Genomic DNA, 576716 nt, shown 5'->3' with positions numbered 1-576716 from the left:
GCTGGAGTCAGGGGAGGGACACCTTGTTCTGCAGCCTCCACCCCAATCCCTGATTCTCCCTTTCCTCTTCTCCTCATGTTGATGCATGAGATCCCCTGCTCTTTAGAAAACCCTCGAAAGGACAAAGTAAATGTTTCAGGCAAAAAGGAATGTTGGAAAAATATTTTAATTGTACAAAATAAAAGTCCATTCTCTAATCTGGAGAATGCACATCTATGCTGCATAACTGGTGTGGAATTTCAGAAATTGTGTTGCAGAATCTTTTAAAACTTTTGCCACAGAATCTAACCTTGAGCCGCCTAAGGAAAGGAGGGGGAGGTTTAGTGGCTCCTCACTGCGATATTTATTTATTTACCAACACTTGATATTCTACTTCGGCAGAAAGTGCTGGGATGGGGACACCCAGTGATGATTTTCTACCGGGTCAGCAACCTGGAACCTTTCGGAAGTTGTTTGTTTTTTTCCATTGGGGAAAAATGGAAGGTGAAGGCTGCTGTTGGACCTGACTTGGCACTTTGGTTTAAGAAATTGACCACTTGTTAACACCTTAATACTAGTTTTCATTACAACAAGACTCCATCCAGATCCACTTCTGCTGTGCTGGCCTCCCAGGTCCAACTCTCTGACATGGTGCTCTGCTTTCCGCTCTCTTTATGTCCTTTTGGTTCTCTCCTTATTTTTCCTTTTCTTACTTTGGCAGCTTTCTTTCCTCAACTTTTGCTTGCTCTCACCTCCTGTGCTCTTTTCCTTTCAAGGGTTATCTTGTTTACCTTGCCTATTTTTGCTGGGGGAAGAAAGTCTTTATGCCTCCCCTTTGCGTAATTAAATGCCAGTCCCAGTAGTACTGGAAACAGTGAGTAAGGCCCTCAGAACCCTTCTTGGGTGGCCATAAACATCCCACCTGTAAAGATCTTTATTCTCTCAGGTATGTCACCCTGCCTGCACCAGTCACGATTTAAAGTTTTTGTGAGGACAATACATTTTGTGTAGATAGGTAGCACTTTGGAGAAGGACAGGGATTAGGTTCCCTGTCCAATGTACTTCCTCAACTCCATAAACCGCTCTTGAATTTCTTGAGTCATTGTTGACCGGATCATTGGCAGTCTCAAACATCCTTACCTTGTTTCTGGCAAGTGTCTGATTAGTCAGGGAATAATGAAATGAGTGCAGAAAATGTAATCGGAAGCCATAGAAGTCTTTGGCAGAAGAAAGTTTTGGAACCACTGAAATGGTATCCAGACGGTGAACTGGGTTTGAGCAGGTACTAGGAAATGGCGCTGCTGCTTGTATTTATTAGTGTTCTCCTCTTCCTACTGTCCTTTTGGCTCTTAACATCCTGTTTTCCCATTGATAAGCAGGCTGAATTAGCCATGCTGTCTGGGACTTCCTCCGGACGGCTTGGGGTAGAGCTTTTCTCAAGTTACACAGAATTTTGCTGTCGGCTGCATGGTGGTTCCCGCACAATTGCCTGGTCTCCTCAGTTCTGTTTTTTCCCATGCAGCTCACAGATGCGCAGTTCGATTTATCTCTCTCTTCTCATAACTTTCTCTTCATTGCAGTGAACCCCAAACAGCAGTTTTCAGTTAAGAACATAAGAACATAAGTTCTTCAATGGCTCTGAAGACCTCAGGGTTCAAGAACTACCAGTGTGGCAAAATTGTCTGTCAACGACTGACTTAATTATTGCTTCCTGTGCCTGGGGCCTGACCACAGGCAAGTGTCCTGCCGTGATTGTGGCAGAATGTCGCCAAGAGCCCAAAGACAATGGACTGAGAAGATAGCCAGACCGAGGGAAAAGGAAGGAGCCTTGTCAAGCTCCTATGGCCCAACCCTGGAGCATTATAGAAACAGAGAAATGACGGCAGAAGAAGACCAAACGGCCCATCCAGTCTGCCCAGCAAGCTATGCACTTTTTTTTTTTCCTTTTACTTGTTACGCTTGGCTCTTAGTACCTTTTAGTTTTATTTCCCTTCCACCCCACCATTAAAGTAGAGAGCAGTGTTGGAACTGCATCTAATTGAATATGTAGCTTAGTTAGGGGTAGTAACCGCCTCAATAAGCAAGCTACACCCATGCTTTTGTTTACTCGACTATGTAATTTAGTCCTTGTTGGTTGTTGTCTATATATATATAGATACTCTTTTCTACAATGCCCCTGCCGTTGAAGCAGAGAGCTATGCTGGCTATGCGTTGAAGGTGAAGTAACAGACTTTCTCCCCTGCCGTTGAAGCAGAGAGCTATGCTGGCTATGCGTTGAAGGTGAAGTAACAGACTTTCTCCCCTGCCGTTGAAGCAGAGAGCTATGCTGGCTATGCGTTGAAAGTGAAGTATCAGACTTTCTCCCCTGCCATTAAAGCAGAGAGCTATGCTGGATATGCATTGAAAGTGAAGTAACAGACTTTCTCCCCTGCCATTGAAGCAGAGAGCTATGCTAGATATGCATTGAAAGTAAAGTATCAGGCTTATTTGCTTTGGGAGTAGTAACCGCCGTAACAAGCAAGCTACACCCCGCTTTTTTGTGAATGCAAATCCTTCTTTTTTTTTTTTCCACATTTCCTCTTACCGTTGAAGCTTAGAGCAATGTTGGAGTCGCATTAACCGTGTGTATGTATATTGAATAAGGGTATTATCTCCAGGTAGTAGCCTTCATTCCCGCGAGCCACCCCCTCTTCATTCATGTCCTCTAGACTTGATGGATACACAGTGTTTATCCCACGCCCCTTTGAAGTCCTTCACAGTTCTGGTCTTCACCACTTCCTTCGGAAGGTCATTCCAGGCATCCACCACCCTCTCCGTGAAGAAATACTTCCTGACATTGGTTCTAAGTCTTCCTCCCTGGAGCTTCAGCTCGTGACCCCTGATTCTGCTGATTTTTTTTTTGACGGAAAAGGTTTGTCGTTGTCTTTGGATCATTAAAACCTTTCAAGTATCTGAAAGTTTGAATCATATCACCCCTGCTCCTCCTTTCTTCCAGGGTGTACATATTTAGATTCTTCAATATCTCCTCATAAGTCATTCGATGAAGAACCCTCCACCTTTCTGGTTGCCCTTCTCTGTACCGCTTCCATCTTGTCTCTGTCTCTTTGTTGATACGGTCTCCAGAACTGAACACAATACTCCAGGTGAGGCCTCACCAAGGATCTGTACAAGGGGATAATCACTTCCCTTTTCTTACTCGATATTCTCCTCTCTGTGCAGCCCAGCATTCTTCTGGCTTTTGCTATCGCCTTGTCACATTGTTTCTCCGACTTCAGATCATTAGACACTATCACCCCAAGGTCTCTCTCCTGCTCCGTGCACATCAGCCTTCCCCCCCCCCCCTCCATCGAACACAGTTCATTCGGATTTCCACTCCCCATATGCATAACTTTGCACTTCTTGGCATTGAATCTCAGCTGCCATATCTTCGACCACTCTTCCAGTTTCCTTAAATCCCGTCTCATTCTCTCCACTCCTTCCGGCGTGTCCACTCTGTTGCAGATCTTAGTGTCGTCCACAAATAGACAAACCTTACCTTCTATCCCGTCCGCAATGTCGCTCACAAAGATATTGAACAGGACCGGTCCCAACACCGATCCTTGCGGTACACCGCTTAAAACCGCGCTCTCTTCAGAGAGAGTTCCATTTACCATCACACATTGTCTTCTGTCCATCAACCAGTTTACAATCCAGGCATTGTTTCACTCATTCCTCCCCGGCTCCCAAAACTCAATGGCCTACTCAGCCTTAGTGAGTGTCATTGGTGGGGCCGATTACCGCTACGGACTAAGGCAGGCAGAACCAGGTGGGAAAAACTCTGAGAGCTCGAGACTGCAAAAGCCATCTCAAAACCCCATAAGAGGCTGAAAGTGTCATCAAAACCGCCGACCTAAGAGCGTCAGGAGTCAAGAAGCACCGTGTCCTACAACGCATGACACCACCCGACTAAAGGAGGTGGTGCAACTGATGCATATGACAGAGTCGATGCACCAACCCTCGACACAAGAGTTGAGAGAGAAACCATCTATGACGCATAAGACAAAGTCGACGCATATGACAGGAAACGTTGAAGCATAAAGGGAAAGGAAGTAATAAGGGAGCCATTCCGGGGCAGTGGCATCAGGATCCACAAGTCGTGTTCACGCCAGAGCATCTGTTGGCTTCTGGTACGTCTGATGTAGCGAACACGACATCTTCCCCAATGCATCATGCTTCTCCTAGGACAAGCAAGATGATATTCTTCGCTTGTTTCTAGAAATTTTGACACAAGTTTTCCGTTCCTGGCTCCATCTGATGATATCACCCACAAGTGAAGACTAACATCCTGCTGTCCTAGGAGAACACATGTTACAGGTAAGCAACTGCGTTTTCTAATCATTCTTCTTCATCCAGGAAGGGCCATGCAGGCATCTTGGATGTTTCCAAGCAAACAGGAAACTGCCCCAGTTTCAAGAGTCTATATCTAAGAGGCATAAGTCCGTCTGCAAAGATCAGGGTCCATCTGAACACCGCAGGGGTCCTGGGTCCTCAGTTCTCCTTGCGGCATTAAGTCCATCTAGGATTGTAACTAAAAGACCTCCATCTCATATTCATGGAGCAGGAGATGAGATGACTCCACAAAAGAAGAAGATCTTCTTCCCTTGACAAACCCGACAGGACTGGCTTCGCAGGCCATGTCTCAAATCTCTGATGTCCTTTGGACCTTTTTCGTTTCTCTGGAAATGAGTCATTAATCTCAACCTCCAACAAATCACTCAGAGGGGGCCTTATCCCTGCCTTCAGTTCCATTTTTACCAGACCAGGAATGAGACATGTCAGGGTGTTGACTGGTATCCAGATCTGGCAACTTCCCCGGAACCAGACCGAGAACCCCAAAACTCGCCCCCACCTTCGCCGGATACATCGACAGGGATTCCATCTGATCCTCTGGATGAGCCACTAGAGTCATGTTTGCCTCCAGAAGACCTATCTTATTTCAGATTTGTGGAAGAGGTAGGCTCTGTTTTAAAAATTGAAATGAGAAAGGTACCAGATTTGAGATCTGAAGTAATGAGCATATTAAAAATCTTTGATTTCTCATCGGAGCTAACTGCACTCCCATCTCATGCAGTTTTGGATGTGGTTATGGATAAGATGTGGGAGTCCCTTTATTCAGGTCCTCCCACGTTGAAGAAAACTGACTTGAAGTTTCACATGCGGAAATCTACACATTACTGCAAGTCCAACTCTCTCACGCATTGGTAGTGGTCGAGTCGGCCATGAAAAAGGCCAAAATGTTGTCCTGTATTCCAACGCACCTCCAGATGTAAAGATAACAAGTACCTGGATGACTTCTGTAAAAAGGTTTTTCTGATGGCAATGCTCAGTGTTAAGATACAGCAACACCTGTTTTACATCACTCAGAATTTGAATGAGTACTTGCAAACCATCAAGCTGCACACCAGTACAGCAGCGGATGGACAAATGCAGAGCCAAGCATCAGAAGATATGAAAGAGGGACTGCGTCGTCATCTTTGCATGATATACGAAGCATTCAGAACATTTGCTCAGACATTGGCATCCTCAATAGCAGCCCGCAGAATAGCCTGGCTCTGAGCGAGCACTATACGCGAAGATGTCCATGAGAAGCTGGCTGTCCTGTCATGCAAAGGGGATAATTTATTTGGGGTCAAGCTACATAAGACAGTCTCTCAATTGAAGGAACAGAACTTGGCCGTTTCTTCACTCCTCCCTGTACTGGACCTTCGGGCTCTGAACAAATTCATGCGCAGAGTAAAAAACATTCTTCCATTTCTACAACCCAATGATTGGATGTGGTGTTTGGGTCTCAAAAATGCTTATTTTCATATTCCGATGCACTGTTCCTCACCTGTGTTTTCAGGTGAATTCCCAGCCCTACCAGTACAAGGTCCTACCTTTTGGACTATCATCAGCCCCCGGAGTGTTCACAAAATGCCTAGCCATAGTTGTGGCCCACCTAAGGAGAAAGGGGAAGGCTTTTTTTATTGACTTCTCATTTCATCGAAGCCCAGGATTCTTCACTCACATCCACTCCAGACGATAAACTGCTTAGAAAATCTAGGTTTCTTAATAAACTATGAGAAGTCCAGCCTTCAGCCATCTCAGGTACTTAAGTTCATAGGAGAAACATCTCAGGTACTTAAGTTCATAGGAGCAACATCTCAGGTACTTAAGTTCATAGGAGCAACAATAAACACGATTGTCTGTAAACTTTCCTGCCATCCAAGAGTGTCAAAACATTTCACAAATTAACTCTCTACTTATGAACCCAATTGCACCTCTGACGGCAATGCTCTGACGGCAATACGTCAAATACTTACAATTTTAGTCACATGGCTGCAGCCATTTATGTTGTTCCACACACTCGCTTTTACATGCGGTAACTGCAGTGGGGACTCAAGGCCCAATGGCCACAATACACCCAACTACTGTTGGTGCAAGTAACTATGACTCAGTCATTGATTCTAGAAGAAGGAGCACCATTTCGCAACCCCACACATAAATTAATCCTAACCATAGATGCATCCTTGAGGGGATGGAGAGCTCATCTGCTACACCTAAAGACACAATGCCTTTGGTCACCACAGGAAAGGACTCTCCAAATCAATTTATTGGAATTAAGGGTGATAAGGCATGCAATTTACACCTGTTCTCTCCAACTCCAAGAGAAGAGGGTGATGATTCATACGGCCAATTAAGTGGCCATGTTTTATATAAACAAGGAAGGTGGATCTGTTCCAGGATACTATGCAAAGAAGCAGTACAGATTCTAGAATGGGCAGAGAATCATGCCATTCAATTACAAGCGACTTACCTTCCTGGGGTGATAAACATGGAAATGGACAGACTCATTCAGATTTTCCATCCCCACAAATGGGCTTTGCATCAAAGGATGGCGAACAGCCTCTCTTCAAGAGATGGGGTGTGCTGTGCCTAGACCCCTTCGCCACAGAGAGCAACACAAAACTACCAAGATTTTGCTGTCTGTACCTGAACCAAGGCAGAGCCTCTCAGGATGCATTCCTGATCACTTGGATAAGAGATCTTTTGCGCATACCCGCCGATACCGCTAATGGGTCGGGCAATTCAAAAGTGCATTGTGGAGGAAGCAATCTCATTTTCATTGCCCTAACTTGGCCCAGGCAACCATGGTATGCCTATCTAGTACAACTTTCGATCCAACCACCAATCTCGCTGGGGAACACTGCAGATCTGCTGTCTCAGGAGGGAAGCACACTCCTACACCCCATGTATTTGTCTCTTCATTTCACAGCTTGGAGATTCTAAGGGAGGTGTTAAGTCGCCTTTCTTTATCATCGGAAATTCAGGACATGCTAATATCCACCAGGAAGCCATCTATGAGAGAGAATTATTCCTTTAAATGGCTTAGATACCTTTACTGGTGTCGATCAACAGACACAGACCCATTCTATTGTTTCTTGGAACAGCTGTTGTAGTATCTGCAGTTATTATTTGCCCTTGGATTAGCGGTGTCATCCATCAGGGTGCACCTTAGCGTGTTAGTGGCATATCATCACTCCAAGGATGGACTGTCAATGTCGACCCATCCTCTGGTGTCACGTTTCATGAAGGGAGTTTTAAGGCTCCGTTCACCGATCTCAAAGCTGCCTATTCCTTGGTATAACAACTTGATATTGGAAATGCTCATGCTTCTACTCTTCAAACCCTTGGAGATCATCTCCATGAAATTTATGACATGGAAAGTCTTGTTCCTGGTATAGGTAACTTCAGCAAGATAAGTCGGTGAACTTCAGGCATTGGTTTATTATCCCCCATACTTAGAATTCTATCACGACAAGGTCATTTTATGATTCCCATCCATCTTTCTTACCAAAGGTTGTCTCACCTTTTCACCTGAATCAAATGATTAACTTGCCTACTTTTTTCCTAAAACCTAATGGCAATGACAGGGAAAGATTATTACACACTCTGGACTACTCGAGAGAATTGGCATATCACAAGAAGTTAGCTAATGTCATTAATCGAGAATCTCAGCTTTTTGTGTCCTTCAACCTGAATGCGCTGGAGTTACTGGTTACGAAGAGGATACTAACTGGTTAATTCAGTGTATTCACTTTTTGTTATTCGACTCAACCTTCGAGACTTACAGACAAAATTAAGACACATCATCTTTGAGCTGCAGCAGCTTCTATAGCACGTCTTTGTAATGTTCCAGTGTTGGATGTTTGTAAGGCAGCTACTTGCTCATCTCTCCATACCTTCATATCTCATTACTGCTTAGACAAACAGGTGGCTTCAGACGTCAGTGGGAACAGCAGTATTACGGTATGCTGCTAGAACTTAGAACTACCTACTGAAATGGCAAGTGATGCACACATAACTTCCGTACAACTTGCATCAAAAGACTGCATCATTTCCTCTAGGTGCTCTGACAGTGTGTGCGCAATCAACCCTAAGCTGGGGACTCCCAGGCTGCATGGTTTAATTCAGCCTGCTTTTTGATGGCGGAAAAAAGCAAATTTGCTTACTGTAATTAGTGTTTTCTGTAGATAGCAGGATGAATCTGCCTGTTTTTCTGTTCGCTGCATTTCACTACTACCTTATGAATGAGGAGACCAAGCAATCGAGCAGGAACCACTGCGCAGCCACACAGAGTAAAGCACTGTGTATCTTGAGAGAAGCTTTGCCCCGAGCGGCCTGGAGGACGTCCCAGACAGCATGGCTAATTCATCTGGCTATCTATGGAAAGCACTGTTTACACTAAGCAAACTTGCTTTTTTTTGTGTGTTTGGGTTTTTATCTCTCCTTTCAAGTAGTGTTCTCTATTCCTGGACTCCTTTTTAGTTTAATTCAGCTAAGCTTGGCTCTTGATTTGCTCAGTCAGTGATTGATTTGCTCAGTCAGTGATTGATTTGCTCAGTCAGTGATTGATTTGCTCAGTCAGTGATAGATGTATACAGAATAACTGAAAAAAATATTTTGAAACAAAATCAAAATTTTTAGATACTGGTGCCAAACATTTTTCCTCTAGTAACCTTTTTGGGTTTTTTTATCCTTTATTTTTTAAAATCTGTTTTATATTTCCTTGCTTTCTGTATTTTTCAGGTTTGTTTTGTCTCTTAGAATTTTTTTTCTTCCCTTTTCTACTCCTACTGTCCTTTTTTGACCCCCTTCCCTCTCATCTTCAACCTCTCCTCTTCCGGATGGTCAGGGGTCAGCCCAGGTTGTAGTGGCTTTTTTTCTGACCCAGATCTCCCTGGTTTGCAACAGATACAAATTTCTAGGCAGCCTAGAGCCTGGGATTTTTTTCATCCCCTGAATGTCATTCATGTGTGCAAGTATTAGAAAAGTCTCCAGGAAATCTGCAGGAGAAAAGATGCAGCTGTATGTTGAAGGGGGAGGATTTTCTAGGAAGAGTAAAAGTGATTGTGTGTTCAGTTGAAGATGAGGGAATATCCCTAAATTACCTACCTGCCTGCAAGAGCCCAGAGCAGAAAGGTAGAGGAAAGGGGCATGAGATGGTTCTTGCATGTCTGAATATTACAGGGTTTTGTACATTTAGCTTGGACTTGCTTAGATCATGCTTTATTTAGCCCATTAAAACTAGAAGACTGGGAGGAAATGGGTGAGGTGGAACAACAGTGGTCCAAATTAAAAAGAGCTATTACAAAGAAAACAAATCTATACGTTTGAAAAGTAAGAGGAAAAAATAAACCGATTTGGTTCACAAAGAGGGTGCCTGAAAAAAAATAAAGGCAAAAAGAACAGCATTCAGGAAGTATAAAGAGCCCAAAAAGAGGAACACAGGGATAAATACCTGGTGAAGCAAAAGGTCAAGTGGAAGAAAGAATTATCAAAGAGGTAAAGCGAGATTACAAAACATTTTTCAGATATATCCGAGAAAGAAGGGAGGAAGTGGTATAGTGAAAATGAAAGATGTATGGAGAGAGACAAAAAAAATGGCAGAAATATTAAATATTTCAGTTCGATGTTCACTAAAGACGACCCTGGAGGAGGTCTGTTGCTGGTTGAGAAGACCATAGATGGGAGTTGGATAGACAAAATTCCGTTTGGGAAGAGTTAGGAAAACTGAAAGAGCTCAGAGATGTGGTGGTGGGTCCACTGAAAGACCTGTTCAATAGATTCCTGGAAACAGGAGTGGTTCCACGGGATTGGAGAACAGCGGTGGTGGTCCTGCTTCACAGGAGTGGTAGCAGAGAGAGGCTGGAAACTACAACCAGTTAGTGGTACCTTGGTGGTGGGAAGATTAATGGAGACTTCTGAATCGGGAGGTAATCTTCCTTTTAAAAAAACAAAACAAAAACTTACCTGGGCTCAGTGCTTACTGGCTGAATAGAGAGACTGTCTCTAGCTGCAGGGGTGGGAGAGAGGACTTTGACTGTCACCGCCTTGCTCAGCGTCCTACACCTGCTGCCTTTCAGCTGCTTAAGCAGCAAAGTTCACGCCGGGACCCGATTACTGGACCAAAGAACTCCTCTGAGGCATCTCGGAAATCGCCTCAGGAATTCTCAACCTGGGGAAGGACCTTTGGGTATCACTGCTAGAGAGCGGGGCTCAATTTCCTTCAATTTAGAATGTACTTTTTAGAAGGAGAAATTCTTCAACAATCCCTATAGGGAGAAGTACGCCCACTATCTATTGGAAACAGAGACTACTGGAGAGCTGAGGTCCCTGCAGGGGTTTATGTACTGTGACGTCAGCTTTACAACCTGATTCAGTCTCCATCTGCTGTCAGGGGAGCATAACCCATTGCTCCTGAGTCCATTTGTCTACTCTAAGGGAAATAAATTATCAGGTAAGTCATTTCTCCATTCTTGTCCTCTCATGATTTTATAGACCTCTATCATATCCCCCCCTCAGCAGTCTTTTCTCCAAACTGAACAACTCTAACCTCTTCAGACTTTCTTCATATGGGAACTGTTCCATCCCCTTTATCACATTGGTTGCTCTTCTCTGTATGTTCTCCAGTGCAGCTATATCTTTTATGAATTGTACACAGTACTCTAGGTGCGGTCTCACTATGGGGAAAAACATTTATTTATTTATTTATTTGTTTGTTTGTGTTTTTATATACCGAAATTCGGTTGGGGTACCATCATCTCGGTTTACAACATATACAGTTTACAACATATACAATATACAACATGTACAGTTTACAGAGCATTTTGCTTACTTTAAGTGGTTATAGTTTACAATGAGTATCATATACTATATCATTTTCCATCTTATTCACCGTTCCTTTCCTAGTAATTCCTTGCATTGTTTTTTTCGACTGCGCCTAATATGGAACCTAACATTGTGTAACCACAACGTGGGTTACCTTTCCCTATGTGCAGTACTTTGCACTTGTCCACATTTAAATTTCAACTGCCATTTGGATGCCCAGTCTTCCAGTCTTGCAAGGTGGACCTGCAATTTATCACACTTACCTTGTGATTTAACAACACTAAATAATTTTGTGTCCTCTGCAAGTTTGATCACTACGTTCGTCATTCCCCTTTCCAGATCATTTATAAATGTATTAAAAAGCTCCGGTCCAGGTACAGATCCCCGAGGCACTCCACTGTTTACCTTTGTCCACTGAGAAAACTGACCATTTAATCCTAGTCTGTTTTAGATCTTTTAGCCAGTTTGCAATTCACAAAAGGACATTGCAGCTTATCCCTTGACTTTTTAATTTTCTTAGGAGTTTCTCATGAGGGACTTTGTCAAACGCCTTCTGCAAATCCAAATACACCACAGCTACTGGTTCACCTTTATCCACATGTTTATTAGTCCCTTCAAAAAATTGTAGCAGATTTGTGAGGCCAGATCTGTATGTTCTGTGATTTTGTTCTTTAGAATAGTTTCCATGATTTTTACTGGGACTGAAGTCAGGCTCACTGGTCTGTAATTTTCCAGATCACCCTTGGGGCCCTTTTTTAAAAAATTGGGATTACATTGGCCACCTTTCAGTCTTTAGGTACAGTGAACAATTTTAATGGTATGTTGCAAATAACTAGTGATAGATCTGAAATTTCATTTTTGACTTTTCAGAACCCTGGGGTATATACCATCTGGTCTGGGTGATTTGCTGCTTTTCATTTTGCCAGTCTGGTCCACTTACATCTTCCAGGTTCACCATGATTTAATTCAGTTCATCTAAATCACCCTTGAAAATCATTTCCAGAATGGTTATCTCCCCAACATCCTTATTAGTAAACACCGAAGTAAAGAATTTGTTTAGTGTTTCCGCAAAGGCCTTTATCTTCCCTAAGTGTCCCTTTAAGCCCTCAATCATCTAACACTCCAACTGACTGCCTCATAGGCTTCCTGCTACAGATATAATAAAAACTTTTAAAAATATATGAGTTTTTGCCTCTGGCCAGCTTCTTTTCAAATTCTCTCTTAGCTTGTCTTATCAGTGTTTTACATTTAACTTGCCAGTGCTTATGCTTCACTTACCATTAGATCAGATCTGACAGTCTCCAGGCAAGACAGTGGTGAAGCCCTCCCTGCTGTTAGTGTGCACTGGGAGATGTAGAACCAAGGTGTCCCCAAGCTGCCCCTCCCTGCAAGGTGCCAGGAACATCTGTAGCATAGTTGGCTGCTCTTGGGTGACATATTTGCACATAATTAACAACATTTTTCTAGCATGTAGCCAGATGGACTCAGGACCAGTGGGTTATGTGCTCTGGTAGCAGATGGGAGACGGAATCAGATTTTAAAGCTGACGTCACTCTAGATATATCCCTGCGGTAACCCCAGCCCTTCAGTATCTCTCCGTCTCCTAGCAGATGCGGATACTATCCCACACACTAGATTAGTGTTAACAAATACAGCAAAGAAGAAAGAAAAAGAAAATTTACATTAAAAGAAGATCAAGCCCCGCTCTCCTGCAGTGAAACCTAAGGGTCCCTCCCCCAGTTGAGAATTCCTGAGGTGACTTCCGAGATCCTTCAGAGGTGTGCCTTGGTCCGGTAGCCAGTTCCTGGCGTAGATTTAGCCCCCAGAGTAGCTGAAAGGCAACGGGCGCAAAACCGAGTGAGTCGGTGAAGGTAAAGCCCTCCCCCAAACCCCCCCCCCCCCCCCCCAGCAACTGGAGACCGTCCTGGCACTTGATCGGTAAGCGCCGAGACCAGGGAAGCAGAAAACATTAAATCAGGTCTCTGAGGCTCAGATTGCTGTACCGATGAATTACTTCCCAGCGAGGTAAAAGGGAGAATTGATCGGGTTGAGCAGCACTGGTTGGGCTAGGCCCAATCTGGTGCAGGGGTCCACATGGAGACGTGCAGGGGCGTCGGCACCATCTTCCCTTCTCGACTGGCGGGGCAGGCCGGGCAGCCGATGCATCTAACTTGTGCGCGTCGAATACAGACGTGCGCACAGCGGCGCGCATAACCGCACGCACAACTAGGCCACATACACACCCGAGCGCACCCCGCACGCACAACTACACGCACAGCCGCGTTTACACTACACACGCGCATTGAAGGTAGAGGCAATGGCACCGGCACCCAAGAAGGCCAGAAGGCACTCGCTTTGCACAGTCTGAACTGGAGTCCTGCTTGTGCCAGCATTGCGAGGAAGCCCAGGGGGGGGAACCAAAGCCTGGCCCCTCACTGTCTGGGGATGGGTCTGGAACTACTACAAGACTATTGTTCCCAGAATCTATGCATCTGAGATTGCTTCTCCACAAGGGAGCACCTCAGGGGTTCCTACGCCAACTCCCACTGGGATTAACATGGACCCAAGGACCTACTCCTGGTTAGAATTTTTGCAAGGGCTGCAAGCCTTCGATCAGGCGCAATCAACCCCTGCTGGAAGCACAACATCCTCCTGGCTCTGCTCGGATGCCTCAAGACATGCCTCGCCTAACCAAAAATTTCCCTGACAGGGACCCAGACACTTCAGATGATGATGATGGCGACTCCCTGGAAGAAGGAGAAATTCCTCCAGGCCTGAAATCATACCAAACCATGCTTCGCTTCTTCCACAAGGATGAATTACCAGCCCTTGTTTCCCAGACTCTGAAGACTCTGGGTATTCCAGGCATGGACCCGATGGCGGAACCAAAGAAGAACCCCATCCTGGTGTCCCTTCGTAAAGCCTCATGCTACTTCCTAATGATGGAAGCCATCCAGGAACTGATTGACCTGGAGTGGGATGCCCCAGAGGCCAGCTTCAAAGGGGATTGGGCCTTGGAAGCTGTATACCCCCTAGAACCAGCGACCAAGGAACGCCTGCGTTTCCCAAAAGTAGACGCCATGGTCTGTACCGTCTCAAAGCGAACAATGATTCCTGTTGAGGGAGGGGCTGCATTGAAGGATACTCAGGATAGACAATTGGAATCCATCCTTAAGCAGGCCTTCAACGCAACAGCAATGACACTGCAGGTTGCTTCCTGCTGTGCACTGGTGGCACGTTCCTGCTTGCTCTTCTCGAGAGATGCAAATAACTCCAGAACGTATACTGGTGAGACGATGGAACCTGCAGCAGCCTTCCTGATGGATGCAAGCTCAGACCTGGTGCGTACCTCAGCCAGAGGCATAGCCTCAGTAGTGGCAGCCAGAAGACAACTATGGCTATGGAATTGGTCTGCTGATGCAACATCTAAAGCGAATCTCACAAGAATGTCCTTCAAAGGATCTCTCTTTTTTGGAAGCGAATTGGAGAAGTTAGCCAGCAAATGGGACGAATCCCCAGTGCCTCGGCTACCAGAAGATAGGAATAAAAGATCTCAGCGTCCCTCACCCAGAAGAACTAAGGGCAGAGGCTTGCAATGCTTTAGACCCTACCGGACTCGCAGTTCCAGGCACCTCGTCCCTCCAGAAGGTCCCAGCCCTTTCGGAACTGATAGACCAAGAGAGAAGCAGGCCCGGGGGCAGGCTCCAGCCGTGCTCGACAATGAGAATGAACTGACCGATCCACAGGAAGAGGAAATGGGTCGAAGCCCTCTTCTACCAAAGCTAGGTCGAGATCACGTCAGACAAATGGGTACTAAACATCATTCGAGAAGGCTACTCTCTGAAGTTCTGCAGCATCCCTCGAGACTTCTTTCAACTCTGGAAGCTTAAGCTTCTATAAGAAGAAGAATTATTTTTAGCTCTCCTTTCCAAATAATGCTGAAGGTGGCTTACAGTATTTTTAGTATTCAGGTACCAGAAGCACCTTCCTCAAAAGAGCTTACAGTCCAAGGTGCCGATGCAAAATCGGGTGCTGAGCTCAGCATGCCACTAAACATGCGGTTTAATGTGTTTTGGGCGCACTAGACATAGACCCAATACAATATCGGGATTAGCACATCCAAAACGTGCGTCCATACTGGCGCATAGCTAATAGTGCTCATCACATGCAAATGCCTTGTTGATGAGGCTATTAGCTAGTACCCCAATCTAAAAAAAAAAAAATGTGCGCCAGATACACCCACTTTAACGCTCAAAAATTAATGCCAGCCCAGAGCTGGTGTTAAGTTTTGAGGCACCCCAAGCCATGCTCAGAAGAGCAAAAAATACAGGGATTTTTTTTTTGTGGTTCCTCCTTAATATTGTTGTGATACTAAGCAGGAGGAACTACAGAAAGCTGCAATAAAAAAAAAACTCGACAGCGGTCAGGTTAGGAAAAGGGAAGCTCAATTTACAAGCATCTATTTTCCTAACCCGTGGCTGTACACAGTTTAGGGAAACGGATGGTCAGAAAATGGAGCTTTTGTTTTCCTTACCTGCACACAGTCACTTCTTCTGGGCGCTCGATGGCATGGACATGCTAGGGACATGCACGTTATCCATTGTGCGTCTTTTAGCACACCATCTCATTAGAATAGTAGATCGAGCGCCCAAGAAAGGGGATGTGTGCTTGTTCAAAAAAATGTGCTTCCAGGTTGAACGCAGGTTTTTTGTACGCATGATATTGCATCGGCCTCCAGGTTAGCACCCGAGGCAGCAGAATATAAAGTGAGCTGCCTAAGGTTAAGGCAGAAAGTATGTACAAATGCCTTTCTGTGATGCAGGGAGAGGCAGCTCAAGGGAGAGCTCTTGGAATGCTGCAGAGTCTGCACTATTGTGAGACCTAAATATTTGTACCTCAGAGGAGAGAAAGTGGAGATGTGATGCATTGGCAATTTAAGACAAAAAACCAGCGACTGCATTCTGTAGTTGTGGGATAAGCCCAGAGGATCTGCAATTGTGGGGAACTGAAGGCTAGGCTAGAGATCACATGGAGTCTGGGTGGGACACGATGCAGCCCTGTTCCATGTTTTTAAAGCTGTCTTTAAAAAAAAAAGAACATCCCAATAGTTTTCCTTTCTTCTTTTCAGGTTTTGGACTCCCAGTCACGACATGTTGAAATTAGGAAAGCCTGCATAAATTATCTCCAGGAGCACCGGGATCGATATGAAGCGGTAAAGCCTTTAGTATCTCTCTCTGGTATGATTGCACAAGCTGGTCCTGCAAGGTGGGCACTGCTCACACTGCTTGCTGTGCTGGCTGAACAGGTTCGGCAGTGGTTCTCCTGCCTGCTCTGTCAACAGTTACTTAATGTCGGTTGCTATTTAGAGCAACTTTCTGGTGAAAACCTAATTAGAGTGGAATGCCTCTGTCAACAGGTGAGTTCAGCAGGCAGTAGGAAACCCTGCTCTCGTTGTGCCAGCTCCGGAGAGGAGTTTCATGAGCCTTATGTGCAGCATCGGAGTATTAAACAGTGGTATTTTTCAAAACTCTGTTCTTTGCATCCTCCATTTGTTTTCCTCTTAGACATGGCATGCCTGGATGTGACCCACAGCATCTTACTGGCTGGTGGGCAGAGAGTTGGAGGGAAGTCTCCTTTGAGACCTACAACGCTCCCCGCAGCTCTGCTCCTTAGCCTGGCAGGGGTTGCCGCAGTAGTGGCAGTAGACCATCCTCCCACCCTTCTTTTTGGGTTGAAAAGTAATGTTGGGTTTTAACTAGTGACTTTGGAAAATGATTAGCAAATTGTATGGCAGGCTCATGTATGCAGCATTCGGATTTAATTTCTATAAAGTGGGCTTTTACAATACAATTTTTTTTCTCCTAGGACAAGTAGGATGGTAGCCCTCACACATAGGTGACATCATCAGATGGAGCCCGGCACGGAAAACTTATGTCAAAGTTTCTAGAAACTTTGGGTTGGGCAGGGCCCCCACCACGGATGCCTGTGAGCGATCTCAGTGATGACGACACCCCTTAGGACCCATGGGGGGATGATTCCTCCGAGTTTTCATCCAATGATTATGGGGACCTCCCCTCGGACCCATCTCCTCCGGAGGAGTGACATCTGTCCCTGCTTGAGGACTTCTAGAAACTTTGAGTGGCACACTGAGTATGCCACTATCCATGCATCCAAGCGGGGTCCCTCTTCAGTGTCTTCTTTTCCACGAAGCTATCATCTTGCGGTTGTGGAGCTCGTGCTCTTTTTTTTTTTTTTTTTTTTCTATGGAAAACTTTCTACGGTCATTTTTTTTCGACTCTCCTAGGTCGGGTCCCTCTCGATTCCTCCCGGCCTTAGCTAGCTGGGTAAGTCTTTTTGTACTGTGCAGTCAATTCCTGTTAGCGGAGCCCTCAAGACCGCTCGTTGGCCTTTTTTGCGTCCATGGCGTTGTCAGGTTTTTGCCGGTGCCCCCCAATGCCCTTGGACTATGTCCATTACAAACCTGCACAAGGTGTATGTCTTTTGCTTGGGGGCATTTCTGCGATAAGATTACCCCCAAGGGCCAGCACACTCGCCTGGATAAAATGGAGAAGCTCTTCAGGTCAAAGAAGTCTGAGCCCTTGACGTCAGTGTTGGGGCATTTGACAATGAAGGGCCGCAGAGAACTGATGGACTTCCATTGGGTAAATCCATGCTGATTGTGTTCCATTAATTCAAGTCTTTCTGTATGCCCTGTGATTTTGATCTTTGGAATAGTTTCCACTGTTTTTCCCGGCACTGAAGTCAGCCTCACTGGTCTATAGTTTCCTGGATCACCCCTGGAGCCCTTTTTAAATATTGGGGTTACATTGGCCACTCTCCCGTCTTCAGGTACAATGGATGATTTTAATGATAGGTTACAAATTTTAACTAATAGATCTGAAATTTCATTTTTTAGTTCCTTCAGAACCCTGGGGTGTATACCATCCAGTCCAGGTGATTTGCTACTCTTTAGCTTGACAATCTGGCCTACTACATCTTCCAGGTTCACAGTGATTTGGTTCAGTTCATCTGAATCATCACCCTTAAACCATCTCTGGAATCGGTATCTCTCTAACAACCTCATTCATTTATTCTTTCTGCAATGGCCTTATCTTTCCCAAGAGCCCCTTTAACTTCTCAATCATCTAATGGTCCAACCGACTCCCTCACAGGTTTCTTGCTTGGATATGTTTTTATTATGAGTTTTTGCCTCTACGGCCAACTTCATTTCAAATTCTCTCTTAGCCTGCCTTATCAATGTTTACACTTGAGAATGCTTATGCTTTTCCTATTTTCTTCAGATGGATCCTCCTTCCAATTTTTGAAGGGCTTTTTTTTTTTTTTTTGCTAAAATAGCCTCTTTCACCTCACCTTTTAACCTTGTCAGTAATTGTTTTGCCTTCCTCCCACCTTTCTTAATGCATGGAATACATCTGGACTGTGCGTCTAAGATTGTATTTTAAACAATGTCCATGCCTGTTGTACACTTTTAACCTTTGCAGCTGCACCTTTCAGTTTTTTCTATTTTCCTCATTTTATCAAAGTTTCCCTTTTGAAAATCTAGTTTTAGAGCTGTAGATTTACATATTGACCCCCTTCCAGTCATTAGTTCAAATTTGATCATGTTATGATCAGTATTTCCAAGTGGCCCCACCACCGTTACCTCTCTCACCAAATCTTGTGTTAAGAATTAAATCTAAAATAGCTCCCTCTTTCGTTGGTTCCTGAACCAATTGCTCCATGAAGCAGTCGTTTATTCCATCCAGGAATTTTATGTCTAGCATGTCCTGATGTTACATTTACCCAATCAATATTGGAGTAATTGAAATCTCCCATTGGTTAGCTTCCCTGGTCTCTCTTAGCATTTCATCATCTGTCTGATGATTTTGGCCAGGTGGACGATAGTATACTCCTATCACTATACTCTTACCCAACACACATGGGATTTCTACCCATATAGATTCTACTGAGCATTTAGTCTCTTGTATAATCTTTATTCTGTTGGACTCTATACCCTCCCGGCCATAAAGTGCCACACTGCCACCAAGTTGATGCTCCCTATCATTGCAGTATAATTTGTACCCTAATATAGCACTGTCCCATTGGTTATCCTCCTTTCACCAGGTCTCTGAGGTGCCAATTATGTCTATCTCATCATTCACTGCAATACATTCTAACTCTCCCATCTTGCTTCTTAAACTTCTGGCATTGGCATGCAGACATTTCAAAGTGCTTTTTTTGTTTGTATTAACAACCTTCTTTTCAGTTGATATGGATAATCTGGGATTCCTTAGCACAGGTGATTCTTTATTTATAGGCACATGGGCTACCTTTTGCTTTTATTGGAATCTCTCTGCTGGGATGCCCTAACTCTCCTGTTTTATTAGTATCCTTGAAAGATACACTTCTCCGAACCATGCACTGCTGAGTGACTGTCTGCTTTCCCCCTTGTTCTAGTTTAAAAACTGCTCTATCTCCTTTTTCAAAGCTAGTGCCGCATGTTGCGCCTGTTGGGACGCATGGCCGCGACAGTCCATGTTACTCCCTTTTGCTCGCTTGCATATGCGCAGAGCTCAATGGGCCCTGCGGTCCCTGTAGTGGCAAGCTACCCAGGATCTCCATGTCCGCATTCGCATTACTCCACCTCTTGGGGACTCCTTGTCTTGTTGGCAGAACCTGTCCAATTTGGAGCAGCGGGTACCTATTCAACCTCCCCCTGCCTGGATTGTATTCACCATGGATGCATCCAACCTGGGGTGGGGGGTTCCCATCTAGAGGGACTCTGCACCCTGGGACATGTGGTCCGCTCAGGAAGCGCAATGTCAGATCAACCTCCTGGAGCTCTGTGTGATTCGGGTCGCACTCTGGGCATTCTGCGATCGCCTTCTCAACAAAGTGATCCTGATCCAGAACAACAATCAGGTGGCGATGTGGTACATCAAAAAGCAGGGGGATACGAGATCATTCCCCCTGTGCCAGGAAGCGGTTCAGATCTGGGCTTGAGCTCTATCCCAAGATATGGTCCTTTGAGCCACAGAGCTAGCCAGAACGGAGAATGTGTTAGCGGACAGGCTGAATCTGGCCTTTCGACCCTAAGAGAGGTCCCTGAAACAGGAGGTGGCGACCCAAATTTTCTGCCTGTGGGGGACCCCGGACGTGGATCTGTTCGCCTCCCCCTGTAACAGGAAGGTAGGTCAGTTCTGCTCCCTGTACGAGGGGGGGTGGGGGGATGGAAAACCAGCCTTGAACGTCTTTGCCCCTCATTGGGGCAAGGGCCTCCTGTACACATAACCTCCACTTCCTCTGGTGATGAAGACTGTCTTGAAGCTTCGACAGGACAGGGGGACCTTTCCCTCCAGGATCCAATCAGTCTGGGAACATCCCCAGATCTCTTTAAACAGGATCGGGGCAGGCTATGCCATCCCAACCATCGGGCCTTGTCCCTGATGGCCTGGATATTGAGTGGTTGATTTCTGCAGCTCCTTGACCTCTCGGAGGATGTGTCTCGAGTCCTGGTGGCTTCCAGGAAGCCTCCCACTTGGAAGTCTTATGGCCTGAAGCGGAAGAGGTATTCCGTGTGGTGTGGGCACCACAGCCTGGATCTGTTCTCCTGTCCACACCAAAGCTATCTCCTGCACCTTTCGGATGTTGGCTTAAAGGCCAGCTCTTTTAGGGTGCATCTGAGTGCTATTGGTGCCTACCAGCAGGGTATGGATGGGTCACCCATCTCTGTGCAACACATAGTGGGACGCTTTATGTGGGGTCTGCTTCTGTTGAAGCCTCCCCTGCGGCCTCCCGCTGTATCCTGGGATCTCAATGTGGTGCTTGCTCAGTTCATGAAAGCACCTTTTGAGCCACTGTGTGACCTCAAGTATCTGCTCTGGAAGGTCATATTTTTGGTCGCAGTCACGTCAGCGCGCAGGGTCAGTGAGCTTCAGGCCTTAATGTTGTATCCACCCTACACGAAGTTCTTTCATGATAGGGTGGTTCTGCGTATGCACCTTAAGTTTCTGCTTAAGCTGGTGATGGATTTCCATCTTAACCAGTCAATCGTCCTGCCCACCTTTTTTCCCAAGCCTCATTCACACCAGGGTGAATGGGCTCTGCACAGTCTGGATTGCAAGAGAGCCTTGGCCTTCTACCTGGAGCGGACAGCAGGCCTCAGGCAGTCCACGCAACTTTTCATCTCTGGATTGCATCTCCTTCTGCTATGCTCAGGTGGGACTGCACCTTGGGAGCCCTGTCAACTTCGGTGGCCCACTTGAGAGCAGTGCCTGTGGACGAGATCGGCAAGGCTACGACATGGATTTCTCTCCATACTTTCGCTGCTCACTACTGTCTGGACAGGGATGGCCGATGCGATAGCAGCTTTGGCCAGTTCTGTTCTCCGGAATCTCTTTCAGCAGTAAAACTCAACTCTTCCTACCTACGGCCCTTTGTTCGGGTTCAGGCGGTCTCCCTCTGTTACCAACAGCACCAGTGTTGTTGTGCCTGTTTGATGAGTGGGCCTGAACAAAAAACAATATGAAGGCAATCCCCAGAATCCTCTGCTTTTCTTTAGCCTGCCTGGGCTGAATGAACTTTAAGTGACTTTCTGAGCATGACTTGCAGAATTTCCCTGGATATCTATAAAGGCAGGCAAGCTGGCACCAGAAAGGTGAGGCCTATTCATTGGGTCACAAAGAAGAAACCAACGGCGGCAGCTTCAGGCACTATTCTCAGGAGTTTTTATCAACACAGCAACAGATGTGTTAATTATCTTGACCAGTAAGATTTTAACAGAACAAAGGACTATCTGGAGAGTGAGGGCAAATGGGCCACGCTTGGGAAAACTAATCAGGGCAGTTCAGAGATAGTCACATCATGCTGTTGACATGACAACCTATGTAAATGATTCTTTGGGCAGTCACGCAAGTCTAGAAGCTTCCACAATATGGTATGTTATCTATAAAAGAAGGATCACTTCCTGTATACGATGAGATGCTGGTGGACAGGTTGTCAGAGGCATGGCATCAGCATTTCCCGAGAATACTTATATTGTTCAATAAAAAATGATGTTTTTCACTGAAAATTTAAGTGTTCTTGTCTCCCTGGACATAAGCGTCATAAAAAATGGCATGGCGCTTAACATGTTGGAACTTGGTTAGGTGACTGTTGGTTTGATTTATTACTAGGGAGCAGCCTGTAGCTAAGGATTCGCCCATGTGTGAGGACTACCATCCTGCTTGTCCTAGGAGAAAGCAGAGTTGCTTACCTGTAACAGATATTCTCCTAGGACAGCAGGATGTTAGTGCTCATGAAACCCGCCCTCCACCCCGTGGAGTTGGGTTTCTCCTGTGTTTATTTTATTTTTCGTAATTCTGTGTTACGAGACTGAATAGGGACCCCGTGTGGATAGTGGCATGCTGGGCATGCTCAATGTGCCAGTTAAAGTTTCTAGAAACTTTGTCACAAGTTTTTCATGCTGGGCTCGATCAGATGTCACCCGTGTGTGAGGACTAACATCCTGCTGTCCTAGGAGAACACCTGTTACAGGTAAGCAACTCTGCTATATTTATGTACCACCCTTCTTCAAATGGTTCACAGCATAATAATCAAAATACGATAAGATGGTGGAAGCCTTCTTTCCAGCCCATTGAAATGTTGAAATTCACATGTTGGGTTCTTATAGTGAAATAGAAAATGCTTCTGCATTGCCCCAAACTTCCTCTGACATGAGTTTTTGAGAATCAGGGTCCATTTTGTCAAATACTTATGTGCACCCTTTTCCTCAAACTTGTGCCTCAATACATCTGTGAGTCTATAAGTTGCCACCAGCCTGTCTGTCATTTTTGCTGCTTTAGACTAAAATGGATATCTCTCTGGACGTCTTGAGCCCTGGTTCTAAGCGATGAAGGCAAAGATGTCTTAAGCTATTCAAGTGCCTCTTTGTATTATCACCAAGTTTCTCATTATTGGGATGACAACTGTAATGACCTTTTAACTTTTGTCATTTTTTTCAGTTTATTGAGGGATCCTTTGAAGACTATTTAAAACGACTGGAAAATCCACAGGTATGTACTGAACCAGTTAAACTGGATTTCCTAGCTTGTAGCCAGATGAACTCAGGACCATTGGGTTATATGCTTCCCTACTAGCAGATGGTAGCTCCATCTTTGAGCAGTTCAAGATTCCTCCGAGCCTGCCAGAATAGGTCACCTTGCCTCAAATAACTTCAGAATGGTCAAGCATGGACCTCCTAATTGGCTGGCACACAAGCATTAATGAAAGAGAATACATAGAAAACCAGTCCTGCCACTATTTCAATTCTGCACCTAGAAATGGAAGTGTTTTTGAAAACCTTTTTGTATCAAATCACATTTTGAATAATATATACTTGAACAAAATTTCTCAAATAATTGCAATGGAAGGATTGCATCAAGTAGCCTTTCCCAGTTCATTGTAGGCTTATATTCACAATCGCAAAACTATTACTTTTTTAAAATATGAATTCATAAAAAGTGCTATGTCTGTAACCAGAGTAGTTTATTAACATTACAACAAAAGTTCATCCAGCTCATAACTGCATTTTGAAAAGTGTTACAGTCCATACATTTCTTTTAACTATTCATAAAAAACAGGCTTCAAAAGAGCTTCCCATTTGGAGCATGTTTTGAAAATCTGCATCTGGGCATTCAAACTCTTCTGCAGACAGAAAATTCGGTTCATTTATGGGTAAAAGCTTTTAGTGCCTGTGCATGATTTCTTACCACAAACTGCATCTCAAAGCTCAGAGCAGGTACCCATTGACTTCTTCGTTCTTCATTCTGAACCAATTCTGTTCAGTTATTTAATTTAAAAAAACCCCCAAAAAAACCTGTTCATCATCAGGTAAGACTAGTTTCCCTTCTATTTAAGAGTCATACAGTTAAATGAAGCCAATTGCCTATATAGTCATGAAAATATCCCATAAAAGGATGATGATATTTTTTTAGTAATACTGGAAAATTTGACCTTTACTTACATTTTTAAAATGTTACCAGAAAACCCAGGATTAGCTGCCATAATGTAAGCATACTGTTGAACAAAGGGAAAGACTTTTTTGACCCCTCAGGAAGCCTGCTGAAATGCTGTCCTATTCCATTGTAATTAGGGTTGTAATTAGAATGTTTAATCTGCTGTTCAAAAGGAGTTTCAAATGCAAGTTGATATTTCTTTTGAAAAATTGAGAGAAGACTGTCTAAGATAAGTGGAGATGTTTACTTGTGGTAATTGAGATTGTTATACTAAAAAAAAGGAGTTTGGATAAGATCCTGGAAGAGAAGTCCATAAACTGCTATTAATCAAGTTGATTAGGGAATAATCAGTGCTATTACTGGCATTCATAGTATATGGGATCTATTTAATGTTTGGATATTTGCCAGAGATTGTAACCTGGATTGGCCACTGTTGAAAACAGGAAACTGGGCTTGATGGACCCTCGGTCTGGCCCAGTAGTATGACAACTTCTTATGTTCTTAAAATTCTGCAAATTTTTCAAGAACTGGTAAATGAAAGTTTATATTCTACATTCTGATACTGCTTGCAGCCCATTGCGTGGTAAGAGGCAGCAGATTACAACACAAGCACATGACTCTGATTTCTATTGATTTAATTGAAATAGGAACTTTTAAAGGTATATTGTGTTGCATCTTTGGTTATTCTGTTGTGGTTTACCAAAAAACCCATGCCATTTCACCCAGATTCAGTCCATATGCTGCAGCAAAGTGGAGATGAAATATCCAGCACCCTTCATCACAAAGGCGCTTTCTCTCCCTATCGCCTCCCCTTAAATCTGAAGGACTCTGCTCAGTTGCGAATCATTTCAGATTTGAAAACCTCTGGGAATGCTGCCAGCGGCGTTTTTCATTGTCTTCATCTTTACAACTCTCTACTATTTTGCTGGCCTGATTTGTAACTCCCAAGTGGTTTTACCTGCATAGATCAATAAGCGAGGGCAAGAAACAACATATATCACAAACTTTGGCCTCGTTTCATCATTTTGCTATGAATGTAGCAGAAATAGTGCCCGGGATTAAAAAAAAAAAGGGGGGGCGTGGTTAGGTTAATTTTCCTGGTACCACATTGCATAGGTATTTTACCGCTGTGCATGTTAAATGTATCGCATGCTGCGTTACTCATCGGGCAGGCTTTTATCGCATTTGGTGGATTGGGCTGCTGGGGAGGGGGAGAGAGAGAGAGAGAGACTCTGTAGAGGCTCACATAGTAGTTAACTGTTTTATACTACTGTAAGAGGGGCCACTAGTAACAAGTGTGAGATTTGGGGGATGGGGTAGGTTTTGGGGGGCAGTTTTACAAGCACAGTCAGATGTACAAACAGCACAGTTACCATTAGCGAAGATTTAGAGAGCGCATCGTACAAATCTACTCTTCTTTCACCTTTCATCACTCCAAATCGCATTAAATCTTCACTGATAGTAACTGTGCTTTCTGGGGGATGGGGTAGATTTTGGGGGGGCAGTTTTACACGTGTAGTCAGAGGTACAAACAGTCACTGACGGACATAGTTGCTGCTACTTGTGCCTGGGGCCGGACCATGACCAGGCATCCTGCCGTGACTGTGGCAGGATATCTCCATGGGCCCAGCAACAATGGGCCGCCAAGATAACCAGGCTCTGGGAGATGGAGAGAGCCTCGTTGGGCTTGTATGCCCCTGCTCACCGCTCCACAGAGTCTTCTCTGGGCACGGAGTCTAGGAAACTGGAGGAGCAGAGGCGAGCATAGTCATTGGAGCCATCCTCCAAGAAGGCCCAGGGAGAGAAACCCCCCAGGAGTCGGGAGATAAGGGCACGGGTGACAAACCTTGACAAGGCCATAGTGCCTGAAGTGCTGCGGCACAGGAAGAGGAGTATGGCCCTGCGCCGAGTGCTTCGACCCATTCATCGTTAAAGCAGGGTTAGCAGAGTGACAGGCACACAGACGATGCACGGCGTGGACTTGCGCATTGCTTCCGATGCAGCGTGTTGATCGCATCATGAAAAGCAACTGAAGCAGGCATTGACCTAAGCAACATCATCGCAGTCTGCATTGAAGAATGCATCAGTGGAAAAGCCCACACTGAGATGCAAGGTGAAAGACAAATCCTGCCATATGCAGTTGACGCACTTGATGCAAAAGCACAAAGTGTTGCAAGCCTCGGGCATTGGGGGCTCCCAGGACCCAACTAGGTGGGACCCCCAAATAGTCTTCACCCCAAGTGAGTTTGAGGACTCAGGGGGGCTTCTGAAATAGATGTTCTACACATCTCTGGGTGTTCCCCTTCCTCCTTGGACAGGGTCAGTGTCCACACAGGACTTCAGCCATCTCGAGACAGAAGAGAAGTTTAACAATGCCCCAGGAGCTGTTAGTAAAACGTCCCAAATCCCACAAGGGTATATGAAGCACCTGGATTCTTTCATCTTCAGGCCAGCAGTTCCTACCTCTAGGTCTAAGAGGACCGAAAGTCGGGAGATAGTCCAGGGTGTCTCACCACCTGCACAGAACAACACCTGGGAGACAGGTCAACATCTGGAGCCACCCTCTAGCCCATCAGAAGAGGCCTCTGCCCATTCCATTCCTTCTTCCCCTCCCTGTGAGGTATTGGGAGATGATGACCCTGAAGAACTGAGTCCAGTGCGCTCCAGACTGGACCATGAACCGGCATACTCCTCTCCGTCCTCTCCAGGTTTGTCTACAGGAATACCCCCAGAGGACCCACCTGAACCATCTTCACTTCCCAAGAACCTTTTTTATTCTAGATTTATTGAAAAGATGGGAACCTTCTTGAAAATTGAGACCAAAAAATTGCCAGATCCTAGATCAGTGGTTCCTAAAAATTTTGGATGTCCCTTCGGAGCTGACTGAACTCCCTTCGCACTCTGCCCTAGATGCAGTTATGGACAAGGCATGGGACTTGCATTTTTCTGCGCACTCCATTTCTAGAAAATTGGACCTGAAGTTTAGAATGAGGAGGTCCCTGCATTATGGACCATTCCAATTACCCCATGTGTCCGTGGTAGTGAAATCTGCCATGAAATGGGCCAAAAGGACCAGGCTCTACCCCAACATGCCCCCAGGTAAAGATGCCTGGTACCTCGATTTTGGTAAGAAGGTTTTTCAGGGTGCGATGCTTAATGCAAAAATTCAACCGCATCAGTTTTATATTATGCAGTACCTTTATGAATGCCTTAAGAGAATGAAATCAGAAGGGGACCAGGCTGCTGGTGATCAGCCGCAAAATCAGGTACCGGTAATAGCGGACATGGAAGGAGTACTTATGTCACTTGCTCTGCACTGTGAGACATCGGCTTGTACACTGGCGGCATCTATTGCGGCCTAGAGAATAGCCTGGTTAAGGGCAAGTGCAAATCGTGATGATGTGCACGAGAAGCTACTGGATCTCCTGTTCGGGACAAGCTTCGAGAAACCGTTTCTCAACTCAAGGAACAAAGTGCTGCAGTTTCCTCACTCCTGTTATCCATGGAGCAGGTGTCTGCCGATGTTTCTATCCATTACCACAAAAACATCATATATCTATGGAAACTTCAATTCATTCTCATTCATGAATCAAGACCTCATATTACAAGAGTGTTTTTTTGTTGTGTACTCTCACTCTTAAATGTGTGGTTATTTTACGTGAATACCACTACATAATAGTCACAGTAAGTAACTGTGTTTTCTTTTATAATCATTGGTCTCTATTTCACAGATTTTTTTACAAAAACCTTTTTTGAAATTTTTTAAGAATAATAATTTTTTTTTTTTAGCAAGCAAAATAACACTTATCGTCTCATGTTCTTTTCTGAGTGATTGAAAATATCCTGCCCGACATGGCTCGTGTTTCGATGGATACTTCGTCCGGGGCATTAGCTGTATATTTTGATTTTCTACAATAAAAAGAAGTTAACATGCTGACTAGTTAATGAAACTCTTATCTCTTATAACAGCATACATACACTCCAAAGTTTTTTCTGTCGCCCGTTTAAATCATGCTTCAGCATTTCCAAATGCGATCCTCCATTTTGTTTTCCCCGGGCTTTTTAAACCTACTGCTGAATACCAGTTCCAGCCAATCGCAGATCACACCAGGTCAATTAATTCAACCAATGGTCAACTTTAAAATTGTGATGTCAGATTAATGTCATCCAATCTACAGACTCGTTCATACCTGTCGGACTTTGGGAAGACAGTCTGAATATCCATCTTTGCTCACAATAATTTAATTGCGAGTGAAAATCACCTCCATGATCAGAACACATTATTTGATCTAATACAGTCCATTTTAAATGCTGAAATGTGTGTGAATTTTGAATGCAGTGTTTTACCATCGGGGCTTTCATGTTGGCTGTGTTAATCAGACTTCCGTGTTCTCTTAGGCTTATCTTAATTTGTCTGCTGGTAAGTCCTATGTAAATGGAAGGACAGGGACATTGTATTAAGTCAGGGGTGGGCAGTTCCCGTCCTCGAGGGCCACAAACTAGTCTGGTTTTCAGGATATCCCTAATGAATATGCATGAGAGAGATTTGCATGCACTCTGCCTCAGTTGTATGCAAATCTATGTCATGCATATTCATTAGGATATCCTAAAACCTTGACAGGTTTGTGGCCCTCGAAGACTGGAATTGCCCACCCCTGTATTAAGTAAACGACGTTAGTCGATTCACAATTAGGTATTCTTCTTTTTGTATATTGTTCCCCTGTACTTGGATGTTGCCAAAAATTTCCAGTGATCACTCCATCCTCTTCCAAATCTGGGAGTCCCTGGCATTACCCACAGAGTGTGGCGCCAGGCACCAAGCCTCCTCGGGCCCCCTGTGGAGACTCTGTGATGTCGTCTCCTCCTCCTCCTCAATCCACATTCTCATCGCTAGACTTTCAGGAGGAGTTGGACCGCAGGGTGCAACAGGCAGTGCTCCGAGCTCTCCGGAGCATTTAACTGCACCCGGTGCTGCCCCCCTTACCGACGCTGGAGCCAGCACCTGCGTTGCTCGCACCCCTCTTGGAGCGTCTCGACATCCGGTTGGGCATTCTGCTGACGCAACCTGTGCCCAGGGCTCCTTTAGTTCCCCACCTGCCACCAAGGATCCCCTCCTGAGCGATACAGATTATTAGTTCCTCCGAGGAGGAAGATATGCAACTGCATTCGAGGCTCTCAAAGGCGCCTGCACTCCCCGAGCCCGTTCCCGGGAGTCCCAGGACTGTTGGTTCCCTCGGTGCCTTTGGCAGCATCGATGCCCTTGATGCCTTCAGCACCAAGGGCATCGATGCTGCTACCAAGGGGAATGGGCGCTGGCCTCCCTCACCACCTCCTGGGAATGTCAGTGAGGAGGATGCACCATACGATCCCTGGGGGAACGACTCATTGGAGTCCTCTTCTATGGGCTCTGGCGACTTGCCATCTGAACCCTCTCCGCCGGATGAGAAGCGTCTCTCTCCTCCAGAAGACCTCTCCTTCGCTGGCTTTGTCAGGGCTATGGCAGAAGCCATTTCTTTTCAGCTCCTCACAGAAGAGATCGCCTGCCACAAAATGCTGGAGGTTCGCTGGTTTGTGGATGTTCCAAAGGGAAGTAGTAGCCATCCTGATCCATTAAATTCTCTTGGAACTTCTTTACAGGATCTGGGATCACCCGGGGTCTTTCCCCCTGGTCATCCGGAAGACAGATGACCTTTATCTGGTTCAGCAAGCCCTTGGCTTCCAAAAATGGCAGCTACCCCACCAATCTGTGGAACTTGCCCTTAAAAAAAGCCAAGAGATCTCAAACTCATTCCTCCACCCCTCCAGGCCGGGAACACAGGGCCCTAGATGCTCTTGGAAAGAGGGTTTTTCAAGGAGCAATGCTTATTGCCCATATCGCCTTCTAGCAGTTGTACATGTTTCGGTACAACAGGAACTTGTGGAAACAAGTTTAGGAGCTGGCGGAGCACCTGTCTCAACAGCAGCAAGATGCGCTGGAAGCAGTGGTACAGAAGGGCCTGGAAGCTGGGAAGCATGAGGTGAGGGCAACCTATGACGACTCCGAGACGGCAGCCAGAATATCAGCTGCGGGCATTAGTGCCCAACGCATGGCCTGGCTTCGGGCCTCCGACGTTTGGCCAGAGTTTCAAGAAAGATTGGTGAACCTGCCCTGTACCGGAGAAAATCTCTTCGGGGAGAAAGTCAGAAACTTGGACGCTCAGTTCAAGGGCCACCACGAAACCTTGCAGCAGCTCTCGGCCAGTGCCTCAAACCCACAGTCTTCCGAGCAGAGGGATCCGCGTCAAGAACCTCACAAGTCCTTTTACCACCAGATGAGATACTATCCTCTGGCTTCACGTACCAGGGCATCACGTGCCTCAACCAGGGGCCGGCCTCGCCAATAGCGTGCCCCCAGGCCCTAATCCATGCTGCAGCCTAGCCCAGTTGCAGGCTTTTGACTGGCGGCGAGAGAACGGATGCCAGCTTCCGGTGGCAATGGATCCTTGCCCACTGGTCAGAGGCCGGCTGTGTCTGTTCACAGACCGCTGGGCTCCCATTACCACCAATCGCTGGGTTCTGGCCATCGTGCAACACGGTTACTCCCTAAATTTCAAAATAGTCCCGGAGGATTCTCCACCACTCTCACCGTGGGGCCCCTCGGGACCTCAGGCAGTCCTCGAGTCGGAACTCTCGGCCTTGTTAAAAGCTGGAGCTGTTGAACCTGTGCCCCGCTCCCTGCAGGGTCGGGGAGTTTACTAGAGGTATTTTCTGATACCAAAGAAACAAGCGGCTTCCTGCCTATTCTCGACCTTGGAGCCTTCAACAGGTCTGGTTCCCGATCCTGCGCGACCTGTCGGTCCGGCAGCCCATACGTCTGGGCCCCTGCCCCGACCTGATTACGCAGGATCAGAGCAGATCGTGCCATCCATCTATTCGAGGTGCAAGGTCTTCCGAGGATCTAGCTAGCTGCCTAAAGTTATCTGCTTACAGTTTTACAAAAATTAATATGCCATTACTGATTTTTACGAACATTTTCTACCACTCATCACACAGAACTTTTGTTTTGGTCATGCGGAGTTTGTGACTAGTCTAGTTTCCTTCTCACCCCTTGTTTGTTTATCTCTCCAGCTGCCAGCCCAGGAGGAGACGCTGAGCATCATTTCATATTTCTGTGCACTAAAATAAATCCTGGTAGTTATTCAGACAAATGAGGCGGTGTGCTGCATATTAATTTTTTCTCCCGCTTCTGTTGTGGTAGAAACCGATAAAGTCCTGGGAAAGAGCCTTGACTATTGGGCTGAATAATTCAGGTCAAGTCTTGGGGGTCATGGCTTCAGCCCAGCACCATCACTTGACCACCTGTGTGACTCTTTCCCTCTGCTGCCTGAGTCTGGTTTTCCCGGTTAGCAAATTACATTTAAGAACATAAGAACATAAGAAAATGCCATACTGGGTCAGACCAAGGGTCCATCAAGCCCAGCATCCTGTTTCCAACAGTGGCCAATCCAGGCCATAAGAACCTGGCAAGTACCCAAAAACTAAGTCTATTCCATGTAACCATTGCTAATGGTAGTGGCTATTCTCTAAGTGAACTTAATAGCAGGTAATGGACTTCTCCTCCAAGAACTTATCCAATCCTTTTTTAACACACAGCTATACTAACTGCACGAACCACATTCTCTGGCAACAAATTTTTGTAACATCCATTGTTAGCGGAGCTGGTAAATCTTCAGTAATTCAGTGCAGCGCTCCCATGGTCTTTTGCTTAGAAGGGACATTTTTACATTAGGGAAACACAAAGTTGATCCTATGATTTCAAAAGGATGTTTTGATCTATTAATCCATTACCTGCTTTTTCTCCTCTTTACAGGAATGGGTTGGCCAGGTGGAAATAAGCGCTCTCTCCCTCATGTACAAGTAAGAGAAAAGTTTTTTTTAATTGTATGGAAATTTGGCTGCTATTTTATGGAACATTGCAATCTGCTCGATGTTTTCAGCATTGTTGAGCTGAAAACCGGTGAAACCGTATTTCTGTCCTTGGATGTGGAATGGACATTTTCTCTACTGTTAGGAGGCAAGCCATTTAAAATAGTAATTATTATTCTGTGCTTCCCTCCCCCCACTCCCCGGGCGCCTGGTCTTCCTGAATGCCCTTGTCAAGGGGACTCGTGCATCACGAGGGCCTAGCTGGAGGTTAGAGGGTCGCCCTGTGCTCACCACCTGCACCTACATACAACCCCAAAACTTTGAAGACAAATCACTTTTACTTTGAAAGTTCATTTTTTCCTCCCTAGGGGGTCGACGTACTGTTCCAACATTGGAGTAGAGTATGGCACAGTACAGAATAGTGGTGAATGCCAGCTTTTTGTGCAGAAAAAGGGCACTAAAAGGTGGAAGGATAACGCACAATTCTGTGTAAAACAGTTGTCATGCCAGAAGGAGCTAAAATATGTAGAATTCAAGAAGCTCCTGGAAATGGTATTTTCACGTGCCTTAGGGAAACAAAATGAGGGCCGGATTTACAAAGGACTTTCTCCCATTCTGTGTCTATGGGGGGGGGGGGGGTGTGGGGGAAAGCTTAGTGAATCAGTCCCGATATGTGAGGTTTTGGTTCTGAGACTCCTGCCAACACCTGGGGCACTTGACTGATCCACAACAGCAAAGTAATTACTTTCTCAGCATTCATGGAGGGATAACTCCTGCTAAGGGTTCTCCCTGAAACATCTGCTGTGCCAGCATGATTGACTTGATCTTTTATTCTTCTGAATTAGAGGAAATGAAAACCAATTGGGTAGAAATAATTGTGCATGGTGGACCAGAAAGCATTTTTGGCAAAGATGTTATGCAGTATAAGTGTGTTGCATTATCATTGCTGAAAGGTGTCTCTAAAGAGGCACTTAATTGCTGTGTATCTCTTTAAAAAAAAAAAAATGGTGTGGTTTGGAGTTCCCCCAATAATAACTTCACAATTCAGGTAAAAGTGAATTTGTAAGAAAGCTAATATGTGGCAGTCAAAAATGCACCAAGGCTCGAATGATTTTGGCGAGCTCTGGAGGGAAAGAGTAAGCTGCAGTGTGACTGATCAGTGGGTTCCCAAACACTTGGCAGCTTTTTTACAGTTCAGTTTTTAACTTAAATTGTAAGTTTATGCTGGGCAGCAAAGGCTGTCGAACTGCAATAATTCTGAAATGGGGTGCATCCTGTTGAATTTCTGGATTGGGCAGGTTATTCTATATGCTGCAGGCCACCTTTTGCATTGCCTTTTTAGAAGTTTGTCTCCCTTTTATTATATGTATTTTGTACTCTGTGAGATGCAAAGTTATGGCTTCCACATCATATTAACATTCAAACTTCTTTCTAAATTATGTTGGGGCCCTATTCTACTTTTAGTCTCTATTTCCAGTTGTTTTTTGTAAGAAGACTTTAGCAGCCTCTAGTACCATGGGGTTACTACCAAAGTTGACCTGGAGGAGCTTGCCATTTGTAGAGCTATGGTGACAGCATTTTCAGTATGTAAAACCTGTGCCCGAAACAGGAGTCCATGGGAAATGAGCTGGCCAACATGCACTTGAGTGGGAGACCTGGTAGAGCCTGTCTGGTGCTGCTGAGCATCCAGAGTGAAGAGTAGAGAGGAATTAACCAATTACCCTGTGTAGGCTTTGGCATGGGGAGATAAAATTTGTGCCCAGGATAACATGGAGTGTCCATAGCTAGAGAGGATTAGAACTTGCATGCCAGTAGTTCGGTGCTGGTTTGCTGCCTTTGCCCTGGTTCTCTTCTGTCCGGTACACCCACATTTCTAAACTCCGGGTGTCTCTTCTGTCCTGACAGGGACAGCAGAACCTCAGTGCTGATTCTTTTGGCTGGGTTTTGTTTCTGCAAGCTGTTTTTAAATGCTCTGTATTGTTAAAGGCTTGAAGTTTTTGTAATTATCCTGTGACTATAAATTTTATATTCTTTTTTATTTCTTCCTTTCTCCCCTTAGGAGAGATTTTGTAATTTATAATGAACCTAATACATCTCCTTCGTATGTGACAGAAAATGATTTTCCTGATAAGGTAAGAAGAAAGTTGGTGTAATACATTAACAGAAGAGCGATCCAGGTTTGGAAAAGGACCTCCTTTGCTTCTCTTCCCTTCTCCCTGTGGGGATCCCTTCTGTTGCCCAGGGATGGCTTTTCTCTGAACAGTCCTCCTCATCTCAAATGCCTGGAGAGGGGATCCTAATGATGGGAGCCCTCTGTCATTTTGGGATTAGGTGGTTTGAATGTCGCTCAGAAGGGAAACTGAGTCCTTAGTGAGGAGCTGTTTTCTGTAAACTCCTCAGTGTGATTGCCGGGGCTTTTTTTTTTTTTTTTTTTATAGCTGGAGGTCAAAAACTTCATCAAACCTAGGAAAGTTTATAGGGTTCTCCCTGGGAAAACCAGAGTGCAGACCAGCCTGGAAGAGGAAGGAAAAGGGCTTTCACATGAGAGAATTTTCATAAGAAAGGAAAAGCAGTTACTGTTTCTTTGGTTTTGGGTTTAGCCCAGCAGTTTCCTTTTTCTCTTTGGATTCCATAGCACTATGGGCTTCCATTCACGAGTACCCAGGGTATTGCCTCCCTTCCTAGTCAGTTAGCCCAGTTATTGCAATGACCACCTTCAGCTGAGGGGAGGCCATGCAGTGGGACTCCTTCCCTAGTCCTGCAGTCATGGGCTGTAAGTTTGGTCATTAAGTGTTGGCCTTGTGCAATGGCTAGGACTTTCTCCCCTCCCAGTGGCTATGACTTCTGCCTCCATAGTAGCCACAGCCAGGCCAGGAAGGAGAGGCCTGGCCCAGCTCTCGCAATGGCAATGCACAGCACTGTCATTGGAGTCCCTGGGCTGGCTGAGAAACCTGCTGTCCTGCATGGGGTGATGGAAGCTTGAGCCGAATGGTATTTCCCACAAAACAGCAACTGCCAAGTTTAAAAAAAAAAAAAAAAAAGCTGAAAGTTTAAAGCACATTTGATTTAGCAAAGATGCTGTCGGGACAATATTTACTATAAATCTCCAATTTATTTCTTAGAGTATAATATTTTCACAGTTTCATAATCAGAGCAAGAATCCCTTCAGTTATCAAGATTAAAGTAATTTGTGGAGGGTGTTTATCAATTAAACATCATTGATTACTTTTACATATGTAGCAGCAGTTACTTCAGTGATTCAAGAAAGTTTTTTCTGTTTCATGCTGATTAAATTGGATCTTAACTAAAAGAAACCTTGCATAGATTTGATAATTCACAATTACAGGCTGGCTAACAAGAGGAACTTCATGATAATTTCTTACACTTTACAGTCTGTTTCTCACCACGCGGAGAGATCAGGCGTTGAAAGCCATGCAGTTTCTCTCTCCTGGACAGGAGTACAGGAGTCTTGCGGCTCAGTGCAGGAATCGTAGGCCAGCATCTATTTGTCTTCAGATACAGGAAAGATCAGGCAGGGATGCAGCAGCCTCTGTGTAGGAATTTTCAGGGGTGGCCATGCTGGTCCTTAGGGCATAGGCAGTTGGTAATGGCAGGCTTCTTGGCTAGCTCCTTTGTCTAGCTATTTTATAGTAACTAGGAAGCCTTAGGTGAGGGGAAGGCTCGCTCTTTAATAAAAGTGAAGAGTTTAGTTTGGCATTGCCTTTGGCAGCAATCCAGGCAGTGACTGCTTTCTTTGTTTCTGGCTGAACATAAGAACATGCCATACTGGGTCAGACCAAGGGTCCATCAAGCCCAGCATCCTGTTTCCAACCGTGGCCAATCCAGGCCATAAGAACCTGGCAAGTACCCAAAAATCTAAGTCTGTTCCATGTTACTGTTGCTAGTACTAGCAGTGGCCAAAGGTAGACTGGTTTCATATTTTTGAAAGTCTTTTAAGTATCAACTGTTGATTGATTTTATAAATGGTTTTATTTATTTTTGTTTTATTAGTTTTAGCTCACTTAATTTGTTTTATTTTACCATGATTTATTAATTTTGTCCAAGGGCAAGCAGGATGGTAGTCCTCACACATGGATGACATCAGATGGAGCTCCAATGTGGAAAACATATGTCAACGTTTTTAGAATTTTGACTAGATACATTGAGAATGCCCAGCATGCCCTAAGCCACGCATCCTTGCGGGGTCCTTTTCCAGTCTCTCTTTTTCCGCGGAGCTGTAATCCTCGCCATGTGAGCTCACTTTTGGCTGTTTTTGACCATGTGGAAAACATTCCTCTTTATAGTGCATTTTGAGGGGTTTTTTCTCGTCGTTTTGACGCCAGGTCCCTCTTGGTGCCTCCCTGTAGTTTTCTTAGGGTTTTCGGCGTGGGGGTTTGCGGCAGTGGGGCCTCGGTGCCTGCTGGCCATCGTCGCCCACCGCCATAGATTTCAGTTTGTGCCCCTTTTGTTTCGTCCCGACATGGCCACGTCCGGTTTTCGGCGATGCCCCCAGTGTTAGAGAACCATGTCCACCACTGATCCGCACGAGGTATATGTCCTCTGCCTGGGAGCATCACATGACGTTCGGGTTTACTGCTTATACGTGCAAATGACCCTGAAGGGATGTCTGCTTTGACTCAACAAGATGGAACAGCTCTTTGGGTCAAAGAAGTTCGAGGCATTGGCGTCATCGACACCAATGGACCTGGGAGCCGCACTGATGGAAACCGCACCATCGACATTGGCAGGACTGTCCGGTTCTGTTGGAGCCGTCGGCGGATAGGGGCACTGGAGACCGACCACTGCTGAGCTCCTCGAGACCGAGGATGTTGGGTTCCTTGACATCGACCTTGGTACCGGGGAAAGACTGAGCTGCCCGATTTGCTAAGCATCAGCTGCCCCACCAGTTGGTGGTGGTCGAATTCGCCCTCAAGAGGGCCAAGCTCTCTCGGATTCATTTCTCGGTGCACACGAGGAAGGACCTCAGAGCGATGGACGCTCTGGGGAGGAGGGTGTTTCAAGATGCCATGATCATTGCCCGTATTGCTGCCTTCCAACTTTATATGAGGCAGTACTCGCAGGGCATCTGGAAGCAGGTGCAGGAGGTGCCAAACAGCTGTCTCAATAGCAGCAAGACATCCTCATGTTGCTGGTGCATAAGGTTCTCATAGAATCCAAAACTTCATTTAATCTTTATTAAAGTCACAATATCTTTTATTACAACAGTAATAATCCAGTTCACATAGTATCAAAAACTATTCTATCAGTATCCCTGTATATATATACCCCTTATAATAAAACCCCACTCATACACACTACAGCTCTCTAATCATTCACCCTCACACACCTCTCCTAAACAACCATTCTTATAAAATCATGTCAAATGACCCACAACCAGAAAAAGTGCACTTAGCTTGGGAAAACTAGATGTTAATAAGATGAAATGTTCAAAGTTATAGGACTTCTGTATGCATATTCTCTGATTCCCTTAATCTGAAGACTCTCTTGAAGCTTCGCGAGGACAAGGGGACTATGATCCTCATAGCCCCTTATTGGCTGAGACAGGTCTGATTTCTACTTCTATGGGAGTTGTCTATCCGGAGGCTGATCAGTCTGGGGACTTCCCCAGATTTTATCATGCAAGATCGAGGCAGGTTGCAGCATCCCAACCTCCACGCCCTGTTGCTCACAGCCTCTCTGTTGAGAGATTAATTCTGTAACTGCTCGATAACTCAGAGGATATGTCTCTGGATCTGGTGGCTTCCACTGAAAAGTCCTATGGATTGAAGTGGAGAAGGTTTTCCATGTGGTGTGAGCAGAAGGCCCTAGATCCTTTCTCTTGCCCCACAAAGAAATTGCTTGATTATCTTCTATGCTTAACAGAAGCTGGCTTAAAAACCAAGTCCATTATAGTTCATCTCAGTGCAATTGGCACATACCACCAAGGTGTAGATTTTTCACCCAACTCTGTACAGCCTATACTTGTATGATTTGTGTGGGGCGTGCTTCAATCCTCCCCTAAGGCTTCCTGCTGTCTCTTGGGACCTCAACGTGGTATTAGCTCAGCTGATGAAAGCTCACTTTGAGCCACTGCACACCTGTGACCTGAAATACCTGACTTGCAAGGTCATATTTTTGGCAGTGGTCACCTCAGCATGCAGAGTCAGTGAGCTCCAGGCCTTAGTGACTTATCCACCTTAGACTAAGTTCTATCATGACAGGGTGGTCTTGCGTACGCACCCTAAATTTCTGCATAAGATGGTGACTGACTTCCATCTCAACCAGTCCATTGTGCTGCCAACATTCTTTCCCAGGCCCCATTCGCACCAAAGCGAAAGAGCACTGCACAGTTTGGATTGCAAGCAAGCCTTCGCCTTCTATCTGGAGCAGACGGACGCCAACTTTTTATTTCTTTTGACAGGAATAGGTTGGGCGTTACCATTGCCAAACAGACACTTTTCAGTTGGCTAGCAGATTGCATCTCCGTCTGTTATTCCCAGGTGGGACTGCATCTTGGGGGTCATATCAAGGCTCATTCTTTCAGAACAATGGCAGCATTGGTGGCCCACTTGTGAGCAGTTGCTGCGGAGAAGATGTGGATGGCTGCAACATGGAGTTCTCTCCACACATTCACTTTGCACTATTGCCTGGATAGGGGTGGCTGATGCAACAATAGATTCGGCCAGTCTGTCCTTTGGAATCTGTTTGAGGTATACAACCCAACTCCCCATCTAGGACCCATTGTTTGGATTCTCTCTCCTCTGTTACCTAACACGTTGGCACCTGGTAGGTGTCTGTTGGTCCCCTTTTATGTTGCAGGGCAACCTGTAGTTAGGGATTCACCCATGTGTGAGGATTACCATCCTGCTTGTCCTCAGAGAAAGCAGAGTTGCTTGACTGTGACAGGTGTTCTCCAAGGACAGCAGGATGCTAGTCCTGACGAACCCTGCCAGTCACCCCGTGGAATTTGGTTTCTCCTATTTTTTTGTTCTAATTATAATTCTGTGTTACAAGATTGGAAAGGGACCCCACTGAACGCATGCTGGACATGCTCAGTGTGCCTAGTCTGAGTTCTAGAAACTTTGCCATAAGTTTTCTGCGTCGGATCTCCATCTGATGATGTCGCCCATGTGTGAGGACTAACATCCTGCTGTCCTCTGACAACACCTGTTATAGGGTAAGCAACTCTGCTTTATTTTGTTTTGTTATATACTTAATCTAACTATCACCAGATAAGTTAGATTTTATTTATTTTTGTATTTAATTTCAATATGGTTATATATATATATATATATATATATATATATATATACATCGCTTTGATTAGTTTGTATGAAACTTTAATAAAAATACAAATAATAATAATCTGGTGGCACTGCTAAAATAAGTTTTATAACTGGGGTAGCTTTTGCAATGTCTGTATTTCTTAGTCTTAAAGGATAGAGCAGAATATCCAGAATGCTACCACAGGGGCAAAGGCTGGTCGGCACCAACCGGCCCAGGCTAGGAGGCGCCTTCACCACCAATGACTTTCTTTTTTTTTTTTTTTTTTTAAGGTAGGCAGGGGTCTGGGATGGAGGCACCAATCCACCAGCGTAATTTAGGGTGGGGGAGGCCCTATCTAGATTTGTATTTAATGAAAATGGGGAATGGGCTGGGGGGCAGCTTTTGGAGGTAGTGGTGGGAAGAGACGACTGAGGGGGGGTTATGATAGACGTCTTTAAAATTATGAGAGTCTAGAATGGGTAAATGTGAATCCGTTATTTACTCTTTCGGATAACAGAAGGACTAGGGGGCACTCCATGAAATTAGCACGTAACACATTTTAAAACTATTTGGAGAAAATTATTTTTCATTCAACATAAGAACATGCCATACTGGGTCAGACCAAGGGTCCATGAAGCCCAGCATCCTGTTTCCAACAGTGGCCAATCCAGGCCATAAGAACCTGGCAAGTACCCAAAAACTAAGTCTATTCCATGTTACTGTTTCTAGTAATAGCAGTGACTATTTTCTAAGTCAACTTAATTTTCAATAAGACAAACTTGTATTTCAATAAGACAAACCGACCAATAAGAACACAACACCAGGCCAAACTGCAGATACCCTCTCCTAAACTTACCAAACATGTATCTACAAAGGAACGCTCACTCATCATAGCAGGAACCACAATATGGAACAGTATGCCCACTGACCTGCGCCAGGAACCTTGCCATAGAAAATTTAAACAAAACCTAAAAACATGGCTGTTCAAAAAAGCATACACATGACTGACGGGGCCCTTCTCCGGCCGCATACAGCACTGTTAACCTCCTCCCTGACTCCCCCGTTTCTTCTTATTCGGCACTTGTTCCCTGGAAAAATATCTCTACTGTACATATCCTATACGTACGTATATCAAATTTGGTTCCGCTATCAAACTTCTCTGTAATCCTTGTTACATGTACGTCAATGATATTTAATTAAAAAAAAAATGGTTCTAGTTTCTAATTGACTGTAAAGCCTGTTGCATGTATTGCGCCATTTAATATTTTATTGTAAAGCCTGTTGCTACATTACTGTTTACTGTAAACCGAGGTGATGTCTGAACGTGCCGCGGTATATAAAAATCTCTAAATAAATAAATAATAGTGGGTAATGGACTTCTCCTCCAGGAACTTATCCAATCCTTTTTTAAACCCAGCTATACTAACTGCACTAACCACATCCTCTGGCAACAAATTCCAGAGTTTGATTGTGCGTTGAGTGAAAAAGAACCTTCTCCGATTAGTTTTAAATGTGCCACATGCTAACTTCATGGAGTGCCCCCTAGTCTTTCTATTATCTGAAAGAGTAAATAACCGATTCACATTTACCCGTTCTAGACCTCTCATTATTTTAAACACCTCTATCATATCCCCCCTCAGCCGTCTCTTCTCCAAGCTGAAAAGTCCTAACCTCTTTAGTCTTTCCTCATAGGGGAGCTGTTCCATTCCCTTTATCATTTTGGTCACCCTTCTGTATACCTTCTCCATCGCAACTGTCTTTTTTGAGATGCGGCGATCAGAATTGTACACACTATTCGAGGTGCGGTCTCACCATGGAGCGATACAGAGGCATTATGACATTTTCCGTTTTATTCACCATTCCCTTTCTGATAATTCCCAACATTCTGTTTGCTTTTTTGACTGCTGCAGCACACTGAACCGACGATTTCAATGTGTTATCCACTATGATGCCTAGATCTCTTTCTTGGATTGTAGCACCTAATATGGAACCTAACATTGTGTAATTATAGCACGGGTTATTTTTCCCTATATGCATCACCTTGCACTTATCCATATTAAATTTCATCTGCCACTTCGATGCCCAATTTTCCAGTCTCACAAGGTCTTCCTGCAATTTATCACAATCTGCTTGTGATTTAACTACTCTGAACAATTTTGTATCATCTGCAAATTTGATTACCTCACTCGTCGTATTTCTTTCCAGATCATTTATAAATATATTGAAAAGTAAGGGTCCCAATACAGATCCCTGACGCACTCCACTGCCCACTCCCTTCCACTGAGAAAATTGTTCATTTAATCCTACTCTCTGTTTTCTGTCTTTTAGCCAGTTTGCAATCCACGAAAGGACATTGCCACCTATCCCATGACTTTTTACTTTTCCTAGAAGCCTCTCATGAGGAACTTTGTCCAACGCCTTCTGAAAATCCAAGTACACTACATCTACTGGTTCACCTTTATCCACATGTTTATTAACTCCTTCAAAAAAGGGAAGCAGATTTGTGAGGCAAGACTTGCCCTGGGTAAAGCCATGCTGACTTTGTTCCATTAAACCATGTCTTTCTATATGTTCTGTGATTTTGATGTTTAGAACACTTTCCACTATTTCTCCTGGCACTGAAGTCAGGCTAACCGGTCTATAGTTTCTCGGATTGCCCCTGGAGCCCTTTTTATAATTTAATCTTTATTGAAATTTCCAATCACTCTTACATGATTAATAGTTTTCCTTCATAATCAAAGTAAATAAATGTGCAATACATAAACATCAACATATAATTTCACAAAAAAAAAATTATGAATCCATTGCACTATTTAACAAATAATGGGAGCCTTATTTGCAATAAACAAAAAGGAAAATATAACTATGGAGATAAGAGGACACATTACTATTTATTTAACCCACTGTAGTTGCTGATACTTGATTCGTTTTTTCAATGTGTTATCCACTATGATGCCTAGATCTCTTTCTTGGGTTGTAGCACCTAATATGGAACCCAACATTGTGTAATTATAGCATGGGTTATTTTTCCCTATATGCATCACCTTGCACTTATCCACATTAAATTTCATCTGCCATTTGGATGCCCAATTTTCCAGTCTCACAAGGTCTTCCTGCAATTTATCACAATCTGCTTGTGATTTAACTACTCTGAACAATTTTGTGTCATCTGCAAATTTGATTATCTCACTCGTCGTATTTCTTTCCAGATCATTTATAAATATATTGAACAGTAAGGGTCCCAATACAGATCCCTGAGGCACTCCACTGTCCACTCCCTTCCACTGAGAAAATTGCCCATTTAATCCTACTCTCTGTTTCCTGTCTTTTAGCCAGTTTGCAATCCATGAAAGGACATCGCCACCTATCCCATGACTTTTTACTTTTCCTAGAAGCCTCTCATGAGGAACTTTGTCAAACGCCTTCTGAAAATCCAAGTATACTATATCTACCGGTTCACCTTTATCCACGTGTTTATTAACTCCTTCAAAAAAGTGAAGCAGATTGTGAGGCAAGACTTGCCCTGGATAAAGCCATGCTGACTTTGTTCCATTAAACCATGTCTTTCTATATGTTCTGTGATTTTGATGTTTAGAACACTTTCCACTATTTCTCCTGGCACTGAAGTCAGGCTAACCGGTCTATAGTTTCTCGGATCGCCCCTGGAGCCCTTTTTAAATATTGGGGTTACATTTGCTATCCTCCAGTCTCCAGGTACGATGGATGATTTTACCCATGAAAACCTTCTCCATTACGGGTACCTCCCCAACATCCTCTTCAGTAAACACCGAAGCAAAGAAATCATTTAATCTTTCCGCGATGGCCTTATCTTCTCTAAGTGCCCCTTTAACCCCTCGATCATCTAACGGTCCAACTGACTCCCTCACAGGCTTTCTGCTTCGGATATATTTTAAAAAGTTTTTACTGTGAGTTTTTGCCTCTACAGCCAACTTCTTTTCAAATTCTCTCTTAGCCTGTCTTATCAATGTCTTACATTTAACTTGCCAATGTTTATGCTTTATCCTATTTTCTTCTGTTGGATCCTTCTTCCAATTTTTGAATGAAGATCTTTTGGCTAAAATAGCTTCTTTCACCTCCCCTTTTAACCATGCCGGTAATCGTTTTGCCTTCTTTCCACCTTTCTTAATGTGTGGAATACATCTGGACTGTGCTTCTAGAATGGTATTTTTTAACAATGACCATGCCTCTTGGACAGTCTAACTTCAGTTAGTCAGCCAGAGTGACTCACTGCTCTTTTGATTAACAAATGTTGTTCCCTATTCAAACCCAATCACACTACCTCAACACCTTTCCAAGGTGAGTAACTGAGCTGAACCTTTCAACCTTTTTACTTAGGTATACACTGCTCCTAGCTTATTTCTAGCTTCTGGCTACATTTTTTTTTTGGGGGGGGGGGGGGGGGTAAAAAGAGGCGCTAGGGACACTAGCGCGTCCCTAGCGCCTCTTTTTTGACAGGAGCGGCGGCTGTCAGCGGGTTTGACAGCTGACGCTCAATTTTGCCGGCGTTGGTTCTTCTGTTCTCAAACCCGCTGACAGCTACGGGTTTGGAAACCGGACGCTGGCAAAACAGAGCGTCCAGTTTTCAACTCGCGGGCTGATTTTTAAATTTTTTTATTTTTAATTATTTTTAACTTTTGGGACCTCCGACTTAATATCCCCATGATATTAAGTCAGAGGGTGTACAGAAAAGCAGTTTTTACTGCTTTTCTGTGCACTTTCCTGGTACCAGCAGTAATTAACGCCTACCTTTGGGTAGGTGCTAATTTCTGAAAGTAAAATGTGAGGCTTGGCCTCACATTTTACTTACTGAATCGCTCAGGAATAACTAATAGGGCCATGAACATGCATTTGCATGTTGCAGGCGCTATTAGTTTCGGGGGGTGGGTGGGGGTTTGAACACTCGTTTTCGACCCGCTATTACCCCTTACTGAATAAGGGGTAAAGCTAGCGCGTCGAAAACGCGCGTCCAAACGGCCTGTGTGGTAGGTAGAAAACATTTTTCCTTCCCTTATTTTTCATGGCATCCGGTTTTCGCTGGTGCCCGCAGACCATGTCTATCATGGATCCGCATGAGGTTTGCACCCTCTGCCTGGGGGCCTTGCACGACATCCGAGGGTATCACCTATGTGCCCAGATGACCCCCAAGGGCCGTCGTGCGTATGCCTGGACAAAATGGAGAAACTTTTCGGTTCCAAAATGTCCGCTGCATCCACATCCCGTGTCTGAGTCCTTGACACCTGGGGGTTGAGGGGAACCATTTGATATGCTTCCTCTCGCTATCCTCAGACTGCATCTTCAAAGGATTGAGGGAACGGCGATTGGTCTTCCATGATCTTGCCGGTTTCCAGGACATCGGGATCCTCCGCTTTCTCGGTGCCGGAGCCAAGCACTGTGGTAGGCCGAGCACTGTGGCAAGCATCGACACCGGTCACAATCGGTACACGGTTCTGGTGCGATACCGGTGGCTGCCGTACCGCCACCAAAGTGACCCCGTGGCTTGGAGGCCCTGTCCTCCAATATACTTGAGTCCCAGGCGTTCCCCCACCCCCCCTAATATCTGTGCCGGGCACCGTGCCTTCTTGGAGAACCGAAGAAGCACCGGTGACGCCTCATCCCCCTCCCTCAGTCCTAGCTTCATCAGACTTTCATGTGGAGTTGGACCGTGGGTGCAGAATGTGGTGCTCTGAGCTCTGCAGAGCATTGAGCCGCCCCCACCACCAGCCCCCATACTGGAGCTGGAGCCTGCGCTGGCTATCTTGGTACCCCTGCTTGAGCATCTGGAGGTCCTCCGCAGTGCCCTCCGAACGCAACCAGTGCCCGAGGGACCTTCAATTCCTTAGCAGCCACTGATGCCCTCCTCGGGAGCGATCCTATTATTGGATCCTCCAAGGAGGAAAACTCGACCAGTGCCGCATTTCCGAGGCCTCAGTTCCCCAAGCCTTTGCCCAGGCTCTCTGGCCTCCCGCAGCCCCCGGTCCCTCCATTACTGGGGGAACTGTCGATTCCCTTGGTGCATTTGAAACCTTTGGAGCACAGGGCTAGGGTTCTCCACTGGCCTCGCCTGCGCCAGCCTCACAATGGCTTTAGTGAGGAGGGAAGGCCCTTATGACCTCTGGGAGGATGATTCTTCAGAGTCTTTTGTCCAAATTCTCGGACGACCCCCTTTCCAAGCCTTCCTTTCTGGAGAAAAGGCATCGGTTCCCCCCCCCCCCCGCCTGAGGACTTCTCCTTTGCGGGGTTCGTCAGGGCCATGGCCGAAGCTATTCCCTTCCAACTTCTCACGGAGGAGGATGCACGACATAAAATATTTGAAGTATTCCAGTTTGTTGATGCTCCTAAGGAAATCGTGCTTGTTCCCATCCACGACATCTTTAAGGATCTTCTCCTACAGATGTGGGAACACCCGATTTCCATATCTCCAGTCGGTAGGAAGGCAAATGCCACCTATTTGGTACAGCAGGCCTTGGGATTTGAGAGGCAGCACCTCCCTCCCTCAGTAGGTCGTGGAATCTGCTCTCAATAAGGCCAAGTGCTGCTGTACCTATACCTCTGTCCCTCTGGGGCGAGAACATAGGGAGCTCGATGCTTTGGGCAGAGCGGTCTTTCAGGGCACTATGCTCATTAGCCGTATTGCTGCCTACCAGGACCCAGTACAACCGGAACCTGTGGAAGTGGGTCCAGGACCTCGTAGAGAGCTTGCCACAACAGCAACAGGAGTCGCTCTCTGCCATTGTCCTGCAGGGTCTAGAGCAGAGCTCCCAAACTGTGGATCGGGACCCCAAATGGGGTCACGAAACCTCCAGCCGGGGGCACAAAAGCCTCAAAGGGCAGCCATCACCAGCAGCAGAAGTAGTGGAAATCAGCAGGGGATCTTTGAGCTAGCATGCATTCTCAGGTCCTGCGATGGTCCCACCCTTGCTTGAGTTTTCAATTTAACAGGAAGCCATGTGTTGAGGAGGGACTAGGGCCACTGCCGGGCCTGTGAGCTTTTACTGGCTCACAGATCCTGTACTGACTTTCATTACTAATGCTGCTGCCAGTTACAGATCAACATCAGGCATTTGGGTCAGCCATTGGGGAAGAGTGGGTAGAGTATGCACAGGTCTATGCAGGTTATCACTTCCTCTCTATCCTCTCCCATCACTGTACTTACCTAAGAGAAAATTTTGCCCCTGTCATCCGGCTGCCCTCTCTTCCCACTTGTTGTCATCCACTTATCGCCTGAGGCCCAAAGGAAAATGTTGCTGTTGATGCTAGTCAAGGGGATGTTTGAATGGGGGCTGTTTTGAAGGGAGGGATCAGATACAGGAAGGGTTTGAGGGTTGGATCAGTGGGAGAGGGATTGGTTGTGGAAGGTGAGAGAGGGGATGCAAGAGAGGAGCTAGGGGTGAGAGTATCAACTGGGGGGGGGGCATATGTGAGAAAAAAAAGAGAGGAAGGGGATGACAGCTGATCAATTGGGGTTACAAAAATGGCTTGGAGGTGAGAGGTTCAGTGGGGAGGATGTAAAAAGCTGGAGTGGGTGAGCGAGAGGCTAGGCTGGGAAGGGGAGAGGAACTGGGAGATGTAAGAGGGGATAAGCTGGAGGGGCAGAGGTTGAGAGGCCCTCTGGAGGGGGATGGAGATTGAGAGAGGGGATCAGTTAAGAGTGCAGGAATGATGAGTGGAGGGATTATTGGAGGTGAACTACACCCCTGCTAATTCGGTTTGGTTGCCCTCTGGGGTCATGTAAATTTTCATGTGCTAAAATGGGGTCACATTGGCTAAACGTTTGGGAAGCCCTGGTCTAGAGACTGACAAACACGAGATGAGATCCACCTATGATGTGTTTGAGACAGTGGCCCAAGTAGCTGCCAAGGGCATCAGTGCCCGTAGAACAGCCTGGCTCCAAGCTTCTGACCTCCATTCAGAGGTGCAGGAAAAGCTGGCTGACCTCCCATGCACAGGTGACAACCTTTTTGGAACAAGGTTTTGAGATACAGTAGCTCAGTTGAAGGGCCACCACAAAACCCTCGGATGCTCCTTTCTCTGCCAGGAAATCTTCCAGGCCAAGCTCCTGGAAATACTTTTACAGGTAGAGGAAATAGTCCCCCGCTTCTCAGGCTCACACGCTGCGCACTAGCTCCAGGGTCTGATCCCATCAACAGCAAGCACCTAGGCCTCAGCCAGCGCCACAGCAAACCCCAGCTACGGGCTTTTGACTGGTGGTGAGGGAACAAGAGTCAGCCAAACGTACCTCCCGGTACCGGATCCCCCAGTAGGAGGCAGGCTTATCGGCTTTGCCCACCACTTGAGGGCCATCACTTCGGACCAATGGGTCCTTACCACAGTTCGTCAGGGGTACTGACTCAATTGCAGACGGCTTCCAGAGACCTCTTCCCCATGTCCATCGTGGGGTTTGTCTGCCCAGCAGGTTCGGACCGAACTCTCCACCCTTCTCACAGCAGGAGCGGTAGAGCCTGTTCCTTTTCCTCAGCAAGGCCAAGGGATCTATTCAAGGTATTTCCTCATACCAAAGAGAAACGGAGGCTTGTGCCCCATTTTCGACCTCAGGGCGTTGAACAATTTTCTCTTAAGAGAAAAGTTCAAGATAGTTTCTCTGGGCACTCTGATTCCCCTCCTCAAAAGAAGAGACTGGCTCTACTCCCTCGATCTCAAGGAAGCTTACGTTCATATAGCTATCTTCTCTGGCCACAGAAAATACCTCCGCTTCGTGGTGGGGAAGGCTCACTACCAGTACAAGGTACTGCCCTTTGGTTTGGCCTCAGTCCCTCGTGTTTTCTCTAAATGCCTAGCAGTGGAGGCTGCATACCTCAGGCGCTGTGCAGTGTCTTCTCATACCTAGATGACTGGTTGATCAAGAGCAACTCCCGCACAGGGGTGTTGAACACTTTAGCCCTGACCGTACAGACACTGCAATCCTTGGAGTTCATCAACTACCCAAAGACTCACCTCTCCCTGTCTCCCCAACTCGACTTAGGAGCCAGGCTGGACACAGTGCAGGCGAAAGCCTTTCTGCCCCGCGAACGGGCTTTTGCACTCGCCTCGTTGGCAACTATTGTGTGCAGTAGCCGGCATGTGAGTGCCCACCTTCTGCACTGTTTGGGCCACATGACAGCTTCAGTCTGTTACCCCTCTCGCCCGCTTGTGCATGTGAAGGGCACAATGAACCTTGCATTCACAGTGGCAACAGGTCTCCCAGGACCTCAAGACCTATCTCTCCATCAGGGAACCTCTGAGGGCATTTCTGACATGGTGGGAAAATCTCTCCAATTTGGAGTGGGGAATTACCTTCCAGGCTGCCCCGCCTCAAGTGGTCCTTACCACAGACACCTCTCCTCAGGGCAGGGGAGCCCATGTGGATGGCCTCCACACTCAGGGTCTCTGGACTGCTCACAAAGCCCGCTGTCAGATAAACCTTTTAGAGCTTCGGGTGATCTGTTATGCCCTCTGGGCGTTGCAGTTGTCACACAAGGAAGTCCTGATTCGGACAGACCACCAAATTGCGATGTGTATATCAACAAACAGGAAGGCACGGGATCATTCCTCCTTTGTCACGAGGCAGTGAAGTTGTGGTCCTGGGCCCTGTCACACATGATGTCACTTTGAACGACGTACCTGCCCGGGACTCTGAACATACTGGCAGACCGGCTGAGCCGTTCCTTTCAGCCACATGAGTGGTCCCTAAATCTGGAGGTAGCAGCCAGAATTTTTCATCGGTGGGGAACCCCAGATGTGGACCTCTTTGCCTCCCTGTACAATTACAAGGTGAGCAGTTTCTGCCCCCTGTTGCTTTGGGGGGGGGGGGGGCAGTCATTTGGCCTTCGATGACTTCTCCCTTCACTGGGGGAGGGGGTCTTCTGTACACGTACCCTCTTCTCCCTACTGAAGACCCTACTGAAGCTTCAACAGGACAGAGGGGCCATGATCCTCGTGGCACTTCATTGGCCCCCGGGTGATCTGGTTCCCTCTCTTTCGGTATCTCTCAATCAGGGATCTCATTTGGCTGGGGTCCACACCTGATCTGATAACTCAGAACCAGGGCACCCTGTGCCATTTGAACCTCCGGGCATTGACCCTAATGGTGTGGATGTTGAGTGCCTAGTTCTTCAGTCCCTGCACCTCTCAGACAGTGTCTCCCAGGTGCTGGTGGCTTCTAGAAAGCCTTCCACCAGGAAGTCTAGTAGTTTGAAATGGAGAAGATTCTCCACCTGGGGTGCAGGGCATGACTCGGATCCATTCACATGCCCCCTTCCCAAGCTGTTGGACTACTTGTGGCACCTTTCTGAGTCTGGGCTTCAAACCAGCTCAGTCAGGGTTCATCTTAGCGCTGTTAGTGCGTATCATTGAGGTGTCGCTGGCACACCCATATCAGTGCAGCCTTTAGTAGGTCACTTTATGAGGGGTCTGCTTCAATTGAAGCCCCCTCTTCTGCCTCCTGTTGCGTCCTTGGACCTCAACATTGTTCTAGCGTGGCTCATACGTCCTCCCTTCGAGCCATTTCATTCCTGCGACCCGAAGTTCCTCACCTGGAAAGTTATATTCCTAGTGGCGATTACTTCGGCTTGTAGAGTCAGCGAGCTTCAGGCCTTGGTTACATATTCACCATACACGAGGTTTTTCCATGATCGTATGCTCTTGCATATACACCCCAAGTTCCTGCCAAAGGTCGTGATTGATTTCCATATCAATCAGTCCATTGTTTTACCCACCTTTTTTCCCAGGCCTCATTTCCATCGAGAGGAACGGGCTCATCATACTTTGGATTGCAAGAGGGTTTTGGCTTTCTATTTAGAACATACAGTCGGTCACAGGCAGTCCACTCAGCTTTTTGTATCCTTTGATACCAATAGATTGGGAGTGATGATGGGTAAACAGACTCTATCCAACTGGCTGGCGGATTGTATCACCTTCTGCTATGCACAAGCGGACCTTCAGCTAGCAGGCCGAATCATAGCTCACTCTGTGCGTGCTATGGCGATGTTGGTGGTTCATCTGCAAGAGTTTCCTGTCGCCGAAATTTACCATTTGCGGCCCACTACTGCTTGGACAAAGATGATAGACAGGACAGTGCCTTTGGCCAGTCCATCCTAATCAGTCTCTTCCAGACGTAAACCCAACTTTTCCGGCCTAGAGCTCCTGGTCGAAACCAGGCCATCCTCTGCAGTACTGCAGTTGTTGTTGTGCCCATTGGCAATTTGTTTCGGTACCTGTTGGCCGCACCTGGCTGACGAGGACAGCCTGGAGCTTGGTATTCACCCATATATGAGGACTACCATCCTGCTTGTCCTAGGAGAATGCGCAGTTGCTTACCTGTAACAGGTGTTCTCCTAGGACAGCAGGATGTTAGTCCTCAGGAGTCCTGCCCACCACCCCGCGGAGTTGGGCTCTCCTTCCGTTTTGTTTTATTTTTTTGCTCATATTTTTTCTCTGTTACGAGACTGAAGGGGGATCTCGTGTGGACACGTGGATAGTGGCATGCTGGGCTCCATCGGATGATGTCTCCCATGTGTGAGGACTAGGAGAACACCTGTTACAGGTAAACAACTGCACTTTCCCTCCTCCTGTGATAAAAAAGAAAATCACAGCTTAGTAAATGCAGACCTATGTTTGGTTCAGAGAGAACAGGCTCCTTTAACACATGATCTAAGAATTATGACTTGAATTGTGCCTACAGTGTTATGTAAAAATCATGGCAGAGGGAATAGTTTTTTTTAGGTACAATTACTAATAAAATTACAGTTACTAATAAAACAGGGGCTCAAAATATTTTTTTTCTTTTTCATTCAGCCAGCATTGAAAAGAATTCCTTGACTTTTTTCCAAGCCAGCCTTTGACAAATATAGATTAAAAACAAAGTAGCATTAAGCATCTTTTCCAAGGATCCAGCCATTCGTCACCAGCACATTTCCCTTTTCCAAACCCATACCGCGCTCCTGTGCTGCCACAAGTCTTCGTCCCATGGTGTAGAGCACGCTACCTTCCTTCTGCACCCCCTAGTATGCCCCCCCCAGTTCCTTTGTGTTTTGGGAAATAGCAACATCCTGCTCTAAGATGTAGTAATATCGGGATATTTTTTTCTGGAATAAAAGGTTGATTTCCATCCAGTTTTCCACGGTAGTCTCTCTCAAATTTTGTTGAATCCTGCCAAGTTAATCCTGGAAGCTGCCATGAGGTGTAGAACTGGACCTATCTGTCTCGTCGTCTGGACCAGGGCTAGGCATGTGGTAATTCCCGGAGTACCACAGCATGACTTGGGTAAGTTTTTTTTTCTACATCCAGGAAATGACTGGATGATAAAGCTATTTCACCAGAAGTTACATCATCATGGCCCATTGGGGGGGGGGGGGGGGTTTGGCACGCCCCTGCCTGTTCCTTCTTTTTAAGGTAAAGGGTTGGGCATGATTTATTTATTTTATTTAACATTTTTCTATACCGAACTTCATGACAAGCTTCATATCAGGCCAGTTTACATCAAACTTAGGGGTTAACTTAACAGAACCATAAACAAGAAGGCCGAGGCGCAGATACAAATAACATGGAGAATAAACTTGGGGGCTAGAGTAGCCAAGAAACAAAGGACAGAAAGAACTGGAGAATGAACATGAATGAATATACAATGGCTGTCTTTTACTTGCAGGCATACGCTCTATTAGAAATTTCCATTAGTTCTTACCTCATTTATAATCATTCATCTCTTTCTAAAGAGAATCCTTCTGAGATCGAGTAGATCCTTCTTTTGTTGTTTGCCCCTTATCTTTTCTCTTACAGTAACAGTGGACAGTGCTTTTTCTAGACATATCTCTAGTACCTTTGAATAATTTAACGATACATGCAGCTCCTGTAGACTAAATTTATCACAATTTTTCAAGATTTGTACGTCATTGATATTGTCATGTTTGTCACTGAGTTAAGTAGGGAAGTTCTCTCCAGTACCAAATCGAATATCGTGGTCAATTTTGGGCTTAGTAATACATTTTATAAAATGGAAGAAGAAAGCCAGACTTTCCTAACTTAAGAATTTTAACGACATCGCTAACCTTCTTCACTATAAATAGTGCTTCAAGGTTTTTTTTTTCTGTGCTTACTAGATAGTTGGTCCAAAAAAAAAGCTTTTATTTCCCCCTCCTAATACTGAGCAAAGGATTCACCTCTCTCTCTCTCTCTCTCTCTATGGTATAGTAGCTCTTTCTCCTGGTCATCGGTTGTTTTATTTGTAAAAGTTGTGTTTTCAGGTATCCTCAACTTATAGCAGCAGTCTGCCTTCTTGCATTTTACCTCAGACCCTTTCCAACTTTATATTACTAACAATCCTATGTAACTTCCTCCTTTTGGTGAATGAGTCCTTGTTGAAGATTTTGAATGTATATCTTTTATGTAAGCATATCCAAGGCTATCATTTTCCCCAGTAACTTTCCTCTCCTTAGCCTCCCTGCTCTGCTTCTGTGTGGCCGCCAAGGAGTTAACCTCTCCCCCATTGTTCCAGCATCCCAGGTCTCATCTATCAGTACACGTTTCATTAGAGAGAGAGTGTTGCTCAGTTATGGCTCCTGTCACATCCATAGCATTATGTTTGAGGAGACTCTTGAAGAGGTCTCGTTTTCTGTGAACCAGGAAAGAAAAAGGACTTGGCAGGGTAGGCAGACAAACCAATCTATCATCCCTGTGTTAGGAGCTTTCCTAGCAAATGATACCCTGGGGGTTGGAGAAAGTCCCGTCTGGCCTATTGCATGGGTTAGAATAAAACTGGGAATCTTGTACTAGCATAGAGGTACTTTCATGTGTGGATTTTTGTAAGAAAATGAAGGCTTTTTTGTTTGAACAGGCCTTTCAATCTTGCATTGTTTAATGTTCTTGCTTTCTGATTGACTGCTGACGTGTGTGTCTATAATATATATAAAATTTTTACTTTGTTTATTGTGTTACTGTCTTTCTACTTATTTGTACCAGTTTATATATACTTATGTTGTAATCTGCTGAGAACATGCTATTCGGATTGGCAGATTATAAATAAATAAACCTGTTTCCTCTAAGTGCCTCTTAAAAAGTTCAGCGTGTCTCCTCGTTCTTCTTTTCTTTGTGAGGGTTGATAACGCTACTGAATTCTCCTATCTGTGTGTCTCCTGCCAGAAACGACACGTGTGGTGAAGGAATATTCATTAAAGTAAGCAGGCAGAATACTGAGCCTGCAATAATTTAGGTCGGAAGACCTTACTGTTAATAGTACTTAGGGAGCCTCTTGGGTCTTTTTAAATTTTTATGGCTGACAAGAGACCAAAATGTGCATATTTGTTTCTTTCATCTACAGTCTATGAGTTTCCGGTTTTCTTTCTCAGCAATAGAAGTTTTGAGACTAAAAACCTTTATTGTATAAAATATACCGAGATGATGTGAGCTGGAAGTTGTAAAGGTACCTGAATGTCCCATTTTCCTAGAGGAACTTCAGGCTTGATAGCTTAAACCACTGTAGCTTCCTTGGTGAACCGCATTGAACATGAGCGATTATGGAGATGACCTCTTGTTCCATGAGGGCACGCCTTCGCTAAGAATTGGGGGAGAAAAAGGTTGACTGAACTAATTGGTTTTAAGGGATGCCAAGCATGGCATGAGTTAGTGAGAAGCTGTGACTCAAGTGTACATGTTTCTTTTTTTTTTTTTTTATCTTAACATTTTGAAGGACTAAAATATGTAGCATCTACGGTTTTTCTTCCAGTAACTCTGAGAAAGTATTTGGTAAAGTTATAAATTCTACAGATGTTTCTAGAATTGCAGTTACCAGAAGCATTAGCAGCTCCGTCCATAGTCTTGTGCAGGTTGCAGTCCTGATTGTGCAAAATCCTTCATATTGTTGTTGGGTTGGATAGATTCAGGACTTGCATGGTGCCTGGAGATTTCTGCCTGTAGCAGGTTTTGATAACTTGGACATCGCCTCTTCTCTGTTTTGTTTTTTCTTTTGGCAGGTATTGCTGTGTTTTTCAAATGGAAACCACTATGACATTGTCTACCCCATGGCATATGAAGAGAATGCCGCTACTTGCCAGTGTGAGTACCAGCTGCTTGAAAGCTACCATTGTGGTGTATCATGTATGTGGAGAGCAATTTTCAGAACGATCCAGCCAGCTACCTGAGAAGTTAGCCAGCTAGATCAAAGGGTTTGCAAATTGCTCTACTCAAAGCGACTGAAATTATCCTAATTTCGCTCAGAAGAAATTTCACTAAGCGGCTGTATTTAGTCACTCAAAAAGTGGTCATGTTTTTCTGGTTGGGAATTGACTTCTCAGTACCTTTTTGGGTTTCAATGGAATAATTTCAAGCTTGGGATATTAACTTAAAGGTTGATATTAGGCAGCTGTAGTACAGTTCAAGATTACCAGGAAATTCTCTTTTGACAAACGGGCCGAATTGGCCATGACACATTTGCAGCGTCATCCTATGATGCTGGACAGACCCCTTGTCTTTTAGCTTATAGAGCTTTGGCTCTACAGAGCATGCGCAGGAGTTGCCTTGTAAGGCCCCTGGTCGTCTTTTTTTTTTTTTTTACCAAGCTCCTGAATGGAGGTGTATTCTTCCTCTCTTCTAAGCTTTTGATAGTCTAATATTTTTTTTTATTACAAATTCACTTTGTTGCCTCGCTGCTTCGGCAGCCCTTTAAACAGCACTTTTTAATGCTACCAAAAACAAAATAAAAACATTTCAAGACTGACGACATGTCTGACTCTAAAAAGACCACACCCAGCATGTGTGGCCAAAAATGTCCATTACTGATGACGGTGACATTTGTTATCAATGACTGGCCAGATCACAATGCAGCTAATTGTTACAAATGCAGCCCGAGGTCTCAGAGGACCAGGGCCTCCATGGAAAATGGAGGGACTGTGCAGGTCGGTGAAAAGCTGGAGTCTGTCTTTGCTCGGAGTGGAGCCTCCTCGAGCTCCCTCCATGCTAAGTTGAGCAGGCTCTTTTTCAGCAAAGCTCCATTTCTTGTGATGCTGCTCTTGGAATCCATTGTTCTTCGGAGTCAGGCAAAACACAGAAGCACAGGGAACTGTAAGCCCTCCACATGGCCCGCGGGGCTCGTCAGCGCATAAGAAAAAGAAGTGCCATGGGTCGGAGCCAGTGGTGCAACTGGAACCACTGAAGCTAAGGTTGCACTTGGTCCCATCGACGCACCCAGCACAGATGGCGCATCGAGCTTTGACACCATAAGTCATCTGTGCTATTGATGCGTCTGTCACAGTCGATGCGCCGGCCCTCCATGCACAAATTCTTGGTGCCAATGACACAGTCAGTGCAGCAGGCCTCAATTCAACCGACACAGAGATATCCGGGTAAGTGGTGAGTATTTAAAACTGGGAAAGTTTTACACTACACAGGATGCTTCCAGCGTTATTACCTAGTTTATGCTAGAAGTAGCCGGGATCGTTGAGAAGAGTGATCCTGGCATACAGAAGAGAAAGCCACTGTGGGAAGTAATGGGTGGGTGGGAAGGTGAATGGGGGGGGGGGGTGGCAGTTAAAGTATTTTTAATGGGGAGGGAGGAGGCCTGAGCCAGTGGCGATTGTCAGATGAAAGTGTTAAACTTTCCTATTTTTAAAGGTTTGGGCCAGTTTGTGGGGACAGCTGAGGGGGGGGGGGGGGGAACATACATCCCCGAATTCTGAAAGAACTGAAATTACTAATTACTAGCAAAAAATGTGTAATCTATCATTAAAACTGTCTGTTGTACCTGAAAATTGGAGGGTGGCCAATTTGACGCCGATCTTTAAAAAGGGCTCCAGTGGTGATCTGAGAAAGTATAGACCGGTGGGCCTGACTTCAGTGCCAGAAAAAAATCATAGAAACCATTCTAAAGAATAAAATCATACAACATATAGAAAGGCATGATTTAATGGGACACTACAAGCATGGATTTTAACAAATTCTTGCCTCAACAATCTGCTACATTTTTTGAAGGGTTAATAAAAGTGCATAATAGCAAACTAGTGGACTTTGAAGTGCTGAAAAAAGTGTGAAAAGTGGAATATAAATCTAAATAAATAAAAAAAATACATTATATTTTATTTATTTATTTGGATTTTCAAAAGATGTTTGACGAAGTTCCACATGAGACTCCTTAGAAAAATAAAAAGTTATGAGATAGGAGGCAATGTCCTGTCATGGATTGCAAACTTACTTACTTACTTACTTATTTATTTATTTATTTATTTAAGTTTTTTCTATACCGGCATTCGTGAGAGTATCACATCATACCGGTTTACAATAAACAGGGGGAGTGATAAAAGTTACAGTGAACGAAATAAATAACATGTGCTGAACGAAAACAGTTACAATAAAATAGGGAAAAGTACAACTGGGAGCAGAGAAAAGTGATAGTAAATTTAACAGAATGTATTAACCGAAATTTGACGGGGTACATTTACAGAGTTTATGGTATTTACTAGGACATGTCCATTTGGTATTTTGTAGTTTTTGCGTAAGGGTGGAGACTGGAAGTTGGTTAGAGGTAGTTAAGATTTATTCCGAGTCTGGGAAGGCTTTTTTAAATAACCACGTTTTGAGTCTTTTCCTGAAAGTTGGGAGGCAAGGTTCCTGCCGCAGCTCCGGTGGGATGGAGTTCCAAAGAGGAGGTCCTGCTGTGGAGAATGCCCTGTCTCTGAGGGTTATATGATGGGAGGTTTTGGAGTGAGGTACCTTTAGAAATTCCTTATAGTACTCTCTTATGGGTCTGGAGGATGTATGTTTTTTGAAAGGGATTTGTAGGTTGAGGGGGCGTATTGTTGGATAGCTTTGTATATTATGGTGATGGATTTATATAAGATTCTATAATGAATCGGCAGCCAGTGTAGGTCTTTGAGGATTGGGGAAATGTGATCTCTTCTCCGTGTATTTGTCAATATTTTGGCTGCCCTGTTTTGAACCATCTGAAGGGGTTTAGTATGCGATGATGGGAGACCTAACAATAAAGAGTTGCAATAGTCTAACTTAGAGAAGATTATTGCTTGTAAGATTGTTCTGTAGTCGTGATTGTGGAACAGTGGTTTTATTCTTTTTAGGACATGCAGTTTATGAAAGCAGTCCTTGGTGGTTTGGTTTATAAAAGCTTTTAGATTTAGCCGATTATCAATGATCGCTCCTAGGTCTCTCACTTGGGCTGTTTGTAAGTTTGCTGAAGGATTTGTAGTGATGTTGCCGTTCTCCGTGGATATGAGAAGGAGTTCCGTTCTTGAAGAATTTAGGATTAAATTCAGATTGGAGAGTTAAAAGATTGGAGAGTTAAAACTTGTTAAAAGATAGAAAACTGAGAATAGGACTAAATGGTCAGTTTTCTCAGTGGAGTATCTCAGGGATCTGTACTGGGACTGGCACTTTTTAATGTATTTATAAATGATCTGGAAAAGGGAATGACGAGTGAGGTGATCCAGATTTGCAGATGACCAAAATTATTCCAAGTAGTGAAATCACAAGCAGATTGTGAGAAATTGCAGGAAGATCTTGCAAGACTGGGAGATTGGGAATTCAAATGGCATGAACTTTAATGTGGACAAGTGCAAAGACATATAGGGAAAAGTAACCCACACTGTAATTGCATGATGTTAGGTTCCATATTAGGAGTTACAATCTAGGAAAAGAATCTGAATGTCATTGTGGACAATACTTTGAAATCTTTAGCTCAGTGTTTGATGGCAGTCAAAAAAGCAAACAACGTTAGGAATTATTAGGAAAGGATTGCAGAATAAAATGTAACATAAGAACATGCCATACTGGGTCAGACCAAGGGTCCATCAAGCCCAGCATCCTGTTTCCAACAGTGGCCAATCCAGGCAAGTACCGCATCTAAAGGACTGTGCACTTCTGATCGCCACATCTCAAAAAAGATATAGCTGAACTGGAAAAGGTACAGAGAAGGGTAATGATAAAGAGGATGCAACGGCTCCCTTATCAGGAAAGTCTAAAAATAATTCAGGCTATTCAGCTTGGAGAAAAGATGCCTGGGGGGAGGGATATGATAGAGGTATATAAAATCATGAATGGAATAGAATGGGTGAATGTGAATTGGTTATTTACTCTTTCAAATAATACAAAAACTAGGAGACATTCTATGAAGTTAGTAAGTAGCTCATTTAAAACAAATCAGAGAAATTCTTTTTCACTCAACACACACTTAAGCTCTGGAATTCATTGCCAGAGGATATGATAAAGGCAGCTAGCATAGTTGGGTTTAAAAAAGATTTGGACAAGTTTTTGGAGGAGAAGTACATAAACTGTTATTAACCAGATAGACTTGGGAAAAGCTACTAAACGTTCCTGGGCGTTAGCATGGGATATGTATACTGTTTGGCATCCTGCTAGGTACTTGTGACCTAGATTGGCCAGTGTTGGAAACAGGATACTGGCCTTGATGAACCCTTGGTCTGACCCAGTATGGCAGTTCTTATGTATGTTTGTTTATTTAAAAATTCTTGTATACCGCCTATACAATTGTAGTGGATCTAAGCGATTTATTGATTGAGTAGTTTTCTGTCCTCTTTGGGACTTTACTTGTGTAGCTGTCTTCCCTGTCTCTGTTTGTTTTTCTGGATAATTCAGCCTTTCCTTTTCATTCCACCAGATCAGTCGAGGTGCATGACTATTGCTCACCTACCCACAGATGGAGAGAAAGAACTAGATTATTGAGCCCCCCTCCCCCATATAGGATCCATGCAGCCAGCAGCACCCCGTATTCTCTTGTTGCTAGCAGATGGTAGCCCTGCAAGCCTGTGCAGGGTGAAGACATAGTGGGGGACATTACTTCTGGAAGGTTAGTCTGAGGAGTCTTCCCTTCAGTGGAGTTAGGGCCAAGCTGCGGGTCAGCAGCCCTGGCTGACATTGGCCCTTTGGCTTGGGGGAAATGACATCTTAAGGAGTCTTGTTCCCCCTCTCCCCTACTCTGCGCCTTGCTTCCTTTTTCCCCAATTGAAATAGAGAAGTGTTTAAAAAGGGAGCTGGGAATTTTTTTCAGGTTGAGCTCTGTTTGTTTGGTAGCCAGTTATTTATTTAAAAATAAAAAGATAGAGGGACAGTGATCTCTATAAGTGCGGCATAGTAGATCTCTCATTCTTCTGCCTTTAGAGGTCAATGTAGGGGTGGGGGAAGATGGAGCCACGGTCCTCTGGTCGCTGTTGGCAGAACTGTGAGCTCTTGAAGTTGCAGGTGATCCCAGGGCATGGAGGCCCCAGCAGTACATGGGAAGCGTTGCACAGTCTGTGGGGTTTGTGGGATCAAATTTGTGCTGCATGTATGGAAGTTGGCCTGATCTCAGGGGAAGCCCCCCCTTATTGAAGGAAGGCCCGGGTGTGTGTGTGTGGGGGGGGGGGGTCTCTTTTGTATCAGATCGTATCCGTCACTAGATCCTTCCAGCTGAGAGGGAGGGGAGTTGTGGACCTGGCCCTAGCAGAACCACAGCCATCTTGGCAGTGCTCTGCCACATGGCGGCCCAAGTGTCTGGGCCACCCGACTTTTCTCCAGTGCCTTTGGATGGTTGCCTGCTGCAGGAGGGAGAATCAGAGCAGGCTGAGACAGGGGCTCTTTCTTGCAGCGCTCCTTTTCTCCTTTCTCCCTTCTTTGTCCTTTCTGTTTAAAGCAGAGTTCTCCCTCACTTTTCACAGCCTCTCATGCAGTACTCCTCCTCTCTTCATACCTTCACAAGGGTCAGTGCCGCCATCCAGGCAAAGAGGCCTAGATGAGAGTTGAGCTTGGCTCTGGATAAGAGGTTGGTAATTTTGGCATCAGATTCCTTACAGCTAGGATCAGGGGCCCAGGGAGACCGGGACAGTGATCCCTGCGGAGGGAGAGAGTGCCATGGGGGGGGGGGGGGGGGGGGGGATGATGATCCCTTAGTTGCTGTGCAGCCTGGCAAAGTCTAATTCTATTCTTTAGTAAATAAATACTGCACCTACAGTTTAGTTTCTGTGTCTTCTCCTTGCTCTCTCTCTTTTTGTGCCTTTGTCTGGTGCTGGCAGGACTGACAGAATGCAGTCCGGGTGTGTGATCAGTGTGGGCCATTGAGTTTGGGGACTCGCCTGAGTTCTACCCGGGCAGGAATTCAATGCCATTTCAGTGATCAGCATTGATAGAGGCTCAGACGGTGAAGGGCTTGAGAACTGCACTGTTCCTGGTGGGGAGAGCTCATCTTCCCATATTCCATTGGACTAGTCTCCTCTAGCAGGAAACCTGGATGATGTAGCCTCCCCTTCTGCTTGCCAGGGATGGCAGTGCAGTCTCCTTGTACGAGAGAGTGAGCAGGAGCCTGGGCAGAAAAGCTAGGGCATTCATGGTGTATCTTAGTGCAGTGGTTCTCAACAGGTGTGTCAGGACACACTGGGGTGCCGTGAGCTCCTGGGAGGTGTGTCGCAGGGCCACCTGTCTCCTTATCAACCTGGGTGGGAGTTGGTTGACTTCTCTTACATTGGGCCTGATGGGAGGTTACTCTCACTTGCTTCTCTTCTTTCTGGGCCAGTGGTAAGCTGTTCCTCTTTCACCCAGATCAGAGTGAGGCATTGCCAATTCCTGCGTTCTGGGCCCCAGTGGGACTTACACTTTCTCCCAGGACAAGCAGGATGGTAGTCCTCACATATGGGTGACGTCATCAGGCGGAGCCCTATTTGTGGAAGATTTTTTACTTCCACTATGCCGTTTCTCTTTTAAATAAATTGTTGTTTCCACTTTAAACCAATGTCAATCATTGCGGTTTTAAATACATTGCCCGATCAATGATATTAAAGTCCAAGTTGCTTTCTCTATAACACCCAGCTGGGCTGTTGGCAAATTGTGAAATACTTTTTGGATTTCTTGAGTACTTCAAAAAGTTACTGTAGGGACAATTCAGAACTTAAATTGTAAAGCACAAAAGCTTTGTATGAGCTGAAAAGACACCAGAGACGCCAGATGATTTTATCTATCGCTGAGCTTTGTGTGCGCTGAAGACGCCAGAAATGCCGACGTACATTTCGCAGATATGCTGCTTCAGGGCACTGTCGCATCTAAACAGATCATCTGTAAAAACAAAAGACATAACTTTTAATGTCATAACTAGTAAAATTCTTTAATGTCGAAACATTTTTTCTTACTTATTAGTTCTGTCCCAATCAAGTTGAAGTCTCCGGGCTTCAAATAATGGCGGCTACGTGCATTTTCACAAATTGTTTTATTATAGGTTACTCCTTTTGGTTGATTCTCTAGGCCTTGTTCTGTATTCAGGAGGATCTAGACCTGCTTTGTCAGTGTTTACTGATCCGAAATCCTGATTCTAATATTTCTGTGAAGCAAAGTATGCTTCTTTCTGGACTTTGCATCACTCCCCTACCTTAGGTGCCTCTGCTACACTTCGAGGTTTTGTGTCTCTGTTCTATAGGTTTCTTTTTGTAGAACCCAACTTTTTTTCCGCCTGGCCTCATTTTTGGGTCAGCTGCCTCAAAGGCAAAACATCTAGGCCTCTTTGCCTGGGCGGAGGTCACTTTGCATCACTCCCCTATCTTAGGCACCTTTGCTACACTTCAAGGTTTTGTGTCTTTGTTCTATAGGTTTCTTTTTGTAGAACACTGTGGTTTTCCTTGCTGTGTCCTACTTGAGCAGCCTATAGCTTAGGAATCACCCATGTGTGAGCACTGCCATCCTGCTTGTCCTTGGAGAAAGCAGAGTTGTAACAGGTGTTCTCCAAGGACAGCAGAATGTTAATTCTCATGAAACCTGCCCGCCTCCCCTGGGAGTTAATTCTCCTTTTATTAGCTATATTATGGACTCAGTGACTCTGCCTAGGGGGCATGATGTTAACTACAGATGCACATGCTCAATAGAGCATGTTTGAAAGCTCTAGAATCTTTGAGATCAAAGTTCCAGACTGGACTCCATTCAATGATTTCACTTGTGTGAGCACAGACATCCTGCTGTCCTTGGAGAACATCTGATACTGATAAGTAACTCCACTTTACTCAGGTTCTAGTGGCTTTGGACATAGCTGAGGAGCAGATGAAAGACAGCAAGAACGCAGGTGATCCTATCCTGAAAGGTCTGCAAAAACCTGTGAAATCCTTTCCTGTTCATTGGGCAGGATCTTAGCAGAGTGTGATGCTCCTGAGGCTGGTTTCAAAGGGCAGTGGAGAAATTGTACTTATCTGCCAAGAAAAAAAGAAAAGCTTGGAGGATGGCACAATGCTGAAAGACATACAGAACAGGAGGATTTAGGCTTTGATCAAGCAGTCCTTTGAGGTTTCAGCCCTGGCACTGCAGGTGGCAGTTTGCAGTGGCTACACGTTCAGGGCCTATTTGCACTGGGTATAGCAGATTCCAGTTGGGAAGCTGGAACAGGTTGGCATAGATGACAGAGTGCACATTTGGAAGCAAGGATTGACTTTGTGGTGGATGGCCTATATGCTTACCTATGGACTTAAGCGAGGATTATGGCTACAATAGTTTTGGTCAGGAGGTTCTAAGGCATGCCTAAGCAAAAATCCATTTTGGGAAAAACTCCTTTCTGAGGAGGACCTATAGAAGCAGTTGAAAGATCTGGGAGAGACTAAACTCCAGAGGTTGCCAGAGGTCAAGAGAGGCCTTACGAGTGGGAACAAATAAGCCTAAATTTAGGGAAACAAGGCATTATTGACTGGGAAAGGATCATCCTCTCAGCACGTTTCTTCAACAAATCCTTCCACTTTTGCCGTAGCAAAAAAAGGAACCTGGGACAGAGGCACAGGAAGCACCAAGGGTTCCAGGAGTCCACAATGAGGATTGGACAGTCTTCTCGCCTGTGGTATGAATAAGAGGATGACTGCCTGATGTTCTCAGAGAGTGGACCCGAATCACCTCAAATCAGTGGGTCTTGAGTCTCACAAGAAAATTAGGCATTAGTTTTCTCATCACACAGCAAATGCCTTAATGATCTTCCCCTGTCATTTGTCAACAAATAGATCGGTGATGAGATCCACTCTGGTCTGTCTCCTTCTACTGGCGGCAGCAGTAGTCATTCTGGTATTCTGTTTTGTAGTCCTCAAGAAATAAGATACCGTTTGTCTCAATTTGGTCATGAAATAGATCAACAGGGCTCTTCATGTACCCCATTTCCTCATGGAAACCTTCGGTCAGTCATAGTAGTAGTAAGGTAATAGGAGTTATGGAGATTTAGCTTCCCATACCCATCGGACTAACCTGTAAAGTTTTTCAGGTTTGCGGTGGGGCAGGGGGGGTTCTTCCACTTTCAAGTAATGCAGTTTGGATTAGCCATAGCCTTAATGGACCTTCTCCAAGGTTATCGTTGTAGAGGTTGCAGTGCTTCGCAAGTAGGGTATTCTGGTTCACCCTTATTGTCGACTGGCTGATTCATGCTAAGTTGGCAGAAGAGAGCAGGACATCCACAGCCCAGGTAGTTCAACTCCTCCAGAATCTCGGTTAGGCGATAAATTTTGCCAGAAGCAAAATGGTATTGACTGACTCAATCCTTTGAATACCTCTTCCATATGCAGAAGGGATAGGTCTTTATGACATTGGAAAGGGTTATCAAGCTCCATACATATGCTAATGAGGCAGACTTCCAGGGTCTGGGATTATCTGCAACTCCTGAAGTCCATAATTACAACATTGAATTTGGTCCATCGACTCGAGTGCACATGCATTCACTGTAGTGGTCTCTTCTCTGGCGACAGAGAATGCAGTTGCAGAATTACAAAATGAGGCTGCTGCTCCAGGTCAAAACCAGAAAAAGCTTAGCCTGCTGGTTAACTGAATGAAACCTGTGAAAAGAGAGGGTTTGGAATCATCCTCTTGGTAACCATAATGTAGAACACCAGTCTGAGTGAATGCATTGTGCACGGTCAGGGTCTGATGGTTCAGGGCCTCTGGAATGTCCTGGAGGCAAAGTGGTTGATCAGCTGTTTGGTGACAAGGGCCATAAGGAAAATCTATGGGAGTTCTTGCTGATGATCTTCAGGAGAGCATTACAAGTATTCTCACACAGTGCTACAGCGGTGGCCTATGTCAAACATCAGGGAGGCACAGAAGCTTTTATATAATCTTAAAATTGGGTCTCTTGCTCAGGTGAGCAGAGAGATATCTACAGGCTCTTTCCTCAGCCCACGTTGCAGGAGTGGAAAATATACAGGTGGATTATCTCAGTCTGCATACTCTAGATCCAGAGGCATGGGAGCAAGTGAGTGCTCTGCCTTTATTTATTTATTTATTTATTTATTTAGGCATTTTTATATACCGAAGTTCGTATGGACGTCACATCGGTTTACATAAAACAATAGGGAAGAAGAGGAAGGGAAATCGGAAGAAAAAGTTACATTCTAACAAATATCTGATTAAATAAGAGGCTAAGAGATGAGAAAAGGAGAGAGAAGAGCGGATAGGTAAAGGGGGAGATTTTAGAGGAGAAGGTAGCTAATAGTGGACAGATGGGATGATCCACTGATGGATCTCATAGCTACCCTGAAGAATGCAAAGGTCACATGCTTCTTCAGTTAAAGGAGGGAGCTGGGGTCCTCAGGGTTGGATGTCCTGTCTGTCATGGCCTCGCCATGGACTTCTACATAGAAATATAGAAATGATGGCCGAAATGTCCTCCCTTTTCACTTGTCTGAAAGTGAGTTTACTTTTACAGAAGATTGAAATCTATCGGAATTAGTAGTCTTGGTGGTGCCAAAATGGCTCAGAAAACCTTGGCATGCAGATCTGATGAGGCTCGGGATCAAAGCATTGCTGAAATTGCTCTAGAGTAAAGGTCTTCTACTCCAGATTCTGTTGGAAGCTCCATCTCCATTGTGTGTTATAGCCTGAATATTGAGAGAATGACGTTGGGAAAGGAGGGGTATCCAGAGAAGGTTATAACTGCCTTGTTGCAGGCATGGAAGAAATTCATCTCCTTGGCCTATGACAGAGCCTGGAAGGTTTTTGAGACATGCATGGAAAGAAGTTTTTTTCTTCTTTTAAGGCACCATTCTCATGGTTTTCTTGCATACTGTATTACAAAAGGGTCTGGTGCTGAATTCCATGAATGTTTAAGGGCAACATTTGCCTGCTATAGAATTCTGGTCACTGGCATCTTATCTGGACGTTTTGTGCTTCTTAAAAAGAGTGAAACATCTCCATCTGATGGTAAGGACAACCATCCTGCCCTGGGACTTCATTTTCATTCTACAGGCCTCGTGTGTGTGCTGTTAGAAACCTATTAGAAGGGCTTAAGATAGCGTTTCTAACAGCAATCTATTCTGCAAGGCAGTAATCTGAATTGCAGGACCTTTCGTGCGGGTAACTGTTTCTGAGCATTTCAGCCTTGGGAGTGTCTCTTTGTACACTACCGTCCTTTTTGCCAAAGATGGTATTGCCATTTCACTTGAGTCAGGAGATATCGCTACCAGCCCTCAGGAAGGAAAATGAGATGGGGAAAACTCAAAGGAACTTTTAGACATGCTTAGGAGTCTTTTGCGACATCTAAAGGTTACAAATGCATTTGGAATGTTTTTTCATTAGTTTATTCTTTTCCATGGTCAGATGAAATGCAAGGCTGCATCAAAGTTGACAATAGCTCAAGGAGGCAATAGGATCAACCTCTATTTCAAAATGGGATTTGAGTTCCCAAAGAGTTTAGGGCTCATTCAACCAGGGCTCAAGCGGCTTCTTGGGTGGAGCATCACATGGTTCTGCCAGAGGAAATTTGCAAGGTGGCAACTTTGTGTTCCTTGCACTCTTTGCAAGACATTGCCAGGAGCCTGTACTCATCTGGATACATCACATATGTTTGGATTAGTCTGGTGGGCTAATCAGGAAGGGAAAATTTGGTCTGTCTTGCAAGTTTTCTTTCCTTGCGTCCACCAGATCACTCCAGGAATCCACCTGGTTATCCTTCATCCTTATCAGAAAAGTCAGCCAAGTATTCACTTGTTAGAGGTTAATGTTTAATGTTCTGGGTGGTTATGCTTTGCAGTTGGTGTCAATAAGTGACATGCTCAGTATCCGTCAGTGACCATGCAGGTCACAGAGATAGGAAAGTGGTTTTACTGCTTTTTTTTTATTTTTTACAGAAATAATGAGAGCAGCTGGCTGCATGGGACCCTTTATAGGGGAGTTTAGGATTCTAGTTGTTCTGTTTCCATTGCTGATAGATGAGTAAAACCCATGTGTCTGGATTGGTCTGGTAGAACTCAAGGAAAGAAAATTAGCAGTTAAGATAAAATTTTTCCATCCTCATTCCCCTGTTTTTCTGTTTTCTAAATGCTTATTTATTTGTTCTTATTTCTGTTCTTTCCTTAGAGAGAGAACCATATTGGTCTCTTTCTCTCCCTTTGCTGTCTTGCCTTACACAGAGAATGGTTGCTTTTTGAACTCCTTTATTGTCCATAATTCCTCTGTTCTATTCTGACCCTTGATTTTTGACAGGGCTTTCTCTATAAGTCACTAATCATTTTGAAGTCAATCCTTTGAATCCAGAATCCTTTTGTTGATATGGTTTGGTTCACTTCAAAGCCTAATATTGATCCCTTGACCCAAAATTGTTGTAGCACATGAGCTCTTTGGACTTCTGAGACCTTTTCTTCAGAGGACATTGGGTGTCTCAAAAGCTCATGTACTCCTATGGAGATGTTACACAGATATTTCCTGGAAAATTTGAAAGTTTCTGAAAAATTGCTTCTCCCAGTCTCAAAGGTGTATTATCTACCAGCTTCTTACAAAAATTCACAAAAGAAGGAAGAGTCTCCAACTTCTCTTGAATAGTTCTTATTTGTCTTCATTTTTAGAACATCCTTCAGTGGAAGGAATGGAGTCTTCTACCTTTATCGTGACTTTTCCTATTGAATCTGGTCGTGATTTTATTATGAAATTGTATTTTTGTAATAGAGCTGTTCCCTTTCTGGGATTTATCTAGGATGCAGGAGCTGTTCTCTGTTACTTCTTTTGCTTTGTTCTTTCCATTTGCCATCCAAATGCAAAGACAGAGTACAGGTCTTTTCTCCCAATGTCTCCCTGTGGCCTGGATAGCAGCTTTTACCATCTCTCTGGCTTGGCAGAGCACTCAGGGGCTGCAAACTCCATTGCGAAGGCAAGTGAAGGAGCATCCACCTCGCCAGGAGAAGTCACATGCAGCACCCCGGATCCTTGACTACTGCCAGTGCAGAGACTCACTTTCCCTTCGCTGACTGTGGAGAAGGGAGGGGCGTGTGGAGGCTTGGCGTTGGAATTGCCACTGTCTGCGTTACTGACTGAGGATGCGGGGAGAGCCAGCTTTTCGGTCTGCTTGGCTTCTTCATCCCCAGCTGAGATTCAGGATGAGTCGGTGGACTCCTCTGCTTTGAAGCTACCTAGCACTCCATGATTTGAGCCCTCTTGGCTTTTCTCCAAATCTCTTCCTTTTCCAGCTAAACCAGCGGTGGTCACTCTAGACACAATCTGGGACTTGATGAAAGGTTTTGGTCGCTCCATGAAAGATTGCAATTCTAAGAAAGATCTTCTTTCTAATAAAGTGGATGCTATGGGGAATAATTATGACATACAAAATCAATCAATAGTCAAAAAGTTGCCCAAGCAAGGAAATACCCAAATCAAACTATTATTGGTATATAAATACTAAATAAATAAACCAAATGGGAACTTATGGATAAATATTAAATTATAGCCTAAATGAAAGTGTCAGCAAGCCTGTCGTTGTTTTCAACCGAAATCAACCGGTCTTCTCTATCATTCACCTTCACACTTTAATGCACTATATTTTTTAGAATGTTTTCAAAATTTTTCAAAATCATTATTGTCTTAAAATTTGAATGTAAACCACAGTCCAGAGGTTATATTCCAAAAATGAACTTCAAGAATCATTATATAGCGCCCAACACGGCCGGTGTTTTGCAGCAGCAGTGCTTCTTCAGGGGCATTTAAACAGTTCTTAAATAACTTCTTTATCAAGTTGGAATATGTGCCATTTTTGTCTGGACTTGGCGTCTCACCCTGGTTGATTAAGGATTGAAATAATCTCTCTCGTAGACTTGAGAATCTGAAGGATTACACACAATATTTACATCTGTCTCTTGAACTTCCCCAAGTTGGTGGATGAGAATTCCTACCAGACCCTGAAGAAGTATTTCCTGGATACCCTCCACTTTGATCCTGAAAAGCTTCCTTCTAACAATAAGACATATTTTATTTCTTCACCTATTAAAAGGAACCTCAGCAGTCTGTCTGAATGTTTACCTAATGTTTTTGAAAATTTGACTGATTTCCTGGAAGATTCTGATGCTGAGATTGAGCGTTCCACACTGATTATTTCCAAACAAGATGTGAGCGAGATTATGAAAATATACTTCAAGAATATTTCTTCTTTATTTTATGGACAAACAATTCGTATTTTTCCTGGATTTTGCCCGTTCTACACAAGAGAGACTAAAAACATTTCTTGCTCTTGGGTCTCAGGCTATTTCTTTAGGGTATTCTTTTGCTCTCAGATATCCTTGTAAATGTGTTATCAGATATCGCAGTGATTGTTTTGTTTTCTTTCTGCCTGAACAACTTAATTCCTTCATCAATTCCAGAAGTATTCCATCTCCCTCTTTAGGGAATAATTAGGTCTGAAAGTTGATCCATCTTAAATTTATTTCTGCTGAAGTCATGTTAAGTCAGTTCCTTCAATTTTATTTTCCCTTGTTTCTCCTATTTTCCCTCCCCTCTTATTTCTTTAGTTGATGACTGATTTACAATAATTATTTCAAGTATATTTGGGGGGGGGGGTTTTTCTAGCATTTATTTCTTTTGTGGATTGTTTATCCTTTTATCTTTTACTGTAAGAATGGTGTATTCCTTCTTATATTTTTTAAATTAATAAATATAAAGTTTAAAAAAAAAAGTATCTATGTTTCCTGATGTAGGTAAGGTAACGTAGGTTAAAAGGAAGAGATTTCTAATGTTGAGATGTGGTGTCACTGCTTTAGGGGCTTTATTCTCGCTATATTTTCCTTCCAAATATATGGTCAAATTTAAGGAGGTAAAATGTGTATTTTCTTAGCATGTAGACAGATGGACTCAGGACCAGTGGATGGTTATGCACCTGTGCCAGCAAATAGAGACGGAGCAAACTGACGTCACAGCATATATATACTCCTGCAGCGACATCAGCCTGCCAGTATTCTCTGTCTTCAGGAGATGGTGGACATGTATCTCCCTACTGGGGATTGCTTCAATTTGAGAAAGGAGAATTAAGAAAATACATTTTGCCTTGTTCTTGTGCGGTGATACCAAACAGTCCCTCCCCTAGTTGAGAATTCCTGAGGTGATTTCTCTGGTCATTCAGATGAGTGCCTTGGTCCAGTAGCTGGTTTTCAGTCTGCGTGGACTTAGCTGCTTAAGCAGCTGAAAGGCAGCGGGTGCAGGAAGCCGAGCGCAGTGGTGACAGCACATGCCCTCTTCCCCCCCCCTCCCCCCTCGCAGCCGGAGACTGTCTTTGTACTCAGCCAGATAAGGCTGAGTTCCAATATACAGAGACTTAAAGGAGGCCTTTGTTGCGTAGGGCTTCCTCCTTTCCCTGCTAGGTGTGCTGTTCTGACATTCATCCTGCATGGGAGGTCGAGGGACTTGGGCAACCTGGCAGGTTGAGCTGCCTCCTTAGATTAGGCCCTGCTCCAAGGCTTTTTCATTGCGTACCGCGTAGTAGGCCACAAAGGCGTTTCGCATGATTTCACAGACTGCCCTCTGTAGGATTGTCTATTCGGTGTGTGCGACTGTGTGTCCAGGTTGTGTGCCCAGGTTTTGCATGCACAGTTGAGCCTTATAGTTACACGGCGCCATAGAGGCTGCACGCTTATCTGTATGCACAAGTTGTATTGTGCGTTTAAGTTTTTAGGGCACTTATCTTAGGGACGCATAGTTAGGCGCCTAGGTGTGGGTCGCCTTAGTGTTGGACATCTAATTTTTGGGCACCTAAGTTGGAAGTATATATAAAAAAAAAAAAAAATTAAAATAGCTAGATGCATGCCTCCGGCTGCTGCTCGGCGCACTGTCTGCCATTATAGTGCCTATACCTAAGAAGCCTAAGTGCCTTCCTCTTTGCACTGCCTGTTATATTAGGGCATCTCAGCCAGGAGTGCCCACTAACTTGTGCCAGTGCTGTTTGCAGGCTCAGGGAAAGGTATCTTCCTTTGATTTCACTAATCCTCATTCCTCCCAGCCAGATGTAGGTCTGGGTAAAGACAACTCAGGTGAGGCGCCTGACTTAGACCTTCCCTAACTGGTTTCTTAGCAGCGGATGGTAGCTCTGTGAATACGCCTCAGGTGCCTCCTGGTTTGGATACTTCTTGGGTAGAATCTTTCCAGGGGTTGCAGTCTTTCTTCAGGCGCAGTCTTCAACCCTGTCCAATGCTCCCAAAGCAGAGGCACCGGTAGGACCTTGCCTGAATGTTCTGTTAAGTGCCAGAGTACTCATAGAGTGGCAGCGGGACTTCCAGATAGAAATACAGATGGGAGCAAGTTGGAGGACCTGGCCAGTAAGTGGGGTGAATCTCTGGTTCCTCGTTTGCCAGAGGATAAGAGGTAAACGCAGCGCTCTTTTAACATGAGAGATCGTGCTTGAAGATCCAGGCGTTTTTGACCCTATAAAGGAGCGACCTTTCAAAGGATTCAACCTTTTGGCAAGTCTCAGTGCTTTCATCCCATATAAGATGGAAGGGGCGTGGGTTCAGGTGGTGGCACTGTTGTGTCCGTCTGTTCCCAACGCCCTCTCTCCGCCCTCCTTACCTCTTTGGCGACTCCCTCTTCGACCGCGGGAAGATTGGCTGCCGCGGCGTCCTTCTGCCGAAGTCCTCTGGCATCCCCGGACCAGCTAGACGCTGCAACGCGCCATGTTTTCTGGAGGCCTAGGGGTGCGCGTGCAACGCGGCCCCGACGTAAGTACCGGCGATGGCACGAACCTCAGGGACGTGCCCCTGAAATGACGTCACCTGCGACAGATATATAAGGTCTTAGAATTTGCTAACACAGCGAGTTAGCAAGGAATGGAATGGAACGGACTCGCTTCGGATTCCAAGCTACTCTGCCTCCCTGGACTTACCAGGGGTACTCGCTCCTCGGGGGCCTCGCTCTCTCCTTTGTTTTTCAGGTGACAGTCTGGAACTGGTACTCACTCCTCGAGGGCCCTTGTTCCCAGACTTGCTCTGTATTCTCTTCTGCCTGGAAGTCATCACTACCAACTACATCAGTGAGTTACCATCGCTCTCTCAGAGCTTTCCCTGGAACCAGATACTCGCTTCTCGAGGGCCTATTCATTCCAGCTCCTGGGCTTCTATGAGACCATTGTGTGATTGTTCTATCAAGGTTCCTTACCTGAACTCTGCATACCTTGCCTACTCACTATATTCAGTTTCTCAGCAGCTCAGCCATCCAGGGATCGCTGTTCCAGTACCTGAGGGACTACGGCCCTGCCGGGCACTCCAGCTCATTACTGCCACCTCTGAATGTTCCTTATATGGTTTAGTAAAATATCTAGTGTGTGTCTGTCTCCAAACTCTGATCCTGACCAGTGGTTCCTCTCGGGATCTTCCCCCGGGGGTGTGGTCATCTGACACCAGCCCAAGGATCCACCCACAAATATCCCTATCCATTTGCTAACTCCCTAACAGATTGCTAACTCCTAACAGGCACCTCCCTTCCCTCCCAATGAAGGTTCGCCGACCCACCTTCAGGAACACGAGATAGGATGCCTGCCTCTCTCTTTATCAGAGTTGGGTTGAGATCACATTGGATCAGTGGGTCCTGGAGGTGATCCGAGAAAAATATGTGCTGGAATTTTACAGTATTCCTTGGGATGTGTTCATGGTGCCTCCTTGCCACTCCCCACAGCAGAAGAAGGCAGTTGAATCTACACTGTCAAAACTTCTCAGTCTGAGGGCTGTGGTACCGGTGCCTACGTCTTAAGAAAGTATGAGGTGATATTCCAATTATTTTGTTGTGCGCAAGAAGGAAGGCTCCTTTCGTCCCATCCTGGATCTCAGGGGAGTCAACAGTCATTTGCGGGTGACTCATTTTCGCAAGGAAACCTTGTGCTCAGTAATAAATGGCCATGCAGTCGGGGGAATTTCTGACCTCTGGAACTGTCTGAGGCCTACCTTCGTATTCCCATTCTATTGGAGCACCAGCGTTTTCTATGTTTCGCAGTATTGGGATTCCATTATCCGTTTCGGGTGCAGCCTTTTGGTCTAGTCTTCTGCTCCCAGAACGTTTTCCAAGGTTATGGTGGTGGTAGCAGCAGAGTTGAGAACAGATGGAATTCTAGTACACCCGTATTTGGACGACTGGCTGATTCGGGCCAAGTCTCTGGAAGAGAGCTACCTGGAGACCCGCAAGGCGATCTCCTTGCTGCAGGAGCTCGGTTGGGTGGTGGACCTGGCTAAGAGCAGTCTTCAGCCATCTTAGTCGTTGGAGTATCTGGGTGTTTGGTTTGACACAAGGCAGGCCAAAACTTTCCTGCCAGAAATTCGGATTCAGAAGTTGATGTCGCAGATGCGTTTTTTGGTGACAGTGTGGTCCGATCTACAGGTACTTGGTTTGATGGCGGCAACCCTGGAAGTGGTGCCGTGGGTGAGAGCACATATGTGTCCTCTTCAGCACTCCCTATTGTCTCATTGGAACCCACAGTCTCAGGACTATTCGGTTCGACTTCACTTGCCAATGGAAATCTGCTGTCACCTCCAGGGTTGATTGCAGGAGGATCATCTGAGAAAGGGGAGTTTCCCTGACTTCACCGGACTGGTTGATACAACGGATGTGAGTCTCCAGGGTTGGGAAGCTCACTGTTGGGAGCTAACGGCGCAAGGAGTCCCTCTGGAACGTCAATCACCTGGAAGCCTAGGCGGTCCAGGTGGCATGCTTGCAGGTCTGCAACGGACTGCAGGGTCAAGCGGTCCGAGTACTGTCGGACAACACAACGACCATGGCTTACATCAGTTGCCAGGGAGGAACCAAAAAGCCAGCAAGTATTGCAGGAAATAGACCAACTTATGGAATGAGCAGAAGGGCATCTCCAGGTGATCTCGGCCTCTCACAATGTAAGAGCAGACTTTCTTAGCAGGGAGAGTCTGGACCCAGGAGAATGGGTATTGTTGGACGATATAGTTCAGCTAATAGTGGATCACTGGGGATTTTCTGTTCCTTGACCTGCTGGCGACTTCTCGCAATGCAAAGGTTCCTCGATTCTTCAGCTGCAGGAGAAATCCAAGGTCCCTGGATATCTATGCTCTTGTGCATGTCTGGCCAGAAGACAGGCTGTAGTATGCATTTTCCCCGTGTCCCATGTTGGGCAGAATAGTTCGCAGGATCGAAGGCCATAGGGAGATGTTGCTCTTGGTGGCACTGGATTGGCCCAGAAGACCATGGAATGCAGATCTGCAAAGTCTCCTGGTAGAGACACCCCTTTGTCTTCTGCTGCACAAGAAGCAGGGGCCTGTCTTTCACGAAGATCAGACTCTTTTTTGTCTTGCAGTTTGGCCCTTGAGAGGGCTCGCTTGTTGAAGTGGGAATATTTTTCTACAGTGATTGTCACCTTCCTACGAGTCAAAAGTTCTCTACTTCCTTAGTATATGTGTGGATTTGGCAAGTATTTGAGGCTTTGTGTGCGGATCTGGCTGTTCTTCCTCATTCAGTTAAGATCCCGCTCATTTTGGAATTTTTGGAGGATGGATTAAAAGGGTTGGCCCTTAATTCCCTGAAGTTCCAGGTTGTAGCTCTTGCCTGTTTCAGGGGCCAGGTGAATGGCGAATCCTTATCGTCTCCTCCTGATGTGGCCTGTTTTTGGTTTATTTATTTTTTTATTTTTTGAAGGGAGTGAAACTTCTTCTTTGGCCTGCTTTGTGGTTACTGGTTCCATTGTGGAGACTTAACCTGGTGGTGTATTTCTTGGCGAGCCCTACATTTCAGTCACTGCTTAGCCTTTCCTTGCAGTTATTGACCTTGAAAGCAATGTTCCTTCTTGCCTAAACTGGTCTTGGATTTTCACTTAAATCAGTCCATTTACTTGCTGTACTTGGATAAGGACTGAGATGCAGAAGAGAGTCTCCTCTTGGATGTCAAGAGTCATGTCATGCGGTATCTGGAGGGTTTTTAAACCTTCTCGAAAGATGGATCGCCTGTTTGCCTTTCATGGTGGAAGAAAGCAGGGGAACCAGCTTCATAGGCTACAATAACTCGCTGGATTAAGGAGGTAGTCACAGCTGCGTATATGGATGCTGAAAAGTCGTTGCCACTAGGGTTCAAGTGGTGTCATGGGTGGAGGTTAGATTGTTGTGTCTCGTCAACATTTGCCGAGCTGCGACGTGGTCCTCCTTACACACTTTTTTCCAGGTTTTATCGTCTGGATGTGCAGGTCCGGGAGGACGTAGCCTTTGCACGTGCAGTGTTGATTAGATAGCAGGTGGCTTCTCACCCTATTCGGGAGTAGCTTGGGTACATCCTACTGGTCCTGAGTCCATCTGTTTACACACTAGGAAAGGATACATTAAAATTACTACTTATCTGATAATTTTGTTTTCCTTAGTGTAGAGAGATGAACTCAGTTTCCCGCCCTTAACTGCTGAATGATTAATAGTTAATAGTCCTCCTGTGGGACTACGTGTTCCAGGGGATTACTGGTAAGTGTTCATCCAGTCCCTAGATTGGGGTACATACATTCATTGCCTGAGTTCAGTGTTTCTTGTTGGTTGAGTACAGTAATGGTTGACAGTTTTTAATCAAGTTTTCTGCTAGTCTAGCCACAGTTTCTTTTGAAGAGAATATTGGCAGGCTGGGGTCACTGCAGGTGTACATATGCTGTGACATCAGTTTGTTCCGTCTCCACCTGCTGGCAGAGGTGCATAACCCACTTGTCCTGATTCCATCTGTCTACACTAAGGAAAACAAAATTATCAGGTAAGTAGTAATTTCTCCATTTTTTGAACCTTCACAATTGACAGCATTTCTTAATGATAAGCACCCTCCAGACTGCTTCCTCTACCGCAAACCTGGAAGTCAGTGCCTCTCAGAAGATCTTGTCCTGTTTGAAACAAGTGTCCCCCCTCTCTCTTCAGCTATTTCTTTTTTGTTTCTCCTTATTTTCTATTTGGAATTATTATTATTTTTTTTTGTGGTCTGACTGAGCATAAGAGTAACTTTTGTTTAGCTAGTAAATATGTTGCCTTTTGTTTTCTTTTTTATCTCCGTATGCTATTTCCGTACAAGTTTATTGCTTGGATGAACATTTATAATCTTATAAATAAATAAAAAAATATGCTCATGTACTAGAGCATATCATGGTCCAGAGGAAAGGGTAAGATGAGGGAGATATGATAGAGACATTTAAATACTTGAAAGGTTTTCATGCACATGAGGTGGGTCTCTTTCAAAGGAAAGGAGGCTCTAGAAAGAAGGGTCATGGGATGAGGATGAAAGTGAATAGATTCAGGAGTTATGTAAGGAAATGTTTCTTTACAGAGAGGGTGGTGGATGCATGGAACAGCCTCCCTATAGAGGTGATGGAGAGAAGGACAGTATCTGAAGAAAGCATGGGAAATAAGCACAGTGAATCTCTGAATCTCCGATTTGGGGTGGGTAGGAGGGGTAGGGATTGTAGAATTGAGTAGTTTCTATGGATGGGTAGACTAGATAGATTATATGGTCTTTTTCTGCCATCATGTTTCTCATAGAAGGTATCAAAACCTAGAGATTCTAGATTTCTCCAGAACCAGTAAAGTAGTTGAATTATTGAATAATATGAAAATATCTCCATTTTAAATCTTAGGAGAGTGTAATGTACTGCTAATTATAACTTCTCAGGAGAAGTTGCTGTGTTTGCTTCTTCTCTGATATGTACTGTTCGTTTGGGTTCTGGATAGTGTGGTGTCTTAGAGTCCAGCAGCAGAGGCATCAACTCTTGTTAGGGGAGATACCACCTTTTCATCTCTTTGGCTCCTGGTCTCCAAGTACTGTAAAGTTGAAGCATGTATATTAATCACCCAGAATAGCAAATTAAGACTTAGTTTTATTATCCAGTCCAGTTAATGTGTTGGGGAGGATTTGACTTGTAGCATGACTCATTTCGGTGTACAGTTATCATAGTAAAATAGTCTGGCGTTCAGAACCAGAGTTTAAAGGTCAAGAAACATTCCAGGCTGCCGAACGCCCACAGGCTGTGGTATAAATAGTGCCAAGTAGAAAGTTAGAATACAAAGTGGAGCAGCACATCAAAATTCCAGGACAAGTGTGATGCCAACATTGCTGTCCCTTAGCTGGACTGACAAATTGGTTTTAAACATCCTTAGCTCATTTGGTGTGCCCTATGATACATCCCTGCAGCTCAAGCCTTGGGTTTCCTGCTTCCCTGGCTCCAGATGTGCACTATATTAAGAAAGGACCTGAAATGCAGTAGAGGTCCATCAAAGAACTGGCTGTGCACAAATGGTTTACTTCTTAATGGCTTGGAAAAAACAGAACAACCCGGGATTTCAGCCAGTATGCTTTATTTGTGGATTTAAAGTACTGCATTTTTCGCTCCATAAGACGCACCTAGGATTCAGAGGGGGAAAATTAAAAAAAATAAAATAAAATAAAATGTTGTGCTAAACCGGCTCTGTCCGCATAACATTTTTTTTTCTCCCCATTTTGTTTTTGGGTCTGGGGAGGGCCATTTCGGTCCACTCCCCAGATCAGAAAACTTTTATCTTTCTCTTTCTGTGGGAAACATCCCCCCCCCCCCATCCCAACCCTTTAAATTAATTAACAACCCCCCACCCCAAGACCTGCCAAATTAATTTACTACAACCCCCCCACCCTCCTGACCCCCCCCCCCCCCAAGACCTGCCAAAAGTCCCTGGGGGTCCAGGAGCGGTCCGGGAGCGATCTCCTGGCTGTCAGTAATCAAAATGGTGCCGACGGCCCTTTGCCCTTACTATGTCACAGGGGCTACCGCTGCCATTGGTTGGCCCCAGTGACATAGTAAGGGCAAAGGGCCGTCGGCGCCATTTTGATTACTGGCAGCCGTCGACCCAAGTCCAGGGGATTGGTCCTGGATCCCCGCTGGACCACCAGGGACTTTTGGCAGGTCTTGGGGGGGTCAGGAGGGTAGGGGGTTGTAGTAAATTAATTTGGCAGGACTTGGGGGGGGGGGGGGGGTGTCAGGAGGGTAGGTGGGGTTTGTTAGATTTTTAGTTGTTTTTTGTTTTGTTTTTTATATTCGCTCCATAAGACACAGAGACATTTTCCCCCCACTTTTGGGGGAAAAAAAAGTACGTCTTATGGAGCGAAAAATACGGTAGTTATTTAGTGAAGTTAGAAATTTAGGAGTGTTATTAGATTCAAAGCTTTCACTTAAATCACAAGTTTCTAAGGTGGCCAAGGATCACTTTTTACAAACTGCAAATGCTTAAACTTTTGTGGGCATTCTTGCAACTAGCAGATTTTAGTAATGTAGTTAATACACTTGTTCTAAGTCATTCAGATTATTGCAATTCATTATATCCAGGGATGGAGCAAAGAATCTACTACATGTATTGCAATTAGTACAGAATGCTGCCGTTCACGTAATGTTTGGTTTGCAATGGGGCACTAGAATATATACCCTTTTATGAAGCACTTGCATTGGCTTCCCATTGCTTTGTGGGTTAATTTTAAGCTCTTGACTTTGGTCCATAAAGCCATATATTTTGAGAAACTTTTGTTTAGGGGAAAAGGTAAACTGATATGTTCCTACGTGTGCTCTTCGGTCTGCAACCCAAGGGCTATGAATGACTCTTTCCATAGGTACTTATTACCTACAAGAGGCAAGGAAAAGAGTTTTTTGTATTGCAGCTTTTGACCAGTGGAATTCTTTGCTGCTAGATCTAAATACGTGTAAATAAATAAATAAATAGCTAGATCTTTGTGATGAGTGGTATCATTTGTGCTTTCAGAAGCAATTAAAAGCTATCCTCTTTACTCAGGGGTTCTCTGACCAGTCAGCAGGTAATTGAAGGTGTATATTTTAATTTGATAATTATATACTGTACTAATTTTAAATGTATGTTTTGATACTCTTATTTTTTTGTGTTAAATTTTGGGTATGTTGTGTGTGATCCACACTGAACACTATGGATATTGCAGAGTATAAGATTTAATAAATAATAAAATAGCTTTTTATTTTTTATGTTTCCTTGAACCGCTTCCTTTGATCTGTGGAGACAAAGAGACCCTAAAAATGGCATTTCAGTGAGCATCCACAGACATTGGATGCCATGTGTGCATTTGGTGGCCGCTAAGGGGTCCTGTGAAGTTGTGTAATTTGTGATACTGAAGATCAAGTGGCCCTCTTTGCAGGAGTAGCCTGGTAATGTCGGGCTCCTAGTCAAGTTCCTTTTGGATTGAGACATAGGCAAGGGTAAGTTTTGCCAAGTGACTTGTGGCATCCTGGCTTCTTTATCTATTCTTGCCAGGTCAGTGATGCTGTTGGACCTTACCTAGTGTGAAAACTGCTGAAGCTGCTTCATCTTCTATAAGATTAGATTGCATGAAACGCTGGGAGCCACTTGCAAATTTTTTAGTATGAATTTGAGCTCAGATTGTGTACAGTTAAGGGGCTAAGAAAAATCTCTGTTCTATTTTCTGATTTATGTAGCTATTCTTAAATTGTATTGGCCTATAGGAAAAAGTGCAGAACTATGTTTTGTGATCATAAGCTTGACTATTCTTTTTTTCAGCTATTCTTTATGAGATGCTGTATGAAAAAGTATTTCGTGTCGATGTTGGAAAACTCCTGTCTGAACAAAACACCAGTCATGTGGTGGCGGAAGACAATGATGGGAGTCTTGGTCTCAGTGATGAGTCAGATTCAGACACTGAAGTTGACGGGTGCAGGTAAGGCACATGGTAGCTTTCCTTCAGAGCACTTCTAGAGGTAAAGTTTTCATTGTTGCATGTCTTCCTTTGATAACGAATGAAGTGACTGCTCAGTAGACTGTATCAGATGAGTTTCAGCACTTGGACATAATTTTGTATGTTTATCATGTGATGAGTATATGGGGGCATGAGGAGAAGTTGGGTTTGAGTGCCTCTCATGGTGATCCCTTTCTGGGTATTCACAGAGACAGGTCTGTAATTGCAATTAAATGTGTTCTAAGGTGTCTTGCTAGGACATAGAATTTGTGCTGAAAATAACATAGGCTTGGGGGTTTTTTTAACCCTAAAGTAGTTCTTGGTGCAGGACTCTGGTAAACCTGAGTGAGAAATTCAGTAGAGTTAGGGCATGGTGAAGGGTTGGGTTTTCTGTAGGGTTTGGCATTCTTAAAAGATCTTAGCTGTTTAGAACGTAAGAGACTTTTTTTTCACGCTGCCCACAAAGTTCCTGGACCTTGCACCAGTTTTCATGTACTTTAACTTTGAAAATTGCCTAAGGAAATAGAACTTGCAGAGACTTGCTGGTACTTTTTCCCACTAAAACATCGCATGTGCTTTTGGGAATACAGACGTAAGCGTATTTTAATCCCCACACTCTCGGAACGCGTCTGCCAAATATGGGCTAATTATGCACCGAGCTCACTGCGCATGCTTTAAGCTGCGCACAAAGGGGACAATTTTCAAACAATTCCTTCTATCAGCAGAAATGGCTCTTGGAAATTGCCCTCCCTTTGAACTGCAAAGAGAAGGCTTTACTCATATATACTCCCCCCACCCCCTGTTTTCTGCGATTCCGCAGCTGCTGCTGAGGAATATGCTTCTTGTCACAGGATAGCGGGCAGCTGCCTTCCTCCCTGGTGTTTGTTGCTGCTGATGCCACTCCCTCGAGTCTCTTCATTGCTGAATTTCCAAATTCTCTCTCTCTCTCATCTCCATTGGTCTGGCTAATCAGTTCTATTCTTGTAGACACTCTTGATTCTTCTCTTTGGCTCTCCTTTCATGCATAAAATAATTTCTGTGACATCAGAAGTAAAGCTCTCACATTTTGCGAATGCCATATTAAGAAAGAAACTTGTACACGTTTGGGAACTGCATGCTAGTCTCGTAGCAGAAATTAAGCGTGTTTCATGGGTAGACTTTCATGAAAAGCCCTTCATGTTTCAGGTGCCTGATAGACCCAGCCTGGGATATAATTTTTCCCATCAAGAACCCAAAGAAGGTAGTCTCCTATAGACACGATCCCTACTGCCAGTATCACCCTGGTTCCTTCCCAGCTTCACTCACCGACTGCAGGGCATTTCAGCCTTAGAGAAGGATGGGGTCAGAGCCCACTCCTTGGGGCCAGGCTCAGCGCAACCATACCCGGACTATTTCTCTGCATCTCCCGCTCTGTGGGCCCTGGCTCAGCACAACCTATTGGACTCTCTCTCTCTCAGCGCTTCCCGTTCCTCTGGGCCAGGCTCAACGCCACTCTGCTTGTGAGTTCCAACCACAGTGCCTGTTGTTCCTGGGAGTCCCCATGGTACTTCTCCTTGAGGACTTTGCTACAGTGCCTTCTCTCTCCGGGAGTTGGCTCAGCACAGTACACCTTCAAATTAGGCCTCTGTGCGCTCTGCTCCTCAGGCGGCCCACGCTGCTACTACAGAAGATCTTGTCACTGGCTTGCCGTGTCCCAGGCAGTACCCCTGCGCTCCTACTCTCCAGGCACCGACTACAGCGAGTTCCCCACTCTCACTCCCATCCAACGTACAACAGTTCGTGTCTTTGCATCTGCACCTCTTCTCCTTGAGGCCACTCCCAGGTGTTCCTGCACTACTCTCTTCAGAGCTGCAGTGGCCTTGCACTCCCAGAGACTCTTTTTCTCCTCCTCCCTCTGAGAGTGCTCCTGTCTCGAACTGTGCCTAAACCTCTCTGCCACTCTCTGCACTCACTCGCCAATGCTCTCCTGGACGTGGAGCAAGAATAAAAGCACTGCCACACGCTCTCTGATATCATTTATTTGCATGACGTCATGGTTCAAAGCTTACAGTTCTATACATATATACAAAGTCACATACCTGTCCATGGATATTCAGGTTTCCTCACCCCTCATACATCAGCCTGTCTGTGCGAGAAGTCTGGTCAATTAATTAGGCGAAGAAGGGGAATCTGCAGCACTTCGTACGTCTACGAAGGCGCTCCAAAAGACTCCTGTCTCGCCGTTCCACCCCTCTGCTTTTTATACACGTCAGGAAAGTTGCTGATCACTATGGTTTCCCCTGTGTCGTTGCCAACAGTTTCCAACAGTTGATAACAGTTGCAATCCCTGTGTTGTCGCCAACAGTTGCTATCCCTGTGTTGCCAACAGTTGCTACCACAAAGCCTGACTTATCTCTCCCTTGGGCATAGGCTGGTTGATCAGGCCAGCGTGTCCCCGGCATGAGCAGCCAAAGTCTTTGTTGCACAATCAGTTATTGGCAGCAACATTTTCCTTACACAGCCACACAGGGGCGCTCCTAAGGCCTGCTGGCCCCGGCACCCAAGGGCTCAACCTGCAGGGAACGAGGGTCGGCTTGTCTCTGTTCCTGGCCAGTCTCGTCTCCCAACAGTGGAGACCTGTGGGATCCAACCCTTCAGGTAACAACAACCCCGATTGGGCCAAGGGTCCACAATTCCTAACACATGCAAACGAGAGCGAGCGAAGACTCCACTCATTAGACTAAGCGGGCCCTAGCCTACTATAAAAAGCACTCTCATTCTGCCAACAGAGCCTCTCAGCTCTTTCTCTCCTTCAACCCGAATGCGCCAGGACTTCCTGTATTAGAGAACATTATCCTCCTGGATATCAAGCTGCATTCAGTTCTGCTACCAGAAGCGTTCAGAGACCCTATCCGCTACACCCAAGGCGCATCAAGTATGTGCAATTGCTGCTTCCATTGCTCTCATCCACGATGTGCCTCTCCTGGACATTTGTAAGGCAGCCACATGGTCATCACAGCACACATTCACATCCCACTACTGTTTGGATAAACAGACTGTGGATGATGCAAATATGGGACGGACTATTCTAAAAAAGGGCACCTCTGCAGCACAGCAAACCGCTCATAAGAACTGTCCGCCTATATTCTACTGTATTGAGCGCTTTACCCCTCACTATGTCATGGACACATTATTTAAGAAATGCACTCAGTACTTTAGCTGTGGACTTCCAGACAGCATGGCTAATTCATGCTGCTTATATACGGGAAAAGAGCAAGTTTGCTTACCGTAAACTGTGTTTTACGTAGATAGCAGATGAATTAGCCATGTTGACCCGCCTGTCTCCCCGGACAGTTCCAGCATTGCATCTTGTCTTGCTTTGACACGGACTGAGGAGACTCAGGGAAATGCAAGAAGATACAAGAAGGACCACCTCACTAAAAGACTTTAGTGATCTTTGAGAGCTCCGCCACCTAGTGGCACGGAAGATGTACCCAGGCAGCATGGCTAATTCATCTGCTATCTACAGAAAACACCATTTAAGTAAGCAAACTTGCTCTTCCTGTGTAAAAGAAAAACCAGCATTAAGCATGTCAGGCTTTAGCCACCTCCCAGCATTGGGGAGTAATAGCCAATCCTTCGATTTAAATGGGATTGTCATTGATTCACATGTTAGTAATGCTGATTTTGCACACCTTTTTCCATGCTAAAAACCTAATTAAAGCATGAGTGAAGTTTACCACACAAAATATGTGTTAAGCTTAGCGTACCTTATTGCATCATAAATAGGTCTTTTTCCATTTCTGTGTATGTGTGCATCTCCCTCTTCCAGGCATATCTTCTCATCTGTGTCTTATATGGCCCGCTACCCAAACCCTATCATATTCCACCCTCTTCACCATGGGTTCTATGACATTTGGCCCTCCTTTTCTTTCCCATTTCCAGCCTGAATAAGAAGAATCTTACATGTATTGTAGCACAATCCCCCCCTTTCGCCCTCCTTACTGCTAGCCAGTGTAATAAGGTGCACTGTGCTCTGCACACGTTAGCATGTGTTGTGTGCATAACTTTATTCTCAATTTAGCATGGAGTTTTGTGCACAAAAATATGCTCGTGATTGAAAATCCAATATTTATGAAGGTATTAGCTATTATTCCCCAATGTAGAGAAGGTACATTAAAACCGTGAAGCCTTAATTCAGATTTTTTTTTTTTTTTTTTTTTTAACACTGCAAATTTAACTCCTGGTCTGAGGTGGAATAAAGTTAGCTTGCGTTTCAGGGACTAGTGTTAGTCTATGCTGCTGTGCCAGTATGGTTCTAACCTGAGTTCCTGGTTTTGGGGGACCTGGACCTAGGGCCCCCGGTTCCAGGCTGCACCACCACACCTGGAACACCAGGTCCAGAACCATACTGACACGGCACTGTATGCCAGGGATGTCCAATTCCGATCCTCGAGAGCCACAGACAGACCTGGTTTTCAGGATATCCACAATGAATATGCATGAGAGAGATGTGCATGCATTGTCTCCATTGTATACAAATCTATCTCATGCACATTCCTGGTGGATATCCTGAAAACCAGGCCTGTTTGAGGCTCTTGAGGACTGGAGTTGGCCATTCCTGCCATAGACTAACATTAGCACCAGAAATGTGAGCTAACTTTACACCACGTCTAGAAAAAAGGGTTAAGCATTGGGGTACCTGAGTCCACAATCCCAAGCCAGAGATGCAAAATTATTGTATATGCAACTTTCTTATTATTATGTAAACTATTTGGGAAGTCACTTATAGTAGGACAATTTTCACAGTTGCGCAATACTTGTACGTACAGCTGTCTGTTGGTATCACCTCATGCTTCTCCTATTTTGTATAAAACACGGGTGGCTAACTCCGGGCCTCAAAAGCCACAAACAGGTCTGGTTTTCAGAATATCCACTATGAATATGCATGAAATATTTGTACCCAATGGAGGCAGTGCATGCAAATCCATCTCATGCATATTCATTGTGGATATCTGGAAAACCAGCCCTGTTTAGGGCTCTTGAGGATTGGAGTTGGCCTTCCTTGGCATATTGGTCTTTGGCCAAGATCAAAGTATATGAACTGAGGATGTTCCTTTAGTCTTTTGACTACTGATGAGCACCTGTACAATATGGGAGATTAATGCTCAGCTGCCTGCTCCAATCCTGGTTTTGCCTCATTGCATGAATGGATTTGTAGATCTGATTTTTCCATTGCATCAATTACCTATAAAAATCTGAACTACACATCCACGCATACATTGGACCAAAATCCGGCCTGGATCACCCTGTTTTGTTGATCTCAGCAGAGGGTGGCAAAAGTTAACTTGGCTCACTGGGTCACACGATGTGTCAACAACCATTGCCAAAGTAGAAGGATTAAATGTCCTGTTTGAAAAAAAAAAATTGTAGTTAAGTCATTAAAGCTCGTACGGAGTTGGTGTCTCTCACATTAACTTTAGAAGCTGCATCTCAGTCTGCGAGAGCAGGAGAGGAGGGGCTGGTTGCCATGGTAACTGGGTAGGCCCTGGTTGCAGTAGGTGCAGCTTATGAGGGCTGTTGAGGTTACCCTGCCTCAGCCTAGGTGGGAAGGAGCAATGGAGAGGAGTAACCTCACCTCTCTTTGCTGCAGTTGGGATTTCTTTCATATATTTATTGAAAAACAGTTGGGATTTCTTGATTCTATTTTTGTCTGTTGTGTGGTCATTTCAGACCTTGTTAGTGTGGAATTAAGGATTTGGTGTGTCAGGTTTGGGTTAGAGAAAGGGCATGAGTTCAGTTTTGGCACCTGTACTAGTTTTCATGCTTATGAGAAAAAAAAAAGTGTTTATTTTTTTCTCCCCCCTCTGATTTTCTCCCATGTTTTTTAGTTGTAATAAACATGCTAAATTCTCAGGAAAAAAAAAAAAACAAACAAAAACAAAGGTCCCTGAGGATAGAGAACATCTGAAAGTCTCAGAAGAACTTCTCTGAGTAGTTGTGTAGATTTATTTCCACTTTACTTTGCAATCTCATTTCTCTTAACAGGAGTAAGACTGCAGTTCCTGCTGATATGAATGGATTTAAATCTCATTCTGGCAATAAGGTAGGTTTGAAATAAAACTTGTGTGTTTTGGGGTTATATTTAACATGCAGCTAAATATTTTGAATACTTTTGTTTTTCTGTCTCAATAGTTTTACAGTTCCTTTACTGATAAGATTTGTAGGATATTTGTTGATGCATTTAATAGAATGTAATGTGTTCTGGTTTACCTTTATTTATTTTATTTTTTTTAAATTTAGAATAAAGTATTCATAGTGTAGGACATTTTAACCTGTAACTGTATGTTTACTTCTGTTCTATTTCTCAGTTGTTCTGCTCTCAAAGAAGGTTAAGCTCCATCCTACCAAAGTGAATTTTTAAACTGTGCCTCCAGTTTTGGTATCTTGCTTCATTTATAGCTGTTCAGTCATTGGGAGGCTTCGGAGTAATGGACTGTGTGCATTTTTCTGTTTCTGCAGCAGCGTAAAACTGAGGGCAGCCCGGCCGCTCTCTCTTGGCTGCCACGAAAGGTCCTGCAGTCGCTTAACTCTTCAGTGTACCGCAATGTGGACTATGAGGTTTGGCTGAAGTCACAGCGAGGTGAGTCAAACTAATGCCCCCCCTATCCTCAAACTCTCTTCTATTCTAAGAAGCTGCTGTGGCAGGAAGGAACAGACATTGCTTCATTGGACTCAAATTATTTTAACTAAGAAGGAAACTAGATTGTAGATGTTATGCTGTGAGTCACTCTGAATATTATAAAACACTAATTTACATGATGATGATGAAATATCTTGTGGCTGATTACTGTTCCTCCAATTCTGTTCCCAGATCAGCAGAAACGTGACTTTTCCATTGCCGCTGGGATGCAGTATTCAGTGGGAGACAAATGCAAAGTAAGTAATGTTGCATTCTGGGTGAATCGAGCTTCAGTAAGCATGGAGTTTGAAAGTACAAATTCCACAGCCTGAAAATTAAAGGTGCATTTAAATGCTTAAATTAGTTTGAAGTCATCGAGGGCTGCAACCCAGCTAGGGTTTCAGTATTTACACAATGAATATGTATGATCTATTTGCATGCCCTGCTTCCATTCTATGCAAATAGGTCTTGTGTATATTCATTGTAGAAATCCTGAAAGCATTACCGGGTTGCAGCCTTCACTTAATCCTCTGATGCAGTCCCCTTAATTGGTAGCATGGGATATGGGATTATGCTGGCCTAACCCAAATGCTTTTTGTATATCTGGAACTAACATAATTTTCTTTAACTGCATAACTACAACATGGAATGTCTTTTCATTGAAACAGAGCTAGAACTTGCTAAGGAGGCACTAGTGCATCCATTTTAGTGGCAAGGTGTAGCCTGGCGAAGGTGAAGCAGAATTTGGTCTAAAAGCATTAACAATTCAGGGTGTGACTTCCTGCTGCCACAGATGGTTGTGTGCTGAGAATGTGATGTTAGCAGAAACAGCACACAATGTGACGTGTGATCCGATTCCCTAGGTAACATTGTGTTGGCAGACACAAAAGTAATTGGTACAGATTTTTCTTGGGCCATAAGTTTGACATTGTTAAATACTCATCAAATCTTCCTTGTCGGCACAGGCCTCAAGGGTATTGTGCCATTTTAGGCGAGAGCCTGTTGAGGAATACAAAATGATGTTTGAACTTGAGTTATAAATAATGTAAATTCACCCTGACACCAATAGACAATATTATGCTTTCACAAAAGTTATCTGACCGTACACATTTACATTATTTATCGATTTGGCTTTTCATTAGTGTGTTTCCCAGATTGCAGAAGGTAGTCTGGGGGAGGGGGAGTCAGACATCAAAGTAGCGAATCTTGTGAATTTTGATTGTATTCCATATAACCTGTCTTTGTCCCTTCAGGTGCGCCTAGAGCATACTGGGAGGTTTTACAATGCGCACATTCAAGAAGTTAATTCTGAGAATGGACCAGTTGTTGTATTCATAGAAGAACTTGGAAAGAAGTTAGTTAACTTAGTTCATCTAAAATGTATGTGTCATATTATTGTAATGTGTATCTGGAAAAGTTTTATTCCAGTCTGCAGTGATAGCATTTTAGTGTGAGAAATCTGTGACTATTCTAGGAAGAGTTAATGAGAAGTGAAAAGCCTATAAAATAGGTTTAACAGGCCTGTAGCATATCATAACCACTGCCTAATCGTTTTGATCAAATGTATTTTTGTTATCCTCTTATTTGTATTACAAAAATAAAATCCAGACAACAAACATATATAAAGTCATAAAAAGAATAGAAACAAGTCAAAAACTAATGTACTTGTGCTTTTTGAAACAGTGTGCAAGCCATCACTGACAGGCCGATACAGTACAGTGTGCTCCGGCGGAGCGCACTGTTAACCCACGTTTGGACGCGCATTTTTGTCGTGCTAGCTTTACCCCTTATTCAGTAAGGGGTAATAGCGCATCGAAAACGTGCGTCCAACCCCCCCCCGAAACTAATAGCGCCCGCAACATGCAAATGCATGTTGTTGGCCCTATTAGTTATTCCCACGTGATTCAGTAAGTAAAATGTGCAGCCAAGCCGCACATTTTACTTTCAGAAATTAGCGCCTACCCAAAGGTAGGCGTTAATTTCTGCCGGCACCGGCATCATTGTGATATTAAGTCGGAGGTCCCAAAAGTTAAAAATAATTAAAAATTAAAAAAAAGTTTTAAATCGGCTCATGGGTTGAAAACCGGATGCTCAATTTTGCCGGCGTCTGGTTTCCAAACCTGTGGCTATCAGCAGGTTTGAGAACAGACGCCGGCAAAATTGAGCTTCGGCTGTCAAACTCGCTGACAGCTGCCGCTCCTGTCAAAAAAGAGGTGCTAGAGACGCGCTAGTGTCCCTAGTGCTTCTTTTTACCACGGACCCTAATTTGAATTTTTTTTTTTTTTTTACTGAATCACGCGCACAGGAGAGTGGCCTGTGTGCGCGCCAGGAGAGCGGGCACTCACCCGCAACTTTTACTGTATCGGCCTGAGAAAGCAAATTTGCACCAAACAAGTATAAATACTTTCAGAGTTTCCCATGTAGCTAAAATAGCTCTAGCTGGAAAAAAAATTAGGTTAACTTGTATTTATGGGTTAAAATAACCAAATTCCACTAAAATGTCTTAATTTTGGAACATTCTTTCCAGTTGCCTAAGGTCACTTTCAATGCTAATGCTAGTAATAAAATGAGTAATTATTTTTGGATCTTGTTAGTCATCTTAAGCAATTTCCCTTTCGCATACCTGAAAGTACAATGCACATCTGTGATAGTTTCAGTTCTATCCACAGCTCTCTTCCAACATCTGAGGAACTAAGCATTCCTATATCCTGTGAGGAAATACTGCAGAATGACAGATGGAGCATTTGTTATCCACTCGATCTTTAAGGTTTACAGTCTTGAAAGGTGTCAGACAAGCACAGTGAGCTGGAAAGAACAAAGTTTGGGTTATGGAGGCAGAAAGTGAGAACCTAATCTATCCCAGGACCCTTCCCAGATTTTGGATCCACTCCCATATTTGTTCTGATCCTTTCAGAAAAAATGTTCAGCCTGGCCTATAAGCTTATAAATGCTGAAAAATATTCGCTGCCCGTAACCCACTTTGCAGATCACCCTCCAGTCTGGGCTATCCTTTAAGCTAGATGTTTCCCCACTACTCTTCCTCAGACAATCCTTTAATGGTAACCACTTATCTTCCTTAATTACAGTTTTATCTCTGGCTCTGAACGCTGCAAACAGCAATATCTTATCCCACTCTAATATCTTATCCAGATGCCATATGCTGTGTCTCTTCCACAAGAGCCTATTAATGGACAAGTTATTTTTAAGACATTAGTAACAAGAAGGAGAAAGTGTGGAGCAATTAAAGTAGTCATTACTAGACATAGTACGGCAAACAATTAATCTTTATTGTAATGGTGAGACTCCATAACTTCTTAGCATAAAACAAGGTCCATTAAAACAGAGTAATGTCCCCCAACATGGCAACCATGTTTCACCCAGAGGGCTGGATTGGGAGGGACCACGGAGTATGTTTCAAATACACTAAAACAAATAAAATGAACAGATGGTAAGAACTAGTCAGAGAAGAAATATAGCATGGCTAAATGTAACATCACAAACTATCACAAAAATATATATAAATAAACCACTTTACATTGTCTCTACTTAGTACACTACATCTACCTTTATAATGAAAGAGACTTAACCCTATTTATTGCCCCTGACTGCTATCAGGAAAAGAAATGTACAGTATCTTAAAACATAATCATGGTCTCTATCTAGTGACAGCATCAAATATTTCATTTAAAAACTTAAGATATGCTCATTAGTTAATGCTCCTGACTACCATAAGGGAAAGAAAAATAAAAAAATCGCAAAGCATATTCATTATCTCTATCTAGTAACATCATCAAGTATTACATTTAAAAACTTAAAATCTGCTCATAATCCGTACCTGAGTTACAGCATGTGGCTTCTTATTGAGTGAAGGAGTTCACTCAAAGAGATTGCATTTCAAAGCATTTAAAAACCACTGAAAAAATGGCACAAAAAAATTGGACCAATCATAAGAAGCTATGGATGAAACTAACAGCCAGTCTGAAGAAGATTGGGATTGGCAGGGGCAGTGCTTTGGTTAAAGCCTGGTCTGACCTGATAGAGAACTAGAATGCTTAGTTTTAAAGAAAACTAGTGGCTGTTGTGGACCAGTCTGACCTTTGAAATGCAATCTCTTTGAGTGAACTCCTTCAGTCAATAAGAAGCCACACGCTGTAACTCAGGTTCGGATTATGAGCAGATTTTAAGTCTTTAAATGTAATTCTTGATGCTGTGGTACGTTTGCTCCTTTTCTGTCTTTCCTCTCCCACCTGAACCCTGCACACATCTAGCATGGTCTGTTCATGGAGTTCAGTCCCATAATAAGATTGTACCTACCTTTTGTTTTGCTGCCTCTTGTTGTGCCTGATCACTAGCAGTCTCCTGGGAAGACAAAGACCAGAAGCTGACATTAATGAAACAAACGAACAGCAGCTGCACTCTTCACTTCTGGAGTTGTGTCTACTCTGTTTCAACTGGGGCAAAACCCTCAGCTAAATTCTGACACTTCCAGTGAAAGATTAATATTAGAGACAACTTTCCACCATCTTTCTATCGTACTAAATTGTTACCTACACAGAGATCCTGTTTGGTAACAAAAGTCAGAGAATTCAAAATGACTCATGAGGTCATAAATTGTTTAAGAAAAAGGGTTTTATTTTTTTAAATTGTTACTTAGCCTCCAGTGTATGCGGTCTATTACAATGCAGTTTGATTATTAATATTCTGTTAAACACAATCAAGGAAATATTCCATTAATTCAAGGATGTTTCTCTATGTCCTAATACCAATGGACATTAAAAAAAAAAGGCTCTAAATTCCTATTAAAAAAAAAAAGCTACAATGCATTCAGAAAGTATTCAGACCTTCACTTTTTCCGTATTTTCTAATTTTACTGCCTTATTCTAAAATGGATAATATGTATTTTTTCTATTCCTCCTCTACACACAATACCTCATAATAACAATGTGAAATCAAGTTTGTAGAAATTTGTGCAAATGAATTAAAAAAAAATCACAACAAATATCGCATCTACATAAATATCCAGACCCTTTATTCAGTACACTGTTCAGGTACCTTTAGCAGAGATTACAGCCTCAAGTCTTCATGGATATGATGCTACAATCTTGGCACACCTGGATTTAGGGATTTTCTCCCATTCTTCTCTGCAGATCCTCTCAAGCTCTGTCAGGCTGGGTGGGGAGTGTCGATGCACAACTATTTTCAGGTCTTGCAGCCCCCTCTAGGTTTAGGGACTGGTAGCATGTTTCTGGCATCTCAGCTGCATGACATGTTTGTTTGAGAGGGAAGGAGGAGCAAGGAAATAGATAAAATCATTACATTGTTAGGGTTTTAGCAGAGTGGAGATTAAACTTATTAGCTTTTCCAGCCTGATGACTTCCCCACTAAGCAAAGGATAGCCAAGCTGGTTGAGATGGTAAAAGACGGCATCTATTTGGGCATGCAAAGATTTCCTGAATTGTGTACAGGCTTTGCTCAATAAAAGAAAACCAAAGGTAGTAGGTTTCCTTGTCTGTATGGTGAGAGAGACAGATGGAATGACAGATTGTTATAGATATTAGCAGGCATACACCCAGGCTAGGGAGTACTTGAGTGGGAAAGCAGGCATCAAGGGCAAGAAGAAGGGGTATCAAACTCTTGCATCATTGTGTAGTGTGCAAGCTCTGTAAACACGCACTGGCCTGGAGGTTGCGTGGATCCTTCCGTGGGATGCTTTTATTGGAACATGGTAAGATCCGATTTGATGACAGCTAGTAAGGACAATGAAAGAATGAATACAACTTCAGAAACTGGATGGCAGTAATTATCAAAACTGTCACGTAAACACGGGCCTGCAGAATCTGAGCACAGTGCTTTTCAATCAGGGATGGTTTTTGATTCTGGAATTTGGGATTTTACAGCTCCATGCTTTAATTCACAGTTGGAACTCTGATCCAGATTGCCCCAGATGAATCTGGTTTGAGGATGTGCTACGGTTCTGATTGTATTTATTTAAAAGTTTTTATATGCTGCCTTCCCCATCTATAAAACCACTGAAGGCAATGTAGAGCAAAATTATTAATCAATAAATATAATAAAACATAACCACATGATACAAACACAAACATTAAAAAAAAATCTTAATCATTTCACCTTCCTCCAAATAAACCCCCATGCCTTTCAACTTCTATTATACTACTGCTAGTAATAATTTCCCTCATTCGTCTTCTGTATAACATCAGCTTCCTCCAAAAGAACCCATCAGCTCTTCTAATCAATCAACCCACATCCCACCAGTAACTCATTCAACTTTCCTCATTCCCCCCCCAGGATTCGTACCCAGACCAATCCATTGTTCTCTACACCAGTGATTCCCAAGCCTGTCCTGGAGTACCCCCCAGCCAGTTGGGTTTTCAGTATATCCACAGTGAATATGCATGAGATAAACTTGCATGCACTGCCTCCACAGCATACAGATTTTATCTCATGCATATTCATTATGGATATCCTGAAAACGTGACTGGCTAGGGGTCCCCCAGGACAAGTCTGGGAACCTCCTGCTCTATATTCAATCCCTCATGCCATTTCCAGCCACCCTGAATCTAACTACCATTATTGCCCCATCAATCCTAGCTACTGCACACAATATTCCAAAGAAAAGAAACCATCCTTAATCAACCAAGGGTCTACCACTGAGTTGAGAGAATAGCGTGGTTTTAACATTTTTTATGATGGGTACATAATTCAACTCCCATATAATATCTAAAGGCAGTGAATTTCATAAAGATGGGGGAATACTTACTTATTTATTTAAAAAGTTTTTATATACCGTGACATGATCAGGGTCTGACCGTCTAGGCGGTTTACAATAAAACATACATAATTAAAAACAACACAATTCATTCATTCTGGTTCAACGCAGTATAAAGTTCACAATTTTCTTCAAGCTTTGGTATTTACATTCAGTTAACAGATCTTATTTATTTATTTATTTATTTATTTATTGTTTTTGTTATACCGAGTTTCATGACATGCATCACATCAACCCGGTTTACAATTAACAGAGTGTGTAAAGCATAACGTAACGTAAACAACGTTCTCAATAAACGTAAACAATGTTCTCAATAAGAACCTTGAACTTTAGATATAGTGGATCAGATAGAGGATGTGAGAAAGTTACAATAAAATAGGGAAATTAACTTGGAGCTGGAAGAGGGGAGAGATAGAACCGAGCAATATTTACATTTCAGCCTATTAATGTAATAGAGTAGCAGAGTGAGTAAATAAAATATGTGAGTAACTGAGGCAGTACATCACTATGAAACGGTACTTAAATAATCAAATGTATAAATACATTTCAGCCTATTAATGTAATAGAGTAGCAGAGTGAGTAAATAAAATATGTGAGATAAGATATGTGATATCTTATCAAATATCATTTATTGTATTGAGCAATGTTGTCTGTTAACTGAGATTGAAAGCTGCAGTAAACATATTTTTTCAGATATTTTTTAAAATTCTTTTGTATTAGTCTGATTTCTTCTGGAATAGAGTTCCAGAGACGAGGACCTGCGACTCAGAAAGCCCGATCATGTCATATCCAATCTTGCAGTTTTTATCGATGGAATTTCCAGAATGCATTTATCCATTGAGCGTAATTGTCTGGTTGGTTTATATATCCTGAGTAAAGAGCAGAGCCATTCAGAATTAGTGTTATATAGTAAGTTGTGTATTATTGTGAGGATTTTGTAAGAGATGCGGTAAGATATAGGTAGCCAGTGAAGATGTTGTAAAGTGGGTGATATTATCTCTGCGGGATAAATTGTACAAAATACGAGCTGTGGAATTTTGAATAAGTTGTAGTGGTCGGATAGCATTAGGTAAACCTAAATATAAAGCGTTGCAGTAATCTAAACTTGTTAGGATTAATGCTTGAACTACTGATCTCAAGTCTGGGAAAGTAGTTTTAGGGGTTTTTTTAGCATATGAAGCTGTGATGCCCTTGGAGCGGTCTAAGACAGGAGAAGGTCAAAGAACTGGAGTCTGTTCTGCTTTTCAACAGTTTAATTACAAAAAGTTCAGGAAGACAGAATCAAAATGGCTGCTTACCTCACAGCACAGCTTCCTTCTTCTCCCTGGGCCTATCTAACTCTCTCAGAGCCTCACCTTTGTATCCCTTACCCCATGGAAATGCCCCCATCTGAGGATATCTTTCCTGTCTATCTTAAGGTGGACCGGGCCAGGTAGCTGGAACCGGTCCATTAAAGCAATCTGAGGCTCTCTGTGATATACTCTATCACATTCCTCCCCCTCAGCTCAATCTTCCTTAGTTGAGCGCCTGCCTGTACAAGGGAGACTTCTCTAGAAAGGAAGTCTGCATTTATATTCGCCTTCCCTGCTCTGTATCGGACTTTAAAGTCAAATGGTTGGAGTGCCAGAAACCACCTCATTACTCGTCCATTGGACTCTTTATTCCGAGCGACCCAGACAAGGGGTTGCTGATCTGTTACCAGCGTGAACTGGCGGCCCAGTAGGTAGTAACAAAATGCCTCCAAGGCCCATTTGACAGCTAAGGCCTCTTTCTCTATTGTTGAGTAGCGTCTCTCTCGGGGTAGTAGCTTCCTGCTAATAAAGGCTTCTGGGTGTTCTTCGTCTCCTTTCTCTTGTGTGAGGACGGCTCCTAGCCCCAACGCAGTATAAAGTTCTCTCTGATGCGTCTGTCTGTACTATAAAGGGCTTGGTAAAGTCCGGACTTAATAGAACAGGTTCCGAGCATATGTCTTTCTTTAAACCCTGGAAGGCTTCCTCCAGCTCTGCAGACCATCTAACCTTCTCTGGGGCTGCTTTTTGTAATAAGCATGTGAGGAGCTCCGCTTTTTCTGAAAAGTTTGATATGAACAGTCGATAGTAACCGATGAGGCCTAAAAAGGCTCTCACCTTACTCTTTGTCTGCGGGACTGGGACTCGGGTAATTGCTTCTATTTTCTGTGTCTGTGGGTGGACTTTCCCTCTCCCAAGGGAGTATCCCAGATATTGTACTTCTTGACACACCCCCCCCCCCAGATTTACATTTCTTGGGATTGGCTGTCAATCCAGCCTTTTGTAGACTTGTAAGTATGGCCTGTAATTGCCATAGGTGTGTCTCCCAGTCTCCACTGTAAATGACTATGTCATCAAGTTAGGCCGCTGCATAACCCTGATGTGGCCATAGTAAGAGGGCTACCAAGCATTGGAAGGTAACTGGAGCTCCATGAAGTCCGAACGGCAGGACCGTAAACTGAAAATGTCCCTTCGGTGTTGAAAAAGCCATCTTCTCCTTCGTAGTTGGCGCCAGGGAAACTTGCCAGTACCCCTTTGTCAAATCAAGCATGGAGATAAACTGGGCAGTTCCCAAGCATTCAGTAAGTTCATCCACGTGGGACATCAGATATGTGTCCAGCTTTGAAGCCTCATTGACCTTCCGGAAGTCAATACAGAACCGGATACTACCATCCGGTTTAGGTACCATTACAATAGGCAAGAACCAGTCACTATTGGATTCCTCTATTACTCCAAGTCGAAGCATTTCTTTCACCTCAGCTTCTACCACCTGCCTCCTGGCTTCAGGAATCCAGTAGGGCCGTTGTTTAACTATTACTCCTGGGGTTGTAATATTGTGGCAAGCTAAGTGAGTTCTCCCGGGCATAGTCGAGAAGACATCTTTATTCCGAGTCATTAGTTTATCCAGGTCCACTTTCTGCGTTGTGGAAAGTTGGTCCCCATATGGGATCATCTGGGGCTCGGAAGTTTGTGAAATGTCTGGACCAAAGTCATCTTCTTGGACCAGACTGCAAGTCGGAGCAACCCATTTTTTTTAGTAGATTCATGTGGAAGATCTGGGCCTTCTTCCATCTGTCAGGTTGGTCCACTTTATAATTCACTGGGCCCATCTTCTCCAGCACCTCAGACGGACCTTGCCAACGGGAGAGCAATTTATTTTCCGACGTTGGTAGTAGCACTAGTACGCAGTCTCCCAGCTGGAAGACCAGAGGAACAGCGGACTGGTTATATTGCTGGGCTTGGGTAGCCTGGGCCTTTCCAGGCGTAGTTGGGCAGCCTCTCCTGCCCTTCCCAGTCGGTCGTGCATCTGAATTACACAGTCTGCCAAATTCTGTCCAGAATTGGGTTCCTCCTCCCAGGTCTCTCATACTACATCCAGGATTATCTGTGGTCTTCTACCATACAATAATTTGAACAGGGAAAACCCGGTCGAACTTTGAGGGACCTCTCGCATGGCGAACAATATATATGGCAAGAGTAAGTCCCAATTCTTGCCATCTTCTGCGATGAACTTCCTCAATATCTGTTTGTTTGGGCTCGTGGAGCATTTTAACAAAACTCTCAGTTTGTGGATGGTAAACTGATGTCTGCAGGGTTTTTACCTGCAATAATGTGCAAACTTGTTTCATTACTTTAGAGACAAACTGGGTCCCTTGGATGGTTAATATCTCTTTGGGTAACCCCACCCGGGAAATCACCTCCACCAAGGCCGTGGCTATTGTTTGAGTCTTCATATCTCGTAGAGGAATAACTTCTGGATACCTGGTTGTATAATCAAGAATGACCAGGATATATTTGTTTCCGCAGCTAGACCTCTCTAAGGGGCCTACCAAGTCCATAGCGACCCTCTCAAAAGGTGTCTCTATAATTGGCATAGGCACTAGGGGAGCTACGTGTGTTGCTGCCGGTCTGGTCAGCTGATAGGTAGGGCAGGACTGACAATAGTCCTGAATGTGTCGATACAAATCAGGCCAATAGAACTGGGCTAAAATCTTTTCTTGTGTTTTCTCTTCCCCTAGGTGGCCCCCCAAAAGGGGGTGAGCTGAAAACTTGCTGACGATACTGCTGGGGAACCAAAAGCTGCTCAACCATTTCGCCCTCCAGATTCCCTTTTGCTACTTTGTATACTAGATTTTTCTTGAGTACAAAAAAGTGTGGGGGGGGGGGGTGGCTTTTGACCCTCCACCCCAGAGACTAATTCCCCCATCTATTATCTGTGTATTGTCATTTCAATAGTTGTATGTAAACCAAAGTGCTTAGTGATTTTGTCTCTAGAACCTCGGTATATAAAAAAAGTTAAATAAATAAATAAATAATATTGTCCTGGCCCCCTTTTAGTGTCCCATCTTCTTGTTGGACCCGCCTAAAATTCCCAGGGTTTCCCTCACCTATCCAGTCTGAGGAAACTTCTGTGGGTTGGGGAGCCCCCCTCTAACTCCACGACTGCCTCTAAACCTTGGGAATAATTATACTTTTCTATCCTACATTGTCTACGAGGCTTGGGTATCTTAGGATTATTAATATACAAGTCCAGGTCTTCTAACGGAAAGACCTCCAGAAATGAGGTCTCTTCCTCGCTGAAGTTATCTGGGCCCCTCATGAGCCGGGCCTAAAGAGTCCCAAAGCCTGGATAATCTCGTCCCATTATCACTGGATATGGTATCCAGAGGAGCACTCCCATTTCTACTGTCGCTTGTCCCACTGGAGTCTTCAATAGAACCTGACTGGTCAGGTACTGTCTCTGGTCTCCATGTATACAAGCGAGGGTCGCTGTCTGTCTGTTCATAATCAATCTGTGTTCTTTTGACCAGTTCCCTCTGAATGAGAGTTTTTACACTTCCAGAGTCTAGTAAGGCTTGGGTCGAATCGCTATCTAGCTCCACTGGAACCACTAAAGTTGTAAACCCCGAGCGGGGAATGTCCACAAACGAGCAGGAGTAAGGGGCCACCAAATTGACGTCCATAAATTCATCCTCCACTTGATAGCAGTCCCAAGCAAATTGCCCCCTCTCTCCACAATTGAAGCAGGTCCCTTTGGGCTTCACTATTTCTAGATGTTTACTCGTTCCGCCCTCAGGTCCCTCTAATGCGTTATCAGGGTCTCGTGAGGTAGGGAGACTCTTCACTTCTCGGCCGATATAGCGGCTTAGGGTTCCCCCCCTCTATTCTCGTCTTCCTTTCTCTAAGCCCTTTATTCGGTAATTCTTCTCTGCTGGAGTAAGCCCACGGCCTGTGTCTGCAGCATCCAAATAACGCTCTACTAGGGAAACCACATCCTTCAGGGTCCCTGCTGTCTGTCGCCGCACCCATTCACGCACTCGGGAGGGGAGGACGTCCACAAACTGTTCTGCCACGACAGTCTCTGCAACTTCAACTCCCCTTTTATTATCTGGTTCTAGCCACCGCCAGCACCGGTCCTTTAATTTCTGAGCCAGAACCCGGGGTCTCTCTCCTAGTGTAAAGGTTAAGCCCCGGAAACTTTTCCGATAAGATTCCTTACAGTCCCAGTCTATGGAGTATGGCAGCCTTGCCCTCCTGATAGTCTTGGGCTTGCTGATTGTCAAGGGCCTGGTATGCGGCCTGGGCCTTACTGGTTAACTGTGGGGCCACTCTCATGGCCCACCGGGACCTAGGCCAGGCCATGGCCTCCGCCACCCTTTCAAAGGTGACCAGGAATGCTTCCGGGTCATCTTGGGGCCCCATCTTTGTCAGCCGAATTTCCAGTGTTGGTGGGGTTGGACTCTGTTCCGTTCCGGTGTGTACCTCATCGGTCCCTGGCGCTGGTGTCCTTTGTAGTAATTGGCCATTAAGCTGTGCTTGGACTTCCAGGTGTTGCTGCAATTGTTGCAGTAGCTGCTGATGCTGTGCATACTGGGTCTGAGCGGCTGCCCGGAGCTGCTGTTCTCCCTCCACCAGGGCTTGCAGTAGCTGCTCCATTTCTCAGGGAGGTTCCTGCAGAGGCTATTCTGAGCTCCTGCCCCTTCAAGACTGGAAACCTTTCCCCTTCTTCCAAACAAAAGAAAAGCCTGCTTCACCAGCTCTAACTCACTTCTTCTGTTCCCTTCCTCCGATAGAGCTTCTCTCCTTAGCCGGTACCAACAAACAACAAAAGAATCCTGTGTGGCTACCGTTGCAGCCAGGCCCCCCCCCCAAACAAAAAAAAAATTTTCTGCTAGTGTGGGTCCCTGTCGGTGACGCTTAGAACAGGTAATCCCGCTTCTGCCACCATATGTGATGCCCTTGGAGAGGTCTAAGACAGAAGGTCGGAGAACAGACCAGGCTGGAGTCTGTTCTGCTTTTCAACCGTTTAATTACAAAATGTTCAGCAAGACAGAATCAAAATGGCTGCTTACCTCAGCAGACTGACAATGCAAGAACAGTTTTTCCAAACGAGCACAGTACTCCATTACAGCTTCCTTCTTCTCCCTAGGGCCTCTCCAACTCTCTCAGGGCCTCACCTTTGTATCCCTTACCTCATGGAAATGCCCCCACCCAAGGATCCCTTTCCTGTCTTAAGGTGGACCGGGCCAGATTGCTGGAGCCGGTCCGTTAAGGCAGTCTGAGGCTCTCTGTCATATACTCTATCACAGAAGCTTAAAGGATTTATTTACTAGTGTTGATATGTTATTTTCAAAGATAATTTGGAGTCAATGAAAATACCTACGTTTTTTTGGTGGGATTTTATAGCTATTGCATGATCATCGAATATGAAGTTCTTCGGAGGTTGAAATATTGAGTCTGGAACAGATGACAGGAAAATTAATTCTGTTTTTGAGGTGTTTAATTTTAATCCGTGTGACATCCAGATTTTTATTGAGGTTAAGTATAGATGTAGTAATGAAAAAGTTTGCTTCCATGAGTTAGTGTAGGGAACTATGAATTGGATGTCATCTATATAGATTTTAAATGATAGATTTAGACCAGATAGAAGGTGGCATAGTAGGAGGTAAATGTTGAAAAGAAGTGCTGAGAGCGAAGATCCTTGAGGTACTCCAGATTTGGTGGTGTACCGGTCAGATTTAAAGTTTCCAATAGTGATTCTTTGAGGTCGTTCTGATATAAATTATTTAAACCATTTATTAATGATGCATTGACTATGTTAGAAATGGATTGAGCAATATGGACTTTTATGTTTTTCAGTAAGTAACCAGGACAGGGGTTGAAAGGACTATTGGATGGTTTTGATTTGGTTAGAATAAGTCCTAACTTGAAAGCAGATTTATTTATTTGTTTGTTTATTTAAAGTTTTTCTAGACCGACATTTGTTGGGAACATCACATCTGTTTACAAATAACATGAAATACAGAGTATAGGCTTTACAAAGAACTGAGTGGAACATATCAACAACATGAGGCAGGTTGACTAAATAACGGGTTGAACTGTGTAAATAAGTCAGTAATAAAGGTATAGTTATCACATAATATATAGGTGAAGATAATATATTTACATGGTAGTAAAGCGAGGGAAAATAACTGCTCAAAGATATATTGAGGTTAAGGAGGAGTTGAAATATGCCTTGCGGGAAAGGCGGGGGCGGTGTAGGGGAGGGTAGAGAAGCAGCAGAGTTATTGCTGGGCGAGCGTGAGAGTGGATCAGGGGAATGCCTGTAGGTATATATTTACCTCATTTCAATGAAAGATGACATGACAAGTAGAGGGTATCGTGTTCAGACCTCAGCTGATATCTAGGCAAGTACTAAGACTCCTTGTCTTTAACCAGGGATATTTCCTCTCAAAGTTGATAATAGAAGGACTAGGGGGCACTCCATGAAGTTAGCAAGTAGCACATTTAAGACTAATTGGAGAAAATTCTTTTTCACTCAACGCACAATAAAGCTCTGGAATTTGTTGCCAGAGAAGGTAGCTAGTGCAGTTAGTGTAGCTGGGTTCAAAAAAGGTTTGGATAAGTTCTTGGAGGAGAAGTCCATTAACGGCTATTAATCAATTTTACTTGGGGAATAGCCACTGCTATTAATTGCATCAGTAGCATGGGTTCTTCTTAGTGTTTGGGTAATTGCCAGGTTCTTGTGGCCTGGTTTTTGGCCTCTGTTGGAAACAGGATGCTGGGCTTGATGGACCCTTGGTCTGTCCCAGCATCCTGTTCTTAATTTCTTATGTTAGCAGCAAGATCTTAAACACAGATTACTTGCAGCAAGCCAGCATAGAGACTGCAGGACAGGAGTAATAGAGTCCCATTGAGCAGAGTCTGATGCCACTTTGTTTGGGCTGTTTTGAAAACCATGCATGTTAGTTGTGCTGGAGGACTGTGTGTTAACATCTTTTCTAGGCTATGTTGGCAGCAGTTGCTATTACAGATCTCCTCCCAAGAGACATAGAAAACACAGCATTTTGATTTGCAGGCAGGTTTGATATTGCATGCGTTTTGTGTGCTCTGTTCATTTCTTCTAGGCAGGTTGTCTCACTGAAGAACCTCAAACCACTCGTGCAGGGCACCAACATGGAAGGCTGGAACACTGTGTCAGGGAAGAAGGTGAAGAAGTCTCTTCCAGCAAGTGGCCAAAATCTTCAGCCAGGTAAGGCCAACTGTCCACCATTTCCAGGCCTGCATTCTGCACCTGGTGTGGGCTCCATGGGTGTGGAGTGAATGTCTAACTAAATATTTTGCCTTATGCTTGACAGAAGCAGACCACCGAGGGCAAAAGAATCCAACCAAGCCGGGAAAGTCACAGTCCGTGCTCCCTCCTCGACTCCAACATGCTGTAGGAAGTCAGCAGCAGCACCACTTCTCAACTCAGTCCTCTGGACCAGCATCCCAGCACACCCCGCTTGAGCACAAAACCCAGAGCCGGACTCCTCCGCAGGTGACTGCCAGGTAATATCTATGTAGTCCATGGCTAGCATCCTTGAATAACGTTATGGTGCATTGTGAGCAATAAGAGAACCTGGTTAATTTTTATAGTTTAGGATGCCTATTTTTTTTTTTTAATTGTCTTGCCTCTTTATGAAGATGGAATAACAGGGACATTGTGTGAAAAGCAGAGCTGGTGCTGGTAATTAATATTTCCTGAACATACCCAGATCAGTCTAGAAAAGTGGGTTGTGTATCCCTACCAGCAGGTGGAGTCAGAACAATTAGAACTTTGGGTACTGCTACATAATGAGAGTGCCACCTGCAGTCCTTCAGTATTTCTCTGACTCCAGCAGGTGGTAGGGTGCATCTCCTGCAGTCTTAGTTTTTTTCAGGGTAGTTAGGAAATTTATTTTATTTTTCCTTCTTGTTTACTTCCTGAGGTGTTAGGCACCTTCGTGGGCCATCCCTCAGTGGAAGCCGGGCGTCCAGGGGGTTAGACACCCCTGACTGTGTTTCGCCCGCTCTGTCCCGGGGTGTACAGGCCGGGGGCTCCTGGTCTTCCTACCCCCGAAGCTGCTCCCTCGACCCCTGTTAGTGCAGGCTTCAGTAGTTTAGTTGTTTAAAGTTAGTTTAAAAAAAAAAGTCTCTTCAGTCTGAGGTAAGGAGTCTGTGCAGCAGGCTGTGGGGACAGCTTTGAGCCGTCGCAGTTTGTTTCCTTCCTCTCCCGGGGCTCCGGGTTGATAGTGAAGGTAGGCAATGTGTGTCCCGGGTCCAGGCCGCATTTTCAGCACCTGGGTGGCTGAACAGCACGGTTCCTCGCGGAGGCCTTGCTTTTTTTTTTCTCCGCGCTGCTGGCGGCGTTCGCATGGCTGCAGGTCTCGGGCCTATTTTTTTTCTTCCCTCAGCTGCTCTGACCGCGTAGCTACGCGGCCTGGCATGGCGCCGTGAAAATCGGCAGTCTGCTGCTCCTGTGGGGCGCGCGGGCAGAATTTGAACTCTGCGTCGTTGTGCCTAGACTGCTCCGGTTTGGAAGGCCCGTCGGTGGTGGCCCCTCCCCCCCGTGGGGGAGGGGGGTGACTCGCGACACTCTGAGCAAGAAGAGGATTCCCCCCCCTCCCGCTTTGGTCCACATGGCAGTAGATCCGATGTTGGGGACTGGGGAATAGGCCCCGCAGGACCCCCCAGATGGGGAGGTAGACATGGGAGATTTTTCCCCAGAGTTTATCTTGTTGATGCATCAGGCCTTTTTGGCACGGAGACAACTTCTTAAAGAGACCCGGGCGTGCTGGGGATCCCACTGAGCCCCCTCTGAAGCAGGGACGTCCTGCAGCCACCCAGCAGCGCCCAGTGGTCCGCTCTCGTCCTGGGGAGGATGGTCGCGGGGATCCCCATGACCCAGGTTTTGGGGCAGGGGCGGTGCCGGTTCAGAGTCTGGGGGTCGGATCTGTGCAGCTACCGGGTGCGGATCCAGACCAGAATCCTGATCTGGTGGACACGGATACGGATTATCCTGATGGGGATGACCTCCCTCCGGTGGAGGGTGATGATACTACTGTTATCCGCCTGTTTAAGCGAGATGAGCTTCGTCCGCTTATTCCCCAGGTACTGGATGTCCTCGGTCTTAAGGTTACTCAAGAGGATTCCGATAATGAAGGGGTTAATCCGGTTCTAGATGGTATTCGGGGACCGTCAACAGCTTTTCCACTGCCTAAGAAAGTCCGAAAGCTGGTGACCCGCGAGTGGGATACTCCGGATGCGGGCTTAAAGGTGGGTAAGGCATGGGAAAGCTCTACCCGCTGTCGTCAGAGGTGCTGGACCTGCTGAAGATTCCAAAAGTGGACACTGCTGTCTCGGTGGTCACAAAGAAGACCACGATACCCGTGGCGAGATCTGCCGCCTTAAAGAACATGCAGGACCGAAAGCTGGAGATTCTGTTGAAGCGAGCTTTTGAAGTGGCTGCTTTGAGCCTTCGAGCTGCCGCTAGTCTTATGCAAAGAGCGTGCCTGTGCTGGGTCCAAGAGGCGAGTACTAATGCGGCGGACGCTGACAGTGGAACATTGCAGCTGGCCCGTTTGGAAGCCAGACTTGCGTATGGAGCAGATGTACTATACGACCTCGTTCGGACTTTGGCTCGGTCCATGGTGTCCGTGGTGGCAGCTCGTCTCCTTCTCTGGTTACGGAATTGGGCAGCGGACCTCTCCTCAAAATCCCACCCTTGTAACCTTCCCTTCAAGGGCAAGCTTCTCTTTGGGGAGGAGTTGGATCAGTTGGTTAAGCTCCTCGGGGAGTCCAAGGGCCATAGGTTGCCAGAGGATAGAAGGGCGACCAAGAAAGTTTTTCCCCCTCGGGCTCGTTTTCGGGACTCTCGCCGTTTTCGATCTGGCAGATATTCTGCTCCGGCGGGTCCTAAATCGACACCGGATTGCCAACAGTCCTTTCGCGGTGGCCGCCGCTCTGGGAGGGACTCTGGACACCTTGGGTTTGGGTAGCAGTAAACCCGCTCAATGAAGTCACGAGCACCCATTCCGTCGTAGAAGCTGTCGGAGGCAGATTATCCGGCTTTTACGTGGAATGGGCAAGAATAACCTCGGATCGCTGGGTCTTAGAGGTGATATGGGACGGTTACGCCCTGGAGTTTGTACGTCCAGTCCGGGAAGTGTTCGTGAAGTCCCGTGTGCTCTCTCATGCCAAACGCGAGGCGGTACAGGATACCCTGCAGTGGCTGCTCGACCTCAGAGCCATTGTCCCGGTGCCGGAAGCGCAGCAGGGATGGGGAATGTTGTTTATAAAGAGGCACAGGAACAGTTAGAAACTTGAGACTTTTATTTAAAGAATTCTACTGGACGGTGCTCAATTTACTTCTTGGTCCAAAAAAAGGAGGGCACTTTTCGTCCCATCCTCAATCTGCAGAAACTCAACCGTTGTCTCAGGGTCCTCGTTTTCGTATGGAAACCTTACGGACTGTGATGGCGATTCGAAAGGAAGAGTTTCTAGCGTCCCTGGATCTCACGGAGGTGTATCTTCATATTCCGATCCGGATCAATCATCAGCGGTTCCTGCGCTTCAAGGTCTTGGGTCAGCACTTCTAGTTTCGAGCCCTTCCGTTTGGCCTCGCCACAGCTCCTCAGACTTTCACCAAGGTTATGGTGGTGGTAGCGGCTTTCCTTTGCAAGGAGGGTATTCTGGTCCATCCTTACCTGGACGACTGGTTGATTCGCACTAAGTCTCGGGAGGATTGCGTACGGTCCGTCCACACGGTGATGGTCACCTTACAGTCACTCGGGTGGGTCATCAATGTGCAGAAAAGTCATTTGGAACCCACCCAGAAGCTGATTTACCTGGGGGCGCGATTTGATACATTACAAGGCAAGGTGTTTCTGGCGGAGGATCGTCTGCGGAAGTTGCAAGAACAGATTCACGCTCTCCTGTGGAGCGAGCAGCCCACATTGTGGCATCATCTGCAAGTCCTGGGCTCCATGGCTTCCACCTTGGATTTGGTGCCCTGGGCGTTCGCTCACTTGCAACAGTTACAACGTGCACTCTTGTCGCACTGGAGTCTGGTGTTGGAACAGTTCCATCTCTCAATGCCGCTACTTCCCGAGTCCAGACTCAGTCTGTCGTGGTGACTGTTGCGCGACAATCTGGAACGGGGAGTGGACTTGGATCCTCCGGATTGGATTTTAATGTCCACCGATGCCAGTCTGTCCGGCTCGGGAGCAGTGTGTGCAGACAGAACCGACAAAGGGCTCTGGTCTCCGGAGGGGTCCTGGTCCATCAATCAGCTCGAGACAAGAGCCATACGGCTGGCCTTACAGGCGCTTCTCCCCTGGATACGGAACAGCATGGTTCGCGTGTTCGCAGACAATGCGACGATGGTAGCTTACATCAACCGCCAAGGGGGCACAAGAAGTCCCGCAGTTGCGCTCAAGGCGCACTTCCTGTTCGCCTGGGCGGAGCACCATCTCCAGGGAATTGCAGCTTCTCACATCTCGGTAGTGGATAATGTGCAGGCCGATTTTTCTCAGCAGATAACAGCTCGATCCTGGGAATAGGAACTGTCTTGCAACCCGTGGAACCTCATTTGCGCCCGGTGGGGTGTGCCGCAGTTGGATCTGATGGCAACCAGGGCGAACGCGAAGATAGACAGATTTCTCAGCCGTCGGCGAGAGCAGGGCTCGGTGGGTCTCGACATGCTGGTGTGTTCCTGGCCCACTGGAATTCTTCTGTATGCCCTTCCTCCGTGGCCCCTCATCGGTCAACTTCTTCGTCGTATCGAACTTCATCCCGGCAGGGTGGTTCTGGTGGCGCCGGAGTGGCCGCGTCGCCCGTGGTTTGCGGATCTGATTCACCTGGCCCTAGAGGGTCCGTTGCAACTTGCTCATCTACCACATCTTCTCCGTCAGGGGCCCAATTTTTCGGATCAGGAGGATCACTTCTCTCTCGCGGCCTGGCTTTTGAGAGGTGACGTTTACGCTTGAAGGGTTATTCCGAGCAGGTTATTTCCATGCTCCTACAAGCTCGCCGTCCAGCCACATCTATGGCTTATGTTCGCATTTGGAAAATGTTTGAGGCATGGTGTCTCCAATGCTCCTGCAATCCGTTGACAGTGGATGTCATCCGAGTGCTTGAATTTTTGCAGCAAGGACTCGCTAGGGGATTAGCGTTTTAATTCCCTTCGGGTTCAGGTGGCAGCATTGGGTGCCTTGCGGGGTCAGTTGAATGGTGTGTCTAGCTGTCCATCCGGATATTGCTCGCTTTCTCAAAGTGAGCAATATCCGGCCTTTATGTCCCAATTGCAACATAAAGGCCCAATTGAATCTAGTTCTCTGGGCGCTGGTCGAAGCCCCCTTTGAGCCTTTGCACAGGGCTTCGTTGAAGGATCTGACTTTAAAAACAGTGTTTTTGGTGGCTATTTGCTCGGCCCGCCGGATTTCGGAATTGCAGGCATTGTCGTGCCGCGATCCCTTTCTTCGGATTTATGATGATAGAATTTCCCTGCGCACAGTTCCCTCATTCTTTGCCAAAGTGGTTTCGGCCTTCCATGTCAATCAGGCGGTGGATCTTCCCGGTTTTTCGCACTGGGCTCAGGATTCCTCTCAGGGTAGGGACTTTCATCTATTGGATGTCCGGCGTATTTTGCTGCGCTACCTGGAGGTTACTAATTTCTGACGTTCGGATCACTTGTTTCTCCTGTTTGGAGGGGCTCAAACAGGGTGACAAGGCGAATAAGGCGACCATCTCTCGTTGGATTAAGGAAGCCATTGGCTCCGCCTACATTTCCCGAGGGCGTCAAGTGCCGTTGGGTCTCAGAGCACACTCAACCAGGGCACAAGCGACCTCTTGGGCGGAGTGTCAACGCCTGTCGCCTCAGGAGATTTGTAGGGCGGCAGTGTGGTCTTCTTTACACTCTTTCACTAAACATTATCTCTTGGACATTAAAGCTGATGATGAATCGTCCTTTGGTGAGAGTGTACTGTGTGCGGGTCTTTTGGGTTCCCGCCCAGTGTAGGGTGACTTGGGTACATCCCACTTTTCTGGACTGATCTGGGTATGTTCAGGAAATGAAAATTGGTTCTTACCTGCTAATTTTCGTTCCTGTAATACCACAAATCAGTCCAGAGACCCACCCCTTTCTTCAGATACTGAAAGACTGCATTGCCTTACGATTTGCTGTTTTTTTTAATTACGGAGCTCTGTGTTGACAGAGTTACTTGATGGAGCAGTTTCTGAGTCTGTTTGTTGAGGCCACAGGTTGTTGCTTTTTTTTTTTGTTTGGGTTTCAACCTCGGCCGCTAGTTAGTTCTGTTAGTGTGGGCTTGGGTACAGGTCAGTACTGAGGACTGCAGGTGGCACTCTCGTTATGTAGCAGTGCCCAAAGTTCTAATTGTTCTCTGACTCCACCTGCTGGTAGGGATACACAATCCACTTTTCTGGACTGATCTGTGGTATTATAGGAATGAAAATTAGCAGGTAAGAACCAATTTTCATATAATTTTTAATGCAGGGCAGGACCCTAAATACTTTTATCCAATGAAGCTGAGAAGTATGTTGGTGGGGTTTAATACAGATTCACAAAGCTAAATTAGGCTCCCTGTGCCCCTCTGTATCTAACATACTGGGTGAAGCACTCTATTTTCTCCATCTTATGGCTGTATCTGGCGACTTAAAAAGCACAACTTAACTAAGTTAGATGGCAGTTAGAGCTTGCCAACTCACCACAGAAATTAGTTATCCTCATTTAATAATTTCTGCTCTTCTCTGTCTGGTTTTAGTTTTATTTGCTCTGCCAGTAGAAACCTCATGGAACATATTATTTATTTATTTATTTACTATTTTTCTATACCGGCTTTCATGACAGGTATCACATCAAACGGTTTACATTTAACAGGGTGTGCAATATACAGAGAACTCGAGCAACTATAACAAGTGCGTGGTTAACGGAATTGCAGTTACAATAAAACAGGGAAGTACACAACTGGGAGCGGAGGAAGAAGAAGAAAAGAGAGATTAACTGACAGCAAATTATTTACAGAGATGCAAAATTAATTCCAATGTAGTGGAATTGATATCGTGAATGAGATTGATGACATAGTGTTAGTGTTGGTGAATGGTTTCTATTAGATAATTTTTCTATTATAAAAATTATCTATTTTTTTTCTATTAGATAATAGTGTTGGTGAATGGTTTCATTAGATAATTTTTCTGAACTTTGCCTGCTGCTCCACGTGCCCTCACTCTCCTGCCCATCTGATCAAGTGCCTTGTATGTGTGTGTTGCCTCAGCCTTAATGTGCTGCTCAGAATTCCAGAGTACTAGCCTTAAACCAGTGGTTCTCAGCTCAGTCAGGTTTTCAGGATATCTGGAATTAATATGAATATGCATGCACTTGCTCCACATTATGCATATTCATTGTGGATCTTCTGAAAACGTGATGGGCTGGGAGAGTACTTGAAGACCGGGTTGAGAACCACAAGTCAGATTCTCACCTCTTACAAAGAAAGAACTGGAATGTATGGCCAATATGTCCTCCACCTCTGGCCAGCGGTAGTCACGGTCTGTGTGCCTAAACCCTTTCCAGAGCCATATGCCTAGCTTTCAGAGATGGGGAGGTTTAGCAAGGGCAGAAGTTAGCTTTTCACAGATGCCTTTCGTTTCTGTAATACACACAATGAAATCCCAAACAAATGTGTTCTGTTTTTATTTGTGAAGGTATAACTTTGAGATAAAATGCTGAAAGACTGAAAAACAAGTAAGTACTTCAGTTAGTGACACGAAACCAAGGGAAGATATTCATAGCAAGAGGGGGAACCAAAAAAGACAAAAGCTGACAGTCATGCCCACTGCGGAGTTTGAGCTGAATGTGAGGGTGAGGAGCAGGCGCTGAACTGTGGGAGCTCTTGAAATGATGCCCAGAATGCAGCAAGTGCTATTTCCCTGGGTAGTGAAACATCTTCCTGTACTGGGTCAGTGACAAGGACTGCTCAGTACAGGCAGCAGAGGAAGCTTTCCCTGCAACCACAATTTAAAAAAAATTCCTTTGAAGAATGTATGCCTGGGAAACTTGTGGCTGCTTTATGGTATGTGAGGTATGGCGGTACCATGTCACTGTGTAAGAGTTTAACACTTTCACTTGAAGTTTGGCAGAAGCTGGAGGCTCCTCTCCTCCCCCCCCCAGGCCAGCTTCTGGAGGGGGACAGTCTCAGCGGCTACTCAGCTGTGACACTCTCTGGCCAGGCTTTGAGGTGCACATGTACTGAACTGTGATCCCTGGTCAAAGGACTTTTGCTATAAGGGGTGATTTTTAAACAGTCTGCCTAGGTGCAGAGTACAAACCTGGTACCTAATTTTCAGAGGTACTTCACATTATAAAAATGTCCAGCTTAGTTACCTGGATTTTCCATTGAGTATAAAATAGAAGGATTTATTTTTTTTTTCCCGAATAGGCTTGTATTCCGACCTGCTTACGAGCCGGCAGTTAATACTGTGCTCCCTTAACTTGTCGAATGTTTATATCCAGGGGTTTTATCTCTGCTCCTGTGTGGATGAGCAGATGTGCCTTTCCTGAGCCTGTTCCAGCCCTGGGCATCCAAACTGCAAAAGCCCTCCTGCTGGGGAAGTATATTTAGGTATCGGGCAGAGGGGTGGCACCTCTCTGGGATTTACACTCCATCTTTATGTCTGGTGTGAGGGGAGCACCTGCACGCGTCACTCAGCCCTTCCCGCTGTGGTGCTTTCACTTGGGGGGGGGGCACCTCATATTCCACTGCCTTTAGATCTCCTATTCTTGAGAATATTTGCCTTGTTTCTTGCTTGCTGTTATGATATTACTGTTCATTTTTCAGGATCTGGGTAAATAACATTGTTGCTCTTTAGGGATTTAGCACACACACAAAAGGTTGAAATGTCTTGTATAATTGCTAATAATACAAAAGATTCCACTCTCTTGCTTATCTGAGAAAAAATACTGTACTCTTATCATATGACCATCATAAATTGATGCAGGGCATTGCATTCACTTTCGTGTGACTTATGTCCAGCTAAAATGTCTTGAATTTGAATCATAGGTCATAAAGTCCCGAAGTTCATAGAAACTTCTTAAATAGCTTTTTTGGAACCCTTAAAAATCATTCATACAGACACATTAAATCTTGAAAAGTGACACACACCTGTGGGGGATCCCACAATATTGAATGGGAAATAGAAGGGATCTGCGATGATGTAATGCACAGTGGCTGGAAATGACCTGTTAACCTCCCTTCAAGACAACTCCTGTAACATCTCATTAAACTGATTTTTTTTTTCATTCTGAACACCGTAAATGCATTCACTAGGGATTTAACAATGTAAGCATTTTTGCCCAGCAACACAAGTAACTAGTCCCAGGCTATAGGATTAGATGCACTGGCTATCTAACACTTTTATAGAAACATAGAAATGATGGCAGAAGACGACCAAACAGCCCATCCAGTCTGCCCAGCAAGCTTTCACACTTTTTTTTTTTTCTCTCATACTTATGTTACTCTTGGCCCCCATCAGCAACCTCCTGGTTCCAGTTTCCCTCCACCCCTCCACTATATGCAAGTTTGATGCCACCTGAAGCTGATGCCCACCGCTGAACCACAAACAGCGGCGAACTGCTGGATCGCAAGTTCAAATTGCCCTAGGCCACGGACTCTGTGCAATCCATTGTTTCCCTGTCCCTAAATTTAACTAACTGAAACAAGGTTAACTTTTTTTTCCTTGTTCCCTTTCTAGTCGCAAGTTTTCACACAGTTCTTGCACCAATGACAATTCACAAACGTTCCCCCCCCCAAAAAACAAACAAACAAACCTTTAACCTATAAAACTAGTGCCACATGCAGTGAACAAATTCCCATATCAGAACCCACCAACTTTACCAGCTAAAAAGAGGGTTCCATGTGCTAAACATCTTGCTTAGCTGAAAAACTCACAACTTATTCATTCCCTTCACAGAATAGCAGCTAGAACAGGAAGAATGGAATTGTCTTTCAACTACAGATACCATTTTGTTACTCCTGTGCTAAGAGCCAAAGAACAGTTTTGAAAAGTGTCTAGGCTTTACAGCAAATTGAGCAAAATCCCCCCAGCACTGGTTACTTCTGTGCCAATGACTTAGCACAGCTAGACTGCGTCAACCCAAGATGATCCAGGGCAAAATTTGAGAACTCAAGTTAGCTTTCTCAGTAAAATGACTGAATTATAAGGTTGAGACACCTTACCTATGTAGCAGTTATGCATATTTTAGCATTAAATCTTATTTGTCAGACCCTAGACCATTTCACTAGATCTATTTCACTAGATCCTTCCTCATATTTTCCACAATATGGCAAAAAGACAAACCCTTCCCAACAATCTTCTGCAATGGCTCAGGAAAATATTGAAAAGAACCAATCAAAGGACAGCTTCCTGAGGCACACCGCTAATAAATGCCCCCTACCCACCCACCCCTTTCTCAGAGAAAACGCCATTTACCACTTACTTTTGTGGCCTCCCTCAACAGTTTCTAGTCCAGTTGCTCACTCTAGGGCCTATGCTAAGGGTGCTCAATTTATATATACCACCAATGTGAAACTGAAATACAAGTACACTATATGTAGCACTCTCCCCTGATTCAACTCCCTGGTCACCCAATCAAAGAAATTGATTAGGTTTGTCTGACAAGATCTACCTCTGGTAAAACCATACTGCCATGAATGGATTGCAGTCCAATGGAGGCAGCATGGTTTTAGCAGAGTTGGATCCAGAGTTAGTTAGTTTTGTACCCTCCATTGCCTTAGGTACAAACTTTTAAATTATAAGCCCTCTGGGGACAGGGAAATGTCTACAGTGCCTGAACTTAATCTGTTTTGAAGTGCCAAAGACGGAATATAAAAAAATAAAATAAAATAGAGTCCCCTTGGTTTGGGCCTGAAAGTGACTAAATGGGTTAGAAACTGGTTGATTGGAAAGCAACAAAGGATAGTGAAAAATGGAGTTCACTCAGAGGAGAGAGATGTTGCTAGCAGTGTGCCTCAGGCATCGGTCCTTGGACTGGTTCTTTCGTCGATTTTGTGAGCAATATTGTGGAAGGATTGTCAGAGAATGTTTGTCTTCATGCTGATGATACCAAAATCTTCAACAGGATAGGCAGTCAGGAATGTGTGGAAAATAGGAGGAGGGATCTTGTGAAGCTTGAGGAATGACCTTGGGCATTTCCAAACTGCCTAAGAATTTGGAAAGAGGGCTACTTAAAGGGACTGCGGACAATGGCGTCATAAATTGACAGAAAAGTTGCAACAGTTTCAGCTGATGATGCAAGAATATCTACTGGTGGTAGGGAATGGGAGGCATTGAACTCTATCCCAAAAGAATTTCTTGCTGGGACAAGTGATTTATAAAAGGTGCAAAGTGTCCCATGTGACTTGTGCTGAGTAGTGTGCATACCAAAATCCTTTATTTGAACTGCTTAGGAAGTAGATAACACTGTAAAGTGCTCTTGATCATAATATGCAAGAATATTATTGGTCAGGAAGAGTGCATTTCTCTCTAGTCTCCCACTAGTGATCAGTGTCTTACTGCAGGAATGAGTCTGTGGTGTTGCCACAATTCATGCTCATATCTCTGAGTCTTATTTTTACATATTCAGTTACCGCACCATGAGAACAGGCTACGGACATTTCCCAATGTAGTGGTTTGGCAATAGTCATCAACCATTGAGAGGTTTCATTGTCTGACATTAGATTTAGAAAAAACATAGCCTGAGTACTGTGTTCGGTTTTCTCAGTGCAGGTAAGATTTGAAGCTGTGCCTTGAGTAAATCTGTGCCAGCAACTGCAGAGCAGGAACCCACAGGTCTTGTGTTTGCAGAAAAATATTTTATCACCAGAGGGACTCTTGATTTCATGTCTCACTTCTGCAGCAAGTATATGTATTTGATTAACCTGTTATTACTGAAGTAAGAAGGGAGGAGGTGGTATAGTAAAACTGCCAGTATACGTCTGAAACTGTGCTGTGAATGAGGTCTACTTTCTTAGCTATCAAAATTTGCTCTTCTGTACAGAAGATCAGATCGTGAAAGGAGCGAGGATTCAGAAGATACTAGCCGAGAAGGTGGCTACTTTGGGCTGTCTCCAGAGGAGCGCAGAGAGAAACAGGCCATTGAAGAGTCCCGTTCGCTTTATGAGATGCAGCACATGGACGAAGAGGCCTTCCCTGCCCTCTCTGTATGTATGGCTTGGAAAGAAAAAGTGTGGTGGGGGAGCACTTTGGGGTTGGTGTCGGTTCTCCAGTGGTGTTTTTCCTTGTGTCCTGTCATATAGTACACTGAGAAACCTTGCAAACCTTGTCATTCATGGCCTGAGGAATTTTTCTCTACCATCCTGGTTTAACTCCAGTCTATTTATCCTAAATTAAAATTTGATTACAATTTTCTCTTGCCTTTCCTTAGATTTTTTTTCCCTTCCCCTGCCCCATACTCCCCAAAAGATCTCCTCGTGCAGGGGTGGCTAATTCTGGTCCTCAAGAACCACAAACAGGCCAGGTTTCACAATATCCATAATGAATATGTATGAAATAGATTTGCATGCGCTGACTCCATTGTATGCAAATCTATCTCATGCATATTCATCATAGGTATCCTGAAAACCTGTCCTGTTTGTGGCTGTCGAGGACTAGAGTTGGCCACCCCTGTCCTAGTATGTTGCCAAACTTTGGCTGACTTTTCTCATTCTGTGGCTTAAGGGGATCTTTTTCTGTCCCCTCTGCTACATTCCCTGGAATCACAGGCATGGTCTTCTTTATTATACTTAATTGATGGATTCTTAAAATCAAAAACAACTTCTCATTCCTGTTTGTACCCCGGATCAGTCCAGACAAGTGGGTTTATGCATCCCTACCAGCAAATGGAGTCCGAGAACAAACTTTGAGGCATTGCTACATAAATGAGAGTGCCAGCTGCAGTCCCTCATATTTCTCTGTCTCCAGCAGGTGGTAGAGGTGCAAACCTGCAGTCTGGAGTTTAAGAAAAAAAAAAAAAAAAGAATAGATTGGAAAGAGGATTATCCCAGGACAAGCAGGATGCTAGTCCTCACATATGGGTGACATCAGTAATGGGAGGCCCTATGTACGGAAACTTCTTTAAAAGTTTCTATGAAACTTTTGACTGGCCACCAGAGTGCCTACTGAGCATGCCTAGCATGCTATGATATTCCCTGCCACAGGGGTCTCCTTCAGTCTTCTTTTTCCGTGAAGCAGTTAGCCTCGCGGTCTCTAGGAGTCCTGTGGAATTCTCCACAACTTTAACTTTGAAAAAAGTTTAGAAAACTTCAGCCGCAAAGGGTCTCCCCTTAGTAAACACCGTCGCAGTAAGTTTTTGGATTTTCGCGGTTCCATTCCGCTTTTTGACAATTTTTGTCCCTGGTCATTGGCCGTCGACGGCTGTCCGGCCCCAAAATGGCTTCAGGCTTCAAAAAGTGCCCCAAATGCAACAGGAACATGTCCATTACGGACCCTCACCAGGACTGTGTCCTCTGTCTTGGTGAAACCCATGATGTTAAAACTTGTCCCTTGTGTGCCACGATGACATCAAAGGGCCGACGTCTCCGACTAGAAAAAATGGAGCAATTGTTTAAAATACAGCTTCTATCAGCTCCATCCACCTCAACACAATCGTCTCCGGCTGGGTTGATTCGGAAAGTCGTGTTCAAAAAACGTCTACCAGGTGAGTCGGGAGATGCTCCCTTTTCCTCCCCCTCACCATCGTCCAGGGCATCGACATTGGGCAGTGAAAAAGCCCGCGAAAAGGAAAAGCATCGCCATCGGCACCGTAGGCCGCATACGGCATCTGCGACCTCGATACCCGGCGAGCCATTGACAGAGGGCGGTACAACCTACTAAGAAACCTCGGCTCCAGGATCAGGCTTCAGAGCCATCGACAGGGCGATCCCCGCCGATTCCGGCGCAGGGAACTGTGCCTCCTCAGGGCCCTGAGGAGGTACCGGCATCGCCATTACCCGCCTCCCCCATGGGTGCTCTGTTTTCACCATCCATGCGGGCGGAACTTGATGTGTATATACGTCAAGCGGTCAGAGATGCATTCATTGAGGCGATGCCACGACCTCAGCCTTCTACGCCAGCGATGCCCTCGACACCGATTCTGATGACATCACCCGTTCCAGCACCGGTGCCCTCGATGCCGATTCCGGCAGTACCATCGCCACAACCATCGATGCCATCGATGCCGATGCCGCCGGTTCCTGCGTATGGACCACCGATGCCGTCGATTCCCATTCGGCCACCGGCACCGATACCACCATCGATGCCAGGTCAAGAATCCTCCATTTTTCAACCATTAATGGATAAATTGGATTCACTAATTCAAGTTTTTTCTACTTCACCTCAGGATTTCGATTCAGATACACTTCCAGAACCAGTGCCTGGTCCATCAGGGGTTATCCCGCCTATGAGACCACATACTCCAATGTCTGAGGTTCCCTTTAAACCTCTTAGACCATCAGGACATCCACTGGATACTGGTACGGATTCAGGGAATGATATATCATCTGAAGAAGATATCCTATCTGAACCTTCACCACCAGAAGACAGAAGGAAATCACCACCAGAAGATCTTTCCTTCTCTAACTTCATAAAGGAGATGTCTGACACTATTCCATTCTCTCTCCTCTCGGAAATAGACACTAAGCAGAAGACCTTGGAGGTCCTTCAGTTCGTGGATCCTCCTAAAGAGATACTAGCTATTCCAGTGCACGAAGTCCTGCAAGAGCTAATGTACCGGATGTGGGAGCACCCTGGCTCTGTGGCAGCAGTTAATAAACGAGCTGATGCCACATATCTCGTCCAACCCATTCCAAGGTTTCAAAAATCTCAGTTGCCACACCAATCTGTAGTGGTTGAATCAGCCCAGAAAAAGGCTAAGAGACTGAAACAACATGCTTCCACACCTCCAGGTAAAGACAGTCGTTTCCTAGACAGTTTAGGAAGAAAGATCTTCCAAGGAGCAATGCTGGTCTCACGGATAAACTCATATCAATTATTCATGAAACAGTATCAGCGTGACCTGTGGAAACAGGTTCAAGCTCTTTCCCAACAACTACCAGACCAGTTTCAAGAGGGTTTCCTCCGTCTCGTGATTAAGGGCCTAGAAGCAGGCAAGCACGAGGTGAGAGCCACTTACGATTCTTTCGAAACGGCCTCCCGTTTATCAGCCTCGGAGATGGGCCTGGTTAAAATCCTCTGAACTTAGGCCAGAAGTACAGGAAAGGTTAGCAGACCTACCTTGTCTAGGTGAAAACCTTTTTGGAGACAAGGTCAAAGAGGCAGTGTCAACCATAAAAGACCACACGGAAACCCTAAAACAATTGTCTCAACTTCCTCAAGAGACGCACCAACCTTCTAGGAGGCCTCCTAGAAGAGAAGTGAGGAAACCATATTATCGCCCTCGACGATATTACCCTCCTGCTACCAGAGCCAGACAGCCATGCCCTACACAGCGTTCTCAAGTTCGACAGAGGCCCTCTAGGCCCCAGCAGCCTGCGCCTACTGCATCCACATCAGGCTTTTGAAAACCAGCCAGAGAGCAGAAACCATTCTCGAAATCCTCTTCCACACTTACCAGTCGGAGGTCGAATAGCTTACTACCATCAAACTTGGACCTCCATCACAACAGACCAATGGGTACTCTCAATTACAGCTCAAGGGTACCGCTTGGATTTCCTCACTGTACCAAACGAAAATCCTCCTCTTTCATCTTGGACAGTGTCTCATCACTCCACAATCCTGAAAGCAGAATTATCCACCCTTCTGAAAGCCAGGGCCATAGAACCAGTTCCCAGGCCTCAGTGGGGCAGAGGATTCTACTCCCGATATTTCCTCATTCCAAAGAAAACCGGGGCCTACGTCCTATCCTGGACCTCAGAAATCTCAACAAATTTCTAAAGAAAGAGAAATTCAGGATGGTATTGTTAGGCACCATGAAAAATGGGAATGTGAGCTTACGCTCACATTCCCATTTTTCCTCCTCATCGACAGTACCTGCAATTTCTGATGGAAGGTCAACACTTCCAATACCGAGTACTTCCATTCGGCCTAGCCTCAGCACCTCGAGTGTTCACAAAGTGTCTTGCAGTAGCGGTGGCACATCTTCACAAACAAAGAGTGCATATATTTCCTTACTTAGACGACTGGCTCATCAGGAGTCAAACACAAAGCGGAGCTCTCACTTCTCTCCAGCTCACAATAAAGTTGCTTCACTCCTTGGGATTTCTCATCAATTACGAGAAATCCCATCTCACACCATCTCACCAGTTGCAGTTCATAGGTGCAGATCTCAACACCATCACAGCAAAAGCTTTTCTTCCAAGAGACCGTGCTCAAATGCTCGTTCTCCTAGCGCACTCTATTCGCTATCAGTCTCGAGTTACAGCTCATCAGTGCCTCACCCTACTCGGACACATGGCCTCAACAGTTCATGTCACTCCCATGGCCAGACTGACCATGCGACTAATGCAATGGACACTCAAAGATCAGTGGATTCAAGCCATTCAACCATTGTCCACTCCCATTCAGATAACACAAGATCTGAGATCTTCCCTTCTCTGGTGGACATCAACGATCAACTTGCTCAAAGGCCTACCTTTCCAGCAACCAGTTCCACAAGTGACTTTAACTACAGATGCGTCCACCTTGGGTTGGGGAGCACACATTGGTCATCTAAAGACACAGGGCACGTGGACAAAACAAGAAGCCTCCTTTCAAATAAACTTCCTGGAGCTTCGAGCTATACGCTATGCACTACATGCGTTCAAGGACTGCCTTTCACACAAGACTGTTCTGATCCAAACGGACAACACAGTAGCCATGTGGTACATCAACAAGCAAGGGGGAACAGGTTCCTACCTCCTTTGTCAAGAAGCAGCTCAAATTTGGGACTGGGCCCTAGCACACTCAATTCTTCTACGGGCCACCTACCTAGCAGGCATCCACAACACAGTAGCGGATCGCCTCAGCCGTCACTTCCAACCACACAAGTGGTCTCTAGACCCAATGCTAGCAACCAAGATATTTCAACGCTGGGGTCAACCAACAATAGATCTCTTTGCATCCCATCTGAACTACAAAGTGAACAATTACTGCTCTCTCCTCTGGCAGCAGAACAGCCTGCCAAAGGATGCCTTTGCTCGCCATTGGAATTCAGGCCTGTTATATGCGTATCCACCGATACCGCTCATAACCAAAACTCTAGTGAAGCTTCAACAGGACAAGGGGACCATGATACTCATAGCCCCATACTGGCCTTGACAAGTATGGTTCCCCACACTTCTAGATCTCTCAGTCAGGGATCCAATTCGCCTGGGAGTAGCTCCCAATCTCATAACTCAGGAACAGGGTCAGTTGCGCCATCCCAACCTTCAATCCCTGTCCCTGACAGCATGGATGTTGAAAGCTTGATCTTATAACCACTCAACCTTCCAACCACTATATCTCAAGTGCTGATAGCATCACGTAAACCTTCCACTAGAAAGAATTATTCCTACAAATGGAAACTGTTTACTTTGTGGTGCACTCAGAAAGCAGTAGATCCTTTCACTTGCCCCACTACCTCGCTACTGGATTACCTATACCATCTTTCAGACTCTGGTCTTAAGACTTCATCTGTAAGAGTACACTTGAGTGCAATCTCAGCTTATCATAGCAAGCTGGGAGACACACCTATCTCTACACAGCCTCTCGTCAGTGAATTCATGAGAGGCCTAACTCACATTAAACCTCCAGTTCATTCCCCAAGCATACAATGGGACCTGAACGTAGTCTTAACCAGGCTTATGCATTCTCTTTTTGAACCCATAGATACCTGTGACCTTAAATTTCTTACTTGGAAAACGTTTTTCCTTATAGCCATTACATCAGCTAGAAGGGTCAGCGAACTACAAGCTCTAGTCACATACGAACCTTTTACAAAGTTCCTACATGACAGGGTAGTCCTCCGTACTCATCCTAAATTCCTTCCAAAAGTAGTCACGGAATTCCACCTCAATCAATCTATAGTTTTACCAACATTCTTTCCAAGGCCTCACTCTCACCAGGGAGAAAGAGCCTTACATACCTTAGACTGTAAGCGTGCACTATCTTTCTACTTAAACCGCACTACAGTCCATAGGAAATCCAGTCAACTATTTGTATCCTATGATCCAAACAAACCAGGAAAACCAGTGGGTAAACATACTTTGTCAAATTGGCTAGCAGATTGCATACAATTTTGTTATGAGAAAGCAGGCCTTACTCTTCAAGGGCGAGTAAAAGCACATTCAGTCAGAGCAATGTCAACCTCAGTAGCACACCTTCGCTCGGTACCTATTCTGGACATTTGTAAAGCAGCAGCATGGAGTTCTCTTCACACCTTTGCAGCTCACTACTGTTTAGACAAAGAAGGAAGACAAGATTCAGCCTATGGACAATCCGTCTTAAAGAACTTGTTTCCAGTGTAATCCCAACTCCTTCCACATCCAACCTGCTGTGATCTTTGGCTGATTCATTTCAACAACAATACTTCACTGTTGTTTCACTACAAAATGACTCAGCCTCTAGCTTGCTAATCACCCATATGTGAGGACTAGCATCCTGCTTGTCCTGGGATAAAGCAAAATTGCTTACCTTGTAATAGGTGTTATCCCAGGACAGCAGGATGTAGTCCTCACGAAACCCACCCGCCACCCCCCGCGGAGTTGGGTCCGATACGTTTTATTATTTTATTTTTGGCTATCGCTAATTGCTACAAAACAAGACTGAAGGGAGACCCCTGTGGCAGGGAATATCATAGCATGCTGGGCATGCTCAGTAGGCACTCTGGTGCCAGTCAAAAGTTTCGTAGAAACTTTTAAAGAAGTTTCCGTACATAGGGCTCCATTACTGATGTCACCCATATGTGAGGACTACATCCTGCTGTCCTGGGATAACGACCTATTACAAGGTAAGCAATTTGCTTTCAGCTCCCCAAGGTGTTAGGTTCCTTAGAGGGCCCATTCCTCGAGTGGAGGAGGGCGAGCGAGGGATTGGTGACTCAACCCTTCTTGTTGGGGTGGGGGCGGGGGTTGATAGCAAGGAGTTGTGGCCCTTCACTCCCTCTGTGTTCCTGGCACCCTCACCGCTCGGCCTCCAGAAGCAGGTAAGTAATTTTTGTTCCTTTTCTGTGGTGCCTTTTCTGGCTGGGTCCTGTTTCTTTATTTAAAAAAACAAAAAGCACAGCAGTAGCGGCTGAGAAACAGGGCGGAGACAACAGGTAAGTCATTGTTTTCCTGCTGGGAGGCAGGCCGAATTGCATTTGGTTGGTCAAGGTCTGGGTGTTTGATATTCATCGCACTGACAGCGTCGGGGAGTGCTTGTGTCGGCAGGAGCTATTGTTAGGCCCGACCAAGTGTAAAGGCTTGACCATGCCGACTCCCGCACAGCGTGGGCAAAGTTTGTTGCAGCTGCGGTTTAAAGCGGGCTTGGCTTGTGGGCTTGATTCTACCTCATTTTGCAGAGGATGTGCTTCAGGAGCGGGAACTCCAGGGACCCCCGAGGGGGGTGTGTGTTTCAAGAGCACGAAGGCAGCTGGGCCGACTCTAGAGATCCGGGGGAGGGAGCTGTTCAGAGGAGCCGGTGGCCATTTTGTCACCAGTACTGGGAATCAGGTTGCTATTTCAGAGCCTCAGGACTCCCCTCCCACACTGTTTCCCGGTGAATAGGACCCTGCTGGTGGCAGGGAAAGGGGGAGAGGCTCAGGGAGTCGCTGGTAAGGACTCTTGCTGCTCAGATCCGGAGGCATTTTTCACAGATTTTGTTCTTCTCCAAAAGGCTTATTTAGCCAGAAAGGAGTTAGGGTTCAAGAGACCCTTTCGCAGGAAGTCCCGGGCGGCCAAGAAGGCTAGAGATAGGAGGCCTGTGGAGACAGGAGGGATCCTGTGCTCGTTGGGGCTCGGATGGGCTGCGGAGGAAGACGTTTGTTGGAGGGGACGGATGATCCTGACCAGATGCAGGGTGGTCCAATGGATCCAGGCAAAGACCCTGTTGGTGCCTTGGGGGGTCCGATGCAGGATCCAGACCAGGATCCAGTGGATGCATTGGGGGATCCAGTGCAGGATGCGGTGCTAATTGCGGAAGGTGATGATCCGCTGGTGTTCAGTCTGTTCTGGAGGGAGGAACTGGATCTGCTGATTCCCCAGGTGCTGGAGGTGCTGGGGATTAAAGCCACCTAGGAGGACTTAGATAATGAGGTAGTGAATCTGGTCCTGGAGGAATTACGGGGACCCCATAAGGGCTTTCCGTTGCCAAAGAAGGTGGTGGATTGGGAGTGGGATTCTCCTGAGGTGAGCCTGAAGGTATCGAGAGCTATGGCAAACTATATCCCTTGCCGGAGCAGACCTTGGAGTTGCAGAGAATGCCCAAGATGGATGCAGCTGTGTCTGCGGTTACCTAAAGATGACTATCCCGGTAGTTGGGGGCCAGGAGCTTAAAGAATGTCCAGGATCAGAATCTGGAGATTCTACTCAAGAGGTTGTTTGATGTTTCAGCTTTGAGTCTTTGCTTGGCGGTGTGCGGACGTTTAATGCAGAGAACCTGCTTATGCTGGGTGCAGAAGGCACATGACAAGCGGTCAGGGACAGCAGTTGAGTCAGCGCAGGTGGCCTGCTTGGAAGCGGAAGTGGCCTATATGGCTGATGCTCTTTATGACATGATCCAGACTTCCACCAGGAGTATGGTCTCTGCAGTAGCAGTGCAGAGGCTCCTATGGCTGCAAAATTGGTCAACGGACGTGTGGTCTAAAGCCCAGCTGTTGAATCTCCTCTTTAAGGGAAAGCTACTCTTTGGGGAGGACCTGGAGCAGCTCATGAAGCAGTTGGGAGATTCGAAGAGTAATAAGTTACCTGAGAGCCCTTTCCGCCACGAGCTCATTTTCGGGAGGCATGGTGGTTTCGTGCAGACAGGACACCTGGTCCAGCATTGCAGAAGCATAGTTCTGGAAGACAGCAGCCTTTTGGAGTCTGCGCAGTCCCCCAAGGGTCGGTGGTTTTCAAGGGGACTGTGGAAACAGGATTGGGCAAAGAAGGCGTATTGGTCTGCTCCTTTCTGGAGGCTATTGGAGGGAGGCTGTCTCTTTACAAGGACCAGAATAACTTTGGACCGGTGTCTCCTGGCGGTGGTCAGAGATGGCTATGCCTTAAAATGTTCTCATCCGCTCAGGGACGCCTTTGTGGTCTCCAACTGCATCTCCCAGTGCAAGCAAGAGGCGGTGTGGGATACTCATGCCCCTCTCAAGAGAGGGGGCAGGGCCAGTATTCCGTATACTTCGTGTGTCAAAAAAGGAGGGGACCTTTGAGCCCATTCTCAATCTGCAGAAGGGCAATGATGCCCTCCGGGTCCTACAGTTTTGGATGGAGACCTTGCGCACAGTGACAGCGGAAGTGCAGAAAGGGGAGTTTCTAGCGTCATTGGACTTGACGGAAGCCTATCTTCATATCCCCTTTCGGGCCGAACACTGAAGGTTCATGGTTCTGGAGAACATTTCCAATTTCAAGCTCTTCCCTTTGGATTGGCGACATCTCCGCTCATGTTCACAAAGGTGATGGTGGTAGTGGCAGCAGCACTCAGGAAGGAAGGTATCCTGATGGCTGATATGGGCGAAGTCGGAGGTGGAGTGTGGTTGCTCAGTCCAGTGGGTACTGCAGCTTCTGGAGTCATTGGGCTGGGTGACGAACCTAGCAAAGTCTCATTTGAAGCCGGCCCAGTCATTGGAATATCTGGGGGGCGCACTTCGATACCCGGTTAGAGAAGGAGAGAACTGTCGAGTTGCAAAGTCACATCCTTTGGCTGCTGCGCCTGTCCGTGCCCAGGGTCTGGGATTACTTGCAAGTCCTGGGTTCCATGGCGTCTATGCTGGAATTAGTTCCACAGGCCTTTGCTCACATGCGTCCTCGGCAGGGAGCTCTGTTATCCTGTTGGAATCTGCTTTCGGAAGAATTTCAGCTTCCTTTACAGTTGCCAGAGGATGCCAGGTCCAGTCTCTCATGATGGCTGTCTTGGCACAATCTGGAGAAAGGTTTGGATCTGGAAATGCCCGATTGGGTGCTGGTGACCATGGATGCCAGCCTCTTTGGCTGGTGGGCAATTTATCAAGGCAAAATAGCTCAGGGTCAGTGGTCGCCATCGGAAACAACCTGGTCTATCAGTCTCCTGGAAACCAGGGCAGTACACACAGCCTTACTGGTGTTTCTTCCACTCGTTCGAGACAAGTCGGTGCAAATGTTCTTAGACAATGCGACGACAGTGGTGTACATCAATCGTTAGGGCAGTACGAAGAGTCATCTAATGGTGCTGGAGGTGTAAGAAATGTTCGTGTGGACGGAGAAACATCTGGTGAGAATAGCTGCTTCCCATGTTGCCGGGGTGGACAATGTGCAGGCGAACTTCCTCAACAGATGTCTGGCCCTGGGGGAGTGGGAGTTGTCAGCGGAAGCCTTCGACTTGCTGCAGGCAAGGTGGGGCAGACCAGCGGTGGACCTCATGATGACTCTGGGGAAATTTAAAAACTGATTCGTTTTTCAGTCGCTGAAGAGAGCTCAGATCGGAGGGCATCGATGCTGTAGTTCAACTGTGGCTGACATCAGTTGCTGTATGTGTTCATAAGAACATAAGAAATTGCCATACTGGGTCAGACCCAAGGGTCCATCAAGCCCAGCATCCTGTTTCCAACAGTGGCCAAGCCAGGCTACAAGAACCTGGCAAGTACCCAAAAACTGTCTATCCCACGCTACTGATGCCAGTAATAGCAGTGGCTTTTTTCTAAGTCAACTTGATTAACAGCAGGTAATGGACTTCTCCTCCAAGGACTTATCTAAACCTTTTTTAAAACCAGCTACACTAACTGCATTAACCACATCCCTTGGCAACAAATTCTAGAGTTTAATTGTGCGTTGAGTGAAAAATAATTTTATCCGATTAGTTTTAAATGTGCTACATGCCAACTTCATTGAGTGCCCCCTAGTCCTTCTGTTAGCTGAAAGAATAAATAACCGAGTCACATTTACCCGTTCTATACCTTTCATGATTTTAAAGACCTCTATCATATACCCCCTCAGCTGCCTCTTCTACAAGCTGGGCCCAAAAAACAACAAGGTAGGCGATCTAGAAAAGCCGTGGGCAAGCGTAAGAAAGTAGATGCCTGAAGAATGTCCTTTTCAATGTCTTTATTGGATGGAGACGTTTAATAATAATAATAATAATAATATGGGCGTTTTTATTGTTATTAAACGTCTCCATCCAATAAAGACATTGAAAAGGACATTCTTCTTCTCCAAGCGGAACAGCCCTAACCTCTTTAGGCTTTCCTCATAGGGGAGCAGTTCCATCCCCTTATCACTTTGGTAGCCCTTCTCTGTACCTTCTCCATCGCAATTATATCTTTCTTGAGTTGAGGCGACCAGAATTGTACACAGTACTCAAGGTGGTCTCACCATAGAGCAATACAGAGGCATTATGACATTTTCTGTTTTATTCACCATTCCCTTCCTAATAATTCCTAACATTCTGTTTGCTTTTTTGACTGCCACAGCCTCTCATAGGTCGGGTGCTGTGGTGCATTGAGCTTCGCCTGGGCAGGGTGATTCTTTTGGCACCCAGTGGCCGCGCTGGCCATGGTTTGCAGACCACCTGCATCTAGTGGTGAATGGTCCCTTTCACTTTACCTGTCTGTCAGGATTGCTGCAACAGAGGCCTGGATTTTCAGACCAGGAGGATCGCTTCTGTCCAGTGGATTGGCTTTTGAGAGGGGACGACTCCATTTTGAAAGGTTATTCGGAGCCTGTGATTGTGACTTTGCTTCAGGCAAGGAGGCCTTCCACGTCAGTGGGTTATGTCCAAGTGTGGAGGGTGTTCAAATCATGGTGTTTTCAAAACAGAGTGCAACCTTTGAAGGTGGACATTTCGCAGATCCTGCCCTTTTTGCAGAGTGGTTTGGCTAAGGGTTTGGCCTATAATTCCCTTTGAGACCAGGTAGCAGCCTTGGTTTCCCTTCGAGGTAGGATTCAGGGAAGACTTGTCATTTCTCATCCAGATGTAGTTTGTTTTCTGAAGGGGTGAAACATCTGCATCCTCCAGTGCGAAGGATTTGTTCAGCCTGGAACATTAATTTAGTGCTTAGAGGCTGTGTGGTCCCCCCCCCCCTCCCCCCTTTGAACCGATGTGGAGGGCATCGTAAAGGATTTAACCCTGAAGGCTGCTTTCCTGTTGGCTATCTGTTCGGCTAGGTGAATATCTGAGCTGCAAGTGTTGTCATGTAGGGAACCTTTCCTGCATTTTTCGGATGATGAGGTTTCTTTATATATGGTTCCTTCTTTTTTTGCCTAAGTGGTATCCTCTTTTCATCTTAAGCAGGTTGTCAAGCTACTGGCCTTTCTGAATTTGGCAGTTGATGCTTTAATGGCAAGGGAATTTCCCTTATTGGTTATGCGTCTTAAGATGATGAATACCTTTTGGAGATCTGATCATCTGTTTGTCCTGTTTAGTGGAGCAAAGAAGGGAAATAAGACTTCCAAGGGCACTATTGCACGATGGTTGAAGGAGACGATAGCTTTGGCTTACAATTATAAGGGCCAGTCAGTGCCAGAGGGGTTGAGAGCGCATTCCCCTAGGGCACAGGCAACCTCTTGGGCAGAGTGTCAGTTGCTTTCTCCGCAGAAGATTTGTCGAGCGGCAACGTGGTCTTCTCTTCACACTTTTACCAGACCATTACCACTTGGATGTGCAGGTGCCAGAAGAGGTGACTTTTGAGGAAAGTGTGTTGCTTGTGGATCTTTCGAGTTCCCGTCCAGAATAGAGGGGCTTTGGTGCGTCCCGCTTGTCTGGACTGATCCGGGATACAAACAGGAAAGGAAAATTGGTTCTTACCTGCTAATTTTTGTTCCTGAAGTACCACAGATCAGTCAAGAGACCTGTCCCCATCTTTTGAAAGACTCCCTCGCTTCTGGATGTTGCTGGACTGGTATGTGATATACTCAGATTAATGAGGTGTACATATTTTAGTATGTGTTTTGTGTTAAGTCAAGGGAGCCTAGGTCCAAGGGGCTCCAAATTTGTCTCTGTTTGCCCTATCGTTTATTGGGGGCTTGTTAACACAGAATTCTTGGCTTGGGTACAGATCAATACTGAGGGACTGTAGGTGACATTCTGTTATGTAGCAGTGCCTCACAGTTTTGTTCTCTGCCTCCATCTGCTGGTAGGGATGCATTAAACCTACGTCTGGAAAGATCCATGGTACTTCAGGAACAAAAATTAACAGGTTAGAACCAATTTTCCTTTCTTTCTATTAATGCTTTAATGTTTAAAATTGTAATGCTTTTTGCATTTGGATTTTGGAGGTCCAAGTAGCTTGCTGCCAGCTGGGACCTTAGGCAGGTCACTAAGGGAGAGACTTGAATTCATGCCCAAGACTACTTCTGTTTTATAGTCCTTTGCTCTAACCACTAGACCCCACTGACTCTGTTTAGATGAGGTTTGGCTTACATACTTCATCACCTAGAAGTATTTGGAATTAGATTTATACTCCAATTTTTGCCTTGGTAAGCTTTCACAGTTTCTATGGTGGAATCTTTCACAGTGCGTTCATTGCAGGAAGTAGAATTTTCCCGTCGATAGCAGGGCTGAATTAGCCATGCTGTCATGGGATCTGTCAATCAGGCCCGGGAGGCGGAGCTTGTCAAAGCAGAGAACAGAGCTTTGCTCTCTGCGGCTGCGCGTGTGTTCCCGCGCAGGAAAGTAACGGAATCTCCTCAGTCTGTTTTTTCCGCGAGCGGGATCGCACGCGGAGCTGTTCTTCTCCTCAACGTTAAAGTAATACACATGTCGAAATCGGGGTTTAAACCCTATCATTGCGGCAAAGTAATGTCGGTCACGGATGGCCATGACCGATGTTACCGATGCCTAGGACCAGATCACAATCAGGAAGATTGTGAATTTTGTTCCAGGATGTCACGTAGAGCACTAAAACAAAGGGCCTACAGGCTTCAGGAACTTTTTGCCTCAACGGAACCATCAGAGGCTCATTCATCGCCTGGCCCACCGACTTCATCGGCTCCTTCAAAAAAGAGAAAACCTTCGTCGGATCCTCAATCCTCCACTCTTGGAGGTAAGGAGAGCTCAAAACGACAAAGGCCAATGGATTCTAGAAAATCCACAGAGCCAGAAGCACCGCAACAGGACATATTGGCGCCAGAAACCTCTGCGTCTGCGCACAAATTATCGGCGCACAAATCTTCGGTGCCTAGAGAGGGATAGGCGCACAATTCTTGTATGCGCACGGTGCCGATGACACTTCCGCGTACAACGCCGAAGAACCCGGCACGCACAGCATAGAAGAATGCTGTGCGCAGAGCAAATGCGTGCACGGTGCCGCCGACATCACCTACGCGCTCAACTCCATTGGGATCTATGCGCGCGGCGCCGAAGACATCGGCGCCGATAACCCTTGCGCACACAGAAACAGAAGGATCCGTGCGCAAGTCTCCATCCACGCGTAAATCTCCATCCGCGTGTATTTCTAAATCTGCACATAAGAGACATAATCACTCATCTCAGATACTACAGAATGAGTTGAAACGATGACGTTACCCTTCACAAAGCTCTTCTTCAGCTTCTTCACCAATAACTTCACCTCGTTCAGGTATCTCCTTTTCTTTGAGCGCTGATACCAAAGAAATTACAATAAAACGTAGGAAACAATCACCTTCCTTCGTTGAAGTCATACAGATTCGTCGTCTCACTATTATCATAAGCACTCACGACACTCTCATCATAAAAAATTAGCAAAGAGGAGTGCTACATGGGAAATAAGCCCTTCAGCTTCTAAATCATCTCATATACCGCCTTCCAATACCTTCTCACATAGAGAAGTAATACAGGTTGTTTCCTCTAACACTTTTACAGATTCAGAAGATTCGAGGAACATAACAGGCAATAAAATACGAAACGACAAAAAGGTATCTGATACTTCACCTCAAAATACTCCAATGCACCCTAAACCAGGTGTCTCAAGAGAACCAGATGGTCGTACAACAATGCCCCCTTATACAAAAGAGGCATATTATCAATTGTCTCAATCTTTAGCAGGTTTTTATGAAACTCTTCAGTCATCGTTCAAAATGACTAATATTGCTGATGACAGTTCTCCGGAACACAAGGCACAGCTTACTAGAGAACCGTCGGTGGAGCCGCCGACATCTCCCATAACAAATCGACCAGCCTCGCCAACTCATACTCAGGATACATCTTTTGATTCTCCTTCAATGCAAACATCCCCATCATCTACGGGATTCCCATCGGATCCGCAAGAACAACCTCAGGAACCGTACTCCCCTCCGGAAGACCTCACATACCCAAAATTCCTAGAAAAATTGGGTACAATACTGCATCTAGAGGTCCAAAAAGAAGCAGACCCTAGAGCAGAAAACCTTGGTCTCCTAAAGATTTTTGATACTCCAGGGGAACCAACATCTCTTCCACCACAAGAACTCCTGCATTCAGTCTTACAGAAGTCCTGGGATGCGCCTTATGCAATTGCAGCTGTTTCCAGGAAAACAGACATAAAATTTCGTATGAGGAAAACATCACCATACACTCTACCTCAATTACCTCATACCTTGATAGTGGTGGAATCCGCGCTGCAAAGATTTAAGAAAACAAAATCTCATTCCTCATTCCCACCAGGAAAAGACAACAAATATTTAGATGAGTTTGGCAGAAAAATATATCATAACTCAATGTTGACTGCCCGAATTATGCACCATCAATTCTATATGGTACAATACCTATATGAGTGCATGCAAGCTATGAAGGGTATGCTTTCCTCGACGGCGGATCAGATACCTCCGCCTCTTCATGACATGGAAGAGTGTTCTCGACACCTTTTGAGGTCAGTCTACGAAGCACATGAAACATCATCCAGGGCATCAGCAACAGCCATTGCAGCCCGCAGACTAGCATGGTTACGTTCAAGTTCAGTACGTGAAGATTTGCACGAGAAACTAACAAACCTCTCATGTCCAAGAGATAACCTGTTCGGAGAAAGATTCCAGGACACAGTAGGTAAACTGAAGGAAGAAGCTCTAGCAGTACAATCATTAACATCACATCCTAATTATTCGACCACACGTCGTTATATTGGATCTACTCATAGGCAATCAATATGCCAGGAGACCCTATAGATCTTATCAGTCTTTTCGACACAGACATACCCTTCCTACCAGCATCCTGCTCCACAACAGAATACCTCAAACCAACGTAGAGGCAAACCACGTAACCAGAGACAACAAGCACAACAGCCGACTTCTGCAGCAAAAGCGACTTCATCTTTTTAGTTACTCAGCTACCACCACAACATCAAGCTCCACCAGGCAGAATTCGTTCTTGCCTGGAAGCCTGGGAAAGAATAACATCCGATCCTAATCGGAGAAAGTTCTTTTTTACTCAACGCACAATTAAACTCTGGAATTTGTTGCCAGAGAATGTGGTTCGTGCAGTTAGTATAGCTGTGTTTAAAAAAGGATTGGATAAGTTCTTGGAGGAGAAGTCCATTACCTGCTATTAAGTTCACTTAGAGAATAGCCACTGCCATTAGCAATGGTTACATGGAATAGACTTAGTTTTTGGGTACTTGCCAGGTTCTTATGGCCTGGATTGGCCACTGTTGGAAACAGGATGCTGGGCTTGATGGACCCTTGGTCTGACCCACTATGGCATTTTCTTATGTTCTTATGTTCTTATCAATGGGTTTTGGAGATAGTACGTCATGGTTACCAACTCCAATTTACCACAAAACCTTTATTGCCTCATCCTTCCACACTCAAAATTCACAACCCCCAATCACAACTGGGGGAGGAAATTGCTTTGCTTCGCAAACAACAAGCAATTCGACAAATTCACCCAGGCTCCAAATCAGCAGCATTTTATTCCCCATACTTCCTCATACCCAAGAAGTCGGGGGGCCTTCGCCCCATACTGGATCTAAGGGAATTGAACACATTTCTCACCAAGGAGAAATTCAAAGTGGTATCGTTGAAGGTCATTCCTTCCTCTCATTCAAACCAACGATTGGATGTGTTCCATCGACCTGAAGGATGCTTACATACACATTCCAATCCATCCATCCTCGTGGCGTTACCTATGCTTTCACTACAGGCATCAACACTACCAGTACAAAGTCCTTCCCTTTGGCCTTTCGGCTGCACCCAGGGTATTCACCAAATGCATGATAGTGGTGGTGGCTCATCTCAGACAACAAGGTATAACCATCTTTCCATATCTGGACGATTGGCTCATAATCGGCCCAACTCCCAACATCTTAATAGATCACCTCCATCGGGTGATACGCTGCGTACAGGAACTAGGATTAGTGATCAATTTTCAGAAATCACACCTACAACCAACACAGCAGTTACAGTTCATAGGAGCATGCCTGGACACTACTTGCAACAGGGCATACCTACCAGGCGACAGAATATCGCATTTCTGTCACCTTCTACACACATTGAACCATACTCCGAGTCCGTCAGCGAGACAGGTGTTGGTAGTCCTGGGCCACATGGCGGCGGCAATTTTCATGGTTCCCAACACCAGGCTACATATGAGACGCCTGCAATGGGGTCTAAAACGTCAATGGAAACAACATGCACAACCATTGACACAGAAGATTTCACTGACCGCCGAAATGAAAAAGGACATAGCATGGTGGCTCCTAGACTCCACCCTGTCCAAAGGAGCATTGTTCAATTCCCCTCCTAACAACGCAGTCTTAACCACAGATGCGCCTTGCAAGGGCTGGGATGCACACCTCGAGATTTACAAAACACAAGGGTTATGGACAATCTCGGAACAGAACCTGCAAATAAATTTATTGGAACTCAGAGCAATTCGCAATGCATTACGAGTGTTCCAAGACCACCTGAAAGGACGCAGGGTCATGATCTACACGGACAATCAAGTGGCGATATTTTACATCAACAAACAAGCAGGTGCGCGCGCCGGGAGAGCGGACGAACGCCCGCTCTCCCGGCGCGCGCACCGGCCCTTCGCCGGTGCGGGCGATTTCAGTATTTAAATGAGGCGATGCGGTGCAAACGAGGGAAAGGAGGCGCTAGGGACACTAGCGCGTCCCTAGCGCCTCCTTTTGGCCTGGAGTGGCGGCTGTCAGCGGGTTTGACAGCCGACGCTCAATTTTGCCGGCGTCGGTTCTCGAGCCCGCTGACAGCCACGGGCTCGGAAACCGGACGCCGGCAAAATTGAGCGTCCGGTTTTCGGCCCGACAGCCTCGGGCCGAATTCAAATTTTTTTTTTTTTACTTTTTTTTACTTTTGGGGACCTCCGACTTAATATCGCTATGATATTAAGTCGGAGGGTGCACAGAAAAGCAGTTTTTACTGCTTTTCTGTGCACTTTCCTGGCGCCGGAAGAAATTAGCGCCGACCTTTGGGTCGGCGCTAATTTCTTAGAGTAAAATGTGCGGCTTGGCTGCACATTTTACTTACTGGATCCCGCGCGCATACCTAATAGGGCCATCAACATGCATTTGCATGTTGAGGGCGCTATTAGGTGCCGTGGGTGGGCCGCGTGTTTTCCTCCCCTTACTGAATAAGGGGTAAGGGAAAACACGCGTACAGAGCAGGCTGACAGTGCGCTCCGACGGAGCACACTTTACTGTATCGACCTGAAGGAGGGTCCAGTTCATGGTCCCTTTGCAAGGAGACCCTGATAATTTTCGAACACGCTCACCGAAATTCCATACATCTCCAAGCAACTTACCTACCAGGAATTGCAAACACAAGAGCGGACAGACTAAGCCACATCTTTCATCCTCACGAATGGGCACTCAATACAGAAATAGTCCAGGACATATTCATGCAGTGGGGGACACCTTTGATAGATCTCTTTGCAACAGAGATCAATGCTCAAGTTCCCAAATTTGCTCGATAAGACCAAGCCAATTCAGGATCGCTCAAGATGCCTTCCTCATTCCGTGGACGACAGGCCTCCTGTATGTCTTTCCTCCCATACCACTCATAACAAGAACAATTCAGAAGTGCATAGTGGACAAAGCTCAACTAATACTCATAGCCCCGGCCTGGCCAAGGCAACCATGGTAGAGTTTCCTTCTCCGGCTATCCATCATGGATCCAATTCGATTACCGAATCAACAAGACCTTCTCTGCCAAGATCAAAGGACGCTTCTACACCCACTACACTCATCTCTTCACTTGACAGCGTGGAGATTGAGAGGCTCCTTCTGACAGAACAAGGAGTTTCCACTTCAGCACAATTCATTTTGTTAGAATCTAGGAAACTCTCAACCAGAAAAAATTATAGCTATAAATGGAAACGTTACTCTGCCTGGTGCACTTCCAAAAGTGTACCACCATTGGACTGCTCACCGCAGTTGCTCCTTGATTATCTTCATGCACTATATGTAGCTGGTCTAGCAACATTATCCATCAGAGTTCACCTCAGCGCCATAGGCGCCTATCATAGACCAATCAACAATATTCCTATATCCAATCACCCATTACTGTCTCGTTTCATCAAAGGATTAACTCACATTCGTCCTCCGGTATCTAAACCTCCAGTTCCATGGAACCTCAACATAGTTCTGGAACAGCTCTTGCTTTCACCATTTGAACCCATGGACTTGGCACACACAAAATACCTCACATGGAAAGTGGTATTCCTGGTTGCAATAACATCAGCACGAAGAGTTAGTGAGTTACAGGCCTTGGTTCATTACCCTCCATATTTGCAATTTCATCACCAGAAGGTAGTTCTCCGAACTCACCCATCCTTCCTACCAAAAGTGGTTACTCAATTCCATCTTAATCAGACCATGGAATTACCCACCTTTTTCCCTACACCTCATGCAAATGATAGGGAAAAACTACTGCACACACTAGATTGTAAAAGAGCTTTAGCACACTACAAAGAAAAGACAAACTCGGACTCCCGTGTTTCTCAACTCTTTGTCTCCTTTGACCCGAAGGCACCTGGATTACCAGTGGCTAAACGCATCATCTCCAGCTGGATAGTACAGGCATCAAATTCTGCTATGATAAACAGAATTTACAATTACATTCTACTCCTAAAGCTCACCAAGTCAGAGCAGTAGCAACCTCCTTGGCACACCTTAAGAATGTACAACCCATAGACATTTGCAAGGCAGCTACATGGTCATCGCTTCATACCTTCACATCTCACTACTGCCTTGATCAACAAGCAGCCACTGATGCGAAGATAGGGCAAGCAATACTGCAATCTCTATCCTCTTGTCCACGGTGACTGCCACACTGTCAAAGATCACGTACAAACATATATATCATAAACAACGTGATCAGGAGCTTGGGACTCCCATGACAGCATGGCTAATTCAGCCCTGCTATCGACGAGAAAAAGCAAGTTTGCTTACCGAAAACGATGTTTCCGTAGATAGCAGGATGAATTAGCCATGCTGACCCACCCTCCTCCCTGGCAGTCACCAAGTCTTCGACACTAAGGCTTAATCACAGACTGAGGAGATTCCGTTACTTTCCTGCGCGGGAACACACGCGCAGCCGCAGAGAGCAAAGCTCTGTTCTCTGCTTTGACAAGCTCCGCCTCCCGGGCCTGATTGACAGATCCCAGGACAGCATGGCTAATTCATCCTGCTATCTACGGAAACATTGTTTACGATAAGCAAACTTGCTTTTATAAACTTAACAATTTAAACTGTTATTTCTGAACTTATGTGCTTTCACTGGTTCTAGAATGTTTGTGTGTTTCACTGAGCATCCAGCTCTAATCACAAGCATCCATGTATAATTCACTTTCTGTAGTCTGGTGAAGATGCCAGCTTGGCTGGACATTCTTATAGACTCATTCTTGCCTTGAGGATGGTGTTTATGCTGCTACAACACAAAATGTCCTTTCTCCATAGCAATCAGAAGGTTGTTGAACTTCTATGAACTTCTGATTTTTCTTACAACCTATCTTTATTTTAATTTTAATTTTTTTTTTAAGTCCCATGCCTCCTGCAGTCAGAGCAATGAACAGGCCCTTTCAGGGTAAAACCTCATGGGTCTGTAACTTAAAGTCCCGTAGAGTATCTTTATCTGGCTGGGACAGTAAGTTGCAAAGAAATAACATAGGAAATCCACGAAAAGGGATGAATAGGTACCCTCAGATCGTTCCATTTGGGACTTCCTTTTCAAGCAGGACCCACCACAAATGAAGTGTGATCTTTCCTGGTCATTTCAGCTCCCCTGCCTCAACTGGCTAAGCTGCAATGTCTCCCTCTCTATTGATGTACAGTGCTAAAATATAGGAATCTCTCCCCATCGTAATTAGACCCATTATGAACAGCATAACTTTGACAGCCCTGAGGTAATTTTGTGCAGTTAGATCAGGTGAAACCTTATTTCCTAATGTGTAGCCAAATAAACTCAGGACCAATGGGTTATATGCTGCCATGCTAACAGATGGAGACGGAGTCAGGTTTCAAAGCTGATGTCACCTTAGATATACCCCTGCAGTGACCTCAGCCATTCGGAATCTCTCCGTCTCCTAGCAGATGTGGATGTGCTTTCCCTACACCCGCATTGGTGGTCTAGTGTGTTTGCAGTACTCCTATTGAAGAGGAAAATTTATCGCTTTAGTTCCACTCTCCTGCTGCGATACCTAAAGGTCCCTCCCCAAGTCAAGAATTCCTGAGGTGGTCTGGTAGCCGGCTCCCAGTGTGGACTTTACTGCTGAAGCAGCTGAAAGACATCGGGTGCAGAAAGCCGAGCGTGACGGTGACAGCTAAAGCATTCTCCCCCCGCAGCCAGAGACTGTCTCTGTACTCAGCCGATAAGCGCTGAGCCCAAGTAAGTAAAGAAGGACTCCAATTCAGAGATGTGGAAGGGCTTAGGTAAGTCTTTCCTCCGGTCTCCTTGCTCGACATGCCATGCCGACGTTCCCAAGCTGGTTTAGCAGGCCCCCCAATGGGTTATGCCCTACTTCAGGCTTGGTGGGCACTCCACGTGGCAGGTTGCAGCGGCGCCATCTTGAGTGTGGTTTTGTGCAGCTCCATTTTCCCCCATAGACTGTCGGTACACGTGGTGCAGGTCGGCCCTGCTTTGTGTTTAGCACGCTCATACCTGTGTGAACACCCGCACGCATAAGTGCCCGCATACGTTCGTGCATAAGGGTGCTTATACTTATGCACATCGGGGTGGATTGTGCGTGCTCAAGTCCAAGTACTGGCCGGCTGAACATACAACTTTCAATTGACTATGGCTCTGGCAGCAAAGAAGCACAAGCGATATAATCTTTGTGCTGCCTCCCATATTAGGGCTACACATTCTGACCTGGAATCCTTCCTGTGTCGGTTCTGTGAGGAGGCCCAGGGAGGGTTGGATTCCCAGAACTTCTCCAAGCCCAGTCTCTCCCATTTCAAAGATGGGTCAGCCACAACATTATCCGACAGCGCCCCGGATCTGAGTAATCCTGGGCCTGCGTCCGCCTTGGGAGAGGGCAGCTCAGCAGCACCTACCCCAGTTCCTCCTGGGCTAGGTATGGACCCGGCGGCCTTTTCTTATGTAAAATTCTTTCAAGGCCTTCATTCAGGCGCAGTCAGCTACTGCCCCTGCCCAGACCAAACCCCAGTTGAGAAGGCCTCACCCTCCCAGCCCTATCGGCATGCCACTCCTCACAAAGGGTATCCCTGACAAGGGGCTCAGACACCAAGAACGACGAAGGGATGCAGACTCATTGGAGGATGGGGAAATCCCTCCAGGCTTGGTTTTTCCATAGAGATGAATTGCCGGTTCTGGTCTCCCAGACTCTGAAGACTCGGAGTTCCTGGCACGGACCCGATGACAGAACCAAAGAAGAATCCCGTCCTGGTGTCTCTATGGAAAGCCTCTTGCTATTTCCCAATGCTAAAAGCCATCCAGGAGTTGATCGACCTGGAATGGGGCGCCCTGGAAGCCAATTTTAAAGGAGGTCTGGCATTGGTGGCACTGTACCCTCTGGATCCAACGGCCAGAGAATGCCTCCGTTTCCCAAAAGTGGACGCCCTGGTCTTCACCATTTCGAAGCGAACAACTATCCCAGTGGAGGAAGGAGCAGCCTTAAAGGATGCACACGAAAGGCGGTTGGAGTCCATCCTTAAACAAGCCTTTGACACGACAGCAAGGATGCTACAGATTTCTTCTCTCTCTCTCTCTCTCTCTCTCTGTCTCTCTCTCGCTTGCTTAAGGATGGATGAGAGAGAGAGGCAGATATCTCAGGAGCACATTCCAGAGAGGCAAGGGAGCCTGCTGTGGCCTTTCTAGCTGATGCAAGCTCAGTTCGTACCTCAGCCAGTGGAGTGGCCTCTGTGGTTGCCAGAAGACAACCATGGCTGCGAAATTGCTCAGTGGACATGACCTCTAAGGCAAACCTCACAATTACCTTATCTATTTTCAAACCAAAGCCTCATCTCAATGACCGAGACAAACTCCTTCATTCATTGGACTGCAAAAGAGCTTTGGCTTATTACAAACAAAGAACTCATTCTCCATCTAGACCATCTCAGTTGTTCCTCTCTTTCAACCCGAACAACCCAGGTCAACCTGTTTCCAAACTTTTGCGAACTGGTTATCCTATTGTATTGAATTTTGTTACAACAAACGTTTGACTAACCTTAAAAACAAACCAAAAGCGCACCAAATACGTGCTACAGCAACCTCAATTGCTCATCTTAAACGAGTTCCATTCATTGACATTTGCAAAGCAGCAACTTGGTCATCTCTTCATACTTTCACATCACACTACTGTATTGACAAACAGGGTGCTGCTGCTGCTGCACTTGGAACTGCAGTCTTGTCAACCTCTACTACTCCGTAGGACTGTCTACGTTTCTCAAGGGTTGTGATCTGAAAACTTTTATCTACAACGTATATAATCACAACCCGGGAGCTTGGGACTCCCAGACAGCATGGCTAATTCAGCCTGCTATCAACGGGAAAAAGCAAGTTTGTTTACCGTAATCGGTGTTTCCGTAGATAGCAGGATGAATTAGCCATGCGATCTCTTCTACTCTACATTTTTTGCCATATACCTCGCTTGGTTACAAGAGACTGAGGAGAGAAACGGATTCGCGCGGGAAGACGACCGCACAGGCACTCAGAGTTCAAAACTCTGATGCTATCTGAGGGAAGCTCCGCCTACTCCTGGTCGCGTCGATGCTCCCAGACAGCATGGCTAATTCATCCTGCTATCTACGGAAACACCGTTTACGGTAAGCAGACTTGCTTTTCTCATATTGCTGCAGGACTTTGGGCTTTAACTGAGCAACTTAAGGGCATTGGCTTTCTTCTTGCTGAGTCACTGTATGTTTGCTTTGCGCTTAGAATCATTGTCTTGCTGAAAGCTGAATTTTCTCTCTGGTCCCAGGTTTTTCTCTAGGATCTAACTATACTTTGCCCCAGCCATCTTTCAAATGTGTTAAAATCTCCCTGTGCCAGCTGCTGCAAATCATCCTCTCTAGTTAGTGTCAATCTGCCACTACCATGCTTTACTGTAGGCATGATGTTAGTATCTGATGTGCTGTGTGTGTATTACTCTGACACCAAGTTCTTTACAAGAATATGTTTGAGAGGATTTTAAATGTATTAATTGCACCTTGTTTGTGTGTTTGTATTGCTGATTGCTGGTGCTTTGCTTTCTTTTTTTGTGTTGTATACCATATGTATCACTTAGCGTTGAAACCAAAAAGCTTCACTTTAGTCTCATCAGACCACAAAACCTTCTCCCACAGGCATGCAGTGTTCCTTAAATATTTTTTTTGCAAAAACTATACAGCAGGAAATATGGCTTTTCTTCAGCAGGGACATCTTTCTTGCCATACAGGCCATGTTTGTGGAGTAATCCTGAGATTTTTGTACAGTCGGTGTTTTCCCCCAGTCTCAGCCAGAGATGTCTATAGTTTTTGAGTGATTTTTTTTTTGCATTGATCTCCTTAGCCCACGACAGCTGACTTTTGGAGGGACAGCTGATCGTAGCAGGGTCTTGGTAGTGCCACCTGTTTCCGGTTTACAGCTGACAGTGCCCCAGAACATATTCAAACACATTGAAATTTTCTTACAGTCATCCCCCAATCTGTATCTTTGAATAACGTTATCCCAGTGTTCTTTTGGCAGCTTCTTGTTCAGCATGTTTTGACCTTTGTATCAAATTCACGTCATACAACAAACACGAGTCTTCATCTAGGAGTATTCAAATCACTTCAAGTACTGTCTTTGGACATAGGTGGGCTCTATTTAACTTATGGGCCTAAAGGCAATTTTTTCAACCAGGGCTAATTTGGGTTTGTTATGAAAAGGGTGTGAAGACTTATTCAATAAAAACTTTCTTTTTTATTCTTAATTACTTTTGCAATATTTCTACAGTTCTTTTATGATGAAATTGTAGATACCTTGTGTAGACAGCAGAATGTGAAAATCATGCAAGGGTTTGAACTTTTGCAGTGCATTTTATTTCAGTGGTTTTCTTTTAACTAGCCTTTCCCTGCTCATTGAACAGATCTCACTTTTTGTCCTTGCTATTTAAGTCCATAAGAACTTGTTTTCTGTATAGTGGGAAAGGGCAGCCAAATTGGAAAAAATTTGAAAAGCATATTGGTGGCTACAATTTTCAGTTGGATCTTCTAAAATGACTTCAGCCTTCTTTTGCTGGCTCTCTGAGGTTTGTCAGACTGTGCCTTTTTAAGTTTTGGCTCAAGCTGAAAATGTGGCAGAGCAGCTTCAGTGCATATAAATCTCATTTTTTTCGGTTTAAAATAGAAATATCGGAAGCCATGATTGGGATTGAGGCTTTAGTTGCTGAAGAGCTTGCAATCAGAAAATGAAGTAAAACTTTTAGAATGCTTAAGTGGTGCTGGTTTTCTGTTTCTTCAGAGTCAGACTGTCTGTCAGGCAGCCACACAGACCAATGAGTCCAACCAGAGAAAGCCAGTGGAGAAGAAGAGCACTCGACAGAGAGCAAACATAGAGGAACGGAAGAATAAAGGTATGATGCATTGCCCGACTGAGTCTGAAAAGAGCAATGGTCATTGGTGTTTTAACACTAGCTTTAATTGTGTACAATGTCATTTTAGTCTTGTCCAATTATTTTCTTTCGAATTTTCTTTGCTTCACCTTTGTCAAAAATCTGAAGTCATGAATCTTCTGTTTCCTGCTGTGCCATTTCAATCCATTATTCACATTAAGTCCACTTTCTCCTCTCTATCCTTATTGCCATTGTTCACCTGTGCCAAGTTATTCCTCGCTAGTGCTTTAATCTCCTGCATCGTAGACAGAAAAATCCTTTTCTGCTAGCTAAGTGATGATTAATACCTTGTGTTAAAACTGGAAAATTGTTATAAATGATCCACTGTGTTTAGCTTTATTCCTCAGAACTAGAAGCCAGTTATTGGAGACAGGAAGTAATCCCATACATTTTCCTGAAACAAATCTATCTGTCTTGTATATGTTTTGACTATATTCTAAGTTCTGTGGAGTGAGGATTCTTGTGTGTGCCTGTACCGCACCACATAGAGCTAGTTATGCCATTGAAGAGATCAGTAGCAGGAGGTTCACATAATTTGCTGCCCCTCGTGGATAACACCTGCTTTTTATGAAGCTCTCTCTTCCCTACAGTGTTATACGTAGGTTCGAAGATCACTCATATTTTGCCCAGTTCTGAATACCTATGCTGAGGGTTCCTGTGTATGCCCTTGCAACCCTTAATGACCAGCTTATAAGAACTGATCAGGCATTCATCTACCCTCCCTCCCATTTTTTTCTGTTATTTTTATTTATTTTTTTTATTTGTTTGTTTTTATATACTGAAATTCAAACGTGGGTATCACATCGGTTTACATGAGAACTTGAGTGATAATGTGACTCACTGCTGGTAACAATATTATCTTTACATTGTAACATGGTAACATTGTGAAACTTACATTTAATTGAAAAGTTTAACAGTTATAACATTTTAACAAAACATTGACTGACAAACGCTATTTAGTTTCTTGGCATTATCGTTGTAATAGCTGACGTTTTATACCTATATAAATAGCAATAATACTCAGAGAGGGTAATTATAGGTTAAAAGTGTTTATATTTTCTCTTAGCTGTAATAAGATAATTATTCTAGCAATAATAAAGTAGATTACGATAAAACATAATATAAAATACAAATGGAAATAGAGAGCAGAATAGAATAGAGAGCTAAGCTGATCTATGTACAATCAGTGGCAAATTACTTTCTCACAGGACAAGCAGGATGTTAGTCCTCACAATTGGGTGACATCATCAGGATGGAGCCTAATCACGGAACACTTGTCAAAGTTTCTAGAACTTTGACTGGCACCACTGAGCATGCCCAGCATGGCACCAACCCTGCATCCAGCAGGGGTCTCCCTTCAGTCTCTTTTTTCCGCGCAGCTTTTTGCCATGCGGACTTAGCTCTCTCACAAGTTCCTGACAGGAATTTTTTCCTCAAGAATTTCTTTGCATATTACAAAAGTTTATACTCCCTTGGGGTCTCCCTTCTCCACCGTCGATAGTCACGTCCGTACGGTAAGTTTTTACCTGTTTTTTGGTCTGTTCCCGTCGGGGACCGGTATAAGCCTCACAGGCACTGACTGCGACCGGCCTAAATTTTCGACGGCAGCGATGGCGACGGGTTTTCATCGGTGCCCTGATTTTCCTAGGACAATGTCTATCACAGACCTTCACCAGGTCTGTGTACTTTGTCTGGGCCCGACACATGATGTGGACTCGTGTACCAACTGCGCCCAAATGACCCGAAGGGCCGCCGGGCTCGGCTGGAAAAAATGGCTTTGTTGTTCCACACAAAGCAGTCTCCACTGTCCCAAGCTTCCACGTCTTCGGTTCCGTCACCGACGAAGTCACGCCATCGGTCGGATACCGATAACTCTCGGTCGACGACGAAGTCTACTATTTCACTGTCCTCTGGGCCAGACACAGGTAAGGTTGAGCACCAAGAGAAGCATAGGCATCGCAAGTCCATTCCATCGACGCCAGATGCACCGGTGCCTTCAACTTCCAAAGTCTTTCGAGCCACCGAAGAAGAAGAAGCCCCGTGCTGAGGAGCCTCGAACCTCCTCTGACCTGGGTGCACCGAGGCGTTCCCTGCCTTCCGTGGGCTCGGCAGCCAAGACTCCACTGGGACCAGTGGACCCTCCGGCGATGCCCTCCATTCCTCCTACTCCGGACCTGGTGTTAGCCGCACCAGCGTTCCGTGAGGAATTGCACCGGATGGTGCAAGAGGCGGTGGTACAGGCCATCCAGGGCCTTCCGAAGCCATCAACGCTGATACCGGTTCCAGTGCCGGCTCCAGAACCGATGCCACCGATGCTTATTCCACTCCTCGACAGGCTGGACGTCCTCATTGGTGCTCTGCCAGTGGCACCGGGGAAAGCACCGAAACTCCTCGGTCCCTCGACGCCCATTCATCTCTCCTTGGATGAGGAGGGTTCATTGAGGCCAGAACAGATTCCAGGGCCTTCTGGATTGTTTCCACCGAGGCATCCACCGAAGTCACCGATGCCGTCGGTGCCCCTTCACCGATGCTGGCCCCAAGACCATCGATGCCACAACCGAAGCCGTCGATGCAGGCACAGATACCCTGGGTGCCCAGACCTCCTCAGGCCGGAGAAGGTCCCTTTCTACTGTCTGACCCACCATTGGGGGCTGGGGATCAGCCTTACCAACCATGGTCCGATGACTCATCTGATTCCCAGGACACCGGAGATATCCCATCTGAACCTTCGCCACCTGAAGAGAGACGGAAGTCTCCACCGGAGGACCTCTCCTTCATTAATTTCATCAAGGACATGTCTGAGACTATACCTTTTGCCCTGCAAACTGAAGAAGACTCCTGACACACAATGCTAGAGGTCCTTCAGTTTGTCAGCGCACCAAAAGAAATAATGTCCATCCCGGTTCATGATGTTCTGCTTGATCTTCTGCAGCGCAACTGGGAGCATCCTGGTGTGGTCCCTTCTGTCAACCGCAAGACTGATGCCACCTATTTAGTCCAGGCGGCGCCTGGTTTCCAAAAACCACAATTGGCTCATTCAGTGGTGGTAGAGTTTGCCCAGAAAAAGGCCAAGAGACCAAGGCCTCATTCTTCGGCCCTTCCTGGGAAGGAGCAAAAATTCCTCGATGGTTTTGGGCGAAGAGTTTTCCATGGCTCAGTGTTTATTTCTCGTATTGCGGCATATCAACTTTATATGGCCCAATACAACAGGAATTTATTCAAGCAATTACAGGAATTTTCTGAGTCTCTCCCGGATCAGTTCCAAGACCAACTGAACTCCCATCGTAAAAAAGGGCTTCAGTGCAGGTAAGCATGAAGTCAGGTCAGCTTACGACATATTTGATACTGCTTCCAGGCTATCAGCAGCCGGACTAAGCGCAAGGAGGTGGGCCTGACTAAAATCCTCAGATTTGCGCCCAGAAGTACAAGACCACTTAGCGGACCTCCCCTGTACAGGGGACAAATCTGTTTGGAGAAAAAATCCAAGAAACTGTCGCACAACTCAAAGATCATAATGAGACGCTGCGGCAGCTTTCCGCTGTACATGCTGACTTCTCTACCTCTTCTAAACTGCCATTCAGCAGAGAGGTGAAAAGAACTGCTTACAAAGCATGAAGATACTACCCTCCACCAGCTCAGTCTCGTCCATCTAGATCCTATCTAAAGTCTTCACCTCGACAACCCAGGCCTCAGAAAGCACAGCCACCTGCGCAACCTGGTCCTGCTTCTGGGTTTTGACTCCCCCCTAGAAAGCAATTGTCATCTTCCCCCTCTGCCATCCCTGCCAGTCGGCGGCCAGCTCTGCCACTTTACCCCCATGTGGCTCAAGGTCACCATGGACCAGAGGGTCCAGTCGGTCGTAGCTCAAGGTTACCATCTAAACGTCCTCTCCATACCGTCGGACTCTCCACCTCTGCCAGGGTGGACTTCCTCCGACCACTCTCAACTCCTGCAGTGGAAGATAGCTTCCCTCCTGCGAGCCAACGCCATAGAGCCAGTTCCTCCTTTGCAAAGGGGACAGGGCTTCTACTCCTGATACTTCTTAATACCAAAAATGACAGGAGGCATTGGCCCCCTATTAGACCTTTGTGCCCTAAACAAACATCTTCAAAGGGAGAAGTTTAGGATGGTACCCTTAGGCTCTTTACTCCCTCTTCTTCAACAGGGGGATTGGCTTTGCTCTCTAGATCTAAAAGACGCGTACATGCAGATAGCAATTATCCTGTCTCACAGAAAGTACCTCCGGTTCCTCGTCGGAAACCAGCACTTCCAGTACCGAGTACTTCCGTTCAGCCTGGCATCGGCCCCTCGTGTCTTCTCGAAATGCCTGGCAGCAGTAGCCGCATACTTAAGAAGCCTTGGCACTCACTTTATCCTTATCTAGACGACTGGTTACCTAGTGCTCAGTCGCTGGAGGCGGTTCTTCACTCCCTCCATCTCACCGTGCGGCTCCTACTGTCCTTGGGATTTCTAATCAATTATCAGAAGTCCAATCTGATTCCGTCTCAATCCCTCTCCTTCATCGGAGTGGATCTCGACACTATCCAAGCGAAAGCTTTCCTTCCCAGGGACCAAGCTCATACGCTGGCAGTGCTTGCACGCACTATACATTCTCGGCAAACCACGACTGCGCGTCATGTCCTCGTATTGTTGGGACATATGGCGTCCTCGGTCCATGTTACCCCAATGGCTCGACTTGCCATGCAAGTAACGCAGTGGATGTTAAAATCCCAGTGGACCCAGGCACACCATTCCATGTCCAACATTGTCCATGTCACCAGGCAGCTTCATCTCTCACTGGCTTGGTGGATTCAAGAGTCCCACCTGCTCAGAGGGCTACCGTTTCAGGCTCCAGAACCTCAGATAATTCTAACAACTGATGCTTCCACTCTCAGTAGGGGAGCGTATTTAACCACCTGCAAACTCAGGGAACCTGGTCTGCAGCAGAAGCGCAACTTAAGATAAACTTTCTGGAGCTCAGGGCGATCAGATATGCCCTTCTAGCCTTCTAGGATTGCTTAGCCAACAAGTCAATTCTAATCCAAACAGACAATCAAGTTGTGATGTGGTACATCAACAAGCAGGGGTGGGACCAGTTCCCACCTCCTGTTTCAGGAAGTAGTGCAAATTTGGGTCTTAGCTCTCTCTCATTCCCTGCTACTGAGAGCAACCTACCTGGTGGCCGTGGACACTGTTCTAGCGGACAAATTCAGTCGTACTTTTCATCCCCACAAGTGATCCCTGAACCCCACGGTGGCGGATCAGATATTTCAGAAGTGGGGGTATCCAAGCATCGACCTCTTTGCATCGGTTCACAATCGCAAGGTGGAGAACTTCTGCTCCCTACATCGCAGTCAAAAAAAAACTCCATCGAGGGACGCCTTCACCCACTCCTGGGCAACAGGTCTCCTGTATGCTTGCCCACCACTTCCTCTCATCAGCAAGACTCTCGTGAAGCTACGCCGGGACAAGGGCCTCATGATTCTCATAGCTCCCTACTGACCTCGTCAGGTATGGTTTCCCATCCTTCGCGTCCTCTCTATCATCCATAAATTCGCCTTGGCAAGGATCCGTCTCTGATATCTCAGAAGAAAGGACAGCTGCGCCATCCCAATCTCCAGGCCTTGTTGCTGACAGCTTGGATGTTGAAAGGCTAATTTTGCGGCCTCTCAATCTCTCGGACTCTGTATCCCAGGTCCTGATAGCTTCACAAAAGCCTTCTACTAGAAAATCTTATCATTCTAAATGGAAAAGGTTTTCATTATGGTGTACTTCAAAGGAGTTAGATCCCTTTACCTGCCCCACAACGAAGTTTATAGACTACCTCTGGCACCTCTCGGAGTCGGGTCTACAAGCTTCCTCCATTAGAGTACATGTCAGTGTGGTGGCCGCTTTCCATAAGGGTACAGGGGATGTCTCTATTTCGACACAACCCTAGTAGTGCACTTTATGAAGGGCTTGCTGCACCTTAAGCCCCCTCTCCATCCCCCGGCCCCTGCTTGGGACCTTAATGTAGTATTGGCGCGACTCATAAAACCTCCATTTGAGCCTCTGCATTCCTGCGAGCTACGACATCTCACTTGGAAGGTACTCTTCCTTCTTGCTTTAACGTCCACTCGCAGGAACAGTGAGCTACAGGCGCTGGGTACATCCAGTCGAGCGTGCGCTGGCCTTTTATTTGGAACACACTGCAGGCCATAGGAAGTCCACCCAGCTATTTGTCTCCTTTGATAAAATTAACTGGGAATCCCGGTGGGAAAGCAGACCCTGTCCTCCTGGCTGGCGGACTGTATTTCCTTCTGCTACCAACAAGCAGGCCTTCCGCTACAGGGACGTGTTAAAGTGCACTCTATTAGAGCAATGGCAACGTCGGTAGCACACCTTCGCTCTGTACCTCTTGCTGACATCTGCAGAGCTGCTATGTGGAGTTCTCTCCATACCTTTGCAGCCCATTATTGCCTGGACAAAGCTGGCACACAAGATTCTATCTTTGGCCATTCTGTTCCGTGCAATTTATTCTCAGCTTAATACCCAACTTCCTTCCAACACCCAGCTGGGAATTTCAGGCTGCCCGTTCTCCAAACTCACCCCTGTTGTTGTGCCAGTTGCACGTATTTGGGTGTTTTTGGTACATTCCTCGAGCATCCTCAACTCGCTATTCACCCATATGTGAGGACTACCATCCTGCTTGTCCTGTGAGAAAGCAGAGTTGCTTACTTGTAACAGGTGTTCTCACAGGACAGCAGAATGTTATTCCTCATGAAACCCACCCGCCACCCCGTGGAGTTGGGTACGCTTGCGATTTGTTGTTTTATTTTTCGCAAATACTTTTTGCTATACACGAGACTGGATGCAGGGTTGGTGCCATGCTGGGCATGCTCAGTGGTGCCAATCAAAGTTCTAGAAACTTTGACAAAAGTGTTCCGTGATTGGGCTCCATCCTGATGATGTCACCCATATGTGAGGACTAACATCCTTCTGTCCTGTGAGAACACCTGTTACAGGTAAGCAACTCTGCTTTCCTGAGAAAATCAGCTCTAGGAGGTGATCACTGCAGACAGGATTCTTAGTCGTGTGAAGTAACTGCACAGGAAAAGGAATTGGGGGAGAACAGCGCTGAGAAGTGCTTCACGCAACCAGCTGTGTCTTCAATTTTCGATGGCCAGTCTACACTTAATTTTCTGTCGTTTGTCTCAAACTTTTATACAGGCTGGGCATGTCAGTCTGGTCCTAGCATTCTGACCTTCTCATATTGCTGTTCATTACAGTTCTTCATGCTATTGGCTGGCCTGGTATTCCCCTCTTATTGGTTTATTTATTTATTTATTTAAAAACTTTTATATACCGGTATTAGTATGCATACATCATACCGGTTTACAATGTAACTTTAAAGGTAGAAATTACAATGAACAGGGAGGGCGAACAAGGAGGAGTATACAAAGAGCAGGAGGTGGAGGAATTAAAGCAATAAATAAAAACTGCAACGGACTATTTACAGGAATATACAAGGCGTAGGCAAGATACTTGCAGAAGTCGGTGTACTTAATCAGGGTAGGCTTGTCGGAAGAGCCATGTTTTAAGTTTTTTTCTGAACTTGGCGTAACATGGCTCTAGCCTGAGTGGTAGGGAGGGCGTTCCATTGTTTAGGGCCTGCAATGGATAGTGCACGGTCCCTAGTAGAGGAGAGGTGGGCTTTTTTCAAAGGGGGAATGGAGAGGGTGCCTTTGTTGACAGTGCGAGTGGATCGTTCAGTGCGTATAGGACGAAAGGGTTCATCCAACCAGTTGGAATTGTGCGAGTGGATGGACTTGTGCACTGGTTATGACACGCAATGACATGCTTCCTTTTCCGGTATTCTCTGGCATCAGCATTGCCATCTTTAATCCCTCCGGTACAATTGTTCACAGTTTACTCTTTTTCCCAATTATGTATATACAATCATAGAAGTATGAAAACATTTTCACTTTCCTGCCCCCTTTGTTTACAGTATTAGAAAATATTTTAAAAAGCAATGCGGTTCAGAATGTTTCAAAGCAGCAGAAAATCAGCTCTAATTACTGTAAACAAAGAAAAGCTCACAGTAGCTTCAAAGACAGATATTGCCTTGCATTAAGCATTTTAAAGGCAGCCTGGTATTTGTTTACATAGCCAAGCAGTTACAGAGCTTCTCAAAGCAGGAAGATCTCACGCTTTTTCAGACTTTGCATTAACCTTTTTGCTCCTCTGTTTGTGATCGAGCCCCGACCCTGTATCAAGCATTAAACTTTTGCAGTATATCTGTTTCTTTATGAACTCTGTGCACTACACACCTACACAATGGTGGAGCTTAATCATGGCTACCTGGCTTGAATGAATCAGTGAGCCAAGCCCAAACACTTCAGTGGGCTGTAGATTTAAGTGCTTGACCCCCATCTAATACCATTTGTATAGGTTCTACTGTTTACAGATCTGTCAAATTCTGAGGCCGCTACTGTGGTAGTTCATATCTCAGTGTTATACCACTTTTAAACATCTTGTTCGCCCTGGGGCATTCCACTCATTGCCTTGTGAGTTTTATAGCTAGTGGGAGCAACTTAATGGTCCGACATCAAACTCTCCAAGTTAACAAAGCTGAAAATTTATAGCAAGATATTTAAAGTTAACTGAAAAAAAGATGTACTTTTCTGATCTGATCAATTGTTACTTCCATTACAATGTTCCCCTCTGTTAAAATGTAATTACATTAATTGTTGAATTGCCTCCGTTACAATGTAATAATAATAAGATACTTTAGTCTTACTATTCTCCACGTTAACATGTAAACTGATGTGATATACCCCAATGAATGTTGGTATATAAAAGCAAATAAATAAAATAAATTCAGTTATCAGTGTTGTGTTGAATTGGTGGAATTCTCTTCTATAGTAGCATCATTGGTGTGTGTATGTGTGTTTTGTAGATCTGAGCTCAAAGCTGGTCCAGTCAGATCAAAGCACTGAATCAAGTACTGAGGTAAGTTCCCTGCTCCCTCCCCACTGCTGTGATATTTAACCAAGAGCCTGAGAAATTACAGGGGGAGGGGTGCGTGCTAGACAGCTGTTTACCACCTCCATTCTGACCAAGAAGAAGGGAACTGAGTTCAACTTGAGAAGGGGCGAGACCGATAATGGAAGAGGAACCAGGGGATGGTGGGGAGGCAGGACAATGCAAAGAAAGTAAAAGGAGAAATTAGATGGGAGAAAAGATATGGGGGTGTACAAAACATGCACATTCTCAATTATGGTGTGTGTGTGTGAGGGAGACGCTGGTTTTGGAAGAGGGAGGGAATGAAAGCCTTTCACTATCTATATTTGTTAGTCAGGTTTTCTGCTATTTGTTGTATGCCTTTCAGTGAGTAAGATAATTAGAGCATTTGAAATACATTTTAGGAGCCATTCAAGGAAAATATCTCTTGGGACATTCAGTTTTACAGCAGCAGCTGCTGTACTTTTTGGATTCACAATTTAAAAGCTGTAATAAAATCCTGGAATCCACCAGCAAATACATTTTTAAAAAAATGTTTCCTAGCATGTAGCCAGATGGACTCAGAACCAATGGGTTATATGCTCCCCTGCTAGTAGATGGAAACAGTCAGGTTTCAAAGCTGATGTCACCTTAGCTACACCCCTTAGATACACCTTAAGATACACACACTTCCAGTATCTCTCCGTCTCCTAGCAGATGTTGATGTGCTTTTCCTGTCAGGATCGCCATACTCTTTAGAAAAATACATTTTTGCCTTTAAATTGGAGAAAGATTGAGCCCTGCTTCCTGCAGTGATACCTAAAGGCCCCTCTCCCAGTTAAGAATTCCTGAGGCGGTTTCCGAGATCCCTCAGAGGTGTGCCTTAGTCTGGTAGCCGGTTCCTGACGTGGACTTTGCTGCTGAAGCAGCTGAAAGGTAGCAGGTGCAGGAAGCCAAGTGTGGTGATGACCTCCAAAGCCCTGTCCCCCTGCAGCCGGAGACCATCTCTGTACTCAGTTGGTAAGCGCCGAGCCCAGGTAAGTTTCTTTTATATTAAAAAGAAAAAAAGTTTCTTATTCAGAGTCATTGGAAGGGGTTTCAGTAAGACTCTGTCTGGTCTCCTTGCTCGGCATGCGGTACTGTTGTCATTCCCAATCTGTTGCTGTAAAGGGAAGTGGGCATCAGAGAGGTTGAGCGGCCCCCCAGTGGGCTAGGCCCTGCTTCAGTCTTAGCATAGCGTGTGGTAGGCTGTGTCGGACGCCATTTTGCACGTGGTTTTGTGCGCTTTGCATTGCCCTCCATGGTGCGGCGCTGTGCACGCACTTGTGCTTGTACGTACACACACAACTTCGCGTGCAGTCATATGCGCACAACTTTGCACACTGTCTACATGTACCACCACTAAAGCACAGAATTCCCGAGTGCATGGGCTGTGCGTGTGCTTTGCTGCGGCCTGATTAGGTGCCTGAAATCAGCGCGCACAAGTGTCTTCAAGCGCGAGCCAGCTGAATTCGTAACTGCTGTCTCTAATGGCTCCAACAGCAAAGAAACATAAGTGCCATTCTTTCTGCGCTGCTTGACATATTAGGGCTACTCAGTCTGACCTGGATTCTTACCTACGTCAGCACTGTGAGGAGGCCCAGGGAGAGCTGAACTCCCCAGACTTTACCAAGCACGGTTCTTATCATTCTGAGGATGTCAGCCACAACCTTAACCAGAAGCACCCCAGATCTGAATAATCCTGGGGCTGGGTCTTCCATAGGAGAAGGAAATTCAGCAGCACCTACTCCAGTTTTTCCTGGACTAGGTATGGACCCGGTGGTCTTATCTTGGGTGGAATTTTTTCAAGGTCTTCAAGCCTTCGTACAGGCGCAGTTTGCTTCACTTGCCTCTGTACAGCCAGTGAGGCCTCCCTCTCCCAGCCCTATTGGCAGACCTGGAGACATGCCTCACCAAGAGTGTTCTAGGCAGGGACTCTGACAACAGGGACGAAGAAGGGGATCCAGCTTCCTTGGAAGAAGGAGAAATCCCCTCAGGTTTAGAGCCATTTCTCACAGGACAAGCAGGATGGTAGTCCTCACAAATGGGTGACATCATCAGGATGGAGCCCAATCATGGAAAACTTCTGTCAAAGTTTCCAGAACTTTGACTGGCCCCTACTGGGCATGCCCAGCATGGCACTAACCCTTCAGCCAGCAGGGGTCCCCCTTCAGTTTTCTTTTTTACGCGCAGCAGTAGCCTCGCGATAAAGGAGCTCTGAAGAGATTCCTGACAGGAATTTTCCTCACGGAATTACTAAAAGTTAAATTGCCCCACAGGGGTCCCTCCTCTAACTTTTCTCAGTCCGCGGTACTCCGGAAAGTTTTTACCCATTTCCCGTTGATTACCTCCGAGTTTGGCCCTCGTGGCCTACTGGCAGTCGACCGTACCACGGCTCGATTTTTTGCCATGGCGTCGGGGTTTCGTCAGTGCCCGGACTGTACCCGCACCATGTCTATCACAGACCCCCATAAAGTCTGTGTAATGTGTCTAGGACGCGAGCACGATGTCTTCACCTGCACCAAATGTGCCCTAATGACACTGAAGGGTCGCAAGGCCAGAATGGAGAAGATGAAACTTCTCTTCCGTGCTCAAACCCCGACTCTGTCCATTGTATCGACATCATCAGAACCGGCACCGTCAACTTCGCACCAGCATCGATGACTTCTCGGCCATCGACACCCTCTACTCCCCCTCAGGATCGAGGGGATCGCAGGGAGAAACATCGCCATCAACACTGTAAGACTCGGACCATCGAGGGAGCGAAATCATCGACCTCGCCATCGTCTGAGCCGCAGTCGAAGAAACCCCGTCCAGGAAAGGCAGCGACCATTCCTGCGACCGGGTCACCGAGGCAACCCTCACCCGATCGGGGATTGGGAGCCGTGACTCTGCCTTTAACGGTGGTCCCTCCGGCTATGCCTCTGCCTCCTTCTTCTGTTCCGGAGCCGGGGCTGCTTGCTCCAGGACAAGGCGATGCAACGTCTTCAGGTTCCTCCGACACCGGCACCCCCTGTGGAACCGATCATCGACCCGATTCCGGCAGCGCTGGCACCACTGCTATCCAGGATGGAAGTGCTTATGGCCGCTTTTCCACCGATGGATCCTGGGTCTCTGATGGCTCTGATGCCCTCCCCACTAACAGCATCATTGGGAGGAGAAACACCGTTCCGCATCCCTCCATCGGGAGTTCTGCCTCAGCCATCGATGCCAATACGTCCCTCGCCTTCGACCCATCCATTGGTGCCGATACGTCCGTCGGCGCCACAGAGTCATCCATTGATGCCCTCGATACCTGCACCTGTGCCTTCGATGCCATCATCGGTGCCTCTGATAATTCCTTCGGAGGCTAGACCGGGACCTTCAGGTATCTAACCACCCTGTCCCCCTCTAGTTCCTAGAGGGACGGGTGCTGATCCTTATGATACCTAGGCTGATGATACCTCAACAGACACCGATGATTTACCTTCACCACCTTCACCCACTGAGAGTAGGAAGCGTTCTCCTCCAGAGGACCTCTCCTTTATAAATATTGTGAAGGAAGTGTCTGAATTGGTTCCCTTCCAATTACAGACAGAACAGGATGATAGGCATCAGATGATGGAGTTGCTCCAATTCCTGGATGCCCCCAAGGTAATCACCTCTATTCCCATCCATCAGGTCCTTCTCAATCTCCTCAACAAGAACTGGGAGCGTCCTGGATCAATTGCTCCAGTACACAGGAAAGCTGACACTACCTATTTGGTGCAGTCAGCCCCAGGTTTTCAAAAATCACAGCTTGATCACCACTCTGTCGTGGTAGAGTCTGCACAAAAGAGGGCGAAGAGGTCAAAGCCTCACTCTTCTGTTCCTCCTGGAAAGGAACAGATGTTCCTAGATAACATTGGTCGCCGAGTATTCCAAGGGGCCATGCTCATCTCCCGAATTGCCGCCTATCAGCTTTATATGACCCAATATAACAGGGTCATTTTTAAGCAGATACAGGACTTCTCTGACTCCCTGCCTCGACAATCTCAAGAACAATTACAAACCCTAGTAAACAAGGGTTTTGAGGCAGGCAAGCATGAGATTAGAACATCTTATGACATTTTTGACACTTCTACCAGAGTGTCTGCAGCTGCTATTTCGGCGAGACGGTGGGCCTGGCTCAAGTCTTCTGACCTTCGCCCAGAAGTACAAGACCGGTTATCCGACCTGCCTTGTGTCGGAGATAATCTGTTTGGCGAACAGATTCAACGGACGGTGGCAGAATTAAAGGACCATCATGAGACCCTAAGACAGCTCTCTTTGATGCCTTCTGACTTCTCCTCAAAACAGCCCTTCAGAAAGGATTCTAAGAAGTCATTCTTCCGCCCAAAGAAGTCTTACCCGCCACCAACCAGATCCCGTACCACGAGACCTTATCAAAAACCGCAGTCTCGTCAAGCCCGTAAACAAAAACCACAAGCAGCTCCTCAACGAAGACCTGCTTCAGGTTTTTGACTTCCACCTAGAGAGCAGCAGCCAGATTCCTCTGTCGCACATACCACTTCCACAACATGTTTCATTCAATCACATCCGACCAATGGGTATTGGCAATCATAGGTCAGATGGTAACCCTGAGCATTCTCGCCCAGCCACAGGACTCTCCACCTCTACAGAACATGGAGAACATCCGAACACTCCATTCTTCTGAATCACGAGGTTTCCCTCCTCCAGTCAAGAGCAATAGAACCCGTTCCATACTCTCAGCAAGGCCTAGGGTTCTATTCACGGTACTTCCTAATCCCCAAAAAATCGGGAGGCGTCCTTCCTATTCTGGACCTACGGGCCCTCAACAAGTACCTCCAGCGAGAAAAATTTAAGATGGTCATCTTGGGATCGCTTCTACCTCTTCTACAAGGAGGAGACTGGCTCTACTCTCTGGACCTCCAGGACGCATACACCCATATTGCGATAAGTCCAGCTCATCGCAAGTACCTGAGGTTCCTAGTAGGCCCCGAGCACTATCAATACCGAGTGCTTCCATTCGGCCTAGCGTCTGCACCACGAGTCTTTACAAAATGTCTCGTAATCGTCGCAGCCTTCCTCAGGACACAAGGTATTCACGTCTACCCCTATCTAGACGATTGGTTAATCAGGGCCCCCACTCAGCAAGCTGCTCTGTTGTCCCTCAATCTAACCTTACAAGCTCTAATTTCGTTAGGATTTCTCGTCAGTTACGACAAATCCTACTTAGTCCCATCTCAAATCTTGTCGTTCATTGGGGCAGATTTGGACACCTTACAGACAAAGGCTTTCCTGCCTCGACAACGAGCACTGACTCTTGTATCTCTTGCTTACCAGCTGCAGTCTCAGCACTCTGCAACTGCACGCCAATTTCTCGTTCTCCTGGGACACATGGCATCCTCAGTCCATGGCCCGCTTGGCCATGAGACTCATGCACTGGACTATGAGGTATCAATGGACTCAAGCTATTCAGCCTCTGTCGGCCATTGTCCACATCACCGACTCACTCCGTCTGTCTCTCGCCTGGTGGAAAAATCAGACCAATCTCCTCCAGGGATTGCCCTTCCAGGTTCCAAATCCTCAAATCATTCTCACCACCAACGCTTCTAACATCGGGTGGGGAGCCCACATAGCCGATTTGCAGACACAAGGCTCTTGGTCTCCAGAGGAAGCCAAACACCAAATAAATTTCCTGGAACTTCAAGCAATCAGATATGCTCTCAGGGCTTTTCAGGATCGCCTATCAAATCAGGTCATCCTGATTCAGACTGACAACCAGGTGGCCATGTGGTACATCAACAAGCAGGGAGGTAAGGGCTCCTTTCTTCTGTGTCAGGAAGCTGCACAGATTTGGGCGGAAGCTCTCTCCCATTCGATGTACCTCAGGGCCACCTACTTACCGGGAGTGGACGATGTGCTCGCAGACAAGCTGAGTTACATCTTTCAACTGCACGAGTGGTCTCTTAACCCCTCAGTGGCAAACTCCATCTTCCAACAATGGGGATATCCTCGGATAGACCTTTTTGCATCTCCTCAAAACCGCAAAGTAGAGAACTTCTGCTTGGAGAAGAGACGGCTGAGGGGGGATATGATAGAGGTGTTTAAAATCATGAGAGGTCTATAACGAGTAGATGTGAATCGGTTATTTACCCTTTCGGATAATAGAAAGACTAGGGGGCACTCCATGAAGTTAGCATGTGGCACATTTAAAACTAATCGGAGAAAGTTCTTTTTCACTCAACGCACAATTAAACTCTGGAATTTGTTGCCAGAAGATATGGTTAGTGCAGTTAGTATAGCTGTGTTTAAAAAAGGATTGGATAAGTTCTTGGAGAAGTCCATTACCTGATATTAATTGTTAACTTAGATAATAACCACCGCTATTACTAGCAACAGTAACATGGAATAGACTTAGTTTTTGGGTACTTGCCAGGTTCTTATGGCCTGGATTGGCCACTGTTGGAAACAGGATGCTGGACTTGATGGACCCTTGGTCTGACCCAATATGGCATGTTCTTATGTTCTCATTCGCAACAAACACTCTCAGACCAGAGACGCATTCTCCCTCTCGTGGGCAACCGGTCTGCTCTATGCATTCCCTCCACTTCCTCTTCTCTCAAAGACTCTCGTGAAGTTACGTCAGGACAAGGGAACCATGATCCTGATAGCACCTCACTGGCCACGCCAAGTGTGGTTTCCAATACTTCAGGATCTCTCCATCCGCAGGCACATTCCCTTGGGAAAGGACCCGCTTCTGATCACTCAGAACGACGGGAGCCTACGCCATTAGGTCCACCAGCGGCCAGCGGCGGCTTGGCACCCCCTAATGCTCGGCACCTAGTGCTTCCACCGGCCCTGCCTACGGGTAATTCATTTCTGCATGGAAACTCTGCGCTCCATGATAATGGCTATACAACCAGGAGAGTACGTATCCACCCTGGACCTCTCCGATGCCTACCTTCATATTCCAATCCGGCAAGAACGTAGTTTCCTATGCTTTGCGGTATTGGGCCGCCATTATCAGTACTGGGCGCAGCCCTTCAGCCTGGCCACCACCCCCAGAACATTTTCCAACATGGTGGTCGTAGTGCGGCACTGAGGAAAGAGGGAATCCTAGTGCACCCATACTTGGACGACTGGTTGATCCGGACGAAGTCATGGGAAGAGAGTATCCAGGTGACCTGCAGGGTGACGTCCCTACTTCAGGAGCTTGGTTGGGTCGTAAATATGGGCACAAGCAGCCTCAAGCCCTCCCAATCCTTGGAATATCTGGGAATCTAGTTTGACATCCAAGTTTGACACCAAGCAGGGCAAGGTCTTCCCCCCACCTTCTCGGATAAGGAAGTTGATATCACAAGTGCATCGGTTGACAAACACGATACGCCCCAAGGTATGGAGCTATCTTCAGGTCCTCTGTTTGATGGTGTCAACCTTACTGTGAGGGAGGGCACATATGTGGCCACTTCAACGCTCCCTGCTGTCACGTTGGAGCTGCTGTCTCAAGACTATTTGATTCGCCTCCACCTACTGATGGAAGTATGTTCTCGGCTCTAGTGGTGACTTCAGGAAGCTCACCTGGGAAGGGTGTAAACCTGTCCCTACTGAATTGGCTAGTCCTCACAACAGACGCAATCCTCCGGGGTTGGGGAGCTCACTGTCAGGAACTGATTGCCAGGGATGTTGGACCAAGGAAGAAGTGCTCTGGAGCATAAACCGTCTGGAAGCCTGGGCGGTCAGATTGTCCTGTCTACAATTCGGCCACCTACTCCAGGGTCAGGTGGTCTGCGTGATGTCAGACAACGCAACAGCAGTTGCGTTGTCTGACAGTAGCCTACATCAACCATCAGGCAGGAACCAAGAGCCAGCAAGTGTCTCTGGAGATAGATCTCCTTATGGAATGGGCAGATTTGAATCTACAGATGATCTTGGCCTCCCATATCGCAGGAAAAGACAATGTCAGAGCAGACTTTCTAAGCAGGGAGAGTCTGGATCCAGGAGAATGGATGTTGTCGGCCAGAGCCTTTTCAGCTGCTGGTAGATCGTTGGGGCCTCCCATCCATCGACCTCTGGCTGCATCTCACAATGCGAAGGTTTCCCGATTCTTCAGTCGCAGAAGAGATCAGCGGTCCCTGGGGATCAATGCCCTTGTTCATACCTGGCCAGAAGAGAACTTACTATACGCCTTCTCTCTTTGGCCCCTGCTGGGCAGGGTCATTCGCAGAATCTAGCACCACAGGGTATTAGTCATTCTAGTGGCTCTGGATTGGCTCTGGTTCCCATGGTATGCAGACATGTGGAGACTTCTGGTGGAGACTCCCTCTTGTCTCCCACCACACAGCAAGGTCAGGTCCTTCATGAGGATCCAACTCGATTTTGTCTTATGGTTTGGCCCTTGAGAGGGCTCGCCTCATGAAGCATGGATATTCGGTGACAGTAATTACCACCTTGCTCTGCGCGCGGAAGTTGTCAACATCCTTAGAGAATGTGCGGGTCTGGAGAGTATTTGAGGCCTGGTGCAAGGAACGCAGTGTTGCCCCTCGGATGGCCAAAATCCCTCTGGTTCAGGAATTTTTACAGGACAGCTTGAATAAAGGGTTGTTCCTTAACTCCTTGAAAGTTCAGGTAGCGGCGCTCTCCTGTTTCAGGGGCAAGGTGAACAGAATCCGCCTGTCAGCACATCCAGACATGGCCCGTTTTCTAAAAGGGATAAAGCACCTCCGGCCACTCCTATGGTGGCCAATTCCCTTGTGGAATCTTAATCTAGTATTGGAGTTTTTGGCAGGGCCCTCTTTTTGGCAGCTAAGTAGTCTGACATTACACCTGTTAACCCCTGAAAACGGTGTTCCTGGTGGTGATATGCTTGGCTCGTCGCATCTCTGAACTACAGGCATTGTCGTGTCTGGCTCCATTCCACCAGATGACCTCAGGAGCGATACAACTTCGTACTGTTCCATCCTTCTTGCTTAAGGTAGTCTCTGAGTTTCATGTGAATCAGTCCATTTCATTGCTGTCCCTAGATAGGCACAAGGACATGGAAGATTACCATCTCCTCCACCATTTAAACATCAGTAGGTTTTTGGTGTGGTAATTGGAACTTTCAGAACTAGTGCGCAAGACGGATCACTTGTGTGTTCTTCACGGTGGAAGGAGACAGGGTGAACCAGCTTCGCGGGCTACTTTAGTTCACTGGATTAAGAAGGTGGTCACAGGAGCTTATGTAGAGGCAGGAAAGCCATTAGCCTTTCAGGTTAAAGCTCATTTCACTAGGGCTCAGGCGGTATCCTGGGTGGAAGCTAAGCTGCCATCTCTGTTCGATATCTGCCGAGCAGCAACGTGGTCCTCCTTAAACACCTTCTCCTGGTTCTGTTGCTGGACGTTCGGGCCCGAGAGGATGCAACCTTTGCAAGGGCAATGCTAACCAGACCACGGGCAGCCTCCTGCCCCGATCGGAAGTAGCTTTTGTACATCCCATTGGTCCTGAGTCCTTGTGGCTACACGCTAGGAAATGGAGAAATTACTTACCTGATAATTTCATTTTCCTTAGTGTAGACAGCTGGACTTTGTATCACTTATTTCTGAGTATATGATCACCATTAAAATCTTGCTCAATTGAAACTCTCTCAATGAACCCAAAAAAAACCCTGAACTAATCTGGCTAAAACTATTTCTTCCAACATTGATCTAGGAAACTACCTTCTCTCTCCAGCAACACAAGTACGGGATATCGGCGTCCAAATTGGCGAAAACTTATCTATGAAACCTCACATAAGCAAACTAATCAAATCCAGTTTCTTCAAACTATGAATACTAAGCTGTCTGAAACCCCTACTGACATTATCAGATTTTAGAACAGTTCTACAATTACTTATATTCTCTAACCTGGACTATTGCATCTCCCTACTCCTAGGACTTCCAGCCAATCACCTTAAACCTCTCCAATTTCTTCAAAATGCAGCAGCCAGACTCCTCATTGGGAAAAGAAAATTTGATCACATCTTCCCGACTCTGATTGCCCTACATTGGCTCCCTGTGCAATTCATAATAATATACAAAGTTCTAATAATAATTCGCCATAACTTGAATCCTAACAATGAATTGATAGAAATACATTTTAATCCTCGTATTCCTGCACGTTCACTTAGATCCCATGACAAAAGATTACTTGAAATTGCAACTATAAAAAACTACCACCTAAAACAAACAAGAGACAGAACTATATCAGTAGCAGCCCCTATTCCTTGGCACTCCTTACTAAAAAACAAGATCTGAAATCCTGCCTTTTCAACAATGCCTTCTCTCTAACTCTAAAAGTTCACGCTTAATTCTATAATACACCCCTCGAATGTCTTCCAGTTTATATGTCATCCCTTTAACTCTCCATCTGTACTTTTTGTTAAACCTTATACACCATTGTGATCTAGTATATAAAAACCTAAGTAAATAAATAATCCTGCACACGGCTGCCCAAGAACGGTGCCAAGGAATCGTCCGTGAAGTGGTCAGGGCATCCTTAATCTTGCTGGGGTTCAGTGTTTGTTTGGTTGAGTACCATTACGGTTTAAGTTTTAATCAGGTTGTAATCAAGTTTTAATCAAGTTTTTTTCGATAGTATGTCCACAATAGCTTTTGAAGAGAATACTTGAAGGGCTGAGGTCACTGCAGCCTCAGCTTTGAAACTTGACTCCGTCTCCATCTGCTAGCAGGGGAGCACATAACCCATTGGTCCTGAGTCCATCTGTCTATACTAAGGAAAACAAAAATATCAGGTAAGTATTTTCTCCATTACCAGCTATGTTATAAGCCAGCCACCTGTTCTCTTGAAATAATGCTACAGCCCAAATTGATGGGCTCCAACACCTATGAGCAAATCTTTGGCTATTCCAGTGGCATTTTGAAATCCTCCATTGTAATACTTTTTGCTTTATTAAATTTAATATATTGCTTGTATGAAACAAACCAGTTTACCAAATCAATTTACATGCTCATTAAATAAAATATCTCCACTAGGCGCCACATGCTGGCAATTTTGAAATTCTTGTGACTCACATTTCGATGCTGCAGCTCTTTATATATATATATTTATATATATATATATATAAAGAGCGGCTGAAGTCCTGTATGTATATATGTGTGTGTGTGTGTGTGTGTGTATGTGTATATATATATATATATATATATATATATATATATATATAATGTATATATATATGTATATATGTTTGTATGTATGTATATATGTATACTTATATATAAATATATACACACACATAATCAGATGCCCCGGTTTCCTCCATCAAGAGTTGGCAGATTTTTAAAAATTCAGTGGCAATTATGGCAGCAAGGTTGTCCGGTGGTGTTCCCTCCACAGGACTGAACAGTGATATTGAGCCAGAAAGAGAGGGGAGCTCCGATTCCCCTTTCCCACTCTCCAGCAGCTGAAGTCCTGGTCCTGTGTCTCTGTGCCGAACATGGGCGTCCATTAGTCCGGATACTGGCATTGCCGAGGTGACCGCAGGGTAAGGTTCTGTCCTCTGCTTACGCTTCCTCCCCATCTTAGGCAAGAAAGTAGAGAAAGAGCTGACGCCGCACTGACTTATCGAGTGGCCATCTTGGATCCACCCCCGAGTTTGCATGTTTAAAGATTTATCGATTTGAATTCCAAGATTGCGGACATCTTTGGGGAGTTTAATTGATTGGTTATTTATTAGTATTTCTGATGGAATTGAATCTGATGGATATCTTAAAAAAATAAATAATTTCTGTTTTTTGTAGGTTGAATGCCAATTTATTAGTAGATAACCAGTTTTGTATTGTTAATAGTATATTCGATAAAGATCGTTCGGTTTCAATCCAGGTTGGTTTAATTGAAAGGGAAAACTTTGTCATCCGCATATAATCCATAGTGAACATTGAGGCCTGCTAATATGCGGCAGGGGGTGGTTAGATATATATTAAATAGTACCGCCGATAGAGCGGAACCCTGAGGGACTCCGGATGTAATTGATTTCCATGATAACTTACAGGATTCTACTTTTACTTGTGGTGTGCGGTCTGAGAGGAATGAAGAGAACCAATTTAGAACATTGCCTGTTAAGCCTATTGCTTTTAGACAGTTTCTTAAGATGCTATGATCAATTGTATCGAATGCTGCTGAAATATCTCGTAAGACCATAATAAAATTTGTGCCTTGTTCAAATCCCCGTCTAATTATGTCAAATGATGAGAACAGCAATAGTTCGGTATTATGAAGCTTTTGGAAGCTGAATTGATATTTATTATTGTCAATAAATGACACAAGTTTCTAGGATTTTTGCTATATAAGATAATGATGAAATTGGCAATAATTCGCAAATAAAGATGAATCAGTGTTATGTTTCTTTAGAATTGGGTGAACGATGGCTCATTTAAGTGAGTCTGGAACATAACCTGCAAGAGATGCGTTAAATATATATATGATGAAGTTGTCATTTTTAATGTATTTTAGTAAAATTGTACAGCATAGGTTCAGCAAGCAAGATTAATTATTCACTGTAGAGAGAGAGTCGAGGACAACTTCTTCTGTATCTGTCTCGAAATCTGACCAGGGAAGATTATCTGGGCAGAAAGTGTCATCTGTTAGTGTAACAGGGGCTGTAATAGTTTCTGATGGTATTAATTTTATCAATGAAAAAATCTGTGAATTTATCTGCTATGTTTGTGTTTGAATTAGTCAAGGGAAAAGATGAAGCGTTTGAGGGAGGTTTTATTATTTGGTTTATCGAATGATAAAATTCAGCTGGATTGTTCAGTGATGTAGAGATTTTAGAATAAATGTATTTTTTTTTATTTTTGAGGTTTTGTTTGGATATACTAACAGATAATCTTTATATAAGGTTAAATTTATATGGTTGGGTTGATGTCGCCATTTCCAGGTTCAGGCCCTGAGAAGGATGATTTACCTGACAGTGTGGTCTTATATCTGGGGTCGATGGCAACCATGTTTGACATTGTCCCCTGAGCGAGGGCGCACATGTGGCCCCTTCAGCGCATATTACTCTCCCGGTGGAATCCACAATTACAGGCGTTCATAGTGAGACTCAACTTGCCATTTGAGGCAAGCTTCTAGTAGCAATGCTGGTTACAAGCAGATCATTTCAGGAAGGGGGTTTCCTTGGAGACACCAGAATGGTTGGTGATTATGATAGATGCGAGCCTTCTGGAATGGGGGGGGGCCTCACTGTCAAGAGTTGATGATGCAAAGCCGCTGGAGTGCTGAGAAGCAGCAGTGGACCATTAAACAGAGACGCATGTAGCTCATTTGGCATGCTTGAGATTTGCCGAGCGACTGTAAGCTCAAGTGGTGAGGATAATGTCGGACAATGCCATGACAGTGGCCTACATCAATCATCAAGGCAGAACCAGAAGCCAACAGATGTCTGTGGAGGTAGATGTGCTCATAGTGTGGGCAGAGTGACATTTCCAGGACATATCTGCCTCCCACATTACCAGGAAGGACAATGTACGGGCCAACTTCAACAGGCAAGACTTAGACCCAGGAGAGTGGGACTTAGCAGACGAAGCTTTTCAACTCATTATGGTGTGCTGAGGTTGCCCGTATCTGGATTTGCTGGCAACCTCCAGCAATGTGAAGGTACCATGGTTCTTCAGTCGTAAAAGGGATCTGAGGGCGCTAGGTATCGATGCTCTCGTTCAGGTCTGGCAGCGGAATGGGCTGTCGTATACCTTCCCGCCTTGGCCAATGATAGGTAGGTTCATTCGAAAGATTATGAGTGAGACTGAAACTGTACTTCTGGTGGCTCTGGATTGGCCATAGAGGCCGTGGTATGCTGATCTTCAGAGACTTCTGGTAGACAGTCCTCTCAGACTGCCATTCAGGAAGGCATGTATTAGGGGCCCATTCTGCATACTGATCTGGGTCTGTTTTGTCTTATAATTTGGCACTTGAGAGGTATCGGTTGCTGAAGCATGGTGGTTGTTCTGCAGTGATTTCCACTTTGCTCCAGATCAGGAAATGTTTTACATCTCTAGCTTATGTTAGAGTTTGGAGAGTGTTAGAGAATTGGTGTGAGGAGTGAGGTTATCATCCTCTCAAAGTTGAAATTCCTCTGATACTGGAATTTTTACAGGAAGGCTTGCTCAAAGGATTGGTCCTTAACACTCTAAAGGTGCAAGTGGCAGCTCTTGCTTGTTATAGGGGACGAGTCAATGGGGCAGCATTGTCTTCCCATCCAAATGTGTCCAGGTTTTTGAAGGGAGTTAAGCATTTGTTTCCTCCCTTACGGCTACAGGTGCTCTTTAGGACCTTAATCTGGTCTTGGGTTTTTTGTCGGGTCTCACTTTGAAAACCGTTTTTCTCATAGCAATCTGTTTAGCACTGAACTGCAAGCTCTTTCATGCCATGAGCCATTTCTATGAATTACTCTGGGGGCAGAAAAGCTTATAACAGTACCTTCCGTTTTGCTGAAAGTGGTTTCAGAGTTTCATTTGAATCGGACACTTTTTCTGCTCATGCTGGACAGGGATAGAGATAAGCGTGATTATCATCCGTTGCATGTCTTGGATGTCAGGCACCATTTGAAGCGGTACTTGAAGATTACTAAATCTTTCAGGAAGTTTGATCATCTGTGCTCCATGGTGGTGCCCAATTGGTAAAAGTCGTCACACAGCTGTCTATATGGATATCAATGTCCCGTTACCTAGTCAAGTTATGGCACATGCCACTAGGGCTCAGGCAAATCTTCACAAGGAGTCAACTAGGCATGTGCCTAGTTTATTTATTTATTTATTTAACAGCTTTTATATACCGGTGTTCGTGCGGGCACATCACGCCGGTTTACAGTAAAACTTGCGAAAGGAGGAAAGTTACAAAAAACAGGGCGCAGGTGTGGGAGCAGGCTAGAAAATACGGGGTGGGTGTGGGGGGAAAGGAAAGGGGAGGAAAGTAAAGAAGCTGTGAAAAGTAAAGGAACGTAGCCATAGGTATGGTGGAGAAGTTTACAGCAAGGGGGCTGCGGGGGTGTGATAACTAAGGGGGGGGGGGGTTATACATATTAATTTACTTACATTCTGAATTCTATACATAGACACTTATTTACTTCTAAATTCTATACATAGTAACTTATTTACAACAGATTGCGCGAGGAGCAGTCTAATAGGCAGCATGGGAACGATAATTCCAGGTGGGCATGCAATGGGAAGCGGTGGGGGGGGGGGGGAGGGGGGAATGTGGTGGGAGGGGGGAGGATACTTCAAGGGGAAAGTTTACGGGGGGTTGGTTTCAGGGTAGGCCTGTCTGAAGAGCCAGGTCTTGATGCCTTTTTTGAAGTTGGTCAGGGAGGGTTCAAGGCGGAGATGTGTCGGGAGGGAGTTCCAGAGGGCAGGGCCTGCGATGGTGAAGGCTCTTTCCCTGGTGGTGGAGAGATGTGCTGTTTTTAAGGGGGGCGTGTGTAGGGCTCCTGTATGGGAGGATCTTGTGTGGCGATGGGCAGTGTGAAAGTGGGGCATTTTTTTGAGCCAGGCGGGGTTACTTTTGTAGAGAGTGTTGTGCAGTATGGTAAGGGTTTTGTATTGAGAGCGGAAATGGATGGGCAGCCAATGCAGTTGTGCAAGGATGGGGGTAATATGCTCTCTTTTGCGTGTGTTAGTAAGGATTCTTGCCATGGTTGACTCCTTGTGAAGATTTGCCGAGCAGCAATGTGGTCCTCCTTACACACTTTCTCCAAGCATTACCGCTTGTATGTGCAGGTTCAGGAGGATGCAGCCTTCGCGCGTGCGGTGTTGACGGGACCACAGGACCCTTTTTGGGAGTAGCTTTGGTACATCCCACTTGTGTGGATTGGCTTGCCAGAATGTAGAGGAAGGAAAATTACTACTTACCTGATAATTTCCTTTCCTCTAAGGAAGTCAAGTCAGTCTACAACCGCCCTAGGCTACCTACTTGCTTTTAGTTTGTACCTTAGGTCAGATGATGAATGTTATTTCTGAACTAGCCAGTCCCTAAGGTTAGTGCATGTTAATTCTTTTAACTGAGCTCAGTGTACTCATTTGGTTGGAATCATGATTGGTTGTCTGTCTGTTAAGTCATGTTCAAGTGTAATCGGTTTGTCCACAGTTTGGCTTTTTCAGAGAATGCTGATGGACTGATGTCGGGGCAGGGCTATATGTCTGTGATGTCAGTGAGTCAATTTTACTTTATCACCATCTACTGGTATTATGTGAATTGGCCTGCTTTCCTTAGAGGAAAGGAAATTATCAGGTCAGTAGTAATTTCTCCTTGTGCATTCTGAAACACCCACACCACTTTGTTTCAGAAAAGCCTTTATTTCAATAGAAGTTACTTGTGGGTTTTTTGATTTGCATCCCAACAAACTTTCCTGGAAGTTGTCTGAAATCTGGCTTGGTATTAACAGAGCCCATAATTTTTCACTTCTTGATTAGAGTTGAACCTACTACCAGGGGGGATGGCCCCACTAGGACCTGCCTACCCCCGGGAGGTTGTGCCTGTTTGTCCTGCTTGATTCTATCTCTCTCTCGCTTTTTTTTTTTTTTTTTAATAGTGATTGTCTTAACCCCCAAGAACAGGGCAAGACCGCCGGGTATGCACCACCTCCATCTGCTGGAGACAGAGAAATACTGAGGAGATGCAGGTGGTACACCAGGTTAAGAGGAGGTGCTCTTCAGGTTTTTCTCTGTCTCCATCTGCTGGAAGGGAGGCATAACCCAGCAGTCTGGATTGATCCGGGTACACACAGGGAATGACTATTTATACACAGACACTAAGTACAATCAAACATGGCACAATGAAGGGTGGATACCTGCCCTTCATTGCCATCTCAGCCTGTGTGTGTCAACTTGAATATATATTATCAGCCCAAACAATTCAAAGGTATGTAAGCCTTTGAATAGGACCATTTTATTATTTCCTTTATTGCTGTGGTTTTGTTTAATGATCGTGCTATTCAGTGATGCATAAAATATTTTAATGTGTTTCAAACTAAACTAACAGACATGTTTTGTCTGATCACTCATGTTTTCTTAAAATGCTCCACATCTTACAAATTTTGCCAGGGGTGTGTAAACATATGAGCACAACTGTATGTACAATTGGTGCATGAGTGAGCGGGCAGTGATTCTCAACTTCACTTGGGTTCCAGAGCCCGGCCACTGTGTGCTATCTTCTATAAACAGCCCTGAAAATATTTATTGAGCAACTTGTGCACTTTTCTTTTCAGAAGAGTGAGAGAGATGAGAAATGTGCGAGATCCGCATCTCCCGTGAAAGAAGAAAAGACACGGTCTCCTCCAGTGCCTGCTGAACAAGTAAGGAATGTCTTTCTTAGGAACCGTGGTATATAGTTTTCAGGGATTCTAAAATCCTTTCCGGATTTACCTTGAACAAAATGTACTTGTCGTGTACTCTGGTCAGTTTGTGTTGGTAAAGGGGTGGGGGGAGGGTGCTAAGGAAAGGGGATAGGAGGGCTCAGCAAGGAGTACATGATGAGTGTATTTCTTCTCTGGTGCGTGCACATCTTCCCACGCCACCCTCTCACACCTTCTCCATGCCACATCCCTTCTCTCACTACTGTAGTCCTCTCTCTCATCTACCAGTCCCACCTCTCGGTCATCTCACAGGTTTGGATGCGGGCTGACGTTTATCTTCCTAACATGCACCAGGGCAGCCCTCTGTCATCTCCCATCCATAGAAACAGAGATGACGGCAGAAAAGAACCAAATGATCCACCCTGTCTGCCCAGCAAGCTTATGTCAGTATCTCCTGCACTATGTGCAGGTTACCCTCATGCTTATCAGTTTCCCAGACCGTAAAAGTCAGGGCCCTTGGATGCTGTTTGAATCCAATTTCTATTAACCCTTGCCGTGGAAGCCGAGAGCAAAGATGGAGCTGCAACAAAAGTATCAGGCTAAGTGATTAAGGGAAGTAAAAGCCGCATCAGCAAGTTCCCCCGTGTTTATTTGTTCCCCAAACTGTAAAAGTCGGGGCCTTCGTTGGTTGCTGTCTGAATCCAATGCCCCTTTTCCCACTGCAGTTGAAGCAGAGAGCAATGATGAAGTTGCATTTACAGTATCAAGACTTATTTGTTAAGGGTAGCAACTGCCACTCCAGCAAGTTACCCCTGCTTACCCTCATGCACTCTTTTCTTTATTTCCACCTTCTAGCCTTTAGGGATCCACAGTGATCAATTGATCCTGATGACTTGAAATCATCTAGCAATTATATATTTTCCAAAGATATATATAGCTTTGGCTGTGATGTCGCTGCCAAAATTAGATTTCCACTACTGACCTGTAACGTTAAAGATTTCTTTAGTTATTTTAGAATATCCATCCCCAACTCTCAGGTCTTCAGCTTGGAGAAAAGTGACTGAGAAGGGGATATGATAGATGGTTATAAAATTGAGTGAGGTGGTACAGATTAATAGGGGACAGTTACTTACCCTTTCAAATAGTATGAGGATTAGGGGGATATTCATGAAATTAACTGGTAGCAGATTTAAAATACATTTTCTGGCGGGAGGTGGGGGGAAAAAACAAGAAAAGAATGGCAAGACATTGGTTGTAAAAGCTTTATTGTACATTTAAGTGTTTTGTATTTGAAGTGACTATGGCTATGTTATTGTTCTAGTTGCCAATAAAATATAAATTTAAAAAAAAAAAAATGGATGGACTCAGGATGGACTCAGGCCCAAAGGGTTATATGCTTCCCTGCTAGCAGATGGAGGCTGAGTCAGGTTTCAAAGCTGACATCACTCTAGTTCCCTGTACGTACCTGGATCAATCCAGGGAGTGAGTTGAGCCTCCTGTCCAGCAGATGGAGACAGACAAAAACTGAAAGGGTATCCCATATCAGGACAGAGCCTACCCTGCATCCCTTCAGTATTTGTCTGTCTCCAGCAGATGCAGGCAGCTGAACCTGCGGTTCTCGTTCTTCCTTAGTCTCTACTTCCTGTGGGGTTTTTTCTTATCATAAAGTCTCAAGATCAAGCAAGTATTCCCTGTACGTACCCGGATCAGTCCAGACCATGGGTTGAGCCTCCTGTCCAGCAGATGGAGACAGACCAAAACTGAAAAGGTATCCTATATCAGGACAGAGCCTACCTTGCAGCCCTTCAGTATTTGTCTGTCTCCAGCAGATGCCAGACAGCTCACCCTGCGGTTTCCTGTTAGCTTGCCCTTTTTCCCTTCGGGGTTCCTTCTTTGATTCTTTTCTCTGGGGCAAGCTCAAACAAGTATTGTTTCAAGTCATTTCTTTGTAAAAAAAAAAAAAAAAAAAAAAAGAAAGAAAGTTACCGGTTTTAAATTTCTGTCTCTTTGTAGGAGGGAGCGGGGTTTGATCGCCTGCTCCTCTCCTCTGGGACTCCCCTATCAGCTGTTTTCTTTGTTTCCCTCGCGGCTGTGTTATTTTACTCAAGCTGCGTTCAAACTTGTGCTTGGCCTGTGGAGAGCCGGCCTCCCAGCTCTCCAGAGTTGGGGTGTGCTTCTCCGTGGCGGCGCAGGTAACTTGAGCCCGAGGTTGGGTTCCCCGACGCATGGCCAGGCTGTTCCCGACTCGAGAAACCGCCAGAACAGCGGCTACTTTGGGTATTTCACCCAATGCAGGCTCTACTTCTCCAGGGGCAGAGGAGCTGGATTTGCAGATTTTTACCCTCCCGATCTGAGCCCGGTGCGCTCTCGGGGGGGGGGGGGGGGGGGATGACACGGACCCCTCTCCCCCGTGGAAAAATCGTCCCGGGCCCGTTTCACTTCGGATTTTGTGCTCCTGCACAAATCGTATCTAGCTAGCCTGCAGGAGGAGGTAGACCCTCCCCTGCCCCCCCCTCCGAAACTCCCCCGGATGCCCATGCCGTCTCCTGCAGCGGTTTTAGATCTGCAAGGCCCTGTCCGGGTGCTGGTGGTCCCGGGAGCCCCCCTCCCTGTGGACCCTCTTGATGAATTTGATGGGGAGGCCTCGGCTCAGGCCCCCCCCCCCCGCCCGAGGGCGACGATCCCCGCATCCTCTGCTTATTTCAGCGTGCGGAGCTAGAACCTCTCATTCCCTTTGTTCTCCAGGAATTGGGAATTGATGCTCCGCCGGATGATTCTGTGGCAGCGGCGATGCCATTAAACGTGGACCCGGTCCTGGCGAGACTTAGGGCACTCCCACGTACATTTCCATTCCATCCTATGCATAGACTGCTTCTCCTACAGGAATGGGAAGCCCCTGAGACTGGTCTCCAGGTTGGAAGGGCTATGGATAAGCTCTACCCGCTTCCCGAGGATTGCCTGGACATGCTGAAGATTCCTAAGGTTGACTCTTCGGTTACCACGGTAACTAAGCATACCACCATCCCAGTGGTGGGCGCCACAGTGTTGCGGGATGTTCAGGATCACAAACTCGAATTTTATTTGAAGCGAATCTTTGAGGTCCTAGTTCTGGGGGTCCAGGCGACAATCTGCAGCAGACTCATGCAGCGGGCAAGCCTTAGGTGGATGCAACAATTACTCAGCAAGGACCTCCCGTCTGCAGAGGAAGAGCAGGCGGAATGTTTGGAGGGCGCCATTGCATATGGCGCGAATGCCCTATATGACTTGCTTAGAGTCCAGGTTAAGGCTATGGTTTCCGCAGTTTTGGTCAGACGCCTCCTCTGGCTGCGCAGCTGGTCCGCGGACTCTTCGTCGAAGGCTCAGCTGGGCACTCTTCCTTTTAAAGGCAAGTTGCTTTTTGGTGAGGACCTGGAACAGCTTATTAAATCCTTGGGCGAGAACAAGGTCCATAAGCTGCCGGAGGACTGCCCTAAACAGTCTAAATCTTTCTTTCCAACTCATACCCGCTTCAGGGGGCAATGCCAGTACAGCAACAGGGCATGAGGTTCATGTCCCAGTCGTGGTCTCATTCTTTTCGGGGCCGTTGCGGCTTCCGAGATGGCAGCCAACAACACCCAGCCACCAAGTCCGCTCCCCAATGAGATCCGGCCGGTCCATTCCTCCGTACGAAAGTTAGGTAGGCGTCTTTCTCTGTTTCGCCAGGAGTGGGCCAAAAACTCATCCGATCAATGGGTTCTCGAGATGATAGAACACCGTTACGCGTTAGTTTGCCCGGGACCTACCGGATCTTTATCTCGTTTCCCCTTGCGGCCCATCAAAGAGGCCTGCGGTCTGTCAAACCCTGGACAGGCTCCAGGAACTGGGGGCGAATACTACGGTGCCATTGCAAGAACAAGGCGCCGGCCAGTATTCCATTTACTTCGTCATTCCCAAGAAGGACAATACCTTCTGTCCAATCCTGGATCTCAAACGAGTCAACCGGGCCTCAGGGTCCCTCATTTCAGAATGGAGACCCTGAGGGCGGTGATAGCAGCCTCCCTCGACCTGACTGAGGCTTTCCTCCACATACCAATTCTACGAGAGCATCAAAATTTCATTGATTTCATATCCTGGGTCAGCACTTCCAGTTCAGAGCTCTTCCCTTCGGCCTTGCCATCGCTTCCCACACCTTTACCAAGATCATGGTAGTAGTGGCGGCTGCACTCCACCGGGACGGAATCTTAGTCCATCCTTATCTGGACGACTGGCTTGTGAGGGCCAAGTCCTCTGCCCTGTGCGCTTGCGCAGTAGACAGGGTACTAGCTCTCCTCACTTCGCTCGGATGGATAATCAACTTCTCCAAAAGCAATCTCCAGCCCTCTCAGGTTCTGGAATTCCTGGGAGCTCGCTTCGACACTCGGGTCAGGAAAGTTTTTCTCCCGGACTCGTGGGCACTCAAGCTGATCGATCAAGTGAACAGCTTTGTTTCCCTGCCACTTCCCACGGCCTGGGATTATATGCAGGTTCTGGGGACCATGGCTTCCACTATCGACCTTGTCCCCTGGGCGTTTGCGCATATGCGTCCATTACAGAAAGCATTCTTATCCTGCTGGCAACCGGTGTCCGAGCAGTTCCAGGAGTCCCTGCCTCTTTCCGACACTACCATTGCCGACATACAATTGTCGCCGGCGCATCTCCTCTTCTGACTCCCTCGTGGGTCATAGTCACGACGGACGCCAGCCTCTCCAGGTGGGGGGGGGGGGGGGGGCGGTGGTCTGTCAATCACAAACTACTCAGGGGTTCTGGTCCCCACTCCAGTTCCGTTGGCACATAAATCGCCTGGAGGCCGGGGCGATGCGCCTGGCTCTCAAGTTTTTTCTCCCCCTGATCCGCCACAAGGTGGTTCAAGTTTTGTCGGACAATTCCACCACGGTGGCTTACATCAATCGACAGGGGAGTATTAGAAGTCGTCTGATGGCGCTGGAAGCCAGCAAGCTCTTCTACTGGGCGGAGAGGCACTTGGATCGTTTAGCTGCCTCCCACATATAGCGGTCAAGGAGAATGTTCAAGCCGACTTCCTCAGCCGTCAACGTCTCGATCCCGGCGAGTGGGATTGTCCGACTCTGCGATGGAACTGATTGTTTGCAGGTGGGGTCCCCCTCACCTGGATCTCATGGCGACGGCGACAGTGGACAACGCCAAGGCTCCCCGGTTCTTCAGCCGTTGGAGGGAGCATTGCTCAGAGAGAGTGGATGCGTTGGCTCTTCCTTGGCCTCCCGATATCCTCCTCTACGTGTTTCCTCCGTGGCTGTTAGTAGGGAAGATTCTCCGGAGAATAGAGCTGCATCGCAGTCCGGTCATTCTCGAGGCCCCTGAGTGGCCCCGCAGGCTGTGGTTCGCGGATCTGGTAAATCTGGCGACGGATGGTCCTCTTCGCCTCGGCCACCTACCCCGTCTTCTTCGGCAGGGTCCCGTACTTTTTGACCAGGCGGATCGCTTCTGTCTAGCAGCATGGCGTTTGAACGGCGACTTTTGAGGCGAAAAGGTTACAAGGAAGAGGTTATTTCCACTCTGCTTAGGGCTCATAAGCAGTCTACATCTCTGACCTATGTCCGTATCTGGAAGGTTTTTGAGAGCACCTGCAAGGAGTGGGGTGTTTCGGTGCGTTCGTCTTCGGTCGCTGTAGTTCTCACTTTCCTGCAACAGGGACTATCCAAGGGTCTTTCTGTCAGCTCGTTGCGGGTACAAGTTTCGGCTCTCTGTTCCCTCCTGGGCACCATCGAGGGTCGGGCGGTGGCCTCTCATCCGGAATTTGTCCTTTTCCTCAGGGGTGCTAAGCACCTGAAACCGCCCGTCCGGCCCACTTGTCCCTCGTGGAGTCTAAATTTGGTGCCTTGGTCTCTTTGCTCAGCCCCTTTTGAACCTCTCCATTGGGCTACTCTCAAGGACTTGACACTCAAGACTGTCTTCTTGGTTGCCATTTGCTCCGCCAGGAGGGTTTCGGAGCTTCAAGCTCTGTTTTGCAGAGAACCTTTCCTGCAGTTTATGGATTCGGGCGTCTCTCTCAAAACAGTGCCTTTCTTGCCGAAGGTTGTTTCCTCCTTTCATGTAAATCAGTCGGTGGAGCTCCCCGCGTTTTCTTCTGAGGATATCATGGGGTCCGGGGGTGGTGAACTTTGCCGACTGGATGTTAAACGCGTCTTGCTGAGTTACCTTACTATTACTAATGACTTCCGGGTCTCGGATCATCTCTTTGTCCTGTGGAGTGGTCCAAATAGGGGCAAACAAGCTTCTAAGACTACGATCGCTCGGTGGTTGAAGGAGGTGATTGCGTCAGCCTACATCTGCAAGGGCCGGGTGGTTCCGGAAGACTTGAAAGCTCATTCCTTGCGTTCTCAGGCTACTTCTTGGGCGGAGAGTCAGTCTGTCTCTCCACAGGAAATATGCAGGGCTGTTACATGGAAATCCCTGCATACATTTGCTTGTCATTACCGCCTTGATGTTCAGGCGCCAGTCTTTGGTAGACAGGTGCTTCGAGCGGGACTGTCTAGGTCCCACCCTTTGTAGGGAAGCTTTGGTACATCTCATGGTCTGGACTGATCCAGGTACGTACAGGGAAAGGAAAATTAGTTCTTACCTGAATTTTCGTTCCTGTAGTACCATGGATCAGTCCAGACGCCCTCCCGTATTCCGTCCGCTCGAAAATTTCTTTCCTGTTTTCTCCTTCTTATAGGAGTAATTTGTGTCTCTGCATGGCTCTCATGGAATTTCATTACAGGCACCAGAAGCATCTTTTACGATGATCTGGGGTAGTCATGCAAGAGCGTTTTAGTTACACAGTTCATTCACTTGTTCTATTGTCTGATTGTTTACACTAAATTACTAGTTATTCTGTTACTTGCTTGACCTTGTGCCTTTTTCTGCTTTGACACTGGTTATACTGAAGGGCTGCAGGATAGGCTCTGTCCTGATATAGGATATTTATTTATTTATTTATAACTTTTTATATACCGAGGTTCAATTAACAAGATTAATTATCACTTCGGTATACATTACAACCAGCAAAAAATAACAGAGACAAAGTCTTGTTTTACAATGAACAGGGTAGAAGTAACCTGGATTAAAACAATGAACAGGGTAGAAATAACCCTGTTCATTGACCCTGATCATTGACCCTGTTCATAGACCAAAACTGAAAGGATACCCTTTCAGTTTTGGTCTATCTCCATCTGCTGAACAGGAGGCTCAACCCATAGTCTGGACTGATCCGTGGTACTACAGGAACGAAAATGATCAGGTAAGAACTAATTTTCCTTTAACTATCTTTGCTAGATCTTCAAAAAAAAAAAAAAAGAAAAATATCTGTTTATTTTCTCGGAGACAGCTCTGTCTCCTTGCTCTGCTGGGAGCCTAGGGGGGCTTGCCCCTTGATTCTTCAGCCTAGGCTCCCCTTTTCCCGGTGACCTGACTGGATTCTGGGGCGATACTGGTAGTCCAGTCACTCCCCCTCGCTGGCTGTCTTAACCCCGAGAAGTCTAATTTTTGGTGAGGACCTTGAACAGCTTATTAAATCCTTGGGAGAGAACAAGATTCATAAGCTGCCGGAGGACCGCCCGAAGCAGTCTAGATCTTTCTTTCCTTCGCGCTCTCGCTTTAGAGGTCAGCGTCCGTATAATAGCAGAGCGCGGGGATCCTTTCCAAGAGGTACCTCCTCCAGATCCCAGTCCTGGTCTCATTCCTTTCGTGGCAGTCGTCCCTTCCGAGATGCCCACCCACAGCACTCGACCACAAAGACCTCTCCACAAAGAGATTAGGCCGACCCATTCCTCCGTTCCAAAATTAGGTGGACGGCTGTCCCTGTTTCTCGAGGAATGGGTCAAGATTATGATGGATCAGTGGGTCCTAGAGGTGTAGAGAAAGGTTATGCATTAGAATTTGCTTGGGACCTACCGGATCTTCACATAATCTCTCCCTGCAGAAGCCGGAAGCGGCCTGCGGTCAAACAGACTCTTGGCAGGGTACAAGAGCTTGGTGCCATAGTTCCAGTCCTGGTGGAGGAACAAGGGTCCGGCCAGTATTCCATCTACTTCGTTGTTCCCAAAAAGGACGGTTCCTGCCATCCAATCTTGGATCTCAAGTGAGTCAACTGGGCTCTCAAGGTACCCCATTTTCGAATGGAGACCCTGAGGGCGGTGATAGCGGCAGTTCGCTCAGGCGAATATCTGGCCTCCCTCGACTTAACGGAGGCTTACCTGCACATTCCGAAACACCGCGACCATCAGAAGTATCTCAGGGTCAATACTCTGGGACAACACTTCCAGTTCCGGGTGCTCCCTTTCGGCCGCGCCTCGCTTTTTTACCAAGGTCATGGTGGTGGTGGCAGCTGCTCTCTGTCGGGAAGGAGTCCTGGTCCACCCTTACCTGGACGATTGGCTCATCCGGGCCAAGTCGGAGACTCTCTACAGGTTGACGGTCGACAGAGTCCTGGCCTTCCTATCCTCCCTCGGGTGGATAGTCGACTTTTCCAAGAGCAATCTGCAGCCCTCCCAGATCCTGGAATTCCTGGGAGCACGCTTCAACACACCGGGTTGGCAAGGTCTTTCTGCCAGACTTTCGGGCGGTCAAACTTATGGATCAGGTGCGCAGATTTCTCTCTCTCTCGCTACCCACTGCGTGGGATTACCTTCAGGTCCTGGGGTCCATGGCTTCCACCATCGATCTGGTTCCTTGAGCTTTTGCGCATATGTGTCTATTACAGAAAGCTTTGCTGTCCCGTTGGAAGCCGGTGTCGGAGCAGTTCCGGAAACCCCGCCCACTCTGACCCTACCATCGCCGACATGCAAAGGTGGCTCTCGCTCGAAGGGGATGCCCCTACAGACGACTCAGTGGATCATTGGATGGACGCCAGCCTCTCCAGCTCTGTGCCAGACCTCAGTCTATGCAGGGATACTGGTCCCCAGTCCAATCCCGCTGGCACATCAATCGCCTGGAGGTCAGAGCGGTCCATCTGGCACTCAAGGTATTTCTTCCTCTGATCTGTCGCAAGGTGGTGCGGGTACTCTCGGACAATGCCACAACGGTAGCTTATATTAATCGGCAGGGGGGCACCACAAGTCGCCTGGTCGCTCTGTAGGCCAGCAGGCTGTTCACCTGGGCGGAGCGTCACCTGGATCGCTTGGCAGCTTCCCACATTGCGGGGAAGGAGAATGTTCAAGCTGATTTTCTCAGTTGACAGCGTCTGGACACCGGAGAGTGGGAGTTGTCCAGAGCAATGGAGCTGATCGTCCGCAGGTGGGGTCCCCCCCACTTAGATCTAATGGCTACTCTGAACAATGCAAAAGCTCCCAGATTCTTCAGCCGCAGAAGGGAGCACTGCTCGAAAGGAGTGGATGCCCTGGTTCTTCCCTGGCCTCACGACGTTCTCCTGTACGTCTCCCCACCTTGGCCTCTGGTGGGAAAAGTACTCAGAAGAATAGAACTTCATCGGGGACCCGTCATTCTCTTGGCACCCGAGTGACCCTGCGTACCTGGTGAACCTCGCGACGGACGGTCCTCTTTGTCTCGGCCATCTGCCCACCTCCTCCGGCAGGGTCCAGTATATTTTTGATCAGGTGGATCACTTCTGTCTAGCGGCCTGGCTTTTGAACGGCAGCAATTAAGAAAGAAGGGATATAAAGAAGTTATAACCACTCTGTTGCGAGCCCGTAAGCCCTCTACCTCTCTCACGTCCAGGTTTGGAGAGTTTTTGAGACTGTGTGTGCTGAGTCCAGAGTGTCAGCGCAAGGCTCCAGTCTCCCAAGTACTCTCTTTTCTCCAGAATGGCCTTTCCAAAGAGCTATCTTTCAACTCTTTACGGGTTCAGGTCTCCACCCTTGGGTCCCTCTTAGGCAGTATCGATGGTTATGCTGTGGTGGCTCATCCGGATGTCGTTCGGTTCCTCAAGGGGGCCAAGCATTTGAATCCGCTGGTCCGACCTACTTGTCCCTCGTGGAGCCTTAACTTGGTGCTTCCGGTTCTTTGCAAGGCACCCTTTGAAGCCCTCCGGCAGGCCATGCTTAAGGATCTAACTTAAGGCAGTTTTTCTCGTGTCTATCTGCTCCGCCAGGAAGGTGTCAGAGCTCCAAGCGTTGTCTTGTAGGGAGCCCTTTCTCCGTTTTTCTGATTCAGGGGTTTCCCTTAAGACGGTACCATCGTTCTTGCCGAAGGTTGTGTCTTCCTTTCACGTCAGTCAGTCAGTTGAACTTCCTGCTTTCTCTCCTGAGGGCATTGCGAACACACCTGGTGGTAACCTGCAGCGCCTTGATGTAAAATGGGTACTGCTGCAATACTTGCAGGTTACAAATGAGTTTCGGCTCTCTGATCATCTATTTGTCTTATGGAGTGGCTCAAATAGAGGGAACAAGGCTTCTAAGGCTACGATTGCCCGCTGGCTAAAGGAGGCAATTGCGTCAGCTTATATATGTCGGGGCTGGACGGTTCCGGAGGGCTTAAAGGCCCACTCTTTGCGTTCACAGGCTACTTCTTGGGCGGAGAGTCAGTCGGTCTCTCCGCAGGAAATCTGTAGAGCAGCTATTTGGATGTATCTGCATACTTTTGCTCGTCATTATCGCCTTGATCTGCAGGTGCCGGTTTTTGGCTCCTTCGGAAGGCAGGTGCTTCAAGCGGGACTGTCTCAGTCCCACACTGTTTAGGGAAGCTTTGGTACATCCCACTGTCTGGACTGATCTGGGTACATACGGAGAAAGGAAAATTGGTCCTTACCTGCTAATTTTCGTTCCTGTAGTACCACGGATCAGTCCGGACTCCCTCCTGTGTACTGTCTGCTACGTCTGCTCGAAGTTCTTTTCTTCACAGTTTATTGGATGTCTCGACTTCCTATCATAACCTTAAGGCACCTGAAGCATCTCCTAGATGAATATGAATATATATGCAAGAGGGATTATATAGAGTTTTGAATTGTTCAAATTATCAGTTACTTGTTGCTTTCTTGATCTGATTATCTTTATATATATATATATATATCTGCTTTGATAACATACTGAAGGGATGCAGGGTAGGCTCTGTCCTGATATGGGATACCCTTTCAGTTTTTGTCTGTCTCCATCTGCTGGACAGGAGGCTCAACCCACTGTCTGGACTGATCCATGGTACTACAGGAACGAAAATTAGCAGGTAAGGACTAATTTTCCTATACACCCCTGCAGTGACCTCAGCCCTCCAGTATCTCTCCATCTCCTAGCAGATGTGGACGTGCTTTCCTATGGGAATCACCTTACCCTTTAGAAGAAGAAATTTTACTTTTAAATTGGAGAAAGATTGAGCCCCGCTCTCCTTCTGTGATACCTAAAGGTCCCTCCCCCAGCTGAGAATTCCTAAGGTGATTTCCGAGATCCCTCAGAGATGTGCCTTGGTCCGGTAGCACGTTCCCCCTGTGGACTTTGTTGCTGAAGCAAACTGAAAGGCAGCAGGTGCAGGAAGCCAAGTGGGGCGGTGACGGCCAATGCCTTCTCCCCCCCCCCCCCCCCCCCCCGCAGCTGGAGACAGTCTCTGTACTCAGCTGGTAAGCGCCGAGTCCCCAGGTAAGTGGGGAAGGGGGGGGAAGAGAAGATTTACCTCCCGATTCAGAGACGTTTGGAGGGGTTTTCGGTAAGACTTCCTCTGGTCTCATTGCTTGGTGCGCCATACTGACATTATTTCTGATCCCATTGGGGTAAGGGGAAGTGGGCTTTCGAGCGGCCCCCCCCGGTGGGCTAGGCCCCGCTTTAGGCTCAGTGGGCACACTGTGTGGTAGGCTGAGGCGGCGCTATCTTGCGCATATTTTTGTGCATCTTCTATTGCTCACCATAGAGCATCAGTATGTACGGTGCGTGCTGGCTCTGCACACACACTGCACAATGTCACGCACATCCATACACACGCAATTCTCTTGACGCAGAAATTTGGAAAAGCAGCAGTTACAGTGCTCCTCCCAATGCTTTTGACCCTACAGGAACTTGACATTTCAGAGGTCTCAGGCCTTTCGGAGTTGACAGCCCAACAGAGGGGCAGGTTCGGGTTCAGGTTCATCACGAACCCCCCAATGAAGATTTGCCAGCCACCCTTGGAACGAGGAGATAGGGGGTCGACTGTCCCTCTTCTACCAGAGGTGGGTTGAGATCACTTTGGACAAATGGGTACTGGATGTCATACAAAAAGGATAAGCGCCGGAATTTTACATCACTCCTCCGGACATGTTCATGATGTTTCCTTGCCACTTTCAGCACAAGAAGCAGGCAGTGGAGTCCACCTTGGCAAGGCTTCTCAGGTTGAGGGCTATAATTCCAGTACCTGCGCCCAGGAAAATATGGGGAATTATTCCATCTATTTCATCGTACCCGAAAAAGAGAATTCCTTTCACCCCCATCCTGGACCTCAAGAATGTCAACTGACATCTGCGAGTAATCCATTTCTGCATGGAAATTTTGCACTCTGTGATAAGAGAGTATAACCGGGAGAGTTCTTAACCTCCCTGGACCTTTCCGAGGCCTACCTTCATATTCCAATCTAGCAAGAACATCGTTTCCTTCGCTTCGCGGTACTGGGCCACCATTATCAGTTCCAGGCATTGCCCTTCAGCCTGGTCACCGCTCCCAGAACATTTTCCAAGAATATAGTAGTCGTAGCAGCTGCACTGAGAAAAGAGGCAATCCTGGTGTACCCGTACTTGGATGACTGGTTGATCTGTGGAAAATAATCTCCAGGTGACCAGCAGAGTGACCTTCCTGCTTCAGGAACTCTGTTGGGTCATAAACTTGGACAAAAGCAGTCTCAAACTCTCCCATCCTTGGAATATCTGGGTGTCAGGTTCAATACCAAGATCTTCCTCACGTCCATGCGGAGAAGGAAGTCGATATCCCAAGTGTTTCGGTTGACAAACACGATACGCCCCAAGGTGTGGAACTATCTTCAGGTCCTTGGTTTGATGACGTCAACCCTAGAGGTAGTACTATGGGCAAGGGCACACATGCAACCACTTCAATGCTTCCTGCTTTCACATTGGAACGAGCTGTCTCAAGACTACTCAATTCGCCTCTACCTATTGATGGACGTATGTTCTTGACTCCAATGGTGGATGCAGGAAGTTCACCTGAGCAAGGATGTAACCCTGTCTCCACTGAATTTGGCTGGTCCTCACAACAGCCGCGAGCCTTCAGGGCTGGGGAGCTCACTGTCAGGAACTAAAGGCCCAGGGGCATTGGATCAAGGAAGAGGCACTCAGGAGCATAAACCACCTGGAAGCCCGGGCAGTCAGATTGGCATGTCTACAGTTCAGCCACATACTCCAGGGTCAAGCGATCTGCGTAATGTCGGACAACGCAACAATAATAGCCTACATCAACCAAGAGCCAGCAAGTGTCACAGGAGATAGATCTCCTTATGGAATGGGCGGAAACACATCTACAGATGATCTTGGCCTCCCACATCGCAAGAAAAGACAAATTCAGAGCTTTGTAAGCAGACTTTGTAAGCAGGGAGTGTCTGGATCCAGGAGAATGGGCATTGTCGGCCAAAGCCTTTCAGCTGATGGTAGATCGCTGGGCCTACCATCCATCAACCTACTGGCTGCATTTCACAATGCAAAGGTTCCCAAATTTTTCAGTCACAGAAGCGATCAGTGGTCCCTGGGGATCGATGCTCTTGTTCAGACTTGGCCAGAAGAGGACTTGCTATATGCCTTTTCTCCGTGGCCCCTGCTGGGCAGGGTCTTTCGCAGAATCAAGCACAACAGCGATTAGTCCTAGTAGCTCCAGATTGGCCCAGGTGTCCGTGGTTTGCGGATATGCGGTGCCTCCCACCTCACAGGGACCTGCTTTAGCAGGGACCAGAACTTCACGAAGATCCAACTCTATTCTGTCTTGCGGTTTGGCCTTTGAGAGGGCTCGCCTGATGAAGTGTGGATATTTGGCGGCAGTAATTACCACCTTACTCCGTGCGTGGAATTTCTCTGCGTCCTTAGCGTATGTGCAGGTCTGGAGAGTATTTGAGGCCTGGTACGAGGAAAACTGTTTCTCCCCTTGGATGGTCAAAATCCCACTAATTCTGGAATTTTTACAGGGCAGCCTTAATAAAGGTGTGACCCCTAACTCCTTGAAGGTCCAGGTAGCAGCTCTCTTGTTTCAGGGGTGAGATGAATGGAACCTGCCTGTCGGCTCATCCAGACATTTCTGAAAGGGGTAAAGCACCTCCAGCCACCCCTAAGGTGGCCTGTTCCCTTGTGGAATCTTAATCTAGTATTGGAGTTTTTGGTAGGGCTCTCCATTCAGCCACTCTAATTTCTTTCTTTGCGTTTATTAACCTTGAAAACGGTGTTCCTGGTGGCTATATGCTCGGCACGTCGCATCTCTGAACTGCAGGCATTGTTGTGTCAGGATCTGTTCCTCCGGATGGCTCCAGAAGTATTATAGCTTCGTACTGTTCCATCCTTCTTGCCCAAGGTAGTCTCGGAGTTTCATTTGAGTCAGACCATTTCGTTGCCTCCACTAGATAAGCACAGGGATGTGGAAGAATACCACCTCCTCCGTATTTTGAACATCAGACTCTTTGTGCAGTATCTAGAAGTTTCAGAACCGGTCTGAAAGATGGACTGCCTGTTTGTCCTCGGTGGAAGGAAGCAGGGCGAACCAGCTTCGTGGGCTACTATAGCTCGCTGGATTAAGGAGGTGGTCATGGGAGCCTTTGTGGAGGCAGGAAATCCATTACCTTCTCAGGTTAAAGCGCATTTCGCCAGGGCTCAGGCAGTCTCATGGGCAGAAGCTAGACTGCTGTCCCCCGTCTATATCTGCTGAACGGCGACATGGTCCTCATTGTACACCTTCTCCAGGTTCTGTCACCTGGACGTACAGGCCCAAGAAGACACAGCCTTTGCAAGGGCGACACCAGCCGACGACCCTTTGCCCTTACTATGTCACAGGGGCTACCGCCGCCATTGGTGGACCCCAGTGACATAGTGAGGGCAAAGGGCCGTCGGCGCCATTTTGACTACTGGCAGCCGACAGCCCAAGTCCAGGAGATTGCTCCCGGACCGCTGCTGGACCACCAGGGACTTTTGGCAGGTCTTGGGGGGGGTCATGAGGGTGGGGGTTGTAGTAAATTAATTTTGGAGGTCTTGGGGGGCGTCAGGAGGGTGGGGGATTTTGTTAGATTTTTACTTTTTTATTAAAGATTTGTCTGCGAGCCAGATGCAGCCATCAAAAGAGCCATATCTGGCTCCCGAGCCATAGGTTCCTGACCCCTGCCATAGATGATGATACTGATATAATTTACAAATTTCCAATAACAGGTCCACAATTATATTTCTCAGTTCTTTCAGCACTCTGGGATGAGGTTCCCTTTTTAAGGTTAGATCATATATGGCATATAGGTCTGAGGAAATGAATAACACAAAGAACCAAAACTTTGGGGAAATGCAATAAATATTCTCTTGTGCCTACATTTTGTCAGTCTGTAGCTGAGAAAATGCAGATAGCATGTAAATAGGTAACACGTACATCTCTCTAAAGCAGGGGTCAGGAACCTATGGCTCGGGAGCCAGATATGGCTCTTTTGATAGCTGCATCTGGCTCGCAGACAAATCTTTAATAAAAAAGTAAAAATCTAACAAAATCCCCCACCCTCCTGACGCCCCCCAAGACCTCCAAAATTAATTTACTACAACCCCCACCCTCCTGACCCCCCCAAGACCTGCCAAAAGTCCCTGGTGGTCCAGCGGGGGTCCAGGAGCGCTCCGGGAGTGATCTCCTGGACTTGGGCTGTCGGCTGCCAGTAGTCAAAATGGTACCGACGGCCCTTTGCCCTCACTATGTCACTGGGGTCGACCAATGGCGGCGGTAGCCCCTGTGACGTAGTAAGGGCAAAGGGCCGTCGGCTGCCAGTAATCAAAATGGCGTTGACGGCCCTTTGCCCTTACTATGTCACAGGGGCTACCGCCGCCATTGGTCGACCCCAGTGACATAGTGAGAGCAAAGGGCCGTCGGCACCATTTTGACTACTGGCAGCCAACAGCCCAAGTCCAGGAGATTGCTCTCGGACCCCTGCTGGACCACCAGGGACTTTTGGCAGGTCTTGGGGGGGTCAGGAGGGTGGGGGTTGTAGTAAATTAATTTTGGAGGTCTTGGGGGGGCGTCAGGAGGGTGAGGGGTTGTAGTTAGTATGGCTCTCACGGAATTACATTTTAAAATATGTGGCGTTCATGGCTCTCTCAGCCAAAAAGGTTCCCGACCCCTGCTCTAAAGGGTTCACATTCATGGCCCATAAAAGCATAAGGAAGTGAAGAGATGTTTATTGCATCATGTAAATTAGAAGCTGCATTGGGAATTTCTGGGAGTGTGCACGAGCATAATTGTTCCCATAGTATTCTTATTTGTATGCAGATTTTCTGTGCATTGAGGTGTTGCCTGGAATTTTGGAATGAATCAATTCTGTCACACCCCAGTTTACTTAAGATGTGACTTGCTAGGTGGGAAGGGCTTTAAAAACCATCTGAAGTACATGTATCTCAGGCATTAAATATCAGAGCAAAACTAGGGCGTCTTTGCTTTCTAAAAAAAAATGCTGATACTGCTGATTTTAGTATGTCTCAGTATTTTAACTATCTAGCTTATCTGAGTACGTTCTGGGAGCTTGTTTAGTCTCTCCAGTTTCTATATAAATTGTATGAAATGGATCATTAAAATGTAGGTTACTGTAATTTGCTGCTCCATATCCTGTGCTGGTTGATCATATCTTAGTAACTGTGACATGTTTCTTTTTTTCAGAGATCGGAACACTTACCTACTACTGTTCCGAGTGTGAATCTAACTCCAGCCTCCCTAGTACTTACTGAGATGCAGACCCACCCTGCAGTGCCTTCCACACCACCCACTGTGCCAGCGTGGCCAAATGAGCCAACAGCTTGCAGACTGACGGGTATTTAGTCTCATATTTTAAATCACTCCTCCCAAAAAATGGCTACAGAGCAGTGTGTAATGATTTAACTAAATAAATGTAATACAGACATTACATTACAGCATAATTAAAATAAACAGAACAATCTTGTAAAATAAAGTACAGATTTAATTACAATGGAAAAAATGGGTTCACAATATGGACTCATTCACCAACAATCCTTGATGCATTACCCCGATATGGCTGTAAACAGCCAAGCTATACACATTTTTCTAAAAGTAGGATCTTTTAGAAGATTTAAGCTCCTGTGAGATATAATTCCAATAAAATGGTAGATACCAACTTAATTTTGTCAGGAATCTTAAGAAAAAGTTGTGATGAGCACAAAGTTTGCCCTTGAAAAATGAAAATGTGTGACTGTTTTGCAGCTTGGTGGGCCTCATTGTCCAAATGACCTATATTTGAGTCAGTAGATGAAAATGAGGGCAAGTATTAAAGAAACCTTCACTTCTGACACATTGAGTAGATGTGCCTGATGACTTTTGGGGGTCCTCTGTACTCTAATTGGGATCACATGGGCTCATACAAGAAATTACTTGCTCTGAGAAGGCAGCTGAATCTGTCTCTGGGCAGGGGCCACAGGGATCCTAAAACTAGCATCGTGAAGCTCGTGATGTATTTTCCTAAGGAAGCATGGGTCCTAGTTCTGTTAGCACTAATTCAGCTAAATTTTAAGATGCCTCACTCCCTCTCAGTGGACAGTCCTCTGATTACATGTTACTTCTTTCTTTAGGTTAGTAGTTATTTAAGGGTATTGATCTTATAATAATACCCTTACCACTCTTTAGATTTCTTATTTGTCTGCTATTTCGGGCAGTATGATTTCTGAGCCAGGTTTTGTAGGCCTGAAATAATCCTGGTGGCCTAGTGGCAATGCTGTCTGTTGCCATGTGGAAAACCTGGTTTGATTCTCTGACTTCGGTTCGTGTGGAAGCTGTGTGCCCAGCTTCCAACCAAAAACTAGATGCCACTGCCCCAGGCATGACCACAACAGTGGTATCTAGTCAGCAGTAAGTGTGCATTTAGTTTGGGTTTGAGAGAAAGGCACAGCACTTCTCAGTTAAGACTTGTTGCTGCAATGGCTGACATCACTTGGAGGGAAGAGGGAGCAAAATTGGCAGGGGGAAGAGGGATGACATAGCATTGTGGAAAATTCTGATTGAGCTGGAAGGCCAAAGTTGGTGGAAAAAGCTGTTGAGCGAAAGAAAAAAATTGGATAGTATTGAGTTCAGCATTGATGCTTTGTTTTTAGATATGCCTCATGTGTGAAAGTGCTTATTGGCTTCTGTAGCTTCTCCATTGACAAGTGGGCATGAATTGGCCATATCACATGGATGATTTCATCGATGGCACTGAGTACACCGAACTGTATTCAGCTCGGAGAGCTGAATACAGCTCTCCGAGCTCAGTAAAAGTTTAGAGTATGTGTGGGAGTTCCCAACTGTAGACTCACTGCTGCATGAACCGCTCTGTCCGACTTCATCTGCGCTATCTCATGGAAATGTTCCCAGGCTCACTCTTAAAAACTTTAAGCAAGCCAATTCATGGCCTTATTCTGCCTTTGCATCTTTTTGGGTTTTGCTGCTACCTCAGCAGCCCCTCAACTGAACCTTTCAGTTCAGCCAAAAAAAATAATAATTAAAAAGACTAGAAAAGCTAAGACCAAAATAACTGTAGTTGTTTTGTGGGAGCCAGATGTCCATTAGAGATACACATTTTGTCTGCTGTCACTGCCTGGGCCCAAGACATGGAGCTTTCAGTTGCACCCTCAGGATGTTCCCTGAGGATGCAGCAGTACTGTGCCTAGAAAACAGAGGTCCTGCAGAAAGTGCCACCGAGGGCGGAGCTGCTCCTGATTTTGGAGTGAGGTGTTGATGCATTGTTGGTGCAAGAAATTAAGGCAGGATTCTTCTTTCACTCCTTTTTCCAAAAGTCCAGGAAGGCTCATTGCCTGCCCCACCCCCTTTCATGGTGCTGTTTCCTGGATCTGTCATAGGTCAGAAGTTGGTTATGGCAAAGAAAAATAAGGTTCTAGTAAGACTCAGAGAAAGGTGCCGAAGAGGCATGAGGGCTCCCCTCTGGGGGCTATCTCCCTTGTTACCAAAGAAGCCAGCATTGTCATCATGTGGCTCTGCCAGAGTGAAACCATCCTTGCCCCCAAGGTGGGAGGTTGCTTCCTTAGCGCAGGTGCCATCTTTGTTCATGGCACAGAAGATCTCCAAGGTGCCAAGCCATCTATTTTATCCAAATCTGATGCGGAGTACCACCTCTGTGTGGCCTGCTAAGGCTGCTGCATTGTTGGAACAGGGTGCATTGATGCATTAGCTCAACAGACCTGATGTAGTGTATAAAGAGGTTTTGTCAGCACTGATCAGATCTGGCAGTAGGCAAGAGGTGTTGATGCAACCGCTTCTGAGCAGGCTGCTTATACTGCAGCCTGCTCAGAACTGCGGCCTCAAGTTCTTGCTCAGCACCACTGGTGTTGGCAGTCCTTAGTGAGGATGAACTAGCCTGGGTTTTTGAAGAGGGTGTTTCTCCAATTCCAGCACAAAGAGTCCCTCAGCCTATGGGAGCCCAGCTGTTGGAGCTTGTGAAGAATTTATCTCCTTAAGTTCTGAAGACTAAAGATGGAGGTTGGAACCTCTCCTGTCCAAGATTGAGCAAATGCTCCCATATAGAAGGGGGTACTCAGTCCCCCAGACTCTCATGCTTTTCCCCAGGGACTTCCAGTGGTAGAAGTAAATCCTCTCCCAGAACTGGTTCATTTGTTTCCATGGGAGTTCTTCAATGGATCAGAAGGTGAAGAAGTGCAATCACTTCATTCTGAGTTCCTGTTAGAGGATTTTTCTTGGACCAACGAAAGTCTTTTCCTCTGTCGCCCTCTTCATTGTTGGGGATCATGTCTCAGCATACACTTGTGGTCTGAGAAGGAGGAAGATTCCACAGGGATTCCTTCAGATCGCCTTTCAAACTTGACTCAGCATGCCTCTCTTTTGGTATATCTCTGCTAATCACTTTTCTTGAATAAGCTGGAATTGTCAGGAAGGAGTAAGACCAGAGTATATGTTTCCTTGGTTTCTTCAACCCCTAGCAGGCTCTGCATCCATTCCGTGGCATAGACTGCTCAAGAACCTGCAAATAAAGGTGTGGAAGACCCCCAAAATCATGCCTTTCAGTGGCCTGAAAGCTTGACTTAAAGTATAAGGTTCAGGCCTCCCCAGGTTTTGGAGTATTCCAGCTACTACACCATTCTATGGTGGTGGTGGTGGTGTTGATGTTGAAGTGTGCAAAGCGTACTGATGATCATTCTAGCACACCTCCTGTGACGCATCCAAAAGCACTGGAACTTTCGGGGAGAAAAAGTCTTTCAAGGATCCATACTTAGTGCTCGTATTGTGACTTATCGGCTGAATATGGTGCATCACTTGCATAAATGTGTGCAAATACTAAAGCCTTTGATGAAATCAGACCCAGGCCAGGTGGACTTCTATTGAGCGGTGGAAGAATGTGAGCAGCATCTTTTGCGCTCCTCATATGAAGCTTTTGACATCACATCCAGGACTTTGGCTGCTTCCATAGGGACTCAAAGTTTCACGTGGATGCAATCAAGTGGCTTTTGTGAAAACGTGCACAACCATCTGATGGATATATCCTGTACAGGGAACTTGTTCGGTGGCAAATTTCAGGAAAGGGTTCTGATTTAAGGAGCATCAGTCCACCCTGCAGTTGTCAGTGGCAGTAGGGGAACAGCTGACTCCAGCCTGACAGCAGTACTCTTCCTACAAACATCAGTTCTTCCAAAGAGGTCTCTCTTCCACTCTGCAGCATTTGCATGATAGAGATCATCAGAGGGAAGGAAGTGAGCCAAGCAACAGTGTTAAGTCTGGGACCATGTTTTTACATTTCTTGACCTCACCACCTCTGGGGGAGGGGGAAGGGTCCTGTCCTCTCTTCCATAGTGAATCAATTTCACCAAGAATGGTGGATCCTGAAAATTGTATATGGATATCACTTTGCTTGCCCTTCTCCGACTCCTCTCGATTTGCTCAACTGCAGCTGAAGCTAGTCTCCTTCAACAGAATGCGATCAAATTTTTCCCTTTACTGAAGTATGCTAGAGATTCTATTCTTGGTATTTTCTAATCCCCAAGAAGTTGGGGTGTTGAGGCCTATCCTAGACTTGAAGAGTCTAACATTATTTTGTGAGAGCTTTAGCATGAACTCCCTTTAGGCTATCCTTCCATTCATTCAACCAAGAGATTGGATGCACACTTTGGATTTTATGTGCACATTCCCATTCACCTAGCCCATCAGAAGTTGCTCAGGTTTGTCGTCAAGGACATGAATTACCATCTCCAGTGTCTACGCTTTCGAAGACATTGGGCTCTTCAGCTTCCTTGGTGCCAGGGAAAGACTGGGCCGAACTTAGTGAAAAGTCCTGCAAGCACTGTCACCAGTCACCATCAGCTCATGGCTCTGGTACCAGTGCAGCACCGGCGGCACCGAAGCAACCCCATGGTGAAGAGGCCTATTCTCTGGCAGTCTCGGGAGTCCCAGGCGTTCCCCCACAGATATTGGTGCCGGGCTCCACGGAGGCTTCGGTGATTCCTCTTCCTCCATCCTAGTTTCACCGGACGGCAGGGTCCAGATGGCGATGCTCCAAGCCCTGCGGGGTATCGAACAGCCCCCGGCACCGGCTCCCATACCGGTGCTGGAGTGTGCGCCATCTCTTTTAGCGTCCCTGCTAGAGCGTCTGGACGTCCTACTCAGTGTCCTGACACAACCAGTGCCTGGGGGACCCTCTGTTTCCCAGAGGCTTCCGATGCCCCCCTCCAGAGCAATTCCCATTATTGGGTCCTCGAGGAGTAAGATTTGCTGCAGCCACTGGCGCTGTCAGGCCCGCCTGTCCTGCAACCTGAATTCCCTGATCCCGTTCCTGGGCCATCGGGAACCTCTGTGCCATTGTTGCCTTTTGCCATCCACAAGGCCATTGGTGCCCAGACTGAGGAGCTTAGACAGGGTTCATCCAAGCAAGCCCCCAAGGGACCTTAGTGAGGAAGAGGGCCCAAATGACCCCTCGGGAGATGATACCTTGGAGTTGTCTTCTGAGGACTCCGGTGATCTCCTGTCGGAACCTTTGCCACCAGATGAGAGGAATAGGTTTCGCCCGGAAGATCTTTCCTTTGCGGGTTTTGTCCATGGTTGAAGCCATCCCATTTCAGATCCTCATTGAGGAGGAAGCTCAACAAAAGATGCTGGAAGTCCTCCAGTTCAATGCCTCAAAGGAGATAGTGGCTGTCCTAGTCCATGATATCTTTAAGGAACTTCTCCTTAGGATTTGGGAACATCTGGTGTTAGTTCCTCTGGTTTATAGGAAGGCAGATGCCATCTATCTGTTCCAACAGGCTTTGGGATTTGAGAGGCGCCACCTCCCTTACCATTTGGTTTTGGTGGAGTCTGCTTTCAAAAAAGCTAAGCGCTCCTGCACCCATACCTCTGCCCCTCTGGGCCGGAATCACAGGGCGCTGGATGCCCTAGGTAGAAAGGTTTATCAGGGTGCTAGGCTCATCACCCACATGGCCTTCTACCAATTATATATGACCCAATACAACAGGAACCTGTGGAAACAGGTCCAGGAGTTATCGAAACGCCTGCTGCAACAGGATGCGTTCTCTGCGATGGTACAGCAGGGACTGGAGGCGGGAAAACATGAGGTGAGGTCCAGCTACGATGTTTTCGAGACAGTGGTGAGAGTAGCTGCAGTGGGCATTGGCGCCCGCAGGATGGCCTGGCTCCACGCCTCGGACCTTTGGCCGGAAGTCCAGGAGAAGCTGGCTGATCTGCCCTGCACAGGGGAGAATTTCTTCAGGGTCAAGGTCAGGGATGCAGTAGCCCAATTGAAGGACCACCATGAGATCCATCAGCAGCTGTTGACTAGCACTGCCGATCCACCATCCTCCGTCAGGAAGACCTCACGACAAGGCTCAAAGAAATCCTTCTATCATCAACGGAAGTATTACTCTCCAACCTTGTAGGTTCGCACACCCCGTGCTGGTTTCAGGGGTCTTCCCACCAGCAGCGGACCCCAAGGCCTCAGCTAGCCTCCCAGCAGAGCCCCGCCACGGGGTTTTGACTGGGAGCAAGGGAGCGTGAGCTAGCTTAGGTTAGGGGCAGGCTGCTTCGCTTTGCCCACCATTAGCTCCTCGTTACATCAGACCTGTGGGTTCTCACAGTCATCTGCCAGGGGTATCAGCTGAATTTCATGGACACCCCTGTGGACTTTCCCCCATGTCCATCGTAGGCTTCGTCCACTCCACACAAAATACTTGTGACAGCTCTCTGCCCTTCTAATGGCAGGAGCTGTAGAACCCGTTCCCTTCCGCTAGCAGGGCCAAGGTTTCTATTCAAGGTATTTCCTTATACTAAAGAGAACTAGGAGTCTACACCCTATTCTCAATCTCAGAGCCTTGAATAAATTCCTTCAGAGGGAAAAGTTCAAAATGTTCTCTCCGGGCACCTTGATCCCATGCTTCAGAAGAGGAGACTGGCTCTGTTCCCTCGACCTGAAGAATGCCTACGCCTACATTGCAATCTTCCCAAGTCACAGGAAGTATCTTCGCTTTGTGGTAGGAGAAGCTCACTACCAGTATCGAGTACTGCCATTTGGCTTGGCCTCAGCCCCCTCGGGTCTTTACCAAGTATCTGACAGTGGTGGGGGTGCACCTCAGACATCAGGGGGTAAATGTGTTCCCCTACTTGGACGACTGGCTGGTCAAAAGGGCCTCCCAGCTGGCACTTGGAGGGTCAGACTTTTTAAGTCTGACCCTCCAAGTGCTGCAATCTCTGGGGTTTGTCATCAACTACCCCAAGTCCCACCTCTGCCTGTCACCCCATCTGGATTTCATAGGAGCCAGACTGGACACGATTCAGGCCGAGGCTCTCGTTGGAATATAGGCATCTAAATACAGTAGAAACTCAGAATAATTGATCATATAAGTCACTTTGAATTAGATATATATTGGTAATACCAAGTAGATAGATTTAGGTCTTATGTTTTAATTTGTGGCGGGGGATGTTTTTTATCTGGATATGATGTATTGTGAATGGTGTGTATGATGTGAGGTATGGGTGGTGTGAATGGTGTGTATGATGTGAGGTAGGGGTGGTGTGAATGGAGGGTAAAGCATGAATGTGGATAGGAGGTTTGAAGTAATACTGTGTATGAGATTATATAGATTATGTACTTGTAATGTCATGATCTGTGTGGTTCACATGTTAGAAAATACTGTATTTTGTGCTCCATAAGAAGCACCTAGGATTCAGAGCAGGAAAATTAAAAAAATAATAATGGTGTGCTAAACCGGCTCTGTTCCTGGGTGTCTGTGCGTCTTATGGAGCAAATTAGGATAGGGCATAACATTTTTTTGGTCCCCCATTTCATTTTCGGGTCTGGGGAGGGCCATTTCTGTCCACTCCCTGGATCAGAAAACGTTTATCGTTCTCTTTGTTGGGAAAAGAAAACAAAACAAAAAACCCATCCCAACCCTTTAAAGTTAATTAACTACAACCCCCCCCCCCCCAAAAGACTTGCCAAAGGTCCCTGGTGGTCCAGCGGGGGTGCGAGAGTGATCTCCTGCTCGCGGGCCATCGGCTGCCAGTATTCAAAATGGCGCCGATAGCCTTTGCCCTTACTATGTCACAGGGGCTACTGGTGCCATTGGTCGGCCCCTGTCATATGGTAGGAGCAATGGATGGCCGGTGCCATCTTGTGTTTGACTTCACAAGTGGAGATCGATGTTTGTGAATGCTGTAAGACGGAGCAGCATAAGAGATCATACAGTTATCTATACGATCATCTTTCATTTAATTTGTATATGATTGATGAGCCCAAGAAGATTGATGTAAGCCCCTGAGGCAGCCGTTTTGTTACGGCGAAACTCGGCCAGAGTCGGGCTACCCTTGTGTCTCCACTTCAATAAAGGATTAATTTTAGACTACAGGCATCTATTCTTTTCTTTTCATAAATAAATATAATAAATGTGCGGATAGTGGCATGCTGGGCATGCTCAGTGTGCCAGTCAAAGTTTCTAGAAACTTTAATAAAATTTTTTCATGCTGGGCTGCATCTGATGATGTCACCCATCTGTGAGGACTAACATCCTGCTGTCCTAGGAGAACAACTGTTACAGGTAAGCAACTCTAGTTTCTTCCGTTTGCAAGACCTGCATTACTAATACGCCTAGTAAGATCTCTTCTAAAGCAAGACCAAGCATCTGCAAAGTCAGTCCTAGTTCTTCGTATACACATGAATCAGAGGCACTACATGCACTTCTGCGGCCATCCATACATATGGGGCTTTCAGTGTGCCCTCTTAAACCAATGGGATTAGCTCTATCAACCATTATCCCACCAAATCTCTGTAAACCCCCCTCCTTTTCGTGTTGGATGAATCTGGAGGTTCTGATGGTGGTTCTTTCACTGTACATCCCATCATATCAGCTGACGCTGTCTACCAACGCGTGCACATAAGTGCTGCATGGACCAAGTATTGTGGTCCCTTGTGAAGAATCATCTGCAGATGAACCTTCTGGAGCTGCGAGCCATCTGTTAGACACAGTGGATGTTCTCTCAGCCAATCTCGGACAAGAGAATATTGATCCAGTTGACCATAAACAAAGATGGGCTCGTATGTTTGCAAGGAGACCCTCCGAATCTGGTTGTGGACCAGCTATCGCTACATCTCCAAGTAACCTACATTTAGGAATTCAGAATACATTGGTGGACTGCCTCACAAGAGTGGAGCAACCGCATGAGTGGTTCTTTGGATCAAAGGGGTGCGGATGATTTGTTCAGTCACTGGGGAACACCAGTGATCGACCTGCTTGTCTCAGATGACAATAGAAAGCTTGAGAAGTTCTGCTCAATGCCTCCGAGCAGCTTTAGATCAGCTCACAAAACTTTTATGCTAGACTGGAGCTCTGGTCTACTCTATGCATACCCACCAATTCCTTTCATTGCCAGGACTATCCAGAAAGCTCTTCAGGATAAGGCAAAGTTAATTCTCCCAGGAGAAGCAGTATAGTTTATAGTTTATTGATTTTCTAAACCGTCACATCAGCCGTAGCCTTCACAATGGTGTACAGTTTATAATTAAACATAAGAAATACAGTAAATTTATAAAAAGATAACAGCTAAAAATACAAAAAGATGAAGCACAGAAATAAATTAGCTGTTAAAATTACATCAAAATAGTAAAATATTAAAAAAAATAAACACAATAAAATTCCTAAACTAATATAAATAAATCAACCATCCAATCTTGTACATATTAAAAAATTAAAAGAAAAAAGTAAAAGTAAAAGCAGGCTGGAGAGCTTCTATTGCACATTTTCTGCGTAAGCTTGTTTAAATAACCATGTTTTTAGTTCTGCTTTAAACTTTTTCTTATCTGATTGTAATCTCAATGAAATGGGTAATGAGTTCCATACTTTCGTTCCTGCAATTGATATAATTCGTTCTCTTACTTGGCTGAGCTTAGCAGATTTAATGGTCGGTACTGCTAGCAGTCCTTTGTTAGCGGATCTTAAGTTCTTTTGAGGAATATGGAGGCTCATAGTTGTATTCAGCCATTCGGTACCTTCTCCATAAATGATGATATGGATTATAGCTGCAGTTTTATATTGAATACGATGAGATATTGGAAGCCAATGCAGTGAGATCAAAGTAGGTGTTATATGGTCATATTTCTGTTGACCACTTAAAATCCTTGCTGCCGCATTTTGCAATACCTGGAGCGGCCTTGTTGAGGACGCTGGAAGTCCTAAAAGCAGAGTATTGCAGTAGTCTATATTTGCGGAAATCTAAAATTATTATGATCTAGAAATGGTTTTAGTTTTCTTAAGGTCAATAATTTGAAGTAGCCGTCTTTTAATTTGTTAGCAATATGTTTTTTCATGGAAAATTCAGTGTCTAATATAACTCCCAAATCTCTGGTAAAGAAAGAAGGAGTAATCTTAATATTATCATCCAATAACACATCTGGCAATGTTCTATGACAGCATTTTCGCTCAAATAACATTATTTCCGTCTTACCCATGTTTAAAATTAGCCTTAAATGTTGCAGCAGTTTTTTATAGCACTTATATAAACTTTAACAATCTGAAGAGTATGCTGTACAGAATTCGCAATGGGGACTAAGAATTGAATGTCATCAGCGATTTGATAGAAAAGATTTAAACCATTTTAATGGTGTGTCTGTGGCCCCTAGTTCTGATAAATGTGTGAGTAAAATCTCATGATTGACTGTATCAAAAGCAGAGCAAAGATCTAGGAGCACCAAAAAATAGCTTTGGCCCACATCAAAACCTCTTAAAACAATATCCATAAGAGCAAGTAAAAGTGTTTCCGTATTAAAATTTTTTCTAAAACCGAATTGGTTAGGCAATAAAATATTGTTAGATTCTAAAAATGCGTCAAGCTGTTTTTGTATAACTTTTTCTAAAATTTTTGCTAAAAAGGATAAGCTAGAGATGGGCCTAAAATTATTCGAGTGTTATCCAAGTTTGGTTTTTTAAGAATTGGTTTTATGATAGCGTTTTTCAATATATCAGGAAATATACCTTCTTGAAGTGATAAGTTAACAATATCTCACACTAATGGTGCAATGGTGTCAGCAATTAATTTGAGGGATGAGATTTGAATAGCATCTAATGGGTGTTTCGTAGGGTTCAATTTCTTAATAGACTCAATTTCGAGAGCAGAGGTAAGTTCAAAAGAATTCCCCTCGTGGCAGACAAGATCTTCCACACGTGAGGTCTGACGGAGGTGGATCTCTTCACGTCCCCTCAGAACCACAAAGTGAGTCGCTTCTACTCCCTGCAGAAGGGAGGAAGGAGAACAAGCCATGGAGCGCATGTCTCCTGTGTGCATATCCTATGATTCCGCTAATAGGCAAGACCCTTGTGAAGCTCCAACAGGATGGGGGCTCCATGAACATGATAGCCCCGCATTAGCCGAGACAGATCTGGTTCCTGATCCTACGCAACCTGTCTGTCCAGGAGCCCATATGTCTGGGCATCTCCCCCGACCTCATCACACAGTATCAGGGCAGGCTGCACCACCCGAACCTCCGCTTGTTGGCCCACATGGCCTGGATGTTGAAAGGCTAGTGTTGCAATCCCTCGACCTTTCAGACCGTCTTGCTATGTCCTGGTAGCTTCTCGTGAGCCTTCCCACATGGAAGCCCTACCAGTTGAAGTGGAGGAGGTTCTCAGTCTGGTGTGCGGAACAGGGTCTTGATCCTTTCACCTGTCCCACACCTGTCCTGGACTATCTCTGGCATCTCTCGGAGTCGGGGTTGCAGGCTACCTCAATCCGAGTCCATCTGAGTGCCATCAGTGCCTACCACTGAGGTGTTGGTGTCACTCCAATCTCGGTGCAGCCGTTAGTGGGGTGCTTCGTGAGAGGCTTGCTACAATTGAAACCTCCACTGCTTCCTCTGATTGTGACCTGGGACCTCAGCGTGGTGCTAGCGCGGCTCATGCAGACTCCATTCGAGCTTATGCACTCCTGCAAGTTTAAACACCTCACCTGGAAGGTGGTCTTCCTAGTGGCAGTTACTTCCGCCCGCAGGGTCAGTGAGCTTCAGACCTTGGTAACCTATCCGCCTTATATGAGGATCTTCCACTACAGGGTAGTGTTACACACTCACCCTAGGTTCTTGCCTAAGGTGGTGACTGACTTTCATCTAAATCAGTCTATTTTACTGCCCACCTTCTTTCTGAGAACTCACTCCCACCAGGGTGAGCGGGCTCTTCATACCTTGGACTGCAAACGTGCTCTGGCATTTTACCTGGAACACACTGCAGCCACACACTTCTTCTTCTTCGACAAAAATAGACTTGGGGTTGCAATAGACAAAGCAGACCCTGTCCAATTGGTTGGCAGACTGTATCACTTTTTGTTATGAGCAAGTGGGTCTTCCGCTCGGAGGCCAAGTAACAGCCACTCAATGAGGGCCATGGCAGCATTGGTGGCTCACTTCCGTGCCGTCCCTTTTGCTGAGATCTGCAAGGCCGTGACATGGAGTTCCCTCCACACATTCACAGCCCACTACTGTCTGGACAAGGATGGTCAACAGGACAGCACCTTTGGCCAGTCTGTCCCTCGTAACTTGTTCCAAGTCTGAGAACCCAACTCTCCCAGCCTAGGGCCCAGTGTGTGGTTAAGGCTGCATCCTGTTGTCAACAGCACCTCTGTTGTTGTGCCTGTTGCACGTTATTGGGTGTCTGTTGGCCTGGTTCCTTCCAGGGGAAGCCTGCAGCTCGGTACTCGCCCATCTGTGAGGTCTACCATCCTGCTTGTCCTGGGAGAAAGAGTTGCTTACCTATAACAATGTGTTCTCCCAAGACAGCAGGATGTTAGTCCTTGGGAAACCCACCCGCCACCCCACGAAGTTGGGTTCATCTGTGTTTTGTTATTTTATTTTTCGCTCGTCTTTTATGCTTTGATATGAGATTGAAGGGGGGGACCCTGCATGGCTGCGGGGATAGTAGCATGCTGGGCATGCTCAGTGTGCCAGTCAAAGTTTCTAGAAACTTTGACAAAAGTATTCTGTGCCGGGCTGTATCTGATGATGTCGCCCATCTGTGAGGACTAACATCTTGTTTTCCTGGGAGAACACAGCAGTATTCGTATCTTGTCAGTCTAGAAGTTGTCTCCTATTCCATTGGGGAGGTCTCTGACTGATCTTCAAGGACAGCAGGCTCTGCCATTGCTGCCCTCACAGCATGGATATTGAATGTGCAATACTCTTCTTACTTCTTCCTAAGGAGGTGAAGGATGTGCTGATTGTAGCTTGAAAACTTTCTACCAGAAGATCCTATGGTTTCAAGTGGAAGAGGTTCTTGATTTGGTGTAGAGCCAGCCATCTTGGATACTTTCTCCTGTTGCCTGAGGGACTTGCTTCAATACGTGTTTTTCTTCTCATCCTTAGGCCTTAGCACCTTTTCATCCAAGGTTTATCTCTGTACCATTGCGGGATATCACCAGCAAGTGGAAAGGGCTCTGATCTCTCTCCACCCTTTAGTATCAAAATTAATGAAAGGACTGTGACATTCCAAGCCTCTAATCGCTAAACCTTCAGTGCCTTGGAACCTTGATGGTAGTCCTAGCTCAACTCATGAAATTTGTCATCAAATCTCTGAAGTTTCTTATCTGGAAGGTGTTGTTTCTTGTGGCCATCCCTTCGGTCTGGAGAGTAAGTGAATCACAGGCTATGGTTTCCTATTCGCCATGCTTGCAGTTTTTCCTCAATATTTATTTTATTTATTTATTTATAGCTTTTCTATGGTTATCCCACAAACTTACCCTAAGTTCCTTCCAAAAGTGGTGTCTCCGCTCCATGTTAATTATACTATTGTGCTGCCTACATTCTTTCCGAGACCAACATGTACACAAAGGAGAGCAGGCTATTTATTCCTTGGACTGTAAGAGAGCCATCACACGTAACCTGAAGAGAGCTCAGCCTCCCTTTCGAGTTTCTCAACTCATGTCCTTTGATCCCAATAGATTAGAAAGATTAGTTGCTAAAAGAACTTCGTTTAATTAGCTTGTGGACTGTATAGTGCACTGCTGTGCCCTGGCTGGTTTATAGATTACAGATTCTGTCAAGGCTCATCAAATGAGAGGCCTGGTATCTTCAAAGACTAATATGAGAGCTATATCAATTGAAAACATCTGCAAAGCTGCTACTTGGTTGTCGGTTCACACCTTCATGTCCCACTGCAGTCTGGACAGCATGTACCAGAGAAACAGTATATTTGGACAAGCAGTTTGCACAATCTGTTCACCTAGTAATGGTAGGGTCTGGATTGTCTTTAAAGTAAATTGCTCCATAATGCAATCCTTAGGTTGGGATTCATCACGTTATGGCTGATTCATGCCTGCTTGTCAACTGAGAGAGCACGTTTTCTTACCTGTAAACAGGGTTCTCCATTGATAGCAGGATGAATCAGCCATATCTAATACTCACCTGCCTCCCTGGAGATTTGACTACCTTGCTAAAGCTTAAACTCTGGAAGAGACTGAGGAGCTCACAAAGCAGTGTGCATGCAGAGCTCTGAGAGCTGGGTCTATGTGCTGATTCCTCCTGCTGTCTACAGAGAACCCCCATTTACAGCTAAGCAAACTTGTTTTGTCTCTCCATGTGTAGCCATGTTTAAACTGCTGTCTGTTTCAATTAATTTGCACTAGTTTTTATAAGATAAATTAATAGGGAAGTGGGAAATGAAAATGAGACTATTCATGTTTAGAGAATGTATGTAAAATGATTTACCTGTTGTATTCATAATGGTCCTTGTAAGGCTCAGTGGTCAAGGCTACATATACTGTGCTGATGTCACAATGGTAGCCCCTCCCATTTAGCCATGGGCCCTGCCTACACAACATATACCTATTGTTTGAGGTTACGTCCTCCTGGTGTCACACTGGTAGTAGCCCCATTCACTCAGCCAAAGGACCAATCTCTGTGCCTACCGTATGTCAATCCTTTCTCACCTTGTTTGGATAATCACTGCTGATGCCATCCCCAAAATAGTTATTGGCTTCTGGAACCCCCTGGCTCTTAGTTTGTACTGTATTATGCCTGAACTCCTCAAGGCTTTGACAGGGCTGCCCAAACTTGTCCTGGGGACTCCATAGCCAGTTTGGGTTTTCAGAATATCCACAATGAATATGCATGAGATACATTTGCATGGAAACTCAGGGAATATGCACATTTATCTCATGCATATTCATTGTGGATATCCTGAAAACCTGGCTAGCTGTGAGGTCCTCAGGACAGGTTTGGGGAAGCCCTGCTTTAAGAACAGCACAGGTGTTCAGTCACCATAGGACTCAAATCCGTGAGATCCACATGGTCCCAGAAAGTAACAGCTGTCCTAGGTTGGTGTCTGTAGTGATTGTCCAAACAAGGTGAGGGAGGTGGGAGCATCATGGAACCTTAGTTGAAAAAATCCCCAAAACATAAAACATTGCTTTCGTCTGATGTCACCGTGCTAGCCTCTCCCACTCAGGGACCCTGCCCACATTGTATACTGTACTGTTTGAGGTTACTGGACAGTCAGTAAAAACACTGAAACACAAGACTATGGAACATTTAGGTTTTGCTTCAGTGGAAGTATAACCGTCCCCATCTTGTTTTACCTTAATCTTTTCTGATCCCCTCTCACCCTCAAGCCACATGTGTGGTTGCCTCCTCAATTTAAATTAAATGCCAAAGTACAATTACTATCGTGATAAGATATTTGTACGTGTTCTGATCCACAAATTGAATGAAATAACTATTTAGAAGTGACTAGCTCTTCTGTATGCTTCCCAGGTATTCCGACACAGATACCTGTTTCTCCTGTGACTCTGGCTCCTGCAGAAGGGCTAGATTCTGCCATGCCACAGCCTCAGGTAACAGCCACTCCATTTGCACCAGTTCCTGTTTCGATACAAGCGGTGAACCAGCCTTTGATGCCTTTGCCTCAGACGTTGAACCCCTACCAGGACCCTTTGTATCCTGGATTTCCTTTCAATGAAAAGGGAGATAGAGCCACAGCACCCCCATACTCACTCTGTAAGAGTGGGGAGGATCTGCCAAAAGGTAAGGATTCTGGCCTATGCATTGGGGGAGGGGGAAGAAGCTCATTTTGCTTAGTGAAAATTAAAAAAAACCAAACAACTGAATTGAGTGCTCATGAAAACTGAGAGCACTGAAGACATAGAAACAGGAATTGACAACAGATAAGGACTGCAAGACCCATCTAGTCTACCCACTTTCTTCCTGTTGTAATGCTATAGAGTTGATTTCTAGTTTGCCCCTCACTCTATCGCAGCTAAGGATCCTTTGTACTTTCCTTGAATTATGTTATAGGTACAACACAAGCTTCCCCATGCTACCTTATCAGTGTGCCTCAGCTCTCTTCTTTAGGAATGGGGTTATTTGTAGACCAGAGAAGAGCACTCCAGTCTTCTAGGGCCCTATAACCAGACATGGCACTCGGAATCCGCAGCTGGACCCCCCCCCCGAATGAAAACTCCACACTGTTTGGCATTTAAACTTGGCCGCAGTTTAATACACATGAACCCGAGCCCTTATAAATAATTACTATTAACACCCCTCCCCCAACTCCCACCCCTCCACCCATTCCTCTTGCCTCCACCACCTTAAACCCCAATGATGGAGAGACCTCCCCCTTCCCCACCTGCTCCGCTTCGTGCCAGTGAGAGCAAGCTTGACCGTGAACCTTAGCCCCATGGTTTCCCGGTCTTCCCACGCAGCCCCCCCCTCCCCCCAGCTATGCAGGGCCCTTCTCCCCCTCCACCAACCCCGCCCCAATCCCCCCCCCCCCCCCTTTACAACATAACAATGGGCTCGGGTTATCCGCCACAAAAAAGTCGACTAGCAACTTGTTTCCCCCCACTGCGGCCATCTAGTCTCTACTGCTTATCTCTTTCTCCAAACCTTCCTGAACAATATGATTAAATAGGTCCATTCCTATGTAGGATAAATGGACCCCTTCCCCGCTAAAGAAACCTGCTTCCCCATTCCACGCCCAAGAGTGCCTAATCCAGAAATCCCCTTCCCACCCCATCCACTTTCCCATTTGTCGGTTTATCTTTTTAACCCCGATCTTCCAAATAGTCTCCTCAATGTGACATAGATAATGATGTCGGACCACCCTATTTTCACTGTGGGCCACCGCACCATAATTTGCGCTAGATCTTTTTCAATACAGGTCAGAAGCTCCCTACACGTCTTCTTACCCACGTTGTTGCCCCCCAAATGCACAACTAATATGTCAGGGACGCTCCACATGTCCATTCGGTCGCTCAGGAACGGCAGCAGCTCGTCCCACTGCATGCCCCTACGACTGAACCATGCCAATTGCCACCCTAGGCACTCCAAATCCAGATGCTCTCCATAAGGGCGCTTCATGGCTCTGCGTTACACTCTGTGGATACAGGAATGGCCCACGATCCAGGCACATCCCTTCCCGCTCCTCCACCCCTAGGCTTCTGGAAAAGAAAAGAATGCATTAATATCGGTGTCATACTACCCCCCTTCCCCCTCCCTTTAAGGCCCATCAATTAGGTATCCTCTTTTCTCTTTTTCTTCTTTTTTTTTTTTAGTTGGCCCCTGCGTCCATCTGAATGTAATCCTTGAAAACCTTCGATTTCCAGCGCCCTATACTTTTAATCCCTACCTCTGATAATCCCACCTCAGTTGCCGACGTCGCTGCACCAATCCGGAAGGAATGTGCACTATACCTCTTAACGTCCCCCCTGTCTGCGGATACCACCATTCTAAACACCTGAGCAAATTGATACTTGGTTCTCATGCACTAAAAACGTCCTACTAGTCGCCGGCCTTAACTGGCTGTACCGTATAGCCGTACGTACTGGACAAATCAGAGGGCTCTCAGCAGGCACTAAGGTGATAGAAGAACCCTTGCCTTTTTGATCTGTTTTGGATTTTGGGAGAAAAAGCGTCACCAACTGAGCTCGTATGGAGACACAATCTATCGTAATCTCGGGATTGCCATTACCACGGCATGACTGAGCCACTCGCTCACTCGCATGGCTCCAAAAAACGCCCACGAAAAAGCTACACTGAACAAAGCTACCTTGTACCCCGACCAACAGACCTGCGGTAACAGCCCCGTGAAACTTATCACGTCCTGATACCGAATTGGCAAACGCTGGTCCCTCTGTCTACCCAATCGTTTCTGCCGCCCACCCAAAACCTTGCGTACTCGAAAACTACTCATGGGGTTACCCCAACCTTTTAACTTTTGAAAGAAGGAAAAACCAACTAAATGCAGACGTGCCGTGGCCACCGACCATCCACTTTGCTTGGCACATAAGACAAAGTCCACTAGCCACTGCTCCTCCATGAGCCCGCCACCCCCAGCCCCTGAGCCTCATGAAATGTGCCACGACCGTTTCCTTTTGAATACGAGGTCCAGGTACTTGGAGCCACTGAATCCTGTATGAGGTCCCATTCTTCTTCATGCATGGCAGCTGGGAAAGAGTCCACATCTGTTCTGCACTGGTAGACCATCTTATCGGACGGAGAAAATAGGATAACTGCCCGCTAGCTCTCAGGACCTTCCCGCTCCCCTATTTCTACTACCCACGATCCCATGCCCCCTTAACACCTACGTCCATTCTCGGGCTACCCTGTTGATGTTGTAGGCCTGCCGCGCTTCAGCGTTTTGTGTTTTGTCTTTTTTTTTTTTTTGCCCTTTCCCGTAAACACCCTAGCTATGTCCCCTCGCCCCTACCTTGCTAAACCCTCGCAACCTGTTGTTGATACCCCATGAAGGCATCTCTCGATATGGAGTCTCATCCTCCCTTATCTTCTCTCTGCTACTGTTTGTTGGTTTTTGGTACCGCCTTGCCCACCTGTCTTGGTGCATTTGGAGCCGGGGTGTGCCCGTTGCATGTGGCACATGCATGCTGAAACTTACATTCTGGGAATAAGCATGTGGCCCTATTAAAACGCCAACAAATATCACCTTTGGACATGGCCATCTTACCCTCTTTTCCTGTCAGCCCTCCGCCCCCCTGTTACTGCCGCCGGGCGCTTGCTCTTGGGTTTTCATGGGATCCCTAATGAATATGCGGGGGGAGGGAGGAGTCCTCATAGATCAAGGGTTTCACCTAAAGCGGTGACGGCGAACTCCAGTCCTCGAGTGCCACAAACAGGCCAGATTTTCAGGATATCCACAATGAATATGCACGAAAGAGATTTGCATACAATGGAGGCAGTGCATTTATTTTCCAGCTAATTAAGGGTGCTTTGGGGGGGGGGTACCAAAAATTGGTGTTTATCATGGTGCAGGTACTGTTGTTGGGTACCTTTTTCTGGTTGAATCAAATCCATACATTTGTGCATCTGAGACCCTAGCATGGAAAAGGCACAAAAACAAGCGTGAAGAATCCAGGGCAAGCAAAGGAGAGGTGAGAGTACCAGGGGGAGTGGTAAATTTCTGGTGCTTGTCTAATAAATACCTAGTTTATTTGTTTCACAATAGGGTGTTTTAGTGCAGTTTATCAGTTAAAACCTAAAATCAGAAGCCCTAGTTATAAAATTGATGAAAAATCCCCAGGTAGGTGAGTGAAGGCTCATGATACCAGGATCTCAGCACTGGTTTCAGTTTAGTTGCAAGTGCAAAAAGGAGCCAGGAGGGAGCTGCCAGGTCAGAAGAAAAGCCCTTTTTACGAGAACAGTTCCTGCATATCACGAAGACAACATAATTGCAGTCATAAAGGGAAACCTGTCTGCAGGGATGGAAAACCATTTAGAAAATTGACACCAGCCAAAAATGTTGAGGAGCCAGGGAATTTTGGGCTGGGAAACTCCCCCCACCTTTGCTTTTGCCTTTTTTGAGCTTTTTTTTTTTTTTTTGGCGATTCTCCACCTCTTAGCTTTTTCCCTCCTGCCGTAGCTGCTTTCCCACATTTTTCCTTTCCTCCAGCTGCTCTCCTTTAACCCCACTGCTGCTGCCACTACCACCACCACCACCTCTCCATCCAAGGATCTCTGTGGCACCAGTATTTAGGGAATCAAATGACTTGGCCCCTAGGATTTTTATTCTAGCCTTGCCCATCTGATGCACACACATGACCAACGGGTGGAACTCTGACACAGGTTTATAATCTGCTGAGCCATCTTGTCCCCCATTGACATAAAATAGTCTTGCATAATAAAAAAAGAAAAAAATTGCAATTAGCATTCCACCATAACAAAATGCTGTAGTCAGTTTTTGGGGGCTGTCTTATTCTTTCTTATGTTTCAACAGTATTTTGCAGTTTATCATGTCCCCTTTTGCTCAGTTTAGAGCCTTTACTGAACTAAGTATAGAGAAGGTGAGAGACCATCCATCCGTGCAGGGATGTGTGGGACAATGAGAAGAGGAGAAAGGTTGGTTTCTATTTCATCCCGCTACACCAGTCCAGGCGTTAACCAGTGGGTTATTTCCCCCTACCAGCAGATGGAGACAGACCAAACTGTTTTCCCTTTATGACATCAAGGCCACCACTTAGGGGTGGTGCCAAGCAGCAGGAATCCAGGATTTTGTGCCTCCTGCGGATAGTACGATGGGGTGGTATGCAGCCCACTGTTGGACTGGAGATCATATCCTGGGCCAGGCCACTGGTTGAGGCCAGTAGTGCGAGCCTGTGCAGTCACTCCTGGGCCTGAGGGGATCTTGGTTGAGCCTGGCTGGAGGAACATCAGATTGGAAAGGATCTAGCAAACTTCTTCAGTTTGTGGGTTGTTTGGTTTTTTTTTTTTTCAATCTTGCCTCTTTCTCTAATTCCTTGCCCCCGCATCTCCCTCTGTTTCCCCTCTTGTCTGCTCGATTGAAGTTTAAAAAAAGAAAACCTCAGCTTTCAAGCAGGTTTCCAGACACAGTGTTATTTTAACAAAGCAGAGGAGGTATGGGCACTGCCTGCGAACACTTGTGGAGGTAGCCAGTGGGAGAGATTTCTCAGTGGCAGATGTGATGGAGCACACTACCTGCAGCACGTGGCAGTATGAGGCCTGCGGGATGTTGCATGCAGTGTCAGAGAAGGGCCTGATGTGCCTTGCCTGTGTTCACACCAGAGAGCAGCCCTGGGGAGTGTTCAGTGGCAGGGCTCACAAGGCAGCCAACTGACTCCACCGCATTCAGAGACAGACATGCGGTCCACTGCAAGTTTCGCAGCATCGGCACCCATCTTTGAGGGTTTTCCTGGACCAGTGGACCTTGAGTCCTTGGAATCAGTTGGAACGGGAAGGATGGCACTGGAGTCCACCATTGTAGTACTGGTCCAGAGAACCCACAGGGATTTTTCTGATGATTTTTGTTTTTTCATTTTTTGCATCAGGCCTTTTGCACGGCCTAGGGAAGGGCACTCAGCGGAAGGAAGGAAGGAAAGGCCCTGGATGTGTCATTTCCTCCCTTATCCCCACAGGTTCCCCATAAGAGAGCATGTGGTTTCAAGATTGTGCCTGGGCCTTCGTGGGATGATGATGATGAGGGGGGAGGATCCAGGGGATGCTGCTTGCTCTGCATCCTTAGAGGAGGAGGAGATTGCCTCCAGTTTTGAGGATGACTCCGAGATACATCTGTTTCACCAAGAGGAGGTTCTCTCCTGCCTCTGGTTGGAAGATTTACACCCTCAAGACACTCCACATTGGGAACCTGTTAAGAGAAGAGTGCACGTCAAACCTGTATGAATGTCAAACCTCTACACCATTATGAACTAGAAATTTTCACATGGAATGAGAGTGTATAAAACACATAAAGGCCTTTACTGCCTTTTCCCTGTACCCTGAAGTGTCGGAAATGATCTTGGCAGAGTGGCAGACCCTGAGTGAGTCCTGAAGGTCATCAGATTCCTGCAGATACACTGCAGAAATGTTCAGGTGCCGATGGTGGATGCACTGGTGATGGCTGTTAGACGACACACTACCCTTCCAGTGGTAGGGGGTGGGGGGGGGAGATCATCACTGAGGGATCCACAAGATCGCAAGATGGAGCCTCCTTTGAGGAGTTTGTTTGTGTCCTCCACTACTTCTGTCCACATTTTCGTTCTGTGCTAGTAATGTGGGCTCTTTTCCACTGGATTCAAAGGTTAGCAAAGAATCTGGGAGATCCCAAGCCCCAGCAATACCCAGAGTGCTGATCTTTTTTCTTTTTCTTTTTTTTTTTTTTTTTTTAAGGCTGGCCAAGGTTGGGGGAAATTTCAGTTTTCTAGGCATTACAGGCCAGGAAAAGTTTTTTGTAGCAACTTCGGTCTCTTTCTTTCAGACTCAGAGGTTGTGAACAGTCCTTTCATGGAGCCAGAAAACAGAGGGGAGACTTTGGTCCCGGTTTGAGAGCCAGAGACCTTTCTCATGAGTGTTTATGGGTTTGCTCTGTAGGAGGCTGACTGCAGGAGTTTTACAGGGAGTGGACCCATATAACAACAATTTTGCCAAAAGCAGCCTGCAAGCTCATGCACTTCCTCAAGTATTTAGGGGTGCAATTCAACATTCTGAGCAGGCAGGCCTTCCTTACGGAAGAAAGGGAGACCAAAATAATGCAGCAAGTCCAGAGGTTGCCGGAAATTCCTGGGCCTTCAGCCTGAGATTGTCTGCAGGTGCTGGGACTGTTGGCAGCAGCCCTGGATTTGGTACCTTGAGCCAGAGCTCACATGTGCCCGCTTCAGGCATCACTCCTGTCTCAGTGGTCTCTGCAGTCTCAGGACTACGGATTGCAACCTCTGCTGACTCAAGTCGGTATGCAACTTGCTCTGCTGGTGACTGCTACCCTTGCATTTGATGAAAGGGGGTCAGTTTGGTTACCCCCTTTGTGGGTGCTGGTAATGACAGATGTGAGCCTCTTGGGTTATGGGAGGGGGGGCCCATTGCTAGGTGCAGTGATGGAGTCAGGAAGAAGTTTCGTGATCTATCAATCGACTGTAAACCAGAGCCATCTGTTGGCTCTACTGCATTCCTCCCGTTGTTGCAGGAGGGAACTGTTCATGTACTCTGACAGCACGATGGCTGTAGCATATGTGAATCGGCAGGGAGGGACCAGGAGTCAGGGGATCTCGGCAGAGACATCCCTCCTTTTTCCCAGGGAGAAGAAAAACTTGCAGATGCTGTCAGCGACTTATCTGCAGGTGGACTTTTTCAGTCACACTTAGTTGGATCCCAGGGAATTGGAACTGAGTCCAGAGGTGTTTGGCCTAGTCTGTCATCGGGGGGGTTGCCCTCAAATGGACTTGATGGCGACCTTTCAGAATGCGAAATTGGATTCCTTCTTCAGTCAGCAGAGATAACTGTGATTGATGGGGGATCGTGACGCCCTAATACAACACTGGCTGGAGGGGGAGTTGCTGTATGCTTTTCCCCCTTGGGTACTCATAGACAGGTTATTTATTTATTTATTTAATTTAGTATTTTTTCTATACCGACCTTCATGGTTAAATACCATATCAGATTGGTTTACATCGAACAGGGGGACTGTAACAGAAAGTAAACTTTTTTAAACAAGTAAATAAACAGAAGAATCAAAGTTACATTCAATAGGGATGGAAAACTCGGCGGCTTAAGCAGCTGGAAAGAAAGGCCTAAGAGGGCAGAAAGGTTAAGAAACATAAAACCAACATGGTAACATGGCTAGTGCTTGTTAAGTGGTTAGCAGAAACTAGCGCTTGTAAAGAGGTTGGAGGAGGACAAAGTCCAAAGTGCTCGGGAAGTGTTAATCATCTAATGTGTATCCAAGGGGTCTGGGAAGGCTTGTCTGAACAGCCAAGTCTTGAGTTTTTTCTTGAATGTAAGTAGGCAAGGTTCCAGCCTGAGGTCTGAAGGGATGTTGTTCCACATGGCTACTGTGGAGGATAGAGTTGGAAGCTAACTAGGTGATCCTGGTGGTACCATATGGCCATGCAGACCTCATGTGTCTACAGGTGGACCAGGCCTTGTGTCTTCTGAGCTTGCTGGGGCTGCTAATTCAGGGGCCAGTGGTGATGGACAATCCAGCTCCATTTTGTCTTACAGCCTGGCTTTTGAGCAGTGGCGGCTTCAGAGGAAAGGTTATTCCCCTCAGTAATTTCTCACTTACTGAAATGTGGAAGCGGCCCACTTTGCTGGCCTATGTCAGCATTTGGTGGCTCTGTGAGGAGTTCTGCGAGTCCAGGATGGAGACCCCTTGGTGGTCTATGATTCATGTATTTTGGCCTTTCTCCAGGGTGGTCTAGATAACATGTTACTAGAGACAGCTTGGAGGCTTAGCTATAGCTGCTCACCAGGATGTGACTCGCTTCCTACAGGGTGATAAAGAGGTTGTGCCCTCCTTTTCGTCCTATTGTTCCAGCCTGGGATCTTAATCTGGCAAGGCCGCTTTTTGAACCGTTAAGGTAGATTTCATTGAAGGATCTATCATTAAGTGGTTTTCGTGGTAGCAGTCTGTTCCGTGAAGCGGATCTTGGAGCTTCAAGCTTTATCTTGTCATTTCTGGTGATCATGATGGGCATAGTTATTTTTTGTCCAGTACCTTCTTTCTGCCAAAAGTTAATTCGGTGTTTCTTAACAACCAGATGGTGTCTCTTCCTGCATTTTCCTGAGAGTAATGTGGTATGGAATAACAGTCTCTCCAATGTCCGATATTTGGAGGTGACCAATGAGACCGCAAGTTTGACAAACTGTGCTGTTTGGAGGAACATGTAGAGGGGAGGCGGCTTCCAAAGCCACCCTGGCTTATTGGGTACAAGAGGCTATTGCCTCAGCTTATGTGCTGAAAGGCAAAAAGCCCCCAAAGTTGATTTGAGCATGTTCTATGAGAGCTCTGTTGGCATCTTTGGCCGAAGTGCAAGCCATATCGCTGGCTGACATTTGCAGAGCAACTACTTGGTCTTCCTTACATAGATTTGTGAAGTGGTATCTGTTTGATGTTCTTGTAAGGGAGTAGTTTGCTTATGAAGCCCGGGTTCTCCAGGCTGCCATCGCTTCCACCTGCCCACAAAGGTAGAACTTTGGCGCTTACCATTACTTAAGGTCTGGTCTGGTGTAGCGGGACGAAATGGAAGGGGACATTTTCTTACCTGTTAATTTCCTTTCCATTAGTCCCTCCTACACCAGTCCAGGACCTGCCCAGGAACTGAGGCTCTCTGTTTACGGTATTGTTACAGGTAGTTATGTTAAGGGTATGATTACTATAAGAACATGCCTTACTGGGACAGACCAAGGGTCCTTCAAGCCCAGCATCCTGTTTCCAACAGTGGCAAATCCAGGCTATAAGTACATGGCAAGTACCCAAAAACTAAGTCTATCCTATGCTACTGATGCTAGTAATAGCAGTGGCTATTTTCTAAGTCAATATTAGGAAGTGTTTGTCTTTTTTTTTTTTTTTGGCTACCCTTTCTCAGGTTACAGGGAAGTGTCTTCTCAGGTTTTGTCTGTTGTTCAACAGATCATTGCATTATTAGTGGAAGGGGTCTGATCTGAAGCTTTGTCAGGGGGATACTAGATTCCTGCTGCTTGGCACCATCCCAAAGTAGTGGCTGTGTTGTCACAGAGGGAAATCTGTTTGGTCTGGCTCATTTTGCTGGTAGGGGGAACAACCTCTGCAGGTAGATGGGGGGAACCCACTAGTTAAGGCCTTTACTGGTGTAGCAGAGACTACTAGAAAGGAAATTAGCAGGTAAGAAAATTTCTCTTCCCTTGATCTTGCAACAGGGTTAGATTTAGGACAGTTTTACCTAAGGGATTAAGCAAAGTTACACCTTCTCATTTTGACCATATGCCTTGAAATGAAGGACAGGTTATAATTGTTTCCCCCATTAGGTCTGAAACTTAAAGATAAATGAATGCAATTAAAAAACCATATTTCAGCATCACAAAGGAACATTATAGAAGAGAATGATGCTCAAGGAATGGTCTGTCTGGAAGCTAAGTTTTAATACTAAAAAATGCAGAGTATTACATTTAGGAAGCAAATTCCAAGGGAAGGGTAGAGTATTGGAGGTGAATTTCTTCTGAGCACAAAATAAGAACGGGATCTGGTGTAATTGTCTGATCTTAAGCTGGCCATATAGGTGGATGAAACAACGGTAAAAACTAGAAAGATGCTTGGCTGCCTAGGGAGAGGAATGGTCAGTAGAAAAAGGAAGGTAATATTGCCCCTGTATAGGTCCCTGGTAAGACCTCACTTGGAATACTATGTACAGTTCTGGAGCCACACCTTCAAAGGATATAAACAGGATAGATTCAGTCCAGAGGGTGGCTACTGAAATGGTCAGTGATCTTCATTCTAAAACATATTGGGATAGATTTAAAGATCTAAACATGTATATCCTAGAGGTACACTCAAACTTCAAATTGACATCCATATAACAGGTCACATATTGCTTATCCTAGAGGAAAGGCATGATGGGGGAGATATAATAGAGACATTCAAATATCTCAAAGGTTTCCATGTGCAGGAGTTGAGCCTTTTTCAATGGAAAGGAGGCTCCAGAATGAGGGGTCATGAGATTAGGTTGAAAGGAGGTAGACTCAGGAGTAATCTTAGGAAATATTTCTTTACAGTGCCGGGTGGTGGATACATGGAACAGCCTCCCAGTGGAAGTGGTGGAGATAAAAACGTTATCTGAATTCAAGAAAAGATTGAATAAATCCAGGGGATATCTAAGGAAGTAATGAGGATTATAATGTTAAATTAAATGGAGATGGGCAAACTGGATGGGTCATTCGTTCGTTTTCTGCCATCATGTTACTGTGCTCCTTTTGCCAGTGTTTATTTTAAAACATATATATTCCACATTCATACAAAATAGTTTGAAGCGGAGCACGATAGTATACATTCAATTTCTTAAACAGACAATAAAAAGATAAACTAAATTCCATGCAGATGTTGACACCATAGCAGAGAGACTGTCTTGCCTTATAACCATAAACATTGACTCAATAAGGGACAGGATAATTGCTGATTAAATGCTTGCGTAAATAAATATGTCTTCAAGACTTCTTAAACAGTTTTTGTGCAGGTTATCGTATACAGCTGCTCAGGAAGGGTGTTCCAAATTCATGGGCCCGTCACAGAAAAGTTATATCCAGGTGCCCGCCGCTTTTGGAAGGGGTATTTCAAGTAAATGTGTGTTTAATGAATGAAATGATCGAGAAGGTTTATAAAGACATCTGTGTTGTGCATTAACTCCAGTTTATAGTTCTAACTTTGCTCTGGGAATTTTGAAAAACAGCATAAAATTTGCATCAAGGAAGTAAATTAAATATAAATGTGTATATGTATATGGTATGATATAGGTATATAGTTAGGTAGAAAGATCAAAGGCATAAAGTCAAATTTTCTGAATTCCATGCATTGATAATTCAGAAGAAGTCTGTTTAATTTTAATTTCATTTTGTTTTCTTAGATAAAAGCATTCTTCAATTTTTCTTCAATCTTGGTGTAAAGGTAAATTATTTTTCTTGCATAAAATGTACTGTTTCTTATCAGTTTATAAATGAGAAAATATCACAGCTGAAGAGTCTTGGCATGTATATTTTAGATAGTTAATGCAGGAAAAAGTATTACTGATTTTCATAAAATGGGTTTTATTTAGGGTTTTTAGATTCTCTGAGGACAAGCAGGATATCCATTCTCACAAATGGGTGAGAACGTCTGATGGAGTTCAACCCAGAACGTTTGTCAGTTTCTACAACTTTGACTGTGCCTCATTGGGCATGCCATTATGCCATGCATCTGTGTGGGGACCTCTTCAGTTGCTTCTTTTCTGGGGAGCCCAATGATCGCATTTCCTCTCTCCTGCTGTTTGAGGTTTATTTTTTTCCTCCAGCTTTATTTTCAGCAGGATCTGTTCATTGTAGGATCACATGGTCTCTTTCTACCCCTTCTAATGTCTTTGGTGGGTTTTTCATTCATTTTTTCAAAATTTCTTTCGTCCTTGCACCCAAGAAGTACACCAGATGCTCGTCCTTGCACCCAAGATGTACACTGGATACTCGTCTGAGTATCAATAAGGGCCAAAGAACAATCCATCATCTAGCTTGTCCTACGCTATAAAAGCGAGGGGTTCTATTTCATCTGTACTAGCATCAGGGGATTCGGCATTTAGCACAGGCAAGAAAGCATTGACCTTGATCCTTGTTAATGTGCAATGCCGAGAACAAGGGATGCTGGCTGTGGCCTTAATGTCTTCCCAGGCATCCCTGCAGAGAGGGTTGCTCAGCCTCTAAACACTCTGGAGGTTTGCAATTGTCTCAAAGGAGCTTATGATGCAGTCTCTGATACATCACAAGTGATACAGCATGAGATAATGTGACCACTCCTGTTCCTTGTGTTTTGGGATTGGAAATTTTTGAGAAGGCTACAGGACATGATGAATCATAACATGGCTAACATCAATATATTAGCATCATTAGTGTTATAAAGTGAGATTCACCCAATTCTGGAAATTCTTGACATTGACAGTATGGCATCAATGCAGCTATCTGAAGAAGGGTCTGCTTTGAATTCTACTATACCACTGTTAGTCTCTAGACATTGGGGATGAAGCTTCAGCTAGGCAAAGGGATTCATCAAGAGTCTAGGTCCCCTATGAGGAAAGGCTAAAGAGGTTAGGGCTGTTCAGCTTGGAGAAGAGATGGCTGAGAGGGGATATGATATTTCTTTAATTCATGAGAGGTCTAGAACAAGTAAATGTGAATCAGTTATGTACTCCATTGGATAATAGAAGGACTAGAGGGCACTCCATGAAGTTAGCAAGTAGCACATTTAAAACTAATCTGAGAACATTTTTTTTCACTCAGTGCACAATTAAGCTCTGGAATTTGTTGCCAGAGGATGTGGTTAGTGAAGTTAGTATAGTTGGCTTTAAAAAAGGTTTGAATAAGTCCTTGGAGAAGTCCATTAATGGATATTAATCAAGTTGACTTAGGGAATAGCCACTGCTATTACTGGCATCAATAGCATGGGATCTACTTAGTATTTGGATACTTGCCAGGTACTTGTAGCCTGGATTGACCACTGTTGAAAACAGGATACTGGTCTGTCCCAGTATGGCAATTTCTTATGTTCTTATGAAGTTGGATTCAATGTATCGTATCCAGAAGGCTCCTATAATGGAGAAACAATTGCCTAACCAGACTGTTTTGATAGAATCCACACTCAAGAGGGCTAAGAGGATGAGAACTCTCCTCTTCCCCAACTGGTTGCAAGTCATGCACCCTTGACCTTGTTGGAAGGAAGGTTTATCAAAATGCTGTGTGCTCTTCCCGTATAGCATCCTACCAGCTCTTCATGATCTAATACATACAAAAGCATTCTGCAAAAGACAAAGGCCCTGTCAAGTATTCTCCCTCAGGAGAAACATGATGAGCTGGAATTACTAGTGAACATGGTTCGGAGTATGGAAAACATCTAGTCAGGTCAACTTGTGATTTTTTTGAGACAGCATTGAGATCTTTGCTATTGGAATTGGAGCATATAGACTCCCATGGCTGTGAACTTCAAATTTCTTTGAACATGTGCAGGACAGGGTTGCTGATGTGCCCTACAATGGAAAAATTCTCTTTGAGGGTAAGGTCAAGAAAACTGTGGATCAAATAAAAGACCACTCTGCCATGCTTCAGACTTCATCTGCAGCCATTTCTGACCCACCCTCCACATAAACTAGGAGGTATCCAATTGGGATATTGAGGATTGTCTGCCCTCAGAGGAGGTATTCTCCCAGGATAAACAGGATGGTAATCCTCACATATGGGTGACGTCATCAGGCGGAGCCCTTTTACGGAACACTTTTTTCAAAGTTTCTAGAAACTTTGACTGGCACACTGAGCATGCCATGATCCCTGTGTCCACAGGGGTCTCCCTTCAGTCTCTTTTTTTTCCGTGCTGCAGTTTGCCTCGCGTTTAGGAGCTCTGTGAGATTTTTCTCTCAACTTTTCCTCACGGAAACACTTGAAGTTTTACTTCACAAATAATTTCCCTACATGGGTCTCCCTTCGCGTACATTTCATCGATGCTCGGTGAGTACTGTGCCCTGTTTTCCGGTCGGTTCCAGTCACCTATCAGTTCCCCCAGGTTACCAACCAAATTGCGGCCCTCTTTCTCCCTATGTCTATCACCCTCGGTCTGCCCCCACCATGCCCGCGAGTGTCCTTGCTGTGATCTCCCACCAGGTCCATCGGGGTTAGAGGGGATTGGGACGTCCACGGTTCCCATTGCGGTCGCTGTCTATGCTGCCAGGGCCGCCGTCTATGCCTCCGTCAAGGCCTTCGATACTATCGAAGCCGCCATCGACACCTCCATCGATGCCCTCGACTAAAGAAAATGCTCCATACTTCGGGTTCTCAACCAGAGCCCCATGCAATCCTTGGATGAGAAGCAATGCCAGGAGCAGTAGAGGCACGGTGACCGTCCGACACCAATGCCATCCGAGACAGCGAGGGCATCTTCCTTGGTGCTGGAGAATGACCGGGCCGAGCAACGTGGGAATCATCGTCACCGGCAAGGTGACTGTCCATCACTGACGCCATCCATGACTTCGGTGGCAATTTCCTCGGTGCTGGAGAATGACCGGGCTGAGCACTGAGGGAAACATCTTCACTGCCACGGTAACTGTCCATTACCGACACCATTTTGGACATCGGTGGCAGTTTCCTCGGTGCTAGAGAATGACCGGGCTGAGCACCAAGGGAAACATCGTCGCTGGCACAGACGTGGCTCTGCATTTGGTGCCGGCACTGATACCACACCGGCATCAATGTCCATTGAGCTAGTTGCGAAGCGGGGCTGGGTACAAGAGTCTTCATGCTCCTCTGCACCCGAGGCACCGAGGTGTTCCCACCGACACCGGGTACTGAGCCACCACAGATTCATGTGGAAGTGCCAGTAACGCCTAGCCTGTCTCCCCCTGTAGCTGCGCTGCCTATACCAGCTTCCAGGGAGGAGCTGGACGTCCTCGTCCGTCAGGCTGTCCTTGATGCCTTCCGGATTCTAATAACACCGGAGCCATCAATATTCGCACCGTTGTGGCACCTACCAACGACAGCCTAAGTCATTGATGCCGACTTGTCCTTCTGAGCCTCCATAGACCCCTATACCTATCCCGGGATCCTCAAAGGGCGATGGGCACTCTAATTCCGCTTCGGCACCGATGCCATCGAGACATAAGTAAAGGACATGTCTGAAACTATCCCTTTCGACCTGGTCACTAAAAAGGACCAGAGGTTTTCGGGAGGGTCTAGGTCATAACTTCTTCCAAGAAGAATGAGCCAACTGATATCCAGATCACACCAGCTCCGCCAGTCGGGCAGGCTCCTGGATTTTTCAACCTTGCCAGAGAACGGAACGGTCCATCCTGAGAACCAGGGCTCGGGATACCGTTCCCTGGACGAAGCAAGGCAGAGGATTTTAATTCCATTATTTCCTACTTTCAAAGAAAACAGGCGATCTCTGTCCATCCTGGACCTCAGAAATCTCAACAAATGTCTTCAGAAAGAAAAGTTCAAAATGGTGTCTCTCAGCACCATGCTTTCCTTACTACAACAAGGGGGTTGCCTCTATTCTCTGGACTTTCTATACGCTTCATAGTGAGTCGTCAACATTTTCAATACCAAGTTCTGCCATTCTAACTAGCGTCGACAACTTGTGTATTTCACCAAATGTCTAGCAGTGACGCCGCTCATCTACAAAGAACAACAGCATTCATGCGTTTCCTTACCTGGATGACTGCCCAATAAGGAGTCAATCCAAACAAGGAGCTCTAAATTCTCTAAGACTCACTATAAATCTACTACATTTGGCTGGGAATTCTGATCAACTACCATAAATCCCATATGGAGCAGATCTGGGCACTACAGTCTCAACAGCCTTCCTGCATAACAACCGCGCAGATATCCTATCAAATTATCCACATCTCTGCACGCATGCAACATAGCCTTAGCCCATCAATTGTTCCATTGCTGGGCCACATGGTTTCCATGATCCACGTCACTCCTATGGCCAGACTAGCCACAAGAAAAACTCAGTGGATTTTAAGATTTCAGTGGCTCTAAGCCGTTCAACCGCTTTCGTCCCTGATCCATATCACTGATCCAATAACCAAATCCTCAGATGATCTTGGCCACGGTTGCATCCAACTTGGGTTGGAGACCTCGTATCAACATTCTCCAAACCCAAAATGCGTCGATGCTGCTCCATGACAATTCTCACTTCAACTTCCTGGAGCTTCGAGCCAAGCGTTATGCCCTTTCTGCCTTCAAACACTTCCTCTCACACCAAATTTTGTGGATACAGACAGACAACATAGTGGCAATGTGGTACTCAAACAAACAGGGATGCACAGGCTCTTATCTGCTCTGCCAGGAAGCCGCACAGTTCTGGGCCTGGGCCCTTGCACACTCCATGCATCTCCAGGCCACTTATTTAACAGGCATACCGAACGTACTAGCAGACCATCTCAATCGATGTCTCCATCCCCACAAGTGGTCTCTGAATCCATGTGTAGCAAGTAAAATCTTCTAGCACTGAGGTCAACCAACTATCGAACTCTTGCGTCCGAATCGAACCACAGAGTGGACAGATTCTGCTCCCTATACAGGCTTCGAAATGCATTAGCCATGGACACCTTTGCTCGCCCCTGCAACAAAGGCCTCTTATATACGTCTCTTCCGATACCGCTCATAGCCAAAACTCTTTTGAACCTACAGCAGGACAGATTTTCAATGATTCTCATAACCCCGTACTGGCCTTGACAAGTATGCTTCCCCATGCTTCTCAACCTGTCACTCCAGGAACCAATTCGCCTGCCCACAGGTCCACCTCATAACACAGACTCACAGATATTCTCAGGTACTTGTAGCTTCACGAAAACCTTCCACACGTAAATCTTACATTCGAAATCGGCAAGATTTACCAAATAGCGTGCACAAAAAGGTACTGGCCCCTTTTTCCTGCCCCACTCCATCTCTGTTAGGCTATCTAGGATACTTTCAAATTCTGGTCCCCAGACATCCTCCGCACGTGTACACCTCAGTTCCATCTCTGCGTACCAACAGGGAGTAGAGGATGCCCCGTTAACGGCTCAATCCCTTATGAGTCGGCTTATCATGGGTTTTCTACAAATTAAGCCGCCTCTACGATCACCGGTTACAAAATGGGGCCTAAATGTAGTGCTTACAAGGCTCATACGTTCCCCTTTCGAGTCTTTGCATTCCTATAACATTAAAATTCTAACATGGAAAATTCTTTTCCTCGTAGCCATCACCTCTGCTAAAAGGGTCAGTGAGTTACAAGCCCTTGTTGCATACTCACCCGACACTAGGTTCCTCCATATTCACCCTAAATTTATTCTTAAGGTGAACACAGCCTCTCACCTTACTCAATCTATAGTCTGCCCACTTTTTCCCAAGGCCTCTCTCTCACCAAGGCGAGAGGGTTTTGCACACCTTGGACTGTAAGCGTGCACTTGCATTCTGTCTAGACCGCACTGCACTCCATAGGAAATCCACCCAACTCTCTGCTTCTTTGACAAAGACAAGCTGCGAGTTCCAGTGGACAAACAAACTCTTTCCAACTGGCTAGCAGACTGTATCGAATTCTGCTATGAGGCCTTCCTCTCCAGGGGTGAGTGCAGGCACAGTTTGTAAGGGTCATGGCAACATCGCTAGCACACTATCGTTCAGTACCAATTGCCGACATCTGCTAGGCTGCGACATGGAGCTCTCTTCACACATTCGCAGCCCTCTACTGCTTAGATAGGAGTAAAAGATCTCAGCGTCCCTCCTCCAGAAGAACAAAGGGCAGAGGATCACAGCGCTTTAGACCCTACAGGAACTCGCAGTTCCAGGCACCTCATCCCTCCGGAAGGTCCCAGCCCTTTCGGAGCAGACAGACCAAGAGGGGAGCAGGCTCGGGGGCAGGCTCCAGCCATGCTCCACAATGAGAATGGCCGACCCATCCACAGGAAGAGGATATAGGAGGTCAACTTGCCCTCTTCTACCAAAGATAGGTCACAATAATGTCAGAAAAATGGGTTCTAAACATCATTCGAGAAGGTTACTCTCTGGAGTTCCGCAGCATCCCTCGAGACAAATTTATGATGTCACCCTGCCACTCCCATTCCAAGAGACTGGCAGTAGAAACCACTCTAACAAAACTACTCAGTCTGAAGGCAATAACTCTGGTTCCCATGCCCCAACAAAATACGGGGCGCTATTCCATCTATTTTATTGTTCCCAAGAAGAAAGGATCTTTCCAGCCGATCTTGGATCTCAAGAATGTCAACTGTCATCTGCGGGTTCTACACTTCCACATGGAAATTCTTTGCTCTGTAATAATGGCAGTACAGCCGAGAGAGTTTCTAACCTCCCTGGACCTTTCTGAAGCCTACCTTCACATCCCAGTCCATCAGGATTACCAGCGCTTCCTACGCTTTGCGATACTGGGTCACCATTACTAGTTGCGAGCATTACCCTTCGGTCTAGCAACCACCCCCAGAACCTTCACCAAAATCATGGTGGTCATGGCGGCCATCATTGAGTAAGGAAGGGATCTTGGTACACCCTTACTTGGACGATTGGCTAATCATGGCAAATTCTTTGGAAGAGAGCCGACAGGTGACCAGCAGAGTCAAGATCCTACTGCAGGAACTCTGTTGGGTCGTGAACACGGGCAAGAACAGTCTGCAGCCCTCTCAATCGCTAGAGTATCTGAGGGCCCGTTTTGACACCAAACAGAACAAAGTCTCCCCCCCCCCCCCCCACCCGAGGAGAAGGAAACTCATGGAACAACTACGACGATTGATGACCAATGCGCACGGCCCAAGGTATGGGACTATCTTCAAGTCCTCGGCCTCATGGCATCAACCCTGGAAGTCACCCCTTGGGCAAGGGCCCATATGCAACCGCTCCAGCGCTCCTTACTGTCACGATGGAACCCACTATCCCAGGACTACTCAATTCGCCTCCAACTACCAGCAGAGGTACGTTCTCAGCTCCAGTGGTGGCTACAGGAAGACCACCTAAGCAGAGGAGTAAGCCTATTCCCACCGAACTGGATCTTGCTCACCACGGATTCGAGCCTGCGAGGGTGGGGAGCCCACTGTCAGAAATGGACGGCCCAGGGACAATGGAACAAGGAAGAGGCGGAATGGAACATAAACCGCCTGGAAGCTCGAGCAGTCAGACTAGCATGCATGCAATTCAGCCACAGACTCCGAGGCAAAACAATTCGATTAATGTCGGACAACGTGACAACAGTTGCTTACATCAACCGCCAGGGAGGAACCAAGAGCCAGCAGGTATCGCTGGAGATAGACCCTCTCATGGCATGGGCGGAGATAAACCTACAAGGGATCTCGGCCTCCCACATCACAGGAAAAGAAAGTCTCAGCAGACTTCCTCAGCAGAGAGAGCCTGGACCCAGGGAAATGGATGCTGTCAACCTCAGCCTTCCAGCCATGGACCTTCTAGCCACCCGTCTCAGTGCCCCAAGTCCCCAGGTTCTTCAGCCGCAGACGAGAGCCACAATCCCAAGGAATCAACGCTCTCGTCCAGACTTGGCCAGAGGAAGACTTACTGTACGCCTTCCCCCCATGGCCACTACTGGGCAGGGTCATCCGCAAGATAGAACATCACAGGGGACTAGTTTTTCTAGTGGCCCCGGATTGGCCAAGACGACCATGGTACGCAGACATGCAACGATTCCTTGTGGGGAACTCTCTGTGCCTATCTCCACACAGGGACCTCCTCCGGCAGGGCCGATTCTCCACAAAGATCCTTCTCTATTCTCTCTTATGGTCTGGCCCTTGAGAGGACTCGCCTGAAGAAGCATGGTTACTCAAAGGCCATGATTGACACCCTGCTCCGAGCACGCAAGTTCTCTACATCCCTGTCATACATACGGATCTGGAGAGTATTCGAAGCCTGGTGTGAGGACTGCGGGATTCTCCCGTAAACAGCTAAGATTCCCATGATTCTGGAGTTCCTACAGGACGGTATGAAGAAGGGGTTGTCATTCAACTCCCTCAAGGTCCAAGTAGCCGCACTGGCCTGCTTCAGAGCAGAAGTGGACGGTATCCGACTATCAACCCATCCGGTTGATAGTCTGTGCCTCTATGGAATTTCAATCTAGTATTAGACTTCCTAACTGGGGCTTCCTTCAGACCAACATGAGGTCTGTCACTACGCCTCTTAACATTGAAGACGGCATTCCTGGTGGTAATATGTTCAGCTCATTGCATCTCCGAACTATAGGTTCTATCCTGTCAGGAACCGTTCCTTAGGTTCATACCTGGAACCATACAACTGTGAACTTTCCCCTCCTTCCTTCCAAAAGTGGTTTCCAAGTTTCACTTGAACCAAACCATCTCGCTACCAGCTCCAGATGAACATAAGGTCTCTGAAGACTCACACCTTCTTCGCCACCTGAATGTCGGCAGACTCTTGGTGCGATACCTGGAAAGATCGGAACTGGTGCGCAAAACGGATTGCTTGTTCGTTCTTCACAGCGGGAATAAACAAGGAGAAGCAGCCTTGCGGGCGACCATAGCCCACTGGATCAAAGAAGTAATCAAGGCAGCCTACATAGAGGCAGGAAAGCCCTTACCTGTACAGGTTAAGACTCATTCTACGAGGGCCCAGGCAGTCTCTTGGGCAGAAACCAAGCTGCTATCGCCCGCCGAGTTCTGTCAGGCAGCAACGTGGTCCTCCATACACACCTTCTCCAGGTTCTACCGCCTGGATATTCAGGCCTGGGAAGATGCAGCCTTTGCAAGGGCAGTATTAAGTGGGCCACAGGCAGCTTCCTGCCTTGTCTGGGACTAGCTTTTTTACATCCCATTAGTCCTGAGTCCATCTGGCTACACGGTAGGAAATGGAGAAATTACTTACCTGATAATTTCGTTTTCCTTAGTGTAGACAGATGGACTCAGCATCCTGTCCATGGCTGCCCCAGAAAAGGAGAGCCTCGGATAACAAACCTCGAAACTAAGCAAATACAGGTAAGCCGCGGCCTACCCCTGTTCAAGACACCCACAGTTTGTCCGGTGTCGGCGTTAATTGGTTGAGTGCACTGGCGGTCTCCTGTTTGGAAATTAGTTGAACCAGTTCAAGTTTCACTCAAGTTTAATCAAGTTATTTAAGCAAAGATATATCCACAATGGCTTTTCGAAGAGAATACTGAAGAGCTGAAGATACTGCAGGGGTATATCTAGAGTGACATCAGCTTTGAAATCTGACTCCGTCTCCCATCTGCCAGCAGAAGAGCACAATACCCATTGGTCCTGAGTCTGTCTGTCTGACACTAAGGAAAACGAAATTATCAGGTAAGTAATTTCTCCATTACATGCATATATTGGGGTCCATGAGTAACTGTGCATGTAAGAAAAGGGTGTACCAGGGGTGTTCCAGGGTGGGGCTAATATTTGTGCATAATTTGCTATTTTAAAACCTGCCAAAGTGACGTGCATGCATCTTTTACTTGAGTATATTTACTTCTGCTCAATATCTGGTTTAAGTGACCTCAAAAGTCATTAAAGTGAAAAAGTGAATGGGCAAAAAGTCTGGGTACAATGGGGGGACTTCAGGATGAAAAGCTAGGAGGGCCTTCACGAGCTGCAGATGAATTGGCCAACTGGTAGGCTAAACAATAAAACTGGTTATTTCATTGCCATGCGCATGTTGTAAAATAGCCTGATTTACATGTGTAAAAGCTGACTTACAGGGGAGTAAAAGCATCTAATGCAATAAAAATCTACACATATCTTTGTAAAACTGGAAGTACAGATATGTGGGTATATGAGTTGGGCACACTTATCAGGCTAATTTCCAACTTATTTGGATAAGTAGCGCCTTTCCTGCTACTTTGGACAAATTTTGAATTTGTTCAGATACCGTATTTTTCGCTCCATAAGATGTACCTGACCATAAGACGCACCTAGGATTCAGAGGGGGAAAGTTTAAAAAAGAAAAAGAAATGGTGTGCTAAACCGGCTCTGTTCCCGGGCGTCTGTGTGTCTTATGGAGCAAATTAGGGAAGTGCATAAAAAAATTTTTTTTTGTCCCCATTTCGTTTTTAGGTCTGAGGAGGGTCATTTCGGTCCACTCCCCAGATCAGAAAACTTTTATCGTTCTCTTTCTGTGGGGAAAAAACCCTCCCATCCCAACCCTTTAAATTTAATTAACTACAACCCCCCACCCTCCTGACCCCCCCAAGACCTGCCAAAAGTCCCTGGTGGTCCAGCGGGGGTCCGGGAGCAATCTCCTGCACTTGGGCCGTCGGCTGCCTGTGACATAGTAAGGGCAAAGGGCCGTCGGCACCATTTTGATTACTGGCAGCCGACGGCCCAAGTGCAGGAGATTGCTCCCGGACCCCCGCTGGACCACCAGGGACTTTTGGCAGGTCTTGTGGGGGGGGGGGGGACTTTTGGCAGGTCTTGTGGGGGGGGGAAAGTGTGTCTTATGGAGCGAAAAATACAGTAAATAGCACTTGTCTAGCTATATTACCATTTATCTGGCTTTGAAGCAGCAGGCCCACTTAGCTGGATAAGTCTGAAAAACACTAATTGTCCGTCTAAGTAGCGCTTTTCGGACTTAGATGGCTATGTGCTGTTACTTAGCTGGATAAATCCGAACTTGTGCTGCTCATGGTTTTTACATACATGAGCATTTGTGCAGGCATATGTACTTGTGTTTTGTAACTACACACATCCTTTTCGTGCTGGTTATAAAATACGGTGGCATCTTTGCGTGCTTCCATATACACGCATAAATGAATGGATGCAAGCAGTTTTGAAAGTTGGGCTGTAAATGTACAAACTTGAATTTATTTCATGAAAGTAATTTTGAAATGTATAAGAATGAGTTTTCTTAAGTGACGTGTGCAATCAGTCTAAAGAACGTAACTGCTAACTCAGCTTTTTCTGTGTTCCAGGCATACAGTTGTCCCATGTGGGCACCCCACTCTTACTTGTACCCTCTGCATCAGGCATATTTGAATGCCTGTAGGATGTACCCAAAGGTCCCTTTGTATTCTCCCAATCCTTGGTTTCAAGAGACTATATCCACTGTGCCTGATAATGATCCTGCACAAGCCAACCCACACCCTCCAGTGCAGAATGAGGCAAGAGTCAACGGTCAGTGTCCACAGGTGGACTATACAGCCTCGCCACCACTGCTCATCCCTACAGCTCAAGTGGCAGGCAGTGCAGGACAGGTGCCTCAGCAGGACATTGTAAATGAGCATGCAGTTCAACTCCATGCCGGCTACGAAGAGCCATTTGGAAGCAAAAGCATCTACCCACAGCCAGCGTTTGGGCACAGTTCGTATTTAGGAGCTGTCCCAATAGCTCCTTCCTTTTTCCCTCCTTTATGGTATGGGTACCCATTTCAGGGCTTTATTGAAAGTCCAGCCATGCAACATAATGTTCTCATGCAAACTGAGAGCAAAGGGGCAACAGCCCATATTGTTTCAGAAGAAGTAGATGTGGCGAAAAAATGTAATGCAGCAGATCTATCAGCAAGCCTCAAGGAGCAGAATTCCGATGTCAGTAATGTTGGTGGCCTGCACTTCCCTACAGCTTGTGTGAGCAGTGAACCTATTCAGGATGCAGTACTAGACAGGGTGCCTAAAATGGAACAGGGAGGTGCTATTCCCTCTCCTCCACAGGGAAAGATCGAAGTGTCAAGTTCTCCTGCACGGAAGCAGGAAATGGAGACACAAGTAGCCATGCTTCCTCCTCCACTCTCCGACAGAGAGCCTCCAAAAAGTCACCTTCCAAATGCCATTCCCCGACCTAAGGAAAAGGTGGAAAATACAAAGGATCCCAAGGCCTCTGGCAGCCTGCAGGCTGTTCCTTCAGAAAGCGGGGCTCCGCAAAGAAGGGAAGAAAGCTCAGAGGACGAGTGTGAGGTGTCTGACATGCTCCGAAGTGGCAGGTCCAAGAACTTCTACAATCAGACTTACGGAGGAAGGAAGTATAGGGGTGACCGAGGCTACCTTTCCAATAGAGGTGGCTACCACTACCCAAGAAACGATGAGGTTTGGAGAGGCCAAGGAAACCGCAATCGGGATGATGGCTACTACTATCACCGAAATGTTAGGGGGAGGCCATACAGGAGTGACAACAGGAGGCGGCCTGCTGGGGATCTTTACAGGGCACAACAAGAATAGGAAGACCCCCTGGGGGAATTCTGAGGCAAAACAGGTTTGGGGTAGAGGTTTAAGGAAACTGTGGTCCTGGTTTCTCATAGGTTTGCTCCCATTTGTGGTGTTGTGTGGAGGGAATATCTTTTGGTAAATCGGACCCATGTGTTTTCACAAAGAGCATAAAATAATATAAAGGTGTTTGCCCATTTTCTGATGAGAGTAGGGCTTGAATGGACTAATGATACACATCCATAAAGATGAACTTGACAATGTAGGTCAGGATATGTTTGTGGGTTTTTCTTTTTGTCATTATTTCTGGTATTTCCAATTGTTTAAAATGTTTTCAAGTATGCTAGAGCAGAACATGTAGATATTTTAATTGAAAGTAGAAAAAAGCTGTAAGTCTCAGTTAAAACAAAAAATGAGGGTTTTTTTTGTTTTTTTATTTTGCAGAAAGGTTTGTGAAACAGTATGGGAGGGAGGGATAGTTTAAGAAAGTTTATTGCAGTGTCAAATAGTTCTGACGTCTAGAATCCTATCCAGTTCTCTGTTAAACACACCAAATATAAATGTATATTTTATTGTATACAGTATATAGGATTCTTGTCCTAATTTGCAACAGTCTGTCTAATAACTGTTCTTTTGATGTGCTTCCAACACAAAGGCCTTTCATCTCAATCTGATATAAAAAGAAAAAAACTCAAAAAAAATACAGAAATGCAAACTTGAATGTCTCTTTCTTTAAGTTAACTGTAAAGCAACCAACTAGCTTGTACTCTTAGATATTTTGTATATAGTTCTTTTACTATTTATAGCATATATTTTTCAATTTTTAGCCAGTGTTTCTCGAATTAGCATTGAGACAGACCATCAGGATATAGTTCCATTTGATAGGGTGCAGAAATAGCGCTGGCCGTGTGAACCAAGAATGGGGAACGCTGGTGTGTGTATTACAATAGTGCCTGCTCGAGTCGTTACAAAGATGTAGATGCTATGCATTGCAAAAAAATAAAAATAAAATAATTCTGCGCCTGTTACAATAGCAGAATTTATTTTTATGCTACTTTAACACTAATGCACTGACAAACCGGAAATATTTTGTGAAAAGATGCATATACACTTCCAAATGATTTTGTTTTGTCTTTTTAACATAAGTTTTTATGGTGAGCTGCTGGTTTGTTTTCATGTCTTTTTTTTTTTGTTTGTTTTTGGTTTTGTTTTTTACATTTTTGCACAGTGTTGGTGTAAAAGGTTGTGGGTAGTTGTGTGGGGTTTTTTTGTTTTATGCAGAATTTTGTCTTACGCCCTTGTTTCTGGAACTGTTTGGGGGTGATTTTATAGTAAAATCAAAATCAACTCACTGGGAGTGCCTTCTGCTTTCTATTCTTGAAACACTCTGCTTCCTGTCAACCTTCACTTTTTGGAACGTTGGCCATGATTCAGTGCTGTTCCCTGAAATGTAGCTCACGCCATGTAAGAGCTGAGAAAGACCCTAAGTGTTTTAAGACAGCGTAGTCATCTGTCAGTTGTGTGCTGCTTCATAGATGTCTCTTTCCATCTGCAGTCCCCTGTTATATAAGAAAACCGTACTTTTGGCCAGGACATCATTTTGCATGGCTACTGCTGATTCGGATTTCTTGCAAGCATGCACCAAATGGTAGATCATATGTTTTCAGTTTCCTAAGCTGGGAAGCAGATCCTAGTTTATGCTGAGGTAACTGGATAGGGAGTCATCGTATAATGTTCTAAAGAGACGACATCAAGAGTGATAAAATGGAAATGTCTGGCATTTGTGTATTTGGAGAGAAACCAGATGTACCTCAATTTTAAAAGAGAACCCGTTTGTAGTCCAGCATTTCAAGACCTTTGTCAGTGAAGGTCCCATTAGAAGTCTGTGGAGTGATCTACCTGGCTTCTCTCTTCTGATGCTTTGAATGTTAATGAAATCAGCAGCCCCACTGTCTTTTTACTATTCCCTGGCTTTTTTATTTTTCCAGAATGCTCTAGCTCTCACACTTACCATGGACTTGATGTGTTGACCAGCATGCTGCAGTAGAAGTGACATGCAAAGCAGACACAGCTGCTGCTTGGGACAGTCCTGTTGCTTCAGTTTGTAACTCCTTGCTGTTACAGCATAGGAAAAACACAGGATTGAACAAAAGGCATAAAGTGTATTTCTTCCAAAGATGCTCAGATAACCCAGTTACAGGCGTGGAAAAATCCTGGGTGCCTCAAATTTTGACATTGGGCACCCACCATAATGGCCCAGCAGCGGCAGTAGCCCCCCAACTGCTGGGCTATGCGAAGGAGCAACCCCCTACTGTCAGTCTGGATAGAGGCATGGGGAGGGAAGGGAAAACAAAAGCCATATAGAGCAAGAAAAAAAATCCTGCATCAAGTAAATTCTAAGGAAAGAATAGCTTTTTCTTAGCTTCTAGTATCTATGGTACTTGTGTTTTCTAAATATGTTTCTAGTTCTGCTCAGTTACATTCAGTTTTGTAATTTAAAGCTTGACTAATGTTTATTGAGCTGTTTGGTGCAGAGTGCAGCAGCAATGTAAATTGAAGCGACAAGATTGACTGATCCGGGTGAGCTCTACTGACACCTTAAAATTGTGGCTAGGTGCCAGTATAGATCAGACCTATTTAGATTTAAATAAAGAAAAAGCTGCTTAGACAGAGCATCGGAAAATGATCTTAGAAATGATTTAAGATGCCAATATCCTATTCTTTTTTTTTTTTTAATAAATGTTTCACTTTCCCATCATGCTGGCCTCAATAGTATCCATTTGAGTATCAAGAGTGGCTCCTTGCACTGGAGAGTAGCCAAACGTATAGCAGATGCCACTGTCATCAATCTTACTAAAAATGTAATTTCTTTTCCATATATTACTTATAGCAAGAAATTCCTGTTTGGGATCTGTGTTTGTAGATGATGATTTAGTCCAATTTAGAGCCATCGGTCTTTGAATACCACTTCAGTTCTTAGATATTGAACTTCCATACAGATTGCAAACAGCTTTCTTTCTCCAGTTTCATATGCAAGAATATGGGTAACGTAATTATACTGCCTGTCAAGTTGTGGTACTAAAGTGCTCACTCACAAGACTCCATATTTCTAAATGCCTTTAGGTTGATGTCCAATGAGCTACATCTTAGGTGTTGTCATTCTGTCCCTATGAGTTTCTGTTCTCCGCTGTTCAATCTTCTTTAAGAAACATGGAGGTTTTTCTCTTCCGCGCATAGACACACCAAGCAGAGCTTGCTTTCCCTTTTCTGTTATGTAGCTGCTAAAGAGCCTCTCAGAAAAGGGGATTATAGAAAGCAACAGAGTGTTGGAAGAGCCGCCTTCAGACTCCTGTGCTCATTACCCTACTGTCTAAACCACATTTCTCATTAAATGCTTAGCATTGGTTGTCCACTAGAGTAGCTGGAAATAGGTGAAAAAATATCTTTAAAAGCACCTTTCCATGAAGGCTGTCTTAAGTTGAAATTGAATGCAGACTTTTGATCCCAAGAATTAATGAAGTTGCATCTTTGTGGGATATCCCTGAGCGACTGTTGCCTGAAGATGTATGGCACATGGCATGCAGGAGGATTGCAGTTTAAAATGGAATACGGTACATTGGACTGACAATGACACAGCAGAAAAGTTTTAAAAAGATAATTAAAAATGTATTTTTGCAGCTCTTTTTCTTGGATCAGTTTCAAGTAGGAGTTTTCCCCCAATGCTTTATCTTAGAGATGGTTCTTGATGGTTTTATCTGGGTGTTGCATATGTGGCTTGCAGCCATGTCTGTGCTTCACATTGGGTTCAATGTGCATGAAGAGGATTTTAAAAACTTTGCTTATTTAGAGCTACAAGTCCCAAGTCTATGAACTTGTGCTGTTCTTGAAGGTGTAATGGTGACATCTCACAGCCAGGCATGTATACCTGTGGATGAGAGGCATTGCTTGTAGTTTTTGGGCAATCTGAATGTCATCTTCTCATCAGAGTACTAAAGGGACTGTGCAGCTGCATCTTGACTTAGGTGCTGCATCAATAGCTGCTGTCTGCTTTGCGTTTCACTTATCTTGCAACATTTAAACCTCCCTATCCATTTGCTTTATTCCTTGCATGTAGGTCCCACTGCTTTGGGGGACAATCTCTTCCCCCTCTGCACAGTTCCGCACCAGGCATGATGAAACATTTTTGCTTTCTTTTTGAACCCAGGTCCCTGCTGACTTTGTCATATATTATCACTTTGTCCATGACATTGGCTGATGTCCTAAATTTTAACAGCCACGAGAGAATTAATGCAGCCAAAACTCCTGCTGTCTTCCAGCCAGCAAAATGAGTTCTGGCATGGCCTATCCTTGTCTTTTAAAATTCCCTGTAAAGCAGCAGCATACAAAATGACTAGGCAACCTGTCTGCTGAGGCCATTACATGATAGCAATAGTTTTTAAAAGCTGCAGTATATTCAGTTGAATAAACATCAGTTTCCTTTTCTCTCTACTTATGTAACATTGTCTGACGTGACACAATCTAGATTCGTGCAGTTGGCGTGAGCCCCTTGTCTTGAGTTTTCCTGCGTTTCCTAGTTTTTGTACTCTGGCTGAATGCTTCAGCATCTTGTTTGTTAAGATTGGATGTTTCCTGATGTCTCAAAACGGTGGACAGAGCGGTTTTACTGGATAATAGTATTCACCCGTTCTGTCTTCCATCAGTTAGATTGTAGGTGTGCAATGAACTTTCCTGGAGTACATCAGTATGTGTTACAGAAAAAAAGTGCATGATTTTTAATGCTGCAGAACATCTTTTGGCAGAATAATTTACTTGAAATATTAAATTGCAGTTTTCCTCAACGGAGGAAGATTAAGCTTGTATGTATTAATGAATTATAGCCTTAAAATGAGTGCAATTAATATTATCAGCATGTGAAAATGTGATATGTTGTAAAATATATATATATATATATCTTTTGATGTGTTTAAAGGAAACTTTGTATTCTTTCACATCACTTTTTGTATGTGTTCAGTATATTGCTGTTTATTTTTCTATGTTACGTTTTGTAGCCCTAAGAGATGTTTCACTAAAGTATTTGAATGTATGAAATACAATTAAATGCCTTTCATGGTGTGATGCTGCATTGTATATAAAGTGTGCATAATATTAAAATGTGTTTGTCTTGAAGCATTTTGAGTACAGTAAGTGTGTTGCTGAGCTTCTCTTAGCTATGTTTGCTGAGGGGTGGATAAGGGTTTCTTCCCCAGGAAGAGAAGGGGAAAGCTGTACACCTCCAGCTAAAATAAAGTGTATTTATATAGGTAATCGCTTTCCCTCCATGCCCTAAGACCCTGGCTTCAGAATCACTAAAATCCAACTGGCTAAGGAGAGAACTAGGCTGGGCAATTGCATAAGGTGCCTCTCTCATTCCAAATATTCCCCTCCCTTCTCTCATCCTTCCCTGGTCCACTTACATTGCCAATCCTTTTACCAGGCAATAGAAAAGCAGTTTTAGGTGCTGCCCTGGCCCGGACTTGCAGGTTGAATGGAGTGGGTTACTTGTCAAGTTAGGGCCCTTCCCTGGACCCAGACACAGTTATTCATAGTCAAATGTCAGGACTTTATTTACAGCCGCAGGTTTCTTTTACAAATTGTACATGACTTGGTTCGGCAGACTTATTCACAGTAGCTGTTCTGTCCAGGGGTGGCCTTATCAGCTTAGTTCACTGGTATTTCCTGTTCAGAGGCAACCCTGCAGCTATAGCGCTTTGCTTTCCAACACCACTGTACAGGCTTCAACGTTGCCTGAGTGCTGGGCTTTTCCCAGCAAACCCGAATCCTTGGGGGGGGGGGGGGTGAGACCGTATCCGGGGCTGCCTCCATTTGTCATTTGTAGCCTCACTAGCAGGGCACCAGCCTTTGACCGGGCAGAGCCTGGTTCAAATGCCTTTTTGCCCCAACATCACTAGTTTTCTCTGATGCCCAGCACACTTGTCTGGCCCTAGGTGACAGAGGAGGAGAATATAGCCTGAAACTGCTGCCCTTTGGTTGGTGAGAAGGAAAGAAAGCCAGAAAGACGCAGAGGTACCTGAGGGAAGGAGAACTTGTAGTGACAGGGTGGGGTAAGAGGAGAAAGTGGGAGAAAAGAAAGGGGATTAAACTGTAATAAAGAAGTAATGAAAAAAAAAGCCTAAAGTAATTCACACACACAAGTCGGAAAGGGTTTTTTTGTTTTTACTTTTCCAAAGTTCATTTTTTAAGATTTTCAGTATAAATTGTATTATGTTCTATATTTAAAATGTGTAAAAAGTTCTGCAGAATCTCTAACCCTGTGCAGAGAGTATAAACCTCTGAGCTGCTGCAGGAGAGAGGGCATCATGGGGATTGGTCATCCTGGAAAAACGGCCACCAAGCAGAACGGGAAGACTGGAGTTTCACAGCCCCCCCTGGTCTTAGAGAATCAAAATAAATCATTCTGAAAGAACTGCTAAAGTTTAGGACCACAAATCTATTGTGCCAGCATTTAAAATTGAGTAACTGATAGCTAGAGAATTGCATAAGAATAAATCAGGTGCATGGTGTTGAGCATCATGGAAAATTGGGAGTTGACATGAAGCCCATTTCCTATGACATTGGACAAGCCCAAACCCCGGCTTCCACAGGAGTTCAAGTCTTACCCCTGTACTCCTCTCTGCAGTACTGCCACTGGCAGGGATGCAGAGAGAGCACTGCCTGTGGTGCATGTGTCAGGGGAGGAGGTGGCTGGCCTTTAGAGAGGTTCGATTTGACAGGTACCTGGGGTGTATTAGTGTAATCAATCACAACCTTATACCCACACACCACTGTATTCCAGTGTACTTTAAATGTATACCCACAAATTCAAAACAATAGTACCCCACCGGTCAATAATTAATATGAAAGGTTTTTTGCCAAGTATATATATATGTAGGCCCCTCACTCTTAGGGTCTGTATAATGCCACAGACTCCAATACGGTATGGGGTCAACTTGCTTTAATTATAACATCATTTTTTAAAGTTTTGCTTATTATATTAAAACTTGCCAGTCTCGGTCAATATATCCAATAATCGCTTTTGTCACACCCTATTTAGAGATACGAGAGGAACAATCTTACTCATCTGCCCCAATCTTGGTTGATCTCCCTCTCCCGACACGCACGTGTTTCGAACAGAAAGTTCTGCTTCAGGGGATTTCCTTCTGTATCTGTTTTTCAAACCATCTTCCCATCTTCGATGCTGCGATTTTTCATCTACGATACTGTGATTTACCTCCTCTTGGCTTCTTTAACACATCTTGACTTCGCGGCAACTCCTTTGCGCCGCGTCTGCGCTTCAAATGGCATACCATCCAGGGTGATCCTTTTATAACCCGAACCGGAAACTACGTCATCATAGGCAGTCTCCCCTCACGTCCAGCTCGTCTTCTTTGATACACAGAATCGCCGAGGCCCTATCGTTCGAACTATATAACAAGAAGTATCATCCTTTATTAGTGGGATTACACCTCATCTCGTATTTTGTATTAATATTCTCCATATCATCAGTGTTATCGCTTCTTTCTCACAATCGGTCATTGTCAGGTCCCCTTCAAGTCCTCTATCACGTCCTCATTGACGTCATTGGATTGCTTAATCCGGGTCCTCCCCGTCGTCTGCTGTTTTGTTAATACAAGATCATTCTCAAGTCCTCTTAGTCCTTTATTGCGTACACGTAATCAGTAATCTCCCTCACATCGAACTCAAAATCTCCATCCCGTCCCCTTAAAATCCTCTATACCGACCTAATCGGCATCCTTCATCTGGGTATGGGAAACTTTCCTTCATCTGGGTACGGCAATCCACCCTCATATCGAACTTCACTGTTCTCTATCACGTCCTCTTCAAATCCTCTATACTAGCCTCATCGGCGTCAGTGAATTCTTTCATCCGAGTGTAGGGCACTTCCTGTTCCATTGCACTACACGTTCTCTCTCACATCTCGTCACTCTTCACTTCACCCTTCATCAAGCAAATATACAACCAGTACTTTATTGTTGCCTCACATGAATCATAATCACTGAGTAAGCACTTTTCACACCTTAGCGGTGAAACGGGTCCCTCGGGAAATATCTAAATAAGGGAATACCAATTGATCTTCTCATTGAGACCTCCCGGATCCATTGTGTTTAGCCAGTTCGATGTGAGGGAGATTACTGATTACGTGTACGCAATAAAGGACTAAGAGGACTTGAGAATGATCATGTATTAACAAAACAGCAGACGACGGGGAGGACCCGGATTAAGCAACCCGATGATGTCAACGAGGACGTGATAGAGGACTTGAAGGGGACCTGACAATGACCGATTGTGAGAAAGAAGCGATAACACTGATGATATGGAGAATATTAATACAAAATACGAGATGAGGTGTAATCCCACTAATAAAGGATGATACTTCTTGTTATTTAGTTGGAACGATAGGGCCTCGGCAATTCTGTGTATCAAAGAAGACGAGCCGGACGTGAGGGGAGACTGCCTATGATGACGTAGTTTCCGGTTCGGGTTATAAAAGGATCACCCTGGATGGTATGCCATTTGAAGCGCAGACGCGGCGCAAAGGAGTTGCCGCGAAGTCAAGATGTGTTAAAGAAGCCAAGAGGAGGTAAATCACAGTATCGTAGATGAAAAATCGCAGCATCGAAGATGGGAAGATGGTTTGAAAAACAGATACAGAAGGAAATCCCCTGAAGCAGAACTTTCTGTTCGAAACACGTGCGTGTCGGGAGAGGGAGATCAACCAAGATTGGGGCAGATGAGTAAGATTGTTCCTCTCGTATCTCTAAATAGGGTGTGACAAAAGCGATTATTGGATATATTGACCGAGTCTGGCAAGTTTTAATATAATAAGCAAAACTTAAAAAAATGATGTTATAATTAAAGCAAGTTGACCCCATACCGTATTGGAGTCTGTGGCATTATACAGACCCTAAGAGTGAGGGGCCTACATATATATATACTTGGCAAAAAACCTTTCATATTAATTATTGACCGGTGGTACTATTGTTTTGAATTTGTGTGTATTAGTGTAAGACATTGTTCCTGAGGGTGGAGTGTATGATGCATTTTATTGGCCCAGTATAAGAATTTTCCAATAGCATAACTGGGAGTTTATGGGACTATATAGGCCTCCTCTTCAGAAAATGAGTTTGTATGTGAGAAATACAGAGCATTTTTCCTTTTTCCCCGTCTTTCCCCATCATTGCTGTTACATTGTTTTCAGTGGATGTTAGTTTCATCCCAGAGATGACCGTATATCCATCTTTATTGTGTTGATCACTGTTGGAATCCTATGCTAGTACCAACTGTGTGCATTCCAAGTGTAAATAGAGCAGAAGCAGCTGAAACATTGCTAGAGGAGAAGGAGTCTGCACAGGACCCAATGTAAAAGGTTTGGAAAATGGAAACACTGACATTTTTGGAGTAGAAAAAAGGATATCTGAAAATATGACTAGCCAAAGGATGACTATACATAAGTTAGTATGCGTACTACACACTTTGAACAGTCAAAAGACAAGTCCTAAGACTCACTGGAGTCAAATCTATCCTCGCGTTCTCTTCATTTATTTATATAATACTCTAGCAGACATCGGCTGACTCAACGTGGTATACATCCATGCTGTACAGCAATAAGTCATAATATTAAAATAAAAACAAATAAAATACCTTACCCCAAACCAACCCCTTTAACCCTGATTGTGGACGTCATCTTTTCCTGTGTATCACGTGTCAGAGATCTGGGGATATAGTTGAATACCACTTGTGATATGGAGTTTCATATCTCTTGTTGCCTGTAGAGCTTTTATAAATCTTAGACAAGTTTGGAAACGTACCTTATTAGATCCTGCAGCCTTTAAGGCAGATGTGCAAACAATGGTTATTGCATAGCTGGATTATTTTAATAGCTTTTATGTGGATCTCCCCTCAAAACATATGCAATAGCTGCAGTTTATCCAAAGTTATGTTAGGTTGTTCAAGGAGGATTGGTGTTGCTCCTCTGCTTAGTAAACTGGTTTTATATAGCCGCTTGGGCAAGGTATAAGATAAAAATGTGTTTTTTGGATCATGGGAAGCAATAGCTTGGCTTATCTAAAATGGAGATTGAGTTCAACCATAGTGTACCTTTAGATCACATCAGGGACCTTGTTCTGGGTTACATTGGCTAGGGACATCCAGAATTCTAAGTTACAGGCTAGGGTATTCTCAGTGGTTATATCCACCTTATAGAATGATGTCTGACTTGCTATTAAGTCAGCGATAAACTATGCGGCTTTTGGAAAGAGTGTCAAAACTTGGCTATTTCCTCAGGTTTAATTTGACTCTGCAGTGCTTCTAATACAGATATACTCAGGTGGCCTTGAGGTCTACTGTTTATTTATTTTATGTTTTTATTTATTTAGATTTATATTCTACTTTTCACAGAGCTTCAAAGTGGATTATATTCAGGTACTGTAGGTATTTCCCTATCCCCAGCAGGCTTACAATCTAACGGGCCGATACAGTAAAAATCGCAGGAGAGCACCTGCTCTCCCAGCGCGCGTACAGGCTACTCTCCTGTGTGTGCAATACAGTAATTTAATTTATTTAAATTAGGGCCGGTGGTAAAAAAGAGGCGCTAGGGACACTAGCGCGTCCCTAGCGCCTCTTTTCGGACTGGAGCAGCAGCTGTCGGCGGGTTTGACAGCCAACGCTCAATTTTGCCGGCTTTGGTTCTCGAGCCCGCTGACAGCCACGTGTTCGGAAACTGGATGCTGGCAAAATTGAGCGTCCAGTTTTCAACCCATGAGCCGCGGGCCTATTTCAATTTTTTTTTCTTTTTTTTTTTTTTTAACTTTAACTTTCGGGACCTCAGACTTAATATTGCCATGATATTAAGTCGGAGGGTGCACAGAAAAGCAGTTTTTACTGCTTTTCTGTGCACTTCCCTGGCCCCGGCAGAAATTTACGCCTACCTTTGGGTAGGCGCTAATTTCTTAAAGTAAAATGTGCGGCTTGGCTGCCCTTTTTACTTACTGAATCGTGCGGGAATACCTAATAGGGCCATCAACATGCATTTGCGTGTTGTGGGCGCTATTAGTTTCGGGGGGGAGGGGGGGCATTGGACGTGTTTTTTCGATGCGCTATTACCCCTTACTGAATAAGGGATAAAGCTAGCGCGTCGAATAAGGGATAATACCGCGTTTTCACCCCTTACTGAATAAGGGGTAAAGCTAGCGCATCAAAAACGCACGTCCAGTCGCAGTTTAACTGTACTGTATCGGCCTGTCTGTTTGTACCTGAGGCAATGGAGGGTAAAGTGACTTGCCGAAGGTCACAAGGAGCAACAGCGGGACTCGAACCCTGGTTTCCTGGTTTATAGCCCACTGCTCTAACCACTAGGCTCCAGCACAAGAGAGAACTGTACCCCACAATCCCCCAATCAATTGAAGCAAATCCTAGGTGGCACATCACATACACCTATGCCAGCTCCTTAGCGTGTCGCAGGTCACATCCTCCCTCTGACTCTATCCTCTCCTCTGTTCTCGCAGCCAATGCCCCCTTTCTCAATCCATCTCATCCCCTCAGTTTCTCTCCTAGCCAGAATTCCTTCTTTTAGTTCCTCTCCCAGACCTTCCTTTTACATCTATTTCCAATTGCCAGCTAGCTTTCTCTGTCCTGCATTCTCAGCCCATCTCCCTCCAGCCCCATAGCTCCTCTCTCTGTCCCTTTCCCTGTCCCCCTCACTTCTTTTGTTCCTAGGAAAAGATCAAAGGCAGGCAGTCTGCCTGTCCTAAAGGACACCTGCTCTCAGAGCCCCCTGCAGTCCATTTGTTGATCCACGGGCATTAAGCCCCTGTGTCGTCTTATCTATCCTCACCAACTATTAAGCACCCCTCTCATATTCCTCACAAAATAGCTCAGCCACCACTGTTCCTTTTCCTTTAAGTTCCTGGTAGATAATCTCCAGAGTGATGAAGTAAGAAGTTGGCAGGTTGGGTGGTTTTGGTAGTTAGTCCGAGGGTTGGAATGGACCGGTGAGGGTTCTGGCTCCCAGTTTCGGGGCATGATGGTCTGTCTGTTTTATGTGCTTGTAAAGTTTGCTGTACTCGTATATTATTCATGCATTTATTGTTCACTACATTGGGCAATTGTTTTAAAGTGGGAAGGCGGTATACAAACTATTTAATGTAATGTACGAACCAACACTGAGGTTAAGAAATTGAAGTCTGACCAACTATTCTATAGCATTATTTGGCAGGTAAAGCACAGACTGCTGATAAGCATTTACAAAAGTTATGACATTGTCTTGTTGAAAGAGTAACTATTGTATATTTTCTCCACTTTTACAAAAGAAATTGCAGCATGCTTTTTTCACTTGGGGTGTTAGATTGTTTAATCATTGCAAGGCATCAGTTTGCTTGCTCAGTCTGTGTGGCTGAACACTGCTTCAGTCCAAACAATACATAATTGATGTCATAATCGGGAGTGGTGTAATAATTCTGCTGTGACATGTAGTTTTCTGATCTGGATATTTCTAGCTTGATCTTTATTTAAACATGCAGCTGCTGGTGAAATCGTGGGAACAGGATTGGTGGCAAAAAGTAAGAGGTAATCTTAAAAGGTGAGATCTTTTGCTGATTGTATTTTATTATGAATATTCATAGAGTCTTAAAGTATGGAAATTATTCCAGTCATGTAATTGTGCTGTTTGCTAACACGCTAATGAAATCGTTTCTTGCATAGTTTGAAAAATACTGTACATTTTCTTAGACTTAAGGAACTGATGTATTTTTAATGTGACATTTTAATTTCTGATCTAGCAGGATAAGTGAATTTCAGTGGGTTATGATGTGGAGTGGGGGAAAGGAGCAGACCTTGCTCTCATTCATTCAGCTGCCCAGACCCTCATCCAGTTCCTGCTTCTGCCTGCTGTGTAGTCATTCAGGATTCTTCTCTTCTATGGCCTGCCTTAATTTAAATTAATAATATGTATAACTTTTTCTGATAGTAAACTCCTACAAAATCTAAATTGTTTGTTGTATCTTTTTATTTTTAATCTAGTAACAAACAATTTTTATATATTTATATATAAATAAAAATATAAAACAATTAAGTACCTAATAGCAATCAAAGTAAACATTTAAAATGTATGTCGTTTTAATAAACAATATACATTTTTTAACTTTTTTATTTTATATTTTTTATATAACAGCAGCAGTACAAGATAAATCTGCAGAAAGCAATGTTTGAGTTGCACCAAAAGTATCAGGCTTAGTGATTAAGGGTTGTAAGCGCCGCATCAGCAAGTTACCCCCATGTTTGTTTGTTCCCCCAAACCAAAAAAGCCGGGGCCCTCATTTGTTGCTGCCTGAATCCAATTCCCTTTCCCACTGCCATTGAAGCAGAGAGCAATGATGAAGTTGCATTAAAGTATCAAGGCTTATTTGCTAAGGGTAGCAACTGCCACACCAGCAAGTTACCCCCATGCACTAATTTCTTTATTTTATCCTCTAGCCTTTAGGGATTCACAGTGATTATCCTATGCCCCTTTGAATTTCCTTCACTGTTTTCATCTTCACCACCTCTTTCGGAAGGAATTCCAGGCATTCACCACCCTCTTCGTGAAGAAATATTTTATGACATTGGTTCTGAGTCATCCTTCCTGGAGTTTCATTTCATGACCCCTAGTTCTATTGATTTATTTCCAACAAAAAATGTTTGACGATTGTGCATCATTAAAACCTTTCAGATCTTTTTAAGTAAATAAATATGCTTGTCCAACCCTGCTGAGTTGGCTTGATCTAGCAAAGGGGGTGATATTGTTGAGGAACTCGTGCTCAGCTCAATACCCATGGAAGTAGACAAGGCTGCACTCCAGGAAAAACACCAACTGCAACTGCTGAGAGGCTTATGAAGTTCTTCCATTGTCCAGGCCTTTGGCATTTGTGAACATGGGGACACCTGGCCACAATGCTAAGTAGCCTGGTCATGATTCGGTCCAAGGCAGTAATAACAAAGGTCATCTCTGTCCGTAATGGACATTTTCCTACTGCATACATGATCCCTAAAGCCACTCACAATGGATTTTGTTGGGTTTTTTTAAATGGACAACTTGAAGAAAAACTTTTTTTTTTTTTTTTAAATAGCATTGAAAAGTGCTGTTTGGGAGCTGCTGCAGCAGCTTTAAAAAAACAGATTAAGAAGAAAAATTATAGAGAGAAAGGGTGCACGTTAGTGCTAGTGCTTAGATGGAAAAATACTGAGGGGTCTGTAGCAGTGATAAAGACACATCAGGCAGGATTCGTGGTGAAGCGTGTCCCCGGGAAGGTCACCTCTCTCCTTCCCCGGGGCTTCTTTTTATTCTCCATAATTCCATCATAAAGCATGGCATGCAGATTTGTCATAACATCATTGGGTCTTTGCAAATACATACATCATTCATTGGATGTTTAAAGCGACAGACCATAAATGTCCTTCCTGGCCTTTATGCTGACTATGCGTAAGCCAGCAAGCCAGGAGAGGGAAAGTTCATAAGCTGGGCATTGAGACAGTTTTAAGATGTGTTAAACTAGCTGACTATGTGTGAGAGGAAGTAGGCACCGGGCAGTTTCGGTTTGACACAGTGAGTTCTCACAGGACAAGCAGGATGGTAGTCCTCACAAATGGGTGACATCGAGGATGGAGCCCTGTACGGAAACTTTTCTGTCAAAGTTTCAACAAGCTTTGACTGACACTAGCACACTGGGTGCACTGAGCATGCCCAGCCTGCAATTATCCCTGTGAGCCACAGGTGTCTCCCTCAGTCTTCTTTTTTCCGCTCTGCAGTCAGCATAGCGGTTGGAGCTCTGTGAGGATTTTTTAACTAATTACCTCATGGAAACACTTAACTTTTCACTTCAAAAAACACTTTTCCCTGCACAGTTCTCCCTCCGCGTACGTTTTTACGACGCTCGGTGAGTACTAATTCTTATTTTTCGGTCGGTTTCTGTCACTATCTTAAGGCTGTTAACTGACTGAAGCCTTCCCTTCCCCCATTTTTCAGTTAGCTTTAAACAGCTTGCAAGTATCTCTGTGACACTCTGCTTGCTTATGCTAGTGGGGTAGGGATTTTTTCCTTAACTTTAGGACCTCTGTAGCTTCAAGTCCTTCGTTCCCTGGTACCCTCATGCAGTCGATACCCTATCGCTACACCGGGACCCTCCTAAACCGCCCTGGGCTTTTATATGTCATCAGCGCCCCTCCCCCCACGGTGCCCTGATGCCTTTATCCATGTTTTTTGCTTTTCAGTGCTACCAGGCTTTTTCCTCCTACGCACTGTTTTTTTCCTTGGGCTTCCTCGGTGCCGTCCCTACCCGGATGCATGCCATTGACGCACACGCTGTTAGTCACTGCCATGCATACTCGGGTCGCCGCCACCGCTGCCCGAGACACTTTTTAACGATCCCAGGGTCACTTCATCGATGCCACCCCCCCCTTTTGGGGATGCCATCGATGCCCCATCCTCCCCACCGATGTCCAGCCCTTTTCCATCGGTGGGCATCGGTGCCACATCGATTCGTCGGTGGGCATCGATGCCGGATGGTCCCCATCGGTGGACATCGGTGCCGGATGGTCCCCATCGATGGACATCGGTGCCGGATGGCTTGTCCGTCGATGGCATTGGTGCCGGATGGCCGTCCGTCGATGGCATCGGTGCCAGGTCCTTTTGCATCGATGGACACCGATGCCCAGGTGTTTCATCCATGGGCATCTATGTTAGAATGCATCCATCGAGGGCAGTCGATGCCAGGCTGCTCCCATCGGTGAAATTCGATGCCCAGGTGGGTCCCATCGGTGGGTATCCATGCCGGCTCGATTCCGTGGATGGGTGTTGATGCCAATGCCAGCCTTATGGCTGGCATCGATGCCCATGCCGATTCCAGGACTGGCGTTGATGCCGGGATGGAATTCATCGACTGGGAGATCCATGCCATCGATTCCATACGTGTCCATATCGATGCCACCGACACACGTGTCTGGGGCACCGATGCCATGTACACTTGGAAATCTGAGTCTGTCCAAATCGATACCGTCAACGTCTGTGGCCCTATAGTTGATGCCCGTGGCCATGCCACAAACGGCATAAATGCCCGCCTCCATGCATCGATGCCCTCGACACCTCCGTTTTCCTTCGGTGTCCTTGACGCCCTATTGATTCGACTTCGACTCAGTCGATGCCGGTATCTTTTTCAATAACGGCAATGTTTTTCGATTATTCGATTCCACATCGTTTCAAAGATACCTATGCCACTGCTGTCAGTGCCCGTCACTGTCATCATTCTCCTGGCCAGTCATCGACGATTTTTCATACCCATTTTGATGATATCCTCGAAGCCCCTTAGGTTGCCTTCAATATCGTCAATACCGACATAGCACCGCCACATAATACCCTCGCCTCCTCACATTGCTCCACGCTTTGGGTTCTTTTTTAAGCCCCGTATTAGCTTAAGACACTCCATTGTGTCAGGAGCAGAGCAGGCGTGCTGACAGTTCGTCATCGATCGCCTTCCAGGACGACGAGGGCTTCCATCTCGGCGCTGGGGAAAGACCGGGCCGAGCACCGTGGCACCCATCATCGCCGACATCGTGATCGTCCGCCGCTGACGCCATCCAGCACATCGGTGCCATCCTTCTCCAGGCTGGATAACGCTCGGGCAGAGCGACATCACCACTGCCATCAGCACTGTTCCTACAGTTTTGGCAGTCCTTGGTGATCCAGAACTTCCGGATCCAGGTCCGACAGCTTCTGCATTGGCGTCACGACACATCGAGCCGCTGTGACGAGGGAGGGAACATGAGTTCCGTTAGGGCTCCTCTGTTCCTGGCGTGCCCCACCGTCAAGTGGTGTGGGACTATGGCCATCTGTTACACTTAGCAGTCTAAACGCCACTCACGCCTGGCCTGTCTCCTCTGTACCTGTGCCACCATACCGGGTTTCAGAGCGAGATGGACGTTTACGTCCCCGGCCTTACCCTCGAGGACTCCGGAGACCGTCGGAGTCAACAATCTTCACCGGCTCGTCTTGCGGCGATCCACGTCGGATGGTAAGTACCCGCTTCGGCGGCATTCCCATAGAGTTGTGTTCTCCCATTTGGACCGTGGTTCGAAAAGTTCTGGGTCATGTGCCTTTTAGAACTGTATTAGTGTCACATATCGCTATGTTAGCTATGTTAGCCACAATATCAGGAGAACCCCTCTATCTTCTTGGGATTGCAGCAGGGCTTCTTCTCTTGTCAGTAACAAGTCCCTGTGCCGACCAATGCTCTGACTCTTGGTTCCCTCCCAACCAAGGTCCAGCTGCATTGGCTGATCTGCTAAACATGAGATTCAGCAACCATTGCCCCATGTACAAGTCCACCTTGAGGCCTGGCCACAGGTCTCAGTGTCTCCTTGTACAGCATACAGAAATGCGGGTACCACTTACCGCTCACACACCTGCAGGAGCCTACATGATATCCTCCATTGGGACACCTCCTGGTCTCCCATCTGGTCAGATATCAGAGCGGCCACCCCACCTTGTACCAAAGTCCCGGTACACTCCCCCAGGCGCTACGAAGTGCAGAGGGGAGAAGGGAGGGGGGTTGGGGAGTTTTAATTGCACTATTCTTTCTTTTAACAGAAAATAGTTACTCTCCGCACATCCTGGACCTAAGAAAATCCAACTTTCTTTAGACGTCACAGGTACAATGGTATCTTTGGTTACCATCACTCCATACTGCAGTAAGTACATTATTTTAATGTTTCTATGTGCTTTATGATGAGTCAACATTACAACCCCAAGCTCTGCCGCTGGCACCAGCTTCGGTAAGTGAACTGTCTCTTGCATCACTGTTGGTGAATGCTGTTTTCTCTGCGGAGTGTAACATCATTCACTTTCCTTGCATAGACTACTGCTAACCACTTTCAGTACATGCAAGGAGCTCTCACTTTTTTCAGGACTCACTATACATTTACTAACTGGGATTACTGTCACTGCCATAAATCCCTTCTGTAACACTTCTGGACACCACAGTCTTAAGACCCTCTTGTCCAGCATGCGCACAGACATTCTGATACATTGTTATATGTCCCTGCGCATATTTTCCATAACCTCAGCCTTTCAACTTTTCATGGTTGGGCTATGGGGTTTCTTCCCACTATGCATTTTTCTCATAATTCAAAACTGCTATGGGTTATATTCAGTGATATTCTATACTCAATGGACCTAAGTGGTTTCATTGCTTTCGTCCCTGATTCTTATCCCAGTTCGAACTAGGACCTAGTCTCCTTCGACTCATGCTCGCAATTCCTTAGGGTTATAAAGTTTCTCCTGAAAGCTGTCAACCCATTATGCATCTATTGCACTCCAGCATAGTTTCTCATAAACTTCCTGGACGTTGCACCCATGAGTTATGCCCTTATGCCTTCCAATACTGCTTTTGCAACAATTCTTTGTGCATACAGACAGACAGCATAGGGACAATGTGCTTTCCAACTCATAAGCACGCATTACCTCTTAGCTGCTCTGATAGACAGCTGCGCAGCTCTACCCTTGGCCCTTGTTCACTTCATGCGTCCTTGGGCCACATATCTAAGAGATTTAATGAACGCTCTATCAGACCTTCTCCACGTAGGTTCTGTCCTCTCGAATGGTCTCAATTACATGTGTACAGGGCAAATCTTTTAACGCTGAGTTTAACTAAACTTTCCTCGGCATCTGCATCATTCCATACGATGCACAGGTTCTGCTCCCTGCACATGTTTCCTATGCGTTCCCTTAGATGCCTTTTCTTCCATCAAAGGCCTCTTCAATATATCTCTTCTGCTGCCTCTCGTAGCCAGCATTCTTCTAATGTTGAACTGGGATGGGGTTCAGTATTCTTTTCCCCACTCCCTGACTGAGATCAGTATGCTTTCCCATACTTCTCAATCCATCATATCAGTAACCTTTTATTCTCTCACCAGTCAGTCCCAAATCATAGACTTACTGATGTTCTTAGGTTCTGGTAGCGTCACAAAACCTTCTAAACATAAATCTTGCCGTTTAATATGGCAGGCTTTACCTCCTGACGCTAAAAAAAAAAAAAAAAAAAAAAAAGAGGTATTACCCCTTTTACTTTTCCACCATTTTTTCTTACTCCCTCGGATTCTGTTCTCCAGACATCCTCCACATAGATACACCTTTCTCTTAGGAGGTGTATCGTTTTGGGAGTTGGGTTCCCGTTTTCGGTAATCCTCTCTGAGTCGGCTTACCATGGATTATCCACTGATCAAGCCGCCTCTATTTCTCTAATCACGGAATGAACATATATATTCTCCTTATAAGTCTCATACATTCTACGTTTGAGCCTTTCCATTCCTCTCTTCCACAGTTTGGCAAGGGAACTTCTTTCCCTCTTAATGTCATTCCTGCCAGCAGGGTCCGTGAGTTATGCACTCTTTCCATACTCACCTGACTCCGTTCCTCTGCCACTGAGTAGTTCTACGCATTCAACTTTCTATCCTTTTCAGGTAGATGTTGTATCTCCTTTCCTCAGGAAATACTCTATTAATTTTTCCTAACCTCTCTCTCTCGCCCTAGGGAGAGACTGGGTTTTCCACATTCCTGGACAGTAATGCTGCGCTTACATTCTATCTACATTGCACTGCATTCCATGTGAATTCCACTTGACTCTTTCCTTCATGCAAGGGTCAAGCTGCTACTTCCAGTGGCCACACAGACCTAATCCTTCTGATTAAGTGGTCTATATTTCCTTTCCTACCAACAAGCAGACATTTCACTACAACACTGTGGGTATCCACATACTGTTGTGTCCGTCTTAGCCTTAACAGCTTCCCTTTGGTTACTGCTGCTTGTACTTTTTTATCAGGTTGCAGCCTGGAGTCCTCTCCATACCTTCGCAGCCTATTATTGCTTACATTTGACTAGCCGGCATGCTCCATGTTTGGCCAGTCCGCCTACTCTTACTTTTTTCAATTCACTACCCAACATCCTTCCACGAACCCATTATGGTGTTGCGGATGCCCTCCGTTCCCATTTCCACCTCAGTCGTTACGCCTTTGCGCATCTGCGGTGTATCTGGTGCATTCCCGGGCATCCTCAGCTCGGTACTCACCCATTTGTGAGGACTACCATCCTGCTTGTCCTGTGAGAAAGCAAATGTTGCTTACCTGATGTAACAGGTGTTCTCACAGGACAGCAGGATGTTAGTCCTCACGAAACCCGCCCGCCACCCCGCGGAGTTGGGTCTGTATACTTTTATTTTAGTTTCGCTTGTGCTTTTTAGCTATAAGACGAGACTGAGGGAGACACCTGTGGCTCACAGGGATAATTGCAGGCTGGGCATGCTCAGTGCACCCAGTGTGCTAGTGTCAGTCAAAGCTTGTTGAAACTTTGACAGAAAAGTTTTCCGTACAGGGCTCCATCCTCGATGTCACCCATTTGTGAGGACTAACATCCTGCTGTCCTGTGAGAAAGCAAATGTTGCTTACCTGATGTAACAGGTGTTCTCACAGGACAGCAGGATGTTAGTCCTCACGAAACCCGCCCGCCACCCCGTGGAGTTGGGTCTGTATACTTTTATTTTAGTTTCGCTTGTGCTTTTTAGCTATAAGACGAGACTGAGGGAGACACCTGTGGCTCACAGGGATAATTGCAGGCTGGGCATGCTCAGTGCACCCAGTGTGCTAGTGTCAGTCAAAGCTTGTTGAAACTTTGACAGAAAAGTTTTCCGTACAGGGCTCCATCCTCGATGTCACCCATTTGTGAGGACTAACATCCTGCTGTCCTGTGAGAACACCTGTTACATCAGGTAAGCAACATTTGCTATCTATTCCTGGGGCAAGCCTGTCTGGAGTAGGTTGTTTATGAGACAGGTTTCCTGTCTCAGGGGCAGAAGGAAGCTTGCACAATTTGCTGTCTCCAGTGAATGCCGGAGAAAGAGGAGAGTTAGAGTTAACCCCTGAGATACTCCTTCAGGGGCTAAGTTTACGATCCCACAGGGGTCTCACGAGGCAACACCCATGTGGGAATTCCTACACATGCTTAGTAGAGCAAATGCTCTGAGTTTAGAAAGAAGGGTCAGTTTGGTGCCACTGGAAAACATCACCTATGTCATGGCTAATTCAGCCCTGCTTGTTGACAGAGAGCAAAATTTTAACCACCCATATTACATAGGATCTCATACTTGGCTAACAAGGATCCATCCTCTACTCATGACTCAGACACTACTTCAGTTTGACCAAAACCTTCCCATGGAATGTCACATTACAAAGGTGGTAAGGACTTCTTTTATATACTTGTGCCAGATCTGCCAACTGTGTGACAACCTTGACAAGCACAACCTTGCAACTTGCAACTGTGATCACCAGCCAAACTGACCACTGCAGCTCCCTCTATAATGGCTTCACACAATAGGCATCTCTATCTCCGTCAAAGTACTGCTGCTAGAATTATGGAGGGAGCCAGATCAACAGAACACATAAAACATTCTCCAGCTGCACTGGTCCCAGCCGAATTCAGGATAATATTCAAAACTCTCTGCTTTGTCTAAAAGTGTGTAAATAAGCAAGTATCCGAGTACCTCTCCCAACTTCTCTCCTCCTACACACCTGCATGAGATCTCTGCTCCTTCCAACTGGCTCTTCTTTCCTCTCCTTCTACTACTATTACTTCTTAGCATTTCTATAGCTGGCGTCTGCCACATCACCCTGCACTAGACTGTGCTTTCAGTTAGTTGTACCAAAACTAAGGAACAAGCTACCTCTACCCCTACAACTTGTACAGTAACATACCAGCATAATAATGATGGCAGAAAAAGACCAAATGGTCCATTCAGTTTGCCCGGCAAGCTTCCCATGGTAGTAAATGTCGCTCCATGCAGGTTACTCCATGTTTCTGTTAAGGACAGTAACTGCCGCACTGTGCAGGTTACCCCATGCTTTATGTTAAGGGCAGTAACTGCCGATCTGTGCAGGTTACCCCATTACCCCCATGCTTTTTTTTTCATTCATTCCCAATCTCTAGCCTTTAGTGATCCACAGTGCTTATTTTCATAAAAAGGTTATTCACTGCATTTATTTTTGCCAGAGGGAGAGGTAATTTGCCTTTAGTAATCCCTGAGTGGGAACTGAACCCTGGCTTCAGGGCCCATTGCTCTGACCACTAGGCTACAACTTGCTACCTTATCTCCTCTGTTCTAACTCCTTGTTCTTTTGATTAAGACATATTTATGCTGGATTCCCTATGCTTTTCCAACTGTAAATTTGAATACCACTGTAAATATCTTAATTTTGTCTGTTTTAATTTGATTGTAATTCACCTTAATGCCATTCTTGGTAAAGGCAGAATATCAAATGTCCTCAAATAAATAATACACTCGATCTAAACCATGAGGCAGAATATCTTGAAACTTCCTAGGCGAAGACTGCACCTGCTGGAGGATCACTAGGTAATGTAGCCTCCAGCTTGGGCAAAGGCCTACTATGATTTTCCTTTCTTTAGGAATACCATTAAGTTTACCAGGTATCACTTATCTTCTCATAAATGAAGTGTTCAACTAGGTGTTGCATATAGGGAAAAATAACCCTTGCTGTAGTTACAGGATGTTAAGTTCCATATTAGGAGCTACCACCCAGGAAAAAGATCTAGGCATCAGAGTGGATAATACTTTAAAATCATTGGCTCACTGTGCTGCAGCAGTCAAAAAAGCAAACAATGTTAGGAAGGGAATGGTTAATAAAATGGAAAATGTCATAATGCACTTTGAATACTATGTACCATTCTGGTCGCCACATCTCAAAAAAGATATAGTTGCGATGGAGAAGGTACAGAGAAGGGCAATGAAAATGATAAAGGGGATGGAACAGCTCCCCTATGAGGAAAGGCTGAAGAGGTTAGGGCTGTTCAGCTTGGAGAAGAGATGGCTGAGGGGGATATGATAGAGGTCTTTAAGATCATGAGAGGTCTTGAACGAGTAGATGTGAATTGGTTATTTACACTTTAGAATAAAGTAAAGTGTAAAGCTAGAAATACAGAATCTCTCCTTATTTCTCTGTCAGATATCATCCTCATGAACCTGGAAAAGAAACGGCCCTGTCTTCTCATCCTCCTAGATTTATCGGCTGCATTCGACACAGTGAACCATCAGTGTCTCATGGACTGGCCAGCGGAGATCGGCATCAAAAATACCGCACTAAACTGGTTCTAGTCCTTCCTTCAAAATAGGCAATACAAAGTCAAGATTAACAGCAAAGAATCCCCCCCTTTCATCTCTTCCCTAGCAGTTCCTCAAGGTTCATCTTTATCCCCGACACTATTCAATATCTATCTTCTCCCCCCTTTGCAATCTACTCTCCGATCTGAAACTTACATATTACCTTTATGCAGACGATGTCCAAATCCTGATACCGATCACTGACTCGCTGTAAAAAACCCTTCTCCATTGGAATGCTTGTCTCATCCACATCAACAACCTCCTCTCAAAGCTTAATTTGCTACTCAACACCGACAAAACAGAATACATCCTAATCACACAAGAAGGCAGCGTACCACTAAATAACGTTCAACAGTCAATGTCCCCTACTTTCTCACCCAAGGTAAGAAACCTCGGGGTAATCATAGACAGCCAAATGACCTTCACAGGCTTCATCAACAACACAGTAAAGGAGTGTTATTTTAAACTCCAAGTTCTAAAACGCCTAAGACCCCTCCTCCATTTCCATGATTTTAGGTCAGTCTTGCAAGCCATCATATTTTCCAAAATTGACTATTGTAATTCACTCCTTCACGGCCTGCCTGATATTTCACTCAAACCTCTCCAGCTACTACAGAATGCTACGGCCAGGATCCTCACAAAATCCAACAAGAGGGACCATATAACGCCAATTTTAAAGAATCTACATTGGCTACCAATTAAGTTTAGAATCCTTCATAAACTATTAACAGTCACTCACAAAGCCATACACAACATTACTCCTCTGGATCTTACAATACCTTTGCAACTCCACACCTCGGTCCGTCCAATTAGACTGGCCCAGAGAGGCACTCTTCAAGCACCCTCCATCAAGACCTCCCTCAGTAAGAGAGATATATCCGCTTCGGGCCCCAAGCAATGGAACCTGCTCCCTCCTGAACTGAGGCTGGAACGATGTCCAATCACCTTTAAGAAGAGACTTAAGACTTTGTTATTCGAACAAGCCTTCCCATAACTACTCACTTCAGCCTTGGTTCTTATCCGCGTCATGAATACTCTATCCAACTTGAGGCCTTCAAAGTCCTCCCCTATTTAATGTCCCTGCTTTTCGCCCAAGTTATACAGACCCAATTCTCTATACTTGCTTCACCCATTTTATGTTTATCCAAGTTATTTCTACCCTGTTCATTGTTTTATTCCAGGTTACTTCTATCCTGTTCATTGTAAAACAAGACTTTGTCTCTGTTATTTTTTGCTGGTTGTAATGTAAACCGAAGTGATAATTAATCTTGTTACTTGAACCTCAGTATATAAAAAGGTTATAAATACATAAATAAATAAATAAATAAATAGAATAATAGAAGACTAGGGGGCATTCCATCAAGTTAGCAAGTAGCACATTTAAGACAAATCGGAGAAAATTCTTTTTCACTCAGTGTGCAATAAAGCTCTAGAATATGTTGCTAGAGGTTGTGGTTGGTGCAGTTAGTGTAGCTGGGTTCAAAAAAGGTTTGGATAAGTTCTTGGAGGAGAAGTCCATTAACTGCTATTAATCAAGTTTACTTAGGGAATAGCCACTGCTATTAATTGCATCAGTAGCATGGGTTCTTCTTAGTGTTTGGGTAATTGCCAGGTTCTTATGGCCTGGTTTGGCCTCTGTTGGAAACAGGATGCTGGGCTTAATGGACCCTCGGTCTGACCCAGCATGGCAATTTCTTATGTTCTTATGCTTAAGGCACTGAAGATGAGGAGGAGAGTCACAGCATGTCAACACCTTGTCTGATCTGGTGCTGTTTCACCCAAAACTATGACACAGTAACTTAGTAAATGATGGCAGATAAATACTAGTTGGCCCATCCAGTCTAAGCATTTCCTCTGGCTCTCTACAATTTGAGGTAAATAAGCATATAGATTTCCATTCTTAAACTCAAACAATGGCTCTTCCACCCAAGGCTAACTCAGCCTCTAAACCCTGATCCTAGTACTGCCCTTCATATCTATCCCATCCACATTGTTATAGTGCTCACCCCCACCACACCTTTGCTGAAAGGCTATTTCAGGCATTTTTTTTTTTTTTACAAAACCAATATTTAATCCAACGCTCTTCCATGACTTACCACACATTTTTGTAATAATCCATACACCCTCAAAATTTGAGAGGCTATTGTCAATAAACCCCTGGCCTCTCTTTAGTTCTAACAACGGTGTGGGATGCAGGTTGCTCTAGCCCTCTTGGAAGCTGCTGTATCCACCACTCAGTGGGGGTTACACCGGTTTCCTAGGAAACCCGATGAAATCATAATGCTGCTATTAGGGCTGTTTTTATTTATTTATTTATTTATTTCAAATTTTTATATACCGGCATTCGAGACAGCAGTCACATCATGTTGGTTCACATAAAACAGGGGTGCATAGTAAACATAACTATAACAATGGTGCTGAAAAGGCAGTTACATATAACAGGGTGATAAGAACTTGGCTGAGAAGGAAGAGAAAGGACAGGATTAATTCACACAGGTAAACGATAGAAGATATGGTTAATCAAGATATGGTTAATCAAGGTGTAGTTGGAGATTAGTTGACCATGTTGGTGTCTGGGAAAGCTTGTATGAATATCCAGATCTTTAGTCTTTTTTTGAAGGTTGAGATGCATGGTTCTGTTCTGAGATTTGAGGGGATGGAGTTCCATAACGGTGGAATGGCTGTAGAGAAAGCCCGGTCTCTTAGTGTGCAGTGTCTGGTAGATTTGGACGGTGGTACCTGTAGCGATCCTTTGTATGCATCTCTTGTCGGTCTTGACGAATTGTGTAGTCGGAGAGGGATCTGTATGTCAATGGGAGCCAGTTGGTGGATGATTTTGTATGTGGTAAGAATGGCCTTGTATATTATTCTAAAGTGTATAGGTAGCCAATGGAGGCTCTTTAGAATGGGGGTTATGTGGTCCCTTCTCCTGGTATTTGTCAGAATTCGTGCAGCTGCATTTTGCACCATCTGAAGCGGTTTGGTGTATGAAGCGGGAAGGCCGAGTAGGATGGTGTTACAATAGTCTAATTTTGAAAAGATGATTGCTTGTAGAATAGTTCTGAAATCTTGGGCATGGAAAAGAGGTCTAATTCTTTTCAGGACTTGTAGTTGGTAGAAACAGTCTTTGGTGGTTTTGTTAATGGTGGCTTTGAAATTCAGGCGATTATCAATTAGGACTCCTAGGTCTCTCACTTGTGTGATTGTTGGCGTGGCTTGTTGTGCAGAGGTGATGGTGCTATTTTCTGAGGCGATGAGCAGGAGTTCAGTTTTGCCGGAATTTAATACCAGGTTTAGGCTGGTGAGGAGGAGTTTAATTTTTTGAAGGCATGTGTCCCAGTAAGCCAGAGTTTTAGCGACGGAATCCTTGATGGGTATCAGGACCTGTATATCGTCCGCGTAAAGGAAGTGTTTGAGGTTGAGGTCGGTGAGAAGTTGGCATAACGGTATAAGGTAAATGTTAAATAAATGTTACCATTACTGCTCTATAAATAGGGGGACCTTTCTTTTCAGTTTTTATTTTATTTTTCCTGGGAATTTCAATCTTATAACAAAAAAAAAAATCAGTGGAAAATTACTGTTATGACACTCAGGAGAAAAGTTAGTGGAAAAGTAATTTTTCCACAGATTATTTTCTTTGTTAATGCACATTGAGATTTCCAAGAAAAATAAAAGAACTTAAAATGAAGGGCCCTATCTAGACAGTGTACCTCTGAGCATTTCATTGAAATCACATCTGCCTAAAGCACCCTTACTACTGCAGTTAAGGTTTGTAGGACTAGCCCAGGTCACTATTAAAGGAGCAGTGTGCTAGCTGAAGCAAACAAAGTGGAGTTTGAGTGTATATCAGGACCCCCTTAAAAGACCAGGATCAGGCATTTAACCTAGTCCACCTTAAGACCAGGAACTAGGGGAACCTCAGCCAGCAGGAGAAATAAAGAGCAGGCCTAGGAGCAAACAGGGAAGCCCTGGGGAAAAGGAGAAGGTAAATACAATGCAGAGACTGTCTGTCCATGACAGCTGTAAATCCTGATTTAAATTAATGAGGTAAGCAGGTTGTTTGCTATTATTTCATTGTAAATAAAATATTTTTGGCGAAAAGGTTGGAGTCCAGACTGCTCTGTTCTCTGGCCCCCTACTAAAGCCAAAGGCCGCTCGTACGGTATCACACTGAGCAAGACAAGATGGATGTGGAGTAGCCACGTAGTTGTTAGAGTAGCAGGCTACAGACCAGGGAAACTAGGGTTCAAATCCCACCGCTGCTCCTTGTGACCTTGGGCAAGTCACTTTACCTTCGGTTGGCTCAGGAACAAACTTAGGCCCAGATTCATTAAGGCTTTTCTCCCATTTTGTGTTTATGGAGAAACCCTTAGTGCATCAGGTCCTTAGACTGCAAGCCCTCTGGGGATAGGGAATTACCTACAGTACCTGAATGGATTCCGCTTTGAAGTGCCGAAAAGTGGAATAAATAAATAATAATTAAAAAAAGGATGCTATAAGCTGTATGGAGACAAAACAGCAACTGCACAATAGGCAGGACATATTTTTCCCACAGCCGATATTAGCAGGTAAGTGCCTAGTTGTGTTGAAGCTTCCATGGTCTTGACAGACGTTGAATCAAACCAAGAAGCATAGTCTGATTAATAAGGAATATTTGCCAGCACATGTTCTCGCCCTGTGAAAGATGCTGAGAAATTGCTTGTTAAGATGAAGGTGAAATTTAACCTTACTTGTTAACTTCCTCTCTTTTAATCCTGCCAGATCAGTCCAAACAAGGGGGTTATGTCCCCTCCACTCCCCCCAGCCAGCACATGGAGACAAAGAAAAAAAAAAAAAGCTCAAAGCTGACATCACGCCCCCTAAAAGGTTCTGGTGCTGCTTTCAGCTCTTCCGTATCCTTTATCAAAGCTAAGACAACCAAAGGAAAATTATTTTGGTTTCCAAACACCCACCACAACCAAAACTTCAGTCCATGGTCATTAACCTAGGAAATTAATCCCTACACCAAGGTCACGATTAGGCCAATTTATTTATATTCCACTTTTTGGCACTTCACAGCAGATTACACTCGAGTACTGAAGGTATTTCCCTATCCCCAGAGGGGGCAACAATGTATTCGCTGCTAGTTTTCTGAATTTGTTAGACAGAGCTCTTCCCTGGGTGGCTTCTGAACTCATCTGGCAGGACTAAAGGAAAGAAAATGAACAGTTAAGGAAGGTGAAATGTAAACTTATTGTCCATGCCAGACCAGTCCAAACAAGTGGGATGTACCAAAGTGCCACCCAGATCAGGTGGGAAAAAGCTACAATAGCTCTCAGGACTTGTGTCCAAAATGTAGTTTTTCCCAGCCTGCAAACCCACACCAAGGACCTTAGAGCAGAGTAGGGGTGTGCATTCGGATTGACCGCATTAGTAAAACGCAACTCATTTTTTTTTTACTTAAAAAATTGATTCGACATAAACGATCGGATTTCCCACATATCGAACATAGATATGTTCGATATGTGGGAAATCGCGATTGTTGAGCCAAAATAAAAATATAAACCCCTCACCCTCCTTAATCCCCCCCCCCCCCGACTTACCACAACTCCCTGGTGATGGAGCGAGGAGTGAGGACGCCATTTCTGCAATCCTTGGCGAGAAGCATGTGACGGCGGCACGTCGAGTGACGCCGGCGTCACGTGATTCCCGGCTCGTTCGCGCCGGACGGCTCGTTCGGCCCAAAAAGAACTTTTGGCCAGCTTGGGGGGGCCTCCTGACCCCCCCAAGCTGGCCAAAAGTTCTTGTGTCCAAAATGTAGTTTTTCCCAGCCTGCAAACCCACACCAAGGACCTTAGAGCAGAGTAGGGGTGTGCATTCGGATTGACCGCATTAGTAAAACGCAACTCATTTTTTTTTTACTTAAAAAATTGATTCGACATAAACGATCGGATTTCCCACATATCGAACATAGATATGTTCGATATGTGGGAAATCGCGATTGTTGAGCCAAAATAAAAATATAAACCCCCTCACCCTCCTTAATCCCCCCCCCCAGACTTACCACAACTCCCTGGTGATCGAGCGAGGAGTGAGGACGTCATTTCTGCAATCCTTGCCGGGAATCACATGACGTCGCGTCTGAGTGACGCGGCGCCACGTGATTCCCGGCTCGTTCGCGCCGGACGGCTCGTTCGGCCCAAAAAGAACTTTTGGCCAGCTTGGGGGGGTCAGGAGGCCCCCCCAAGCTGGCCAAAAGTTCTTTTTGGGCCGAACGAGCCGTCCGGCGCGAACGAGCCGGGAATCACGTGACGCCGCGTCACTCGACGTGCCACCGACGTCACATGCTTCTCGCCAAGGATTGCAGAAATGACGTCCTCACTCCTCGCTCGATCACCAGGGAGTTGTGTTAAGTCTGGGGGGGGGGGGATTAAGGAGGGTGAGGGGGTTTAAATTTTTTTTTTTTGCACATATGTACATATACCCAACTCATTGGATTTTTTTTATGTCCATATTGGCCGCAAGTGGGACCCCCTTTCGGACATAAAAAATATGAACATAAAATTTTGCTCTGCACATCCCTAGAGCAGAGATGCAACAGAAACAAGGGCACTGCAGGAAGACCTTGTGAGGCTGGAAAATTGGGCATCCAAATGGCAGATGAAATTTAATGTGGATAAGTGCAAGGTGATGCATATAGGGAAAAATAACCCATGCTATAATTACACAATGTTGGGTTCCATATTAGGAGCTACAACCCAAGAAAGAGATCTAGGCGTCATAGTGGATAACACATTGAAATCGTCGGTTCAGTGTGCTGCGGCAGTCAAAAAAGCAAACAGAATGTTGGGAATTATTAGAAAGGGAATGGTGAATAAAATGGAAAATGTCATAATGCCTCTGTATCGCTCCATGGTGAGACCGCACCTTGAATACTGTGTACAATTCTGGTCGCCGCATCTCAAAAAAGATATAATTGCGATGGAGAAGGTACAGAGAAGGGCGAGCAAAATGATAAGGGGAATGGAACAGCTCCCCTATGAAGAGAGACTAAAGAGGTTAGGACTTTTCAGCTTGGAGAAGAGACGGCTGAGGGGGGATATGATAGAGGTGTTTAAAATCATGAGAGGTCTAGAACGGGTAGATGTGAATCGGTTATTTACTCTTTCGGATAGTAGAAGGACTAGGGGGCACTCCATGAAGTTAGCATGGGGCACATTTAAAACTAATCGGAGAAAGTTCTTTTTTACTCAACGCACAATTAAACTCTGGAATTTGTTGCCAGAGGATGTGGTTAGTGCAGTTAGTATAGCTGTGTTTAAAAAAGGATTGGATAAGTTCTTGGAGGAGAAGTCCATTACCTACTATTAAGTTCACCTAGAGAATAGCCACTGCCATTAGCAATGGTAACATGGAATAGACTTAGTTTTTGGGTACTTGCCAGGTTCTTGTGGCCTGGATTGGCCACTGTTGGAAACAGGATGCTGGGCTTGATGGACCCTTGGTCTGACCCAGTTTGGCATTTTCTTATGTTCTTAAGTCTCCAGAGATAGAAATATCTGTGCTTGTGACCAGGGAAGTTTCATTTTAAATTTGCTAGCCATAATATAGACTTCTTTCTGGCTGATATTGTTCTATTTTCTACTATATTTCCTCTGTTGTACATTTTAAAATCTCTATTTAATCTAGCCAGTGTTTGCAGACTCATTTCTGGGTTGTATAAAAATAACTGGTGTAAGCTTTTTTTTTTTTTTCTCCCTTAAAACTTTATTTGCCTCTGGGTCCAGTGACTCATAAGGCTCTGCAGGTATTTAGGAAGTAATTTAAATAGAAGAGAAATAATTGTTCAGATGCTTCTCCAGAGACACAAACCTGGGCTTATGACCAGAGAAGCGTAATTTTTACTTTGCTAGACGTAATATAGACTTTCTTGCTGACATTGTTCTACTTTCTACTATATTATAATTATAATTGTATATGTATGGTTATAATTGTAACCAAAATAAGGCAGTTTGTCTACTTTATTCCTTCAAATTTTTCATTGACTTGCAGTTGGCCTGCTTCCTTTTTTCTTCCTAAGTATTTTGAATTGTAGATCTGCAGTTTGCTAGGAAAGAGAAAGCATTCATGTCAAAGTGTGAGGGACACAAAACACTAAGGCAAGATACTTGGCTGAGCTTTCCTTGCCTTTTTTCATGCTTGCAGTAATGCCAGATGTTCTTTAAACATCTGTAACAGAACTGGTTTATTACTTGGGTGCATTAAGATTAAGCACCATTGCTTTGGTGCTGCTGTTTGATATTCACTGTTATTTCCTGATGTGAAGAAAATTAGTGACTTCAGTACGATTCAAAGTATATCAAAGCCACGCGACTATCATACACCAAAGAACGAGCATTCTCTACAGCAGGTCCAACTATCTGGAACAATATGCCCACTGACCTCAGACTAGAACCTTGCCTTCGAACTTTCCGCAAAAATCTTAAGACCTGGCTCTTCCTCCAGGCCTTCCCCTAACTTTCTAAGCCATTAATTGTCAACCGGACAGGACTCTGCTTTACCGGCTAACACCCCGCTATGTTTATACATTATAATTAAGCCGCCGTTTCTTTTGTTTCATTGCCTTTTCTAGTTCTCTTCAGTTACACTGTCCTATACCTCTGACTAGCCTAGCCTCCAAGTTAACTACCCTTGTTATATGTAACTTCCGCTTCTAGTGAATTGTTCTTGTTTAAGTTATACCCTTTGTTACATGTAAACCGATCTGATATGAAATTTTTTCATGAAGGTCAGTATAGAAAAGTGTTAAATAAATAAATAAATTTCCTCTGTTGCATGTTTTGAAATCTCTATCTATTTAATCTAGCCAGTGTTTTTAGGCGACTGGCTAGTGTGGATTGAAATAACTGTGTTTGTAATTTATAGAACAAAAATCTGGTATCTGCAGGAGCTGTTTGTTCCCTCCCACCCTGCCCCAGACCACCCACTTCTAGGTTTGTTTCTTTCTAAATAGTTCTGCTAAGGACTTGATTAAGGGAATAAGACTAAAGTACCAAACTAACAACTTGTATAATAGTCACTATTAGAAGAATGGCTTTTATTCAGTGTAACACTTATGCTACTTATGTCCCAAGCCCTACCAGTTGGAGACTTAAGGGTTGTCCAATTTGTCTGCAGTGGTCGGCAATGAAAAAACTGATAATGCATTTGAAAGAGGAATTCAGATTTGAAAAAACCTGCCCCTATCTTGATGCAATCAGAGTATCTTCCTCTACTTCCACAGAAGATTCAGAATCCCAAGAATAAGTGGTTTACTGTGGGAGCTGGTAGAACAAGACATGTGCCTTTAAGACACCCAATTTCCCCAACTAGACAGCATCCTGAATACCTACCCTTACTCTCACAGAGAAGTCAGGCATCCACGATTCAGAATTCCAGGAATAACTGGATTATAGTTAGGTCGGGCCGAATAAGACACTGATGAAGACACCCACTCTCTCAACTGTTACCCTTACATAATGCTTTTTCTGCTTTGGAAAATGAAGAAGCCCCAGCAAAAGAACATGGTGATATATGAAAAGGAAGTAGTCACCCAATGCATCCAGAAACCCTTCAGCATGACGACTTGTCATAAAAGAAAGCTGCTGCTTCTGCTGGGAGACTCAGTCCTCACAAGAACTAATTTGGGAACCCAATTTGATGGGGATACATTAGTTAAATGCATTCCAGGATGCTCAATTAATAGAAAGGCAAACCAGGTGGTTAATGCAATTATACAGGGTAGCCCAGGGAAAAGTAGCCTGCCTCCAATACCAGTGCCTCGCAGGCAGGCTTCTTTTCCATGGGCCACCCTGTAGAAGAATGTAAGAATGCTGATATCAGTTATCATCCATCTGGGAACCAATGACCTCACTATAAACGTGTCCACAAGCTACAGGAAGATTTCCAAAATCTAGGAGAGAATATTAGACATATGCCAAAGACTATTGCCTTTTCAGAAGTATAACCTGGTCATGGTAAGGGAAAGGAAAGGTTATACCATATAGATAATTTCAGAGTCTGGCTCAAAACCTGGATATGTTGGAGGCTGAGGTGGTATATAGAGCAATAAAAGATTATATGGTAAGGATGGCTTACATTTGTCTGTGGCAGGAAGGAAGATGTTAAGTGTAAAATTCAGATTATACATTAACAGGCATTTAAATTAGGGAGAGGGGGGTGGCAGGAGGTGACCATTGAAATTGGAATGTCATCCCCAACCAATACACGAAGTGGGAGGAGAAAGTAACAAAATTAATCTGTTCAAAAAAACAGAAAAGGCAATGAGGAAGAGCAGCTGGAAACCTATGACCACAACTGCTCATAGTTTGAGCAATAAAATCCCAGACCTGCAGGCCCTAATGGTAGAGGTGGAATTAGACATTGTTGCTGCTACGGCGACCTGGTTCATAGAGTCTCATGATCAGGATGTGGCCATCCCAGGCTATAATTTAAGGAAGGACAAAGAGGACAGAAAAGGGGGAGGAATAGTTCTTTATGTCAGAGACAATATACAAGCAATTGAATTGAAAGGGACCTGGGGTAAAGAAGAAGCATTATGGACAGTCCTAAAAAGAGAAGATGGTGCTTCCATTTTTACTGGTATTATCTACAGGCCTCCAACCCAAATGGATGAACTGGACCGAGACCTGATTGAGGAAATCCAAAAGGTGGGAAAGAAGGGAAGTGTTGCTCATTGGAGACTTTAATCTTCCGGATGTGGATTGGAGCATTGCTTCTGCGGAATCTACAAAAAAGTAGAGAGATAGTGGATGCCCTTCAAGGTGCTCTGCTCAAACAAATGGTAATGGAACCCACAAGGGAGGGTGTGATCCTTGATCTAGTGCTCTCTAATGGGGATAATGCCTCTGCTGTTCAGGTAGGAGCTCACCTGAACACTAGTGATCATCAGACAGTATGGTTCAATATCTCAAATAGGATACAGAGAAATCACAAAAAGACCCAAGTTTTGAACTTCACAAATATGGACTTTGTCAAAATGGGGATGTACCTGGAAGAACTAGAAGACTGGGAGAAATCAGATGAGGTGGAACAGTGGGCTAAATTAAAAGGAGCTATTACAAAGGTAACACATCTCTATGTTAGGAAAGTAAAGAAGCGAAAGAGGAAAAAGAAACTGATCTGGTTCTCGGTGGCTGAAAAAATGAAGGCAAAAAGAACAGCATTCAAGAAGTATAAAGGATCCCAAAAAAGGAACAAAAGAATATCTATTAAAACTGAGGGAGATGAAGAAAGAAATCAGAAAAGCAAAAAGTCAAGCGGAAGAAAGGATTGCCAAAGAGGTAAAGAGATAAATCAGAGAAAGAAGTGGTCTGAAGTGGTATAGTGAAACTGAAAGATAAGGAGCACTGTGTGGAGAGAAGAAGAAAGGGCAGAAATATTAAACAAATACTTCAGTTCAGTGTTCACAATAGAAGACCATGGAGAAGAACCGTTGCTGATTGACAAGACGGTAGATAGAGATGGGGTAGATGAAACTCCGTTTACAGAAGAGAATGTATGGGAAGAGCTAGGAAAACAAAGTGGACAAGGCCATGGGGCCAGATGAAGTTCATCCCAGGATACTGAGGGAGCTCAGAGATGTGCTGGCAGGTCTGCTGCATGACCTCTTCAATAGATCCTTGGAAACGAGAGTGGTGCTGAATTGAGAAGTGCATCATTACGCCCTATTGGTTTGGTCTTTGTTTTCGGGTCCCCACAGGAAATATTTTTTTTCCCCAAGGTTGGTTTTTTGTTTTTTTTTGTGGGTCCCAATTTTTGCTTTAATGCGTGCTAACTTTAAAATGTTAGTACGTGCTGACGCCTGTTAGTGCGCACTAACACGAACTACAAATTTTTCCAAAATTTCAGAAAAATTCAGTTTATTTTTCGGTGCCCATTGAAATTATCTAATTTGTGAAAAACGAATGCACATCTCTAGTGCTGAGTGATTGAAGAGTGGTGGTAGTCTGCTTCACAAGAGTGGGAATAGAGAGGAGGCTGGAAACTATAGGCTGATTAGCCTTACCTCAGTGGTGGGAAAATTAATGGAGACTCTGCTGAAGGAAAGAATAGTAAACTATCTAGAGTCAGGAGGATTGCTGGATGCAAGGTAGCATGGATTCACCAGGGGAAGGTCCTGTCAGGCAAATCTGATTTTTTTTTTTTTGTATTGAGTGACTAAATAATTTGAGCAAGGAACACTCAATGTTATCTACTTGGAGTTCAGCAAAACTTTTGATACAGTCCTGCTTAGGTTTAGTACTTGATTACCTACAAAAACTAAAGCCTTTCTCCCACCTTGTGGAAGTAGATCAGCATACTCTGAGTTTGTCATCTTATTCGATCCTTTACGAAGTGTTCAATACCACAGAACGCTCCTCCTCAGCCTTCATTGGAGTATGCTGCTTGGCTTGGTTAAGAACCAATAGCTTGCACGATGATGTCCATGCAAACTAGCAAATGTTCCTTGTGTGGGTGATCACTTTTGGAAAAAAGATTAGCAAAACAGTAGCTCAAATAAAAGAGCAACATGGGGTGGTTCAGTGCCTTGCTATAGGATCAGAACAGTCTTCTGCAAGGTGCACTTACTATGCATTTAAAAAACCATATTTGCAGAGATGCCCCTTCTGGCAGTTCCAATATTACTGGATCCTGTCTCTACTTCCACAGCAGTAACTTCCATTTTGTACTAGCTTGACTGTGGTTGACTGTGCTCATGCTGAGCACAGTCAACCAAAAACATTGCATGGGGTCCTGCAAAAGCATGGGCAAGTGTTTTTTTTTTTTTAATCACCTTTCAAACCCTAGCAACCATCCTCTCCATTTGGGGGCAGAATCCAACATTACCTTGGAGAATGGTGCAAGATCACCAAAGATTGCTGGGCTCTCAAAATTGTAGATTTTGCTTGTATTTCTCAGATTCTCATGCTTCCTCATCACGCAGCCTTCAATCTGAACCCATCTCACGCCATGCAATTCTACCTGGAGGTGGAGTCAATTTTCAAACAGTGGGCAGTAAAACCTGTTTCTTCCCATCTTCATAGCCTCTACTCCTGCTAGTTCCTTATCCTCAAAATATCCAGGGGATTGAGACCCATCCTGGATTTAAGAAGCCTGAACCAGCATATACTCTGGGAGAAATTCAAAATGAATTCTCTCCACACAATTTTTCCTTTCATCCAGAGGGGGAGTGGTTGTGTGCTTTGGATCTAAAGAATACTTATGCTAATCTTCCCATCTGTCCCTCCTGCTGACATTACCTATGCTTTATGGTGGACTCCTCCCACTATCAGAATACACCCCTTTGAACTATCAGTAGCATTGAGGGTCTTCATCCAAATGTCTGGCTGTAGTAGCAGCACATCTGTGGGGACAAGGCATCAGAGTCTTCCCTTACTTGGACAACTGTCTTATAGCAGTGAATTCCTGGGAAGGTATATTAACATTCTTGCACAAGTCAATTCATGTCCTACAGTCATTAGGTTTTCTGGTGAATTTTGAGAAATTGACTAATTCCCTCCCAGAAAATCAAATTCATTGGCACATACATAGATTTTCTGCAAGAGAGAAATTTCTGTCACACTGGGCAAACACTTTCAGATCCTTTTGCATAGACTGTTGAACACAGGTCAGGCAGCAGCCAGAGAAATAATGGTCATTCTGGGCCACATGACAACTATGTTTCCAACAGTGGCCAAGCCAGGCCATAAGAATCTGGGAAGTATACCATTGCTAGTAATGGTATACCATTGCTAGTAATCTCATTTAATCGCCTGTTACATGTATTGACTACCAATTTATACTAACTCTGTTACTTAAGGATTTTAAGTCATTACGAATTTATTGTTTATATCCCAGTTCTTATCTCCTTTTCTTTGTAAGACTCTCGTCAGTCATTTCATCTGTTGTCTGTAAACCGAAGTGCTTAGTGATTTTATCTCTAGAACCTCAGTATATAAAAAGTTAAATAAATAAATAAATTATAAAATCGGGCATACATTTGTTTGCGCCGGGTTGCGCGAACAAATCTACACCCGCGTGCAGGTTTTAAGATCTGCCCCTATGTGTATTCAAAGTGAAGTATCAGACTTAATTGGTTTGGGGTAGTAACCGCCGCAACAAGCAAGCTACTCCCAAGCTTATTTGTGAATGCAAATCCTTTGTCCCACATTTCCGCTTATTATCTTATCTTCATTCCCCCCTGCCGTTGAAGCAGTGAGCTGCGCTATATATATGTATTCAAAGTGAAGTATCAGGCTTAATTAGTTTGGGGTAGAAACCGCCACAAGCAAGCAAGCTACTCCCACGCTTATTTGTGAATGCAAATCCTTTATCCCACATTTCCTCTTGCTGTTGAAGCATAGAGCAATATTGGAGTCACATTAACCATGTGATTGTTTATTGAATAAGGGTATTAATTACCAGGTAGTAGCTGTCATTCCTGTAAGCCACCTCCATGCCTCTTCTCTTCATTCACATCCTCAAGACTTTATGGATCCACAGTGTTTATCCCATGCCCCTTTGAAATCCTTCACAGTTTTAGTCTTCACCACTTCCTCCGGAAGGGCATTCCAGACATCCACCACCCTCTCTGTGAAGAAATACTTCCTGACATTGGTTCTGAGTCTTCCACGCTGGAGTTTTAAATCGTGACCCCTGGTTCTGCTAATTTTTTTTGCAATGGAAAAGTTTTGTCGTCAACTTTGGATCATTAAAACCTTTCAAGTATCTGAAGGTATGTATCATATCACCCCTGCTCCTCCTTTCCTCCAGGGTATTCATATTTAGATTCTTCAATCTCTCCTCATAAAGCATTCGATGAAGACCATCCACTTTTTTGATCGGCCTTCTCTGGACCACCTCCATCCTGCCTCTGTCCCTTTGGAGATACAGTCTCCAGAACTGAGCACAGTACTCCAGGTGAGGCCTCACCAAGGACCTGTACAAGGGGATAAGCACTTCCCTTTTCTTACTCGATATTCCTCTCTCTGCAGCCCAGCATTCTTTTGGCTTTAGCTATTGCCTTGTCACATTGTTTCGCCATCTTCAGATCGTTAAACACCGTCACCCTAAGGTCTCTCTCCTGCTCTGTGCAGGAAGCAGAAAGCCTGTGAGGGAGTCTGTTAAACTGTTTGATGATCAAGGGGTTAAAGCGGCACTTAGGGAAGATAAAGCCATTGTAGAAAGACTAAACAAATTCTTCAGTGTTTACCGAAGAGGATATAGGGGAGATACCCGTTCTGGAGAAGGTTTTCAATGGTGATGATTCAGATGAACTGAACCAAATTATGAATAGCTTAGCCACAGGAACAGGAGCTAGTAGAGACGTACGGAACTTGTTGGCTAGCTGAGGGTGAAGGTAGGGCTTAAGTACCTTGATCCGAAGACAAACAGGGATGCCCCCAAGGTTCCCGCCAACGAGACTTCAAAGGAAGGCCTGTGATGCACGCGCCTAGGAAGGGCCGGAGATGATGAAGCTGGTGGTGGCCTCTCAGCCGCCACGGGGAACGCGGCGGTAGAGATTGGCCTGTGCCGCGATCAGACCTGGGGAGGGCTGGAGAACGGTGCAGGATGTAAGTAAGCGCGGTCGCAGCCCTCTGTGACCAACGGGCATAACATCTTCTTTCGGCAAACCTTCTGTCTCACTACCATCTGCTCTATATTCCAATGGTGTTCACTCTGAGTTTTGGTCTCTCCTGCTGGACCGGAGAGAACCACCATTGTATATTGGCTATGGTACAGTCGGAGAGAGAGAGAATCTCTTGGTACTGCTCGGACATCGGTTTCCAATGGGATAACAAATCTTTCTGTAAAGGATGCATATGAGCAAACGCACAGGGGACAAGATCAATCATGGAAGCCATGGTCCCTAAAACTTGCAGGTTTAGGGACCATGGCTTCCCTTCTCATCGGAGAGCTGCCGTAACGTCTACCATGATCTTGGTGAAGGTGCGGGGAATGGTGGTGAGACCGAAGGGAAGGGTCCGAAACTGGAAATGCTGGTCTAGGATCTGAAAGCGAAGGAATCTGATGTTCCCGATGGATGGGGATGTGAAAATAAGCCTCTGTCAGATCGAGGGAAGCGAGGAACTTGCCGGGACGGACCGCCACAATCATCGCGCGCAGGGTTTCCATCTTGAAACGGGGAACCTTGAGGGCCTGATTGACCCTTTTGAGAGCCAGGATGGGGCGAAAGGAATCCTCCTTTTTGGGAACAATGAAGTAAATTGAATACTGGCCAGCGCCCTGTTCTTGCACCGGTACCAGAAGGATCGGCCCCAAATCCTGAAGTCTCAATAGGGTGTGACAGACCACAGGTCGCTTGGAATGGCCGCAAGGAGACATGATATATAGATCCGGCAGGTCCCTGGCAAACTCTAACGCGTAGCCGTGTTCTATCACCTCGAGGACCCAGAGATCGGATGTGATTTTGGCCCACTCCTAGAGAAACAGAGAAAGACGCCCATCTAAGTTTCGTTCGGAGGAATGGACTGGCCGAATCTCATTGGGGAGCTGACTTAGTGGTCGTGTGTTGCTGATGGCCATCCCGGAAGCCTCGACGGCCAGGAATGGGACCAAGACTGGGATCTGGAGACACCACCCTTGGGGAAGGAGCCACGAGCCCTGGTGCCATAACGGCAGTTTCCCCTATAGCGAGTGCGAGCAACTGTTTGGGACGGTCCTCTGGAAGCTTGTGGACCTTGTTCTCACCCAAAGATTTAATAAGCTGCCCCAGGTCCTCACCAAAAAACAACTTGCCCTAGAAAGGAAGAGTGCCCAACTGAGCTTTTGAAGAAGCATCAGCAGACCAATTACATAGCCAGAGAAGACGTCTGGCCAAGACTGCAGAAACTATAGCCTTAGCCTGGACACGAAGCAAGTCATAGAGGGCTATAGCGCCCCCCAAGCGTTCAGCCTCTGCAGACGGGAGGTCCTGGGTGCTGAGTAACTGTTGCATCCACCTAAGTCTTGCCCGCTGCATGAGACTGCTGCAAATAGTCGCCCGGACTCAGAGAGCCAAAACTTCAAAGATGCGTTTCAAATAAAATTCAAGCTTACGGTCCTGCACATCCCGTAATGCTGTAGCGCCCACCACAGGAATGGTGGTTCGTTTCGTCACCACGGTGACAGAAGAATCTACCTTAGGAATCTTTAACATGTCCAGGCAGTCCTCAGGGAGCGGGTATAGCTTATCCATAGCCCTACCAACTCGAAGCCCCGTCTCTGGGGACTCCCATTCTCGTCGGAGAAGCAAACGGTGCACTGGATGAAACGGGAAAGTACGTGGTAATGCTCTGAGTCCCACCAGGACCAGGTCCGCGTTTGGTGTCATCGCTGCCGCCACAGAATCATGTGGTGGGGCTTCAATTCCCAGTTCCTGGAGAACGAAGGGAATAAGAGGCTCCAGTTCCTCCTGCTGAAATAAGCGCAGGACATGGGGGATAGTCGCCCTCTAGCGGGGGGGGGCTTGAGCCGCGGAATCATCGTCCCCTAGGTCAAGCGGGTCTAAAGGAGGCGGGGGGAGGGGGGGGAGCACCCGGGATCACACGAACCCTAACCGGGCCCTGAGGGTCCGGAACATCATCAAGGGACGGCACAGGAAAAAGAGCAGGCTTCTGAGGAAGGGGAACAATTGGGGGGGGGGGGGGGGGGGGCACCTCCCTCTGTAAGCTGGCCAAGTAAGATTCATGCATTAAAAGGACAAAATCAGAGGAAAAACTGGTCTGGGCAGAATTTTTCACAGGGGGAGAGGGGCAGGGGAGGTGAGGGGGGGTCCGAGCCACCCCCCTGAGAGCAAACCGGGCTCAAATCGGGGGGAAAAATTGGATCCCCAGCCCCCGGAGAAGCAGGAAGTGTTTCATCAGAAACACCCAAAATGGACGCTGCTGAAGCGCGTTCCCGGGGCGGGAATGGCTTAGAAACACGTCTGGGAACCCTTCCCTGAGGTCTAAAATTTGGCGGTTCAGAAGAGGAGCCTTCACCCCCCGAAATACACCTGGAGCATACCCCATCGCGGGAGTCGAGAGGCCGACTCTCCACAAGCTAAACAAAAAGGTGGCCACGGCATGGAGCAGGAAAGCGGCTGCAAAGCTAATTGAAAACAGCTGAGCTGGGAGCCCTTGAGGAGCTGGGCGGGAGATTGAACCCCGCTCCCTCCTCACAAAATAAAACTGCTGCCTTTAATTTTTTTTTATTTTTAAATAAAGACCAAAAAATTTGACAAGTAAAAAATATATGCTGTGTAAGCTTGGGAAAACAAAACCAGTTTTATTCACATAAATAATTCACTGCATTCACAGAGGCAGGGGTATGATAATCCTCCCTGAAGCTCCACCGAGGCATGGGCATCTTGGGGCACGGCTGCAGATACAAACGTGGGGAGAGGGACTGGCACCACCAGTATCACCCACACTAGGTCACCGGGAAGGGAACCTAGGCTGGCAGAAATCAAGGGGCAAAGCCTCCCTAGGAACCCCAAGAGCAAGGGAGACAGAACTGTCTGCCCTGACAGTCAAGTCAGAGAAAAAAAAATTATTTTTTTTTTTTTAAATTAAGAAGTAAATTAAAGAGTACTTGCGTGAGCTTGCCCCAGAGAAAGGAGAGGAAAGAAACACAGAGGACAAGCTAAACAGGGAACCAAAGGGTGAGCTGTTCCACCTGCTGGAGACAGACAAATACTGAGGGTTCCAGGGTGGGTTCCGTCCTTATATGGGCTGCCCTTAGAACTCTGGTCTGTCTCCACCCATGGTCTGGACTGATCCGGGTACGTACAGGGAACTTGAACTTTTTCCTGAAGAATATTTTCCTGTCAGGAAACCTTGGAAGAGCTCCTATCTCCATGTGGCAAAAGCTGCGTGGAAAAAAAAGAGACTTAAGGGGGACCACTGCTGGATGCAGGGTTGGTACCATGCTGGGCATGCTCAGTGGTGCCAAAGTTCTAGAAACTTTGACAAAAGTGTTCTGTGATTGGGCTCCATCCTGATGATGTCATCCATATGTGAGGACTACCATCCTGCTTGTCCTGTGAGAAAGGGCAGAATCTGTCAAAACTTCTTCATCTCCATCTACTGGAGGGGAGGCAAAACCCAGGAGTCTGGACTGATCCGGGTACGTACAGGGAATGTGATTTCCTTATGTGTACCTTTGTTAAATATTGACAATTCATAAGATCTTTACTAACCATGATACCATCTGGCTTAGTGAATCATTGTACCTACCTATATGCTCTCCAAAGAACACTTATCGTCAAACAACAGACTATTAGAGATGTCCTCTGTATGCCATACTGCCAGAAGCACTAAGAGTCATGATTGATGGGAAAATAATTTAAAAAGCCTTAAAGATGTGGTTCTTTACAGCAATGTTCAGCATTAAATAATCTTGAACTGCACAGTTTGCACCTCAGAGATCTGTTTTTAATTTGTTATGCAATTTTGATCATGTATGTTTTAAGTATTGAAAATCACTCTGATCTCCCCCAGGAAAGGCACTATGTAAATACATAAATTGTATTGTTAAACTGCTCAAAAAAATCAGAACAGGCACTAATTACAAAAGATTGCAGCTGATCAGTGAAAAATAAGAGACAAGTAGTCCACTTTAGATGGATGTTTATTATCAGAGCCTCAGCCAAAGAGGCCAGCATTTGCTTTAAAATAAGGGCATGTTTTAGTTCAATAATTATTTGTAAACCATCTAACAGAAAACTTCTTTCAAAGATACCTAAAACTGGAAAAAAAAATGGTCAGCATAGTGGTACATGAATAAGTTACATTGTTGATTTTAAACCCCACAAAAGTTGGAAAGTGTATGTTTGTATTTAAGCAGGAATCATCCTGGATCTGGAAGGCTGTATGAGAAAAGAAGGTATTGTCACCAAGCATACAAGACACAGCAGCTTCTCTTCCCAGAATACACTGGACACGGCTCCAGGGCTCTGGTGTTAACACAGGGAATGGCACGGTAGGTTCTGGAACAGCCGTTTTCTACATAACCTGATCAACAAGCTCAGTGTTGGAGCTTTTCCTTTCCAAATGGAGGCGACTTGCACTGATAAAAGTTTAATCATCCAGGAAGAAGTAGTTTCCGCTTTTCTTTTGATCCACATCCTAAAACAGAAGAGCATGAGAAAAGGGAATTCTGCATTATCCACAGGCTACCAGATACTGTTTCCCCCATGAATTACGGAAATACGACACATGCTTCATGGCAGTATAAGCCACACCCCCATAAGACACAAAAATCAGGGAGTTGGGGGGAGGCTCCTCAATTTTTTTTTATTAAAACACACCATCACAGCAATTGTGGAGCTCAAAACCAAAAGAAGCCAATACCTATATTTTAGTGTTAAAATCTACCTGTGGCTCGGATTCTTGGTTCACTGCTACAGTACTTCACTAGAGACAGGCAGAATCGCATTGCCATACACACAATGTATGTGACAACTCTCTAAATAGCTAAGAGAAACATGCTTGATCTGTACCTTTTTTTTTTTTTTTTTTTTTAAAGTGGTCCTTAGGTAGTTAAAATCACTGCCCTGGATATAGGACAAGCTCAGGATTGCCCATAATAAGTAAGCTGGAAACCGTGTGCCAGTGATAGTTCAGGAGTAAGCCTGAGCTTCATACATACACTGGAATGAGTGCACAGAATCCTTAAGTGTGAAAATGTGAAAGGAAAGCCAGAGAGCTGCTAGAAGGGATGCATAAACCCACTTGTCTGGACTGATCCAGGGAACAGGGATTTAAGGCAAGAAGTGAACTAACTAAAGCAGATAGGCCCCTAAAAAAGATCTTTATTTACTGGTATGTTCTGTGTCTGTCAGTAGTTCCCAACCTTTTTTTGTTTTGTAGCACACCTGGCACAAGGCTCATTTACTTGTGGCACACCACCAGCTTCCCCATCATCACTTTTCTCTTCCCACCCCTTCTCTTCTCCTCTTCTTCCACCTCCCAGCATCAAAATCACCTCTTCCCTTTCCCCTGACATCTTCTTTCCCCTCTCCTCCCCATTCATCCCCTATCATCATTACCTTCCCTCTCCTTCCCACCCACCATCAACTTTCTTTCTCCCTCACCCCATGGCATCACCTTCCTTCTCCCTCACACCATCCCTCTCCTTCCACCACTTTCCCTTACCCATCAACACCACCTTCCCTCTCCCTCCCTCGAGCATCAGTACCTTCTTTGCCCTCTCCCTCCTGGCATCCCCACCTTTTCTTTTCGTCCCTCCATCCCCCTGGAATAATCACCTTCTCCTTTTCTCTCCTCTTTCTGGCATCATTTCCACTTTCCCTTTCCTCCCTTCCTGGCATCACCACCACCTTCCGTCTCCCTCCATCTCCAGGCATCATCTTTCTGTCCCTTCTGTCTCCCTCTATCCCCTTGGCATAATCACCTTCTCTTCCGTTTCCCTCCATTTCCAGGCCCATTTCCACCTTCCCTCTCCCTCCATCCCCAAGCATCATCTCTCCTTCCCTTCTGTCTCCCTCTTTCCTCCTGGCTAAATCACCTTCTCTTCCCTCTCCCTCCAACCCCTGGCACCATCACCACCCTTTCCTCTACTCATTACTTTACTGAATCACTTATCTTTTGAAAATGTTCCGTGTAAACTCCAGTTACTTCCGTCACCTTCTCTCGTGGCTCCAAAACCCGATGTGCTCATTAACACCCATTCAATGTGTCTGTTTTTGTGGCTATTAAAAACTTTTCAACCTCCCAACATTGCAATGTTTCGGCGGCTTATCTCGCCTGCTTCAGGGGATTCTTCTCATTTAGTTGGCCGCTCACGGCTCCACCCTGCAGCGCAAAAACTGAACGGCGTCGCCGAAACATTGCAATGTTGGGAGGTTGAAAAGTTTTCAATAGCCACAAAAACAGACACATTGAATGGGTGTTAATGAGCACATTAGGTTTTGGAGCCACGAGAGGAGGTGACGGAAGTAACTGGAGTTTACACGGAACATTTTCAAAAGATAAGTGATTCAGTAAAGTAATGAGTAGTTTTAAAATAATATTAAATAAAAATTGTGGTTCAATGGGAATTGGTAAATGAGGTTAACAACTAAGTGCTGTTTTTACCATGAATATGGTTGCAGCCCTGTAAGGGCAAGAGCCTAAAGGATTGAGCACAAAACATTCTGATACTAATTCCCTGAGTTATAAATAAAACATTGAAAATTTAGTGAGAAATTTGGTATTCCTCATTTGTTTGAATATTGAGTATAAGCATACATGGTGAGGAAATATTAGCCCTAATAGTAGAATTATTGGTCTTCTATTACGAAAAACCATCAACAGACCAGATCAACCCCAGCTCTTACCTTGATCGAATTGAGTTTGTTTATTCTTGGCCTGTAGTTATTTGGATCTCTTCTGAAGGTGATTTCTAGCTGTGACAAAAATTTATTCATGCCAGCCAGAAGAGTCTGAGGACTGGAATACAGAAATAGGACACAAATACTCAGCAATGACAATATCATCCATGGTGCACAAATGCAAAATTCATCCATCACACTTTCCTCCAAAAAAAAAAAAAAAGCATAGATTCCAAGAATGGGAACTGCTCCAGAATCTTGTAAGGACTGTATCTAACCTGCACCATCCTTTTCCTATGGTGGGGCAGACAGACTGCCAGCAAGCAGCAAGAAACCACACAGCAACTTACATTAACTATCATCCTAGAGATACTACTAAGCAGTATAAAAAATGGAAATACTGTGTCCAAGCTCTCTCAGCACCTGCACCTCCCAAGGGTGACCTCATCCCAAACTATATTTAAAAAAAATTATGCCCATCTGAAATTCCATAAAGGTAAATATACTAATGAGGAAAATACAGCAGCTAGAGATTTACATAGAAAAGACAAATTCTCCCTACATTTTCCAGCCTTATTAGATCTGTTTCTAAGTGCAACCTAGTGGGGAACTTGGACAGATTAGCTAGAACCAGCCAGAAAATAACAAAAGCAATGACTTTTTTTTCTACTGTTGGAATGAATCACCGAACTTACCTGTTCGCGACTGTGTCTTTGGATGGAATACCATCAAATACAATTACACGATCTGCTAGATAGGTGGCCATAATAAAGTCATGTTCTACCACAAAAGCTGTCTTTTTGGCATGAAGAATAAAGCTAATAGGAAGAAAAACAAATTACAATGTTAGCTTTGGGAGACTGTGGGTCTATGAAGAAAAAAGTTGAAGGGAATCACGAAGCCCCAATCTCAAAAGAGGGAAAAGGAAGCAGTTACCGTTTGATGACTCTTGCAGCCATTAAACGCTGCTCAGAATCAAGGTACGCCGAGGGTTCATCAATTAAGTAAACATCAGCTGGTTTGCCCAGGCAGAGCGCCAAAGCCACACGCTGCAGCTCACCCCCAGACAACGTCTGCACCTATCAAGGGTAAGAGCGAAAACATTCAGCAACTTCACTCAGAATTCAGCGAGCAATCCAAGTAAAACATGGACCTGATGCCATGCAAGCAATCTCTACCTCTTGGTCAATGATGTTTTCAATCTGCATAGGTTTCATCACATCAGTTACAAATTGTGGATGGGTGTAGGCATCTCGGATCTTCTCATGCAACAGTTGACGTACACTTCCCTGTTCAAAGATAAGCCAGAAAACACACACACACACACACATTACACAGTAAGATAATAAATCACAGCACATAAAGACCAAAATGCTTCATCTACAGTCTGCCCAGCAAGGAGGTTTGGGTTCTAATTGCTACTTTGTTTTGGTTACCTCAATGGCTTCTGTTTAGGGTTGTAACGCCATTCCATGCAGGTCAACCCCATGCTGAAATATTACACCAAAAGTTACCATAGGTTTTCCCATTTCTTCATTTCCATCCTCTAGCCATTAAGAATCATCTTTATCTCTCACGATTCTAAATTTCATTTCTGGTTTTGTCTTCATCACTTCTAACGGGAAGTCATTCCAGACATTCACCACCCTTTCCATGAAAAAAATATTTCCTGACATTGTCTATCCCCTAATTCTACAGCTTTCTTTCAAACCATTTCCAATGGATTGTGTAATACCTTTCACATATTTAGAGTTTGTAGCATTCTCCTCACGCCTCCCTAGGGTACACATAAATGACTTGCAATCGTATCCGACCCCCTAAAAAGTCAGTATATTTGTGTGGATTACAAATGACACTTGCACAGATTGTTCCAGATCCAGACAATGTTTATTGCAAACCAGTATGCTCTTAAAGTAAAATTTCAAAGTCACAATTCATTATTTCTCTGCATTTTTTTGTAAAATAAAATTAAAACACTGAAAAATGCCACTTGCATAAGTATTCAACCCCTATGCTTTGGAAGCTCTAAGTTTACACAGATGAAAGATATTTTTATTTATTTATTTATTTATTTATTAACTTTTATCTACCGACATTCGTGAAGCACATCATGCCGGTTTACAATGAACTCAGGTGGGAGATACAGTATAACAATATGACAATAAAACAGTATGAAAAAAACTAACGCAAGAGCAAAAAACAAACCAAAACCAAATACAACAAAATAAACAATAAATGGAACCAAGGAATAGAGATTTGAGGGGGGTAGGGGGGGGAGAAAAGGGAAGGTGTAGGAGGTGGGTGGGAAAGGGGGATAAGGGGGGAAGGGGGGAGAGGTATAGTTAACAGAGGTAAAGGGAGGGAATAAAGCGGAAAAGAGGAATACTATGTACAGATGACTAATGTACAGGAAACATTTGATTAAATAGGAATATGGAACAATTGAAATAGGAGGTAATTGCTGGGAAGGGTTTCTTCAAGGGTATGTAGGGGGTGTGGAGGGCAGGGGAAAAAGGGGAAAAAAAGGGGGGGGGTAGGGTGGTGGCTGGGTGTCGAGGATAAAGGGAGGTGGCCAGGGGAGGAGGGGAGGGGATCAGGCGGGCTGAGAGAGAGGGTGGAAGGCCAGGCGGGGGGGACCTGGGGGGGGGGGCGCAGGGTGTCAGGTCGTGCAGAGGGGGGGCTAAGGTGCGGAGATATTAAGTTTGGTTTGTGTCAGGGTAGGCCTGTCGGAATAGCCATGTTTTGACTCCTTTCTTAAAGTTGTGAAAGGATGTCTCTTGGCGTAGGAAGGTGGAGAGGGAGTTCCAGAGGGTGGGGCCAGCGACGGAGAAGGCTCTCCCTCTGGTGTGGGTTGAGTGTGCTGTTTTGAGGGATGGGATGTGGAGAGTGCCTGTGTGGGTTGTTCTTGTGGGGCGGTTGGAGGAGCGGTAGCGAGGCATTTCATCGAGCCAGTTGTGGTTGTGTTTATGTAGGGTGTTGTGAAGGATGGTGAGGGTTTTGTATTGTGAGCGGAAGGAGATGGGCAACCAATGTAGGTCTTTTAGTATGGGGGTGATGTGGTCCCTTTTACGCGTACCGGTTATGATTCTAGCCATGGAGTTTTGTAGAATCTGGAGGGGTTTGATGGTGGTGTTGGGGAGTCCTAGTAGCAGGGAGTTACAATAGTCTAATTTCGTGAGCATGGTGGTCTGTACGACTGTGCGGAAATCATGGGTGTGGAGGAGGGGTTTGAGTTTTTTTAGGATGTTAAGTTTATAGAAACCCCCCTTAAGAAGAGCTTTGATGTGGGGTTTAAAACTTAGGTGCTGATCTATAAAGACGCCCAGGTCTCTTACAAAATGGGCCTGAGGGAGGGTTGTGGTTGTCTTTTGAGGAGTGTTCTGTCGCATGGGGAGAGTGAAGCGTTCTGGTTGATTGGAGATGATGATTAGTTCTGTTTTTGAGGTATTTAGAGCTAGATGGAGATCAGATAAAAATGTGCTTATGGTGGCGAGGCTAGATTCCCAGCGTTGCAAGGGTTCGCTAGTGGACCCTTGAAACGGGATGAGAATCTGCACGTCATCTGCATATAGGAAGAAATTCAGGCCTAGGTCGGAGAGGAGGTGGCATAGGGGTAGGAGGTAAATATTAAAGAGGGTGGAGGATAGGGATGAACCTTGGGGTACACCTTGTGTGATAGGTATGTGTGAGGATTCGTGTTTGTCGATTTTTACTAGGTATTCTCTGTGAGTGAGGTAGGAGGAGAGCCATGAGAGGGCTGTGCCGGCGATGCCTATTTCTGCTAGGCGGGTCATTAGTATTTGATGGTTGACTGTATCGTAGGCAGCTGAGATGTCTAATAGGGCGAGTAGGTACGAGTTTCCATGATCCATACCTTTAAGCATGGTGTCTGTCATGGCCAGTAGTAAGGTTTCGGTACTTCGGGCTTTACGAAAGCCGAACTGTTGAGTGTGGAGGACATTGTGGTCTTCTAAAAAGTCCGTCAGTTGTTTGTTAATAACCCTTTCTAGGACTTTGGATAAGAACGGAAGATTGGAAATCGGTCGGTAATTGGCAGGGTCTGAGGGGTCAAGGGTAGGCTTCTTTAGGAGGGGTTTGACTATTGCCAGTTTGAGTGGGTTTGGGACACTGCCTGCAGTAATGGAGCAGTTGATTATGTCCTTAATAGGTTTGGTGATGGCGGGGGTAATAGAGAGGAGGATTTTTGAGGGAATGGTGTCTGAGGGGTGTGTGGCGGGTTTCATCTTTTGAAGGATGGCTTCTACTTCTGTGTTAGTGGTAAGGTCAAATGCACTAAGGGTGATCTTTTTGTCATTGGGGATGGGGGCGAGGGGGGTGGTGTTGGCAGGGAAGCGAATTAGGATATTGTCGATTTTGTTCTTGAAGTAGAGAGCTAGTTCTTCGCATCTTTTGTTAGAGATGGTTTCGTTGAGGGTGGGTGTGTTTGAAATGGTGAGTTCTGAGACATATGTGAATAAGGCATTTGCATTAAATTGGTAGTCATGGATCTTAGCTGCGTGGAAATCACGCTTGGCTTGGGTAATTGCATGACGGTATGCGTGTAAGGTGTTACTGTAGGTAGCTTTAAGTGTAGCGGATGGTTGTTTGCGCCAGGCGCGTTCTTTAGCTCTTAGTTCTTGTTTCATTGTTTTTAAGTCGGTGGAGAACCATGGTTTTCTTTTCTCACGTTGTGCAATGGGTATTTCTTTGTAGATGATGGGGCAAATTTCGTTGGCTATGGTCGTTGTAAGATTGTTCCAGGAGTGAAGTGCAGTGTCTGGGTTGGTGAGGTCGATGTTGTTATTTATATTGTCGAAAGCTAGGGTGAGCTCTTCTGTACTACAGTGTTTACGGAAGGAGATAGTTTTATGGTGTTTTTGTGTGGAAGGTGTGGGGGATTTGGTTTCAAGGGTTGTATTGATGAGAAAATGGTCGGACCAGGGTACTGGGGTAATTACAGGGGGGGGGGTGGCAATGGTTATTTTAGAATTCACAAAGATTAGGTCGAGTGTGTGGCCCGCTTTGTGCGTGGGTTCGGTGATGATTTGATTGAAGCCCAGAGCTTTGAGGGTGTCCAGTAGGATCTCGCAGGCGGGGGTGGCTGGGTGGGCATCCACATGGAGATTGAAATCCCCTAGAATAATGGTAGGAAGGTCTGTTTTGATGTTGACAGTGAGATATTCCGTGATAGGTGAGGGATCTTGTTCAATTAGGCCTGGGGGGGCGTAGACTAGGCAGATTTGCAGGGATTTGGATGTAAATAGCGCAATTTCTAGTTTGGGCGGGGGTTGGATGGTTTGGAGTTTGAGGCTGAGTCTTTTTTTGGCTGCCAAGAGTAGACCCCCGCCTCTCTTTTTAGGTCTTGGGATGGAGAGGAGGTCGTACGTCTTTGTTGGGAGCTGGTTAAGGAAAACCTGGTCAGTGTTTTTTAACCAGGATTCGGTGATGGCACATAGGTCGGGATTGTCGTCTGTAAGCAGGTCATTTAGTATAGGTCCTTTGTTTTGGATGGATTGGGCATTGAAAAGGGTAATGGCTAAGGTTGTTAGGCCTAGGAATTGTGAGAAAGGTGGGGTCGTGATAGGTATGAGGGATTTGCGCGGGTTAGGTGAGTGGGGTGGTATTGTAGGGGGTTTACGTAGTAGTGGGCGGTGCCGTCTTGGGATGGGGAGTAGGCACATGATTCTAGAGGCAGGAGAGGACTTACGGTGGTGGGGATTAAATAAACTTAGACACGGGGGGGGGCTGTAGTGATAGCTGGAGTAGTGGAGTGTAAGTAGCAAAGGTAAATAGCAAAGGTAATTAAGATATGGCAGGTGGGTAACAATGAACTATTGGGTGCAATCAGAAACATGGTACATTCGAAGGCAGCGTTAGCTGAGTCAATAGTATGGCTGACGCTTTTGCATAGGGTGAGCAGACTACAATAAACTGCAGGGTGATCCACAGTAAAAGCATTCAAAGGCAGTGTACGATCCAGAGTGAATTGTTTTATGGTGTTTAAGTCAATTAATGATATCGTCAAAATAGGTATCAGGGTGGTCGGGGTAGGTCTGGCGCTGATGTGCTGGTAGGCAGATTAGGTGCAAAAGGTTCTTACCCCGATTGGGTGGCGCCGACCGCGCGAACCCCAGTAGAAGAGGGATGAGATGCAGATGAGGTCGAGAATGGCAGAGTGTTGCGGTACCCGTTGCGAATTCCTTCGGGTTTTGGAGATTTTGTTGTCGGTCACGGTATATGTTGGGCTTAATCTGCGGTCACTCCTTGCAACATGGGTTGGTGCTAGATCTATTGCCCTAACAATTGGCCTCCACCTGTGAATCATTAGAAAAGGTCGACTTTTCTGGATAAAAGACCCCCTAATTTCAGTACCACTGGTCAGACTGTGAATCTGAAGGAAAGCTGTGAAAATGAAGACCAAAGAGCATTCTAAGGAAATTTAAAGATAAAGCTATAGACATGCACAAGATAGGAAAAGGCTACAAAATAATAGCCAAATGCTGGGATATCCCAGTGAGCACCGTTGGATCAATTGTGAGGAAATGGAAGCTGCATCATACCACCCAGACACTGCCTAGACCAGACTGTCCCTCAAAACTCAGCATCAGAGCAAGCAGGAGACTTGTGAGGGAAGCCACAGAGAGGCCAGCAATCACTTTGAAGGACCCACAGAGTTCAGTGGAGTGGAGGCGCACCAGTCAACCATATCAAGAGCCCTGCATCGGAAGGTGGTTAGAAAGAAGCCATTACTGAAGAAAAACCACATCAAAGCACGTCTGGAGTTTGCCAGAAAGCATCAGAGTGACCCAGCTAAAATGTGGGATAAGGTTTCATGGTCAGATGAGACAAAAATGGAACTTTCTGGAGGAAGTGACGTCAGCCTCTAGATGGCTGCCTAACTCTTAAGCTCCTGACACCAACCCGCTAAGAAAGCTACTAAAACAGGGTTAGCCGACGCCTAAATATTTTTTTTTTTCTGCGGTAGAGCACGGGAACACACAGGCTTGGCTGCGAAAAGAAAAACCGTGGACTTCCAATGTTTTTCCTATCAAAAAGGAATCGATGCTGATCCTGAGCCCGGGGAGTCGGGCGCAGCCGCAACGCTGGTGGAGCAGCAGGAGCCTGACGACGAGTTTAACATCGGGGCGGAGGGGGCCCCCTCGCGCTCTGAGTTCAGGTCTTGGTTTTGTGGCATCCGACAAGATCTTAAAAATTACAAAAAGGAAATTCATGAAATGGAGGATTTCCGCGAGGAGCTCCACTCAGTTGGCAGGCGCGTGGATGAGCTAGACTGCAAAATGGACGGTCAATCTACTCTTACAGCACAGCTTCAGGAGGTCTGCACTGAGTTGCAGGACGAAAACGCTGCCATGCGGGCCAAGATGGCCGACCTTGAAAACCGGGCACGGAGAGGTAACCTGCGCTTTAGAGGCTTCCTGGAAACTGCTGAGAATGCGGATTGTGCGAATTTGGTGGCTAGATTTTGTGCTCATATATTGTCTTCTGGGAACACTGCTACTCAAATCCTGCCGGAGGATATTAAAATTGACAGGGCGCATCGCGCGCTGCGTGCAGCTCGCGCTAATTTACCTAGAGATGTGATTGTGTGTTTTCACAACTACACGCAGAAAGAAAGCATAGCAGCAGCAGCGAGACAGCAGAATAAATGGCCTTGGGAGGCCCAAGAAATATCTATCTATGCTGATCTATCACAAGCAACCATGCAAAGCAGATTTGAACTTAGAGAGGTTACTCAATTTCTCAGAGAGAAGAATGTGAAATATCGTTGGTTACATCCGTTCGGCCTCATTTACACGTGGGATGGTGCGTCTACACAGCTGCGTACCGTTGATGAAGCGACGCGATTGTTGAAAGATAAGGGCTTTCTTCCGCAAGCAAGGATGGAGCGGGTTTCGCGCCCACCTCTACTCAAGGAGCAACTCCCCAGATGGCAGAGAGCCACCTCAAGGAATAGCAGGCTCAAACGCAATTCCGATAATTTCAAGACAGCACATGGCAAAACCTGAGGGACGAGATTGGCAGATAAATCTTGGATTTACTTAATTACTATCTTTGCCTACATTGCGTGCTGTAACGCTATTTTCAGGCAGTCTTTATTCAGGTTGGAAGGTTTCTTGTTATATAAGTTCAACTGTTGTTTCAAGGTTCTAGAAGGTCGGTTACCTCTATCTTTTCACTAAACAGGGATGGTGGGGGAGTACTGTTAGTTATTAATTTCCTCCTCAAGTTGTGGTAAGATGGATCTGCCAGGAGGAACAAGCAGATCCGAGCAGAGGGCGGGGCGGGGGGGGGGGGGGGAAGCGGGGAGGCGGGGGGATGGTTTATGGGGACAGGCAAAAATTGAAAAGCATGTATGTGTATATCACGATCTTGGTGTGAGTGTGTGTGGGTCACTAATGGGGATGTCCTGTGGAGGGGTGGAAATGCGGAAAGTATATACTGCTCACGTCCTGTTGCGGAATAAGGAGGGTTTCGCCAAGCTGACATAATGACGACTATACGCATTGTATCCCTTAATGTGAAGGGCTTAAATACCCCTCACAAGCGGCGTCATTTGTATAAGGAACTGGGCCAGCTACGGGCTGATATAGCCTTTATACAAGAAACACATCTGAAGGCCAGGTATGAGTCCCTAATGTCGTCAAATACGTATCCGTACCAATATTACTCAGCTTGTACCCGCCACTCTAAGTACACAGGGGTGGGCATACTATTGGCACGATCCTTGGTCTTTGAATGTAAGGGCTGTGTGTGGGATCCCTTGGGGAGGTACCTCATTCTCACCATTGCTGTCAATGGGGTTATGTACACCCTTTTCAACTTATATGCCCCCAATAGAGACCAGGGGCTCTTTTTTGACCAGATGCAGTCTCTGCTTACTACCCACGGCCAAGGTTATATACTGATGGGCGGCGATTTTAATTTGGTAAGGTGTCCCTCTGTGGATGCTTCTAGGGGCTACGTCTCTGCTTCTGGCACTCACAGAGCCCGACTGCAGGCACTGATGGAACAGTGGCTGTTGTTGGACGTGTGAAGAACGGTTTATCCCAGAACACGTTCTTATACCTTTTACTCAGCCCCCCATGCATTATATACTAGAATTGATTACTTTTTGTCGGATAAGGGGTTATTTAATCACATAAAAAAAGCTGAAATTACTCCGGTAGTATGGTCTGACCATGCTGCTGTGTGCATAGATGTTGAGCTCCGTGGGTATGATGCTGGCCTAAAATTTTGGCGCTTGAATGAGGCCCTGTTGGGGGATGCGGACTTCAATGAGGATCTCATCTCACACATCAAGTCCTTTTTTGCCCTAAACGATACTGGCGAGGTCTCACCACCAGTGGTTTGGGATGCCTTTAAGGCTTATCTTAGAGGCTTATTGATTTCAAGGGGGGCGTATATTAAAAAGAGAGATGCTAAGGCTGCTCAAGAGCTAAGAGACACCATAACTCTTTTGACCCACCAACATCAGACCACTGGCGCAGGGAAGGTATTAACGAGACTTACTAAGGCGAGGGAGGATTTACTAAGATTGGAAACCCAAAAAATCAATTATCATATGCTACTAACGAAGCAAGAATACTTCGAGGGTGGGAATAAAGCGGGGAAGCAACTGGCCAATAAACTGAAAAAACATCAGTATCAAAATAATATTGCCAAGATTAAAAACGAAACTGATGCCATATTCACCACTAATACCGAAATTCGCAAGCGGTTCCTGGAGTTCTATTCAAAGCTCTATGGAAATAACAGGGATATACATCAGAAGCATGTCGATGATTATCTGTCTGATACGCCTCTACCTTGCTTGTCTTATGAAGCGCAAAGGGAGTTGGAGGCCGAAATTACCACGGTCGAAATTTTGGAAAGTATCCAATCCATGAAATCCGGGAAATCACCTGGCCCGGATGGTTTGACAACTAAATTCTACAAACAGTTTGGCCCCTATATGGTGGCCCATTTGCAAAAAGTATACAACTCCTTGAGGGGTGGAGAATCTCTGGGGGCCCAAGCAAATTTAGCGGGAATCACAGTTCTCCTTAAACCGGGGCGAGACCCCGCGAATTGTGGCTCCTATCGTCCGATTTCCTTAATTAATTTGGACCTTAAAATCCTAGCGAGAATTTTAGCGGGGCGTATGAACAAATATATTCTTACTATTATTCACCAAGATCAAGCGGGATTTATGCCAGGGAGAATGGCCGGCGACAACATCCGTAAACTGGTTAATTTACTATGGATAGCCCATGATCGACAGGACGAATCTCTGCTCCTCTCTATGGACGCAGAGAAAGCGTTTGGTATGGTCCATTGGCCCTTTCTATTTGGGGTCCTAAGGCAGATGGGGTTTGGCCCCTATTTCTGCGCATGGCTTCATAAACTATATGAGCATCCCAGAGCATGTCTCAAAATAAATGGCGGGTACTCGGACAGCTTTGAAGTTGAAAGGGGCACGAGACAAGGGTGTCCCCTTTCTCCCCTGCTCTTTGCTATCTTCTTAGAGCCATTGGCGATTCGAATTCGTAACAATGCTGTCATTAAGGGCTTTGAGGTGGGGCGGGCAATGTTATAAACTTTGTCTTTTCGCGGATGACATTATTTTCACAGTCCGGGACCCTCACCAATCTTTAACGGCAATTGAACAAGAAATTCGATTGTTTAGTGGGGCCTCGGGCTACAAAGTCAATTGGGACAAATCCGAAATATTAAATGTTTCCTGCCACCAGGGGACGGTGCAAGATTTGAAACCATTACATCCCTTTCGATGGGCCACTCAAAAACTCAAATATCTTGGAGTCTACTTGACCTCTCACCCCAAGGATTTATATTCCTCAAATTATTCTCCACTCCTCAACAAAATATTCTTTGATTTGGACAAATGGCATCGGTTACCGCTTTCTTGGCTAGGCAGAATAGCTACTATTAAGATGAATACCCTACCTAAACTACTATATCTCTTTCAGTCCCTTCCCATTCCTATCCCTGAAGCTGCTATCAAATACTGGCAGCGGCGGTTTTTTTGGGTTTATCTGGAACAGAAGACCTCCCCGAGTAAGCAAACAAGTGATGTATCAATTTAAGCTGGAGGGGGGCCTTGTGGTACCCAACATTCTTCAGTATTATATAGCAGGGCAACTGAGACCGATGGTCGCTTGGCATGAAGGCCGGGATACTAGGCACTGGGTCTTGATCGAGCAGCAGTTGGTGGGGCGAATGAGCCTAGCTGCCATCCCTTGGCAACCGGTTAGCACATGGAGGGCATGTACGGGAATGTTACCAACCACCAGGCATACATTGTCCTTATGGAAAAAATGGAAACTCAAAGTGGTGGGCGCTAAATCCTACTATTACCTTACCAGTCTATATCACAATACATCTTTCCCGGCAGGTCTTCCTGAGTTAGCTTTCCTGTCCTGGAAACAGAGGGGTATTCTGCGCATGGAACACTTATGGGGGGATGCTGCTTTTCTTACTTTTGCACAAATTAGAGAGAGATTTCATCTCCCGGATGCAGACTCTCTCTCATACAAGCAGATTTCCCACTTTTGCCAGGCTCATGCTGTCTCCACGGACCTGAGGGGAGGGAAGACGCTCTTTGAGGGCTATTGCTCAGACCCGCATAAACATACAGGTTTGCTCTCAAAAATTTATAAATTATTAAACGCTAAAAGGGTGGAGTTGCCCTCCCATATTAAGGCTTGGCATGCTGATCTTGCCACACAGATGGATGAGTGTGCATGGGAACAGATATATCTCAATATAAGTAAAGCCTCTGTATCCTCGATTTTGGTAGAGAATGGGTATAAGTTACTGTACCGTTGGTATATAACCCCGGACCGACTAAGGAAAATGCTACCTAATCATGAGGGACTCTGCTGGAGGGGATGTAATACCCGAGGGACTTTTCTACATATGTGGTGGGCGGGTGATTGTATTAAACCATTGTGGCAGCAGCTGGAGCAGTGGCTTGCGACTGTCTTGGAGACGTCTGTGAGCCTCTCAATGGCAGGAGCCCTGTTGAACTCTCCTCTGGATGGCGAACATTCTTCAACATCGGAATTTTGTGTACAGGCATGCACAGCCACCAGGATGGAAATTGCGAGGACATAGAAGGACGGAAAGGGGCCAACGTTTGCATCAGTGCTACATAGACTGGATCATCTTTGCACTATGTATCGCATCACTGCAGCCAAGCAGAAACGGATCGGGATATACCATCAGACTTGGGACTCTTACCTTTGCTGGAGACAAACATGGGATACTTAGATCAGTGGTCCTTTCAGAACAATGACTACACACATCCACACACATTCAGGATAGAATATGAGTCGATTTATAGTTTTCCAGACTTTATTGTTCAAGATTTTTTATTTTTTTTTTATTACACATTGGACTTTTGTTGATATCTTTTGTCATGCATTGGTATCTGCCTTGCCTGTAGGGGGTGGGGGGGGGGGATGGGGATTCCTAGGGGTGATAAGTGGTAAAACCATGGTGATGCTTATGTATATGGAGTTACAGATTGATCGCTGTATTTTGTGTTTTGGTCACCAATAAAATTATAAAAGAAAAAAAAAATGGAACTTTCTGGCCAAAATTCAAAACCTTGTGTGTGGTGCACACCTAACACTGCCCATTCCTCAGCAAATACCATCCCAACAGTAAAGTATGGGGATGCTTTTCCTCAGCTGGGACTGGGCATCTTGTTAAAATTGAAGGACAGATGGATGGTGCAACATACAGGGATATACTGAAGATAACCTGCTTCAGTCTGCTAAAAAAAAAAAAAAACAAACTTGGGAGAAAGTTCACCTTTCAGCAGGACAATGATCCCAAGCACAAGACGAAAGCAACACAGGAATGGATGAACAAAAAGGTGAATGTTCTACAATGGCCAGTTCAAAGTCCAGATCTCAAGCCAATCGAGAATCTGTGGCACTACTTGAAAATTTCAATCCATAAGCATCATCCAACCAACCTGAACAACTGGAGCAAACCTGACAGCAAGAATGGGCAAAAATCACTCCCAAAGCTGGTAGAAACTTACCCTAACAGACTTAAAGCTATGACTGCAGCAAAAGGTGGTTCTACCAAGAACTAGTCTGAAGGAGTTGAATAGTTTTGCAAGCAGCATTTTTCAGTTTTTAATTTTAACAAAAAATGCAGAGAAATAATGAATTGTGACACTGAAAACTTACTTTAAGAGCATACTGGTTTGCAAACAAACTGTCTGGAATAATCCATGTAAGTGTCATTTGTAATCCACACAAATCTGCTGACTTTTTAGGGGGTTGAATACTTTTGCAAGTCACTATATTTAGGTTCTCAAGTCTCATCATGTCTATCTTTTCTGAGATTGTCTCTCCAGGTGAGGCTTTACCAATGACCTGTACAGAATCATTATCTCCTTTTTCCTGCTGGGTATGCCTGTCTCTATGCAGCAGAGGCGTAGCCAGAATTTATTTTTTGAGTGGGCACAAGGTTAACATGGGTGGGCTGTAGGCATGCAGGTCTGAGGCCTAATAGTTGTTTTCTTATTGATAAATAATGCCATATACTGCACCCTAGAATGGCTAAGTAATTTGCAACAGCCATTATGCATCATGCGGGAAACTTTAAAACATGTTACCTCAATTATTTCAAGCACTTACCAGCATTAAAAACTTCCTGCAGGGGTACTTGGGGAGCATTGCTGCTATGCACAGCCTGGTGCCCTCCCCTACACAATTTTAAATTATGCATTTATAACATTTTACATGAAAAGTGACATTGAGGTAAAATTAATATACACGTTGTGATAATTTCATGCACTGGTGTGATGCCAACAAGAAAACTTTGCATCTTGGAATTCATATGGCATCATACCTATTGTGATATATTTCGGCATGGTCCTCCCGTATCACAGTACTATCTGCTAACACTCAAAGAATAACAACCCTACCTATGAAAAAGAATACCACAATTATTACACCAGAATCTTAAATATCAATACACCTCCTATCAGGAAAATAGAACAGGCCAAGTTACTACAGATCCCTACAGAGAAACCACATGCTAAAAGAATGCTTCATCTCAGTCTTTGCATGCAGAACACAAACCCTCACCAAATACAGAATAAAGCCACATAAAGTATAAATAGAAATGTGCAGACAAAAACTGAACTGTAAAGCGCATCATGCCAGACTCTATACAGTGCAACAATGGAAAAACAAAAATCTCACCATTCCTCATGAAACAATCAAAATATATAAATCATTAATCATAATAGTAAAATCATACTAATTAAATAATTTCAAAACAGCTCATGAATAGAATATCCAATAATTAAAGACTCATGAAAATTTTGAAAGCTTTACCAAACACCAATAAAATATTTCAAACAGCAGACACATCACATACTACCCAATAATTAAAATGGTAGTCAATCAAGAAAAATGAACTTAAAAAGCCACCTTTACTTACCCTCTCCAGCAGTTCTCCTACTCCTTTCCCTTGCAGGCCACACCAGAGGCAGCAGTAGCTGCTGAGGCTGTACTCATGGTCTTCTTCCTTAGGGACCACAACCAGTCTCTTCTCTCACACACACACACACACACACACACACACACACACACACACACACCAGTCATTTCTCTGATCAGTCTCTCTCACACAGACACGTCACCTCTCTGGACAGTCTCTCTCAATCACACAGTGCTCTCGCTCTCTCTTACTTACACACAGGCTTTTCAATCATACACATGCCCTCTCACAGCCACAAGCCAGCCAAAAACATGCTCCATTGCTCTTTTGCACACACACACACACACACACAGAAGTTCCATTCCTCTCTCACATACACACACACACAGTAGCACCCTTCTGATCTCAAATACACATAATACACAAAGGTCCCCAGCTGAACAGCTAGTCTCTGGTGGTGGCTAGCAGTGCCAGTCTTCTTTTCTTTGGCCCTTGTTGGCGGCTGGCAGCACCGGTCTTCATTTCTTTGGCAGTGGCTGGCAGCGCCGCCTCGTGCTGCAGGGCTCATCACAGCCACGCGGCACCCTCAATGTGAGCAGAAGCGGAGGCGGCCACGTGATCAGCTAGACCGGCCCACCGGGGGAAGCCCGATTCCCTGATAGGCCAATCCGCCCCTGGATCCCACGACGGCCTAGCAGGTCCGGTGCTCCTCTTCTGGTTCCAGTTGGGTGGGCCTGGGTCCAAACTGCCCACCCAGGCCCACCCGTGGCTATGCCACTGCTATGCAGCCCGGCATCCCTCTGGCCTTAGCACCACTTTGTCAAATTGCTTCACTACCTTCAGATCATTAGACACACTTCATCTCAAGGTCTCTCTCCCAGTCCGGGCGTATTTGTTTCTCACTCCCCCCCCCCCCCCAAAACCCTCAACATGTGTAACGCATTTGGATTATTAAACCCCAAACGCATGACTTTGCATTGAATGCCAACTGCCAAACATTCAACCACTCTTCAAGCTTTCTTAGATCACTTTTCATTCTCTACACTTTCAGGAATGTTTACTCTACTGCAGATTTTACTGACATCCATAAAGGGAAACTTTTCCTTCTAAGCACTTTAATATCACTCAAAGATACAGAACACAACTGGCCCCAGAACTGATCCTTGAGGCCCTCAATTTGTCATCCCTTCTCTCCTCAGGGTAGATTCCATTCATCACTGTATGCTGTCAGTCGACCAATTTTTAATCCATTCTACCACCTTGGGACCCACTACCTGGCTGCTCATTTTATTCCTGAGCTCCTATGTGGGACCATATAAAAAAACTTTGGTGAAATCCATGTGAGCCATATCGAGTGCTCATCCTTGATCCAAGTCTCTAGTCACCCAATAAAAAAAAAATAAAAAATCAGGTTTAAAACAATCCTTCTCTGGTAAAATTATTTGCCTCAGATCCTGCAACACACTGTTGTGGATAGTACTCACTATCCTTTTCTTCAGTGAATCCATTAATTTTCCCACCCACCAAGGTAAGGCTAACCAGCCTGCATTTTTCAGCCTCCTCTGATACCACTTTTCTGAAGCAGGACCACTACTTGTCTCCAAGGATCTATTTAACAGATCCTTCAGTGGACTCGCCAGCACTTCTCTGAGCTCCCTTAGTACACTGGAATGTACCTCAGACCCCATGATCTTGTCCACCTTCATTTTTGCTGGCTCTACCCAAACATTCTTCTGTAAATGGGGTGGTAATTCCCCACACCCAACTGTACTCCTGCCAATTAACAAGAGCCCTCCTCTAAGGTCTTCATTACTGAACAAACTGAAGTATTTGTTTAATATTTCTGTTTTTTCCTCATCGTTCTCCACACATTGATCCCTGTGTCCTTTCAATCTTGCAATACTACCTCTGGCCTTCCTCCTTTCTCTATCTAAAAATGTTGTGTCACCTTGCATCACCTTTTTGGCAATCCTCTCTTTTACTTGTGCTATATCCTGATTCTTTCTTTGTCTCAGTTTCACCAGATATTCTTTTTGAGGTCCTTTGTATTTTTTGAATGCTGATCTTTTTGCCTTTATTTTTTCCAACCACCTCTTTGGAGAATCACATGGATTTTCTTTCTTACTTTTATTTGTTGCCTTTATTATAGTGCCTGCTAGTTTGGCCCACTGTTCTTCCATGTCATTCATCTTTTCAGTCTTCTAGCTCCTCCTCAATGTACTTCCCCATTTTACCAAAGTCATTATTTTTGAAATCCAAGACTTAACTTTCTGTGACTTCTCTCTGTCTCAGTCATTATATCAAACCATACGTGTGTGAACACTGATGCTCAGGTGGGCACTTACCCGGACATTAGAGATAACAGTCTCCAATTTGTGAGTACCAGCTGTAGTATTGTTTCTCCATTCATAGGTTCCATCATTTGTTTGAGCAGAATCCTTAAAGGGCATCCTCAATCTACTACTTATTCTGCAGGTGCTACGCCAATCCATATCTGGCAGGTTAAAATTTCTAGCCAGCAATACCTCTCCCTTCGTTCCCACCTTTGGGATGTCCAGGTTCTGTGAATTGGAGGCCTGTAGACCACTCTAGTGTAAATGGAAGTGCCACTGCCTCTTTTTAAAGGCACCCCACAGTGCTTCCTCCTTTCCCCATGCTTCCTGTATTTCAGTTTGTAGACATTTTTCACATAACTACTCCTTCCTCCTTTTTCTGTTCTCTCTATCCTTCCTCAAAAAATTACAGTCCAGTATGGCCATATTCCATTTATGAGACTCAATGAAATATCTGTCTTCACCATTAGGGCTGGCAAATCTGGAATTTTATTGCCCAGACTGTGAGCAGTTGCGCTCATAGCAATTCAGTTGTTCCTCCTTGGTTTGCTGTTCTTTCTGATCTCCTTTTTTGCCCTTCTGTTGAAGAGTGGACTACTGAATTGATTTCTTTGTTTATTTATGCCAGGAAATTCATGTACTTGTTGGGGGTGACATTCCAAATCTGTTGGTTTCCTAATGCCACCCTGAACCTCTAGTTTAAATGCCTGATTGAACAAAAATGAATAGAAACTTAAAAATATGCCAGACTGTTCAAGTTTGCATAAGATTGAGTTTGAGCCAGCCCGAGCAAGGATGCTTAAAGCCATTCCAGATATTTTAAGATTGTGCAATCTTGGCAGAATAGAGAAGATCCTGGACTGGTCTGACTACATTCAAGGAAAGGAAGTTATCAGGTAAGAACTACATTCACCCTTCTCTTCATCCAGTCAGACCAGTCCAGATGAATGGGATGTATCCAAACTACTCCTGACTATAGCGGGACTGCTAAACCTGCTTGCAATACCTCAACCGAAGAAGCCTCCTCCTCTCTGATGCCCATAACCAAGTAACAATACTTTGAAAAGCATGTAAGGAAGACCAAGACACTGTCTTCCAAAACACCTAAGGAAATACCAGTTATTGCTCTTGGCAAATGACTGATCCCTTGAGCACAATCTGAACAACGGTCCAAGCCTCTAAGGGTTTTTCCCATTGAGGAGTCAAAGAACTCTCCTGACAGCAAAACCAAGGAGCTATGCATATTCCATTAAATCAGAAATAATGAAGTCAATAAATAGTTCAATTCCAAAATCACAATCAGGAGGAGGAAGGAGATGCTCAAACCTTCACTAGAGTCAGCAAGATTCCTCTGCAAGATGCCTGTATATCCAATACACTTGAATCAATACAATAACCACTGGGAAGAATACTTCTAAGAAAAAATGGCCTCAAGAAAGGCCCCCAGTAGGGTAGACCACAAACCTGAAAAGGAATACCTGAAAAGGAATGGGACACCTTCCTGGAGACAAAAAGCATCAGCCGAAGAACAAGTAAAAATGCAGCCCCAATGACAGCAAAAACACAGGCTAAAGCCATAGGAAGATCTTAGTGCAAGACTCAAAAACCAGTAGCCATGACCTCTTAACTAGGTAAGCTACTTACTGGTCTTTTTTTTTTTTTTAATTCTTAAGAACCAGTCTAAGATAACACACACAGAGGTAGACTTCATATACAGCCTAAACCCCAGAGACCAGTTCTAAATGATGGAGGAGCTTTAACAGTTCTCCATGAGGTCCTTCAAAAGAATGGGCACGTTGAACTCACCCCAGGCCTTGGCCATAAGAACATAAGAAAATGCCATACTGGGTCAGACCAAGGGTCCATCAAGCCCAGCATCCTGTTTCTAACAGTGGCCAATCCAGGCCCTAAGAACCTGGCAAGTACCCAAAAATCTAAGTCTATTCCATGTTACCATTGCTAATAGCAGTGGCTATTCTCTAAGTGAACTTAATAGCAGGTAATGGACTTCTCCTCCAAGAACTTATCCAATCCTTTTTTAAACATAGCTATACTAACTGCACTAACCACATCTTCTGGCAACAAATTCCAGAGTTTAATTTTGCGTAAAGAACTTTCTCTGATTAGTTTTAAATGTGCCCCATGCTAACTTCATGGAGTGCCCCCTAGTCTTTCTACTATCTCTGAAAGAGTAAACAACCGATTCACATCTACCCGTTCTAGACCTCTCATAATTTTAAACACCTCTATCATATCCCCCCCCCTCAGCCGTCTCTTCTCCAAGCTGAAAAGTCCTAACCTCTTTAGTCTTTCCTCATAGGGGAGCTATTCCATTCCCCTTATTTTGGTAGCCCTTCTCTGTACCTTCTCCATCGCAATATCATCTTTTTTGAGATGCGGCGACCAGAATTGTACACAGTATTCAAGGTGCGGTCTCACCATGGAGCAATACAGAGGCATTATGACATTTTCCGTTTTATTCACCATTCCCTTTCTAATAATTCCCAACAATCTGTTTGCTTTTTTGACTGCCGCAGCACACTGAACCGACAATTTCAATGTGTTATCCACTATGACACCTAGATAGATCTCTTTCTTGGGTTGTAGCACCTAGTATGGAACCCAACATTGTGTAATTATAGCATGGGTTATTTTTCCCTATATGCATCACCTTGCACTTACCCACATTAAATTTCATCTGCCATTTGGATGCCCAATTTTCCAGTCTCACAAGGTCTTCCTGCAATTTATCACAATCTGCTTGTGATTTAGCTACTCTGAACAATTTTGTGTCATCTGCAAGTTTGATCATCTCACTCGTCGTATTTCTTTCCAGATCATTTATAAATATATTTAAAAGTAAGGGTCCCAATACAGATCCCTGAGGCACTCCACTGTCCACTGAGAAAATTGTCCATTTAATCTTACTCTCTGTTTCCTGTCTTTTAGCCAGTTTGCAATCCACGAAAGGACATCGCCACCTATCCCATGACTTTTTACTTTTCCTAGAAGCCTCTCATGAGGAACTTTGTCAAACGCCTTCTGAAAATCCAAGTACACTACATCTACTGGTTCACCTTTATCCACGTTTATTAAATCCTTCAAAAAACTGAAGCAGATTTGTGAGGCAAGACTTGCCCTGGGTAAAGCCATGCTGACTTTGTTCCATTAAACCATGTCTTTCTATATGTTCTGTGATTTTGATGTTTAGAACACTTTCCACTATTTTTCCTGGCACTGAAGTCAGGCTAACCGGTCTGTAGTTTCCCGGATCGCCCCTGGAGCCCTTTTTAAATATTGGGGGTTACATTTGCTATCCTCCAGTCTTCAGGTACAATGGATGATTTTAATGATAGGTTACAAATTTTTACTAATAGGTCTGAAATTTCATTTTTTAGTTCCTTCAGAACTCTGGGGTGTATACCATCCGGTCCAGGTGATTTACTACTCTTCAGTTTGTCAATCAGGCCTACCATATCTTCTAGGTTCACCGTGATTTGATTCAGTCCATCTGAATCATTACCCATGAAAACCTTCTCCATTACGGGTACCTCCCCAACATCCTCTTCAGTAAACACCGAAGCAAAGAAATCATTTAATCTTTCCGCGATGGCCTTATCTTCTCTAAGTGCCCCTTTAACCCTTCGATCATCTAACGGTCCAACTGACTCCCTCACAGACTTTCTGCTTCGGATATATTTTAAAAGGTTTTTACTGTGATTTTTTGCCTCTACAGCCAACTTCTTTTCAAATTCTCTCTTAGCCTGTCTTATCAATATCTTACATTTAACTTGCCAACATTTATGCTTTATCCTATTTTCTTCTGTTGGATCCTTCTTCCAATTTTTGAATGAACATCTTTTGGCTAAAATAGCTTCTTTCACCTCCCCTTTTAACCATGCCGGTAATCGTTTTGCCTTCTTTCCACCTTTCTTAATGTGTGGAATACATCTGGACTGTGCTTCTAGAATGGTATATATATATATATTTTTTTTTAACAATGACCACGCCTCTTGGACATTTTTTTACTTTTTTAGCTGCTCCTTTCAGTTTTTTTCTAACAATTTTTCTCATCTTCTCAAGCTCCTTCAGAAATAACAGCTGTCCCTTAAAAGGAAGCTTATAAGAATCATCTTTAGAAATCAAAGCCACAGAACAATTACGAAGCCAGAGTAACCACTTTGCCACCACTACTTGTGCCATTCCTCTGGCCACCATTTATACCAGATTAAAGGAAACAGCTACGAAGTTCTGATCAACTTTGAACCAGAATCTGTCCCGAATGAGGGTTGGAGCTCTGTCTTTGAGCCAATGTGGTTCCTGGTTCCAGATCAAAGGACTGATTTATCAGGTCTTCCTAAACATGATGTGCCAAACAAGACAGACTTGTCACAACATATGCCGACTGCTAACTGCAATGCAGGCCGCTTCAAATGTCTGCATCAAGACTATCTTTCTGATTTGCGCCTCTTATCAAGTTGGCTGCTTCTTCCACTGGGATAGTAGTCTGCTGAGTAACTAAACAGACCAACAGTCACCTTCAGAAATTGATGCCTGCCCTCCTCTTGCGACGTCAGAGGATACAACTTAGTCAACGATTGACGTCCCCTTAGTGGGCTTCCGGTGAAATCCACTTCAGAACCACTAATCCTGAGCAGCCTGGAGTGATCCTAAAAGGATCTCCTGATAAACTGGGAACCTCCTCATCTTCCACTACCTTAAGTGTAGCCAAGGAGAGGGCCATCAAGGAGGTCAATTCCTCCATATGAAAAAGACAGAACATAGCGGTGGAATCCTCCCCTCAGGAGGATATTAAATTCTTCCAGTTTGTCAGCGGAAACCATATCCTGCACTGTTTATAAAAATGTCTCCATTTCAAACTGATCTGGACCATCCTTGGCCCCGTCTAGGAATAATCTTGAAACTGTGCATCCCATACACAACACAACCCTCTGCAGCAGCCTCATGCAAGTTTTCATTCAGGGAGCTAGCTCCAATCTGCGGCCATGGAACAGACAAGTTGAAGATAGCTCCACACTGCTGGTCTCTGTGTGAAAAAATCTGCTGCTGCAGTCTGCATATCCTCTGCTGTGTCAGATGGCTCATTCTTGCCTTTGTGTTTAAAAAGGCTCCCAGATATTCCAGGGTCAGAGAAGGAACTAAACTGCTTTTAGAAAAATTAATACTAGTTCCTGCAAGAACTGTACTACTCTCTGCATAGGAATGACATTTTTCTCATGATTTGCCCTTAACAGCCAATCACCCAGAACCCTTCCTTCCACAACACTGGTGCCACCACCTTCACCTCGGAGAAGTTCCTTAAAGCAATGACTACCCGAAAGGGAAGAGTCTGAAATGACTACCCCGGAAAACTTGTTGACCTACTGCAGATGCAAAATGGGGTACATCTGCACCCCATAAAATAGATCAAATAAAGACCCTAACCCAATTGTTCCTTGGGAACTGGATCACAGATTTTAAAGCGAGAAGACAGCCCAACGTGGTACTTACTGCCTCTTGCTTTGTTGCCCGAGGTGTGTGGGTCCCTGTCAGGGATACCCTTGGCGAGACAAGGCATGTCTCGAGGCATGCTGATAGGGCTGACAGCGTGAGACCTTCCCGGCTGGGGTTTGGTCTGGATAGGAGCAGAAGAGACAGACTGTGCCTGTACAAAGTCTTGTAGGCCTTGAAAAAATTCTAACCCAAGAAAAGGCTGCTGGATCCATACTTAGCCCAGGAGGAATTGGGGCAGGTGCAGCTGAATTGCTCTCTCCAGAGGTGGACGCAGCCCCGGGATTACTCAGATTTGGGGTGCTACTGGATAAGATCGTGCTTGACCCATCTTCTGAATGGGAGGAACTGGGCTTGGAAAAGTTCTGGGAGTCCAACCTTCCCTGGGCTTCCTCACAGTGCTGACACAGGAAGGACTCCAGGTCAGACTGTGCAGCCCTAATATGGCAGGCAGCACAGAAAGGGAGTGTCGCTTGTGCTTCTTTGCTGCCAGAGCCATAATCAGTAGTATCTTGTGCGTTCAGCCGGCTAGCGCCTAGATTTGAGTGTGCACAGATCCATGCCGATGCGCATAAGGATAAGTGCCTCTTAGCGCGAACGTATGCACAACATTAGGCGCATGGTGCCTGCGCAGAGCTGACCCGCACTGTGCGTCTATCGGGGCAATGGCGAAGATGAATAAAACCGCATGCAAGATGGCGCCGCCGCGGCATGCGACATGGTGTGTCCATGGAGCCTGTAGTGGGGCCTAGCCTATCAGGGCTCCGCTCAACCCACTTGGAAGCCTCCTTCCCTTGCCTGGATGGGATCAGGAACGTTAACTGTATGGCATGGCGAGCAAGGAGACCGGCGAAGCCCTTCCCAGTCTCTGAATCTGAGGAGCCTTCTTCTCGTTTTAACTTACCTGAGCTCAGTGCTTACCGATTGAGTACAGGGACAATCTCCAGCTATGGGGGTGGGGAGGGCTTTTGTAGTCACCACTGCACTCGGCTTCCTGCTGCCTTTCAGCTGCTTCAGCAGCAAATCCAAGCCAGGAGCAGGCTACCAGACCAAGGCACACCTCTGAAGGATCTCCGATATTGCCTCAGGAATTCTCGAGTGGGGGAGGAACCTTTAGGTATCACCGCAGGAGAGCAGGGCTCAAACGATCTTCAATTTAAAAGTAAATTTTCCTCTGAGTACTGCAATCCCACTATACCACCAATGTTGGTATAGGGAAAGCACATCCACATCTGCTAGGAGACAGAGAAATACTGGAGGGCTGACGTCAATGTAGGGGTATACCCTCATTGATGTCAGCTTTGAAACCAGACTTGGTCTCCATCTGCTAACAGGGGAGCATATAATCCCATTGGTCCTCAGTCCATCTGGCTACACGCTAGGAAAAAGGGATGATGTCAGCAAACCTTTTGATCTCTGTCTCCATCTGCTGGTTATGCATAACCAATTCATCTGCGCTGTTTAGATGAAGGAAACTAGTTTTTTGTTTTTTTTTTAAGTTACCATTTTTTGACCCTCCAGTTTCCTCCTGCTGCTCGTTTGTATTTCCAGCTCAAGCCGAACCAGGGCTGGGATCTGAAGCCAGGAGCCTTCATTTGCAGTTATCTGTAAATTTTTTTTCCCTATTTTATATTCTTTCTGTCCCCAATATACTTAGTTTGGTCATTGCAGTAACAATCCTGGGCCAGAGGCTATGCAGCAGGGCTCCTGCCAGAACTATGCAATCATGTGTCCTAAGAATATGGAAATCAGCTGTCACCCTTAAGCAAATAACCATGGCTCTACCTGCTGGGAGCTTTCAACACTGTCTCAACAGCAGACCCAGGGATTCAACCGGGGTCTTTCTGTATGGCAATGCACAGCATTTTTTTCACTTGAGCCATCAGGTTGACCTACTTAATGGCAGATTCCTAACACCCTGTTCATGTTCTGAGCACTATGTTCATCACAGAAATGAAATCAAAATGCAGGGTGACTGCAAGAGCTACCATCTCTACATGAAGGACAGGGCATGGAAAATTATAGCATGCAGGAAGATGACTGGCTGAAAAGGAACTAGTAAGCAGCAACTTACCGTTGACTTGGGACTAATCTTCTGTGGTTTGTAACTCACGTTCAAAACTGGCACTTCACCTGCGGAAGAGAAATACTGACAGCTGTCAAAAGAGCAATCAACAAGGAGACAGCTTCTACAATGTGCTATTGATCAACTCATTTACACAGTACCTCCTTCATCAGGCTTCAGGCGTCCAGCAAGCATCCTAATGAATGTGGTTTTTCCAGTCCCTAAAAGACAAAAGCAATACAGGACTGTAGCAAGCCAACACACTAGGAAAACAAGCCACTAGTACTTTACTTTGGCTCCCACTGAGCAATAGCCTATGGTACCATTTGCTTGATTTACCTGTATGATCAACCATACTTGCAGATCGACTGCTCACCAAGCACTCAACGCATAATAAAGCTCTGGAATTTGTTGCCAGAGGATGTGGTTAGTGCAGTTAGTGTAGTTGGGTTCAAAAAAGGTTTGGATAAGTTCTTGGAGGAGAAGTCTATTAACGGCTATTAATCAAATTTACTTAGGGAATAGCCACTGCTATTAATTGCATCAGTAGCATGGGATCTTCTTAGTGTTTGGGTAATTGCCAGGTTCTCGTGGCCTGGTTTGGCTTCTGTTGGAAACAGGATGCTGGGCTTAATGGACCCTTGGTCTGACCCAGCATGGCAATTTCTTATGTTCTTATAGTTTACAGGAATAATATACAATAATGCACATTCACATTCTGAATTATGAAGTCAATATGTGCCCTTTTACTTAGACATTGATAAATATATACAGACACACAACCATATGACAGATTATACATAATCAGATTTGGAGAAGGCTCTAGTCTGATCAAAACAAGTGACTGCGCAAATGTATTTGTATTTGTTTTGTTATCAAATGGCAGCCATTCATGATCTTCAATGCATTTAGTCCTATGTTCTTAGGTTTTTAAATTTTTTTTTAAATTTTATCATTTTCTGGACACCCTATGATACTTTTTTCAACACTATTTCCTTTAGTGATTTCTACAGTTTTTAATGTTTGGTGTATATTGATTTACCTCTACTACTTCTACCCACTGCCTTCCAGGCTTCCCCTTTATTCAATTTCTCAAATTATGAATAATTTGTTGGCTACCAAACAGTTCCTCCAATATTGCTAGAAGCCATAGAATGTCACTACCACATCAGCATTCTTTGTTTCCATATTCTCCTACATTTATGATGAAAGAAAAAAGCTGCCTTAAGATGAAATCTTTTCAGTTCTCTTTTCTATATTTTGTCTCTGTAAAGTCTAGTTATATCATACTGCCCTCCCCACTTTTTTCTTCCATGTTTTATTTTTTTTTTATATTTTATTCTTATGCTTTTAATTTTGAGTCAAATCTAACCAATAAAGGAAAAATGGTTCTTAGCTGCTAATTTTCAATCCTGAAGTACCGCAGATCAGTCCAGACAAGCGAGTTTTGCATCCTTACCAGCAGATGGAGGCAGAAAATAAAAACTTTTCAGTCACTGCTACATAATAGAGAGTGCCACCTGCAGTCCCTCAGTATTGACCTTTATCCAAGCCAAGTAGAGCCCCAAACTCAAATTCAATGAACAATAACTTATCAGGGTGGAGCCCTCTGACCTACAGCCCTCACATTCGACAAGGACCTGAAAACCTAACAGTCCTAAAAATGCCAACTATATACATACAATCATAAGCTCTGCAGAAACACGAACACAATCATGTCAGTCTTTCGGAACTAGGGGATTTGTCTCTGTACTGATCTGTGGTACTTCAGGAACGAAAATTAGTAGGTAAGAACCAGTTTTTCTTTCCTGGTCATTCCCCAGATCAGTTCAGACAAGTGGGATGTACCTAAGCTCCCCTACACTGGGCAGGCCTCCCCCGAAAGACCAGCTCTTAGAATACCCTCATTGAAGCTCACTTTTTTTGGCACCTGCACATCTAAGCAGTAATGCCTGGTGAAAGTATGAAGGGAAGACCATGTCGCCACTCTACAGATCTCGAGACGAAACCATCTGACACTCCGCCCAAGAGGCTGCTTGCACTAACAGAATGCACTCACAACCCCTCCGGAACCTACTGGCCTTTACAAAGATAGGTAAAAAAAAACCCAACAGTCTCCTTTAACCACTGAGCAATAGTGATTTTAGATGTTTTGGCTCCTTTGTTTGTGCCCCTGAACAAAACAGATGATCTGATTGTCAGAAACAGTTAGTGACCTTAAGATAACGCATAACGGTCCACCGCACATCCAATAAGTGAAGTCTCTCACACGCGTTCGCTCTGCAGTCAAATCCATAAACGTCAATAATCCCGTCTGGTTGAGGTGGAAAGGAGAAACCATTTTCGGAGAAATAGAGGGTATAGTATGCAAAGTCACTCCATCCTCTGAAAATAGCAGAAACTGTTCCCTACAGGAATGTGTCTGAAGCTCCAAAATCCTTCTGGCCGAACAAGTCTCCACCAGAACACAATTTTCAAGGTGAGGTCCTTCAGCGATGCCGTCCGAAAAGGTTCAAATGGTGGACCACAGACATCACAAGACAAAGTTCAGATTCCACGATGAACATGTTCTTCTCACTGGTGGACACAAATGCTTGGCCCCCTTGAAAAAACGAATTATATCCGGATAAGAAGCCAAGTGTCTTTCCTGTAACTTCTCCCGAAGACAACCCAAAGCCGCCACCTGCCCCTGAAGTGAATTGTAGGCCAAACCCTTTGACAAGCCCTGCTGCAAAAAAGCAAAGATGTGTGGAATATCTACCCGCAACAGATCTAGGCCCTCATCTATACACCAGGAATCAAACACTCTCCATACTCTGACATAAGCCAGTAAGGTGGCTGGCCTCCTTGCTTGTAGCAATGTAGCCACAACTGACTCTATAGAGTACCCTTTGGATCTTAAACGTTTCCTCTCAAAAGCCAAGCTGCGAGACAAAAGCGATCCACCCAATCCAAAGAGATAAGCCCTTGCCTGAGCAGGCCTTGCAGATGAGCCAACCGTATGGGCCTGTTCACAGTGAGCTGAATCAGATCCGTGAACCACGGATGCTGCGGCCACTTTGGTTCTGGTAGCGCCACTCTGCCCGGATGTTGCTCTATACGTTACAACACTCGACCCACGAGAGGCCGTGGAGGCTGTTGGCCATGGAAGAACTAGAACATCAGTCCCTTCAAGCTCCTAGCTCTCTTCTGCGACTAAAGAACAAAGTTGTCTTAGCACTGCCTCGTGTCACCATTAGATCCAGCAGGGGAGTGCCCCACCTGGCTCAAATGAGATCCAAAGCCTCCGCTGACAGCTCCCATTCCCCCGGATCCAACTGCTATCCGCTGAGAAAATCTGCCTGTACGCTGTCCACTCCAGCCACATGAGATGCTGCAATCCCTTCCAGATACTGTTCTGCCCAAATAATTCCTAAGCCTCCAGAGCCACACCTCAACTCTACGCCCTGCAGATTGATATACGCCACTGTTGTTGCACTGTCCAAGAACATACTGACCATTTGACCCCAAACCTGCAGAAGGAATTCCACCAACGCCCTGCATATCACTCTCGTTTCTAACCAATTGATAGACCAGGAAGTTTCTACTGGTGACCACAGTCCTTGTGCCCCCCCCCCCCCCCCCCCCCAAACCTCTGAGGCTGGCATCTGTGGTCACCATGACCCAGTCCGGGACATCCAGATCCATTCTCCAAATTGGGCCGAGGCAGCCACCAATGAGAGAATGGAAGTGGAGACCCCCTGCAGCAGTAAGGGCAGATGAAACTTCTACGATAACTAATTCCAACGGACAGAAGCGCCCTCTGGAGCAGATGCATATTGTCAAATTCCCATGTCACCACATCCAGCATAGATGCAATAGAACCCATCACCTTAAGATAATCCCAGGCCCTGGCACCGGCATTTGCAGAAGCTAGATTACCTGCGAATAACTTTAGTTTCCTCTCTGAGGTTAAAAACACTTTGCCCAGTCAGGTGCTGAACCTCGCTCCCAAATAGTCCAATTTCTGGGTGGGAACCAGGTGACGCTTCTGTAGATTCACCACCCAGCCCAGAGATCGCAAAATCTCCAGCACCCTCCAAACTGTCCAATGACATTCCTCCTCCGACTTTGCTCAGATAAGCCAGACATCCAGATAAGGATGAATTAGGACCCCTTCCCTTCAGGGCGCAGCTGCCACCACCACAACAATCACCTTCATGAAAGCACATGGCACTGTCGCTAGACCAAATGGAAAGGCCTGAAACTGTAAAATGTCGCCCCAACACCATGTACAGGTATGTGCAAATAAACCTCCATCAAGTCCAGTGAAGCCAAAAACGTCCCTCAATGGACTGCCGCTATAATTGCCCATAACGTCTCATACAAAAATCGGGGCACTCACAGCACAACATTACCTTCTGCAGGTCAAGGATGGGTCGAAAGGTCCCCTCCTTTTTGGGATCCACAAAGTAAATTGAGTTCCTCCCTTGATCCTTCTCTGATGACACTGGAAAGATTGCGCCTAACCACTGAAGGTGACGCAACATATCTCGAATGGCTTCCTGGTTGCCATGGGACTCGCAATGTGATACCACAAAGAATTCCCTGATGGAAAGAGAAAATTCTAGAGCATAGCTGTCTCACCACTAATCCTCTTTGGTCCGAAGTGATCTTGGACCACTCCTCATAAAATTGTGTTAGATGTCCCCCGAGAACCTCCCTGAGAGAGTAGACCAGCCTGGCTTCATTGCAAAGACTTATTAGTTTCTGTGCCCTGTCCAGAACTATCTCTGGGGGGTCTTTGGGAACCTCAAAAGGACTGCTGCCTTCCCAAAAACTGCTTCTGCAAGGACGCCAAAGAGCTCGTCAGAACAAAACTGTCTCGTATCTCGAAAACGGGTGCAAGCAGGGAAAGTCTTCCTGCTGGTCTTATCTTCCAGCAGTTCGTTCTTCTTTGACTTCCCCAAATACTTCATCAACTGCTTCAGATCCTCTCCAAACCCCCCCCCCCCTTTCCTTTAAAAGGAAGATTACAGAGCTGAGATTTAGACCACATATCTGCTGACCAATTCCGCAACCACAGAAATTGGTGTGCAGATACCACCACAACCATACTCCTGGCCGAGGTCATGATCAAATTATACAATGCGCTGGCTTTAACCTGGACTACCTGCCTGGGGTCGCTTGAATTGGTTAAGATCTCCTGAGACTCCTGCACCCAGTGCAAACAGGCCCTTTGCAAGAGGCCACCACAGATCGCTGTTCACAGACTCAAAGCTGAGACCTCAAACATCCTCTTCAGCTGTATTTCCAGCTTACGGTCTTGAGCATCCTTTACCGCAACCGACCCGCCACCGGAATGGTTGTCTTTTGGTGACCACCAACACCGCAGCATCCGCCTTAGGCAAGACTAGCCGTTGCAAAGAATTCTCCATTAAAGGGTATAACTTTGCCATTGCCCTGGCCACCTTGAGATCCATTTCTAGAAAATCCCATTCCCGATTCATCAGTTTCTTAACCTTTAGGCAGCGGAAAAGTCTTTGGTCCACCCCCTAATTACCAGACTCCTCCTAAACCTCAATACCCAGTTTCTTTAGCACCTTGAAAATAAGGGGCTTCAACTTCTCTTTGCGGAACAGATGACTCACACATGGGTCATTGCCCTCCGCAATCAGAACCTCGCCTGGGTCTACCAGATCCTTGTCCCTGTCGCGGTTCTTACCCACCATGTCGCCTGCTGGGGTGTCTCCAGGATCACCCCACCAGATCAACACCTACAAATCATCTGATTCCTCAGATTCACCCTCTCCATCAGGATGGGCCAGGCTCATACGGCAAAGCAGGTCCCCTGATCCTCTGTTCTAGGAACCCTTATATGGACGTTGTGGCTGATTCAGAGCGTTACCTCCTGCACTTTTCCTGGCTAGATAGGCCTTATGCAGAAGCAAGACAAAATCTGTGGGAAAATCTTCTACATCATCATCTCCCTTATATGGTATGGTTCCTTCAGTCTGAACATCATCTTCATGATCATCCAACCCGGTCTGGATTGCAGGTGAAAGCAGGAAAGGGGAATCCCATGGCTCCCGAAGAGTGCTTGTCTCTTGCTGCGTACCTTCATCCTGCCTGCCAGGCTGCAAACACCTCCCCGGGGTTTCCTTTTCCCTTGGGAACGAGTGGCCTTTTTAATGCCTGTGGCAACCTTGGAGGGTCCTTCCCCTCCAATAGCACACTCCTGGCACAGCACAGCTGAATTAAGCTGAACACGACTGGCACTACAGGCTCAACAGTTTCCCACGCTCGGAAGCCAACGCCAGTGCAGTTATGATCGCGCCCGGCTGAGTCTGCCTGCTGCTGTAAAATGCTGGTCCGATCAAGATATGAATTCGCAGCAGAGCGCAATGCTCAGACATCCCAGCAGAACTCAAAACACTGCCCCGACTCTCCAGCCATCGCGAGCACTCAACCTCTTCCCCCTGAAGGCCAGTTAGTTTTTTTTTTTTTTTTTAAAAAAGGTACTGCTGCCAAATAAACACCTGAGCGCAGCAGTCGGGTTCTAAACCCTCTCGGCAGCCAGATTTGGGGGGGGGGGGGGAGAAGACGAGACCCTGAGAGACTCGGTCCCCACACCTGGAAGCGGATACGGGCTCAGGCTATGCAGCACACAAGGGGCAAAGTGCCCTGAGCCCGGCAAGAGCTGGGAGACGGATCTGTCTCCCTCACAGAAGAAAGAAAAAAAGTCACTAAGGGCAAAAACTTTTTTTTGTTGTTTTTTTTTTTAAATAAGAAAAGAAGACTACAAATAAGTACTTGCTTGAGCCTAAGGAAGACTAGCCTAAAGCAGAGAATGAAGGGTGAGCTGCTAACACCTGCTGGAGACAGACGAATACTGAAGGGTTACAGGATAGGCTCTGTCCTCATATAGGATATCCTTTCAGTTTTAGTCTGTCTCCACCTGCTGGAAAGGAGGCTCAACTCACAGTCTGGACTGATCCGGGTATGTACAGGGAAAAATAAATTCTTCCCTGATGCTGGAGAAAACCTTGGGGAAGAAGCCTTCAGGAGGAAAGAGGGAATCAGAACTCCTTTCTTTCAGATCCCTGGATGTTACCAATAAAATAAGAAATATAGAATGTAGTAAAAAATGCTGGGGAGCTGTAGGCATCCCCTGCCATCTGCTGGAGTCAGAGAAAATACTGAAGGGACACAGAGGGCGCTCCAACCTATAAGGGGCCGTACTTTCAGCTTTTGCTCTGACTCCATCTGCTGGAAGGGGTACACAACCCACTGTCTGGACTGATCTGGGTACGTACAGGGAACCCTGGATGTTGTGGGCTAAAGCTTCTCAGGGATTGCCAAACCCCCGCTTGCCCAGCTCAACCTGAGGGATGGTCCACAATGCTACGCAACACCTCAGAGAGTCTCCTCAAACCTTCTTTTCTTCTCTCTAAATCTAATCTAAAACTTCCCCCCGCCCCCCCACTCAGACTGCAGGTTTGCACCTCTACCATCTGTGGAGATAGCGAAACACTGAGGGACTGCAGGTGGCACTCATTGTTTATTGTAGCAGTGCCTGAAAAGTTTTTATTCTCAGTCTCCATCTGCAGGTAGGGATGCAAAACATGTCTGGACTGATCTGGGGTACGAACAGGAACAAAAATTATCCCTGATATTCTGCACTAAAAGAGTAATGATACTAAACATAACACTTAAAAATGAGAAAGAAAAACCATAGTATCCAAACAGAAGCCAGGTTTGTTGTGAAAAAGATACCAGTAACAAAGTTTATATAAGCTTTGGGCATGTAATATTCCAAATACAGGGTGGCCCATGGAAAAGTAGCCCGCCTCCAATACCAGTGCCACGCAGGCTACTTTTCCATGGGCCACCTTGTATAAAAAAGCACATGGCAAGTTGTTTCCCTTTACTCAACATTTATGAATTGTACTTTACACATCTTGGTCATCTCGACATCTATGCTTCACTTACTTATTTTTTTTTTTAAGAGCCACTGGACATCCTGTCCTCAAGTGACAGATGTCACTGACCCTACGGTATTCCGAGAGGACATATAAAAATAAACATAAGACCACAAACTTTCTGGACCAACGAGTAGGAATATCAGCCACTAGTGAAATCAATACTACTTTCCAATTTGCTTATTCCCAACAAGAAGGAATCACAACTTTACAATATTTTGGATTCATCTTTTACTGATTTTCTATTCACGTGAGAGCTTTAAAAGAGATATTTAAGGCTGATTTTATATTAAAATGTTTAATATTTTTGACACTGTGCATGTTTTTGTATCAATGTTATAACTCCTGATGAAAGCATATGTGCCAATGGCCATGATGTTTTTTTTTTTTTTTAAAGAATGCTTATATTTACACATTTCGTATATTTTTGTATTTTTCTAATTTTTTTAACACTTCATTTTTATTAAAAAGTGATTAGTTTTTAATACAATTATAATATTTTAGTTTATATAATTGTCACCACCACCCTTCACTGGCAATTTTTCCTCTTGTGATCGATATATCGTCCAAGTACATCGCAAAGAGGAGGCAAACAGTGGGGCCCATGCTAAACAACCGCGTTGAAAGCTGTGCTGAGTGTTCAGCGCCTGCTTTCCTAACGCGCCCCCAGGCACCTCTCCTGGGGGTGCCATGCAATATTCAAATTAGGGGTCGCATTGTCAAGGAGGCGCTAGGGTCGCTTGCGTGCCCCTAGCACCTCCTTGACAGCGGGAGCCCGTGAGCGGTCGGCTGTCCGCCGGTTAGGAAAACAGGTGCCGAATTTATCGGCATCCATTTTCCTGATCAGCGCACAGCCAGGGGTTCGGAAAACAGATGCTTGTTAACTGAACGTCCGTTTCCTGAACTTGACCGCTGGCATTTTTTTAATTTTTTTTTTTAAAGATTTCTGTGTATATATATATATATATATATATATATATATATATATATATTAGGGATGTGAATCGTTTTCCATATCGTCTTAACGATAGAAATCGTGTGGCAGGGCAAGAAAATCGTCTTAGGCACGATTTTTTAGTTAAAAAATCGTTAAAAATCGTTTTTTCCGATTAGTGCGCACTAACTCGAGTTAGTGCGCACTAACGGGGAGTTAGTGCGCACTAACACGATTTAACGATTTTTAACGATAAATCGTTAGAATTTCTATTGTATCGTGTTCTATAACGATTTAAGACGATATAAACATTATCGGACGATAATTTTAATCGTTGAAAAACGATTCACATCCCTAATATATATATATATATATATATATATCTAAGTTTTTTGGAGGTGGTTGGAGGTAGCTCAAACCCTTAAGGAACTCCTGAAGAAGACTGTGTAATCTGCACACACTAACCGTTCTCTCCAAGCATCACCATGATTTCGGAGTCTGTAAACTCTCCCGCTACGATCCTTAGCTCAAACTCGCCCATTCTTTTTTTCATTGCTGGGTACTTGTACATGCACATTTTCTTAACTTCTTCTTCATTTGCAGTCTCTGCCACTTTAAAGACTAGGGATGCATCTCGAAAGCGCAAATTTTCTGTTGGGACGTATCCATCCAAGAAAATGTTTATACCTAAAGGAAATTAGAATAAAGTCTAGAATTGTGTTTCAACCAAAGAGTGCATTTTATGAAATTGCTATCACATAACCCCCCTCCAAATCCACAAGAATTTTCATAGCCAAAAAAAATCATTGAAAGCCAGCATAATATGAAACAAAGGCAGACTAAACAGCAACCTGTATAAGTAGGAGAATATTTGAAACTTTCCATTTTATGAAAAGAGAAAAGCATTATAAATGCCAACACACTGAGGTTACAAAAGTTTCTTTCAGAGAGTGCACCACTGGCATTAGCACTTCCCATTCTCTCTTCCAGCAGTGAGAGATCATAGCAGTGAATCTGAGCAGCTGCAGTAGCCACCTGGGGCAGATGAAGCCAGTGGTACAGGGCTCCCTGTTCACAGGAGTGATCCAAAACAGTGGGGCTCATCCTGTTAGGCGAGTACACGCCAATACCATTCCTTTTAACAGAACTTGCCATCGAAAGCAAAGCTCAGGATAATGCTTACGTGAGCTGCTGGCAGACGCCAGAAAGGTACTCCAAGGACTTCACCTCCTGGCAGATTTATCCCAGTTCAGTGCATTATACTACACTGCCAATGACTGTGTAAAACGATTTTTTATCCTGTGAAGTGCCATATAACTCAGAGTACCAGCACAACAGCAACCCATAGGTCTTAGGATTGGTGGTTAGAAAAGCAGGATGCAAACCAAAGAAGTCAGGGTCCAAATCCTGCTGACACTCCTTGTAACCTTGCATAAGTCACTTCACCTTCCACTGCCTCAGGTACAAATTTAGGGGCCTATTTATTAAAGGTTTTGTATCTATGAAAAACTGCTTTGTAAATAAGCTCCTTAGACTGTAAGCCCATTAGGGGCAGGAAATACATCCATTACCTGAATGTAACCAGCTTTGAAGTGACTGACCAGTTAAAAGAATGCGGAATGAAAAAAATATTTTCACATGTGACTTATCATTGGAGACCTCATTTTAAGTGGGTCCAAAGCACCACTGGGGAGAAGCACTGAAGTCCCATCCACTTCCAGTGCACTCGGCTTCTAATTCACGCTGAGATGTGGTGGAAAAGCATTCCTGTACCTTCTCTTACACTGAAAGGCATGGTTACAACACCATAAGCACTCGGTACGCCGTACAAACAGCAGATGAAATCAGAGAGATAGTCTAACACACTCAGATCGTGCTCCACCACAATGATATACCTGCAAAACAAGAACAATCCAAACACGAGCACTTAGCTAGAGAACAAATGAACATGGCTGAAGACATGAGACAACAAGAAGTAACAGTAGGTAAATTTGAAAAGAGACCATCAGCTCTCTCTCCAAATATTCCCTAGAAAAGCCAGGGGAAGGCAAAACTCACAGTTAAAATAACTTCTGCCCCCAATTAGGGGCAGGCAAATCTGGTCTGATTTTTCAATTTCTGTCAAGCTTTCCTACATGCAGAGACTAAAAGAAAATTATTACTTACCTGCTAATTTTCGTTCCTGTAGTACCATGGATCAGTCCAGACCGTGGGTTATGCTCCCATTCCAGCAGATGGAGTCAGCACAAACTTTGAGGGGGCGTCACCCTATATACCACTACCCCCTCTGCAGGAGTTCAGTATCGAGTATATCAAAGCCCGAGTAGAAAACAGAACCCCTTATTGGATCAAGTTTCCAAATAACCGGCAACAAAGCCGTGCAACTATAATAACGAACGCAAAACTGTAAGTACCCTACCAACGGATAGGGAACCTTGAACGCAGCTAAACAACCTGTAGGGAGCTGCGAAGAACAGTAGAATCTGAAAGAGTCGTGAAGCAAAGACTCAGAGGAGATCCGAGCAGGCTGAGAAACCCAGACGTGGTGGGCGTCTGGACTGATCCATGGTACTACAGGAACGAAAATTAGCAGGTAAGTAATAATTTTCTTTTCCCTGTACGTACCTGGATCAGTCCAGACCGTGGGATGTACCCAAGCTTCCCTAAATCGGGTGGGGTCCTACGAGGCCTGCTCGAAGAACCTGCTCGCCAAAGTGCCCAGAGACTGGAGAGGCGAGATGTAGGCGATAGTGCCTCGAGAACGTATGTAACGATTTCCAGGTGGCTGCTCTACAGATTTCTTGAGAAGAAACCGAGCGAGACTCCGCCCAGGACGCCGCCTGCGAACGTGTAGAGTGCGCGACAATACCGGGAGGGGGAGTCCGCCCCGTCCCAATATAGGAAGCTGCAATGCCAGCCTTCAGCCATCTGGCAATGGTCGTCTTCGAAGCCTGGGCCCCCTTCTTAGGCCCGGACCAAAGCACGAAGAGATGGTCAGACGTCCGGAAATCATTCGTAGCCTCCAGATAGAGACGCAGAGTGCGTTTGACGTCCAAGAGACGGAGGGACTTCGGCTCAGATGAAGAGAAGGACGGCAGTTCCACCGTCTGAGTCACATGAAACGTAGATACCACCTTCGGGAGAAAAGATGGGACGGTGCGGATGGAGACTCCCGAGTCGGAGAAACGTAGATAAGGCTCTCTACACGACAGAGCCTGCAGTTCCGATATGCGGCGAGCGGAACAGATTGCCACCAGAAACACTGTCTTAAGGGTGAGATCCTTAAGCGTTGCACTGCGCAGGGGCTCGAACGGAGGTCCCGACAGGGAGCGCAGAACGAGGTTGAGACTCCAGGAGGGACAAGGATCACGCAGCGGAGGCCGCAAATGTTTAATACCCTTGAGAAAACGCCCAATGTCCGGGTGCTGTAGCAGAGAGCCCCCATCGCGCAAGAGCGAGCCAAGGGCGGCCACCTGAACTCGCAGGGAATTATAGGCGAGTCCCTTGTCCACCCCTGCTTGTAGAAACTGTAGGATCTGAGGAACAGAAGCCGTAGTGGGACCCGTGTTTTGGCTGGAACACCAGGACTCGAAGACCTTCCAGACTCGAACGTAGGCCACCGACGTCGATGTCTTCCGTGAGCGCAACAGCGTTGACACTACCGCCTCCTGGTAGCCCCGGCGCCGGAGGCGGCGCCTTTCAAAAGCCAGGCCGCAAGACAGAAGAGTTCTGCCTGATCGAAAAATACCGGACCCTGGTGCAAGAGGTGGGGAAGATGTCCCAGCCGGATGGGTCCGTCGATAACCAGCTGTAGCAGGTCTGCGAACCAGGGACGCCTGGGCCATTCTAGTGCGACGAAGATCACAGTCCCCTGATGAGCCTCTATTCGGCGGAGTATTCTGCCCACCAGCGGCCATGCGTAGAGCAGCAGGTGGGATGGCCACGGGAGCACCAGGGCATAGACTCCCTCCGCGCCTCGCTCCCTGCGGCGACTGAAGAACCGGGGAGCCTTGGTGTTTTGCGCGGACGCCATCAGATCCAGGTGGGGGGTCCCCCACCGATGGACAAGCAGCTGCATCGCTTCGGACAGGGCCCATTCCCCGGGATCCAGTAGTTGGCGACTGAGGAAATCCGCCTGAACGTTGTCTACTCCCGCGATGTGCGAGGCCGCTAGGCGGACCAGATGTCGCTCTGCCCACTGCATTAACATCGCTGCTTCGCGCGCGACCTGAGGGCTGCGAGTGCCGCCTTGTCGGTTGATATAAGCCACGGTGGTCGCGTTGTCTGACAAGACCCTGACCTCCCGGTTCCGAAGAAGGGGCAGGAAGTGTCGTAGAGCTAGCCTGGCCGCCCTGGTCTCCAGGCGATTGATGGACCACTTCGACTCCTCCTCGGACCACGTCCCCTGCGTGGCGCTGCGGTCGCACACTGCTCCCCAGCCGACGAGACTGGCATCGGTGGTGACCACCACCCAATCCGGCAGATCGAGGGACACGCCGCGAGCCAGACTCGCTGGATCCAACCACCAGCTCAGGCTGTTCCTAGCGAACTGCGGCAGCGGGAGAATCACCTGGTAGTCCTGCGAGAGCGGTTTCCAACGCGAGAGGAGAGCCCTCTGTAGGGGCCGGAAGTGCGCAAACGCCCAAGGGACCATGTCGATGGTGGAGCCCATCACCCCCAGGAGCTGCAGGTAGTCCCAGGAGGTGGGTTCTGGTAACGCAGAAAACCGCCGTATGTGAGCCCGCAAGGAGTGCGCTTTGTCCGTACGTAGAAAAACCTTGCCCAGACGAGTGTCGAAGGTCGCCCCCAAAAAATCCAACCGCTGCGAGGGCACGAGGGAGCTCTTGGAGAAATTCACCACCCATCCCAGGGACTGCAGGAACTGTACCACCCCGGCTACCGCTGCCTGCCCGTGGTGGAAAGATTTCGCTCGAACGAGCCAATCGTCCAGATAAGGATGAACTAATATGCCCTCCTTCCGCAGGGCAGCCGCCACCACCACCATGATCTTGGTGAAAGTGCGCGGAGCCGTCGCCAACCCGAACGGGAGGGCTATGAATTGAAAATGCTGGTCCAGGATCTTGAACCGGAGTAGGCGATGATGCTCCTGGCGGATGGGGATGTGCAGGTAGGCCTCCGTCAGATCCAGGGAGGCGAGAAACTCCCCCCGATGTACCGCCGCGATCACAGACCGCAGCGTTTCCATGCGGAACCGGACCACCCGGAGGGACTTGTTGACCTCCTTTAGGTCCAGGATGGGTCGGTAGGAGCCGTCCTTCTTTGGCACCACGAAGTAAATGGAATAATGGCCCGAGCCCACCTCTCCTAAGGGCACGGGCGCAATAGCGCCGATCTCCTGAAGCCTGTCTAGCGTCAGCTGCACCGCCCTGCGCTTGGGTCCCGATCCGCAGGGGGAGAAGATGAACCTTCCCTGCGGAGCGCGGACAAACTCCAATGCGTAGCCGCGTTCTATGGTGTCCAAGACCCACTGGTCTGATGTAATTTGCGCCCACTCCTGGTAGAACCACGCCAGCCGGCCCCCAATCCTGGGGACGGCGGAGTGGGCGAGCCTGGCATCATTGCGAAGATTTGGGAGAAGGGTGTCCCACCCCGGGGGTGGGGCGCGCGGGCCGGCGCCCGCGAAAGGAGCGCGACCAGGGCTGAGACCTGGGAGCGGAGGACCTGGAAGCCGCCGGTCTGTAGTTCCTGTAGCGGCGTTGTGCCCTGGCTCTGGTCCGAGATGACGAAAACGCCCTAGAAGAGCGATATCTGTCCTCTGGCAGCCGATGCACCGCATTTTCCCCCAGGGACTTGATGATCTGATCCAAATCCTCCCCGAAGAGGAACTTACCCCTGAAAGGCAGGGAGCCTAGACTCGACTTGGAGGACGTGTCCGCCGCCCAATTGCGAAGCCACAGCAAGCGCCGAGCCGCCACAACCGAAGCCATGGATCGTGCCAGCACCCTGAACAGGTCGTACGAGGCATCCGCCCCGTACGCCACCGCCGCCTCCAGCCTATCCGCCTGGGCGGCCTCCTCGGGAGGCAGGGCCTGGGACGTGAGAAGTTGTTGTACCCAGAGAAGGCTCGCCCGCTGGGCGAGGGAACTGCACATCGCTGCTCGCATCCCCAGCGCGGAGACCTCAAAGACCCTTTTTAGGAACACTTCCAACTTGCGATCCTGCGTATCCCGCAGGGCCGCTCCTCCCGTCACCGGGATCGTCGTCCTCTTCGTGACTGCCGACACCGCGGAGTCCACCTTTGGCACCTTTATGAGATCCAGGAAATCTTCAGGCAGAGGATACAGCTTTTCCATGGTCTGTCCGACCTTCAGGGAAGCCTCCGGGGTGTCCCACTCCCTAGTGAGAAGCTGGAGGAAAGATTCGTGGATGGGAAAAGCCCGGGCCCTCGGACGAAGAGCCGCCAAGACCGGATCCCCCTTCTTCGACGAGGTGACAACCGCGGGCGCTACCGGCGCGGGCAGATCCGGTGGAGGGTCCAGGTCCAACTCCTGAATAATCAGCGGAATCAGGTCATCCAGTTCTTCCCTTTGGAAGAGACGCAACGTGCGCGGATCTTCTCCCTCCGGCGTGGAGTCCGCTAGGCCCAAGTCCGTGACATCAGGGTCAGGAGCCGTTGATCCGGTCGCCGCTCCCACCGGTCCTGGGGGAGGCCGGACCCGAGTGGGGGGGTTGGGGGCCCCCACTCCCGTCAAGACGGGGGGGGGGCCTGGGAAACAGTCGACATCCGGGGTACCTTAGCCGGGGGGGAGGGTCCGCCGGGGCGTCCAGCCCCTGCAAGTATGCCGTGTGCATCAGAAGAATAAATTCCGGGGAAAACCCCAGCCTGCTCAAGGGGGCTCCGGACGACGGAGGGCCCGTTGAACCCTGTCCCTGTGGCCCCGGTTCCGGAATCAGGGTCGGGGGAGAAGCAGCCCCGGCTTCTCTATCTTCCAGCGCTCCCTGAGACCCCTCAGGGCGCTGTGTACTCAAAATGGCCGCCGTTCCCGCCAGGAATGGGGGAGGGACCGGCCCATGCTGCCCGGGCAAACTGGGGAAGAAGGTAAAATCGGTGAGGGCCTGCGAGGTGCCCTCCCCCCCGGGGAGGCACCGAGCGCAGATGCCCTCCCGAGAGATGCGTGACCCCGGCTCCCCGCAGGCCGAACAGCGAGATGGCCGCGGCATCGAAAACGCGGGGTAGCAGAGACCGGCAGCGAAAACAGCGGTAAAAAATTACCTGAGCCTCGGGGGGGGGGGGGGCCCGCGAGAGAGCGAAAACGGCGCTGCGGGGGGGCCCTATCGGCCTGCACTGCCCGCCGGGAGAGAATCCAAATGCCTCGGGGGGGGGGCCCTCCTGGCCGCGCAACCCGCCGAAAAGACGTCCTTCCTGCCTGCCACAGCAGCCCCTGAGGAGCTGCAAAATGGCTGCCGACACGCGAAAATCAGCACGGAGAGGCCGGCACCACCGGCATCCGCGAGACACAGAAGGAGAGAGAGAGAGCTGCAAAAGAAAATACAACAAAACCAAACTTGCCCCGTTCAAGCAGCACAGGCAAGAGAGAGACACAGAGGGTAAGAAAAGAAGGCAGCTCCTTACAATTGAAAACTTTTTCAAACTTTTTTTTTTTTTTAAATACCAAAACTTGATCCAAAGACACACAAATAGGCAGAGGCCAAAGTGAAAAACAAGTAAGAAAATCACAGGGAAACCTAGCACAGTAGGAGAATACCCGGATACCCTACTCGCATCTGCTGGAGTCAGAAGATACAGAACTCCTGCAGAGGGGGTAGTGGTATATAGGGTGACGCCCCCTCAAAGTTTGTGCTGACTCCATCTGCTGGAATGGGAGCATAACCCACGGTCTGGACTGATCCAGGTACGTACAGGGAACATGTTTTGAAACAGGAGCTAATAAACCAGGGCCAGCTCCACTACTGCTTCTGACATGAATAAAGTCTCCCTGGTCAAGAATTGCCTCCTTGACACAAAATGGCACCTTGCTCTACCTAAAGCTGAAGCAGCTAACCATACACTGATTCTTTTGCCCTTTTAACATGCCCATTGGCGTGGCCACCTGTGTCTTTAATCTTATGTCATTTTGTGAGAATTACTGCACAAGATTCCTTCACAGTACAATATCCCAGTCCAAGTCCTCTTGAACAGAGGGCATCATTAATCCAAAGAAACAATGTGATGTCAGCTGCTAGCTTCGGTCTGCCCAGCAGTGACACTGGTGGCTTTATGATGCTTGAAATGACTAAACTGCTGGAAACGGCATGTGTCTTAAGTACACACTTTGGTTATTTTGAAAAGTACCATTGTTTTTTTCAGCACACTAAGCTGCTCATAACCAGTAGAGAGCAATGCATACAGCATACATTTTCCCCAGAGAGAAGATCAGGTATCCCAGTAGCATTAAATGTTCTAGAAACCTATCAGAACTGCCTTAAACTATTGCTCTCCAAGACACCTAAACAAAATTATCCTCACCTAGAAGTGATATGACACTTATTACATCTTATCTAACTGCCAAAAAGGAAAAATCCAGACTATCATCATATGCCCTAAGCCTGAGAAGGAAGCTTGTACTTACCTGTCTGGGTTAATCAAAGATCGAATTGTAATAGCAGCCTTCAGGCGCTGCTTGACATCCAGATAGCTAGAAGGCTCATCAAACATGAAGCTGAGAAAATAAAATAAAAATACTTCAGACAACTTTTAGAAAGTATCTCTTCAAATATCAGGTTTCTAGAACTGTGTTTACAAGCAACTAATTTTACTCTGCTTCTAAAATGTATAAGACATTTATGTGTTTAAATGTATTAAATCAAAACTGGAAAACATGATATATTTTATATGTACATATACAAATTACTGTATGTTTTATGATTTTTCTAGTGTTTTACCATGTTTTGAACATACTGTGCAAAATTAATGTTATTAATTATTCTTCCACCATGGAATATACAAAATTGCCAAAGGCATTCTTTACAGAGTGTGCAAATTTCCAAAATGTGTCCATATGAGAGATGCTGGGAACGCAGTCATCAGTGAAAGAGAAAGCATGATCATCATTGTACATGTCAATTTTATTTATTTATTTAAAGTTTTTCTATACCGGCATTCGCGATGGGTATCGCATCATGTCGGTTTACAATTAACAAGTGAAGAGGTAACAAGAGGTCATAAATAACAATAAATAACATAAATTATAAAGGTAGTAGTAATAGTAAACAATATACAAGTGAAAGTTAAGGGTTGCAGTTACAATAAAACAAGGTAGTAATATAACTTGGAACAGAGAAAAGAAGCTGGGGTTTTTAACTAGATACATATGATACATATATGCCTATCAATGCATTTGAGGTAATAACGAATTGCCCTAATGCTGTGGAGTTAAATTGTTATGTTAAGGTAAAGTCAGAGTGATTAGTCAAAGACTGATTCAGGTTCAGTTTAGGTCAGGAAATGCTTTCATTTTGTATGTGTACAAGAGGTGTGTGTACAAGAGGAGACAAGATGTGCGCAAAGAGGGAGAATGTGTGTAAGCAAAACTGCAGCTTCGTATTTGAAAGTGAGCTTGAATTTGTACATTGTGTGTAAAAAAAAGGTGCATAGGCGTGCCAATTTTTGTCTGTTTTCTCTCAGCTCAGGTGCGTTACATTCCAATGCTAAAGAATGCCTAAAAAGTAACAAATATTGTTGAAATATAAACAGATGGAAAGCAAATCAGATACTAGAATATTCTTTGGCCGATGAGATAAAACATTAGCTTGGTTTGGATAATAGTAACAACTCTTCCACTTAGCTATTTCAAATCAAAGGAGGGACGTGCCCAGCTGAGACAATACTGCAAGACAAGGCAGCAGTCACCTCCCAAATAGATTGTAGTTCATGCCCAACCTGAGTTCTCAGAGTATTCTGAATGTGTGTGTGAGAGTGTGTATCTATATAGATAGTAATGCTATGTATGTGTGGATAACCAACTAGAATTTGATAGTGTGTGTATATCTATATAAAACACACATGAATATTCTGAATACATACAAATTATGTGTTATACATTATGCCTAAACACCAGTTTGAAATCCTAGATGCCTCATGAATAGTGAGGTATTGAAAACACAACAGAAAGAGGTCAAAACAGAAATGTTAAATCCTACAAGCTTGCGCAGGTGATATACTAAACACAAAATATGAATTCTCTTTGCTTGTGTTCATGAAATACTCATCTTTTATTTAACAAGCCAAATTTCTTTGGCTCCCACAGCCTTAACTGTGATCCTTCACCTGTCACACCATCAGCTAGCAGCAATGATTGAAATGGCTACAAGAGCTTGTCATTTCAACTGACAGAGGCACTGTAACTGTTGGGTGAAGGATACAGAAGATCTCCCCCAACTCCAGCAAATCTTATTGTAATTACACACTGTAAGAGTATAGCACAAGCAGATTTGGAGAAAAAGAACCTAGGATTTATGACAGTCATGAAGGGGAGATCAACTGGGATGGACTATCCAGTACGGCTACTTTAAAGAAAACAGGCCATGTGCCATATAGTAAAAATACAGGGAATGCAAAGACACGACAATCATACGTACATATCAGCCTTCTGAATGCACACAACAGCGCAAGCAAACCGCTGCAATTCTCCTCCAGAAAGATCTTCCACGTTCCGCTCTTTTAGATGGGTTAGATCTGCAACAAAGAACATTCCTGTTTCATGTCCGACAGCATGCATGCCAGACAGCACAATAAAACATGCTTTTAATTATAGACAAAGTTGCTAGTTTAGTACTCTACTTTAAACAAACACGCAGGGGCTCATTTATCATGCCGCTGGTAAATAACACCTGGCATGAATAATTTAGCACTGGATGAAAGCATTATGCAGGTTAATGAAGCATGGTATTCTCAGAAATAAAAAAGCAGCCACCATTGTGCTGTATTTAAATGGACAGCAGTGGGGTATGAGCATGAGAATCGGCACTGGAGATGCTGATTGCTTTGGTTTAGAACCTGAGATAGGCCTAAAAGTTAGCAATGGGTGCCTGCAAGTGTTGGTGGAGAAAGCTGAATGACTGACAATATCAACCTTAAGATTCCTCTTTACACACGAATGAACAGGTCTGTAGGTCATAAACCACCAACCTCTGCAGCTTTACTCCGTCAAGGGATCAAATAATGGTGCTGACGAAAATAGCACAAAGTAGCAAGAAAAAGAAAATGAAAAAGCTCAAATCCAAAGAATGAGAATAGGAAAATTGGTTCTTACATGCTAGTTTTCGCTCTACCCACAGATCAGTCCAGACTCCTGGGTTTTGCCTCCCTGCCAGCAGAGACTAAAAGTTTCAGTGGCACTGTACATAACCCAGTGTGCCATTTGCAGTCCCTCAGTACTGTACCCAAGCAAAAGATGACAACTACCACCTTAAAGTTCTCAGCAAACTTTTAAGCAAACTCGCTCCTCTCCAACAAAAGAAGGTGAAGTTGCCCAAGAAGACAACGGAAAATTCATTTCCCAAATTTAACATAAGCAATCAGCACTGAAAAACCTCCAATTTGCACTATATACAAAGCAAGAGTACGAGCAGCGGACTCTCCCTCCCAGTAAATGGGTGGGTCTGTGGACTGATCTGTGGTACTACAGGAATGAAAATTAGCAGGTAAGAACCAATTTTCCTTTCCCTGTACGTACATCCCCAGTCCAGACTCCTGGGATGTACCTAAGCTCCCCTTATGGAGAGTTCCGCTTGTAGAACACACTCACCAAAGCACATGGAAGCTGGATCCCCCACATCCAAGCGATAATGCCTAGCAAAAGTGTGCAACCAACTTCCCAGCAGCAGCCCAGAAAATTTCATGTGGCAACACCTCTTGTGACTCACACCACTGAACCCCCTGGCAGCGGGTGCCCTTTTGAAATTTAAGTGCACCACTAAACACCCTGGCAGCGGGTGCCCTTTTGAAATTTAAGTGCACCACTAAACACCCTGGCAGCGGGTGCCCTTTTGAAATTTAAGTGCACCACTAAACACCCTGGCAGCGGGTGCCCTTTTGAAATTTAAGTGCACCACTAAACACCCTGGCAGCGGGTGCCCTTTTGAAATTTAAGTCAACTCAATCGCTTCCTTCAGCCACCACACAATTGTAGCCTTAGACGACTTACTTCCCTTCTTTGGACCACTCCAATCATAAGTGACCTTTAGATACCTCAATAATGCATGCCTCCAATCTAAAAGTCTAATCTCCCCTGCTTGAGTAGAGGAATCAAAATCCATAAAGCTGGAAGCTCTTCTAAAATGGAACATCAAGACTACCTCAGGCAGAAAAAAAGGCACCATGCATAAAGATAGCCCCAAATCAGACATCTGTAGGGAGGAATCTCAACACAACAGTGCTTGGAGCTCCAAAATTCTGCTTGCTGAACAAATAGCCATCAAGAAAACCACTTTAAGAGTGAAGTCCTTAACCAAAGTTTTCTTTAGTGGTTCAAACCAAGCCTCACACAATCCTCTAAAAAGACTAGATTCAGATTCCAAGATGGACAAATGATCCGCATCCGAGGACGCAAGTTCTTAGTTCCCTGAAGGAACTGTATAACATCCGGATGTGAGGAGAGAGGATACCCTTGCACCTTACCCCAGAGACTCCAGGGCCTCTCGAGCCACTGCCCGATTCTTGATTCCGCCCTTCATGGTTGTAGTCCACCATCACAGCATTGTCTGATAGGATCCAAACTGGATGGCCATGTAACCTTGGCACACAGGCAAGCAATGCGAAATGCACCGCTCTTGTCTCAAACCGATTGATAGGCCATGAGGCAACCTGTTTCAACCACTAGCCATGCGCCAACTGATCTTGCCATGCTGCCCTCCATCCAGAGAGGCTTGCATTGGCAGTGACTATTATCCAATTCAGAATCTCCAATGTCACACCACGCTCAAGATTGGTGCGAATAAGTCACCATGAAAGACTGTCCCTAGCTTCCCTCTCTAACAGAAAAGGAAGATGAAACTTTTCCAATAACAGATTCCAGCAGGAGAGAAGTGCCCCCTGCAAAAGCCGCAATTGTGCCAGTGCCCAATGCATTAATTCCTGATGTCGATGCAAAGGAACTCAGGACTTGTAACTAGTCCCAGACCCTGGGCACCGAAAGCTCTAGCAGAAGCCCAATCTGACTCTGCAGTTTCAGCAGTCTCTCTCAGTGAGATACACTCTCTCTGCCAGTGTGTCGAACTGAGCTCCCAGATACTCCAGAGTTTGCAAGAGAATTAAAATGGCTCGTTGCTAGGTTCACCAACCATCCTAGAGACTTCAAGCACATCGGTATCTTTTGTACTGACTGTCGACAGAGGCCACCTGATTTCGCACAATGAGCCAGTCATCCAGATATGGATACACCAACACACCTTTCTCTTTTGCAATGCGGCCGCCCTCACCACCATCACCTTGATGAAGGTACATGGGAGCCATCGCCAGCCAAAGGGAAGGGCTCGAAACCAAAAATGTGCCGCCTTAGGACTATGAACCTCAGGAATCCCTGGTGCTCCGGTCTAATGGTTATGTGCAGATACGCCTCTATCAAGGTGAGAGATGCCAAGAAGTCTCCCGTGTGTACTGCTGCTATGACGGGCCTCAGAGTTTACCTTCTTTAAATTCAATTCCTCTTGAATTGGACATGGAGGTAAAAGAAACCAGGCGTTTAACTTAAAATTGACCTCTGACCACACTAAACATGTTCAGGTTCTGATCCAACGGACTTGGGCCACAACGAGTGTGTTTAGAGTCTAAGCCAACAAACTCGGTAACATATCTCTGTGAAAAAAGGAAAAAAAATCTGAACAGAGTCCAAAGTGGTTCTCAAACATATGCAATTTCTCCCTCTTCTAGATGTGAGAAAGCCAATTCCCCATCGGAATCCTCTGATGTCTCATGAGCCACACCACTTTGAACATTACCAGGGACAGCCTCCCTGTGGCATTTGCCCCCTCTGACTGACAAATGGGAGGCTCGAGCATACAGCAAAGACAAATGGGAGGCTCGAGCGCCCAGCAAAGGCGAAGCAACCTACATAGTAGGTTGCTTCGCCTTTGCTGGGCGCCTCTGCAGATAGGTCTGCAGACTCTGGAATCATTCCACCCAGGAGAAGGAGGATGGATCTGTACTGGAGCCCATAGGCCCAAACTTGCTCTCTCCATGAAGCTTCTGCCCTTGGAAAAATGGAGAAGGAGAACTGACCATTGCCTTGCCTCCCATTCCACTCCCCACCATAGACTGAGGGAATGTCCCAACATGGGCAAAAGCTGTAGTAGTCGAATCGCTTTCAGCTTTTAAACAGTGCTGATACAAATGGAGACAGAGTGAGGACTGAAACTGCTATCAGATAGCAAACCTCACAGATAGCAAGGCGCTTGGACTTGTTTGTCCCCGGCGCCTAATTCTCCAGAACACTGGCTCTAGGCAGCCTCCTATGCGCATACCAATGCCACACAGGCGTAAACGCATACCCCTCCAGGACGTGCGCAAATACTTGCTCAAGACTAGGTCATGGTTGCACGCACACAAGTACCTGCGCAAATACATACTCATGTCTAGGTCGCAGACATTTGCACTTAAATCTAGGCTGCGACCTTATGCACACAGGTCCCTGCACATGCAACCGCCACGGAGAATGCACACACATGCCTCCGCACGTGGGAAAATAACCGCTGCCGCGGCCTACCACACAGCTAAGCAAAGCCTACCTGTACCTTCAGGGCGTTTAAGCCAGGATCTATTTAACATCCAGCATCGAAAATCACCAGCTTGAAGAGTTTCTCAACAGTTCAGACCTCTTGACTGGCCGAGAATTCATGGAGAATGGGGCCAAGAGCCAGCATACTGCTAAATACACTTTGCGTATAATCAAATTAAAACTGGCAGGAGACCTCTACCAGTACCAGAGACAACGCCTCAGAGCAAGTGCCTCTTTGCACCTTTGTGGGACAAGGAACTGCCGGTGACAGTCGAGGAGGGGATTCCCCTGCCTCTCCCGCAGACGCAGCCATTTCTGAGCTGACAGGGAAAGCCTCAGCACTAGACCCCGTCATCTGCAAGGCTTGTTCTACCAGTACGGTCATGCTCGGCGCAGACTACCCTGAACGCCATGCCGCTTTTGCCACGCACACGCTGTTCCTCCTCACACCTGCGGCACCACCAGCACCCTCAATGGCAAATAGGGAACAGACCCTCAGCGCCACGGAGCAAACACCAGATCTCCTCTGCAGGCAGAGAAGCTGCTGAAAAACCTCATGGTTGAACTCCCTGAGCTGCTAAGTTAGCTTCCTCCCCGGAACCCCACTGCTGCACAGATTCCTTGTTCTCTCTTTTTTTTTTTTTTTTACTCTCTGCCACATGGCAGATCAGAAAAGAGCCAGACCCCTGGCTATGTTTGTCTCCTTTTGCGACTCAGCCCAGGACAAAATGTATAAAAGGGATACTTCTCTGCTCCACTGGGCTTGCAGTGCCGAACTTCCAGCAGATTCTACCGCTGTCTCATGGGGGATGAGGGAATTGGACCACCAGATGTCCACCTCACGGACCTCCGGACTGAGCTATCAGAAGGGTCACCAGCCCCCCTGCTCATCCACCTCAAATCAGGGGGATGGCCCCACCAGGGCCTCACAACCCCCTGGGAGGATCCAGAAATTGTCTTAATTTTTTTTTTCCTCTCTCTCTCCAGACTGCAGGTTTTACATCATCTACTGGAGACAGAGAAATACTGAGGGACTGCAGGTGTCGTACTGGGTTATATAACAGTGTCAGTAAAACTGTCTCCATCTGCTGGCAGGGACACAAAACCCAGGAGTCTGGACTGATCTGGGTAGTACAGGAAAATTTTCAATTAAAGAAAAAAAAAAAAGACCAGCTACTACATTTGAAATGGAGAAATTACTTACCTGATAATTTTGTTTTCCTTAGTGTAGACAGATGGACTCAGGACCAATGGGTTATATGCTCCCCTGCTCACAGATGGAAACAGAGTCAGGTTTTAAAGCGGACGTCACCTTAGATATACCCCTGCAGTGACCTCAGTATTCTTTTCAAAAGCCATTGTGGACATACTCTTGAACAATCTTGATTAGAACTTGACTAAAATCTGACTCTGTCTCCCATCTGTTAGCAGAAGAGCACATAACCCACTGGTCCTGAGTCCATCTGGCTACACGCTAGGAAAAAAAATATTACACATCATGTATAGAAGCAAACAATCCCAAAACACTATTTAACTTAGTGAAATCCATTATCTACCCCTCAATCCAATACCCTAATGCCAGCTCCTAAATTGAACTCTGCTATTCATTTGGCAAATTCTTTGAACAAAAAATCCAAACCATTGTCGCCACATTTCCCACCATGCACCAAACACCTACACCTTGAAACTGTTGCAAGTACTGAAATCATAAATATTTCCAAAATGAAACCATCCACTCATCCTCTCTCACCTTGCCCTTTCAGTCTTTTCAAAACTACTAAGGAAAACATTGTGCTCCCAGAAGCCAACGGTCAACTCCTCTCTCAACGGCCACCTACTAGATAACCTAAAAACTGCAGCTGTAATTCCCATTCCGAAGAAACAAAATGCTAATTCAAATTTTGCTGATTTTTTACCTATTTCCTCACTTCCATTCCTTGCCAAAATTCTGGAATATGTAGTCCTGACCAATATCAATTTGGTTTCAGACCACACTACAGTATTGAAATGCTACTATTCTCTAGCACAGATACCATTCTCTGCAGATTCGACTGTGGAACATCCTACACTGCCATCTTTCTTGACCTCTCTGCATCATTAATCACCAAATTCTACTGACCCGCCTATCCCATATAGGCATCTCTGGAACTGTCCATAACTGGTTCAAATCGTATCTAACCAACCGATCAACAAATTTTCATCAATCGTAATCATTCAACATCATTTGAACTAGAAATGAAAATTGGTTCTTACCTGCTAATCTTTGTTCCTGTATTACTCAGGATCAGTCCAGAGAAGTGGGTTGTGTATCCCTACCAGCAGACAGAGTCAGAGAGCAAAACTTTGGGCACTGCCATATATACTATAGTGCCACCTACAGTCCCTCAGTATTGACTTGTACCCAAGCCCACCGGTACTAATTAACATAAAGAACGGACGAAAGGAACTTAGCCAAATGGACCAGCCCTTCATCCTCAGAATACAGGTAACCGAACCAACCACCAAAAAACTGCTCCATGAACTATGTCTGCAAAAAACGGAGCCCCGTGCAACGAACATCAGAAAGATAAAACACTCAGTAAGGCTGTCTTTTGGTAGCTGAAGGAAGACTCGGGCCTCTGGACTGATCCGGAGTACTACAGGAATGAAAATTAGCAGGTAAGAACCAATTTTCATTTCCCTGTACGTACCAGGATCAGTCCAGAGAAGTGGGATGTACCCAAGCCACCCTACACTGGGCGGAACCCGAAAGACCCGCAATCAGAACACTCTCACCGAAAGACCATCCCCTCCGCAGCATGCACGTCCAGACGATAATGCTTAGTGAAAGTGTGCAATGAAGACCACACTGCCGCCCTGCAGATTTCCTGAGGTGACAGTAACTGACATTCTGCCCAGGAAGTAGCCTGGGCCCTAGAGGAACGAGTGTGGAGACCCAACGGAACTTGGCGCCCGCGGGCTATGTATGACGAACAAATGGCCTCTTTAATCCACCGAGAAATGGTCGCCTTAGATGCCTTGTTGCCCTTCTTCTGGCCACTAAAAAGAATGAACAAATGATCGGAACTCCGCAAGTCATAACTTCCAGGTAACGCAACAAGATGTGTCGCACGTCCAGCAAATGCAGATCCCTGCCCTGAGAGGAATCACAAGACCACTGAGGAAAGCCTGGCAGCTCCACCATTTCATTGACGTGAAAAGCCGAAACCACTTTCAGAACGAAGGATGGAACCATGAGCAAGGACACCCTATCATCGTAAATGCGAAGAAAGGGATCCAGACATGACAAAGCTTGTAACTCCGAAATCCGACAAGCCGAGCAAATGGCTACCAAAAAAAACGTCTTTATGGTTAGATCCTTCAACGACACTCTGCGTCTTTATGGTTAGATCCTTCAACGACACTCTGAGGAGAGGCTCGAAAGGGGAAGCACAGAGCACCCGAAGCACTAGGTTCAAACTCCAATCTGGACACACAGAACGGATGGGAGGCCGCAAGTGCTTAACCCCTTTAAGAAACCTAGCAATGTCTGGATGTACTGCCAGCAAGCAGCCTGCAAACTTGCCAAGCAATGCACCAAGAGCTGCCACTTGAACACGAAGGGAGTTAAATGCTAACCCCTTAGCAAGAACCTACTGCAAAAAGTCCAGGACCTGTGGGACATTCACTGCTAACGGATTGCAGAAGCGCTGTTGGCACCATGCTTCAAACAGCTTCCACACTCGCACATAGGCCATAGAAGTGGCTGGGCGTCTCGCCTGTAGGAGTGTAGAAATGACCTGTTCGGAATAGCCCTTCAAGCGTAAATGTCGCCTCTCAAAAGCCAAGCCGTGAGAGAGAAGTGATCTTCCCGACCCAAAAATATTGGACCTTGCCAAAGTAGGCGCGGTAGATATGCGAGCTGTAAGGGTCCCTCGAGAGCCAAGCGAACCAGATTTGCAAACCACGGTGACGCGGACACTCTGGAGCTAATACTACCACCCTGGCTGGATGGAGCTCTATGCGATGGAGAAACCTCCCGATGAGAGGCCAGGGAGAAAAGGCATACAGTAGAATTCCCTTGGGTCATGGGCACACCAGAGCGTCTAGCCCCACCGAGCCCGGCTCCCACCAACGGCTGAAGAAGCGCTAAGTCTTCAAAATTCTCCCTGGTTGCCATCAGATCCAATTGAGGCACGCCCCACCTGGTGCAGATGAAATTCCACACCTCGAGATAGCTCCCACTCTCCTGGATCGAGCTGTTGGCGGCTTAGGAAGTCTGCCTGCACGTTCTCCACTCCCGTGACATGGGAAGCCGTGATGCCCTTGAGATGGCATTCCGCCCAGGCAAAAAGAAGTCGTGCCTTGAGCGCCACCGCCGGACTTCGTCTCATTGTCTGAAAACACTCGAACCATTCTGCCCTGGATCCAGGGTAGAAATGCTTGTAGGGCCAGGCGAACCGCCCTGGTCTCGAGGCGATTGATGGACCAGGACCCTTCCGAAGGGGACCAAAGCCCTTGCGCAGATCTGTCTGCACATACTGCCCCCCATCCAGTCAGGCTGGCATCGGTGGAGATGATCATCCAATCCAGATGGTCTAGGTCCACCCCCCAGACCAGATTGTCACGCGACAGCCACCACGACAGACTGGCTCTGGACTCGGGGAGCAGCAGCATAGGAATATGGAACTGTTCCAACACCGGTTTCTATCGTGACAACAGCGCAGGTTGTAAGGGACGTACATTTCCCCGGTCCTTCACAAACTCCATTGGCTTCCTGTTAAGTGGCATTTACAATTTAAAACTCTAATGATTCTTCACACAATTATCTATAGTAATACCACCTCCTGGCTCTCTGGCTTCTCTTCACATATACACACCATGCAGGAATCTCCGCTCAAAAAACAAAGTTCCATCGCCAAAAACTACCAGACTAGTTTCTACCAGAGAGCATGCATTCTCAATTCCACCAGAAATCCATTTAATCTCAGATAAGAATCTGCTCAAGAAAGTCAGCAAACATTATCTCTTTATTCAGGCCTTTCCAGATCTATGCAAAACCTTACCAGTGAATTAGTCCTTTTAGTTCATCTCTTATTTATTGATTGTCTCCAAGCTATACCTGTATTTTATTTTGTTTAAGATGTTTTGTGTCTTATTTTACTTATGTGTATTTTAAATGATGCTATATATGTTACATTGTAACCCGCCCCGAACTTTGGAGGAGGCAGGATATAAATACTTTTAAGTAAATAAATAAATGTGGATATTGCTTGAGCAAGTAATTAGGTTCAAGTCTCCTTACCAAGCTGCTGACAGACAACAGTCTGTGTCTTGGTTTCATCCTTTCTATCCAGAATGGTCCCTACAGTGCCCTGGAAGGACAAAAATTTCGAGTCAAAAGCAGCATTGACGACTGCAAAGGCCCCAGGGCACCTTATTAAAGCCCACTAACAGGTCTGCGTTTAATGATATTCACAACAAATATTCATGTAATTTACTTGCATAGCAGTGTTACTCATGCACATTTGTTGCAGACATGCTTTAAAAAAAAAGAGAGACCTCCCTGCAACACTCAGAAATTAAAGTTTAACACCCCTGGCAAGCAATAGTAAAAATTAAACCCAACAGAATTTCAAGCACGCAGGGAATCACGTTATACTAAAATGTAACGCTCAGAGTGGCAGATCTGGTTGTCTGGATGAATGCCGGTGAGTGGCATCACATCAGCTGTACAAATATCTCAGTCAGGTCATAAAACAAATCGGCTACTTGCTCCACCCCCAAGTCTCTTGCAAAGCTGTGCAATTACCCCACTAACCTTAGCAGCCTTGGGAATCTGGTCCACATACTGGGGCTTGATTATGGCCTTTAAGTCATCTTCCAGGATTTTGGTGAAGTAGTTCTGTAACTCGGAGCCTCTGAAGTAGGTCAGGATTTCTTGCCAATCAGGTGGTTCCTACAAAGACATGTCAAGTGGGAAGTCCAAAGAAAAATCTATTATGGTTTTCATTCACTGTTAAAATGACTACCTCAACCTCATTAGTAAGACTCGGGAAAATCCCTGCACCTGGAGTCCTGTGTGGGTGTACTTTTAGAGGGTAATGGGAAAACTAGGCAAGAGCCCCCTCATTTAACAATTGTTTGATTTTCACAACGCCCACATAATGTTCAATTCATAATAATCCTCTTTCACATTTGATTAAAAGTTTTATTAAGTCTTTTAGGTGAGGAAACCTGGTGTTACAATTAAGATGGAACATGCTTGGAATCAGCTTATAAGGCAGCCCTTGGGATTTCGCCTTCATTTCATAATCTTTGCTAAGTTCTATGCAACTGGTGAGCATTGCTACATAAAGGGTCTGTTCTGAATGAGCTGAAAACTCAAAAGAGAGGCGGCGGAGGAAACCGCAAAACACAAACAAACATTTTAAAAAAGGCTGTTTCCAAAACTATAGCACTGTTTCCAAAACTATAGCTGTTTCCAAAACTATAGCACTGATACAGGGTTAAATGTAAAGCAATATTAAAAAAAATATATATAATGATCTTACAAGCAGGGTTAGTAAAGCTGTGAAGATCAACACTGTGCAGGGCAGTATTTTCTGCCAGGGCACAAACCCAGGACCTTTTTGGACTTGCTTTCTTTTCCCCATTCGGAAAAAATGGAAGGTGGAGGCCTCTGCTGGACCCAAGGCAGTATGTTTTTTTTTTTTTTTTAATTTATTTAGAAAATTACCATGGTTCCCTGCACCACCAAATGTTCCTGTTTACCTGGATCTAGCTAGTGCCAGTAGAGGAAAATTGGTTCTTACCTGCTAATTTTCGTTCCTATAGTACTGCAGATCAGTCCAGACTCCTGGGTTTTTTACCCCTGCCAGCAGATGGAGATAGATAAAAGTTTTTCTGACACTACTATATAACCAAGTGTGCCACATGCAGTAGTCCCTCAGTATTGACCTGTAACCAAGCCAAGATGTAAAACCTACAAATTTAACAGCCTTCCCCCTCCGCAACGAACAGGAGGATGGCGGTGCTATAACCTACTAGAAAAACTCTGTCCCAGAATATAATTAAAACAATGAGAACAGCATAGGGAACTTAACTTTGCATTACAGACAACCCACCAGAACGAGCGGCTGCCTCTCCCTTCTTTCCCACGGATGGGTCTCTGGACTGATTTGTGGTACTACAGGAACAAAAATTAGCAGGTAAGAACCAAATTTTCCTTTCTGGTATGCATCCAGATTAGTTCAGACTCCTGGGAGGTATCTAAGCCCACTAAACCAGGTGGGACCTGGAACGTTCCTCTTGCAGAACGCTCTCACCAAAGCATGCAGAAGCTGGAGCCCCGTCATCCAAGTGATACCTGCTGCGCCTTGGCCCAAGAGCCTGTATGCTAACACGTCCAACGAGCCCTCAAACTGTCCAGCACCGGCCGACCCTTACAGATGTAAGCTGATGCTCAATTGTAGCTTTGGCCCATTCCAGAGAAAAGGTGATCCGACAAGTGAAATTCATTCATGACCCTCAAATGTAGCAACCCCCGAACATCCAAAAGCCTCAGCTCCCAGAGTTTGATTCACATGAAACCCTGATACCACCTTTGGGAGAAAAGATGGTACCGTGTGCAAAGTCTCCCCGTCTCTGAAATCTGCAGAAAAGGATCCTGGCATGACAGAGCCTGGAGTTCCGAAGTTCTCCTCGCCGAACAAATGGTCAAAGAAACACCACCTTAAGAATCAAATTCCTCAAGGTTGCTCTCCTCAAAGGTTCAAACGGAGCCTCACACAACTCTGAATGCACCAGGTTAAGACTCCACAATGGACATGCATTCCTCACCGGCAGAAGAAAATTCTTTGCTCCCCGAAGGAAAATGTATGTCATCCAGATGCACAGACAAGGTATAACGCTGTACCTTACCCCAGAGACAACCTAGTGCTGCTACCTGGACCCTCAGAGTTAAAGGCCAGACCCTTGACCAACCCCTCCTGAAGGAAGGTCAAAATATGCTACACTGAAGCTTGCAATGCCAGCACATCCATCGCCATATACCAATACTCGAAGACCTTCCACACATGCACATAAAATAAAGACGTGGAAGTCTGCCTAGCCTGCAACAAGGTGGTGATAACTGCTCCAGGATAACCCCTTCGCCTTAGACGCTTCCTTTAAAAAGCCAGGCCACGAGACAAAAGTGAGCTGCCTGGTCGGAAAATATGGGCCCTGGTGGAGAAGATTCTCTAGCTGGCTGAACTGTCTATGGCCAAGTTGATGAGATCTGCAAACCAAGGGCAGCATGGCCACTCTGGAGCCACCAGAAATATGGTCCCGGATATTTTTCTATCATAAGTACCTTGCCCCCCCAGAGGCCAAGGAGGAAAGACATACAGCAACACATTCTGAGGCCATGGCAGCACCAGGGTGTCAACAACCTCTGCCCTGTGCAATTTTCTTCTGCTGAAGAACTGGGAGGCCTTTGCATTCTTTCTGGTCACCATCAGGTCCATATGAGGCGGATCCCATCTCCTGCAAACGAGACTCATCGCCACTTCTGAGAGCTCCCACTCTCCGGGATCCAACGTCCTCCAACGCAGGAGGTCCTCCTGCACATTGTCCATCCCGGCTATGTGCGAGGCCACTATTCACTCCAAGTGCTGCTCCGCCCAGAGGACCAACTCCTGCGCCATCGCACGACTCCTGATTCCACCTTGCTGGTTGATATAAGCCATTGCATTGTCTGACAGAACCCTCACCGGCTGACTGCACAACCGTGGCAGAAAAGCAAGTAAAATGAATTGCACCACTCATCTCTAATTGGTTGAGAGACCAAGAAACCTTTTTCCTCAACCAATGGCCTGCGCTGCCCGATCCTTATACACTACTCTCCAGCCCAAAAGACTGGCATCTGTAGTGACCATCACCCAATCCAGATCTTCCAGTTCTACCCTACGCTCCAGACTCGTCTGAAGCAGTCACCAGGAAAGTCTGTCCTTGCTTTCCCCCTTGAGCGGCAGAGGAAGCTGAAACTCCCGACAATGGGTTCCATCACGAGAGAAGAGCCCTCTGAAGAGGCTGCATGTGTGTGAATGCCCAACAGACTAACTCCAGGGTTGATGCCATGGAACCCAGGTCCTACAAATAGTCCCCCACCCTGGGCAATGAAAGCTCCAACAGGTGATGAACCTGACCCTGAAGCTTCAGAATTCTCTCTTCCGTGAGGAACACTCTCCCCTCCTGCATGTTGAACTGCGCCCCCAGATACTCCAGGGACCAAGAGGAAATGAGATGACTCTTTGTGAAATTTATCACCCAGCCTAAAAGACCGAAGGGATCACAGCACCTTCTGCACCAATTGTCGACAGGTCCTTTGACTTTGCTTGTATGAGCCAGTCGTCCAAGTACGGATGCACCAGGACTCCTTCCTTTCTTAAAGTCACTGCCACCACCACCATGGTGAACATGTGTGGTGCTGTCGCTAGACTGAAGGGGAGAGCTCAAAACTGCAGATGTTCCCCAAGAAACACGAATCACAAAAAGCTTTGGTGCTCCTGCCTGATCACTTTGTGCAAACAGCACTCTGTCAGATCTAGAGACGCCAAATACTTAACTTGCACACCGCAACAATGACAGTTTCCATGCGAAACCGCCGATCTCAACCTCTTTAAATCCAGAGTGGGTCGACATGACCCCTCTTTTGGCACCACGAAATAGATGGAATAGCCCCCTGTTCACTGCTCCTCTGGCGGCACCGGTACTATGGCACCTAGTTGCTTCAAGTGCTCCACTGTCCCTCAAATTGCTATATGCTTTGTGAGAGAACTACAAGGGGACATGACAAAAGCATCCCTGACGGGAAATGCAAAATCTAATGCGTAGCCAGCCATCTCTTACTACCTCAAGGACCCGCTTGTCCGGGCTAATCCTGGCCCACTCCTCGAAAAAGAGCGATAAACGCCCTCTGACAGCTGGAATTGAAGAGTGGACCAACCCCGCTTCATTACAAGGACTTAGCATCCCCCTGCACCAGTACCAGAGGTGTCCTGGGAGGGTTTTCTGCCCCCCCCCCCCCTGAAAGGACTGACCCCAGGACAAAGCCCTGGTCTGGGGATGCCTCTGCGGTCCACAGTAACTCTTGGACTGACGAAACCTCAGATTGTCCTGAGACTTAACCCGCACCAGCACAAACTTTCTGCTCTTAGGCTTGTCCTCCGGCAAATTGTGCACCTTGGACTCCCCTAGATGTTTCATTATCTGCTCCAAGCCTTCTCCTAACAAAAGCTTCCCCTTAAAAGGGGGAGCCCCAAGCTGCGACTTGGATCACATGTCTGCTGAATAATTCTGTAGCCACAGCAAACGCCTGGCTGATACTGCCGACATCATAATAGGGAGAGAGGTCCTACTGAGGTCATAGAAGGCATCAGCTCCATAAGCCACCATCACTGCTAAACAATCAGCCTGCTGTACCTCAGCTCCTCCTGAAGTTTGCAAATCTTGCAACTGTTGGACCCAGCTCAGACATGCCCGCTGGACCAAACTGTTGGACCCAGCTCAGACACGCACAATGCAGCTCTGATGGCCAGAGCTGAAACTTCAAAGATCTTCTTGAGGTGAAGCTCCAACTTCCAAACCTGGACTTCCCTTAATGCGACCGATCCCGCTACCGGAATAGTTTTCTTCGTGACCGCCGACTCCGAAGCATCCACCTTGGGAAGAGCTAACTCCTCCAAGGTCTCCTCCAGCAAAGGGCAGATCATAGCCATAGCTCTGCTCACTCTCAGCCCAGCTTCCAGAGTATCCCACTCCCACACAACCAGCTTCGCCACAGACTTGTGAAAAAAACGCCTTTGCCAAACCCCGCAGGCCATCCAGCACAGGATCAGCGCCCTCCAAGTCAGATTCCTCCTGCATCACTTTGACTCCCAGCTCCTGAAGAACATGTGGAATCAAGAACCAGATCTCCTCCCTGCGAAAGAGCCGGACCACTTTGGGAGTCATTCCCTTCATCCACAGGAACCTCCTCCGGTTTCCCAGTCAGGTTTGGTACGTCTCCTGGGGATTCTTGCAAATCCTCGGAATTGTCTTTATTGCCCTGTGGGTCACTGGCAGAGGATAGGCTCAACACGCCAAACCCTGGACCATTTAAGCTTAGCAGGACTGGACCTGGCGCTCGAAGAGGGACTCCCCATGAATCGAGGCTGTGACCTGTTCTGCCCCCATGCCGCCTTCTTAGCCAAGAAGGCCTAGTGCATCAAGAGAACAAACTCCAACGAAAAAACCTTGAAAATCCGAGTCCCAGTCATTTGGAGAATCCACACTTGCAGAGCCGACATCAAGAGGAAGACCTCCTCTGCAAATTCTCCTCGAGCCATCCTGGTGCTTGTCCCAGCTGAGGTCAGCTGCGGTGGAGAAATATCAGGCACACCCGAGGCCGCTGTATACCACGTGGCCAAATCCAACGTGGCCACCGCTGCTGCGCTGCAAGGGGGAGCCTCAGAAGAAATCCTGGCTTGGAGCACAGATTCAGACCTAACAAGGCCCTACCGATGCGCCCTCCCCGCCAGAAGCCATAGCCAGAACATAAAATCTACTATCCACAATCAATTCACCTGGTATTCTTTCTTTTAATGAATTTAAACAAGTGATTTCCTATGTCCCCATAAAGCAACCCTAATCCTATAACCAATCGTTATTATATATTATAAAATAATTAATGATGATGAATGATTGTTTCATATATTTAAAGTCACCATCCTGGTGCCATGTTAATGCTGTAATCATTAACAACCAACCACCATCCAAATTTTAATCAATCAACGATTTTTTAATTTTATTTTTATTTTATACTAAAATTGCAATAATGGGACACAGGAATCACCCGAGTCCTTTTAATACTAATATTCAACTGTGTTGTCTAAATTCCTCTCCGTGACTAGCACTTTTTAAACATTTATTTTCAAACCGTCAAGTTACCGCCGCCGCTATTACTTAGCTTTTAAGAATGTCCATCATACTCCCGACTTGCGCAAGTTTCGACGAAATGTCTTCTTCAGGGTGTATTCATTCTCTTTGTAACGGTACTCTCTCCGATATTTTATTTCCAAATTTTGCGGTGCTCATGAGCCTCCGTTGCCATTCAATCTCCTGACGGCATTTTGTTCGCTATGTCTTATTTCCTGTCTATCTTTAAACCCACTTCCTGGATGCTAGGATGCCCAATCGACAGCCTTCAAACCAGAGAAAACCAATCTAATTGGTCATTTAGCCCTCCTGGTTGTTCAGTATGAAGTCTGAATATCCATGCTTGTTCACGGCGATTGAGAATTAAATGTCCCCCCTGACCCTCCGTAATGCTGTCAATAATCGTCCACCTTAGTTGTTCAAAAGTATGCTGTTTCTCTATACAATGCTGAACAATTGGAGCTGTAATGTTTGCGTTGTTTATGCGGGAACGGTGTTCAGCTATTCTAAGCTTAACTGACCTCCTGGTACGTCCCACATACACCTTCGGGCAATCACATACTATCACATATATCACAAATTTGGTGGTACAATCAGTATTGGCCTTCCTAAAAATTTTGTATCCTGACACCAGATCAATCCACATATCTCCCTCAATGGTAAATTCACATACAGTGCATTTACCACATTTGCTGTGTCGATTTGTTTCTCTCTTTTCACAAGGTTGCGATTTAGAATGGATAACATAATCCCTAATATTCCTTCCTCTACTGGTAGTTATGAGGGGTTCCTCTCCCAGTACGCTGTGAAGAGCTACAATATGCCAATGTCTTTTTATGGAATTCATTATGGCATTCGTAGACGTACTGTGTGGTAATACACATACCATTCTGTTCTGTGTGTCAACAGATCTATATTGTAACAGCGAATCTCTATCACTGTATCTTGCCCGCTTGTAAGCTTTACGGATAACCTTCCGGGGATATCCTCTCTCAGCAAACTTTTCACTAAGAATTCCTGCTTGTTGCTTAAATTCATCCAATGTAGCACAAATCCTTCGTATCCGAAAGAATTGGGAAACTGGCAAACCCCGTTTAAATGACACAGGGTGAAAGCTCTCATAGCGCAATAAGTTGTTTCTATCAGTTGACTTCCTGTTAACCGTGGTATGAATGGTGTTTCCCCTAAGTTGTATTAGAACATCCAGATATGCAATGCTGCTAGTGCTGCTCGTATGGGTGAATTTTAAATTGTCATCCTGCATATTAATCCATTCAATAAAATCGTCCAATTGCTGCTTGGTGCCGTGCCATATCAAAAAAATGTCATCTATGAATCTATGCCAATTTGTGATTAATCTCCACCATTGTGATGTATATATTATGTTAGCCTCAAAATTAGCTACATACAAGTTAGCTACTGCAGGAGCTAATGAAGATCCCATCGGGATTCCATGGTCCTGATGGTAAATTTTATCTTTGAAGATGAAATAATTATTAAACACCACCAATTCTGTCAGCTGTAACAAAAAATGGGCCGGTATCCTGGTAGATATCTCATTATCCATCATTTCACATTTAACAACCTCCAAAGCTGCTGTTTGAGGTATCTGTGTATACAAGGACTGTATGTCCATGGTCACTAGTAACACAGTTTCCTGAGTGACCTCGACTTCCTTTAGAATGTTCAAAAAATGAATGGTGTCCTTCAAATAAGATGGTTTTTTCTGTACCATAGCTTGGAGATGTTTATCGACAAACACTGCCGGAGGTTCTAGAATGGAACCATTTAAAGATACAATAGGTCTGTAGGGAGGGTTGTTTATATCTTTATGAATTTTTGGAATGGCATAAATTACTGGAATTCTTGGCGAATCTTGTACCAAGTACGATTTTTCTTTTGTTGTCAAAAACGTGGCTCTCTCAACCAATTCTGCAATAAATGTTGTCAAAATTGGTGTTGGATCTTCTTCCAAAATACTGTAATACTTCGGTTCAGACAAATGTGTTAATACCGCCTCCTCATATTTGATGCGGTCTATTACGACGATGGCGCCCCCTTTGTCAGCAGGTTTTATTGTAATTTCATCCATTTCCTTTAAAGATTTCAATGCTTGCCTTTGTTCTTTGGTGATGTTCTGAGGCATCCATTTTTTCTGTAATTCAAAATCACTTATATCTTTTAATACCAACTGCAAAAATGTTTTGATATTAGAGTCCATGGGTCCCGGGGGGTTCCACCGGGATTTGGGCTTAACTATGGACATGTCAACAAATTCTGTGTTCTGATTTTGAAAATATAATCTAAGATTTAATTTTCTTATAAGTCTATACAATGCAATCCGGCTTTCAAAGGGGTCGTGCATAACAGTCGGAACAAACGATAACCCACTGTTTAGTATTTGTAATTGAACCTTTGTTAATGATATTGTAGACAAATTAACTATTGCTGTTGACTCCTCGTTCGAGTCGTACGTTCTGATGTTCGGTCGGTATTTGTTAATGCCGGTTTTAATTTTTTTGTATACTTTTTTGCTGTATCTTGCTTGTCCGGTAAAAAATTTTTTTTGTTATTTGTTTCCTTCCTTGCCTCTTTCACCGTCGAAACCTCATTATCTTGTTCATCCGACTCATCAGAACCTCCTATACTCTCACTCGAGGTGTCAAAATGCACTCTCCTACCTTGTACTTTGTTTCTGTTTTGCATCCATAAATATACCTTATTTGAAGAATAATCATTTTGATCCCTTTTGAATTTTTTTATTTTAGATTCTTTGATAGTGTCCCGAAGCTGATCCAATGTGGTTTTAAACTCCACAAGTTTCTCTTCATATGTTGCAAATGCCGAAATAGGCTTCTGTATTTCCTCTATTTCCGACTTGATCTCCTCCAAATCTCTCTTCACACGGTTTATTATCAACAACATTAAGTCCATTGAACACTTGTTCAATATTGACAACCACAGATGGACAAATTCTTGATCTTCCGAGTACAACATTGGTGCCTTCTGAATTCTCAGGCCTCTGGGTATTAATTGTTGTTTTATGTACTCAATTAAAGTAATTCCATGTAAATCCATTCTAATTAATTTTTTGTTTAATCTCAACCAATCTTCCCATTGCTGACTTTCACTAATCGCCGCATCCTCAGAAAACAACGATGTTTCTTTCCTGATATCTGCTATCATTGAGGGAGATATGTGGATTGATCCGGTGTCAGGATACAATATTTTTAGGAAGGCCAATACTGATTGTACCACCAAATTTGTGATATATGTGATAGTATGTGATTGCCCGAAGGTGTATGTGGGACGTACCAGGAGGTCAGTTAAGCTTAGAATAGCTGAACACCGTTCCCGCATAAACAACGCAAACATTACAGCTCCAATTGTTCAGCATTGTATAGAGAAACAGCATACTTTTGAACAACTAAGGTGGACGATTATTGACAGCATTACGGAGGGTCAGGGGGGACATTTAATTCTCAATCGCCGTGAACAAGCATGGATATTCAGACTTCATACTGAACAACCAGGAGGGCTAAATGACCAATTAGATTGGTTTTCTCTGGTTTGAAGGCTGTCGATTGGGCATCCTAGCATCCAGGAAGTGGGTTTAAAGATAGACAGGAAATAAGACATAGCGAACAAAATGCCGTCAGGAGATTGAATGGCAACGGAGGCTCATGAGCACCGCAAAATTTGGAAATAAAATATCGGAGAGAGTACCGTTACAAAGAGAATGAATACACCCTGAAGAAGACATTTCGTCGAAACTTGCGCAAGTCGGGAGTATGATGGACATTCTTAAAAGCTAAGTAATAGCGGCGGCGGTAACTTGACGGTTTGAAAATAAATGTTTAAAAAGTGCTAGTCACGGAGAGGAATTTAGACAACACAGTTGAATATTAGTATTAAAAGGACTCGGGTGATTCCTGTGTCCCATTATTGCAATTTTAGTATAAAATAAAAATAAAATTAAAAAATCGTTGATTGATTAAAATTTGGATGGTGGTTGGTTGTTAATGATTACAGCATTAACATGGCACCAGGATGGTGACTTTAAATATATGAAACAATCATTCATCATCATTAATTATTTTATAATATATAATAACGATTGGTTATAGGATTAGGGTTGCTTTATGGGGACATAGGAAATCACTTGTTTAAATTCATTAAAAGAAAGAATACCAGGTGAATTGATTGTGGATAGTGTATTGTACTCACTTGGGGAGGATCTGTTGGATATTACAGAACATAAAATCTGGCAATTTAGACATGAACGCAACCTCCTGCAGGCCATGCAAATAGTGCTACGGCATGGCTCAGATTGTCTGACCGCAAGCCTTACCGTGTAGTGCTGCATGAGTTCAGCCTGCTGCCCTGCTTGTACCCAAACACCCGGCAAACAACCCAGGCACCTGGAGTACTCACAGACATTGCCCAGCTGGGGGGGGGGGGGGGGCAGGCAGAAGCACCGCCCCCCTCCAAGACTTCACTGCTCCCAGGGAGGAAATCCTTCTCCTTTCTCTTCCCCGCCCCCCCCCCCCCAGACTGCAGGTTTTGCACCATCTATCATCTGCTGGAGACAGAAAAATACCGAGGGACTGCAAGTGGCATGCTTAGTTTTACTGACACTGCTGCATAATCTTCTGTCTTTATCTGCAGGCAAGGGTGAAAAAACCCAGGTGTCTGGACTGATCTGGGTACGCACTGGAACACTTACTCTTTAAAATTAACTTAGCTCAACAAAATCAAATGCAACTGTGGTGACTTACAAACCCATCAAAAACTTACATCATACTTTCCAAGATTTGGCTTTTGCTTTCCAGCTAAAATCTTAAGAGCGGTAGATTTTCCAATCCCATTGGTACCAACCAATCCCAGTACTTCACCTGGCCGGGGGATAGGTAGCCTGCAGACAAAATCAAAACATTATATGCTGAGCCACTGAAGTTCAGGTCGCTACAATCTGTGATTTTTCATTTTGGAAATGTTGATTCACATGGATCTATTCAAGTCAATACACACACGAACAGTAGTACACTTTACCAGAAAAACATTTAAAACGATCACAGTCAGCACACATCTCAGAGAGGAAAAATGTGCAAATTGACTCATTAATTTACTTATGCCTGTCATGAGGAGATCAGAGCTGGTTACTGACGTTACCAAATAAACTCCTCAGGAGGTGAATGCAAGGATTTAGAGCTGCTGTGATGCTGTCACAGGGTAAGTCAGCACAACTCTGAAAGAAAATTAAAGTGCACAGGGAACTCTGCACGGTTGAGAGGTTCACTGTAACGTACTGCCATGGAATTAGTTTTATTTTATAAAATGAAGATTTTAGGTGAAGGTGATCAGGCTGAATGCATTGACCATACTATCAAGGCAGTGCATAAGCATTAAATACTGCAGGACCTCTATGCAGATGGTGGGCACTATCCACAACCCACTTACATGGAAGTTGAGCTTTTTATAAAGCATTGCAAATGAAATGAACACTTAAGGTCAACTTCATAGTGCACAACTAAAGAGCAATCATTTTACTTTACACCCCCTCCCTTTTAAAGCTGTATTCAGTATAAAACAAGCAGCCTTGATATTACTGTGAACATACCTGTGAAGTTTAAAAGCATTAGCACAATATCTGTGTGTCGTTTCTTTTTCCAAGTTGCTAGGCAAGTTAACGATGGACAAGGCTCCAAAGGGACATTTCTACAAATTAAATAAATCTCTTCTTATACAAGTGCAAGATGTAACATAGTAGAAGCCAGCCTACTTTTCTTGTCTAAATGAATGCAAGGCAGTGTTTAAATGGGAATGAGTAACAAAAGAAGGTAAGAAAATGCTTAGTAAACAGGGTCCCAAGCATGCACTATGGATCGTGCTACAAAAATGTGCTGATGTGTGCTGCTCAACCCCCCAACACGTCCACCCCCCTCAAATTCCCAGCAACATTTATTTATTTAAAACTTTTATATACCGGCATTAGTGTGCAATCATCATGCCGGTTTACATTATAACAGACAGCTTGGAAACAAAGTACAATGAACAGGGAGGGGAGCAAAAAACATGCAGATTACACAAGAGAAAAGTAGAGCAGGAGGAAGTATAGCGTAACTCGTAATGAGGTATTAGGAGGTGTAACAAGAGGGCAATAAGGTAATTATATACAGGGTACAAAATTGAATTATTTACAAGAGCTATGATAAAACATTATTCACATGTCAAACATGATTTATGTAAATAGGAGGATTTGAGGTCCGAAAGGCCATCAAGTTAAGTAGAGGTAGGGTGAGGCTCTAGTCAGGATAGGCTTGTCGAAAGAGCCAAGTCTTTATAGTTTCTTTCTGAATTTAGCGTAGCATGGTTCAAGTCTAAGCAGGGTAGGTAGCGAATTCCATTGCCTGGGGCCTGCAATTGAGATTGCGCGGTCCCTGGTGGAGGAGAGGTGGGCTTTTTTTTAATGGAAGGTACTGTAAGGGTTCCTCTATTGGCGGCTCTAGTGGGTCGGTCAGAGTGAGTAAATTGGAAGGGTTCATCTAGCCAGTTGGAGTTATGACAGTAGATAGATTTGTGAATGATTGAGAGAGTTTTGAAGACAATGTGTGATGGGATGGGGAGCCAATGTAGGTCTTTGAGTACAGGGGTGATGTGGTCTGATTTCCGAGTGTTTGTGATGACCCTGGCTACTGCATTTTGGAACATTTGTAATGGTTTGATAGTGGAGTAAGGGAGGCCAAGCAAGAGAGAATTACAGTAGTCAAGAGATTTGGAGGAAGAGAGAGATTTGGAGGAAGAGAGAAAATAAAAATAAATGAAAAGCAGAAGATAAAAAATCAAAGGGAAATTTCTGAAATGGAAAAATTGAATCAGAATGAAAGGAGTAAAACAAAGATTGTCCAAACTATTTTTCAAAGAAAAGGCCTAAAAATTCAAAATACAATTGAGAAAACAGACTGTCCGTACCTATTTATTTGTAATTCTGTAGAATGCTCCACACTATGGGGCCGATGCAATACAGTTTGCTCAGCCGAGTGCACTGCATAACCCACAGTTGGACGCGGGTTGTAAGTGTTAACTAATCCCTTTATGCAATAAGGGGATTAGCGCCTCTACAACGCGTGTCCAACGTGGAGAGAAACTAAATAGCGTTCATCACATGCAAATGCATGTGAATGAGGCTATTAGCTATTCACTCCCAATACAAAAAAAAAAAAAATGCTCTTAGGACACACATTTTAGCGATCAGAAATTAACACCTGCCTGGAGTAGGCATTAATTGCTGAGTGCTCCTAAAATTAGTACAGAAAAGCAGAAAAAACTGCTCTTCTATACTGCCTCCTACTTAATATCGTTGGGATATTAAGTAGGAGGAACTCTTAAAAAAAAATAAAAAAAAAAGTTTTAAAAAAGCACAGCAGTCGAGTGCAGGAAGCAGATGCTCAGTTCACAAGCGTAGAGTTCCTGAACCCCTGACTCCATTGGTTAGGCAAACAGACGCTGATAAATTCAGCGTCCATTTTCCAAACCTGACTGCCGGCACTGTAAGGAGTGAATAAATCAATATTAAAGTGTCAGGCACTTAATATTCATTTATTCACTCCTTCACTTTTCACCGACTTATCTACATAAGGACTTCAGTGGCACAGATGCCCAGTTCGGCCCATGGTCTCCCTTCTCTTCTTTATGCCATTGGATAACAAGACAAGGAGATTTTTTTTTTACTGCTAGTTGAAAAAATTAATTCAAACCCATTGAATTTGCAGACATATTAACTCACTGGTAGTCATTACCTTAATGCAGATACCGCAACCGATACAAAGGGTTTCAGAAATCCAAACAATTTTGCTCTGCGATGTGACTTCAATGCACAGCTTTCCTGCAGTGACAAGACAAGGTTGTACGTTCCAACAAACAGACTTGTCATTTCAAGGGCAACCGGTAAACAAACTACAAAACTTGGAGGGGACACCTCCCCCCCCCTTAAAATGGTACAACTCCTGGAGTTTGCATCTCTTTCACTTCTGAGCCAAAACTTTGGGCACTTTAATTGTACGTTTCCATCCTTCCTTTTGATGTCAAACTTGGAAAGGAAACCTACGGGCCGCGGCAGTAGATCCCACACTTGGTGCTCTGCCGCAGATAAACCTGGTTCCCAGTCTAACAGAGCAGAACTGTTGTATGTTACTTTAACAAAGCGCAATAATTTAGAAAACAGGTCGCCAATTTGTTCCAAAGTGTTTTGTATGAAACAAACAAGGATCAGTGTATTTCACTATGGTCTTATTTGGGTGTATAATCTATACAAGGTTTTAAGAAATCATGGATGTATTTCATCTCATCTGTCTCGTTTTATACGGAGAACCATCATTGCTCTCTGGCACCATTTAATTTATCAGACAGAATGAGTAAATTGCTCAAACACCAGTTCTTAGAACAGGGTTTCCCAGATCTCTCCTAGTGACCCCACAGGTAGTTGGGTTTTCGGGATTTGAACCAGGAATACAGGGCCTTGCAAAACCCTTGTACTTTTTCACATTCTGCCATCTAAAAATACAAACCAAAATGCCTTACAGTAAGAGCTTTATTGAGCTACACAACATACTCTGTTTCATGATGAAAGTGTAATTATCATAAGTAATTAAGAATTAAAAACAAAACAAAAAAAAAAGTTGATTGCATAATTCTTCACACCACTCGATGTAATATTTAGTGGAAGCCCCTTCTACAGCATCAACTGCCACGACTTGTTTAGGATATGCATTTTACAGAGCGGCATGCTGGAGTTTGGCCCAGTCTTCTTGGCAGAATAGCTCAAGCTCTTTTAAGTGGCCCAAGGACTGTCTGGGGACTGCAGTCTTCACATCTGGGCTTTGACTGGGCCACTCGAGGACATTCGTTTTCTTCTTGCTGAACCACTCCATTGCTGCTTTTGCTTAGAATCAACGTCCTCCCGAAAAGGTAACCCTTCTCCTTGGTCCCCAGTCTATGGCAGACTAGAAAACAGGTTTTCCTCCAGATCTGCCCGTACTTTGCACCAGGCAAAGAATAAATTGGAAGAGGTGGGGGTGAGAATGTAAGATCTTCTCCCGCATGCATGCAGGGTCTCTAAAGTATTTGTTGGCAAATACTATATAGCACATGACTATGGCTTTTCTTCAAGCAGGAGCCTCCTTCTTGCCGCCTTCCCATAAAGGCCACATTTGTGGAGTAATCTTGAAACTGTTCAACAATCAATATTTTGCCTTGTCTTAGGCAAGGATCTCTGTAGTTCTTTTCAAGTAATCTTGGACTTCACAGTGACCCTCTGCAGCTGTTGCCTTAACCCACGGCTAATGATATTTGGAGGGCTGGCCTGATTGTGACTGTCTTGGTGGTGTCAAATTGTTTCTTTCCACTTTACATTGATGGACCTGACAGTACCCCCCAAGGAATATGCAAACACACAAATTCTTATAACCTTCCCCAAATCTGTACCATTGAAGAATGTTATCCCGGAGTTCTTTCAGCGGCTCTTTGATTGGCATATTTAAACCTTTGCTTCAAATTAACTTCACGCAACAGAAACAGCTCGATTCTTCCTCTAGGAGTATTCAAACTAGTTCAGCTACTGTGACTGGACACAGATGGGCTAAAATTATGGGCGTTAAGGAAATTATTTGGACTGGACCTAACTGATTTTTTTTTTTTTATGACAAAGGATGTCATGATTTATGCCATCGAGATTTTTTGGTTCTCTCTTATTTTTGGAACATTTCTAAAATTTTTCTTTTTATGATGAAAATGTAGAGCATGTTGTGTAGGTCTTAGAAACATGGCAGCAGAAAAAGACCATTATGGACTATCCAGTTTGCCCATCCACACTAACTAATCAGCTTTATGATCCCTACCACTCACTCAGAGATCCTACATTATCCCATGCCTTCTTCGATTCAGATATTGTCCTTGTCTCCCTCATCTCTACAAGGATGCTGTTCCATGCATCCACTACCTTCTCCGTAAAAAATATTTCCTTAGGTTACTCTTCAGTCTATCCCATGTCCCCTCATTCTATAGCCTTTTTCCTTTTCTTTGAAAGAGACTTGCCTCCTTTGCTTGACTACCTTGGAGGTATTTATATACCTGTAAATCTCATCTCCCTATCCTGCCTTTTCTTCAAGGTATACGTGTTTAGATCTATACGCCTACCCCCATATGCTTTAGAATGAATACCACTGATCATTTTAAGTAGTCACCCTCTGAACTGACACCAACTGGTTTACATAGGGGCAGTTATCAATTCCTTTTTTCTGATCATTCCTCTCCCTATGCACACCAGCATCTTTCTGGCTTTTGCCATTGCCTTATCTACTTGTCTGATCCCCAGATCCTGCTCTTCTTTCATACTTAAAAAATTTCACCCGCTATACCAGGGATGGGCAAACGTTTTTGTGCTGGGGCCACATTACAAGTTAGAGCACATCGAGGGCCAGAGGGTGGGGTGGGTCCCCCCTAGATCTCATTGACACAGCAATCAAATCCCCACCACATGCTGCAGGCACCCAAGGAGCCCCTTCAATCATGGATCTCCAGCCTCTACTCAAATCAGAAAAACCTTCAACCCAACAGGTACAAGGCATTTTCCTAGCTAGCAGACTACCTCACCTCATTCACAAATGCAGTCTGCTCTTTTCCCCTTCCTAACTACAATATTGCTGACCTTAACTGATATCTGGCTATAGTTTTACTCCCACAACATAATGGGCGAGAGAGATTAGTTAGGCTTTATTCTCAACTTATGACCTTGCTAAGTGTCTATAGCTCCACCCCACCTCTGAAATATTTTTAAGAAAATTAAGACTCAGCTTATATGAGAAAAACCTAAGTGAACAACAGAACGATTCTGCAGCACATTGCCCAGGCTGTATGTTGCATAAAATATGGATGGCCACCTCTGGTCTTGAGTATGGAAAGCGAGGCTCAGGTCCACAACACAAAACCTGTTGCAACTGTATGACCAACGGCTCACCTGTCCAAGTTTAGAACTAGAAAAAAAGATTTTATTTTGCACACTGCTTCAGCGCAGCATCACCTACCCATGCGAACCACAGGACAGCTCTTCTTGCATTCCTGACGGCACTTCTTTGGCTTACACTTGTCATGATTAACGATGGCAATTCTGGTTAACTTATCAGCCATGCTGCCCAACTTAGGGTGTCTATCTGCACGAAGAACAGATTCCTAGATCAAAAGTAGATACACCCAGCCCTACAAAATGGAAAAACAAAACAAGGAGTCACTATGGGATTTCAGTCTTTACAATCTGCCTGCATTGCCAGTTTTCATCAAGCACCATCTTCTATACATAAGTTGGCAAGTAAAGTGTCCCAGTTCAGTGTTCAACTTTCTTCTAGTTTGTCTATATTTCCAAACCTTAAGCACTTTTTAAAATGTTATTGCCACAGATTTCTCGCTGATCCCTCTCCCTGTTTTACCCTCCATCATGCCCTACGGTGTTAGATTACCTAATTTGCCACCACAGCCTAAGAGTACATGACCAAAAAATTTCGTTTTCCTTTTGGCCAAATCTTCTACCAGGGTTCCTTCACCTCCCTGCATCTCAACACGTTTTACTTCACTGGAAACAGCTGAAAGCAAGAACTCTCTCTCCTCCCGTTTAGCAATCTGATTACCAAGACACAAAATCATTCACAATAGTTCTGCTATGACATGTGCAAAGGCCATGGAAGTGTAGGAGGAGGAAAATCTTTGATCCAGGCAGCAATCCTTATAAAGAATTTAAATACAGCAAAGAGGAAGTTGCTCCTTCTGCAGCTTATGTGTAGACTCCTTGAATATTCATGAACTAGTAGAGCAATAATTAAGGGTGGGGGAGGGAAGAGAGAGCAAGGAACATAAGAAAACAAAAACATTTCAAACGCCAGAGGGGCACCAGGGAAAAGAGGGCATGGCAATCACACACTTGCTCAGCTGTTATCTGAATCCATTTTTCTGGAAGAACATAATATTCATCATACTGGGTCAGAGCAAAGATCCATCAATCCAGTATCCTATTTCCAACAGTGGCCAATCCAGATCACAAATACCTGCAGGATCCCAAAGGGTGGATAGATTTCATGCTGCTTATTCCAGAGATAAGGAGTGGATTTCTTCAACTCCACCTTAATAACTGTTTATGGACTTTTCCTCCAGGAACTTGTCTAAAACCTTTTTTAAACACAGCTACATTAAGAGCTTTCACCACATCCTCTGGCAATGAATTCCAGAGTTTAATTATAATTAAAAAAAATTTTCTCTTACTACTTTTGAATGTATCACCTATTAACTTCATTGTGTGTCCCCTAGTCTTTGTACTTTCTGAAAGAGCAAACAACTGATTCACATTTATTCGTTCCACTCCACTCATGATTTTATAGATCTCTATCATATCTCCCCGCAATAGTTTCAGTATGAAGGAATCCTAACCTCTTTAGTCTTTCCTCATAGGGAAGTCTTTCCATCCCTATTAATTTGGTCATCATTATCTATACCTTTTCTATTTCTTTTACAAGATGCTGTGACCAGAACTGTACACAACACTCAAGATGAGGTTGCACCATGGAGCGATAAAGGCATTATGTCTGTTTTATTCCCCATTCCTTTCCTAATAATCCCTAGCATTCTATTTGCTTTCTTAGCAAATAGATTTCAAGATATCAACAACCATGATGCCTAAATCCTTTCCTAAATGGTGTCTCCTAGCGTGAAACCTTGTGTTATGTAGCTATAATTTGGGTTATTTTCCCCTCGGTGCATCACTTTGCATTTTTTCACATTAAATTTAATTTGCCATTTGGATGCCCAATTCAAGTTTTGCAGGGTTTTCTTACAATCCTTTTGTGTTTTAACTTTGAATAATTTTGTGTCATCAGCAAATCTGATCACCTTGTCATTCTTATTTTCAGGTCCTTTATAAATATGTTAAAAAGCAGTGGTCCCAGGGCAGATCCCTGGGGCATTCCACTATTCACCTTTCTCCACTGAGAAAACTGACCATTTAGCCCTACTCTCCATTTTCTACCTTTTAAGCAGTTCTTCCTATCCCATGACTTTCTGATTTTCTAAGTACTTTGTCAAATGTTTTCTGGAAATCCAGTGTATCAACTGGTTCATCTATAACCACACTATACCCTCAAAATAGTGTAGCAGATTGGTGAGGCAAGACTTCCCTTGGTTAAATCCATGTTGGCTTTGTCCCAGTAGGCTATACCCATCTGTTTAGTAAATGTGTTCTTTATGATAGAAATTATCATTTTGACTGGCACAGACTCTCTCACTGGTCTATCTTCCTGGATCACCCCTTGATACCTTTATAAAATTGGCATTACATTGGCAACCCTCCAGTCTTCCACAGAATATTTTAATGACGGCTTACAAATTACCATTGAGCTGTATAAATACCATGTCATTAATGACTAGCCTCCTTTGAGAACTGCAATGGTTATTTTTCTTATTAAAATGATTTTGCAAGTGGGTAAGACAGAGCCTTGCTGTGCCAAAATTAATGAGACCAAGCATGGTCACTCTGGACTATTTGGAATGCCCTAGGTGCACTTCTCTAGTTACTGTGGTGAATAATACACAGAACCTTTAATAAAAGAGCAAGAGAAAAAGATGAAAGATATGATTGACCAAATTACTATTAAGGAAGTACAAACAAAACTGATCCAAGGTGAAGATATTGCTGCAAAAAGAATTGAAAAATTGGAGAACAAATCAAGGTACTTGAACTTAAGGATTCTAAATTTTCCCTCTATTAAGTTGGTCCCGATAAAGGATCAACTTAAAAAATACCTAATTGAAATTCTTTCAGTGCCTACAGAGGCGATACCGCCAGTATTCAAAATATTTTTTGCTACTTCACCAAAAAAACTCGAGTGAATTACCACCATCAGAGCAACCTCAGGATGCAGGAATCAACCTTACAGCTTTCCTGGAAACTTCTTTGGAAGAACAAATAGAGTTTCATGGAACATTATTGGTCTCTTTTATGTTTCCCACAGATAGAGATATGATATTAAGATTATTTCTACGGAATAGGAACAAGTTATATTTTGGACAGACTTGACCGGAGTGACTCAGATTAGGAGAAAAATCTTCTTGGGCACGAGTCAAAACGTTAGACAAATAGGTGGTCAACTTAATATCAGATACCCATGTAAATGCATATTAAAATTGGAAAATAAGAAATATATTTTCTTTGAACCAGCTCAATTAAGGAATATGTTAGATAATCACATAGAAGAGGCTGGTTCTACCTAATCTCACAGGTGCCATAGGGAGGAAAAGCAATCTATCCTTATTTCCTCTTAAAATTCTCTCTTTTCTTAAGAATTTGTCCTAATAAAATCTTGGATCTCAATATTACCTTATGACATTATAAAATAGAAAAAGTATGTAGACTGTGTACTGAGGTAAAAGGTTTTGTAAAAAAACTTTTACTTGGTAATATTTACCTTAATCTAAAAGCAATGTGAGTTAACATGCTTTATGATACTTTTTTGTTTTGTAAAGATTTGAAAAATCGAATAAAGAATTTAAAAAAAAAATAGATTTTACAACTGTTAGGAAGGAGTACAATGTATCCAACCTGTTCAAAAACATTTAGAGGGTTTCCAGATGTTTCCCAAGAACGTTTCCAGATGACTCTGTCATCTGGAAACGTTCTTGGCAGATAAGGAAGCTGGTTGAGATTTCAGTAGTTGTATAAAATATATAGATCCAGCAATAGTAATAATTTAATTACAATTTTCCTGTTTATTTAATTATTCCTTGGTGGATTCCTCCCAAATTGTGGACTATAATTTTGACATATAGAAGTTTGAATGTTCTTGTAAAAGTAGTTCTTGACTTAATTGTGATATATGCAATTGTATTTCTTGATTTTTGCATCTTTATAATTTGTAAAACTCTAATAAACTTTAAATAATAAAAAAAAAAAAACATTTAGAGGAAAAAAACTTTACCACAGTTTTCTTTTAAAATAAATTCCTACGTTTAGGAAATGCAGCAGGCGTGCAGTAGCATATAAATTAGTACCACAAAATGTGATGTATCATTTCAGTCGTTCATTTGTCTTGCTCCATCCAATTCCATCTATCAATATGTCAACATTTCAATTGAGTGCAGGACTGAACAAAACTGGCGAGAGTCAACTACTTGGTAAGCGTTCCTCGCTGCCCTGCAGGCCCCACGGGGATTTGCAGCAGATTATGCTCAGTGAGACTCTGGCACTGCTTTCTATGCAGTGGGGCAGGTGACTGTTAGGCCTTACAATCTTTTCCCATCAGTGGACGCTTGCATCACTTTTCAATCCCTTGGAGGCCTTCCAGGCTGATGCCTATTTTCCCTACAGCTCCTTTTCAGTTGCTTCTGCTGTTCAACCAATTACACAGTTCATGATTTTATGTCCTCTTCCTTTGTACATAAACTGGATGTTCAGGATACATCATTTACACACTGTTTACCTGTTGGTTTATAAACCAAGACTAGATACCTATATAATACCTGGGGTTTGCAATTTATTTAATACAATATATTAAACAAAAGTAGTCAGATTACAAATCAGATGCAGAACATGACGTAGTGTGGCAGTCTGAAATGAAGAAACTGGGGACAAACACTTGAAAATTGTTACAGAGGAATATCTCACTACCAAAAAGATGAATTAAACAAGTCTGACTTTATTGTTACTAATTTGTCTTTTATGCAAGTCACAGAGGGTCTAAATCAAAAGTTGCAGTTGGCTGTTTAGCTCCTCATACGATAGAAAAACCGAAATCAGAAAACTGCTACACCGCTTGCCAGGGCACCTCCTAGCCCACGAATTGTATACCCGGCAGCAGGAGCTCTTAAAATGAAGGGGGACTTTTACAGAATGTCCTACAAATCTTGCCCCCCCCCCCTCCCCCTCCAAAAATATGAGAAAGGCCCTTGAAGCAAGACCCCTATGCATTAACCTGATCAGTAATGGTATCTACAATATAAATGGGTTCTGACCGACGGCCCGCAAATGCGCAGTAGATAGCAGCTCTACTGCGCATGCGCAGAACAGAGAGCTCCGACTGACGTGCATCTCTCTCCATGGAGACGAGAACCGGCGCCAGTTCAGAGCGCGGACAAAAAGTATTTGGGGGGAGGGAGTCAAGAGCTCTGTCAGACGTGCCGCAGGGGAAGGAGTGAGTCACATAATGTAGAGACTGAGAGGGGACGGGAGGGGATGAGAGTGAGGGATGGGATTGGGAGAGGGTGGGTGATGACTGAGGAGGGAAGGGGAGGGAGTAGGAGTGAGAATGAGGGGGGGAGGTTATAGTGAGAGAAGGTGGTTTCAGTGAGAGGGGAGACAGTGGGAGAAAGAGGGTGGGTAAAGCTAAGGGAAGGGAGTTTAGTGGGGGCAGGGTAGGGAAGAGAGGTGAGTGGAGAAAGGGGGAGTGAGGGAGAAGCGTAGAAGAGTGCCATTTCTGAAAACCAAACCAAAAACAAAATTTATAATGTAGCCCTTGTCCTTATATAAGCTGGTAATAGCTTTGTTACACTTCAGCCCAGGCAGCTTTGGAAGAATCCTTGTATCCAAAGGATGAGCTTGAAACATTTTCAATGATTTTCCTTTTTTTCACATAAGTGTGAATTCAAAGAATGCTTTTTATTCAAAATCCTATGATAGCAGGACATAAACCTTCTGCTCACCAGTCCACCACTGGCAACCGAACATTCAGAACTGGGGAGTGGTATTTGATCCATTTTTTTCTATTTTTTTTTAATGTATGCATTTCAGAATTTTGTTTTTGCAAATTCGTTTTACTGTTTTTCATTTATTTCTCTTTGTATTAAATTGTCTTAGTGCATTTTAAATAATTATTGTAATATATAATTACTGTCGGTTCTGACCAACTACTTAAATGTATAATTCATTTTATTGTACGTCACCTTAATTTTATAACAAAGGCGATTCATCAGTACAATACAGTTAAGTATGCGAGCGGCTATATGATGGGCTGGCGGGAAGGGAGGGGACAAGAAAGAGGTGGAAATTGGGAAGCATTTCCATCTCCTATGTGCCTCACCTCATCTCCTCCTGCTTATTGGTTTTCCACACCAGCGCTAGTAACCAACAGGCAAGCAACAGGAGCAGCAATGGATTCTCTGGTTGGAAAAGCATGACAAGAAATAAAGGACCATGATGATGAGAAAGAGTAGGGCAGAGAGAAAGGGGGCAGCACAAATCTTGTACATCAACAGACGCTCTCAGCTTCCAAGATTAATTTTCTCAGCCGGCATTTCCAAGAACATAAACTTTCTGTATGAAATCAATGCAACAAAACTCCCTTCTTCCTGTTCTTTCCTTATGTCTATCATTCATAGAAACCTCCTTCAGTGCAGTGAGCTTTCATTTGTAACATAAAAACGCATTTGGGAGTATAAGAACATAAGAAGTTGCCATACTGGGTCAGACCAAGGGTCCATCAAGCCCAGCATCCTGTTTCCAACAGTGGCCAATCCAGGCTAAGTACCTGGCAACAACCCAAACATTAAATAGATCCCAATTTACTATTCCTTATTGATTAATAGCAGTTTATGGACTTCTCCTCCAGGAACTTATCCAAACCTTTTTTTAAATGCAGTTACACCAACTGCCATAACCACATCTTTGGCAATGAATTCCAGAGCTTAATTGTGCGTTGTGAGAAAAATACCGTATTTTTCGCTCCATAAGACGCACCTGACCATAAGACGCACCTAGGATTCAGAGGGGGGAAATTTAAAAAAAAAAAATTGTGCTAAACCGGCTCTGCGTCTGGGCGTCTTATGGAGCAAATTAGGGGAGTGCATAGTTTTTTTTTTCTCCCCATTTTGTTTTCGGGTCTGGGGAGGGCCATTTCGGTCCACTCCCCAGATCAGAAAATTTTTCTTTCTGTGGGAACCCCCAAACCCCCCCCCCCCCCATCCCAACCCTTTAAATTAACAACCTCCACCCCCCTGACCCCCCCAAGACCTGCCGAATTAATTTCCTGCAACCCCCCACCCTCCTGACCCCCCCAAGACCTGCTGAATTAATTTCCTGCAACCCCCCACCCTCCTGACCCCCCCAAGACCTGCCAAACGTCCCTGGTGGTCCAGCGGGGGTCCAGGAGCGGTCCGGGAACGATCTCCTGGGCGTGAGCCGTCGGCTGCCAGTAAACAAAATGGCGCCGACGGCCCTATGCCCTCACTATGTCACTGAGACCGACCGCTGCTATTGGTCGGTCTCAGTGACATAGTGAGGGCATAGGGCCGTCGGCGCCATTTTGTTTACTGGCAGCCGACGGCCCTATGCCCTCACTATGTCACTGAGACCGATCGCTGCTATTGGTCGGTCTCAGTGACATAGTGAGGGCATAGGGCCGTCGGCTGCCAGTAAACAAAATGGCGCCGACGGCCCTATGCCCTCACTATGTCACTGAGACCGACCGCTGCTATTGGTCGGTCTCAGTGACATAGTGAGGGCATAGGGCCGTCGGCGCCATTTTGTTTACTGGCAGCCGACGGCTCACGCCCAGGAGATCGTTCCCGGACCGCTCCTGGACCCCCGCTGGACCACCAGGGACGTTTGGCAGGTCTTGGGGGGGTCAGGAGGGTGGGGGGTTGCAGGAAATTAATTCGGCAGGTCTTGGGGGAGTCGGGGGGGGGGGGGGGTGTTTGTTAGATTTTTGTTTGGTTTTTTTTTTTATATTCGCTCCATAAGACGCACATACATTTTCCCCCCACCTTTGGGGGAAAAAAAGTGCGTCTTATGGAGCGAAAAATACGGTAATTCTCAGATTTGTTTCATTTGCTAACTTCATGGAGTGCCCCCTAGTCCTATTATCTGAGACAGTAAGCAACAGGTTCACACTTAACCATTCAAGTCCTTTTACGATTTCATAGATCTCTATCATATCCCCTTTAGCTGTCTCTTCTCCAAGCTAAACAGCCTTTCCTCGCCCTTCTCTGTACTTTCTCCAGTACAACTATATCTTTTTTTTGATATGTGGCAACCAGAACTGCACACAGTATTCAAGATGCGGTCTCGCCATGGAGCGATATAGCGGCATTATAACATCCCCCTTTTATTAGCGATTTCCTTCCTAATAATTACTAACATTGTTTGCATTTTTGACCACCACAGCACACTGAGCCGACGATTTCAATGTATTATCCATTATGATGCTTAGATCTCTTTCCTAATATGGAATCTAACTTCGTGTAACTACAGAAAGGCTTATTTTTTCCTATATGCATCACCTTGCACTTGTCCACAATAAATTTCACCTGCCATTTGGACGCCCAATCTTCCAGCCTCACAAGGTCCTCATGCAATTTATCACAATCTGCTGATGAGTGTATCTGAACAGAAAACCAACATGGAGAAAGGCAAATGCCCCAGAATTCTCTGCTTAAAGGAAAATTAGTTCTTACCTGTAGTACCACGGATCAGTCCAGACAGTGGGTTGAGCCTCCTTTCCAGCAGGTGGAGACAGACTAAAACTTGCAGGATGCCCTATAACAGGACAGAGCCTATCCTCTAACCCTTCAGTATAACGTATGTCAAAGCATACAACAATAAACCCAAGAATAGGATCAAGCAAGTAACCAAAAAGCTCAACGGAGCAACCATAGATTAATGTAGAAGCATAGTATACCTATACGCTCTTGCATAAACTTGGTATAAAATAACCACCAAGGCTTCCGGTGTAAATGCTCAGTAATCTTGCACCAAGGAAAATATGAAAATCTGCAGACCTGCAAGAAAACAAGCTTCGAGAGGACAGAAGACAGACAGGGAAGGGCAACTGGACTGATCCGTGGTACTACAGGAACGAAAATTAACAGGTAAGAACTAATTTTCCTTTCCTGTACGTACCCGGATCAGTCCAGACAGTGGGATGTACCAAAGCTTCCCTAACCTGGGTGGGACTGAGACAGTCCCGCTCGAAGCACTTGCCGCCCAAAGGAACCGAACACCGGAGCGTGTACATCCAGATGGTAGTGCCGAGCAAAAGTGTGCAGAGACGTCCAAGTGGCGGCCCTGCAAATCTCCTGCGGGGAGACAGATTGACTCTCCGCCCACGAAGTAGCCTGAGAACGCAGAGGATGGGCCTTCAGACCCTCAGGAAGCGGACGACCTTGACAAAGATACACCGAGGAAATGGCTTCCTTCAACCACCGCGCAATCGTGGTCTTAGAAGCCTGCTTACCACGGCTGGGACCACTCCAAAGGACAAAGAGATGGTCCGATACCCGGAAGTCATTGGTGACCTGGAGATAGCGAAGCAAGACTCGTTTCACATCTAGCCGATGAAGGTCGCCACCCGCCGTACCCGCAATCTCCTCCGGAGAGAACGCTGGGCGTTCGACCGACTGGTTGACATGAAAGCAGAGACAACCTTAGGCAAGAAGGAAGGAACCATCCTGAGAGAAACCCCGGAATCGGAGAAACGCAAGAAGGGCTCCCGACAGGACAGCGCCTGAAGCTCAGAAATACGGCGAGCAGAGGAAATAAGAGACCAGAAAGACAGTCTTTAGAGTAAGATCCTTGAGCGTAGCGTGGCGAAGAGGCTCGAAGGGAGCCGCACATAGAGCACAAAGGACCAGGTTGAGACTCCACGACGGACATGTGGCCCGAGAGGGGGGGTGGAGGTGTCTAACGCCCCTCAGGAAACGAATGACGTCAGGGTGAGCTGCTAAGGCATGACCGTCCACCCGACCCAGGAGAGAGCCGAGCGCCGAGACTTGAACGCGTAGAGAACTGAAGGAGAGGCCCTTAGAGAGACCCTTCTGAAGGATTGGTGCAGTAGCTGGACTACTCCAAAGCCTGGGAAGGCCTGGTTTCTTCTATACTTCAAATTACATCTTTAGTCTACTAGAAAAACATTATCCTGGAGTTTACCACATGTTCATTTGTAGGTCCTTGGTATTTATGCACTGGAATGAATGCAGAGTCTGCTGAAGGTTGGAGAAATTGTAGAAGTTCAAAGACATCTGTTCTCAGGTCTTGTTCCTTCCCAACACCGATGGACAGCGCCTTCGCTACCTTATCCAAAATACATTAGTAACAGATGTTCCAGAAGAGAGGCAAATCTGGTAGAGAGTCTCCTCCCCTGACCATAGGAATATGCTGAGCTAGGAACCAGACAATAAGGAGAGCTAAGGAGGAGACCTTTGCTGATCCGTAGAAGAAACATCTGGGAGGAACTCAGAATGAGCTGATCCCACTTCTTCCTGTTCTGATCCTTGAAGGGACTCCCCAGAGGGGGTGAATCTATCACCTCCGGACAAGTATTTACTCCCACCTTTGGAAGCCCCTGGGATGAGACATGAACTTCTGGGGGACTTTGAGTTGGCCTGCCATGCAAGAAAAGTTCCTCCTTCTTGGACAGGAGAGGTCTTCAGGAGGCAAAGAAACTTCACCAGTTCAGACTGCTGGGCTCCCACTGGCAAAGGGACTCTCTGCACTAGAGTTGGAGAAGAGTTATCCTCTTCAGAAATCCAGACTGGTTCATCCTCACTAAGGATTGCTGATGCTAGTGGCGCTAAGCAGGAGCTCGGAGCTGCAGTGGCTGGCTCTGAGGTGCTCTGCGCCAGATGCGTCTCGCTTGCTGACACCATGTCTGATCACTGACAGGCAAAATCTCATTCTGAATTCAACCCCTACTTTATATGGCAACAGGACTCTGTGTTTATGTGCCGAGGCATTCCAGTGCAATGAAAATGAAGGAGCCTTAGCCTATCACACCAAGGAGGTCCTGGAGTATATGCTCTGTTCCGATGAGACAGATGGCATCCTCGTCGGGTCTGGGTAGATGAATAATAGATGGGTCAGAGCCATGGAAGTCTTCCACGCTATAAAGGATGATCGAACCTGTGTCAAGGATGCTAGATCCCACGTCTGTGTTGGTAGCTTACGGATGTCCATTACAGAATAATCATCTGTAATGGATATCTGGCAACCACAAATACAGGCCATAAAACCGCTGACCACAATCTTCTTAGCCTTGGGCTTTTGCATTTCTTTTTTTTTTTTTTAAAGAATGAAAAAGTTCTGTTGAGGGGCTTCAGAGGCAGTGGGAAAAGCAAAAAAAAGTTGCAACAAGGCAGAATTAGGCCAACTAACAAGGACAGACAAAACTGCAGACAGAGATGGGGAACACATCTCTGCAATAGCTTGGATGGAAAAACAAAAAAGGGATCTTGAGGCAGCATGCATGCTTGGGATCTCCCACACATGCTTAGTAAGACTTTTACTGAGCTCTGCCAGAGGATGAAGTCACCCATGTGTTATGGCTAATTCTTACCTGCTTACTAATGGAAAAAATATTGATTATAGAGAAATGATATACTAGAAACTGGGAAGGAAACATTAAGAAAACTTGGACAGCAACCAAACTTTAGCAGGCAGAAGAAAACATTTTTCCCTCTACTTTTTCTGCTGTTATTTTAGATGTCTTTTTGCTCTCATTTGTATCTATGTTTTGGATTTTGATGCTCCTTTTTGCTCGTTGTAGTCTTTAGATTTTAAAATATTTTGGTCTCACCCACTTTCCTCCAGCCCGTCTTCCCTTTGCTGCTCTTCCAGTTTCTTCTTCTCCATTTTTGTGTGGGCAACAAAGTCACACTGGCTCCTTTAGGACCTGAGTCAGCCACAGTGGCTCCACTCCTTTTGGGCCCAGGCTTGCAATGGCCTGCAGCAAGTTCTCCTGGGCCAACTACAGTAGCTCCACCCCAGACCTTGGCAGGAACCAATTTTTAGGCAACCTGGCCACCTGCAAATGTTTCACCCCTGTTAGTAAATTTGGCCACTGCTACTCAGTGACTAAAGGAACCAGTGTATTCTTTGTTGTTGCTCAATTCCCCTCCTAATATACAGTACATTTTTAAATAACTGATGAATGACTGTGTGATGATGATGGTTAAAGTAGGAAGATCTTTGCTTCCCAAGACCTGTGATTTAATAAGAAAACTGGTCTTAAAAGACTGTCTATTTTCTGTTTGATAGCAAACTATCTCCAGATATAAAACAACAACATCAGACACTTAAATCTGTATATTATAATATGCTTGTCACTGGCAGTGTCCATGTCAGGACCCATGCTATATCACCAATGTACATGGTAGGGGGTGCACTTTGTAATCAAAGGCATACTCTGCAAAGACACATGGCCGGAAGGCAGACAGCAGACTTTAAACCATGTGGCTGGAGGCAGCAGGCCTTCTAAGCTGCAAGACAGAGGACACCCACAGACAGACAAGTACACATGGGGACAGGGGAAGAGTGTGGGAGTCAGGCTGGAGAAAGTATGAGGAAAGGGAGACTATTCCAATCAGACTGGAGAAACAGAAAATAATTTTCAATAGGCGTTAGCTAGCTAAAAATAATAGCATGCCTATATTTTATTCCAAAGGTAATAAGCTCATTAGAAAAAAAAAAGTTCATCTACAAATAGGCTTATAAAAAACCAGAGTGTGCATTTACTTCACACCCAGAAGCAGGCAAAATCTGTGATCTTAGCTCATTCTCTATTCAACTGAATGGAAGGGTGGATGGAAAATGAGTCATCAGTGAAAAGCTCCCAGCACCCAGGAACATGATTTCCTGGGTGCTGGGAGTCAATTACTATATATTTCAAACTGTCATCCAACTACGAATTTATTCAGGCTGCTTGCTGTAAGAACATGCAAGATATCACAAATGCCAATTTATCTTCCGAAACCTTAAACAGCAACAGTATGACTGCATCAGGCATCCAGAAAGCACTGGCCTAACCACTACAAAGCAGCTGTTAAAACCCTACTAGAAAAGGTACAGTTGCATCAAGCATCCAAAAAGGCCGAGGTCACCTGCATGGAGTGACCATGGCTATAACCCAAACATCAACGAACAGGGAATGCCTGCTCATCTTAGGTTAGTTATTGCTGCTGCCGAGATCCAACATAAACCTCTGCTGCCAATGCTGACAGGAAGCAACATAGTGAGGCTGAAGGAACACCCCCCCCCCCCCCACACACACACACACACTTCCCGCCACTACAACAAAATGACAAAGCAGGACCATGGGGAACACCCCCCCCCCTGCCACTGCTGAAAGAAGCAAAAGGCCAATCTCCACCAAGAGGAAGCTGCAGCACCGGTCCCCAGGTGACACCTCTATCTCTAAAGAGACGTGCCAGGGAACCAAGCCGCAATACCTGCCAACCCCTCCCTACGGCTGAAGGGCCCCCTCCCCACAAAGGAGAGGAGCAGAAAGAATTGTCCTGGGATGACACACGATAAGGAGAGAGTGGAAGGGGTGGTGGAAACTGGGGAGAGAAAGAGGATTGAACTGGAGGGGAGCGGGGGGAGGAAGAGACTAACTCCTTGGTGAATAGGGTGTGCAGGAGAGGACTGCACACTCTGCAGAGAAGAAACACACTCACCATGCTTCCCTCCTTTCCCCAAAAGCAAATTATTGGGAAGGTGAGTGTACATGGTGAATGCATTTCATCCCTGGTTAGTAAGTGGGGAGGCAAGATGTTTTGGAGAACAGTCTCACTAACTTTGGTGGTAATTTTTGGTAACATGACAAGGAAGAGTGCTTCCGAATTGGATTCTATATTAGTCTTGTAAGAATCAAAGAGGAAGATAAGGTCTGAAATGGCAAGGCAGCAGAAGGGATGGACGCCAATGTTTTATCTAAAAATTTTAAATCTCACACTGTGAGCAGATTTTGTACATACTTGGGACAGATATGGAGAACGGTGGTAATAGCCAGTTTTCCCAATGTAAATAGTGGATCTGTACTAGGATCAGTGCTTTTTAACATATTTATAAATGATCTGGAAAACAGAGCAATGAGTGAGGTGATGCAACATTATTCAAACCTTTTAAAACAAAAAAAACTATAAAAAATTGGAGAACCACCTTAAGACTGGGCATCTAAATGACATACATGTATTCGTACTGTGAATACTCCTTTTTCTCTGGGTTGACGATAAAGATATTGAATTAATATGAGCACCACGTCAACAACTGAATTTTTAGATTTTCTAATTTTTTAGTTTTCAAAACAAAAACCTATTATCCATATACCAGGTATGAGTATGATAGACCAACCGTGGGATGGTATGAAGTCTAGCATACTCATGCCTGGTATATGGATAATGGGTTTTTGTTTTGAAAACTAAAAAATTAGAAAATCTAAAACTTCAATTGTTGATGTGGTGCTCATATTAATACACGTATTCATGCCATAGGCTATAGTGAAAATATACTTTTCTGTCATTACCTAATGGTTCAGGGTTTTCAAAATATATATTTTCTTTGAAATGTGGAACCTCTTGAAGATTAACAGTGATAACAGTAACATAACCTATAACATCATAAGATATGCCATGCTGAGTCTGACCCATAGTCCATTGTGTTCAGCATCCTATTTCTGACAGTGACCTAATACCTAGCAGAAAGCAAAATGTAGATCCATTCCTTATTGCTGACTCTCAAAGATAAGCAAATGTTGGTTCATGGCCTTTTCCTCCAAGAACTTATCCAAACATGTTTTAAACCTAGTTATGCTAGATGACTTGACAACTTCTTCTGGCAACAAATTCCACAGTTTGAATATGTGCTGAATGTAAAAATACTTTGATGTTTTAAATCTGTTTTATGAACTGTCATCTAGTCTTAGTACAATCCAAAAGGGTAAAAAACTGTCCCCTATTTACCTGTTGCAACCCACTCATCATATGCTCTCCAACATCTCTTCAATAAGCTGAAAAGTTCTTACATATTTAGCTTCTCTTTATGATAGAACCATTCCATATCCTTTATCATTTTAGTCGCCTTTCTTTGTACAGTTTCTTGTTCTGCTTTATCTTTGGAGATGGAGCAACTAGAACTGCAAACAACACTCAAGCAGGCTGATTCAGTAAACATCGTGGGAAAACGAGTGGTCCGTGTTGAGCGCCCACTCTCCCAACACGCGCCCAGCCACCTCTCCTGGACGCGCAATCCTATATTTAAATGAGGGGTCCACTAGGAGGCGGCGCTAGGGACGATTACATGCCCTTAGTGCTTCCTTGGCCCAGAAGAGGTGGCTCTGTCAGCGGGTTCAGGAAACCGATGCTCAATTTTATGAGCGCCTGTTTTCCGAACATGCTGACAGCGATTGGTTAGGAAAACGGACGCTGGTAAAATTGAGCATCCGTTCTCCTAACCAGACTGGCACATTTAAAAAAATTTTTTTTTACATATTTTTGGTTCCTCCGACTTAATATCGCTAGGATATTAAGTCGAAGGATGTATAGAAAAGCAGTATTTTCCAGGCCGCACATTTTACTTACAGAATGCTAGGTGAATGATCAATAGGCTCATCAATGTGCATTTGCATGTAATGAGCGCTATTAGTTTTCAGGGGGTTTGGCCGCATGTTTTCGAGGCACTAAACCCCTTACAGTATAAGGGGTAATAGACGCCCCTCGAAATGCGTGTTGAACAGTGCACACGGCCGAGCGCACGTTACAGAATCAGCCCGAAAATGTAATTTATCCATGGAGTGACCCAGAAGCTTTATGATATTCATTTATTTTTCTTTCCTTTCCTGCTGCTGCTGCATACTGAGCTGAGGATTTTATCATACTGTCCACAGTGATTCCAAGATCCTTTTCACTGGGTGGTGATTCCTAACATGCAACCCAGCACTGTATTTCTATAGTTTGAATTTTTTTCCCCAATATACATTACTCTGCATTTGCTCATGTTAAATTTTTCTACATTCTAACTGCTTTAAAGATTTACTGGTTTTTGAGGGTGTACAAGCAGATAAAGGTGAGCTGCCTGATAATAGTATATTTAGATTTTCAGATGGCATCTAACAAAGATGCCTCATAAGAGACTCCTCAGGAAATTAGGAGATCATGGGATCAGAGGCCGCGTCCTATTGTGGATCGCTTACTAGATAAGCGACCAAATGGTCAGTTTTTCAAATGAAGAAAGGTTGTTAGTGAAGTGCCCCAGAGGTCTGCATTGGGATCTGTGCTATTTAGCAGATTCATAAATGATTAGGAGAACAATGAGTTGAGGTGACCAGATTTGCAATAACAAACTTTTTTGAGTTATTAACACAGCAGCGGATCATGAAGAAATGCAGGACCTTGAAAATTAGGAAACCGGGCTTCTACATGGCAGATGCAATTTAATGTGAACAAGTGCAAAGTAATGCGTGTAGGGAAAAATAATCCCAACTATAGGTTCATGATGCTAGGGGTCTGTGTTAGGAATCCCCATGGAAAAGAACTTCAGAATTCTTGAGAACAATACCTTGAAATCTTTGGCTTATTGTGCAGTGGCAATCAAAAAAGCAAATAGAATGTTAGGAATTATTTGGAAGGGAACAGAGAACAAAACTGTGAATTTCATAATGCCTTTATAGATCCATAGTGCAAGTGCATCTTGAGTACCCTGTACAAAGACCAACATAGAAAAGATACAAAGAAGGGTGACAAAAATGATAAAGGGGATGAGAAAGCTTTCTTATGGAGAAAGGCTAAACAGATTAGGGCTCTTTAGCTTGGAAAAGCGACGACTGAGGAGGGATATAATTGAAATTAATGGACTCAAGGGTGGGGTAGGACAGGTTATTTATCCTTTCAAACAACTAGAGATCTGCAGCTTTAAAACAAATCGAAGGATGTATTTTTTCACTCAGTAAGCAATAAACTATAGAATCTGTTGCCAGAGGTTGTGATCAAGGCAACAAGGGGGGGGGGGGGGGTGTTTCAAAAGAGGACTGGACAAGTTCCTAAAAGAAAAGTCCAAAAACGTTTTATATGTAAAATGGCCAAGACCAAGGAACTGCTTAGTGAGTCATGGATTCTGGACAAGGAAAGAGCAGGAACAAACAAATCTCAAAAGGTTAAAAAAAAAAAACAACCGAGCAGCACAGAATCATTGGCTTAATCTTCAGGAAAAAAAAAACACATTACAGTAATATTTCATCTGACATGTATCAAACCCTGTCAATTCAAAACATAAGACGTGCCAAGCTGAGTCAAACCAAGCTCCATCGACCCCAGCATTGTCTCCGACACAGGCCATCTGGGTCACAAGTACTCGTTAGATCTCCAACAGTTTATCTATTTCTTGCATCTCATCCCTAAGCATAAGCGCCAGCTTTCTCACGTATACTTGGCTAATAACTCTTTATTTCTCAAATGTGGCCACCACCTGATTTATTTGCTGATCACACAGATGACGTCGTCAGCTGACATTTAAGTATTTCATGAAAAAACTAAATGCGGCTACACTGAGACCACTATGAAATAAAGTAGTGAGATGCCAGCGCTGGAGGTTTGGGTTTTTTTTTATAACTACAATGAAGAGAAAACCACTGCCCGGTTTCCAGAGCTTACGTGGCACTGACAAGCTCCAGTTCTTTTGTCAACGAGGATTTTAAGAAGCCTTTAGCTTATCAATGCAAAAAGTGCAAGGCGCAGACGGCAGGTGTGCGAATCTTAAGGGGGGGGGGGCAGAGAAGGTGGGTGCGTATGTGGGGGGAGGCAGTGAAAAGAAGTTAGAAGGATGGGGGAAGGGAGGGCCTGGCCAGAAGGGATCTGACAAGGGGTGACAAAGTGGTAGAAGGGAGGAGGAGGAGGAGGAAGATCGGGCCTGAGAACGTGACGGGGAGCGGGTGGGGCGAGCAGGCCGTGTACACCCTTCGCTCTGGGCGAGGCTGGAGCTCACAGGCCCAGGGCCGCGTGGAGAAGATAGCGGCAGCGAGGGCAACTCGCGGAGCGCGACAAGCCCCGTAACCATCCGGGGCCCCGGTGAGGAGAGGGGGGGGGGTGCGCGCGCTGCTTTTTCCGGGCGACTGCGCCCCGCTCGCTCAGCGGCACGCGGAACGCCAGTGACACACTCACCCAGCCAGGCGGGCCCGGGAAGAGCACTCTCTCCCTCGGCGGGCTCTCCGAATCCTCCCGAGGGCAACGTGTTGCTCAGCCCGAACCGGCCAAGATGGCCACCCCTTCCCCCGCGCACGCCATAGAGAACGGGCATGCGCGCCGCGGCCGGGAAGGAGGTGACGGCGCTGACGTCTAACAAACGGGACGCGGGCGTGACGTCACCCCGCTGCGGTGCTTTTGAAGGGAGGTGAAATGAAGCGGGGCGGCAGCTTCAAGGGTTTGTTCAGTGGATGGGAAGAGCGAAGTTGTCCGTGGTTTCCATGCGAGGTATTTGCTCTGCAGGGTGAAGGGTTTGTGGAAGGTACAGGTCTGACAGCGCGCTAAGTGCAAATCGGCTCGATCCACAAACCAGGTAAGGCGCAGCTGGGATAGCATCAGTTCCCCCCTTCTCCCCCATCCGTGTACTCTGCCTAGGCAGCGAGTCTCAACCCTGCTCTGGAGGGAATATATCCTGAGGTGTGAGCGGGTAACTCTGTTCCCTTGTCTTCCTAATATTTCTCCTTTCTATTGGAGACGGACACTGCCAGATAGTGAAGGTGGATTTTTATGATGATATGGAAATATGTCGACTGGGAAGTGGTCCCCGATCATCAACAGCTCGATACTTCTGGCAGATCCCTGAACCGTCAAGTCCCTTGTTTGGTTTTTAAAATACAGCTTTGAAAACACAAAATGTACTTCTTAATGCTCAGTTATGGTATTGGTTAAATGTCCCACTACCACTCCTTGTGTTTTGGGGGCAGATCATTTCGTCCTCCACTGCTTCAAATACAAATTTAGATTGTGAGCCCTTTAGGGAAAACGAAATACTTAGTTTCTGAATATAATCTGATTTATGTTCCACTTTTCAAACGCTTCAACTATTTAGCAATCTATAAACACCTAAATATAATGTATTTCCTGGAAACACAGAATATGATCACCCAGTGAACAGTGTCCAATACTTGAATGCACTCAATATCAATAACTCCAGACCAGCATTCAAAGTCTTTAATATTGCTGCTTAAACATTAACCAAAATTCACAAAAATGCAGAAATGTGGAGGACCCTCATAACACCTGTGTGTAGGGGAAGTTAAGTTTTACTTCCATACAACTATTAACCATAATCATTGGTCTAAGATTGAGTTTAATTTATTAAACTTTTTTATGCATTTAAAGGAATTTTGCTTAGAGAAGGGAAATTACTTCCCTTAAACCTAACTCAATTTCAGCTTTAAAGATGGCACCTCCAGAGGAAAAGACTCATTTTGAGTAGGCTCTGTGTCAGGTGCTTACACTGTGCTTCATGCTTCTGGCTGAAATGAAAGCCAGAAAGAAACACCAAGTGCATAAAAGAGTTAAAAAAAAATGAACTCCAATCACAATCTTGGACCAGTGATTATATATGATCTGTTGGTGATTGTAAGGAAGTAAAAAAATTCCAGCTTCCTACACACATGTTATGAGGGTCTTTCACATTACTGCATTTTTTGTGAATTTTGGTGAATGTTTAAGGTACAATATTAAGGACTTTGAATGCTGATTTGGTGTTAACATAGAATATGATACAGAAAATGCACATTTGGCCCATCTGGTCTACCCAAATGAATTCCTTTTGCAGTGTAGACCACAATTGATCTCTTCTTTCCCCTTTTTCACAACTATGGATCCTTTGTGTTTATTTTTGAATTCTGTTACTGTTTTTCTTTCCACTACCACTGTTGGGAGGCTCAGCCATGCATCTATTACCCTTTTTCTATGAAGAAACATTTTCCAATGTCACTTCTGTGTCTACCTCCTTTGACCCCTTGTTCCAGAAATTCCTTTCCACTGAAACGTATTTACAGTTTATGCATTATTTATACCTTTTTGAGGTATTTGAATGTCTCTGTCATGTAATTTTTTCCCGCCTTCTACTTTAGGTCTTTAAGTTTCATCTGATCTAGCTTTTCAATGCAGACTTTGTGAGAATAAATGTATTAACCAAATCTTAGAGGAGAGGAAGAGGGGATATGAGAGAGATATTTAAATATCTCAAAGATATAAATAATGCAAGGTGTTAGGAAAATTTTGTCTATTTGCAGCTGATACTAAGATCTGCAACAGAGTGGCTGCCCCTAAGGGAGCAGATACTATAAGGTGTGATCTAAGAAAATTCATGGAGCATTTGACTGCTTGGCAGCTAAATTTCAAAGCAAAAAAGTGCAGGATCATGCATTTGAAGTGCAGAAATCCAAGGGAGGAGTACGACAGAGAGGACGTTGGGTCACTCAAATGGAGAGATACTTCATGGTGATTATATCTGATCACAAGGCAGCAAAACAGTATGATAAGGTAGAGGCCAGAGGAATGCTAGAGTGTGTAGCAAGAGGTGGAGCCAGCAGGAAAAAAATAACATCTCCATACAAGTCATTCCCTGTACATACCCAGATCAGTCCAGACTCCTGGGTTTTGCCTCCCTTCCAGCAGATGGAGACAGAGAAAGTTTTGCTGACACTGCCACCTAACTTGGTGTGCCACCTGCAGATCCTCAGTATTTCTCGGTCTCCAGCAGATGGTAGATGTGCAAAACCTGCAGGCTGGAAATTAGTTTAATTCTAAATCTGGTTTGTTTTTTTTTCTCTTAAAGAAGTCTGTTGGAAGATTTCCTCCTGGGAGGTTGGCAGGTCCTGGTAGGGCCATCCCTCCCAGTACTGAGGTGGACGAGCAGGGGGTTGGGGACCCTTATATAGCTCGGTCCTTTCACTGCTGGGGATAGAAAGCTGATGGAGCCAGTTTCCTTTTCCTTAGGAGGACTTGCGGAGTCTGCTGCCCTTCTTCATCTGTAAGGGAGGTAACCTTTAAAGTTTTTGGGGAAAAAAAATTTCCTTTTTCTTTTTGGTGTTTTTGTCAGTCTTCCCAGGGTGGAGATTGTGGCAACCATGCAGGGGTTTGGCTGCAGTGGCTTTTGTGGCGATCTTTTCCTGCTGAAGTCCTCTGGGCGGCTGCCTGCACATGCGGTCGGGTAGGCTGCAAACATGCCACGCAGTAGTAAATGCTCTGTGGGCGGAGATGCGTGCACATGACTGTCCCATGCTGTTTTCTGTTCCTGCTGCCTCTCTCGGGGGGGGGGGGGGGGGTGGAAGGACAGTTCGGGAACATCGGCAACAGTGTTGGGGAAGCAACGAGAGCCTGGAAGCCTCGTGAGTGAATCGGGTGCAGCAGCTGGCCCCTTTTCGATTAGTGTGGGAATGATGCCCATTTTGTCTTCTCTCACTGCAGCTTCGGAAGCCACGGGGGGGAGGGGAACTCCCTCCACAGCTGTTCCTGGCTGATCAGAGCCCTGTGGATGGCTGGGGGGCCTCAGGGACTCGGTCGAGGGAAGATGAGGACCTCCTGGGGGAATCTGATGATCCTGCAGCTTTTTCATCAGATTTTGTTTTATTGCTGCACAAAACATACCTGGCCAGGCCGAGTGTCTAGAGGCGGTGATGGCCTATGGAGCGGATGCATTATATGACCTCATCAAAACTTCCTCCAGAACTATGTCAGCGTTCTCAGCCAGAAAACTCCTTTTGGTTATGGAACTGGTCAGTGGATGTTTGGTCCGAGTCTCAGTTAGGAGCATTGCCTTTTAAAGGGAAACTGTATTTTGGGGAGGACTTGGAAGAGCTCATGAAACATCTAGGTGAAAATAAAGGGCATAGATTGCCAGAGGATAAGCAAAAAGGGGGCAAGATCTTTTCCTAAGCGTTCTTGTTTTAGGGTGAATAGGCGTTTTTGGCAGAATAGGGCTTCGGAAGGATGCCCAGAGGCAAGGCACTGGAAAACAGCAGTCCTGGAACCAGTCCTTTTGAGGTCGAAAGCCGAACAGAGATTGTTCCGGCCAGTGTGCTGGTGGTGCCAAGTCCGCCCAATGAAGCGACGCAGGTCCTTTCCTCTGTGCCTGCTCTAGGGGGGTCAGTCGGTTTTTTTTTTTTTTGTTTTGTTTTTTTTACGAGGCATGGGCCAAGATCATGAGAGACTGGTGGGTCTTAAGTGTGATAAGGTTACACTTTAGAATTTGTTCGTCCACTAAAGGATTTGTTCATGGCCTCCCCTTGCGCTTCTGTGGCAAAAAGGCAGGTGGTACGGGAAACCACCAACAGCTTACAAATGCTGGGAGCTGTTGTTCCTGTTCCCACAGAGGAGCGGGAGATGGGAAGGTATTCCATTTATTTCGTGGTCCCAAAAAAGGGAGGGGACCTTTCTCCCAATTTTGGACCTAAAAAAGGTGAACGTGGCTCTCAAAGTTCCTCATTTTCAGATAAAGACTCTGCATTCAGTCATTCCAGCGGTGCACAAAGGGGAGTTCTTGGCTTCTCTGGATTTGACCGAGGCGTACTTGCACATAGCGATCCGTCTGGATCATCAGAGGTTCCTGAGGTTCATGATCCTCAGGACTCCTTTTCAATTTTGCACCCTTCTGTTCGGGTTGGCGACTGCTCCAAGGATCTTCACCAAGGTAATGGTCATGGTGGCAGCGGCCCTCAGGAAGGAGGGCATCCTAGTTCACTCATATATGGACGATTGGCTTATTCGAGCAAATTCAGAGATCCTTTGCAGACAGGCAGTGGCATTTGGAGCCACTGCTGTTGAGATCCCTGTGTTGGGTAGTGAATCTGTCAAAGAATGGAAATTACATCCTCGGAATACCCTATACATCTTGGTGAAGCAGCTTTGGTAGATGGCCGAGCTGCAATGGCCCGTCCACCACTAGATTGACCAGATACCCCATCTGCAATGGATAAGACGCATTGCTTCCTCCAACAACTCTCACTCCCCAGGATCTAGCTGTTGCAGACTGAGAAAAACCGCTTGCACATTGACTATCCCAGCTATGTGAGATGCCACCAATAAACACCAGATGCTGCTCTGTCCAGCAAATTAACTCCTAGGCTTCCTGAGCCACTGCCTGACTCTTGGTACCACCCTGTCAGCTGATGTAAGCCATCGTTGTCACATTATCCGACAAGATCCTTACTGTTGCAGATGGAGCATGCCCCTTATGGACTTGTTAGCAAAATGCCAAGGCACCGCGTATTTTCAGTCGCAGAAGGGGTTGATGCCTTGGTGCTGCCATGGCCGCAGGGTACTCTCCTGTACGGGTTTCCGCCATGGCCTTTCTGGACAAAATATTGTGGCGAGTAGAGAATCATCCGAGAGAGATGATTCTTGTGGTGCTGGAGTGGCCTCAGTGGCCATGGTTTTCAGATCTCGTCAATCTAGTGGTGGACGGGCCATTGCAGCTCGGCCATCTACCAAAGCTGCTTCACCAAGGTCCCATATTTTTAGATCAGGTGGCTCTCTTCTGTCTCGTGGTTTGGCTTTTGAGAGGAAGCGTTTAAGATGTATAGGGTATTCTGAGGATGTCATTTCCATTCTGCCGCAAGGTAGAAAGATTTCTACATCTTTAACGTATGTGAGGGTATGGAGAGTTTTTTTGAGTCTTGGTCGCAGAGCAGGGAGTGCTTACGTTTTGACTTCCTTACAACAAGAGTTGTTGAAGGATTTGGCCTCTAACTCCCTCAGAGTTCATGTGGCAGCGTTGGGCTGTCTTCGAGGCAAGGTGCAGGGAGCGGCCTTAGTGGCACATCCTGATATGGTGCGTTTTCTCTGGGGGGGGGCAAAACATTTGTGTCTTCAAGTGTGGAAGTTGATCCTCCTGGAGCCTTAACTTGATCCTTTTTTTTTTTTTTAATTTAATTTTTATTAATTTCAAAATAATGACAAAACTTAACATCTTTGTATAGAAACAAAAGAAACAAAAATATTCGTAGTATTAAAGCATATAGGAAATAAATATATAACACAAAGACCACAAGTCATTTCTAATGGGGGAGGAGTACAAAGGAGCCCAACAAAGGAAACTTTATCTTTAAAAGAAAAAAAGACAATAGCATGTCTAACCTGCCTTTCAATTACTTAAGTTACAGTACTCTCTAAAGGAGAGGAGATAGGTAACAACATTTTCCAAGAATCAAGAAACAATTTAAGTTGTTCTGGAACAAAGAATGTAAATGTATCATAATTTAACTTAATGATGCATCACAGATATCTTAGTTGAAAGGATGCTCCCAAAAATTGGGCTTCTTGTCATAATGACAAAAAAGCCTTCTTCCTTTCCTGAGTGGCTTTTGCTAAATTCTGGAAAAATTTGGACAAACTGACGCATAAAATTCCCATATTTTGAAAATAGTTACGCATTACTAAACCAATGTCCTTCTCGTAAATAAATGAAACCAGGAGCGTTGATTTTTCCAAAATCTCCATAGGAGGATTCCAGGAACTGCATTAAAAATTTCAAAATCAACCTGTTATGTTTGGACTTCTCTTAATCTTGACCTACCTTGGTAGAAAGTATACCTTATTAAATGAAAGAATATCCTCAGTAGGAATTTTTAATATCTCAGTTATATATTTACGTAATGTAACACGAGGCTGTTCTCCCATTATCTTTGGAAAGATTAATGTTCTTAAGTTTAAACGTCTAAGATGGTTCTCCACAAATTCAACTTTCCTATTCATAGCCATGTGATCCTGGATTATTGATAACTGGACCTTCTGGACTTCTTCAACTTTTTCTTCCAAACTTTGAATCCTAGTTGAATGATCAGTGTGTTTAGAATTATATTGCAAGGACAGGGCGTCCAACTTTAAGGATAACTGATTAATTTGAGAAGAGCAGCCCTTAAATGCAGGGCTCAACAGAGCCAAAATTTCCCGCAGAGAGTCTAAGGTCACCACCGGTGGCTTTGGAGGTATAAGTAACAAAGGTGGACGATCTAAAGTTACTGGGCTTGTAGAGGACTGCTCATTTAAGAATATGCCATACTGGGTCAGACCAAGAGTCCATCAAGCCCAGCATCCTGTCTTAAACAGTGGCCAATCTAGGTCATAAGAACCTGGCAAGTATCCAAAAACTAAGTCTATTCCATGTTACCATTGCTAGTAATAGCAGTAACTATTTTCTAAGTCAACTTAATTAATAGCAGGTAATGTACTTGTCCTCCAAGAACTTATCCAATCCTTTTTTTAAACACAGCTATACTAACTGCACTAACCACATCCCCTGGCAACAAATTCCAGAGTTTAATTGGGCGTTGAGCTCACCTCCTGTAAAGAGCAGAATCAGAAACCTCCACTTAGTGCCATCGAGGATGAATGCCCAGCCGTACTCTCTGAAAAAACTCCCTCGATTGCAAGTCCTGTGTTAGGCAAAAATGAGCCTGCTAACGCTGATTCCGAGGGCAGCGCAGGGGAAAACACCGGTGGCGTTCTTAGAGCGGGAGGGCTTAGGGAGATCTCCTCAGGCGAAGCGGGGACTCTTATCCCACATTCGTCGGTGGGGTTTGCCACTTCCAACAGCAGGGGTGCAGTCATCTCAGGGATAGTTCTCTGCCCGGGTGGAAGAGAAGGTGCCGAGGGAAACACTCGCATCTTCCCCTTGAGCTTAGGGGACATGTCTGAAGAGAAGAATGAGCCAAACGCCGGGCAAGGTGAACTGAACTATCGACTTGCCGCCATCTTGACTTCTCCCCCTTAACTTGATCCTTAAGGGGATGTGTGCGGCTCTGTTTGAGCTTCTTAGAAGAGCAAATATGAAAGATCTTACCTTTTTCTGGTGGCAGTTTGTTCTACTAGAAGGATTCGGAACTTCAGGCTTTGTCATGTAGGGATCCTTTTTTGAGAATTATGGATTTCAGAGTCTCATTGCGTGTGGTCCCTTTCTTCCTGCTGAAGGTGGTGTCGTCATTCCACTTGAGTCAATCAGTGGAACTTCCAGCTTTCCCAAACCTGGATGCGGCAGCGTCTCTTGCAAGAGAGTTGAGACTCTTGGATGTAAAGTGGGCTTTGTTGTGATATCTTAAGGTCACTAATAGCTTCCGGCCATTGGATCATCTTTTTGTGCTATGGAGTAGTGCAAAAAACAAACACAACGCTTCAAAATCCACCATAGCGTGCGTTGAAGGAAGTGATAGGTTTGATGTACATCTGTCAAGGTCATCCTATCCCTGAGGGTTTAAAGGCTCACTCTACTCAATCACAGGTGGCGCCTTGGGCTGAATGTCAACAGGTATTGCCACAAGAGATTTATAGGGTGGTTACTTGGAAGTCATTGCACACGTTCACCAGACATTATCGTTTGGATGTCTAGGCTCTAGAGCCCATGGGCTTTGGTGAAAGTGTACTTCGAGCAGGACTCTCATAGTCCCACCCTGTTTAGGGAAGCTTGGGTACATCCCAGGAGTCTGGACTGATCTGGGTATGGAGAGAGAAAGGAAAATTGGTTTGTACCTGCTAATTTTCATTCCTGTAGTTCCACAGATCAGTCCAGAGTCCCACTCAGTTGATATGGGGAGAATTGGAGAGTCCACTTGATCTATTATTGTAAATAGGCTGAAGAATGGCACAGGTTTAGTTTGGTTTCTCGCATTAAGGTTGGAAAGTCTTTTTCATTATAAGGTTCCTCTTCCTACTGCTCATTCAGGGGGACGTGATTATGTTGCTTATAGTTATGTTCGTTGGTATCTTGACTTGGGTACTGAGGGACTGCAGGTGGCACACCAGGTTATGTGGTAGTGTCAGCAAAACTTTCTCTGCTGGAAGGGAGGCAAAACATGGGAGTCTGGACTGATCTGTGGTATTACAGGAACACAAATTAGCAGGTAAGAACCTATTTTCCTTTGGTGAACCCTTACCTGGAATATTTGTCCAGTTCTGGAGGCCTTAGCTTCAAAGCATACTGACAGAGTAAAGGTGGTCTAGAGAAGGATTGCCAAAAGTCCTATGAGATGTGAGTTCAGGACATAAATATGTATTCCTTAGAGGGAGGGGAGAGATGACAGTCATTGAAATACCCAAAAGATATACATAATGCACAAGAAGCCAACCTTTTACAGTGGAAAGAAAGTTCTTGAAGAAGAAGCCCCAGTATGAGGCTGCAAGGAGGTTGCCTCAGTATTAACATCCAAAAAATATTTCTTCAAAGAAGGGTAGTAGACGTGTGACACGGCCTTCTGGTGGAGGTGGCAAAACAGTAATGGAATTCAAGAAAGCATGGGATAAGTACAGATGATCCCTACAGAAGGGAAAGCCAGAGACCAGGAAGTAAATTGGGCAAACTAGATGGCATTTATATTTCTTATCTGCCATTATGTTTCAGTAAAAGGACCAGTCCCTTTTCAGAATTCTGTAAGACAGTCTTCTGAAAGGGGATTGGTCCTTTCACTGAAGACACAGGCACTTAATGTATTCACTTCACTGTCTGCCAATTAGCTAATAGCCTAATTAGGCTATTACCCTGACATTTGCATGCACCTGTGCTAAGCTTGCTGCAGATATTTTAGTGTCGTGTTTTTTTGGCGCTAAAGCCCTTATTACATACCTAGGCAAAGTTAGTGCCAAAAAAACATGCTAAAATACAAGTATAAACACACAGTAGGTTTAGTGTGGCTTATTACATTGGCACCCATGTTACTATTTGAGGTGAATGCATCCATGTAACTGTTTTTGACAAAGTCTGGTCAAAAAATACAAAATATAAGGAAAAATGAGTGTAAAAACTTCCAATCTTGCAGGGATGTCTAAGCAGCCAGTTCAAGTTTCTGCCACTTGCTAGAACTACTTCTTTCATTGCAAAATATTTATTTCCATTTTTGGTCATAGTTATTGCTTGCTCTACTGTTGGCATTTCTCATCCTCTAACTCAGTGGTCCCCAACCCTGTCCTGGGGACCCCCCCCAGCCAGTCGGGTTTTCAGGATATCCGCAATGAATATGCATGAGAGAAAATGTGCATGTTGTGGAGGCAGTGCATGCAAATTTTCTCTCATGCATATTCATTGTGGACATCCTGAAAACCCGACTGGCTGGTGGGCCCCCAGGACAGGGTTGGGGACCACTGCTCTAACTAGGTTAAATGATTTAAACCTCTTCAGCCATGATGTTGTTGCCATAGTCTTGTAAATCGCAACAACCTTTTTGTATCTTGGCTTTTGTTGTAGTGAGAAATGACCACACCCAACAAGACACCGCCTGGTGCCGACCCCAAACAGCTGGAAAGGACTGGGACTGTTCGAGAAATAGGCTCACAGGCTGTGTGGTCCCTCTCATCCTGCAAACCAGGTAAATAACCAGAACAGGTGGCTGCCCCAGGTGCCAAGTTGGGGGGATGGTGGCACTGGCACACCTTGCTGCCATTCAGTCCAGCAGCAGAGATAAGCTGCTTCATTGCCTGGGTACCAGGATGCGTCTTCAAAAGAAGGCATCTGCTGCCCCCCCACACCAGGGTGCAGTTTTGCTTGTCCTATAAATAACTGTCTTGTAAATAACTATTGGATAACTCTCCAGGGAATTGTACAGCTTTCTGACATTTCCGCTCTCTGCTCCCCAAGCAAGAAAGTCAGATAAAATAAACTGATCTTTTACTAACTGGTTGTTTAGAAAGTTAAATCAAATACAATTGTTTTTAGGGGTTTAAAAGTGTTTATCAAAAGGCAATTACAACATTGCAGTCAACACAATGACAATTACTTTGTTAGCAACACAGATTAACGTCACCTTAATAATCCCAAGCAAATTCAAGGAAGGGATTCTTATCGAAGAATAAGAGTGAAAGGGGTTAGTTATTCAGGGTTCTCTCTTGCTTTCCGTTTTCTAGATCTGAGGAGTCATGCTTTAGTTGTCTAGCCTCCTATTCACTTCCTCCCCCCATTTCAGAAGTGGTTTCTATATTTCTATCGTGAGTACATTTCTTTTTCTTGAGTTAATTGCTCCAGTCCATACCATGGTTGATGTCATTTACTACTACTACTACTACTACTACTACTACTACTACTACTACATTTTTTTTTTATAGCTAAAGCACTACTAGACAGTGAAGCAATGCGTCAAAGTGATACCTAATGCCAGAAGAATGCTGGGCTGCATAGAAAGAGAAATAAGTAAGAAAAAGGAGGTGATAATCCCCTTGTACAAGTACTTGGTGAGGCCTCACCTGGAGTACTGTGTTCAGTATCTCAAAAGGGCCAGAGACAGGATGGAGACTGTCCAGGGAAGGGCGACCAAAATGGTAATGGGTCTCCATCAAATGACTTATGTGGAGAGGTTGAAGGACCTAAATATGTATATCCTGGAGAAGAGGAGGTGCGGAGGAGAGACGATACAGACCTTCAGATACTTGAAAGGTTTTAATGATGCACAATCAACAAACCTTTTCCATTGGGAAGAAATCAGTAGAACTATGGGTCACGAATTAAACTCCAGGGAGGACGACTCAGAACCAACCTCAGGAAATATTTCTTCATGGAGAGGGAGGTGGATGCTTGGAATGCCCTTCCAGAGGAGGTGGTGAAGGCAAAAACAGTGAAAGAATTCAAAGGGGCATGGGCTAAACACTGTGGATCCCTAAGGGCTAGAGGATGGGAATGAAAAAAAGAGTGCATGGGGGTCACTTGCTCATGTGGCAATTACTACCCTTAACCAATAAGCCTTCATACTGTTGCTGCAACTCCATCATTGCTCTCTGTTTCAACAGCAGGGGGCAATGAGGAAAAGGGGAATTGGATTCAGACAGAAACCAACAAGGACCCCGACTTTTACAGTCTGGGGAAACAAGCATGGGGGGGTAACTTGCTGATGCGGCTGTTACTACCCTTGACCAATAAGCCTGATGCTTTGATGCAACTCCAAAACATTGCTCTCTGCTTCAACGGCAAGAAGTAATGGGGAATTGGATTCAGACAGCAACCAACAAAGGCCTTGACTTTTATGGTCTGGGAAACTGCTAAGTATGGGGCTAACCTGCACGGTGCAGCAGATACCACCATAAGCTTGCTGGGCAGACTGGATGGTCCATTTGGTGCTTTTCTGCCATCATTTCTGTGTTTCTGTGGTCAGATGTATGCAGTGTTGTACAGATTCACATGGAGCTTACAGTCTATTCAAGACTAATGAGAGCATTAATGAGTTTCATTTATTATGGAAAATTGGTTAAAACTAACAAGAGCATGAACAGGAGACCTAGGGGGGTTAAGATTTAAAAGCAGCCTTAAAAAGGTGGGTCTTTTGGCTGCATTTGAAGAAGGCCAGAGAAGGAGCCTGCTGCACAGACTCAAGAAGTCTAATCTAGGCTGCAGTTGCACCAGGCTTCTCGAGGTGGGGACGGGGGTGTTTGTGAGCTTATTCAGTGACTTGCAGCTGCCAGTCCTCTGGGGATAGGGGAAATACTTACAGTTACCTGAATGTAATCCGCTTTGAAGTACCGAAAAGCAGAATATATGTTCAATTCAAAAACCAAATATGATTTATTAATGGGATACCATTTTTAGTTATCTAAGGAGTCTACTCTTCAGCACCTGGCAGTGTTACCATAGGATCAGTTGGGAACCAATGTCCAGTCTCTTCCTGAATCCAGCATAAGACATTTGAGCAGAAAATTTGCACTGTATGTCAGTGCCACTACGTGATATAATGTGCCCTTTTCACCACAGCTCCCCAACAGAAATCTGAAGTCTTAATCCCTATTTTACTAAGCTTTATTGGTGCATATCGCTTCATGGTGAGACCGCACCTTGAATACTGTGTACAATTCTGGTTGCCACATCTCAAAAAAAGATATAGTTGTGATGGAGAAGGTACAGAGAAGGGCAACCAAAATGATAAAGGGGATGGAACAGCTCCCCTATGAGGAAAGACTGAAGAGGTTAGGGCTGTTCAGAGATGGCTGAGGGGGGATATGATAGAGATCTTTAAGATCATGAGAGGCCTTGAATGAGTAGATGTGAATCGGTTATTTACACTTTCGAATAATAGAAGGACTAGGGGGCATTCAATGAAGTTAGCAAGTAGCACATTTAAGACTAATCGGAGAAAATTCTTTTTCACTCAATGCACAATAAAGCTCTGGAATTTGTTGCCAGAGGATGTGGTTAGTGCAGTTAGTGTAGCTGGGTTCAAAAAAGGTTTGGATACGTTCTTGCAGGAGAAGTCCATTAATGGCTATTAATCAAGTTTACTTAGGGAATATCCACTGCTATTAATTGCATCAGAGCATGGGATCTTCTTGGTGTTTGGGTAATTGCCAGGTTCTTGTGGCCTGGTTTGGCCTCTGTTGGAAACAGGATGCTGGGCTTGATGGACCCTTGGTCTGACCCAGCATGACAATTTCTTATGTTCTAATACCATTTATAAATTAATTTGTACCTGTTTTCCTACACATTGGCACTGACTGAGTTATCCTTCTTATCCACTTTATTATGCATTATCACATGATCTCAATCTCTCTCTCCCAGGTATTTTTAAAGGACTTTGTCTTGTTTGGGAAGTTAGCTTGAAGTAGTGCATACAGTTTTGAAATTAAGCTTTTATGTAGGAAATTAGCTGGCATAAAACTTTCAAATCCTGCAAGTGCTCTGCTGCACCTCCCTCTGGATATTATGTCAGAAACAATATCCAGGCAACTGAATTGCAAGGGACGTGAGGAAGAGAAGAAGCATTGTGGACCATCCTAAAAAAGAAAAGAGGGTGCTTCCATTTTCACTGATGTGATCTACAGGCTACTGACTCAAACAGAAGAACTGGACAGTAAACGTATTGAAGACATCCAAATGTCCAGTGTGGAGGCGGGCTGGTTCATCCACCATCTGGAGGCTCTGGCAATTTGTCTAGCATTACTCGTTTGCTCCTCGGTTGCACAGCAAGACAGTAAGAGTGATGTCTGACAATGCCATGGCGGTAGCGTATCTCAACAATCAAAAGGGGAACACGAAGTATGCAGGTTTCCCTGGAAATGGATCTGCTTCTTCCCTGGGTGGAGAAATATGAATGTTGTTTGATTATTTTTCTGTTTTGATTAGGTATATTGTTATTGTAAACCGCTGTGAAGTTTATGATGTTGCAGTAAACACATTTTAATAAAACATAGACCACCTCCAGGTTCTGATAATGTTCCACATTGCGGATGCAGACAATGTTTAGGATGACTATATCAGGCTTCATGTACTGGATCTTGGTGAGTGGTGTCTTTTTTTTTTTTTTTTCAATGGAGCCTTTGACCTCATAGTGAAGTGATGGGATCTGCTGTTCACGGACTTGATAGCGATGGGCAAGAATTTGAAGGTGAGCAAGTTTTTTTTTCAGTCGCAGAAGAGATCTGAAATCATCTGTTCTAGAACTGCTAGTTCAGGAGTGGTCAGAAGCCAAGACCCTATAAGCGTTTCCTCCTTAGCTAATGATAGGAACAGTGATTCAGAAAATTTCAGGTCATCTGCGCTTGGTGTTGCTGGTAGCTCCGGGTTGGCCTTGACAACCATGGTATGTGGATCTGTCATGCCTCTTGTGGGCCAGCCCTCTGCGTTTTCTGCCTCTCGGGAACTTGCTTGTCCAGAGTACCATGTTGCACGAGGATCCGAGTCCCTTCTGTCTTATAGAAAACTTCCTGGCTTTCAATTTCCTTAACTTATGTGTGTATTTGGCGCCTTTTCAAGAGCTGGTATGAAGAGCGTGAATGTGTGCCTGGACGGGCTTCTCTGTCACAAATATTTGATTTCTTGCAAGATGGACTAACCAAAGGTTTGGCCCTCAATATATTGAGGGTGCAGGTGGCGGAGCTTTCTTGTTAGCAGCAGGATTCAAGATTGTTGCCCTCTCATCCTGATGTATCTCGCTTCTTGTGTTAGGCATGTTCTGCCTCCTTTGCAAATTCCAGATCTGTTGTGGGATCTGAATTTGGTTCTGTCTTTTTTAGCAGGATCTCAGTTTGTTCCAATAAAAAGGATGTCTCTGCCCTTGCTCACCTTGAAGACTGTGTTCCTTGGCGCTATTTGTTCAGTGCATAGCGTTTTCCTGTAGAGAACTCTTTCTGACAATCTCACATATGAACCAGGCGATATCCTTTCCATCCTTGGATAAGCAGTGGAACGTGGAAGAGTATGCACTTTATGTCCTTTGGATGTGTGGCGCCAGTCTTGCAAAGTCATCTTGCAATTTCTCACAATCCTTTTGTGATTTAACAACTTACAATAATTTTGTTGTCTGCAAATTTGATCACTTAACTCGTTCCCATTTCCAGGTCATTTATAAATATGTTAAAAAGCATTGGTCCCAGAACAGATCCCTGGGGAATTCCACTATTCACCTTTCTCCATTGAGAAAATTGACCATTAGCCCTATTCATTGTTTTCTATCTTTTAACCAGTTCCCAGTCCACAATGGAACCTTTTCTCCTATTCCATGACTTTTTAAAATTTCCTCAGAAGTCTCTTATAAGAGACTTTGACAAACACTTTCTGGAAATCCAGGTACACTATAGCAACTGGCTCACCTTTATCCACATGTTTGTTTACACCTTCAAAAAAATGTAGCATATTGAGGCAAGACTTTCCTTGACTAAATCCATTTGTCTTTTCCCATTAAACTGATTGATTATTATTTTTTTTTTTTTGGTATGTAGTTTCCTGGATCACCCCTGGAGCCCTTTCTAAAAATCGGTGTAATGTTAGCAACCTTCCAGTCTTAAGGTACAATAGATGATTCTAAAGATAGTGTGTCTGCAATTTTATTTCTCAGTTCTTTCAATGTTCTGAGATGTATATCATTTGGGCCAGGTGATTTGCTACTCTTTAATTTTGTTTTATTACATCTTCCAGGTTCAGAGATTTATTACAATTCTTCTGAATCATCACCTTTAAATATCCATTTCTGGCATGGCTATCTTCCTCAGTAAAGACTAAAGCAAATGTAGTCTCTCAGCTGTGATCTTATTTTCCGTAGTGCCCCTTTTACCCCTTGATTATCTAATGGTAGAGCTGACCCCCTCACAGACCTTTGCTTCAAATGTACCTGGAAAAGTTATGAATCTTTGCTTGCATGGCAAGCTTCTTTTCAGATTCTTTTTGCCTTTCTAATCCGTGCTATGCATCTAACTTGCCAGTGCTTCTGCTAATTCCTGTTTTCTTAATTTGGATCCCTTTTTCTGTTTTGTTTTTAGCTATTCTAGCCTCTCTCGCTTCAAATGACTACCATTCTGGTAGTCATTTGGCCGTATTTCCACTGTTTGCAATGCGTGGAATACATCTGGTCTGGGTTTCCAAGATAGTATTTTTAAACAAGTTCCATGCCTTGGCAGCTGCTCCTTTGTTTGTTTGGTTTGGGGGGGAAAAAAAAAGTTTTCCTCATTTTATCATATTCTTTCTTTTGAAAGTTAAGTGCCATTGCAGTAGATTTCTTTGTCCTCTCCAGTTAAGTTAAATTTGATCATGTTATGATCACTATTGCCAAGTGGCACCAAATCCCGTGTTCCACTAAAGATTAGATCTAAAATGGCGCTCCCTCTTGTTGGTTCTTGTACCAGCTGCTCCATGAAGTAGTCATTTATTTCGTTTAGGAAGTTTAAGTTTATTTTCCTCCTTAGCATGTCTTGTTGTGACATTTACCCAGTCAGTACTGGGGTAATTGAAGTCACCCATTATTACTATGCTGCTAGTTTTATTAGCTTCCCTAGTTTCTGTTAGCATTTCATTCTGGCCCAGCAGGTTATCCCCTTTTCACATGGAATTTAGTGCATGTTGTATCCTACAGAAATATTTCCAATTTGACGCAATATCCTCTCTAATATATAGTGCTACCCCTTCACCAATTTAATCCAACCATCAAGTGATATACTTTGTATCTTGTGTCGGTGTCCCAATGGCTATCCTCCTTCCACCAGGTCTTAGATATTATTGACATCTCAATCTCTTCATTCAGAGCTATACACTCGAAATCTCCCATCTTAGTTTTTAGACTTCTAGCATTTGTATATAGACATTTCAAAGTGTGCTTTTTGTTTGTATGAACAGCCTGCTTTTCAGATGAGAGATGATTCGGAATCTTTCAGTTCTATCTACTCATTACTTAACAGCACCTGGGCCACTTTGGATTTATTGCAGCTTCTCTGCTGGGAAGTCCAAATTTCCCTTTTGGGTTAGTATTCTTGCAAGATGATCATTCTGAACCATGCACTCTAGAGTGACTGTCTGCTTTCCTCATTATCTAATTTAAATGCTACTCCCTTTTTTTTTTTTTTAAAGAGGTTAATGCCTGCAGCCTGGTTCAACCCTGGTTAAGGTAGAGTCCATCCTTTCAGAAAAGGCCCCCTCCCCTTCTCAAAAATGATGCCCTGTTTCTAACAAACCTAAAGCCTTCTTCCTTGCACCATCGTCTCATCCATGCATTGAGATTCTGGAGCTGTCTGCTTCTGGGATCCTGCTTGTGGAAGGAGAAGCATGTCTAAGAATGCTACCCTAGAGGTTCGGGATTTCAGCTTTCTACCTAAAACCCTAAATTTTTGGCTTCTTGCACCTTCCTATGTCATTGGTGCCTACATGTACGAAGACAGCCTGCTCTTCCCCAGCACTAAAATGCTATAAGAACATGCCATACTGGGTCAGACCAAGGGTCCATCAAGCCCAGCATCCTGTTTCCAACAGTGGCCAATCCAGGCCATAAGAACCTGGCAAGTACCCAAAAACAAAGTCTATTCCATGTTACCATTGCTAATGGCAGTGGCTATTCTCTAAGTGAACTTAATAGCAGGTAATGGACTTCTCCAAGACCTTATCCAATCCTTTTTTAAACACAGCTATACTAACTGCACTAACCACATCTTCTGGCAACGAATTCCAGAGTTTAATTGTGCGTTGAGTAAAAAAGAACTTTCTCCGATATTAGTTTTAAATGTGCCCCATGCTAACTTCATGGAGTGTCCCCTAGTCTTTCTATTATCTGAAAGAGTAAATAACTGATTCACATCTACCCGTCTAGACCTCTCATGATTTTAAACACCTCTATCATATCCCCCCTTAGCCGTCTCTTCTCCAAGCTGAAAAGTCCTAACCTCTTTAGTCTTTCCTCATAGGGGAGTTGTTCCATTCCCCTTATCATTTTGGTAGCTCTTCTCTGTACCTTCTCCATTGCAATTATATCTTTTTTTTGAGATGCGGTGACCAGAATTGTACACAGTATTCAAGGTGCGGTCTCACCATGGAGTGATACAGAGGCATTATGATATTTTCTGTTTTATTCACCATTCCCTTTCTAATAATTCCCAACATTCTGTTTGCTTTTTTGACTGCCGCAGCACACTGAACCGACTATTTCAATGTGTTATCCACTATGACTCCTAGATCTCTTTCTTGGGTTGTAGCACTTAATATGGAACCCAACATTGTGTAATTATAGCATGGGTTATTTTTCCCTATATGCATCACCTTGCACTTATCCACATTAAATTTCATCTGCCATTTGGATGCCCAATTTTCCAGTCTTACAAGGTCTTCCTGCAATCTATCACAATCTGCTTGTGATTTAATTACTCTGAACAATTTTGTATCATCTGCAAATTTGATTATCTCACTCGTTGTATTTCTTTCCAGATCATTTATAAATATATTGAAAATTAAGGTTCCCAATACAGATCCCTGAGGCACTCCACTGCCCACTCCCTTCCGCTGAGAAAATTGCCCATTTAATCCTACTCTCTGTTTCCTGTCTTTTAGCCAGTTTGTAATCCATGAAAGGACATCACCACCTATCCCATGACTTTTTACTTTTCCTAGAAGCCTCTCATGAGGAACTTTGTCAAACGCCTTCTGAAAATCCAAGTACACTACATCTACCGGTTCACCTTTATCCACATGTTTATTAACTCCTTCAAAAAAAGTGAAGCAGATTTGTGAGGCAAGACTTGGCTTGGGTAAAGCCATGCTGACTGTTCATTAAACCATGTCTTTCTATCTATATAATATGTGAGGTCTGCCACCTTCGCAGCAGGCAGGCAAGTTACCAAGTGATTCTCGCATCCGCCAGCTGCCCAGCTATCTCGATTTCAAATGATCGAATCGCCAACTACAGTAGATGTCCTAACCCTTCCCTTCTGGGCATTGTACCTGGAGACACATCATCTGTGCGAGGGGGTACTACATCATCTTGAGGGCAGGTCCTGGCATACCAAGGTGATGCTCTTCTTTCAGATGACCTTTAGCCTCCAAGGCAGCACAGGAGCTACTTGAATGGAGGTCTCCTCTATACCTTTCTCTTTCCCTTAGCTGCCCTAGGTCTGCCACTCTAACCTCCAGAGGTCGGACACATTCTCTAAGGGCTAGGAGTTTTTGCACCAAGTGCATACATGCAACTTCTCACCAACAGGTAGATAATCATACATGTGACACTCAGTGCAAAAGACTGGACAGCCCCATCTCGCTGCTGGATTACTGTCTGCATCTTAATTTTGTTGAATTAGCAATTAAACATTTCTAAGGGAGTAGGAATATTAAAACTAATCTAAAGTGCCTTTAATCTATTAGTTTGTTTAAATTTGTCAGCGACCCTCAAAACACTACATTTAATCTACTTACAAATACCTGGTTCCTCACCTTATTGACTTGTTCTGAAATAATTCCCTGTTAGTGTCTCAAACCTGTTAAGAATTTCTAGTAAATGATGAGCATGCCTTCCTGTCCTTTCCTGCTGGAAGAGTACAGGGCCTGATGATGCTGAACCTTGAATGGCTCACTGTGTTCTCTGGAGTCCTCTGCTGGGGCTGCTGGAAAAAGTATGCAGATGAGCCTTCCGGTCATCTGTATGGGCTTGAAAGCAAGTTTGCTTGCCATAAATGGGGTTCTACTTAGCAGGATGAAGTAGCCAGGCTTAATACCTGCCTGCCTCCCTGGAGAGTAGACTCCTTGCAAAAGCTTCAGCTCTGGAGGGGACTAAGGGGCTCACAAGGCTGTGTGCAGGTATGGAAACTCGTACGCATATCCAGCATTACTTTTTCTGAGTTCTTGTCTGTCCTGTCGGATAACATCACCCACATATTATGGATGATGGATATGTCTGTGGAGAATCCGGTTTACAGATAAGCAAACCTGCTTATTTCAGACCTCTTAATTAGCACTAGATTGAATTTAAACAATCCATCACCTGTTTAATTTAAAGAGAAACTGTGTATGGAGCTTTGTGTTTGCTTTAATTCCTATGTACTCCACACTATCACCGAATATATCGGGGCTTCTCAAACCTTTAGCCAATGTTGACCCTATTTTATCACTTGAAAATTCACATGACCTTAAAGGACGAATAAAACAAATTAGCAGGGGTACGGTCCCCCCTCAATCACTTCACTCTGGCCCTCTCCAGTTGATCCTTTCTCTCAGCCTCTATCCCTTCTAGAGGACCTCCTTTTTCAATCTCTGCCCTTCTAGCTGAGCACCTCTTACATCCCCCAGCTCCTCTCACCTTCCAAGTTCTCACTCTAGCCAACCCTTTTCATATCGACCCAGCTGATGCTTTCTCAACTCCCAGCCATTTTTATAACCCCCAATTGATCCTCAGTCATCCTTCCCTCTCACCTCTATAACCCCCAATCGAACCTCTGTCATCCCATCCCTCTCATCCCATTGCCCATCCCCTCTCTTACCTTTCAGCCTCACCTCCTTCCCTCCAACCCTTCTTTCATATCCCTCCCAATTGATCCCCTCTCGCTCCCAGCTCTTTTCTTGCGTAATGATCTTCTGTCATTCCTACCTCTCCTTCCACAGCCAGTCCCTCTCCAGCTGATCTAACCCTCATACCCTTCCTGCATCTGATCCCTCCTTTCAGCCCTACTTCTAAACAACCTTCTGGTTGATGTCAGCAGCAACATTTTCCTTTTGATCCTGGGCCACAAGTGGATTACAATTGGCAGGAAGAGAGGACAGGATGCTGACAAGGGTAGGTTCAATAGTGGGTAAGGAGCAGTGGCCATTTTTCCTGTGCTCACTCAGCCAACCCTTCCACTCATGACTGGTCCCAAACCAAACTGTGATCTGCAAGAAATGAAATTCAGCAAAAGGCCTGCGAGTCAGTGCAAGCTCATAGACCCTGCAGTGGTCCCGATCTCCTCTCCTGCAAGGGTAGGGCCACCACAGAGCCTGTAAGTGTGTGCTGGCTCAAAGGCCCCATGCTGATGTCCACTATTAATGCTGGTGCCTGAAGAGTTTTGCCCTTTGAGGCACTTGTGACCCCAGCTAAAGGTTTTGTGACTCCCTAGTTTGGGAAGCTCTGGATTATATAATCTCTGATTTTTTTATTTTTTTTTAACCATTGGTTTTTTTTTTCCATTAGGGTTTGGTGTGGATCAATTGCGAGATGATAATCTAGAAACCTATTGGCAATCTGATGGCTCTCAGCCTCACTTAGTGAACATTCAATTCAGGTACCTGATACTTCTGGAATTATTTTCCGAATTTTAGAGATTTTATGGTTTTATTGAGGGCTTGATTCTCTAAGGCTTTGCTCTCATTCTGCATCTATGGGGGAATGAAGCTTGTAAATCAGGCCCCAAGTGAAGTAATGGAGACTGCAATCTCTTCATTTTGAGACAGTAATCTTTTATTTGAATTATTTATAGATTTATTTATATAGTACACTTTGTGAGAAAAGGATTTAAGAATTGTGTCAGTTGCTAGCAGAGACCCATGTACAATTAAGGAGAGCCAGAAGTGTAAGGCTCTCTCAGTCAAACTCTAATATTAAGATGCCAGAAGAGGTGCGAGTTTAGAACGATCTTGAAATTTACGCACACATATTAATAAAAACCAAATTTGAAACGTTTTTTTTTTTAAGTGTAATTTTTATTTTTTTCAAAATTAAGATTATTCAAGCCTCTGCTGCATGTGGTGGTAAGAGGTTTTTTTTTTTTATTTTAAATCAGAATATCAGAAGAGAAGTGATAGTCTGTCACCGTGCAGCTACGCAGCAGCCAGTAAGAGTTTAAGTAAAATTTTGTGAATTTTTAAGAATTGTTTAAATTAAAATTAAACACAACTGGTACGCACAACTGTCCAATCTTGTATTTGTACAGAAATGTTTTAAAATCTTTTCATTAAAGCAAGTAAATTAATCTTATAGTATTACACAAAAAAATGGTCTAGGATACTAAATAGAACAAAGCCATCATTTTTATTTATTTTACCAAATTTCTAGCCTGTACAATCCCACTTTTTTGGCGGGTTACAGTTTACAAACAAAATCATAAATAAGATCCTACAGAGAATGAAACCACAACAAAAGCAAATTCAGTTATCCTTTGGGAGCTGTTTGTGGACAGCAAACCCAAATTGTTTTTAATACTGATTAATGGAAAGGAAGTGCATGTCTTACAATATGTTTTGTATGAGGTCCTGTTTCTATCTTCCTCATGGTTTTATTGCTTAGGTGAAAGCCTGACCCGGGCTGTGCCTCCATCTATATCTTACTGGTGCCTGTTGCTGGTTTTGCTGGGTAGTTAAATTTCTCCTTATTTGCACCGGGCAGTTTGCTGTCAGCTCTTATGATGCTGGGTTACACCAGAGCACTTTTGCATGTCATCCTGATGTTTTGGAATGTGCATTGCCACCTATGGCCCTTCTGTGACCCCTGTGGGTCGCATTCTACGTTAAATCTTCACACCTAACTTGGTTTATCAGTTTCTGATCTGCTGCAGATTTCGATGTCACAAACTACTCGGCAGTGCACACCATTTTATGCCCCTCTGATTTAGGTAAGATTCTTGCATACAGGTTGATAGTAATTAGTAATTATGATTATTGTGGTCAATAGTGATCATGCTGTTTAGGCAGATATTAAGATTTGAGTTAATTCTTGGAAAATGTTTTATTGTCATTTTATGTATGGAATTTATGGCATATAAGCACTTTTTAAATATGTTTAATAAAAATGAAGGTAAAAATTTGCAGCATATATAGCTTTGGAGCTAACTGTCTGAAGCTGCTTGATTGGTTGTAACACAGTTAATTGCACACAAAATCAAAGATGTTATAATCTTAAAAAAAAAAAAGCAATCATAAGATCAGAACAGTCTGCACTTACATTTGTAGTGCTGTCCATTTCTCAGGACTTTATATTGTCTCAAGTTATCGGTGCTGGTAAAACGCTGCCAGCTTTCTAGCATCAGAAACATTACATCACCAGGACTCCACCACCATCATTCTTGTACACAGGGGTTATATTTCCCCTATATGAGAACATAAAGATATGTCATACTGGGCCAGACCAAGGTCCATCAAGCCTAGCATCCTTTCTCTGATAGTGGCCAGTCTGGGTCAAAAGGGCCCAGCAGATCCCAAAAAGTAGTTCTGTTTCCTGTTATTCGCTGTCAGAGATAGCCATGATTTTTTTTTTCCTAGTCTACCTAGCTAATAATGTTCTATGGATTTTTCTTCCAGGACTTGTCCAAACATTTTTTTTAAACCCCACTATCCTAGTCACCTAGATCACATCATCTGGCAACCGATTCCACAGCTTTATTGTGTGTTGTATGGAGAAAATACTTTCTACAATCTGTTTTAAATTTGCTGGTTAGTTTTATTGAGTGTCCCCCCTTCTTTTAATATTATTTGAAAGGGGTAAATAACCACCCTTTATTTACCCATTCCCATCCTACTTATTTTATAAACGTCCATCATTTTATAAACTTCCATCAGTACCACCCCCCCCCCCTGCCCCTATTCAACTCCATATGTACAGCAATATATAATGAACGCCTTATACCTTGTACAGCACGCCCCACTATACCCTGTATTCTCCCTCTCTAATGCTGCTCCCTAACATACCACCGCCATCCTTCGCATCATTCTCATCCCCTCTTTCTCCCCCCTCCCCACCCCCCCACCCAATCCCTTGCATTGCTTCCTTTCGTACATATTTAATATTGTTTATTATATGTAATTGCTTTTATCAGTTCTTTTTGTCTATTTAACCAAACTATCTGTGACGCTCGTTGGCTCTACAGTAAAGTTACCTTATCTTTTATCTAGCTATCCTTCTACCACCGATCATTGTAATTTCCTTTCTCAGTTACCTGTAAACCGACATGATGTATATACACGAATGCCAGTATATAAAAGCTATAAATAAAAATAAATAAATGTCTCCTCTCCGCATGTCTCTTTTCTAAACTGAAGAGCTGTAACCTCTTTAGGCTCTCATTATAGCCTTTCATCCCCTTTATCATTTTTGTTGCCCTTCTCTACCTTTGAAGTTCTGCTAGATCTTTTTGAGATAGAGTGACCAGCAATGCATATAGACAATACTCAAGGTTTGGTAGCACCATGGTATGATAGAGAGGCAATATATTTTCTGCTGTTTTTAACAGTTCTTGAATGACTTCACTTCTTCCCATATAAACTGCCATACTTCCACAGGAGGCCTTACTGGTCTTTTCAGCAGTACCATCTGCCTCTCCTTCAGGCCCAGTGTCAACAACCACTTCCGGCCAGGCCTCAGCAAAGAACACGGTCTGCAGAAAACTACACAACAGGCCCAGTCCAAACCAGGGCCTAGTTCTGGATCTCTCTGAACAATCTGTTTCTGACTCTCTCAGTAGGGGGAATAATCCAATATTTTGTGGAGGAGTGGCATCAGATAACCATGGACTCCTGGATCCTCCAAATTGTGCAGTCTGAGTATCAGTTGCATTTCTCCTGGCATCCCTCCCTCCCACATTGTTCGGCATGCCATCCAGATCCATCTCATTTACCGCAGCTTTGACTGGAAGTCCAATCGCTTCTCCAACAACAAGCGATAGAACCAATCCTAGTTTCTCAGCATATTCCCGATACTTTATCCCCAAGAAAATGGGGGGAATGTGGCTCATTCTCAACTTGAGACATCTGAACATGCAAGCCAGAGAAATAGATTTATGGTCAAGTTTCGAGGAGAGCTCAACAGAAGAGAGAGACTAATAATGACATTGAACCCCACGATCCATCCTCTTGACACAGTCCCAATACTGTCGTTAAAAGCGATTGTGAACACTATTGCTCCAGTCGTGACTGCCATAACAAACCTCTCATTAAAAGAAGGAATAGTCCCTGAGGTAATAAAAAGTGCTCTCATCAAGCCAATATTAAACTATCAAAATCTAGACCTGACCATTCTAACAATTACCCCCTAGGTGACCGCCCTTTTCCTTATATTAAGGAATTATAATCACATTGTACATTGTTGTCTTCTTGTTATGACCTCTTGTTGATTTCTTGTTTAATCTATTTTCCTTACTGCCTTAGGTTAGCCCCCTACCCAGTTTGCCTTCCCTGTTGAAATGTATTTCCAAACCTTCTGTTAACATGTGAACCGGTATGATGTCCCCACTAATACCGGTATATAAAAGTTTCTAAATAAATAAATAAATCTAATCTTCCTTTCTTAGCCAAATTTCTAGAGAAAGTAGTTCAAAAACAACTGACGGAACATCTGGAAAAGAATAATATTCTTTTCCCAGCCCAATTTGGTTTCAGGAAAAACCTTAGTACAGAAACTTTATTAGCACTAACATATACGATACTAAGGGGTTTTGACAGTGGACAAAGCTACTTCTAATTTTACTAGACCTCTCAGCAGCCTTTCATACAGTTAATCATACCATACTGCTCAACAGATTACAAGAAACTGGAATATCTGGAACAACTCTGCAAAGGTTTAAATCAATCTAATAATTAAACCAACAGATCAGGCCAGAGACCTCTGTATTATAATAATAGATGCAGAACTCAACCTTGTGTGGCTTGCTAGAATGGATGCTACTACCTGGTAATTACTACCTTTACTCAATAAGCCTTCACACGGTTAATGCAACTCCAACATTGCTCTCTGCTTCAATGGCAAGGGGAAATGTGGAAAAGAGGGTTTGCATTCAGACAACAACCAACAAGGACTGAACTACACAGTCTGGGTAAACAAATAAGCATGGGGGGTAGCTTGCTTATTGCAGCGGTTACTACCCTAATCCAATTAAGCCTGATACTTTACTTTGAATGCATATACAACGTTGCTCTCTGCTTCAACAGCAGAGAGATGTCGAAAAGAGGATTTATATTCAGACAATATCCAACAAGGCATTGATCTGTGCAGTCTGGGTAAACAAGCATTGGGGTAACTTTCTTGATGCAGCGATTACTACCCTTAACCCAACTCCAACATTACTCTCTGCATCAATGGAAGGGGGTGGCAGGAAATTTGAATCAAACAGTTACCAACAAGGGCCTTGAACTTGGTGGTCGGTGAAACAGCTGAGTATGGGAAAATGTGTGGGAGCTTGCTGGGCAGACTGGATGGGCCGATTTGGTCTTTTTCTGCCGTCATTTCTATATTTCTATGTTAAAGCATATCACAGTGAAAATTAAAGAAGGTTATGGAAAACTAATGACACTGTGGTGGCTAAAGCCACTATTAATGGATGAGGATTTTAGAACAGTACTGCAGCTTTTAATTTTTTCAAGCACTGTTTATTGTAATTCCCTGTTACTGGGGCTACCAGACTCAACAATACGCCCTCTACAAATTTTACAAAACGCTGTGGCTAGATTTTAACTGGGTCAAAAAAAGACACCTATATTGCAAAAACTTCACTGGTTACCCATAAGATACCATATACAGTATAAAGTACTCTGCATCTTACACAAAATTATCTATGGAGAACAAATAGATTGGTTAAATACAGCAATTAGATTACATAAATCCCAGAGAAACCGGAGATCAGCTAATAAAGGACTTCTAACAACACCATCAGTAAATTCAGCCCATCTTAGTCAGTTAAGAGAGAAGCATCTCCCTGACTGGCCCCAAACTGTGGAATGAGATGCTTACTGAATTAAGGATCCAAGCAGAGAGAAAATAGTTTAAAAAGAATCTGAAAACCTGGCTTTTTGGAACTGCATTTGGAGAGAATGACTAAGAGCTATTTTAAGTATTTATTTTTATAGCATGAGGCACTTAATTTCTAACAACTGAGAGCGAGAAATACATAGCATTTACATCAAGTATTATAGTGTATTTTTAAATTGCTTTATTATGATTGTATTTTTTGTCTATTGTATCTTATTTTGTTTTATTTACCATATTTTAGGAACAACTGTTCTTTATCTAATTTATTGTTATTTATATTTTTTATACGTGGAAACCATTGTGATGGCTAGTCTGAACGACTGTATATAAGAGCTAAATAAAAAAAACCAAAAAAACTTCTGAGAGAAATTCAAAATAAACTCCCTCGGCATGTTCTTGCCTTATTGTCATCGTTCAATCCGCTAAGGATGGAGGACAGGTGTGATGGCTGAACCAGAGCATATCTTACGAAGCTGGGTGATCTGGAGCAACTATCTTCACCTAGGGCAGCTGCCGTTCCCTGCAGGTTGAGCTCTTGGGTGCAGGCAGCCATTAGGACTTCCATGTGGGAACAGGAAGTGATAAAGGCTGAAAACCAACAGGCTGATACAGTATAGTGCGCTCTGGTGGAGCTCCGGTGGAGCGCACTGTTGACCAGCATTTGGGCGTGCGTTTTCGACGCGCTAGCTTTACCCCTTATTCAGTAAGGGGTAATAGTGTGTCGAAAATGCGCATCCAACTCCCCCCGAGACTATTAGTGCCCGCAACATGCAAATGCATGTTGATGGCCCTATTAGTCATTCCTGCACGATACAGTATGTAAAATGTGCAGCCAAGCCGCACATTTTACTTTAAGAAATTAGCGCCTACCCAAAGGTAGGCATTAATTTCTGCTGGCACCGGGAAAGTGCACAGAAAAGCAGTAAAAACTGCTTTTTTGTGCATCCTCTGACTTAATATCATGGCGATATTAAGTCGGAGGCCCCAAAAGTTAAAAATAAAAAAAAAAAATTTTAAATCGGTTCACGGGTTGAAAACCGGACGCTCAATTTTGCTGGCGTCCGATTTCCGAACCCGTGGCTGTCAGCGGATTTGAGAACAGACGCCGGCAAAATTGAGCGTCTGCTGTCAAACTCGCTGACAGCCACCGCTTCCACCACGGGCCCTAATTTATTTATTTATTTATTTATTTATTTATTTAAAAACTTTTATATACCGGTATTAGTATGCATACATCATACCGGTTTACAATGTAACTTAAAAGGCAGAAATTACAATGAACAGGGAGGGCGAACAAGGAGGAGTATACAAAGAGCAGGAGGTGAAGGAATTAAAGCAAAAAATAAAACTGCAACGGACTATTTACAGGAATATACAAGGCGTAGGCAAGATACTTGCGGAAGTCAGTGTACTTAATCAGGGTAGGCTTGTCGGAAGAGCCATGTTTTAAGTTTTTTTCTGAACTTGGCGTAACATGGCTCTAGCCTGAGAGTGGTAGGGAGGGCGTTCCATTGTTTAGGGCCTGCAATGGATAGTGCACGGTCCCTAGTAGAGGAGAGGTGGGCTTTTTTCAAAGGGGGAATGGAGAGGGTGCCTTTGTTGACAGTGCGAGTGGGTCGTTCAGTGCGTATAGGACGAAAGGGTTCATCCAACCAATTGGAATTGTGCGAGTGGATGGACTTGTGCACTATGGTTAGAATTTTGAAGAGAATTCGGGATGCGATGGGGAGCCAGTGGAGTTCTTTGAGTATAGGGGTAATGTGATCAGCTTTCCTTGAGTTGGTGATGACCCTGGCGATGGCATTCTGGAGCATTTGTAAGGGCTTGGTGGTGGAGGAGGGTATGCCGAGGAAGAAGGCATTACAGTAGTCTAGCTTTGAGGAAAGGGTGGCTTGGACGACGGTGCGGAAATCTTGATAGTGGAGGAGGGGTCTGAGTTTCTTCAGGATGTGAAGCTTGAAGAAACCTTCTTTGAGGATGGAGTTGATCTGTTTTTTGAGATTAAGTTGTTGATCTATGATAACCCCAAGGTCTCTTACTGTGGGTTGGGGTGTTATGACGTTGAAAGCTGGATCGTTGGAAATCGGTGATTTGGGAGGGAGGTGAGGAGAGATAAGGAGCAGCTCTGTTTTGGAGGAGTTTAGAGCGAGGTGGATGTTGGTGAGGAAGTCATTTATGTTGGCAAGACATGTGTTCCAGAGATGCCACTACTGCAATTTAAATAAATTAAGTTACTGAATCGCGCGCACAGGAGAGTGGCCTGTGCGCTCTCCCGCGTGGTTTACTGTATCGGCCCACAAGGTAGGAGGAAGGGTCAGGAACAAGGAGAATAACAAAGAACCAGAACTGTGGCAAGAAACAAGATATGCAGAAACAAGGCCGGGAAACAGCAGACAAACTGATGCTGCTTCTGCGGGGCAGATGCCAGGTGATCTTAGAGCAGCAAAAGAGCTCCTTATATATAGCTGGCTATTTGGGCCACACCTAATGCTGGTCTAATAAGGAGGTTCTGGAGGTGGAGTCTCACTAACTTTATTTTGCTTGAGATTCCCTAGCGTATTCTTGTTGATTCAGAGTCCCTGCGGCTCCACTGCAAATGCCCTGGTCTTGAATACCTGGAGCCACAGGTTTGGTCCTGACTACCTCTGACACTTATATACAGAAGGGCGAATGGATGTGTGCATAGGATCTAAACAATTATTATGTTTGAGGCAAAAGGCTGTAAGGGAGTCGGTTAGATCTCTAGATAACAAAGGGATAAAAAGGGGTGTTCAGAAAAGACAAAGAAATAACTGAAAAATAAATTCTTTGCTTTGGTCTTTGAGGATTCTGGGGACATATCACCAAAGAATGTTTCTGGTGTGGGTGATTCAGAGCAACTACAGCAAATCACTCTTATTGCAGAATGTAACAAAACAAATTAAACTAAAGAGTAATAAATCAGCAGGACCAGATGGTATTCACCCCTGAGTTCCAAAAGTAAACTGTAAACTATCATTTTAAACAGCCACAGTACCTGAAGACTGATAAGTAGTCAATGTAAAGCAAATTTTAAAAAAACCCCAAAACTCCTAGAGACTAGTGAGTCCGATGTTGATGCCAGGCATACCCATCCTCCCTTCACCCTGGTGCTACCTCTGCTTCCAGGTGGATACTTCCCACTACCAGTAGAGAGTACTCCCATTTGGTGTCTCATCAGCCCCAAGGGTCTTTATGAAATGCCTTGCAGTAGTGGCATCTCAGTCACTAGGGAATGTCTTCCTATACCTGGACAATTGGCTGATTGCAGCAAACTCAAGGGATGAAGTGCTCTTCTCTCTGAGCTTTTGACCATAGCTTTTCTACATTGCTTAGGTTTCCTGATCAGTTTTGAGAAATTGAGCACAGAGTGCACTCCAGGCACTCAAGGCACTCAATTTCACTGGGGCTTGGATAAATTCAGTATAAGAGAGCATTCCTGTTTCTCGACCAAGCAAACAGCATGACATCACTCGTCTACAACCTCCTTTCTTCTCCACACTAGTCTGCCAGATGGCTTCTGATTAGTCTTTGGTGTCATGGCAGTAGCCATCCACTTGGTTCTGCTGATCTGTCTTCACATCCACTACCTCTAAAGGGGTCTACGTACCCAGTGGGATCAACTAACTCAACCACTGTTGGCTCAAGTGCAAATCACAGCAACCATGAAATGGGAGTTACAATAGTTGCTATACCTGCACTTCTCAAGGAAGGAGCCTCTCTTCACTTGCTTGCTCCCCTTTCAAGTGGTTCTGGTGATGGATGCCTCCATCAAAGGGTGCAGAGTGCAGATAAGAGCCCTTTGAACACAAGGCATGTGGACTCTTCAAGAGCTGCTATCAAATCAGTATTCTAGGGTTGAGAGCAACCGGATACACTTCATCAAATTGTGCATCTTCTCTAAGGGAAAAAGCAACTTGATTCAAACAGACTACTAGGTTTCACTGTTTAATGTTAAGAAGCAAGGATGAATGGGATCATGACCTCTCTGCCAGGAAGCCCCAAAGATCTGTAATTGGGCAGAAAGAAATCAAGCTCTTCTACAGTCCACCCATCTGCTGGGCATCTCCAATATTCTAACAGATCTACTCGAGTGTTTCAACCACATTGGGGTCTTTATAGCAATTAGTGGCTGCCAAAATCTTTAGCTTATGGGATTCTACCATTTGTGGAACTATTTGCGTCACAGCAAACATAAAACTAAATCAGTTTTGATCACTTCTACCAGGCATCACAGACTAGCTCAAGATGCTTACTTCCTCTACTGGGGACAAAGTCTCATGTATGTTTTTCCACTGTTACCACTTATAGCCGGAACATTGCAGAAGGTTCTTCAGGACTGTGCTCATCTGATCCTTATAGCCCCAGCATGGCTCAGACTCATCTGGTATGCATATCTCATACAACTTTCCAGTAGTCCTCCCATATATCTGGGAATGGACATTGTATTGTTAACTCAGGAAGACATGAAATTGTACCATCCCAACATTTCAGCCCTCAACCTCACAACTTGCAGGTTGAACTCTCAGTGATCGCTGATCTCTACTTACCCACAGAGATTGTGGACACAGTAGTCTCATCTAGAAAACCTTTAACCTGAAGAAATTATACCTTCAAATAGAAAGTTACTTCAAATGGTCTCAACAAAACATTTTGACCCCATTTTTCTTGCGACCCTAAGCATCTTCTGAAATACTTGTTCCACTTTTCTGATTCCTTATCACAGTGACTTCAGCTAGGAAAGTCTGCAAATTCCAAGCTCTCATTCGCTATCCTTCATACATGCAGTTCTTCCACACCAGGGTGGTTCTCCATTCTCACTCAAAGTTTCTTCCAAAGGTCATCTCTGCTTTCCAAATCAATCCATCATATTGCCTACCTTCTTTGCTTGGCCCCTCGTGCATGAATGGGGATAAGGAAATACCTACAGTACCTGAATGTAATCCACTTTGAAGCACTGAAAAAAAGTGGAATATAAATCTCAAAAAATAAATAAAGCGAAAAGGCCCCTACATACTCTGGACTGCAAAAGGACTTTAGCATATTGCAAGAAACATGCTGAGCCACATGGTAAAACTCCCAGCTATTCATCTCATATGGTCCCAACAGGCTAGGAGTAGCAGTTGCTAAGCATACCTTGTCTAACTGGCTGGCTGAGTGCATTCACCACTGCTACTTAGTAGGACTTCAAGTCACAGACTTTATAAAGATTTACCAAATGAGAGTCATGGCTGCTTCCGTCATTCATCTTTGAGAAGTATCTATTGAAGATATCTACAAAGTTGCAACTTGGTCTTCCATTCATACTTTTATGTCCCACTACTGTCTTGATAACCACTCAAAGACTGACAGTAAATTTTGGTCTAGCAATTTTGCAAAATCTAGTGTTGCTGTAGTCCACGCTCCATGATATGGGCCAGGTTGCTTACTTAGAAAATGCTCCGCTGCAATGCTCAGCTTGGGTCTCCTCGCATATAATAGCAAATTCAGCCTGCTTATTGACAGAAAAAGCAAGTTTGCTTACTGTATACGGTGTCTTCCATAGTTAGCAGGGTGAATTAACTATGGAATACCTACCACCTTCCTGGAGAATTGAATACATAGCTAGATTAGCTCTGGTATAGGCTGAATAGACTCACAAGGCAATGCCTATGCGGGAACATGCTCAGTAGAGATCAAAACTCTACTAGCTTGGAGAAAGAAGTCTATTCGGTGCTGCTGGATGACATTGCCCACACGTAATGGTTAATTCATCCTGCTATCTACAGAAAATGCTGATTATGGTAAGCAAACATGCTATATCCCCCCTTCAGTGATTTGTCAAATGTGATTACATTATGATCATTGCAAAGCGGCCCCACCATAGTAACCCCTTGTACCAGTTCATGCATTTCATTGAAGTCTAGATCTAAAATATCTTCCCCTCTTTGGTTCTAGAACCAGCTGCTGTATGAAGCAGACATTTATAGTATCTAAAAATGTAACCTTTCTAGAGTGTCCCGAATAGATATTGACTCAATACTGTGTTGCCAGTTTTATTTGCCTTTCTAATTTCTGCTAGGATTTTATAATCTGTGTTTTCATCTTGGACAGGTGGACAGTAGTATACAGTCATCGCTATACTCTTTCCTTTCTTAAGTGGAATTTTTATCCTTGAGGATTTCACAATACATTTTTTCATGCAGGACTTTTATCTGGCTTAACTTTATGCCAGGGGTAGACAACTTTTGCCCTCAAGTGTTGCGAATAGGTCTAGTTTTCAGGATATCCACAATGAATATGCATGAGGTATATTTGTATGAACTGTTTCCATCGTATGCAAATACTCATGTATAATGTGGATCTACTGATATCCAGACCTGTTTGTGGTACTCCCAGGACTGCAGTTGCCTACTCCTGCTATATGCCATTCATTATGTATAGTGCCCTATCATGTCGCTATAAACTATACCCTGGTAGTACCATGTCCCATTGGTTATCCTACTTTCACCATGTCTCTGAGATGCCTCATGTTATGCTCTGCAGTATATCTTGCCCATCTTATTTTTGAGATTTCTGGCATGCACATTCAGGCATTTTAAAGTGATCTCTCTTTATCTGTAGTTCTAATTTTTATTAGTATTCACAGCCTGTTTGTTAACTGACAATTTGGAGGCGTTCAAATTTTAGTGCTCTTTATTCAAATTCATTTGGGTTATTTCGGTCTTTACCACCATCTCTCCGTTGAGATATTCTCTTTTGCAAGTTGCTACTCTGCCAGTAAGTTAAGAAAATCAACTTGCCCACCAACTAAAACTGGTGCTAAAACTCCCAAGCATTTGGAAGTTCTGAGCCCTCTGCTGCCCAGGCATCATTTACTTATGCTCACTTCCTCCCAGGAAGTTGGAGTGGAGCAGTGTATCCCCTCCAGCCTGAAGACCATGGCTGAACTAGTGTGGCTGCTGGCTGTATCTTGTACTTAAACAACCCAAAGTAAAAACAAAAAAACCCAATGTCTTGTCGCATTACAAATTTTGAACCCTGTATATTAGATGATAGCTGCAAAGGTAATGAACAGTAGCTTTTTGAAAGGTTGTTTTTTTTTTTTTTTTTTTAACTACTTTTAAGCAATCAGCAAAACTGGCATATGGATGACTGCTTCCAGCAGAAGTTTGATGACATTACTCGTGATGTCATAATCCTGATGATGCAGTGCACTTGTGATGTGTCAGCTGTTTGGTGCTTATAAAGTTCTGGGCATATCTTGCTGGTATTTTATTTAGCAGTGCTATTAGAAACTTGATGTGTGGGACGTTCCTTAGATTGTAGAAACAGATTTAGAAGAGAAGAAAGGTATTTGAAAGGTAAATTGATTTTTTTTTTTCTTAATTTGTCAGTTATTTTGATGTTTTTAGATTTACTATTTGCCCTTTAATTTACAACTGCTACTGGATTACAATGAGAGCAGAAGTGGAAAGGTCTGGAGGAGTCAAGTTGATTTAGGGAACAGCCACTGCTTATTACAGGCATTATTAGCAAGGGATCGGTGTAATGTTTGGGTAGTTGCCAGGTACTTGTATCTCAGTCTGATCCAGTGTCATGGGGTGCCTGGCTGGGGTTAGGTCACAGGTGTGTGGTACAGGACTGCAGGGCTGGAAAAGGGCTGATCTTCTGCCTAGCCAGCCCCCTGCCACACAGGTTGAGCCCTTGGGTTCTGAGGGCAAGTTCGGCTTGGTTTTGGCAAAAGATCATGGCTGGACTCGTTTTCTGCCTAGCCACTCCCTTCCCCCACCAGTTGAGCCCTTGGGTTCTGGGGACAGAGAGGGCTTAGCTGGAGAAGATTGGCTGGCTAGACAAGACAGGGCACGTACAAGCTGGAAATGAGATCTGGCACAGGCTGGACCTTGTGGGCAGAGACAGACTGGAAGTCCTGGTTATGAACAGGCAGGGAGCTGAGGACTGGATACTGGAATAGGCTAGACCAGCGGTTCTCAACCAGTGTGTCACCACACTTCTCAGTCCCCTGCTGGCCCAGCGGATCCCCTGTCCCAGTGAAATAGGAACTCATCTTCCGCCCAGGCGGAACACAGCAGGGAGAGCTGGAGTCAGCGGCGTCAGCATGGTCTCTTCTTCCCACCCTCCATGGCCCGGAAGAGGAAGTGGTGAGCAGCGGCCGCACGTGCGGGAAGAAGAGACCATTCCAGTGCGGGCAAAGCGCAAAGAAGAGCTGCATGGTTCAGAGCAAAAGAGGAGCAACGTCAGCCCCTGCGGCCAATGGGACTCCTTTCTCGAGGCTGCGAGGGCTGGGAGTGGAGGAGGCGGCTGCTGCCGCTAGTTTGGTGGGAGGAGAGAGAGTGAGAAAGCATATGTGTCTGAGGTCCTGTGAGTGTGTGAAACAGCATTTATATAAGTGAAAGATTGAGAGCCTATATGTGTGTGTGATTGTGATTGAGAGCCTTTGTATGTGAGAGAGAGAGAGATAGCAGGAATGTGTGTGATTGAGAACATGTATGTGTGAGAGATCATTTATATGTATGATTAAGAGCCTATGTGTATAAGTGAGAGAGAAAGCATGTGTGTCTGTGCATGATTGAGAGTCAGTGTGAGAAAGAGAGAGAGCTTGTGTGTGACTGAGAGAGAGGAGAAAGTTGCAAGCAAACCATCCCTCCTTCTGCTAATTCACAACAATTTCAGGGCACCTGGATATCAAACATTCCCAAGTATGCAGAGCAATACATTTTTTTATTCTTATTTTTCATTATTGGGCCTTTGTGTCTGCTATTTTGAAATATTTTATTGGTATCTAGAAATTTTTTATATGATTTTTTTTTTAATTATTGGATATTCCATTCATCAGCTATTTGAAAGAATCTGTTCTTTTTGTTAGTATGATTTTACTGCTACTGATTTTATATTTCTTGATTTGTTTTATGAGGACTGGTGGTGTTTCTCTTTTTCCTTTGTTACACTGCATACAGAGACTCTGACCTGCTGCAGTTTCCAATTCAGTTTTTGTCTGCATGCTTCTAGTTATACTTTATGGTCTCTTTATTCTTTGTTAGGTGAGGGTCTGCACATGTGACTGAGGTGATGTTTTCTGCTGGTATGTAGTTTGTGTAGGGCTCTATAGCAGTCTGGCTTTTCCGTTTTCCTAATAGGAGGTGTATTTTTGTCTTAAAGCCTGGTGTAATATTTTCAGTGTTACCTTTTTATTAGGTAAGGTGGTTACTGTTGAGTGCTGGAAATCGGTACTGTTTTGGTATGGGATGTTTACTATTTATGCAGTTTCTGTTCAGACAGAGTACTTATCTTTCCCTTGTGTCATTCTTAACAATACAAATAATACTGGGCCTTTTATTTTTCATTTCCGCTGTGAATTGTAATATGCAGCGTGCCATATATCTGAGTGTGGTTGTCAGGTGTCACGATGGGAAAAAGGTTGAGAACCACTGGGCTAGACAAGACTGGACAGGATACTAAGGGACTAGGACTGGATACACACACAGGCTTGGACAGGATACACAGTAGAGACTGGGACTGGATACAGATTGGGGCAAAGCAAGGCAGTACTAGGAATTGGACTGGGCAGGACAAGACCAGACCAGGACAGGACCCAGACAAGGATTACACAAGACAACACAGAACAAAGAACTCTGAAGCCCAAAGGCAGCAATACAGAAGGCGCGTAGGCCGCTAAGCATAAGGCCGGCCAACCACTAGGCGAGGAAAGGCCTGAGTAAGTCACAGAGCAAGGTCTAAGATAAGAGCAGGCCCAGAGGCCATAAAGCAAAGTAAGGCCTAGATAGGCTATAAGACAAGGAGCCAAGGTATAAGAGAGCCTGGACGCCACAAGGCATGGAGCAAGGTAAGAACAGCCAGGTCAGAAAGCCAAGGGTGACTTCATGAAGAGGCATCTAGGTTCTGGTAAGGCAAGGTTAAATGGGGCTGGAGCTTAGGTGTGGTGCGAGCTGTGAGGAAGAACTTGGCAAGGCTGAGGACCCCTGGTGGAGAGGAGGCTGCACCATAGACTGAGTCAGGTGACCAGTGAGGAGGTGGCTCAGGTAGCCAGGAACAGAGCTCACAGTAGGCTTCTGCTGGTGGAGAGGTGTAAGAGCAAACAGGATCAGGGCTTGGAGAGGCAGCATGGCAGGTGAAACCATGATGTCCTATATGGCAACTTCTTATGTTCTTAAGGCAGTAATTCCCCAGAGGGATGCGTGGTGTGGATCATTATCATCGTCTATTACACGCTCTTCCAAGCAAGAGAGAGCTCAATGCAAGTTACAAAACAGGGCCATGGATTCGTCCTGCAAATTTTTCTGGCATGGGTCAGAAGTCAGATAATCAGTTCTGTGCCAATTTGTTGTTCAGACATGAATGTTAATCAACAATATGAAAAACCGCACTATGCCTGTTGTATATCAAATATGAAAAGGACCTATTCGGCAATTAAATTCATTTATTCATATATATCATTAACCTGTCTAACATTAAAATCTATCTAACACACTCATCCATCACACACTCACATATAAAATCAATTTTCATCAATAGACATGAAATACACAATGTATATAATGATGTAATTATACAGTGCAAATTCTCATTACAATTTTTTCAATATTTAATAAATTATATAAAGTGCTAATAATCTATAAAGTGCAGGTATTGTAAAACAACCTGATGTAAGTCCAAAAAGTCCAACAAAGATCTTCGTTTTGCCAAGTTTATCTCAAAGGCTTCTTCAGGGATGGACTTAAACATCGAAAAATAAACAAACACCTATTCCCCAACGCTATTCTCTTAATTCTTTTCACAAGGTGTGTTTATTAGTATCATCAATTCTTGGAGAGCCTTCAGACTAAATGCTTATAAGGTCAATCACGATTGTTCATATTATATCCCAACGGGGACTTCATCTTCAAAGATCTAAATAAAGATCAATAAAATTGCAATAATCATCTCTTCCAAGGACAGGTACCTCATTAACATACACACCACCACAAAATTTCTACTGCTCTACTACCCCTTTACTCAAAATATAACCTGGTCTCAGAAATATTACATACACACACTCCAATTCCCACTATCACAGAGCTTTCAAAAGTGTGTGTCGTGACACTTTAGTGTGTCGCCTGAGGTGTGCCGGTGTGTCGCGCAAGCCCGGTGCACATGACACACCGGCAAGTGGGAGCCAATGCGGCCGCCGATGGAGCTCATCCCACTGGCGGCTAAGCAGTGAAGAATCGTAAGGCCGTGGTGAGTTCACGTCACCGCGGCCCGAAGAAAAAGGGCACGTCTAAACGTGCAGGTGTTCCGCCTCCTTCCTGCCCACGCGGCCCCGGAAGAAAAATGTTGCCGGAGCCGCACGGGCAGGAAGGAGATGAATCAGCCGCATGCAGAAGAGGAGCCACGTTGTTGCAGCGGGCGAGAAGAGGCCCGGTAGCAGGGCCCCCATCGCGGATCGGATCGGCCCGAGAAGATCAGAGTCGCCGCGATCGGCCCGAGAAGATCAGGGCCGCTGCAGAGCGATCCTGCAGCGACCCGTGAAGAGGAGGCCCAGAGGTAAGAGAGAGGCTGAGGGCCCGTAGAGTGCGTGTATTAGCTGAGTTGAGAGATTGGGTGCCTGTATGAGCTGAGCTGAGTTGAGAGATTGGGTGCCTGTATGAGGTGAGTTGAGAGATTGGGTGTGGGAGTGAGGACCTCAATGTTTGCAGAGACGGCATGTGAGAGCCTGTGTGTGTGAGAGAGAGAGACAGCATGTGACAGTTAGAACCTGTGCATGAGCAAGACAGCATGTGGGAGTGAGAGAGAGCCTGGGTGTGTGAGAGTCAGACAGCATGTGCAAGAGAGAAACTGTGTATGAATGATTGTTTGAGAGAGAGAGCATGTGAGAGTGAGAGCCTGTGTGTGTGTGTGTGTGAGAGAGAGAGAGAAAGCATGTGAGAATGAGAACCTGACTGTATGTTTGAGGGAAGAAGATAGATGGAGAGAAAAGAAATAGAAAAAAAGACAATATGAAATGAATTGGCAAAAAAATAAGAAAGGGGAGGTGGAACAAAAAAGCCTGGGACCAACCGATTAGAAAACTAAGATCAGACAGCAAAGGTAAAAAACAAAAAAGAAATAAATTACTTTTTACTGATTGGCACATGTAATCTTTGTTAATGTCAAGAGTAGCACTTTCTCTATGCGGATCTCATAATGTACGAGATCAACATGGAGGAAGTGGAAACCCACAGGGCCTGCACAGAGGAGGCAGCAGAATGGGCTTCAGTGCCAATAGCAGCAATCAGCGCCTCCCCAATAGCCATGCGGCATCAGTGGCAGCAGAGGAATGAGAGAGGCTCCGAGGTTGCTGGCAAAAGAAAGAGAGGGGGTCTGCCTTTAGTGTGTGCATGTGTATGAATGGGTGCCTGCCTGGGGGTGTATGTGTGTGAATGGATGGGTGCCTGCCTGGGGGATGGTGAGGGAGTGGTGTGAAAATGAATGGGAGCCTGCCTGGGGGTCAGTTTTAGTGTGTGAGAATGACTGGGAGCTTGCCTGGGTGTGTGTGTTTGTGTGAGAATGATTGGGAACTTGCCTGGGTGTGTGTGTTTGTGTGTATGTGAGGGAGCCAGAGAGAGTGTGTATGAGAAAATCCAGGGGAGTAAGAGTTTGTGTGTGGGGTGTGTGTGGAGGGGGAGAGAGTGTCTTAGAGCCTGAGAGTGTGTCGCTGTCTGTGAGAGCGAGCGGTTATGGTGGGTATAAGAGCATGAATGTGTATGTATGTGACAGTGTATGTGTGAGAGAGAATGGACATGTGAGTCTGTGTGAGACAGGATAACCTCTGGGAAATTGTAAAAAATGTATATGATTTTAATTAATAGAAATTCTATTTATCAGTAGTTATAAAATATTCTTTTATTAGTATGGTTTTACTATTATAACTGATGCTTTATGTTTCTTGATTTTATTTGTTTTATGAGGAATGGTGGTTCTGTTTTTCCATTGTTAATACACAGTCTGGCTTCTTGGAGTTTCCATTTCAGTTTTTGTCTAATTTGTGCTCCTTTATTTTGTATTCTGTATTTGGTGAGGGTCTGTCTCTGCTCTGTGTGTGTGACCATGATGAGAAATTCTGCTAGCATAGGGATCTATAGCAATCTGGTTTGTTTTGTTTCCTCAGTAGGTGGTGTATTGGTATTCTAGGACCTAGTGTAATATTTACCCTTGCTTTTTCACAGGTAGGGTTATTGTTGTTTGAGTCCTTGGTGTTATTACTGTTATGTTACAATGGGATTGCAGTATAGATTTTGAGTGTCTTTTTTGCGAGGTTTTATTTTAGTTCACAATGTGCCTGGCAGTGGAAGGTGTTTGTGCTGCTGTTACTGTGAGGTGACACCAGCATTTGAAAATATCTTTTAGTATGATGAGCTGTAAGGGAAACATCCAAGCTCCATTGTTTGGGGGAATTTCAGTGGATGCACAGAGTTACAGAACTGGGGGTGCAGGATTTATATTGACATTCTGTCCCTTCCTATAAATTCCAGATTTCACTCTCATAGCCATATAGAATTAGTTGAATGAGGCTATCAAATAATTATATAGTGTGAAACTGGCCAGCTTTTTAAAATTATGCAGAAGACCCTTTGGACTTTTTTATTAACACCAAATATTCAAAAGCTGTGTTCATCCCATCAAGCTCATATATCTCATTAAAGAGGTAAATTGAATAACACAATAACTTTGTTTTATTATTGTTACTCATAAATTATAACAATAACATTAATCTTGGAATATTATATATTTTTAATATAAACGAAAGGTTTTCACAAGATATGTTGTGTCGTGAAACATTTTATTATGTATATATTTAAGGAAACATACATAAATTGTCGAAATACATTTCATTCATTTAACCTTTAACCTCCGGTTTGCTTGTAGACTAATTACTGTGTCCCGAAATTGTTTGTCTAAAAAGTGTGTTACCAACATGAAAAGTTTGGAAAGCTCTGCTCTAGGGCTTCCTCCATCCCCCTCTCTATTCTGTTGCTATGTGAGCAGTTTCCATTTTAAAGAAGGATTTCATGATTGCCAAAAAAACTCAAACCAATCCTTATACACTGTATATGCCTGTTAGCCGAAATATTCTTAAATAGGGAGAGTACTGCTATCATTGTTCCATAAATATACAATCAAATTCCTTATATAGTGCAAAGCCTCTGTTTTTGTTTTTTTTTGTTTTTTTTAATTTAAAGTTGCTGAAGAGCCAAGGTTCAGATACCGGCCGAGGCTTCTTGTTGGCCAGAGGATGTTGGCTGTCTTGCTCTTCCTGCAGCACTGAAAAGTCGAGCACTAGTGTATGCGGGATGCTGAGCAGGATCCTGAAATTATAGCAGCAAACTGAAGAAATGTATATGTGACCCGCAGCTTGACATTCTCTTCCTTCCTTTCACAGAAGAAAGACCACGGTGAAGACTCTGTGTATCTATGCAGATTACAAATCTGATGAAAGCTACACGCCAAGCAAAATCTCCGTCAGAGTGGGAAATAACTTCCACAACCTGCAGGAAATAAGGGTACGTTGCTTCAAATTCTATTAATGGCATTTTCTTTGAACGAAAGACCCATTAGCAAATCCCCCAGTAAAAGTAGATTTGTAGGTAATAAGCATGAGCTGCAGCCTGGGTGCTGGCACACTGCTCCTTCTGAGCTGGATAGAGAATGCTACCGAAGTTTATTACTAATACTTATTACCTTATGCATGACCTGAGAAGTGCAAGAATTTACACCATACTGTAAAAAAAAAAATAAATTATATATATATATATATATATATATATATAATTTATTTTTTTTCATGGATGTATATTGATGGTTTGCATGCCTAAAATTCCTGCTTGTGGTAAATTAAACATGCAAGTTTCCTACTAATAATGACAGTAGTTTGACTGTAAATGTTATTTGTTTTGTCATTTAAAACTCCTTTTATTTGACAGAAGGTAGCAGTGTTCCATAGACACCAGCAGCTGGGGTTGAGGGGGTTAATCTCAGACAGAGTAAGATGCTGGCACTCTGCTGCCAGACTCCAAGGAGGGAGAGTTTAACATTTTCTTTTGTTTTTTGAGTTTGTAGTTTGTAGCAGCTAAAAGTGAGAGAGACATACAGTTGGGGTCAGACTGGCAAATGTTACTTAGCATTGTTACTGTTAACCGAAATAGGGACAGTACTTAGTCCTGCAATTTAAATTCAGAAGAAAGTAAATGTTACTATGGAATTCCTTTTCTTTTTTCCTTTACCCACACTGCAACACAATTTATGTAGTATCTTTTATGTTCACTGTTTCTCCTTTTTAATAGTAAATTCTTTAGTTTATTACCACTCTGCTTGTGACTGGTTGTATCCCAGGGAAGTGAGAAGCTGGGTGATTAGTGTGTTAGGTATATGCTCTGTGATCACTTCTCTGGGAATTATGGGGTCCCTCATTTGTGGAGTCAGTGTTCCTAGAAAACCCCTCTGGGAATAGCTTTTGGGCAGGGTTCTTGCCCAGTATCAAACAAAACCCCAGCTGGGTGGTTGCCAGGAGAGAGAGATGTGCAGACGACCTATACAGAACCCTCATGTGGCCATATGTTCAACCCCTGGTGGGTGAAGGAGGAACTGCAAAAATATTACTTGTTACCTTTTTGTCAGAGGATAAGCAGGATGGCAGTCCTCACAGATGGATAACAGATGCAGCCTGGCACAGAAATATGATTTCAAACTTTCTATAAACTACATATTCATGCAGGGGCCCTGTCTTGTCATCTTTTCAGCGGAGACTATAGTTTGCATTGTATTCCCCAATTTGGGTCCGGCTGCAGAAATAGCTCTATCCCAAACCTTACTCAAATGTGCACAATGTAAATTTGGAATGTTTAATAAACCTTTGTTAGATAATCTTGACATTCTTTGTGGAACATATAAGTGTAGGGGTGCTCCAATCCAATCAGTATCATTATTATTAAGGATCCTGTGTATTAATGTAAGTATTTTATATTGAATCCAATAATGAACAGGTAACCAATGTAATGCGGTTAACACTGGGGTGATATGGTTAAATTGGTTACTCCAATGAGAATGCATGCCGCTGTATTTTGCAGCAATGTAGGGGGTCTTAATGAGCTAGCTAGTAATCCAGGCCATAAAGCATTGCAGTAATTTTTTATTTTTTTTTTTTTAAGTAAGACAGTACGTCTGTGATCAGGAGGGGCTACAACAGGTTTCTATTGGTTCTTTGCCATATTTATGAGGGTGGTAGATGCAAAGGTAGGAGCAGATGCAAAGGTCAAGAGTTTACATCTTGGAGTCCTAGACCAGAAGTATTCCAAGCATTATAAAAGCTGGAAGGAAGGCCACCACAACCTCGGGCATGGTTAAAAGGTGAGGTGAAAGAGGCTATTCTAGCCAAAAGAACATCCTTGAAAACATGGAAAAAGGGATCTGAATGAAGAAACCAGGAAACTGCATATGCACTGGCAAATTAGATGACAAAGGCAAAGACAGAATTTGAAAAGCAGCTTGCTGAGGAAGCAAAGACTTTTCAGGTACATGTAAAGCAAAAAGCCTGCGAGTCAGTTGGACCATTAGATGACTGTGGGGCAAAAGGGGTGCTAAAAAAAAAAGGACAAGGCCAAAGCAGAGAGATTGAATGAATTCTTTGTTTTAGTCTTTACTGAGGAAGATGTAAGGTAGATACATATCAAAAAGTGCCTACTTATACAAAGTGATTAAAGACGCTTGTGATGATATTGACCTTCAGAATAGGCTTCATCGTGGAGTAGTATCACTTTATAACTCAGCCTTATTTATAATCATTGGTCAAATATAGTGAACATATATTTTTTTTGTTTGTTTTTTATATAGTATATGAAATGAATTGAAATTTCAACTTAACTTAAATGTTAACGCTGCTTTTATCCATTAGACTTAGAAGCCTTGTGATCCAATATATGTTCACTATATTTGACCAATGATTATAAATAAGGCCGAGTTATAAAGTGATACTTCTCCACGATGAAGCCTATTATGAAGGTCAATATCATCACAAGCGTCTTTAATCACTTTGTATAAGTAGGCACGTTTTGGTATTCTATTGGTTACATTGGGTAGTTACCACAGTCCTCAATTTTAAAGAGAAGGGTTATGTGACATACTTTTTGAAGTAGATACTTATGCCAGATATGATACTTAAGTGATGATTCAGAGGAAATGAAACAAATCTCAGTGAACCAGGAAGATGTACTAGGACAGAGTGACAAATTAAAGAATAGTAAATCAGCTGAACCCAGGTGGTATGTATCTAAAAATTGAAAAACGAAATTGCAGACCTACTGTTGGTATTCTGTAAACTATTCTCAAATTCAAATATGGTACTTGACGATTCGAGGGTGGCCGCTGTAACAGTTTAAAAAAAAAAGGGTTCCAGGGGTGATTCTGGAAACTACAGACTGGTGAGCCTTATGTCTGTGCTGGGAAAAATGGTTGAAAATATTTTAAAGAACAAAATTACTTAATATATAAGATAGACATAGTTGGATTTAGCCAAGGGAAGTCTTGCCTCACCAATTTGCTACATTGTGGATTAGAGAGATCATAGCTGGAATCAGTATCGATTTTATGCAAACCGTTGGCCAAGAATAATGTTGGATTCTTGGGTCCCTTGCATTTAGTCAAGGGAAGTCTTGCCTCACCAATTGGCTACATTTTTTTGAAGGTGTGAATAAACATGTGGATAAAGGTGAGCAAATTGATATAGTGAATCTGGATTTTCAGAAAGCATTTGATCTCATGAGAGAAATTAAAAAACCTTGGGATAGAAGGCAATATTCTGTTTTGGATTGAAAACTGGTTAAAAGAAAACAAAGAATAGGGCTATATGGTCAATTTTGTCAATGGATAAATGTGAATAGTGGAGTGCCCCAGGTTTCTGTACTAGGATAACTTCTTTTTAACATATTCATAAATGACCTAGATATGGGAACAAGTGAGGTGATCAAATTTTCTGCTGATACAAAATTATTCAAAGTTATTAAATCACAAAAGGATTGTGAAACTGCAAGTGGACCTTGCAAGACTGGGAAACCAGGCACCCAAATGGCAGATGACATTTAATGGGGCAAGTGCAAGGTTATGGGGAGGATAATCTAACATTGTTCCAACATCCGTTTGTTGAGAATAGATGAGCCTTTGGTAAATCATTGGTCTCAAAATAACCATGTTATCTCTGACCTTTTCGTCTCAGTTTTGGAGGTGGTCCCCCATCATCCTAGAGGGGAAACTATCCAGACTTACTGGGAAGGAAAGAGCAGAGATGGATATTCACTCTAGACACCATCAGTCCGAAAGGCCTCAATAAAGAAATTGAGTGGCATTTATTTGGTTAAGTGCACTCTGTTCTGATTGGTTCAGTAATCTCGCGATGATTCTCTGTTTGGCGCCAATCTTGCCCTTTAAATGTTTGACACTGTTGAGGGCGCTCGCGCTCCATGCTTGATCTGAAAGGTATGTACTCTAAGTGTAACCTTTAACTATGTAGCCCTTTAATTTGTGATCTACCACTTATATTTGTTTGTATTGTAGATTTAAGTATAATGATGGTCCCTCCCGATGCAGCAACAAGCGAAACACGGGACCATGTCGGGGGACTTATATAAATGCTTTTGTGATTCATGTGGAGTTGCCGATTTACAAATTATATCTTATACAAAAAAAAGAACAAATAAATTCTATTTGAATAATTGGTGGATCCTCAAGATTGTATTCTTGCACCGTTGTCTATTGATACTTGCTGATGTGCAAGGTTTGCTTCGTGATTTAGTTGAAGGGAAGAACACCCCAAATATAATTTCACTTTGCAAGGTTCCACTTGGGTAGTCACCATCTAGGAATAGGATCTGGGTGTCATTGTCTATTATGTTGAAATCCTCTGCTCGGTGTGCAGAACTAGTCAAGAAAGCAAATAAGAATGCTATGAGTTATTAGGAAAGGAATGGAGAATAAATCAGAGAATATCATAATGTCTCTGCAGTGCTCCTTGGTGCAACCACATCTTGAGCATTATGTGCAATTCTGGTTCTGCATCTCAAAAAAGACAGCAGAATTAGAAAAGGTACAGAGAAGGGTGTAGTGGGTAGAAGGATGAGGGGTTTTGCCTTGTAGTCTGAATCACACAAAAGCACTAAGAAAAGAATGACACCTGACTATGGCTTGCATGAAAATATGAAAAGCTATATTCTCTGTATAATATATGCACAAAACAGATGCTTATAGACTATCTGAATCACAGAACAGGTTATATATGAGCATAAGCAGCAAGGGTAAATGTTATTAATTTAAAAAAATGTATAATCCTCTAATCTGAAAATCTTAGCGAATAACAATAAATACTCATAATAAAATCAGCAAAATACAATCAATAATATATCTAAAAGTACAGAACACAAACAAATTAAACATTACAAAAAACCAAAATATCTTTACCAAACTAATAAGGAAAATTTTATATATTGGCCTTGCAAAAGCTACTATGTTCCTGGATGAGCGCCCTCTTATCTCTGCAATCAGTGGTCACAAGCATTATCTCAGCGGAAGGTAAAATGGTACCAGAGATTTTTTTTGTTTCGGAGATGGGTCTTGCTGAAATGTTTGTTTATTTTATTTATTTAAAAAGTTTTTATATACTGCATATACATACAAGAAGTAGATCTAGATGGTTTACAAATGAGAGATTAACATACATAATGATTATAAAGGAATAAAAACAATAATAAAACATTGAAATAAACATGAGGTTCAATCTCTGGTTAAAACATGGAGGTGGTACCTTGAGTTGTTTACTGGGGTTTTGGATTAGGAAAGGCTTGTGAAAATAGGTTTTAATTGCTTTTTTGAAGTCAAGCTTTGTGGAGAGTTGATGAATGTGATTGGGTAAGGAGTTCCATATTGTTGGTCCGGCAAAAGTGGAGCATAACCATAAGGATGAGGTATTGTTTAGCAAGTTGAAGATTATCATTAGGATTTTATATTGGATTCGTTGGCGAATGGGTAGACAGTGGAGTTTAGCGAGGGTGGGGGTTACGTGGTTTCTGTGAGGAGTATGAATAAGAAGTTTGGCGGCGCAGTTCTGGATCAATTGCAGCAGTTGCAATGCATAGTCAGGAAGGCCTATGTATAAGGAATTGCAATAGTCGAGGTTCGTTAGGATGAGAGTCTGAAGGACATATTGGAAGTCAGCAGGAAATAATAATGGTTTGAGATTCTTGAGTAGGTGAATTTTATAGAATGATATTTTTGTGATAAATGTAATATGAGTGGACATGGATAACTTGGAGTCAATGTGGACACCTAGGTTGCGGGCATGACTGCGTAATGGGTATGTGGCAATTATTGAAGATGAATTCAGCAGGAGGAGTTAGGAATGGTAGACCTCCACCTACATGCTTCTAGCTGACCCGACCCAGCAGACCTCAACGAGGCACCTCCCTCGACGGCACCCGGACACGCCCCCCCCACCCATGTCATCGGGAGCGCCAACCGAGGGACTTTTAAAAACAGACGCTGACTGGAGGCGTCACGCGCCAAAGGGGCACCCCCCCTTTGTGCGCCCCTTAGTGCGAACCTTAAAGCACAACCTGTACAACATTTTTTACAACCTCCTGACCACCACCAAAGATGGCAAACCGTGCCCTCCCAAATCCACAAGAAAGACTCAACCACAAGCAAAGCACCTACACACAAACGAAAAACGTGAATGCCAACTTATCACTGTTGGAAACAGGATGCTGGGCTTGATGGACCCTTGGTCTGACCCAATATGGCATTTTCTTATGTTCTTAAATCAATATACGAACTACATACTACTCTCCTTCTTATTCAATGCACAATCAATAGTGAAGAAAATCCCAATAATCAATGACCTCCTCACCAACTCAAATCCAGCCTTCATCGCAATAACAGAAACATGTATCAAAAACATCGACTCCGTGCTATTAAATCAAATTGATAATCCTACTTATGACACTTTCTCAATACCCAGACCAAAAAAACGAGGGGAGACCTAATGCTAATCGCCAGAAAAGAACTCCGGTTAAAACTAATCCCAACAAACATATGCACACCCTACGAAATCGCACTGTTTGACTTCACAAATCTTCAAATCTGTCTGGTCTACTGTCCCCCCCTGGATCACTTAACCACAACTGCTGTCCCCTAATTGAATTTCTTATGACCAATATCTCACAAAAAACCCGATTATCATCCTAGGTGACTTCAACGTACATATGGATACCTCCCCACACTCATCTACATGCCAAACAATCATTGATGCTCTCTCATCTCTACAACTAAAACAAATCAACACCCCTACACACAAAGCGGGACACACCCTAGACTTTATCTTCATTAACACCAACACCCGTTTAACCTACGATACAAACATAACCAAAATCCCCTGGTCAGATCACCACCTCATTCAATCCAACATAACCATGAACACCAACCCTGCCACACCACAAAACACCCCCACGACAATGACATACTGACCCCCCCCTTCAACTCAGAAACTCTCCAAGAAAAACTACAAACAGAACTAATAAAGATTGATCTATCCAATTCTGAAAAAGCCACAATATCATGGCTCAGCATCACCAAAACTATTGCAGACAACACAAACCCCACTATCACAAAAACAATTAAAAACCCACATCATCTAAATCAATGGTACAATGACAATATCAGCTCTGCCAAATGTCAACTCAGGAAAAAAGAAAAAGCATGGCGAAAGAAGAAATCAACAACTCTACTCACTGCCTATCGCAACTACCTAGCTCACTACAAAAACCTCATCAACACTAAAACGGAAGTCTTAAAAACAAAAAAAAAAACCGAATTCACCGAATTCTTTAATAAGAAAATAATTAACCTCATAAACAATAATCTCAACAACAACACCCAAAACATCAAGATACAAAGAAAAGAAATCCCGACCTGGTCAAACTTTGACCCAGCATCCACCCTAGAAGTACAAAAAATCATCTAACTGAACCCAGCCACACACCCCCTCAACAGCATCCCGATACCAACCCTCAAATTAATCGAAACCACCATAACTAAAGCTATAACAGACATTGTTAACCTATCTCTCACGGAAGGAAACTACCCCAACTGCCTCAAATCAGCAATAATTAAGCCTGTCCTAAAAAAGAACAACCTAGACCCTGACAACCCACTAAACTACCGCCCGATCTCAAACCTATCACTCATAGCCAAGATCATGGAAAAAGTTGCACACTCCCAACTCACTGACCATCTTGAAACAAACAACATACGACACAATTTGATTTCCGAAAAAACCACAGCACTGAAACACTGCTACTCTCACTGAACAACACAATACTTAGACAAAAATACCTACTCTTCCTCCTTCTAGACCTATCAGCGCATTCAACACAATAAACCACACTATCCTCCTTGACCGCCTAACAGAAATAGGACTGTCTGACACAACCCTATGGTGGTTCTCATCATACTTATGTAACAGAATATACCAAGTAACCATCAACAACACCTTCTGTTCTGTCCCCAGCAGTGGGTACATGTTTGTATCTGTCTATATTGTAGTTTAACTGTGTTTAGTGCAGTCCTCCCTTCTGAGGATTCTTAATACTGAAGCACTGTTTGTAACCTATGATAAAAATCTGTGAGGCTTTGCCTTTAAGAGAGGCCCCCCTCCCCCCTCCACTTTCTCTCACCATCAGGAGAGCTTGAATCCCACTTAACCTAACTTAAGTTCTCCAGGGCGCCTTATAAGTTCAAAGGCGCCCTGGAGAACTTGTAACACAGGGGGAGCCCTTCATGCTCCCCCTGTGTTACAAGGTTCTTAGGCTTGCTGCCATTGGACCCTGACCCCTGCCTCTAGCTTGTGGGGGCATTTCCTTTAGTAGCTCTCGACGAGAGTTCAGTTTCATCTTCCCTTTATCGCCTTCTTCTAAGGACTAAATCAGCCTCAGATTCCTCTTACCTTCTCATCCTTGCAACCCAAGAAACTCCATTCTCCCTTTTTCAACCTCACCTCCAGTTACCAAAGATTCTTGCCTGGGGCTCGCGTTTGAAATGCAACAATTGTGAGTAGAATTTACTTGTACAATAAATGATTTCAGACTTACAGAATCTTTGTCATGAGGACTGATTGGGGGGAAGGTTTAGCTGCCTGAATAATAAAATATGGATGTTTTATCTGAGCCAGAACAGTGAAACCCAAGACAAAAAGGGAGATAGCGAAACTAACAAAGAACTGAATAATTGTGAAGACTTCATTAAGAAATATTAGAGGGTTCTGAAATAAGAAGTTGGTGAATGTGTGGACTTGAACTGAGTGAAAAAGACTGAATTCAAGCTGAGCACATGCAGCATTGGGGATAAAGATTGAAAGGACAGTGACTGTGGAAGCGTGCTCTGCCCTTCCCCCATTTCTTTATTACATACTTAGCTACTGAAGATGAGCTGCCCTTCCCCCGCTCCTTTGTTACATATCTTGCTACTGAAGGTTGCCATAGATACCAGATCTCTGCTGACCCTAAGGAACACCAAGCAGAAGGCAATTAATCTCCCGGAGACAAACTTTCTGAGGTGTTAGCTAGCTCTAGTCCATTCAACAGTTCATCCCTTTTAACTCCAGACTCGGTGACTGCCAGAAGTCTAGCCTGAGCAGACCTGATCACTGTAAATAAGAGACATGGCTGAAGCAGCAACGCAGAAAGACACCTTAAAACAGCTAAAGTGGAGGAGGTTGGTATATTATTCTCTAAGGATTTGAATATAAAAGTGAAGACTGGCCATAAGGATCCTGATGAGCATTTAATCTGCTAACTTTATTGATGAACCAGAAACTGTTTACTTTTGTTAATATATATATAAGAACATAAGAAAATGCCATACTGGGTCAGACCAAGGGTCCATCAAGCCCAGCATCCTGTTTCCAACAGTGGCCAATCCAGGCCATAAGAACCTGGCAAGTACCCAAAAACTAAGTCTATTCCATGTAACCATTGCTAATGGCAGTGGCTATTCTCTAAGTGAACTTAATAGCAGGTAATGGACTTCTCCTCCAAGAACTTATCCAATCCTTTTTTAAACACAGCTATACTAACTGCACTAACCACATTCTCTGGCAACAAATTCCAGAGTTTAATTGTGCGTTGAGTAAAAAAGAACTTTCTCCGATTAGTTTTAAATGTGCCTATGCTAACTTCATGGAGTGCCCCCTAGTCTTTCTACTATCCGAAAGAGTAAATAACCGATCCACATCTACCCGTTCTAGACCTCTCATGATTTTAAACACCTCTATCATATCCCCCCTCAGTCGTCTCTTCTCCAAGCTGAAAAGTCCTAACCTCTTTAGTCTTTCCTCATAGGGGAGTTGTTCCATTCCCCTTATCATTTTGGTAGCCCTTCTCTGTACCTTCTCCATCGCAATTATCTTTTTTGAGATGCGGCGACCAGAATTGTACACAGTATTCAAGGTGCGGTCTCACCATGGAGCTATACAGAGGCATTATGACATTTTCCGTTTTATTCACCATTCCTTTTCTAATAATTCCCAACATTCTGTTTGCTTTTTTGACTGCCGCAGCACACTGCACCGACGATTTCAAGGTGTTATCCACTATGACACCTAGATCTCTTTCTTGGGTTGTAGCACCTAATATGGAACCCAACATTGTGTAATTATAGCATGGGTTATTTTTCCCTATATGTGTCACCTTGCACTTATCCACATTAAATTTCATATTAACCAAAGTAAACAGTATATATGTGACCTTGGGCAAGCCACTTTACCCTCCATTGCCTCAGGTACAAAACTTAGATTGTAAGCCCTCTAGGGCTACAGTACCTGAATGTAAACTGATATGATATCTCAGATCGAATGTCGGTGTATAACAATAATAAATAAATAAATATGCAGTATCTAAAAAGAAACAGATGGAAAAAACAAAATTAGAGTTAGTCTATTAATCAATTAGAAATTTTACATAAATCTACACTTAATTAAAACATTTTACAGAAGTTAGATAAATTTAGAGATGAATTACGATTGAGTGTGGAAGAGGTCTCACTATGTTACTAAACAAATTTTTTATGAATATGGTAACAATCCTAGTGGATAATACTTTGAAATCATCGGCTCAGTGTGCTGCAGCAGTCAGAAAAGAAAACAGAATGTTAGACATTATTAGGAAGGGAATGGTTAATAAAACGGAAAATGTCATAATGCCTCTGTATCACTCCATGGTGAGACCGCACCTTGAATACTGTGTACAATTCTGGTCACCACATCTCAAAAAAGATATAGTTGCGATGGAGAAGGTACAGAGAAGGGCACCCAAAATGATAAAGGGGATGGAACAGCTCCCCTATGAGGAAAGGCTGAAGAGGTTAGGGCTGTTCAGCAGCTTGGAGAAGAGACAGCTGAGGGGGGATATGATAAAGGTCTTTAAGATCATGAGAGGTCTTGAACGAGTAGATGTGAATTGGTTATTTACATTTTCGAATAATAGAAGTACTAGGGGGCATTCCATGAAGTTAGCAAGTAGCACTTTTAAGACTATTCGGAGAAAATTCTTTTTCACTAAATGCACAATAAAGCTCTGGAATTTATTGCCAGAGGATGTGGTTAGTGCAGTTAGTGTAGCTGGGTTCAAAAAAAGTTTGGATAAGTTCTTGGAGGAGAAGTCCATTAACGGCTATTAATCAAGTTTACTTAGGGAATAGCCACTGCTATTAATTGCATCAGTAGCATGGGATCTTCTTAGTGTTTGGGTAATTGCCAGGTTCTTGTGGCCTGGTTTGGCCTCTGTTGGAAATAGGATGCTGGGCTTGATGGACCCTTGGTCTGACCCAGCATGGCAATTTCTTATGTTCTTATGTTCTTAGCTAAGGAAAGTAAAAAATCATTCTCTGTGGGTCATATCATCCCATATATTTATTAAATATAGATTTAAAGATGTTAATTTAAAATCCTTGCAGAACGGCTTAACATGCTCTTGCCCTCAATAGTACATAAAGACCAATCTGGTTTTATTCCAGGCTATAGCAAATTTGAATTTCACTTGGTGGTCTAAACAGAAAAATATTCCTTCCTTGCTTTTTCCTGTTGATGCAGAGAAGGCATTTGACAGAGTGCATTGGGAATACTTATTCAAAGTCTTGGAGAAGTTTGATGTGGGAAATAACTTCCCTACTTGGATTCATAAATTATATAACAATCTGAAGCTTGTATAGAAATGTATGGGGGGTACTCTGATACTTTTAAGATCAACAGGGAAACTAGACAAGGTTGCCCGCTGTCTCTTCTTTTATTTGCCCTGGGAATGGAGCCTTTTGCTCAAAGGGTAAGAAGGAATGCAGAGATTACAGTGGGAGGTGAGGACTATAAGATCACTCTTTTTGCAGATGACCTTATGTTTACAGTCTGTAATCTGCAGGTATCACTACACACCTTGACTCTTGAGATAAAGGCATTTGGTAGTGTTTTCTGGGTTAATATAGGCAAATCAGAGATTTTGAATATCTGTCCCAGATCCACTATCCTTGCATTTGAAAACTCTATTTCCTTTAAATGGACTAAGAACCAGCTGAAGTATCTGGGGATATATTTGTGCTGAGCATGAGAACTTATTTTCTTTAAACTATTCACCCTTCCTTTCTAATAAAATACAATAAAATACAGAATCCTACATAAAGCACTCACTATAATCCACAAAACCATGCACAAACAGCTCACACTAGACCTTCAGACCCCTTTCAAACTCCACTCTTCGGAAAGACCCAATCAGAGAAGCATATAAAGGAACCCTGCAAGTCCCACCTACTAAATCCACCCGCCTAACTTTCACCAAAGAACGTACCTTCTCCACAGCAGGCCCAGTCCTTTGGAACAAACTGCCGACTGACCTAAGACTAGAACCCTGCCTTCTTACTTTCCAAAGAAAACTTAAGACTTGGCTTTTCCTCCAAGCCTTTCCCTAACTCATAAAATGTTACTTCAGACTCAGCCCAAGGGATGGGACGTTTACTAATCTCAGAACCCTTCACATGTTATTTTTCTTCTAGTTAATTCCTTTCTGTCTACTTCCTGGCTATTATAGCCCCCAAGTTCAATCTCCTTGTTATATGTAACTCTGCTTCGGCTTTCTTGTTTGGTTTAACTAGTTAACCCCTAAGTTCCATGTAAACCGGTCTGATATGAATCCCTTCATGAAGACCGGTATAGAAATATGTTAAATAAATAAATAAATAATATCACCTGTGACTTGGAATGATGAGATTATCAAGAGTTGTTATGGCTGGGCAGAATTGCCACTATTAAGATGGACATACTTGTTGTTCTGTTATTGATCTGATGCCTGATGGGAGGAGCAATCAGATAGTAGTTAGCAATCTGTTCGGGATCTGTAGTTATATATGAGAGTTGAGGATGAATCCTTGGACCAGTGGCAGATGACCATACCCCTGGGGAATGATCTCGAGAGGGACCACTGGTCAGGCTCAGAGTTAGGAGAGGAACACACCAGAAATGGCAGTAGTGAGCTGGTAAGCCCGGCAGGGCTGTAGTCCCTCAGAAACTGGAATAGCGATCCCTGGAGGCTGAATGATGTAGCTGATATAGTTGGTAGTGAAGACTTCCAGGCAGAGGAGTATATGAAGCAAATCTGGGATCAGGGCCCCCGAGGAGCGAGTACCGGTTCCAGACTGTCTCCTGAAAAAACAAGGAGAGAGCGAGGCCCCCGAGAAGTGGGCACCTCTGGTAAATCCAAGGAGGCAGAGTAGCTTAGGTAGCGAAAACCTTGCTAACTCGATGTGTCAGCAAATTCCAAGACCTTAAATATCCGTCACGGGTGACATCATCTTCGGGGGACGCCCCCAAGTTTCGCACCAACGCCGGTACTTCAATCGGGGCCGTGCCACGAGCGCACCCCCAGGCCTCCAGGAAACATGGTGGTTGCAGCGTTGAGCCGGTCCGGGAACGCCTGAGGACAAGTGGCAGGAGAACGCCGCGGCAGCCAGTCCTCCCGCGGATGGAGAGGGAGGCGCCAGAGAGGTAAGGATGGCGGAGAGAGGGTGTCAGGCACCGATGGACACAACAGTACTGCCACATTTTGTTATTTATTTCAAACTTTGCCAATCATTTTAATGGCTATTTTCTAAAAGTCTGTTTAAAAAATGATTCTTTGGTTTATATGGAAGCATACGCTTCCAAGAGTGGCTGCTTTGGTGATGTAGCCATCTAAAGTATTTGATGGTTTATTTGGCCTCTCAATTTTGATCTGTTGCAGACTGGCATAGGACACAGGTCATAAAGCAGTGGGTCCAGGTAGAACAAATGAAGCAACCATAATTGCCAAAAGTACTTGTCAAACACCTTAGTTACAGACGCTCATTTAAAGACCATCATAATAGGCTTCATCGAACAGTGATAACTTTATATCTCTGCCTTATTTTTAATCATAGGTCTGGTAATTATCTATTTTTCAATATTTTTCAAATATGCTGTGCAAAGTTTGACTTAACTTTGGTGTGAAACGCTATCTTTTTTTCAACATCTATGAAGCCTTGCTTAACATGCCCGACATGGGTCCATGTTTTGAACAGCCGGTTCTTTATTAAGGGCTCAATAACAGCGTCTACAACAAAATGTAGGTGGTCAATATTATATCAGAAGTTATAAAGTATCTATAAAATACAGTGGGCAAAAAGCCTTTCAGCATTAATAGTGAGATGTTGTCAGAGACTTTCTGTAGGTGAATTCAGTGATCATATAGCATGGCGTTTCTTTTCCTGTGACCGCACCAGAAATATGTAATTATGCAATGTAAGTGAGTGACATCAATTGTTACGTCAGAAACCACAAAGGATAGATGATTAAATTAGTGAGTACCATTTGACAGCTGCATTTAGGCCATTGGAAGATACTGAGTTTAATCTGTAAATCCAATGTTGTTTCTTATAATTTAGGATGGCTTTAATGTTGCCGCCTCGTGGACTGACATGTATCAGATCAATGATACGCCATTTGATGTCTTGAAAAGAGTGGTTGAATTCTTTACAATGAGCTATTATTGGATCTTGAAGTTTGGAAGTAGCAAGGCAGCTTCGATGTTCTGTAACTAAGGTGTTTGACAAGATATCGTTCTTTGGATTTTTCTCCCTCTCCTTATGCTTATAGCACTTTCAAGTCGTGGGACAGATGGAGGTCTTCTTTATTGAGTTCCTGTGATTATTTTTATTTTCCTAGTGTGTAGATAGATGGACTCAGGACCAGTGGGTTTATGCTCCCCTGCCTGCAGATGGAAACTGAGCAAGCTGATGTCACAGTACATATAGCCCTGCAGTGACCACATTTTGCCAGTATTCTCAGTCTCCAGCAGATGGTGGACGTGCATCTCCCTGTGGGTATTGCTTTGAACTTTTTGGAAGGAGAAATCTGAAATTCGAAATTCAGGAAAGAAAGCCCCACTCTCCTGCAGTGATACCTAAAGGTCTCTTCCCCAGTTGAGAATTCCTGAGTTGGAGAGTTTTTTTGAAGCCTGGTGTGAGGAGTGGGGTGTTCTTCCTTGTTCAGTTAAGATCCCTCTCATTCTGGATTTTTTTGCAGGATGGATTGATTAAAGGCTTGGCCCTTAATTCCTTGAAGGTGCAGGTTGCGGCTCTTGCCTGTTTCAGAGGCCTGGTGAATGGTGTTTCTTTGTCTCATCCTGATGTGGTCTGCTTTTTTTTGAAGGGAGTGAATCATCTTAGGCCTTTCTTGAGGTTATTGGTTCCATTGTGGAGTCTTAATTTGGTACTGAATTTTTTTGTGGGCCCTGCGTGCTGACTACTGTGTAGCCTTTCCTTACGGTTGTTGACCTTGAAGACTGTGTTCCTGGAGGCTATATGTTCTGCACATTGAATTTCTGAGCTGCAGGCCTTGTCTTGCCGGGAGCCGTTCCTTTGGTGACTCTGGGGGTGTTACAGCTGCATACTGTTCCATCCTTCTTGCCCAAGGTAATCTCGGACTTTCATCTGAATCAGTCCATCTCCATGCCATCCCTGGATAAGGTCAGGTTTGCGAAGGAGTTTAGTCTCTTGTGCTCCTTGGATGTTAAGCATCTTGTCGTGTGGTATCTGGAGGTCTCTGAGTCTTCGAAAGACCTGTTTGTTCTCCATGGCGGGAGTAGGCAGGGCACTCTGGTTTTGTGGGCTACTATAGCTCGTTGGATTAAGGAGGTGGTCACGGCCATGTATGAGGATGCTGGAAATTTGTTGCCTAATCAGGTTCGGGCTCATTCCACTAGGGCTCAGGAAGTGTCATGGGCAGAGGTTAGTCTGTTGTCTCTTATTGACATCTGCCAAGTTACAACATGGTTCTCCTTACACACTTTTTCTAGGTTTTATCATCTGGATATGCAGGCCCGGGAGGATGCAGCCTTTATACGTGTGGTGTTGACTGGACCGCAGGCAGCCTCCCATTCTGTTGGGGAGTAGCTTTGGTACATTACACTGGTCCTGAGTCCATCTATCTACACGCTAGGAAATGGAGAAATTACTTAACTGATAATTTTGTTTTCCTTAATGTAGACAGATGGACTCAGCTTCCTGCTCTTGGCTGCCGCATGAGTGTCAATAGTCCTCCAGTGAGGCTCTGGGCTCCAAGGGATTACCGGTAAGTGTTCATCCAGTCCTTAGCTTGAGGTATCTAGAATATTACGCGAGTTCAGTGTTTATGGTTGGTTGAGAGAGTTCTGGTTACCTGTTTTTAATCATGTTTTTAAATCAAGTTTTTTGCTAGTCTATTCTCAGTTGCTTTTGAAGAGAATACTGGCAGGCTGGGGTCACTGCAGGGGTATATATACTGTGACATGAGCTTGCTCAGTCTCCATCTGCTGGCAGGGAGCATAAACCCACTTGTCCTGAGTCCAGTTGTCTACACCAAGGAAAACAAAATTATCAGGTAAGTAATTTCTCCATTTACTCCCATTTGATTTAATAGAATATGTGGCCTCAAAATGGGGAAATCTCTGCTATCAGGGCTTGGTAATAATGCCCACGGGCTTGATAGAACATTAGTCTGACCTAGTATAGCATATCTTATGTTATGTACATCTTCCCAGTTTTACTCTTGGAGGAATTTTGCGCACAAAATTTGAAAATTCTGCAAAATTCTGTATACTTTATATTGATCAAAATACAATATATGTGACGGCCTTTAAGTAATTCATTTAAAATGTAATACAGAAAAAAGTTATTACTTAAAGATGCAGAGTTTTAAATATTTTGAGTAGAATTTCCCTGTAAGTACACAGTTATAGTGTCCCTTCCACTCTCTCTTTGTACTCTCTTGGCCAGTTTCCAGGCCCCCATCTCCTCCACCCTCCCATATTGCTACCCTCCCCTTTCACTCTATCTCCACTCCTAGAGTTTGACCCCTCCCTCTCTCTGGCACACATACTTGGCCCATCCTCACACATGCTGTCTCTCACACCACCCCCTACACATAGGCACGCAGTCTTACACACAGACTCTTTCACTGGGACATTCCGTACCTTCGCCATGAGCGAGGCCTTCACCATTTTCGCCACAAGCAATATGAGCTCTGCTCACAACCACTGGGGCCTGCACCATCTTTGCCATGAGTGGGATGGGCTCTGCTTGAGGCCTCCTTGACCTGCACCCCTTTCGCCATGAGCAGGATGTACTCCACTCACAGCACACCAGAGCCTGCTCCACATTATGCACAGGAGAAGAATTCTGTGCAAATTCTGCACTCCGCAGTAGCGCAGAATGCCCCTAGGAGTCCAATTTCATTCTGATTGATAACTGTGTACACTTTTTCTCTCTGTTTACATGAGTATACTAGCTGGAATCTAAAATGGTTTCCAAATACTTATTTTTAGACATGCATGTAATATGATTTGCAATGTTTAGTCACCATGAAATGAAATGTAATGAACTTGTGTTGCATAAATGTGGCAAGTGGGGTGCCTGCTTGTTTCTGGCTTCACTGCCTTCCCGACTGGAAAAATAACCTGCTGAAAATGAACTGCTCAGCTTCTGTGTGATGTGTGCACTTGTCCACTAGATGTCACTGTTGACCTTGTTCACCAGCTGCTGAATTTACTATTTAACCATTCCAGTAATTCCTGCTTTGGTGTCTTGGAAATAATTTCGTGTCCATTTTGAGAAAATGGAATAACTGTTTCTGTTAATTGGTCAGAGGGGAGATCCAATAAACATTTCAGAAGATAGAAGCCCTCTGAAACTTGGAGCTGATGTGCCAGTTTAGTGGAAAAAAATTTAAACACGTTCAAAATTATTTTAAGTTTAAAAAAAAAAAAAATATATATATATAGGTGCGTGCTTTCCAGTGTTTTAAATTTTAAAGCCACATGTTTGAGAGATGGTCTATCCGCTTTCTTTTCATCAGATGCTGAAATAATCTGAAATGTTGTGCTAGCGGTAGTGTTCACTTTGAATCTGTTGCCGTGCATGCTGTTTCTTAAATAACTGTAAAGGTCATAGAATTAAGCCTATACCTTTCTATATGTAACATCTCCATTGGGTCTAATCGTAGCACAGTGATGCACCCTCCTGCAATGGAGAGTTTGCTTTTGTTTCGTGTGGGGGTTTTTTTTTTTGCTTTTGTTGCAGGTAAAACTTAATTCCCTAACATCCAATATTTATCTCCTTTACAAATTTTGTACCCTGCTTTTCTATAGCTGTTCAAAGCAGATACCAAGTTTTAAACAAGGACATTTTAAAAATTAAACATAAGCCAATGACAGAACTTCAAAACAGGGCAATATTAAATTAACCATATTTATAATAGCCCTATGAATAAAATTGATAGGCGTCCCATAAAACTAATCTGCCCTGAACTACTTGTCCAGGTAGGCCGGAATGTAGCCTAGTGGTTAGAGCAGCAGGCTACAAACCAGGAAGCCACTGCTGCTTCTTGTGAGCTGCACAAGTCCTTTTATCACTTTGCCCTCCATTACCTCAGGTACAAAACATAGATTGTGAGCCCTCTAGGGGTAGAGAAATGGCTCCAGTTCCGGAATGGGTAATCCACATTGAAGTATCTGAAATGCGTAGTAGAAATCAAATTTAAAAACAAAAGAAATTCCGTAACACAGCCAGCCTGAGCTATGGTCTAATAAATAAACTGAGAGACAAAATCCAATAAACAGGTGAAACTGGTGAATTAACCTGATGCTTTCTGGCTTATTTCTGCATCCTCGTTGGGCATGTTGGAGGAAGCAGAAGGGAACTGTCAACTTTAGGTGGCTTCCAGCTTGGCATTTTGTTTTCTTCCAGTATTTTAATGCTGGTATCTTGATCAACTGCTTAGGTCAGTGAGGTTGGAATGTTTCATTGAGCAGGGTGTTGAGTAATAATTCCTGTTCTTTTATATGCACCGCTGTGGTGATATGTAGAATAGGCTTTACTGGAACGGGGAAGCCAACTGTTGTCCAAGGTTGAGGTTGTCTGGCTATATTTCACTTTTTTGGCTCTGCTGCAGTTGCTGTAATATAACACTAAAAACAGAAAGCGTCATTAGCTTGTTAGTTCTGGAAATTGTACCTTTTTGTGTCATTGTCCTGCCGTTTTTCCCGCTTTTAAATGTTTATGCACAGTGTAAGCTCCAAAAGCTGGAGGGGCCAGGTTGTATTCTCAAACAGACTGCATTACGTTTAATTGCTAACTCATTCGAGCAAGGTTCTCTAGAACTCCAGTGGACCAGCTGTGGTAAAAGTAGATTTGCCTTTGACTGATTTAATAAACTGAAATTTCAGATCAATTAAAGCTTTTATGATAATGAACATTACTGTGAGGGGTTTGCAAAGAGGGAAGACTTAAAACCATTATAGTTTTTTCTGCCCCCCCACCGTCCCCTCTATAATTTTTACTAGGAAAAGAAATATCTTTCAGATAAGCTTGTGCCAATGTATTTCTTTTTTCGCTGTAACACCATAGTTCTACTTCTAATGGATTCCAAAAGCACTCCATATAAGACTTTTTTTTTCTCTAATAGAATTATGAAATGTCTGAAAACAGGAATTGGGATGTTTGTCATTATCCTATGATATGCATCAAAATCCTTTTATTGCACAGTCAGCACATTATGGTGCATTAAGCAAGGACCACATAGCTTTAGCAATGCCTGATAACCTGATACTTACAGTAAAATGTAAACTTCTTTGAAGTTTTAACAAGGTAGGTTAAAAATACGGTAAAATGGAAAAAAGGTTAAAAATTGCAAAATTAATTTTATTGCAAAAGAGAAATTGGTGGGTGTGTTTGGTTCTAGAATGCTTCAAACATTCAATAAAACTTCAGCATCAAAGGATTTTGGTATGTTTTTCCTGGTGATAAGGGCTAGATTTAAGATTTTTGGCACCCATAGGCAGAATGCATAGCTGTACATGACCCCAAAGCAAGAAGAAACAGGCTCCTCTTTGGCCTGAATACTTGGCACCTTCAAAATTTGATACCCTAGACCAGTGGTTCTCAACTGATGTGTCACGACACACCAGTGTGTCGCCAAGGACACACAGGTGTGTCACCAACTTCCCAGTCCTCCTCTGACCCAGCTGCTCCCCTTTCCGGAGCAAAATAGGTCCTCCGCCCGGGCTTAAAATGCTGATAGCCGGGCGGGACGCGACAGGACAGCTGGAGTCAGCGGCACCGGCATGCTCTCTTCTTCCCGCCCCCCCCCCCCCCCCCAATGGCCCGGAAGAGGAAGTGGTGAGCAGTAGGTGCTGCTCACCACTTTTGATAACAGTAAACATTACATTCTAATAATGCTAGACTTAGCAGCAGCCTTCGACACAGTAAACTATAAAATACTACTAAAAAGACTAGAAGAAATCAGATTACACAGCAAAACAAACTGGTTTAGTTCATGTCTAAATAATAGGTTCTTTCAAGTTCAGATCAACGATGTATTATCAGAAAAAGTCAATCTCAAAACAGGAGTACCGCAGGGATCTGCCCTGTCTGCAACCCTCTTTAACATATACATGCTGCCCTTATGCCATCTGCTAGCAGGACTAGGAATCATACATTACATTTATGCAGACAATAGTCAACTAATTCTACCAATCGAGAACACATTAGAGAAAATGTTAAACCTAGCTAACATGTACCTAGACATTATAAAACAACTGTTAAACTGAATTGAACTTGTGATTAATATTGAAAAAACAGAATTTCTACACTTAGAATGGAAAAATATTGAAATCATCCAAACTCCAATAATCCTCAATGACAACCATAAAATTGAACTAGCAGAAAAAGTACGAAACCTTGGAATAATAATGGACCCAGAAATCAATCTAAAACAGCACATATCGCTAAAAGTAAAAAAAGTCTATGCAAAACTCATGGTACTCGGAAAACTAAAACCACTACTAACACTAGCTGATTTCAGAACAGTACTTCAGGCACTAGTTTTCTCCAGCACGGACTACTGTAATGCCCTTTTACTAGGACTCCTGAATACAACATTAAGGCCAGTTCAAAACACAGCAGCTAGAATACTAACCGGAAAAAGGAGGAGGGACCATATAACTGAAACCCTAGCGGAATTCCATTGACTACCTATTGAACACAGAATTAAATACAAAGTCCTATGTACCATACATAAACTAATACATGATGAAAAATCGGACTGGCTAAACACAGCATTACGAGATCACGTCCCACACAGAAATCTTCGATCAGCAAATAAAGCACTTAACCATTCCCTCAGTAAAGACAGCGAGACTAACCCAAGTGAGAGAAAGGGCCTTATGTTTAGCAGGCCCCACACTTTGGAACACAATGCCTCTAGAGATCAGATTGCAAAAAGATCTCAAAACCTTTAAGAAAAGTTTAAAAACATGGCTTTTTAAACAAGCTTTTTATAAAGAGACTGGAGAATAGAAAATATACAGGAATAGGCAGAAGAGCACCAGCACACAGCACTATAATAGTCTATGAACTCTACATCAAAATAAATGTAATTGTAAATACTATGGGCTAGATTTTAAAAGCCCTGCGCCCATAAATCCTGCTGGATTTAAAAGCTGGCGCGCCTATTTTGCATAGGCCGCCGGTGCACACAAGTCCCGGGGCTTCGTAAAAGGGGCGGGAGGGGGTGTGCCTGGGGGCGTGTCCGGGGTCAGGGGGCGTGGTGACGGTTCAGGGGCGGGCCGGGAGGGCAGTCCCGAGTCCCCCGGCACTGCGGCCTGTGCCAGGGGATGCCGAGGCGGCGCGCAAGTTACGCCTGCTTCAAGCAGGCGCAACTTGCCCAGCAAAGGTGTGGGGGGGATTTAGGTAGGGCTGGGGGGTGGGGTAGATAGGGGAAGGTGGGACACGGAAGGAAAGTTCCCTCCGAGGCAGGCTGCGCGGCTCGGCGCGCGCAGGCTGCCAATTTTGCGCAGCCTTGCGCGCGCCGACCCCGGATTTTATAAGATACGCGCGGCTACACGCGTATCTTATAAAATCCGGCGTACTTTTGTTCGCACCGGTTGCGCGTACTTATTTAAGATCTACCTCTATGAATATGAATTTTACCCGTAAACAGTACCTTACAGATACACTTGGTCATGACCTACTTCACTAAACAATAGATTGTCTTTAACAATTTATTGTAACTGAACCTTTTGTGGCACCTGTTAGAATGTACTATAGTACGCATCCACCAACGTTAATTTACGTGCCTATATGTAAACCATTGCGATGGTATATAACTTAGCGACGGTATAGAAAAGATTTTAAATAAATAAATAAGAAGAGACCATGCTAGTGCAGGCAGCGTCGGCTCGAAGAAGAGAAGGGAGGCGCGGCCTGAAGAATGAGCAGTGTGGCTCGGAGTAAAACGAGGAACAACTTCAACCCCCCTGGCCGATGGGACTCCTTTCTCCATGAGGGCTGAAAGTGAAGGAGGTTTTAGAGTTGGAAGTGGAGGAGGCTGCTACTGTTGCTAATTTGGGGGGAGTGGGTGGTGAGTGAATGAGCAAGCATATGTTTGAGGTGCTGTGTGTGTATGTATGAGTGAGACAGCTTGTATGTGAATGATTGAGGCCTGTATATGTGAAAGAGTGTGTGTGAGAGCCTGCGTGTGACAGAGAGAGAGCCTGAATGGAAGTGTATGACTGAGAACCTGTATGTGTAAGTTTGTGACTGAAAACCTGTTTGTGTGAAAGAGTATGTGTGTATGATTGAGATCCTTTGTGTGTGAGAGAGATCATGTGTATGTATGATTAAGAGCCTGTGTGTATAAGTAAAAGAGAGACCATTTCTCTAAGTGAACTTAATAGCAGGTAATGGACTTCTCCTCCAAGAACTTATCCAATCCTTTTTTAAACACAGCTATACTAACTGCACTAACCACATCCTCTGGCAGCAAATTCCAGAGTTTAATTGTGCGTTGAGGACTGGTGATGTTTCTCTTTTTCCTTTGTTGCACTGCAAACTCTGGCTTGTTGCAGTTTCGAATTCAGTTTTTAAGTGCATGGTTCTAGTTATGCATTTGGTCTCTTTATTCTTTGTTAAGTGAGGGTCTGCACATGTGATTCAGGTGAGGTTTTCTGCTGGCGTGTACTTTCTGTTTAGGGCTCTATAGCAGCCTGACTTTTTCTGTTTTCCTAATAGGAGGTGTATTGATGTCTTAAGGCCTGGTGTAATATTTGCAGGGTTGCCTTTTCTTAAGTAAGGTGTTTACTGTTTGAGTATTGGAAATTGGTGCTGTTTTGGTGTGGGATGTTTACTATTTATGCAATTTCTGTTCAGACAGTATATGTAAATTTCCCTTGTGTCATTCTTAACAATAAAAATAATACTGGGCCTTTATTTTTTATTTCCACCTTGAAGTGTAATGAGCAGTGTGTCACACATGTGAGCGCGGTCTGTCAGGTGTGTCATGACGGGAAAAACGGTTGAGAACCACTGCCCTAGACAGTTGCTTATATCAGCATTTCCCAACATTTTCATGCCCAAGGCACACCTACATTACTAAAAATGTGTGGCACGCCCACCTCCACAGAGCAGGCACTACGGCCAAGGAGAGGACTCTGATGCCAAAAGAAGAGCTCGGAAAGCCCTGAAAGCCCAACCAGTCTCTCTTCCAAATTTGTAAACAAAGGGAAAGAGGAGGCAAAGACGCACATGAAGCTGTCACGATGGACCAGTTCCTTCTGTATACAAATCTAGGAGACGTGAGAAGTCTGTAAAGCGCAAGCAGGCAGGTTGGTTAGTTATCTCGGCTATCCGAACTGCTTCCCTGCTGCGCGCCCAATACACTGCGTCCCAGCCAGAGCTCGGTGCACACGCTGCCCATCTCATTCGACCTGAAGCTAGAAGGAATCAGATGGGGGGGAAGATGAAGACGAGATGCCTTGTGCAGAGTGTATGCTGCACAAAGGAGGTCTTGGCTACAATATCTATGCCTGCGTGAGCACACTCCTCGGTGCATGCTCGGTGCATACATATATGGTCTCAGAAAGGAGTCTGAGTCACTGCTGGTGTCTCTTGGTGCTGAGAGCAGAGCCCATACCCTGGCCTGGATCTGAACGTTTGACAGTGGTGACTCTTCTGAGGCACGCCTGATCAGGCCTAAAGGCACACCACTGTGCCCTGGCACACTGCCCTAGAGGAAGCGGGAAGATGAGGCACTGAAATGCCTGACAGGTATAAATAATACACAAGAAGCAAACCTTTTACAGTGGAAAGAAATTTCTAGAAGAAGAAGCCATGATGTGAGACTGCAAGGAAGCTGACTCAGTAGTAACATCAAAAATATTTCTTCAAAGAAGGGTGTGATGTGTGGACTTAGCGTCTGGTGGAGGTGGCAAATAAGATTGGAGATTAAGAAAACATGGGTTAAGCACCAGGGCCAAATGTATATATTTGGCACTTATGGAGGAGAGGAGTGTCATCGAAGCCAATCTCTCACTGCACCAAAGTAATTTAGAAGTATGGTGGATGGGAAGGAAAGGGGGGGGGGGTCCCCAGATTGCCCCTATTTCCTCTCCTCTCTGGTCTTCCCGATTTTTACCTCTGAGCTGCGGCATTCCCACTCCAGCTCCGGCAGAGCCAGCAGCACTTTAAAACAGACATGTAGTGCCAGCCCTCCAGCTTCCCATCGTGCTCTCAAGTCCCTGCAGTGCTGTGCCCCCTTCGCTTACATGGGCTTCCTGCTACTACGCACCCCAGGGCTTGGAGAGTGCGACGGGAGGCTGGAGGCCCGGCGTTACATGTCCGTTTTAAAGGGTTGCTGCTACTGCTGGAGTGGATTGGAAGGCTGCTGTGGCTCAGACGCATGGCAGCAGGCAGCGCTCCGATGCCTATTAACATTTGGTGCCAGAGGCAGATGCCTATGCCTAAATCCAGGCCTGTTACGTAGAGAGAATTTCTAGGGAAGGGAAAGCCAGAGGCTATTTATTTCACAGTTTTATAGTCCACAATTCACAGAGCATCAATGTGGATTACAATCAAAATACACAATAAAACACAGTTCAATAAAATATACAATAAAATAAGCAGTCAGGCTAAGAAGTAAATTGGGTAGACTAAATTTTGTATTTATTTTAAACATTTTATATTCCACCAGTGGCCCTTGTGAGTCTTATCTACCATTATATGTTATATTTCTTTGTTTCATTTTCCTTTGGAAAGGAGATTGTAGAGCATAAGGATCATGATGTGAGGCTTAAAGGGGGAAGGTGTAATACTGGTGGAAATTATTTACAGAAAGGGTGGTGGATTCCCATCATATACTGCAGCAATTGAAAACCACTGTCAAAATAGTCCTAAACTGAAAGTTGTGGGAATACAGTGAAAAAGATTTATCTCAAAGAAACCATACTCCATATAAGTCATATGCTGATAGAGGTCATCATACCAGTGCCAGCTCTAGATAACAAAAAAAAAAGGTTTATAGCTTAATCACAGGCCTCCAGCAAAGAATGTATTAAAATATTTTAAAACCTTTGAGTTGAATGCATCCATCAACCATTTTTGACAAGGGCTGGTCAAAAAAAAAATACTGGCAGACCTGATCTTGTCAAAATGAAGAAAGATTGTAACATGCGAGCTGAAATTAAAGAAGCAAATAAATATGGCAACACAGTAATTATGGGAGCTTTCAATTACCCTGGTATTGGTTTTGTCAGTGTCTCATCGGGGCATGCTAGAGAGTGTAAGTTTGTCTAGATGCCATGAATGAGGGCTTCATGGAATAGCTGGTCCTAAAACGGACAAGAGAAGGTAGCTGCTTTCAATTTGGTCCTCAGTGGAATGCCCAACATGGTAAGAAGGATTCCTGTGGTGGGGCTGCTAAGGCCTACCCTGACTAGACCCTCACTTCCATCACCCTTTTTGCGATCCTCCATATGAACTAAGCCTGTATAAAGTTTCTATTGTTTCATTTTGTTACTTGTTAGTACATAATTTATTATTATTATGCACCATATTCCTTTTTGCTCTGTCTCCGGCCCCTCTCGGCCTCTTTCTGTTCATTCTTCCATCCCCCTTTACCTGTTTATTGTACTTTCCACCTTTTTAGTTCAGATGTAAACCGGCATGATGTTCCCCACTAATGTCGGTATATAAAAAACTTTAAATAAATAAAATAAATAATACAATCAAGTTTGACATGATCACTGGAGGAAGGACAGTAAGTCAAACTACGATAGCATCTAACTTTCTAAAAAAGGAGACTTAGCAAAAAAAACTATCCTAACTAATTTCCTAATTCTAAAATGAAAGGTTGCTAGGGTTAAAAGTTTGCATGAGGTGTTGACACTGTTTAAAAATACAATTTTGAAAGCCTCTGTAAAATGTATTCCTTGCATTTTTATTATTTATTGTAGTTAGCTCCTGCCTTTTCATTATTAAAAGTTGAAGGAAGACCGATTGACTAACAGCATGGTTTAATTGTGAGGTAAAGAAGGCAGTTAAAGCTAAAAGGGCATCATTGAAAAAATGGAAAGCAGATCCCAATGATGAAAATAGGCAAGGAAATAGCAGAAAAACTGAATGAATTCTTTGTCTTGGTCTTTTTAGAAGAGAATTTTGGGAACATGCCTGCACCCGAAACATTATGAGCAACTAAAACAAGTATCAGCGATGATGGAGGATGTAACAGATGAGATTGCTAAACTAAAGAATAACAAATCAGCGAGACTGGATGGCATCCATCTGAGTTCTAAAAAAACCCCCCAAAAACCTAAAACATGAAATTGCTAATAATCTGTATCCTATCATTTAAAACTGCCACTATTCCTGACGACTGGAAAGGTGGCCAATGTGGCACCAGTTTCGGGCTCCAGGGGTGATCTGGGAAACTATAGACCAATGAGCCCTGACATCGGTGCCCAGCAAAATATTAAAAGTCCTTCTTAAACAAAATTGCTGCCCATATTGATAGAAAAGATGCATAGTTTTAGTAGGGGGAAGTCTTTTCTTGCCAGTCATTTAGAATTTTCTGAAGGTGTAAATAAACAAGTACCTAAAGGTGAGCCAGATCATAGAGTATATTTGGATTTTCAGAAGGCATTTGACAGAGTCCTCCATGGGAGATTTCTCAGGAAATTACAAAGTCGTGGGATAGGAAGCAGTATCCTGTTGGGGAGAGATAACTAGTTAAAAGGCCAGAAACAGGGGGTAGAACTAAATGGTCAGTTTTCCAAATGGAGAAAGATAGTTAGCGGAGTACCACAGGAATCTGGGTACTGGGACCCGTGCTGTTTAACACATTCATTAATGATCTGGAAAAGGGAGCAACGAGCGAGGTGATCAAATTTGCAGATGACATAAAAGTATTCAAAGTTGTCAAAACTGCAGTGGATTGTGAGGAAATGCAGAAGGATCTTGTGTTACTAGGAAACTTGGCAACTGAATGGCAGATGAAATTTCTTGTGGAAAAGTGCAAAGTGATGCACATAGGGAAAAATAATTGAAACTACAGGTACATGATGTTGGGTTCTGCACTGGGAGTCACTACCCAGGCAAAGGAGCTTGGAGTCCTTGTGGACAATATATAGTGGACTCCATGCGTATCGGTGGTCAAAAAAGTAAATAGAATGTTAGGAATGATCTGAAAAGAAATGGAGAATAAAACAGAAAACTCATATTGCTTCGATTTTGAGTCCTGGTGTGACCTCAGCCTGAATATTGTGTGCAGTTCTGGTAACCCCATCTTAAAAAAAAAAAAGAATAGTGGACCTAGAAAACGTGCAGAGAAGGCAAGAAAAATGATAAAAGGAATGGTAAATCACTCCTGCAATGAGAGGTTATGCAGGGTAGGGATCATCAGCTTGGAAAAAAGACAGCTGAGAGGGGTCATGATAGAAATTTATGGTATGGATAGAAATTTATGGTATGGATAAGTAAAGGATGGTTTTTTTACCCTTTCAAATAATACTAAAACAAGAGGACACTCCATGAAACTAACATCCAACAGATTGTCGGCTCAGTGTGCTGCAGCAGTCAAAAAAGCAAATAGAATGTTAGGAATTATTAGGAAGGGAATGGTTAATAGAACGGAAAATGTCATAATGCCTCTATATTGCTCCATGGTGAGACCACACCTTGAATACTGTGTACAATTCTGGTCGCCGCATCTCAAAAAAAGATATAGTTGCAATGGCGAAGGTACAGAGAAGGGCAACCAAAATGATAAAGGGGATGGAACAGCTCCCCTATGAGGAAAGGCTGAAGGGGTTAGGGCTGTTCAGCTTGTAGAAGAGACAGCTGAGGGGGGATATGATAGAGGTCTTTAAGATCATGAGAAGCCTTGAATGAGTAGATGTGAATCGGTTATTTACACTTTCGGATAATAGAAGGACTAGGGAGCATTCCATGAAGTTTGCAAGTAGCACATTTAAAACTAATCGTAGAAAATTATTTTTCATGCAACACACAATTAAGCTCTGGAATTTGTTGCTAGAGGATGTGGTTAGTGCAGTTAGTGTAGCTGGCAACCAAATGATAAAGGGGATGGAACAGCTCCCCTATGAGGAAAGGCTGAAGAGGTTAGGGCTGTTCAGCTTGTAGAAGAGACAGCTGAGGGGGGATATGATATTAGCCAAGTAGACTAAAGAAAGCTATTGCTATCCCTGGGAGGGAGGAACAGGAATTAGACCTACTTAATGGCGTTTGCCAGTTACTTGCGAAATAGAGTGGCCACTGGCAGAGACGGGATGCTGGGCTCAATGGACTTTGGTCTGACCAGCATGGCAATTTTTATTTTCTTCTGTTCTTAAGGCAAAGTCTGGCCTTCGTTGCCTATTCCTAAATCCCGGCCAGCTAGTGGTAGACACTTGGCTTTGGACCTCAAGTTTCAGCAGGGGCAGACCTCCAAAATCTTGTAATGTACATGACAGCTTGTGAGATTCTGTCAATTAATTGGAATATTCACTTTGCTTCAGAGCCATCTGATTGGAAAATGAGGTGTTTATTCTCCAAGTATTCCGTGCTCCATTAATTATTGAGAATATTTGTATGTTGTAGAGTTTTTTTTCGATATTTTGACAAGCGACTCTAAAAAAAAAAAAAAACAAAAACAAAAACAAAAAAGCAAAAATAAAACCCAAAACCAAAGAATACATTTATCTTTTAAGCAAGAATTGTCCAGAGGGGATTGCTGCCACAATATAATTTTGTGCACCTAATACTTCAGCAGCATATACTGTATTAGTCCAAATCTATCTTTACCCAGGGCTTGCCCATGTTTAGTTATTTTAACTTTGACTTTTTCAGTGGGTGTGTGGTGGGGGGGGGGGGGGGAATGTTGGGGCAAAACTGGAGTGTCAGTGACATAGGGGGTCAGTGTGCTGCTGTGTACATCTAGGAGGCTTCCAGTCCTTGTAGTAGCCGACTATGAGCTGATTGGCTAAATATTCTTAAAACCCAGGCAAAATAGTCCTGGCCAACATAGGTTTCAGCAACCCCCCTCGTTCCCCTCCCCCACCCCAAAATAAATAAAGGACAACTGTATTTATTATAAACACCCATATAGTAATTATCTTCCCGATACAGGCAATATTTTGGAAATCAGTTTGTTCTAAAAATCAGTATCAAAGAACTTTTATATTTGTACAGCTGGACAATTATAGATACACTTGTAATTGTTTGTTTTATTTTTCTATAATAACATTTAAATTTGAAGTTTCCATCACTAAACAAGATGGTAATACTGTTGAGAGATTCTGGGAGAATTATTCCCCTGTTTTGTTTTGTTTTTTAGCTTTTGAACTCTTTTGGGTTTTTTTTTTTTGGGGGGGGGGGGGGGGTTCATATTCTTTTGGAATAAATCCATATATTTGCTTCACTTAAATACAGAGTCATTAGATCTATGTTTATTGTTGGTGCTGGTGTTAGGTGCCAGGTGTTTTCATATCCTGGTATATTGCTCTTTGTTATTTTGTTTATATAATGGAACAGGATAGGCATCAACGAACATGGAGTATGGGTGTATTGTGAGGTCAAGGGCCTTTCAGGGTCTTAATTCTCTGACGTGTATCAAAATCCATGGCTGAGCTGGTGGCTCGGGTGGCAGGCACTGTGCACTGCCACGCATAAGGGCTCCTGCTTGATTCCCAAGTTTGTTCTTCTGCCACCCAGGTGGGTTGGGACTGGGGGTACTGTGAAGGCAACGCTCACAGCTACCCCTCTATCCCAGGGGATGGGAGTCCTGGTCACTGTTTAAGGTGGCTGGATTCGGGGCCTATGATTGCAGGGTCCCAGAGGGGAGTCCTGGTGCAAGGCCCCAGCCCAAGGTTGTCACTACAATCATCAGACTAGGTATGTTGGGGATGGAGGGAATTTTGGGTCATTGCGAACGGAGACTTTTTTGTGCCAGATTGCAGTCCTGGTTCTGAGTGAGCTGGAGGGTCCAAAAAATCCTTTAATACACACCCTCGAGTGTCTTATTGCACTTGTTCATCTACCAGATATAGGGAATATTTTGCAAATCATCCTAGAAGTTTGGATACCCAGAAGGGTTCCCAGCAGTGCATCAGAATGCATTAGTGTTTCCCAACTATTGTGCCATGACACAGTGCTGTGCCTTCAGAAGTCATCAGGTGTGCCAGATCCGGTCTAGCATATGGGCTTTGCTTTCAGCACTTTGTAGCGACAAGTGGTGGCTCTTACACTTGTAAGAACTCCTCCTTTCTGAGAAGCTGTGAAATCACACCTACCCTTTCTTCCTGGCTATAGCATGAGCCATGGAGTGTGCTAATCAATAGGCAGTATGTAGGCATAGATACTGGAGCTGAGACCTACTTCGTGCAGCATACACTCTGCACACAGCATCTCGTCCTCGTTTTCCCTCTGATTCCTTCTAGTCTCAGCTTGAGTGAGACGGGCAGTGTGTGAACATGCACCCTGGATGTGACTATGTATTGGGAGCAACAGCAGTGAAGGAGTTCTGGTAGCAAGGGAACTAAGTGACCTGGCTGCCTGCATCTTACCAACTTCTCACTTCTAGATTGGTTTATAGGGGGAACGGGCTTCATGTGCGTCTTTGCCTCCTCTTCTGTTTGCTTAAAAATTTGGAAGAGAGACCGGTGGGGCTTTCAGTGCTTTCCGAGCTCTTCTTTTGCCATACGAGTCCTCTCCATGTCCGTTCTGCCTGCTTTGTGGAGACTAATATAGGTGTGCCTTGGATGAGCAAATGTTGTGGAAACACTGCATTATTATATACCCCGAAGTCTTCTATTCTACTTAATTTATGTTGTGGGTCCAAAAACATTCATTTTTGCTTTTGAAATAAATGCAAAATTAGGGCCAAATGTACAAAAGGGATTTTTCTATCTGTTGAAATTTCAGAGGTTAGAACTCTTGATGTCGTCTGAAAGCTGTCTGCTAATTGGATGGAGTCTCCCAAAATGTGTTGAATTTCAACATCTGGTCAGGCGATGCTGTCTGACAAATCTTAATAGTTGAGTTTTCTTAACCATTTTAAAAATTTCAACATTGCTGTGCGTTGGAGCTTGAGGCAGGCAATCACAGTGCAGGTATTCTGCCTGCCATTTCATCACAATGTACAATGATTTGCACTGGAATACGTTCTGAGAAACCAGAGTGTTGAAAGCAGCATTGCAGTCTGCTTTTGCATGGTCAGTAGAAGACCTCACTCTTCCGGACAGAGTGCTCTGTCATAAAGATTTGGGACAGCAAATGAAAACTGAACTGTTGTGTGGTTCAGATCTTCAGCAGACATCAGAAGAGATGTCTCCCACTGCTCATACACACTTATTAGGTCATAGGAAATTCTGAATAACTAAAAATCAAAATAAATACACAATAGCTCTGCCAGACTAAGTATGGTGTGAATAGCTTAGTTGTAGTTTGGGGCATGCCTTTCTTTAGGAAAAATCTGAACTTAAAGCGTGTTACAAAGTACAACAGCAAAAAACATAGTATATTATACATAAAAAGCACAATATGTCAAATCATTAAATGAAAAATAAATTGTCTGCATAAAAGAAACATCTCAACATCAGTTATTTATATCAATATACATTTGAAACTAGATCAATCAACAACACCAAGCACAAACTGATATTATCCCACCCTTCCCCCAAGGTCCTCTCAAAAGCCTTGGAGCAACTTACCCTATACAATTTCTAAGACATAATTGTGGCAAAATGGGAGTTTTAACTGTTCGTGTTATGTTTGTCATGTAAAATTCCTTTTTCTATGAGAACTTTTTCTTTTCCTGATGACTTAAGTTAGACAGCAGGTGGCAGCACAACAATACAGTCTTCTACAGCACTAGTAGCTGGAACCATCAGGGTTATTCCCTGAGGGCTGTTGACAGTCACAGCTGCTGCTATCATGCTATGAGGGAAGCCAGAGTGATAGTCGATCTGTGGCAGTTTGAGAACCATTTCAGCTGGGATATATAGCAGTGTGGTGACAACTAGGACCCTCACAACTAACTGAGAAAGATAGAGCATTTATCTCTGTAGACAAACAGATTTAAGTGCAGCAGCTAGTGTTATTGTAAATTCCTTTTTCTTTCCCTTCTATGTTGTATTGCAGTTTTAATCTTTTTCTTTTTTTTGGTGGTTGTTCACTGTAAATCCTTTTTAATAATAAACTGTTTAGTTTATTAGCATGGCTTGTGGCTGATTAGCGACCCAGTTAAGTGAGTAGCTATAGGGTCCAAGTATTCTTAGTAATTGGCATGTGAATACTTTTCCAAGAGCCTTGTGACACCACGTTGTTGTGATATTTGTGTCCCCAGAAAACCTCAGAATAGCTTATGGCAAGCAGAAACCCAGTTAGCATGTGAGAGGTTGTCAGGAGAGAGAGGCACCTGAGCAGGTGGAGTCGTGCAGTTCCTGCTGGGACTCTCAAATGGCCAAAGATGTCTCCTGTTGGATGTTAAGGATGGTACAACATGGCAATAATATATAATCAAAATCCTGAGAATTTTATTCATTCCCTCATTACAGGGATTCTCAACTTGAGACCTTCCTCCATCCATATTGATCAGCAAAAGTGGCCATTAGGAGCTGAAAAGGTGGTTGAACTAAACCTGGGCTAAGGGAGACTTCAGAAGAAAATGAAACCTCATCCTTCTTGCCCATAGGGGTTAAATCAAGTGGTCGCAATATTAAGGGTGTTTTCTCAGCCTCTTTACCATCTACAGTCCTTCCCCCACTTGAAGTATCTGATCTTATGGAGCCTAGTAATATCTCCTTAAAGGATGTTTGGAGGGTGGTTGCCAAATTAGAAAGAAAAATGTCTCAATCTCTCACCCAGTTGAGTAAGTTCACTGAAGGATCTAAGTTGAAATCTCAAGAACATGAATCCCATTTAAATTCTGAGGGTACTGTATCTGGGTTAAAATCGCAAGCGATAGCAGAGCAAGCCTCAAGAAATTCTTCTGTTAAAGATAGCTTAATTACTCATAATCTGTAAAACTACAGAAAATCTTCAGAGATGGGCGAATTTGGGTTTTTAAAACTTCCAGTGACTAGACTGATTTCAGCAAGTGAGATGTTGTTTAAAAAAAAAAATTGTGTAAAATTATGGGTTTTACTAGTGAAAAGCTCCCAGTGATGTCTAAGATCTATTATTTTCCTAAGAATAAGAAGATTGCTAATTCTGAGGAAGGTGGGATGGGTCAATTGATTTCTAATAGATCTAACTGTCTGATTTCTTAGATGATATTCTTCTTAGAGCTACTCTCCTTGTATCCTTTTGTGCTTAATGTGATAAGGAGATGGTATTTCAGAAATATTTTTTTAATAGATTTCTTGTTTTGTGGACAGAAAGTGCAAGTATTTCCTGATTTCTCTTAGGCAACTCAATATAACATAAAACATATACACATAGTAATGACAGCAGAAAAGGAAATAATGGTCCATCTAGTCTGCCCAGCAAGCTTCTCATGGTAATATCTGCCGTGCTGTGCAGCTTACCCCCATGTTTCTCTTTTACTGGGCGATGAGCCTTTTAAAAAATTCAGACAGTGCAGTTTGATGTGCATTGCTTATGGACTTGGCCAATGAAGCAGTCCTGTGCTTTTTCCCTTATGTCTGTGTATCTGTACCCAGACTGTAAAAGTCAGGGCCTGTGTTGGTTGTCTAAATCCATTTCCTATTTTCTCCCCCTGCCCTCATTGCCAAAGCAGAGAGCAATGTTGCTATTTCATCAAAGGCATCAAGACTTATTAGTTAAGGGTAGTAATCCCATGTCTTCTGTTAAGGGTAGTACTTCTGCTCTCTGCAGGTTACCCCCATGCTTGTCAGTTCCCCAGACCGTAAATGTTGGGGCCCTTGTTGGTGTCTGAATCCAATTCCCCTTTTCTCCCTGACATTGTAGTGGAGAGCAGTGTTGCAGTTGCATCAGAGTATCAAGGCATATGGTGAAGGATAGTAATCCCCATGCCTTCTGTTAAGATTAGTCACTGCTGCACCTTCAAGTTACCCCCATGCACACTTTTCCTCATTTCTATCCTCGTAGTCTTTAGGGATCCACAGTGTTTATTCCATGCCCCTTTGAATTCTTTGACTGTTTTCATCTTCACCACCAGCTCTGGATGGGCGTTTCAAGCATCCACCACCCTTTCCATGAAGAAATATTTCCTGACATTGGTTCTTGTCTGAGTCATCCCCTCCTGGAGTTTCATTTCATGATCCCAAGTTCTATTGATTTTCTTTCCAATGGAAAAGGTTTGAAGTTCGTGCATCATTAAAACCTTTCAGGTATCTGAATGTCTGCATCATAATTCCCTTGCACCTCCTTTCTTCCAAGATATTTCATTTTTTCATTTAAAAAATTTATTAATCGCCTAACACTATTAAGTCTAGGCGATATACAGATTTTACACACATAATAAAAGCTAAACAAACAAAATACAAAAACGTACAAAATAGTTTCATAGAAACTAAATAACAAAATAATATTTAAATCATCAAAACTTATTATCTTAAAAAAGAAAATCACATAAAATCTCATCTAATGTTAATTAACACATTAACTTATTTGAAATAGTTATCCATATTTAGATCCTTAAGCCTCTCCTCATAAGTCTTCCGATGGAAACCCCACAACATTTTGGTTGCCCTTCTCTGGACCGCCTCCATCTTGTCACTATGCTTTTTGAGACATGGACTCCAGAATTGAACACACATTCCAGGTGAGGCCTCACCAAGGACCTGTACATGGGCATTATCGCCTTCTTTTTCTTACTGGTTATTCCTCTCTCTATGCAGCCCAGCATTCTTCTGGCTTTAGCTATCACCTTATCACATTGCTTCACCATCTTCAGATCACCAGGCATTATTACCCCAGGATCTTTCTCTTAGTTTGTGCACATTAGTCTTTCACCCCCCATCACATACAGCTCTTTTGGATTACTGCATCTCAGATGCATGAATTACTCTGTACTTCTTGGCATTGAATCCCAGCTGCCAAATCTTCGACCACTTTTCAAGCTTTCTTAAATCATTTTTCATTTTCTCTACTTCTTCAGGTAGGTCCACTCTGTTACAGATCTTAGTGTGATCTGCAAATAGACAAATTTTACCTTCTGTCCCTTCTGAAATGTCGCTCACAAAGCTATGAACAGAACCCATACCAATACCGATCTCTGTGGCACTCCTCTTAACACTGTTCTCTCTTCAGAGTAGGTTCCAGTTACCATTACTTTTGTCTCTTATCAGTCAACCAGTTTGTAATCCAAGCCTCTATCTTGGCGCTCACGCCAAAGCTTCTTATTTTATTCACAAGTCTCCTATGCAGGAAACAATTTCTTTTACTGAGACAGAAAGTTTGATCCTCATGCAACTTTCTTTCTTAAATTTCCATGTAAATGTTAGGTTTGTATTTACTGATCCATCATAATTGGAAACTTTTGACAGATAAAATGGGAGAATGATTTCTTCTATTTTCTCCTTGGCTTTCAGGGTACACTGCAATTTGGTAGATATTTTCAAGTGGCATTCTCTCTCTCCTTATGCCTGTATAGATGTAGTTATTATGAGGTCCATATTCAGACAATCTGGATAGCAAAGTTAGCCGGATAATCTTATCCGGCTAACTTTAGAGGTATATTCAATAGTGCAGTCTAACTGTTGAATATAGATAGCTAACTTTAATATAGGTGTTTGGCCCAACCAGGCTTATGTTGCGCTGGAGGTGGACCCTTGGCCGGGCGCAGGATTGGTACGGCTCTGAGGGTTTCCAGAGGGCGCCTGCCGCCAGGAGGCGGCGCACACGAGACAGGCTAGCTGGAGCATTGCCAATAACAGCCTGGGGGCTCTGTGGGTTGAGCCCTTGGATTCCCGGACCGCCTGGGCTTAGGTGGGCCTCGGAGGGTCTCCCGGAGAGGCAGCGGAGAGGTGTGCCCACCAAGAGTAAAGGTGCGTGGCTAGTGGAGAACAGATAAGCTAGACCGGAACTGAGTGTACCGGAGACCACTGGAATGGAACAGGAGCTGAAGGTCCTCCGGTCAGGATAGGCAGCGTCTAGTGGTCTAGCTTGAGGAAGGCCACGAGTGACATCAGAACAGGCAGGCCTGGTGGTCACAGGAGAAGCAAAGAGAGTGTCCAAGTAGAGCGCAAGGGTCAAATCCAGGGTATCCATCCGAGGGTGGTCAGCCAAAGCATGGGTCAGTTCCAGGTATCAGTTCGAGCGTGGTCAGTAGCAAGCAGAGATCAGATCCAGGCAGCGGTCCAAACATGGTCAAAGGCAAGCCGAGGTCAGTACAGAGTATCAGTCCGAGAAGGTACAACCTGGGTAGCGGAACGTAGACACTGGAACAAGCACAGGAACAAGGATCGCAGGAACACAGGATGGCAAGTAGCTTCACGATACGTGATGACCCGTTTGCCAAGGCGAGGACCTGTGGGAAGGCCCTCGCCCTTTTTTTTTTTTTTTTTTTAATTGAACTTTAAACGAATTACATTGAAAACAATGCTTTTCAGAAAAATACAGAAAAGAAAACATGCAAATCATAACATATAAGAAATATACTTATTTATCCATATATTATAAGAATGGTGGGAGAACCAAATATTAAAGCAGATTCAAGGAAAATCTTATCACAATATTAATTACAACACAGTGCCATGTACCTTCATTTAATTTACCAAACCCCCTTAGAGTTAAATTAGGAGTGGGAATCTAACTGTTCAGGCTCAATAACTGTTCAGGCTCAGCAAAAATATATCTATCATTTTGATATACTATGATACATCTACAGGGGAATCTTAAATAAAATTTAGCTCCTCTTAAAGTTACTTCACTCTTCATCATCAGAAAAGATTTCCTTTATTCTTGCATTTTCTTGGTAATATCAGGAAACACTCTGATTTGTTGGCCATAGAATTGCTGGTTTTGATTGCGAAAGAATAAATGAAGTATAGTATCTCTATCTGATATCTGTGTAAAGGACACCAAAAGAGTTGCCCTAGACTCTATCTTAGTCTCAAAGGATTTCTCCAATATGTCCGTCAGGTTATCAGAAGATATTTGTACTTTGTCCTGATTTCTCTTTTCTACCTCTTTAGAAGTCAGGTAAAATATTTTAGAAATTACCAGAATGGACATTTCCGAAAATCCTAAGATATTAATTAAATAGCTTTTAAGAAGATCCTTAGCTGACATCCACCTGGTTTTAGGAAAATTCGGAAACCTCAAATTGGATCTTCTAAACTCATTTTCAATATACTCCATTCTTCTCGATGTTAAGTTTTCAGATTTTATCAAATTGCATTGTACTTCTTCAACATTTTTGATCTGTCTCAATCTGTTTTACCGTTGTTTCCACCGTCAAGATCTTATTTTCCATTCTCTGGGTTTATTTATATTTTCCTTCACAATAGTAGTTCATTTATAGCTCTATTCATAGTAGTTAGTGCCTTCCAAATTTCTTCCAAAGTTATTTTTACAGGCATTTCCAAAGAAGGATTAACAATTACTTGTATTACAGATTCCTTACTTCCTACCTCCAAGGGACTACTCCCCCCTAGCTCCAAACACCATGCCTCCTCGCTCTTGCCCTTGGAGCTCTGATAAAACAGGCTTTCCAAGGTAAACGGCACACCACCGTCACATCTCAGGGCTAAAGAGTTCCTTGGGGTCGCTAGTTCCAACAATGCTTCTGGAAGTTGTTCTCTCCCCTCTCCCTCTGGGGGCCCATATGGCGGGGTAGGAGTTGTTGGTGCACCGGGACTGAGGGATGTTTTCTCGGCCATAACATCCAGCGGCTGCTCTCCGCTGGGCTCGCTCGCAGCTCCTCCTTCCGGTCTCTGGTGCATGGTTCTCACGAAGGCTTCCTCGATCTGCGGTTGTCTTGAGGCAGTATTCGGAGTGGAGGTAAGGTTAGCTCTGATTTTTGCCTCTTTGTGTGAGGCATTGTATAACATGAAGAAAATTTCAAAAAGGGAGAAAAGGCTTTTTCAAAGTTTTTTTCCACAGAGCTGAGTTGCCTACATGTTCCCTGTGCAGTAGCCATCTTGGTTCAGGCCCTCGCTTTTTAAGTGGTGCTCATGTGACGTTTCGGGAGGCGTCCGGCCCAAGGTTCCTGCCCTGGGCCCTTTAAAGGAGGGCGTGCAGGTCGTGCACGCGCGTGCTTAGGGGCGGGGCCGAGGATGCGGAGCCTGTGAAGACAGAGGTGGGCGGGGAAGGCGCAGAGGACGCCGTGAGCTGGCTGCAGTAGTGAGAGAGGAGTGCCCGGAGCTTGTGGAGGGAAGCGAGAGGTGAGCAGGCCCAATCGCAGCACCAGTGTGGCCGGGACGCGCAACAGCTTAGGCCTAGATTTATCAAAATATCGCATGCGATAGGAAAAGGGGCGTGTTTTCTAGTAATATCGCACATTGCGATAAATAGGCTATCTTAGTGCTTCGCATAGGTATTATCATAAAGTGTGTTAACTTTTCGCACTTTGTGGTAATATCTACATAATTGCATTTTCCTACCTGCAAAGTGCTCATTTCACCACTGAGGGGTGGGGGGGGAAGAGACCGACAGACTATCTACAAGGTCCTTATTTTTTATTTTATTTTATTTATTTTATTTAATTTTATATACCGACAGCCGTTTGCACATCGTGCCGGTTTACAGATAACTTACAAACCAAAAAATATATAGGCAAAGCCTTTACAAGGAACAGTGTGTAACAAACAATAGTAACAGAGTAAATAAGTTGATAACTAAGGGAGGGAGGGGTGGGGGTGATTGCGACAAAGGAGGGGGTAGGGGGGGGTGAGAACAGATACATGAGGAAAAAATATGTACAGGGAATCAATGGGGAAATGATATGTACATAGGCTATATACAAAATTTGTCTAAGCGCATGGCCAACAGTGAAAGAAGTGAGAAGATGTGTGCGGTTCTGCTAGGTGGCAATTTATTATGTGCAGGAGGTTAAGTGTGGGGTTTGTAGTTCCTTCGAGAGGGTGGGTGGGGATCCTGTAGTGGGGGTGTTGATATGAGATGGAGGTTGGGTTTGAGTGCTAGTAGGTGATGGTGATGATTGGGGGTATGCTTGGAGGAAGAGCCAGGTTTTGAGTTTCTTTTTGAAGGTGAGTGTGGAGGTTTCGGTGCGTAGGTCAGGAGGCATGGAGTTCCACAGGGGTGGGCCTGCGAGGGAGAGGGCCCTATTGGTGGTGGAGATGAGTCTTGTGGATTTTATGGAGGGGGGAATAAGGGTTCCACGAAGAGAGGAGCGGGTGGGTCTTGTGGAGATACGAGGTAGAAAAGGTGGGTTTAGCCAGTTGTAATGTTCGTTAATAATACTTTTGTGGATGAGGGTAAGGGTCTTGTATATAATTCGTGAGTGGATGGGAAGCCAATGGAGATTAATGAGGGTGGGAGTAATGTGATCTTTCTTATTGACATTGGTGAGGATGCGTGCAGTAGCGTTTTGAAGGAATTGGAGAGGTCTGATGTGGGTAGCAGGGAGTCCCAGTAGGAGTGCGTTGCAATAATCAATTTTTGAAAAAATTAAGGATTGAAGTACTGTGCGGAAATCATGGAAGTAGAGGAGGGGTTTGAGTTTTTTAAGGGATTGTAGTTTGAAGTAGCAGCTGCTAAGGATAGATTTGATATATGGTTTGAAGGTTAGTTGGTTTGAAGGTTAGTTGGTTGTCCTTGTAGTAGTTACCTATTTACGTTACTATAGGAGGCCCACTTAATAACTTGAGGTGAGGTTTAGGTAGTAGTGTACGGGTAGGGACCACTTTTACATACAGAGTGAGACGTATGAACAGAACAGTGCACTCTTGTCAAGATTTGATGTCTTTTGGAGTGAGGAAGGTCACAGCGATGAGACTTGTACAATGTTCTCAGTGGACGGTCTCGCTCTCTCTCTCTCTCGGACACACTAGCGTTCTCAAAGGGACACTTTAACATTAGGCAATGTCTGGTAAAATGGTAGAAACTATACAGTGTCTTGTAAAAGTCTTTACGCCTTTTGTATGTTTTTTTTTTTTACATTCTGCTGTCTAAAAATATATAATCAAAATGCATTAAAGTAGGAGATTTTCATTCATATACACAGCATACCTCTTTGCTTTCATCATGAAAGAACAATTATTGAAATGTTCCAAAAGTAATTAAGAATAAAAAAAAAAACCCCAGTCTTGATTGCATAAGTCTTCACACCCATTGCCATAGCAAACCCACTTTGGCTGTGGTTCAAAAAATTACTTTAAATAGGCCCATAGTTAGAGCTCACCTATGTCCATTCACAGTTGTTGAGCTGATCTGAATAGTCCTGGATGAAGAATCGAGCTGTTTCTCTTTATGAAACAATAGAAACAAAGAGAATCTGTAGTTGAAAATGCCCTTTATTAGATGATGCCCGACTGTTTGATGGCACTTTTTGCAGACCCCGATCTGATCATTGCAGAAGGCTGCAGAGTGAAATTCACTTGTGGTCTTACAGATGTTTGATGAGCTCACATATACTTTTGAGGCGTTAACATTACAGATAATAGCCCTGCTTCAATTGATTGCCCCTGAGGCAGCTCTGTGAGAGAGAGCGAAATTCAGCCAGAGTCGGGCATCATCTAATAAAGGGCATTTTCAACTACCGATTTTCTTTGTTCTATTGCTACACAGCCAACTGGATCGGCTACCGCTTTGTTTTTTGGGTCCATCTCTTTATGAAACTACAGGCCGGTTAGTTTCACCTCGGTGGTTGGAAAAGTAATGGAGTCGCTGCTGAAAGAAAGAATAGTGAACTATCTACAGTCAGAAGAATTGCTGGACCAGAGGCAGCATGGGTTCACCAGAGAAAGGTCCTGTCAGACAAATCTGACTTTTTTGATTAGATGATTAGGGAATTGGATTGAGGAAGAGTGCTCGATGTCATTTACTTGGATATCAGCCAAGCTTTTGATACAGTCCTGCACAATAGGCTTGTGAATAAAATGAGAAGCTTATGAGTGAGTGCCAAGGTGGTGGCCTGGATTGCAAACTGGTTGATGGACAGAAGACAATGTGTGATGGTAAATGGAACTTACTCTGAAGAGAGAGCGGTGTTAAGCGGAGTGCCACAAGGATCTGTGTTAGGACCGGTCCTGTTCAATATCTTTGTGAGCGACATTGCAGACGAGATATAAGTAAGGTTTGTCTTTTTGCGGATGATACTAAGATCTGCAACAGAGTGGACATGCTGGAAGGAGAGAATGAGATGGGATTTAAGGAAGCTGGAAGAGTGGTCGAAGATATGGCAGCTGAGATTCAATGCCAAGAAGTTCAGAGTCATGCATATGGGGTGTGGAAATCCGAAAGAACTGTATTTGATGGGGGGTTGAAGGGCTGATGTGACGGAGCAGGAGAGAGACCTTGGGGTGATAGTGTCTAATGATCTAAAGTCGGTAAAACAATGTGATAAGGCGATAGCTAAAGCCAGAAGAATGCTGGGCTGCATAGAGAGAGGAATATCGAGTAAGAAAAGGGAAGTGATTATCCCATTGTACAGGTCCTTGGTGAGGCCTCACCTGGAGTACTGTGTTCAGTTCTGGAGACCATATCTCCAAAGGGACAGAGAAGGATGGAGGCAGTCCAGAGAAGGGTGACCAAAAAGGTGGAGGGTCTTCATAAAATGACTTATGAGGAGAGATTGAAGAACCTAAATATGTACACCCTGGAGGAGAGGAGGAGCAGGGGTGATATGATACAGACTTTCAGATTCTTGAAAGGTTTTACTGATCCATGATCAACAATAAACCTTTTCCGTTGGAAAAAAATCAGTAGAACTAGGGATCACGATTTGAAACTCCAGGGAGGAAGTCTCAGAACCAATGACAGGAAGTATTTCTTCACGGAGAGGGTAGTGACTGCCTGGAATGCCCTTCTGAAGGAAGTGGTGAAGACTAAAACTGTGAAGGATTTCAAAGGGGCATGGGATAAATACTGTGGATCCATAAAGGCTAGAGGATGGGAATGAAGAGAAGAGCCATGGGGGTGGGTTGCTGGAATGGTAGCTACTACCTGGTGATTACTACCCTTACTCAATAAGCCTTCACACGGTTAATGCAACTCCAACATTGCTCTCTGCTTCAACGGCAAGGGGAAATGTGGGAAAGAGGATTTGCATTCAGACAACAACCAACAAGGACTGAACTACACAGTCTGGGTAAACAAATAAGCATGGGGGTAGCTTGCTTATTGCGGCGGTTACTACCCTAAACCAATCAAGCCCGATACTTCACTTTGAATGCATATATAGCGTTGCTCTCTGCTTCATTGCAGGGGGAAATGTGGGAAAGAGGATTTACATTCAGACAACATCCAACAAGGCATTGATCTGTGCAGTCTGGGTAAACAAGCATCGAGGTAACTTGCTTGATGCGGCGGTTACTACCCTGAACCATTAAGCCTTATGCTCACCTTTGATGCAACTCCAACATTACTGTCTGCATGAATGGCAGGAATTTTAAATCAAACAGTTACCAACAAGGCCCTGAATTTGGTGGTCTGTGAACCAGATAAATATGGGAGCTTGCTGGGCAGACTGGGTGGGCCATTTGGTCTTTTTCTGCCATCAATTCTATGTTTCTATATGAAGTGGATTTGAAGCACATGCTAAACAAGAAGCTGTTGAAAAAACAATGGGATAATGTTATTCCTAGGTTTAGATTGGGAGAAAGCTATAAGAAAATTTCAGTGAGTTTCAATATCCTCTGGGGCACTGTCAGGTCCATCAATATAATTTATTTTATTTATTTAGTATATATTTCTATACCGGACTTCACGAATAGAAATTCACATCAGGCCGGTTTACATGGAACTTGGGGGAAAAACAAGTGTAACCAAGAACAAGAAGGCTGAATCAAGCAAAGTTTAAGTTTATAAAGTGGAAATAGTTTGACACCACTAAGACACTGCTGCAATCAGGCTGTCTCTCCGAAGTCCATAGGGTTAAGGTCACTATGAAGTCTAAGGTTCCTTCAAAAGAACTACAGAGGTCTCTGGCTGGAGACTGGGGAAAATGTTTGACTGTTCAACACATTTTCAAGATTACTCCACAAACATGGTCTGTATGGGCGGGTGGCAAGAGAGAAGCCACTGCTTAAAGAAAAGCCATACCTTGTGCCACATACCATTTGCAAAGAACACCTTAGGGGAACAGTGCTTGTATGTGGGAGACAGGTTTTTTGGTCTCAATGCTAAGTGATACAGAATGTGGCCTAAAATAAACAGCACATCGCCCTGTTTATCATTCCTACAGTAAAGCATGGTGGCGGCAACATTATATTGTGGGGATGCCTTGCGGCTGTGGAGACGGACAGGATGATGAAGATGACTAGTACAAAGTACAGGCAGATTCTGGAGGAATCCTGTTTCCAGTCTGCCATAGACCTGGGACTAGGAGAAGCCACAATGGAGAGGCTCAGCAAGAAGAAAGTGAATGTCCTTGGGGCCGATGCAGTACAGTGCGCTCAGTCGAGCGCACTGTATAACCAGCAGTCAGATGCGGGTTGAATAGGCGCTAATGAATCCCCTACTGCAATAAGGGGATTAGCACCTATTCAACACATGTCCAACACGGAGTGAGACTAATAGCGCTAATCACATGCAAATGCGATTTAGCATGTGATTGAGGCTATTAGCATTCACTCCAGATGCAAAAAAAAAAAAAAAAAAAGTGCTTTTCTGTAACTGCTTCCTATTTAATATTGTTGTGATATTAAGTAGGAGGAAAAACAACAAAAAAACCACTGGCAGTCGGGTGCAGGAAACAGATGCTTGAATGACAAGCGTCTGTTCCTGAACCCCCCTGGCTGTGCGGCGTTTAGGAAAACCAACACCGATAAACTCTGCATCAGTTTTCCTAACCGGCGGACCGCCGACGCTGATCGGGTTCACGTTAGTAGGGAGGCGCTAGGGGCGCGCAAGCAACCCTAGCGCCTCCTTACTAACGCGACCCACTAATTAAAATATTGCATGGGGCACCTGGGGCGCGTTAAGAAAGTGGGCGCTGACTGTTCAGCGCTCGCTTTCTACGCACGTTTATTGCATTGGCCCCCTTGAGTGGCCCAGTCAAATCCCAGACCTGAATCTAGTAGAAAATCTGTGGCAAGATTTGAAAACTGCAGTCCGTAGATGGTCCCCAGCCAAGTTGAAAGAATCTGAGCGCTTCTGCCAAGGCAAAAGCTGCTCCATCCCTCTCTGCAAAGTTGGTAGACACTTTTCTTCAATGACTCATGGCTGCTGTTAGTGTTCAAGGGGCTTCGACCGAGAATTGAGTCAAGACTTATGAAATCAAGACATTTTTGTTTTTTTATTCTTAATTTACTTTTGGATTATTTCTATAATTTATTCTTTCACGATGAAAACATACAGTATGTTCAGATCAGTGAAACAAACTGGTACTTGAATTCATTTTGATTTGTATTTTTTAGACAACAGAATGTGAAACGTTTAAGGGTATGAAGACTTGTGCAAGGCACTTATGGTAGTTACAAACAGAATTATTGGGCATATAGCTAGGCATAGCTTAATCGTAAAAAGTCGATATGGTTTCAGCAATATGTAAGGCATGACTTCCAGTCTTTCTTACATATTATTATTTGAAGTTGTAAATAAGCATGTGGATAAGTATGAGCCCATAGTGTACCTGGGTTTTCAGAAGAGATTTCAAAGGGAAATTGCAAAGTTGTGGGATAGGAGACAGTACCCTGTTGTGAACTGGTAGCTGGTTAAAAGATAGGAAACAGAGTGGGTTTAAATGGTAAGTTTTCTCAATTGAGAGACATGAATAGTGGAGTGCTCCAGGCATCTCTGCTGGGACCACTGTGTAACATATTAATAATCTAGAAAAAGGAGCAGTGGGCAAGGTGCCCATATTTGCAGATGACACACAATTATTAAGTAGTTGTGACTGTGAGAACCTGGAGGAGGATGTTGCGAGACTGGAGAAGGCAGATGAAATTTAATGAGAACAAATGCGAAGTGATGCACATAGGACCATTGCTACACCTATGCTTCTTTGACTATATGTTAGCGCTCCAAAATGTTGTACCCTGCCTTGGGTGAATTTCTTATTTAAAAATGCAGGTAATGAATACAAATAAAAGCAATCCTAAATATGTATTCACAATGCTGGGTTTCATATTCCTTCTTTGAGAGAAAACCATGATTTGGATTCTCATATTGGGATTTACTGGGTATTTCCAGGTGATCCTAACTGGATACTGTTAGAGACAGGATGCCGGGCTTGATGGACCGTTTGGTCTGACTCGGTGTGGCAAACCAAACAAAAACCACAAGAGAAACCCAATCCGCTTCCCAGATTGGATCACCCCTTGGGAGGCTGCCTTTTACTGGTCACCTGAATAAAAAACTTTGTTTTCCAAAGAAATACATTCCCTCTGAATACTGCTCAGTGTTCCAGAAACACAGGTCATAGCCTCCTCCATCCATTGAAATTTGTACTGCTAACTTCATTCTTTGAATATTTTTCAAGCAGGTCCCCTGAATCACCTTGGAGCAACCATGGGGGGAACAGTGTCACATATTGACTGCAATTGATTCATGCAGGGAGTGTTCGATGTCATTAGTGACATCAGAACCAGCGTAAACCTATAAATGTGAGGTAATGTAGTGAAATTCTTGCTAATTAACTCCCCACCCCATCCTGGGAATTTAAGAGAATTGCAGGACAGTGTCTTAAAGAACTTAAAAATGACTGACTTATCTGTAACATTTTTATAATTCTGCATTGGATGAATGCAACTGTGGTCCACACCACGTTTGAAAGTCTGCCCAGCATGGCAGGAGAAGGCTAGGATTGCAGCACAGCATTTAAACTCCTTTTACTTACTGTATGTATATTCCTGCTTCTGGCATTCTTTTCTGGTTTAGTTGTAGTTGAAATTTTTAGGATCAGAATAACCTTTTATATTTGAGGATGCGGTAGAGATTAGTATGGTAGTCCTCACACGTGGGTGACATCATCAGAGTCCGGCACGGAACTTTGATCTCAAAGAACCTAGAGCTTTCAGCTTGCCCTTCTGAGCATGTGCAGCTGTAGTCATCACCCTGCTCCCTAGGCAGAGTCCCTCAGTCTCTCTCTTTTTTTTTTTTTTTTTTTTTCTGCGGAGCCGTGTGGGTGCAGAAGCCATGTGTTCACAGCATTCAACTTTGCTTTATCTAACAATTTTTGTAAGTGATTTTTTTTCTAGAGCTGCAGCTGTTTTCTTCCCTTTTCTCTTAAAGTAGTTTTATTCTTCTATTTTTCCTCTTCTATCCAACTGTCTGCTGGCCGCATGGTAGGCTTTCCCCTGTGCAGCCTCGAAGAGCCTGTTACTTAAATAAAAAAAACCAAAAAAAAACCCATCTGCTCCTGCAGTTCTTGTATCTGTGTCCTCTCCTTGCTCTGTCTGTTTTTTCTCTTTTTCTACCGTGGGCTGACTTATGCAGTCCGGTGATCTATGTAGGCCACTGAGCCTGGGGTCTTGCCTGAATTTTACCCAGGCTGGAGTTCCATGGCAGTTCACCGATCGATCGGCATTGATGGATTCATATGGTGGAAGGATCAAGGACCATGCCATTCCTGTGGGGGGAGAGCTCATCCTCCCTACATCTCAAGGAAGTAGTCTCCATGGACGGGAGACCTGGATAACAGTGCCTTCCCACCTGCTTGGGTGGGACCTGGGCAATGCAGTCTCCCTTAGGATGAGTGGAGCCTGGGCTAGCAGCTTGCTTTCGCACCTCTGTGCCATGCCCATGCCCATGACCAGTTGCCCGTGCACAACTGTGACGAGCGCATCATTCACCTGTTGCATCGATGTTGAGGGATCAGGCCCATCTTCAGGTACCATAGTCATCCTTGATGCCGTCGAGGTCCAGGATCACCCTTGTTGCCATTGAAGTGTGTGACCACCCACGATGCTGTAGTGGCCTTCTGTGCTGTCGTCATCCGTGGAGTCTCGCTGCCCAGGCTTGGGCATCGAGGGAGCGGTGTACAACGCAAGTCGACTACCTCGAGGCTGCACTGCCCTTGAGGCTGCGTGGCCTTCAATACCATGCTGCCATCAGTGCCACACTGCCCTCAGTGCTATGATGCCAGCGATGCCTTTGGTGTCTGCAGTGCACTTGTGCCCTCACTGCACTTGAAGTCACGATGCCCTCGCTGCGCTTGATGCCTCTGTGCCCTCGCTGAACTTAATGCTGTGGTACCATCAATGCCGCTGTGCCCTTGATGCTCATGATGCTCTTGATGCCATCGCCATAGATCCATCAAGGTGTGTGCATGGCCACCCTCGATGCTGTCGAGGTGCATACTCTTGATGCTGCGGCCCCCAACTAGGTTGTCTAGGTGTGAGGCCTCTGTGCCAGCAAGACCTCACTGTTATCACAATGCAGTGCTGCCCCAATACCATTGACATCCTCAAGGCCATTGAGGGGTGGGGCCACTGTAGAGGCTTTCGGACCACCAATGCCTCTCATTACCACCTCTACTATGTCAAGTTCCACCGGCCAAGCACTTGGTTTACCATTGAATGCCCTTGTCTCCCCTAAGGCACTAGCAAGGCTCTCATCAGCAGTAATGCTTGCAAGGCCATCAAGCTCGCAGCATCGATACCCCCAGACGAATAAGTGAGCCAAGGGGAATTGCTGTTGGCGGTGGTCACCGGTTCTTTTTGGCATTTGTGATCTGTGAGTGGGCTGCAGGGCCTCTCCCTGCAGAAGCCCATGGTTTCTTTGGTCAATACCTTCGGGTCGAGTCCCTGTTGGAGCTCCTGGGTAGTCTATGTCCATGGGCACCTGTAGCGCCGGGGATGGTGCTATATTACATCGAACTGATTATAGTACGGTTTAGTGCATTGAAAGCCCTGGGTGCAGAGTATTTGGGTGCCCGGTGCTGGCTTTGTGTTGGTGAGCGTGAAAGCGCTGTGGGCCCTACAGGCATGGGATGGGTTAGCACTGCATGAGTTCTGTCCAGAGTGCTTTCGCAGCGGAGGGCTTCCAGTTGCCCTCTGCCGCCTGGTCATTTGTGTGTGTGAGGCGGGGGAGGGATTCCCTCTGGGCGGTCACAACAGTTGTGTTCTGCAGCTGCAGGACTGACCTAGGACTACATTCCTAGTCTGATCCTAAGGAGAATGGACATCGAGAGAGTGGCTCGGAAGTCTCCTTTCTCAGCATAGGAATGGGTCTGTCGACTTTTCCATGTCAGACTCCCCTTTCTTGTGGAAAGGTTTTTCTGTGATCCGGGGCCCCGATCCTCCTCATCGGCGCATCTCTTTTGGAGGCCAGGGAGCAGCAGCAGCGATTGTCAGACCATCTTCAGCTGGGGCCCCTCCAGGGTTTGCAGTGGTGATTTCCCCTATCAGAGGCTGGCTGCCTGTGGTAGGTTGGTTTCTTCGGCACCTCAGCAATCAGTGATTGGAGCTCAGCTCTCCTTCGGGAAGTTGTTAGGTCTTTTGGGATCAGGAGGCCCTGCTCCCACTGCTTCCCTCTCCCCTCTGGAAGGGGAGATCTGACTGGGTTCCAGGGCAACCCTTTCAGAGTTGCCCTGGAACCCAGTCAGTTTACCCCTTTTGAGGGGTGTCCCTCATTTCTGTTTCCGGACAAGGGATGGCACTGCTCTTACTGGCGCCAGCTCCAAAAAATAGTCAAGGATAGCACTCTCCCTTGGGTGCTCTACGATGTAGCAGATCTGTCCACGAGGAAGCCTATCCGGTGTTGCTCCCTGGTGACCCTCCAGGTTTCCCCTGGTTTGGGAGTCACTTTGGTATCTGTGGGCGTCTTCCTTAAGGATCGCTATCATCAGTCATTCTTGCCTGCTGGACCCTTCTCTATGAGGAGTGTTTCAGTCCATCAGCTGGGTGATCGCGCCTTTCACCATGTCCATGACAGAGTACCCCGCAACAGAGGCACTGCCCTCTGCTCGCGGTAGCGTGAAAGCTATTCTTCCCCCTTTTTTCAGGATCACCCTGTCTACGGACAGAGGAGTCATGCAACGTTGCTGTGCCACAAGCTCCCTTAGGAGGAGAAGTATATGCTATCATGACTGGGCTACTGATACCTAAGTTGGGTGCTCGGTACTCTGTTCCAGGATCACCTTGGGCCTGCCCTGATGCCCTTTGGGTTTCTGGGCTGACAATGAAATCATGTTCTCCCAAGTTTGCATATGAGATTCCCCAGCTTCATGTCTCCTCCTAGTGGAGCCTTTAGTATTTCTCCCCTGGGGCAATCACTTTGTTCCACTGTTTCAAGAAGACTGAGGGCTCCATCTCAGTGGGTTACTCCCTGCTGGTTTTGCAGTGCGTTCTTTTGGGGTTGATAGACAACCAGGCGACTTGGGCTTGTCCCGGCAGTCCATTGGTCTGCCTCCTTGTATTCTTCGCTCCTTCTGACTTCCAATTGGATTGTCTGTGGGAGGGGAGGTAAAGATAAGGCACCTGTGGTATATCTCTGTATATCGGCAGGGAAGGATACCCCATGTTATTTCCACTTATTTTTGCCTTTCTCTGGCCAATACTGCCTTAGTTTTTCTCCTTCTCTAGGTTGCCCAAAGGGCCTTCCTACTCCTCTTGCTATCTTGTGACAGGGTAATTGAACCTAATCTGACAGGTGCTCTTGAGTGAACTTCAGGCCTATCTAATATCCCTGCTCAGGAGTTTTGGGCTACAGGTCTGTTTCAGGGATTGTCCCTCAACCCCTGAAACCCTTGATGCTGTCTTGCGCGGTGAGCTAGGTCTGATTCTTTGGCATGCATTGTCTGTCCCAGGTCCGGACATGATTTGCTGCTTGTTCTTCCAAGCGTTGCTTGGGCTTCTTCTGCCCATTCAGCCCACCAGCCAAACCTGGGTACTCTTCTCCAGATACATGCAATCTTGTGGATGACAGTTTCTTTCTGGAGAGCTCTCGGCCCCGATTTGTTTTTTGGTTGTTTTTTCACACTGAAGGAAACTGTTTTTTTCCAGGAGTCTCTCGTTTACATCTCTGGATCCTTCCTGTATCCAGGAGGATCTAAATTCACTGTTATTGTTGGGGTTTCCTTATCAGGAACGCTGCTGTACTGTTTTTTCCATGATGCGGAGTTTGCTTCTACTTGCACTCGCATTACTCCTCTGCCTCAGGCAGCCCTGATATGCATGATGGTTTGTGTCTCAGTCTTTTCTATGGCTTTCTTTGTAGAACCCAACTCTTCTCCACCCTGAGAGTTGGTTTCTCCATGTGTTAGCTATATCATGGACTGAGGGACTCTGCCTAGGGGGCAGGGTGATGACTACAGCTGCACATGCTCAGTAGGGCATGCTGAAAGCTCTAGATTCTTTGAGGTCGAAGTTCCGTGCCGGGCTCCATCCAATGATGTCACCCATGTGTGAGAACTAACATCCTGCTGTCCTAGGAGAACACCTGTTACAGGTAAGCAACTCTGCTTTCCTTCAATCAAGGTCTGGCACTTTACTTAATATTTTTTTATTCATTCATTCAATTTGAGATACTATGCGGTTTACAATAATAAAAGCAATATAAAATACAATGATATAATAGATTTAAGAAAAGGCTGCAAGGTATAAACTGCAAAGAAAAATATCTGGGATCTCCATTTTCCGAGGGAGGAAGAATGTGTAGGAAGTTTGCATTTAAAGCCTTACATATAAAATATAGGCGACAAGTAGAGACAGTTAATCACATTCATAGCCCTTCTTCCCTTCGCCTATACCATTTAACTTTTCTATTTGGAATCTACAGAGGGAACATTAAAATGGCCTTCCTTTAGATTTGAATTATGACTTTGTGGGTAAAATTGTACAATTGCCCTTATTCATTTTTATAAATAAATTACTGAACTAGAAATTGCACCAAAGAGTGGCAAAAACTCTCCTGCCCAACTCATTTAGATCTGCTTGCAAATTCCCTGGCACAGTTTTAATATGTGTAATTTTCCTCCTGTTTGTTCTTTCCCTTCAAGTTCTTGATTGTTTTCATCTCTTATCAAGAACCTCTACTGCTCAGCTCTCAGTATTTTCCTGTTCTTGCCCTCTTTTTTTCATGTAGGTCAAGTGCTGCATTGACCTCCTGTGACTGATTGAGCAGAATGCTTTCTCTTTTTCAGTGTCACCACTTTCTGTGTCACTTTTTGGACAATTATTAGGCACGTACAGGGACGGCTCAAGGCAATCTGCTGCCTGAGGTGAAGGAAGAAATGGTGCCCCCCCACCTCCATGGCCTAGTGCAGGTGAAATCACCGAGGACCAGGGCAGGGGGAAGGCAATGGAGGGTGAAGTGACTTGCCCAAGGTCACAAGGAATGGCAATAGGATTTGAACCCTGGTTTGCAGCTCACTGCTCTAACCACTCAGTTTTTGGGCCCTGTTATTTTTTTGTTCTCAGTCTTCAGTGTCTGCACTAGGGGGGTGCCAGAGATGTTTAATGGGGCAGGGTGGTTTTGGCTGCCCCACCTTCTGGGTCTAGAAATAGGACTCCTCTATTCCCTATTGCCTGCCTCCCACCCTTCTCCAGGATCTGCCCCCTGGTGGTGTGAGAGGTTGGTGAAGAGTGGGAGTCTGTGTGTATGACACACTCTCTCTTAGGGCTGATACAAAGGTATTAGATGCCCTGACAAACCTTACAGCCTTTCATTCCCCTTTCCCTCCCCTCTCCACACATTTAAACCTAATGCATTCTTTTCCATTTTAAAATTTATTAACTTCCCCAACCTAAAAAGGCAGACTCCATATGGAAAATAGACATTCAAAGTACAATCTTCTGAAGTAAAAATATCGCTTACAACATAAATAGGCATACACTGCAAGAAACCACACTTTCAATAATAGTTTTAGACTTAATAAACTACCTTTCTCATAGTAATCAAGGCAATTTAATGGATCCCATATGGTATTAAGCCTTTGGTAAAGTGCACTGGGTGTGGACTTGGCCCACAGAAAGCCAGGAATAAACTGAATTCCAATTCCAATATAGTAAGCCTTCCATATCATAACTGCCAGCACACAACCTATGAAAAAGCCATATTGCAAATATTACATCAGGCCCTAAACACCAATACACCTCCTGTTAGGAAAACAGATTAAAGCCAGGTTATTGTAAATCCCTACACAGAAACTACATGCTAGCAGAATACCTAACCTCAGACACACAAGCAGAACACAGATAGACTCTCACCAAACACAGAATAAAGAGATCATAAAATATAAACTGAAGTGTGCAGACAAAAACTGAACTGGAAAACACAAGAAACCAAACTCTGTAAGCCATGCAACCACAATCAAGAAATATAAAACAACAAACATACCAATAAAAATAATGTCAAATCTGCCGGTAAATTCAGCCAAATAAAAACACATAAAAATGTTTAAAATATTACCAAACACTAATAAAATATTTCAAAACGGCAGATACATCACATCCAATAATTAAAACTGACAAGGATTAAAAAACAAAATCTCCTACACGCCAAACCTGGGAACTTTAGATTTCCAGTCCTCCTTACATTGTCGTAGATTGGAGGAGGGTGCACAAACTGTAACCTCTTTCATACACACCTTTATACAGGTACTCTTAAACACGCACACACATGTGCGCAGGCATTCTCCCTCATAGACACACACATACATGCACAAAAACCCTCTCATACACACACATGCATTCATTCATCTTTTTCATATATATACACACACACACACTGGCTCCCTCTCTGTCAGGCACACATATACATGTTTCCTCTCTCTCAAGCACAGGTACACGCTTCCTCTCTGTCAGCACACATGCTTACACACACATACTCACATTCTCTCTCTGGCAGGCGTGCAGGACTGATCCCCTGTCAACACACAGGGCCTCCTTTAGTTGGGCCGCTGGACAGGATGCGATTCCCCCGGCTGGTGCCTCCTCTATTGGCCTCCGGGTGTGATGGGATCCCCCGGTGGCCACGGGGCCTCCTCCGTTTCGGCTGCTGGGCGGGATGGGATCTCCCAGCGGCCATGGGCCTCTTCTCCCCTTCCATAGCCCCGCTGGTCTTATTGTTCACGGGGAGGGGGACAAGCTGTGCGCGGCAGCACACGAGAACCTTGCCGGCGGTCATGTGCTTTCTTCAGTTCAGCCGTCGGGTGGGATGAGAAAATAAAGGCCCCCCCCCCCCCCTCAGTACGCCACTGCCCGGTGTTTTCTGCTACTGGCCCGGAGACCCGGCAATTCCTTTAGAATTCCAGAGTCTCCGGTCCAAATCCAGAGAGTTCCAAGGTATGAGGGTGAGGCGGCTGTGGCAGGAAGGTTTCAGGGGTCATTTTGCCACCTCAAAATCTTGCCGCCTGAAGTGGCCACCTCACCCTGCCTCATTATAGAACCGCTCCTGGGCACCTAAACCTGAAAACATGCCCGGCGCCGCTCTCTCTACAGGAACATGTGTACTGCTTCAGTAACCCCAGCTAACCAGGCAAGATGTTGCACCCCGTCCCTGAATATAATCCGCTCTGAGGTGTCGAAAAGGCGGAATATGCAGTACATCAAAGCAAATAAAAATTAAATGAAGAGGTTGGTCTGTAATGGTTATTTTCTTATTATTCTACAGTTTTAATGTTCTGTCAGATATTGAAAAGTGGTGCTTACGGTAGTTTGAAAGGGCGGTTGATTTGTGGGAATATTTATTTATTTATTTTTTTGGCTTGAAAGCCTCACGCCTTAACAATAAAAAATAATTTAAAGGAGAAAATGTTCAAATAGTCCACTTAGTTGCAAATTATGCCATTGCTTTTACCACACACATGCTTTATGCAAATTTTCAAGAAGGAACTACCTGTGGGTTTTTTTTTTTCTTTTTAAATTAGTAAGAGCAGAGTGCATGCACTAAAAGTGTTAGCGCACATTCCACCTCCTGTTTGTGTGGGCGGTTGAGTGGAGGCAAAATAGCAGGTATTCCGCGGAAAATCTAGCGTTCTGTTTTGTTGATCTCCCCTGATTTGAACACGCTCACAGGAGCTCCTCTTTTTGCTGTGGCTAAACCTATGCATGCCGTAGAAGCCTGCACCTACTTTTAGCTGCTCTGGGGGGTGGGGGGCAAGTCTTCATACAGGGCTACGATTTTTGTTTCAGATAGTTGTAGGGGAAACAGCTCTGTACTGATATAGCTTTTTTTTTTATTGCTATCGGAAGGTTCCCTGGTGACTACTTTCTGATACATATCTCAACAAGTGGGGAATGTTTTCCAACCTGCATTTGTACAACAGGGTGAATGGGGTTCTTCGATCACATATAAAGTACATGCTATGCTTTAGTATGGTTTTGTAAACATGTTGCAACCTTGGCTTAAGGCAGGGGATGTTTGAGAGAGCATCTCGGAAGGCCCAGCTGTGTGTGTCTCTCTCTGTGTATGGGCTTAGGTGGGATTGTGGTGCTTGTGAGAGGCAGTTAAGAGGCTGCAGATTATTGGCCAGCATTCCATTCACTCCCAGATGTTTTGGCTAATGGAAAACTTGAAGCACATTTTCAATTTGCTCAGTTACCATAATATATTCTGGTGTAAATTTAAAAATTTAGAAAGCAAACTAGGAAGGGTGGGCTGTGTATACAGACATACACACATAAACAGTGCTAAATCTAAGATATGTGGGAAGGTGTGTGTTGACAACATAAGAAATTGCCATGCTGGGACAGACCAAAGGTCCATCAAGCCCAGCATCCTGTTTCCAACAGAGGCCAAAACCAGGCCACAAGAACCTGGCAAGTACCCAAACACTAAGAAGAATCCATGCTACTGATGCAATTAATAGCAGTGGCTGGCTATTCCCTAAGTATAATTGATTAATAGTCATTAATGGACTTCTCCTCCAAGAACTTATCCAAACCTTTTTTGAACCCAGCTACACTAACTACACTAACCACATCCTCTGGCAACAAATTCCAGGGGTGCTAAGTATGACATATGTGTGTTGTGAAAGGGGATACACTTATCCTTTGTTTACTCCTTCAGTTTTTCTTTCCTTACCTGTGTTTGTTTGCCTTGCTTGCCCTGAGCCGAGCTGCTGGTGCACTTGTAGGGGTTTTTTTTTAATGGAATGGTCACCAACATTCTCCAGCCTCTAATTACTTTCCATAGTTGAGCAATGGGGATTTTCTGGGAGAATTTGTTTTCCAAAAATATTGACATGATGATCTGCTTTTTAAACTCAACTGAGCTGGTCTTATTTTCTTCCTGCTTGCTAAATTTGGTGAATTTCAATTCCTTCTTTCAAGAATTATTTCCCCACAGACAGAAATGGTTCCTTTTTACTTAATTCTTTTCAACATTTTGTATGTTGGTGGTGGCAGTGAGCTGATGGCATGCTAATACATCGGGAGTTTAGAAAAATCATGTTAACCCAAAAATATCACCAAAATACATATTTAGCATGTATAAAGTATTGTTTATGCACATAAAACGTTTTCTTCTCAAAAAATACTATGTGCACAAGGGATGACAAGGCCATAGCAGAAAGACTAAATTAATTTTTTGCTTTGGTCTTCACTGTGGAAGCTGTAAGAGAGAGACCCATGCCAGAAATGATATTCAAAGATGATGATTTGGCAGAACTGAAACAAATCTCAGCACACCTGGAAGATGTAATAGGTCAAACTGACAAACTAAAGAGTAGCAAATCTCCTGGACCAGATGGTATACATTCCAGAGTGCTGAAAGAATGGAAAAATGGAATTGCAGGCTTGATGTTAGTAATTTGTAAATTATCATTAAAATTATCTGATACCTGAAGACTGAAGGGTCACCAGTGTAATGCCAATTTTTAAAAAGGGATCAAGGGATGGTTCAGGAAACTACAGAGCAGTGAGTCTGTTGTCTGTGCCAGGCAAAATAATAGAAACTATCATAAAGAACAAAATTACTAAACATATGTTGTAGATAGGCATAGTTTAATGGGAAAAATCCAACATGGATTTAACCAAGGGAAGTCTTGCCTCACCAATCTGCTACATTTTTTTGAGGGCATAAATAAACATGTGGACAAAGGTGAGCTAGTCTGTCATGAAAGACTTCTTAGGAAAATAAAATGTCATGGATAGAGGGCAGTGTCCTACTGTGGACTGGGAACTGGTTTAAAGCGAGAAAACAGAGAATAGGGCTAAATGGTAAATTTTCTCAATGGAGAAAGTGAATAGTAGAGTGCCTCGGGGATCTGTTCTGGACCCGCTCTTTTTAATATATTTATATATGACATGGAAATGGGAACAATGAGTGAAGTGATCAGATTTGCTGAAGAGACAAAATTATTCAAAGTTGTTAAATCACAAGAGGATTGTGAGAAATTTCACAAACACAATACCCCCAACAGTGTGGTTCTGTTTTCAGATGCTTGGATTGATGGCAGTGACCCTGGAGGTGGTGCCGAGGGTGAGGGCACATATGAGTCCTCTTCAGCGCACTCTACTGTCTCGTGGGAGCCCACAATCTCAGGATTATTTGATTCGGCTCCACCTGCCAATGGAGGTCTGCTCTCAACTACAGTGATGGTTGAAAGTGGATCATCTAAGAAAGGGAATTTCCCTAAGATCACCGGACTGGCTTGTACCCATGACAGATGTGAGCCCCCTGGTTTGGGAAACTGACAGCGCAAGAGCACTGGAGTGCAGAAGATTCTCTCTGGAACATCAATTGGCTAGAAGTCCGTGCGGTCCGGTTGGCATGCTTGCAGTTTGGCAACAGATTTATTTAGCATTTTTTTATATACCGACTTTCCAGTAACAGAATTACTGATCAATTCGGTTTACATTTTAACAGAACAATAACATTGACAAGTAAATGTCTTACAAAGAACAGGTCGAAATAACTTGGATAAGTATATATGGGGTTAACCAGAAAGATACATCACCTAATGTAGGTATAAGTAAGGATACAGTGCCTAATGTAGGTTAAAAATAGACAGTTACTAATTATAAGACTAGGTTATGATCTTCGACTGCCATAGTTTACGTGAGTTCTATAGATCTAAATAGCTCTCAGGTGGGTAACCACCGAAAGGATCATTGGCAGGGATGTTCCGTAGGTTGCTGTTATGGGAAAGCTTGGTTGAATAACCAAGTCTTGAGTCTTTTTTTAAATGTAGATGAGCATTGCACTGATCTGAGTTCTGGTGGGAGAGTGTTCCAGATTTTGGGTCCCGCTGTAGAGAAGGCTCTTTTGCTTAATGCTGACTTCATCGGTATTGTATGCAGGTTGTTTTTATAGGCTTGTCTTACTGGTCTGGTGGAAGTGTGGAATTGGAGAGGGATTTTGAGCTCGAGTGGTGCCAAGTTGTGTAGTGCCTTGTGGGTTATTGAGAGCACTTTGAAAAGTATTCTGAATTTAACGGGAAGCCAGTGTAGGCTTTTCAAAATAGGTGATATGTGGATATGATAGGTGATTGTAGGGTAGAGTGATCTGGATAATGTCTGATAATGGAATGACAGTGGTGTACATCAGTCGGCAGGGAGGACACAAGAGACAGCAAGTGTCACAGGAAATCGCCCAACTTATGGACTGGGCAGGAGTGCATCTTCAGGAGATCTCAGCCTTGCACATTGCAGGAAAAGACAATGTGAGATCAGACTTTCTCAGCAGACAGAGTCTGGATCCAGGAGAATGGGAATTGCCAAGCGAGGTGTTTCAGCTAATAGTGGATCTCTGGGGCTTTATGTTTTTGGACCTGCTGGTGACTTCTCGCAATGCGAAGGTTCCTCGATTCTTCAGTTGCAGGAGAGATCCAAAGTCCTTGAGCATCGATGCTCTTGTGCAGGAGTGGTCAGAGGGCAAGGTGCTATATGCTTTTCCCTAGTGGCCCATGTTGGGCAGAAGGGTATGGAGAATCAAGAGTCATAGGGGGGATGGTGTTTCTGGTGGCACCAGATTGGTCCAGGAGACCGTGGTATGCAGATCTACGAAGGCTCCTGGTGGAATCTCCCCTCTGGTTTCTGGTGCAGGGATCTGCTATGGCAGGTGCCTGTTCTTCATGAAGATCCAACTCTATTTTGCCTTACGGTATAGCCCTTGAGAAGGTTCAGTTGCTGAAGCGTGGATATTCTGCTGCGATGATTGCCGCCTTGCTACGAGCAAGAAAGTTCTCCACTTCCTTAGCCTATGTGTGGGTTTGGTGAGTGTTTGAGGCTTGGTGTGAAGATTAAAGGGTTCTTCCTCGTTTGGTTTAGATCCCGCTTATTTTAGAATTTTTGCAGGATGGATTGAGTAAAGTATTGGCCCTTAATTCCTTAAAGATACATGTGGCGGCTCTTGCTTGTTTCCAAGGTCAGGTGAATGGTGGGCCCCTGTTGGCTCATTCAGAAGTGGCCCGTTTCTTGAAAGGTTACCGGTGCCCTTGTGGAGTTTTAATCTAGTTTTGGATTTTTTAGCAGGCCCTTCTTTTCGACCGATATGTAACTTTGAAGTTACTGACCTTAAAAACAGGGTTTCTTTTGGCAATTTGTTTTGCTTGTTGAGTATCTGAACTACAGGCATAGTCTTGCTGGGAGCCGTTTCTACGAGTGACTCCAGGGGTAATACAGCTATGTACTGTTTGTGGGTGGTTTTTTTTTTTTTTGCGAAAAGTGGTCTCAGATTTTCACTTGAATCAGTCTATTTCCCTGCCGTCTCTAGACAGGGAAAGAGATGCAGAGGAATAACGCCTGTTATGGTCCTTGGATGTCAAGAGGCATATCTTAAGGTATTTAGAGGTTTCTGAACCTCTCAGGAAGACAGACCGGCTTTTTATACTCCATGGAGAGAGTAAGCAGGGTGAGCCAGAGTGCGGGCTACAATAGCCTGCTGGATTAAGGAGGTAGTCATGGCTGCATGTGTGGATGCTGAGCAGCCATTGCCTAGTCAAGTTAGGGCTCATTCCACTAGGGCTCAGGTAGTGTCATGGGCAGAGGTTAGATTGTTGTCTCCCGTTGATATTTGCCAAGCTGCGATATGATCCTCTACACACCTTTTCCAGGTATTATCGCCTGGATGTACAGGCCTGGGGGGATGCAGCCTTCGCATGAGTGGTTTTGGCTGGATCGTTGGCAACCTCTTACTCTGTTGGGAAGTAGCTTTGGTATATCCCACTGGTTTTGGATTCACCTGTCTGTATGCTAAGAAAGGAGAAATTACTACTTACCTGATAATTTCCTTTTCCTTAGTACAGACAGATGAATCCAACTTCCCACTCTTGACTGCTGAATGGTTGTGCTATGGTCCTCCTGTGTGGCTGTGTGCACCAGGGAATACTGGTAAGTGTCAATCATGTCCTTAGATTTGTGTTATTACACTCTGTCTGAGTTCTATGTTTTCCCTGTTGGCTGAGTGCTAGAATGGTTATCAGTGCCGGGAAAAATAATGGAAACTATTCTAAAGTTCAAAATCACAGAGCATATAGAAAGACATCTGTTTAATAGAACACAGCCACAAATCTGCTTCATTTTTTTGAAGGGGTTAATAAACATGTGGACAGAGGTGACCCGGTAGATGTAGTGTATTTGGATTTTCAGAAGGTGTTTGGAAAGTCCCTCATGAGAGGCTTCTAAGAAAACTAAAATGTTATGGGGTAGCAGGCAATGTCCTTTCATGGATTACAAAATTGGTTAAAAGACCGGAAGCGGAGAGTAGGATTAAATGGTCAATTTTCTCTGTGGAAAAAGGTAAACGGTGAAGTGCCTCAGGGATCTGTACGTGGACCGGTGCTTTTCAATATAAATATAAATAATTTGGAAAGGAATGCGACGAGTGAGGTAATCAAATTTGCAGATACAAAATTATTCAGAGTAGTTAAGTCACAAGTGGATTGTGATAAACAGTAGGAGGCCCCTGCAAAACTGGAAGATTGGGCATCCAAATGGCAGATGAAATTTGTGGACAAGTGCAAGGTGATGCATATAGGGAAAAATAACCCTTGCTGTAATTACACGATGCTAGGTTCCATATTAGGAGCTACAAACCAGGAAAAAGATCTAGGCATCATAGTGGATAATACATTGACATCGTCAGCTCAGTTTGCTGCAGCAGTCAAAAAAGCAAACAGAATGTTAGGAATTATTAGGAAGGGAATGGTTAATAAAACAGAAAATGTCATAATGCCTCTGTATTGCTCCAGGATGAGTCCACACTTTAGTACTGTGTACAATTGTGGTCGCCACATCTCAAAAAAGATATAGTTGCATTGGAGAAGATATAGAGAAGGGTGACCAAAATGATAAAGGGGATGGAACAGCTCCCCTATGAGGAAAGGCTAAAAAGGTTAGGGCTATTCAGCTTGGAGAAGAGACAGCTGGGGGGTGGAGGGGGGAAATATAATAGAGGTGGAACAATAGTGGGCCAAAATAAAATGAGCAATTACAAAAGCAACAAATCTATATGTTAGAAAGGTAAACAAAAGTAAGAGAAACAAGAAACTGATCTAGTTCTCAAAGGAGTTGACTGATTTAAAAGCAAAAAGAACAGCATTCAAGAAATATAAAGGATCCCGAAAAGAGGAACACAGGGAAGAATATCTAGTGAAACTGAGGGAGATGAAGAAAGACATCAAGAATGCAAAAAATCAGGTGGAAGAAAGGATTGCCAAAGAGGTGTAAAGCGAGGGTGACAAAACATTTTTCAGATATATCAGAGAAGGGAGAAAGGTCCGAAGTGATGTAGTGAAATTGAAAGGTGACAAAGAAAAATGTGTGGAGAGAGATGAAGAAATGGCCGGAAATATTAAACAAATACTTCAGTTCACTGGAGAAGGACCGTCACTAGTGATCAAGACTGTGGATGTGCGTGGAGTAATCGAAACTCCGTTTACAGAAGAGAATGTGTGGGAAGAGCCAGGAAAACTGAACGTGGAAAAGGCCATGGGACTGGATGAGTTACATGGCAGGATACTGAGGGAGCTCAGATGTGCTGTAGGTCCACTGAAAGAACTGTTCAGTTGATCCCTGGAAACGGGAGTGGTGCCGCGAGATTGGAGAAGAGTGGTGGTGGTCCCGCTTCACAAGAGTGAGAGCAGCGAGGAGGCTGGAAACTACAGGACAGTTAGTCTCACCTCGATGGTGGGAAAATTTAATGGAGACTCTGCTGAAGGAAAGGATAGTGAACTATCTACTATCTGGTGGGTTGCTCGACCCGAGGCAGCATGGATTCACCAGTGGAAGATCCTGTCAGACAAATCTGGCAATTTCTTATGTTCTTATGTTCACAGTTGGCTTTTGCAGAGAATACTGGTGAGCTGATGTCACTTCAGGGGTATATATACTGTGATATCAGCTTTGTGACTTCTCCAATTGCTGGTAGAAGTGCATAACCAACTGGTTTTGGATTCACCTGTCTGTAGTAAGGAAAAGGAAATTATTAGGTAAGTAGGAATTTCTACATAGGACCCCTGTTCCAAGATTTATTTATTTATTTATTTATTTATTTATATATTTAAGGTTTTTCTTTACTGACATTCGTCAGGGACATCATGCCGGTTTACATGTAACAAGGGAGACAATGTAGAAAATCAGTTACAAAAAACAAGGTTGTAAAAAACTGGAGTTGCAAACGAGAGAAACATATAGTTTGGAGGAAAAGGCAGGAGAATGGTAATATGAGAACTGAAACTGTAATATATACAAGAGGGAAGGTAACAGGGCAACAAATTATATACAAGTCATGATTCTAATTATTAGGGAGCAGATCTCCCCATTGAGTAACAGTCTCAGAAACTGTTATGGATATTAATGTTTGGGTGGATCCTTGGACACTGTGGCAGCTGACCACACCCATGGGGGCAGTCCCGTGAGGGACCACGGTGTCAGGCTAGACTCTGGACACACAAACACAGATTTGAATCTTTATTTAAACAGTTTTGGAAACCACCAGAGGTGGCAGTAGTGAGTAGTAGATGTTGAGCCCGGCTGGGTGAGTATCCCACAGGACGCTGGAACAGCGAATCCTCTGCTTGGCTGTGCTGTATTGGAAAGAGACAGAGATATGAGTACACAGTGAGAAACATACAGAGTCCCAGGTACAATAGGAGAAGCTCTGAGACGGGGAGAGCAGGCCCTCGAGGAGCGAGTACCTGATAGCTTAGAGTAGAGAGACTCAGTGGTATTGTACTCACACAGCGATTCCACTAGACGAGAGGTCTGGCACTGGAACAGAGGGCAGGCCCTCGAGGAGCGAGTACCTGGTTCCAGGGAAGCAGTACTGTGGAATAGATGGTAGTTGTATTCACAGATGGAAACTGTTAGTGAAGTCTTCCAAGTGGAAAGGGTTGTAGATGCAGGCAGCGACTCAGGGAACATGGGCCCTCGAGGAGCGAGTACCGGTTTCCTGATCGCACCTGAAAGAAGCAGAAGAGGCCCCCAAGGAGCGGGTACCCCATTAGCAATAAGAGTTCCAGATAGTGCTGGCGTGGCAGAGTAGCTTCGGTATGGAGAGCAAATCCCATCCGTAGAGTTCCACTCGATTAGCTAGCAAAAGTTGTAGGCTTAAATATCCAGGCAGCGTGACTTCATCTCAGGGGGACGCCCCTGAGGTTTGCGCCAATGAGGAAATAAAGATGAGGGCGGCGCACGCGCCCTATGGTACCTTGGAGGAGCATGGCGGGAAGCAGCACCAAAGCTGGTCCGGGGACGCCGGAGAGGTCGGCAGAGAGACGCCGTGGCAGCCAGTAGTCTGAGGTGAGCAGGAGGAGCCGCAAGAAGAGTGAGGTAGGCGGGACGAAGCCGTCGTAGACCGACGGTCGCAACAGAAACTTTACTCTGTTTCAGACCAGGCGTTAAAATTTGAGCATTAAGAAAACTTGAATAAAGCCCTCTGTACGTCTATGAACCAGGAGGTAATGGCTTGCTTAAAATGAGATTTGCATAAATGGGTGATAATGGGTATGCACTTCTTTTTCTGACCAAAACTCCTTAATTCGGGAGTACAGCTTACACACACAAAGTGCGCATAACCTGATCCTAAGGTGTGCATACATTAGTGCTTATTACGTCAGGGACCTGGTGACTAAAGCATGTTTTTTTGTCCTTGCCTTCACATTTTGCAACAATTCTAGGAGAAATGATCAATGTTGAAAACTTGAAGGGAGTAGGAATGGGATGATGGGATACTCAGGATCCAACTGCCGTTCTTGTGAGCAGGAAAACTTATTGCTGTTATCTGACTGCCCAGAGGGATCTAAGCTCTTTTACCTTAGTAGTCTACATGCTATGTTTGTCAAAGTAACTGGCTGCCCTCAAATGTTTTTTGGGTCATGCAGATGCTCGAACTGTCTGCTATCACTGGACTAATTGACCCTGTCAGTGTAACAGAAGAACTTGCATGCTCTACTCCCCTTTGCCAACAGTGTTGAGAAACCCAGAAGTAAAATATTTATTCCCTTTTAAACTGTTGTTTAATGTAGTCATTGGCCCAAGGTGCAAACAATCAGCACTTGGAGAAGGGTAGGATGCTCCACATGGCAGGAGAAGAAGATTGCACTTTTGAGAAGAAAGTTGCCGTTTCTTTTGTGCAAAGCTTTGCTTCCCTCCGCTTGCAACACATATATGCTTGTACTAGTCGGCGCTTATTTTAATACTCCATCTCTTTTAAAAAGACAGATGGGTGTGTCAGGCGAGTATAGAGCTGTAATATGGGTGGAGTCCATTTGTCATGCTCCAGCGCTGGCTGATTTACACACAGACGGTATCAATATTTAGATCTTGTGGCAGCTGCATTTCTGTTTTGTACCGGTGGAAAATATCATGTGCTGGTCTCCATTTTCAGACTTTAGAAATGACTGGTCCCTTGTAACTGGTTGAGGTTTTTTTTTTTTTTTGGCAGTCAGTTTATGCCGTGCATATTTTTGTGAAAAAGCCCTGGGGGGTGGGGGCAGGAATTGAACAGATTTTCTCTCAAAAATAAGAGTTCAAGCAAACTCATGTCTTTATCTTTATTGCTTTTGGATACTGGGAAATGTGAGTTCACAAGGCCCTAGAAATAAGTATGCAGAACTGGTCAGCAGATGTCAGACTTCCTTGTAACACAGAGAGAAGGTGATTTGTTGATGGGTTGTTTTTTTTTTTTTATTTTACTATTTGGTGTAAAGAATTTACAGACAATTGAAAAAAAAACCCCTGAATTGAGCAGCAGAGGTTTTTCGTTTTTTTTTAATCAGTGAATAAGCTAAATATGTATGTATACATATATATACATACATATATGTGTATATGTGTGTGTATATATATATATATATATATAACAGAGACCTATCGTGAAGAAAAAGGCCAGGGTGTATTTCACCAAAAGTAAGAAAGACAATGTGTAATAAGGGTTTTGTGGTTTTACAGCTCAGTGAATGTGTTTGAAAGCTGTTCTCCCAGCAACGTGGGTGGCAGGTTATACTACCATATAATGTATTGTAGTTGGCTCGCCACACTTGTCAGGGTTAGCGTTCAGCCATTCGGAAAACTTTCCCCATTGTTCTAGCATGTGAACCGAGGCTAGTGCTGAATTCCCAATCACCTGGGGGTGGGGTGCCGGGCTTCCAATTAGAAAGTTGGAAATGTAATAATCTTATCATTTCATTTAACATATAGTGTGCGTGTGTGTGATAAACCTTTTAAGACATTTGGGTATCTATAAAATGCAACCAAACTCTTCTGTCGAGTGAAAAAGAGAGCATAAAAAGCAAAGTGAATATTGAAGTCCTTTCAGCAGAGTTGACTGAAATGTTGTATACTCAGCCATGCCCTTTTCCTGCATTAACACTCTGTTTCCATCTTAAAACATATTTGCTTTAGGTAGACCATCGCTTTTGGCAGCTACTGCGTTTTTAACAAATAGTGTTTCTAGTAAGAGTTACAAAAACAGAAGAAAAAGGCGAGAGAGAGAGAAAAAAAGAGCAAACTTTGTGTGAGGTCCCTGTAAAAGAAGCTTTGGAACATGACGTTATTTCTGGTTTTTCCTTTCTACATGTGTAGCTTTTTTAATAAATTACATCTTTTGAGCACAAGAATTAAAAACATTTTATTTTGTGACTGGCACCATTTTAAAGAAAGGGGACTCGGGTTGTGTGGTTTTTTTTTTGTTTTGTTTTGTTTTTTGTTACCTGTTATTTCGAAGCCTGGCACACAGAGAATATAAGCAATTACAGGATTGAAGTTACGTTGTGCCAACGCCTATAGGGATATTAAAAAAAAAAAAAAAAATTATTAAACCAATTCAGCACAGCTGAGTATCTGTCCCCTGCTGGGTTGTTTGTGTGAACGTGGGTGCCTGCTGTTCACACACAGTTTTGTAAGGATAGTTTCTTTTGGAAGAAAATCTCTGTGACAGAGTGCAGTGGGGCATTTGTTGGGTCCTATGGTGAATGAAGTAGGGAATTTTCTCTCCTGTACTTTTTGAAGACACCCCCCTCCCCCTCAGAAGTGTATCTTTCATTAACGTTGATGCTTCAAACAGTGATGTGGACGGTATTTATTATGTTAATGTTTGCAGCTTTACAGATTGCAAGAAATCAATAAGTACTTTTTTTTTTTTTTCATTTTATTTTGTTGAAAACTCATGGCTATAATAGTAACTGTAAAAATGGCTTTACTTGTCTGGCACTCTAAAATTAGTGTAAAGATTTTGACATTGTTTCTCTCACCAGTGTCCTTAACAAGCTGGATATTTTATTGTCATTTATAGCCTTCTTTCTCATCCAAATGACTGCTCTGAGTGGATATCATTGTGTTAGCATTAAGATAGAAAGTTACAAATCAAATTGCTACTTATTTTATAAAACAATCACAAAAACACATATTACGCATAAACCTACATAGAACAAAATGCAATATAATTACATTCAAACTACCATAAACACAATACAAAAAACTTTCTATAAAAATTTTATAAAACCATCTAAGAGAAAACTCAATGAAATCAATCATGCCATAATAACTATACAATATATTTTTAGAAATCTTTAAAAGAAAAAGGAATATAGCCTGGGAGTTGATTCTGAGGTAAATTGGACTAGAAACGGTTGACAGAGAGACAACAGAATATGATAGTAAACAAAGTTGAGAGCAAAAAGAGGATGATATATTGAACACTATAAGAATCAGTAATGGGGCAAGCTGTAGGGGGTAGGGGGGGGGGAGACCCAACCTTGTTGGCCTGAGAGTCAAAGTGGGTGTACCCTAGGATGCTGGATTGGGGGGAAGGGAAGAAATCTCCCTTCCCCTCCCCCCTTCAAAAGCCACAATAGCAACTCCTGTCTACTGTTCCCTAAAGCAGCTGAGGGAAGCAGCTGGAAAGCAACTGCTACACCTCCACCCACTGCTGCAGTGATCCAAATTGCTGCCACTAGGAGCCCTATTAAAACTTTCTGTGAGCTGTAGTTTGCTCATCTATGTTGTTTTCCTTACTTTCATAAGTGATATTATAGAAAGGCTAGAAGGGAACTGCCTTTTTGCAAATAACACTTAGATCTGCAATATGGTTGAATGCTAGAGGGTATGGAAGAAATGAAGAGGGATATACTGACAACTTGAAGATTGGTTGAGGGTTTGTCAACTAAAATATGTTTCAAAAAAGTTCAATAGGGTACAGAAACCCAGGGGAGCAGCACTTGGTAGCAGTGGGGTGCAGTTGAGCATCAAACGCAATGTAGATCCGTGGATGTGGAGAGGGGCATATCTGATAAATGTCATGGTTGCCAAAGCATGTGACAAAGCGGTGGGACAAGGCGATGAAATGCTGGTCTATATTTAGGGCCCAGTGTAATAAGCTGTGGCTTTTTGAGCGGGTTTGTGTGTGCATTTTGTCATGCTAATCTTATGCATGTATGTACTGAAGTTAGCGAGGAAAAATGCACGCACAAACCCGCTCAAAAAGCTGCAGCTGGTTTAGCATGAGTCCATGCTAATGCCATGCAAAGGAGGCAATTAATTATTCATGGACAATGCAGAAAGCTGCGCTGTGTTAGTGCGGGGGTTTTTTTAAGTGGGTTTTTAGCGCCTGGGTCAGGCAGGAGTTAAGTGTAAACACCTATCTGGAGGTTGAAAATTAAGCAGCAAAAGCCAGAAGAGAGGTCGGAGTGGGAACAGGCACATGTCAGAAACTATAAATGTTTTTGTAGCCCCTTCCAAATGTCTGCTGCATTTCCCCCACTCTCCGGCATCCACCATTATAGTTCCCATGTGGTCGGCGATGGATCTTGAAGAGGTTATATGTTGTTCTATCTGCCTTCAGTCTTATTCCCAGACCCCTAATTCACTACTGACTTAAAGGCTTTCAACTGAGAATCAATCACAGGTCACCACATTATTGGGGATTTATGCACAGTTTATTGCTTAGGGCCTTCAGCGCGCGTTTTAGTGGGCATATCTGTGCGAATATTTGTTTTGCACAGATTTTTTGCACATATCATTTGCTTTCTGTCCCCTTATTGCATCCTGTGGAGGCGTCTGCTTTTGTAATGCGAACTAAAAAAAAAAAATATGCGCAGTCAGCAAGCGCTGATTTTATCGTGGGTCTTATTGCATCTGCCCCTTTCAGCATAACATGGTGTAAACATGTTTAATAGTCATATGTTTTGGTATTTTCTTTGATCCTTCATAAAGCTCAAACAGTACAGTGTCTGGTGACCCTGCCTGAGTGGGAGGAGCTAGCATTGCGACATCAGAAGAGTCTAAGCAGTCTTGAAGAATAGTGAGACTTGCTTTAGGTACACAAAATATTAACAGGTGAAGAATCATTTTACATATGTCTTCTAACATGAATGCCACATTTTGGTTTAATATTTTACTAATAATTAATCAAACAAAAGTTAATGCAGATGGTATTATAGATAATACATCAACTCTTATGGACAGGTTTGTTCCATATTGGCTTAGATTGTGGACACCATTGTCCCCACTTCGTTAAGACTCTGAGGACTAAACTTTGTGTCCCTTGGTTTTTTTCTAAATGCCATGAGCTTAGACATAAGATTAACGGCTCGATCCAGTAAGGCCGCGGTAAAAACAGTGAGGTAGTGTCAGGCGCACCCTTCCTCCCCGCACGCACAGTTCTCTTCACTAACTCCCCGATACTCTCCTCTAATCGCATGCAAATGCATGCCGCGGCTGTGAAGCGTTAGGGAAGGGTTATGCCCGCGCAACCCATTTTACTGTATAGGTGCTGTAACAGCGCCTATACAGTAACCTGGGTGCGCTGGTACCTGTCATTTCAAATGACATTTGAAATGACAGGCACCAGGAAGTGTAAAAAAGTTTAAAAAGTGTAAAAAACAAAAAACCTGTGTGTTATATAAAAAAATAAAACAATTTTAAATACCTGTCGGAGGGCCGTGGGTCCAGGCGGCCGGTGGGCGGCGGGCAGCCATCAGCGGCATCCGGTAGTCCCTTCTCCCTTCCTCCCTCCCTCCCCTGCCTGGATGAGCGCCAAAATCGCACGGGCGGGTCGGCAGCGGGGGGCGGCAGCAGGATCCGGGAGCGGCGGGTAGGCAGCAGCGGGGGGGGGGGGGGGCAGCAGCGGGGGGGCGGCAGCAGGATCCGGGAGCGGCGGGTAGGCAGCAGCGGGGTCCGGGGGTGGCAGCGAGATCCGGGGAGCCAGCAGCGGCAGCATGTTCGATCGCGCAGGCAGGTAGGTGGCAAAGTAAAGATGGCCGCCTGCACGGGAAAATCGTGCAATTGGCCGCTGAAGACGTGACGTCACACCCCGTGACGCCAAACGTCGTGACGTCACGTCTTCAGCGGCCAATTGCATGATTTTCCCGTGCAGGCGGCCATCTTTACTTTGCCACCTACCTGCCTGCGCGATCGAACATGCTGCCGCTGCTGGCTCCCCGGATCTCGCTGCCACCCCCGGACCCCGCTGCTGCCCACCCGCCGCTCCCCGATCCTGCTGCCCCCCCCCCGCGGCCGCCCCCCCCCCCGCTGCCGCTGCCCCTGCCCCCCCGGACCCCGCTGCTGCCTACCCGCCGCTCCCGGATCCTGCTGCCGCCCCCCCCCCCCGCTGCCGACCCGCCCGTGCGATTTTGGCGCTCATCCAGGCAGGGGAGGGAGGGAGGAAGGGAGAAGGGACTACCGGATGCCACTGATGGCTGCCCGCCGCCCACTGGCCGCCTGGACCCACGGCCCTCCGACAGGTATTTAAAATTGTTTTATTTTTTTATATAACACACAGGTTTTTTGTTTTTTACACTTTTTACACTTACCATAGCAGGCCCGAGCCTTGCTACTTTTTCGTTTGTTTTTTTTTGCCCTGGTCCCGTCCGGTCTCCTGCAGCCCCGTCCAGTCCGGACGGGGCTGCAGGAGACCGGACGGGACCAGGGCGGGTAAGCAATGTTTTTACCCTACACTACACTACACTAACTCCTACTAGGGGGAGGCGGTAAACTAGCAGGTTAAGGCCGCAGCAGAACAGCGGGTTACGGAGGAGATAATATCAGCGCCCGTTACAGTATCGCAGGGGAATAGCTAATTCCTTCATTATACAGCTTTTTCGTTCATTTACATGCCGGGTGCGGAAAGGGTTATGCGTCTGTTTTCAGAAGCGATACGGACGCGTGAAACTGGAGACTGTATCGCCGAACTGCCTTGCGCGCCCGAATTGTGCGCTACGAGCACGTTACAGACGGGCAATCCTCGAGCGGACGATACTGGATCGAGCTGTGTGTGAATAGAGAGGAAATGGTATAGCACTCATCTCGATAGTTATATAAGGGCATATAGACTGGCTATGAAACTGTATGTCTGCCATTATTAAGATAAAGAAAAAGTTTTTCTCTCCTATGCTTTTGAAATCGCTAAACCACCCTCAAGAACTTTTTTGAGTAACTAATAAGGCATTAGCAAAGCCCAAATCTAAAGGTAGTGATTTCGATGCTGAAATTCTTCTTGCAATCTTTTGTTACCACTGCAGAAATGTGAGGCAGTTTTCTTAAGTAAAGACCTCTTCTCTGTGATTACATCTGCTCCGCCTTCTCTTAGGTCTTCTTGCAATGTAAAATGTTCTCAGATTACATAGTCTACTTTTTTCCAAGTGACTACCTTTTGGATATTAAGGAAATTTCGAGTTTCTGGGTGCATGTTAAATTCTGCCCATTTTGAATGGTTTGGATTTTGAAGAATACTTTTGCAGATAATTTTTGCAGTACTAACAGATCTTTTACAGAAAGGGTGTTGTCTAGCACACTGAAAAGAACTATTGTTTGCCCAGTTTTAAAACAAGCATCCCTTGACACTTCCTTGCTGGGAAACTATAGACTAGGAGTAGGCAACTCGGGTCCTCAAACAGGATTGCTTTTAAACTAGACAGTGAGGGGAAGCCAACAGTCACTCAGAAGTACATGGTTTGGAGGGATATTTCTTCCAAAGATACTTGCAAAACAGGGAAGTTAGAATATCCCAATAGAGAAGTTGTGTTTTAAGGCTAAAGTAGGCCAGACACTCTTAGACAAGGGACATCCAGATTTGATTTGAAGAAGTTCAAACAGGAAGTAAAAACTTGGCTGTTTGAAAAGGCATACATGACTGGAAAATGAGATAGCACCTAAATATTATCTGTCAATTTCTTTTAACCCTTTTATTTCTTTTAGTTTTTATCTGTTTACAATAATCACTGTTTTATTCTTGTTATTCTTGTTAATTTAAGTTTCAATCGTTTATTATCCTTGTATGTTTTACTCTATATATTTTACAATTTGTAAACCATAGCGATGGCTTGTCTTAATGACGGTATAGAAAATTTGATAAATAAATGACTCTAAATTGCCTGTATCACTTAGTAACAAGCAGGTTGTCAATAAAAAGAGAAATGAAAGTACAAATAAAAACCATTACGTTAAAATGTCTGTATGCAAATACAAGAAGTCTGAACAGTAAGACTGATGAGTTAGAATGTATCAATACAAATTGAAAAAACAGCTAAAAAGTGGGCTAATAATTAACAACAAAAAAAAGAGCCAGTTTTGTACTATTATTTATTGTGTATCTTACTGTCCCAAATCGACTAAAGACAATTTATGATGAAAAGATCATCATATATGGCAACCACTATGCTAACAAACTCTAGAGGTTCCCCAATATAATCAGGGACCTCTATCCTAAAGTCATTTTATGAAGTATTTGGATATACATTTTAAAAAGTTCTTATCTGTGCTCAAATTACTACTCAACTACTTATAATTCCAATACACAATCCCATATTTTGAGAAATTCTGCTTTAGACGTAAACTGCAAATACGGATTTTCAATACTACATTATGTGGAATCTTTATGGTTAGAAATTTCATGTGTAATAGGTAAGAGTATAGCAGTGGATGTATACTACCAGCCACGTGGCCAAAACGAAGAAACCAACTGTGAAATGCTAGCTGAAATTAAAAAAGCAAATAAAATTGGCAGCAGCACAATAATAATGAGAGATTTCAATTATTCTGGTATTAATTTGGTCAATGCTTCATGGGACATGCTAAAGAGGTTAAGTTTGTAGATGCTTAAATGACTGCTTCATGAAGCAGCTGGCCCCAGAACACAGGTGAGGGGCAGCTACTTTCGATCTAGGCCTCAGTGTAATGCACAATGTAGATTGAGGGTTTAACATAGGAAATTGCCATGCTGGTTCAGACCAAGGGTCCATCAAGCCCAGCATCCTGTTTCCAACAGAGGCCAAACCAGGCCACAAGAACCTAGCAAGTACCTAAACATTAAGAAGATCCCATGCTAGTAATAGCAGAGGCTATTTCCTAAGTCAACTTGATTAATAGCAGTTAATGGACTTCTCCTCCAAGAACTTATCTAAACCTTTTTTAAACCCAGCTACACTAACTGCACTAAGCACATCCTCTTGCAACAAATTCCAGAGCTTAATTGTGCGTTGAGTGAAAAAGAATTTTCTCCGATTAGTCTTAAAAGTGCTACTTGCTAACTTCATGGAGTGCCCCCTAGTCCTTCTAATATCCCAAAGTGTAAATAACAGATTCACATCTACTCGTTCAAGACCTCTTATGATTTTAAACACCTCTATCATATCCCCCCTCAGCCGTCTCTTCTCCAAGCTGAACAGCCCTAACCTCTTCAGCCTTTCCTCATAGGGGAGCTTTTCCATCCCCTTTATCATTTTGGTCACCCTTCTCTGTACATACTCCATCACAACTATATCTTTTTTGAGATGTGGCGACTAGAATTGTACACATTTATTCAAGGTGTGGTCTCACCAGGGAGCGATACAGAGGCATAATGACATTTTCTGTTTTTGTTATCCATTCCCTTCCTAATAATTCCTAACATTCTGTTTGATTTTTTGACTGCTGCAGTACACTGAGCCGACGATTTTAAAGTATTATCCACTATTATGCCTAGATCTTTTTCCTGGGTAGTAGCTCCTAATATGGAACCTAACATCGTGTTAGACTAGAGCAAGGGTTATTTTTCCCTATATGCAACACCTTGCACTTGTGCACATTTAAATTTCATCTGCCATTTGGATGCCCAGTCTTCCAGTCTCGCAAGGTCCTCCTGCAATGTATCACAATCCACTTGTGATTTAACTACTCTGAATAATTTTGTATCATCTGCAAATTTTGATAATCTCGCCCGTCATCTTCCTTTCTAGATTATTTTTAAATATATTGAAAAGCACGAGTCCAAGTACAGATCCCTGAGGCACTCCACTGTTTACCCGTTTCCACTGAGAAAATGGACCATTTAATCCTACTCTCTGTTTCCTGTCTTTTAACCACTTTGTAATCCACAAAAGGACATCGCCTCCTATCCTATGACTTTTTAGTTTTCTTAGAAGCCTCTCATGAGGGACTTTGTCAAATGCCTTCTGAAAATCCAAATACACCACATTTACCGGTTCACCTTTATCCACATGTTTATTAACCCCATCAAAAAAAATGAAGCAGATTTGTGAGGCAAGACTTCCCTTGGGTAAATCCATGTTGACTGTGTTCCATTAATTAAAGCATGTCTTTCTCTATGTGTCCCATTAAACCATGTCTAGCTAAATGTTCTGTAATTTTATTCTTTATAAAAGTTTCCATTATTTTTCCCAGCACTGAAGTCAGGCTCACCAGTCTGTAGTTTCCCGGATCGCCCCTGGAGCCCTTTTTAAATATTGGGGTTACATTGGCCACCCTCCGGTCTTCAGGTACTTTGGAAGATTTTAATGATAGGTTACAAATTTTTCCTAATAGCTCTGAAATTTAATTTGAGTTCTTTCAGAACCCTGGGGTTTATACCATCTGATCCAGGTGATTTACTACTCTTTAGTTTGTCAATTTGTCCTACTACATCTTCTAGATTCAGCATAATTTGGTTCAGTTCATCTGAATAAACACCCTTGAAAACTGTCTCTGGAATGGGTATCTCCCCAACATTCTCTTCAGTAAACAACGAAGCAAAGAATTTGTTTAGTCTTTCCACAATGGCCTTATCTTTCCCTTTAACCCCTCGATCATCTAATGGTCCAACAGACTCCCTTGCAGGCTTTCTGCTTCGGATATATTTTAACAAGTTTTTATTATGAGTTTTTGTCTCTATGGCCAACTTCTTTTCAAATTCTCTCTTAGCCTGTCTTATCAATGTCTTACATTTAATGACTTACATTTAACTTGCCAATGCTTTCTCTTTATCCTATTTTCTTCTGATGGATCCTTCTTACAAGTTTTGAATGAGAATCTTTTTGGATAAAATAGCCTCTTTCACCTCAGTTTTTAACCATTTGGCCTTCCTTCCACCTTTCTTAATGCGTGGAATACATTTGGACTGCGCTTCTAAGATGGTATTTGTAAACAATGTCCACAACTGTTGCACACTCTTTACCTTTGTAGCTGCACCTTTCAGGGTTTTGTTTTGTTTTTTTTAAACTATTTTCCTTATTTTGTCAACTTTTGAAAGTTTAGTGCTAGAGCCATGGATTTACTTACTGTCCCCCCCTTCCTGTCATTAATTCAGATTTTATCATTATGATTACAAGTGGCCCTACCACCTTTACCTCTCTCACCAGATCCTGGTTTCCACTGAGAATTAGATCTAAAATTGCTCCCTCTCTCTTTGTTCCTGAACCAATTGCTCCATAAAACTCATTTATTCCATCCAGGAACTTTGTCTCTAGCATGTCCTGATGTTACATTTACCCAGTCAATATTGGGATAATTATAATCTCCCATTGTTACTGCACTACCAATTTGGTTAGCTTCCCTAATTTCTTTTAGCATTTTACTGTCTGTCTCATCATTTTGGCCAGGTGGACGGTAGTATACTCATTGCTATACTCTTCCCCAGCACTCAACACATTTCTACCCATAAAGATTTGATTGTGCATTTAGTCTCTTGCAGGATCTTTATCTTTTTGGACTCTCTGCCATCCTGGACATAAAGCGCCACCAAGTTGCTCCTCTTTATATTTGCGATATAATTTGTGCCTTGGTATAGCACTGTCCCATTAGTTATCCTCCTTGCACCATGTCTCTGACTTGCCAATTAAGTCTGTCATCATTCACTTCTATACACTCTAACTCTCCCATCTTACTTCTTAGACTTCTGGTATCAACATACAAATATTTCAAAGTCTGTTGTTTGTTTGTATTAACATTCTGCTTTTCAGTTGTCAGGGATAATTTGTAATCTTTTAGCTCAGGTGATTCTTGACTTACAAGCACATGGACTACTTTTCTTATTATTGGAACCTCTGTGTTGGGATGCCTTAGCTCTAATGCTTCATTAGTATCCTTCAAAGATACCTCCCTCCGAACCATGTGCTGCTGAGCAACTGTCAGCTTTCCCCTTTGTTAGAGTAGTTTTTAAGCTATATCTCTTTTTTAAAGGCTAGCACCAGCAGCTTGGTTCCACCCACAAAGAAGAAGCTGGCTCTCACTGGACACGTGGAAGGTCTGACGAAGCCCTGTTCGAGGTTTTCCCTTATGTAGTTAAACATGGCTTGAGTCTTCGGGCCAGAGAGAGGATAGACTTTTTCCTGGGGAGATACCTTACTTGGAAGGATGTCAATGGGGCATTTGTAGGCTGAGTGGAGAAGTAGCATCTTGGCTTGCTTTTTATTGAAGATGTTGATGCAAGTCATGTAGGCTCATGGGAAACCAGCTAGTACTGGGAGAATGGCCAAAGTGCCTGTCAGCAGAGGAGGAACCAATTGCAGACATTCCTAGAAGTAAGTGGGCACCCACTTGGTGATCTCAAGAAAAAAACCAGTTGATGCTCAGGTTGTGTTTCTGGAGCTAAAGAAACCCTCAGAGAATGAGTCAGATCTCTGGAGGATATAATGGCAGACCTGAGGAGCTAAGGGAGACAGAGAGGGATATAGAAGAGATCTTCTTCAGAGACTCAGTAGAGAAGTCCACCTTCAATGTTGCAGACCCTGTGCTGCCTTATGGGAGAAAGGCTCAGGAGCCACATGCGGCTATTTCATATACAAAATGTGGCTATTGCCCTTCTGTTCCCATGGCAACTGGGAAGCACTGTGGGGGACAGAGGGGATGGGCTGGAGCAGAAAGCACACACAGCAGAATAGAAAAGAGCAGTTCTGCTTCCTGGTCAGCTCCTCCCTAACTGTCCTTACAGTACTGCTGGTTTCCATGGAGACAAGAGGGAGGGGTTGGGAAGGAAGCAGAGACTAGTTTCTGGTCTTCTCTGTTCTGCCCCTCCCCTCCTGTCTGCAACCAGCAGAATTGGAGAACAGGAGGGGAGGCAATGAGGCTGGACCTTATAGGACAGCAAAGAACAGTCACTCCCAATTCCAGCCTTCCCCATCCTGTCCACCTGGGCTCTTCTCTTCTTTCTGTCTGGAGGATAAGAGCTGACGTGAACATTGTCTGGATTCCAGCAGATCATGGTGTATGATGTATCTTTGAAAGATATCCTAATTTACCTGTCTTGTTAGTATCCCAGTAGAGAGGTTACAATAAATGGTAAAGTGGACCAAGAGTCTTTTTAAGTAAAGAGCAGACAGAGCAGAAAGATTCCAAATTACCCCTGTAAACTGATAAGCAGATTATTAATACAAACAAACAACATACTTTGAAATGTCTATATACAAATGCTAGAAATCTAAAAAAATAAGATGGGAGAGTTAGTGTATAGCACTGAATGAAGAGGTAGTAGGCTGGGAGAACAAGAGAGATGTGGAACAACAGTGGACCAAACTAAAAAGAGCAATTACCAAGACAACTAATCTATATGTTAGAAAAGTAAAGAAAAGCAAAAGAAAAATGAAACCTATCTGGTTCTCAAAGGAGGTGGCTGACAAAATAAAGGCTAAAAGAACAGTGTTCAAGAAATATAAAAGATCCCAAAGGGAGGAGCACAAGGAAGAATATCTGGTAGAACTGAGGAAGACAAAGAAAGTAATCAAGATGGCAAAAAGTCAAGCGGAGGAAAGGATTGCCAAAGAGGTGACAAAACATTTTTCAGATACATCAGTGAAAGGAGAAAAGTCCAAAGCGGTATAGTGAAATTGAAAGATGAAAAGGATCAATGTGTGGAGAGAGACGAGGAAATGACAGAAATATTAAACAAATACTTCAGTTCAGTGTTCACTAAAGAGGACCCTGGAGAAGGACCATCACTAGTTAACAAGAAATTGGAGGGGAATGGAGTAGATGTAACTCCATTTACAGTAGAGAATGTATGGGAAGAGCTGAGGAAACTGAAAGTGGACAAAGCAATGGGGCCTGATGAGGTTCATCCCAGGATACTGAGGGAGCACAGAGATGTGCTGGCAGGTCCGCTGTGTGACCTGTTCAATAGATCCTTAGAAACGGGAGTGGTGTTGAGTGATTGGAGAAGAGCAGTGGTGGTCCCGCTTCACAAGAGTGGGAACAGAGAAGAGGCTGGTAACTACAGACCGGTCAGCCTCACCTCGGTGGTGGGAAAAGTAATGGCGTCACTGTTGAAAGAAAGAATGGTGAACTATCTACAATCGGGAGAATTGCTGGACCGGAGGCAGCATGGATTCACCAGGGGAAGATCCTGTCAGATAAATCTGACTTTTTTGACTGGGTAACCAAGGAATTGGATCAAGGAAGAGCGCTTGATTTCATCTACCTGGATTTCAGCAAGTCTTTTGATACGGTCCCGCACAGGAGACTGGTGAATAAAATGAGAAGCTTAGGAGTGAGTGCCGAGGTGGTGGCCTGGATTGCAAACTGGTTGACGGACAGAAAACAATGTTTGATGGTAAATGGAACTTACTCTGAAGAGAGAGCGGTGTTAAGCGGAGTGCCGCAGGGATCGGTGTTGGGACCGGTCCTGTTCAATATCTTTGTGAGCGACATTGCGGATGGGATAGAAGGTAAAGTTTGTCTTTTTGCGGATGACACTAAGATCTGCAACAGAGTGGACATGCCAGAAGGAGTAGAGAGAATGAGATGCGATTTAAGGAAGCTGGAAGAGTGGTCAAAGATATGGCAGCTGAGATTCAATGCCAAGAAGTGCAGAGTCATGCATATGGGGTGTGGAATCCGAAAGAAATGTATTCGATGGGGGGAGAAGGGCTGATATGTACGGAGCAAGAGAGAGACCTTGGGATGATAGTCTCTAATGATCTGAAGTCGGCAAAACAATGTGACAAGGCGATAGCTAAAGCCAGAAGAATGCTGGGCTGCATAGAGAGAGGAATATAGAGTAAGAAAAGGGAAGTGATAATCCCCTTATACAGGTCCTTGGGTAGGCCTCACCTGGAGTACTGTATTCAGTTTTGGAGACCGTATCTCCGAAGGGACAGAGACAGGATGGAGGCAGTCCAGAGAAGGGCGACCAAAAAGGTCGAGGGTCTTCATCGAATGACTTATGAGGAGAGATTGAAGAATCTAAATATGTATACCCTGGAGGAAAGGAGGAGCAGGGGTGATATGATTCAAACTTTCAGATACTTGAAAGGTTTTAATGATCCAAAGACAACGACAAACCTTTTCCGTTGCAAAAAAATCAGCAGAACCAGGGGTGACGATTTAAAACTCCATGGAGGAAGACTCAGAACCAATGTCAGGAAGTATTTCTTCACGGAGAGGGTGGTGGATGCCTGGAATGCCCTTCCGGAGGAAGTGGTGAAGACCAAAACTGTGAAGGATTTCAAAGGGGCGTGGGATAAACACTGTGGATCCATAAAGTCTAGAGGATGTGAATGAAGAGAAGAGGCACGGGGGTGGCTTGCTTGCAGGAATGACGGCTACTACCTGGAGATTAATATCCTTATGCAATCGATTTGAGTGTATATTATCAGCCCGAACATAAGAACATGCCATACTGAGTCAGACCAAGGGTCCATCAAGCCCAGCATCCTGTTTCCAACAGTGGCCAATCCAGGCCATAAGAACCTGGCAAGTACCCAAAAACCAAGTCTATTCCATGTTACCGTTGCTAATGGCAGTGGCTATTCTCTAAGTGAACTTAATAGCAGGTAATGGACATTTCCTCAAGAACTTATCCAATCCTAACATTCAAGGGTATGCAAACTTTTGAACAGGGCCATTTTATTATTCCCTTTACTGCTATGGTTTAGTGATTGTGCTATTCTATGATTTATTTTTTATTTATTTATTAAGGCTTTTATATACCGACTTTCTTGATACAAATCAAATGATACATAATAGTTTAATTTGAAACACATAAAAGATAACATAGATGTTTTTTATGATCACTCATTTTCTTAAAATACTACACATCTTACAGATTCTGCCAGGGGTGTGTAAACTTATGAGCACAACTGTATTTGTGTGTGCATGTGTAGATATATTCTGAGGACATGATTTCCCTATTGCTGGAAGGAGTTATAAACCATCAAAGTAATGGGAAAAATGCTTCATACCATGCAACTAGGGTATATTTTTCATTAGCTGTAATCAGTTAGAGAAGAGATACTAAACTTAGTGAAATTTTTGTTTTCCATGGGTGGGGAGGAAAGAAGAGGACTTGGTTTACATATTGACTTCAAGCACAGACATACAATTATATTCACTGGTAAGAAAAATTCCAAAGTTAGAATACATTTTAAAATAACTCTCTGGACTGACTCTGTGGCATACAGAGGGACCTGGGTTTGGTTCCCAGGCCAGGACTGCTCCTCGGTGTCCTGGATTGGCAGGCTGGACTCGGGGAGCACCCCCACAGGGGCTGTACGGGGCTGCAGGATAGGGACTGGAGCAGGTCTTTTGGCCAACTGATTCCCTTCCCTGCAGATTGAGCCCTTGGGTTCTGGGGGCCAGTAGGGCTGGTCTTCTATGCAACATCAGAGCACAGACTGGGAGCAGAGGTCAAGCATAGGCTGGATGAGGCGGGGCAGGCTGGAAGCTGAGGGCAGACACAGGCTTGGACGGTGGATACAGGTACGGCTAGATACAGAACACTAGCTGGGACTGGATCTGAGGCAAAGGGCAAGTCCTGGGTAACAGACAAGGGGCTGAACTTGACTGGGCAAGACAAGGACTGGCCAGGTAACAGCGAACAAGAAAGCCCTAGCAGGCCCAGATGCCATAAGATAAGGCAGAGAGGCCCAGGGGGCCACAAGGCAAGGAGGTCTGGGAAGCTGCAGAGCAAGGTAAGAGGGCAAGAGAGGCCACAGGGGGCAAGTCAGAAGACCCAGATAGTCCACAAGGCAAGACAGGATAACCAAGAAAGAGTGGCCAGATCAGGGAGTCAAAGTGACTCAATGAAGAGGCACTGAGGCATTGAGCAGGCTGGGTTAAATAGGGCTGAGGCCTGGGCACAGTGTAACTAGTGATGAGGTAACTGACAGAGCTAGGAACAGGGCTCACTGAGGATGTTTGGAGGAACAAAGGTTGCACAGCAGGTGGAAACTTGGCACGAGGAGACTGCACAGCAAGCGTAACCTTGACACTTGGGCTATGGACACAGCATCTTACAGTCCCTTAGGGATGGGGAGGGGTGGTGCAGGAAATCCCAGTTATTCCAGTGTCTACCCCTAATGTCCAGAGGTAGGGTCAGCAGAAAGAGGACTGTCAATCTAATGGTTGGGCTGGTTCCAGCTGAGCTGTTCGTCCAAAGGAGCAGGAGGAAATTGCTGGGTAAACACTTCCCCACCTTTCCCTAACAAAAAAAAAATAAAAGAACTTCCCTCGTCTTGTAATTTGATATCTAGTAAACCAAATTCAGGTTCTGTTAGGTCGATTTTCTTTAGCAGCAGCATTTAAATTAAATTAATCCAGATGTTTGGTCTGAAGTGACCTGATCCTTATCTCCAAGAAATTTGACATAAGATACATAGTTGCCTTTAATCGTACTAAAGTTTTCTGCAGTGCATTTAAGACACTGGCAGGCGCACTGTATAGTGCAGCCTGTTTGGCTGACGCAGCCTTCTTGATTAAGGTTCATAAAACAGCGAAACAGAGAAATTATCTTCTAGGTCGGTGCTTCTCAGCGCAGTCCTTGGGGCATGCATTGCCAGTCAGGTTCTCAGGATATCCACAATGGATGTGCATGAGAGAGATTTGCATGCACTGCTTCCATTGTATGCAAATCTCTCTCATGCCATATCCATTGTGAATATCCTGGAAACCTGACTGGCCAGATGTGCCCAGAGGACTGGTTTGAGAAGCACTGTTCTAGGTAAGCAAGAGTCTAGCTTCGTTCATGCTGGTTAAATCAGATTTATGTTAATGACAGTAGAACATGTTGGATTGTTTTTTTTTCATCTAGCTGATGTTTAGTCTCATTTTTTTTTGAGGTACGTTGATGCATGATGCTGATAATTTTACACACAAACATTTGTACAGAAGTAGTAACTTTTATTTTCCTCATGCTTCCTGGTGAAACTAAATTGAAATAAGAAACATTAAGTAACAGAGGGAGAGAGAGAAATTGAAGACGCTGTCCATATTTATTCCTCCTACTTTAGTACCAATAATGCGAAAGCTGTTGATTTCATAAAGGGAAAGTCTTCAGTCTGCCTCAGTTTTGGTCCAGTAAGGTACCAGTTTCCTTTAGCATTTTCCAGTGCAGAGTTCTTCATCCCGTTTTGTCTGAATGCCATATTGCCGACTGGTTGATAAGATGTAGATAAGGAACACTCCTGGATCTCCACCCTCTCTGGATTCTAAGCCTCATTGTTTCTGCCACACACTGGTTCTCCAGTATTAGGAACCGGACTTCTTACCTGCCAGTGCATCATATGTCAGATTATCTTAAATTTATAAGGGGTAATTTTGAAAAGCATTTATGCATATAAAATGTGTGTTGAAAATTTCCTGGGGGGTTGTATATGTGACAGTACACTTAGAAGTGGTTTCCTATGTACTTTAATGGGTCCTTGAAAGAGGCAATGCCAGGGGCAGGGAAACCCTAAACACACATACTTTTGATTTTCAAAGGTACATGTGTAAATGTGTACACACATGGTATAAGGGGTATGCATGTATCCACTAATTTCTACACTCAGGTGTCAGCCCTATGCGGGCTTTTATAAAATTACCCTTCTAATTCTATATTCTTTCAAAATAAGAAAATTGGATTTAGAAGATATGTTTTTCTTTGGTTGATATACAATGCTTTAGGTTTTTATTATGTACTCTCAGCTATTCCACCTCACTAACTTTTTGAGTCAACTAAGCTGAAATCCCTCTATGCAGTTTCTCAGTCAAGTTCAGAAAAATTAGACAAATTGCTTCACACACACTCTCGGGCCGATGCAATATAGTGCGCTCAGCTGAGTGCACTGTTTAACCCACAATTGGAAGTGGGTTGTGTAGGCGCAACCAAATCCCCTTATGTCCAATGCACACATTTTTGCGTTAATTTTTGAACGCCCCAAAAATTGTAGAAAAGCAGAAAATACTGCTTTTCTGTACTTCCTCCTACTTTATTTTTTATTTTATTTGCTTTTATATACCGATATTCAGCAATGCCATCACGTCGGTTTACATATAACAATTTTAACTAAAAAATGGATACAATGTAATAAATATAACATGAGGGGAAAAAATGGATAGTTGTACTAAGTACGAGAACTACACTTGTCTGGGCTATGCTGGTGTAACAAGAATCAGATGGGCTCAGTCTTTGTGGACTTCTTGTACCGTTTTGGCCATCAGTGATATCTGTGGAAAAGCTTCCATGAGATCTGCACTCCAGCTGAGCAGAAAAGCTTAGGGAGCAGATCTGAGTTCACTGGGAAGCATGGAACAAAGTATTTCCACTTTCCTGTTTTCCTCTGACACAAAGAGGTCAATTGAGGGATGTCCCCAGAGGTCGAACAGTCTTTCAAATGTTGACTGTTACGGGGACCATTCGAACAGACAAAATACCTTGCTGAGGTGGTCCTCTAATGTGTTTGTAATCTCTGGAAGGTAGGTTGCCTGCAGAATAGCTTGATAATTGCACGCCCATTCCATAAGCCTGTACCTCCTTGTTTATTGACATAAAACATAGCAACTTGAATATTAGTTTGAATGAGAATGCGCGTCCCCTCAAGGAGATGCCTGAAAGTTGTTCAGGAGTATCCAATTGCTCTTAGTTCTAGAAGGTTGATCTGAAACTGTTTTTCTGCTAATGACGCAGTCTCTTGAATCTGGAGGGGAACCATAAACTTCCCATCCCTTGGTGAAGGCAACAGTCACTAATGTAACCTGATGAGGAAGGAGATGAAGTGGTGCCCCTTCTTGAAGGATGTACAGGTCTAGCCACCTTCAAAACTTGCTTCATTGTCTGTGAGACATTCACCAATGTCAGAGGCAGAGATAACTGTTTCCATGGGGAGTGGAGACCCCATTATAGGAGTTGCATGTGGAGGCAGGTTAGTGATTAATCTATGAACTGCCTCTGCCATGTGGCCCAAAACAGCCAGTACTTCCCTGATTGTTACCTGATCCATGTTCAGCAAATGATGAACAGGAGACCGGAGTGTTCACCTGATCTGTCAGAAGAAAGGCTCTTTCATGTAGAATCTATCCATTTTCCAGTGAATTTGATATTCTAAGAATTAGGTTTGATTTTTCAAAATGTACTAGGAATCCCAATGATTGTAGGAACTGAATCAACTTCTGTAAGGGAAGTCAGCATTTTCTACAGGGAAGTCATGGTCACTAGCCAGTCATCCAGGTAAGGGAAGACACAACTGCCCTGACAATGGAGATGCACTGCTACTACAGCTAGGACTTGGTAAAGACCACTGGAGCCTCTGAGAGATCGAAAGGGAGTACTTGGTACTGATAATGTGAGAATTCAACCATAAAGTGCATATAGTTCTGAGGGAGAGATGGATGAGTTTACAAGCAGAGACATCCTTCAGATCCAAGGCACACATCTATTACCCCATGTGGATGAAGGGAAGAATCGTGTGGAGGGAGTTCATTTTGAATTTGTCCTGGAGTAGATTCTTGTTAAGACTTCTTAAATCCAGGATGGAGATAAGAAAATATAGTAACATAATGAATGATGGCAGATAAAGACCAAAATGGTCCATCTAATATTCCAAGCACATTTTTTAGGGTAATAACTGCCATTCCATGCAGGTTACCCTCAAGCCTTCTGTTAAGGGTAGTAACAAGTTATCCCATTTGTCCATTTCTAATGTCTAGCCAGTAGGGATCCCCTGTCCCATGCACGTTTGAATTCCATTACTGTTAATGTCTTAATCACCTCTTCTGGGAGAGCATTCTATGCATCCACCTTTCTCTTTCCATGAAAAAATATTTCCTGATATGGTTCCTGACTCTTCCCCCTTGAGATTTCAAATCAAGAATCCTAATTTTACAGCTTCCTTTTCCATCAGAAAATATTTAAACCGATGTAAATCCATGTAAACCGATTTGATGTGATTTGTATCATGAATGTCGGTATATAAAAGTACTAAATAAATAAAATAAAAATAAATACATTTGATGCTTTTGTGCATCTTTAATTCCTTTCAGATATTTGAAAGTCTATATCATATCTTCTCTGTTTCTCCTTTCTTCCAGGGTATGTATGTTTAGGTCCTTCAGTCTTGTTTCACAAGTCTTTCCGTGCAGATCGCACACCATTTTGGTTGCCTTGCTTTGGACTGTTTCTATTCTGCCCTTTATCTTTTTTTAGATTTGTACTGCAGAACTGAACACAATACTCTAGGTGAGGCCTCACCAAGGACTTGTACAAGGGCAGTATAATTTCCTTTGTCCTGTCTCTCTCTTGCAGCCCAGCATCCCTTTGGCTTTAGCTACTGCCATGCCATATTGCTTTGTTGCCTTCAAATCATCAGACATATCACTCCAAGGTATCTCTCCCAGTTCGTGTGCATGAATTTTTCATCCCCCCTCCCCTCCAACATATACAGCGCCTTTTGGATTGCTGTACCCCAAATGGATAACTACACTTCTTGGCATTGAATCCCACCTGCTAAACCTTCAACTGTTCCTCACGCTTTCCTAGGTCAATTCTTATTCTCTCTACTCCTTCAGCTGTGTCCATTCTGTTGCAGATCTTAGTGTTATTTGCAAAATGACAGACTTTACCTTCTAATATTGCTGCAATATTGCTCACAAAGATATTGAACAGGCTTCAAATATAGAGTCCAGAGGAGTTCAGATTTTGGAGTAATCCAATTGCTCATCAGTCAGTTGTAGTGGCGTCATTTCTAAAGAAAGCAAAGAAAACAGGATATTTTCAAACACTCCACTAGGAAAAGACCCCAGAATCCTAGACAATTTTGGTAAAAGGGTGTTCCAGAGCTCCATGCTTAATGTATGTATTTTGGCTCACCAGTTTTATGATTCAGTGCTTACATGATTGCATTCAAAAATTGAAATCCTTCTTCCAGGGATAATGGCTCTGCATACCTATAGCTGCTCCTATATGTGGAAGCATGTATATGCCAGAGGTGGCCTATACATGGGTATTTAGAATTCATGTGGAGGCGTGAGAAGGGGGAGAAAATGGTGGAGGGGACAGGAAGAGAGAGATTGGAGGGAAGACAAGAGTGGGAGGCAAGAAGTGAGTCAGCATAAGTGATTGGGTTACAGGAGCTCACAGCTAGAGGTAAGTTATCAGGTAGCATTCAGTGTGGAAAAGGTTGAGAGCCATTGATTTACAAGATCATACACGTGTCAGCTGATCTGGCACTTGTATTGCTTCTAAACCTGACTGGTGTTTCTTGATGAATTGGCTGACTGAGCTATTAAAAAGAGACTTGCTTGTTTCTTGAGATAGTGTCACTTCAGAAGTGTTTTCCCACTTCACGGGTTTTAAAGAATAGGATGAGTTGGACCAGTTGAGTTTATATTTATAAACTAAATTGGTGTTAAACTACAGCTAATACATTCAAATAAGAAAAAGATGAGAGAGAACGAATGAACTTCAATAATGTGACAGCAATAAAACAAACAACTTCGGCCTTCTACATCTATTACCTGCCCCAAGGGGAGAATGGATCAGTGCAGCCAATTATTTCCAAACTAGTAAAATGGTAAGATACTACTTCAGTGGTTCTGCCGTACATCTCAAGTCTGGTTCTAAGAAATAATGCAGAGAAATAATTGTTTCATCAGTAGCCTTTTTTTAATCAAGTAAAATGATGAAATAAGTTTAAATATTTTGTCGGTGGTAACAATTTAGCTATGCTAAATAGAAGAGCGAATTATTGCTGAAGGTCATGTGACTCACAAGTGCTTGGCAGACCTTTGTACCCATATCAGTTTGAACAAATTGGATGTAGATATACAAGAATGTCCATTTTAATGGAACAGAATGGCAGCTAGGACTTTGGAATCAGCTTGTGATACTCTACATTGGGTATTTTCCATTAGTGTCCTAGCAAGTGCGTTCTACTGTACATGTCATGGTAGCTATATTTTTCAGAACTCTTCCTAGAAAGTGTATTTTTCATAATAATGTACTGGTAATTTGCAGTAATAATGCCCCACACATTTGCTGTTCATGACTGATTACTAGCTGTTGGTCTGCTTGATTTATACCTGTCATTTTTGATGGCCCATGCATGATAAATTGTATAATTTGCATCCTTTTTCATTTCATTTTATAATGGAATACCTAATACTGCCTTTTCCAAGCTTTTGGTTACTTGGTAGGTTGGTTATAGGGTACCAACAACTTTGACTATTGTACATGGAGTCTTTTGTCGTTTTTGCATTTTCAGTGTATTGCTCAGTTTCTGCAGCTTGATCTTTCTTAAACTAGTCCAGTAGTGTATTTTTCTTCAATTATTTTATTCTTCCATCTAATCAATTGAGTACTCTTAGTGTTTCTCTCACAACAAAGCTGCATTGTACTCCATGCTTCAGGCTGAAAATGTTTTCCAAACGGTATGCCCAAACCTGTTTTCTGCTTGTGCCAGTTTTCCTGGGACGTTTTGTTAAATAGCAACCTGAGCTGCCTCTGTCTGTATCAGTGATACAGTGTTTGCGAGGGATGCTCGTACATGCACATCGTTTAGAATTCATGGAAATCTCTTGCAAAAGGCATTCTGTCTGCTCGAGCATTCTTTTTGAAGATTTCTTAATTTCTGTAGGTTGAGAAAAGGTTGGCGGTGTTGTCAAAACATGACAGTACTGATAGACAGAGAGCAGAATTCTTGTGCTGAAAAGCTAAGTTAACATTGACGTTTCAAAGCAATCTTGAAAGTAAGAACATCTCACCAGACATACGTGTTTTATATTTTACCTTACTTTCTTGCTTTTGGGTTGACATAGTAACTCTTCTGGTTGCATTTAGATCCCAGAAATATGCATAACTACAGAACAATCTCCAACATAGCTTTTCTGGATAAGGTAGTGGAAAGGGCCATTTATTTTTAGTTTCAGAAGTTCCTGGAGGATTTCAAGGGTTTGGATGTATTTCAAGGGTTTGGATGTATTTCAGTCAGGTTTCAGGCCCTATGATGGAACTGAAATTGTTCTCATAGGGGCCAATGCAAAAAAAAAAAAAAGTGCGGAAAGTGGGTGCTGAAAAGTCAGTGCCTGCTTTCTTAACGTGTGCATGGCGCCCACAAGGGGGGCTCCATGCTATATTACAATTAGCGGGTCGCATTAGCAAGGAGGTGCTAGGGTAACGCGACCCCGTGGTTACCTGCTGTCTGCCAGTTATGAACACCAATGCCAAGCATATCAGTGTCTGTCTTCAATGTGGCCAGCTGAGTTGTTTTTTTTTTTTTTTAACTTTTAAAAGAAGTACAGAAAAGCAGTTTTTTCTGCTTTTCTGTACTTCTTTTCAATGCGCTCAGCTATTAACTCCTGCTCCAGGCAGGCATTAATAGCTGAGCGATAATTGTGCGTCTAAGACGCACATTTATTATTTTGCACTGGAGCGAGTGAGTAACAGCCTCATTGACATGCATTTGCATGTGATGAGCGCTATCCCATTCACTCTGCGTGGGACGTTCGTTAAATAGGCGCTAATCCCCCTATTGCATTAGGAGGTGGATTAGTGCCTATTTAATCCGCATCCGACTGCGGGTTATACAGTGCGCTCGGCCCCATAGTCTGGTTGGAGACTCTGGATAGAGGTCATGAGGCCCTTCTGTTCATATTACACTTACCAGCTGTGCTTGACTCACTTGGTCACTCCTTTTTGTTGATCAACCAGTTATTAGAAGCTGATCTTTTTGGGGTCGTATTTAAATGGTTTAAATGTTTTATGTTAAACAAATATCGGAGTCTGGGGAATGAGATCTCTAATCATGAAGTGTGACATTCCCTCAAAGCACTGCACTCTCCCCCATTTTGTTTAATATTTATCTTCAGCTTCTAAGATTATTCAAAGATTTGAATTTCTTATAATTTTTATGCTGTTGATTTACAGTTGTCAGTTTCCCTGATTCCACACAGAGAGGTAACCATACAGAGATTAAATATATGCCTAGATGCTACAGTGACTTGATTTAGCAGCAATAAATTAAAATTGATTCCTGGAAAGTCAGAAATTCTCTGGGTTATGAGAAGGAATAACTTCAAGAGCCGGGATGTGAACATCTTACCTATAATTGACGGGGTGTTTATTCCTTTTAAAGAGACTGGCCACTGACTGGATGTGATGTAGATCAATGCCTGTTTCTGGAGCTTAAAATTTCAACAGTCTTGCAGAGCATTTTCTTCCAGCTGAAGTTACTCTGTCAAATTTGCAAATATTAAGATCAAGATTTGTTGGCCCCTGTTATACATGCATGCATTGCTTCTCAACTAGATTATTGCAATGTATATTTGGGGCTCCCAAAGAAGGCTGTTCATTTGATTCCAGCTGGCTAAGAATTTAGCCGTGTGGCTGCTGATTGGTGCTTGGGGGAGAGAAATGATTCTTCATCAAGCAGGGTTGAACTGGATGATGGCATTTGATGGCATCGAATAGAACCAGCTCTTATAGCTCAGTAAAAGTTTCACCGAGCATGCAATATGGTTCCAGCATTCATACTGCCGCATGAGCCCCTCAGTCTGTTTTTATCTAAGTTGTCACATGTTGTGTGAACTTCCCTCTTGAGTTTTCTCTGCCTCTTTGCAATTTCTCTTCTCATCACTGTCCTGGTAGCCCCTGAAACAGCATTTTTAAGTGCTGCTTTCAAAAAAAAGAAATAATTAAAATATAAGAAAGCTTGTGACGTCTGGCGAAAGGTTTAAGAAGAAGGCCGGTATCTGTTTCAAATTCTGCATCTATGGGTGCTGGTTGTCTGCCGTGGATTTCCATGAGGTTTTCTACAGATGCCTGGGTCCCAATCATGACATGGCTAATTGTTATAACTGTAGTTAGATGTACCCCAAGGCTCTGCGGTCTCGGGTCTTGAAGATTTGGGGAAGGAGATTAAGAGCACAAGCATGAATATAGACATCAGAGCCTTTCAAAACTAGGAGACTGGGCATGCAAATTGCAAATGAAATGTAATGTGGACAAGTGCAAAGTGATGCACTTAGGGAAGAGTAACCTAAATTATAGCTACACAATGCTAGGTTCCACATTAGGAGTTACCATTCAGGAAAAGGATCTAGGCGTCATTGTCGATAATACGTTGAAATCTTCTGCTCAGTGTGCAGCAGCAGCCATGAAGGCAAATAGAATGCTAGGAATTACTAGGAAAGGATTGGAGAATAAAACAGAATATCATAATGCCTCTGAATCACTCCATGGTGTGACCTAATCTTGAGTATTATGTGCAGTTCTGGTCACCACATCTCAAAAAAGACAGAGCAGAATTAGAAAAGGTACAGAGAAGGGAAACCAAAGTGATAAAGGAGTTGGAATGACTTCCCTATGAGGAAAGAGTAAAGAGGTTAGGACTCTTCAGCTTGGAGAAGAGATAGCTGAGGGGACATATAACAGAGGTTTATAAAATAATGAATGGAGTGGAATGAGTAAATGTTAGTTGGTTGTTTGCTCTTTCAAAAATTACAAAGACCAGGGGACACACAATGAAGTTATAGGTTATACATTTAAAACTAATAAGAGAATATATTTTTTTACTCAATCCATAATTAAGCTCTGGAATTCATTGCCAGAGGATGTGGTGAAAGCTATTAGCGTAGCTGCACTTAAAAAAAAAAAAAAAAAAAAAAGGTTTGGACAGGTTCTGGAGGAAAAGTCCATAAACAATTATTAAGGTGGAGTTGCAAAAATCCACTTCTTATCCCAGGAATAAGCAGCAGGAAATCATCTACTCTTTGGGATCCTGCCAGGTATTTGTGACCTGGATTGGCCACAGTTTGAAACAGGACACTGGGCTTAATGGACCTTTTGATCTGACCCAGTATGGCAAGTCTTACGTTCTTCACCCCAGAGTGGGACCTCCTCCAGGTTCCCAACGAGTTGTGAGGATTCCTCCTTAGCCCCATTCTGCTATTGTCTTTCCTCCATGCCCCTCCCACCCCATGGCACTAGTTCTTGGATTTTCCTCAGGCTTGTGGTTGAGCATGGCACAGAAGCACTCCGTGACAGAAGAGGTGCAGAAAAAAGCACATGAGGTATGTCCCTGAGGTGGGGCAGAATAAGAGTGCACTGCTTGGCTCCGAGGATGGCTGGAGCTGCACTGGCACAAGTGCCATCATTCATGGCTCCTATGACACCAACACATCTTTTATCTGTATCCTAGTCCCTCCAAAGCACAGATGGTGGAATTGGCTTGGAGGCTGGAGATTCTGGCATTGACCTCCATCTAAAACTTCGATTGCTGTGGCATCAGGAAGTAGGGGGCCATTGTGAAGCTTTTTGGTGCAGAAGCGTTGGTAAAAGAGGCCCTAGCATGGAGACCAGTCCAGTTGGTGTGGAGCATATCTGAGCCTAATCTCTCCCTGGAACGGAGTACTTCAGCTCTTTTTCAATTAAATGGAGAGGAACATTTGTGTTTCTGAAGAGGATGTCTCTTCAAATCCAACCCAAAGACCATAGCTGCCAGCAGGCCAGCTCACTGAGTTTGTGAAGAATTTCTTTGCCTACTTGACTTCTGAAAACAGGATAGATTCCCTGACTAAGATACAGAAGTATTACCACATACTGGGCTCTACATAATTCCACACCAGTGTGTGGTCCTCTGCAAGAGTTGCTGGCTATAGTAATTGGCCTTCAATAATTGGGCAAATCACCTTCTTTGGTCAGGGCATCCTGAATCGGAGGATGAGGAAGGAGTTTCAGCTAAATCAGCCTCCCTTCTGGGAATGAGTTTTCCAGTGCAACAGAGGTCTCTGCCTTGGACGTTGTCTTCATTATCATCAGGCTCATGGATTAGCATCCCCCAATATCAGGGTCAGAAGAGGGATCAACGGGGATTCCATCAGACCCCGTTGCATGACTTACTGCAGCACTCCTCCACGCCAAAGGATATCCATTATTCCAGATTTCCATTTAGTGAACTTAGCAGGAATTAGCATTGGAAAGAGACATCAGAGGTTGGATGTTTTTAGCCTTCTACAGCTCCTATAACCTCCAGTGAACTCTGTGGCAATTCTGGTGCACAGATTGCTCCAGGATCTTCAGTCCAGGATGTGGCAGAATCCCACTACTTGCCTGTTGGTGACCACAGAATTTGACCTAAAGTACTGGGTGCAGAATACCTCTGGGTTTGGTGTGATTTAGCTCTCTCGCCATTCTGTTGTGGAAGCAGTACTTAAACGGGACTGGGAAATTTCCAACACTTTATCAGGAAAGGATATGAAGCTCCTGGAGAGTCTTCTAGAGTTCCATGCTGGGTTCTTGTATATAGGCACACCAGCTGTACAAGGTGAAATACCTACATGAATTTGTTAAAAAGCTAAAGTCTTTAACAATCATTAGATCCAGAGCAAACTCTGGCACATAAAGCAGTAGAAGATGTATAGGAATGTGAGAAACATCTAATCCTCTCAGTTTACAAAGCATTCAACATGGTGGCCAGAACCTTGGCAGCCAGTGGAGCATGCAGGCTGGCTTGGTTGTGAGCAGGTGGCCTATGGGAAGAGGTTCATGATCAGTTTGCAGATGTTCTTGTACAAGGAACAACTTGTTCAGAGATGAGGCAAAGAGACTGTAGCTCAGATAAAAGAGCATCAGGATTCTATTCACACTCTGGGGCCAATGCAGTAAAATGCATGCTGAAATCGAGCGATAGTATTGAGCGCCTGTTGTCTTAACATGCGCACAGTCACATCCCCTGGGTGCCCGATGCAATATTTAAATTAAGGCAGTGTTAAAAAGGCATGCTAAAGGAGAATTGTGCATCTGTAGCGATCAATAGTTCGTTGCATCGGGCACCCAATTGCAATGGGCACTCAAAACAAGCGTCCATTTTCATCCTGCTTCTTTTTTTGTTATAAAACACTTCAGCAACCTGCAAAATATTAGGACCTCTAAATTGTGTGGCCATAAGAAAAGTGGGTTTCTTTTAATCAAGTCAAAATATACATTTATTTTTCTCTACTACAAGCAGTAAGTTAGTCACAGCGATATTAAGGAGGAGGTCACTTATCGCAACCCAGAAGACCCTATTTTAAAAAAAATGTTGTTAGCTCTTGACTAGGAGTTGACTTTACTCCACTTCTAAGACTGGAGTTAAATTTGCCATGTTAAAAAGTGTGTGTTGGGTGCCCAGCGTTTTCCTGCATACGGGGATAATAGCTAATGCCCTCATCTACATAGAATTTACATCTGATGGATGCTATCAGGTATGTATTTGTTAGGAGGTGTGTTTTAGACATGCTAATCTCCTTACTGCATTGGGCGCTAGTCTAGCGCGTCCAAAATGTGCACCCAACCACCTGTAAACTCTGCCTTGCAATTCCCTGCTTCTTAACAGCTCTAGTGTTGCATGATTTATCATTGCCGACCTCCAAGCTCTGAGAGAAGGCAATTAATCATTCATGCCAATGGGGAGAAAATCAGCCTTTGAGCTAGCGTAAGTGAAACGGCTAAAAACCGCTTCCCCCCCCCCCCCCCCCCACTAGGCAAGGTAGAGTCTTTGTTAAACAAAGATATAGGATTTTGCTATCCCATGGGTCTGACCTCCCCACAATCACTCAAGCAAGACTTGCTCTTGCCTCCATAAAGCATTTAGTTTGTGACAATCGGTGAACATGTGGCACAAATTCCCATGTAGGTAATTACATTTTAAATATTTCTCAGAGTCCCACAGCCGCATCTGGGTACCTTCAGTTCTTGTAATATAAATACAATGTAAAATTCTAAACTGAATTTCTCATAAATTAGCAGGCAGTAAATAATAATATAAGGCAGAAAAAGCATTTGTAATATCTACAGCCTCCAGATCTGCTCCAAGGTCCCAGGATCAATGACTCACAAGGTTTTCTAATTGAGAGATTTTGGTTTGCTTCAAAGATAATATCCAAATACCAATCTTGTTGAACTTGGGAGAAGTTTCATAGAATGTTTTTTCCTCATCAAAGAAAGCCATTTTGCTGGGTCAAGTGATGAGTTGCTAAGTGAGAGGACGTGCCCTACTTATGCTCCCGGGCCTCTGAATTTAATCTTTCAACATCCATGATCTAACGTTTGCTTCTTCGATTTCAACAGTGTCCAAAGGAATCGCCTTAAAATCCTTGCCTAACATGTGGGCTGTTCAGCCTGTCAAGACGCTTCGTTCTGGTAAAAAAGCGCATGCAGGCAGAGCAGATGAGGCAGAGGAGCGGGCTGCAGATGAGGAAGAATGGCCTGCACTTACAACCCCGCTGGATGCTAACTCCCAGCTAAAGCAGCTCTTTGAAGCCTTTTCCACTAAGCTTACTTCTGCTATTAACAGTGAGCTTGCTGTTGTAGACAAAATTACTGACCTGGTGGCCTCCATGCAAAATAATGCTGCTAAAATCGAGTCCATGGAGACCAAAACGGAGGACCTGGAGCTGGCAGCAATGGAAAGCAGCAGGAATGTTGAAAAGCTTGAGCTGCAGCTTTCTGCAGCAGTTGATAAAATTGAGGACTTGGAAAATCGCAGACGTTGGCGAAATATTCGTTTAGTTGGCCTCCCCGAGGTAAGGAAGGAGCTGATCAGACAACCTTTTTTGAGCAATGGCTGCCTACTATCCTAGGCCTCTCTGTGAAGGGAGGTTATATTAAAGTTGAGCGGGTGCATTGCGTGCTCATACTGCCTCCGGGGCCGAGTGGTAGCCCGCGGACCATTGTAACGCAATTACATTTCTATCAAGATAAAGTTCGGGTCCTGAATAAGGCTCGGAGCCTCAGCGAGGTTCTGCCCCGCGGCAAAAAGATTATGCTATTCCAGGACTTTGCCGCGGCAACACAGAAAAGGTGAGTGGAATATGGCCCAATTTAAAAAAATATATATATATATTTAAAGAGTGGGGACTGGTGTATGCTTTATTGTATCCGACACACCTAAAAATGATATTAAACAACAAACAATGGATTTTCAACTCACCTGCTGAAGTACGTCATTTCTTGGAGCAGGAGAGAGGTTTGCCCGGCCAGGAGGCAACGTGCTGCGTCCTTACGTCACGAGACTTAACTGTTTTTCTTTTGCTATTCCCTTTCACCCATGACGAAATGACTGCTCTTTTTCTTTATTCCTTATTATTTTTCATTGATTCATTCTTGTATTTCAGAGACCTGGGTAACAAGTTTATTTTTGCTGTGTCTTGGGATAGGGTTGGTGGTGGTTATATGCAGGACTGTACACGGGTCCTGTTCATTTCACAGTACATGCTTTTTGTTTTAATTCACCTTTTTTTTTTTACTTCGGGATTGGGACAATGGCAGTGGCGTGCGTCACTTGTGAAGTTGTACGCCTGATATGCACACCTGCAGAGGCCTCGTTGTTCCGTACAGGCTGGTGACAACGTGCTGATCACTGTTTCGGGCGCCCTCGCATAGGATACCTGCAGGAGGCAATGCTGGTGTGAACGTCATCTGACAGCACCGTTTGTGTTTTGTTCAGAACGCCCATGTCAGAAGTCCTTGCTGTGCGCGCTACTGGGGGCCTGGTTTGAACTTTCATTCATTTCTGTCCCTCTCATTGTGATTCGGGGTGCAAGTGGATTGTGCCCTGGATCAATGCGTGTCGTGTTTCCCATTTTACTGATGTGTACTGACTTCTCATTCATTTTTTTAATTTGTTTGCTCGTACTGTTAATGAGTAGGATGCATTTGTTGGATAGGTGGGGGTAGGGGAGAAAGGTAGTTCATGAGGGCTCCAGGGTTGGTTCTTCCTGTGCTTAAACAATCAGATGCTGGCTTGGGATGGTTTGGGGTTTGTTAGGGAGGGTGGAGGGGAGGGGTCTTGTTCTTTTGCTGGGCAAGTGGGCTCACCTCTCGGATCCCGATTTGTTTCCCATCCAAGAGGCAATGGGTCGGTACTGGTAAGAATGCAGGTTGGCTCCCAGTTTGGGGGTATAATAACTAACCTGTTGGTTTTGGTTGGTTGAGTTGAGGAGGTTTTAGTTGGTCTTTTATGGGAGTTGAGGTTAGGCATGTGGGCTGTATTTTGGCACCATGTTCACTCAGATTTTTTGGTCAGAGTCTCTCTTTTATGGCTCTTGGGCATTTTCTGTGTGCATATCCTCACATTTGGGTACTATAGTTTTCAGATCCACAGTGGTACTACGGGGCGCTGTAATGGGGTATTCTTTCCACTTTATGGCTGCTTGCTTCATTTTTCTAGAGCTTTATCATGACTGCCCCCATTACTTGTATGTCTCTGAATGTTAGGGGGATTTCCTCTCCAATTAAGAGGAAACGGATTCTGCAATTTGCATGCAAGTCTAAGGCCAAAATACTCCTCTTGCAAGAGACACACCTGATGCCTCAAGAGCATGAAAAGTTAAAAACAGGATGGATCGGTGCAGTATACTACTCTTTCTATTATTCCTATAGTCGGGGCGTCTATGTTTTGATAGACAAATTTTTGCCCTTGAAGGTAAATAGATCCTACACTGACGTGGCTGGTAATTCTGTAATTGTAATGTAAATGTAATTCTGGACTGTACACTTAATTCGATGTCTTTCACACGTGTGAATGTCTGTGGTCCAAACGCTGATCAGCAAGATTTTTACCAGCAATTGGCTGATAAGATAGCTTCCTTTGGCTTTGAAACCTTGGTTGTCGGGGGAGATTGGAATATTTTGTCCTGATCCAGAGGTGGATAAAACCTCTAAAGGCTGGTTGGGATCTGTTTGCTCTTCTAATGACACTGATCTTATCACCACATTTCATCTTGTGGATGTCTTGAGACAATATCATCCCCTAGAGCGAGATGACTTTTTTTTTTCACCTAGCCATATAATGTATAGTAGGCTTGATTATTTTATGTGCACACCTAATCTTTATTCTCAGATATTGAGCAGTGCTATTCTTTCCAGCATGCTCGCTGATCACCATCAGGTATCAATTCGGATTCACCTTCACTCTCAGAAGCCCAGGACTTTTAATTGGCGTTTAAGTTTCTCTTCTTGCAATAAATACTTTCAAGACCTGATCAAGAGAGCAGTCTCGGAATTTAACGAGTTTAACCCCAAGGCAGATTATGATCCTGGGCTCCAATGGGCAGCTTTTAAGGCCTTTCTGTGAAGTAGAATAATTGCATATGCTAGTCATTTACAAAAGATGCACAGGAAAAGAGCACATGATTTACTTGATGATATTGCGGGTTTGGATTGGAAAGACAAGTCTGATTGTTCATCTTGCACGTATAAGCAGTTGGAGGCCAAACGTAGGGAGTTAAAATCCCTAGATGGATAATATTGGGCGTGCTTTTAAATATTCCAGACTAAAATTTTATGAACACAGTAAAAAAAAACCTGGTTCGATGCTGGCAAGATTGGTTGGTAAGTCACATATTCTTTCAATTCGAGATGAGCAGGTCAAATATCTTCGGATCCTGATACTGTTGAGCAGGTGTTCGTGCAATATTTTTCTAACCTTTATATGGCGTCTGACACTCCACTAGCAGAGGATATAGTTTGGTTTTTGGAGAGTTTGTGCTTTCCTTGGTTGTCGGAAGAGCAGATTGAGAAGTTAAATACTACCATCTCTTTGACGGAAATTCAGAATGCTGTCATGGCGCTTCCTGGGGGGAAATGTCTGGGTCCGGATGGTTTTCAGATTGAGTTTTATAAGAAGCACCTCCAGGAAGTGGCTCCCTTTCTCTTTTCATTATTTCAAAAAGCCGGTGAATCCCCTGCAGTACTGATTGATATGTCAGACGCTACTTTACACTTAGTCCAAAAAAATGTAAAGATATTCTTAAGTGTGGGTTGTATCGGCCTATTTCTTTATTAAATTTTGACTTGAAGATCCTTGCGAAAGCGTTGCAGCGATGTTTGTTTGGAGGTGGTTCAGCCTAGTTTAGTCCAATGTTTCTTCATCCTCAAGAAAACTAAGGGGCTGAGATCTAACCTGATTTATGAAGGCTGAACAAACTGCTGGAATAGGAGAAATTCAAGATCAGTTCAATTCACACTATCCTTCTGTTCATTCAGCCTAGGTATTTGGGGTACACCCTGGATCTCAAAGATGCTGTTCTCATATCTTCATTCATTTGATTCAATGGAAGTTTCTCAGGTTTGTAGTTGAAGGACTCATTACTCCTACAAGGTCCTCCTCTTTGGCATGTCTGCAGCCCCAAGGTTCTCCTTGAAATGCCTGGTGTAGTGCATCTTCATCAGGCATCTGTGTTTTCACCCAATCTGGATGGTTAGTTAGTGATGGGATTAACAAAAAGAGGAGAGCGTGAAACAATTAAAATAATCCTTGCTAGAAAAATACCTGAGATCACGTGATGCAGTGAGGGGGGAGGATGTGATCCCTTCTCTCTTGGTGCCAGGCCCTCCTCATCAGACCTCATCCACGCCATTAATGTCAGATAAGTCAGCTTCAATTTTAGTTTCCTGCAGTCCAAGTTGCTGTGTGCTACATTGACCCGGAATGTCCACTCGTACTGTGCCCAAACACAAAGATAAAGCGAAAGATCGTCCGCAGGCTGAGACTGCCCCGGACGATACCTGGTTGAGGCAGCGCCTCTAGCGGCGCTGGCAGATATTAAAACCGCCGTACTAGAAGCTTTGGGACCTGATCTCAAAAGCATTGCCGCTAAGGTGGCAGAGATTTCCACTAATTTAAATGTTTGAAACCCGTTTCAACGAGTTGGAAAGCCACGTGTCTGAGGCGATGGCCTCCAGGCTGCACAAGGCGACATAGTAGCTCTGTAAGCCTCGATGGAGAAAAATGCAGCCAAACTTGACGACCTCGAGAACAGGTCTCTGAGGTCTAATCTTCGATTCATCGGCTTGCCAGAATCGTTGGAGGACCGAAAATTGTCCTCCTTTCTAGAGTCATGGCTGACAGTGGAATTGAATATCTCCTGGGCGCATGGGAAGCTCCGTATTGAGCATGCTCACTGGCTCAGACCACGAAACCCAAATGCCACATGACCGCGCGTAGTAGTGGCTAAACTGCTTAATTTCGCCCACAAACAAGAAATCCTGCATTTGGTCAGGGTAGGGAAGGGCTTGCAGTATGACAACGCCTAAAGTCCTGGTTTTCCAGGACTTTTCGACGGCAGTTGCAGCTCAGAGGAAAGCTATGGCTCCCATATGCACTCAGCTGATTGCTCAGGGGATCCGGGCCACTTTGCTCTACCTTGCTCGATTGCGAATTGCTAATGAAAAAGGAGTTTCTTGGTATAACTCGGTGGAGGAAGCAAAGTGCCTCTTGAAATCACCGGAGTAAGGTCCCTGCAGTTACTGAGCAGCAGGAGTCGTTGGTTACTGTTTATGGTGGCATTTCCAGCTTCCGGACTACTTGGGCTTTATGATGGTTTATATTGCCTGCAGTTCTCCAAGTTGGATGCCTAATTCACTGTTTATTCCATCCTATCTTTTTTGGATGCTCCTTTTTTCAAGTTACTGTCCAGTTTGCGTGGCGCTCTAAAATGCAGTTAATTGTCAGCACTGTATCATCTCCGTGCCTTCAATCGATATGGGAGCCTGTCGTGATACCAAGTTTCATTGTTCTGAATTGAATAAATACCTGCACTGCTTTTTTCTATCATCTGGACTATCAGCAGTGGCCACGATCTGGGAGCCTCTGCAATACCTGTCTAGCTGAGCACTGGGTACTGTGGACTCGTTGCTGGAATCAGTGCTTTGAGGGCTCTATGATTGTTCATATTGTTTGACTTTTCTTTCACTAGGTTGCCTATGACAGTACCCATGTTTTTCATGTCTTTTGAAAGTTTTATAATGCCTGTTTACGGGTGGGATTGTCCTTTCTGGCCTGAGGTACTATTGGCTTTGGCTATTTCTTACTTTTTATCTCTTACCTTTAAGATGGGGGTTGTTCTGGTGCGGATGGGGGTCAGGATTGGGGGGGGGGGGAGGGTTTGCCAGCATGGTAGTGTTCTCTCTTTGTAAAGTGGGATATGAAGTAGGGGATAAGGTGGAGGGGTTCAGGGGGGGGCAAGGGGATATGCTGCGATATAATATTGCACAGACTGGGGTTCTTGTTATGGTTTGTCCTCACTCTGCTTTATAATCATTCAGTTCTCATTTCCTAGACAGTTGGGAGCCTTTGCTGGGAGGGCTCTTGCTGTGGATGCTGTTTTGTTCACATTTTACAACAGGCCATCTTATATATTGTCTCTAGTACTGTTACTGGTCTAATTACTTGGAATGTTTGTGGGATCAATTCCCCAATTAAGAGGTCCAAAATTCTCACCCTTCTCAAGTGCCGGAAAGCTGCTATCGCTTTCCTACAAGAGTCTCATCTCAATGATGATGAACATGAGAAATTGAGGGGATATTGGGGGGGGGGGGGGGGTGCACTATGCTTCTGCCACAACCAAATCTGCGGGGGTTGCCAATTTTGGTTAACAAAAATTTACCTATTCAGATTCAAAAAGAAATCAAGGACCCTCTAGGTCGATATCTCATCCTTGTGGTGGAGCTACATCACTCTACAGTGGTATTATGTAACCTCTATGCCCCTAATAATCATAGCCCTTCCTTTTTTCATGAGATTTATAAACTCTTGGTGCCATATTTGGGAGAGTTTATTATAATTGGGGGTGACTTTAACACTATCTGTGATCCTCACTTGGATAAATCACCTCCCTCTCTCTCTTATTTGGAGCGTTCCTTACAATTGCTGGATGTGTGGCGCATTCTACACCCTGGGGAGCAGGATTTTTCCCACATCTCGAGAGCGCATAGCTCTCTATCTTGGCTAGACTATTTCTTGATCAGTGCTAAGGATCTGTCCAAGGTCCGCGTGGCTACTATTGACGACATTATTATCTCGGACCATGCCCCGGTTCGGCTAGAAATTGCGCTGGGTATGCCTCAAGGAGTCTCCTTTAATTGGCGTTTTCCGTTTTATTTGGCTAATGATGTTAAATTTCAGGAGTACTTTCGAACCCACTGGGCGGACTATACTGAGTTGAATGCGCAACATATGTCGTCCCCGGTACTATTTTGGTATGTGGCAAAGGCGGTATTTTGGGGCGACATTATTTCATATATGGCACATAGAAAGAAGACCATGGATTGCCGCATATTGACTCTAACCGCCCAACTGTGCAGAGCGCGGATATGTTTATCTAGCGCAAACAGTCCTGCGGCGCGGGCTCAGTTTTTCACGGTACAAGCTGAGTTGAACACTTTAATTCACCAAAGAGCTCAAAAAAGTTTCATATATTATCAGTATAAACTCTACCAACACAGCAATAAAGCTGGTAAACTAATGGCTAATCTAGTGCGCTCGGCTCGCAGTTCTTGTTATATTTCTGTGCTGCGTTCTGCCTCTGGACAGGTCCTTACAGAGACGTCAGTCATCCTCCAGCGCTTTAAGGAATTTTATGGTAAATTATATATCTCTGAAGGATGGAACACTGAAGCCTGCGAGCGTTTTTGCTCCCAGTACATCTTCCACAGTTAACGAGTCAACATAAACAGGTGTTAAATAGTCCTATCACCTTAGAGGAGGTACTTTTGGTTATCCGAAAGGCTCAACGCTTTAAGGCCTCCGGACCTGATGGTTATAATGCTGAATTTTACAAATGTATGACTGATTTAGTGGGTGGCCCCCTACTTCGGGTGTACACGAAACTGTTAGCTAGTGGTTCTTTTCCGGTACATACTAACACTGCAAATATTACACTTATATCTAAGCCTAGGAAGGATCCCTCTTTGCCCGAATTATACCGTCCAATCTCACTCTTAAACTTTGATCAAAAGATCTTTGCCAAAATTATGGCTGACAGATTGGCGGAGATACTTCCTTTTCTTATTGGGGTGGATCAGGTCAGTTTTATGCGTAAACGTTATGGCCTCTCCAACATTTGGAAGGTGCTGGCAGCGATGTCTATGTGCCAACAAATGGGTGCTCCATTTCTCACAATAAGTTTTGATGCTGAAAAAGCATTTGACAGGGTGGAATGGGAGTACCTATTTTATATTTTACGTACAATGGGATTTGATGGGCTCTTTTATAATGCCATGCGCCTTTTGTATCAGGCTCCTGAAGCAGTTATTGTTGCTAATGGCTGTAAAGCTGACGCTTTTGCCATCACTAGGGGTACCTGGCAGGGATGTCCCCTTTCTCCATTATTGTTTATTCTTCAGCTTGAGCCCTTATTGCACTCCATACAAGTCACTAAAGAAATCCGATTTCAGACGGCTATTTTTAAATATGCGGCCCTTGCCAGTGATATACTAGTTTTTAATTACTGAACCTCGGCGGTCTCTGTTTCCACTTTTCTAGTTAATTTGGGCCTTTGGGGTGTTTTCGGGATTGCGCCTCAATATGGATAAATCCAGGGCGTTGGCCTATCCAGAAGACCTTCCCCGGTCCTGGGGCCCAGACGTTCCTCTCCAATGAGCGGAGGAATCAATTTCCTATCTGGGCATTATTATCCCACATTCACTGAAACACCTATATATAAATTCAGTGTGATGCCATTGCTTAAATATACACAAGATAAGTTATTAGTCTGGCGGGATTTTCCATTATCCTTGGGTGGTAGAGTTAATCTTTTTAAGATGGTTATCCTATTAAAATGGCTCTACCTTTTTCAAAATCTGCCCTTACATGTCAGGCGGGCAGAATTGCTTCACCTAGATAGAGCCCAGCGGAGATTTTTTTGGAGGTGGTAAGGCATGCATCCCCTTAACCTGGTTGAGGGAGAGGTGGGGATCGGGGGGTTTGGGAATCCCAGATTTGGTGCTCTACAACTTGGCGAGCAACCTTCGGTTAGTTCAGGACTGATTGCTAGCAACATCCACTTTTATTAATCTTTTAGTGGATGCTGCACTAGTCAACCCTTTAGCGTTGAAATTTGTCCTGCTGTCCCCAGCTGCTAGCCTTCATACGTTCTTGGTACAGAATGTCCTCATCAAACCTCTTCGGATTGCGTGGGCCCACCTGATGAGGTTGTTACGGGTCGATCGTCTGTGCATATATTTTGCCGATCCGGGGAAATCCGGACTTTACCCCGGGTACACAGACATTGGCTTTCCACGATTGGGAAGGTAGGGGTATCTCCCTATTAGGTCATGTGCTTACTCAGGAGGGTTTGATTTTGCCCTGGCCTGAACTCCGGGAGCTGTATGGCCTGCCGGCTAAGGCAGTCTTCCCGTATCTACAAATTCAGCATTATGTGGGATCGCGGTCTCCAACTTCGCGTCAGGCCTCGACTTCAGTCGCCGGACTCAATTTTTTTGTTTGACCAAACCAAAATGCCTTCTCTCTCTCGCGTTATTATAAACACTTGAAAACTTTAACTGTTATTGATCATGATCTATCCTTGTAGAGCGTTGGAATATTGATGGAGTATTTATGCTTACGGGAGCTATAATCCGAGCCTGTTTTAAACGGGTGTCCCAGATCTGTACTAATATGACCTATAGGGAAATGCAATTTACATTAAATTTACAATTTAAATTTCTTCGAGCTTATATTTCACCTTAAAGCGCTTTTTACTTAAAGCTTTCGCCTACAGCTGAATGTGGAAAATGCAGGCAAGCGTGCGGCACATTGTCTTTTGGGAATGCTCCCCTATTCAGCGCTGTTGGGGTAGGGTGGTGCGTTATCTAGTTACTCTTCTGGGGATCACTATACCCCTGTCTCCCTATTGGTTGTATTTGGATGTATTTCTCCCTTAAAAGTTAGAGCTCTGGGACCTCGTTTACTAATTCGTAAGGCGTGCTTGGTCGCCAAAAAGGTCGTTTTATTGCATTGGAGAGAAGTGACCCCTCCTTATTGGACTTGGCGCAATTGTTTTCATAAGAAGATGCACATGGAGGTGGCAATAGGGCGACAATCTCCCCACCTCAAGAAGCAGTTCCTGAATATCTGGGACCCATATCTACAGTCTCTACCGCATTGGTCTCGCAGCTTGATAATTAATGATTGATGTGGGGGAGGAGTTTGGCTTTCCAGGCAGCTGGCAAGCCACGTCATGGAAAGAAAAACTCCATTGCCATCTCTAACTGGTTTTTCCTTAACACCTACTCTTAGTATAAAGAAAATGTTTGACCGCAGCATATGAACAGCCCCCAGCTAACAGGAAGTCAGCAGGAAACATCTAGTGCAAGCTTTTCTGCAGCCCCAGAATAGCTCATGACCTACTTGCTTTTCACACCTAGATAGTTTAATACAAATGCCCATGACCAGCTAATGACCTCCCCCCTCCCTGCCTGAAGACTGACCGCTTGCACCTACTGCCCACTTGCACCCACGTAGTAAAAGGTCAGCATAAACACTTGTGGTGGAAAACATTGTAGCAGGAAAATATGTGACGTATGTATCATATCAAATACTATGAGATCATTTACAATAAAAGAGCAGCCTTCCCAAAAGCCTGGGAGAGCACGCTTCACCCTGAAGACCGTCTGAGGTGTTTTCATTGCGACAGATTGAGCTTCATTGGAACTGAAATTACTGTGTCATTCGTTGGATTTTGCAGAGTAATGGACAGAATCGTGGCCCACTTTGGATACTGGGGCTACTCTATCATCATATGAGGGCTGGTATTGGGGGGGGGGGGGGGCCCTTCTGGCTACGCTGGAGAATATATTGTTGTGGAGCTTTGTTGTATAGTTTCTTTTTTCTTGTATGACTGTTTGGTTCTGCATATTATTCAAATAATAAAAATTGTTTTACACTAAAGTAGTTCTTGCTATACGTGGTAGTGCAAACAATTAATCTTTATTGTAATGGTGAAACTCCATAACTTCTTGGCATAAAACAAGGTCCATTAAAACAGAATAATGTCCCCCGACATGGCAACCATGTTTTGCCCAGAGGGCTGCAGCAGGAGGGACCAAGGAGTGTGCTTAAAATACACTGAGTTACAGCATGTGGCTTCTTATTGACTGAAGGAGAATCCTGATCCAAACAGACAATTGGATAGCCATGTTCTACATAAACAAGCAAGGGGGCATGGAATTCTTTATCCTCTGTGAGGAGCCTCTCAGGATCTAGATGTGGGCTCTCAATTGTGGAACTTGCTAACAGGCAACCAGTCTTCCAGACACCTTAAATACACTGGTGTATTGCCTCAGCTGAGACCTTTCACTGCACAAGTGATCCTTAGATCAACAAGTGGTGGATAACCTATTCAACCTATAAAGTCATCAGGCAATCTATTTGTTTGCTACAGAGAGCCACAGGAAAGTCAAGGTTTTGCTCCATGCAGCTGCAGTTTAACTCCTGATGCTGCTCTGTTTTGCTGGGATGTCTATAGTCTTTATACATATCCACCAATGCATTGATTATGATGGCAATCCAGAAAGTGCTTAAAGATCAAGCAAAGGTGATACTCATTGCTCCAGCATGGCTGAGCAGATATTCCCATACCTTGTCCAGTTGTTCATACAACCTTCGATCTTATTGGAAACTTCTTTGAACCTCACCATACAGGAGAAAGGCAAACGCTGCGATCTGAATCTGTCCTTTCTGCCCCTCATGGTATTGGTGTTGAACGCATGGTGGATTCCTCTCTCCTTCTTCCAAGTGAAATGGAAGACATCTTGATTTTGGCCAGGATACCTTCAACTAGAAACTCCTATGGTTTCAAGTGGAAAAGATTTTCATCTTAGGGTCAGGCTGGCTGTCTGGACACTTTCACCTGTAGTCCAAGGGAATTGCTTCAGTACTTTTTCTCTTTTCTTCATTAGGACTAAGTGTGCCCTTGGTGAAAATGCACCTCTGTACCATTGCTGCATACTATTATCAGATAGAAGAAGCACCAATCTCCATTTATTCTTTGGTATCCAAATTTATGAAAAGATAACATATTAGACCTCCTACCCCTAAGCCTCTACTGCCTTGGGATTTTAATGTCCTCTTAATTCAACTCATGAAGCCTCTATTTAAGCCTCTGGAGTCAACTACTTTAAAGTTTTCTCATGTGGAAAGTGTTTCTAGTAGCCATCACATTTGCTCAGTCAATGAATTACAAGCACTGTTCTCTGTCACCATACCTTCAGTTCTTCCACAACAGGGTGGCCCTGTGTACCCACCCTCTGTTTCTTAAAGTGGTATCAACATTTCAAATCAATTGAGCCATTGTTCTTTGCACTTTTTTCCCAAGGCCATATGTGCGTGGAGGTGAAGACTCTTCATTCTTTGGACTTTGAGAGCTTTGGCATATTACTTGAGAGAGACTCAGTGTTGCCATCAAGCCTCTCATCTATTTGTATCCTTTGATCCCAATACACTGGGAGTATCAGTAACCAAGAAAACTTTGTCAAATTGGCTAGTGGGCTGTTTTGTGCACTGTTTTGCACTAGCTAGCTAGCACATTACCAACTCTGTCAAGGCTCATCAGGTAAGAGTTATAGCAGCCTCAGTGGCTCAACTTGGGATAGCTTCCACTGAGGATATCTGCAAAGCTGCAGTTTGGTCATATGTGCACACCTTCACATCCCACTGTTGTCTGGATAACACGTAGGGTTGACTAGTTATTGAACAAGCAATTTGAGCATCCTGTTCACCTAGAGTGGTCCTTGATCTGTTAGTGGAGCCAGGTTTTTTCCAGTATGTGCTCCGCTGTGCAACCCTCCACTTGAGATGCCCCACCTGCCATGGCTAATTCAGCCCTGCTTTTCAATGGAGAAAGCAGGTATGCTTACCTGTAAACGGGGTTCTCCATAGATAGGATGAATTATCCATGCTTATTAACCACACGCCTCCCTGGAGAGTCAATTACCTCGCTCTTAAAAAAAAAAAAAAGATGGATTAGGGAGGGCTTTATGAGGCTGCATGGATTAGGGCGGGACTTATGAGGCTGCATGTGTGCAGGAACCACTGAGCCATGAAAGATGGGTTCATTCGGCACCATCTGATGATGTCACTCGTGTCATGGCTAATTCACTCTGCTTTCTATGGAGAAGCTTGTTTACAGGTTAGCAAACTTTACTCCTGACCTCTAGTAGTTCCATTGGTTGTCCTTTTCCTCTCACATTGTTTGTTATGGACTCTTAACATTTAAGTCCATTCATGGGCTGGGCTCAAAATATTTAATTTCAAAACTAAAACCGTACATAGTAATATAATAAATGATTGCAGATAAAGACAAAAAAGATTTATCTAGTTTGCTCAGCAAAGCATTTAGGTTGTAACTCAGGTTACCTCCAATCCTGTCATCTCAGCAGGAGTTGTTGCAGATTTCTTCCCTTAAAGAAAAATGCAGAACGGCGACAAGACATGGCTCTTTCATTTGCCACTCTATCACTTTGGAACAAAATTCCAAGAGATATGCCCCAGTGATCCTGTCTGTTGATCTTTAGATGTGCTATTAAATCATAGCTTTTTTATACAGGCCTTTAATTCTGGATCTAAATATGTCCAGCTGCTTGTTTAGTTCTTTACTGTAAGGGCTGGTGGTTATAGGGTTGACTGTTTTTATGTGTATATAGCACATGATTTTTGTACGCTTATTCGTTACGTTCAGTTATTGTTTTTTGGTTTTGTTGTGTCATCAATATTTATAGTTAATCTGTGTTGTATATTTCTAATGCTTAGCAGTTAACTGTCTCATAGTCCTTGTTTTTGTACTGTTTTTCAGACAGCTGGCTTTGTTTAATTGTATTTACCACTTACTTACTTACTTTACTGTCTTGCATATTTTTATGTTTATTATAAGTATTATTGTAATTCACCTTGAGCTATTGCTGCAGAGGTGGAAACTAAATACAAACAAATATTAGACAATGTGCTGTGAACTGACAAGTCTAACTTATAGGTCTAGTTATGAAGAATTATAATGCATGTAAACTTGTTTTTATATTCTGTTCTGGGATATATTTTTGCCCATCTTTATTTTGACATTTAAGAGTTTACTTCGTTTACATTCATTTTGTGCTTATGTTTCACTGTACCAAATAAGGATTATTTTATAGTTTTCAGTTTTGGGTGACATTTCATTCCACTCTGACTCCTCACATCAGGCCCCCAAGACCTGGAACGCCTTTTTTATTTTTTAGTGGTTAGCCAAATTCTAGTAAGTCACTATGGTGGCACGTCCGTTGCAGCCTAACAGGGTTGCCAGCCCAGCCCCTGTTGGAAGCTGTGGTTTAATTTTTATGTTCAGTGTAAATAGTCCAGCAAAAAGAATGCACATATCACTTAATAATAAGTTCTGGGAAAAAAAATTATTTGAAAAACAAAACATTTATACAAAACCAGAATGCCTACTCTCTTTAGAAGCTGCAGCACAGTTGCTGGACAGACCAGAGGGGAAAACAGAAAAGCAGCAGGGAGAGAAAGAGAAACAAGTTATGTCTTAAGACATTAGCTCAATCACCTTGTTCAGTCACAGGCAGTAAGTGCTAATTGGAGAAAGAGGGAAAACATTTTAACATTATCTTATTTTACATAACTGTGCCATTAGTTCAACACACACTCATACATAAGAATCTTTCCTCCCTTGTACACTTTTAAGAGTTGATGGTCCCAATATCCTGCCCTTGCTTTCACCCCTGCCCTTTCTCTCTCAGGAACAGGCTAGTCCTGGTCTCCACTGGAGTGGCAGCACGTTTTTAAGTAGGGCCCCACCTCCCATGTGGAGTGAAAGGAGGGGGCGTGGCCTAGCTGTACTCATTAGCTCAATCCCTGGCTCCTGCTCCTTCACTACCTGCTGTTGTAGTGGGGAAGGTGGGAGGGGGAGAAGAGAGGTCCACAGATGTGGTAAAGGACAAAGTTTTTCAGGTGGAAGAGGGGAAAAATAAGCTGTGAGAGGCAGAGAAGAAAGAATGGAGGCACTGGGAAGGAGGATTTTATTCTGCTGGAGAGATTGGTGATTGGCAAAATTCCAGCAATTACATTACTGGTTTATAGGTTTTGCCAAACTCCCTTATTTATTTATATTTATTTAACATATTTTGTGTACCGTATATTCAGTTTTGCCACCATAACTGTTTACAGGGCAGGAAAATTAGGAGAGTAACAATAGAGTTTTAACAAAGAGTTTCAACGATAAAGTTGAGTAACATTGGGGGATTGAAGGGGGTGAGTTTATATAGGTAAAAAAGTTCTTGGATGTCTATTGTACAGTTCGAGGTTTTATTGGTCTTAATCAAACCAGCCAGGGAGGCCAGAAAACAGTTAGTTGGCAACCCTACTTTCAGGTTTGGAGAAGGGCTTCTGAGGTTGGGCCCAGCATGGCAGAGCAGCTGAGCTTGGAGTGTGGACTACCAAGTGAAAAGTTCTGACTTGAATGGTCCTTGTAGCCAAATAACTCTGACACCCGTGCATTACATCATTTTCAAACTTAAGCACACCTTGTGCTCTGATCTGCTCGCTTCAGCAGCACAAACACACTGTGGGCTTTGGTTTCATGTGGCTTTTCCTCTTACGCTATAACTCTAATTTTCAGCTAAAGGAAGAACCTATCACCTGGCATTGCTTTGCTTTCTTGGTTCTTTCACTGTAGTATTTTCTCTCATTTCTTTCTTTATCTTTCTTGCCTCTCCCACGTCTGTACCTAACCCTTTTTAGCTGTCTTGGTTAACATGCTGCATCTAATTGCATATTATCTAGAGCCTCTAATCTTGGTTTTGCTAGGATGAACAGTAGTTTTTGCTATAGCCTTTTTTTTCTTCTGTAATTGCTCCCTCTCACTTAGACTCTCCTTGAACTGTCAGTCTCAGAAACTTCTCAGAACCCCCACAGATTTGTATCTTTACACATTCGTTTCTGACGGTAGACGGCGGCTCCGTGACTCTGCAGCAGTTCTCCTTTCTGGAAGCCTGGTGCTGCCCAGGGCTGCTGCTGCCACCAACTTCCACGGCTTCCATCCGGTGGAGTCCCACGTGCAACGTCACCAATGCTTTGGTGGAATTTGTGAGCAGGATGCTTGCATATTATCTTTTCTAAGTCTAAAATCTCTACCCCTATACACTGTCTCTGAACTCTGTACCATCTCCCTGTCCCACATGGAAAAATGTTTATACTAACCTAGTGAGTGGAAGCAAGACTTTTTGACTCCTTAGGTGGTCATCAAAATATTTCATTCATGTCCATCAGAAGAGAGTAATCTGGCACAATCACCCCTATGACGAACTTTTCTTGTTTGTTTTGGTGTTGATGTGTTTTCTTGATGCTATTCCTTTGGTGGTCCTTCTTTCAACTCGCTTGGAATTTCTCTTAGGTCAGACTCACTTTTTGATATTTTTTTTAGGGTGTGTGTAACTTGGTGCTACAGTCTGGGATCTGACAGCTTTGAGTGTTGACAGGTGCTGGACACTGCTGGAACTTTCTAAGTCTCAGCCCAGGTTGCTACACTGAGGGGCCAGAAAAGTTTAGAAAATTAGAAATGCACATAAAGTGCCTGAATGAAATCCTCTAGCTCTGCTGCTTCCAGGAGACACAGAAGATTATAATAATCCTTCCCACTTATTTTGCAAGTATTCTGTACCAGTGATACTTTATGCGTGGTGAAGCTAGATTCTGTTTACTGAAATATTGGCCCGTCTCTTTTATTTCAAGTAATTATTTCCAGAAAATATTATTTTGCCATGCGCACTTTCTGTGTGTGTGTGTGTGTGTCTTCAGTTACTAGTGGTCTAAATAAGTGTGTGTTACTATTTTTTTGTTTTCTTTCGAAATGGTAAAAAGGAAAGAGCGAGTTCTTGTGAAAGTGTATAACACGTCATCAAGAGAGAGAAGATGAAAATAGGATTTGATTTGTCAGGTTTGTCGTATTTAACTAGAAAACTGTAGTTTACATGGTCTCTGTTTACATGGTCTTTATTGGCTTATGCAGCTTTTAGAAGCGCAGATGGTGATGGGGGTTTCATCAAGTATAACTAGTGGGTAGGAAGCTCACCAATGATGAATCTATCTCTTGGGGAAGTTGTTTCAGATGGGGCATTTCAAGTAAATGCCCTGTCCAGCGAAGTCTATTGCTTTATAAACTAATATTTATGGTTGTTTTACCTCTTTTATTCAGCGTATTTATGTATCTATCTCTGTACTTCCTTACCTTGCTAGACCAGTCATTATATAAGGGATTTATCTAACTGTGACAAAGGACATACATCTTTTAATGACCTCACTCTGGGGTATAAAGGGGGTGTGGTCCTGGTCCAATACCAGTAGTCTCTGCCTCTGCAACTAAGGACAGGTGAAGAGGAAGTTAAACTCCGAGAGTCAGGGTGTGGCCCTGGCCTGGTTGAGTCCTTGTTGCTCTTGGGACCTCAGCCTCTAGGGGTTGATTTTCCTAGTGGGAGTATTCTCCCAGGGCCTGTCCTGGTTGAACCTCTGGAAAGTTATCCTGGCACCCTCAGGGCCCTGTGGAGCCTCTAGAGAGCGATGGCTACTTCAGGACCCTGGGGAGCCTCTGCAGAGCAGTTCCTGGATCCTCAGGAACCTGCAATCCCTTGATTAAAAACAAAAAAAATGAAGCTTCTCCTGCCCCCACCGGTCCGGTTCCCTGATGAAGAAATAAGTAGAAGCCATGTCTGTCTGTCAGCGGGCAGTTGCTCTCGGAAGGTGTTAACTAGCAGCTGAGCCATTTTATTTCTATGGGGAAGAAAGAGTTCTAAGTGGGGACTCTCCGATGTTTGACTGCTGCTTGGGTGTGCACATAGCTGAGAGAGAGAGCAACGGATGAGTGTGCTTATTCACTGCAGGGGAGGGGAAGCCCAACTCCCCACTGGGATACTGCAGTCATACCGATGTAACCTTGCAATATATATGTTTTCAAAGTGCCCCATAGTATAATACTATGAGATTTACCAAATTCAGGCTGTGCAAAGGTAGAACTGTGTAGGTACCTGCAGTTCAAGGGTCAGACCCATTAGCAATAATGAGACATCACAAAGCTACTGCAGGAGTCCACAAACATTTTGCAGTGCACTGGTTAATTGGTAATTAGCAGAGCATGGTTATCTCAGAGCTTGGAAATCTTTCACTCTATAACAATACAGCTCAATATCCTACAGGGCTACAGCGTGATCCTCCTACGTGAGAAGAAAGAACTGTTGGTGCCCTAGAGAGTGGCCCCAAATGGTGTACCTCTGGCTGCATTTGTGCACATATTTCATCTTAACGGATTGTCCTTGATTTAGCAGCCAAGGCTTAGTTGGTTAAAGCACTGGCCCAGTAAACAGGAGACCCTGGGTTTATATTCTAGTAGTGCCTTCCCTTACCCAACACAGGAAAATGTATGAGCTCACTGAGATACAAATAACTCCACATTGATATATGAGATAACAAGTGCATTATTACAGGTCTTAAATGTTCAGAACTAACCTGTAGTGGAGAGTCTTGAAAAAAAAAAAAAATCAGAAAGTAGCCAACTTCTTTAAGACGTTATCTCCCAGCTATAAGTAAGGCAGGGCTAAGAGCTGAGCTGCTTTAGAGCAGCGATTCTCAACCGGTGTGTCGCCAAGCAGCGGCAGGAGTGTTGCGTGCTACCGGTCTCCCGCTGCTCTTCCCTCCTCTTCACCAAGCGAGAGTGGGACAATCTTCCACTGCTGCCGTTGCCGCCCGGGCTATCAGCACGTTCAAGCCTGGATGGGAACGGCAGCAGTGTTAGTGGAGGCTGGCAACTGCGACTGGGCCTTTTCTTCTTCCCGCACCTGTCCCCCTGGCCCGGAACAGGAAGTGATGTGCAGTGGGGTGCACGGGAAGAAGAAAGATCCATGCTGCACGAAAAAGTAGCGGCAGCAGCAGCGTCCCCGAGCAGTAGCGTGGGCCCGAAGCAAAATCAGAAGCAGCCAGAAATCGGCACAGGAGACAGCAGAATTAGCCTCCCGTAGCTGATGGGATTCTTCTTTCTTGACCTGCGGGGGCTGGAGGAGGAGGCTGCTGCAGCTACCATTTATGCTCGGGGTGGGGGGGGGGGGGTGCAGGAAATAAGAAAGAGAGACAGCCAGCCAGCCTGTCTGTAAGTGAGAGAATGTGTGTGATTGAGAATGTGTATGTGTAACTGTGATTGAGAGCCTGTGTGTAAGTGAGAACATTTGATTGAGATCATCTATGTGTGTGAGAGAGAGCATGTGTGTGATTGAGAGAAACTGGTCAGTGAGGTGATGTGTGTGTATATAGGAGAGACAATGGAAGTGACTGGTCAAGGAGATGACTGGAGTGTGTATGAGAGAGAGAAAGTGATTATGGGAATGAGAAGCCTATGCATGTGGAGAGAGCTAGCATAGGAGTGAGAAACCTGGGAGTGTGGGTGTGTGTGAAACACAGCATGGGAGTGAAAAGCCTGTATATGTAAGATAGAACATGGGAGTGGGAAGCCTGTGTGTGTACATGAGAGAGAGAGAGAGACTGTTCGGGAAGGTGACTGGTGTGTGTGTGTGTGTAAAGGAAAAAGTGGTCAGGAGATTATTGGTGTGTGAGAGACAGAAACTGGTATGTGTGTGTGAGAGAGAAAGAAGGTGATTATGGGAATGAGTAGCCTGTGCATGTGGCGAGAGCTAGCATAGGAGTGAGAAACCTGGGTGTGTGTGAGAGACAGCATGGGAGTAAGAAGCCTGTATATGTAAAATAGAAAATGGAAGTGGGAAGCCTGTGTGTGTGCATGAGAGAGAGAGACTGATCAGGAAGGTGACTGGTGTGTGTGGGTGTGTGTGTAAGAGAAAGACTGGTCGGGAGATGATTGGTGTGTGAAAGACAGAAACTGGTCATGGGGGTGTGACTGGTGTGTGTGTGTGTGTGTGAGAGAGACTGGTCGTGGGCCCTAAGGAAGAGGACCATGAGTACAGAGCTTCAGCCACTACTGCTGCTTCTGGTGTGTATGCTACTGGCCTGCATGGAAGAGGAGTAGGAGAGCTGCTGGAGGGAGTTAGTAAAGGTGACTTTTTAAGTTTGTTTTTCTTGATTGACTGCTATTTTAATGACTGAATATTATATGATGTGTCTGCTGTTTTGAAATATTTTATTGGTGTTTGGAGAATTTTAAATTTTTATGAGTTTTTAATTGTTGGATATTCTGTTCATAGTTGTGAAACATTTATTCTGCTTATTAGTATAGTTATACAATTATTTCTGTGTTGCGATCTATAGCTGCTTGGCTAGTTCTGTTTTCCTAATAAGAGGTGTATTGGTGTTTAGGGCCTGATTTAATATTTGTAGTGTTGCCTTTTCATAGGTAGGGTTGTTACTGTTTGAGTGCATTCCATAATACAAGTGTAACTGTATGCAGATTAGTTTGTGTGCATTATTGCAGATCCTGGGAGTATGTTAGGTCGGTTCTGTGTATGTGACCAAGGTGAGGTATTTTACTATATCAGTCTTGTTTGTTGTATTTTCTCAAGAGGACATGCATTGGTGATAAACTGCTGTCTTTTCATAAGTAGGGCTATTGAGCCTGGTAGTAGGAGTTTGTGTTGCTGTTACTGAGATGACACTAGAACCAGAATATATTTTTGTAAGGTGAGTTGTACAGGGAATGTCATAATTCTGCTTTACATCCGTAATTGTGGGACAGGGGGGTTCCTGTGGATGCAAACTGTACTTTTACATTTAGCCCTATGATGGTCATGTGTCCAGTGTGTCACGCATGTGAGAACCATCTGTCAGATGTGTCCAGACAGAAAAAAGGTTGAGAACCATGGTTCTAGATAACCATTATTTTAATATAATATTGCACATAACTGCAATCCTGCTTGTGGGAGAAAATTCAGAGCCAGGGGATCTCACTTGAACAACTGGACAAGTCCACCACATGTGCAAGAATTTGGTTAGAAGTGTTCACGAGATGTATAAGATACTTGGCTTTGAGTTTGAGCCATCCCTCAAGCTCATATTGTTGGACTACTGGGGTGATCTTAGTCCAACTAGGAGGTTGAAAAAACTCATCTCTCAAATGTTAGGTATGAGATTTGTCATTGCCCAATTTTGGAAACAGCCACCCACTTTGCAGTTTGAAGATCCCAGCTTTTCGAAATTGCTAGGATTGGAAAATCATGAGAGGTCTAGAACGGGTAGATGTGAATCAGTTATTTACTCTTTTGAATAATAGAAAGACTAGGGGGCACTCCATGAAGTTAGTATGTGGCACATTTAAAACTAATCGGATAAAGTTCTTTTTTATTCAACGCACAATTAAACTCTGGAATTTGTTGCCAGAGGATGTGGTTAGTGCAGTTAGTATAGCTGTGTTTAAAAAAGGATTGGATAAGTTCTTGGAGGGAGAAGTCCATTACCTGCTATTAATTAAGTTGACTTAGAAAATAGCCACTGCTATTATTAGCAACGGTAACATGGAATAGTCTTAGTTTTTGGGTACTTGCCAGGTTCTTATGGCCTGGATTGGCCACTGTTGGAAACAGGATGCTGGTCTTGATGGACCCTTGGTCTCACCCAGTATGGCATGTTCTTATGTAAAACTTTCACATTCCCTTAAAGGGTCACTCAATGTTTATAATAGCATTTGGGAAAAATTCTGAAATTTTCATTCAGTTCCTACCTGATTAGGTTGAATGCTGCTTATAGGTGTACTTTTTTTTTTTTTTAATTATTATTATTGTACAGGAGCTTAATTCATGCTTAATATCCAATACTTGTAAATATTTGATACTTAATATCATATATATGTTTATGTAATTATTACTATTAATTGTCATGCTACTTCATTATAAGGCTATGGAAAATTGTGAATCTTCAACTGTTATCTGTTGAAATTAAGAAGTTAAAAAAAACATTGTCTGGATATTCAAGCCTCAGAAGAAGTGACCTTTTGGCTCAGAAATTTTGAGAGTGGGTTTAGCAGTATTCTGCCCGCTTGAGAAGTAGCTTTCGTATTTCACATTTGTCTTGGCTAGTCTGGCTGGATGAAGAGGAAGGAGAAATTTGTTCTTACCCAATAATTTCCTTTCCTTGAATCCAGCCAGACCAGTCCAAGGCGTAACCTATTCTGCCAAATATAATTGTCTGTCGCATTTTTAAGAAGAAGTAGAAAGGATAGTAGTATCTTACTTAGTAGTAAGCTTTCACTTAGGTATGTCATTGAACATCAGTTTTCTGTTTCTGGTTATTTTGTCTAATCTCTACTGAAAGCTCTCTGGTTGGAGGGAGAGAGAGTTGGTAAGTTTTCATAGATTATTACAGGATATACTGGCAGGCTGAGGTGAATATAGGAACTTATAAGGAGTAACATCAGCAAGCCTGTAAGTTTCTGTCTCCATCTGCTGGTTTGGGAGCATAACACATTCATCTGGACTAGTCTGGTCTGGCTGGATTCAAGGAAAGAAAATTATAGAGTAAAAACAAATTTCTCCTTTTATTAGAAAGGCATGTTCAGGAATCTATTGTGCAATTTACTTTAGCAATAATCACATAGTGTATCAGTGATAATATTGTTATAAATACAGTGACTTGCAAAAGTATTCAACACCTTAAAAAGTCAGAAGATTTATGTAGATTCCAAATGACATTTACACAGATTGTTCCCGATGGTAGGTGGTCCATATTCAATAGCATTTAGCTGGTTAATGGAGAAGTTAGCCGGCTAAATGAATATTTGGGCACATATCCAGCTAAATTCTAGCCACCTAATAAGTTAAGTTAGACTTAGCTAAGTTAACTGGCTAAGTCTAATATTCAGAGTTAGCTGGATGACTTAACCGGCTAAGGGGGTCATTTTCAAAAGCGATCGCACGTGAAAAGTCCCTTTTCGCGGGCGATCACTAAATGGGGCGGAGTCAGCCCCGGAAGAGGAGGAGTCGGGGGCGTCACCGGGGCCGACTCTGTGGAGACATCGCTGGCAGCGAAAGGTAAGGACCCTTATCGCCACCAGTTTTGCACCGAATAACTACACCTTTTATAGTGTAGTTATTCGGTGCGAAAGCCAGCAGCCAGCGCACTGCAGTGGTGCAATGGCTGCCGGCTTTCGCTGGCCCGCCCCCCGCTCCGCCGCCCCCCCCCCCCCCCCCCCCCCCCCCCCCCCCCGATACTACCGGATTCTCTAAGGTCTGCGACCTTAGAGAATCCAGGCTTAAGTCTGGTCCGGCCAAAGAGCTGCCTAAAGTTAGGTGGCCATAGTTAGCCATTAACTTTAAGATAGCCGGTTATATTCAGTAGTGTGGTTTCTCTATTGAATATGCCTCCGGAGTTAGCCAGATAAGTTTATCCAACTAACTTTACTAGCTGGACTGTATCTGAGCATGGACCTAGCAGTTTATTGCAAACCAGTATGCTCTTAAAGTAAAATTTCAAAGTCACAATTCATTATTTCTCTGCATTTTTTTGTAAAATAAAATTAAAAACAAAAAAAAAAACTTGAAAGTAGCAGTCAAATGCAAGCATACAGAGATTAATGTAAAAACATTAGTTCCCTATAATAATTGCTGATAGATTTGAGGAGCTGGCCTGCGTTTTGCATAGTCTGCCAAATAATTCCACCCCTTCAGGCCAAGAAGATCTAGCAAGGGGAAGGGAATATTACTTGGCATAGTGCTGAAACCTAACGTTTAGCTGCTGCTTATAGGTAAACTTAAATCACATATCCTTCAGGCTGGTTGGAAACTGGCCTGAATAATTAACTACATCCTAAATCAGTTACCAGCCAATAAATAGATTTAACAGGTCCTTTGCCTAGTTATGTAAGATATTTTGAAAATCTGTATTTAAATATTTTTAAAGAAGAATTTTAGTGCTGCCAGTGAATGCGTTACTGCAGCCAAGGCCTCTTGGGCCCTAATGTACAAGTCATGCACTATTGTGACAGGCAAGCCTGTAATAATACAATATACGAGAAGCCAGAAACCCCATAAGAATGGGATAAATCCTAACAACTTTCTGTTATCATATCATGTGCATAAGAACATAACACTTGCCATACTGGGTCAGACCAAAGGTCCTTCGAGCTCAGTATCCTGTTCCAACAGTGGCCAATCCAGGTCACAAGTACCTGGCAGGATCCCAAGGGGTAGAGAGATTCCAAGCTGCTTATCCCAGAGATAAGCAGCGGATTTCTGCAACTCCACCTTAATAATGGTTAATGGACTCTTCCTTCAGGAACTTGTCCAAACCTTTTTTACATGCAGCTACACTAATAGCTTTCACCACATCCTCTGGCAATGAATTCCAGAGCTTAATTATGTGTTTTGTATATAAATATTTCCCTTATTAGTTTTAAATGTATCACTTAGTAACTTCATTGTGTGTCCCTAGTGTTTGTACTCTTTGAGAAAATATACAACTGATTTACTTTTACTCTTTCTATTCCACTCATTATTTTACAGACCTCTATCACATCCCCCCTCAGCCATCTCTTCTTCTGCAAGCTGAAGAGTCCTAACCTCTTTAGCCTTTCCTCATAGGGGAATTGTTCCATCCCCTTTATCGTTTTGGTTGCCCTTCTCTGTACCTTTTCTAATTCTCCTGTATCTTTTTTGAGATGTGGTGACCAGAACTGCACACAGTATTCAAGATGAGATGGCACTGTGAAGCAATACAGAGGCATTATGATCAGTGTTCCCTCCAAGGAGTGATTAAGTGTGTGCAAATTGTTTTTCGTGTGAGCAACATCTTCTTTTAAACAAACAATTTTTGAGCAGCAGTATTAGCTTTGTATTTCTGTATATAGCACAAAGAAAATAAGCATATGAGCAACTATGTAAAACCTGTGAGTGACGCTCCAAAATGTATGAGCAGTCACTCACATGCTCATCTTAGATGGAACTGATTATGATATTTTCTTTTATTCTCTATTCTTTTCCTAATAATTCCTAATATTCTATTTGCTTTCTTGGCTGCTGCTGCACACTGAGCAGAAGATTTCAATATATCAACGATGGCACCTGGATCCTTTTCCTGAATGGAGACTCCTAATGTGGAATCTTGCATCGTATAGCTAAGTGCATCACTTTGCACTTGTCAACATTAAATCTCATTTTCCATTTGTATGCCCATTCTCCCAGTTTTGCAGTTTCTTATAATCCTGTTGTGATTTATCAAATTTGAATAATATTGTATCATCTGCAAATCTGATCACCTCACTCGTTCGCATTTCCAGGTCATTTATAAATCTGTTAAAAAGCAGTGGTCCCAAAACTGATCAACTTTCTCCATTGAGAAAATTTACCATTTAGCCCTACTCTGTTTTGTATCTTTTAACCAATTCCCAGACCACAATAGGACACTGCCCCCTATCCCATGACTTTTTAATTTCCTAAGAAGTCTCTCATGAGGGACTTTGTCAAATGCTTTCTGGAAATGCAAATACACTATATCAACTGGCTCACTTTTATCTTCATGTTTATTTATGCCCTCAAAAAAATGTAGCATATTGGTGAGGCAAGACTTCCTTTGGTTAAATCTATGTTGGATTTGTCCCATTAAACTATGCCTATCTATATGTTCCATAATTTTGTTCTTTATGATTGTGCCTGGCAAAATGGTAGAAACTGACGTCAACCTCACTGGTCTGTAGTTTCCTGGATTACCCCTTGATCCCTTTTTTAAAATTAGCATTACATTGGTAATCCTCCAGTCTTTAGGGAGGGAGGAGTAGCTTTTTATAATAGGAAGGAAATAGCCTATTTTATTCCTATTATAAGGGAGAATATGGAAAAGCTAAATTTTTATGGATTACTCTGGAAACATGTAAGAGAAATTATGTGTACATGAGTATTATACAGAGTAAACTAAATAATAAAACCTCCAGCATATGAAAAGGAAGTGGATTCAAGCATGAATAAATATGTGATCATGATAGCATGCAAAGAAGTCTGATTTTTCAGACATTTCAGTCTGCTATCTTGCAACATCAGCTATGAATAGAGAAGTCTAGATACAGTCAGACAACTAGTGGCAGAGCCCACTCTAGGGTAGGCCATGCTGGCTTGGTTACTGACTAATGGAGATAGTATCTCTGTCCATGTGGCAAGGGAAAATGTAGGGTTTAGTGATCTCTGTACTGTGTGATTAAATATTTAAACTATAACCTGAACTAAACCATACCATGGCCCTGGATTTCAAAAGGGCTGACTTCAAGATGAGTGGTAGTGTTGAGATGGCCCTCTTGGGAATCCCAAGAACTGAAGAATACAGAGGAATTTCAACCCGCAATGAAGGGGGGGAATAGGCAATACAGACCCATTCCCACTCTAACTTCACTAGCCAAACTCATTGAGTCAGCAGTTCTACGCCAACTCTCAGACTTTCTATCAGAAAACAACATCCTTCACATTAATCAACACGGTTTCCGAAAGGGACATTCCACTGAAACTCTTCTATTAGCCTCCTTTGATACTTTATTCCATGCTTTTGACTCCTACACAGACTATATCATAGTCTTTCTTGATATTTCAGCAGCATTTGACATGGTTGATCATCAAATACTCATTTCAGGTCTTAAATCTATAGGTATTACAGGCACAGTTCTAAATTGGTTTTCATCTTTTCTTACTGGACACCCTCAACAAGTAAACATTAATTACCACTCTTCTGTCTCTTACACAATTCCGTCCAGAGTACCTCAAGGTTCATCACTATCTCCCGTTCCCACTATCTTTAATATATATCGCCTTCCTTTATGTCATATTCTATCTTCCCTTAATCTACAATTCAAAATCTATGCAGACAATATACAGTTCTTAGTTCCTTATAAAACATCCTGGCCCGCCACCTTATCTATGGTCTCTCTTTATCTGTCTACTATTAATTCATGGCTTTCACACAATCGTTTAAAATTGAACCCGTCAAAAAACGAGATCGTTCATTTAACTTCTATTTCAGATTCCTCAATTGGTCCACCTTCACATCTGGTAACAAATGGCGTGTCGATCCCGATAACACATTATGCTACAAACTTAGGAGTTATCATAAACATGGATCTATCAATGAAACAACACATCTCTCACTGACTAGAAAATCATTTTACAAATTACAACTCTTAAAACGTCTCCGCCCTCTACTTTTTCATCACGATTTCTGAACCATTCTACAGTCACTAATTTTCTCTGGTCTAGATCACATCACACCAACTTTGCAATCCCTTCACTGGCTACTCATAAAATTTAGGATAAAATATAAAGTACTTACTATCATTCATGGTTCTTCTTCTACTTGGCTCTGTTCTATGCTCCGATTTTATAAACCCGCTCGACATTTAAGATCACTAACACAAAATCTATTAGACATTCCATCACCACGACTGGCAAGACTAGACATTACCAGAAGGAGAGTGTTCTCTGTAGCAGGACCCTCCCTCTGGAATTCTTTACCAAATCCACTTCGTCTATTAACAAATCCACTTCACTTTAAAAAATCTCTGAAAACGTATCTGTTTCAATTAGCATTCAATACTTCATCAAATACACAACAATAATCATGCAACCCCTCTCCCCCCCCCCCCCTTTATAATATTTTTCCTCTGTGATCCATTATAACATTACAAAATGTATTCACCCTTCCCCCCCCCTTCAGCTACTTACCCCTCCCCTCCCATTTTCCCCCCCTTACTCTTATAGAGCGTTTGATGGCACAACTTTTTCTTTCTATTAAGATTCTCTTATTTAAAAAAAACAAAACCTCTTTATTCTATTGTTTATATACCAATTAGTGTAATTTTTATTTTTTTAATGTATTTTCTAATGTCTTTTATTTTATATTACTTTTTGTAAACCGTTTTGATAAAACTTACATTTTAAAAACGGTATATAAATACTTTTAAATAAATAAATAAATGCAACAAATCTCTTTGCAAGGCAAGTTAAAGAAAGGGGAAAGATATCAATATAGTTCTTTAAGGAAGTAGCAGAAATGGTAAGGGCAAAGAGGTTAACATTCAAAATTTATTTTAAAAAATGCAGTCAGAGGAGAACAGACAGAATTTTCAAGAGAAACAAAAGGCAGAGAAGGCAAAGACCCAAATGAGGAAACTTGTTCAGTCAATAAAAGGAGATGAGAAATTCTTTAGATATACAGTAGATTATGTTATATTCCAAAAGGATTTGGAACCATGGTGGTTCTGGATAATGGTTATTTACAGAAAATGGAAGTTACTCATATGTTTAAAAAAAAAAAGGGAAATCGAGAAACAATGAGAGCACAAAGGACTTTATAATGCACAATATACTGGTAAAAGCCTGTTTGGTATTTCAGTTCCGTCCATCTAGTTTAGGCATTATCTCGGAGTCTGAGGTGATGAATACTGTGATACTCATGAACTGAGCCAGAAGAATAATCACATTTATTTTGTCTTCTGAATGAAAAAAAACTTGTCCTTCTCCATTAACATACTGTAGATACAAGCACACCCTCACTGTGACCCTGGCAGGACTGCTCGTACAGCACATTCTTCAAATCAGAATTCTGAGGCCCACTTAATGTTTTGTGTTTAGCCATTCCCATTACAGAGTCACTGTCTGCAGAAAACCTTAGTATCTCTACTTTCTGTGCCTTTTAAATTATAGATTGCTGTGTGCCTAGCTCCTTGCTCTTCTTGAAGTTGTCTAGGATCAAGATTTCATGCTGTACAGATAACATACACCTCTTCTTTTACACTTCTGAACTTGATTTTCCAATGCTTTTCTTTGAAGGTTGCATGTTCTTGGATAGCAAGCTCACCATGGCCTTTACCTGGACCCTAGCATTGATCTCTATGCGTAAAGGTCTTTTTTTTTTTTTGGCCTGCTGTTTTCACCACTGCCAAAGATGTGTAGAACAATGCTGCTGATCAGCCATGGCTGCATCTGTAAATGACTGGCTTGTAAACAAGGCAAGATGAAACTGAGAGGCCGGATGTGATGTCTTTCAAGTGCCAAATCTCAGATAATAGACATTTTTCCCCAAAAGAGAACATGGGCTGAAGCCTATGATTTACATATAATGGGAGATTTCAAATAATGGAATTTTATACATAAGGTACTCTACTGTTTAACTAAGCCAAAAAAAGCAAAGGGAAAATAAGTAAAATAAAGGGAGGAAAAAAAAAAGGTATTTGTGAAATGGACTGGCAAAATGCAGAAATCTTAAATAAGTTTTTGCTCAATATTTACGAAAGGGAATGGACCTAATATGGGAAATGGAATTGATAAATGTGTTGTGATTACAAACCCATTACAGGGAAGAGGAACTTTAAAGTACTTAATTTGGGATTGGGTCCTAATGATGTACATTTCGGGATCCTAAATAGCTCAATAAAGTGACTGAATGTAAATGTGCTTGGGTCATACACCGAACATGGTGGTAAGGGCAGGTAAGGAGTTACAGGCAGAAGAAATGAGGGCGGGGTTTTGTGTGTTTGCTCAGTCATATGGAACTTTAGAGAGCCAAAGAGTGGAGAATACAAGCTGATGTGCAGAGAGTGGCAGTATGTTAATGCATAGGCATAAGAAATGCCATGCTCGATCAGACCAAAGTCCATCAAACCCAGTATCTTGCCTCCTCCGAAAGTGGCCAGTCTGGATCGCCCAGCAGATTCCATAAAGTAGACCTTTCACCTGTTACTCACTCCTAGGGATAGTAATAACTTTCTTTAGTCTGTCTGGCTAATAAAGTGTGTTAGACTTTTCCTCCAGGAACTTGTACAAATCTTTTCTACCCCACTATGCTAATCGCCTTGCTCACGTCCTCTGGCAACAGATTCCACAGCTTGATAGTGCTCGGAATTAAAAAGTACTTTCTATGGTTTGTTTTAAAGCTGCTGGTTGTTAGTTTCATGGAGTATCCCCTTGTTTTAGTATTATTTGAAAGGGTAAATAACCATTCTGATTCACCCATACCACCCCACTCATGATTTTATAAACTATCATGTCCTCTCTCTGCAGTCTTTTCTAAGCTGAAAAGTGCTAATCTGTGTAGCCATCATCGTAAGGGAACTGTTTCATGCTTTTTATTATTTTTGTCGCTTTGCACATTTTCTAGTGCTAGTACATCTTTTTAGAGATGGGACGACCAGAACTATACACAATACTCAGTGTGGTCGCACTATGGATCGATACAGAGGCAGTATAATATTTTCTGTTGTATTCTCCAGAAGGCTAGTGTAACATACACAAATCAGCCATGGCTATCACCTTGACATCAACAGACACAGGATAGGCAGATGTTTCGAACAACAGTTTCACTAGTTTTGAGAGTTATTAAGTTTATTATAAAGTTTGTTATTAAGACATGGAAGGGGTATGAGTTTTGGATTAAGTATGGGACTTGCAAGAAGGAAAGAGGAAAGCAATGATGTCTGGACTAGCTTACAAATGAAAGTGAAGGAGGCCAGCACTGTAACATAATATAGACATGCTTGGGACAGATCTAGAGAGCAGTAGTAGGAACAGGGTTGAGAGGTCAGGTGAAAAAATAAAAGGTGGAGGGAGCTGGTGTTGGTTTAAGTACAGTAATTTGTGATCATCTACTGAAAAGGGTTAGAGAACCAGCGAAGACAACAACTGGGCAGACTGGATGGGCCATTTGGTGGTCCTCTGCTGTCACCTACAATGTTACTTTGCCTATAATTGTGGATAAAGAACAGGTTAATGGGACTTGACTTTAATAGACATCTGAAGAACAAACATGCAGACTTGGAAATGCAGTCCAGATGTATTCCATGCTTTAAGAAAGGTGGAAGGAAGGCTAAACGATTACCAGCATGGTTAAAAGGTGAAGTGAAAGTGGCTATTTTAGACAAAACTTAATCCTTCAAAAATGGAAGAAGGAGCCATCTGAAAATGGGAGAAAGCAATAGCATTGTCAAGTTAAATGGAAAACATTGATAAGACAGGCTAAGAGAGAATTTGAAATTAAGTTGGCCGTAGAGGCAAAAACTCATAATAAAAACATTTTAGAATATATCTGAAGCAGGAAACCTGCAAGGGAGTTGGATGAACCATTAACAGAGGGGTTAAAGGAGCTCTTAGGGAAGATAAGGCCATTGCAGAAAGACTAAATTAATTATTTGCTTCAGTGTTTACTAATGAGGATGTTGGGAAGATAACGGTGTTGCGTCCATCGCTGCTCGACACCCTCACTCCGGCCTCCTTACCACTGTGGTGACTCCCTCCGGGCCTGATGGACGGTTTGCTGCCGCGGCGTCTTCTTGCCGTCTTCTTCCGGCATCCCCGGAGCGGCACGACGCTGTGGATCCACCATGTTCCTGATAACGTAGGGCGCGCACGGGTGCACGCTCCGAATAATGTACCAGCAAGGGCGCGAACCTCAGGGGCGTCCCCCTGAACTGACATCATCCGCTTCCAATATAAAAGGTCTCAGTATTTGCTAACGAATTGAGTTAGCAAGGATTCGTCCAAGCTACTCTACCTTCTCGGACTTACCAGGGGTACCCGCTGCTCGGGGGGCCTCACTTTCTTTTCTCTATTTCAGATTGCCGATTGGAACCGGTACTCGCTCCTCGAGGGCCCATGTTCCTGAACACTCTGAAGATTCTCTACTGCCTGGAAGCTATCACAGATACAGACAATTGTGAGTTACCATCGCTCTCTCAGAGCTTTCCCTGGAACCAGGATCTTGTTCCTTGAGGGCCTAACCCTTTCCAGCTACTGGGCTTTCTAAAGACCTTATGTGAGATCTGTCATCCAGTTCTGGCTATGAACACAGTATACCCAGTCTACTCACTATCTATAGTTTCTCTACAGCTCAGCAACCCTGGGATCGCTGTTCCAGTACCTGAGGGACTTCAGTCCTGCCGGGCATATCAGCTCACTACTGCCACCTCTGGTGGTTCTGCTAACCTGTCTAATAAGAGTTATCTGTGTCTGCCTCCGTACTCAAGCCTAGCCGGTGGTCCCTCTCAGGATATCCTCCTGGGGGCACAGTCATCTGCCATCGCCCCAAGGATTCACCTATCTACATTCCTCTACAGCTGAGTGTCCTCTCCAAGCACTCCGCTGGTAACAGATGGCTACTCCTTCCCCCCCAGGAGTCTTCAGCAGCAGATTCATTACAGTTTGTTACTACTCCCTCTACAGGAGCTGAGCATATCAGTTTACTAACTTTCCTTCCTCAGGAGTAGATTATAACAGATTGCTAACTCCGTACGGAGATTCATAACAGATAACTCCTCCCTCTTGAGGTGTCATTCACAACCAGCTTGCTCACTCCTCCCCTTCATAGGAAATTTCAGATCTTTTAGTTAAAATTTGTAACCTATCATTAAAATCATCCATTGTACCTGAAGACTGGAGGGTAGCCAATGTAACCCCACTATTTAAAAAGGGCACCGGGGTGATCCAGGAAACTATTGATTGGTGAGCCTGACTTCAGTGATGGGGAAAATAGTGGAAACTATTCTAACTATCAAAATCACAGAGCATATAGAAATATATGGTTTAATGGAACACAGCCAACATGGATTTACCCAAGGGAAGTCTTGCCTCACAAATCTGCTTCATTTTTTTGAAGGAGTTAATAAACGTGAATAAAGGTGAATCGGATTTTCAGAAGGCGTTTGACAAAGTCCTTCATGAGGGGCTTCTAAGAAAACTAAAAAGTCATGGCATAGGAGGTGATGTCCTTTCGTGGATTATAAACCGGTTAAAAGACAGGAAACAGAATAGGATTAAATGGTCAATTTTCTCAGTGAAAAAGGGTAAACAGTGGAGAGCCTCAGGGATCTGTATTTGGTCTGGTGCTTTTCAATATATTTATAAATGATCTGGAAAGGGATATGATGAGTGAGGCAATCAGATTTGCAGATGATATAAAATTATTCAAAGTAGTTAAATCACATGCGGTTGTGATAAATTGCAGAATTACCTTGCTAGATTGGAAGATTGGGTATCCAAATGGCAGATGAAATTTAATGTGGACAAGTGTAAGGTGATACATATAGGGAAAAATAATCCATGCTGTGATTACATGACGTTAGGTTCCATATTAGGAGCTACCATCCAGGAAAAAGATCTAGGCATCATAGTGGATAATACTTTGAAATTGTCAGCTCAGTGTGCTGTGACAGTCAAAAAAGCAAATAATGTTAGGAATTATTAGAAAGGGTATTGTAAATATAATGGAAAGTGTCATAATGCCTCTGTATCGCTCTATAGTAAGACCACACCTTGAGTACAATTCTGGTCACCGCAACTCAAAAAAGATATAGTTGCACTGGAGAAGGTACAGAGAAGGATGACCAAAATGATAAAGGGCCTAGAACGGTTCCCCTATGAGGAAAGGCGAAAAAGGTTAGGGCTGTTTGTTGGAGAAGAGACGGTTGAGGGGGAGGATATGATAAAGGTCTTTAAAATCATAAGAGGTCTTGAAAGAGTAAATGTGAATCTGTTATTTACTCTTTTGGATAATAGGTGGACTGGAGGCTTTCCATGAAGTTAGCAAGTAGCACATTTAAAACAAATTAGAGAACATTCTTTTTCACTCAATGCAGAATTAAATTCTGGAATTTGTTGCCAGAGGATGTGGTTGCAGTAGTTAGTGTAGCTGGGTTTAAAAAAGGTTGGGTTAAGTTCCTTGAGGTGAAGTCCATTAACTGCTATTAATTAAGTTGACTTAGGGAATAGTCACTGCTATTACTGGCATTAGTAGCACGGGAACTACTTAATGTTTGGGTACTTGCCAGGTACTTATAACATGGATTGGAACTGTTGGAAACAGGATGCTGGGCTTGATGGACCTTCTGTCTGACCCAGTATGGCAACTTCTTATGTTCTTACTTGAATGGTACTAGTTCCTAATGAATGCATACAAAAATATGTAACACATGCAAATTAATTCTCTAGACCTTTATTTTAGTTCTGACCTGCACAAAGATCTCAATCAAAAACTGTATAATTTCTGAATTCCTGAACCTATTCTGCGTTTGTTAGATTTTATTGAATAATTTGTCTGACTTGAACTATACATTTTCATTCACAGTACTGTATTGATGACTAGCAACATGTCTCATTTATATTTTCAGTTAACTTATGATTTATTTAATCTTAGAAAAGTGGCTAATTTCTAATTGATGTTTTTTTTGTTTTTGTTTTTTTTGTTAAACAGCAACTTGAACTAGTGGAACCTAGTGGTTGGATTCATGTCCCTTTAACGGACTCTCATAAGAAGCCCATTCGCACGTTTATGATTCAGATTGCGGTTTTAGCCAATCACCAAAATGGAAGAGATACTCACATGAGGCAGATTAAAGTCTACACCCCAGTGGAAGAGAGCTCTATTGGGAAGTTTCCTAGGTGCACAACAATTGATTTTATGATGTATCGCTCCATCCGGTAAATCGCCTTCTCAAGCAAACTGACCTACAAGGAGAGGATTTGGGGCTTTGACTGGGGGAAGGAGAGGGAGCAAACACATTTTTTTAAATAAAGATTTTATAGAAAAATATCTAATCTGAAATAGTTTTGTGACTCGAAGCTTGTTTAGCTTCAAGATGATTTCATATGGATTGTAGCTACATGTTTTATTGTTAACTGTATAGTTAATTTAATTTTCTGTTACATTGCCAAGAATGTGTCACTAACACTTTTCTTTTTTTTTAGCCAACTTATTTTATTTTTGTATATTTTGCACTCTTTTGGTGTGTGTATTTTTCATTTTTTATTCTGGTTATGTCCCGTAATTTTTAATTTCTTTCCCCAGCCATCTACTCTTTGGCTGTTGATGTTATATATATATATGCTTTTTGTTCAGTCCAGTTCTCAAGGGACAGTTGTCTGTGACTAAAATCACTATCACAAACAAGTGATACCATTTGTGAAGAATCTGAACAGAAATGCAGTAGGCTGATAGGGGATGGAGACCGAATTACCCTTTCCAGGACAATGGTCTGGAATATCACAGAGGTGATATAATTTGACTCTGGTTAAGGGGTGGAGCTTGCTACGGTGATCCCTGCTCCCTCATAGGAGGCTTGCCTTCCAGTCTTTGGCCAGCAAAGAAACCTGGATTTCCTGGGTCAGTAGTCCAAGGGAAACTATGCAAATAGAAAGTGTGGGTAAACTTCAAAAAGTGGTGCCATGAGCGGTCATGAATTCCCGAGAAATACCATAGAGGGCAGAATGTATTCCATATGTATTGTTATATTTGTCTTTGCTTCTGTCTTATAACATTTTCTCAGAATGTACTGTTTCCTAATGCATAATACTATTTGGAAAAGGTAACAACACTTCATATAGAATGTTAGTGGTTACACGTATTACAGCTAGTATTTTCTATTCTACACATGAGAGGAACTGATTCATGGGCTCTGTTGCAAATGTCATGTTGGGGTGGTGATAATTTATTCTGTTAACTCATCTTTAAGTGTGCCTCTCAGCTCTGTGTAATTGAAAGTTAAGATACTATAGAGAGGAAAGTGAATTGTATTCCTTACGGCCTCATTATCGACTGGTCCAGTGCAAGCATTACATCATTGTAGTGTAACAATAGCAATCCAAAGAATGTGCAGACATCATTCCTCAGAATTTGTTCCAGGAGCCAACAGCAAACCCATAAAACCTCATCAAATATTAAGAATTCAAATAAAAAAAATCACCATACAGCTGTGTGGGTTCATAGCCAAGAAGGATTTCACAAAGAAAGACATGAGATGAATTGTAATGAAGGACTACTGCACAGAGCTAGCCTGAAAACTATACAAAAACCATTGAGCTTTGAGTAACTAGTACTTTGGATATACATGATAGAATTTTTTTTACATATAAGGGTAGAATAGGTTGTTGTGTGTAGTATATAAAATATAGTGTGCTGAGTATGATATGCTCAAAGCTACATTCAGCAGCATCTGTAGTTGTCATTCTGTAGGTTAGCTTTCTCCAAATTTGGCCCTCAGTCCTCTTTTATAAATGGTGGTGCGTATTAAAAAAAACAAAACTTTATTCTGCTCATATCAGGGACAGAATAAACTGGGAAAGACCTTGTCGCAGCCTGGCTTTTATATTTAAAGAGAGACAATATGGACATGTGACAAACTTTACAGAAGAGTTTTAAGGAGCCACCACCACTTTTACAATAGCTTCCTAGTGTTACTAGTATATCAAATATTGTCATAGTATAACTTACAGGGAAAGTAATGAAAATGAATTATTACAAATGGATTTTATTTTTCTAAATATGAAAATTAAAGACAATTGCAGCTTCTTGAGTTTTTAATTTTTCATTGTGCACAATTTAGAATATTATGAACTCAGTTCAGACATCCTTGTAGTGGTATACTGGAAAAGATTAAGGTATAATTTTTCTTTCCTCTTCAGCCAGCCAGACCAGTCCAAGTGCATGGGCTATGTCACCAACCAAAGATAGAAGCAGAAATTAACAGGCTTACTGATGTAACTTTCCATAGGCTCCAGTGTGGACCTCAGCCTGCCAGTATTCTCTGTCTCCAGCAGATGGTAGGAGAGCATGTCCCGTGCCCGAGACTTCAGAAGATGCCATTTTGACTAATATTCGGAAGCCAGTGAGGGTTTTCTGTTGCACAGTTCAGTCAAGGATTTTTTGGTTGTTTTGGAATGGCATTCTCCTGAAGCCAGTTTTAAAGGGGTTTGCTTACCAAAAGAAAAAAGCAAGACTATATCCCCTTTTCTCTCAAGAAGCAAGGAACACATTTTCTTGAGGAGGATGCACTGGCTTGTGCGGTTATATTGAGAATCATGATTTCTGTAGAGAGTGGCGTGACACTCTAAGATGCACAGGATGGAAAAGAATAGAGGCTGTTCTCAAGCAGGCCTTTGAGATGGCTAATATGCCTCTTCTGGTGGCAATGTGTAACTGTTGTAACTAAAGCTGGTTTGCACTTGTTTTCATTGTATATGGGAGATTTTGCAAGAAAGCAACACTTCAAACCTGGAGAAGGCAGCATATCCTAAAGTGGAGGGGGCAGCCTTGGGTGGAATCATCTTTGATTAGTTCATATCTTGGCTAGGAGCATGGCTTCTAGTACAGCAGCCAGGCATTTGTGTGGCTGCGGAGTTGGTCTGCAGATTCAGCTTCTATGAATCAGCAGACCAAGTGTCTCTTCAAGGGCAAGTTTCTATTCAATGAGGACCTAGAAAAGAGAATCTAAAGTTCCCAAACTCGCAGAGGATGAACAGCATAGATTATCCAGTAGGTTGCTTTCTAGAAAGCCTTCAGAATGCCAAAGGTCTGGGACAAAAGGTGTTTTGGGTTGCACTCCACTAGACATTCCAGCAGTAGTTTTGGTGCCTTTTGGCACAATAGGATCGATGTCATTCCATCTAATAAGTGAGTTTAAAAAAAAAAGAGACCATTCAACCTATTTTGGATCTGATTAAAGCCAATAAAGTTTCGAGGGTTCCTCACTTCAGAATGGGGGCCTCTATATTAGTTATGAAGACCTCTTGATCTATTTATAGTACATCCACTGGATGGATCAGAGATTAAATTCCTGCCTCTCATCTTAGCATGCCTCTGGTTCAAGACCAGGTCTTGACCATGGTGAAGCTAGAAATTTTTGTAGCATCCATGGGTTTAAACAGAAACAAAGATGGGGTGTAAATACCTTACTGGCTATACCTAATGTCCGGTATTTGCGAATTAGGCATCTGCCATAACTTTGGCTATGCGTTAACTTAATTTATATACAGTTTTTAATATGTTAGTTTCATTTTTTTGTAATGCAGATGTCAGTTTTAAAGTTATTCAAATAGCTTTTGTGCTACATTGAAGCACCCTCTCTCTAAATTGTATATCAAATGATATACAATATATACAAAGGAGAACACTTATCTTAGATTTGAAGAAAGCTGTTACTTCTTTAGACAATGTTTATTCCCTGCCCGTTTCCAACTCCAATTGCCCGACACTGCCAGTGTTTCGACAAAGAATGTCTGCTTCGGGGGCTAGAGAGAGTTTAAAAGATTACAAATAAATTAAGTACTTTTTTGTTACCAACACACGATTATAGATAAAGATATATCTTTATAATTCAAGACTTACTGTTCTGTAGCGTTCTTCCTTCAAATGGCCGCCATTTTTTCAGCATCTGATGGCATCTGTTCATCTACATAGTCTTTTAAAGGAGCATGGGCCAATCACCGTGATACATCCAGGTAATTACCCTAAACTTTATTGGGTTTTGCAATTAAGTTTATTTTCCCCTTTCTTTCCCTTTTGCTTATTTTGAAAAATCCTTAATTGAATAATTCATGTGTAATCTAATCAGTTTATGAGAAAAGATGAATGAAGATGTGAAATTTAATGAAATATAGATCAGTCTATTTCTTTGAGACCATGTGGGATAATGGTGTTCCAGTTGAAAATGAAACGTTCCAGGAGAAGTAGAGGTGGATCATTGTGATTGTACCAAACTGGCTGCCTAGACCTCTTCAAAGGTATGTGATGTACCTCTGTGGGTTCCTCTGTTCTTTGGCATCGTAAACAATTTAGATGTTCTTGAATCCGTGTCATAAACATGCATGTTGTCTTTCCAATATAGATTAAACCACAGGGCTGCAAAAGAGCATATAACACCCCCTCCGTGGTGCATGTAAGATGTTGGTGAAATTTGGAAGGTTTACGGTGTGGCAATATGAGTCTTTTGAGCCCTTTAAAGAAGTTTTTTTGGTTTTTTTTTTGCATCAGGGCCCTAACAACCGCAAAAAAAAGCCATAACACATGCATTATTTATCAAGGTGTGAATGCAAATTTTGAAAAATTATTCAGAGGGGAGGAGTTTGGGCGGTAGTGTAACGCACATTATCGCACAGTTTTAAAGCTGGAAATAACTACACCTTTTTTCCCTGTCACATGGTAGGAGCACAAGATGGCGTTGGCCATCCAGTGCTCCTACCATGTGACAGGGTCAAGCCAATGGCACGGATACCCTGTCACATGGTAAGGGCAAAGGGCCATCGGCGCCATTTTGATTAGTGGCAGCCAACGGCCTGGGAGCGGGAGGATGGCCCGGAGCGGGAGATCGCTCCCGGGACCCCCACTGGACCACCAGGTACCTGTAAAATGTTTTTTTGGGGGGGTCAGGAGGGTGGGGGAAGCTAAAGGGTTAGTTTTAAAGGATCGGGTGGGTTTTTTGTTTATCGGCTCGGGCGTAGCCGATAAACAAAACCGCGATCGGGCCCGATGCAAAAAAAACCCCCACATGTGAATCTGAACCGGAATTCGAACCGATTCCGGTTCCAATTCACATCTCTAGTAACTGTGTTGTTTGTACGTATGTGCATATTAAACTGCCCCCTCTTATAGTGCTAGAAACAGTTAAAAAATCTGTGGCCCTCCACAGAAGCACTCAATCTCTCCCCCCCCCCCCCCCCCCCCCCCTCTCCCCAAAATGTGATAAATCCCATTTTGGCCCTAGCGCACAGCTATTGCAAGCATAACGCTCAGAAAAAAGTTGTAATTATTTCCGGTGTTAAATCCCACGATAGTGAGCATTAGGTTATCGCATGCAACACTAAAAAGCCCTCATTTCCATTTACTCCTCCCACTTGAATAAATGTTTCAAATTTGCATATGCATTTTGTGATGCTGTCTTGCTTATTTGGATAACTTTAAAACAGCTATTTGGCTGACCTGAGGTTCTGAATAGCTTTATCCGACCAGCAATGAATATCAGCACTAACTAGATAAAGTTTAGCCATGTCTTAGGAGTACCTCTAACCTCACCTCTTTTTATCCAGGTAAACAATTAGCAGGGGCTAGGTGAGGGTGGAGGGTATAGAATTTCATGCAGCAAGGTTTCTCCAGCTAACTTCAAAATTGAGCCAAACAAACCCATTGCCTATTAACCTCAGTGCTTCTGGCAAAAACTAAATTCTTTGCAGCAGCTGAAAGAACCTCCTGAGGTAGTATCAGCATAGCCTCGAAACAGTGCTGTGGTGGGCTACATATTAAGTCACAGCAAGAGAAGGGATGTGCATGTTTTTATAATTCATAAAAATTTGAAAACGTTAAAAGGTAAAACTGAAAGTTTTGAGGACCTATGATTATAATGTTGTACATACCAGAAGTACTTGTACTCGTGCATTCATCTACAACTGTCCCTTAATGTTTTGTTTTGTTTTTTTATAATTAACTGTTTATTCATAGAATATCAAAAGAATGGTTCACAACAAAAATTACTTAGAAAACATTCAAAATACAAGAACTGTATCATATCCACCTGAATATCTCTATCAGCTGTGAGATTATCAGTTATAACCTTTCCCCTCCCTCCCCACCATCCCACCCACCCCGGAGAAGAGAATAAAAGAACATAACAAATTGTGCAATAGCAATACGGATCAGACCACCCACAGGCGTACTGAGTAAGGGCTAAACACACCACTGAGAGCCGAGTAAGAGATCACCTCATAGCGGCACTTGCTGAAGTGTTAAGTGCCATTGCCGATAACACTTCCAGGAGTCTTTGAATCTGGCTAAACGTGCATACTTAATGGCAGTCAGCTTTTCCAAATAATAGACCCAGTGCAACCGTCGTAATACACTATCGAAAGGGGAGGCATCGGCGCTACGCCACTCCGTGGCCAAGGCACCCCTCGCCGCCAGGATGACTGCCTTAACAAAAGTACAATGGGACTTGGGCTGATTAGCCATGGGGAAATTCAGGAGCACAATCTGAGGCATCAAAGTCAGAGATGTGTTCAACACATCACACACCCACTTCCTCACCTGCTGCCACAGGGGGTGCAGGACCAGACACTTCCACCACATATGAATATAATCGCCCAACTGCCCACATTGCCTCCAGCACTGATCACTAATATTAGGAAACATTCTGCTCAACTTTACAGGCATAAAGTACCACCTAAATAACACCTTATAGCTGTTTTCCAGCAAAGAGGCGGATATGGTACTATGTCCAGTCCGCATGAAACACATATCCCAGTCTTCAGCAGTGGGACCAGGTTCCAGATCTTTTCCCCGGGCAAGTATAAATTTAGCCGTATAATCTCGAATCGTATTAATGGTAGCATATAGTTTGGAGATAACCCCTTTTACTTTATGTGCTTTTTCACAAATACCTTCAAATACCCTTGAATCATATCCCCCAGCACAGATTTAGAATGCAAAAAATGTTGCAACTGGGCATATGCAAAATAATCTGTGGATTTCAGTTGAAATTGGGTCTTAAGATCGTCAAAGGGGAGCATGGATTCCCCACGCCAGACCTTGGCCTAAAGTAGTTAGACCTTTCTTAGCCCAATGAAGGAACACCTTCCCATCCCTTCTGGCAGGGAAGGCCTCGCAGCAGTGAATGGCCGTGGATAAAACATACTGCCTAGGGCCCACAATGCGAGAGCGCCAAGCTCTCCATAATGTCAGAGTATGTGCCGTGCAAGGGGAGATCACTTCTATAGAAGGCGGTGGTGTACCAGAAAACCAGAACTGATCCCGCAAATATGAATCATTCATCATTCCCTCTTCAATTGTTACCTATTGTTTACAAGTGTCTTTGTTGTGGAATTCCACAATCGCCTTCAACTGGGCTACAACATAATATTTAAGGAGGTTAGGAACACCTAGTCCCCCATTAGCTTTAGGTTGATAAAGGACAGCTCAGGAGACCCTTGGAGGTTTCTTCTTCCAAATAAACAAGAAAACTTTTCTTTGCAAGGTTCAAAGAGATCTTGAGGGCACTGGGCATGGCAACGTCTGAAAGAGGCACCCAATTTTCGGAAGTATGGACATCTTTACTACAGCAATCCGCCCGAGCCAGGACACAGTCAACCGGTCCCATTGGGCTAACTCCCTGTCCAGTTTTGCAAACAGAGTTGGGTAATTTAAATGAAACAACTGCCCATACTCAGAGCCAAGCTGCACACCTAAGTATTTTATAGCTTTAGAAGCCCACTGGAATGGGAAAAGTCCTTTAAGCCTCTGGACGGAGTCTTTGCAAAGAAAAATAGGCATCAGCTCAGATTTATCTATGTTAATTTTAAATCCGGATAACTTCCCATAATCCATTATATCTTGTACCACAGAAGCAAGAGATTGATCAGGATTTTTTAGGGTGAATAAAATGTCGTCAGCATATAACGATACCTTATGTTGCAACCCTCCTAGAAAAATACCTCTGATAGCCTTGTTCTGCCGGATTCTTTCATCTAGTGGTTCTACTCAAATGGCGACCGGGGGGGGGGGGCGACAAGGGGCACCCCTGCCTCGTGCCCCGTTGGACCTCAAATTCAGGCAAATAACCCACATTTCATTTTAAGGGAGGCCAATGGTGACATATAGAGTGCCCGGACCCAGCTAAGAAAATGCACATCGACCCCCATCTTAAGCAATACTTTAAAGAGGAAGGACCAGTGTACCCAGTCGAATGCTTTCTCCGCATTGACTCCAAATAAAATGGAGGGGCGTTTAAGCCTGCGAGCAATATATATAAGGCTGATGATCTTTCGAGCATTATCTCCAGCCATACAGCCAGGCATAAGCCCGCCTTCGTCGGCGTGCACCAAAAGTGGAATAATGAGGTTCAAACGCTTAGTTAACACTTTGACCAACAATTTCAGGTCCACGTTTATCAGAGAGATGGGTCTAAGTGAGCTGCATTGAGTGGAGTCTTTTCCAGGTTTAGGGATTATAGTGATACCCGCCCTATTGGAGGAGGGTAGAAGCCTCTTACCTGTCCTGAGGTAATTAAACAAGTCTACCAACAGACCAACCAAGAGATCCTTAAACTTCTTGTAGAACAAGGGGGTGTACCCATCGAGACCCGGGGCCTTCCCAGCTTTCAATTCTGCTTTAGCCTCCAATATTTCGGCAGCTGTGATGGGGTCCCCAAAACAGCCCGCCAACCCGGGATCTAAACATGGAAGGGGAACCTCCTCCAAGAAGGTCTCTATGTTCTCGTCCGTAATAGTGGGGTCCCTAGCATACAGATCAGCATAGAACTGATTATTAAACCGACCTCTCACTAATTCTTCATTGCATAGCAAGGACCCATCTTGGTCCTGAATCTGAGTAATCTGAGAAAATTTAGCCTTTAAGGCATGGGCTAGGAGTTTGCTTGCTTTATTCCCATGTTCGTAGTGTGACTGCTTCACTAGGCCCAGTTTTATATGCAAGATCGTCAAGATCTAAAGACTGTAACAACCAACAAGGTCTGAATTACATAGTCTGGGTAAGCAAATAATTATGGGTGTAGCTTGCTTTTTATGGCAGTTACTACCCCGAATCAATTAAGCCTGATACTTAATTTGGAGTACATATCCAGCGCAACTCACTGCTTCAACGGCAGGGGGGAAATAAAGAAAAGAAGATTTATATTCAGACATCAACCAGCAAGGACTGAATGGCACAGGCTGGGTAAACAAATAAGCATGGGTGTAGCTTGCTTATTGCGGCAGTTACTACCCCTAACCACTTAAGCTAGATACTTCACTTAGATGCAGCTCCAGCACTGCTCTCTACATCAATGGCGGGGGTGGAAGATAACTAGAACCAAAAAGTTACTAATAAGGGCCAAGAGTAACTGATAAGTATGAGGAAAAAAAAATGTGAAAGCTTGCTGGGCAGACTGGATGGGCCGTTTGGTCTTCTTCTGCCGTCATTTCTATGTTTCTGTGTTTCTATGTTTCTATCTATGATCAGACCAGGAAATACATCCCACCCCAGAATCAAAAGTGGCTCTTTGAAAGGATTTATCAATGAGAAAAAAGTAAATCCTGGTATATAAATCATGAAGGGATAGAGTAGAAAGTGTAGTCCTTATCGGCAGGATGTACATCAATCAAGTTCCAGCAGCCCATAAATTGACATAAGGCTTCCCTATGCGCCGCCGGGCAGTGTGCTCCAACCTTGGAACAATCTACTAATGGATTAAGAACCAAATTAAAATTGCTCCCCATAACTATTTTCCCGCTAGGAGAATTCAGTAAAGCTGAATCTAGCTCCTGGAAAAGCTCTCTGCATAGCAGAGAGCTTTTCCAGGAGCTAGATTCAGCTTTTCCAGGAGCTAGATTCAGCTTTTATTAAATAAATAAATAAATAAATAAATAAATAAATTCAGCTTTTATTAAATAAATAAATAAATAAATAAATAAATAAATAAATAAATAAATTTGGACAATGCACATTAACCAATACTAATAGTTCCTCACTCAAACACACATGCACTATAAAGGAAGCAGCCGTGGGGATCGCGATAAACAGATTACACTTGTGCTCCCAAATCCTTAGAAATGAGAATGCCGACCCTATAATATTTATGAGGAGTATTAGCAGCTAATATGATTGGATCATATTGCGGGGCAAAAAGTAATCTCTCATCCCGTTTGCAGAGATGGGTCTCCTGTATAAATGCTACCGACGCCTTAAGAGAGAGCAATTCCCTAACTAGGGCCGATCATTTATATGGAGAATTTAGCCCTTTGACATTGAGGGACACAAACTTAACCCCAGCCATAGCGAAACATCAATCACCCCCCAGAAATGCTAAAAAAAAAAAACAGGAGCATGAAAAACAATATAAGATTAAAGATGACAGCAGACACGCCAGATAACCAGGCCAGTGGTCATTTGTGGTCTGAAAAGCCTGCGCACATTGAGAGAAATTTACCTCTTCCCCATCCCCACTATTCCAGTGGCGATCCTTGGGGGGAGTGCCAACCCAGCACCCGCCCACCCCCAATCACTAACAAAACCAAAGAGTTCAATAAAGTCATTCCAATTCCATTCAAGCACAAGTGTGCAAATCTCGAGTCCTTTAGGCAATACATGCAAAAAGGAGAAAAGAAAAAACAACCACAGCCCTTCAGGGCCCAGTATCCACTGTTCAGGCGACACCCTCCAGGCTCATAATAGGATCAGTCGACCGCCTCTTCAGTCTGGAGCCTCACTTGCCTGTCCGCTGCTATTTTGACCTGCCGGTTGATGCCACCAGTGGACGTCCTCCCTCAGGAGCAGGTGTTGTAACAAAGCCCAGGGGTTCCAGGAAAGGTTGAGCTTGTGCCTCTGTAGTTATTCTAGAAGTGATCCCACTAATAGTAAATGAGAGTCCACAGGGGAAGAGCCAGCAGTAGTGAATGTTCTCCTTCTGCAAAAAAGATGTCACAGTCTGAAGATCTCGTTGCTTTTTCAAAGTAATTGGGGATAGGTCGCTAAACTAGGCTGTCATGCCCTTCCCAAGAAATATTCCCCATTGTCCGAGCTTGCTGCATAATCCTTTCTTTCAAGGCATAGCTGTGGATGCAGGTGATAATATCTCAAGGGATATTCTTCTAAGGGGCTCCAAGAGAGTGGTGCGCTCTATCAAAAACAATGTCCACATCGTCTTGCGGGTCTTCCTCCTCTCTTGCATTTAAAATAGCCCTGCAGATCTTGCGCACCACAAGCCTCACATCGTCAAAGCCTTTAGACTCAGGGATGCCACAAAATCGGATATTGGATCTCCGTGAGCAGTTTTCCAAATCCTCCACCTTTAGGGCGAGCTCATCATTACTTTTCTGCAGTTCTGCCATGTCAGCTTTCAGAGAGGAGATATCCGCATTTTGATCTTCCACCAGCTCTTCCGCGTCTTCCACATGCTTCCCGAGCACCAGCAGTTCCGTTTTGAAATCAGTAAGGGCCCCTTGCATATCGGTCCGTAAGGACTGAATGTCTTTTTGGATCTCTTGGAACCATAATTGAAAATCGGCCTTAGTAGGGCTGCAATCAGCTCCGGCGGGACCCGCCTCCTACGTAGGAGTATCATTGGCATCCGCCATCTTGTCCTCACCTGGGTCTGCCGAGTCCCTCAGGGCCGCGAAATACGAGCTGGGCACATTGTAAGAGAAAACTTTTAAATCAATAGTTTTCCTCCGCGCAGTCATACAATGCTGTTTTGCCGTGACTCAAGGAGCTTGGGACCCAGAAATTGCCTTTTTAGTGGTTATAAGTGGGGGCTAGCTGGGAGCTGTAGATTCACACATCTAGCAACATCGGGTGACATCACTCCCCCCCCCCCCCCCCCCGTCCCTTAATGTTTTATTGAAAACTGCCAAATTGTATCAAGTATTTAAAGTATAGAGTGAATGTATTTTTATGTTTGAAGAACCTTATTAGACTAACATAATGTTTGTCCAGTAATGATGATGTAAATCAGCTGTTGCAGTTCTAAAATTTAGAAACATGCATAATACACATAAACAGACCGGTTAGCCTGACTTCAGTGCCAGGAAAAATAGTGGAAAGTGTTCTAAACATCAAAATCACAGAACCATATAGAAAGACATGGTTTTAATGGAACAAAGTCAGCATGGCTTTACCCAAGGCAAGTCTTGCCTCACAAATCTGCTCCACTTTTTTGAAGGAGTTAATAAACATGTGGATAAAGGTAAACCGGTAGAGGTAGTATACTTGGATTTTCAGAAGGCGTTTGACAAAGTTCCTCATGAGAGGCTTCTAGGAAAAGTAAAAAGTCATGGGATAGGTGGCGATGTCCTTTTGTGGATTGCAAACTGGCTAAAAGACAGGAAACAGAGAGTAGGATTAAATGGACAATTTTCTCAGTGGAAGGGAGTGGGCAGTGGAGTGCCTCAGGGATCTGTATTGGGACCCTTACTTTTCAATATATTTATAAATGACCTGGAAAGAAATACGACAAGTGCGATAATCAAATTTGCAGATGATACAAAATTGTTCAGAGTAGTTAAATCACAAGTAGATTGTGATAAATTGCAGGAAGACCTTGTGAGACTGGAAAATTGGGCATTAAAATGGCAGATGAAATTTAATGTGGATAAGTGCAAAGTGATGCATATAGGGAAAAATAACCCATGCTATAGTTACACAATGTTAGGTTCCATATTAGGTGCTACAACCCAAGAAAGAGATCGAGGCGTCATAGTGGATAACACATTGAAATTGTCGGTTCAGTGTGCTGCGGCAGTCAAAAAAGCAAACAGAATGTTGGGAATTATTAGAAAGGGAATGGTGAATAAAACGGAAAATGTCATAATGCCTCTGTATCGCTCCATGGTGAGACCGCACCTTGAATACTGTGTACAATTCTGGTCGCCACATCTCAAAAAAGATATAATTGCGATGGAGAAGGTACAGAGAAGGGCTACCAAAATAAGGGGAATGGAATAGCTCCCCTATGAAGAGAGACTAAAGAGGTTAGGACTTTTCAGCTTGGAGAAGAGACTGCTGAGGGGGGATATGATAGAGGTGTTTAAAATCATGAGAGGTCTAGAACGGGTAGATGTGAATCGGTTATTTACTCTTTCGGATAATAGAAAGACTAGGGGGCACTCCATGAAGTTAGCATGTGGCACATTTAAAACTAATTGGAGAAAGTTCTTTTTTACTCAACGTACAATTAAACTCTGGAATTTGTTGCCAGAGGATGTGGTTAGTGCAGTTAGTATAGCTGTGTTTAAAAAAGGATTGAATAAGTTCTTGGAGGAGAAGTCCATTACCTGCTATTAATTAAGTTGACTTAGAAAATAGCCACTGCTATTACTAGCAATGGTAACATGGAATAGACTTAGTTTTTGGGTACTTGCCAGGTTCTTATGGCCTGGATTGGCCACTGTTGGAAACAGGATGCTGGGCTTGATTCACCCTTGGTCTCACTCAGTATGGCATGTTCTTATGTACTTCCTTGCATATCTACTTCAATGCTCATTCTATAATAAGCCAACTCCTTCAGCATGTCTCAAAAAAGAAACCACCTGAAAATCAGATGATTACATGGTTTTCATTGTTTAATAAAATGAAACAGATTGGATAGGCCAATTGGCCTTTACCTGCCTTCATTAACTATATTACAATGCTAGGTGACTGCAAGCATTATCCTGAATTAGTTGGTTTGAGATCCTGTACAAATGAAAGTTATTACATAAATGAAGTATCTACTGTATATAGCAGACAATAAATGGGGAGGTCCATCATCTTATATTAGGAATTAAGTACCCTTCGTGACAGTCCACTATCTAGTAGTCTCATACAACAGAACATTTCCAAAATGCATATTTATTCTATAAAGAGAATGTCATCAATGAATCTTTTCCACATTACGTGTTCCACATAAGTAGACAGTGCTTTATGACTCCGAATATATTACATGGAGTTTGTGTATTTCTTTCAACCATGATAAAATGAACAGCTGAAGTGATGATGATTTAAAAATGGTGGAGAGTCACAGGAAATGTCTGTTCCTGGCCTTCAGTAGGCTGTTGCATTGATTTTAGTAAAGCAGGATCATATGAAGAGCAGTGGCATTTTCAACTGTACGATTTTCATGGATCATGATATCTTAGATGTGGGATAATATAGAGGCCAGCCCTAGTTCTCAAGATCCAGAAACAGGTCTGCTAAATTGTATCAAGTTTTTAAAGCACAGAGTAAATGTATTTTTAAGATGGAGGTTCCTTATTAGATCAACATAATGTTTGCCCAAAGATGATGATGTGTATCAGCTCTTAATGTACACAATGAATATGCATGAGATTCAATGGAGGCAGTAAATGCAAATGTAACTCATGTATATTCATTGCGGACAGACTGAAAACTCGGCCTATTCCTGGCTCTTTAGGACCAGAGTTGGCCTCCCAGAGTCCTGAGCAGGGGTAGGCAACTTTATTCCAGGAGTGCCTCAAACAGCTTTAGTTTTCAGGATCTCCACACTGAATATGTATGAAATATATTTGCATGCACGGCCTCATTTGTAAGCACAAACATCTCTTGCATATTCAGTGTGGAGATCCTGAAAACTAAAGCTGTTTGAGGCACTCCTGGAATGTGCTTACAAATGAGGCCGTGCATGCAAATATATTTCATACATATTCAGTGTGGAGATCCTGAACACCAGATGCCTTTGTGGTACTCCCAGAACAGAGCTGCCTACCTCTGGGATGTTGATAGTGGCACTACAGTAGAGGGAATGGAATGGAAGTGTAGAAGGGGAAGAGACGAGCACTGTGCAAAGAGGGAAAGCAAGAAAAGAAGCAGTACTGGAGGGAATGACTGGTGAGCCAGAAGAGGAGGTTGAAAAATGTCAAAAGCTGTTCATTTCAGAAAGCAAAACAAGTGGGAGAAATCACCCCCCCCCCCCCCCCCAAGCATGAGCTTCTTCTGAAAGCAATGGAGTTAAGTGGGGACAATGAGCAGGTACGATGGGCTTACTTTATCTAGAAGCAGGATTAACTGTTTTTAATTGGAAGCCTCCTTCCTGGAGCTGCACAAATGCTAGCCAAGAATTTTGTAGCATAACTCCAACTTTAGTGACTGAGGGGGAAGGTAAAGTTGAAGGGACTATGAAGTCTCTATAGAGCAGTGGTTCTCAACCTTTCTAATGCCGTGACCCCGAAATACAGTTCCTCATGTTGCGGTGACCCCTTGCCCCGCCCTCGCAGGGCAAGGGCGGGGTGAGGGTGGGGCTTTGGTCATATGGGGGCGGGGTTATGGATGGGGTTGGATTTTAGTGCATACTTATTTATTATGACATTTATAAACAGACCCACCATTCCTCATAAAACAATAAAATTAAGAAACATAAAGCATCAGTTATAATAGTAAAACCATACTAATAAAAGAATATTTTAAAATTACTGATAAATAGAATTTCTATTAATTAAAATCATATACATTTTTATAATTTCCCACACACCAATAATATTTCAAAACAGCACATATATCAAATAACACACAATAATTAAAACTAATAAGGATTTTAAAAAGCCCCTGCTGTCCATACATGGGAGCTCTTGATTTCCAGTCACCCTGATATTGTCGAGGATTAGGAGGTTATCCTCTCTCTCTCACACATACACTCACATGTCCATTCTCTCTCACACATACACTGTCACATACTTACACATTCATGCTCTTATACCCACCATAACCTCTCACTCTCACAGACACTGATACACTCTCAGGGTGTAAGACACTCTCTCCCCCCCCCCCCCCCCCCCCCCACTCACACACACACACACACACTCTTACTCCCCTGGATTTTCTCATACACACTCATGCTCTCACTCTTACTGGCTCCCTCACAACCTCAGAGCCTCTCAGATAAAACTCTATGCAGCAGAAATAATGCTGAATGTTGAGAATTGTGTTATGCAGACTAATCTGGAAAATGCACTAATTTCTACATGAGTCATAATGAATCAGTCCTCAGCTGCAGGCATCAATTGATTATCCTGGCTCCCTTTATGTTTGCCAAATACAGTTCATGTGTAACAGCAATCCTAATTCTCCACCAGATCAAGCTGATTTCACTTCCCACTTCATACTTTGTCACCTTCAGCTGAGTCAAACAATTAATCTAATTACTGCCACTGCTGCCACGTGGCTATTGGGGAGACACTGATTGCTGCTATTGGCACTGAAGCCCATTCTGCTGCCTCCTCTGTGCAGGCCCCGTGGGTTTCCACTTCCTCCATGTTGATCTCGTACATTGTGAGATCCGCCATGCAGAAAAAACTGAATTGGAAACTGCAACAAGCCAGAGTCTCTGTATGCAGTGTAACAAAGGAAAAAAGAAACATCACCCATCCTTATAAAACAAATCAAGAAATATAAAATCATCAGCAGTAAAACTGTACTAACAAAAAGAACATATTTCGAAACAGCTGATGAGTGGAATATCCAATAATTAAAAACTCATATAAAACATTTCCAGATACCAACAAAATATTTAAAAATAGCAGACACAAAGACCCAGTAATGAAAAATAATAAGGATACAAAAATTTTTTTGCTCTGCATACCTGGGAACATTTGATATCCAGGTGTCCTGAGATTGTTCTGAATTAGCAGGAGGTGGGGTGGTTTGCTTGGAACTTTCTCCTCTCTCAGTCACATACCAGCGCTCTCTCTCACACTGGCTCTCAATGACACACCTATACACACATGCTCTCAGTACTCACATATACACATGTTTTTTCTCTCATATAGGCTCTTAATTACACATTTACACACATGCTGTCTATCTTTTCACGCTTACACACACACACAGGCTTTCAATCACATAAATACATGCTGTCTTTTTCTCTCACACACAGACTCTCATTCACATGCTTACAAACATGTCCTCTCTTTCTCTCATTTACACACAGGCTCTCAATCACATACTCACATGCTCCCTCACCTAAATCAGCTCTCAATCACACACAGACACACATGATCTCTCTCTCTCATTTAAACACATGCTCTCAATCACATACTCACATGCTCCATCACCTAAACCAGCTCTCAATCACACACAGACACACATGATCTCTCTCTCTCATTTAAACACATGCTCTCAATCACATACTCACATGCTCCATCACCTAAACCAGCTGTCAATCAGACACAGACACACATGATCTCTCTCTTACTTATACACACAGGCTCTTAATCATACATACACATGATTTCTCTCACACACAAATGAGTCAGCAGCACCGGCGCCTGCGGCACCGGCACCTGCGCGGAAGAAGAGACCACACTAGCGTGGTCTCTTCTTCCCGCGCAGGCACCCGATGCTCTCCACTTCCTCTTCCGGACCGCGCGGGGGGGGGGGGGCGGGAAGAAGAGAGCACGCCCGGTGCCGCTGACTCCAGCTGTCCTGCCGCGTTCCGCCCGGGCTGACAGCAAAGGACTCACATGCTTGAAAGCGCGGCTCTCTTAATTTTACCGGGGCAGTGCCGCCCCCGGGAAGCTGGCGCCCTAGGCGACCGCCTAGTTCGCCTAGTGCTTCTGCCGGCCCTGTTTAGGCGACCCCTGCGTTTTGGTCGTTCGACCCCCGCCGGGGTCGCGACCCACAGGTTGAGAACCGCTGCTATAGAGGGACATGCCTTAAGAGAAGGCATGGGGTAACCTGCATGGAGCGGCATTTGTTACCCTTAACAGAAGGCGTGGGGATAACCTGCATGGAGCAGCATTTGTTACCCTTAACAGAAGGCGTGGGGATAACCTGCATGGAGCGGCATTTGTTACCCTTAAGAGAAGGCGTGGGGTAACCTGCATGGAGCAGCATTTGTTACCCTTAACAGAAGGCGTGGGGATAACCTGCATGGAGCGGCATTTGTTACCCTTAACAGAAGGCGTGGGGATAACCTGCATGGAGCGGTATTTGTTACCCTTAAGAGAAGGCGTGGGGGTAACCTGCATGGAGCGGCATTTGTTACCGTTAAGAGAAGGCGTGGGGGTAACCTGCATGGAGCGGCATTTGTTACCCTTAAGAGAAGGCGTGGGGGTAACCTGCATGGAGCAGCATTTGTTACCCTTAAGAGAAGGCGTGGGGGTAACCTGCATGGAGCGGCATTTGTTACCCTTAAGAGAAGGCGTGGGGGTAACCTGCATGGAGCGGCATTTGTTACCCTTAAGAGAAGGCGTGGGGGTAACCTGCATGGAGCGGCATTTGTTACCCTTAAGAGAAGGCGTGGGGGTAACCTGCATGGAGCGGCATTTGTTACCCTTAAGAGAAGGCGTGGGGGTAACCTGCATGGAGCGGCATTTGTTACCCTTAAGAGAAGGCGTAGGGTAACCCGCATGGAGCGGCATTTGTTACCCTTAAGAGAAGGCGTGGGGGTAATCCGCATGGAGCGGCATTTGTTACCCTTAAGAGAAGGCTTGGTGTAACCTGCATGGATTGGCAGTCACTACCCTAAACAACTTGCTGGGCTGACTGGATGAGCCACGTGGATCTTCTTCTTCCATCAGTTAATATCTTACTGTGTGTATCCTGGATTGTTTTCTGTGGCCCAATACAATGCATATTTTGTTTGTTATTGAAAAAGATAATTGCAACTAAAATAGACAGTCCAGTTCAAACAAGAAGTTGTCAAATTATTACATCCTGTTACTCTGGTTTCGCAGGCAGCCAAGAATAATCCACAGACCAAGATTTGGTGCAGAAATGTGTAAATATATCCACATTTCACATCTTTACAAGGTGGACCAGGAGCTATATCGAGGCTGGGTCCTTTATTCACTACCCCGGTCTAGAGGGAACAAAAACCTAAAGGTATGAAAACAGCAGTAATCGCTAACTAATTTTCTCATGAGTACCATTGGCTTTTAAAATCTCAGCTCCGAGATGTCTACCTAGCAGGTTTCAGAAAACAGGACTCTGCTCAGCTAAGTCACCCAGTAAAATGAAATAAAGCATCAGAACCTGCATCTTTGGCAGTAGCGCCAACAGCCCATGCCCATCTCTTCTGCCAACTGTCTTCCCCAATATGCTCCTCCGAGGCAGGCTGACGGAGGCCGCCCGCTCCACCCGTGGCACAGCTAATTAGATCTGAGTGCTTGCAGCTGCTTTCAGGAGCGGGTAACCTGAGCCATGTTTAGGCTTTGACTAACCCACCCACCCTCTATCACTCTCACTAACTTTTACAGCTACAAAGCACAGTCACTTAGTGTTTCACTTTCCAGTGAAGAAGAATTTATTTCTCTTTCAATTTCATGAAACGTCCTTGAACCTATACAAGCATGCCATCAGTTTTGCAATGTAGGAGGCCTGCCCGGGTGGTGAAAGAAATTATTCTTCTCTGGAAGTAGCTAATGCATAGGAGTGCACTTCTTGTTGGAGTTCAAGGGACAGAAAAACATATTTGTTAAAAACCCAACCATCTTGGTTTTCATCCTGTAATCCGAAAAACAAAATTTGGGCAAATAAATCCTGTACAAATGTAACTTTGGCTATATTCTGTGACTTACCTCTTCTGCTTTTGAGTAAGGCTGCCATTATCATTTTTAATAATACTTTTCAAATATTTTATTTACTGGAGTAGCTCTGTTTTGAGCCCGTAGAAGATTACAAGCAAATCACAAAGACTACAAAGATAGGGAAGCAGATTTAAAAATAAATAAATAAAAAGCCTTTGAGGTTTGAATTGAACCCTTTATTCTATAGTGACATGCCAGTATTACTATTCCAATTCCAAACAGAATCAAAGTCATTACGTGAAAGCCACATTATGATTTTGTTACCCTTAAAGAATGTTTTGTCTAATAGAGCTGCTGCTATATGTGTCTCTTGGCGTCATTAAAGGTAATAGGAAGTACCTGTATATTTTTAATATGCATCACTACTTAGTTGTAGGAAAGAGGCTTGGATTCTTCTTTGTCCTCATTAGTTCAAATAAATTCATATACTTTATGGGAACAATATTCAAAACTTTCTTTGTGGGTGAACATGTTTAACAGCCCCTTTGAAAATCCACCTGCTCTCATCCCCCTTCCCATACTACAGTTGTTCTGGCCCTATTAAAAAAACAAAACAAAACAAAAAACCCAAAACAAAACTGCAAGACTCAATCATGGACCTGGCTCTCAATTTGTGAATTAAGAAACAAATAGTATAGCTTTCTGTAGATACAGAGGTACAAGTTACAAGTTCTTCCAGATAACGTTCCTAGCCAGCCAGCAGCTTAATTGGAGCTCTTTGTATTTAATCCAAATATTTTAAATTTGCACTGAGCTATATGTGGGTACTTTAATTGAATATAGCAGAGCTCAATGCGCCCTTGTGGTTTATCTATTAAAGGAGCTGAAACTCTATAGTGAAAGAGGGATTTTGCTCAGAAATGGGACTGCATTTTGAATATGTGTAATTTTAATTTGATGACACTTATCATAGACCCTGCTGCATCCACTATACAGGATTTATGAACTTAAGTAACAGAATTGGAAGATCAATTAAAGGAGAATTTATGTAAAGAGTTGTGTGATGCAAAATTATTTTCTATTTATGTATTTATGTATTTAAAATATTTGTTGCCCGCTTTCATGATCCAGGCCATGATACAATAAAACGCACATAGGTTAAAAAAAAAAACAACACATAGGAAACAAACGTTTTACTAAAACAAACAAAACTTCATTGCAGAAGCAAAACAAGATTGGCTAAGAGATGTTGAAGGCCAGCGTAAATAAATGCATCTTGAGGGATTCTTTTTAAAGAACTTTGGGTCTTTAATGCGCCTCGGATCTGGAGGGAGAGAGTTCCAGAGAGTAGGATCAGCCCTGGAGAAAGCTCCTTCTCTAGTTTCAAGACGAGTGAGCCTTGCTGAGGGTATGTTGAGTAGATCTTGACCAGAAGATTGCAAGGAGCGGGATGGTGTATAAAGCTTCAACGTGCTGGAAATCCAAGGAGAAAAAAATGTTATTTAACATGCTATGAACAGTAATTGCAAGTTAAATTTATGGTGTTTCAACAGATTGTCTACCTTCAGAGAGACATTAAAAACTTTAACTATAATAAGTTCCACAGCGATGAGCAAGACTAATGCTTTGGGTTTTATGTATCCATTGGTAATGAGCAGGTGGTGAGACAGAACCACAGGAAGACTGTTTTAGAAGGGACTAAAGGTTCATTAAAAACACAAATCCCTTTCAACACTCTTATTTTAGGGCAAGCTCCAAGCTTCTGCAGGGTAACCTTGCCCATAATTTTTCAACTTAGGGCAATTACCAGGTTGCAACAGACCAGGGGTCATCAGTGATTAATTTATCATCTAAGTCTTTACTGTCAGCACAGGTGATGTTTGTTGACCACATCATTTGTACCATTTCCAATGTATAATCCATTTGCAACATGTTAGCATTTTCTAATTCATTCACCTGTTAAGAACCAAGTTATTTTCCTCTGCTACTGCATCCATAGAGGTAGATTTTAAAAGGGTTGTGCATGGCAAAACTGGGAGATACATGTGTGACTCGCTCGCACGGACGCCGTGTGGATTTTAAAAGACCTGCGGCCACGCACCTATCTCCTGGTATGTGGATAAAAAAGGTTTGCCAATAAAGGGGTGGGATGTGGGCGTGTTCTGGGTGGGCTGGGACTGCACCATGCAGTCAGTTACGCCAGGGGTCCCCAACCACCGGTCCGCGGACCGGGCCGTGGGAGTTTTTTGCCGGTCCGCGGCGCTGCAGCCCCGCTGCTCTTCCTTCCCTGCTGCCGTTGCTGCTGGGCTATCAGCACGTTCAAGCCCAGCGGGAACGGCAGCGGTGCAAAAAAGAAAAAAAGCTCTGGCATCCGCGGCTGGCCTTTTCTTCTTCCCGCCCCCCCCCCTCCCTCTGACCCGGAACAGGAAGTGATACGCGGTGCGCGGAAAGGAGAAAGAGCCGTGCCGCATGAAAAAATAGCAGCGGCGACAGCAGCATCGGCCCCCAAGCAATCGAAGCAGCTGATAATAGGTAAAGGAGACAGCAACGTGAGCCTCCCGCGGCCGATGGGATTCTTCTTTCTTGGCCTGCGGGGGCTGGAGGAGGAGGTGGTGCAGCTACCGTTTGTGCTCGGGGGGGGGGGGGAGGGGAGAGGAAGTGAGTGAGAGAAAGAGAGAGAAGCAGGCAGCCAGCATGTGTGATTGACTGGTCAGAGAGCTGATGTGTGTATGTGAGAGACAATGAAAGTGATTGCTCAGGGAGATGACTGATGTGTATGTGAGAGTGTGAGACATTAGTCAGGGAGGTGACTGATGTGTGTGTGTGTGAGAGAGAAAAAGCATGGAAGTGAGAAGTCTGGGTATGTGAGAAAGCATGGGAGTAAGAAGCCTGGTGTTGTGGGGGTGAAAGAAAGCATGGGAGTGAGAAACCTGGGTGAGTGTGCATGCATGAGAGAGAGAGACTGCTTGGTAAGGTGACGGTGTGTGTGAGAGAAAAAGACTGGTGTGTGTGTGAATGTGAGAGAATGTGATTCAGGGAATGAGAAGCCTGTGCACGTGGAGAGTGAGCATGGAAATGAGAGAGACTGGTGTGTGTGTAACAGAGAGAAAGTGATTATGGGAATGAGAAGTCTGTGCATGTGAAGAGAAGTGAGCATGGGCGTGAGAAACCTGGGTGTGTGTGAGACACAGCATAGGAGGGAGAAGCCTGTATATCTGAAAGAGAACATGGGAGTGGGAAGCCTGTGTGTGTGTGTATGCATGAGCGAGATCAGGTGACTGGTGTGTGTGTGTGAGAGAGAGAGAAATAAAGTGATTATGGGAATGAGAAGCCTGTGCATGTGAAGAGTGAGCATGGGAGTGAGAAACCTGGGTGTGTGTGAGACACATCATGGGAGGGAGAAGCCTGTATATCTGAAAGAGAACATGGGAGTGAGAGACTGGTGAATGTGTGTGTGTGTGAGAGAGAGAGACAGAGAAAGTGATTATGAGAGTGAGAAGCCCATATATGTAAGTAGAACACGGGAGTGGGAAGCCTCTGTGTGTGTGTATGGCATGAGAGAAACTGTTCAGGAAGGTGACTGGTGTGTGTGTGCCAAAGACTGTTTGGGAGATGATTGGTGTGTGAGAGACAGAAACTGGTCATGGGGGCATGACTGGTATGGTGGTGTGTGAGTCATGGGCACTAAGGAAGAGGACCATAAGTATAGAGCTTAGCTTCTACTGCTGCTTCTGGTGTGTGCCACGGCCTGCAGGGAAGGGGAGTAGGACAGCTGCTGGAGGGGGTAAGTAAAAGTGGCTTTTTAAGTTTATTTTTCTTGACTGCCATTTTAATTGTGTGATGTCTGCTTTTTTGAAATATTTTATTGGTGTTTGGAGAATGTTTAATAGTTTTTATGAGTTTCTAATTGTTGGATGTTATTCTGTTCATAGCTGTTTTGAAACATTTATTCTGCTTATTAGTATAGTTTTACAATTATTTCTGTGTGGGGATCTATAGCTGCTTGCTAGTTCTGTTTTCCTAATAAGAGGTGTATTGGTTTTTAGGACCTGATTTAATATTTGTAGTGTTGCCTTTTCATAGATAGGGTTGCTCCTGTTTGAGTGTATTCCATAATACAGGTGTAACTGTGTGCAGATTAGTTTATGTGCATTACTACAGATCCTGGGAGTATGTTAGGTCGGTTCTGTGTCTGTTACCGAGATGAAATATTTTGCTAGCATGTAAGCGTTTGTATCGGTCTTATTTGTTGTGTTTTCTCAAGAGGACATGCATTGGTGGTAAACTGCTGTCTTTTCATAAGTAGGGCTATTGAGCCTGGAAGTAGAAAGAGTTTGAGTTACTGTTACTGAGATGTCACCAGAACCAGAATATCTTTTTTGTAGGGTGAGTTGTATGGGGAATGTCATAATTCTGCTTTACATCCATTATTGTGGGTCAGGGGGGTTCCCATGGATACAAACTGTACTTTTACATCTAGCCCCATGACGATTATGGGTCAGTGTGCCATGGTGAGTTGAGTCACATTCACATTATAAATGTCATAATTAAATGATAAGTGTGCACTAAAATCCAAACCCCTCCATAACCCCGTCCTCATATGACCAAAGCCCCGTCCCTGCCCCGCCCTGCCGGGCCATGGAAAAATGGTCTTGCTTGAAGCCGGTCCCTGGTGCAAAAAAGGTTGGGGACCACTGAGTTACGCACACTAACACACACCGGGATCTTACAACTGTGTAACTTGCTTCTGCTATGGACTGTGTGTAAGTAGATACATTTAAAAAAAAAAAAAAAAAGGATAGTTAGCGGGGTTTTAAGGGTCGGGGTTAGTAGGGTAAAAGGGAGGGTACATAGGTAGGGGGTTTAGGAAGTCCTCTCTTTTTTACTGGGGTGAACTGGGAAATAAGCCTAATGCATCACACATCTACTAAAATCCTCCCCCCCCCCCCTCCCCACTTATGAACTCGAGATGGCATTTCGATATAAAATTGTGCTCGCATGTATGCTCGGGTAGCTGATTTTATAACATGCATGCATAAATGTGCGACTGTTATAAAATTGGTGCATCCATGTGTGCACGCCGATAAACGCGTACATGTGCGCACGAGATTCACGTTGAAAGTTAGCACTATAGAGTCTAACCTATCATTAAAACCCAGTCATTAAAACTTTACTTCAATTAGTTATATGAGATTTGGATGGGTTGGGTAATGTCCCCAAGAAGACATCTGTTAAATTTTCAACTCAAGAAAGGGCAGCCTTCAATAGTTATCAAGTTGGCAGGCAAGGGAGGGGCAGTGGTAGTCTGGAAAAAAAATGATTATGTTAGTGAGATAAAAAGACAGAACTCTCCTGGGAGACCTTTTGTTTCAATTAAGGAATTTGGCCTCTTGGAGCCATTATCTGAGTATGTTGATACATTTTTGGAAATCTTTTGTCCATGCTTATGTGAAGGATTGATGGAGGTAATCACTGTTTTGGAATCCCTTAAGCTTGTTACATTTGATATTGAGACCTTTATATAGGAAAATCTCCCAAAGGAGGGGCACTAGACATTATTTGTAAAACCTTGCAGCAGAGAGTGCTTATAGAATGGCTATTCCCACAGTTCCTGGTAGATATCACAGAGGTTGCCCTGACACACAACTCTTTTATTTGATTTTTTTTTTTTAAACCAGCAAATTAGGAGCACTGCCATTGGAGAAACAATGGCACAGATATGGCTAACTCAGATCTAATATTTATGTGGATTTCATTCATCATAATTTATATATTTAAGACTCTCTTCCTTCTGGTCTTTTTAAGATTGCACTTTTTGTTTTTAAGGTTCACGGAGATTTTTAATTTTTATTATTATTTTTATTTCAATATTTTTTTTTTATTATTTTTATTTAATTTTATTCCCATTCCATCTCATTATGTTTTTATCTATTGTATTTTTATCCCCATCCATTTTGAACATTTTTTTTTTTACCTTTTTTTCCTTTTAAGAGATTACAACACCAAGTTGTTCAGCCTGGATTGTATGATTTTGTTGATTGTCTATTTATCCTTTAAAATTGAAGACACTGACCAACAATAGGTACTTTCAATTTGTTTTCTGACCCTCACCCACCTTCACTGCGTGCTAGTGTCCGTTGTGCACAGCACGTACATGTATTCCACTCCTTTATTATTTACTAAATAGTTTGAGTCTTAGTCCTTTGTATCTAGGATAATACACATACAAACCCATTCACACTTCTTTCCACACTCATACATGATTTTCTTACGTAACAATGCTATCTGCCTATGCAATCATGCATGTCCTCAATATATGTGCACATTATATGTTTATTGATTAACTATATATGTACAATTGTATCATTGTTGTCAGCAATTTGAGTACATATTTGTTTTATCTTTTTGGTTTTATTTACACCTATTTATGCGACACATGTATGTGTATTTTCATTTAAGTGTTAAGAGATATATATATATATTTCTTGCCCTCAACTGCCCCTGAGGCAGCTCCTGTGGGAGCGAAACTCGGCCAGAGTCGGGCTTATTCCAATAAAGGCTGCTTTATACCGATCAGCTTGTGTTTCTTTGCTTATCAAAGATTCATTGATGACATTCTCATTATACAATAAATATGCATTTTGGAAATGTTCTGTTGTATGAGACTACTAGATAGTGGACTGTCACGGACAACTCAGATAAGGAATCAGAACCCCTGGAGGAAGGGGAACTCCCTCCAGGGACAGAGCCCCACTGTACCATGAGGTGCTTCTTCACCCAGGACGAGCTTCCAGACATGGTCACACACAGCTTGAAAGATTGCTATCCCGGGCAGAAGTGCCTCGGGGGAACCTAAGATGAATCCCCTTCTAGAGGGACTCCGTCAGACCTCCCATCATTTCCCACTATTACAAGCCGTCCAGCAGCTAATTGACCTGGAATGGGATGCCCCGGAGACTACATTCAAAGGGGGGTGTGCTCTGGCAGCCATGTACCCTCTGGACACAGCTGCCAAAGATCTCCTGGCATGTACGAAAGTGGATGCCATGGTCTGCGTGGTTTTGAAGCGTCCTACTATCCCAGTGGAGGGAGGAGCAGCACTCAAGGATACTCAAGACAGACGTCTGGAATCCATCCTCAAACAGTCTTTTGACATCTCCGCTATGTCTCTACAGATCGCAGCCTGCTGTGCCGTGGTGACACTCGCCTGCTTATCACAGACCAGGAGCAACACTCCTTGGAAAGCCCTGGAACCAGCAGTATCGTTCCTCACGGATGCTGCTTCTGATCTGGTGCGCACCGCAGCTAGAGGAGTGTCATCAGCATTGGCAGCCAGAAGACAACTCTGGCTCCGAAGCTGGTCGGCCGACGCATCTTCCAAAACGAGACTCACAAGGATGCCCTTCAAGGGAGCCCTCCTGTTCAGAAGCGAACTAGAGAAACTAGCCAACAAATGGGGCGAATCCCCACTGCTGCGCTACCGGAGGACAGGAATAAGAGAAACCAGCGACTCTTCCCCTGAACTTCCAGGGGCAGAGGATCACAGCGCTTCAACCCATACAGAAGCACATATCAAGTGGCTTGCCCCGCAGACAGGAGCCAGTCCTTTCGGAACAAGCACAACAAAAAGGGAGCCAGCTCTGGCCCAGGCCCTAGCCGCACCCCACAATGAAAATCAGCCGACCCATCCAAAGGAAGAAGCCATAAGGGGCAGATTTGCCCTATTCTACCAAAGATGGGTTGAGATAACTTCGGACAAGTGGGTCCTAGCCATTTGAGAGGGATATTACCTGGATTTCTACCACTTCCCTCTGGACAAGTTTGTGGAATCCCCCTGCCATGACCCTTCCAAGAGGATGGCAGTGGAAGATACACTGACCAGATTGCTAGCCTTAGAGGCTATAACACCGGTGCCCACACAACAAATAAATACTGGACATTATTCCATCTATTTTATCGTTCCCAAGAAAGAAGGAACGTTCAGGCCCATCCTGGACCTCAAGTCGATCAACCGCCACCTGAGGATTCCTCGCTTCTGCATGGAAATCCTACGCTCGGTAATAAGGGCGATACAACTGGGAGAGTTCCTTACATCCCTGGATCTGTCGGAAGCCTACCTACACAATCCAATCCATCAAGAGCATCAGCGTTTTCTACACTTCACGATCCTGGACCATCACTAACAGTTCCGGGCACTACCATTCGGGTTAGCCACAGCACCCCGGACATTCACCAAGATCATGGTGGTAGTGGCAGCAACACTGAGGAAGGAAGGAATCCTCGTACACCCTTATCTAGACGATTGGCTGGATCAGGGCGAAATCCCCAGAGGAAAGCCACCAGGCGACCAACAGAGTCAAAACTCTACTGGAGAGCCTCGGGTGGGTGGTAAACACAAACAAGAGCTGTCTGCAGCCCTCCCAATCTCTCGAATACTTGGGGGTCCGGTTCGACACCAAACAAGACAAGGTCATCCTGACACAGACAAGGAGATCAAAACTGATGACCCAGTTGTGAACCCTGTTGAGCGAGCTTCACCCCACGGCATGGGACTACCTCCAAGTCCTCGGCCTCATGGCATCCACACTGGAAGTAGTGCCATGGGCAAGAGCTCACATGAGACCCCTATAGCGCTCACTACTATCACGATGGAATCCGCTGTCCCAGAACTACACCGTACATCTTCAGCTCCTGGACAAAGTTCAGACCCAACTATGATGTTGGCTACAAGAAGGCCATCTCAGCCAGGGAGTGAGACTATCCTCACCAACCTGGATCCTGCTCACCACGGACGCCAGCTTACGAGGATGGGGAGCACACTGCCAAGAGCTAAACTGCCCAGGGGCAACGGAACAAAGAAGAGTCGGGATGGAACATCGATCATCTAGAAGCCCGGGCAGTCAGACTAGCCTGCCTACGGTTCGGTCACAGAATCCGAGACAAATATGTCAGAGTAATGTCGGACAATGCCACAACAGTGGCCTACATCAACCATCAGGGAGGAACCAGAAGCCAACAGGTGTTTCTGGAAATAGACCCCCTAATGTCATGGGTAGAAGTGAACCTTCAAGAGATCTTGACCGTCCACCATGACGATCCTTTCCAATTTCGCTGTGACTTCTATAAATTCATCAGGCAATTACAACGCAAAGTTTATCTGTCACTCAGTCCGTTTGAGACTTCTCCGGCATCAATCATTTCCATAGTCAAAAATAAATCAAAGTGGAGCCCACCACCTCCGGGAGATGCAGCCATCATCACGTTCCAACAATTAGTTATGCGTGAGGTGGAACGAATTGAAAAACCAAAATCTCATAGTTATTATAACTTGACCAAAGAAGAACATCAGGCACTCCAACATCTACGCGACAGACAAGATATTGTCATTAAACCCGCGGACAAAGGGGGCGCAGTGGTTATTATGAGCTTCACATCATACATTGAGGAAATTCAGAGACAACTTTCAAATACATTGTTCTACCAGGAATTGCAAACGGATCCGACTGATGAAATATTAGCCGAAGTCACACAACTAGTAAATAGGGGACATGACTTGGGATTCCTGACCAACAGTGGGTGAGATTTTCTAATTAATAAACAGCCTACCATTCCAGTGATATACATTGTCCCCAAAATCCACAAAAATTTAGAAAAAACCCCCGGTAGACCAATTGTCTCTGCCAAACAATCAGTATTAGAACCAATCTCCATTTTCTTAGATAAACTTTTACAGTCGTATGTTTCTCAAGCGGACTCATATATTAAGGACACTTCTGAAATGTTGCAATTTTTATCTACAGTCACGTTATCTAGTGACAGTATACTTGTTACCATGGACATTGAATCCCTTTATACAGTCATTCCTCAGGGAGAACTGTTGACAGTAATTTCCACCGTATTAAAGAATCGAGTGCCCCCTCAACGCATTCCTACATCATTTGTGATTGAACTTTTACATCTAGCATTAAGTAAGAATTATTTCATGTTTCAGAATAAATTTTACCTACAAACTTGTGGCACCGCCATGGGAGCGGCCATGGCTCCAGATGTGGCCAACTTATTTGTCACTGCGTTTGAATCACAGTACATTCACCAAAATCAGTGGTCCGACAGATTAAACACTGGAAACGATATATAGATGACGTGTTCATAATATGGCAAGGATCCGCTGCGTCCCTCCTAGAGTTTCATTCTTGGTTGAATAATTTGAACTCATGTTTGAAATTTACAATAAATTATGACCAACATCAAGTGGCGTATTTAGACATCCTTATAACAAGAAGTGAAGACACCATCATTACCACCCTCTATCGGAAGCAGAATGAGCGCAATAATCTTCTCAGATTTGACAGCTTTCATCCGAACACTTTCAAGTCCAACCTCCCTGTGGGGCAATTCATGCGTATCCGACACTTGTGCACTGAAGAGGAAGAATTCAAACTACAGGCAGAACATTTGGCAAAACGATTTTTACAACGAGGGTATCCTACATCCTGTGTAAAAAAGGTGTACTCGAATCGTGACTATTTATTCCTTCCAAGGAGGTTGCCAGATTCAAACCCGCAGACTTTGGTTATGAGGCATTCATTGGCGTCCCCCTCTATTAGCAGAGCTATTAGAGCGCACTGGTCAATCCTGCAGGATCTTCATCCTATGTTCAAAGAGCCTATACGAATAGCCTATTCCAGAGGAAGGAACATTAAGGATCAAGTCGTGCACTCAAGCTTACGTGAGGCATCAATTCCTCACATTACAGTTAACAACTGTGCTAATTGCACGTTCCGCACCTTAAAATCATCACAGACTACAATATGCACCGCAACAGGACGTACACTGCCGCTACCTCAATCTTCGTGCAGAACCTCATACGTTATCTATGCCATATTCTGCCCTTGCTCACTAATTTATGTGGGCATGACAAAGCGTCCTATTCGCATCCGCCTAACAGAACACAAGTGCTGCTTAAAAACAGGAAGAACTGAGGAGCCATTGGTTACACATTTCATTGAACATAAACACACTTTTGCTGAAATTAAATGGACTGTCTTGGAAGTAATATCTCAACACTGGAGGCGAGGTGACAGAATACAACGTCTCCGTCAAAGCGAACAACGATGGATTTTTACATTAAACACAGTGCATCCCAATGGACTCAATAAAGAAATAGAATGGGTCCATTTCATGTAAACGTCACACACACAGCTGTAGTGGACTGATTTCATACAGCTGTCACATGCAAAATCACATATAATCAGCGAGACTCTCGCGGCAACTTTGCTCAGACGCCGGTAAGAGGAAACAGCGGCAAGGTTGGGTGAGTTCATTGTTGTTTTCCATTCAGCGTTACCCAGGTATGTGCCAAATATTTTAATTATATATGTGCTGCACGGTCTATTGAATAACAAAGATATCTGTCCTTTGCAGAAAGTAAAAGCAAATAACTGAGTAACGGGGCAACTACATCCGTCAAATATAGAAGCGGAGTGTATTTGTTTCAGTCCCTGAAGTAGCGATGCGAAACGCGCGTTGGACTGGACTTTAAATTCCCTTGATACCTTGAGTTATCCCAAGGAAGGTATTCACCCCGATACAGAATTTTACAAAAATTCAAAAAAACAAAAAAACGCGACCTGAAGTGGCAAAATCTTAAGCAAAAATATGCTGGTATGCCTGCAGGTGTTATGATGGCTCCATAAGCAATAGCTCATTAAGAAAAATTACAATCACATGACGTCTTTCTAGTGAGAATTGTACTCGTGTTTGAATACATAACTGTTTATAGTGTGTGGTAATTGAAATCTCCCATTATTACTTTACTACCAATTTGGTTAGCTTCCCTAATTTCTCTTAGCATTTCACTGTCTGCCTCAATGTTTTGGCCAGGTGGATGGTAGTATACTCCTATCACTATACTCTTCCCCAATACACAAGGGATTTTTACCCATAAAGATTTGATTGTGCATTTAGTCTCATGCAAGATCTTTATCCTGATGGACTCTATGCCATCCCGGACATAAAGCACCACCCTGCCATCAAAATGCTTCTCTCTGCATTGTATAGCACTATTCAATAGGTTATCCTCTTTCCACCATGTTTCTGAAATGCCAATTAAGTCTGTCATCATTCACTGCTATACACTCTTAATTCTCCCATCTTACTTCTTAGATTTCTGGCATTAGCATACAAACATTTCAAAGTGTGTTTTTGTTTGAAGTTAACATTCTGCTTTTCAGTTGTCAGGTATAAATTGGAATCTTTTAGCTCAGGTGATTTTTTAATTATAGACACTTGGACTACTTTTCTTATTATTGGAACCTCACTGTCGGGATGCCCTAACTAATTCTTTATTAGTATCCTTTGAAGATACCTCCCTCCAAACCATGCGCTGCTGCGCGACTGTCGGCTTTCCCATTAGAGTAGCTTTTAAACTAGAACAATCTCCTTTTTAAAGATTAGTGCCAGCAGCCTGGTTCCACCCTGGTTAAGATGGAGTCCATCCCTTTGGAAAAGACTCCCGCTTCCCCAAAAGGTTCCCCAGTTCCTTACAAAACTGAATCCCTTTTCCTTGCCCATCATCATCTCATCCACACACTGAGACTCTGGATCTCTGCCTGCCTTTGGGGACAACTGCGCATGGAACAGGGAGCATATCCGTGAATGCTACCCTGGAGTTTCTATCTAAGAGCCTAAATTTGGCTTCCAGAACCTCCCTCCCACATTTTTCTATATCATTGGTGCTCACATGTACCACGACAGTCGGCTTCTCCCCAGCACTGTCTAAAATCCTATCTAGGTGATGTGTGAAATCCACCACCTTCGCACCAGGTAGGCATGTTACCAGGTGATCCTCATGCCCACCAGCCACCCAGCTGTTTACATTCCTAATAATTGAATCACCAACTATGACGGCTGACCTAACCCTTCCCTCCTGGGCAGTAGCTCTAGGACACACATCCTTGGTGCGAGAGGACAATGCACCACCTGGAAAGCAAGTCCTTGCTACAGGATCATTTCCTGCTGCACCAGGTTGATGCTCTCCGATCATGAAATCTTCCTCCTCCAAGGCAGCACCAGGTTTGCCAGACTGGAGTTAGGACTTGGCTACTATGTCCCTGAAGGTCTCATCTTTATACCTCTCTGTCTGCCTCAGCTCCTCCTGGTCTGCCACTCTAGCCTCCAGCGATCGGACTCATTCTCTGAGAAACAGGAGCTATTTGCATTGGATGCACACATATAATTTCTCACTGGCGAGTAAAATATCATACATGTGACACTCGATGGAAAGGACTGGGAGGCCCCCCCTCTTGCTGCTGGACTGTTGCATTCATCTTAAATTTGTTCAGTTTCTTGATTGACTACCATTTTAATTATTGGGAAGTATGTGATGTGTCTGCTGTTTGAAATATTTTATTGGTGTTTGGTAAAGCTTTCAAAATTTGCATTAATCTTTAATTATTGGGTATTCTATTCATCAGCTGTTTTGAAATTATTTTATTTGTATGGTTTTATAATTATGATTAATGATCTTTATATTATTGATTTGTTTCACAAGGAATGGTGAAATTTTTGTTTTTCCATTGTTACACTGTATAGAGTCTGGCGTGATGCGTTTTACAGTTCAGTTTTTGTCTGCACATTTCTGTTTATACTTTATGTGGCTTTATTCTGTATTTGATGAGGGTCTGTCTCTGCTCTGTATGTGTGACCATGATGAGAGATTCTGCTTGCATATAGTGTCTGTATAGGGATCATTAGCAATCGGGTTTGTTTTGTTTCCTCAGTAGGTGGTGTATTGGTATTCTAGGACCCAGTGTAATATTTACCCTTGCTTTTTCACAGGTAGGGTTATTGTTGTTTGAATCCTTGGTGTTATTACTGTTATGTTACGATGGGATTGCAGTATAGATTTTGAGTGTCTTTTTTGCGGGGTTTTGTGTTAGTTAACAACGTGCCTGGCAGTGGACGGTGTTTGTGCTGCTGTTACTGTGAGGTGACACCAGAATTTGAAAATATCTTTTAGTATGATGAGCTGTAAGGGAAACATCCAAGCTCCATTGTTTGGGGGAATTTCAGTGGATGCACAGAGTTACAGAACTGGAGGTGCAGGATTTATATTGACATTCTGTCCCTTCCTATATATTCCAGACTTCACTCTCATAGCCATATAGAATTAGTTGAATGAGGCTATCAAATAATTTTATAGTGTGAAACTGGCCAGCTTTTTAAAATTACGCAGAAGACCCTTTGGACTTTTTTATTAACACTTTTTTTTAATAACCAATTTTAAAGCAGGATCCATGCTATAGAGGTGGGTGTGATGAAGAAATGTCATTTTGGCTCCCCCCCCCCCCCCCCGCCAAATTCTTCTGTCTAGCGACGCCACTGATTTTCTGTGACCTTAAGCATTAGTACAAGAAGGATTATGGGGGGGATGCTGGAGAGGCACACAAATGTATTAGCCCCCGGGTGCTGGAGACCCTTGGTGCACCACTGGGTGCGAGCCATATGGGGCCGCAAGCGGTGGCAAAGAGGAGTGGAGATTTGGCGGGCCGCGAGCAGTGGCCAACCCTCTCGTGACCCAGAAAAGCACACAGTGAGCGGGCGTGATTGAGAATGAGGTAGGAATCGGGGCCGAGACCGGGGGGGGCGGGGGCAAGGGAGAAGGCTCGCCGAGGGCGCCAAATCCCCTTGCACCGGCCCTGCTCTTTGGTAACAAACCTTTCTCCCTCCAAGCTTTGGAAACGGGGGAAAAAGTGTGACTGGATACCCTTGGATTATTATAAAGGGGAGAGATAGAGGAAATCTCCTCTTCTGCTACACCTAAAAATTTGAGTATCTGTTTTCAGATAGGCAGTGTATAATCAATAGGGGGCTACGTCTGCTTACCTGAAGGCTTTGTGGCAAAGCGGGGGGCAGAAAAGGAAGCACTGCCAAATAAATTATATCAGCCTACTCCCTTTCCAATGACATCCAAGAGGCATTTAATCCACAAATTCAGTTCTGAAGACAAACCAATCTGGCCACCCCATAATAAACCTGAAGGTTAGGTAGGGCCATCCCATCCTGCTGCTTGCTGAGCCCCAACTGACTAAGCTTAATCCTGGCCATCTTAAAGTTCCAAATGAACTTGCCCATCCAGCTTGCAAATCAGAGAAAATGTGTGCTGGTATAGAACAGGGGACATGCTGGGAAAGGTATAATAACTTGGGCAGCATGTTTATTTTTAACAAGTTGATTCTACCTACCCAGATTATAGGAAGATGTCCCCAAGTATGTAAATTTTGCTTAATCTTCCCTCGCCGATCGCCGGCCCTTCTATCCAGCAGCCCTCCAGCAGCTCACCTTCCTGCAAGGCCGCGAACTTCCGCTCTCTTCGGCCTCGACCTGGGCCACGAGCCCTTGCTTCCTGCAGGCCCCGACCCGAGCGAACATCCGGACCCGGAGACCTCGTGCCCTGCAGGCCTCGACCCGAGCCGCGAGCCCATGCCCCAGAACCGCCAGCACAAAACAAGAAACGCCCACGAAAACGTCGCGGCGGTGACGTCAGAGGCGCGACCGACCGGCGGGGTATTTAAACCGCCACCCTCCCTGGCGTCGCGCGCCGGGCGTCGCGCGCACGAAGGGGCGCCCCTTTGTTTCGCCCCTTCGATTCGCCCCGAGCAGTACCCCACCAGCACCGTACTAGTGCTCACCCTATGCCCACCCTGCACTCTACCTGCTAGCGCTCATCCTGCAACAACTTCCAGCGCTCACCAAACAACAATCCAGCGCTCACCAAACAACCATCCAGCGCCCACCAAACAACCATCCAGCGCTCACCAAACAACCATCCAGCGCTCACCAAACAACAATCCAGCGCTCAAACAACAATCCAGCGCTCACCAAACAACCATCCAGCGCTCACCAAACAACAATCCAGCGCTCAAACAACAATCCAGCGCTCACCAAACAACCATCCAGCGCTCACCAAACAACAATCCAGCGCTCAAACAACAATCCAGCGCTCACCAAACAACCATCCAGCGCTCACCAAACAACCATCCAGCGCTCACCAAACAACCATCCAGCGCTCAAAACAACAATCCAGCGCTCACCAAACAACCATCCAGCGCTCACCAAACAACAATCCAGCGCTCAAACAACAATCCAGCGCTCACCAAACAACCATCCAGCGCTCACCAAACAACAATCCAGCGCTCAAACAACAATCCAGCGCTCACCAAACAACAATCCAGCGCTCAAACAACAATCCAGCGCTCACCAAACAACAATCCAGCGCTCACCAAACAACCATCCAGCGCTCAAACAACAATCCAGCGCTCACCAAACAACCATCCAGCGCTCACCAAACAACCATCCAGCGCTCACCAAACAACAATCCAGCGCTCACCAAACAACAATCCAGCGCTCACCAAACAACCATCCAGCGCTCACCAAACAACCATCCAGCGCTCAAACAACAATCCAGCGCTCACCAAACAACCATCCAGCGCTCACCAAACAACCATCCAGCGCTCACCAAACAACCATCCAGCGCTCAAACAACCATCCAGCGCTCACCAAACAACCATCCAGCGCTCACCAAACAACCATCCAGCGCTCACCAAACAACCATCCAGCGCTCACCAAACAACCATCCAGCGCTCACCAAACAACTTTCCAGCGCTCACCAAACAATCCAGCGCTCACCAAACAACCATCCAGCGCTCACCTTGCAAACAACCATCCAGCGCTCACCTTGCAAACAACCATCCAGCGCTCACCAAACAACCATCCAGCGCTCACCAAACAACCATCCAGCGCTCACCAAACAACCATCCAGCGCTCACCAAACAACAATCCAGCGCTCACCAAACAACCATCCAGCGCTCACCAAACAACAATCCAGCGCTCACCAAACAACCATCCAGCGCTCACCAAACAACCATCCAGCGCTCAAACAACAATCCAGCGCTCACCAAACAACCATCCAGCGCTCACCAAACAACCATCCAGCGCTCAAACAACAATCCAGCGCTCACCAAACAACTTTCCAGCGCTCACCAAACAATCCAGCGCTCACCAAACAACCATCCAGCGCTCATCCTACAAACAACCATCCAGCGCTCACCAAACAACCATCCAGCGCTCACCCTACAAACAACCATTCTGCACTCATCCTACAAACAACCATCCTGCGCTCTTCCTGAACTCTTCCAGCAAGCAGCTAACCAGCGTTCATCCAGAGCCCTAACCTCCCAATTAATTTATCCTCTCATCCTAGCCTCCCCCCCATTGGCTTTCCATTTTAACCTCAGCGACATCTTACCTCAGCGACAGCCAGTTAACCATCCATTATGTCTCCAGCTCTTCCAATACCAACGTTGCAACACCGCCTCCTACCTAAAAGACCATCCACCAGACAAGCCATTCACAACAACTTAAAATCACTCACCCCTATTCTGATTGCACCAATCACCCAGCTTTTAGGCCTCACCCTCTTCTCACTCTCACTCTTCAATGCACAATCCCTAACAAAAAAATCCCTTATTTTCAACGATTATCTCACCGACGCCAAGCCTGATATTTGTGCTGTAACCGAAACATGGCTTAAGCCCACAGATACAGCTTTAATAAACCAACTCCCTACGCTGACCTACGACTTCTTCTCACTCCCGAGACTGAAAAAAAGAGGAGGTGGAATCCTTCTAGCTACTAAAAAAAGTCTTAATTTCACCCAACACCCATTCACTTCTAACACAAAACTGGAAGTCGGTTTCTTCACATCACAACATCTTCAAATCCTCCTTGTCTACGCCCCCCCCAGGGCTCCTAGAAGCAGACATCTCCCCAATCCTCGAAATCACCACCACACTCATCGACCTGGATTCTCCAACAATCATCTTAGGAGATTTCAATCTGCACATAGACAATCCTTCACCATCTAATAGCTGCGTAACCCTCCTCACAGCCCTTTCAGCAATGGGATTCCAACAATTAGTCAACGAACCCACTCACAAAGCGGGTCACACACTGGACTTGATCTTCAGCAACAAAGGCATTACGACTACATCAAATTTGAAGATCCAAAAAGTACCATGGTCGGACCACATGCTTATCTCTACCTTTTTCACTTTGAAAGAAACCACCACTCCTAATATCCCTTCACCTTCATTCCAATACAGGAGGCGATGCTCCCCAGATGATCTCAACAACTTGCTAGAGTCACAGCTCCCTCTATTAGATCTCACCGACCCGAACACTGCCATTCGCTCCTGGAATAATATAACAGAAAATATAGCAAACAAGCTCTGCCCTTCAACTATAAAAAAATCTCACACCAATGCCTCCAACAGACAACCTTGGTTCACCAATGAACTCAGAAAACTAAAACAAAGTTTAAGAAAGAAAGAAGCGACTTGGCGTAAAACTCCTTGTGACTTCACCATTTCATCATACAAATCCACGCTATACCAATACAAAGCCCTCACTTCAAAATCAAAAAAAGATTACTTTGCATCTAAGATTCACAACTTGGTCTTTGATTCTAAAGCCCTCTTCGCTTATGTATCCAGCCTCACTCAAACTATACCACGAGAAATCCCCAGCGACTTGACACAATCCAAAGCTGAAGAACTCGCCCAGTTTTTCCAAAATAAAATCAACAATCTTTTAACTCAACTGCCTTCCAATACAGCTGATGCCCTCCCGACATATAATCACCCGACTTACATAAACTCCAGCCTAAACACTTTTGAGCCCATCTCTTCCACTGAGATACAAACCATCCTGAGAAGAATGAAACCTTCGTCTCATCCTGCTGACCACATCCCCACCAAACTACTCCTATCTATTCCTGACTCAATAGCCACATCATTAACAAACATCATCAACTGCTCTCTAGCCCAAGGATCCTTCCCAGATGATCTCAAAATGGCCTCAATCTCACCACTCCTAAAGAAACCCAACCTTGACCCGAAGGACCCCAACAACTTCCGACCCATTGCTAACCTCCCATTCATCGCCAAGATCATGGAAAAACTAGTCAACTCTCAACTGTCAAACTACATCGAAGACAATAATCTCTTCTTTGCCCCTCAACACGGATTCCGAAAAAACCGAGGCACAGAATCTCTCCTTATCTCTTTGACAGACCATCTCCTACTGGGCCTCGACAAAGGAAACTCATTCCTTTTGATCTTGCTAGACCTATCCGCAGCGTTCGACACGGTCAACCACGCTATCCTCCTAAACCAGTTGTCATCCATAGGAATCAGAGGCACCGTCCTTTCCTGGTTTAAAACCTTTCTCAACAATAGAGGTTACAAAGTCAAACTCCAAACAAGGAATCCTCAAGATTTGACTCTACCATAGGAGTCCCACAAGGTTCTTCATTATCTCCGACTCTATTCAATATTTACCTTCTTCCTCTATGCCAACTTCTCACCGACCTCAATCTAAAGTTTTTTCTATACGCAGACGATATCCAAATCATCATCCCCATCAAAGACACATACTCTAATACTCTTGACTACTGGGAATCATGCCACCAAAAAATCAAACAACTACTCAACAGTCTACACCTCATCTTAAATTCCTCCAAGACTGAGATCCTTCTTATCTCACCTGAAAACAACACCAACAACAGTACTCTTCCCACCAATCTCCCTACCACACAAACTAGAGACCTAGGAGTGTTAATAGATAACCGGCTAAACTTCAAAGCACACATCAACAAAACAACCAAAGACTGTTTCTACAAACTCCAGGTCCTGAAAAGGATAAGACCTCTTTTCCACGCTCAAGACTTCAGAACGATCATCCAAGCAGTCATATTTTCGAAACTGGACTACTGCAACTCCCTATTGCTAGGTCTACCTTCATCATACTCCAAACCACTACAGATGGTTCAAAATTCAGCTGCCCGTATTCTGACAGGCGCAAGGAAAAGAGACCACATTTCACCCATCCTGAAAGAGCTTCATTGGTTACCCGTATACTTCCGCATCATGTATAAAGCCTTAACTATCACCTATAAAACTATACATCAACTCACCACTCTCGATCTCCAATTCCCTCTCCAAGTACATAATTCCACCAGACCTACCAGAGATGCATATAGAGGTTCCCTCCTGGTTCCCCCAGCGAAAACGACCAAACACATTACCGTAAGAGATCGTGCCACCTCCACAGCTGGCCCTCTACTGTGGAATTCCATTCCTACAGACCTCAGACAGGAGCCTTGCCTCCCAAATTTTAGGAAAAAACTTAAGACTTGGTTATTCAAGCAAGCCTTTCCGGACACAACTCAATGACACAATCCAATAACTCCTAAATCACCTTGCCGTTTGTTTATAACATTTATCTATTTTGTATACTACATTTAAATTATATATTGTTTAACCATTTTCTATCCTCTTTTCTATTTTTCCTACTCCAAGTTTGGCCACCTTGTTAAATGTAACTGTACCTTCTGTCACCACAGTTCTAGTTCTTTGTTCTTAAGTTCTATGTATTTTATTGCACCCCCATTCTATGTAAACCAGCAAGATATGTTTTCATGATTGCCGGTATATAAAAACTTTAAATAAATAAAATTAAATAAATGATAGTTTTTGGCATCTATTTTCATAGAGCCTACGAAAGTCTCTATGAAAATAGATGCCCAAGTATGTAAATCAGTCTCTCACCTTCCAAACGTTGGAGAAGCATTCAGGGACTGGTACTCTGGGATCAACTGGGTACATTTCAGATTTGTCAAGATTGATTTTTTACCCAGAAAGTGCACCATACCATTCAAGTAGAGCTAAGAGGTGTAGACCAAACACCTATGGAGCCAACAAATATATCAAGTCATCATCATCATATAATGATATCTTTTGCTCTCTGCCCCCAACCTGAGACCACTAATGTCAGTGTGCTGTCGAACAGCCATGGCTAGGGTTTCAATGGCTGGGTCAAAGAGCATAGGAAATAAAGGACAGCTTGGTCGTACACCTCAACTGATCTTAATGAAGGGAGACATTAATCAGCAACTAGCAACTGCGCCCCGGGTCTTTCATACATAGCTCTGATCCAACTTAAAAATCTCCCAGGTAGGCCAACATGTGTGAATACCTGGAAAAGAAAAGCCCAGCACAACCTATCAAAGGCTTTCTCAGCGTCTAGAGATATTATCAATGCCAATTTGACTCCTCTCTTAGCTATATGCAGTATATTAAAGAGTCTTCTAGCTGTTGAGGTTATGCCCTTCACAAAACCATTTTGATTGCCATGAACTAGATATGGCAAAACTGGTTCTAATTGCATCTGCAATATTTTAGCTAGCATTTTTATACTGGAGTTTAGCAAGGAGATGGCTCGGTAAGAGTCATATTCCCTCACATCCTTTCCCTATTTATGACTAAGTGTAATTGCAGCATCTGCAACATGCCCAGCCCTGAGCCCCCATCCTCTGTTACCTGAAAAAGAAGGAGAAGAAAGAGGGCAACTTCCGACAAGAACTTCTTATACAATTCCATATGGAACCCATCCAGGCCTGGGTGTTTCCCACCTGAGAGCTTCTTATCGGCTCCTTGAATTTTTAAAAGAGAAATCAGGGCATCAAGTACAGCTTTTTGAGTATCCTGCAGTTAGGGAAACCTCAGGCAAACAAGAAATTAACTTATGATATCCTCACTTGTCAGGGATGAAGCAGAGTAGAAGTTGGAAAAGTATTGAAAAAAAACCAAACGTTCAATTTGTAAATGGTCCATGTATTTTGTCCCTCAGCTTCTTAAGTTCCAAATAATAAGATCTACCTGTCCTTCGTTTAACTGTTCTTCCCAACAAGGCACTAGATTTGTCACTGTGTTCGTAGAATTTAAGTTTACGGTATTTTAACTTATGGCCAATCTTTCCAAGTTCTCTTATAAGTATGGGTGGAGCAGTCTTTCTTATGTCGCCCCTCTAAATTCCTAATTTTTCCCAGTAGAGTTTCTGCTTTCACTCTATGCCCTGTTTGAAGGTGGTTTGTTTAGCTAATAATCTTGCCTTATAAGAAAGCCTTAAATGTCTCCCACCGAAGAGTAGGTGCATAGTTCTCCTCTGGGTTAAACTAATTAAACTCAGAGAATTGTCTGTCACCTAACATTTATTTATTTATTTTTATTTGGAGCATTTTATATACCGAGGTTTAGCGATAGCCTTCACCCCGGTTTACATTAGAACATAATTTATACATAGAACATTTCATGGAACATGGAAACATTCAGCCTTCAGGTAAAGGAGTGGGGCTTAGGGGGCACTATATGAGTTAGGATCTGGACGGGGTGATGATCTGAAATAGCACAAAGACAGAATCATGCTTTCCTTGATTTTAGAGAAAAAACTGGGAGTGCACTATTCTACTATACAGAACATGTCTCGGGGAATTGTAAGTGTAATCTTTCTCTCCTGGGTGCTGCCTTCTCTAAATATCTATGAGTCATAATGTCCCAATAAAATCTGCAGTCCTAATTCAACCAGACAACCCCATTTTGACTTGCAATGTCTTATCTAGTCCCAGGTCAGGGCACACATTTTTTAACCCAAATGAAACTATTTGATCCATCAGCCTACTAAAGAAATCCTTTTGGTCGGTTTTCGGCATAGACGTTTACTAGTGGAAATTTAATAGAATATAAGGAACAATTGAGCGTTACAAATCTCCCATCTGGATCTGATTGTGACCTGGGTACCTGAAGGGGAAGGTTCTTATCAAACAGAATGCAAATCCCTCTACTCTGTGAACAAAAGGAAGAATGGTATACTGTCTCCACCCAACCAACCTTCAGCTTCTCATGCCTTCCTCCTGGTGAGTTGTGTTTCTTGCAGCAGCAGAATGTGTGCTCTGGATTTCCTAGCAAATTGTAATATACACTTTCTTTTAATAGGTGAGGAGATACCCCTAACATTCAAGGAGGTGCAATTTATTGAATTACTCATGTATCAAATTTAGAGTCTCGATCAGGAACAGGATATGTATTGTATGCTTCTAAAGTTTTAATTGCAAAGGGTTTGCAATGTGCCAATAATCAGGGCTAAATAAATGTCTGCACTAAGGCTTATATACCCTAAAATAACATAGAAAATAAACTTGGACCGGCATGTACAACCAGGAACTAGTATGCCTTTCTTCATCTCCATTCCCCACTCCTCACCCTTTTATCCCTTTCCCACCCCGACCAAAACTAAAACCCCCAGTCAACTTGAATCAACAGGCCAACCAACATTCTCCCCCAATTTAACCTTAACTGCCCTGCAACTGTGAAAGTCCATTTCCCCTCAGATGGAATAACCATCGGGACCTAAGGGGTGGACCCAGAAACATAACCTTCACCTCTGTTCTATCTAATAACCCCCCCAACTGCCATTCAGCCTTACCCACCCCCACCCTTTACCTCCCCTATTCCTACCCATACTCTCAGAACACATAAACATATCATTAAGGATTTTCCTCATTGAAAAAAGTAATGTTCCAATAGAAATAAAGCAGAGTTTACTACTAAACAGGTGTCATCCGTATGAGAGCCGGGCCAAATATCAGAAGGTCTTTGGAGCGATCTGAACTCAGCATATGTGTTCTGCTTGAAAGCTCTGATCATTTCACACACTTCTGCAGTCCTATAGAGAGACCTGAAACAGTAGCCCTCCATTACCGCAAGCTCTGATGCAACATACCACGGCGCAGGCAATCAAGCTATGATTCAGACGCACCACTTTTATCAGCACAGCGGCTCCCCTGCATCATGCTACTGCGCTAATTTCACACCTGGGAAATAAAGTAATCAGGTTCTGTGGCTCCGGATAGATTGCCCAAAAAAAACAAGTCCAGAATCAAAAAGGCCCATGCCAGCTGAAAACTGCCCACCCCACATAGGCCTAATTGCTGCCAAAGAAAACAAGTCCCTTTATAGAAAGTACTGTAATAGGGACAGCAGTAAAACAGAGAAGAAGAATAAGACAGAACCCATCTGCCAAACAAAAAAAAGGGAGGAAAACTTGCACTCTGCACAGTATGGAATTTTCAAATTTAGTAACTAAACAATCCGCTACCGCTGCATCACATTGGTTTCTTGCCTACCTGCACTTATGGCGTCGCCTCCTTGTTACTGGCCCACCATTTCTGAAGCCATGTTTCTGCATCTTTCACAGCACTGAGAACAATGGGCTTCCCATGATTGAACACCCGTAATCTCGCAGGGTACTGAAGGGCATAATTAAAATTTCTCTTTTGCAGCTCTTTTTTCACAGATGTGAAAGCCTACCACGTCCTTTGCAGATCCGAAGAGAAATCTGGAAAAACATTATACAGTTGCCCAGATTATATTTTTCATCTCTCTGACAGCGTTCAATATTTGTTGCTTATCTTGATACAATTTTATTATAACTGCTCTCGGGCTTCCTCTTTGCATCGGAGCCAGCGCCCAATGTCCTCTATTAAGCTTAAGAAAGCCTTTGTCATTTGGGATATGTAGTATGTCTGGGAGCCATTTTGAAAAAAACTTACAGGCATTGCTCCCATCCACTTTCTCAGGGACCCTGAGGACTCGAATATTACAACACCTAGACCAATTTTCCAGGTCATGAATCATTTCTTGTAGGTTGGCAACATTGTGTTCCATTTTATCGTTTAGTATCGGCAGAGATCTCAAGGTCTAAGAAACACGATTCGGCCTCATCAAAGCGCATCCCATTCTCCTGTATAGACTGAACTATTTGTGCTACTTTGTCCACATTGATTTCTATTTATTTATCTAACCTCTGTGATATTATTTCCATAAATTTCTCAAACAGCAAATTCAGGTAAAGCTGCTTGTTCAAAGACGCTCCCACCTCGATTTTCTTGTTGAAGTCTTTCTCCAAGGCTGAGTCTTCAAATCATGCCATTTTTTCCTCTAGATCACATTCAAGCAATTTTCTTTTAACTTTAGAGGCTTTATCTGCCCTCATTGAAGCCTTAAGATTGAGACATTTTAAAATTTTAAGGTAGCAAAACCGATAGGATAAAGTTATAACATAAATTTGAGTAGGAGCCCTGGTGAGATGCGACCTCTTAGATTAAAGCATAACCGGAAGTCTGCTTGGAGATTTTTTTATATCAGGCGGCATATCAAATTGAACAAATCAGTAAATAAATAAATAGGTGAAACCAAAATCACACAATCATTTTTATCGATAACTGAAAAGTTATACACTGGAAAAGGTGAATAGTCAACAAAAACACAAAAGCAATGCAATAAGGCTAGTCTTATGGGGCTTGATTCACCGAAATTCAGGACTTAGAAACATTTCCAACCAAAGATTTGTATCAACTTCAACAAAATAAAAATAATCATAGCCTCTGTTCAAAAGAATGGCTCTGGAGCTGGCCCGGTGGCCTAGAGGGTCCACTGTTTGTTTCCTGAATTGGGCCTTCCACACTCCCGGTTGGCCAGAGCTGGGGATGCTGGGGGAGGGAGGGGGGGATTGTTATGGACAACCCCTGGTGGCTGGATTTAGAGCCCATGAGACAGGGTTCTGGAAGGAGCCCTGGCACATGACTTTCACTCTTGGACCTTTGCCACAATGATCAGACTAGGAACAATGAGAGAATGGGCCTAATAATATGGGAGAAAAAATCCACAGGTACTTATGAACAAAGGTTTTAGTGCTAGATCCCAGCCCTGGTTTTGATTCAGCTGGCAGTCTAAAGAAACACGAGGAAACTGCTGAAACAAACAAACAAAAAAAAAAATACTGGGGTAGATTTTCGAAGGGGTACGCGCATACCCCCCGAAAACCTACCCCAAACCCCCCCTGCGTGCGCTGAGCCTATTTTGCATAGGCTCGGCGACGCGCACAAGCCCCGGGATGCGCGTAAATCCCGGGGCTTGCATGGAGGGGCGTGTTGGGGGGGGCGTGCCGAGAGTGACGTGGTGTTTCGGGGGCGTGTCGGGAGTGACGCAGCGTTTCGGGGGCATGTCCGGGGGCGTGGTTCTGGCCCGGGGGCGTTCCGGGGGTGTGACAGCGGCCCCTGGACCAGCCCCCGGACCGGAACATGGAGCACGGAAGCCGGCCTGGCGCGCGTAAATTTCGGGATAGAGGTAGGGGGGAGGTTTAGATAGGGCCGGGGGGGTGAGTTAGGTAGGGGAAGGGAGGGGAAGGTGAGGGGAGGGCGAAGGAAAGTTCCCTCCGAGGCCGCTCCGATTTCGGAGCGGCCTCGGAGGGAAAGGAGGCAGGCTGCGCGGCTCGGCGCACGCAGGCTGCCAATTTTGGGCAGCCTTGCGCGCGCCAACCCCGGATTTTAATGGATACGCGCGGCTACGCGCGTATCTATTGAAATCCCGCGTACTCTTGTTCGCGCCTGGTGCGCGAACAAAAGTACGCGTGTGCGCAGATTTATAAAATCTGCCCCCTAGTGAACAGAGTTTTGAGCTAGCAGCTCATCAGGACCGAGAGAAGAAGGTGCTACAGATTTCATAATGAATCACATGACTTTTTATCATTTATAAACTGCTGCTAGACATTTACATCACTGTACAGTTACACCTAAACCCAATGTCTTGGTAATCTCAAAAGTTCATGTGCTATAATGTCTTGGCCCAATAAAAGGTATCACAATCCACAAAAATTTTTGTTTTCTCCACAACCAATATGGCTACTCGAGCTCTGCACTACAAACATCTGTCCTGGAAGTGACCAGATTGCTCAAGATGCTCATCTGCACTCAGCACTCTGGGGTGCACGCAAAACTTTGAGACATGATGTGGTACTAATGAAAACTGCACACCATGCCATACATGGCTATGCCCTGGCTATATCAAAACACCATGCAGTATATGGGCAATACTGGCAGTAATCCAACATCACCTGAGCTGAAAGCAAAATGGAGGAATATAGACAGGAGCTCTGCAACCGGCATAGTCTACAGTGAGGGTTACAAAAATTCTGCAGCAATTCTGTGCAGCATTTATATATGGCAGTACCTTACTATGCACATAAAAGTCATTTTTTAACATGTAAAAATTTCACTTTTTAAATATCTGTCATCAAAACATAATAAAATATCCCTGCCAATATCCCCTCAGTGGTAACACGCTAGAGAACTATATAGATCTTCTCTAGAAATCACATGATCTTTGGCAGTCTCTTATCTTCGGCAGTCTATCATTAAAACCCAGCCTCTAGCCTATATTAGGCACCGCTCATGTTAATTATGTTATTACCCCCTTATATCTTAATCCAAGTTAATTCGACCTGTTCATTGTAAGACATTTTCTTGTCATTGTTGTTATTGTTTAAAATGTAAACCGAATTGATCAATAATTTTGTTATTGGAAAGTCGGTATAGAAAAATGCTAAATAAATAAATAAAATAAAATGTTTTCTCACCTTTGTTATTTGTGTTTGCATTACTTCTGCTAATGCAACCCCTTTATGTGTGTGTAATCACGTCAAACATTTATGTGTGCATTTTTCTGTAATATTTATTTATTCAATTATTTATAATGTCTTATGCCTTGTCAGTCTAAGCGAGTAACACAATCACATAAACACTGCTGGGGGAATCTCCCAGCACAAGAAATTTATTCCTTACCTGCTAATTTTCATTCCTGTAGTACTCCGGATCAATTTATGCCTCCCTTCCAGCAGATGGAGACAGAGAAAAACTTGTAGGGCGCCCTCTGTTAACCAGTTGCACCCCCTGCATCCCTTCAGTATTAAGAATATCAAAGCCAAAAAACTGATGAATGGATCAAAACAAACTCCAAACCGATGGAGTAACTATATACAAGATTGTATGTGCTTGCAGGAGACCGAAACTCGAGGAGTCGCGAAATCTTGCATTTTCTGAGTTGCAACCTTGAGCTGGCTATCTATATCTTCAAGAAAAATCATGAGAACCACCGGGTGGGTGTCTGGACTGATCTGGAATACTACAGGAACAAAAATTAGCAGGTAAGGAATAAATTTCTTTCCCTTGTATGTATCCAGATCAGTCCAGACCATGGGATGTACCAAAGCTTCCCTAAACAGGGTGGGCCCCGGATAGCCCTGCTCGAATAACTTGTCCGCCAAATGAGCCCAGACTGGGAGGTTGCAATTTCAAGCGATAATGACGCGCAAACGTGTGTAATGATTTCCACGTTGCTGCTCTGCATATCTCCTGAGAAGACACAGCTTGGCTTTCCACCCAGGAAGTCGCTTGTGAACGAAGTGAATGTGCCTTTACTCCAACTAGAGGATGCTTGCCAGCGCCAATGTATGCAGCCGATATCGCTTCCTTCACCCACCGAGCGATAGTGGTCTTAGAGGCCTTGTTTCCTCTCTTGGGGCCGCTCCAGAGAACAAACAGATGATCCAACAGACGGAAGTCGTTGGTGACCTCCAAATAGCGTAGAAGAATACACTTAACATCGAGCCGCCGGAGCTCTCTGGACTCGGCCTCCGGGAAAGCTGGCAGCTCCACCGACTGATTCAGATGGAAGACTGACACCACTTTAGGGAGAAAAAATGGCACTGTGGTCAAAGTCACTCCTGAATCCGTGAAATGGAGGTATGGCTCTCTGCAGGATAGTGCTTGAAGTTCCGAGATCCTGCGGGCCGAAGAGATAGCCACCAGAAAGATGGTCTTTAAGGTTAAATCCTTGAGGGTAGCCACCCTTATGGGATCAAAAGGAGGGTCACACAGAGCCCGAAGAACTAGGTTGAGATTCCATGAAGGACACAAGGCCCGAACGGGCGGCCTCAGGTGCTTAACTCCTCTCAAGAAGCTCACCACATCTGGATGTGAGGCCAGCGGAGCCCCGTCGCGATGCCCAACCAGGGAACCGAGGGCCGCCACTTGCACCCGTAGAGAATTGTATGCCAATCCCATCCCGAGGCCCTTTTGCAGGAAGGATAGGATTTGAGCCACTGAAGTGCGACGAGGAGCAACCGCCTCCTCCACACACCAGGCGTCAAAAACTTTCCACACACGAACATAAGAGAGGGAGGTGGATGTTTTCCTGGCTCGAAGGAGGGTACATAAGAACAGAAGAACATAAGAAATTGCCATGCTGGGTCAGACCAAGGGTCCATCAAGCCCAGCATCCTGTTTCCAACAGAGGCCAAACCAGGCCACAAGAACCTGGCAATTATCCAAACACTAAGAAGATCCCATGCTACTGATGCAATTAATAGCAGTGGCTATTCCCTAAGTAAACTTGATTAATAGCGATTAATAGACTTCTCCTCCAAGAACTTATCCAAACCTTTTTTGAACCCAGCTACACTAACTGCACTAACCACCTCCTCTGGCAACAAATTCCAGAGCTTTATTGTGTGTTGAGTGAAAAAGAATTTTCTCCGATTAGTCTTAAATGTGCTACTTGCTTACTTCATGGAATGCCCCCTAGTCCTTCTATTATTTGAAAGTGTAAATAACCGCGTCACATCTAATCGTTCAAGACCTCTCATGATCTTAAAGACCTCTATCATATCCCCCCTCACTGCCTCTCAAAAGCCAGGCCACAAGACAAAAGTGATCTACCTGGTCGAAAAATATTGGACTCTGCCGAAAAAGATGCTGAAGGTGACCCATACGAACTGGACCGTCCACCGCGAGGTTGATCAGATCTGTAAACCTTGGCTGTCGTGGCCACTCCGGAGCTACCAGGATCACTGCGCCGCGATGGACCTCTATCCGTCATAGGACCTTTCCTATTAGGGGCCATGGAGGAAATACATGCAGCAGAACGTTGAGAGGCCAAGGAAGAACCAGAGGATCCACCCCTTCCGCTCCGTGTTCCCGTCTGCGGCTGAAGAAGCGCGGAACTTTAGCATTCCGTTGAGTCGCCATTAAGTCGAGATGGGGAGCCCCCCATCTGCGGACTAGCAGCATCATTGCTTCCTTGGATAGCTCCCACTCTCCTGATCACCTCATCAGAGGCATGGACCAAGGTCATTGCTACATTCTTGCCCTTCTTGACATTTCCTCTGCGTTTGATACAATAAGCCACAACCACCTCCTCTCCCGCCTATCTGACATAGGTATCTCAGGTTCAGCCCTCCTATGGTTTAAATCCTACCTGTCTAATAGACAATTCTCAGTCAAAATAGGCAACGCCGAATCCACTCATTACGCCCTCTCCCAAGGAGTTCCTCAAGGTTCCTCACTCTCATCCACCCTATTCAATATTTACCTCACACCTCTCTGCCAGCTCCTATCTGACCTTGGCCTCAAATTCTACCTGTATGCCGATGACGTCCAGATCATTATACCAATTCATGACTCTATCTCCAAATCTCTTAAACTCTGGGAGAAATGCCTTGCATTCATCAACACCCTTCTCACAAATCTCCACCTCGCCTTAAACACCACCAAAACGGAACTGCTCTTCATATCCCAACACCAACTCCACAAACCTTCCCTTGCAAATGACCCGGCATTTAGTTCCATCTCCGCTCAGCACTTTGTACAAGACCTTGGTGTCCTGTTTGACCAGCAATTGAACCTAAAAAAATACATCAACACAATCATCAAGGAAGGTTTCTTTAAGCTCAATTTTATGAAAAAACTAAAACCCCTACTCCATACCCATGATTTCCGTACCATCATTCAGGCCACCCTCTCATCAAAAATGGATTTCTGCAACTCCCTTCTCCTAGGTCTCCCCTATTCCACCATTAAACAGCTTCAAATACTCCAGAATGCAATAGCGAGGACCATCACAAATGCTTGTAAATATGATCACATCACTCCCATCCTTAAAGACCTACATTGGCTCCCGATCCCTTCACGCATCCTCTATAAAACCCTTACTATTATTCACAAATCCATCTACAGACACAACTCCAACTAGCTTGATGAGCCATTCCGCCTCACACTTTCTAACCGCCCCACCAGAGCAACCAATAAAGGAACACTTCACGTGCCATCCCTCAAGGAGGCACACCTCACCTCCACAAGAGATCAAGCCCTCTCCATTGCCGGTCCCACCCTGACGGACACAAACCTGCTAAGACGGAATCCCCTTTGACAGCTCCTGAATGTGCTTCCGAAGAGTCCTGAGGTGCATCAATATCCAATTCAGAAAGGACATGGGGAATAAGATGCTCCAGCTCCTCTCTCTGAAATAGACTTAAGACTCTGGGATCATCCTCTTCCAGCTGTGCGCCAGAAACTGGATTATCTGGATCCTGATCCGGATCCGCTTGAGAAGGGTAAGACGGGCCAGGAGGGTGACTACCCAAACCCAGGAAGTCCCCTCCGGGACCCCTGAGACACCCTGGAGGCCATCTAACTGGCTCACCTTAGGGGGAGGGGGCCCAGGGGCCGAGCCATCCTGTTGAGTCATATGGGCTAAAAATGCATTATGCATGAGAAGAACAAATTCCATAGAAAAAGCAGGTGGGGGAGGGGGCCCTGAGGTGGGGGCAGTCGGAGAGGGCCCTGGGCCCTCCGGAGTCAAAACGGGTGGTGCAGGGAAAGAACCCGCGTGCAGGCTGTCATTTGGTTGCGATTCAGCTTCCTCTCCTGAAACCAAGATGGCCACCATTCCCGCGCTCGGCGCAAATGGGGCCGACTCCCCTGATGGCTGCCATGCAAGCGATCACAAGTGCTGCCGATCCGCCGCTCTCGAGATGCCCTCCCCGCCGGGGAGGCACCGAGAGCAAATCCCTTCGTGGGAGAGCTGGGTCCCGGGCTCCCCGCAGGAGGAGCATCGCGCCAAGCGCGGCATGGGGATGAAAGCAGCTGGTCGGAGCTGACGAGAAAACACCCCCCCAAAGCCTGGCAGGAGCAGGTAAGCCCAACTAACCTCCGCTCCCCATGGGTAAAGCAACCACAGGGACTGGCTGAGGAAAGCCGCTGCCCCGAGGTAGGAACGTCTCCAGGCAGTCGGTTGTAGCACATGGGGAGAGGCTGGACCACCAGCTTACACCCCCGCACCTCTAACCACCACCTACCTGACAAGAAAAACCAGGTGAAAATGCAAGAAATCTCTTTCCTTTTGGTGGTTTATTTATTTATTTATTTTTTTCAATAGACCAAAGAGAAAAACCTGTTTCACAAAACTTTCTTTCTTTTTTTTTTTTTTTAAACTTGATCCATTCAAAGGAGTAAAATTAAAGTAGGCGGAAATAGGAAAAAAGCCTTCCCTAATTT

General features: G+C 44.3%; 3 protein-coding genes across 6 annotated transcripts in view; 2 read left to right on the top strand and 1 right to left on the bottom strand.

The window, feature by feature from the left end:
* Positions 1-227286, top strand: part of OTUD4 (OTU deubiquitinase 4) — a 234325-nt gene extending 7039 nt beyond the window's left edge. The window contains exons 2-21 of one of the 3 annotated variants that reach the window (XM_029600893.1): positions 16298-16381; positions 23172-23222; positions 32014-32060; positions 34129-34201; positions 54317-54398; positions 79055-79211; positions 85257-85314; positions 85731-85851; positions 86083-86147; positions 87144-87244; positions 101094-101218; positions 101325-101517; positions 113060-113219; positions 138978-139089; positions 148067-148119; positions 165369-165455; positions 182228-182378; positions 197796-198065; positions 209375-209415; positions 220897-227286. In XM_029600893.1, the coding sequence (XP_029456753.1) occupies positions 16298-16381; positions 23172-23222; positions 32014-32060; positions 34129-34201; positions 54317-54398; positions 79055-79211; positions 85257-85314; positions 85731-85851; positions 86083-86147; positions 87144-87244; positions 101094-101218; positions 101325-101517; positions 113060-113219; positions 138978-139089; positions 148067-148119; positions 165369-165455; positions 182228-182378; positions 197796-198065; positions 209375-209415; positions 220897-222135 (3270 nt within the window). In that variant the 3' untranslated portion in view covers positions 222136-227286. Of the gene's footprint in view, positions 1-16297; positions 16382-23171; positions 23223-32013; positions 32061-34128; positions 34202-54316; positions 54399-78528; positions 78736-79054; positions 79212-85256; positions 85315-85730; positions 85852-86082; positions 86148-87143; positions 87245-101093; positions 101219-101324; positions 101518-113056; positions 113220-138977; positions 139090-148066; positions 148120-165368; positions 165456-182227; positions 182379-197795; positions 198066-209374; positions 209416-220896 lie in introns of those variants that run through there. The other 2 variants (XM_029600808.1, XM_029600977.1) reach the window with 2 other exon arrangements.
* Positions 227287-264980: 37694 nt separating this feature from the next.
* ABCE1 (ATP binding cassette subfamily E member 1) lies at positions 264981-356775 on the bottom strand. Its single transcript, XM_029600470.1, has 18 exons — positions 356619-356775; positions 338750-338921; positions 335468-335553; positions 333289-333386; positions 332466-332583; positions 321529-321666; positions 321013-321082; positions 311593-311689; positions 309585-309674; positions 302767-302888; positions 301459-301680; positions 292260-292319; positions 292108-292166; positions 268881-268991; positions 268639-268781; positions 268398-268520; positions 267709-267820; positions 264981-265495 (listed from the first exon to the last, which is right to left on the bottom strand). The coding sequence occupies exons 2-18, from the start codon at positions 338850-338852 to the stop codon at positions 265448-265450; spliced, it is 1800 nt and encodes a 599-aa protein (XP_029456330.1). The 5' UTR covers positions 338853-338921; positions 356619-356775; the 3' UTR covers positions 264981-265447.
* Positions 356776-356808: 33 nt separating this feature from the next.
* Positions 356809-527166, top strand: ANAPC10 (anaphase promoting complex subunit 10). 2 transcript variants are annotated; one of them, XM_029600688.1, is made up of 5 exons: positions 356809-357012; positions 366667-366787; positions 377804-377894; positions 397782-397902; positions 401945-402074. In XM_029600688.1, the coding sequence occupies exons 2-5, from the start codon at positions 366673-366675 to the stop codon at positions 401948-401950; spliced, it is 333 nt and encodes a 110-aa protein (XP_029456548.1). In that variant the 5' UTR covers positions 356809-357012; positions 366667-366672; the 3' UTR covers positions 401951-402074. The 2 variants fall into 2 exon arrangements, with proteins under 2 accessions (XP_029456548.1, XP_029456463.1); XM_029600603.1 differs by lacking the exon at positions 401945-402074 and adding an exon at positions 525069-527166 and having other exon boundaries at positions 356813-357012.
* The last annotated feature ends 49550 nt before the right edge of the window (positions 527167-576716 follow it).

Source organism: Rhinatrema bivittatum, chromosome 1, assembly GCF_901001135.1.
Source record: "Rhinatrema bivittatum chromosome 1, aRhiBiv1.1, whole genome shotgun sequence".
Lineage (NCBI taxonomy): Eukaryota > Metazoa > Chordata > Amphibia > Gymnophiona > Rhinatrematidae > Rhinatrema > Rhinatrema bivittatum.
This window is presented reverse-complemented; position numbering and strand designations above follow the sequence as displayed.

Bases quoted from the DNA above. Each gene is read 5' to 3' on its own strand.
- ABCE1 (XM_029600470.1), bottom strand. From the start codon at position 338,852: ATGGCTGATAAGTTAACCAGAATTGCCATCGTTAATCATGACAAGTGT. The intron at 292,167-292,259 runs GTACTGTGTAAA...TCTCTTCCGCAG, and splicing joins CCTGAAGCCTGATGAAGGAG to GTGAAGTGCCAGTTTTGAAC. The intron at 268,521-268,638 runs GTAACTGCTTCC...TCTTCCTATTAG, and splicing joins GCTGCAAGAGTCATCAAACG to CTTTATTCTTCATGCCAAAA.
- ANAPC10 (XM_029600603.1), top strand. From the start codon at position 366,673: ATGACCACACCCAACAAGACACCGCCTGGTGCCGACCCCAAACAGCTG. The intron at 366,788-377,803 runs GTAAATAACCAG...TTTTTCCATTAG, and splicing joins CCTCTCATCCTGCAAACCAG to GGTTTGGTGTGGATCAATTG. The intron at 397,903-525,068 runs GTACGTTGCTTC...TTTGTTAAACAG, and splicing joins ACAACCTGCAGGAAATAAGG to CAACTTGAACTAGTGGAACC.